The sequence below is a fragment of the Urocampus carinirostris genome, chromosome 14, assembly GCF_059441175.1.
Source record: "Urocampus carinirostris isolate Australia breed hairy pipefish chromosome 14, RoL_Ucar_1.0, whole genome shotgun sequence".
In the NCBI taxonomy this organism is placed as follows: domain Eukaryota; kingdom Metazoa; phylum Chordata; class Actinopteri; order Syngnathiformes; family Syngnathidae; genus Urocampus; species Urocampus carinirostris.
Window position 1 is genome coordinate 14,119,159 of NC_142362.1, and position 551,327 is coordinate 14,670,485.

Sequence of the window (551,327 nt, forward strand, 5' to 3'; positions counted from 1 at the left end):
CAGTGGCCGGGTCAGCGTCCCAACCAGGCACAGAGACTTTGACTATGGGTGAATTCTGGGGGGGCTTGTGTAGTGGGTTGTACATAATTCACCCACGGAACTATTGTTTAGTTAGCGAGTTCCTAGGGGGACTCTTAATTCGACCGGTTCTAGCCACTCTGGTGTGTTTGTTTTGGTTATCGCAAGTTTACATGTTATTAAAGCAGCGTCCTTTGGCACCTTTGTTTGACACTCCGCCTACGACTCCCGTCTCTGCTCGCTACAATACTATAATTTAGCTTTCATGGCAAGTCGCAGACAAAACAACCTACTTAGACAGGGCACTTTTTTTAGCTGGCAAGAAGAATTTTCTTCAGAAACTATACAAATGGCAATCTTGCCAGTGTCCTTGATGTTTTAACGTGTGATGCTCGTCACATAAAAGTCAAAGAGAGTGTATAGCATGGAGGATTTATTGCTATATTTAGGCCGTAACTGCTCTCTGGGCCCTCCTGCAGTCTGCAAAGTCAAAAATCTAAAGCAACTCATCAGTGGGAGGTGGAAAAAGGATGGTGGCAGGTAGGAACCTCAAAGATGACATTTCGGAAATTGTAGTGTAAAATACAGTTGATGTGTGACATACCCGGGACATCAAAAATAGATGTAATTGTTTCAGTAATTGTTTCAGTAAATGTTAGCAATTAATTCATTATTAAATACTGTATATGCATCGGATTCGGCGACTCTTCTGTTAGGTTTTGTCAATTTACGTTGTGAAATAAGATGTTCCCCACAATATAATATCCTTAACAAACTCATTTCTGAGTTACAACTATAACATGCCTATCAGCAATTGGTGGACACCAGGTAAAATGGAAATGCAGATATGCTGTTGGCTGAACTACTCCCCACTATAATTTATTTCAAAAATTATTATTTTTTTATTTTGGGGGGTGGCTGTGTTTATCGCCATGGTTCCCAAGGCTTGCTGTGATGCTAAAGGGAGAAGCAAAAATAAGGAAAACTTTCAAACAAAGCTTGTGGTTATTAATACATTCAAATAAGGCAAACAAGTTGATACCCTTGCTAAGTTGCATGGCCGTAACCGATTGCCGATCGGGAGTGTTATTTGAAATAATCAGGCAGTTAAGGCGAGTAAATCATCTAAGGACAATGCACAATGTGTGACAATGTAAAATTTAGTTCTAATTTTAATCCGCTGTCTTCACTGACTATGCATCCACCCACTAACTCCACTGTACAAATGCATGTCATGTCACACTTAAGGTAAATAAAGTTACATTTTTCCTTTACATGTAGATTTATTTATAATTTTATTATGAAACGTGCATATATTTTACTCTTCAGTAGTGCTTCCTATATACTTTTTTGTTATTCAATATTTTTCTCTGGGGTACCAGGGGAACACTTTTGCTAAATACCATAGGTTTATATCCCCAGCTCTAATTTCACTCTGCGACCCCCACCTCAGAACGCATTAATGTTGTATTTTGGGGGCCTACTGTAAAAATATTTTTTTCAAATTGATACCTTTGTGAATACAAATCCAAACATCCACATCTCATCATGTCCTTATCACATATTTTTGAAATTGTCTTCCAGGATAAAAGAAAAAATATTTATGGAACAATGATATTTAAATCTGAAATATTGGTCAGTCCAAGCTTGTGGGTGTCATGAACCGGCACAGGATCAGGACCCAAAGGCGTGACGTTTCTCACACAAGCTTTTATTTTACGGGAAATGGGGAGTCATGCAAGTTAGGCAGCGGTCTGGCGTGGAAAGACAGGAAGCCAGAGGACGACGAGATTGATACCAATTGCCCGACCAGATATTGGACAGATGGGGTCGATACCGGATAGGACAGGACAGACAGGATTGATATTGAAACAGGATATCACGGGTGGGGCCAATTGGGCGCCATGGCAACCCATGGCAACCGTGACAGTGGGTTTCTTTTTTTTAAATAATAAAATATTGACCGTTTTGATTTATATCTCTTTCAAAGTCTTTTTTGAAAACAGATGGGTTTACACTGACAAAAATAACGAACTGAATCAATGTGCTTATTTTTTGACACAAAAAGGACCAAATCAATAACTAAATCATCATAACATTAGTTTTCATAAATTATGAATAAACTTAACGAAAACACTGTCAAGCTCTTTGGTTAATGGACAAATGTATTGAAATATTAAACGATTATTAAAATATTGTTTGCTGCAGCCCTGGCAAATATATAACCTTATTTTTGTGGACATTATTAGCCCATTGGTACGGCAACTGTGCGCCAGATAGTTCTTTACTGAAATATTCCCCATTGTCAACCATAAATAATTGCTTTACAGTCTTCAAGGCCATAATGCTCATCAGTTATTAATTAGAAATTCATTTCACTGAATAAATAACGCTCATGATTGATGATGAAAACGGTAATTAGGTTCTCGGTGCAATTCACAGGGGAAAATGCCTTCACACTTGAATCTAGGCTGTAAAGTAATCGCTAGTTTACGGGACTGCTGCTCTACCTTTGCCGTAAACCCTCGCCATCGCAGGAGCTTCAGCATTTAGGGACTACTAACCAAAGTTGTATTTTGCTGAGGTTACATTTGGAAATAGGCTTCCAGTCTCCATTTCCTTCTATTCCGGGACTATAAACAACATGTGTTTGCTTGCGTCAACTCGCATTAGTTTAGGTAGGACAATCTCACGGGCCTCACGTATCATAGCACCTATAATGGTCCCTTTTTTAAATGACGAGAGAGAAGTGTGAAAACTCAAGCCGACTACGGCTCACTATTGATTTTACACCCAAGATTCGTGTGTTGTTGATAGCTTCTTTGATATATTTTCTAGCGAGTGCCAGTCCCCTCGGAGTTTTGCGGAAAATAAAGCAGTCAATATACACCTATTAGGATTTCTTGATCTGAGCCCATAAAGCTGCGCTGCGCAGCGTTTCCGATGCTCATTACATCATAATAGCGACGAGAGCAGCGCCTATTACTTTTAAAAGACGAAGCGGTAACATTTGAGGGGCTTGCTGAAATAGCGTTGTTTTAAAAGCGATCGATGCAATTGACCCGCGTTACAGCTGGAAATTCAGTCGAACTTTAAAGGTCGGACAAAGCTGAGAGGGGGGTGATTCAATCGGGATTCATTGTTCTCTTAAGATTTAATGTACGTTTAGGTAATCAGTTTTAGAGTTGAGGAGGGAATTTTTTTTTGTTTTTGTGAGCCATTTTCATAGGTAAAATACTTTTGTTTACCCCGCTTACTAACTCACTATAGCTGGGGTCACCGACCTGGTGCGCATGGGTAAATTCCCTAAGAGTAGCCCACAAAATTGTTCTGAAAATAGCACATCAGTAAAGGATCATTGTTATTTTCTCGGACATTTAATTTCCAACTGGCATGAGAAATTATTGAAATGAAGAGTGTCTTAGAATACATGATCAATTCTTCAAAAGATCTTTTACAATTAAGCCTGTAGTGTAAATATAAATGATATATTTTAGTGGTTGATTGAGCCCAGTTTAACCCTACCACTATAAATCACGATCTGGTAATAAAATAATAATTACGTAACTAGACAATTCCCGAGGCGATTGTGAGAGTTGGTGCTGGATCTGGAAGATGTTGGCATACAACCGGTAGCATCGAGTTGTTAGCGTGTAACTGTTACGATAACGTTTTTAACTGGGTGGGATGTTTCTGTTCTTTTTACCTTGGTTCTGTTGGCATTTAACTTGTTAGCAAGTATCTGTTAGCATAACTTGTTAGCATGTAGCAGTTAGCATAAGTGTTTAGCGGGTAGCTGTTAGCATAATTAGATAACTTGTAGCCGTTAGCATTTAGCTCTTACCACAACTTATTAACATGTATCCGTTAGCATAATTTGTAAGCATGAAGCCGTTAGCATTTAGCTGTTATTATGACTCGTTAGCTCATTGTAGACAGTGTTTACAGCTAGCATGAGCTAATATTTACTTTGCCACAGTGCTTACAGCATTGATGGCAATGAGTTAGCATAGCATCAGCCCGTCCCGCCTAATAATTGGGCTGGCATAGCGAGCCAACTCATCGCCGACAGGGTTTATGGCTAGCCTGAGCTAAGCTAAATACTTTGCCAGCTGCGCATGTATAGTAGTTGTTAGCATCTACTTGACAGCCTCCACTCGTTAGCATTCACCATTTGCCCATGGTTATATTTACTGTGGGTCAGTAACCACTATCGCTAACCCAGCACACAGCACACGATTCCTGGTCGGGCCGCAATCGTTGGGCTACTCTCAAAGCTCAGGGAGGAGAAACGAGCCAAACTTTTACGGAAGTAGATGGATAGAATAATAACCCGGAGGAAAGTAACAACTTATTGCAACTGTGCTTACAGCACTAGTGGTAATGAGTTGTGCTGTTGAAGCCAGCACCAACTAATAACAACATAGTAATAAGAGGAGTTATTTTAGATACAGTATATCATACTGGAAGCCTTTCGCCCTAATCAGTAACAAACACATAGCTCTCAGCTTTAAAAAGCTTGCTGACCTCTCCTCTGTCGTGATGTATTGAAAATGAATATTTTGATAAAACAAAACATTAACATTTACACTTGTGAAATAAGTAAATCCGGTAAAGCTTAATAAATTATATTTTACTAAAAAGGGTTTTAAAAAGGAATATTTTTCTAAATCTATCAATACTGCATGTATCGTTGCATTCATTAAAGACATCTCCAGTGTTGGTTATTATTTTAACATTCCTTTTATTTCCCCAAAATTGATTATTAAAATAATTTTTTTTCAAATGCTAGCAAACTAATTTGGGCTGGATATGTAAGCGAATTTCCTAATTTTATTTGAGTTTGTAGCACAATAATTAAAGGGAGAGTATGTAATATTCAGTGCTTCTTAGTGGTTCGAAAAATGTTTAATTCAGTAAAAAACAAACAAAAAAAAAAAACAGAATCTTCTGCCATGTTTTTCTGCAGTCTCGCTGTTCCAGGTAACCAAAACCACCAAAACTCGCTTTGTGTTTTGAAAGTAAACAAAAAAAAATGTGCAGAGATCTTTTGATGTTTCGCATTGAGTTGCATAGATTAACTTCTTGCTTTGGAATTAGATCCCTGGTAAACTGGAAACTGGACAAGTGCTTGGAATAACTTGCAGGTTCCCTGATCAGCTGGTCCTGTGTTCAATCAATGTTATTCCCTCAGTGAGTCTGTCAGAAGGTAATTATAATAAGATGCAAACAAACCCAAGCTTTTAACGCGAGGGTAAACTAAATATTTGAAAGCCATATAAACATTATAAAATGAATCAAATGTAAAATTTTTGCACTTTCAACCAAAACTTTGCTTACAAATTTTACAACGTTGTAAAATTGGTGTTTGAATTTGGAAATCACTGAAAACCAGATTTTTCAATATGACTTTAAATTGTTTTATAAATCTGCATCATAGTAAAGGCTTTCTAATGTATTAGTAGCCAAAAACACAATTATATTGAGTAGTGGCTAACAACAATGGTGTTTTTCTTAAAAATCAAAATCAAACAGGTCTAAACGTAAATCACTCACTTTCTCTAAATGAGTACTGAATGTGTAACAAATATGAATACTTAAGAAAGTACTGGAAGTCATGTGTGATGATTTAGGCTAAAATTAGTAGCCTGGTAAATAGAGGAAACGGCTACTGTTTGGTCACCGGACTCTCAGTAGTTATCTCTTCTTCCTTCTGCTCTCTCTGTCTCCTTTCCGGTCGCACTACATGATACAGTGACACCTAGTGGTCAAATATTACATAATGTACCTTTAAATTCTATTCAATATGTATCCATTATGGGCAGAACAACAGCGCAGTGGTTAGCGCGTGTGCGGCACAGTTCTGAGGTCATGAGATGTGGAGTTTGCATGTTCTCCCCATGCTTGCGTGGGTTTCCTCCATGCACTCTGGTTTCCTCCCACATTCCAAAAACATGCATGTTAAGTAAATTGGCCGGTCCAAATTGTCCCTAGGTGTGAATGAGCGGGTGAATTGTCTGTCCCTGTGTGCCCTGCGACTGGCTGGCCGTTCAGGGTGTCCCCTGCCCACTGCTTGAAGACAGCTGGGATGGGCTCCAGCACCCCCGCGACCCTACTGAGGATAAGCGGTGCAGATAATGGATGGATGGATGATAAATACAAATGTATGTATCTATTTTTTAATAAGGATATTGTTTAAGTCCAAAATAAATTATGTGCAGGTAAAATATCCAAGATTTTTTTCTAATTAAAAATTACTTGCTGTTTGTAATAATTATAATACAATGATTGAAAGAAATGTTGTATCGGAATTTGAATAAACAATAATATAAAACATTCCGGGATTCTTTAGAAAGCAATACTTGAAACTAAAATTTGAAGATTCAAGAAAATGAAGAAAAAATAAGCGTTTAAAATTACATTGCCTCGTGAAGTGTTTGGAAAAAAGTCTTACCAAAATATCATATCCATGGTTTTATGAATCAATATTTTAAGAAATATTAATTAAATTGATCCATTGCATTTAAAACCAGCCCTACTTTTTTAATATGGTCATTTTCATCGAGTTCTTGATATTTGAAACTTGAAATCTTAAATAGTATATACCTAGGAGGAAAAAACATCATCCGATGAGGGTTTTGGCTCATCAAACAAGGATACTTCCAGTCTCGTTCGCCTGTCATCAGGGGGGAGTGAGCAATGGTAACAACCCTTTACCCGTCCTCCCTTGCAAACCAGTATCTGTCCTATTAGCAATTTATAATGGAGATCAAGAAGTAGTCAGTGCAGAATGAAGACAACTGTCTGCACTCTTTCCTAATTGGCTTTATGTTCTCTTTCTGATAAATGGCTTGCCACTACCACAGAGTCCTGTGGTTTTTATTGCCCTAATAGGCCTCTGTAACTGGATTTACCAACACACAGCGGGTCAAAAAGGACATTGAGAGCGAAAAATGTTAATTAATATCAATAATGGCCAATTATTAGTTTGACAGAGGGATCCCGGCAAGTTGTGTGCTCTAATGACTGCGAGCTAACTTGAATTAGCATAAGTGTGTGTGCGCGTACTCTGCCGCGGAGGTGCCCAGCAAACATCTGTTATGTTAGAAATTCAAATAGAATTCCTATTAGTTACCCTGGCTGTGGTTGCATAATCAGTCATTCTTCTCTGGCCATTTTGCAGGCGCTAACAATGCCCTTGTGACTGGTGGAACGCCTCCCTTTGGGCTTTCCAATCAAACGCGGCCCCATGTGGACCCCGCATGTCCTAACAACAGACAGGCCCATGCCCACTTCTAAGGGGAGCTTTGTGCTCTGACAAGAGCACAATGTATCCACCCATGACACATGACCGCAGAACAGAATTTTTTGATTTCAATGCAGCCGGGAAAATATTTATTGTTTGGATGCATCTCTGTGCTAAGGGACTTGACTCCTTATAATCAATGTTTGACTTCAAACGAAATAAATGCGGGCCTAGCCAAGCCAAAGCCGCGCGGCGTTAGTAAATGTTCGCGCCGGCTGAAAACAAGAGGAAACCTTTTGTCTTGAGGACATAAATCAGACATATTGCTCATGGAGCATTTAGCGCAACCGTATTTTCAAAAGGAGTAAAGAGTACTTGTTTTCTATTAAACCAGCCTTTGTCTAGGGGTTGAGAAGGTACAGACATTTCATAGGGAATACATTACAGAATTCATACGGGTGTTTTAAATCATTGAACATTTTTGAATATTAAGGTGTTTTCGAGGACTGAAATGTGCTTGAAATGTGGGTGTAGTGCTTGTCAATCCTTGAATTTGTTGCCATGTTTCTCAACAAGTCTTCTTAAAAATGAACCCGACAGGGCACGAAGAAATGTATATTAGTGCAAGGATTTCCGTCAAGTCAAGTCACATTTATTTGTATAGCCCTTAATCACAAAAATGTCTCAAAGGACACCACAGGATTACAACTACACCATCGCCTGATCTTAAACCAACATGCGGGCAAGGAAAAACTCAAAACCTCAGCGTGAGGAAAAAAGAAACAGTGCCCCCTTCTTGAATTCTGTGTTTTTTTGCATATTTTTCACTCACAAAGGTTTCACATTATCAAACTAATTTGAATATCACACTGGCAACACTAAATGCAGTGATATTAGATAAGATATTGTGACTGATTTCATCAATCTATTTGAGTTTGATTCACAAGATTTATATGTTTGTATGTTTTTGGATTAAAAGGAATGTCTTTGTCATAAATTAGGGGAAATGTTTTGTTCAAAATTCAATTATTTAGAGGCGGGAACTCCCACATTTTCTTCAAATTAAAATTAAAGGAAAAATAATAAAACTAGTATTACAATTAAAAAAACGATTTCCAGTGTGACCATTTATTTGTTCTTATTGAAACCCGCAAAAAAAAACATTTATCCCAGCTCAACACTGAAAAATACAGAAAAATATTTATTCGCATTTTGCATGGTGCGTTTGTGACTCATTATGGGCCTAACAGTGGTTTAAATTCTATTCCTTGTTTAGGAATGCAGAAGTTTATAAAAAAACATTTTGATTCCACACAACTGATTGTTTAATCGCCGAAATGAACAGCAGTTTTTTCTGAATGTATAAATTGCTGATTGCAGCCATGAGTGTAATTTTACATGGTAGAACACAGGGGTTAAACAGACGGCCCGTGGGACGGATCAGGGCTGCCAAGTGTTTTAATCGGGCCTGCAAGATAACACAGAGAAGCGCAAAAGAAAGATGAGCTGCAGTTTTAAATATGTCCACTCGATGTAACCCAAGCTAGGCACCACTTGCAAAGCAACTTTGGTAGTATTTTTTTTCTCTCTCTCCCTTTCTCTCCCTTTCCCTTCGTCTTTTGTTTTTTCTTTATTTTTTCTCTCATCCCTCTTTTTCTTTCTGCCTTTCACTCTCGCTCTATCTCTCTTTCTCTCTCTCTTTCTATCTATCTATCTCTATTTTTCTGTATCACTTTATTTTTATCTCTAACTCTTTCACTAACTCTCTTTCTTTCCTTTTCTCTTTTCTCTATTCCTTTCTCACTCTTCTTCTTGTCTCCTTTTTATGATTTCTCTCCATATTTCTCCCCTTTTTTCTCTTTCTTTCTTTCCTTCCTTTTTCACATTTTCTTTCTCTCTCTCTTTCACGTCCCCTCTCTTCCTCTGTCTTTCTAATGCTAACTCTTTTTCTCTGCTGTCATTCTTTTGATTTAAGTCTCTCTCTCTCCCACTTTCTTCCTCTTTCTTTCTTTCATTTCTTCTCCCTAGCTCTCTCTATTGTGACTTTTCTCTCTCTCTCACTTTTCTTTCTCTATCTCTGTCTCTCTCTCTCTGTCTCTCCCTCTCCCTGTCTCTATCTTTCTTTCTTTTTTATACTCGCTTTATTTCTTTTACTATTTCTCCCTTTTTCTCTTTCTCCTACCTTTTCTCTCTCTCTCTCTTAAACTGTCTCCCTTGTTCTCTCTCTCTTGTTCTCTCTCTTGTTATCTCTCTTTTTCCCTTCTCTCTATTCCTCTCTCTTTCTCTCAAACCTACTAGTCCGGCTCCTGTGAGATTTTTTTTCTCGCATGTGGCCCCCAGCTAAAAGGAGTTTGACACCCCTGTGGTAGAATTTTTGGCTCCTGACCTTCTTATCTTATGTAATTGTTACCTTGAAAGTAATTTACACTCTTTTCCTGAGTCTAAAAGTGTTAGACTTCCATCGTGATTTTCTAGTCCACGTGTGACCTTCTCTTTTGGTAATGTAGGCGTGTAATTCTCTGGAGTGTAACGTCATGTGGGATCAGAGGAACTACTTGTATGCTTATCTCAGAAGCTCAGAATGGCAGAAGAGGTTACTTACCTTTAAGGGCAAAATTGTCATGAGCTGCATGCGTTTTGATCACAGTGGTTAGCTGGAGACGTTTTTAAGTAATTGTACAAAAACATGTCATTCAGTGATAGGAAATCTACTAAAAAGGATTTTTTACGTTCTCTCGACTAAAGTAATGCTGTCTAAATGTTTACTACCAAAGATAAAGTAGCTTTCAACGTAAATCATTAATATTTGGTAATTCAAATATTTGTTGTACATGTTGTGACAAATAACCTCCGTTCTCTGATAAAGTCTCTGTAGTATTTTTAAGTATTTGTAAGTAATTATTTCAGTTTTCTCTGAAGTAACCACATCCCCAAAATATATTAATTAAATTATAGTATTCTGTAGAAAAAAAAATTAAAATAACATTCATGCCCTTCACAAAAAATTGTCATCGTGAAAAAAAAAAAAAAAATATATATATATATATATATATATATATATATATATATTTTTTTTTTTTTTTTCAAAGAAAAACAAAGAAATGTGTGTCTTTTCAACAATCACAAAAACACAAGATATTTCTCTTTTTCATAAATCGACTTTTAAACTCAATTGAAGGGGCATGACCACCTGTTTCATAAAAATTACGCGAACTGAAATGATAAATAGAAAATATGTTTAAAAATAATTCATCGCTGTTAAGTCTTCCATGCCAGATAAGATGCTCGTCTGCCATTAGTTTTTATCACACAGCGTCGTCAGGATGCCAATATGCTATGCTTGGATGAATTCCCTCCCACAATGCCTTTGTATCTATTCTTTTAACTCAGAATATCTTCTGCTTTCTGATACAATACTGTTTTTTTACGTATTTATTAGATTTGGGTTTCATGATTTGGGTTGTAAGATTTGTCTTCATGCTAAAAGAAGAAGCAAAATCATGATAACCAATGGAACAAAGATGCGATTATCAAGAAATATCAAAAACTCGTGAAGGAATATGTTGATTACTAATCAACGTTCGGAAACATTATCAAGAATAAGAAGCATCTCAAGCAACGGGCATCCTCACAAGTAGGAGTTTTAAAATCAGTCCTAAATTTAATCCGCCCTCTTTTTTCCACTCAGCATCCACCCAGTAACTCCACCGTTCCAGCTCAAGTCAAGTCACACCGACTGTACTGTAAATAAAATTTCAATTTTCCTTAACATGTATAATTTTAAATTATATAATCGCATAACATTCATGTATATCACATACCATTAGTACTTCCTATCAGAGGTAAGATTGGGCCTGAATAAAAATCCAGCCTGACCCCACTCGGCCTGCTTGTATAAAAGCCAGAACCAGCCCAAGGCCCACCAATGAAGTTGTTTTGAGGAAACGATTCCGAAGCAAACCCAAATTTTCAGGTTGATTTTGGCCACTTTTCTGTGTCCGACGGTGCTGCTGATTCTGCGCGCCAATGAGCAGGCGTGCTGAGCGGCAAGTATCCTCCACAAAGTAAAGAAACATAGAACAAATGATATGTGGATAATAAAGGAAAATTCGGGTCGTTTTCGGGCTCGGGCCTAAGATAAATGCTCTGCATTTACCTCTACTTCCTTTATACTATTTTGTTACTAATGTTATATATGTATATAACATTGTGGGGTATAGGGGGTTTGGTACGGATTAGAATATTACCAGAGCATACCTGTCAACCTCCACGGCTCCATGCCCTTACAAACTGTCGTATTATCCCGTACAAAATACAAAATAATCTTACACCATATTTTTTTATCAAACGTGTTTATTTATGTAGTTTAACATGTTATATTGTACATGTGTTTCGTTATATCATATATATTGTTAATTAACATTTTGTTGTGAGATACTGAGTTGCTCGACATGAATGAGGTGTATTATAAAAAAAGTTCAAAAATTATGTAGCTTGGACGTTCACTGTAGAAGTAAAAACACATGCAAATATAATTAGGTAAAATAATACATTTTCTTATTCAAATTATTAATTCATTTTCTGCATTAAATTATTGTTGGTAATATACTGATTAAAGGGATCACCACAAACCTGTCTTTTTTAATTTTCTCCTTTTATACTTCCTTTTTTCTTAACTTCTTTATACAACATAATAATTCGTAATATATTGCATCAAAGCAGGTGAGCAGTTTGAGAGCCTTCTCTCTTTAATGAGTTGAGCCGAAAAAGCTGGTTCTCTAGAAAAAGACGGACTTCCTTTCACTACACAACTACCACATGGATGCAATGGGAAATCCCCAGGCGGCAGACGCATGCACACAGTAGCATCAAACCGCTGGCTTCGTTTGCAACGAAAAAAAAAACGATACCGAGATAGAGGCTACCGCGGCAAACTCGTTTTACTTGATTGATTTGCCGGTTCACGATAGTCGGTGTATACCGGATGTTACCCATAATTGACAAATTTCCGTTTTTCTGTACGGATTTTCTTGTGCGTCGTACACGTCTTAAAATGCTTAATAAATGTACTTTGTACGGCAAAAACGTACAGGTTGACAGGTATGCCATAGATTTCTATCCCCTACCATACGCCAATTTCCTCTTTCTCCGAACTGATTAATGTCATTTCAGGGGGTGTAATGTACATACATTTTTTTCCAAAAATAAAGCTTTGTTCGTTTCACTATGCTCCCACATTTGAATGAATACAGTTCAACTGAATTAATTTGCAGTCGTTAAAGAGAAAGCAACATATGTCTGGTGCACAGTGCTGCATCCAACAGATTTGGGTGCACTATACATGACTGGGCCACGACCGAAATGGCTCCGGCTTCACGCTCCTATCAGTCGGGCGGCCTCGAGTGTATAAATTTGCCTGATTGTTTTGCGTTACCTTTCTTAATTCGCGGCAGTCGGATTCCTCGTTTGTTGTCCCTCAAACAATTCAAGTGGAGACAATGGAGGCGCAATGATAGATCCGTGTACCCGCCATCTGTACGAGCATCTGCTCCCGTGCATCTGTACAACATGCTGGAGCGGGGGGAGCCTCAGTAATCTGCATAATAAGGAGAGGGCTTATCTCAGTCTAGTTAATAATCACAAGAAATCGATGCACTTCATTCCCTCAGTTCTGACTGGCGGGCTGAAAAAAAATAGGAGAGGAGTAAAGTTTTGGTATGTATTCTCCAGATACAGTCCGAAGCTGTTGATTTTGCCCGGAGCTATGGATTTAGTCAGCACTCAATTTCATCTTTTCATGAATAGCATCATTATAGAAGGACACGCCTCAGAGTCATCTTACCGCTTCTTACTCTTTTATGCCGTTATGGGGTTTCGAGCCTCCGTGGCAACCTCGACTCAGAAGGTTGAAGTGTTTGCAAAAGTGGGGAAAAAGGATTACATTTTTCTATTACTCCCGTCTGAAAAAAATAAATAAAAAATAAATGTGGCCTTCATTGAAAAGCCTTTATTCTGAAGGCGTACACAAATACATTGTCCTCGTGAAAAACAGTTTAAATCCTAGAGCAAACTAAATTTGTTGAAACACAACATAAATAGCATGGTTTATTGTTGCAAACTGAAATGTTATGTGGAGTATGATCTCAGATATCTTGCATTAAGTCAAATTTTGGGAATATTTTTGAATATGTTAGCAAGCAGGTTAATTTCAGTTTAAATATAATTCAAAACTAGGCATGGACCATTTTGCTCCAAAATAATCAGTTTAACTCATGTTTATTTGAATGGCACTTAAACAGAAGAAGTCTCAAAGGGCTGTGCAGAATAGAGATTACCATTACACCATCCCGCGGTTTGAAACCTAAGAAGAAACTCAAATACCTCAGCACGAGGTAAATAAGGAAACCTTGAGAAGAGGCCACACGTAAGGGAAATCCCTTTCTAGGATGATCAGGCTCCATCAGATGTTGCAAGCCTGTCAACAGACAATAAATGCACAGACATCATCAACATGAAATATAGGTAATAACAGGATGTCTGATTGACAGATAGGCAGTTCTGAGGTCATGTGATCCAACCTTCCTGTGTGGAGTTTGTATTTTCTCCCCGTGCTTGCGTGGGTTTCCTCCGGGTACTCCGGTTTCCTCCCACTTCCCAAAAACATGCATGTGAGGTTAATTTGTGTGCCTTGCGACTGGCCGGCAACCAGTTCAGGGTGCCCACTGCCCGTAAATATCTGGGATGGGCTCCAGCGACCCTACTGAGGATAAGCGGTGCAGATAATGGATGAGTATAAGTCTGTTTTAAGCTTAGATTTAAACAGTTCCACTGAGGTTGCAGATCGAATGTCAGAGAGCAGAGCATTCCACAGTGCCGGGGTCTGAATGGAGGACGCTCTTGAACCTGCAACTTTCTTCTTGGCTTTTGGGATCACTAGTAGACAAGCTTTTTTTGGGCAAAGGATCCAAACATAGGGGAGGGGGAAATCAGAGAGATATGAAACATTGTCTATAGTAATCCCAACAGAACCTTAAAATAACATCCTAAACTGACAGGGAGCATGTGCAGGTCGGCTTAAGTCTCATTTGTTTTTTTCTCAATTGTTTTAAGTAACTATGGTTGGTTGGTTGGATACCTTAACCACTAGGGTCGTAGGGGCACCAATTTCTGTGGTGTGTCTTGGGCAAGTAGAGCCTGGTGGCGCCCATCCCTATCCAGTCCATACGTGATTAATTTATTGATTTTAAAAGTGATATTTGTATTTATCTAATTAATTTTATATATAATAAAGATTTTTTTTCACACCCAATTCCCCCACTAATGTTTACAGATAACCTTAAATTAGAACTCACTCAGAAAAAAAATAATCTAATTTTTCACATCAATAGCTTGATTTTCCTCCGAGTTTGAAAATAAATTATTAAGGCAAATTTTATACGGCACTGTTACTTGGTTATTCTTTTTGTTTGACTCGTGTTTTTCCTCTTGGATAGGACAGAAGTCATGTTTATTTTGATATTTTACTATTCATATATCATTTCAAAGTATTTGATTTATTATTATTTATAAATAGAGACAACCAAAATAAAACAAAGACATTTTACTTGTCAATTAGCAACTGGTTTTGCTATTTAGATTTCATTCTGGTGAAACATGATCACACTTAAGTAAGGCTGGTTCACATGTATTTACAACGATAGAAGGGCTAATGCTAGCAGACGATAGTTTCTAATGCTTGTAGCCAAGTCTGCGACGTTTTGATACACACTTGATACACCGACTGAAGCATTTATTTTTTATCCGAAGAAATGTCCACCTGTTACATTGTCAGCTAGCTTTTTTTTTTCAATTACCAACCGCTACAGTCGCAAGAGTTGCAAAATCACTTCTATAGATATCACCAGCGTGCCCTGAAACGAGCTGTTTTGGAAAAATATGCTGACTTTTGACTATTGCAAATCAATTTCTTCCTATCATTTAATAAATGCCTTTGGGTTTTAGGAATCAGTATATAATTATTTTTATTAAACTAAAAGGCTTGAAAGTGGCTCATAGGAATACACTCCATTGATTGGAAAGTGTGGAATATTGACCAAAATCCTTTGGCTTACCAACCTCTTGTTAAAGATGGTCATTAAAATCACATATGCAATATGGAGAAAGTAAACTGCAACAAATAAATGCTAAAAAGCAAAAACAGAGGAAGAAAGGATTTTTTTGAACCTCATTTTTTCCAATACCATAGACCCCCTGATCTATGTAAAATTATTGTATGGCGGAGACAGAAACCTATGGTTATTAAGTAATGTGTTACAAACTCCTGGTAGCACAGGTAAAGTCAAAAATTGTAAAACTAACTCCTGGTAGCACGGGTAAAATCAAAAATTGTAAATACATATTAAGCAGGAATGTACTGGACTGTCTCAGAAAATTAGAATATTGTTATAAAGTTCTTTATTTTCTGTAATGCAATTAAAAAAACAAAAATGTCATACATTCTGGATTCATTACACATCAACTGAACTATTTCAAGCCTTTTATTATTTGAATATTGCTGAATTTGGCTTACAGCTTAAGAAAACTCAAAAATCCTATCTCAAAATATTAGAATATCATGAAAAAGTATACAAGTAGGCTATTCAACTAATCACCTGAATCATCTAATTAACTCGAAACACCTTGCGAGGGTTTCCTGAGCCTTAAAAACACTCAGCTTGGTTCAGTAAACTAAATCACAAGTATGGGGAAGACTGATGATCTGACTGCTGTCCAGAGGACCATCATTGATACCCTCCATCAGGAGGGTAAGACACAAAAAGAAATTTCTCAAAGAGCAGGCTGTTCACAGAGTGCAGTTTCAAAGCATATCCACAAAAAGTCTGTTGGAAGGGAAAAATGTGGCCGGAAACGCTGCACAACCAAGAGAGATGACCGCAGCCTTAACAAAATTGTGAAGAAGAGCCGCTTCCAGAATTTGGGGGAGCTTCAAAGACAGTGGGCTGAAGCTGGAGTCCAGGTATCAAAAGCCACAGTTCACAGACGTGTCCGGGAAATGGGCTACAATAGCCGTATTCCCATGGTCAAGCCACTTCTGAACTCAAGACAACGGAAGAAGCGTCTGACTTGGGCTATGGAGAAGAAGCACTGGACAGTTGCAGAGTGGTCCAAAGTCCTCTTTTCAGACGAAAGCAAGTTTTGCATTTCATTTGGAAGTCAAGGCGCCAGAGTCTGGAGAAAGGCTGGAGAGGAGCAAAATCCAAGTTGCTTGAAATCCAGTGTGAAGTTCCCACAGTCAGCAATGGTTTGGGGAGCCATGTCAGCTGCTGGTGTTGGTCCACTGTGTTTCATCAAGTCCAGAGTAAATGCAACTGTGTACCAAGAGATTTTAGAGCACTACATGCTTCCATCTGCGGAAAAGCTCTATGGAGATGAGGATTTCATTTTCCAGCATGATCTGGCACCTGCCCACAGTGCCAAAACCACCAGTAACTGGTGCACTGACCATGGCATCACTGTCCTTGATTGCCCTGCTAATTCCCCTGAGCTGAACCCCATCGAGAATTTGTGGGGTATAGTTAAGAAGAAGATGAAAGACACCAGACCTACAAATGCAAATGAGCTGAAGGCCGCTATCGAAGCATCCTGGGCATCAATAACACCTCAGCAATGCCACAGGCTGATTGCCTCCATGCCACGCCGGATTGATGCAGTAATCCGTGCAAAAGGATTCCAAACCAAGTACTGAGTGCATCAATGGACATTTTCAAATGTTTGATTTAGTTTTGCTGTTATAAAATTATTTTTTTTACTTGGTCTGAGGAAGTATTCTAATATTTTGAGATATGATTTTTTAGTTTTTTTCAGCTGTAAGCCAAAATCAGCAATATTCAAATAATAAAAGGCTTGAAATAGTTGAGTTGATGTGTAATGAATCCAGAATGTATGACATTTTTGTTTTTTTAATTGCATTACAGAAAATAAAGAACTTTATCACAATATTCTAATTTTCTGAGACAGTCCAGTATATTGTTAATACTACTTGTATGTAATTTACATGTGTATGAATCAAGTCAAGTCATGTTTATTTGTATAGCCCTTTAGATACACGTACATGTAAAGGAAAAATGAAATTTGATTTACCTTTGGTGTGACGTGACTTAAGCTGGTACAGTTGAGTTAATAGGTGGATGCAGGAGTGAGAGTACACGACAGATTAAAACTAAAGCTGATTATAAATCATCCATTTGCAAAGATTGTCATGCCATTAGACCTTTTTTGCTTTAATCACATTCATATTCTTAATTATTATCCTGATAATTGATTTGTTACAGCGGCATTACTTATCAAGGGTAATAATGTGCTCAACTCCTTCGTATTTCTTTATTTATCTCAAGCTTTCCATTGTTATCATCTTCTTGCTTCTCTCATTTACATTACTGGACCCATATCTTAACAAATTGAAGTTTCTTCCATGAGAAGAGAGAAATAAAAGCATTTTGGGAAGAAGTTCAGCCAATAGAATATTGGCATCTTTATGATGCCATGATGCAAACCAATAGCGGATCAGCTTATTATATGATGTCGACCGTAAGCCGACAGGCATCTTAGAAACATATGAGCCACTTAACTTATGCGTGGTAAAAATACCATAAAAAGGAGCCAAAAAACATCGGATTCCCCATCGTAACCTGAAATCCTTAACTAGGGGCGCTGTAACCTGGGGGTTTACTGTAATTTTCATAATGCCATTTTAATATTACAGAACGTTTAATGCACAACAGCTTATTAATTTCACACTCTTTCAAATACTCACACTTGCTTCCTTTGCAGAGTTCATACTAATTAAGCATGCATGATGCTACTCTTCCAGCTGCTACGATTCTGAAAGCCACCAGGCAGGTGTACCAAGCCCCCAAGCGAAGCCCTAGAAGGAAGAAGCTCTACAGGGAAGTGCAGGTGTGACATGTTAGGAGGAGTCCAGGTGCTTATTGAGTTATCAGAGGGGGCCGCTGCTTGTTTGATTTATCACCGGCGTAGTCTGCACTATATCAGAGCACAAAATAAAACTACCTGCTGCTGTCTTGAAGCTACGATAACTTAAGGTGGAAAGCACCGTCGGACGTCTCGTGACACTCGTTGCTGATAAACTAACAGTTCTTAGTAGCCGGTGTAGTGACAGCGCTAAATAAATCTCAAGCCCAAAGTTTCACCTTGAATGCCTTGTATCTACGAAAAAATGCATTCACAATGTATTAGGAACAAATACAATGGAAGCACGTCAGGGAGGTGATAAATTACATACTTAAAAACTAAAACTAAAATCGAGTTACATTGTTTTAACTAAGTGGTCAAAGCATTGGAATATAACACGAATTTTAAGTATTTATCTGAGCTTGTTCAGTTGCAGGCTGCATTGGGGAAAACAAAAACGAGGAAACACACATAAAGGGACAAAGCGGTATTTTTATGTGTATATCTCTATTCTTATATATATATCTGTCATTATTTTAATATATTTTTCGTTTGGCACTCTGCATTGAAAAGCCTGACAGGCTGCATGTGGCCCACAGTCGGATGTTTGCGGATCCCTGGTACAGATGCGGTTTAAAATGAAAATGTAAACGTCCAAAATGAATATTGGGATAGTATTTTTTATATTGTATGACCTTAATAATTGATTAATAACACCATAGATTTTGCTGATAAATATCTGATTTTCATGTTTCAGGATCCAATGTTTTGATGTAGTTTTGCTTCATTGATTTTTTTATATAATGTATTTTGAATTTTATTTTTTGGGAGAAAATATACTACTTAATCAAAAAAGAACAAAGATATATATATATATATATATATATATATATATATATATATATATATATATATATATATATAGATATATAGATATATAGATATATAGATATATAGATATATACATACTGTATATATATATATACTGTATATTAATGCTGGGTAACGGGACAAGAAAAGATTATATGACGAATGTAATGGATTTTTACAAAACAATAAACATGACCCGACAGTTATAAAAAAAAGAAATGCGATCACACAATGTATCCTGGGCAAAAGGTTTGGCAAACAACAGTGATTCAAAATCACTTTTAACATTAATTAACATTCATATATTTGTGTGCTTTTCATCACTTGTTCCTGACCACAATTACAAATTACAAACCATCTCTTCCAGCATTGTAAAAAATCAGACTATACCTATAAATTCCTTTGTTCGATTTCACTATTTAGCTAATTTCCAAATAGTCGATTTTTAAAATGGCAAAAGCATTCACATTATTGCCCCTGTTCTAATGTAGTGACATTCAATGATAAAAATTATAATGAACAAACTATTAATGTTGTATTGTTGTAAATGTTTCTTACACGTCTACAGTTCATTTACTGAAGAAGCCATTAAGATAAATACATAAATAACATGATTAACACATAAATAAATAAATTATGAAAAAATAATCAAGTGAAAAATAAGCTACTTCCACCAAACAGAGCTAATTATATTTTTCCATGTCCTATATATATAAAAAAAAAAAAATCCCCCAAAATACTTTCATTTTGACCGATGCAAAGTGAAATCATAGTGAACCTTTTCAAAAGGAGAAGAAATTGAGTCAAATCCAATTTGAATTAATTCGAAGGGATGGATGAATGGATGGATTAGTATCGGATGGATATTTCCAAGCATTTTGTTCAAGTTTAATAATCTTTGCCCTGCTTCGGATCAGGGGAAAAGGGGATTTCAAAGAGTTCAACAATGTAGCATCCATTGTATTTTCATCCTTGATTTCTTTTTTTTCAATCTGCTGTTTATGAGCTCGCAAGCAGGCCGTGACATTGTTGGGTGTTGTTTTGACACATTAATGGGATAAAGGCTTTTCCATCACAGCTGCTGGGAAATTAAGAGGAGATTGAAAGCCCCTCATGCCTCGTAATTAAGTGTTTCATATTGTATTCTTTTTGATGAATGGGCCATAAAGGCGATGATAGCGCACGACAACACAAAGGAGGCTGTTACGTGGCAAGCTGAGGTCAGGACAAAACCAATTGACGGTTACATGTTAACACGGCTAGCGTTTCGCGTAACACGGCCACAATGGGAATTAAGACGTCAATAGCATTTTGGTCGAGCTCCGTAAAGCTGAATGTTCCGCCCAGCGTGTCGCGGCAAAAAAAGGGGGCGTCAGCTTCCACAAACAAACCGCTGTCCTTGATATCAGCTGGTTAATCCTCCCCCTTTTAGTGGCTTTATTGGCTCATTCAAGAGGGTCTTTTGACATTCCCCCTGCTCTGGTAAAAGGTGACTGCATCTCAAGTGAAATCTGGAGTGTTCTTTACACAAGCGCTGAGCCCCATGTGGCTCTCTCCTCCCAGCGGGCCTGTGATTTTCCTGCTTTAAGTGTCTACTGTCAACACTAATTTGTCCCACTCCCCCCATACCCCTTTTGGGGGGTAACACTCTCCTAAAGTTTTAATAAAAGAAATAAGGATTTTTCCTTTTTCTTTTCAGGCATGTTGCGACAAACATCGCATCAAAAAATTGATAAATCACCCAACAAGGGAAGAAAAAGGGACTAGTGGTTGAAATCAATGGATTGTAGGCAGTGACATGCAGTGAGATCCGTGTCTGGTGAGTGACAGTCAGATTTACAAATAAATGAACCTAAATCTTATTCATCTTTTGGTCGGCAGATCCAAAAAGCAATTAATAGACTGTAGCCTAGTGTTTTATTATATTACCTAACGTCTGTGCATTACTTCTTTTGAATAAAAGCATCAATAAATGAAATATTTCATTATGAAGTCCATGCAAAGAGATAAAAAAAATACTGGATGGCTTGACTTACTGTTAGTTTGCTAATACTATCACTAATTCAATTGTTTGCAGCTGAAGTGTGCACCAAATCAAAAACTTTGGTCTCACTATCACCCTCTGCCACGAGGCAAGCTAATTGAGTGCCTCACTCTGCATCTGCAGACAAACAGCACAGTAATAAGCAACATAATAATTATATTAGTAATAATAATAATGCACTGTGAAAAGAACTAACACTGAATGAATATAACTATTTAATATATTTTTAATTTTCTATTTCCATGATGAGAGGTGATGCATAGGCTCCTCTGCCTCCCCTAACTGTACGCCACTGTTGTTAAGAACCATCTTTAAACGCTTCTTCTATCAATTATATGAATTCATTGTCATGTCTTACATCATTCTAACCGTCAATTTAGAAATTATATGGTTTAAATCAAGATTTGCCAATATACAGTTCACATTTTCCGAGGTCAATTTTTCTCCTTCTACAACTTACTTTCTAGCAATGATACAGTCTATAATATTTGTGACAAAAAGGCATTTACATATGATATTTGAAATGGAATTGGACGTGATACAACTGAAAGAGAAACTCCATGTGGGCCCAGCAAGTTTTAAAAAGCAGCCGACATCATCTTAAAATAAGATTAAAAAATCTAGGTTACCATTCGAGCTGCACGACTAACAGTAATCTAATTGATATCGCGACGTGACTTAGTGAAATAGTTTAAACTAATTAATTGTTCCAGTGTGTTAATTGAGTGATGGAGTGTTTGGCCAACAAGAATTGTCACATTTCATGGTTTAACAGTGCCAGCCAATCAGAAGTAGGTTTTAATGGCACCAACCAATATAGGCGAGACAAAGTTTGCAAGACGTGTGTTTACGACTTTAATAGGCTGGTGTAAGCTGCCAGTCAGTCAAACAGCCCTTGCACAAATGGCCACCAAAACAATCACCACAGCTCGTAGCTTTAGTGGCTCGGTACATGGTAAATAAATTCCATTTTGAATCAGACTCTAAGCAAAGTCAGGAAAGCATAAAGAAGAAGCTGATCACCAGCGGCTGCTGCTTGGATTTTTATCGCGTCCAGGAATTGACTGAGGCGGCGTCAGAAGATAAGCTAACAGCTAGGCTAACAACTCTTGGGTCACAACTGCCGAACATTGCTAGTCACCAACCCCAGATTCATTAGCCAGGAAACCGAAGACTTGGAGCCACTACTTGTCGAAAACCGCTACATTCTTGTATTTGAATCATCACAAAGACCTTGCAGAAGTCGCGGTCACCCGACGCTAGCGTGTAGCTAACCAGCCCCTCTCTAAATCGCTTTCTTACATTGAAAGGAGTAGCCCTCCAATTTTGTTGTACTTTTGTATAATTACAATAAAGACCATTTATTCAACTGCAATTCTGGTTTTATTTGTAAATCTATAGTTATTTTGATACAAGTATTTGCCAAGACAAATCAAGAGTCGTGAAAAGGCTCGACTATAAGTTACAATTTATTCCTCAATATTGTTACTTATCGTAAAATAGACAAAATTAAATCAAAATGTATTTTGTCTATCACTTTTCAGATGAATTGTAACACAAAGTGCTGTATAAAAACATCCACTGCACAGTAAGGAAATAGGAGAAGAATAAAATTAGATGACCGTCAATAAATACAACTAAAATGGTTGAAAATAAAATCCATACAGTTGTATATTCTATCCATGAAAATGTTATCTGTTGCTACACCCTCTTCCAAATTATTATTTGATCGTTGCTGTCATGTCTCAAAAACATATCTCCAATATATATTTTTTTACTCTTCCTTTAAACATAGCTCTAAGAAACCATTTAGATATGTTTTTTATTGTGAACAACCAAAAACACATATTGGAAGTAGGCTTTTTAACATGACAATGACGTCATATAACAAAATCGTTTTAACGATTAGTAAACTTCATAAAACCCAACCCTAATACGAATACATTTCACAACAGTTCAGAGCGGGAAGACGGCCATTCATCATCACGCGAGCCATGAATCAAGCCGTGCCATGAAAATCGAACATTGATTCACCTTATTCCCTTGTTTTACCATCTGAGCCACATAATGACTGTTTAACTGACCGCAGTGTGTCTGAAAAAATGATAATGTAGTAGATCGCCAGGATACAACATGAATCCGTTATGAGGTGGGAATCACAAAGTGGAATTCTTGTATTGCGGGGTCTAGAAACCTACTGTAGTTGGCTAATATGTTCCAAACCTCAGTAAACCAGGTAAAAACATTGAAGTTGTATCTCAGGGGTCGGAAACCTTTTTGACTTTTTGATATTATATATTACAGCACATTTTATTTCACTGTGTACCATTTGATTATTTGATCAAATCTTTGAAATGATAATAATGTAGGAGCCTGTGTCCCAAATCAATATAAATATGCCACTTAAAACATGGCTTCATTTTGACCATAACTTTTGTCCTAAATAATGGTTTCAAAACAAGAAGCGATGTCACAAGATACTGCAAACCAACATATTTACCTTCAGTGAAGACAGCATTGGGCGAGGGGAAGAAAGTGCACGCACTGTGTGCATAGCTCCGCCCGACTGCTCACCAAATCGAATAGCTGTGGGAGTTTTTGGGTGGTTACAGTTGGTTTTGTGGGTTTTCATCATTAAGTGTCTTAAATTGTTTAACAAGTTTTCATATAAAAGATTATTTAGCGATGCACAGCCAAAGCGGGGTCTATTGGTGTGACTTCTTGACTGTACAAATGCGTACAGTTTATCGGCATCTTCCATTTAAAAGACATTTTGAAACATCCACTTGCGGCAGTAGCCCAAGAGGTAGAGCGCTTGTCTTGGGACCGAGAGGTTCCATACCTGGCTTCTCCGAGTTAGATGTTGAAGTGTCCCTGGGCACGACCCTGATCCACTAATGCCCCTGATAGGCTGGCTATCATTGTCTGAGTGTGTGTGTAGATGGGTACGTGTGAAGCACATTGTAAAGCGCTTAGGGAGGTTTTCAGTGACTTGAAAAGTGCTATATAAATGCTGACCATTTACCACTTAGTTTTAAAATACTTTGTTGCTGTATTAGCCACCTTACTTTTAAAAATTGCCCCCCCGGATTGGTTTTGGCCATATTTTTCACAATGCATTCGCCTTCTTTGTATTTCTTGATAATCGCCATGTTCCTTTCCATGGTTATACATTTTTGCTTCTCCCTTTACCATTACTGCAAGTCTTTGGAGCTAAACAAGCTAAAATTTGTTACAAAAGATTTTGATCTGAATGTAGAGAGGGAGAGTTCAGACATTGGCTTATGTCACCTTCAAGGCGCTGTGACCAAACCAGCATCTGTATTATGTTGTCCAAAAGAATACAGTCATCTTAGAGACGTATGTGGTGCGTGTCTTGCACAGTTATACACATAAACACTAAAAAGTTTGAATTTTTGTCATTTTTCACCATGCAAGCGTTTTTTAAATTTGTTTTTTGTTATGTCTTATAGTAGGAAAAAAGCCATAAGAAAGGGGCCAAGAAATATTGTTTTCCACATCGGAACGTGAACAGATCGTAAGCTAGGGACACCATAACCTGAGGGTCTACTGCTCAAATTCAGACATCCCAGCCCTAATATCCTTAGGAGAGAGTTGATTTTGCGTACATTATAATTGCAAAAGCATGAAGGTAATTGTTCAGGCCTTTTTTGGCTCTGATCCATCTCATGGTCCAAGACTGGATGAAAACGCTTTAATGGGACTGCTTAGCCTCATCATGACCCAATGAGTGCCGGCTGTGGAGATGACTTGCCTTCCCAGCAGGGAAACCGTGTCTTATGAAGGTCACAACAGCGCCTCGAAGTGAACTCAGGAGAGGATAACAAGCCACGTGCTTCCGGACCCTAGCTCAAACCTCACAAAATTGAAACAAAATACATGCCCGAGCATCAGCACTATGCATTCAAATTGAGAAATTTTCCAAAGCAAATCAAAGCGTAAGGGCAAAAGGGGAAATTAGCCTCGATGGAATTTCAGTTCGAACCGGGTGTGTGACAGCGTTGCCCGGTGTTACCGTGGCCTAATGGACAATGTAGCATTAATTCAGCTTCAGACAAACAGGCAGGGCAGCCGAATCACAAATGAGGAGGGGGCCCAAGGTGTATGAATTATGCATATTACATTACCATAACCCGACTATTCACGGCGCAGCTAAACAATGCCGTATAAATTGGACTTGCACTGAGATATTGAACAATTTCCAAACATGCTCCTTGCCTACCTTGCTAGCGAAATTGTGTTTCATCGAGATTTGTATGTCCAGCTACGACGCTATGTAAACAAGTCGGCGATAATTGAAAAGAAAGTCTCTTGACTGCTTTCCTTTCAGCCTATCATTCAAAGAGATTGGATTTTGCTTCAATGGAAGGCAAGGAATTACTTTTTCTATTGATTTCCCTTCAAACATTAAAAGCACGTAAATGAAATGGAGCAATTTACTTTGCCAGACGGTGAAATTGTGAACCAGGAAAACATGTCAGAAACTATTATATGCAATCATGCTGTGCTTATTAATCCCGAGGAAGTACAAATAATTGAATTTCACTGCTGGTTTGCAGTCGTTTTTCACGTTGTATTGTGTCGGCGCCACACTCGTGTAAATTTAATAGTTGAAAACCGACCTGTAGATTTAAAATGAAGCCAGCAGACAAGCTCAACTTGAAATCTTAGTCTTCAGAGTAATTGAATCATACTTATTGCTTCCTATACAAACAACAATGTCACAGTTATCGGCCCGAGGGAGAAAAAAAAGTCGCTATAATATTCAGTCAGCCAATACTACTTGTTAGAAATATTCTAAACATTTCTGTTCCTGGTTAGAATAAATTTAACATTTCTATAAAAGTAGTAAGACCACTTAGTCGTGTCTCTTTGGAAAATCATTACTGCCATAAATTTACTTTACTTGTACACCTTTTGAGTTACATCTACAACCATAATCAGCCAAATGTTACATTCTCCCACTGTAGTTTCTGCATCACAATTTGTCTATCTATTTTAGTGCTTTATATCTTCTAATGTTGACAGCTAAGGCAATTCAAGGTGATAAGAATTAGTGATTTATTTCTTTAGCCACGGTATGTCTGACATGGATTAGAGTATTTGTAGTATAAAAGTGATGTATTTTCAAGTAATTAACACACCCATAATCAAATACACTTTCTGCAATATTTGTATGTCCAGTCTCTCCCAAACTACTTTTTATATTATTGCAGCTGTATGATGTTGTTGTAACAAAAAGAAAAACACATACAAATAAATATAAATAAATAAATTTTTCTAATTGGATTTTGCAATTTTTTTTCCAGTTATAGAATGCAGTTAGTAAAAAGTGATCAGTAACTTTCTCAGGAGGCAGGAATTTATAGTGCTTCCAAATCCTAAAAACTTTCCACAGTTTACTACGCCAGTTTTTAATCAATCGCAAAATACACGCTTTTCTATAAACTACGAAAATAAAAAAATATATCAAACACTGCCCATTTTTGTATTGACAATGTTGATTGTCCCTTAGTTACTATAGTAGTGACATTTTCAGTTACATCAGGTCTGGTGTATGGTTTCTTTTTAAGTGATATCATTGTCTACGAACCACTTTGGACTTAAAATTTTGAGTTTTTAAATGCTACTACGGAGAAAACAAAAGTTCAAAATCTGAAAATTCTCTTAGCTACATTTCGAAAATAATATTTTTTTCAATGTTCGGCAGTTCTGATTTTATCGGTTATCTGTATCGGAAGGAAAAACAGATATCGGGCATCCTTAACTTAAAAACCTGCATTTCAATTCAATTAATACAAAATGTTTCAGCTATTAATAGAAATTCAGTACAATTCAAACAGCATATCCCACCTAACTCTTATGTTGAATGTCTACCTTTTTTTGTGAGAAAAACATTTGAAAATTAGAAAATGTCTTAATTTTTGGTGCCGGGAAAAATGTTTCTCACCTTTTCAATGTGAAGAAAAATATATTACGGTAGTCTTCCATTGTCTGCCTTTGCTTTCACCATTCACCCCTTGATTAGTCCTGACATTTTGTCGGCCGCGTTAACTAACCTGACAGATGCCAGATACTTCTAAGGAACCCAAAAAATATTTCAAATTTTCATCATGTAATTATTCAGTAGTCATTCCCGTAGGTTTCATTAAATGCTTGTTTTTGAATACGGTTAGTCCAATGAGAGGCGGAATCGACCTCGTTGGGAAGATCGTCGAAAAGCGCAAAAATCAAGATGAGCTGATTTCTTGTTGAGTCTCGCTGATGGGAGGGTAGGCCTCCATTTTAGGTACCTGACATGATGCAAATCTAGTCTGACATAAAAGACTAAAATTAAACTGACATACGGAAATGATCACGATGTTGATAATCATTGATAGTGATCAGACCGCAACACCATTTAGGTGGATTAACATTCAGTTTTTTTTGCTAAAACATCTTCCAAACATTAGCATTTTCAACATTAGCTTTGTTTTGTGGTATAAAAATATATCTCATGCACGTTTTACATGTTGCTTATAATACACCGCTGTCATGTGAAGAACACTTGTCTCTAAATATATTTCAAGGGATGAAATAACACTTATATTTCCTCAAGAAGGAATTTTGGAGAATTGTTTTCACTCACAGCATTGATACATTTTATATTGACAAATTTATAAAACTATTACTCCTTAATTATTATTTAAGTTAAAATATGAGGGCAATTGAAAATTGAAATATTGTTCATAAATAAAAGTGCAAGCTATGTGCACTTCTTCAAGGGGGAGCAGGAAAAAGCATATAGATAGATAGATAGATAGATACTTTATTCATCCCCGAAGGGAAATTCACATTTCCAGCAGCATCCCTGAGCTGAGAACAGTACAATAATAAAGTCAAAAGAATACAATATACAAATACCCAGTGTGACGTGCAAATGCCCACTGTAGCGTATTATATAGAATATATATGAACTTATCTAGTCCTAGCCCTTATATTCCATATATTTAAATTTAAAAAAAAATAATTGATATTAAAAAAACCTACCAAAACAAAGAAAAAGGTGTATCTATCTATCTATCTATCTATCTATCTATCTATCTATCTATCTATCTATCTATCTATCTATCTATCTATCGCCTTCTTTGCCTCTTTCCTTTTCTGTTTCCATCTCTCTCTCTCTCTCTCTGTCTAACCTAGTGAATTTGCAAAGAAACATTTTATTTTAACCGATGAATCAACAATCTTAATAATCACCAGAACAATCTCACATACAGTCGTACCTCTACTTTCGAAGTTAATTTGTTCCGGGAGTAGATTTGTAACCTGAAAAATTTGTAAGTAGAGGCGCTTTTTCAATGTCAATTCGCTAATCCGTTTCAAGAAATGCAAAATTATTATTATTTTCTTAATAAATCATAAATAGCATCCGAACATGAAACAGATACATGTTAAAATCACAATACCACACAAAAAAACAAAACAAAAAACGAGAGGCACGCAATGTAAAAAAAACATAGAATAAAGAAAATAATGCAAATATTAATATTTTTAACTGGCCTCTTTGTTTACTGGTCCTCAGCTGTGTTTTTTGCGTCCCGTTTCTGGGACCGGAAGATGACACAAAGAGGAAGTGGGCACAAAGTATAAGCGGTAGACACAAGAGCATGCCGGCGCTCACGCATACATATTGGGTTGCAGCACGCAAGGTGCAGTAGTGGTCTGTTTATCCATATCCCTAAAACAAATTCGTACCCCGAGGTAATTTTTTTTATGCTCAGTTTGCTCGTAACCTGAAAAATTTGTATGTAGAGACGTTCGTAAGTAGTGGTATGACTGTATATATATATATATATATATATATATATATATATCGATATTCAGTACATTCTTTCCCTTGCAGCACTTGCGCAAGTTGCCAATTTTGAACTGCCCCATTTTATTGAGTAATTTGAATACCCGCATAGAATCCACTTATTGTACCAGCTCACATTATTCTTAAATAAAAAAGCAAACTGTGTTATGTAATTAAACTAATCTTCAGGGGCCTTATTTTGCTCCCACATAAAATGTGAAACTTGAAAAAATGCCATAGTAATGTATATGTATTTTATATAATAATGAGCCCAACGCAGCAAATTTATTCGATAAGAAAGGGGACAAAAAAGCAACTTGCATACCATAATTGGCATCTTGTGGTTTGCTTTCCTGAGGAGAAACTGAATTTTTATACGCCCCTCATAATAAATAGAGCATTTAAGCAGCCAGGAAATCACTGCGAGACATCCGTCCCACATTTATTCCGGAGCGTTTAATTAAAGCTCGGAAACTACGGCGCCGTCTAATGTCTAAGTCTGCTTATTAGATATTAAATTGATGCATAATTAAGAAAGTAATCACACAAAGTCATGTAATGTGAGTTAATTATTACGGCGTAAGCAAACAGTTCATCAACGCTATTTAACGGCGGCGCCTCGCTCGCAGCTCGGCATGCGTGAAGATTTTTCAGCGTTTTGATGTTCTTATTAAACATTGTAGAGCATGGGTGGGAAAACTATGCCCCGCCGGGCTACGTGTGGCCCAGCATGCTTTTAAATCTGGCCCGCCAAACGAAAATGGTAAAAATGTTATAATATTTGCACGGAAATAGTAAATAAAGTAGTACAGATGTACGCCTACTTACGACCATTCGACTCACAAAAAATGGTCGAAACTATCTTTATAAATAAAAATACAGGGACACTACAAAAATGCTACTATTAAAATACTACAAAATATTACCACAGTAATTCTAGAAAAATAATACAGAAACACTTCAAAAAACAATTACAGAAATTTAACAAAAAATAAAATACAGTAATAGTACAAAATGCTACTGCTGAAAATGATAAAATATTACCACAGTTATAGAAATACAGTAAGTAGTTTATATATTTATTCACAAATGAAATGAAAGGCTCGGGCCCCGCGACCAGATTTTCGAACCCAATGCGGCCCGCGACTCCAAAAGTTTGCCCACCCAATGTAAAAAGAGATTAGCTTTTTTATTCTTCCTATTATCCGTCTCACTTTTTCTCTATCTACAAATTCGTATCATGCTTCCAAAAAGGCCATTTCCTGAAAACCAACAATCGCCCTCACGTATGAAGACATCCGACACGAAGAGACCTCCCAGCCCCGCTTTTGTTTTCCTGGGGTAAACACGCGTGTCACACTCGACCTTTCTCGGGGGGTGGGTTCAGGCTGCTTTTTTTATCGCCGGACGTGTTTCCAACTTAATAGAACTGTTTAGCTCAAATCCCCAGGGCCCGTATATTTATTAAGCCGCAATGAGTTGCATCTGTCTGCAGGAATCAGGTGGGAGGCGGGGCGGCTTGGGGTCATGCGTGTCGTAATGGAGAAATATAGACTCACGGGGACAGGCTAACATGCAGACGTTGCACCTTTGCGTCGGATAAACGCATAAAGAAGCTCTGGTTTACAAGCGACTCCATTATCTTCTGATCTTAAACGATTAACGTGCCCGAATCGACGAAACGTGGTTCAGGCACGCCCTTGTCTCTTGTTCTTGGGTATCGACTGATCTTTGTTCGGCCCTCGGACAACATGGCCTAATGTCTGGTCATTTTCTTCAACTGATTTTAAACCCCAGTCTGGTAATCAGGGATAATTGTCAATTATCACAAGGACCCATCAGATCAATTAGTGCTGAATCGATGCAGCCGCAAGTGCGCTTTTCTTCTCTTCATAGCTTCCCGGAAAGGTAATGTTTTTTGGTTCCTTTCTCTCTGGCTCATTAACCAGGGCTGCAAAAACGATTATTTTCATATTTGTTGAATTGTTGATTATTTTTTCCATTATTGACGAATTTGATTAATTGAAAATTGTAGAATTTGACAACTTTAGGAAGTTTTGGAAAATCGGCAAATATGTTGATTATTATTTTCCAAAAATCTGCAAAATAACTTTTTATCAACACGTGAAATGTTAAAAATGTTGAATATCAATGTGTGATAAATAGCGAAATATGTTAATTATGGTTGTGCAAAATTTGGCAGAAAATGTGATAATTATTGTCTGGTAATTAGCAATACTGTTTAATATAATTGTCCAAAAATTACCCCAAAAATGTAGTATCATTGTCTGTAAAATTAACAATAATGTTGATTATCATAGTCTGAAAATCTGCTAAAAAATATAATTGTCTGAAAATTTTCTAATATATTAATTGTAATTGATAATTAACAAAAATGTTGAATCCTGGCATCAGGCCAAAGTTGTTTACGTTCAAAACATTCACTTTTAATATAAAAAACCCCAAGTTTTTTTTTAAATATCAAGGATAACCCCTTAACATTGGCGGGCTGTCGAACTGTTGATAAACAAATATGTATCTCTACGATGTCACCAGTCACTGAAAACAAAAACATCACGATCAGTCTGAAACAAGATACCCAAAAACTATAAAACCGGTTTAGCTCACCAATTACGTCCCCTCACAGTTTTTAAATGACTTGAATGTCCGCAAACATGCAGTTGTTACTTCCAGGACCGTGCAGTGAATCCAATCGTGTAAAATGTTTACTCCAAAAGACACGATAACGCTGACAGATTGAAAAATAAAATCCGCCTAAAAGCATTTCTGCTTCGTTGGACGTTCCTTGTTGTAATTCTTCCTTTCGTATCAAAACACCCCTTTAAAAAAAAAGACTCAAAAGATGAATCCCAATATGGTCATTGGGCTCTAACCTTTTGATTGACACCACTCTCAACCAATAGCAGACTTTTTTCACGGCCCATAACCTGCATTAGCGTATACAGGCCTATTTGATAAAATGGAGATCACCTTCTGTAGCTACGAATACCTTCAACCTGTAGTAACAGAATGAAATAGAAATTAACACATTGATTAGGCAATGATATTCCCAACATACATTTTTCGATGTGTATTCAAATCAGAGCTAAAAAAAATGTGCGCAAAGGCAACCCATTTCTATGATCCATTATTAGGCGCAAGTGTGAACAATCATTGATTGACTTATGGAAAGAGAAGACAAGCATTTATAACTTTTCAAATGTCTAAAGAATTGGCCATGGTAAGATACACATTTACAAAGATTTTAGTGTTGTTAACTGGTTGTCTCCAAACAGCCACCGTTAGAAACGCCCAAACCTACCCTTAGAAAAATGTGTAATATACAATGTTTGGTGTTTCAGATTGTGAGCAAATTTGACAAGGTAAGGCTCCTAGCTATTGTCTCACTTGTTTTCCAGCTAACAGGCCACGCTAAACTCACCTGCATACAAAAATGAATTCAGGCGAGAATAAAAACCTTCTATTAATTTATTTCTCTGTGTTCAAACTTAGAAACTAGAACTTGCTTTGATTATTTCAGTCAGGGAAAACTTTTTTCGAGTCTTACCTTTCAAAAGAGACCGAAAAACCGTCCATGTTCTCCAAACAGTTCAAGGAAAGCATTGAATTTACTTTGGCTATGTCTCTGATTGGGATTTAAGGTGAATTTTACAGGAACATTAAGGGGTTTAAAAAAATAGATTTACCAAAATCGTGATGTTTGATGGCAACTAGGTCTGCAGAAAATTATTATGTATTTTATATTTGAATAATCCATGTATTATTTTGTCGATTTTTGTTTTAGTCAGGTGAACAAAGACTTTTTTATGCCAAAGATAACATATATTTAAATGAACCTTGTAGAGAACAAGATTATTATTTAGTTTTTGATTTGGTTGAGGGAAAAAAGCAAAACATATTGCTACACTTAGGAATTAATTGATCAAAATAATCACTCAACATTGAATTGGCCGGTCCAAATTGTCCCTAGGTGTGACTGAGCGAGTGAGTTGTCTGTCCCCGTGTGCCCTGCGATTGGCCGGCAACCAGTTCGGGGTGTCCCCTGCCCACTGCCCGATGATTGCTGGGATGGGCTCCAGCACCCCCGCGACCCTACTGAGGATAAGCGGTGCAGCTGATGAGATGAGATGAGATGAATCACTCAACATTTTGATTGTCTGAATAGGGCCATTCATTCTTTTTAAATTAAATAACCTAACTTTATTTTTTAAACAAACTTGTCATTTGTACTCATACTATCTGTCAAGTAGTAAAACTATTACCAAAAAATAATAAAATAAAGGTACAACCACAAATTTTGACTGATCAATATTATTATATTTAATGTATACATTTACAATATCATAAACTTTTCTTAATTATAACTTCATAAATAAAATCAAAGAAATTATATAATGTCATGATTACCGATGTGAATCACCTGTGCCTGCTCATTTGGTGCCATCTGCCGCGGGTTCTGTTTGGCTCCCTGTCAGTATTTGAACCGAGTCTTGTCAATCCCCTGTTGTCAGTCCGTCTGCGAATCTCCATGTATACTAGGCATGGCATTTTTTTCAACCCTGAATCCAACCTGTCCCTTTTTTGCTCCCGTCTGTCTCCGGCAACGACCTGTTTTGATCCTGACCACGTCTGCTCTACCGTGCCGACTTACGACCCGTTTTCGATCCCGACCACGTCTGCTCTACCGTCCCGACTTACGACCCGTTTCTGACCCCGACCACGTTTTTGCTCTTCTGTCCCTGCTATCACCCTGTTTTCCGTTCCTGACGCCGCCATCGCCCGCTACGGAAGATCAACTTCCGTATTCGGATCACAATCCGATTACATTAGCGATTGGCTTCCCGCCTCCAACGAACATCGGATCGTGGGCGCAGCCCTTTCTCTTTCCTCCAATAAAACCTGTGGTAAACGTCACGCAAGTGGGTTCTGCTTCTGTTCTGGTTCTGACATATAATGTTAGACATTTAAAAAAAAGTCAAATATTTACCACCAAGAAGCAGACATTTCTAACATTTACAACCCCAAAAGCGTGACGAAATTGTATTAGATTATTTATATTTGATTCATTTGATAATCTGTTACGCGATTCATTTATATCATTCCCATCAACATTTTCAGTTCAATTAAACAAAAGAGTTATTTATTGTTTTATCATTGTAACAAAACCAGCACATTGTGATCATATTGTTAAGTATTTATATCATAATCGCTGTTTATTACGTTCATTATCATTTAGTTAATGTTAGTAAATTAGCAGTTGCACTTCTACTGATCTATGCCCTTACCATACCCAGATTGTTTGTCATTTTACTTCTTGCTAGTCAAAGATTGAGATTATTATTCAAAAGAACTTACAAAAGTACTTTACTGTAAATATAGACATTTTAACCTCGTAGCATGATGCTCTTACATTAAATCTATTGTTTATTTAGGTGTGTATTGCCTTCATATCGTTGGCAGCCCACAGAGACTCAACGGTCCAATAAATCTAAAGTTGTATAATATAAAACACATTATACATGATATTTTTAATGGTTGTGTTTTTCAGGAAAATAAATGCAGGCTTCACTTTTAGTATAACGGTGTCTGGAATCGTGAGAGTCTTATTATCGCCTTAGTTTTACGGCGCCATAATGGAGACAAGACAATTGCTACCTGCTTGGGCTTGGCTATTATATCTTCCCCAGCAAACCGAGCTTAGCCTGGCAGGCCAGACGATTTTTGTAATGAAAGTTAATGTCACGGAGTCCTTATTTTCCTCCAGATAGTTGGGCTCGCAACTCGTGAAGGAAAGGCGCCATTCGCCCTCTGCTTCCGCTGTGTATGGAAACAAATGTGCTGCTGTAATGGAAAAGCCCGGTCAGCAGCCTGATGTATTATCTCCTCCTCAGCGTATTTATTTACACTCAGCTTCTCCACAAATTGTCTTGTCATCTTAATGGCTGACAATTAATCTGCAGGCCGAGGTGAACGGAAAAGATGGACTTCGTCTTGCAAACTTTGTTTCCGGCTATTTTCAAATAGATACACAATTTAGGCCAGTATATTACCTAGCTGTGTGGTTTATAGTTTAGTAGACACTCAAAATAAGAAGAGAAGGCATCAATGGATTTAGGACCCACAAAGAGAACAGGAAAGGACCCAAACCTCCGATTAGAAATTCAAACCTGTGCTAAAACCCTTCCCATGAGTCATTTCTCTTTATTACATCTTTTAAATTACTAAAGCAGGGGTGTGGGAATCAGAGAACAGCAACATGTTTGGCCGATAGTGACAATAATTTAAACAGTGCGTAAAAGTCAAAATAAAGAACTGGCATCCTTTGCCAATTAGTTTTGCAGGTGTCCAATTTTTAAAACAGAATGGACTTATCACTATCCTAATATTATTTTCATTAATCTTCTTTTTGTCGTTAACGTCTTTTATTAGCTGTTTATCCTGGAGACTACTCTATTCTGTTCTACTGTATGCACAAATCTGGCTTTTATCTTGTGAACATGAGTAATTCATCTGATTGAGGCTGCAAATGTTTTCTCAAGATAAAATATCTGAATTAGTGAAAGATCAGGCATATTTTTTCTCATGGCACAAAACAAGTTGGAAATAATCTACACCGTGCAATCATGTGAAAATACAGTTTTTGGTTGTGGTACCTAAATTGTCCTTCTATGGTTTGTTAACTCATTCACAGTCACCTTTGCTAAAATAAATTTTTGAAGTTTATAGCCGCCTACGACAGCCTAGTTAAAATGTATCGTTCATGTTTGTTGCAGTCAATGGATCTGGAGCTAGAATGGATCTTTGACGTTTATAGCTGTCTATGGCAGCCTAACTGAAATGTATCTTTTACAATTAGTTTTTGAAGAGTACATTTCTATATCAGTCAATAATAAATATATTGTTGCTTTTTTGTAACAAAAAAATGAAATTCCCCTGAATTTAAAAAAATAAATAGGGATGAGTGTTGACACTGATGACATTCAGTACAATATTATTGTAATATTTTGATTAGTACTTTATTATTGTATGATTTAACTGTCCCCTTTCTAGTTAAAAAAGTTTCAATTAGAATTTCACTTGAAGAAATATTAAAAATCCAAACAACTAAAATAATAATTGCATTTTTCTCCTATGGCTAAAGGCAGGATTGCAAATTTTTAAGGCATTATTTTTCTAATATTATTTAAAAAAGAATTACCTTCTTCTATTGCAGATAGTTATGGTCATTTTAAGGATGATGTTCCTGTATTTTTAAAATATATATTTTCTTTGTAATATCATAAAACATTATACTTGAAATGAGACAAATTATCGGCAATTAGGGTAAAATGTATTCTTTTTTTTCTTTAATTTATACAATGTAAATACAGAAAACCAAAACCCATTTAACTTAACATTTTACAAACAAATCAACACACATCTTTGCACCTACTGAAGGCCATCATCGGTAATTCCATTGTAATGCTGACATCCTCAATGCTGCATGCTACTGCTAGTCCCTGCAATAACCGAAAAAAAGTGATTTTTTCATATGTTGCAACTATTCTAAAAATACTACTCTCCCGCATTTTTACGTTGATAAAAGTACAAAAATGCACACAATATGTTTTGAGGGTGATTACCCCATGTGGGGAAAGCATGAACTGAGACAGGGGTGCTCAGAAATTGGGATTGCATTTATTAACAAAAAGGGGCTCAAAAAACATAGAGCAAAGTAACAAAGAAACCAGACACAGACACAAACACAAATCAACATGGCGTGGAAGTGAAAGAAATGATCCGTCGACATTTGATGTTCAAAATGTCCCTATAAAGGGTTCAGGGTAATTGTGCACAGGTGTGGTGAAATATAGACACACCTATGCCCAGTTCAAACCCCATTTGGGGCCCTCCAGTGGTAGTAGGCGTACTAGACCTTCACATAATAAAAGAAAATATCCCAAAATGTAGAACTTTGAAATTGTCTGCTATACATCTATTTAATCCCCCAAAATATATATATATATATATATATATAACGAAGGCCTTTTACTATTAGCATGCATTCCTTTCACTTTGTGTTTTTGTCGTTACAGGTGAAACTCTTATTCAAGGGCAAAGCTTCCCTTCGACGCAGAGTAAGGACACGCCAAATCAAGACAAATGGTGAGGTCATCATTAAATCTATGGTAGCATCTGTAATGCTTAATACGCGGCATATCGCGGCTACATATTAGATATCGAATCCTTGTTTAACGCCGGTGCGGGAGTGCTGTTGTCCCTTTCAATCTGTGTGAAACGCGCCATAATCATTTTCAGTAACTCTAGCAGAGATTGACATTTAACCAGTGTCCAAACTGCTCATATTTCATCCCCCCACCTGAAAGAAACCCTCTGTGGAGTGTAATCACACACATACACGTACACCGACCACCAGAAAACAGAGTGTGCACTTTGTGCACAGCTATTTATATCAATAAGTCCCGTGCTGAGAGGCACAAAATGAGCGTTTAAGCTGCAGGGCCCAGAGAGCCCGGTAGCAGGTGGGCAGAAGGGGGCACGGGTTTTTTTTTTTTTTTTTTTACAGGTGTCGCTCGTCTTGGGGTTCGGGGAGGGAGATCAGGACAGCTGGCGAGGAGAGCCTAGTCTCACGGCGGGGGCCTCAGCAGGTCAGAGCCTCTACCCGAAGGGACGGCGGAGCGAAACGCTATCAATTCCCAAACAAAGGAGCCCACTTCAGCCGCCACAAAGGAAACATATGTGATAGAGCAGCAGCTCGCTTCAACATGTCAACCTCTTCTAATTAGCTTTGTTAAGTCCCTGCGCTGTCTGCCCAACTGAGGCCAAATCACATGAGGGCATTTCGGCTTGATCAACGAAACACACGTTTATTTTTTTTCTTATTGTCGCCTCAAATGGCTTGCTGATTTAGATGGCGGTGTGTGAAAGTTCAGTTCGAGAGCTTAAGCATATGGATTTGAAGAATGCAAACGATGGAAGCCCTAAGGTTAAATACCACTGAAAATTTCAGTAGCCTATTTCCTTATTTTCTTGCTTGGGTAAGGATACATTTTACTGGCAACAGGACATAAAAGGTTGGCTGAATTCCCCAGGGGGACAACAAAGTCAGAGCGAGCTGGATTCACTCAGAACTGCTGAAAACAACCAATAGCTGGAGTTGGTCAGAGCTGACCTTAGCAACTAGCAAAATAAGTTACTAAAAAGTTAGAGATTGAAAATAGCAAACAGCAATTCACAGAAGCTTTATATACACAAAGCAACTCACAATAACAATAGTGCCTAGCATCCATCCATTTATCTCTATCTATCTATCTATCTATCTATCTATCTATCTATCTATCTATCTATCTATCTATCTATCTATCTATCTATCTATCTATCTATCTATCTATCTATCTATCTATCTATCTATCTATCTATCTATCTATCTATCTATCTATCTATCTATCTATCTATCTATCTATCTATCTATCTATCTATCTATCTATCTCTATCTCTGTATATACACACACAAAACTCTTCATCTGAATCTTCATTTGTTCTAGTAAATTTCCGTTGTATTTAGAATCCACTTGAACATAATAAGATGTTATCCAGTTTTAGTTTGGTTGGTCGATCATTTTGACTTGGTCAAGTAGCTTGCACGCTGAGAAAGTTTGAACATTTTTTAATGGTAACTTAAAATATTTTTTTGCCTGCAAGACACAAAATCAGACAAATAGGGTCCAATTCTAAGTCTATTGCAAAAATCGTTTCCTATTTCCCATGGCATCTCAGACCAATATTTTTTTATTTTAAAGCGAGACCAAAAGTATTGAGATAAAGTACATGTTTCTGTCTTGCAGTAGAAGCAACTTGGCTGTAAATAAGTTAAGCAAGTTGAATTGTATGAGTTCAATATACAGATGGATAATCATTGTAGTTTAAGGTACCACATTTTAAAAACTGTTTGAAATCATGTTCTTAATTTTATAACAAAAAAGTGGCTAATTAGCTAATTTTTTGCATATTCCTTTTAGGATTTATTAGAACAAATTAATGTGGAACGAAAAATATATTATTTGAACAGTTTTTAATAAATTCACCCTCCGCGAGAGGTTAGCAGTTCTTGGCGATCAGCGTTGTCTGGCAGTGCCTTTTGATCTTATGTTCTTTGAAAACAGCCACAGTCTCTTGGCAAATTAGGCAGACGCAGTTGTTTCGGATTTCGTTGATAAAATACTCCAAATTCCATTCTTCCTGGAAGCAACGCCCCTTACAATGAACTTTCTGTTTTTCAATTTACAGTCACCATGTCAAAACGGCGTGTTCTAAAATTCTCTCAGAAGCCAAGAGCAGTGTGGCCTCCTGCCATCACCTGGTGAAATGGTGATCTTTTTTTGTTGTTGTACGAATGTATTTCATACTGCAGTCAACATTACCGGCGGGCCACACATTATTGATGTTATGATAGATGCCGCGGGTGTCTGAGACACAGTTCAGAGGTCATGGGATCAAATCCAACCATCAGCCTTCCTGCGCGGGGTTTGTATGTTCTCCCCATGCTTGCCTGGGTTTCCTTCGGGTACTCTGTTTCCTTCGGCATTCCAGTACATGCATGTCTGGTGAATTGACCAGTCCAAATTGTCCCTAGGTGTGAATGAGCAAGTGAGTTGTCTCTGTGTGCCCTGCAACTAGCTAGCGACCAGTTCAGGGTGTCCCCTGCCCTATTCACTGCTTGAGGACAGCTGTGGTTGGCTCCAACACCCTGGCTACCCTACTGAGGATTAGCGTTGCAGATAATGGATGCCGCGGGTCAGTAAAAAAAATGTTCACGGGCCATAACTGGCAAGCGGGCCGCACTTTGGACATGCCTGATATACAGCATTCGCAGTTTAATCATTCTGCATTGATTGCTAAAGTGATGCTAGTTTTTTAAGTAAAGTTAGCCACTAAAATATTTCTATTTTTGGTTAATTACTTGGTTAGCGAAAATATAGAATATACGATCTGACAATCTTTGCGTTCTTTTGAAATCACAATCTTAAGTCTTTCACAATCTAATATTGTTATATCTACCTCTTGCAAATACATCCAACGCTACTCTCTATGATAAGTTTGTCTAAAGCTGTTCAATTTTCTTTTCTGTTGCTTGCTATGCTACTGTATTTTACATTTATGAATTTCTGAGGTGTCCAAGCATGCTTTATGCAAGTCAGGCTCAGGAAATGTGTCATGTTGTCATATGACCGCTGCACGGGGAGGCCGGGCGCAGAATTTATCCAACAAATATGGATTATGTTAAAGTGGCCTGTGAATTGATGAGGATATGCTAATTCGCCCCAGATGGAGGAGCGGTCGGTGGGGACATCGAGAAAGCAGAAGCAGTGTTTGGCAGGTCCATCATTCCGTCATTAAAGGCCACATTATTACTTACAACAAGGCTCGCATGACAATCGGCCAAATGAATTCGGTTCCTCTGAGAGTAGCCTGGTGCGTCCTTCAGCTTCCCTTCGCCTGTTTAGTTTCCTTTCCCAACCGCAGAGCTGTTTCCTTTTTTTCCTAACCGTGTTTACACGTCAATAAGACGGAGCTATTACAAGCCGAAGCCATTCGTTAATATAATGAGATGCTTTTGCTTTAATTGATAACCGATCAGTGCTGATGAGACATTATGCACTTGCGGATACGAGCTTGTTGCCGCCTGTGAACTGGATTTTGAAGCCGAGCACCTGCAAATTTGTTTAAGGGAGACAGGAGTCCTCTGGCGCTAGTTTTGTGCGCTATTATTGAGCTATTTGGATTTAAGCTACACAAGCAGAAACATAATAGCGCATTGGTGAAGTGCTGATGTTTCAAATAAACGCCTGGATGAATAGTTGGATTTTTATTTTTTATTAGATTGATCTGTTTTTTGTAAAATAATAATATTAAATCAATTGCAGTAAACCCCCAGAATACCATGTCCCCAGCTTACAATGTTTTCACATTACGGCCTGGAACAAGATGTTTTTTCTGCCCCTCTTTAAGGGATCCACTATACCACTTCAACATCAAATTGTTTTGCATGCAACTTAAAATGTTCAAATTTAGCTGTGTTTGTGCATACGTGAAGTTATGTCTCTATGATGCGTGCTATTGGTTGATGTCATATATTGATGGTCTGCTATTGGTTTGCGACACGCCATCCTAAAGATACTGATATGCTATTGACTAAACCCTTCCCCACAATGCCTTTCCCTCCGTTAGATCAGAATCTCATGTGCGCCTCCCAAAGGCTTTGCGGCTAAGTGTGATAAAGTATTGAAATTTTTGTACCGTGTTTATAGACTTCCAGAGATGCTGTTGTCGTCTCCTCCTCCCCTCTGCACCCACCCGCTACTTCACTGTACCAGCTTATGTCACAACACGCTAAAGATAAATTATACTTGAATTTTAAGGATGTATTACTCACTTGTACTCATGTATTTTGTTATTTTAACTTTCAAAGTTTTGAACTGATTACTGTATGTTTCTGTCCCGCGCTATATGGAAATTTGAATTTGCAATCCCCATCGGAAGAACGGATTCACGTTGTGTCTCAGAGATTTATTTAATTTCAATCCCTGTATTTTAAAATAGAACATTAATCAGATGTGTCCCAAAATATGTCAGAAAAATCAAATCGATGAATTCAATTTTAGGACACCAAAGAAATCGCATATTGGTTAAACTGTTAACATTGAATTTAAAAAAAGATAGGGCAAAAATCATCTGCTTAAACCAAATTTATAACATTTTTAAAAAGAGATATTTATCAAATTTAAATTTTTATGCTACACTACAAAACATTGCTCATTCTCATTTTATCTTAATATATTTTATCTCATTTCTCAAACCAGATAAAGAATTCCCTAAAATAAGTCTTATCCAGTAAATGACAGAGAGCTTTCAAGAAATATTTTTCTAGCTTGATGATAAAAAAATGCTTAAAACAAGAAACTGATCTACCCTGTTCTACATCAGACACTCAAGCTTATTTTCGATTTAACTTTTTTATTCAACTGGAAATACAGGTAAAAATAGCTTGAAAATATAAAATACCCATCATTTATGTCCCTGCTAGCATGTAAATGTTGCTAGCTGCTCTTCCAAGCTTCAAATGATACTTTTTAGAAATGGATTCCATGATTAAGAAGTGTAAATTTATTGGGGCATTCATGTAGTTACATTTTACAAGTTCTCTACTAGGTGGCACCAAATATTACACACTGTCCCTTTAAGAAAAACAATATACAGCAATATATTGGATATGTTCAAACAGACAGTGCAGCCATCTTGATCTTTTTGTTAAATGCACAAAAAGTTGGGATCAAAATACACAAAAATAAAAGTTAGGTCAAATTTCCCTGTTTATTCAGCCGTAATCCTGCGTGTGGCAAATTGCAACTGACACCACATCCGAATTTATCAGGGTTTATCATTACAAAAATGACAGAATTAAAGCTGTCAAGATCCTCCCCTGAGACTTCGCTAACCGGGTTGAGTAAACCGGGGGGAGAGGGGGTGCAACGGGTGTTACCATTTGTCATGGACTTCTCCGGCGCTGTATTTGCTGGGGGCATTGTTAGTACACACCGCCTCCAGCCCAGGATTTGGCCGGGGCCCCCAGCAGATGTAGACCCCTGCATACACATACACACACTCCCTTATCCCCAACCCCGCCCTCGCTGAAGGAGAGGAAAATGCCTTGGGGCGTTTCAGCAATTGTGCATCAGTTCAGAATAGGCACGTTAAGCAGCTAGTGATAAATTTGGCATGACAATTGCAAACAGCATCACTTTTGTCCGTAATTAATTCCAGTGGTGCCTGAGGCCTTCCTGGTGTTGCGACTGGTGTGGGCCGGCAGTGCTTTGCTAACAAAAACGCGTTACAGACGGGATTATGATATAGATAACGGGACCCTCAACGGCTTGTTAGAGAAAATTTAGATAATAGAAGAAGGTTAATTTGTTAGTATATTCTTTGCCTTTTGGCTTTAAAACCATCAACCTTGCCCACATTGAGGTTTAATTGGCATCTCCTGTCATCCTTTTGTGAAGGCATGAATTATGCTGTAATATGCAAAAACTGGTGTATAACCAGCAACATTTCTATGTAGCTCTCAATTTAAATGTGTTACTATTATCAAAAAATAAATCACAATTGGATGTTAATTCCTAAATGTACTGTTAAAGACATTTTGTCCAATACAAAACTACTGAGAGATCCGTACACTGAGTGGAACCAGGCAGACGCCCGAGATAAGGGCTCAGGAACTTATGGCTCGCGAGCAGTACATGTCTCTTTTTATGAGTGCATATATAACTTTTCTTTGGAGTCTCAATGCAAATGTGCAAGAAGCCGACGTTTGTCAAAGCAACACTACAATCATAAAGGGTGTCACGAGGCGCGGTGGGGTCGAAGGGGTGATCGGACCAGAACGGAGGCAGGAGGCAGGAAGGGAGAACTCAATTGCGTAACGATCCAAAAGTTTTATTTAACAAAATATAAGTTGTCCAAAACTCTGGGACATGACAAAACAAACAGTTGATTCTTCCAACTCAACTAAACTGGACAAGGCATAACAGAACGGACAATGTTTTAAACTAAAACAGGACAAGGCATAACAGACCGGGAGTGTGTATATGTAATGAGCCCGCACCCGCAAACCCACAATCCAGCCTTAAATCGCAGACACTCGATTAGTTGAACTGCTTCAGCTGGGTCCAGGGGGCGGGGCAGACCGGTCGCCAAGGCGACCATGACAAAGGGTTTGGTCCAGTATATATAGGGTGCAGTTTTAACTACAGTTCAAAGTCAGGGCGTCAGGTCAACAGTACATCCCTAAGGAATCCTTTACATGAAGGCGAATTAAACAACGTGTGTTCACTGTTGTGACACTATTTGATGAAAACCCACAGAACCAACTGTAAACACCTAAACACCAGCCAAGAACCCCGAGCAATTTGGGTGAGTGGTAGGATGGACAGAGCTATGCACACAGCGCACGAGCTGCACTCTCTCTCCCCAGGGCCGCCTGCGCCAAAGGTATCCCTCTTGTTTGCAGAATTTCGTGACATTTTTTACACAAGAACTTTGTTCCATTATTTATGACAAAAACGATGGTCAAAATGAGCCTCAACACTAAGTAACTGCGGGAGGGAGACACATTTTAAGTGGTATATTTACATTCATATGGTTTACAGACCCTGGCATTATTATTATGTCATAAATTTCATAAAATGGTAGAATGTTTCTCAGTGAAATAAAATGTGATGAAGAATTAGCTTTCGTCTGGAGAGCGGGTTTGGCTGTTTTGTTGAATTTTGTCTTAGAATTAATGTTATGCTCTCTCAAAAAAAAGTTAATATTTTGCTTTCATGGCTCTTTGGGTCAAAAAGGTTCCCTACCCCTGCGCAAGATGTTACTTAAAGTGAATGGGGCTACATATCATTGATATAAAGTTATCTAAAGTAAGGACTTGGTCTTCAGGTTACCTAAAACGATAGTCTTTATTCTACGTACGGTCCATTACACAGCCATTACAAAAGACACACAAGCCAAAAAGGACCTCAACAAACCAAGTTCCGCGTAGCACGGTTTAGCTTTGCTTATCGATCATAATCTTGCTACCAAACTACATTGCGCTACAAAAGAACATTTTGGCTTTTACATGTATTTAGAGCTAATTAATAGGACACACCAATAAAATAGTATTTCATATTTAATTAAATGTGTTCATTATTTGGTCAATTAATGGATGAGTTACATGAAATAAAAAGGGTTTGTTTCCATCCCTTAAGACTTAAGGCTTAAGTCTTACAGTTTGTTCATTGATTTTAATTAAAATCCCTTTATTGTTAAAAATATGTTTACTAATAAAGATAGAGTGAGTAGATGGTTTATTTTTTATTTTTTTTTTGCACGCCATTCAGTGCATAACTAATACGATGCAACATAAAAGAAGTAGTTAAAAATTCCAATAATCTGTAAATTATTTTGTCAATTTAATGGATGAGTTGGATGAATAAATATGCTGTTATTCAATCCCTATATTCTTAAACTGTTTTTGTTTTTGTTTTTGTTGAATACCTTTTAGTTTGGAATTAATTCAATGCAACACCAAATTATAGTAATAATAATAATAATAATCAAATACTCTTTTTTTTTTTTTTCAAATGATCAGAGAGTTAGATAAATGTATACATTTTTATTACAATGCCTATATTCTTCAATAAAGAAACCGTTAGTGGATTTTTTTATTGTTATTGTATTTTCCCATGCCTTGCAGTGCGGAACTAATTTAATGCAACAAACATACTATTAAGTTGACCAGTATGTCATAAAATTTGAATGATAAGTTTATCCCTGTTTAATATAAAACGGCAAATTGATGATCCATGGTTAAAGAAAAAAATGAATTAATTTAAAAAATGTATTTATATATATTTATTTTAAAAATGAGCAAAAACACGCGAAGTATCATACAAACCTAATTTTGAAAAAAATACTTGTAGGTTGAGGAATAGAGTTTACATAACATGGGCCTTACATAGAGAGATCTGACACAATTATCGTATAAAATGTTACGCTTAGTCCCTTAGTCTCCGAGTTTTATATTACCGGTACTCCTTGTGCTTTTTAGCACTCGTTTTCAGGTGCAGTACACTGTACAGCAAATAATACACACTGTCCCTTTAAAAAAAATTGAAAAAAGGGTGAAACAACTACATAAAAACTGATCAAAACTTAGGAAAAATATGTTGTATGAAGTTGATCCAAGGAGTGCATCAGTTCATTTTTTGACCCAATTCGGGTACTCTTTAACCACGTTTTTAACAAGTATCTCGTTTATGCCTACCAATCCTACAGAACCGTCCCTTTAATTTTTTATCATACGGTAATATGAATTTTAATAGCCGGGTATGCGGTTGGTAGGCATAGAATATTATAGCCCCACAGTTACACCTTTAATATTTGGTCCAATGGGTCCAACTACTCAGTTTTTCTTATTCGGCGGTAATGCGGTTGCATTAATTAACGGCTTGTACTTCTGAGTAGTTTTATGGCTGCTAATGTCCCTCATTAAGTGAGATATAGTTACTCAAGGACATAAAAGAACCCCTCGGCAGTACCATTCATCCTGATTTCACTTGTGAGAGTACTTGGGTATCCACCTTAACCTTTTAGCTAATGTTGGATCTCTGAGCCTGGCCGTCTCTTGTGTTTTTCTGCCTCCAGCAGGGGGACGTGGAACACGCTACCAATCTGTGTCATTACTCTGTCATTGCATCAAATCACATGATTAGCTTCAGGGGCAGCGGAGGGGTGCGGACTTTGGTTTTTGCAGGGCCGCCGGGTAATGGTCCGGTAGCGTGGTGATGGAGAGTTGTGTGCTGTCCTCCGTAAGGGGCCAAGGATGTGCCATTATTCAGGTGGCCTCAGGGTGAATGATGTTATGCTCGTAGTTTTTGTGTATGTATACGTGCCATAGTGGTGTGGCCTCAAGTTCTGTTTATTTCCTTCAGTCGATAACTGAACTAATCACCCTTGACAAGCCTGAGTGACAGAAATGTGGACAGGTCAAGCTAAAAAATTTCCATCCCCCCCAAAATTGTTATGGGGGATTTTAATAGGTATATATAAACATACTGTAATCCTTCGCTACTTTGCGCTTTGTGCTCTGCGGGCTCAATGCTTCGTGGGTTGAAAAATGTTCAATTAAAAAGTGAACAGCACTCATGTGGCCGCAATCTGTTATCCCTGTTCAAATATTGGTGCAAGCGGGACCACCATAGAGCACTTTTGTCTGACCTAAAGCCTGGTTTTTATTGTTACTGTTTTTCCACCTAAAATAAACTTGACCAGTGTGGCCGCGATCCATTATTCTCTATCCTATGATGCTTCATGCAGAGGCCACCAGAAGGCTCTTTTGTGGGGAGGTCTTTCGTCCTGGAACAGCCTGAAATTAAATGCACAGTTGTGGCCAGAACCCGTTATCCCCGATTGACTATTACTGATTGTCATTGTTGAGGGCCCGCTGTCCCCTTCTCAGAACGATAGCAGCTGTACCCCATTTCCCAGCCACCCTCTCAACTCCCCTGTCCAGGTTCTCCCAATCAGCCAATTAGACAACTGACTATTATAGATACTCCTGCCTCCCATTTTGCTTTTCTAGTTTGCCTTAGAATCCTGTTCAAGAAATTCACTTGCCAAGATAACATGCTTCTCTTCCCAAAATATTTTTCTTTAGTTCCCTGATTGTCCCAAGACCTCACTGGGCATTTTCTTCAAGGTACTCTCAAATTTCCTTTTCAAAACATTTGTCACTCGAAAGCAACCTTCCCAAATTTCTCTCCTGAGTCCTCGGCAGTTTTAATTTTCCTTGTTTTAATACTTCAACTTGCTTGATTGTAGATATACGAATATAATTGTCACTTAAGGTTGGCAAAAAAATTATATTTCTTTCTCAATAAGATTGCATTGAAACATTTTAGCCAAATATGTTGTGTAAAACGTAATACAATTATTTACTGTAGCTCTGATTTGAAAACAAATAGAGGACTGCTAGTTGTGTATGTATACATTTATTTCCTTTGATACAGTATATTGCCACATTATAGGTGTTATTCTGTTGATGTACAATAAAGTATTCAATAAAATATGACTGTTGTGACTTCTGATACTCGTCTGTTACACAGAACTAAGGCTCATGTAAACATAACTAATAACATATTAACAATTTCATATCCATACGTAAAACTGAATTTTTAATTTGTTCTTATGTCTGCCTGTTCCCAGGTGACTAGCTACTTACTTGACAATAGCTGTTTTAATGGTTCATTATGAAACAAACCAATGAATGGTTGCAGTATTTCTGTACTGTACCCCTCGACTTAACTAACAATAATGCTGTAACACAATCATATTTACTTTGATTTAAGGATATGTCACAATTGTCTGCTGGTATTATTTAGAATTGCGCCAATACTGCTAGCCAAGACACTGCATAAGGGGCGCCCTGGAGACAGTATTAGCCAGTTTTTGGACGAAACCACACTGGATCCAAGCCATTCCTGCCATCGAGTGTAGTGATTTTCAACGAGTGCGCTGGGGCACATTAGTGTGCTGCAGGAAATTGCCCCATTTTATATTATCAAAAAAGCATTCCATTTGTTCCACATGCAAATTCTTTTTGCTCATCTTAAGTATTATTTTTGTATTCAGAAGCATAGACTTACACTACTACATAATGGAGGGATACATCTTTTATTTTCTACAAAAACAGGATAAAATATAGTAAATCTTGGAAACATGGTTAAATACAGTAAAATCTCTACAGCAACATTATCAACCATGATGAATAACCTGTTTACCTCTTGAGCCTCAGTGACCACAAATGTCAAGAAAAACCTAATACTGTCACGACCAGCACACAGGGTATACCCAATCGCGTAACGTTATCTCACAATTTTATTGAAAGAAAGAGGAAGGGCAGCGCCCGCGATCCGATGTTCGCTGGATGCGGGAAGCAAGTCGCTCTCGTACTTGGATTGTGATCCGAACACGGAAGTGGATCTTCCGTAGCGAGTGATGGCGGTGTCAGGGACGGAAAACTTCGGTAGCCGGGACTGGGAGAGCAAAAACGTGGTCGGGGTCAGAAACGGGTTGTAAGCCGGGACGGGAGAGCAGACGTGGTCTGGATCAAAACGGGCCATAGCCGGAGACAAACGGGAGCAAAAACGGGACAGGCGGGAGTCAGGGTCAACAAAGGCTTGCCTTTTAAAAACAGGTTCGCAGACAGACTGACAACAGGGGATTGACAGGACTGAGTTTAAATAGGGACACGGAGCCAATCAGAACCCGCAGCGGTTGGCGCCAGGTGGCACAGGTGATTCACATCGGTAATCATGACAAATACTGTCAATTAAGCAGCATGATGAATTACGCTTTCCAAAGAAAACAAAAAACACATTAAGCTGGTGCCAGGAACGAATTGTTAAACATTTTTGACCGAAGGTATGTGCAGATTTTCTAAAGTGTGTCTTGGCTCAAAGATATTTGCGAAACACTGATGCAATGGCCACTTGTCAAACAAAAAATAATGACTAAAACTATGAGACGAAGGTTTAAGCAAAGGGTTTTAGATCTTTTTGCTGGAGGTACCGGGTAGAAACATATGTTGGCCTGGAGAGGGATGGGCACCACCTGGCTGTTTCTACCTGAGACACACCACAGGAAATTGTGCCTCTATGGCCTGGATGTAAAGGGATCCGCAAAACCCCAAAACCTTTTTTCTCGTCCATCACACCAAGGGCGGATGACATACAAGCGTCTATTCACATCCGAGACACTAAATGAGTGAAAATGCTTTGGTGACACATATTAATAACCTGTGCATTTGGTTCATTTTGCCTCTGCAAAGTAACGCAAGGCTTTTAAGTTGAAAGAATTAGCCCACCATTAAATGTGATGAGTGTTGCACATGAAGGACTATCCAGCACTGCGGACAGGTTGTCGATGCAGCCTTTTATAATGCAAAGGCTTGTAATTATCTCACGACTGCTCATTTCACACTGACATATCGCGTTCCTAAATGTCAGGAGCACATTTCTTCCCCCCTCCCGGCTGACGAGAACCCTACACACAGCTATGATGATGGCAGCGCTTTAGCCCTGAACATGTAGCCCGCCCCCGCCCTCACCGGGGGGAATAGTGGTTCAGGCATCACCGATCGTTGACCTGGCTATTGTTGTTTGTGATACTTACTGGTAAACTTTTGGAATCAATATAACATCAGCCGGCGTAGCCCCAGGGAATGAAAACCTGAAACAGCGCACTTAATCTTGGAGCCGGCCCCTGCTCCCTGCTCTGCCACTAAACTAGGTAGTTGGCCTACTTGATGCGGCATTATTGCCGCAGAGGTCAGATGTGAGCTGTCTTGCTCGCCGCCTGATGAATGGCTGTTTTTGATAAAGCGCTTCTCCCATCCAGAGAGAGACATTTAATAATGATGGACCATAACTGCACACACACACACGAAAATCCTTGGACAAGAAAGGTGGAAAAAAATCTTCCTTCCCTAGCTGAGACTGTAGGCAGCTAGCCACACAGTGCAGATCAGGGTTTAAAGCCGTTGCTAATACAGAATAATGATCCTTTAATTCTTATTTGAGGTAAGATCAGGACTAGAAAAACTCACTCATTGGACAATCAATATTCCTCAGTTGAGTATCCATATTTTGTTTTTGGTATATTAAATATGTAAATAACGATGTTTTAGTGTCTGCGCTTCCTATTTAGTGTAGTAGTATTGAAAAAAAGACAAAGGATAGATAAGAAGCTTAGATAAGCATTTGTATGCTGGCAAGTTTGGTATGTTTTAATTTTCATTGTCAACAGTGTTAGCTAATATTTCCCATTTGTTTAATTGTTTTAGCCCAGTGAATTACGTTGTTAACTTGTTTGTGTGTTTGGGCATTTAGGTTGTCATGGTCAAAATCTTTTGTGTTTTTTTTGGGGTGTATTTTTTTTTACCTTTTTTCTTTTCTTTTTTTTGTGTATGTGTTTGTCTTGCTGTTGTTCACCCCTCTCGAGGGATATGACCAGGGTAGATAGATAGATAGATAGATAGACAGAATTACGGCGTTAAATTCACAGTTGTAAAAACGAGACTCTGATGTTTATGGACTATTGATCATCACAACAAAACCCATCAGTAAAAGTTCACACTCAATTTGGAAGGCATACTGCGAATTATATAAGTGTATATTTATTTTAACAAAAAAATTACTTGGCAAGAGAAAAGCTCGGCACAAACCCGATCTGAATGTAGTATTTTACATGCCAGATCTTGCTTTTTCTGATAAATAAATAAATTCTTCTTTACCTTTTACACCAACCAGATTGAATGGATGCACAAGATATTAAACAATAAAAATGTCAAAGTTCTTAGCGCGCTGGAGATACAGTATAGTATATTTACGCACGAACGAGGAAGAGGAAGCCGGATTTCTTCTTCAAGTGGATGCTGGGTGAGCTCTCACAGTGCCACACGCCGGTAGCGGTGGAAAGAACCACTACAGTACTGTCCTGTACTTGGAAAAAGGTGCACACAATACAAAATCTAACTTCCAACAATTTCCGGATATTTTTCTACATTCCGAAAAAAATGTTTGTATCAACCGTTTTTCGTAAGTCGAATGGTCGTAAGTAGGGGAGCCTCTGTATTAGTGAGGAACAAAAAAAATCAAGCCAGTCCATTGATTATTTCTTTTAATTTTTAATGTTTAGCTCTTTAACAGAACTCCGAAATGTTCAAGTAATAAATATAAACGTATACTATAGTTATTTAATAAGTAGCGCTTTTTATTTAATTATAATTAATTGTGGTCTCATTTTTCCCCCAATTATTTCTTACAAGTTTTCATGATTCCAACCTGAAAAATCTTGCTGTAAACATTAGCCAAATTTGCCTCTTGACAATATTTCTGGTACTGTAGTTTTTCTACCAAGAATAAGTATATTTAAGTATTTTAGTGTTTTCTTGCCACATTTAATCTTATTTTGAGTTAACCTTTATGTCTATTTGAAATCAGACTGATGTCAAGCTATGTAATAAGCTAGCTTCTGAAGATGCTGCTAGTTTTTTAAAATATGGAAACCTCGACTCCATATTCAGACGCAAACCTGTTCCTCAGCATTTTTCCTTCCTTCCTAAAAAATGTATAAAAATAATCCAATTCTGATTGTCAAACAATGGATTGGAACATAACTATTATGTTCTAGCTAACAATGCTAACTGATAGCATTATGTCCACAGTAATGCAATTTCTGAGCCAATCAGAGTACACAAAAATATAATTGAACGTCTCTTAAAGTGTGAATAATCACTCAGCTCGGTCGGCGGACATTCAGTGCATATTCATCATAACGGTTTTAAATGACTCATGTTATGAAAATACGCTCGAAAATTAAATGCCATTCTCGGGAAAACAGTGTCCAGAGCGCCGTGACAGTTTTGACGTAAACAACACCTTTAGTGACAGGAATAACAGATTAATTGGAACCATAACACATTCCTTAAAGGTGAGGTAAACACACCTGACTGTATATTTTTCTACCATCAGTTAAATCTCAATTGGCTATAAAACGGAATCTCAAGACGTCAAACAGTTAAATGGATTTTGACGTCTCCGCATTATGCTGTCACTCCGGTATCAATGAATCCTAACTTTGAGCCGCAGTAAAGGAATTACCATGAATTTTCCAGAAAAGGCGTCAAGCGCCACGCTTTGAATTATGATGCCGGATCAGAATAAATGCGTGATGACTTTAGAATAATTTATCGGGCGGCAGTGTAAGTTCCATATTGAAAAGAAAAGCCTAAGTGGGCTATGGAGTGCAGCGACCGCCGCGAATGTGTTTGAATTGTGAAATGTCAGCGTTAGATAGGCGAAGAATAGAGCCTGTTTACTGAAGCTTGGTAAATGAGGGCTTCATTTGGGATGCAGCGGTATTCAATTATATGGTTATTTATTGATCAGAAACAACGCGCGTCTGTCTGAGGCATGTAAAGATGAATTCGTTGGGTAAAAATAAAGTGTCAGGGAAATTGCCTGATGAAGGATTGCGTTTGATCTGAGTGGGAATTCAAGAATGGAGACGGAATACCCATGTGATGGAAACACAGGAGAAGCAGAGGTGGATTCGCAATTAAAGGTTTCCACAATGAACTGTCAAGTGGGTTTCAAAATAAAAAGGGAAAACGCATAACAATGCAAACTTGAAGCGCTGGGAATGTTTTTTTGGGGTGGGAGAAGTTATTAAAGTTGAACTGGAAACAAATGTTTTGTATTGTTGGATGGATGTTATGTCGGAGGCATGATGTTTGATTGATGGAAATTTATGTGAGTTTGCAGTTATCATTTCGTAAATCAAATAATGGAGTGCAAAAGAGTATCTCAAACAGCTTCCCAAGCATAAAAATCCCACACTTACCTGGTTAAATTGTCTTACGCCAAACAGCCAACCATTATCTGCACCGCTTATCCTCAGTAGGGTCGCAGGGGTGCTGGAGCCCATCCCATCTATCTTCGGGCAGTAGGCAGAGGACACCCTGAACAGGTAACCAGCAAGTCGCAGGGCACACAGAGACAGAAAACTCACTCGCACATTCATTCCTAGGGACAATTTGGACCGCCCAATTTACCTGTCATGCATGTTTTGGGAATGTGAGAGGAAACCAGAGCAAAGTACGGGTGAGAACATGCAAACTCCGCAAGGGAGGTTGGTAGCTGGTTTTGAACCCCTGACCTCAGAACTGTGCCGCGGACGCGCTAACCACTCACCTGTCGTGCCGCCCTTTATGCCAAACATTCCGAGATAATATTCCTAGTTTTACATTTATTGAATCATATTTTTTTTTAGGTTATATGGGTTTAATTTGGTTTTAATACCTTGCCACTTTGAGTGTCATGAACGATGCTTCAAGTAGAATTTCTTCGTCTTCATCTTCTCCTTCTTCTGTTTCCTCTTCCTCTTCCTCTTCCTTTTCTTCTCATTATAGTAAGAAAATTATATCTTGCCTATGCACAGAAAAAATATAGGAAATTTTTATTTCTCCTCTCTTATATTGGAAATATTTTGCTGCTAGTGTAATTGCAGCATTTTCGATGACCTACTGTTTTGATCAATTTACAAATTAGACATTTTCTTTTAGGTCTTACAGTATATTACATATTTATCCTGGAGTTCCACTTCTAATCTCCCAATACATTTCTCAAAAAAGACTTTTAAAATCAGCCTATAAGTAAATCACTCAGTGCCCGTACACTAAGCAAATGTTTTACTGGTTGACTGAGCCAGTTTTAACCCTTCTCTTTAATAATTACAACCTGGTAATAGCATAATAATAACTAAGTAACAATGCGTATAAAACTGGTAGCTCTCCCTGCTAATCAGTAACTAAAAGTAATTTTCAACAGAGAGACAGAAAGATAGATGGATAGACTTATAGATAGGTAGACTAATTGGTACACTGATAGGTAGACGGATAAATGGATAGTATGAACAATACTCCTCACTTCAAGCTTTGTTTGTTTTCATTAGTTTTTGGTGTTGTTATAGAAAAGAATCCTCTACACATTTGAAAATAATTAAATTGAGTTATTAGTTTTGCATATTTTTGTGTTCACTAGGTCAATTGGTAAGTAGCTTGCATCTTAAGAAAGTGTGCACGCCACCAAAAGGAAAAAAGATGAAATTATTTTCACTTTAAAACTAATGATGAGATGTTTTTGTTTTCAGGAGTTGACTTTTTGTCGAAAACTCTGTCATTCATGGTATTTTCTATTTTCGTGGTAAAGCATTGTGAAACTTCATCCGTCGGGCCTTTGTTTGCTCTTTTAGCGTTCTCAGTTGAAGTCCTCTGGCTTTACGTCCCTGGTGTAAACATATTATTTACGCCGAGAGAGCCTTTGGTGAACATGGAACGCCAGCCACCGTTGCAGCGGGACGCCATCCAGCTCACATCTCTTCAGCCGGGCCGCGGGGTAATCCCTGGGCTTTTCTCTGTTGTCTCCCGGTTGTTTTCTGTTGTAGTTCATAAATTATAGATGGTCCATGTCTCGGGCCATCATGCCGCCTGATCCCTGTCTGTGCTGACAGCTGTATGATGCGCACTGAGTGCAGCAGATTGGGAGCTCAGAGTTTCATCAATAAATATCACTCTGACCCTCACACTTGGCCTTGTGTCAGTGGTCAAGGTAATGGCTTTTTATTATCGTGAAGGGCAGCCCGGCGTGGGGTAGTCTTAAGGTTGCTCGTCCATCTCAGGTCTGGAGAGGGGAGGGAAAAGCGAGTGAGAGATGAGAGGCGCCTCGGAGTTGAAGCCCACCGCCTCGTTATTATGTGAAGCCCGAGGACGTCTGACAGGGAACAGCGGGGAGCTTTTTTTGTGCGGCGCGCCGGAGGAAGTAGCGATTTCCACGCCCGCATTATTGGATTAAATTAACCTTATTAACCAGCTGTGATGAAGTCTATTGAGCCCAGAGAAAAGAGAAACGCTGTGCGCCTTTGTTTGATGGTGGAATTTTGGCGTGAGTGCGCTTGGCGGTTAGCGGTGAGCACTAACAGGCTGACAGGGCTTGAAATGCCATGATTGTATACTGAAGGCTCAGGTGCCCGTACATGTGACGCGATGCCTTCAGAATGCGGGTTTTTAGACAAAACAATAAAGATCATAGCTGTGTTTTGTCTAAAGTGCATTTATCAAGAGCAGTGGTGGGCAAACTACAGCCCACGGGCCACCTGCAGACCGTCAGGCTTTTTCATCTGGCCGGCCGTCCGAAAATGGTCAAACGATAATGCGGTACATGGAGTCTCAAAACAAAGCTGGAAAGAAAAGTGCAGGCCACGTAGATTCGATGCTACAGGAAACTTCTAGGCATTAGATACATAGCCCAGGTGACAAATGAAAGAGTGTGAAGCACCATCATAGGGCACATTGGACCTTATGAAGAACTTTTGTCAACTGTGTGCAAAAATAACTACGGACTGGTGCCAACTTTGTTAAAATCCCAAAACAGGCCAGGACCTGTCATTAGTTATAAAAGCTGTCCAGAGTTGTATACTCAGTGGTGCCCTTACGACTCAGGTGGTTAAGAGATTCGTGAACTGTGAAATATGTATATAAATAAAATAGCAATAAAGCACTCCTGATAAAAAAATAATTTTGTTGCCAATTTTCTCCCCATTGTCTACAACTAAACTACTACTACAAAAATACGACAAAACTAAATAGTGCCTTAGTGTTTTAAAAGGGACCTAAAATATTATTCTGCTTTCATTCTCAAAACAAAAAACAATATAGAAATACTACTTGAATACTACTAAAGTAACACTGCAATACAAAAATACTACTACAGATATAGTACAAAATACTACAGGAAAACTACAATAATAATACTTCAAAAATACTACTACAGTAATAGTATAACACAAAAATACTACCAACAGCAGAAATACTCAACACATATTACTACAAAATACTACTACAGTAATACTATAATACGATGATACTACCACATAATAATACTAACACAAAAATACTACAGATATACTATGGAAAAACTTTAAAAATACCACTACAGTAAAACTAAAATACAAAAATAGTACTACAGAAATATTACGACAGTAATACTAAAAAAATAATACAGAAAAACTAAAGAAATACTACAACTACAATAATTTTACAATACTAAATTACAAAATTAGTGCTTAAATCAGGGACCCAATTTATTAGTTTTAATTGTGATGAAACTAATGTATTTAAAAATAAAAAATAAAGTCATATAACATATTTGTATTCATATTAAATGTTGTTTAACCCAATGTGGCCCGCAACTTCTAAATAGTTGTCCACCGCTTATCAAGAGCGTCATTTTTTTTTCTTTTGAAAAGGGTAAAAGCTCTGTACTGTCAGCGAGGCTATAGATTACTTTAATCCCCTGCCAGATATAAAAAGGATAATTACATATTTGTGGTGGAGGCAGTGCGGTGAAAAAAAAATCAATACAGCCTCTTTGTATGACACTTCATTAGAGTGAAAAAATCTCAGTGCTGAAAAGAAGCGCCGCTGCAATTAAACGGTTCTGCTAGCTTGGACGCCGTAATGGCTTTCTATTATTATATTATTATCCAGTTTATTTGAAATAGTGGTTGCACTCGCGGAGTAATTGGAAAGCATTGATTATGTACTTTTATGTCGACACTCTTGCACATCATTATGGAGAGAAGCAATAGTTAGTTAGCCCCTCTAATGAAGCACTAATTGCACTAAGTAGGTTAAGATGTTAGTCAAACTCCACTCAACTGAAATCCCGGCACAAGACTTCCGATTAATCTGTTGTGGGCGGAATGGTTTGCAGGTTTGTGTACAAATATAAGTCGTTTTTGTACCTTTGCTAGGTTTGATTGGGGGGAAGAAATAACGGACTGCGACGGGGGGAAGGCGAAGTCACTCTACTGCTGTTTTAAGCCGAGAAACCTTTGTAACGCGGCTTCCCCTCCTGATAATGTCAGCGGTGCACCACCGACTGGTAATTGCACCGCAGTGTCTTTTAACTCTTACATGTGTGTTAACATTTATGCCAGAGTCCAAAGACCTTCCAGCTTGTTTTAGCCTGGTGTGACATAACACCCGTGTTTTGTGTCAGTTTACAAAAGTATTTCTAAACTAAATGGTCGCGCACATTAACTTCAAGGCCACAAAACCACAAGGGGTGTCCCCTCCATGGTCACTAACACATAAAAATGATCTTTTTTTTGTTGTCTTATGTTTTACAACATGGAATAATATTTCATATTTTTACAAATTTGAAGTAAACGTTTTTTAAAAATACAAAACAATTGATTCAAGTCATTGTAAAGCAAATATCCAACTACTTTAATTTATACGCTACAGCTCCCACAAGGCATTGACAAACGGGCTCAAAGACAGCTTATTCTTCAGGGCCATCACCCCCCTAAACGGGCACACAAAATGTGATAACATCTCGTGACTTAATTTATTTTTATGTTGCTGCTAAATGTTAAATATATTGAACTGTGGCTTATTTTACGTTTTTTTGTTGTTGCTAAATGCTACTTTCTATTGCACTTATTTTCATTGCACTATATTTGTTGCTTGAAATCCTGTAAATAATGCAAGAATTTTATAATTTTACGATTGGAAACATCGCTGAAAAAGAGAAAGACAACTAGTAGATCTAATTAAGAGTAAAAACTTTTTTGCATCTGCTATGCAAAATACAATACCAACGATTTAAATCAATTTAAATCATCATGAGGCAAATATAGTACTACTTTAATTTACAAATAAACAAAAACATCAAAAGCTACACAATTTTACAAGAATATTCAATGAAATATTAAAATATTTTGAAATCAATATGATTTTCATTTTGTAATTTAAAGGTCTTATTTGTGCTTTTAAGAAAAATTATTTCGTAAATCGCGCAAGATTTTTTGAATTTTACCATCATAAACATTTTAGAAAAATGAAAGACTACTACAAGATGTACATTTCGCAAAGGGTTTGTATCTATGCATCTTAAACTGTGACAGTAAACAAATAAACTGCTTCTCGTAATATGATTGAGAGAGGGAAGGCGACCGTGCTCGGTTTAAGAATGGATTACTGTACACTCAATTGAATAACAGCTGAGGTACAAATTAAAGTAGCTCACTTTGTTTACTTTGACCTCCATCAACCACAACAACAAAACACGATACTGAAAATACTTTAACCATGTCCTAATAATAAGATGATGCACTTTCTTTTATGTGGTGGGTGAATCATTTTGACTGCTTATTTTGTCTGTAGCTCTTATGCTAAAAAATGCCTGGAAAACAACATAATGGATTATCCATTTTTGCAAATTAGGGATGCATCAAAATGAAAAACTAGGTCAGAAACCGAAAACGGCAATTTTAAGCGTTTCATTTATTTATTAATTTAAGTTCTTCAAAAATCTGGTCAGACAACTAGTAGATACAGAAAAGTAAAACTTCAAGTACACCTTTTGCAGTTATTACAGCTTTTATTGGGCAAACAATCGAAAAAGGAAACTGATTATGACATGGTGCGGAACACAGAAGCTCTATGTAGGAAAGGGCAAAGCCGACTTTGCTTCCTCAGAAGGCTGGCCTCCTTCAACATCTGCAAAAAGCTCCTGAAAATATTCTACGAGACAGTAGTGGCAAGCGCCCTCTTCTATGCGGCAGCGTGTTGGGGAGGCAGCGTCAAGAAGAAGGATGCCTCTCGTCTCAATAAACTGGCTAGGAAAGCGAGCTCTGTTGTGGGCAAAGAGCTGGACAGCCTAACAACAGTAGCTGAGAGACGAGCACTGAAAAAGCTGAGGTCAATCATGGACAATCCATCGCATCCACTACACAGCATTATCTCCAGACAGAAGAGCAGTTTCAGCGACAGACTGCTGTCACTGTCTTGTACTACGGACAGACTGAAGAGATCTTTTCTTCCTCATGCCATGAGGCTCTTTAACTCCACCCGGCAGAGTAAAGGCCCACATTAAACCACACCACCTACATTGGATATTACCGAATCTTACTGCAATATGTATTCTGTGTAGCACTATTTAGTTACTCTATATAACACGCTACAGTGGGCATTTGCACGTCACACTGGGTATTTGTATATTGCATTCTTTTGGCTTTATTATTGTACTGTTCTCAGCTCAGGGATGCTGCTGGAAATGTAAATTTCCCTTCGGGGATGAATAAAGTATCTATCTATCTATCTATCTATCTAGTTGGTGCAGTGTAATGCAACAAACAGGTGCTACTCGTACTTTTGCTTTTGTAAAAATAATAACATAAATTAGCGTGTGCCAATAGGACTTCACGGACACAGAGTATGTGTTTTCGGATTGACCTGCAATTGTAGATAGTTAGCTCTGTAGTGATAGCTTGTAAACATTAGCCAAAGCAGATAACAAATACATGGAGGCAAGGGACATGCGAACTTGTCGATAAAAACTTGTCTGAGCTCGTGTTTTGATAGCATCCTCTATCCTCTTTTAGTGCGCAAAATGAGACACGCCCTCGAGCGAAAGCCAGCTTCGCATTGCTCGTCTCAGCTTGATGAGACGTCATCACAACATTGGTCTTTTGGAAGCCTTATTTTGTTTTGTTTTTTCTTTCGGCCGAAACTGATAAAACGCTTATGGTAATTTTCGTCAAAAAAAAAACATTGGCCCTGTAAGTTTGTTGCCTCCCTCGTACAAATGAAATTACTCATTAGCCAACAAAGTCATTAGGATAGACTGTGGTATCCTATCGCCTTCGCACTCTTCTCGATCCTTCGTAAAGAAAGTAATGCCTCCAGTCCACTCCCGGCAATCAGTCAGCTCGCCACCCACCACTATGCGCCATCCCAGATGTGGAGTGTCGGTTAGGGCTTAAACCCGGCGATGGCGGTGGGACTTTGGTGCATTTGATCTTTTTTTTCTTTCAAAAGGCTCAAACGCTCCCACTATTGTACGCTTGAGAGGCACTTCACCCTTCACTAGCCAGGACCAAAAGAATGAAAAAAGCGCTCCCTCGCTTGTTACGAACCCGATCCAATTCAAAGCAAATTGATTCGGCTTGCCCGGTACTAACTATCGATTTGATCAGCTTGTTAAGCGGTGTCATTTGTCGGAGGTAGTAAAGCCAACCCCTTTGAGGAGTTTCCATTAAAAGCGACGATGGGATCTAGAGAATTTGGCTTTTTATACGGGTCAAACCTTGTAAGCTGTCATCGCACATGAAAGGATTAATGTCATCTTCTAAGAAGCGGGGGCAGACAGCCGCCTTATAGTTATTTATTCAGTTTCATTGGCATTCTGCCGACTCTGAAAGAAAAAAAGGCTAATATCAGGCCTAATTTGTAGACCTTTGAATTCCAGACAGAGATTCCTTAACATATCTCTGGAGCTCTTCTCAGCAGAGCCCCTCTCCTACTGGGATTCCTCTTAAACCCGACCAATTTACTATCTGAGGCAAAGTGAAGATTTACATGAGTTTGTACTTGAATGGCTCCAATTCTGGCTTCATGCACTAAACACTCGCTGCGTAATTACCATTGGAGGATCCTGCTCCCCGATACCTCCCATTCTCTCCCCCGGACCTCGGCCAATTGAAGAGTAGGGTAGGAGGAAATACTTATTCCCCAATGCTGATTCTTAGTGCTCCTTGTTCAAGATCTGTAATTGGATCCGTGTTTTCGACTCCTTGCTAATAAGCAGCTTACTTGAGGTCCCTCCAGACCTGACCCGCTACATTTTTGTTTTATGAATTTTACAAGGGGATTTAATAGATGCTTTAGGCTATGCAAAACACGGTCTTGAAGGGGAGCCATAACGCGAGAGCCTTGACACGGAGCGCGCCCGAGTTGCTGCTTATCATGGTGGACGGGTCTCGTAACTTCCTGGATTGATGCCGGACCAAAAGAGCTACATGAGAGAATATTAACCTGTGCTCCTTTAACTTACTGTAATTGTTTAGCATCTTCTTGGGCAGACACTCTCATTATCTTTACCCCAACATGACGGTTGGCGCTGATTTTTAGTAGCCGGCCTTGTTAAAGGAGATTGGAGGTCAGGGCAACGTGTTATCTGCCTTCAGTCCTTTCTTCGGTGTAGTTTAAAGGCCAAACCCCGATTGGGGTGTCTTACCATATTTTACAAACGCTACACGTCATTTCTCTGAAGTTCAATCTTTACATCTTTGTCATCAGATGAATAATAATTCACTACTAGGGCCATAAATTCTGAATAGTGTCTGTTTTTTTGGTTGAGTGGGGGAGCCAAAAATCTCGTACAGTAAATAAATAAATAAATAAATAATTATAAAAAGTAGACCAACGGGGTATGATTGTCGTATGGTAATTCCAAACACCAGGTGCCCCATGTAAAAACATTACAATTTTATAAACAATTCAAACATTAGTAAGAATGTGAGATATAGTAAGTATCACTTTGATGTACAACAATGTGTATGATTAAAAACAGTATAAATGAATGTTCATGTAAAGGGAAAACTGTATTTTATTTAATTTTGATGTGATGTGACTGCAGCAGCTTTAGTGGAATTAGCGGGTGGATGCAGAGGGGTAGGAGACAGCGAATTGAAATGAAAAGTGATTTTTAAACTTCCACTTGCAAAGATTGAAACTCTTAGAAGACATTGTTGCCATAATAACCTCCTATTCTTAATAATTAACATGATTGTCGATTGGTTATGGCAGGGGTCGGGAACCTTTTTGACTCAAAGAGCCATAAAAGCAAAAAATATTAATTTTATTTTGGGAAAGAGCCACGCCATATATTATGAGACAAATTTACTAAATTGCTAAACCCGCGCCCCAGACAAAAGCTTAGTCTTCAGCACATTTATTTTTGATGATTTGATAAAAATTATGAAAAGAGAATAATGCCAGAGCCCCTGTCCCAAAATCAACAAACATACCACTTTAAACTTGTCTCTTTCTTGCAATTACTCAAGATCCTTTTGACCCTTTTTTTCATATATATTGGTTTCAAAACCAGATGCAAGCAGTTATTGTGTAAAAACGTCACAACATTCTGCAAATAGGGAGCCTGATGAGCTCACTTTTGGCGCAGACAACGTAGGGCGAGAGATGGGAGGGAGTGCTTGCACTTTTTGCATAGCTCCACCCATCCCTCCCACTCACCCAATCAAATGACTAAGTTCTCTTCCGGTGTTTTGGCGTATTTACAGTTCTGTGGATTCATCATAAGGTATCTGAACACTGAACACTGAACACAGATTATATAGTGAACTTTTATATAAAGGATTCTTTAGCGTTAGGGTTTTTTCACCCTTTTTTTGTGTGACACCTTGACTGTAAATTGTAGTGAAAAACGTGCCCTATATATACTGCAAAGTAATGCCATGTCACTTAGCTTTGGTTTGGCTTTGCGTGTATCAGAATAGGATAGACATCTCAAGTTTTAAACATGATGGAGAAATTTTGCATGCAATCAAATTTGTCTCTGAGCCACAGATACTCATAGAAAGAGCCATATATGGCTCGCAAGCCATAGGTTCCCGACCCCTGGGTTATGGTCTTGTTCCTGAGCAAGAGTAACACTAGTGGATCTTTTTCGTTTTTCCCTAGTAACCATAAGCTTTGTTTCCATGGTTATCAGGTTATGCTTCTCACTTTAACATATCTGTAAATCTCGGTACCCGTAGCTATTAATGCAGTACAAGTTCAGACAAAATCTTCAAACTAATAGCAGACCAGCAGCTTATATGACATCTAACAATAGCAGACATGTGTCTTAAAGACATACAGTATAAAGCACATAATTCGCACAGTCATATACAGAAACACCACAAACTGTTGTTGATGTCATCTGGTGAGTAAAATTCTATAATAAAGGGCTGAAAAAACGCCCTGTTGCACATCGTAACATGAAAACATCTTAATGTTGGGGCCGTTGTAAGCTACTGTTATTGCAAACGTTCCAGACCATGTCAAAAAAATGCTGAATAGTGACTTAAAAACCTTTTTTGTCTAATGTTGTCCAGGAGCCTTAAAATGTAGTCCAGATATTTTTTTATTAATAGGATATCAACACAATGGCCCTTATGCTCCTCAAACTGATTGAAAATGAAAATGAAAAATATGTTAAAGGCACCAAGTTTCTACGCAAAATACAAATTCATGAAGTACAAATTTGGACCACATAAGAAAAGGTAAACCATACAATTTAACAACTGTTTTTGGACTAAATTTAGCCGAAGAAGGATTGGCTAAACACAACCCAATTTTAGACGCCTATTTTTGGACTAAATCATGTCTAAAGTAGACAAGACCACATTTAATCCAATGTCCAAAAGATGTCCGGTGCCGGATGGGAAGGTTTCTTATCAAGTAGATTTATGGTGATTCCAATTTTGAATATATTAAATCACCAGATTAATTCTGGTATAGTAATTAGGAATTAGTAGATTTACTTACAACTTCCTAACAACATAATCCGGATTTCTGCATAAATTGAGTTTTACTGTTTAAGTCCAAATTTGCGTCAAAGGCCGACCAAATATTTGTAAATCTTAATGAAATTCATTTTAAAATCCAACAAAATAGAGCATACACATTTGTTTATCAATTTTTATCAATTAGTTTTCATTAATTTTTAACTTACAACGAACAGTTTAACATGTGGACGTTAAACAACATAGGCATTAGAATATATTGATAATTATTATACATTATATATTCCACACATGCTGAAACATTCCACATTGCTTTTTTGTTTGTACAGTGGAACCTCGGTTTTGGAACGCCTCTCAGTTCGAACAAATCGGAGTCCGACCCAAAATTTAGAAAAATTCTTGCTTTGCTGTTCGGTCAAAAAATCGGAGTTCAAACGCTGGTAATGCGTGAGTGCGTATGCTAGGGTGCGATGCTGAGCGGCTTACGGGTGTTTTAGCCCCTAATTATGCCTCCGAAAAAATGCAGTGCAAGCAGCAAAGTTGCTACAGGTGAAAAAAGAAAAGTAGTGCGTACAACTATTGCTGATCTTGCCTGCGCCTTCTGCTGACCACCACAAAGGTAAGAAATCCTATTCATAATTCTTTTCTTTATCCTTTTTTTATTTTTACTCGTTCATGTTAGCGTAATCTTTCGTACGGAAGATTACGATAACGCGAACATACGATTAGCCTGGGTTAGCTTTAAGTTTACGTTAAACATTCAAGGTAAATATTCAGGGTGTTGGAAGTGATTAAAACGATTTACATTATTTTTAATGGGAAAAATGATTTCGGTGATCGAATAAATCGGTTTTCGAACAGGGTTCTGGAACGGATTATGGTCGAGAACCGAGGTTCCACTGTACTGTGAATATAAAATAAAACTTAGTATGTAAGCAGAAAATGAGGGTCATATTTCCCCCAAATTTGCATTTGGGTAGGTAGAATTTTGCTATTAAGATACATAAGATGATAAGGTTTTGTTTTGTTTTTGTTTTGTTGTGTTTCATAAAATTTTGTTGTCGAGTAACACTTTGCATTTTATTATTGCTCTTGAAAAAAAGTCGTACACATAGTTGCACAGCACTAAAACATTTATTAGATGACGACGCATTGTTGTATTATTTGCAGCGCGCTACAATTCCCTTAATTGCGCCTGCGCTCATTGGGGCCAACGCAGTCATCAAAATGTTTACACGCTTCTCAGTGTGAAGTAGTGCCCACTTGGAGTGAAATTAATTAGTTTTTTACTTTGTGTTTTGAGCAGGGATGTTCTTTTTGGAAGATCATAATCGCTTCGTCAATGGCTAGATGTACACATACCTTTTATTCAGATTTTCTAAAATATTTCAATACTATTGTGGAATGAATAGAATTATCATTCAACTCCTATTTTTTGTCTACCTTTGGAATAATTTTATTTGATTAAACGTAATTTTCTTTGGCCATTGTTTCCAAATCCTGTAAATCTCAGGAGATTTTGCAGAAAAATATAATAATTGGGGGGAAAAATTCTAGGTTCTTTTAGTTTGACCTGTGACAGTCACTTAGGGTTTCCAGGTATGCCCTTTAGATTTAAAACTTTTAAGGTTAGACCTTTGTTTTTACTCTTATTTATTCACCCCGTCTAAAAGAAAATTGAGATTTTTTTTTGGGGTAGGGAAAAAAGTTTATTAACATGACCTGTACTCTCTTAAGTAACTCAGGGTTGCCAGCCAATTTGATTTTCTTCGGCTTGAACCTCACATGTCTTATCACACAGGGTTGCCAGAAATACCTTATTGATGTGGATCTTTTAAGGTTGGACTTTTATTTTTACAATCATTTAAAAACATCTCCAAAGGAAAAAAATATATATTTACGATTTTTTTAGAGGGGTAAACATATTTTTTTTTAGCTTGACATGTACATGTTTTTGTCACTCAGGATTGCCAGGTATTCCTTATTGACTTAGTCCTTATGAAGTTAGACTTTTATTTTCACACTAACTTAATAAAATCTCCATAGAAAACATAATTCCATTTTTGGGGTAGAAAATCAGATGTTTTTGGCTTGACCTGTACACATTTAGTCAGTCAGGGTTGCCAGGTATGGCTTACTGTTTTGGACTTAAGGTAAGACATTTATTTTCATTTATTAATAAAATCAATGACAAAAAATTGTGAATCAGAGAGGGGAACATACAATTCTTTAGCTTGACCTGTACACGTATTAGTCACTCAGGGCTTACAGGTATATCTAAACCAGGGGTCTCTTAACCCTTTTCAAGCTGAGAGCTATTAGTATTAGGTTTTTGTTATTAATTAGCGCAAAAGGCATTTGATATGTATTTCTAAAATAACAAATATGTCGTTCCTGTGTTTATTACCAGGTTACTTATTAAAAGTAGGGTTAAACGGAGTCAGTCAACCACTAAAAAACAATTTTATTAGAAAATCATAATAATCCAGCACGGGTGAGCCATTTTTAGAACATTTCTGCAGGCACTTAAAATATCCTTAGGGAGCACCATGGTGCCCGCGGGTTTCATGTTGGAAACCCTTATTTATACAATAGAAAAGTGTGTCAAACCTCCACAAGTACCCATCGAGTAAAGCTTTTTAATTATATTGAAGCAGTCTATCTTGTCATCTGAAAAGCAGTAAAAACACGGCACGTCACCTCTCACTTCTGTGTTCATCTGTCCCTTCTAATGCGAGAGCTCATTTAAAAAGCCCTCAATGACAGAAATGTAAAGACGAGTGCTGACCCGTGGAGTTCCCTCAGCTTCTTCAATCATTAAATACTTCCAGATATCCATGGATGATTCCATTATTCGTAATAGGTTATAAGATCTAACTGATTATTTTTTTATATCACGCCTGTCTACATCTCCGCATTAAGCCGATTCATTTGTCTTAAAAAAGAGGAGAATTTGTGGAACATTTCTCTAGATGAACGAGACAGGTGCGGGCATAGAGGTGAATATTCAATGAAGACGAAGACTTCCGCACGGGTGCTAACTAAGACAGCCTGTTGGGGACAGGAAACACTAACGACCAACACAATCACCTATCTTGACACCAATAGCGAAGATAACAAGGAGAGGTGGGAATAGGTGTAATGTTCCTCTTCTGGTGTTCCGTCTTCCTGTTCCTCCCTCGCAACGGGAAGCTCCATCTCGTCCTTCAGGGTGAATCTCATGTGACACGAAACTTCTAAAAATCTCTTTCCATCACTCGCTGCTCGTCTCTCTGAGGCTTTCTTCTGGTAATTCTCCCATCTGGAGGCTGTTTGAGAGAAACAAAGAAACAATAAGAGGAAGTTGGGAGAGGAGGGGCGTCAGGCTGTCAGTAATCTGACAGCTATGGTAACTACCCTCTAATCCAGACGGCTCCAGCCACGCTCCGGCCTGACACCCGTGCCTCTGACTGACAGCTGAAGACCAGGCGCATTCCACAGGCAGAAGTGACATCCATTCTATTAAGGCAGACAAGCACAAAGCCCAGATTTGCCCCCACTGGCTGCTGTTGAAGCCGACTACGAGGGTGATTGGAGAGGTCTTGGAGAAGGTGTCAGACTCAAGCTCAGATGATAACCATATTGTAATGATGCTGCTGGACAATGAAGCGCCATGATTGCCCGTACTGACAGCAGAGGTTTAGGTCCGGGCATTCCCTCCCCTATTTCGGCGCCCCCTCCCTCATTCTCCCGTCTTCTCTCGACTCGCAACACGCAGCCTCTCGGTTCCAACTGCCAGTCAAAAGCCATAAACGGCCCCGCTTCGTATTCCGATGCCGGCGGGTAGCGTTCGGTGATGGAATGACCCCAGACATGCTGGGCTGACAGAGAGCACGGAATAATTGTTGTTTATCTTTGATATTGCGCTCCTCTGAGATATAAAGCGTCGAAAAAGTACGTACAGAAAAAAGGGATGTAACGGTATCGTCACATGACGATGCAATAAATATGACGATACAACCTTCTAGTGCGATCATTCTAATAATATTGTGGAAAGGTGTTTGATACTGGGGTCATGAACCTTTCTGAAGCTGAGAACTACTTTTTTTTTTATCTCTGATTAGCATGAAGGGCTAACAGTTTGATATTTATTTCTAAAATAACAACTTGCATGTTATTACTATAGGCGGCACGGCGGCTGAGTGGTAAGCACGTCTGCGGCACAGTTCTGAGGTAATGAGATTAAATCAAGCAACCAGCATATTTGTGTGGATATTGCATGTTGTCCCCGTGCTTTCATGGGTATACTCCAGGCACACCTGTTTCCTCCCACCTTCCAAAAACATGCATCTCAGGTTAATTGGCCAGTTCAAATTGTCCCTAGGTATGAATGAGCAAGTGAGTGGTCTGACTCTGTGTGCCCTGCGACTGGCTGGCAACCAGTTCAAGGTGTCCCCTGCCCACTGCCCGAGGACTAATGGGATGGGTTCCGGCAACCCCGCGACCCTACAGAAGATAAGCGGTGCAGATAATGGATGGATGGATGTTATTACTATCACGCTTTGTACAGTGCTTGAAATCCTTGAACATGCTTGAATTCAAATGCTGTGTTTTCAATTATTGAAGCCTGCTTAAACTTTGGGTGAATGTTTGTAATTACTTGAAATTGTTGCTCAATTGTCTCAACAACCCTCAAAATTAAAAATTGCATATGTAAATTGCCCGCCCCGAGACTGGGAGGTTGTGGTTCAAACCTCGGCCGAGTCATACCTAAGACTTAAACATTGGTACCCGTTGCCTCCCTGCTTGGCGTTCAGCATAAGGGGTTGGAATTGGGGGGTTTGGTCACCTAATGACTCCCAACACCTCAGTTGGGTTGAGCGAGGGGGCTGGGAATCCCCTCCTCTGAATCAATCTCCCAAAAAGAGTCAGAAATGACTCCAGCCACCTCCCACTAGGGGGATATGGCTGTGGTAAATGTATGTAAATTGCAAATATATTTGTAGCTCCTCAAAATACACGATTCACACTGGATTTTTTCTTTTAATGGTACGGAGAAATTGAAACATTGGCTTTGAAAGTCCTTAAAAAGTGATTGAATTTGGCTGTTAAAAACGGTGTATGAACCTTGTACCGTGTTGTTATTATTATGTTAGTGACCCATACTCTAATATAATAATGATACTTTTTTAAGATTCAATGGACTAATTAATATGTTTTTAATATAACAGCTATGTCCCTTAACCACCAGTGTCGTAGAGGCACCATTTAAGAGGTGTGTCTTGTGCAAGTACAGCCTGGTGGCGCCCATCCCTTTCCAAGCCAACAAAATGGTTCCACCCAGTCTCGAAGCGGGACCCCCGAATTTTAGGCAAATGTGCTAACCTCGGCACTATGGGAAACACTATTGAGGTTGATCAATGAAAGTCTTAACCACCACGTGGCCAAAGGAGTACTACATCAGATAAATGTTACTGATTAACTTGGCCAGCAGAGGCTTCTAGACATCGTGACATAATAATAACAACATTTTTTTGTGTCTTTACTAGAGGTCGACCGAATATCAGCACCGATATTTGTGAATTTGACAGATACCGACATCTGCGTTTTTATTCTCTTGACTGGTCGATTAATTATTGTTGCCAAAGCAGCCAAGCTCTTGCTCCGTCCGATAGCTGGGGTTTGGGTAGGCAGCTAACTGTAGCGGCTGGTGGGAGAAGCTACTAAAATGCATGGCAAGCTGTGGAAGGCAAGTGACACTGAAGGACAAAACAGCGGCAGCTAATCATAAAAAAAGCTGCCAGTGGCAAGCTATTGCCTGAACAGCCAGGTAGCTGTCATAAGTGGCTAGAGAAAAAAACTGTGGAAATAAAAGCCAGAGATGTCTGAATAACAGAAATCGGCAGCCTTAACATGCAGGACTCCGCTGTGAAAGCTAAGTGGCCTTAAAAAATGCTCGGACAAAATGATCATTTCTGCCTCCGTAGTTGTCAGATAGGGGTGTAAGTTTGATTCTTCAAAGGGAGTCTAACGTTGTGTCATATCACTACAAATTTCTAAAGACATTTATAAGATAGTACACATTTTTAATCAATACAATCAATAGTCTCTCATCTCATCAGCTGCACCGCTTATCCTCATTAGGGTCGCGGGGGGGCTGGAGCCCATCCCAGCCATCTCTCTGAACTGGTTGCTAGCAAATCGCAGGGCACACAGGGACAGACAACTCATTCGCTCATTCACACCTAGGGACAATTTGGTTGGCCAATTCACCTGAAATGCATGTTTTTGGAGAACATACAAACTCCGCACAGGAAGTCTGGAGCTGGATTTGAACCCACGACAGGTTCCCATGACATGAACTGTGCCGCACATGCACTAACCACTGCGCTGTCGTGCTGCCCCACAATCAATAGTGTTGTATTTAAATGATTGAAGTATTTTCACCCATACTAAGGGTCCCTATGTTATACACAATGAGGCTTTAAGGCAAAGTGTCCTTTTGGTGCTGAAGAGAAAAGCCCATGATCCTCCACTTATTTAAGTTCCTTAAACAGGACAAGCATATGGTTGTTTTTGGCAGGAAAGCATGTAATTGGTTTCATTTGGGGTTAATTATTTGCACTGGCAGGTCGCATTGTTGTAAGCCGTTCATTAGAGTACACATCCAACACAGGGAGCAAATGAGATGAGTCAGCTATGCTTTATGCTGGTTTTGCTTGAGAAGAGTTTAGGGCTTTAAACAAACCTTAATGATGCTCTTAGCAGCCTATATAATGAAACAAGTTTACATAAATTCACTCGCACGGCAGCCTTGGCATCGGACAGGCTTGACTGCTTGTGTCTGGGTACGTAGGCTAATTAGAAAAGCGAGCCTAAACTACGTGCTCTGCTTTATTTTCACTTCAGTTTCCTGGCTTTCAACTCCATTTTCTACCAGATTTAAATAAAATCGATTTTCCGTTTATGTACCACCAGAAAACATCAGCTCTTTCCTCCCGTCCGGCATGGAAACGAGTCAGAGACATTTGGGCTCACCGAGGGTGACATTTTGCGTCCCCACTCCGGCCAAAGCCGACTCGTCTTCCATCTTACTTAGCTGGTCTTGATGGAGACTCAGGGTGCATGCCTTGCTTAAGTGACAGGGAGTTAAGTATACGTTCACGCCATCCCGGGTTGCTAGTTAGGCTGACAGAGAGCTTCTGCGGCGGTCCGGTCGACGGTGCCGGTCTGTTTCTGTGATTTAGGATGAGGCTGCTACGAAATGTGGAGAGAGACGGCGGTTGTATTAAGTCTTTATTTGTTTCCAGGACATGTGAACGCATCAGGCGTGACATCAAAAGGTCATTCAGGATGCATGATTTACGAGTTTTCTTGGGGAGTAATATGCGGCTACGAAAATAAACACGTAAAAAGATTGTTCTTCTCAATAAAATGTGATTAAAGATTCTATGTATAAATAACCTTTTTATTAGTACACCTGACAGAGAAATTTGAGTGACCTCTCTCCCTGTGATCTGCAGTCATGGACATATTCAATTGGAAATATATTTATTCAGTATTAAAGAGACATTGTGTATTATTTGGTGAATTTAGTGGTTAAAAAAAATCTTCATTGAAAAAAAAAAACAAGATTAATTTAAATAATAGGGAAACATACATAAATGATCATTTAAACAGGCACTTATTTAGATACAACTATGTCGGATAACGTGTATTTATTTTAGATAACATGACGCTCACTTATTGCGACTGGCTGGCAACCAGTTCAGGGTGTCCCCTGCACACTGCCTGGAGATGGCAGGGATGGGCTCCAGCACCCCCGCGACCAATGTTCCCTCTAATTTTCCACGGGTCTGAGCATTAACACAAAGTCGGTGAGCAACGCTTGAAACAACAGTGAGCAACCGTAATCCCAAGTGTGGCAAGATAATTAATTATCAAACATGTCCAAAACAGAGTTACATTTTGCTGAGTTTCCGGCAATGCAAAATTATTTTTCTCTTTTGAATAAATTGGCTCATGTACTATTGCAAAGGTTGTACGGCCTACAAACGTCGTTTGTTCTTACAATTCTTTCACAAGATATCCATTTCTTTTTATTTCCTGACATATTTTGTCGCATAATGTTAACATTTTTGGGGGCTTATTTAGTCGGTTGTAAGATACAGAACTGTACTTAATCACATTTTTTTAGTGGAAGTACAATTTTGGCAACAAGATTCACTTGATATAATTGGAAATTATTTTAATGCAACACAAACTTTTTCTCCTTTTTTCCGTGTTTTTTTTAACTTTCTTTAAATCTCATTGTGTTTATTTTTCCCGATCTGTTACTTTTTTCTTTTTGTTCTCTATTTACTTTTTTCTTACATTTCTTTTTTTTTTTCTGGCTTTTTTCTAAATTTTTCCTTCTTTTTTTCTCTTCCTTTTGTTTCTTTTTTTCCTCAGCTTTTCACTACTTTTTCATTTTGGTGTTTTTTTCTTTTTTGTTCCATTCCCCCATTCCTTTAAGTCATTTTGTGCATAATTTTACATAATATTTGGTCATGTTGAGATTAAAGAAGCAATAATAACCTGAAGAGCCGTTTAGGACCCGAAAGAGCCGGTTCCTTTTAGTGAGCCGAGCCGAAGAAGCCGGTTCTCGACAAACTACTGACTTTACTTTTCAACTTCGTTCGACATTGACTTCAAAATACCGCATTTAGGACACAACGTCAGGGGAACCCGTGTATTTTTACCTTCATGCACTGTAACTTTGACTTAAGTCGCTTTTTAATTAGTCATTTTGACCCCTCATTTTTGTGCGCTGGCTAGATTTTCTTGTGCGCTGAGCATGTGCAAGCAGTGCGCAATTGCGCACGCGCGCAGCTTAGAGGGAACACTGCCTGCGACCCTAATGACGTTAAGCGGTGCAGATAATGGATGGATGGATGGATGGAGGGAGGCTCACCTAAAGGGAGCTGAGCCCGTGAAAGGCTAAGCAAAATATTGTTAAAAAATTAGTGGAGGGGTTTCCACTTTGAGTCTCTGTAGTTTGTGTTCTTCCTTGTGTTGTGTAGCACTAACTTTAGGTTGCACAATACAGTTACATCTAGTGGTTAAATATTACCCAGTGTCCCTTCAACGTTCTTTCCTGTAAACTTCACAATTTTGGAGATTTTTTTTTTTTGGGTGAATTATATTGTATTATTAATAATATGAATAGAATTAGTATGTATTGTATTACTGTGCTGATTGACTGCAGATGCAGAGTGAGACACACAATTATCCTCTCTCATGGTAGAGGGCGTTAGAGAGACTAAGGATTCGGATTTGCCGCATTTTTTAGCCTCACACAATAGAGTCAGTGATAGTATTAGTAAGGTAACAACAGCAAGTAACACCATCCAGTATTTTTTCCCTCATTTTATAGACTTTATCATAATGGAGGATTACATCTATTGAGGCTTTTATTCAAAAGGAGCAGCACATAGCTTTTATTCAGCTCTGTCTGTTTAATAATAAATATATTTATGTTTTACTCAAAACTTTAAATGATTGTTTTATATATATTTTTTAATCTTTTTCATTATCGTTTCACTGTAGTTCTTTTGTTGTTTTACAGAGACTTATAACACAAAACCCTTGGGATAAGATATTATTCTGTTTTAAAGTTGGGAATGAAAATTGACATATCGTAGCAATGGTAATTAACTTATGCGTCCTGAAAACAAAAGCACTAAAAAAAAAAAAATTGGACATAGAAAATACTACTGATGTGTATATGTTTATATGTTTAAATAACATTATGAATATTTATATGCGTAAAGAAAAAATAATACTTTATTTACCTTTGGTGTGATCTGGTCTATATATATATATATATATATATATATATAAAAAATTGTTGGGTATTCTACCTGAGCGAGGTTGTTGGGGCCGTGGTTTGTTGAAAAAACGCCAGGGAGCCAGTAGGCAGTGCCAAAGAGCAGTTTGACGGAATGCAGCTCCAGGGCCGCTTTTACACCAAAGCAGAAAATTATCCATTTTGTTGGTATTTATTGAATCGAATCCTAGCTTAAAGACACTCCCAAAGGCTTTAAGTACTACTATTTAAATTTTCACTCACAGACACACACTCACACACATACACACACTTATGTTATAGTGTAGATATATCCACTCTTCTAAACCATAATTAACAACACATTTCTGATTATTCTATACTACTGTTAAGAAATAGCCAACGATTGAAGTACTAATCAATGGAATTACTTTGGGAAAAACTCTCACATTATCTCATTAACTTGTGCAAATGTTTCCGATGAGTGTAATTTAGCATAAAGAGGTCAAATCAGTGTGAGCCGGCTCATACACGTTTTCCTCTTTGCACTTTGTGCACGTAGGCCAGCAAAGCCATAATGACACAGATAATTGCTTATTTTCTTCTTTTTTTTTACTGAACAGACAGTTAATTGGTTGCCATCGGTGTCTCCGGGAAAGGTTACGTTTACACTCCTGTGTCACCAATTACCACTTTGTTCATGTGGAAATATTTACATCCAAAAAAAGTCACTGTTTTGGTGACAACCGACACGCGAGAACATGCGAACTTGCGCGGTAATAAGAGAAAAATTGCTATTGACAGCCCTCATTCCTTTTGCCGAGAAGATGGGAACCTGAATGCATTAACATCCTCAAAAGCTCCTTGACGCAATGTTAACACCAGATATTAGGTCAATGTTTTTTCCTTTTTTACCCCTCAAGAGTTTCTCCCTGTAAATGACGACTTTTGATGTGAAACAAGCAAGGTGTCAAGGCGAGTTGAAAGACGTAGGCGTTCTCCACCATGTCACAATGACAGGCCCCTCTGAATATTTGGGCCATTAGGGGCTTATTAGTGAATAAATGACCAGATGGTTCAGTGATGCACGGAGATGGACAGAACTGGATGCTACTAATCAGTGGCGTCTGCAGCCGGGTGTCAAATCGTGCCACGTGGTAACCCGTGGCAACAGAGGAAAAGTTAACATTAGCAAGTCAATTTGGGGGAGAGTGCTGTAAACAGGGCTTGGAATGGCGATGCCTTGCTTCTTTCAAAAATGAGGGGGGAATGTGTGTTAGTGATTGAATTTCAATTCTGGCAAATTTATGGTTTTATATTTGCAATAATAATTCCTCACATATAATCTGTACACAAACACTGGTGATGGCGGTAATGCTTTTCAAGTATTTCTTGTTTTCTTTGTTCACCTGAAACAAAATATCGCATTTATCCCTTTCTAATTCAACTCCTTTTTGTGTAGCTATATTATTTTTTGCAGAACAGTTGGTCCCTGGGATTCAACATTAATCTGTTCTGAGGTGGGGATCGCAAAGTGAAATTGCGATATAGCATTTAAATGACAAAATAGTAAAGTACTACCCTTGTGTATTTATATGCACAATTACTTATTTAAACTGTTTTTAGTGATTGGGATGATGTGTTGTATGGCTAATTAAAGTTGAACAGGATAATTTTGGGAGGGCTGAAACGGATTAACTGGTCTCTTATGTGGAGGGGCCACTGTACCTGTAAAGGAAACAACTTGACTTAAGCTGGTAAAATGGAGTTAGTGGGTGGATACAAAAGTGGTAGAAGTCGGGAATGCAGGATTGTTCAATTATTTTTTAAATAGTTTCACTTTTGTTTTTGCTGTTTAACAGAACCATAGTACACTCCACCCTCGTGATATGACATTCCATTTTAAGGTGGGTATTGTAAGGTGAAATTGCTGTATGGTGAGGGATAGAAAGTTATGGTAATTAGATGCATTCTAAACCCGGGTACCCCAGATATAAACATAAAAAATATATATACAGATTAAAAATAAGTAACATAATGGCAGGCAGCAAGTACTACAGATGTATAATACATGTGCATAAGATTAAATAACCTTATGAGAAAATACACATATAAATGAAAAATTACATTTTATTTACCTTGGATGTAACGTGACTTGGTACGATGGAGTTAGCGGGTGGATGTAGAGAAGCAGATTAAAAGCTTCCACTTGCGAGGACTGTCACGCTTTTAGAAGAATTTGTTGCTTTAATCGCCTTTGTAATTGCCCCGATTGTAATGTGGTTATGGCTATATTCCTTAGCAAAGGTGAGAGGATGTGAGTGCCTTCTTTGTATTTCTTGATAATTGCAGTTTTTTCTTTACATGGTTATCAGGATTTTGCTTCTTCCTTTAGCAACAAAGCAAATGAAAACTCAAATCAACACTTGGGTTCAAAATAACCTTCATTTGGGTTAAAATCAGGACCGACTTAATACTTGTGTCAATTGTAACCATTTCTCTGAGCCGTTTTATACGAAACCACCTAACATTTTGGTAGTTCTAAACAAAATGTATTTAGTATAAAATGAACATTCCTTTTAAAATTCAAAATTACTCCTTTTTTCCAGAATTCTTTTGTAAAAAATTAATACAACTTTGGGGTCTTGTAAATCAAGCCTTAGTAGATTTTTGACCGAAAACTTTATTTTCAACCCAAGAATTTTAAGAATGTGAGACCCATAGCAAATGAATACAGTTGATTAAATCTAGTACTGTATTGATGACATACAAGAAGCCAGTGAAATTCTGAATTGAATAAAGAAAAAGGTATTGTGGGAGGTAGTTAAGCCAATAGCATTTCTGTATTTTCACAATGCCATGAAGCAAACTAATAGCAGATCAGCATTTTATAAGACATCAACCAATAGCAGACAAGCATCTTAGAGATGTAACATATGCACGAACAGCGCAAAGTTTGAATCATGTAAGTTGTTTGCCCTTGCGAAATAATTTCTTGTTTATTTTGTAAAGTCATCTTATACCACACCGTAAAGTGAAAACGGTCTTGACAAATAAAATGAACATCGTGAATTCCCAGGCGTTGAAAAAAAAATAGTCTAAATAATCAAAATACTCCCGCAGTGCTTTCGGAAATAGATTAATACGTGTGGGTCGAGTAAACAGGCGTTATATCCGTATGTCTGTTGCCGTCGAATAAAATTAAACTACACTTTGTGCACATTAAGCACTTTGACGTATTGATGTACGATAGCGATGAAATTTCTTGATAAACAAATTCATTTAAATAATTTATGCGTGCATCCAACACTGCGCTCTATTATACCTTTGAACAACAGGGCAGACGATAAAACATTGATATCGTCAGCTTTATGTAGGCTGGAAACAGTGGGACACCGTGTTATTATCCGTCCCCCATTACATTGAGTGGAAGTGTATTGTTATTATTTGTCATCATATGCTAATTACACATCATTAATGTTAGACCTTAATGGCCCCAGGAGTGGGTAATAGGCTGTAAGGCAGAGCTGGAGACTTGCAGGGAATCTGAGTCTGGGGGAGAATACACATGCTAATGAAGCTTAGAGCCTTTATCTTGGCAGATTAAACAGGAGGGGGAAAAAAAAGATCACAACTTTTAAAATAAGCGTTTTGACACGTGTAATTGGAAGAGACAACAAACTGAAATCCCTCCAGCAAGCGTTTTCTTTTGTGTTCAGTCGTTTTAGCCAAATGAAATCTCACTGCTGCTTTCAAGCTTTCAGCCGCAGTTGGACATGTGATGGAGCGCCGCTTTGGAAGCCGTTTTCGATTGAAGCCTGTGATCTGTGAGCATGTTTGCTTGGCTAAGTCTTGTCGCCAAATGGGTTGAAAAGAGCTCGCTGTCCAAATTGGAATGTAAGGAGAAGCTCTGAATCCAAACGCAGCTTTGCTTGTACCATTTGGAAATGGGAAGAATTTTTAGGGCTTCACTAATCTGAATCCTTATGGAATGCCTCACAAAAAAAAAAAAAAAAAACAATATAATTCAATCTGATACAAATTTAATTGCTCTTCTACGCCAAAAATCATTCTTGGCTTCCTCATTGCTGAAAATAGCGCCATACAGTTTAACTGTACGTGTCAGTTGTATCGACATTTCGTTCTGTGTGCATTGTTACAAAGAATGACAATAAAAGTAAATTCTATTCTTTTCTATTTTATATTTGTCGTCGCTTAAAGTTAGCGTGATCATTCTACAGCAAAAACATATTGTCTCCTACGACAATATGTATAAAGTTTTGGTGAAGAAGATGATGATGGAACTGTTTTCCACGAAGAAATATAACATAAGCATTCAAGGCCGAGAATATGAAGTAATTGTTGTTTTCGTTGTCGAAGAAGTCAAGGCTAACTTTCAGGACGGACAAAGACGCGCTAATTTTCGAAGCAGGAAATGTTAACCTACATTTCGGTGGTAGATTTTATGGATTTTTGGGTTTTTATTGACTTGTTTCCTAGTCCACAGACACTCCCAAAGTCCTAAAGTACTATCTATCTATCTACCCATCATATCCCTCGAGAGGGGTGACCGACAGCAAGACAAACACATACACAAAACCAAGAAAATAAGAAAAAGGCTTTCGTGTCTCTGTCTAACGGCGCTGAAGCCGGTTAGCTCCGGATGTATACGAAAAAAAAAAAAGGTTCATTGGCCGGTCCAAGTTGTCCATAGGTGTCAATAAGTGAGTGAGTTATCTGTCTCTATGTGCCCTACGACTGGCTGGACAACCAGTTCAGGGTGTCCCCTGCCCACTGCCCGAAGATAGCTGAGATGGGCTCCAGCACCCCGGCAACCCTACTGAGGATAAGCGGTGCAGCTGATGGATATATATATATATATATATATATATATATATATATATATATATATATATATATATATATTGCTTCCTTTGCACTCTTTGACTGCTCTAAAGGTTAGCGTTGTCTTCTTCTATGACAAAAACACAAGTTGTAGTATTCTGCTCCAAAAATCTGCATGTGTTTATTTGCCCTGAATTTTAGCACTGTCTTTGTTTACACCAAACAGTATTTTTGTCTTTTTCCACATCAAATATTATCCATCAAATCTTCCTAAAACAATTCTGCTTCATTGGACGTTGCTTCTTGTAATCCTTTCGTTTCGCCCCATTTTTTCCGTTTACAAATAAACAGACTTGTAAAATTGAACCCAGTATGGTAGTTAGCACTCCCCTTTCGATTGACACATTTTCCATGATGAGGTTATGTTCATGCTAGTTTTAGTCATTCACAACGCGCAAATTTACATTAAACTTGCGTCTTCCTAAACACATCCACCTGTCTCACTCCTTACTGCTCTAGCGCCCCTGGCGGCCTTCAGTAAAAATGCATAATTTACCTGCATTGTTGCATAAATCGCAGGGTGAAAAGCTTGTGACAAAAAACACAGCTTATAGTCTGGAATTATACAGTATTTAGAGAGAGAGAACTGTGTGCTTGTGCTATGTAAGCATAGCTCTGCCCATTTTTACCGCTCAAATTGCTCCGGGTGCTTTGCTGTGTTTAGATAGATAGATAGATAGATAGATAGATAGATACTTTGTTCATCCCCGAAGGGAAATTCACATTTCCAGCAGCATCCCTGAGCTGAGAACAATCGAGAACAATCGAAAATAACACGGGAGCTGCTGGAGTGGCTGCCATTCGTGACGGCGCCGGAAGAAACGATTCAATTTGAATCATGTACAAACAAACAAACAATTGAATCATGTACAAACAAACAAACAAACAAAATATTTATGTTTCAATAAGTGGAGTGTTAATAAAATGGGGGGAAATAATTTCTTTATGCGTGTTTACAGTTTTTTCTGTGGGTTTTTATCATCAAGTGTCTCAACAGTGAACATACATTGTTTAATGGGCTTCCGTAAAAAGGTTTCAAAGTGATGTACAGCTGAAACGGGGTCTGTTGGTGTGACACATTCATTGTAAACTGTCTTCTAGATTGTGCCCCATATAGACTGGACTGAACCCAATGGCATTTCAGTGTTGATTTAGCTTTACATTTGCAAACATTGTTTCCACACCACCTACATTTAGAACGACATAAAAAGGAGTGTCAGATGTCCAAGTTTATCTTTGAGCCAGATGTATTCATGAAAAGAGCCATATCTGTCTCATGAGCAATAGGTTCCTGACCCTTGTTATAGAGTATTTCAGTTACTCAGTTACTTTTTAGAAGAAGTACTGAGTAACTATAACTGATTATATTTTCATGTAATGTGCCCAACACTGCTTATGTAAGACAGATGCATAGCATTGTTAGAATAGCCTCAGGGTTTAGAAATTAAACAAATTAAAAGTCAACTAGCATTCATGGCTGTGCTCAACCCCCGAGCTTTAGTCATAAACGCCGTTTCTGTTGACATTGCGGCAATCATCTTTGCAAGATTGTGCCAAAGCACTCAGGTCAGATATTGGCACCTACCCTGAGTAGTGTGGGGAGCTATTAGGAATGACTAAGTATGCGCATCTGTCCCGCACTTGCAGGCCTGGCTCTCTCCTCTGGCCCGAACGGCAACGCGACAGCTGGTCCAGCATTACTCCGTGTTTGACCCCCAGTTCCAAGCGTCGTCATGGGCGGGCCCCGGGCGGGCCCTCGCCGCTCCGGACTTCCAAAGACATGCGTGCAGGTGAGAACACCTGCTGAGAGGTAGGTCACCTCATAGTCTAGGGCAGGGGTAGGCAACTATTTGGAGTGGCGGGCCGTATTGGGTTAAAATAATTGGCCACGGGCAGATCCTGAAGACTTATCCTGTTTTTTAAATTATAAATAAAACTCTATAAATGCGGGTATCCATATCTAAAGTTTATATTTCTTTGTATTTGTTTTCAAATAGATAAACAAAGTAATATGTTATCTCTGCACTAAAGTTGATATCTAGTTTTGGAGTATTACTGTAGCTGTATTTTTTTGGTATTTTGGAGTATTTCTGCTGTATTTCTAGTATTTCTGTAGCATTTTTTTAATATTGTTGTTTTTTTGTAGTATCTCTGCAGTAGTATTGTTGTAGTAGTTCCATAGCAGTATTCTTGTATTATTTCTAAAGTATTTCCATTGTAAAAGTTTTGTAGCATACCAGTAGTATTTCTGTAGTATTACCGGATTCATATTTTTTAAGTATCTCTATTAAAATGTTTCTGTCATAGTATTTTTTATAGTATTTCTGTCGTAATATGTCGTATATTTATTAGAGTAACGTTCAAGGTCACTTTTGGCTACAAAGCAAAGCTCATGTTGAATAAAAAAGTTGTAGTGTACAGTAGGTGCTATTGTTATGGCGTCCAGAAATAGACTGGGGCAGCGTCCAGATAGAAAACAATAGCTAGGCTGCAGGACACAGGTACCAGTGCTAAGGCTAGCCTAAAACCCCTTAAAACACCCCCCGCGGACACTGTATTTTCCCAAAGCCAGATACATTACCCATGAAACAGATGACCTGGAGCTACACCTCGTGGGAAAACCGCTAAATTTGGGGTGGTTGTATTTTAATCATCGTGGGGACGTGGCTTAATTTGAGGAGCCCCGATACTAGCGTGCATCTAGCCAGCCAGTGTCCTTGGGTAAGACACTGAACCCCTAATGCCCCCAATAAGCAGGTTGGCGCCTTGCATGGCTGCACGGCCGCTATTGGTGTGTGAGTGTGTGTGTGAATGGGTAAATGTGAAGCACATTGTAAAGCGCTTTGGGAAGTCTTCATTGACTTGAAAAGCGCCATATAAATGCAGATCATTTCATTTCATTTCATTTAATCGCGTTCTTACTCTAATTTTGTTAAAATTTTGTAAAATGACAATGAAGACCATTTATTCAACTGCAATTCTGTTTTTATTTGTAGGTCTATAGTTGTTATTTGGGCAGCACGGCGTCACAGTGGTTAGCGCGTTTGCGTCACAGTTCTGTGGTCATAAGATCGAACCTTCCTGTGTTGCTGTCACAAGCCAGAAACGGAGACAAGACCCAGTAGCGTTTGTTTACTCAGTTTTATTGATAAAGAGAGAGAGAGCAGTGCTTGCTTCCACGATCCGATGATCGATGGACACGGGTAGCAGGTGGCTGGAAGTGGTACTCCCGCGTCGAGCGAGAATAATCGTAGGCAGCAGGGATACTGGTCATTAGCCGGGACGGGAGAGCAAGGGCTGTATCGAGTCCAGAAAAGAGGTCGGCAACAGATATCAGGCAGGAAACAGGGCAAAAGAGGTCGATGCTCGGAATGGCAGATCAGGGCAGAAACGGGTCCAGAAACAGGTCGGCAACAGGTATCAGGCAGGAGAAAACAGGGCAGGAAAATGTCGGAAGGTATGAGCTTGCCTAGCTGGGAGCATAGGTTTGCAAAAGGTCTGACGGCTTCCTCTTGGAAGCCAGGGGTTCAAAAAGGGTCTTTGAACCAATCAGTGCTCAGGGCTGTTGGCGCCAATTCGGCAGTCACATGTGCCCTGAATCAGAAATTATGACAGAGGAGTTTGCATGTTCTCCCCTTGCTGGTGTGGGTTTCCTCCGGGCACTCTGGTTTCCTCCCACATTCCCTAAAACATGCATGTTAGGTTTATTGGCCGGGCTAAATTGTCCCTAGGTGTGAATGAGCGAGTGAATTGCCTGTCTCTGTGTGCCCTGCGACTGGCTGGCGACCAGTTCAGGGTGTCCCGTGCCCACTGCCCGAAGAAATCTGGGATGGGCTCCAGCACCCCCGCGACCCTACTGAGGATAAGCGGTTGGCACATAATGGATGTATGGATTATCATTGGGTGATTTTGTTCAATTCTTCATCAAATACTAGATGTCCGTGCTAAAATGTCCGTTTTGTTGAATTATCGCTAGTTATCACAATTACCTTCTTTGACTCTAGCACGTACGCAACGAGAATCTCCGGTTGTCGGGGAGAAATGCGAAAGGTCAGATGTCAGTTTTGAAACCACTCTAATGAAACGCTGTTATGGAAAGATGTTGAATACGAAGGCATTAATTTCTTAAATGTCTTTCGTATTTACGGGCGCGTTTGCCTTTTTAACCGGGATCATTTGACAGCAGCCCTCTCGCCTCCCGCTGACAGCTCCGAGAAGCACCTGAATCCACCCGAGCGTTAAAGCTCGAATCCTGAACCCTCCTCACAAACGAACTGTCAGATCATTACCGCGCGTGATGCAATATAATCGGAATTAGCATTCGGCTGAGTCCGAGACGCTTCTCTCAGAAGGCCGGAGTTTGAATATGCATCTCTTCACATTTCCGTGGCGGATCCGTGGGGAGCGCGGGCAGAGTGCAGCTTTCTGCATTAGCATGTCAGGAGGGAAGGGTCCTTCCTGCTGCAGATGCTCTGCCTGGCTTGTTCATTACAATTGCATTTCATCAGCTTGATAATGTCCACATGTCAAATGAAGCGCCAGGATTTTGCACACAGAAGAACCTCTGGGAAAAGGACCTCGCCGGCTAATCAGTTGATTATCATACTTCAGACAGGGGTTGAAGGAACCGGGAGGTCTGGGAGGTTGGATTGATGAAACCACATAGGCAAGGCAGTTGATTAAACAATATCTCTGTTGAAACTTTGAGGGATTACCTCATGTGCTGTCCCTTCTCAAGGTTTCTTCATTGACCTCAAGTTGAGGTTTTGAGTTTTTCCTTGCCCTCATGTTGGTTTTGGATCAGGGGATGGTGTAATAATAGTCTGTAGTTTGCAATAGTCTGTGGTCTGTACAGCCCTTTGAGACCCTTTGTGATTAAGGGCTATGCAAATAAACTTGACTTGACTTGAATGTAAACTGAGGTAACGCTCTCACTATTCTTTTACTGTTGCGATGTAGTTCAATACAAACATAGGAATTCTTTCATGTTCATAAAATACAGTGGCAGACCGTGCAGTTTACACCTATGCCTTCACTCCAGTCTGAATCAGTGATGTGTTGTTCGCAAATAAACCAGCTGAAATAGCCGATCCGTTCGTTAATGACACAATTTTCCCCCTGTGACCCTGTTATTGACTTTGAATTTGTTAAGTATAAAATAGCTTCATATTGTTTATTTTTTTCAGCACATCTTTAAATATTTGATTCCGTTTCCTATTCGAAGGGTTTTACATAACAGATGTAAAGTTTGTCTTACATAGTTTATTTGTTTTTGCACCAAATAGTCAACATGTTTAGTTAACATTTTGCTGTGTTTTTTTCTGATATTTGAAATTGACTATGCAGTAGCTTAGTGTAAAAAAGTTTAAATGATTTACTCAACACAGCGACATCTTGTGGTTGAGTGAAAATGCTACTATAATTTTGTAGAATGATAGATTTTTTCTAAATTGTTAATTAGTTTCGTGCATGTTACATTATAATTGTAAATATACTGATTGAGGAGGCCTTTTTTTGTTTTTTTTTCCCTTTTTTCCCCTTTTTCTTTTTATATTTTTCTTCTCTTGTTTACTTTTTGTTTTGCTTTCTGTCCCCCTTTTATTAAGTCATTACCAGTCTAAATCAGTCCAATGGCTATAGATCCTTTATTTTAGCTACAGCTGCGATGTTTAAACAAGAATCAATATTAACAGCAGGCAATTGGCGCGGTCGTTTTGGTGGATTACCGACCTCTGTGTTTGTAAAACCAATAATGTGTTCTAGGCCTTCCAGAATCCACATTTGAACCAATTCGAAATTTGATTGGCTGAACTAGAGGTAAGATCTAGGGCCCTGGCCCGACCCCTGCTTGACCTAGTTCAAGCATAGAATATCAATCATTAAGCTTCTCTCTCGCGTTTTTTTTTTTTTTTGTCGCGCACCTGCACAGCATGCACTTACTTTTACTCAAGTGATTATTTGGATGACTACTTTTTACTTCTACTTGAATAATATTATTCTGAAGTGACAGGTCTTTTACTTCAGTAACACACTTCGTGGCTTTATTTAGGCAAAGCACACCAAAAATACCACCAGTCATTAATTAACAAGTATTGATAATTACCATCATATGATTCAGATACTTTCTAGACCAGCAGAGAGGGCTTGCGGGCCCTTAATGCCCACCACTGATAGTATCCACTTCAAAAAACAAAAACAAATCTTATCCCAATTGCAAAATATTTCCCGAGTCTTACTTATTAAATTTTTAATATATAATATCTTCATATACTTACACATAAAGTATATGCATAAGTAGGATTGAGTAGATCTTCTTAAAGACCCATTGTCTATAACAGGGTTCGTACGGGTGCTCAAAATCCTTGAAAATGCTTGAATTTTAATATTGTGTTTTCAAGTGGTTGAAATTAGTGTGGAAAAGCTTGTAAATGCTTGAAATTGTTGCCATGTTTCTCAACAAATCTGCTTTGTATAGAAGCAGGGATCGCTCTCATGTGGCTTCGCTTTTTTATTGCGTTAGTGCAAAGATTACATATCAGCTATGACTATTTATTATGGATCATGCAAAAAAATAAGGTTTCCCAGTGTTGAATTGTAATGGGAAGAAATTCCTACAACTGAAAATGTAGGCTAAATATACATTTTAACCCAACACCTATATGAGGAGAGATTTGTCTCAAAAACAAATATATTCACAATTTACTCGAGATCTATTAATCATGTATTGACAAAAGCTCACTCCATATTAAATATCACATATGTCAAATGCAAATATATTTGTGATTCTGCAAGAAATATGTTTCACACAAATACATTTTTTTAATAGTACTGGAGAAATTTGAAAATTGGCTTTAAAGTTCTTTAAAAAGTCTTTGAATTTGGCTATGACATACAATAGGTGTGCAAACCCTGGTATTATACAGCAAATCCTAGTCATGTTCAAAAATTCGCTTAGCATGGGAGCTAAATACATTTAGATTAAACAATATTGATTCAAATAATAAGCAAAAACATCTATAATCTGATAAACATGATTTTTTTCAAAGACTCGATAATTTTATACATTTCACCCAACGCCCTTTGAAGAAACTGACATGTCCGGCTGCCATCTTTTTACTATGGAAGCCCTAATGACAATTTTACAAAGATAGCTTTTCCTGGTGTTGATTTTATGCACCTAACGGTAACTTACTTTACACAGCTGAGCCCCGCATGTGGTGGTCGCTGAATCGTGTTTCAGATATGTTTTACTTTTTTCTCACTGTTTCCTTCCCTAGCCACTCATACTAGCCACTTGGCTGTAGGCTATGGTTCGCTGCTAGACGCTATTGTTATTGTTAGCGGCTCCGTTTATAAAAAGCTTACTTGGTCCTTCAGTGTCACTCACGTTTCTTAGCTGCAAGTAAACGTTGCTAAGTTATACCCTTTTCACTTGTACATCAGTTTTTTTTTCATGTTGTCTATTCGTGTGCTTGTTGCCAAATAAAAATAAAACAAAATGAATTATTTTTTTGTAACAAACAATTAAATCATTTACCTATTTATTTTTATCAAAAATGAGAGGAGCCGCTTGATTTGACCACAATGGTCTTCTATGGTGCAAGAATGTACTTGTGAAAAGAGCTAAAGTTTAAATTGAGCACATACTTTGACAGTATCCAGTATATTCTATTAAAAGAGAAAAATAACATTTTTTCTTTTCAGTTATGCAAACAGTTCATGTTATATTTACTGTAAACATGTGTCAGTGTGAAAATTATTTAGGTTCATTAGTTGAAGCGAATTGTTTAGTAAAGTGATGGTGTGTGCTAATTCGCTTAGCATGGAAGCTAAAGCATTTGCATTCAAAGAAAATGCACTATAGAAGCCTGAAGGATACTACTGAAAGTAAGTGTTTATTGAACGCGAGGTACAACAAAAGACCAAGCGAAATGGACACCCCCGAAGGGGCTGAAAAGAGTGAAAAGCTAGAGTTGGTCAGAGCTGGTGGAAGTGGGTAACTTCATGGGGATAGGAGCAGAAGTTACTAGAAAAACAGTAAAAGATGGCAAGCGCAAAGCGTAGGAACCCTGAATGATGAAATTCAGCAGCGCTTACTTGCATGACCACCTGTGGAAAAGGAGTGACATTGAAGGACGAAACTAACTTTATCTACACCGACAACAGGGGAGACCTGCAGCCACCTCGCTAACATAAGTGGCTAGAGAAGGAAGCAGTGGGAAAAAAGTTGAACATGTGTTTCTGCTTTTTATGCATATTCTTAGGGTTTTGTTTAAAAGAAGGACACTAGGGTTCGCTATATAACAGCCACTGCGAGTTAAAAGGTTTAATAATCTGCATTTATTTGCCGCATTCATTTTTTAACTCAGCGTTTGTTTTTTTTTGTTTTTTTTACTTATTGTCTTGGAGTTTAAATGAAATCGCCCGCCCCACCTAACAGTAGTGAGGTCACAAGTGACCTGCAGCTCCAATTATAAAGTCTTGCATTGTTCTTGGAGTTCAACAAAAAAAAAAAGAATCAATGTGCTGAAGGCATATCCCCATCAGAAGACCTAATGATGTCTTTCTGGACCACAGCCTTGCACACTGCATAGTAATCTTCTGCTAATTAGCTTGATAATGCCTAGGCAGGCTTCCGCATCAGCACAATTCCAGGGAGGACCGTCAACTTATTTATTTATCTCACTGCGGCTCATTGTTACAGCTCTTATAATTGAAGTGAAATTATTCAGATAGGATTGCGTTTTATCGGAATTAGTGTTGAGCAGCGTGTCAACTTTATGATGTTCCATTAAGGCCTGACGAATCGAGCTTGTTAGAAACGGTGATGAAAAACAAAACGTCGGAGAGAACGTTTGGATTTATATGATTATTAATTCTGCATATAGAAAAATATCCATTTTCCTTGTATATATAGACTGTGATAGGGGTTTCTAATTAAATTTATCAAGAATTGATTGATGATATCACAAAGTTCTTGTTTTATGTTTATGTACTACAGTATACTTTTTTAAAGTGTATTTTTTTTTCTCCATTCACTTCCACCACAATAATTTCGCCAACCATTTATTTCCATTACTCATTATGTTTTGTGGAACTATGAAGTGGGTGTAATATTGCTATATTATGCTCTATTTTTAGATAGTCTATGATACCGATACCAATAAAACAGTACCACTGGTGCAGAAGATTACCCCTGTAAAGTCTTTGCGTGTGTTAACACCCAGGAGTGGTAGTTAAGCACTTTAAAAGTACAGTAGAACTTGAGTTACTTTGCACATTTTTTTCGACCCCTTTGTGCGGCATTTTCAGCGCTATATGACATCGCCGTCACGGCATGTTGAAAATACAGATGTGCTATTGGATGAACTACTTCCCACAATGCCCCTCCTTTCGAATTGAGTTACAAATCTTGCTTGCACTTTAAAGACTTTTCTAAGTCATACTAAAGTTTTGTACTGAATTTATTTGCTATAAGTCCGAGGCTTGCTGTGATGCCAAAGGGAGAAGCACCTGGTATCGGTGCTGGCACATCTCTTTAAATTATTTGTCTCTTGTATTTTGTTTTGTATACTTTGTCAACCTCTTTTTTCCAGCTCATTTTGTTAAACATGGTTAGAGTGATTCATATGATGAATTCCATAAATAGATGTAACAAATTAGTTTTGCGTGAATTGTATTGTATTTATTGACCTTTTAAATAATTTTTTCTACCTTTTCAATATCCGTCTTATGTTTGCTGTACTCTGTTGCTGACAGGGGTGTACAATTCATTTTAGCTCTCACGAGGGCCGGGCTAGTGGATTAAAAAAAAAAAAAAAAAAAAAAAAAGAGAGAAAAAGAAATAAAGCAGGAAAGTGAAAGGAAAGAGTTAGAGCAAGGGAAAGAGATCAGAGAAAAGGAGAAAGACAATGAGAGTGACAGAAGAGAGACAAAGAGAGAGAACGTGCGAAAAAAAGATAAAGAGCCAGAAAGAGAGACATAGAGAAGGTAAGAGAGTGAGAGAGAGAGAAAAAGAGACAACGATAGAGAATGAGAGAAAAAAGTGATAAGATAAACAGAAATAAATAAAGAGAGGAAGAATGAGAGAAAAAGAGGGAAACAGAGAGAGAACAATAGGGAACATTACACCATAAAGGAGAGAGAAAAAGCAAGAAAAGAGAGATAGAAAGAGAGAGGGCTTAAGAAAGCAAAATAAAGTAACACAACTGCAGTTGTTCTTTGAGTGGTTCGGCCTGGCTTTAGCAACATCCAGGAACAAATTCAAAACTGCAGCTCGTTTTTCTCTTGCACTTCTTTCCGCATCGTCCGATTCAATCTGTTGGCGGGCCTGATACTGCCTGCGGGTCGCATATTTGACACCCCACCGTATTAGTCGTCTTATCAATTTTCAGAGGGTCGATTGAGGCTTCACTTTTTCGTAACAGTACCCTCATTAGTATTTCTCCGAAAACTTTTTTTTTCCCGAGAACTTTCCTCAAGTATTTGTTCATTCTCTGAGAGCTTAGTAGGTGTCGGCCTTCTTTCCCCGTCAGGCTTCTAACTGACAAGTGAGGAGGATTTCGAGAGCTGTTCTATACAGCAACCGTATTCATCTCCAGCTCTGACAGCGAAGCAACTGCCAAACGATGTTCTTACTTCGGCTATCAGCTACGAGCCTCCAATGCTAAGGGAGCCATTTGACTCTCCCTCAAGGCAAGAATTTTCCCACATGGTTCTTGTGCTTTCATTCTTGACCCGAGCAAGCAGAGGAGGTAGTTTGATGGGAAATGACACAAGTTCTGATGTGATTCCTGAACTAAGGTCTTCATTGGTTATTGGCAGTGTTGGGGGGAAAACTAAATAATAAGTCGTTTACCGTATTTTCACGCCCGTAAGGCACACACAACAGTCTCGGATTTTCTTCAAATAATAAGGCGTGACCTATCGGGTGTAGAGTATTCAACGTTTGGTCAGAATCTCGTTTTGCCATGTCAGAAAATGATTTAACAATACTGTGTTTCAAGTTATTCACATAGATATGTTATCTGACTGTTAATGTTGGAATGTTGAGGACGTGGGCATTGCCTTCATTTGCGGATCAAAGGTTTCCGTGTCCACTGCACCACAGGAGTCCGCCCCTCCCCGGAGACCGGAACCGAGAGCTGGTACATGTCTCACCTCGCAAGGGCAGTCTGATTTTGGCCAGGCACAAGGCAGGAGGGATGTCCTAACAGGAGAAAAGCTGGACCAAGGCCCTGGCCGGTCCTGACCAGGTCTCAGCTCAACAAGCAGCCGACAAGCCTTGCCCATAATGGTGTGATGGTTTTAACGTTAACAATGCATTTTTTTCATATATATAACTTTTTATTTCTCACACACATTTTGACAGAGGTTTGATTCCTCCATCATACAGCAACACAAACAAAAAATATATACAATTGACATACCCATAAATAACAAAAGAAACAACAACAAAAATGTTAGTAAAATAAATCAAACAAAAAGTGAGGTGTTTAGACATCAAGTAAAAATTGTGTGATAAGCTTCCATCTTTTCTCAAATTGATCTAGTTTCAGTTGAAGTCTTCCAGTGATTTTTTTTTCCAGAATGTACATTTGCTTTAATTTGTGGATTGTCCATTGTTTTATGTCAGGAGGTTGTGGTTTCAGCCAGGACACTGTGATCATTTTCTTTGCTACCAGAAGCATAACCTTTAGTATATATTTATATTGACCAGTCAATAATTCTTCTGGCAAAATTCCTAATACATAGGTCACTGGGTCCAACCGCAACTCCAAACCAATAATTAATTTATTTCTGTCTGAATACTTCTCCAGAAATTTAATATTACAGGGCAATTCCACACAGTTACGCCAACATAGATTTGAGGTATTTTTATATTTTGAAGTGATAGAGGGTGTATAGAAGAATCACATTTTTACTTTCCATTCAAACTCCCTCCATGTCGGGCTGCTGTTTATTTTGTGTCTCTGTTTCAAAGTTTTTTCCCATTCGTCGTCTTTCATCACTACATTAGCTTCTTGTTCCCATTTTTCCTTAACCACCATGTCATCATTACTGAGATCCATTTGCAGAGCTTTATATACATTTGAGAGAACCCCCTTTATTGATTGTCCTTTCAAGTATGATATTAATAATTCCTCAACTTAAGTTGTCTCTTTACATATTTTCCCCCATTCATCATGTTTCTGGAGGTAATGCCTTAGTTGCAAATATTTGTAAAAATCATTTCTAGGTAGGTCAAATTCTTGTTGGAGTTGTTCCAACGATTTCGATGCCTGTCCTTCGAACACTTGGATGATCAACATCAAGGTTGGGCAAAAATTTGTCGTGTAGTCCGACCATTTTAGTAAAGATTTCTATCAGAAGACGCTGACTCAAATTGTCTTTCTACATCTTGAATAACAACCATGAGTGCAAAAAGTTTTGTCTTTCCCTTCTGATGAAAACTGGGGACAGATGAGGAAGTCTTTCATTCGCTCTACTTTCAACTCAACTGACTCAAAAGCTCGGATCCAATTCGGTCACCACCATGATTAAGTCCTCAAAGCTAACATCAATGCTCGGGAGATTAGCGCGTTTCCTTTTATCTGGAACTTCTCCGGCGGTTAACCTGACACCGGACTCGGCGACAGGACATAAAAGTCTTTGGGAAGCGGTGCGTTTTCTCGCCATAATTAGAGCCATAATGGTGTCTGAACGGAGCGCAGGTTAATGAAAGTGTACAAGGAAACCAGGGGCTTTTGGGTAAAGAAAACAGCAGGCTCCCGCCAGCGGCTCGATGATGGCAATTTGCCGAGTGAGTTATGTCCTATAACGTCGGCCCGGTGAGCGCTTGTAGCGTGTTTGGCTCTTAAATGGGATCTTGTGATACACGCCCATTTATTAATATGCATAGAGGCGCTAATGAGGCTGAACTGTCTTAGATAATAGGATTGTGAGGCTGCAGGAACATCGCCTACATTAATGGTAGATGATTTTGTTGCAAGGCATCCGTCAACTGATGCCTCCAAACGTAGCACAAAATAAAGCTTTGTAGTAACCGTGTTCGAAGGCACGTGGAAATGAGATTGTTCTTTTTTTTTAACTCAATGCAGACTTTCTAGTTGTTGTCGATATAAAGAGAAGTACCTGTCAATATTACAAATGGCTTTGAAAGGGCTCATTTGCATATAATTCAACTCTTGGTGCATGGTTCACATTGTAATCAGCAAGACCGATAAAATGACATGGTAAAAATTGCATCAATTTAGGCCTAATTTATACTGTAATCCCTCATTTATTGTGGTTAATGTGTACCAGAACCCCCGCCAATATGCGAAAAACCACAAAGTCGCCCACCAGGGATGTTTAACATGCATTTTGCTGGCCTCCTCTCGCAGAAATTGTTGACCTGCGATAATGGATCGCAGCAGCATGGTTATTTTTAATTTTAGGCAGAAAGAACAGAAAAAAGAGTTGCCATGCATCACACAAATTTGCTCTCTTGGCCCCGCTCTCAGCAATAGTCAACTGAGGATTATGGATTGCTATCAAAACATTGCAGTTCATTTTAGGCGGGCCACATTGGCATGCTCCAGCGTCCTTAACACCAATATGGGTTTTGCCGCCCACTGCTCTCTAATATTGCTGACCAGGGAGAATGGATTGCAGCCATGACCATGTACTTATTATTTTAGCCAAACTGCCCTATGCCTGTCCCTGCTTGCAGTATTCGTCGACCAAGGACAATGAACTGCAGCCACACAGATGCTGTTCATTTTAGCTTGAAATTTAGTTGTTTTTTTTTTAGATATTTTTCTTTAAAGCCCCAAGGTGTAATATTTGACCACTAGATGACACTTTGTTGTCTAGTACTAGCGTGATACATGCGTCGATCCAAAATGAAAGTCCACGGTGAAAAACAAATGCACATTTCTCGACCTATGATTTTATAAAAAAAAAAAAATAGCATTGGTATGATAGGTAATGTAGTTTTGCCCAGTCGTCAAATCAATGTTTTTTTAAATGGTAAATGGTCTTGCTCTTTCCAAGTCAATAAAGACCCCTCAAAGCGCTTTACAATGTGCTTCACACTTACCCATTCACACACGCACTCACACACAAATAGGGAGTCAGCCATGCAAGGCGCCTACCTGCTTATTGGGGGCTTTAGGGATTCAGTGTCTTCCCCAAGGACACTTCAAAATATAACACGGAGGAGCCGGGAATCGAATTGGATGAAAGTTTTTTGTACCACTAGGAGGCACTAAATATTACTGTCCATTTAATCATATTTTTGTAACACAGTAAAAAAGAACAGAGAAAATAAGCCTCCGCACATGACTCAAATTTGCTCTCTTTGCCCCCGCTCTCAGCACTAGTTGGCTTGGGATAATGGATCTTGAACATAAATGTGAGGTTCATTTTAGCCTAGCCACAGTTGCACGGTCTTCAATCAAAAATATCTGAAATGGACGCTGGAAGATAATTTTTCCCCTTGTAGGATTTCTTTTACCTGCTTGTCTGATAATACTTTTGTATCTCAGTATAAAATGAAAATTAATATATTTTTATCTTATTTTCTTACATTACATTATTATTTCGTGTTTAGGTATATAAAAGTGTATTTTCCCAGTTTCAGTCTCATTCTTTTACACTCAAATTACTAATAAAAAATATAGTAAAATAAAATCGATTGGCCAAAATGTTATGCCATCGTTTAAGGTAGAATTATGATTATTTGTTGCTAAGATAAGACAAACAGAAGTCAAAAGTAAACCACGTAATGGTATATCTTGCTCCTTTGTAATGACACTGTTTTATTTTATTTTTAAAATAACTAAAAAACAAAAAAATAATAAAAAGTAACAAAAAGTAGGGAAACACTATTGAAATAATATTGTCAGGACCAGAACGGACACAGGACCCACTTGCGTTGCGTTTCTCACAAGTTTTATTGGAAGAAAGGGAAAGGGTTACGCCCACCACAATCCACCACAGTCGCTCTGAACGCAGAAGTGGATCTTTCGTGGCGAGCGATGGCGGTGTCGGGAACGGAAAAGGGGTCAGTAGCCGGGACAGGAGAGCAAAAACATGGTTGGGGTCAGAAGCGAGTCGTAAGCCAGGAAAGGAGAGTAGACGTGGTCGGGGACAAAAAGAGGTCGAAAGCCGGGACAGGAGAGTAGACGTGGTCAGGATCAAAAACGGGTCGAAGCCGGGTGACAGACAGGAGCAAAAAACAGGTGGGATTTAGGGTCGAAATAGGCTTGCCTAGTGTTAACTGAGGTTCGCAGAGGGACTGACAACAGGAGACAGAAAGGAGTGGGTTTAAATAGGGACAGGGAGCCAATCAGAGTCCGAGGCAGTTGGCGTCAAAGTAGCGGGCACCGGTGATTCAATTTCGGTAATCATGACAAACATTGCTTAACTATCTGATTTTGTAAACTAGTGCTGATATTTTTGATTGATAAGATGCTTACCTTTGTTTTGCTTTAGCTGTTTTTGGCTATAGACCCAATTTCATTTTTACACCTGCAGAGAATAGATCAAACTTTGTGAGTAGCGAGTACTCATTCTTCACTTTTTGAACCGGAAAGCACCAACAATACGTCCTTAATACGAAAAGTAAGATGAGAAACTTGTGTATTTGCAGAGTGCGTGACGTCATTCCCAGTAACTCTAAATATAAGCGAGCGTCACGTCCTCCAGGAGGCAAAAACCTGTGATTTTTTGCCCTCTTCCTGTCAGCATTTTCCTGCAGTGGCGTATTAGCATTGTCTAGGCTGGGTAAATAATGTGTCCTCATTCAGTCACGGTGAAGAGGAAGAGCATTTGACCACAATGGGCTATTATTGGCTATAATAGGGATGAAACAGACTCTCAAGAGAGAGCGGGAAACTTGTGAACTGGAAATGTCTGCTGTTCATCACGACACTTTTCAGGCGAGCTGTTCTAGCGTGGCTGACCCAGGATAACTTGAGCTGATGCCCCTCTCCGTTTCAGCTGCAGTTTTTTTTTCTGCTTCGGTTTTGAAGATCCTGATGTGAAATGTTGTGGAAAGTGGACCAGTCATTCAACAGGAAACTGCGTAAAAGTCAGGCTCTATTCAATGAGTGTCTTTGTTTTGTTTCCTGGGAAATGCAAGGTTAAGATTAATGTCTTATAAATCAGCTCATCTTTTAGTTGTACAGGCTCTTAGTAATGATTTGGATTGTTTGAACCAGCTGTGTTAGAGGAAGGAGACATCAAAAACTCTCCAGGATAGGCCTATTTGCTAGTCACATAGTAATAATCAGCCATGGGTCAATTCTATATGTATTTATATGTTTTTTTGTAATGCAGGGAGAGAAACCCAAAGCTAATCCTGTAAAAAATGTACATAAACACCTCCAATTAAACAGTACATAGTAAGTAGTATGTAATGTACATGTATATGATTAACTATAAATATAAATAGTGATACATGCAAAGGCATTTTATTTACCTTGAGCTGGAACAATGGAGTGAGTGGTAGATACGGAGTATGGCAGATTGAAATTAAAACTAATTTCATGATATTCCTCACTGAGGGTAATAATGTTGGGCCTTCTTTGCATTTCTTTATTATTTTACGCTTCGTTTCCATCACTGTCTTGCTACTGATTTTAAAATTTCTGCAAGTCTTGAGACCAATAGCTTGCGAATTGTCTTCATCATTGTGCTGTGACACAAACCAATGGCAGATTAGCAACTTATATGTAGACCAATAGCAGATCAGCATTTTAGAATAGAATAGAACACTTTTATTGTCATTACACAAAGCTGACCCATATAGTCCACTTATACACATAGAATTCAAGTGACATAGAATTTAAGATGGAACATTGAATTTAGAGACAAATGAGGCTCGCATAGTCTTAGGCACGGACATCGTTTGAATGTATCAAAATTACTTCAAGTACCATATATACTCACATATAAGCCTACATTAAATATAAGCGACCCCCTACAACTGCTAGAAAATAGCCACATAGTGAAAGAAATGTAAAATATTCGTGAAGTATTTACCAAAACATCGATAAATGTTAATTTGTGCAATTAATAAAGATTCATATACTGACAAAAAAGCTAAAAAAACAACTTTTTTTACATTTACTTCCAGCAATGCTTTAATAGCAGACACCCGTACAGTATTTTTGTATTTTGCAATAGTTTCCCGCTTAGACTCAATTGTTGTTGTCACTGTTTTCCTCTTTTCCTCCCCCTTATCAATTACTTTCTTGGGACCCATTATTATAGACAGAAAAAGGAAATAAAACTAACAAAATCAGGAAATGAAACGTGGTCCCTCTCAAAAGTGCTGATTGACTGAACAAGAAGATGATCAAGCAGGGCATTATCACATCCTACTTTAAGGAATGTGATTGACCCTCCATTTTTTCCCTTCCTTTTAGTCTTTTTTTGCCAAGGCAAAGGCTCGTGATCCACTAAAACAGGTCAACGACGTCCTGACCCACTAGTTGAGAACACACACCCAAGCTTTCAGTTTTTTTGTTGGGTAAAAAAAACAATGCGGTTGTACACAATAAATACAGTATAAGCAAAAAATAAGGCGACTTTCTTTTCTTTTCTGTGCGACTCAGGACCAAAACACCCACAGTCCGGTAACTACCCGTGGTTTGGTGGTTGCTGAGCACTACTTTAACACTCCGGAGTGTTAATGTAACACTGACCGTTTATTTTTTTCATTTGCAGATACTTGTACATGCCTTGTTGGGAAGTTTGACTTTTAAAATTCGGATTCAATTATGATGAATACAATGTAGTCATTGTTTGCTTTGCTTTACACGATAAATCTGACTTTCACTAAACACAGCTTCTATGTCCTCTTCAGACATTAACATCCCCCCTATGTTGACCCTCCACTTTCGGCCCCTCCCTCCGACCGGACTCCCCTCTCCGGTACGGGGTCCGGCTGTCAGGCCCTCTCCTCTCTTGTGAGTGCGGCTGCTGTGATTTCCTGTGGGCCATCAGGTGGGCTGCTGCTAACTAGCCAAGCCTGAGACAGGGTGACCTCAAACCTCAACATGATGCCTCTGAATCAACAATGTCTAAACAGGGAGGGGGGGGAAAGCAAACAACGAGGTGCTCTGCAAGTAAGTCCACGTCTTCTCAAAGTTGCTGTTTTTCGGGACGCTGGGAGCGTTTAAAAGAAAGTTGATGATTTTTGACTTCCCGTTATCTTCTGCGTTTGAATTGACATTGTGTTTTGATGCGGCAAGTTATTACCAGGGTTGGGAGGGTTACTTTAAAAATGTAATCAGAGTTACTAGTTACCTGTTGAAAAATTTAACCAGTAACATACCATAATATTGCAGTAATGCAGGTTGATTACTTTTGATTATTTTTGGATTACTCCAATGCCAAGTATGCTACCAAAAGACAAAATAAATATAACATAAATAAAATAACTATATTCTGTTTAAGTGAATGAACAACTTAAAAAAAAAGAATTGGAGGAAACCAAGGCAAAGTAGTTGCTTGCAAGTACTACACATGCTTAGATTTTAACTACAAATAATAATTTTCTATCAAAAATAAAACTTTTGGACTTGACAGGCAAGATATGCTCTGTTTTATTGAAAGCTAATAGATAACTAAATATTGTTTTAACTCCTTAACATTTGTAAAATCCAAGACCCAAAGTAAATTGAATGCTGTTTTGAAGAATATGGACAGTTTTGGTCTCTTGTGAAAGGTAACATACTAAAATTTAGTCCCCAACTGAAATAATCACTGTAAGTGCTACTAACATTGAGTATTCTAATTTGGAAATAGGCTTTTATATTCACTTGGTATTTTTTGGCAATCAAATGCCTGCGGATGAGTGTAGCATGAGTAACTTAGCTGGAAATCTGTTGAGACAAAAGCTTGAAGCCTTACCTGGTACCTTGTCTAATTTGATCACTATGTGAAAAACTAAACATTGCATCTTACAAATTTTTCTAATGGTAGATGTAGGTGTTTCCAGAAGCAGCTATCTGGAGACGACCAGTTTACAGCAGTGAAACCTTTTCAACTGTGTATTTTACTTTGACCAATATTTAGACATTGTGAAAGAGTTGTAAATGTTTGACTTCTCTTTCCAGAATTCAATCAATGATTGTGCACACTTGCGCGTAATAATGGCACATACATATGAATCACAAGTGGCGTTATGCACGTTTATTCTGGGGTCTAATTTGAATACACAGTTTATATCTGCGTATCGTTATTTTAAGATTTCATTGGTTAAGCAGTGTAACAGCCAACATCTGGGGCGGGATTAACTTGGGCAAGACACTGAATCCCTATTGCTCCCAATAAGACGGTAGGCTCTTTGCATGGCTGCATGGTCGCTATTGGTGTGTCAGTGTGTGTGTGTGAGTGTGTGTGTGCGTGTTTGAATGGGTAAGTGTGAAGAACATTGTAAAGCATTGGGAAGTCTTTATTGACTTGAAAAGTGTTATATAAATGCAGACCATTTCATTTCATTTATCTGAATCGGTCACTATTGGCTAAAGATTTTCGAAGCGAAGAAAGTCATATTGTTTTGTTTTTTCAAAGCAGGTCCTCATAGGTTGTCACAGGCTAAGTAAAACAAGCAATTGTCTTAGAGTGGTGTCAATCAAAATGTCAGAGGCGAACGGCCATATTGGAAATTTTCTGACAAGTGTCTTTATGTTGAATGGGTAATTATGGAGCGAAACAAATTGATTACAAAATGGATCATCAAACGATTCAGGACTGCTTTTAGGCGGATATTTTTCATCTGTCATGTGTTTTGGAGTAAATATTTTACACGGTTGAAATCATTGAACTGTCCTGGATGTAAGGAGTCCATATTTGCGGGGAATTTAATCAGCTGACGAGAGCACGTTATTGGTGAGCTTTTTCGTTTTCGGGTTTGTTGTTTTAGACTGATAGTGATGTTTCTGTGATGAATACGTTTTGAAATATACTCGTATCTTGAATCCCAAACCCTTAATGTCTGCACACAATTTTAAATCATTAAAAAAACATGTGAAATAAAGGGAAATCGTAAAAGTTGACAGGGATGGTATTATTACATTCTCTATTTAGCTATGAAGGACCTTATGCATTATTTAATCTGTCTGAAATCATTTTTGATATTTTTTCTTAATTTCATTTTTCTACTTTATTTTCTTCATTTGTTATTATTTTTTTATTTTTTTTCCTTTTCTGTTTTTACTTTACTTTAATTTTTATATTTTCTTTTTAAATATACATTTTTGTCATTTTCCTCTCATTTTTTCCTCTCAATATTGGGACTATAGGAACATTTTTTTTATCTTATTCTAGTCATTTCTTTTGCATTTTTATTTTAATTTGCAGTGTATTATTTTTATGTATTTTTTAATTTTCATCTTATTTATTTCGCTTAATTTACGATTCATGATTCAGTTTTTGATCATTTTCTGTTTTTGTGTTTTTTATTTGTATTTGTATTTTCATTTGTACTTGGATTTTAAATGTGTTTTTTTATTGTAATTTTAATTTTATTTATTTTTCATCTTATTTTTTGTCCTCTCAATACAACCATTATGATTTAGTATTTCGTAATTTTTTCATTTTATTGTTTTTATTTTTTTCATGTGTAGTTTAATTTTCTATATACAAACATTTTAATTTGTTCATTTTTTTCAGTTGTGTTCCCCTTTTTCCTCCTAATTTGGTGATTATGTATTAGTATTTTATTGGTTTTTTATTTATATTAATTATTTTTCACATTTGTTTTGTATTTTTATTTTACTTAATTTATTATATTTTATTATTACATTTTGCTCTCAGTATAGTCATTGTAATTTAGTATTTGATTGATTAATGAGGTTGTTTTTCCTATTTATTGATACACCAAATGCAACTGTAAATGGATCTAAATGTACATAAATGATTTCATTATATAGTTTCAGGAAAAAAAGTAACCTCCTAAACGTTTTGAGTCGCAGCTTTTTGGTCAATAAGTCTGAGAATAAGCTCAGGTCCGGAATATATTAAAGAACTGCTGATGGAATATAAAGCCAGCAGGGATCTGAGGTCAGCAGACTCGGGTCAATTAATTGAATATAGAGGTCATAGCAAACACGGTGCATCAGCATTTAGATGTTCTGCTGCCAACATAAGTGACTTTAAATGCTTATAGATAAAAAGGGGGTATCGTTTCATTGACCCACATTTTAGAACGTTTCTATTCAAATTTTTCCAAATCATGTCAATTGCAAAACTCTTAATTCACACTCTGCTATTATAGTTCTTTAATTCCTATTTTTAAGTTGTGTTTTGTCTATAAATGGTATTTGTTTTTTCTGTGAACTCCAGAGTTCATCTTACAAGTTTCTCTTTGTCATAGAGGTATGGTATTATTATCCATCCATCCATCAGTTATCTGCACCGCTTATCCTCAGTAAGGTCACGGGGATGCTGGAGCCCATCCCAGCTATCTTCGGGCAGTGGGCAGGAAACATCCTGAACAGAGCCCTTTACCACTTTTATATTCTTTCACATGAATTGAACACATTAGAAGAAGTAAAAAAACATGTATTTTTTTCTTTTACAAAAATTTACAATGCTTAACTTTTTTCAATTTTTCATTGTTAAAAACTTTTTTAATATGTTCTATTTCCACAAAGAAAACAAAATTCTATTAAGATTAAAGATTTTAAAATTGAGTTGAAAATGTTTAATTTTCAGATCTAAAAGATAGGCTACAGCGACTAAGCGGGTCAGAAAATTAATGAATTAAAAGTTATTAGTGTTTTTCATATTCCTGAATTGTACCTTTTTAGCAAGTCAGTGGAAAAAATGTTTTTAAATAATTGATTTTTTTCTGGATTTTTCCGTCGGTGTTTGACATTTTTGTTTTTTGGCACACGATTTTTATTTTGTTGCATCACTACTTACAACCGTTCCAATTTAAACTAGCCTTTCATTATATTCCATTGCCTATTTAAAGGAGCAGGATGGAATCTTGAACTTGTTTTACTTGTGGCCCCCATCCCCTCGATTTTGTCATATGTGGAGCCTCTTTCAGCTCATTTAATGATGAGCGTGCAAGTATGGGCATTTCTGAGATGCACTATAACAATCTCTTTATTTTCATCTTTCTTGGCGTTTTGGTTGGGATTTGGACTCTACTTGAAGCAGGCCTTTTCTTACTTTCACCATTTCCATGCTACACCAACAAAAAACAAAAAAACGCTGCAGGGATGGGCATGATGTCATTCTCCAGAAATCCTGCCAACCCCCAAATCCTCCTTCCTCTTGTGTTCCGCCCCTAACAGCTTTGCTAAAAGTAAGATAAAAATAGATAGGCACGGTGGGAAAATAAAGCATAAGGGCATTTTTGTCTCAGTTGGGCATTGTTAAGAGAAATATTTCCCGTTCAATTTTTTAAAGACACCTCAAACTATGCAGCCCACCTTTAAATTCAATTATTTGTTGAAGATTTGTTTTAAATATTCTTTTTTTGCTGATTTGAAGATTCTATGGGTGCTTGGAATCCTTCATAATGCTTGAAATTTCAAGGATTGGAAAGAGCTTTCATTTTGGGTGAAATCTTGAATTTGTTGCCATGTTTTACAACAAGTCTGCTTAAAATGATATTGCTCTCTGTCGGCTTTGCTTTGCCATTGCATTTCTTTTTCTCTCGCGATTGATGACAACTGGCATTAGTTTGTATGGTATTGTCCTATGAAGCAACATCGCCTCTTAAGGGTTGCGGCCGAGAGAACAGCTGCGTGCTACACCTAAACTGGGCACTATGGAATGTCGATTAGTGCAAGGATTGTCTATAAAAAATGGACAGTTATTAAAAAAAGGCCTTGAAATTCCTTATAAAGTGCCTGCATTTCATCATTAAAAAGGTGCACGAACCCTGTGATTTGCTTATTGTAACAAAATAATGATCAGTGGAACTCTGCGTCTTTATTTGTTAGCATTCAGCACAAATTCCGAGACAACACTCTCGGATAATGTCTCTGGGGTCTCCTCGTCTTTTCAGAACTTTTTCCTCTCCCTCAATTCCCAAGCGCCGGCCCCCCATCATATCAGAAACGTCCTTACAAGCAGTGGCCGTCTTTTGCCTGAGAGCTTTTCGCCTCGTGCTTCCATCAGAGGCGAGCGAGTCTCACAGATGCACTGCTTAACAATGCCGTCCCCTGATCCCATCTGGGGGGGTTGCAGGAGCTGCGCCCCCCCAAGAATAAAAGGGGGAGCAGGTCCCCCGTGGCGGAACATCCATGCCAGCTTCCATCTGCCATGATAGCCCAAATCTGAACCTTCAATCTGTCAAAAGCTCGGTGGCTAGCTGAAGGCTCCAAGAGATTTGGCGCGCTAAACACGTTTGACAACAGGCATTATCACTGCGAGGGGGCCCGGCTGAGGAAAAAAAAAACAAAATGCCATCAATGTGTTAATTGTCTCGTCTCGTTTAACACTTGCGTGGCCAAATTGGTTTCACGCCGTACACGGCGACTTCAGGAAACATATGGAGATGTTCAGGCCTGAGGGCTAATCCGCCATTACCAGTTTGGATGGCCCCAAAAAATGAGCGTGGTGGATTTATTTTTGTGGCACATTTCTGCACATGCAACGGAATGCAATGTCGAATCAGACGAGCGTATAAAATAATTCACAGGAATACAAACTTCTCACCTTTAGTATAAATTCACCTTTTCGGAATAAATAATGGTGACCTCTGTGAATTGTATACATCCGGGGAGAAAATCTTTTGAGTTGCATTGTGAATCGGGTGTTTGAGGTGGTGCGTTTGAATTAAATTTAGTGGAGTTCGGGTGGGCAGGATTACTGTATTTTTTTGTGTGTAATGCACATTTGATTTTATCTCATTATCACACTTGACAATATCTGTGTATTATTTGTTATTGCAACATCCATTGCAGTCTGGTCATCCTGAAAGGGGGATTACCTCATGTGCGGTTCCTTCTCAAGGTTTCTCCATTTTCTTCATGTAGAGGTTTTTGAGTTTTTCCTTGCAAGTATGTAGGTTTTAGATCAGGGTTAGTGTAATAATAGTCTGATTGTGGTTTGCAATAATTTGTGGTCTGTGTAGCCCTTTGAGACTCCTTGTGATTAAGGGCTATACAAATAAACAAGACTTGACTTGACTATTTCCATTCACAGTACCAGAGCCAAATGTTAGCGAATTGAGAAAAAAGAACGCGGTCCTGATAGATATGAATAGACGCAAAAAAAGCAGGACAAGGGATGCAACTCTTTGGTGTATCTGATGATCAATCGGACTTTGAAGGACATGGAATTTAAAAATTGTACATTTGATGTTGTCATTGTGCTCATAGTTGTAAATAAATTAAATGAATCATGGCCGCATATAATTCAATGCTTAGTTTGAGCTGAGAAAAAGTTTTTTCTGTAATTTTTAATTAAAAAAAATAGGGTTGCGCGTTATACACAGATAATTCAATTCTCACCTTTTTAATCCCTAACGTTTTTACATGCCTGAAATACAAAAATAATGGGCGGAAGTAAAAGTAACACTGGAAATTATTTTTAATCAGGAAAACAAAAACACTCAGAAAAAAAAAATCAATTCAAATTAAATCAACTATTTAAATCGTTTGAAAATGCCTAATTTCTCGACTAGTGGGGGAAAAATCTTATGGTGATTTGGAACAAAATAAAATAAATTAAGAAATGAAATACATATAAACACAATTCATTTTATGACAATAAATGCTGATTTTTATTTATAGTGACATTTTTATTGCAGTGCAAGTTATCCTTATATTTGTAGTTTGTATTTGATTTTCCAAACAAAATTTGAATTTTGGCAGAAAGGCAGAAAAAAAACAATTCAGTTGAGATTTGTTTAAGAAGAGGACAAAAGTGTCCAATCCTAATCTTTTTAATTGCCACCGTTGCTAATCAAATAAAATTTTCTCTATCAAAATGACTTTATTCCTAAAAAATAAATACTACGATCAAATAGATAATCAAAATAAACCCCAAAAAGAGGTAAAAAGTCATGAAAAGTATTTTACATTTCTAAACATTGCCAAACCCGTTCCTAAAAATGCTCCTTACGAAGTGGATTTAACAACTCCATTCATCCTCTTTTGTGGCTTTTGTTAACCCCCCTCCTCACAACGTCAAGGTTCTTATTTGAACTAATTGATTATCCTCTATCAAAGCGCCTTATTATTTGTGAGTTGTAGCAATCAGCCCTATTATTTGCAGCCTTTCCCTTGACAGGCCTTTAATGGTGATGCTTGCTTTAACCCCCAGGCCTTGCTAATAGGATTTAGCAGCAGGTGACTGCTAACACATACACACGCCCCTCCGCCCCTTTCTAGCCCCTTCTGCACCGCTCTGGGGAATATCCGGCCCTCCCCTTGCCTCTTTAAACAAACGTGGCCCCTCCGTGTGGAAATAACTCCCAGTTTGCCTTTTTTGTGTGGACACGTATGCTAATAAAGCATGCGGGGACACGGCGCCATCTTGGGCGTGGCAGATGAAAACGCTGCCGACCCTTTCGCCATCTTTGTTCTATCAATCACTTTACGCTACATCGAGTGGCACCTTGAGACAAGAGTAAGATTGGAAAGATGAAAAGCTTGCACTTCAAATTGTTTATCCCAGAGGGTCAGGAACCGTTTTTCACTCAAAGAGCCATTAAGGAAAAAATCTTTTGATTTTTTTGAGGACAGAGAGCCACATCATACATTTTAAAATACAATTTAACAAAAGCTAATTCTCCAGCCCATTTTATTTCACTGTGTCAAATTTTATGAAATCTTTGAAATGATAATAATGCCAGAACTTGAATAGAATAGAATAGAATAGAATATACCTTTATTGTCATTGTTACAAAATGGGTTAACATATTGTGACAACGAAATTGGGCATGACACTCCAGTTTTACACATTCACAATGAGGTATGAGCCAAGAAGATAAAGGAACAGAGAAGATAAGGTTATAAAACAAGGGGGATAAGGCTATAGTTATAATTTACATGGTATTTACACAAGAAATGTCGGCATGTGGGATGTTACATACAGTGTTGTCGTGATACCGTTGGTATCGTAAGGGTTGTGCAATATTGCATTTGGTGCAAAGTCATCATAGTGCAAAAAATAGTCAGCATATGCATTGGTGCAAACATAGACAACATAGTGCAGAAAAAGGAAATGGTCAGACATTGTGCAAGGTGAGCAGTAAACGTAGTGCAGTCGACATGTGCAAGAACATAGACATTAGTACCATTATATTCGTATGAGGTAGTGTTGGCACAAGTTTTCAGGTTTTTTGTGCTGTGTCTGTTTTGAGCAGTGACCAAACATAGTGCAGACAGCATGTACGTGAGTACCATTTTACATTCGTGTGAGGTAGTTTTTTGCAACAGTTTTCAGTTTTTTTGTGCGGTGTCTGTTTAGGGTGGTAATGGCTGTGGGGAAGAAGCTGTCTCTGAGTCTGTTTGTTTTTGCTTTGTGTGACCTGTAGCGCTTGCCGGAAGGCAGCAGGTCGAAGAGGTGGTGGCCGGGGTGAGAAAAGTCCATGATGATGTTTTCTGCTCTGCTGAGGTAGCGAGAGCAGGCAATGTCCTCCAGACTGGGCAGAGAGCAGCCGACGATTCTCTGGGCTGTTTTGATGATCCTCTGGAGCTTTTTCCTGTCTGCTGCTGTGCACCCAGCATACCACACCGTGATGCAGTATGTTAGGATGCTCTCCACTGTGGCTTTGTAGAAGGACACCTGCAGCTGCTGTTTTAGGTTATTTTTCCTGAGCAATCTCAGGAAGTGCAGTCGCTGCTGGGCCTTCCCTACCACCGCTCTGGTGTTTGCAGACCAGGAGAGGTCGTCGGATATGTGCACACCCAGAAATTTGAAAGAGTGGACTCTCTCTACACAGTCTCCTTTTATGGTGAGTGGTGCTGGATTCCTGCCATTCCTTCTGAAATCCAGAATCAGTTCTTTTGTTTTTGTGGTGTTCAATATGAGGTGGTTTTCCGAACACCACGTTGAAAGTGACTCCACCTCATCCCTGTATGCCGCCTCGTCCCCTTCAGAGATGAGGCCGATCAAGGTGGTATCGTCAGCGAACTTAATTATAGTGTTTGTGGGGTGGGTCGGTGAGCAGTCGGAGCTGTAGAGGGTGAAAAGCAGGGGGCTCAGTGCACAACCTTGGGGGGAGCCAGTGTTCAGTGTTAGGGTGGGAGAGACGTGGGTACCGAGTTTCACCGACTGTGGGCGGTTGGAGAGGAAGTCCATTATCCAGTGGCAGATGGAGGGAGAGAGTCCTAGGTGTGCAAGTTTCTCCACCAGGATCTCCGGGATAATGGTGTTGAAGGCTGAGCTGAAGTCCAGAAAGAGCATTCTGACGTAGCTCCCCCGGTGGTCCAGGTGTTTCAGCACGGTGTGAAGTGCTGTGTTTATGGCGTCGTCAGTGGAGCGGTTTGCCCTGTAGGCAAACTGGTGGGGGTCCAGTGTGAGTGGCAGGGAGTTTTTGATGTGCCGGGACACTAACCTCTCGAAGCACTTCATGACCACAGGCGTAAGAGCTACAGGCCTGTAGTCGTTGAGGCTTTCCACTGCTGACTTTTTGGGGATGGGAATGATGGTGGAGGTTTTGAGGCAAGGTGGGACGGTCGCCTGTGACAGGGACCGGTTGAAGATGGTGGTGAAGACCCCAGCCAGCGGATTGGAACAGTCCCTGAGTACCCTCCCTGGTACTCCATCCGGGCCAGTTGCCTTCCTGGGGTTTATGGTATTCAGCGCACGCCTAACTTCGTGCTCCTGAAATGTGAGAGAGTTGCTGCTGGTTGTTGGTAGGTGTGATGTGGCTGTTTGTGGCCTACCAGCTTCAAAGCGAGCGAAGAACTGATTAAGGTCCTCAGCTAGTGAAGCCTCAGCCTCAACAGCTGCCAGGTTGTGGCCTCTGAAGTTGGTGATGTGTTGGAGGCCCTGCCACATCCTCCTCGGGTCATTTCCAGCGAAGAGGTGCTCGATCCTCCTTGTGTAGGCTGCTTTTGCTTCCTTGATGCCTCTCTTCAGGTCAGCCCTGGCCACCCCGTAAAGAGCCTTGTCTCCAGACCTGAAGGCGGTGTTGCGGTGTTTGAGGAGGGTGCGCACCTCGCTGGACATCCAGGGTTTTTGATTTGGGTAGTTTTTGATTTTTTTATATACTGTGACTTCATCCGTGCAGTAACGGATGTAGGATAAGACCGTGTCAGTGAATTTCTGGAGGTCATGGTGTTCAAATACCTCCCAGCAAGTTTGATCAAAACAGTCCTGCAGCTTGGAAAGGGCTCCCTCAGGCCACGTTTGTATTGTCCTCGTTACAGGTTTTGTTTTCCTTCGGATGGGGGTGTATGAGGGGGTAAGGGATAGGCATAGGTGATCCGAATTTACTAGGTGGGGGAGGGGGGAAGCTTTGTATGCCTTTCTGAGGTTGCTGTAAACGCGGTCCAAAGTTTTTTCACCCCTTGTTGCACAGTTCACATATTGATAGAATTTTGGAAGAACAGTCCTTAAACATGCCTTATTAAAGTCGCCAGCGATAATGAAAGCTCCGTCGGGGTGTGCAAGCTGTTGGATGTTTATAGCGGCGAGTAGAAGGTTTAGCGCTGTGCTAGCGTTAGCATCCGGAGGAATGTAAACAGCTATCACAATGAGCACAGTTAGCTCTCGCGGTATATAGAATGGTCTACACGATACCGCCAGAAACTCTAGATCGGGCGAGCAGTGTGCATCAATAATTCTGCTGTTATTGCACCACGCATTATGTACGTAAATGCATAGTCCCCCACCTCTTTTTTTGCCGGAGTCTTCGTTGCGGTCGTATCGGTGTAGCGTGCGTCCTGCTAGCTGAACTGCAGCGTCGGGGATCCGCGGGTCAAGCCATGACTCCGTAATCACAAAAATGTTGCTATTCCGTACGAAGTTGTTGGTAGCTATCCGCAGCTCAAGCTCACTGATTTTGTGTACGATGGATCTGGCGTTGGTCAGGAAGATACTCGGAAGCGCTTGAGTCCAATATCAATATAAATACTGTATACCACTTAAAATGTGTCTCTCTCCTACATTTAATTAAGTTGAGTCTCGTTTTGACTGTCAATATTGTCCTTAATATTGTTTTAAAACCAAGTGCGAGCAAAGTTCTTATGTAAAAATGTCACAAAATACTGCAACATATTTACCTTTGGTGCAGTCGGCATAGGGCAAGGGGAGTGCAGTGGGCAGTGCGTGCACTGTGTGTATAGCGCCACCCGTTCCTACCGCTGACACAATCAAAGAGCTCTGGGTGCTTTGCAAGAGTTTTGGACTATTTACAGTTTCTTCTTTTGGTTAAGTATTTCAACAGTAAACATAGATTGTTTAATGAGCATCTATATAAAATAATTATTTAGCAATGTACAACCTAAACAATAGTAGTAGTTGAGACTGTGCCCGAAATATACTGGACCAAATCTTGATGTATTCAGTTTACTCTGTATTTTAGGTTTTGTTTTCGCCAAGATACCTGCTAATGACGCTATTACGGTGGAAATCTCCTGATTAGTCCATCCAAGCTATTGCGACACATCTTCAACCCGCAATCGGAAGATAAGACTGCCGCGAAAAATCTTTGGAATTGGTTAAGTAAAAGTGTTGTTCATTAATTTAGTTGAGTCCAGAATATTCTGTAATAAAAAACCTCAATAGAGCTTATCTTTCACCGTGTCACAGCTTCGATGTAAACGAACATGCGGAGGAAGATAAGCCATTCCTCTTCATTGTTACCATGTGTTAATACTAGTCAGCACACTCAAAGCAATTAATTTATTGTATTTATTAGTGTCTGGCGCGTACCCCTAATTTTTTGATGAAACATTGGTATAAAATTTTGTTCAATTTTTTCTCAGCTCAAACTAAGCATTGTAAGTGAAAAACGTTGTTGCCATGATTTAAATCATTTATTGACAACGTAATCTATGAACACAATACGAAGATAAACAAATTTATTAATTCAATTTCCTTTAAGGTCAGATTCATCATCAGATACACCAAAGAGTTGTTTCCATCTTCGTGCTTTTTGCGTTCATTTATATCTTCCAATTTTCTCTTTACTCATACATCTGTCTCTGGTACAGTGACTAAATATAGTGTAATGACATAACATTGAATGCCTTTTTGTCTGTCATCTATATCATTGCTGGTTTACTGGTTCAATTCTGTTGCATCAAATGTTATGAGATATTGTCCAGCCATATTTTTTTGCACAAATACGGTTATATATTACTGTGACACGTTTGTCACACGCACCCAAACTTTACCTTTTTGGGGTTTAAAAAAATGTGAATTATATATGAATGAAAATGTAGCAATACAACATGCCAGCCTCTTTATGTGTTGTTTATTTTGACTGCTAAGCTCAGTTTTGGGTGGCTTCCATAAGTTTTTTTGAAGAAGAGATCAAATCAATTTCAACTAAATTAGTGGCACAACCCTTTTACTTAACCAATTCCAAAGATTTTTCGCGGCAGTCTTATCTTTCGATTGCCGGTTGAAGTGTCGCAATAGCTCCAATGGACTAATCAGGAGATTTCCACCGTAATAGCATCATTAGCTGGCCCGTTTGTGGCGTCGGAGATGGAAGGGGGTCGTCTCCGGTGTCCGAGGCTGTCAGGTGGGGCCCTCGGTGTCATTAAAGCGTCCCCGTCCATCAAGACGGGAGCCGTTAACCGAGACAGGGCCATTCTCCGGGCTTTTATCACTTTATTTGGTGTCCGTCGTTCCACTGTCTGCAGAGGCCATCCATCCCCCTCCGACTCCCCTCGGGTGGAGATTGATGGGGAGGAACAGCGCGGGAAAGAAAGTCAGACCCCGAGACCAAAAGAGCAAGGGGGGGATGTGTTTGTTAGCCTGGTAATTACGGATGGAGTGGCTTCCATGAGGCAAATTACCGGATTCCTTGTGAGGAAATGTTCTGCCGTTCTTTCTCTCTCTGTTCATTCTCAGGGGAGCTCATCATCTTCTCTAACAGCCAGGATGGGATTTTGTACCCTGGCTTCCCCACACCTTCTTCTTGCTCCTCTCTGTCTCGGCTCTGGTATCCTCTTACCGCCCTTTGACATGGCTCCTGAAGGCATCCCATAATTGACCACATCTTGGAAGTACAGTCTTTTTAAATGTGACCTATTCCATTTTTAATACTACAGTTTTGTACACGCGAAACCATTTTGACAGACACTCTGGATGGAGGGAGACCCTCACACACATTTTTTTGTTGCTAAAAATGCTAGTTTTCTACACCAGAACTTAAATTGTAGATTGCCATTATAGCGAACGACTGAACATTCTTGTCCATTTCTTATAGAATTATCCCCACGAGAACACGAAAGAAGATTTTGTGAAAATGTATATATCAATTCTCATTTTTGTTTGTTTTCAAGAAATGGGCATGGTACCTGTATGATGCGGCAGGGGTAAATCAGTGAAAGCTGTCGGGCCCTGCTGTTGAACAGAAGTGTGTTGTGTCACCCTTGGGTGCTGAGGTGCTTAATTTGTTTGGGTGTTTGGGCATTTTGGGTCGGCCATGGTCCAAAAATGTTTTGCTACTTTTTCCCTTTTTTTCTTTTCCTTTTTTTGGTGTGTGTTTGTCTTGCTGTCGGTCACCCCTCTCAAGGGATATGACTAGGGTAGATACATAGATCAAGAAATGGGACAACAAAAATTAGAATATATCTCTAAAATGATAAATGTACACAATGCATTAGCAGGAGAGTCACTCTAACTGAGGATTATGTATTAAATGGAATGCCAAAAAAGAAGCTGTCAAATGTTTTGATAGTAAGAAATAAACCCAGGAGGCATAAAAAGATTAGAAACCAACTGGGTTTCAATTTTTGCCATTCTATTCTATAAATCTAGGTAAGTTACAGCTCACCGGAGCGTCCTATAGATGATCTTACATTGTTATCGTGGCTGCCCCTTCATAAGATCCAAGAACATTTTTTGCTTAAGGCTCCACGAGCGTTAGAAGCAGCTGCGGCATCAGCTTCATGGCAAAGGCAGCAGCAAAACACTCTCGGGTTTAAAAGTACCCAAAGCATGCTGGGTAATTAGCCATTACGGCGCTGTCACTGAGTGTCCTGGAGTCAATACACAGATAATTTGGCCAATGGTGAATGACAGTGCTGTTTGGGCTTTTGGGAGGATCAAGGACAGATCCAGCTGCACCGGGCATCTGTCAGCCCCATGAATCACTCCCGAGGCCCAGAAGTGGAGGCAGAGAATCACCCGAGGGGCGAGAACGGACGCGCAAATAAACACCTTCCCCGCTTCTGTCCGGGAAATGGCTATTAAAGGTCTGCCGTGGAAAAGCCTTGTTACCTTCAGCGGCAAATGAATGACATTGGGAAGGAGGTGAGGAATAAAAGTGGCACCGAAGGGATGTTTCTCACCGTCGATTGCGGCCGGAATCGAGAAAGGCGCTCGGCCTTCCTCGTTCCGATCTCCGGGAATTTAACGTCCGCTTGACGAAAAAAATGTCTTCGCGATGGAGACGCCGCCACGACTTCCGGGCTCTCCGTGGCTGACTTATTAGCGTTTAAGGGTATAACTCTGTTATGATCCCGACAGGTTTTTATGTCGGTAACATGGCATTTATGTCCAAGGACGAGCCATATACTTGGACGATGTGTTGGGGGGGCAATATACCAGAATGGTGTTTTTCTACCTTTTTGGTCAAAATGGCTTTTTGTTATTTTTTATGATAGTCACAAGCGCTTTATCATTCATCGTAAAGTCCAGTCATAAATCCTTCCCAAGGTTTTTTTATTTTAAATTCGAACCAGGATTTTCTTGCTCTTATTGTGACTTCTAATATGTCCCCAGGCCTCAAGTTTGACACCCTTCGAATGAATAAATACATAATCAACTTAAAAACAAAAAAAACTCATGTTTTTAGCAAGTTCTCCCGAATCTGTTTTGCCTTGGTTTTTGTTGGTGTTGTACTATGTAGTGGTTTTTTTGGTTGTGTTTTGTCATGTCTTGTCTTATCTCTTTCTGTTGTACTGCGTTGTGTTGGGATAAGTTTTATCTGTTTAGATTGTGTCCTGTCTTAGTGTTGGTCTTGTTTTGTAGTGTTGTTTCTTGTCTTGGTCTTGTGTTGTTTGTTTGTTTCTTTCGTGTTTTACTATGTTGTGTTGACTTTTGTTTTGTCCTGTTAAATTGTGATTGTCAAAAAAAATTCGGTACTCAACCAAATCAGTACTCAACCAACAACTAGGAACACATTATGGTTGAGGACCGAGGTACAATATATATGAACACATATATGCAATTGATTTTTACATGTTTAGAAAAAAAATGTATTTTAAATTCATGTTTAATCAACCATTTAGGGACATGTAAGATAATGAACAAACAAAAAATGAGTAGTATTAACAATTTAGCACTAATTTGAATTTTGCTATTAACATTTTATTAGAAAACAAATGGATCTTTTTGGTGAAAATGTCAAATAAGCTTTTAAAAACAATTTGGGTTTCCATTCAAAACAAAGACAAGACCAAGACAAAACAAGATTCGTCAAGACACAACAAAAAATGTAGTACAACACAAACAAAACAAAGTAGTCCAAGACAAGACCAAAGCAAGTCAAAGACAAGACAAAGGGAAGATCCAGATAAGACAAAACCAGACATGAAAAGCAAAGACACAAAAAAAAACACAAAAACAAAAGACGGCATCACAAGACAGCATGAAAAAACTCAACACAGCATAGTACAATATGACAAAACAAGACCAGTACAAGACACAATACAACAAGACACAACAAAACAAAAATCAACACAAAAGACCAAAACACAAGACCAACTTGGGCCCAATCCCATTTCTCTCACTCGGCCCTGAGATCCCTCCAGTGAGGTCCCTCGATAGAGGAGTGCCCTCCGCGAGTTGAGTGCAAAGTGGAGATGGTTTGGACAAGACTTGCAAGGTTCCACCCCTGTCCAGGAGATGGCGGTAATATTAATTGGCTGTAGACCTCAGTGACGTATTGGTCTACGTCACATGTAAACAACTCGAGTCTCAACCTGTAGTGTGTCAGTTGGAGAGTTCGTGCAACGATAAAAATGCCCGCTACAGCTGTGTTATTACCGATTGCCTGAAAGCTCATCATCTTTTCCGTGTCTCCAATCAACGGAGGAGAAATGTGCTATACTGAAGACAGCTTCGGCGCTATGCAGTGCTGATTCATCTTTACAAGGTACGTCCACTCATTAAAAAAATGACCCGTTCGGTCAAATACAGTAAAAAGTTAACATACAATGCACGTTCACATAATACCTTATGTTTGTGTAGACATAAATGGCAATCTACTTATTAGTATCTTAATGCCATTTTATGACATATAGTAGGGTCTTTAGTGTGTGACATGATGAAAAGTAAACAAACACAAGAACAGTCCACCTGACCCTTAAGCTGACATAATATCGTCACCAAACTTCCCTGTACGACCCAAAAACCTTAGTTCATAAGGAATTTAATTCAAAAGAGTTGTCATTGGATATAAAAAAGGTCATTTCAACATTTTTTCATGATGCTTACATCATCTATGCCCACATTTATGTCTAAATTGTTTGTTATCTATTGTGTTCCAGAGTGGCTGTCCCATAAGCGTGGACAGGTTGGACAGGAATGTTCCCATCCTGTGCTTATGGTTCGATGTGAAGTCAAAACTCATTCAGGACTTAAGGTTGAGCAAGAAGGTCATGTGGGCCCTGCAGGAGCTGCTAAAGAGGGAACAGGGCCATGGCTGGAGGTCCTGATCTACGTGTACTGGCTGGCCCACGGTCTGTCCTACCGTGTGGTGTCACGGGTCTTCAGGGTTCCCAGGTCCACCATACACAGAATTGTCCACAGTTAATATGGAATAAATTGCCCAAAAGCCATGTTTTAGGCTTTGGAAGTCAGACCCACATTTGCATTCCGTGCTTTTCTGCATTACTATTCAATAAACATCTTTATTTTGAGTAACACCTTGGTGGTTTATTTCATAATGATGTGAGATACTGTGTGTGAACTATGTGACTGTTGGACAGAAAACAACTACAAATCACTCCAGTTTAAATAATAGTTTACTTTCAGAAAAACAAAATCACATTGGGCCGAAATACATAATAGTAAATAAATAATATGTCACAAATTGTAACAAAAATATACCAATACTTCCATAAAGCTGGAAAACACAAACTGGAAGTTCATTGAGTTCTTAATAAAATAAAATATTTTCCTTTTATAAAACAAAGGGAAACATTGCAGGGATGTCACTGTTCTGGAAATTTGTCCACGAGCTTCCCAAAAAGGACGGGAACCGCTCAGTTTTGGCCACAGTTTCCTCGAGCCTTTTCCTCACTCCGGCAGACTCCGCTTTCAAAAAGTCAAGGAGTGTATCGTGCTTCCTTTTTCTTCTGGGTGATTTGGGGTTTGGCGCCGGATTAGAAGATGCCAACGACGTGCCCGTTGGTGTGGATGGCGTGGTAGCTGTGATGGTGGCCAGCTCTTCCACGGGACGTTCTACATTGGCCTTTAGGTTGGGTGGAAAAAACAAGAATTACTTAATGCTTGTGTATTGCACAAAAACAACTGTGTATAGGATGCTCAACAAGTTGATGTGAGAAATTATAGGATGTGTTCTGGATAATTATTTGATAGTGAATAGATACACAAAATTGACATGTTATTCTTATGGCTGTAAGAGCCTTCTATTGGCCAGCATCACATATGCTTTAGAATTGTCTCCACATTTGGACAACATTTTGAGAAGGTAATTAGTTTACTTAATATGTGTTTACAGAGAAGGCAGTGGACTGTGTGATAGTAATTTGTTTCAACTGTATTTCCACGTGAAATTCGGAGACATTACTCATAATGCATGATGAAAACTAATGCATTCTGATCTCACATGAAATAATCATATTGTAAATAAAACACGACACCCGAAATTGTGTGCAGTAAACAAGCGCGTATGTCCAGAACGTTATTCTGACTATGCTCCTTTAGCGACTGGCCATGTAGATGTAATAGCACGACTCGTTTAAGATACAAACAGGGATGGGCTGAACCGTGATTTTCTGCACAGTTATCCTACTTTAGAGTTTGTAGCGTGAAGATTATTTTTTGGCAGCTCCCTTGGTAGATTTGTGCACTTCGTAAAGTAGCGATTTTGCAATGTTCATGTTTTAACGCGAAAATACGATTTTCTATTGCATTTACGTCTAACTAAGATATCTCAATATATTTTGTTGCAAATACATGCGTGGTTGTGGAAAACTACTTACATTTGTGCGGTTCCTTTCCGGGCATGTTTGTTGATATTGAGAATTCGCAAAGCCTTCTGGGTAGTCACTTCGCCGCCAAGTGAGGTAGGGAGCCCCCTCGGTCTTGAAGTGGTTACGACATGGTTTGAGGTCACTTCTGCCTCGGACTTGAGAGTATCGGGACACACCCCATTTTCACGTGAACGCGCAAACCGAGTGACTAGGGCACATAGCGAGTGAAAGTGCGAAGAATGGGACTCAGCCTCAAGACTTGACACGAAACAACAAACCAATCTCAACACAGCCATGTACAACATAACAAAACATGACCATAAATAGACTTAGACAAAACAGAATCTAATGACACACAACAAAACACAATCAGTTAGTTAGAGTGTGTAAAAGGGAAAGTGTGAAGCACATTGTAAAGCACTTTGGGAGGTCTTCATTGATGCTATTTAAATGCATAACATTCACATTTACATTCACAACGAGCAAGATGAGGCAAGACCAAGACAAGATACGACAAAACACCACAAAACATGACTAAGACTCGACTCAATATAACAAGACACTGTGTATGTATATATATATATATATATATACTGGACTGTCTCAGAAAATTAGAATATTGTGATAAAGTTCTTTATTTTCTGTAATGCAATTAAAAAAACAAAAATGTCATACATTCTGGATTCATTACACATCAACTGAACTATTTCAAGCCTTTTATTATTTGAATATTGCTGATTTTGGCTTACAGCTGAAAAAAACTCAAAAATCCTATCTCAAAATATTAGAATACTTCCTCAGACCAAGTAAAAAAATAATTTTATAACAGCAAAACTAAATCAAACATTTGAAAATGTCCATTGATGCACTCAGTACTTGGTTGGGAATCCTTTTGCACGGATTACTGCATCAATCCGGCGTGGCATGGAGGCAATCAGCCTGTGGCATTGCTGAGGTGTTATTGATGCCCAGGATGCTTCGATAGCGGCCTTCAGCTCATTTGCATTTGTAGGTCTGGTGTCTTTCATCTTCTTCTTAACTATACCCCATAAATTCTCGATGGGGTTCAGGTCAGGGGAATTAGCAGGCCAATCAAGGACAGTGATGCCATGGTCAGTGCACCAGTTACTGGTGGTTTTGGCACTGTGGGCAGGTGCCAGATCATGCTGGAAAATGAAATACTCATCTCCATAGAGCTTTTCAGCAGATGGAAGCATGTAGTGCTCTAAAATCTCTTGGTACACAGTTGCATTTACTCTGGACTTGATGAAACACAGTGGACCAACACCAGCAGCTGACATGGCTCCCCAAACCATTGCTGACTGTGGGAACTTCACACTGGATTTCAAGCAACTTGGATTTTGCTCTTCTCCAGCCTTTCTCCAGACTCTGGCGCCTTGACTTCCAAATGAAATGCAAAACTTGCTTTCGTCTGAAAAGAGGACTTTGGACCACTCTGCAACTGTCCAGTGCTTCTTCTCCATAGCCCAAGTCAGACGCTTCTTCCGTTGTCTTGAGTTCAGAAGTGGCTTGACCATGGGAATACGGCTATTGTAGCCCATTTCCCGGACACGTCTGTGAACTGTGGCTTTTGATACCTGGACTCCAGCTTCAGCTCACTGTCTTTGAAGCTCCCTCAAATTCTGGAAGCGGCTCTTCTTCACAATTTTGTTAAGGCTGCGGTCATCTCTCTTGGTTGTGCAGCGTTTCCGGCCACATTTTTCCCTTCCAACAGACTTTTTGTGGATATGCTTTGAAACTGCACTCTGTGAACAGCCTGCTCTTTGAGAAATTTCTTTTTGTGTCTTACCCTCCTGATGGAGGGTATCAATGATGGTCCTCTGGACAGCAGTCAGATCAGCAGTCTTCCCCATACTTGTGATTTAGTTTACTGAACCAAGCTGAGTGTTTTTAAGGCTCAGGAAACCCTCGCAAGGTGTTTCGAGTTAATTAGATGATTCAGGTGATTAGTTGAATAGCCTACTTGTATACTTTTTCATGATATTCTAATATTTTGAGATAGGATTTTTGAGTTTTCTTAAGCTGTAAGCCAAATTCAGCAATATTAAAATAATAAAAGGCTTGAAATAGTTCAGTTGATGTGTAATGAATCCAGAATGTATGACATTTTTGTTTTTTTAATTGCATTACAGAAAATAAAGAACTTTATCACAATATTCTAATTTTCTGAGACAGTCCAGTATATATATATATATATATATATATATCGCGGGGGTGCTGGAGCCCAACCCAGCTATCTTGGCAGTGGACACACAACTCACTCGCACATTCACATCTAGGGACAATTTGGACTGGTCAATTAACCTGACATGCATAGAATGCGGGCGGGAACCGGAGTGCCTGGAGGAAAACCACACAAGCACAGGGAGAACATGCAAACTCCACACAGGATGGTTCGATCTCATGACCTCAGAATTGTGTCGCACACGCGCTAACCACTGCCCTGCCGTGCCGATATATATATATATATATATATATATATATATATATATATATATATATATATATATATAATTATTATGTATTTTCATCCTTTTAGAAAAGAGGAAAGAGATAAATTTCGTGTTTTTTGCGTAACAGCAACGAACGATAGTTTTGCTACTTTATATATTTGCCTGCCTTTGCTGGATCCATTTTTCTGGTTCATGAATAATATGTTTAACCGATTTACAGTTTGAAAACACATTTTTAGCAACATTTCTTTAAAAATGAACCCGAGTGACCAAGCTGCAAATAGCACCTGTAATTTATTTTACATGATTACGTTTTGTATAACTAAAATATATGCAATTAAATATCCCTATTCCTGTTTTGAGGGGAAAAAACATTACCTGCTAACTGAGTTTCATTCATTGATTATTATCCGCCTTACATTTACAAAATGCATTCTTTAATTTGCAAGCATGTCAGGCATTCCAGTATAAATTTATGTTGCCATACTCACAGAGGGCTGCTTTCCTTGCTGAGAAATACTGTGCAAGAGATTTAATCATGGCAGCTCCACCCTGGGACTGGAGCTTCCTCTTATCATTTTTAAATCAATATTTTCCCCTCCATGTTAACACAATGCAAGCTTCCAGTGCCGGAATGCAGCATTACTCTTGTGTGGATAAGAAGCAAAGGATAAAAAGTTGCATTTTTTGTGTTATGATTTAAAAGAAAGGTTATGAAAACTGTCGTTTGAGGATGAGGAAAATGACTTTTACATAGACATAGTAAACACTAGGTAACTTGCTTTGTTGTGTCGTGTTTTGTCTGTTTTTGTCTTGTCTTAGTCTTGGTCTGGTTTTCCTGCGTTGTACCATCTTTTGTTGGGTTTTGTTTTTATTTGTTTTCCTGTGTCTTATCATGTCACGGCTGCCCATTGCCCTCACTTTGCACCGCCCGTTTGGCGCCAGCTCATGCTCGTTGCCTCCTATTCAAACTCAGTGCTCAGTGTTCACTCCTTGTCAGTCCGTCAAAGAACCTCTGCACTTGTAAGTCTTATGTTTTGACTCAGTTCGGTATCCTGCTCGTGTATCCAGTATCCGGTATCGATCCCGCATGTCTCGTCCTTTCCGGTATCTTGCTCCAGTCTCCAGTGTCTGATATCGGCCCGTCGGTCTCATCCTTTCTGGTATCTTGCTCCAGTCTTCAGTATCCGGTATCAATCCCGTTTGTCTCATCCTGTCCGGTATCTTGCTCCAGTATCCGGTATCGATCCCGTCTGTCCTGTCCGGTATCTACCTGTGTGTCCTGTATCGATCCCATCTGTTCTGTCCGGCCTCCTTCTCGTCTGCCTCTGACTTCTCTCTCTCACTTCTTCCGCCCAGCGATCGCCTCATCCCTGGCGTTTGTGTTCACGCGCATGACTGCCCCATTCCCATAAAATGAATCTTGTGTGGAAACGTTACCCGTCTGGGTCCTCCGTCTGTTCGGGTTACGCCTTTTTTTTTGTTTTGCTTTGTTTTAAACACAAGCTTTTTGAGATAAACTATCATGTAGAAGAACGGTCCTTGAACTTTCCGTTTTATATAAGGCAAAATGACTTTCAAACTCATGCAATACACACTAGAGCTAGGTGGTTTGTTTTGTTGTGTCTTGTCTTGCCTTAGTCTTTTCCTGGTCTTTTCTGTGTCTTGTCTTGTTGTGTTGTACCATGTTTTGTTTAGTTGCCTTTTGTTGTCTTTTGTCGTGTCATATCCTGTCTTCTCTACTCCAGGTTTTGTTTTGTTTTGAATAGACACTAACTTAAAAGTTCCTGGAAATTTCTCGTTATTGGCAAGCAATAGCTGATAGCTACTTTTTGTAACTAATTAGCGCAAAGGGCACCTAGTTTGATATACATTTCGAAAATAGCAACTTAGCTTGGCATGCTAAATAGCTAAAAAGGTAGCTTGATAGTTAGCTAGAATGGTAGATAGAACTAAACAACTAAAAGTGAGATAAATAGATAGTTCAAATAATAAAAAGCCAACTAACTAGCCAGATGGAAAGCTAAAAAAAGCTAGACTGCTATCTAGAAAGAAGGACAGAAGTCGGCTTGATAACTAGCAAAAAAGATCAAATATTGGCTAAATAGCATGCAAAAAAATAAAAACATAGCTAGATAGCTTACTAAATAGCTTAAAAGACAGAAAGTTGGCTAGCTACGAAGCTAAAAAGGTAGCCATATAGCGAATTTAAAAACTGCACATATTTGCTCATTCGCGTTTTAAAACCTATTAATTGGAATTCAACTTGTTGTATTTCCTGTAAAATAAATCATTGAAAAGATGAATAAACACATTTGTTTAATACATGAATCAATTCTCATTCTGTTCTTTTAATTCATTGCTTTAAAGTAATTATGAATACTTCAATGGATTTTTTGTCTATGAAGCCTAAAAACTCTAATTTATTTGAATTTCTAAAATATCAACTTTTAATTGTATTACTATGTTGTTACTATGTTATTACCAGGTGGGCACCAGATTGGAGACCCCTGCACTAGGACATATTTTGTTGTGACTTGTCCTATCTGGTCTTTTCCTGGTATTGTCTTGGCTTTGTCTTGTTTTGTTGTGTTGTAATACGTGGTGTTGAGTTTTGTTTGTTATGTGTTTTGTTGTGTCATCTTCTGTCTTGTATTATTTTGTTCAGAACAGAAACTGACTTTTAAACCGTAATTATTGCTATTGAGGAAAGTGACCATAGGCATTTAAAATAAACAATAGGATTAGTTATTGTGTTTTGTCGTGTCTTATTTGATTTTGTCTGGTTTTGTCTTGTATTCATCGTGTCTTGTTATGTCACAATGTTTTGTTTTGATGGATCTTATTGTTTTCTGGCTTGTCTTCTATGGTTTTGTGTTATCTTGGTCTTTTCTTGCTTTGTTTGGAACATAAATTATCATAGAGAAGCAAGGTTATGGGAATATCAGCATGATGGCAGGCAAAATAACTTTTAACCATAATACAGTAAATACTAGGTCTAGCTATCATGTTTTCATGTCTGGTCTTGTCTTGGTCTTGTCTTGTTGTTTCGTTCTATGTTGTATTGAGTGTTGTTTTGATGTGTTTTGATTTGACATATTTTGTCTTGTCTAGTTTTGTATTTTCTTGGTCTTTTCTTGTTTTTTGATTTTGAAAACAAATGATCAAAAAGGAGCAAGGTTTTGGAAATGTCTGCTTAATGGAAAATGAAATAACTTACAGTTATACAGTAGATACTAGGACTAGGTATTATGTTTTTTGTTACTGTTCTTGTCTTGTTGTTTCGTCGATGTGTTTTAATATTACGTATCTTGTCTTTTCTGCTTTTGTCTTTTCTCAGCCTTGTCTTGTTTAGTTTTGTTTTGAAAACAAATGATCATGGCAAAGAACAGTTATGGGAATTTTTGCTTAGGGGCCGGTCACACAGACATTTGCGGCTGAATCACGGCTAAAATTTTGCGTTTTTTTTTGGTCTATCTTCTTTAATCACTATCTATTATCGATCATTTCATAATACGCTACAAAGCTTAGGAGCCGGGATTCTTACTCTCGGCCAAAAGGCCAAGTTAAGGTCCTGGCTTCAATGCCTTGTTGCGACCATTGCGAATGCACCGAAAGATTTATTCGAAATGAAGAGAAACTACGCTGACGGGGATCCATGTTCACCCCCTTGACGTCACGAGCACAACTGATGCTCGGCATTCGCGCTGTTCATACGCGGAGAAAGGCGTTTGACTGTCACACGCGTAACACGCTAATTTCACGTAATAACACCGCGATACAGGCGCAAAACATGCTGTTATCATACTCCAACCACGATTACCCGCTGAAATTTCCCGTCCTACCCATGTGTAAGCACGCCCTGGCCGCGGCCAGAGCACGTCGTTTGCGCGTCATTTCCGCGTCATTTCCTCGTGTTGACCGCGTGTGCGGCACGCGGTTTAACACGTGCTCAAACTTTTGAGCAGCTCAAAAGTTTTGAACGCGGCCAACCACGTGAAAATTTCCGACCGCGAGTAAAGCACTGCTCTATCTCGTCTATATGGCGGTCTCTAAACGTCCAACAGCGCTCAACGGCATCTGCTTCACGGCCAGGAATTTCTGGCCGTGGTTCAGCCTCAGTACGCTCGTGAAAGACTGTGTGCCCGCGCTCTGAAAATTTGAGCAGTGCCAAATAATTTCGCGCTGCCACCTGCGCGCGAAATTCCGACTGCGTGTTAAGCACCGCTGTATCTCGTCTGAATGGCGATCTTAGTGCGTCCAATGGCGTCCGCCTCAAAGGCAGAAATTTCTGGCCGTGATTCAGCCGCAAATGTCTGTGTGACCGGCCCCTTAGTGGAAAATAAAACAACTTGTACAATAATACAGTAAATACTACAGCTAGGTATCATGTTTTTTAGTGTCTGCTCTTGTCTAGGTCTTGTCTTGTTTTGTTCTATGTTGTATTGAGTTTTATAGTGATGTGTCTTGTCTGGTTTTGTCCTTTCTTGGTCTTGTCTCTTTTCATTTTGTTTTGAAAATAAATTACCAAAGAGAAGAAAGGTAATGGGAACCTCTGCTTAATGGAAATTACAATAACTTTAACAATAATACAGTAAATACTTGGACTTAGTATCATGTTTTTTGCGTCTTGTCATTTTGTTTTGTCCTATGCTGTGTTAAGTTTTGTTTTGATGTTTTGTTGTGTCATATTGTGTCTCATCTGGTTTTGCAATTCCCTGGTTTTGTTTTGGTTTGAAACAACCCTAGTTGGCCTACATAAATCATCCGCCTTTCAAATGTAATAAATGTACTAAAAACCATCACCAAACATTGGAATATTTACCTGAATTTCAAACCGACTGCCACCAGCTTGCAAGAGCACATTTTAATATTCCCCAGGGGCCCATTCCCTTATACGCCCCTATAAAGGGAATTTGAAAAAGAGCAAAGTGAACCCGTTATGTTGGTCATTTACCTTGCAAGGATATTTTCCTACAACTGCGTTTTAAACGCACCATTTCTCCCCTTTACTCTTCGTCTAAACAACCTTTAATTAGCGTGTCCTTCCTAGCTATCGATAGGCCACTGGTAATCACTCAGGAGGACTAATGACTCCTAATTGAATTGCTTTACAATCCAACACAACAGATCCTTTGACCGATGGAGAAAATCCCCCAAAATTTAGCCCATCTGAACCGCGATAGATTTCAGTGGCCAGGTTGGAAATGCGTGGCGCATGCTAGTGTCAGACGGTGCTCTTCTGATTGTGCCGGGGGAGGGGGGGATGGGATGGATCGCGGATCATTAAAATCTCAGTAGATATTGATTTGATCTTTTCATATTGTCAAGGAGAAATCTAATCATAATAGAGCAACACGGAGTGATATCTCCCTCAAGTTTAGCTCATTATTCAGCAGATGAAAACTGTGAGGAGGACTCTTTAAAGCAGGGGTTTCAAACTCACAGCCCGCGGGGCGATTTCGGCGTCACTGGTTGAAATGAAACACATATGTTTGTGAATTTAACGTGTTAACTACAAGGAGGCACTCGGAGATCTCTCTAGGTTTCTTAAAGGCAGAACAGTTACTGTAGACACTATCATTTAATTGTATATTTGCATTTCTTCAGGTTGTCCTTGTTGTTAAATCCACATATTACCCTTTATTATGTATTAGTACTAATGACTTAAATGGGGGTGTCAGGACCAGAACGGAAACAGAACCCACTTGCTTTACGTTTCTCACAAGTTTTATTCAAGGAAAGAGGAAGGGCTGCGCCCACGATCCGGCGTTCGCTAGGCGCGGAAAGCAAGTTGCTCTCATACTCGGATTGTGATCCGAACACGGAAGTGGATCTTCCGTAGCGAGCGATGGCGGTGTCAAGGACGGAAAAAACAGGTCGATAACCGGGATAGAAGAGCAAAAGCGTGGTTGGGGTCAGAAACGGGTCGTAAGCCGGTACAGGAGAGCAGACGTGGTCGGGATCAAAAATGGGTTCTAACCGGAGACAGACGGGAGCAAAAACGGGACAGGTGGGAGTCAAGGTCGAAAAAGGCTTGCTTAGTATACACTGAGGTTCGCAGACAGACTGACAACAGGGGACAAATAGGAGTCGGTTTAAATAGGGACAGGGAGCCAATCAGAGTCCGAGGCAGTTGGCACCAAAGGAGCGGGCACAGGTGATTCACATCAGTAATCATGACTGGGGGTAAATATTAATTAAACGTTAACACTGAAAAACACGGGAAATAAATTAAAATATTTAAAAATCTACAAATAAAACAATAAATTACACAACAACACAACCCTTTCATACTCAATAAGTTGAAAGTCAACAGAACAGAATCCCTGAAAGAAATGCATTTTGACCAATCACAAGTGACAAGCTGGGTGTCGTAGGGAACTGGCTCTCGATTGGTGGGTAGCCCGCTTCCACGTTCCTAAAGCTGTTTCGCTCGCGAACGAGACAAGTAGTAACCCGTACCACCAATTCGCCTATTTTTTTAGCGCATTAGTAGCTACTGTATTCGTGTATGGTGTCACTATTTTGGACGGTGTCATGATCCCGAAAGACATGTCGTAACAAACTCGGAGCGAGCAGAGCGTCAGGTGTGCGGGGGACACACAGGCGTTGGCGTTCTGCAGCCAAAGTAATGCACCGCTTTTGACCGTCACTAACGATAAAGGCGTTGTAATGGCATATAAAGTAATTAGTTAGATTACCGCGATTCTGAAAAAAAAAAACTGCGTTATTTATAACGGTGTTATTCCCTACACTAAAGAATCGCTCGCTGTTGTTTCACCCGCTGTTTTGCTCCCCGTGTGATACATGGATACAGTAACCGTGGTGGGCGTGGCTTAGCGCTCTCGGATCTATTAGTTGCACGTTGGGGGTGGCAAGGCGGATGAGTGGTTTGCATGTCCGCTGCACAGTTCTAAGGTCATGAGATGGAATCCGGCTACCAGCCTTCCTGTGTGGAGTTTGCATGTTCTCCCCCTGCGTTGCTGGGTTTTCTCCGGGCACTCCGGTTTCCTCCCACATTCCAAATATATGCACGTCACGTTGAGTGGCCGGTCTAAATCGTCCCCAGGTGCGAATGAGCAGGTGAGTTGTCTGTCTCAGTGGCAACCAGTTCAGGGTGTCCCCTCCTCTCTGCCCGAAGATTGCTGCGATGGGCTCCAGCACCCCAGCGACCCTACTGAGGATAAGCAGTGCAGATAATGGATGGATAGTTGCACGTTGCAAAAGAGCCAATAGGAAATGACCAGAGAAGGCAAGGAAAGCAAGAGGAGGGGAGAGAGAGAAATTAAAATCTGATTTTACCAAGTTTTAGGTCCCTGATTCACGAAACTCAGAAGGCGAGTGACACTGGAGGACAAAGAAAGCTTTATTTACATAGAGACACTGTAAAAGTACATTTGATCGAAGTACTTAATGATCCTCCTCCTAACTCTTGCGCAGTGCCATCGGCCTCTCAGAAATGCCCCCTCCTCTAATTATCCATTTCTGCCAGTCGTTGTCATGTCCTCACCATTTCTCGTTATTCCCAGCAGCTGCTTTACTTTCGACCTACTTGGTGTTAACATAAGTCACATGGAATCCTTACATATACACGATATATATTACATTGTAATAGCAAGTGAATAAATGTAAAAAAAAAACAAATTCAATGAAATGAATCTTTCAAATATTATTGTTATTTATTTTCTTAATTGTAAACTGCAAAAGTAAATGACCAAAATATCGTAATAAATAATGAAAAAAAAATCTCCTTTTTTAAATATAAAGTGTATTTATTCTCATTTGAAGATATTCTGTTTTGTTTCTCTTTTATGTGTATACGTACATAAAACTAGTATAATCGTCCTATTATGCAGTCGGTGGATATTTGTGCTTGTTTGAGGTGTTTGTTCATGTAAGGATTTATTTTGGTCATTCTCTTAGATAATCAAGATAAAATATCTAAACTTTTTAATGATTACTATTACTATATTTCTAAAAGGTACACTGAAATAGTAAACAAATGTCAGCCGGTCAATGAACTTCTGCCCCGCAAGACGTGGGTTTCGACACGGTCCTGTTCCTGTTGATATTTCCTGTCCGGTACTGTTCCCGTTTATTTTGTCCTGTTTAATTTCGGTTTCCAGTTTTGTTTCCGTCTATTTTTGCCCTGTTTATTATTATCTCCAGTTTTCGTTCCCGCCTAGTTTCTCCTGTTCATTTACAATATCCTGATTCATTATCTATCCTGTCTGTTCCGTCCTGTCCAGTATCGACCCCATTTGTCCGATATCTGCTCGGGCAATTGGTATCAATCTCGTCGGTCTCTGGCTTCCTGTCTTTCCACGCCAGACCAGCTGCCTAACGTGCATGACTCTCCATTTCCCGTAAAATAAAAGTATTGTGTGAGAACGTCACGCGATTGGGTCCTGATCCTGGTTTGGTTCTTGACAAAAATGAGAAAAAATACATGTTTAAAAAGGGCTAATGGGGGAGATGTATGTTCATTATTTATTCCGATATTATTTTTGTTGCACTCATTTGTATATGGTAATGCCAAGTTGATAGAGATTGACAGCTGCAGACACAGTCTGTCAACAAGCCTTAATTGCGGCACAATATGTTTCTTTTCTGTACTAGACATTTCCCCGCTGATTTTTTAAAAACTGAAGAAATGGACATGAATGAGTAAATTGTTTATGGCAGTGCGGTTTGTACAAAACAAAGTTGAGTTTCTCACCTAATTTTGCGAATGCTCTTTTTAATCCGGTGCACTCTGTAGTCCAGATTTACGTTCTATCTCACTTAGTTCTTGCTCCTTTTGCCACAATGTCTTTCTTATTAAAGTGAACCTCACCGTCCATATTTTGCACAAAGTCAGCATATTTGCAATCATCAGAAAAATGTGATGGAAGGGGGGGTCGGCTTGTTTTGATCACCATACTTAAGAGACTTATTTTAGTCTTCGAAAATCTTCATATACAAGTCGCCATTGGAGCGCCATTTCCGGATTTTTCGTTTAAAGCTAGAGTTATCCTCTCCTTGGTAATGCGGATGAATGTTATTAAAGGCATAGCTGTCTGACACAACTCTAATGAAAAATAGGATGTTTCTGAAGGTTACGTTCCCAGCCAGCTTCCAAATGCCTGCTTCATTTTTCCGACCCGGCACCGGCCCGTGTAATTCCCACCTTTTGATAGATCTTCTTAAGTTTTTTTTCCCGTGTGTGTGGCTTGCCTCATCATAAAGAGACCTTTATTATCTGTGTTTCCAGATGCTCAACAAAGGGCGAGACTGGACTTTTTTGGCAGATGATACACTGTTGAAAAACTGCATCTATGTGTTGTAAAGCGCCGGCGGACGACGCCCAGGTTTAATTGGCGTCTTTGAGGCGCTGACGGCAGTTCCGTAGGATTGGGATGCGTCGCAGGGTCCTTGCTAAAAAGCTTGGATTGAAAAATAACCCAAATTGGGTCAAAAAGTGGACTGATCCACTACTTGGATCAATGTCATACATTTTTACAAAAGTTTTATACAGAATGACGTATTTTAAGGAGTTTTGTTTGTGCGATACAAGCCCTTTTTCTGTTTTGTTAAAAGGACAGTGCGTGTTATTTGAACACTAAATCTCGCTTTAAAGTAAATGTGTATATGTGCACTATACCGTATGGGGCACCTTTGAATTTTATTCAAGACGCTGCCCTACTTACGAACGATCGTTCGTAACTTGATTTTGCTCGTAAGTTGGTTCAGTGCTATAATTTGTATGTTTAAGGTTTATATAAGTATATGTAAGGCTTGTATTAGTTAGCTGTATTGTTTTGTACTAAAAAAATAAACATTTCATGAGATAATATGCTCTATAAAGATAAATAAAGTTAAGTGTAACTTACTTTTGGAAGATAAGCTTCAAGAGGTCCTCCTCAGTGTTAGAGAGTGGCCGAAAAAAGGTGATCCAACCATTTTCTCAACCGCATCAATCTTTCTTATTCTACTTTTGTTTAAAAAAAAACGTCTCGCCTCATCTTTACACTTTACACCAGTCATATTGAATGGATGGACGAGATATTAAACAATAAAAATGTCAAAGTTCTTAGCGCTTGAGACAGTATAGACATAGTACAGTATAGACAGTATAGAATGGTTACTCACGAACTAGGAAGAGGAAGCGGATTTTTTTACTTCCGGGTGGATGCTGGGTGACCTCTCACACCACCACATGCCGGTCACGGCGGAAAAAAAGCACTAGAGTGGTGTCCTGTACTTGGAAAAAGGTGCACACAATACAAAATTTAACTTACAGGTATGTCCCGATATTTTTCCACATCCTGACTTTTTTTTTCGTATCTACCGTTTTTCATAAGTCGAAAGGTCGTAAATAGGGGAGTGTCTTTACTTTGTGTTATGACAATAAAGGCATTCTATTCTATTCTATTCTATTTTTTTCTATTCTATATGTGCTGAAACGAATCATTCGTTAACAAAGTTCTGTTTCGGCTCCGCCTGTGTAAACATGGACCTCGCTCACTTTATAAGTGGATCAATTTGGCATGCGCTTCATTTTGTCTCTGAACCAGCCGTCGTCACGTAAATAGCCATATCTGGCTCGAGATCCATAGGTTCCCGACCCCTGGATTACGGTACTTATTGGGGTTGAAATGAATTTGAAATCACCAGATTAACTCATCAAATTAATAGACAAACTAATGTTAAGGGTTTCGTTGTAGCCTGAGTCCGATTGAACGGAATCATGGAGGGTAGATGACGTGATGGTGACAGTGAGGGACGACTGCTCAGACTTTGGGGTCATACTTCGCTTTTCAGATCTCTGTCAGAGGTGGTAGGTCACGCCAACCCCTCCTCACCAACTACTGACGTTTTCCAGCTCCGTCTAAACCCCTCCCTTTCTTTTCACTGCCCATTTGCCCCCCCCCACCGGTCCCTAACAGCGCGATCAGAGCCACATGGGATCCGCTGACAGGCAAGCCAGATAGCGCCTCAACTTTTACACTTGTATTCAAAGACGCGCTTCTCTGCAAAGTCACCATGTCAACATCTTTTTAGAGCTTCATGACTGGCTCCATCAGTGGGGGCGGGGGCACACGCTCCGTGCTGCCAAAATGGAAACTGCGCCAAAACACATGCATCATCTACAAGGGGGGTGAGGATTTATCACTCGTCGGAGAGCCCTTTTTGCTGAACGGCCACATAAATAATGCAGGTGGCAGGGGTGCAACTTTTTGTCTGGGGGGATGGTACTTTTGTTTTGTTTTTATTGTTGTTATATTGTTTTAACGGTTTAAGACAATACATATTTGCTCATTCAACTTCTTTATCTTAAATTGTCCTTCATTTTTTAATTATTTCGTTATATAATCTTACACAGCAACCGGTGTCAAGTCAGATTTGATTGTATAACCCCAAATCACAAAAAGTCTTAAAGGGCTGCACAGACAACCATTACAACATCCCCTTATCTGAAACCTACATGAGGTTCAGGGAAACATTGAAAGAACATGTCACAGACCAGAAACGGAGACGGGACCCAATTGCGTTCATTATACTCAGCTTATTTAGAAGGAGGAAAAGACTTGCACCCACAATCTAATGATCGTCGGTCACGGGTAGCAGATAGCTGGGAACGCAAAAGTGGCACTTCTGTGTTGAGCGAGGGCAGTGTTGATAACGAGAAAAAACAGGTCGATGCCTGGGGCGGAGGAGCAAAAATATAAACGGGTCCAGAAAAGAGGTCGGCAACGGGAATCAGACAGAAAAACGGGGCGGATAGAGTCAGGGAGTCACAAAAACTTGCCTAGCGTGTAGCGTAGGTTCGCAGACGATATGACGATATGTTTTCAGGAAAGCGGGGGTTCAAAACTGGTAAACTAAGCTGCTGCTAATCTGTACATCTGTGGGTTCTGTTTGACTTTTTGCACTACTGGCAGTTCTGTATAGCTAGCCACTCCTTGCACATCTGTTTCTCTGCACTATCGTACTTACAGTGTTATTGTTACAGTGTTATTGTTCTGTTTACCTGACTTGTTTACCTGATTGCCCATCTTGCACATCTGGTTGGCTACTCCTCTTGCACTATTTGCGCTACTGTAAAATACTATACATAGCCATAATTATTTAGTATATTATTAGCACTCAATACTACAACTCAATACAACATTTTATTTATATCTGTACATTCAAGGAAACTGTGCGGGTCAGATGTATCGACATTTCGTTCTGTATACACGTGTACTAGAATGACAATAAAGTAGATCTGAATCTGAATCTGAAAAAAAAAAGGAGTAGGAGTACAACAGCCAATCAGGGACCGTGGCTGTTGGCGCCAATGGGGCAGACTCAGGTGCCCCGCATCAGTAATCAGAATAAGAAAAATGAAAATGAAATGGCTTGAAATATACTAGAATAAAGTGCATAAATCTACCAACCAAAAACAACACTTTCTTGAAGAAGTGATTTACAGTAAAAGTAAACAACAATTTAACACTGTAGGTAAGCCCCATATGTTACCGAGGAAGTGTTGAATTCCACTTAAAATAACCAGTGTTAAATAAACAATTAAAAGGGTCCGCTGTTAACACCTCAGTGAACATCCATCCCTCCATTTTCTGAACCGCTTATCCTCACTAATGCCGAATCGCAGCCAACTTCGGACAGAGACGGACAATTCACTTGCACATTCACTCTTAGGGACAATTTGAAGCTGCCATTTAACCTGCAAGGCATGTCAATGGAATATGGGAGAAAACTGGAGTGCAGGCCCGTGGAGAACATGCAAACTCTGCACAGGGAGGCTGGGGGCTGACACGCTGACCACTATGCTGCCTCCCCAGTAAACATATCCTTATTCAACGAGTGTTAAATCAGGACTGGTCATAATAATAATAATAATAATAATTTCCTTTGTATTGTCATTCTTTGTAACAATGTACACAGAACGAAATGTCGATACACCTGACCCGTTGTAGCGAGTCGATGCAGCCGCAGCCAGAGGGCGCCGCCATTATACCAACTAGGTATGTCTCGGCCGAGGCGCGAACCAGCGACCTCCCAGTCTCAAAGCATGTTACTGTGTGTGATTTAAGAAAAACATTTTTTCTTACCAAATTAAATCGTATTCCTTCTTTGATATTGTTCTGCGATTTGTTCTTGCTGCTATTGTTTTTGTCATGATTACCGATGTGAATCACCTTTGGCCGCACATTTAGCGCCAGCCGCTGCGGCCTACCTGATTGGTTCCCTGTCCTTATTTAAGCCCAGTCCTGTCACTCTCCGGTTGTCAGTCCGTCAGCGAACCTCTGCTGTTACAAGGGAAGCCTTTTTGACCCTGAATCCCTCCTGTCCCGTTTTTGCACCTGTTTTTCCACCTTTCCGTTCCTGATCTCCCTGTTTGTCTCCGGCTTACGACGCGTTTGTGATCCAGACCACGTCTGCTCTCCCGTCCCGGCTTACTACCTGTTTTTGATCCCGACCACGTTTTTGCTCTCCTGTCCTGGCTATCGACCTGTTTTTCCGTCCCTGACACCGCCATCTCCCGCTACGGAAGCTCCACTTCCCTATTCGGATCATGATCCGATTGCGGGAGCAACTTGCTTCCCGCGTCCAGCAAGCACCGAATCGCGGGCGCTGGCCTCCCTCTTTCTATACAATTAACTTGTGGTTACCGCTACGCATTTGGGTCCCGATTACATCCCTGTCGCGACAGCTTTATAGCATATTTGAAAATAAAGATGAAGTTGAAAGTGTTTTATCCTAAAAATAAGTTCTAATTACTGTACAACAAAATAATTAGATAAACATGATGTAAAATACAGTAAGGTTAAAATACTAGTAAAAGGATTTAGATAACTACCAGTAGTTCTAAATTCTTGAGGAATAAGTTCTAAATGAAGTATAATTCATTCTTTATTTTTACTTGTTTCACTAGATAAATATGATTGAAATGCAGTTAAATCAAAAAATGTTGGAAAAATTGAAAACCAGTTATAACATCAGAAGCCATTAAAGAATTATCCATATGTATCCTCAAATAAAAGGGCAAAAAAACAACTTTTTATAACTTGTCTATGTAGTTCCACTGAAAACATTGCAAGAATGCATGGAGCAAAAAATAGAAAAAGGTAATTAAAAATAATCCTATTTTTAGTATATATTTTCTTCTTTTTGCAGATATTCCTTCGTATTTTTTTCTCATAGTCTATTTTTATGAAAAAAAAAAGTAAAGTTTTAAATTGTACGATAACGAAAATATAGGGCAGCACGGCGGGGCAGTGGTTAGCGCATGTGCGGCACAGTTCATGTCTTGGGAACCTCCTGCGTGGGTTCAAATCCAGCTCCAGACTTCCTGTGCGGAGTTTGTATGTTTTCCCCGTGCTTGCGTGGGTTTCCTCCGGGCACTCCGGTTTCCTCCCACATTCCAAAAACATGCATTTCAGGTGAATTGGCCGGTCCAAATTGTCCCTAGGTGTGAATGAGCGAGTGAGTTGTCTGTCCCCGTGTGCCCTGCGATTGGCTGGCAACCAGTTCAGGGTGTCCCCTGCCCACTGCCCGATGATTGCTGGGATGGGCTCCAGCACCCCCGCGACCCTACTGAGGATAAGCGGTGCAGCTGATGAGATGAGATGATAACGAAAATATATTTAAAAAATAACTCAAATGTATTATTTTAAATCAGCTGAATTAATTGTCAAGAAAAAAAACATTGTTGCGGGTCAATGAGGAGGCGACTCTGGACAGCTTTCTCCACTGTTGACGGTTCCTGGCATACGTTTGGGTCGTGGCAAAGTCGGCAACTGTCCATTCCTTGATGTTATCGGCCCTGTTCTGTTTGTCTCCTGCCCACTTGGACTGTGCTCTGGAGATTAATCGTGGCCAGTCCTTATGATCCTTTGATGTGACCATACCACTGCAGTGCTCATTGATGCACAGTTGACAATTTCATAGGGTCCAATCTGCCTTCTGATGATGTTGCGCACTGTTTCGTTTCTCACATGGGCTCTGTTGCTGATGCCCGACAGTTTCCTGTACCATCACATCTTCAAGACCTTCTTTTCCAGTTTTTCTGTGAGAGTCTTGCATAGAGGAGTTTGCACAAGTCTGGTCTTTGATTTCACTGCTATGTTCTTGTCCCTCCGGGTGGTTGGTAGTCAGGGAAGTCCAGCTGTAGTTTGAGCTATCCTGTCTATGATTTCTGTTTCTGACCCCTCTTCTGATATGACAGCTTTGTAAATTTGGTTCTAGCTCTCTGTGGTGGATGTTGACGATTGTGGTGATACCCTGGGGATTGTTGGTCATTACTTTTGTCTTTTCTGTGCTGTCCAGAGCTTCAGACAGAAAGATGTACATTTTTATGTAACTGTAACGGAATCCAGTTACGTATTTTTTGTTGTATCCTGAACACATAACGCCGTTACATGTATTTCGTTACTCCCCAAACCTGGTCACGACCCACAAGATAAGAAACACTGCTTTAAGATAAATATAATTCCTTCGAATAGCCCGGGTTGTCGAATGCAAATTCTCGCTTCCATTCATTTTCTGACTTTAGAGCGTTTGATAGCTCGATGACTCGCGTAGCATTAAAGATAAGAAAGGGAAAAAAATGGTGCAAGCTCCGGTGTGTGTGTGGCGCAGTGGTTTGTTAGGGATGTTTTTGAAGCGGCGAATCTCCGTGTCAGATTATGCCACACCATGCATTTGACTTTCATAAGGTGTTTACGCTTCAGAAATTGTGCCAGTGGCTTCTCTCTTGTGCAAAGGCTTTTACATATGTTTTGTGTTTCACAATTGCTGCCCCAGTTAGAGCTATCATTCTTTGGAAGGGAAAATAAAAAAAAGAACATGAGGCTTGTCACTTAAAGTTTTGTTCTATCTGTATTTTTTGGGGTGTTTCAGTGGAACATAATGAGATCCAAGGCTGTAAACGTATAGACAGCAACTGCGTTTGAAAAAACCAAGAGACATTGTGCATTATCTAGCGCATCCTTGTGGTAAAAGCTTATTTGTAAAAAAAAAAGAAAAAATACTCGTGATTTGAATAATAAGCAAAAATACATGAACTATAATATAAACATGCATTATTTTTTAATACTCGTAAGTCTAGAAATGTATATTTCTTGTACATAACATAAGGCTCACTTATAGGGATCTGACATGAATGTCTGCCATTTTGCTGTTACGTGTAGGTAGGTAGGTAGTTAGGGATGGAGGGAGGTAAGTAGGTCGGTAGGTCGGTAGGCAGGGATGTCAGGACCAGAACGGTAACAGGACCCACTCACGTAACGTTTACCACAAGTTTTATTGAAGGAACGAGGAAGGGGTGCGCCCATGCTCCGAATTTCGCTGGACGCGGGAAGCGGGTCGCTCTCGTACTTGTGATCCGAACACGAAAAAGGACCTTCTGTGGCGAGCGATGGCGGTGTCGGGGACGGAAAAAACGGGTCAGTAGCCGGGACATGAGAGCAAAAACGTGGTTGGGGTCTGAAGCGAGTCGTAAGCCAGAACGGGAGAGCAGACATGATCGGGGTCGGAAACAAGACAAACGGAAGCAAAACAGGACAGGCGGGGGTCAGGGTCGAAAAAGGCTTGCCTTGAACACACGGAGATTTGCAGACGGACTGACAAAAGGGGATTGACAGGACAGGGTTTAAATAGTGGGGAAGACAATCGGTCAACAAGCTGAAGCCAGCGCCACACGGGCGGGACCAATTGGGCGCCATGGCAACCATGACAAGGAAGGCAGTTAGGGAGGTAGGTCGGTAGATAGGTAGGTAGGTAGAGAGGGAGGGAGGTAGGTAGGAATGTAAGGAGGGAGGTAGATATTGAAAATTATATATTTCATCCAACAACAACAGTATGTGTTTGTATGTTTACTGTTCACTTATTTGAAGATGTTGTCCGCAAACTTCAAATTTTGATACACACTGCCGCCATCTCCTGGCTTAGTCATGATCAGCTCGTTCCTCAAGTACTAATGAATAAAATGCTAGCTAGGAATCAAATAGATCGACCCATTTCAAAGCAGTGGAGTATTTCTGATGCTGCATCGTTCATATATTTGTTTTGTCTCAATAAGTAAAGAGAAAAGATTTAAAATATTATAATTTTGGGGGATGCTTGGGTTGAATTTGGGGTTGCTTCAGCACCCCCAAAAACAGTCCGTTTACGCCCATGTATTAATGTATTGTGAAGCAAATAGTTTACTGTTTTCTCGTTTTGATTAACAGTTGTTTTTTTGTGCCTGGCCTTTAAAAAGCTACAGAAACAAAAAAAACAAGGTAATGATAGGATGAAAGAATAAGATCATACTTATAATTATTTTATATTTTATTTTTTAATTTTGTTGTTTGTTAATGTAACATCCTTTGCAGCTTGGTCATACGGGAAGGGAGGTTACCTGATGTGCGGTCCCTTCACAGGGTTTCTTCATTTTGCTCATGTTGAGGTGTTTGAGTTTTTCCTTGCCCTCATGTAGGTTTTAGATCAGGGCATGGTGTCATAATAGTCTGGGGTCTGTGAAGGCCTTTGAGACTCCTTGTAATTAAGGGCTATACAAAAAATCACGACTTGACTTGATTCCCTTTGAGGTTTTCCTTGCCCTAATGTATGTTTTAGATCAGGGGATGGTGTAATAATAGTCTGTAGTTTGCAATAATTTGTGGTCTGTGCAGCCCTTTGAGACTGCTTGTGATGAATGGTTTCTACTTTACGGTTTCACCTATCGTGGGTTGTTTTTTAATGCTGGACCAGCAATTACAGAGGCATTACTGTATACGTTTTTTCATTTTCTTCTTTGTTTTAAATCTAAATCATTGATTTATTTTTACAAAACCATTAATGCGTTGTTTCGACCATATTGCCCACCCCTACGAGTACGTTTATAGCTAATGATTTACGCAAAGCCCGCCACTGATGTCTTTTATGTGGACAACATCACTTACCGCCCGAGCTCTTGTTAGCGTTGCAAAGTCTGCTGTCGGGATCAACGGCAGTATTCTTAAGGGACGGTAAGGATGAAACAAGCGCATGCGAAGGAAAAGAAAGAAACACAATGTGAGTCCTGTTCAAAGGCAGACAACCTCTGACTGGATTAACATTTATTGACGATTGCTTTCCCTTTCTCTTCATCCCCCTCTTCCTTTTTGTGTTGCTCCAGGACAAAGATTCCCAAGTAATTGTTCGAACAACCCAACACAGACACGGGAACAAAACCCTCCCTAATAGAAAAGTTCATTAAGGATTAGAAAGTCTCCATTACAAAACAAATTAAGTGTGCTCTCGTCTTAACATATAGGTTGAGCGGCGGAGTCGAAACCCGTAAGGTGGCTGAAAAACTTATTACGGCTTAGCGCTGAGGTAGCACTTTGCTATTGATTTTACGATAGCTAGGTATGATGATTTATGGAGTGCTTGTGTCAGTATAACAAGCTGAAGGACACACAATATCATCTCCGACATCATTAAAATTCAGAGGTCTCCAGAGCTAGCTCATCAAGTACTGTTCACCGCCTCGGAATTTCACCCGCATACATACACAACAGCAAAAAAATATAAAATAACAAAAAAACATAAGGTGTGTACGGTGACTTGTCCACTTTATCAGTTTATCATCCGTGCGAGCGATACGCTTAGGACTTTTACGCCATTATTTTAATGGTGTGTGAGATGTAAGCCTGCTATCTTATAGGTACAGTGTGTAATATTTAATCACTATATGTGGACGGTGTTGTGCAACCTAAAACAAATGCTAAAAAGCACAAGGTAGAATACAAACTACGGAGGCTCAAAGTGACCAAAACACAATATTATTATCCCTCACTTTTTTTGCTTAGCTTTTTGTGAAGAAGGAAAAAGTAGAAGAAGAAACTGGGAAAAAAACTGAGAAAATTATGAAAAACTAAAAGGAAAAGGGGAACACAAGAAAAAAGGAAAACCAAAAAAAGAAAGAATAGGAAGCGGAAAAGATGGAAAAGAAAAAAATGAACTGAAAAAAGAATTTGGAAAAAAAAGCTAGAGAAAAATGAAAAAAATGTGATTATGGGAAGAAGAATGTAAAAAACGAATTTAAAGAAGTATAAAAGAAAAGTGAAACAAGGAAAAAACTCAAATAATACTTAAAATGAGCAGAATATTTTTGAGTGGAATACGTTTTTCACTATGGTCGAATTTGTTTTCGAGTGTTTTTTACATAAAAAATAACAATTTAAAATTATTTGCAAAAGAAAAAAACAACACAGTATTTGCGGGTATTCTTGTCAGCAAGATGCCAGACAATCATGTCAGCTCCCTTTACGTGGGTGTCCCCTTAAGTCAAATGAATGTTACTTTGTCGACTGCCACGTATTTTAAAAAATGCATGATTACATGATAGTTCATTTGTTTTCGCTTTTTGAACATTGTTTGAGTTTTTACCACCAGGAGGCACTAAATCATACACACTGTCCCTTTAGTGCTAACGCAACCCCATTAACAACCCAACAAAGATACTGTTCATTATTTTATAGTTAAACAAAAACGGTGCAGCAACACATGGACAGACAATATAATATTCTCCAGCTTTGAATAGCCGCTGAATGTTATTTCAAGTTTAACTTAACTCGAGAGTTAAATTCATTTTGTTCTCATATTACTTTAGAGGTCACTAACCTTTTTGAGGCTGGAAGCTTCTTTATTTTTTGCTGGTTAGAGGAAGAGGCTACCAGTTTGATATGCATTCCTAAAATCACAACTTATTATCTCATTACTATGTTATTACTGTGTTATCATTTTGTTTTTACCATGTTGTGTGTATTTAAAGTAAGGCCAGTAAAACGTATACCTTGTATAAACCCACTATATAAAGTATAAACTAAATTTAATATGAATTTTAGAAGGATTGATCAGGTATTTAAAGACGCTCCTCATGTCAGTTATTTTTCATCCATCCATCCCTCCATTATCTGCACTGCTTATCCACAGTAGGGTCACCTAGGTGCTGGAGCCCTTCCCAGCTATCTTCGGGCAGTGGGAAGGGGACACCCTGAACTGGTTGCCAGCCAGTCGCAGGGCACACAGGGACAGACAATTCGCTCGCTCAGTCACACCTAGGGACAATTTGAACCGGCCAATTAACCTGTGATGCATGTTTTTGGAATGTGGGAGGAAACCGGAGTGCCCGGAGGAAACACACACAACCACGTGGAGAACATGCAAACTCCACACAGGAAGGTTCAATCTCATGACCTCAGAACTGTGCCGCACATGCTTCAGTCATTTAAAGAAGTAACACATAACAAAAGAATAAATAAAGATGGACCCCTGTGTTCCCAAACACGAGCTGTCTTGTTACCAAGAAGATTAGAATTCAGTATCATAAAAAGCAACTTTTTGGAGAGGGATGGGTGCCACCAAGCTGTACTTGCCCAAGACACACCACAGCAACAGGTGCCCCTACAGTCCTAGTGGTTAATAGATCCAACCAACCATACGGTTTATAGTGAATACATCCAAATGTAAAGATATTGTGGTCAACTGATGAGGTGAAAATACATAATTATCAGAAAACCTCTTCAATTCTATTCTTGCTGAAGTGTTTTGCTAGGAATCAAATAGACTGAACCATTTTAAGCAGTGGAGTGTTTCCTATCCTGAGTTGTTCACATTTTTGTTTTGTTTTGCTTTTTTTTTATCATATTCAAGCCTATCATGTCTTTGATTGAGTAAAAGAGAGTTTTAAAAATGCTAAAATATATATGGAGATGTTTGGACGGTCTTGTTACGCCCGTGGCTAGAATCTATGCTAACCCTCTCAATCGTTTTTAGCATTTAGCTCGCATACTGTTATTGTACTAAATGAGTTTTCTTGAGCGTTTTTGTATTTATATATTATATACATTTTTTTCAATTTTCTTCTTTTGTTTAGAATAAAGTCTCGTTAACATCAAGTTTGAGTGAAATATAAATAGAATGCCATATTATGGCAGGGGTGTCAAACTCATTTCAGCTGGGGGCTACATGTTAAATAAGAAATCCCACAGAAGGTCTAAGAGAAAAATAGAAAGAAAGAGAGAGGGAGGAAAAGAGAGACTAAAAGAAAAAAGAAAGAGATAGATAAGAGAACGAATGAGACAGAGTAGAAAAAGTGGTAAGAGAAACAGTACAGGGAAAAAGAGTGAGATATATAAAAAGAACAATAGAGAGAGGGAGGGAGAGAGAGAGCAATAGAGAAAGGGGAAATAAAAGGAGAGAGAAAAGAAAAAAAGAAAGAACGATGGAATAGAAAGAGTGAGAATGAAGAGGGAAAGAACATGAGAAAGATCCAAAAAAATGAGAGCAACCAAAAACAAAGACAGAAAGAGAAAGAAAAAGAGTGAGTATTACAAAGTGGAAGAGAGAAAGAAAGGGGGTGAGAAAGAGAGATTAAGTGAGAAAAAGAAGGAAATAGCAAAATAAAGAAGGAAAAATAAAAAAGAGATTTACAAATAAACAGGAGAGAGAAAGAGAAAGTGAGAAAAAAGAAGAAACTAGCAAAACAGAGAAGGAACGATAAAAAGAGAGAGAATTAGAGAAATATAAAGGGAGAGGAAAAGAGGGGGTGAGAAAGAAAGAAAAGAAAGAAAGAGCAAAAGACAGAGTTAGAGAAAGAAAGAGGGGAGAGAAACAAGAAAAATGAAAGAGAGAGAATAGAAGGATAGTGGGAGGGAGAGAAAAATAGAGACGAAAATAGAACATAGAGAGAGAGAGAGCAACCGAGAGAGAAATAACTACTACTACAGTTGCTTTGCGAATGGTGCCTGGTTCGGATGACATCAAGTGGACGTCTTTCAGACTACAGTTCATTTTTCTTGCGCAGGCCGGAAGAAAACCCTTGGCGGGCCTGATCCTGCCCGCCGGCCGCCTGTTTTACACACGCACGTTGGAGTTTTTTTGTCACTGTTTGCTTTCGTTTTTTTTAAGGTCCTCCATTATTTGCGTCCGTCGGAAGCGTGGTGTCCTCCTGTTTTGCATCTCACGCGCTTCCCTCCAGCATGCTTATGTTGTGATTTGCGTCTAAGCCTGCTTAATGCGCGTATCAATGGCACAGCAGTGCAGTTCAAGAGGTCTCCCTTGAACACGACCGGAGCCTCCCGACGTGGAGCACCAAACGTCAGGCCGCCATGAACAAAAAAGGGCGGTACACTAGAGCCCCCTGTAGGCACTTGGCGGTACTTCACAAGCCAAATGCTCGTTTATTATCTACCGCTTCTTTCTTCTTTGAGAATGATGCACTGCTAATTTCCCGTGCAATATTTTGTAACTCACAAATGAGTTTTTTTTTCTTTTTTGTTCAAGTGTTTTATGGGGTGGGCTCACTTTTTGAGTCGCAGGCCGCATTTTGTTTATAGCGTTTGGAGAAGGGGGGCCCCTGGCCCCAGAGACCTATCCAGTTTTCCTCATTTATGAATAAATATACACGCAGACATCTACACGATATATTTCTTTTGATGTTTGTTTTGAATACCGTTCATCAATTTGGTTTTAAACACTCTCAATTAAAGCAAACCGATAAATTAGGTTACTGTTTTAAAGGCTTAATTTGATAGTTTTGTAGAATTACTGTTTTTGTATTCTTGTAGTATTTCTCTTGGGAGATTTGTTTTCTAGTTTTTCTGTGGTAAGATTTTTTTAGTCTTTCTGTAGTAATAAAGTTTTGGAATATTCTTCATAGTCGTATTTTTGTAGTATTTCTGTAAAACGTGTTGTAGAATTACTGTAGTTGTATTTTAGTATTATTACTTTATTAGTATTTGGGTAATATTTCAGGAATTGTATTTTCTTAGTATTTGTGTAAAACGTTTTGTAGTATTAGTGTAGTTGTATTATAGTATTATCACTGTAGTAGTTTTTTGGTAATATTTCCATATTTTTGTAGTATTTCTGTAAAACGATTTGTAGAATTACTGTAGTTGTATTTTAGTATTATTACTGTATTAGTACTTGGGTAATATTTCAGGAGTCGTATTTTTGTAGTATTTCTGTGAAACGTTTTTTTAGGATTATTGTAGTTATATTATAGCATTATTACTGTAATGGTTTTTTGGGTAATACTTCCATAGTCATATTTTTGTAGTATTTCTGTAAAACGTGTTGTAGAATTACTGTTGTTGAATTTTAGTATTATCATTGTAGTAATATTTTGGTAATATTTCCGTAATAGTGTTCTTGTAGAACTTTTTGTAGAACTACTTTAGTTGTATTTTTGTAGTATTTCTGTACTAAGATTGTTTTAGTACGTCTGTAGTCCAATTTTTGGAATATTCTTCATATTAGTATTTTTGTAGTATTTCTGTTAACCGTGTTGTAGAAATACTGTAGTTGTATTTTAGTATTATTACTGTGTTAGTATTTGGGTAATATTTCAGGAGTTGTATTTTCGTTGTATTTCTGTAAAACGATTTTTAGAATTACTGTAGTTGTATTATAGTATTACTACTGTAGTTGTTTTTTTTGGTGATATTTCCATCGTCGTATTGTTTTAGTATTTCTGTAAAACGAGTTATAGAATTACTGTTGTTGTATTTTAATATTGTTACTGCAGTAGTATTTTGGTAATATTTACGTATTAGTATTATTGTAGAAGTTTTTTGTAGAACTACTTTAGTTGTATTTTTGTAGTATTTCTGTGATATATTGTTTTAGTATTTCTGTAGTCCTATTTTTTATATAATTCAGCGTAGTACTGTTGTAGTAATTTGGTAAAACGTGTTGTAGAATGACTGTAGTTGTATTTTAGAATTATTACTGTAGTAGTATTTTAGTAATATTTCAGGAGAAGTATCTTAATAGTATTTCTCTAAAACGTTTTGTAGAATTACTGGATTTGTATTTTAACATTATTACTGCTGTAGTATTTTCGTAATATATCCGTAGTAGTATTTGTGTCATATTTCTTAAGAACTTATTGTGAAATTACCTTAGTTGTATTTTTGTTGTATTTCTGTAGTCCAATTTTTAAAATATGTTTTTATAATAGTTTTGTAGTATTTCTTTAAAATATGTAGAATTACTGTAGTTGTATTTTTGTATTATGAGTGGAGTAGTATTTTGGTAATATTTCCATCGTAGTATTGTTGTAGAGTTTGCCTGTAAAACGTTTTGTAGAATTACTGAAGTTGTATTTTAGTATTATAGCTGCATTAGTATGTTGGTAATATTTCCCTAGTAGCATTCTTGTAGAACCTTTCGTAGAATTACCTTAGTTGTAATTTGGTAGTATTTCTTTAATGGTATTTCTGTTGTAGTATTTCTCTATCGTAGCATTACTCTTGTTATTTTTTTTTGTAGTTTTTCTGTAGAATTTATTTTTCAGAATGAAAGTAAAATGATATATATGTTCCCCTTTTAAGTACTAAATTTAATACTTTGTTTCATAGTAATTTTGTAGTCTTTTTGCGGTATTTTTGTGGTGGGATCTTTTTGGTGAAAACACAAAAAGACTGACTACCCCAAAAACAGTTTTGTTTTGTTAGTATTACTTTATTCATTTTATATATATTATCATTATGTTTTGACCAGGTTGGATTGAAAAATGTGCTTGTCTAAATGTGGCCCCTAGTTCTCGAAAGTTTGATGGCTTACATAAAATTCCATCTTTCTTAGTTGAGCTGAATAGGTGACCCCATCAGTTTTGTCTAAATTTGGCTTTTGAGAGGTAACAGATCTCAAAAAATATATATTGTTCGCATTTTGTCTTGTATACTATTTGAGTAGTATGGAAATTGGAACTTCTTTACTCTCTGCCGCCATCTCCTGGCTAAAAGGCATGATTGCAGCCTTAACTAGCTCATTCATGATGCGCATGCAAGTTCTTGCATTTCTTAGACACACTCGAAAAAACTGAATGTTTTTTTTCATCTTTTTGTGGTTTGGGTTGGCGTTTGGACTCTACTTGAAGTAGGCCTTTTCTTACTTTTACCATTTTCATTCTACACAAAACAATTAAACATAATAACCTGCGGAAATGAGCAGGGCGTCACTTAACAACCAGGCTCCCCCACGCCCTGACCCCTATTCCGTGAACCTAATGTGTTCCTCCCCGAACATCTGTGATAAAAAAGATACAAGCAAATAGGCACATTGACAAAATAAAGCACAAGGGCTCTTTGAACTAAGTCGGGCATTGTTGGTATATACTTAATAGAGAAAATATTTAACTTTCTACTTTGAAGAACACGTCAAACGACGCACCTTTAAAAAAACTCAACAATAGCTTACCAAACATCAGCCTGTAGGACGCATCTAAACTTCATCCCTTCGGTTTACAGATTCCTCTGGACTCCACCCCTCCTTCCCTCCTCCTCCACCTCCATTTCAAGGATGCCAGATTCTCTCCATCATCTCCTCCGGCCGCGAGGTGTAACTGGCAGGGCAGTCGCATTTTTGCAGACATGCTGAGCGTTGGCACCGCGCTTCCTTCTGCTAGCGAGTAACGCGAGTACGCAGGCACCCCCACCGACCGCTTGGAAAAAAGATGGGCTGTCGATGGTGAGGCGAGGGCACTCCTGCTGTGACTTGGCGCACCCCGCCGGACAGCTGGAGAGTTCGGGAGAGGAGCCGCTGCCAATGCGGGTTGACAGAGTATTTTGCAGGGGGGGTGCAGGTGCGAGGCTGGGTTAGGCCCGAGGTGGCTCCCATACCTGCAGCTGATCACCAGCCCATCATCTGTAATTATCACTAGCAGCGAGGTAGCGTCTGGACACACACGTTTTTTTAAATATCCTTTGACTCCTCAACTCATGTGTATTTGTATAGCCTTTAATCACAAGGAGTCTTAAATGAACGTACAGACCACAGACTATTGCAAACTTCAGACTATTATTACACCATCCCCTGATCTAAAACCTACATGAGAGCAAGGAAGAACTTAAATTAACAAATAACAAAATCTACAATAATAAAAGTTTAATATAAAATCAAAATAGAATCAAAGGTATGACCAGTTGCAATAGATGTAGCATTAACAGACAATACACAGACATTGTCAACATGTAATATTGGTCATTCCTAAGCTATAGAATATAAGTGTGTTTTAAGCCTAGATGTAAACAGTTCCACTGAGGTTGCAGATCGAATCTCTGAGGGCAGTGGGTTCCTTTGCACTAGTGCCCGAATGGAGAATGCTCTCGAACTTGCGGATTTCTTCTTGGATCTTCATTGTCATTGGTGTCAATGGTAACGACCTCGTGAATATAGTTCACAACAAGATTAGACATGGTGTTCCAGTATTAAGACTTCAAGAGTGCATGAACCCAAATGAATGTCAGGACATATCACGGTTCACCGATCCATTAACCACCAAGGTTGTAGGGGCGCCACTTCCTGTCGTGTGTTTTAGGCAAGTACAGACAGCATGGCGGTGTCCATCCCTCTTCAGGCTGTTTTTTGGGGGGAATGGGTTTGCTCCCCTACATGAACTAGATAGTACTTGTTCCCATGTTTACCAGTAGAGGCCTCCTTATCTGACTCACATACAGCACCTTCATCATCTAGTCGCTGTTGTTTTTCAGTGTGAAGCGTCATCGGTCGTCTTCAGAGACGAGCTGAACCTCCGCATTGACAGGTAGCGACATGCAACATTACTACTACTAAATAGTTGATTGCATAAATGAGACGATTTTATTGTCATCAACCAGGGATTCAAAACAGTAATCTTCCGAATATCACGTGTTGAAACCTGTTGTGTGCTCTACCATAAAGCTTACTACGCCGAAATGAACTACCAAATTACCAACAGATGAAACAAGAGACGAATGTTCAGAAAAGAAAATGTCATTTTGCCAAAGTAAACATTTTCGACATGCTCTAAAAGTACAAATGCCCCGTGCTGTACTGTTCTTTTACATCCCCTCAAAATTAAGATACAAAGTCGTTTTAGTAAAGTTTGCTCGAAGGGGACATTTACGCAGGAGTGCATTTGTCGGCAAAACAAAGCGCAGAAACGCGTACCAACTATGAGGTACTGGTACGCATTCAGACTTTCATAGGTTTTTAGATCAGCACCGCTGTACGGGGATACTCCATTTACAATAAAGTGGTACAGATTGTGTGGAGAGAAATCAGGCAGACTGGATGATTTGTTTAGATGTGAGAACATGTCAGGAAGAAGACTATATTGCTCGCTAGCTAGCCTCGCTAATGCTATCCTCAGTTTCTCTAAACTTTGTGCTTTCGGACAAGGTGAGCCAGCTCATACGACAGTTGCACAATATTCATTTTACTATTCATTGCCAATGGTTTTTCCTAGTACAGCTGTTTTTTGTTGTTGTCTACCGTTTACTGGCCTAGTCCACTGTTTATGACGGGTACTACTGTCCGTCATGGTGTCGTTATGTGATTAGGTCACGTGTGTGCATAGAGTTAATAGACTGTTCATACAGTCCAGTAAAAATGTCACCTGGTGGTTGTTGGGGTCACTGGTCAAATCCAAATAAAAGAAACGAGGTCTCTGCCCCCCCCCCCCCAAAAAAAAATGCCACGTAAGTAACAGGTTAAATGTAGCGGAGTAACAGTACAGTTTCTTCTTCACAAATCTTCTCAAGTAGAAGTAAAAAGTATCGTAATTTAAAACTACTCCCAGAAGTAAAAAACGTACTCAAAAAATGTAACTGAGTAAATATATCTCGTTCCTACCCACCTCTGGGTATATCTAAGGTATTATTTGGAGACTGGCTTAAGTTGTTAGTTTTCATTGGAGGAAACAAGAAAAGTAATGTAACACGCCCCTCACCCCGTACTATATTAAATAAGAACATTAAATGTACTATGTTTAAAATATATTAATTGCTGCTAATCACTGAGAGAAAAAAAAAAGATTTCTCTTCCATGAAGACTCCTTGCTGCTTTAAACTGATCAAAAGGGAGATAAAAAAAAAACCACTGACCATCCCTGCTTTGTGGTTGGATTGCGCCAGGCTTCCGTGCCGAGGGGCCAAGGCCCTTGGCTTCGGCCTTCTTTGTCCCTATTGTCCAATGGGGCATAGACCAGGCTTGGCTCCCCTTTCGGCTGATGCCCCGGAAGCAGGAATAAAGTAAGAGAGGCAGCAGGCGTTCTCACTCGCGCTTTTAAATGCCGAAGATGTCATCTGTCACCGGGGGGCGTGTTCTTTAACCGGTGGAAGATTCCTGTTGACGCTTTTCTAAATAAAGTTCTTCAATTGACTGATTGATTATTAGGTGTAATTTATTTCGAACACACAACTGAATACATTTCCGGCATTATTCATGACAACATACATAGGCACCTAATTAATCTTTTGATTACAAATAAAAACTTCCTGATCACTTCCTGTAGATGAATAGAATGTCTGCCCGTAAACCCTGGCATGCCCTTGAGTGCAGTTCAGGGTTGTTGAAAAAGGTTAGGGGAAATGTATTTATGCTAGAGTTCCCTATACAGGTTCATTTACAAACGATTTTGCAGGAATTCAAGTTAAATGCAAATCATTACAATCTTTAAAAAAAAACAATGCAGCGAGTCGACAAATCCTGCCTCCGCCATCTTTGGGCTGAACAGCTTGCGTCCCGCATATGCAGATGAGAGCAAAGCGAAACAATTTAGCGCCAGCCTCTTCATCACAATGCTGTCGACCCAAAGCTGTTTTACAACCGCAGCTTTGAGTGCCTGAATGCGTCCGTGCCGGTAAGAAATAACACTCCTTTAATGTTGCCAACACACAGCCAGGACCTTCCTCGTTTTTTGCCTCCAACCTCCCGTCTATTTGCTTAATCTTGATTCATCAGTTACGGGGGCTTATTATGGAGCCTTGACAGCACACTCGGGCTCTTGATAAATGACACCGCTCAAGCCGAATTCAAAACGCGAGGCTCAAGTGCCAATTATCCCTGCAGACCTGGTTAATAAGGGGATCCCTTGTTAACTATCTGATCTCAGCGCCGGTGTCGTTTGTCATCGACGGCCCGTGTTTACCTCCCGGGATGGAGGCCAGTAACGCCCCCCCCTGCCTAACATACAGTGCCCCCTTCCTGAATTCTGTGTTTTTGCATATGTATCACTTATAAAGGTTTAAGATCATCAAACCAATTTAAATAACACACAGAGACAAGCCAAGGAAATCCAAAATCCAGTTTGTAAATTTTCATTCAATTTATTAAAGAAAAAAAAAATCTCGGCCTATCTGGCCCGAAGTGAAAAAGTAATTCCTCTGTCTTGTTAAATCACAAGGTAACAGTGACTAACCACAGTTTTGGTAAAGCCGAGTTCAATTCCACACCCAAAATAATTTCCACCACCTGCGTGGAATCAAGTAATCACTTAAATTGAATCTTTTGGACAAAGTGTAGTAGGCTACAAAATTCCAAGAACACAATTGACATTCCACGATCCAAAGAAGTTCTAGAACAAATTGGAAAAAAGGGGTTGAAATCTATGAGTCCGGAAAAGGTCACAAAGCCATTGCCAAGGCTGTAGGGCTCCAGCGGTCCACTGTCAGAGCCATTATCCACAAATGTAGAAAACTAGGAACAGTTGAAAACCCTCCCACAAGTGGTTGACCAACTGAGACTACTCAAAGGGTGCAACAATGGCTCATCCAAGAGGTTACAAAAGAACCTCGTAAAACATCCAAGGAACGGCAGGCCTCGCTGGTTTCAGTCAAAGTCAGTGGTCATCACTCTACTTTGAGAAAGACGCTGGCCAAAATTAGCATCACTGGGAAATTTCCTAGGCGAAAAACCTCTATGGTGACACAATAACACAGAGTCATCTCACATTGGCTAAAAAGCATCTTGATTATCCTCAAGACTTTTGGAGAACCAATGTGGGGACTGATGAATCAAAAAAAATACTTTTGGGAAGGTGTGCAGACCATAACATCTGGCCTAAAAATTGCACAGCATTTGACAAAAATTACATGATGCCAACAGTAAAGCATGGTGGTGGCAATGTGATAGTCTGGGGCTGCTTTGCTGCCTCAGGACCAAGACAAATTGCTGTGATTGACGGAATAATGAATTTTGGTGTTAATCAGAAGAGCCTGAAGGAGAATGCACCGGCCATTAAGTCGTGCACTCAAACTCAAACAAGAAAACAAGATGAAAGTTCTGGAATGGCCAAGTCAAAGTCAGAAATTAAATCCAATTGAAATGCTGTAGTGTGACCTTAAACGGGCAGTTCATGCTCGAAAACCCTCAGATTCGGCAAATTTGAAACCATTTCTCAAAGAAGATTGGGCCAAAATTCATGTGAAGGACTCATTCCCAATTTTCGTAAGCATTTGATTTCTGTTATTGCTGCTAAAGGTGTCCAATTTCACTTTTAGGTTCAGGGGGAAATTACTTTTTCACATCTGGCCAGATAGGCGTTGATTTGTTATTATATTTAACATACATAAATTGACTAAATAAGAATGGGCGGTATGGCGTCTGGGAGGTTGGCGTGCAGCCTCACGGTGCAGAAGTTCAGGGTTCAAGTCCAGCTACAACAGCCTCCCCGTGTGGAGTTTGCATGTTCTCCCTGTGCCTGCGTGGGTTTCCTCCGAGCATTCATTCCTCCCACATTCCAAAATTATGCATGTCAGGTTAATTGGTTGGTCTAAATTGTCGATAGGTGTGAATGAGCGAGTGAATGGTTGTCTGATGAAAATGAAAAGAAATCGAATTAATTTTACCTGTCAATCATTGGAGAAAAGAAATATTCCATAGGGAATTGAAGGGTGAGGAACCAGCTCCTGTAGTTCACTTCCAAGAGTCGGCTCATAGAGTAGTTTCGTTCCCAAACAACACATCACCACTCCGCAATCCAAGAGAAAGAATAATGAATATCGAGCCGCCCCTTGATCCATTCTGCACGCAGAGCCCAATTTGCACAAGCACCTGGAGCCGGGCCACCGCTTTAAGTTTTTGAAGTCCATGATGGATACTCACCAGAGCTTATCTTTACCCGCGAGTCTTCCGCCGATTTGTAAAGATGATAAGCGCTTTGACCTTAACTCATCATTACAACTCATTAGCGCTTGTGTTTGGAAGGAGAGTCCGACAAGGCTGTTTACTGCTAAATTAGAAACTGATTGAGGTCGCAGATTTATTAGCAGTCGCTTTGGCCAGAAGTGGGAAATACCAGAAAATTATCTGCTGTTACCAGATAATTTCACTCACTTTAAAGGGACAATGTATTATCTATTGCCTCCTATAGTGGTAAAAGAGAAAAGCTTTCATTAATTAAAAAAAAAAACAATAGTGATTAAAATAATAAGCAGAATTCCTTTAAACCTGCGACTTGCGGGCAACCAGTTAAGGGTGTCCCCTGCCCACAGCCCAAAGACAGCTGAGATGGGCTCCAGGACCCCCGCAACCCTTCTGAGTGGTGTTGATAATGGATGGATAATGTATATCCAATAAACATGTATTTTTTAAAATACTCTTAGGTTGAGAAATTTGCTTTTATTTTACCTACATTACCGCCACCATTTTGCTTCTACGGGTACCCAAAGACCTCAAAAAGGCTGCGTAATAAAATGAGATGTAAAATTGTGCGTTTTGGTCACTTTGAGTCTCCGTAGTTTGTATTCTGCCATGCTCTCCGTTGTTAACAGTGACATCTAGAGGTCCTCTAATACACATTGTCCCTTTCATATCTATGCAGCCTTTAAGAATCGCATAAGCCAGACTATAAGGCGCACTTGATGATAATTGGCACCTGTTAGTTTTGTAAAGAAAAAAAATACTAATATTGCATACATTTTTATTTTCGAAATAGGGCCTATTTGAACCTGTATTGAAAACAATGCTTAAAAAGACATTTGTTAAAAACGTTGATGTCATCTAAAACAAAACGTATCTCCCTATTTTTCCTTTTTTTTCCGCATTTATGGAATGTTTACATTGTAAACATTAATTCTGAAGGCTAAAGAGTCACAAATGCCATGACAATATTAATGATGCCTTGTACAGCACAACACCATGTTTCCTTTTTCTGTTTGTTTTTGTCTGATTCGATATATCTACCGTAAATTCCGGACTATAGAGCGCACCTGATTATAAGCTGCACCCACCACATTTTATGAGGATTACCGCTTTTGTACTTACACAAGCCGCACCTGTATATAAGCCGCATGCGCCCACATTAAAACATGTAATACAATTGCAAAATTAACCCAAATGCTACTTTGAGTACTGCGATTTTAACTGAATATAAAGTACACGGATCGAAATCCACAGCCGGCATAATAATGGAAAATGATACCGGTAGTTAAAATTTTATGCAGACCTGCAAAGTCCGGGTCCCGTTAAAAGTAATCCAAGGAAAAAAAAGTGTATATTTCCAAAAGTAAGGGTGGGAAAAATATATATCCACTATTGTCTGCTGTGTCCACAAACACTCACCTTTACCGGTCCCCACTTCCCGTCATCCCCGCGTCTGTTACGCCCCTTCTTTTTAATTGGTCAGTGCAAGACTTATCAGAATAAGTGTCCAAAATAAATACAAATAAATACATTACAAAAATATACACAGTTGCAAATACATATTATACATGGTTACACATATTTACAAAGAAAGACGGTACACCGAGAGAGTTTTCAAAGCTTTAATAATAATATTATAACTTTTATCCCAAACCTTGCCTGTGAAGGGTAGCAAAACGCTACTAACAACACGCTCGCAATACAGTTAACGGGTCTGCTAAAAAAAAAACATACCGTACATGTAAAAATCACGGTGAACCGTTCTTACCTTCCTCCCTATAATTGACATCATCAAAGTTTGTGTTTTCGAAACACCCTATGATGGTCAATTTTTATGAGGTGTTAGATTAGTAACAGGCATGTTTTCGGCCACTTTTACATATTTCTCAAGACCCGTGCGGATCAACATGAAGATTAAGCTGTTAGTGACAAGCTCCAATTTCCCTACCATATGACACTAATTGGCGTATGCATTAGATAGTAATTTTGGGGGAGGGATTTAGAAGTATTATTAGTATTGTAATTTTTAATATATACTACTTTTAGTTAGTATTGCTGGGCTAGTTGGAGTTTATACACTCTACTCGACCCAAAAATTGTCCGGATCATTATATAAGTCGCACGATTCAAAACATAGGCTTTAACTGTTGTTATTTTTTTCCTTATTAATAAAACGAAATGTTTAAATAAAATCATAAAATAAGGAAAACATTTATTTAAATGTATTCTGCCTGCAAGAAGATTTCAAACATTTTTTACTGTATGTAAAGGAATTTTTGTGTGCTCGCATTATACGTATGTAGATTATGTAATACTGGTATAAATTACTCTTCAAGAATATATAAAAACTACCTCTGCTGGCTTTCTATCAGGCTCCTCGTTTGTGTTTTTGTCCTTGGCAAAGAAGCAAATTAAATCATGAAACACCTCTAGCTCGTAAGTGCTCAAGTTGTAAAGCACTTCCAGACTTTGATTGGAACATTGTTTTAAAACCCTCTTTGTCCAGAATGAAAACCCAGAAAATGCTGTAAAAACCAGGTAGGTTTCTCTGTATATGATTACAACGTTATTCAAAATATAAATACAGTGTTATTCGAGCACAACAAAATGTAGAGTCGTTTTGTTCCGTTGTATTCGTCTTCGAATACTAGTATGGTCCTCTTCTCTGAAAACTAGCCGCTTCTTCTTCTGAACTCAAGAAATATTGTTCTCTTCTTTTTGGTGTTCTATTTGTAACAGGTATGTTTTCAGCCACCTATAAGTATTTCTACAGACCTGTGCTGATCAAAGACCAAAAAAGGCTGTTTTCGGGTGCCTCGCACTCAATGCTGCTAATCCAGCACATAGTACTAATTTTCTTGATTTTTTTTTTGTCATCCCCTATTTAACTGTCACCGTAACGGCCAGTTGCATTGTCGTTGCAAGATGATTGGCCGTTCAAGTGAGGTTTTTCAGATGAAAACAAAAGAGATGACCCTATCAGCCATAGCAAGACAAATTGATCGTTCCAAATCTGTGCTTTCAAGAATATTGAATCTTTACAAAACTCATTCAAGTCACCCAAAATGGCTGGTCATCCACGAAATACAAATGCAAGTGAGGACAGGTCACTGAGGAGGATGTCAATGGGTAATCGTTTCCACACTGCAGCTGGAATTGCTCACCAGCTTAGTTCTAAACATGGTAAGGATCTGTCTCACAATACAGTGTCTCTGCATTTAAGAGCATTTGGACTGAAGGACCACACTGCAGTGACCAAACCTCTCATTAGCAAAATAAAAAAGAAAATTAGACTGAGCTTTGCTAGGACGTATGTTGTGTGGATAGAGAAGAACTGGTCCAGAGTTCACTTCACTAATGAAAGCATTTTAATTTATTTGTGTCTGATGGGAAGCATTATGCTTGGTGACACATTGGAGAAAGACTAAACCGAAAGTGTGTAAAAAAAGTCAGTGAAAAGTAGTAGAAGAAGTAGCAGTTGGGCTTCTTGTTCACCTGATGGCCGAGTGGATGTAAATGTGTACCAAAACCTTCTGCAACAACACATGGTTTCTTACTTGCGTTCATCGCCCAAACAGCCTGCAGTCCTTATGCATGACAATGCTCCCTGTCACACAGCAAAACAGTGAAGAATGTCCTTGAACGTTAAAGCCTTTTATTAATGGCATGGCTTGCCTACAGTCCTGATCTCAACCCAATAGAGAACCTCTGAAAAATCCTTGGTAACGAAGTTATGGTCTAGAAAACCCACTACAATCACCGAACTGTGGAGGAGGCTGGAAGAAGAATGGACCAAAATCACACCAGAGCAGTGTGAGATACTAGTGCTATTCTCTAGTCGGAGATGTGCTGAAGTCATTCACAGCAGAGCCTGTACACTTCTTACTATCTGCTGACTGTATGCTTGCTTCAGAATTTTCCTTTTCATGCCAAAATCAGTGTTTTTCTCTGATTTTGATCGTGTCTACTCTCATTATGATGAGTTTGTTTTCTGGAAAATATATTTTTGGGTGGAAAAAAAAAAGTGTTGTAGTACCATGATATAGACACGCTAAAATGGAATGTAACTGTGGAAGAGTGAAGGTGGTAGTGTTTCTAAATTATTTTATTTCTTATAAGTTGTTTGATGGTCAGTGTATATAGCAAGGCGCTACTATACGCAAAAAGTTAGATTTGAAAAAAAAAAAGAAACAAGAACACCAGATGTTTATTTTAAATATTTTCCTGGATGAGGAAGCAGTAGGTGGTCAAGTGGCGTAAGGGGGTCCTCACAGCATTACTTCTTATGGCCCCAACACACACAAAAGGCGCTCCTTACTCCACAACCTCCAGCATCGTCCTCCCGCACAACGCTCGACTGTCGAAGCAGCATCTGCTGAGGAAAATAAAGCCCACCTTTCTCTCACATGTAGCGAAGATGATTTGCATAATTTCCCCCTCTGTAAGGTGAAAACAGAATAATAATTGGCTTGCCCTTTTCTCTCTGTGTGTTGTAAAACAGTTAGGAATTAATTTGAGGATAACTGCGCAATTAATTCCAAATGCTAAAGATGGTGTGAGGGCTTTAAGACGTGGGAGGGAGAAAGATGCACGGACGGAGGTCATGGAACGAAAGACTTAAACTACTTTATTTAAAAGCAGTATGCTTTTTTTTAAGCGACAGACACTTTAAACTGGACCATACTTGGACTATTCTTGCACTACAGTCACTTTCAACTGTGTTTTATCTTATTGCCTTAACTTATCTTGAGTTAATCTTTATATTTTTATATTTTTAATATTCATAATATTTTTTTATGTATACATGTATATAGTTTATTTTACGCTGGCAACTGTGTGGACAGCAAAGTAAGAATTTGTTCAGGGAATCGTGGTTCTTTAAGTCAAGTTCAAGTCATGTTTATTTGTATAGCAAATATACCTTATGAATTGATGCACCTTATATACAAAAGAAGTACGATGGATAAAATTGGAGATACATAGTCTGGGTCACCAGTGACTTTCAGGAAAGGCTGGATGGCAACCAAGGAAGATTGGTGACGCAGGTAATTCTGGCATGGGCACGAACCATTGCTATGGAACAGAATAATAAGCAATGCCCCCAGAGTCTCCTGAGAGGATGAGAGACTCGGGAGGACGGATTCAATGGCAACGGCTATGGCACAAATACAGACAACGAGACGGCTTACCCAAACCGCACTACCGGGGGATGGGTTAGAAGCAAAGTGCCACTGCAGGAAAATCGGCAAAAGCGCAAGGCGCCTCAAGACACATCAACCAAGGACCATCCGTGGGAAAGGGGAAAACAGATGCAGCGCATGGTGGAAACACTCAGTGAGACATAGGTGGATACCAGTCAGCACCCCACAGTACAGGACACCTCTCCGCATCTGCCGCACCCCTCGACCACATAGTCCCCTGTCACACAACCCTGGTGGGGTAAATCGGCTCTGGATTAGGAGGGAGGAGTTTAGCTGGGGACCAGGAGAAGATGGGCAGTGACTGGCCATCACTGCCGGCCCGCCAACTTGAGGGCATTGTGGTTCAGGTTCGAAATGCCCAGTGACAGTTGGACACCACCTGATGAGATCTTCTCCTGGTTGAAAGCTACAGTCACTTTTTGAGTGACTGTTAAGAGTAGCACTAATTTGTGTAGTTTATAACTTGGTTATAAAATGATACTGAATATGGTCACTGTCCGCCCAGGTTGTGCCTTATAGTTTGGATGATTCGATATATCCTACTTTGTGGAATTACACTTAATATGGGTAGTTATTGAACAGATTAATCATAAAAATAAAAATACTGTAGTTGATAATTATACTGAAACACGACAAACAATGCCATATGTAATCACTTGATATAGAACAATTGTCAGGGTCTAGTGGTCCTTTTTCCAACCGTCTTTGGAACTGGGCACAAGTCTGTCCAATCTCCTTACACCTGTGCAGAATCACCCTGGTCTTTTATATTCCACTGTTTAGACACCATTGTTTTTCCTATTTATTGTTAACATGTCTTGTTTGTTTTTTGTTCATGAGTTGGTTCAATGTTTTTTTTTTCTGGCATTGTCATCCCGGTTGTCATTGTCAGTTCATTCCACCACCGCGCTAGGTTTGTTTGTGTTTGTTTCTGACATTTCTTTGTTACTTTGCTCCTGGCATTTTCCATTTTCAATTTCAATCTTTGTTTCTGATTTAAACTTTGTCAATATCGGTTTTGTTTGGACATTTTGTTGTTTTCTCAACCCATGTTTGTTTGTCAATTTGTACTTTCTTTTGTTGATAAACTCATTCCCTATTTTTGAGCACCTCTGCCTTAGTTCCTGCCTCCCCCACGTGGGTCTATCCTCTACTAAACTTAACATGATAACCTGATGCCCTTCAAAAAGTTTTAAATAATAGCAGTAACAGACAATATCATTAGTGTATCGCAAGTGACAACACTAACTCCCATTAACTCCCCATTAAGCAGCACTTGATATGATAAAAGCTGTGCAGACTCTTCTTCCCGATTTTTTTCTTTCATTTTGCTACATGCATGCCTGAGCATTGAAGGCGAGCTTGACATGATAATAGCCTCACTGACACCAGACACTTATTTGATTGCTTTTCACGTACGCTCCATGTTGATCTCATATGTAGGCCGTAGGCATGACAGTAGGACATGTCAGCAGTAGGGTAGCCATGGCCTGTAAGTTCTCCAACCAGGAATAGCAGCACGCTTCCTTCCGCAGAGAAAAGAAGAACCCGCCTCGCCTCGAGTCCCAATTACACCTAATGATGCCGAGAGGACGCAGCTCATGCAGATGGCGCTGCACTTCCCGAGTCACGTCAGACGCACGGCCCCCGTCATTTATCACCCTGAGGCAGTTTTTTTGTGCTCAACTGCAGCCCAACAATGATGCAAGCATCTTCACCTTCTGGGAGGAAAGCTTTCCTCAGACTGAATCCGCCCCCTTTGACCTCACGCTGCGGTCGTGATCAATTTCAGCTTTGAAATCCAAATGAGGCAAGTGCAAGGGATATGCGCTACACGTGTCGAGGCGTGTGTGAGGGGAGATCTTAAGCACCAGATCCGGACGGCATCGGCTCGCTGCTCGTCAGTGGCTTTCTCCTAATCCCGGCCCTGATCTTTGCGTTTGATCCGCCACGTGGGCCGGAGACGGCCTGAGCGGCTCCTATCGCTGTAATTTGAAGTCGATACGGCACTCATGATCCCTCTCTGCGGGTTAGCAGAACCGACACGCCGCTGGTAACTCAGCTCACCAACTTAGTTTTTCAGAATGTTGGAAGGAAAAAGTTGCTAAAGGTTGATCAGAAAGTTAAAGGGACGTTGTGTATAGGGCTGTAACGTGACACTATTTTAATAGACGACTAGTAACTGACTAGTGAAACGATTTGTCAAATAGTGGGATAATTATTATTTCTTAAATTTAGTATACAGTAGATTTAATTATTTAAAAACTGATAATAAACACCAGAAAAACTGGTACAAGGAAAATTACATCAAATTCTTGCAAAACTTAAATGAAAATACTCTATCTCAGGGTAGTTTAAACCATAGCCGTACTTGCCAGACCTAAACCCATCTGGTGGGACAAGGACGTAGCAGTGAAATCAAAGATTAGACTAATGCAAGCGCTGGTTACTTCCATCTTTCTCTACGCTTGCGAGACATGGACTCTCACAACACGACTCGGAAAGAAAATCCAGGCCATGTAGATGCAATACTAGCTACTTAGCCCATGTTACGAACAAAACAGTGTGCAACACCATTACATTGGACTCTACGAAGAACTGTTGTCTACTGCGTGCAGATGGAAACTTCAGTGGAATGGTCACGTCACAAGATCATCAGGACTGACCAAGATAATTCCCCAATGCACAGTCCAAGTGGCAGGTGGAGAGGAAGACCAGAAAAGAACTTGGCCCACAACATAAAGGAATGGACTGGTGTCAACAATGGAGAAAATTGTCCAGATTTGCATCCTAATCGGTGCCCCGACGACCCATGTGGTTAAGGGATCCGTGAACTGTGAACCATTAACTCTATCACAGACCAATTAGGCATAGTGCTCAGTCAGTAGAGAGATAAATCCATTAATACAGCTCTGTACTATTTTAGGCTCAGGTAAATAAATAATAAATTAAAACCAAATAAACATTTTAACATGAAACTAGTTGAGACCATTGAACAGCTCTATGCTAATGCCAACAGTTTGTTACTGATCAATGGTACAATTGGAGCATGGTTTCAAACACCAGTCGAGCTTTTTCGACATCCTCCTAGAAAGGGTCATGACCGAAGCCCTGGACCAACATAAAGGTATAGTTAGCATTGAGGAACATAGCGTAACATACCTCTGTTTTACTGAGGATATTGCTGACAGACAGGAGAAGATCAGGAACTCAGAGATGTTGTCAATCAACTGCACATTGAACCCTATAAAATTGTCAACTGTGCATAGACGAAAACTGCAGTGGTATGGTCACGTCAAAGGGTCGTAATGACTGGCCAAGATTAATCTCCAGGGCACAGTCCAAGTGGGCAGGAGACAAAGAAGACAAAAAAAGATCAGGGCCGACAACATCAAGAAATGGACAGGTGCTGACTTTGCCACGATCCAAACGTAGGCCAGCAACCATCTACAGTTGAGAAAGCTGTGCAGAGTTGTGTCCTCAGTGGTGCCCAGATATCTCAGGCAGTTAAGGGATTCAGAAACTGTGAAACATTTTAATCCCTGTTAACCAAGAAAAGGCTCATTAGCAGCAGTAAATACAACAAATATGTCCATTTTGTGAAGTACATTCAGTGATCATATGCAAAGTCAACAAAAGTACTTAAAAATTTCCGTTGCTTTACACTATACAATACAGACAGACTTTCCCTTTGTGCTGTCCAATAATGCATACGCACGGCATAATAATAAACTCTCGTCTCTACATATGTACGTGGTGGCCCACTTATAACTTAAATGAATAGTTTAGTTAACCTTACTGATTAAGCCTAACATACTGTTATGACAGCATCAGAGCACTGCATAATTTTCACCCAAATACCACGGCTCCACAGGCCCTAAATACACCATACCTGGCGGCGGCACTCTTTTCACTGTACTTTTTTTCTTCCTTTTTTTGCCAAAAGTCCAGAGGTGAGACACTTTGATAGAACTGCCCGAGAAATATTTGCTGACTTGTTTCACCTTTGGGACTGCTGTTCTGATGGAGCCAATGATATGGGCCCCCCATTAGTCTCTGAGGGGATTTCTTAGCCCACTTCCCTTCCACGATCCATGCCAATTAAGTAGCCGGATTATGTATATTAGTCTGGAGTCACTTGCACGACGGAATGCATATAGGCTGCGATGACACAGGGATCCCGTTGAATAATTAGGGGGGATTTTCGGAGCCCAGCGAGCTCAATCATGTGCTGCCGCATGCTAACTATTTTTAACCAGTTAGTTTTCCCTTTGCTCCTTTCACTTGCTCTTTTCATAATGTCGTCTTCTGTTCCGCTGCTGCGACATTGCCCGAGGAGCTAATTGCTAAAAGTCTACACGACATCTAAAGTCAAAGTAGGGGGCTACACACAGGAATCTGCAAGAAGGAAATGTGCGGTGTTGTAAAGATCTACTGCTATTTACACTAATTGATAGTTGAAAGTCTGAAATCTACTGTAGAGTGACTGAATGCCCATTTTCCCTATTAGTTTTACACTTTCACACAGTTCTAAATGCCTTTTCCAGACCTAACCGATGCTAAAAATCTTACATTCTTTACTACACCAGTTGATAGCAGAATATGCATCTTCCATTAAAACTACAAAAATCTAAATTAAGTCAAGCAATGTTCATTTCTGTTTCGAAATGTTGATTTTTATTGCATATACATACGATGCCCTACTTAGGAACGAGATAGTTTCCAGACGATCGTTCGTAAAAAGAATTTGTTCGTAAGTTGCTTCAGTGCTATATTTTGTATGTTTAACATTTGAATAAGTAGGATTAAGGCTTGTATAAGTAACCTGTATAGTTTTGTACTAAAAAAAAAACATTTCATAAAATAATATGCTCAATAAAGATAAATAAAGTTTAGTTTAACTTAATTTTGGGAGATGCGCTTCTAGAGGTCCTCCTCCATGGTAAAAAGCGTTCTGACCCTTTTCAACCTTATCAAGATTTCCTATTCCACTTTCATTTTAAAAGAAACGGCTTAAAGCAATGTCCGGATATTTTTCGACATCCCAAAAAAATGTTCGTATCTCCTGTTTTACGTGAGTCGAATGGTCGTAAGTAGGGAAGCGTCTGTACATTGATTGTTACGAATATTAAACAGGTTCGTATTTTACGGACCATAAGTCGCTCCAGAGTATAATTCAGATTCAGATTCAGATCTACTTTATTGTCATTCTAGTACACGTGTATACAGAACGAAATGTCGATACATCTGACCCGCACAGTTTCCTTGAATGTACAGATATAAATAAAATGTTGTATTGAGTTGGAGTATTGAGTACTAATAATATACTAAATAATTATGGCTATGTATAGTATTTTACAGTAGCGCAAATAGTGCAAGAGGAGCAGCTAACCAGATGTGAAAAATGGGCAGTCAGGAAAACAAGTCAGGTAAACAGTAACAATAACACTGTAACAATAACGCTGTAAGTACAATAGTGCAGAGAAACAGATGTGCAAGGAGTGGCTAGCTATAAAGAACTGCCAGTAGTGCAAAAAGTCAAACAAAACCAACAGATGTACAGATTTGGAGCAGTTCAGATTTACTATGTGTTTGATTGACCGTTTAACAGTCTAATGGCCAGGGGGGCAAGACTATTGTGGAACCTGGTGGTCCTGCACCGCACACTGCAGTACCTCTTCCCAGAGGCTAGCAGAGTGAACAGTCCATGATGGGGGTGAGAGGGGTCCCTGATAATGTTCTTAGCTTGGGATAGGCAGCGCTTCTGGCCAATGTCCTGAATGGAGGGGAGAGAAGTTCCGATGATTTTCTCTGCTGTCCTCGTCACCCTCCTCACACTACCCCAGTAGGAAGCGCTGCAGCCTCCACACCACACAGAGATACAGCTGGTCAGGATACTCTCTATGGTGCCCCTGTAGAATGTGATGAGGGAGGGTGGCGGCAGGTGGGCTCTCCTCATCCTCCGCAGGAAGTACAGGCGCTGCTGTGCCCTCTTAACCAGTGATGCAGTGTTCACGGACCAGGTGAGTTTGTTTGTGATGTGCACCCCTAGGAACTTGATGCTGCTGACAACCTCCACAGCCTTGTTGTTGATGAAAAGTGGGGCATGGTTGGGCTGGTTTTTCCTGAAGTCGACAATGATCTCTTTAGTTTTGTCAACATTCAGGACCAGGCTGTTGTCCCTGCACCAGCCCACCAACTGCTCCACCTCCTCTCTGTAGGCCAGGTCGTTGTCGTCCCTGATGAGGCCCACCACTGTTGTGTCGTCCGCAAACTTCACGATGTGGTTTGTAGCGGACCTAGGGACGCAGTCGTGTGTCATCAGGGTGAACAGCAAGGGGCTCAGGACACAGCCTTGGGGGGAGCCCGTGCTGAGGGTGATGACATCGGAGATGTTCTGACCAATATAAGTCGTACCAGCCAAAAATTGCATAGTTAAGAAGGAAAAAAACAGATATAAGTCGCATCTGGAGGATAAGTCACATTTTGAAGGGAAATATTTTTTATAAAATCTATCAACAAAACCATTCATGTCATGTTGAAAGGCAATTTTAAATTAAAATAAAATAGAGATCAACAGACTGAATAGGTGTACAGTATCCTAACTTTACATGATTGACATGCTTAGTAATGTCAGTAACGACATAACATCTCATCTCATTAGCTGCACCGCTTATCCTCAGTAGGGTCGCGGGGTACTGGAGCCTATCCCAGCAATCATCGGGCAGTGGGCAGGGGACACCCTGAACTGGTTGCCAGCCAATAGCAGGGCACACAGGGACAGACAACTCGCTCGTTCGTTCACACCTAGGGACAATATGGACCAGCCAATCCACCTGAAATGCATGTCTTTGGAATGTGGGAGGAAACCGGAGTGCCCGGAGGAAACCCACGCAAGCACGGGGAGAACATACATACTCCGCACAGGAGGTCCGGTAGCTGGATTTGAACCCACACAGGAGGTTCCCAAGACCTTAGAACTGTGCCGCACACGCGCTAATCACTGCGCCGCCGTGCTGCCCACGACATAACATATTAAGAGTTATTCAGATAACTCAAGCATAAGGAACATGCTTACCAAACGATCAGTCTCACTCCAAATGACTAAATCCAATGACACCTTTATCCTTGGTGTAATTTTTACCAGTAAACAACTCCCCCAATTTCGGAGGTAGACAATGTGCCGCTTCCTTCTTCTGCTTCTACGTTGCTTGCATGATCGTCGCCTCCGCTTCTTGCTAACTCCAAATTTCTTTCTGTTGTTCGATTACCGTTTTAGCCTCATATCTCACTATTAGCGGCGTGGAATCTCCAGACTATGATTTTCTTTTAGGTGCCATTTTTGTTCAGCTCTTCTCAGTTGTTTTTATAAATTACCGATGTTGTGCCGGAAAATGTCCCTCCCACAACAAGGGAAGGTTGGAATTATTAACACAGGGCTTGAGCGCCCTCTTGCGATTTAGTGTGAATTTAAAATGTGAAATGAAATACTAGTAATAAAAAAATTAAACCCAATTATATAATGTTTTATCTATTTATGTATCTATCTAGCTAGCTAGCTAGCTAGCTATCTTTTAATTATTTGGCAGCTCAGATTTTAAGAATAAATGTAAGATAATGCAAGTCTTGCTCCGATGGCAAATTATTTTGCATTTTCAAGTATTATTTTTCCTTTTTTCAGTATTTATTGAGAATTCTTGTTGGTAATATATTAAAGATTTTTTTAAAGAACAAACCATAATTATTTTCCAATATTTTGTAATATAGGAAAACACTTTAGTTGTGTATGTGCATAATTTGTATGTGCGTTATTTATTATTTAATATGATATTTATATTTTGTACATATCTTAAAACGTCATTAAGTTCGGTTTTCGGGTCGGTCCGGGACTAGCTCTCGCTGACTTTTAAGGAATTATCCTTCCTGCTGTGTGATTAAATGTAAGTATGGTTAACTACAACTGGATGTAGCTATCGCTTTAAGAATAAGCGCCATTGCTGGTTTATGGCAGTGCCAAAAAGTTATTGAAATCCAGATGTATTCCATACCATGTTGGTTGATCAGTGCGTTCCAAAATAAACAAGTGTTCTAGTCAAGTCAAGTCACATTTATTTGTATAACCCTTAAATCACAAAATGTTTAAAAGGACTGCACGGGCTATAATTACACCCTTCTCTTATCTGAAACTGGCATTCTTCATCTTCATCATTGTTCTGTTTCTTTTTCTTTGTGGACGATCCACGCGATGGATTTCGTGTCACTCTTGCAGCCCAAGTGCGCAGATTTTGGAATCGGCCAAAATCACCTTTCCTCCTCCGAATTCCTCACATATAAAATCAGAAAATTCGGGTTTGCTATGGGCTTGGTCCCTCAAATGAAGTTGCGTGGGCTAGCCTTTAATACCCGCAGGGCAGGTCGGGTCGGGCTGGATTTTTCGATGTAATTTGATTTTATCACACCATTTTTACCCTTCTCGATCAAGCCATCTCTCTATGTTTACTCCATCATCCACAGGACGCATACATCCGTAATGCCTTTTCTTTACGAGGCGGTTGCCGTGCAGGAAATATTGAGTGTCGCTAACAGGCCTCCACTTCCCCCAGTCATCAGTATTCTAATGACTCGCTGCCGCCATCCCAGTCTGTTTATTTTTAGAGTTCGGAGAGATTGATGAGATGCTCATATCGTCCTTAACCACCAACTAATTAACTCATTAGGACATTCAAATGAACACTCGCGGCGTGTTGCAGAATGGGGCAAACAGCTCATGACTCCGCTCAGCGGCACACGCCATTTGTTGGAAATAGTAATCCTTTGCTGTATGAGCGAGTTGATTTACTTTATTCCATCTTTTTGGGTATGTCGAGGTACTGTTGCTATTCTGCTTTGTTTTCTTAGTTCTGTTTTTTCCTGTTGTTTTTGTGTAATGTCGTGTATTGGGTTGTTTCCCTTTCGTGTTACCTGTGGTGTTCAGCAGGGTTCAGTACTTGGCCTCCTTCTTTTCAGCATTTACATGCTTCCATTCGGTGATATTATTCGCAAGTATAATATAAATTTCCATTGCTGCGCAGATGACACTGAACTTCCGATGGAAGAGTCTTCCCCACTATACTGTGGAAATTTAGAGGGTTGCCTCACTGAGATAAAAAAAATGGAACTTCTGGCCCAACTCTGAAAAGACCTAAATAATAATTATTGGTCCATCTAAATGCCGTGACTTGTTTTTAAAAACTGCTCTGAATATTGACAAATGTAATATCACCCGGAGTGACTCAGTCAAATATTTAGGTGTCATATTTGACCCCGATCTGTCCTTTCAAACACACGTTGAGAATATTACTAGCATTTTTCCATCTTCGCAACATTGCTAAAATTCGCCCTATGTTGTCTCACTTGGTTGCGGGGAATCTAATTCATGCGTTTGTTACCTCCCGTCTCGATTACTGTAATGCACTACTCTCCGGTCTCCCGAAGTCCAAAATCAAGAGCCTTCAGCTGGTACAAAATGCTGCAGCGAGGCTTTTAACTAAGACAAGAAAGTTTGATCACATTACCCCGATTTTAGCTAACCTGCATTGGCTCCCTGTTAGCTTAAGATGTGATTTTAAGGTTCTGTTGGTAGTATACAAAATCATGCAAGGACTTGCTCCCTCATATCTTTCAGATTTATTTCCCCCTAGGTTCTGGACCAGAGCCTTTGCTCTGAAAATGCTGGTCTACTAGTGATCCCGAGAGACAAGAGGAGATCTGTTCGAGAGCGTTCTCCATTCAGGTCCCGGTGCTGTGGAATCCTCTTCCCCCTGAGATCCGATCTGCAACCTCAGTGGAAATGTTTAAATCTAAGCTTAAAAGACACTTCTATTCTATAGCATATGAAAAACCCATATTTTATGTTGACAATACCTGTGTATTATTTGTTATTGCAACATCCTTTGCAGCCTGGTCATCCTGGATGGGGGATTACCTCATGTGCAGTCCCTTCTCAAGGTTTCTTTTTTTTTCTTATGTTTTATACCCATTTTTTATTAAAGAAAAAATTAGGCATGCACGTTTTAAACGAATTAATAAAGTAAGTATTGACTGCCCTCTGCCCATCTAGGCTTAAAACACACTTATATTCTATAGCTTAGGAATGACCTGTATTTCATGTTTACAATGTCTGTGTATTGTCTGTTAATGCTACATCTATTGCAACCTGGTCATCATGGAAGGGGATTACCTCATGTTGAAGTTTTGAGTTTTTCCTTGCACTCATGTAAGTTTTAGATCAGAGGATGGTGTAATAATAGTCTGTGGTTTGCAATAATCTTTGGTCTGTGCAGCCCTTTGGGACTCCTTGTGATTAAGAGCTATACAAATAAACATGACTTGACTTGACTTGAGCGCAAGGGTTTAGTTTTCGAGAGAGTTCAGTGCGTTTACAATAAACGGGTGCTGACGGTTGTCGCTCTCCAAAGAGACCGAAAGTAATTCTGAGTATTTATTCATAAACGAGGAGCAATCCATTACCCACACTAAACGACCCACTACATTGATGGCATCGGTGGGATTACGAGCAGGTGATGGAGAGATGTTTACACTTGACCTAGGAAGAGGAAGCAGATTCCTTCTTTGGGGTGGATGCTGGGTAACCTCTCACAGCGCCACATGCCTTTAGTGGCAGAAAAAAGCACAACACTAATGTCCTGTACTCAGAAAAAGGTGCACACAATACAAAATCTAACTTTCAGCAATTACCCGGACATCCCGAATTTTTTTTTCGTATGTACCGTTTTACGTAAGTCCAAAAGTCGTAAGTATGGGAGCGTCAGTTTAACCGTGTTGTTTGTCTTCCATATGATATATTTACCAGAAATCACCGATCAAAACAACCAATTATTGATAAAGAAAAATCTTGAAAAGGATCAGGGGTGTCCAAACGTTTCCATATGACTGGAATCTCAGTACACTTGAAGCTATGAAGTGTTACCATAACATGTTTTTCTTCTGTCCTGGATTGAGCATGACATGTGTGATTGTGTTATTCGCCATTCTCTCTTTGCTGGATCTGTTAATGAATTTCTTTCCCTGGCATTCTAGCTTGCCAACCGCATTGCTTTATAGCCCTACGCAAGGCAATTGCATTTTGTAGTGCGCTTTTGGGAAAATGCAAACAACATAGAACGGTTGAGTCTCTTTTATTGGGTTAAAAAATCGTCGTTTCCATGTTTCTAAGGGAAACTGAAACGAGAATCTACATCGGATGTAGTCGTACACGGTTGTGTTTTAAAGGTTAATAATCCATTTCATGAAGGTATAAGCCCGCTATTGAATACCAAATGAAATCACCCGAGGACGGTGAGCTAAAGAGGGAGAACATAGCCGGCGCAATTAGCCCAATGATTAACGTTTTAGTGCCGGACTGAGATAAGGGAGCTTTTGGTAATGTGTCATAAAATTCATAGAGATGTCCGGGGCGCCTCCACGATGTAGCTAGCAGCTTTACAAGTGCCGGCGAAACGAAACGCGAGCTCCCAAGCGCAAAAGAGCCACGACAGCTGTTGTGGCTTCAGTTTGGCACGATATGATCTCTCCATCAGCAAGAACAGCATCTGTATTCATCCGCAGATCTTTTCAAAAAACACGCCTGTTCGACAATAAACGGACGTTCACTTTAATCACCGATGCTGTTAATCAATAAAAGGCTTCATATATTTTAATTGAAGTTTCAATCGCCGTGATTCTTGGCCGGATCTATACGCGTGTGGCGTTTTTGGTTTTTCATTAATGTAACCAGTTCGGACCCTGGAACTCAAGCGGCAGACCAGTCTTTCTAGGCCACTTGTGTTTGTGATTGCATTTTTTTACCTACATCGGGTGTTAAAAAGCCTTGTTGAAAAAAAAAGCAGGAAAAGTCTCACAACGCCAATTATCGCCTTGCAAATTACCAGGTAGGCAATATCTAAGCTGTCAGGGAAGGTTAGCAGAAACCAGGCAAACAAGATGGACTATTCACACATTCATCATGGCCATAGTTGCCGCTTGCAAATTGAAAATGGGAGGGAAAGCATCCTCGTTTTTCCCTGAATCTGAATCAGTTATACTGATTATCGCCATGAGTGACAGAGAGTCGCCGATAAATAAATAGGATGGTAATTTGGGTCGGTCGCGCATTGTGCTGTTGACAGTAAATGACGAATGAGATGCGGCAGAGTCAGATGTGAACCGGTGTTAACGGAGCTAATCCCGATCAATGCTCGACGGGTTTCCTCTCGGAATTGCCACGTGAGAGCATCACGCCACCATCTGTCTCCCTTCCGTATTACGTTTATACCTCACGTGTGGAAACGTAGTTGGATTTGGAGCCGAGCGTCAAATGAATGTTCTTGTCTTGTGGCCACCAGAAAGACGACGGAGCCAAAAGCTTTATCGGTGTTCATTTCCAACTGAGTTGTACTTAAAATTCAGTTTACGGCGGGCTGTAAATGGAGGTATTGAGAAGCAATCAGAGTTTTTTTTTCACAAAGCATAAATGAACTACAAAAAGGGGGGCAAAGAATTGTAAAAAAAAAACGAAGGATGTTTTAAAGACCGATACCAATACCCAAATTGCGAGTAGTCATCCATACTGATACAGTGCCAAGCGAAAGTATTGCCCCCGTTCCCTGAGAATTTTTTGTCATATTACCACATTTCAAGCTTCTAAAACTGTAAATATTTTCTAAGATAGATAGATAGATAGATAGATAGATAGATAGATAGATAGATAGATAGATAGATACTTTGTTCATCCCCGAAGGGAAATTCACATTTCCAGCAGCATCCCTGAGCTGAGAACAATCGAGAACAATCGAAAATAACACGGGAGCTGCTGGAGTGGCTGCCATTCGTGACGGCGCCGGAAGAAAAGATTCAATTTGAATCATGTACAAACAAACAAACAAGAACAACATGTGAGACACAATCATGAAGTAGAAACCAATATCAGGACCAGAACAGAGACAGGACCCACTTGCGTTACGTTTCTCCCAGTTTTATTGGAAGGAACGAAAGGGTTGCACCCACAATCAGGTGATCGCTGGACGCGGGAAGCAGGTCGCTCTGAAGGCGAAAGTGGGACTTCCGTGGCGAGCAATGGCGGTGTCGGGAACGGGGAAAAAATGGGTCAATAACCGGGACAGGAGAGCAAAAACGTGGTCGGGATCGGAAACGGGTCAAAAGCCAGGAGAGGAGTGTAGACGTAATCAGGATCAAAAAACGGGTCGAAGGTGGGGAACAGACGGGAGCAAAAACAGTTGGGAGTCAGGGTCGAAAAGAGCTTGCCTAGAGTAAACCGAGGTTCGCAGGCGGACTGACAACAGGTGACAGAAAAGAGTGGGTTTAAATAGTTACAGGGAGCCAATCAAAGTTGGCGCCAAAGGAGTGGGCACTGGTGCTTTACATCAGTCATCGTGACAATAAATTCTTTAAAATGTTATAATATATAACAAAAAAAACTGGGATACAAATGCAGACCATTTACCATTTGTGGAAAAGTTCAAAGCAGGAAAGGGATACAAGAGGAGTTTAGATAGATAGATAGATAGATAGATAGATAGATAGATAGATAGATAGATAGATAGATAGATAGATAGATAGATAGATAGATAGATAGATAGATAGATAGATAGATAGATAGATAGATAGATAGATACTTTTTTCATCCCCGCAGGGAAATTCACTACAACAACCTGCGAATAAGATCAGTCAGTTTCCCTGAGTTAGTGGGACAGCTTTTTTTACAACATTTACACATGTCCAAGCAATAATATCAAAATAGAGAGTGCATAAAACCACTGCAGATGTACCAAGACCAGGCCATCTCTCTAACCTTTTGGCCCAAACAGGGAGAAAACTAATCAGAGAAGCAACCAACAGGCACATTATCACATTGGATTAGGGCCGCAACAACTAATTGAAACAATTGATTAAAATAGATGATAAAAGCCGTTGGCAACTAATTACATCATCGATTTGTTGTATCAAGTGATTTATGAGCCACAAAGTACGTTATATGAATGCAAATAAGAGTGTACACCATTACGTTGTGATGCTGGGTTTGGCAGTACCGCTTTTGTCTGGCAACTTTGTGTTTTTTTTTATTATGAAAAAAAGTTAACAATTTTCAGGGAACATACAGAGTTACATAAGTATAAAGAACAAAATCAGAAAAGAGTAAATAAAGTAAAGAGAAAAATAATAATAATGCCATGTTAACTCTACCCAAGGGACAAACTCTTATAGCATATATCATTTTCATATTGGGAATGTTTATCATAATCCAAAATGTAACCCCCGCCCCAAAAAAAAAATTGTCGACAACATTTTAAAAAGTGAGTTTGTTGACCATGTTTGATTTATTTCTTTTTAGGGGGGGGATAAAAAGCACTTCCACGACCCTACTGAGGATAAGCAGTGCAGAAAATGGATGGATGGATATATCTTTAGAATTGTACAGACTATTAAAGTAGATACCTGTTGATGCCATGTGTCAATGAGAATGTTTGACTAGACTGAACTAATATTGCTCCTTATGTGACATAATTTCCTGTCTGAGGGTCTCTTCAAACAAACCAGGTAAACAAAATAGACATCTCCAAATTGCAGTTTAAGTATTATTAATCTTTATTGCATTGGTCCTGAAAAACACACATCATCAATTGTAATCAATGACGATGAAGATTATTTAATTATAATATTGCTTTTATTTATTGGTAATTTACCATTCATTTAATTTCAGGTTCATCTTCTGCCATTTTTTGACAACAGGTGGCTACTAACCTTTCTCTAATGCCACTTATATTTCCATTAAAACCTTACAAATGTATTCAAAATAATTTATCAATTAATTCTACTCTCTTTACAAAAACTATTTTCATTGGCCAGCTTAACAGCAAAACACAATTGCTACAAAATGGGAACCACTACAAAGACTTGGTATATTATTTTCAAGTCAAGTCATGTTTATTTGTATAGCCTTTGATCACAAGGAGTCTCAAAGGGCTTCACAGACCACAGATTATTGCAAACTGCACACTATTATTACCATTATAAAATAGTCCGAAAATTCCATAACAGCAACGACGCAGCTTCCCATCTCTGCCGGCTGGTCAGTGCAGGCGTTGACATGCTTCAAGTCCAGGCGCTAGTCTGCTGACTCATCTCGATTTGTGCTTCTCCCATGTATCACCACTAGTCAGGCAGTTGGAAAAAGACAGGGAAAAAAAAAGTATGAGGTGGGCATATATCATAAGCTATCAGGTAAAAGTGTGTCTTAAGTCTAGATTTAAAAACTTTTACTGAGGTTGTAGAGCTTATCTCCGGAGGCAGAGCATTCTACGGCACCGGGGCCCGGTGTCATGAGCTCTCTCTCTCTACTGATAACCAGCACCAATCATTTCCCTGCTCTGTCACTGCACCCCGATCAGTTCCACCTGTCTGTTCCTGTTTACTACCAGCTGTTCTGAATTCCCTGCCAATCAAGTTCTGTATTTAAAGCCCTGCCTTACAGCCTACCTTTGTCAGATCGTCTGTAAAGCTACGACCGGAACCTGTTTGTCTGCGCTCACCAACCTTGTTTCTCGGTTTCCTCTCGTTCCATCTTTCAAGCCATCTTCCTTAAAGGTAGTCCCAAATCTCCACTTCAAGATTTCTCTTCACTCCAAGACCCTCTCTCCTGTTTTCCCAATCCCTAAATAAACTTTCTTAACGTGACGCAATTGTGGTCCTCATCTGAAGAACACTCTCGAGCCTGCAGACTTCTTCACAAGTAGACCGGCATTTTCCGAGCAGAGCCTCCAAGCAGGAACATCGGGGGAAATCATATCGGAGACATAAGAGGGCGCAAGTCCATGCAAATATTTGTATGTTAGTAAGAGAACCTTAAAGTTACATCTTAAGTGGACTGGGAGCCAGTGCAAGTTAGCCAATGTAGGAGTAATATGCTCGAGCATTTTTGTCTTAGTTAAAAGTCTCGCTGCTACATTTTGAACCAGCTACAAACTTTTGATGCTAGACATCCAGAGACCAGAAAGCAATTCTTTACAGGACTTCAGCACTCACACCATCGTGACCCGGGTTCAATTCCTGTTGCATCCAATGTTTTGCCAATGTGGTCAGTAATATTTTTTAACAATTACGGTAATATACTACCGTAAAACTTTTTATGTAATGTGCACCCAAACTTGGATTTCTTGCATGTTATACACAAATAAGCTTCTTTCATTTTTTTGCTCTCGTCAAGGCTGAACCCACTGTTGACTCAAGGTGAGACTCTGTATTATCGACGCACAAGCTGCTGTGTTTTTATTGTTATTTTCAAGAACGGGCTCGTTTTGCCATTTAATTGAGGCTCATGGGCTCGACCGCGTAACAACCGGCGAGGGAATAAGACGTCAAGCAGCTGAATTTCCACCACCATTAACTGTTCTACACTCAATTAGAATGCATAGGATCCTGACATTTCATAACTTACGAGTCTCCGGGCTGATATAACAGCGCGCCGTAAACGTAGCTCGATTCTGGAGAACTAGAGCCTCTTGTCCTCCATTTTCGCAGTGCGATTGAAAGCACGACGGGAGAAAACCCGAGCGGTGTTTATTGCGGCTGTTTGTTGGGCATAAAGGCACCAGATTACCTTTTAGGTGTTTTCTACAGCCATCAATTAAACTCAATGGCTGTGTACGCTGAATAAATCACAAGCACGCATGAATGACACTCTTAATACTAGGAGGGAATGCGAAAACGGCGGCAAATTGGGCCACTTAATAAAAAGACGGGATTCTCATCTTGGAACGGGCGATGCCGACGATTAGAAATATGATGAGAAAAATGTCCTTTGATCGCTTCTTGCTTTTCTTCGGCGATCCCTCAGCTCCACTTACGAGAACTGACAGGTCCCATTTACCTGGGAATTAATAGCGAGCCGACCGTTGCAGGAATTAGCTATTATTTCTAATGGATTTTGTGATTCCATAAAGCATCTTTCGCAACTTTCATTGAGACCTGATTATTTTCAAGAGATGTCTTTTTCAGTGAAACTCATTTAAAAAAGCAATACGACACGGTTGCTGTTAGCAATTATCAGGGTTGGGTGCATCTAATGGCGTTACGAAATTAGGATACAACACGAAATGCAATTGTATTACGTTACAGTTACAGAAAAAAATATGTAATCGAATTACAGGTAGGCAGCAGGGGGGGTGAGAGGTTCGAGTGTCCGCGGCATATTTCTAAGATCATGGAATCAAATCCAGAACCAGCTGAGTGCCCAGAAGGAAACCCACACAAGCACGGGGAGAACATGCAAACTTCATACAGGAGGATTTGATCCCATGACATCAGAATTGTGCCGCTGATGCCTTAACCACTCAGCCGCTGTGCCGCCATTTTATCTATACTATATTTGTTTTGTATTGGAATATTTGGTATTGAAGTACAGACGCTCCCCTACTTACGAACATTCGACTTACGCAAAAGGGTAGATACGATCATTTTTTTTGGGATGTCGAAAAATATCCGGACATTGCTGTAAGTTAAATTTTGTATTGTGTGCAACGTTTTCAACTTGTAGTGCTTCACCCAGCATCCACACCGAAGAAGAAATCCGGCATCTACTTCCAGGTTTGTGTGTAAACATACAGTATTACGTGTACTGTGTCTCTGGCGCGCTAAGAACTTTGACGTTTTTATTGTTAAATATCTTGTGCATCCATTCAATATGGTTGATGAAAAGTGTAAAAAAAAGAGGCAGGCCGTTTCTTTTGCAACGAAAGTGGAATAAGAAAGCTTGATGCGGTTGAGAAAATGGTCGGAATGCTTTTTTTTCAGACACTTTTTACCATGGAGGACCTATAGAAGCGTATCTCCCAAAAGTAAGGTAAACTAAACTTTATTTATCTTTATTGAGCATATTATTTTATGAAATGTTTGTTGTATAGTACAAAACAATACAGGTTACTTATGCAAGCCTTAAAGATACTTATATAAACCTTAAACATATAAAATATAGCACTGAAGCAATTTTCAAATTCCTTTCACAAACGATCGTCTGGAAACTATCTCGTTCGTAAGTAGGACAGCGTCTGTATATGCAAAAAGACAACATTTTGAAACAAAAATGCTTGACTTAATTTTGGATTTTTGTAGTTTTTATGGAAGATGCATTTTCTGCTATAAACTGGAGTAGTTTTTATTTTTTTAGAACAAAACAAGACAGGTTAAATATACAAGCCTTAAACTTACTTATATTAACCTTAAACATACAAAATATAGCACATAGGCAACTTACTAACAAATTAACTTTCTAAAGATCGTCCGGAACCTAACTCGTTCGTTGGTCGGGCAGAAAAAGTAATAGAAAGAATCAAGTTACATGACTGCAACATTATAGTATTCGTATTATGTTAATGATGACATTTTTGGACAGGTAGCTTGTAAATGTATCGGATTACATGTTGAACGTAACTTTCCCAACCCTGGCAATTATTTCACATTGATTGCATGCACAATTTCGCTTATCACAAAGACAGATGAAGAGCCGACGCTAGCGCGGCTTATTTTCCTCGATGGCGGCCAATCCCTCACTCCGGCAAAAAAGGCGATGAGTTATACGAGAGAATCACTTGCAATCATAAAGCACCTAACGCGGATTAGAAGCACAGCAGAGGAATTGAAGCCAGGCTCTGGAGTGATTGATGGCTTTTTCTTGGGTTCCTCCATCGGTGGCAAAGCCATAAACTTCAAATAGGTGAGACCTTCTGCTTTGAACAGCAAAACGCCACCCCCGCCTTCAAGGTGGAGCCTTCAACGGGCTGACCGCTGCAGCAATGTGACGGTTTAACGACGGGACACCCGCAATCTCAATTATGTGCGTCTTAATGTATACTAAACAGCCGCACCGGGCCGGGCCACGGACGGGGTAAACACACTTGCAGGAAGCACACCGGTGACAGGATAATAAAGCGCCGTGATTGATTCGGGATTTCCAGGGTGCCAGATCGCTTTCTTGTACTAGAGCTGGGACCAAATTGTGTGTGGGCTTTGGTTGTCCAACATTAGATCAGGGGTGGGCAACTATTTGGAGTGGCGGGCCGCATTGGGTTAAAACTCATTGGTCTAGGGCAGGGGTGTCCAACTCTTTTTAACTCGGGGGCCACACGATAGAACAAACATTCTGTCGGGGTCCGGACTAGTAGATTAAAAAGAAAGAAAAAGAGAAATAAAGAAATAAGAGAAAGAGAGAGAGAAAATGAGAGAGGGCGGGACAGAGAAAGAAAAAGAGAGAGAGGGGAAAAAGAAAGGGAGAGGAAGAAAGAAATCCAAAGAGAAATAGAAAGACAGAAGGAGAGAAAAGAGAAAAGAAAGCACGAAGGGTATGACGAGAAAGAGAAAAGAGAGAAAAGGAAAAAAAGTTAGAGCAAAAGAGGTTAAAAGACACAGAGAGAGAAAGAGACAAAGAGCAACAAAGGAAGAGAAAAAGAGAAACACAGAGAGAGACAGAGTGGGAGAAAAGGGGTGGAAAGGAAAGAGAGAGAGAGAGAGAAATAAATAAATACAAGTACAGTGTCTTTGTGAGAGGCACCTGGCTTTGGCGACATCAAGTTGACATATTTCAATCTGCAGCTTGTTTTTCTCTTGCACTTCTCTGAGTGTTGTCCCGCGGGCCGGATTCAATCCCTTAGCTGGCCCGATCTGGCCCGCGGGCCGCCTGTTTGACACAGGTGGTCTAGGGGCTGATCCGGGAGACCAATCCAGTTTTTTCATTTATAAAAACTGTATACATGAAGGTATCTGCATGTTGTGTGTCTCTGTATTTGTTTAAAGCACTAATTTCAGTATTTAGTTTTGTAGTATGGCTGTACTTGTAGTAATTTTTGTGTATTTTTTTGTGTTTTTTTTTGTATTATAGTAGTTTTATTTTTGTAGTACTTACAGAGCAGTATTTTTTGTAGTACATTCTTAGTACTTTTGTTGGAATATTGTAGTTGTATTTTGGTAGTATTTCTTTTGTAATATATTCTTAGTAGTATTTTCATTGTACTTCTGACCTGAGATTTCTATGGAAGTATTTTTTAGTGGAATCTTTAAAGTATTTCTGGAGAGTTATTTTTTAAACAATTCCATTTGTAATATTTCTGTATTTTATATAGTGTTTCCAAAGTATTTTGTAGTAGTTCTGTTATTTCTGTTATACGATTGTAATTATATTTTTGTATTATTTATGTTGTAACATTTCTGTAGTAGTATGTATTACTGGAGTGGTACTTCTATAGTATATAGAAGTATATCAATAGTACTTTTTTCTTTTCAGAATGAAAGCATATATTATTTCCTTGTTTTTAAGCACAAAATTTGATATTTATTTTGTATTATTTTGTATAGTATTGATGGAAACACACAAAGGGACAATGGCGACAAAGTTGGCACCAAGAAAATATTTATTTAATTGTGAGTACTTTTTTTACAATTATATATATATATATATATATATATATATATATATATATATATATATATATATATATATATATATATATATATATATATATATATATATATATATATATACTGATATATATTTATAAGTGGGCAGCAAGTGGACAGTTCATGTCTTGGGAACTTCCTGCGTGGGTTCAAATCCAGCTCCAGACTTCCTGTGCGGAGTTTGTATGTTCTCTTCGTGCTTGCGTGGGTTTCCTCCGGGCACTCCGGTTTCCTTCCACATTCCAAAAACATGCATTTCAGGTGAATTGGCTGGTCCAAATTGTCCCTACGTGGGAATGAGCGAGTGAGTTGTCTGTCCCTGTGTGCCCTGCGACTGGCTGGCAACCAGTTCAGGGTGTGCCCTGCCCACTGCCCGATGATTGCTGGGATGGGCTCCACCACCCCCGCGACCCTACTGAGGATAAGCGGTGCAGCTGATGAGATGAGATGAGATGAGATATTTATAAGTGGATGCCACAGCTGTATCCATCTATATATATTGTAATTCTGTGCTGTAAGGAATCCACATACAAGCACATCTTCTATACATTACATTTTGACCATTTCTGTTTGGTGGGCTATATGAGAGAGCTTGACGGGCCCGCAGGCCGTAGTTTACCCAGCCCTGCTTTAGATTAAAGCTTTTTCTTTGTTATGGTGGGTTTGCTAAACAAAATGTTTGCTGCATATTTAATTATCATGTTATAAAATTGTATTTAAAGGAAACACTGTAATATTTGAACACAAGATGCACTAGATTGTCCACCATCTTGCTTTTACCAGTACCTAAAAACCTTAAAATGGCTGGGCAAAAAAATTTAGAAAAACAAAGGTGCAGTTTGTTCATTCATCTGCTCCGTAGTTTGTATTTCTTTTTGTGCTTTATAGCACTTGTTTTCGGTGGCCCTACACATTTTTGCGATATCTATTCTTTATATAATACACACAGTCCCTTTAATAACTGTCTTTAAAGGATGGGGTGCATTGTTTAAAGGTGTTCTTAAAAAGTTGAAAGTTAACAATGCCCAACGTTGCGCCCATCTGCTTAAATATTTTTAACTCAATTTTCCTTCAGTATTTCCCCTGTTTAGTTTCTGAGTGTGTTTTACTAGTACCAAGAAAGGTTTAAGCCTTACCTGTCCAATAATGCCACCACCCTCTGCGACTACCATTGGAAAGAGAGCTAATGTATATTAATGGGGCCTATAAAAGCAACTCATTGAGCGGTCCAGATCTTGCTGAGTCGGGCATCCGCCAGTGACATTGAGCAGCTCCAGGACCTCCACCAGACCACATTTATTAGCTCTCTGAACTGGGATGTAAGTCAGGCCATTAAAAGCAGGAAGGGCTCTCCCACGAAGTATCGTCAGGGCAGCCCGAATCTGAGTTTGCGGTAAACATCTTGAGGAAAACACTGAGACTGGTAAAAGTTCATCCAAACTTAAAGCCATTTCACTGAGCACGATAAACTTTTGTCATATACCCCACCCATGAAAGATCATCAGCTTTCTAATGGGTGCTTGACATCCTCTGCTGTTCATGGACTTGATTTAAAACGCAGCTCGTCTATGTCAAACAATTCTAACCGAGACTTTTTTATACACACAGCATATTATTTGTTTTTATAGAGTTGATAAAATATAGACTGTTAAATAACCAGTGTTCATTTTACCTCAGAAAAGTGATGGGTCCCCAAAAACCTATGGGTCCCAACAGAGATCTATGGGTCCCCAAAATTTAGTGTTATCGAGGTTGACATTGTAAATCGGCGACAAATATATAATATAAATCTATATATTCATTGTTTTAATCATCACAGTTAATTGGTAATACAAGGCAGTTATTACTTCAGATTTTTCAGTTCATATATTCTTCGCGGTTTGCTGTCCCGCCACAGTTGTAATGCCTTCTCAAGGTCCAATCCATTATCATCGTCCTCATAGCGTAGCTAGGAATATAATTTTGTCCATTTTGGCAGAAAAGTCCTTTTCTTGCTAGTTTTCTTTTGTTTATTTTCTTTCGTCGCTTTCCTTGCCTCGGCTATCTTCCGAAGAATTTCTCCACCATTTTTTCGTGCCAGAATTATTGCCGTTGTTATCACTTTCTGCATTAAGTTTCGACTTATTACTGACACTGAAGAAATTACCAATTTTGTGTTGATTTTCACATAATACTAACTTTTTTCGGAGGCATACTCATCCTTCACCTTCCCTCGACGACAACCACCACAACAATGACGTAACCAGGAAACAAACGAGATCTCGTTTGCCGAGATCGGCGTGCAGACGAAAACTCGAACCGCGAGACCAAAACAACAATGGCGGATCTGTCTGACGAAAAGTTTGGAGTGCGGTAAATCTTTGTTTGAAAAAATATATAATCGGGTAAAAATAACAATTTTGTGTCAAAAAAGTTGACTTGACACTATGCGTCCCCAGCAAAAATAATGCGTCTAGGACGCAGGGACGTGGGCGAACGAGAACACTGAATAACCTAGGTCACGGCTGAAGCTGGAGGCAAAACAATACTTGCGCTGGTCAGAAGACAAAGGAAAAGAAAGCTTGGGTTTCTGCTAGTTGTCTTCATGTTGTGTATTGGTGTGCCAGAATCGACCCCAAAAAACTTGAGTGAACGTAAATTGAAATTTTACCGGATCCCAGCCGACACTCCTGAGAAAAGAGTGACAGAGAGAGAGAAGAGAGAGTTATGGTTAAATGCAATAAAGCAAAAAGAATGGCCCAAGGCACTCATCAAAAAATGCTCGGGTTGCAGGGCACATTTCATATCAGGTAGAAGAAATTAACACAGGTGACCCGTTGGTCACTTTTGAGTCTTCGTCATTTGTAATCTTCTTGTCCTTTGCAGCACTCATTTCCAGGGTTAGGTAGGGTTACTTTAACTTGATTACTTTCAATTACTTTTGGATTACTCCAATACCAAATATGCTAATAAAAGACAAAAGAAACTAAATATGAATAAAATGATAACTTACAACACGTGGTAAGCTTTCTCTCCTGGCTTTGATCTATTTGATCTCCGGCAAAACTAACATAAAATGCGACAGAAACAAAATGAAAATAAATCCAAACAGCTTGCCAACATCATTTTTGTCGTTCCATGTATTCCGTTACACCCCAAGCCTGCACAAAATGTAGTCATTTTATTCATATTTAGTTTCTTTTGTCTTTTATTAGCATGTTTGGTATTGGAGTAATCCAAAAGTAATTGAAAGTAATCCAGTTAAAGTAACCCTACCCGACCCTGCTCATTCCCGGTTGCAGTACACAAAAAAGCAACATTTAGTGGTCAGATATTACAGAGCGTCCCTTTAAACACTGCAGCAAAATCAACTTGATAGAATGATTGCATATTACTGTAGAATTTGAATATCTGAATTGCATTCTTCTCTCAAATAGTTCAGCCTTTTGTCAAGACCGGAACGGAGACAGGACCCACTTGAGTACGTGTCTCTCAGTTTTATTGGGAAGAAGGGAAACGATTGCACAAACGTTCCGGTGATCGCTGGTCGCGGGAAGCAGGTCGCTCTGAAAGCAGAAGTGGCACTTCCGTGGCGAGCGATGGCGGTGTCGGGAGCGGAAAAAATGGGTCAGTAGCTGGGACAGGAGAGCAAAAAACGTGGTCGGAATCAGCAACGAAAGCCAGGAGAGGAGAGTAGACGTGGTCAAGCCGGGAAACAGACGGGAGCAAAACAGGAGTGAGTTAGGGTCGAAAAGCTTGCCTCGAGTAAACTGAGGTTCGCAGACGGACTGACAACAGGTGACAGATAGACGAGGGTTTAAATAGTGAGCGGGAGCCAATCGGAGTCCGAGGCAGTTGGTTCCAAAGGGACCGGCACAGGTGAAGCATATCGGTAATCATGACACCTTTAGTAAAACATTTTTGAGATCCTTGCATGAATCCTTGCTTAGACTGCTATCAAAATACATATCAAAACGAAACTAGAGATAACAGTCATGCACTAAGCTCAATAAAGCTTAAAATCCCCATCTGCAATGACAACAATATTTTAAAAGAGGGCAGCACCCCAGTATGGCAAAATTATCCTAAAATGTAATTGCTTTTTTGGTACTCCAAGCGAAATGCTATTGAGACTTGAGATCGAAGTACAGCATTCTCCTTATCTACTATCCAGCGTCTATCATATATCTGTCAATCAAATCCATTCCCCATATGTCGCCTTAACAACCTTCTGTGTGCTCAAAGCGGCACGTATATCTTTGCTCGTAACGCAATAAAAAACAGAGAACAGCGCATCCACGGTAATGGCGCGCACGGCGAGGTCAAGAAGATCCCTCCGAAGGGCCGTGTTGTTTTCTTATTCTGTCATCAGCTTTTACTGAAGTGTCATAAGGCGTTTGATAGTAAATCTTGGTGACCTTGAAGACACTGGAGAAGGCGCCGCTCCGTAAAGCAATCATGGCACAGCTGCCCCTGTCAGCCACGCTTGCGTTCACACAGTTGCCGTCTTGCGTTTCCTGATGTTGAACAGAGGAAGGAAGCGAGGAACCAGGAGAGATGGAGGAGGAGCTCGTGCTGTTTAGGAGAAACCAAGTGTAACGTTACGAATCCTTTCAATGAAACATTGGAAGAACCTGGCGGACCGCCAGGGTTGATATGGTCCCGCCAGAGTCCCGTAAACTTGTATTTTCAAAGAAAATATTGTATTTTTATACACACACACATACCAAATATATATATATACAGTGGAACCTCGGTTATCGACCATAATCCGTTGCAGAACCCTGTTCGAAAACCGATTTGGTCGATCACCGAAAATCGATTTTCCCATTAAAAGTAATGTAAAATCGTTTTAATCCGTTCCAACACCCTGAATTTTTACCATGAACGTAAACATGAAGCTAACACAGGCTAATCGAACGTTCGCGTTAGCGAAATCTTACGTACGAAATATTACGCTAACATGAACGTGTAAAAATAAAAAAAAGGGTTATGAATAGGATTCCTTACCTTTGTGGTGGACGGTGGGGAGAAAAAAATCATCAAAAGTTTTTCAACCTCTTCCAAAACTTGCGGCAGTTGCTTGCTTATAGCGTTTGTTTGTACATGATTCAAATTGAATCTTTTCTTCCGGCGCCGTCACGAATGGCAGCCACTCCAGCAGCTCCCGTGTTATTTTCGATTGTTCTCGATTGTTCTCAGCTCAGGGATGCTGCTGGAAATGTGAATTTCCCTTCGGGGATGAACAAAGTATCTATCTATCTATCTATCTATCTATCTATCTATCTATCTATCTAACTTCCTTAGCCGCATCACTCGATTTCACAGCCTCCTTATTCTTTACTATCGTACTGATAGTAGATTTAGCCATGCTGTATTCACTAGCAAGATTGGAAATTCGTACACCTCTTTCATATTTAGCTATTATGTCTTTCTTAAAGGCAATAGTCGGACAAACAACTTGTTTTTTTTTTTCACCTGTCCTGCGTGCACCGACCTTCTTCGGAGGCATAATTAGGGGCTAAAACACCCGTACGCCGCTCAGCATCGCACCCTATCGTACCGGCGTTCGAACTCCGATTTTTTGACCGAACAGCGAAGGAAGAATTTCTCGAAATCTTTGGTCGAACACCGATTTGTCCGAACATATATATATATATATATATATATCTCATCTCATCTCATTAGCTACACCGCTTATCCTCAGTAGGGTCGCGGGGGGGCTGGAGCCCATCCCAGCCATCTCCGGGCAGTGGGCAGGGGACACCCTGAACTGGTTGCCAGCCAATCGCAGGGCACACAGGGACAGACAACTCATTCGCTCATTCACACCTAGGGACAATTTGGACCGGCCAATTCACCTGAAATGCATGTCTTTGGAATGTGGGAGGAAACCGGAGTGCCCGGAGGAAACCCACGCAAGCACGGGGAGAACATACAAACTCTGCACGGAAAGTCTGGAGCTGGATTTGAACCCACGACAGGTTCCCATGACATGAGCTGTGCCGCACACGCGCTAACCACTGCGCCGCCGTGCTGCCCCATATATGTATACATATGTATATATATATATGTCATGGGAACCTTGTATTTTTTTAAAAAGGTAAGATTTAGCAAACTGAATATTAAGTCGCATAACTACAGTTCTTTTTTAATAACTGCTTCTGTATGTCGTAGAGTCAACCAACTTGTGGCACCTTTCAGTTGTTATTTCACTCCATGATTCCTTAACAACATTCCACAATTCATTTTCATTTCTTGGTTTTGCTTAATAAACGGCATTTCTTATGTCACCCCACAAATTCTCGAGTTAATTGAGATCTGGGGATCGGGCTGGCCACTCATAACATTAAATTCATTGGTTTGGAACCAAGACTTTGCCCGTCTACTGGTGTGCTTGGGACCATTGTCTTGTTGAAACACCCATTGCAAAGGAATGTCCTTTTCAGCATAAGGCATAACCTCTTCAAGTATTTTGACATACACAAACTGATTAACAATTCCTGGTATGCGATAAAAGGGCCCAACTCCAGAGTAGGAGAAACATGCCATGACCATGATACTTGCACCACCATGCTTCACTGTATTCAATGTGTACTAAGGTTTGAATTCAGAATTTGGGAGTCGTCTCACACACGGTCTGTGGCCCTTGGACTCAAAAAGGACAATTTTCCTTTCATCAGTTCACAAAATGTTCTCTTTAGGCCAGTTGATCTGTTCCTTTGCACATTCTAACCTCTTCTGCACATACCTATTTTTTTAACTAAGGGACTTTGTGTGCGATTCGTGAAAACAAATTTGCTTCACACAGATGTCTTCTAACTGTCACAGCACGTAAAACCCCGACTTCCATTGTTTTTTGCAGCTTAGATGACATCAGCTTGATCAAGGCGTTCTCTAATGTGGTTGTCAGTTCAGCTTATTGGTCAAGATATCTCGGCCTTGAAGCAAGATCTCAGTGGCGCCAACCCGCACTCCGATCAGTTGTTCTCATTAGCTGTTTCGAAAGAGTCTACGTACCAACACCAGAGATGACAGCATAAACTAATGAAATGGGGCACACCAACTTCATTTTCTATGTACCATTTAGTGAACAATAGCTGCTGGTGTAATATTTGGCTTAGGATTTATCAACCTTTCTGGTTCTTTATCCTACAGTCAGCACTCAGTGACCTCAAACAACAGAGCTATGGATTTCTTCACATTGGATTTCTTCTTAAGCGGCATGGCGGATGCGTGGTTAGCGCACAGCCCCACGGTGCGAAGGTTTAGGGTTTAAGTACAGCTACAGCAGCCACCCCTGTGTGGAGTTTGCATGTTTTCCCCATGCCTGCGCGGGTTTCTTCCGGGCACTCCGGTTTCCTCCCACATTCCCAAAAACATGCATGTCAGGTTAAATGGCCGGTCTAAATTGTCCCTTGGCGTGAATGAGCGAGCGAATTGTCTGTCCCTGTGTGCCCTGCGACTGGCTGGCAAACAGTTCAGGGTGTCCCCTGCCCACTGCCCAAAGATAGCTGGGATGTGCTCCAGCCACCCCGCGACCCTACTGAGGATAAGCGGTGCAGATAATGGATGGATTTCTTCTTTTAATGGTACCATATGTTGGCTTTGAAAGTCTAGAAAAAAGGTGTACAAACACTGGATTCTCTATCATCATGTGAAATGCAGCTTTCAAAAGCTTTCATCACACTCCATCCATCTGCTTTTAACTCTTCTTAGTACATGCAGTGGAACTTGGGAAGTGGTGGAACACGGATGAAAAAAGTGCAGCCTCACAATACAAAAAAAACACCTGAGTGGTATTTCTGGGAATAGAGATTAGCATTTAGCCATCAGCGAGGCCGTCGCTACTCCTGCTGTCAGGCCGCCGCCTCGCCGCTTGTCAGGAGCTCGGACGAGGCGCTGTAAAAACCTTTTCCCCTTCCCCTTAACAACTGCAAAACAACACGCGCGCGCCCCCGCCCGAAACAACCGCCTGCTTTCCTTTTTCCTTTTTTTTTTGAGGCCTCCTGACAGGACGCGCCGCAGGCACAAATTGTAATTCATAAAGGTTAAGGGGGTCAATGCTTTTTATTACCAGTCTGAGTGCATCCAGCTTGATGGGACGGGCATGCAAATGGAATGTCTCAGAGTCAGACAGCGGGTGCGTGCTCGCTTCGGATTGGGGAGGAAGTGGAAGGTGTCGAGGAAAAAATATGAGGGGAGGTGGGCGCTGAGATGGCCGCCTTTTCCACCTTCCTTCCAACAGCAGTGCAGGACCACACAGTAAGGGCCCAGTTAATTAGACAGTGTGACATTGACCCCGGCGTAGTTAACGGCCGCTTTGATATGCACCGGCCTGCAATTATTTCATTGTAAAGTTCATGTTTTATCATATGCTTAGCGCTGACCTCCAAGTGGCGGCTGCCTCTGAATGGCACAGTCCTACATTGGAGACTTGAAAACGCCATCTCGGAAAATTAGCAGCCTGCTTTTAAAAAATAAAACATGAAGACTGTATCATAACGACATTGGGTACGTTTACAAGCAGACAATAATCTGATTGGACCTTTGTCAGTATTCCCATGTAAACGCGCACAGAAATCCAATTAAGGTCTTAGTTTGATTGTGAGTAGTCCGATTGTACTTTAATTTGCCGATTAATTGTGCATGTATACACATTTGAGTAATCCAATTGCTTGTGCGCTGTTTTAATATTGAAATATTTTATGGCACAAATAGTCATAGTTCTATGAGTTTTCCAGTTATATCCTGTTTACTATTTGAATCATTAACATTATTATTTAATCATGTTAATCATTAAGCGGTAATTAATGCAACATATCCTTGAATGTAGTTATTTACTTTTTTACGTGACGCCTCAATGTATCCATTTATATAGTCCGCCTACAGTCTCTTCAATAATCTAAGTGGTGTTCCGATTTACTGTTGGGTGGGGGGGGGCATTTTTTTACAAATAACTTGTCATAGCCCGCCTTGATCGGCCCTCTGGTATATTAATTATTGCAAGCCATTTTGAAAGCACAATTATGAAACAACTACAGCCTTGTTCTGTACTCACAAGCCGAGAATATTTGGTTGTCTATTGTAATAAAAACCTCATCGAAACTGCGCCTCATGCGCTTATTTTATCTGTCTCGTAACCTGGATATTGATTCCAACATGTGGAGAAAAAAAGTCAGCCCTCATCTGGGATACTTTTTTTTTTTACTGCAAAGCACTGTGGGACTTATATTACAGATATGAGTTATAGTGGTATATATATATCTATATATATATATATATATATATATATATATATATATATATCATGAAGAAGGATGCCTCTCGTCTCAATAAACTGGCGAGGAACGCGAGCTCTGTTGTGGGCAGAGAGCTGGACAGCCTGACAACAGTAGCTGAGAGACGGGCACTGGAAAAGCTGCGGTCAATCATGGACAATCCATCGCATCCACTACACAGCATTATCTCCAGACAGAAGAGCAGTTTCAGCGACAGACTGCTGTCACTGTCTTGTACTACGGACGGACTGAAGAGATCTTTTCTTTCTCATGCCATGAGGCTCTTTAACTCTACCCGGCAGAATAAAAGCCCACATTAAAACACACCCCCTACATTGCACATTACCGAATTTATTTGCAGTAACCTGGATATTGATTCCAACATGTGGAGAAAAAAAGTCAGCCCTCATCTGGGATACTTTTTTTTTTTACTGCAAAGCACTGTGGGACTTATATTACAGATATGAGTTATAGTGGTATATATATATCTATATATATATATATATATATATATATATATATATATATATCATGAAGAAGGATGCCTCTCGTCTCAATAAACTGGCGAGGAACGCGAGCTCTGTTGTGGGCAGAGAGCTGGACAGCCTGACAACAGTAGCTGAGAGACGGGCACTGGAAAAGCTGCGGTCAATCATGGACAATCCATCGCATCCACTACACAGCATTATCTCCAGACAGAAGAGCAGTTTCAGCGACAGACTGCTGTCACTGTCTTGTACTACGGACGGACTGAAGAGATCTTTTCTTTCTCATGCCATGAGGCTCTTTAACTCTACCCGGCAGAATAAAAGCCCACATTAAAACACACCCCCTACATTGCACATTACCGAATTTATTTGCAATATGTATTCTGTGTAGCACTATTTAGATATTCTATATAACACGCTACAGTGGGCATTTGCACGTCACATTGGGTATTTGTATATTGTATTCTTTTTGCTTTATTATTGTATTGTTCTCAGCTCAGGGATGCTGCTGGAAATGTGAATTTCCCTGCGGGGATGAATAAAGTATCTATCTATCTATCTATATATATCTCATCATCTCATCTCATTAGCCGTACCGCTTATCCTCGTTAGGGTCGCGGGGGGCTGGAGCCCATCCCAGTCATCTCCGGGCAGTGGGCAGGGGACACCCTGAACTAGTTGCCAGCCAATCGCAGGGCACACAGGGACAGACAACTCACTCGCCCATTCACACCTAGGGACAATTTGGACCGGCCAAGTCACCTGAAATGCATGTTTTTGGAATGTGGGAGGAAACCGGAGTGCCCGGAGGAAACCCACGCAAGCACGGGGGAGAACATACAAACTCCGCACAGGAAGTCTGGAGCTGGATTTGAACCCACGACAGGTTCCCATGACATGAACTGTGCCGCACAAGCGCTAACCACTGCCCCACTGCGCCACTGTGCTGCTCATATATATATATATATATATATATATATATATATATATATATATATATATATATATATATATATATATATATATATATATATATATATATATATATATATATATATATATATATATATATATATATATATATATATATATATATATATATATATATATATATGTATGTATGTGGATGCCACAGCTGTATCCATCTATATATAATGTAAGTCTGTGCTGATAGGAATCTACGTACAAGCACATCTTTTGGAGCGCGGAGGAAACAACCATGGTATTTTGTTAAAATTGTTGAGTTGCATGAATTAAATCATCCTTTATGTCATGCCAAGGTTAAATGTTGAAACACTGCCTATTTTCGTAGTGTTATCGTACTCTCTTCGCGCTTGTAATCGGAGTAATCGTAAGGTAAAAGATTAATTCAGATTGCTCCAAAAATCTGACTTCTGATCCTGGTCAGACTATTGCCTGTATTCAGAGCCGGCCCAAGGCATAAGCGAAATAAGCGGCTGCTTAGGGCCCAGCGACCACTAGGAGGCCCCAAAGAGTGATTAACATTTTTGGTGCCAACCTTGTCCCCATTGTCACTTTCTTGTGTCTACAACAAAAATTCTTCTAATGAAATACTACAAAGCAATACAAAACTAAATGTCAGATATCTTAAAAACAGGGACCTCATACATTATTTTGCTTTCATTCGGAAAAGAAAAGAATGGTATAGAAATATTACAAAAATACCATGATACAAAATACTACAGAAATATTACCCTAGAATTACTACAAAAACACAACTAAAGTAATATTACAAAAATACGAAAGAAATATGACGAAAACAATACTATGGGAATACCACAAAAAAATTCCAATAATATAATAAAACTGAAATACTGCTTTGGAAATACATCAAAAATATGGCTACAGAAATACCATTTAATAAAACTATAATACAAAACACTACCAAAGAAATAGTACTCCAGAAGTATTACAACAGAAATACTGCAAAAATACAACTAGAGTGATACTAAACAAATTATACTATGGAAATACGACAGAAATACTACAAAAATAAAAATAAAGTACGGTGTGTCTTTACTACAGAAATACTACAGATGTACATCAACAATTTTACTATGTACATTCTATAAAATACAACAGAAATAGTACCAAAATAATAATAATAGAGTATTTCTACAAAAACACCACAATATTAATGTACTGTAATACTACAAAAATACTATATACATACTACCCAAAAAAATACTATCGTAATGCAACAAAAATATAACAGAAATACTAAAAATGTACTACTATGGAAAAACTAACCAAAAAACTACTGCAGAAATACTAAAAAATAAAATAAAACTAGAGTAATGCTACAAAGAAACTACTGAACTCTAACCGAAATTTCAGTCAGTCAGAAATACTAAAAAATACTTTTTAAAACTACAACGTTTGAAAACTGAATACTGAAAACTGAAATATCAAATAAAGTGCTTAAAACAGGGACCTTATTATTTTGCTTTAATTGGGATCGTTTTCAAAACCAATTTGATGAGACTAATCTCGTTAAAAAGAACTATACCATGTAAATATATGCTTGTATATTTAATCCCAGATGAAAAAAATTAAATTTCCAACCCGATGCAGCCCCTGACTCCAAATAGTTGCCCACCATTGAATTAGAACATGGAATGAGTTCTAGTAGGTATGCAAATGATTAAGTAATGGGGGGCCCAAAATCGAATTTTGCTTAGGGCTCCATGAAGGCCCTGCTTGTATTCTAAATAGTCAGTGATGGATATTGTAGTTCCGTATCCGGTAAGAAAGATGTATACATTTAACAATAAATTAAAAAACACATTGCATTCATTTTGAATCAGTAAAACAAATGGTATTTAATGATTTTTTGTGACGACAAATATTTGATCATGGTATTAAAATGTATTTCTGGATGTATATTTTACTTAACTCTACTTATCCAAATGTAAAAGCAATGTTTTTAATATAACACAAAAAGACGGTGCATTTGACTGAACAGCGGCCTCTACTGGAAGTTTTTGGAATGACTAGATTTTGCAGGCTTTCGTTTTACTGTGGAGTGATTTTGTAAAGAAAGGAAGTAACATGATTTATAAAATATTTAAATATGACTGTGTTGAAAAAAAAATGACCAAGGACAAATCAGTAAATAAATTTACTACAATACAGATGCTGATATTTGTTGACTATCGAAAAGTTAAAGTATAGCCCTATAAAACAGGTTCTAATAAGGCTTTGACGTAAAAATATATATATATATATTTTGAAAGACGCAAATAGTAACCTAATTGGGTCGGGTTTAGCCATTACATTGTATCCCTTTCCAATCAAAATAATTGTTATTTTTACAAATCATATCATATATTATCTAAATAAATGTTAGTATTATTTTTTTGTTTTGTTTGCGTCGATATGTTGTAACAACTGGGGCAAAAACATTAATTGTTTTTGTTAATAAAGTTAGATTTAAATGACCTACCGCTCTCACCATCCGGGTCTTGGGATTTATCCCTGTGCGCATGCGCGGTCTTCCACTGTGGTTCGACCTCTGCAGTCGGTAAGTGTCTAATGGCGGGCTTGTGAGAAACATCTCCGATATCCCTTCCCATCTTCTTTCCAAACGTAGAATTACTGCGCGCAAAGTGCAAGAGGCTGTAGAACATTAGTTGATGTACATACGGATTGCTTTATTTTACCTGTGAAGCATTTTAACACCCGTTTGACCTTAGTTCTGTGCGCTCTTCCCTTCTCAGATAGACTCCGGGCTTCATCCAGATTTGACCGAACCGGTTCAAAACAACCTAAAAATCAAAATGTACGCCTGCGCAAAATTCGTTTCCACGCCAGCTTTGGTGAGTATATCGCTTGCTTTGTTTTGCAATTATTTTAATTCAAACTCGGCGTCTTGAATAGCGCCAGTAAACCAGGGTGGGCCTATGAATGAACTTGGCAAGGGTATCTGCTGCTTTGCTAGTGGCTAATGCTAACTCGGAGTTTGACAATGACGCTCTTTTTGTCTACATAACAACTAGACGGGGTTTTCCCTACCATTGTTTTCTTACTTTCTATCATAACCCCAATTTATAATGGCATTTAGCATGTAGCTGTCATGTGCAGTCATAAGATTACCGGCTAAGGTCATTTAGCCAATGCTACCTCAGATATAAGCTACTTGCATAGATCTTAAGCTCATTTAATTTAACTGCAACTACAATTTACGAAGTGGAAACTGTTAACAAAAATGCCTTAGCGAGATTAACTTAAGATGTTCCTTTGCTACAGGTTGACAACTACTGTAGATCATGCAATGCTTTAATTCGTGCAATCTGCTCTGTGCAGAGACGCGAGAATTCAATGATATGTCAATTAAGTATGTCTTGTGTATTATTTTTGTAGGTCCGTGCTGGTTCCCGGGCTCTTTACAGACCCCTGTCTGCCTCTGTGCTGTCCAGGCCTGAGGTCACAGAGGTAAGAATGTACTTTTGAGTGAGTCAATAACTTATTTACTGCTGTGTTTTCCCTTAATAAACAACGTGCCAATTTACCCTTATCTGACTGAAATTATATGTGTTACATGAGGTGTCACACTCTTTCCACATTGAGTCTTTAACTACCTGGTAGACCCAGGCTCAAGGTGACTTTAAGTGCTAAGACAAGTAATTCTGTTTAAATGTGGCACGCAAATTGCTATTAAATAAACTTAAGTCATTGTTATATTATTTGCATAGCCCTCATTTTCATAGTCCCCAAGAGCTGCACAAGTCCAATTAACACGTCCCCTGATTTGAAATATGTCCAGACTCATTGTGTGCCAGTCAAATCTCAGTTGCTCGGGGTTTTTATTTTTCAAGTTTATTTTTTAACTGCCATTAGCATTGGTGGGAATTCAGTTTTTCCTTAACCCTCTAACATCCAAGCTTTTTGTTGGGTTTGCATTTATGTCCATGCATGTGGATGCATGCTCCAAGGAGGTTAAACAATTCACATTTAGCTCTAAAGGTGTGCCGTTTTCTACCTGTAAAGCAATTGCAAAAAATAGTCCTAGCTTTAGATCTTTTGTTAAACGAGACTCCCTAGGTCTTAAAATGCAATGCAGTGGTGCAAACGTGTTATTTGCCATCGTGCCCTGCTTATTTGTCTTTTGACCGCAAGATGTTCCCCAATTAGTGACCAATATTTTCAGTTTCCTGCTTCTCATTGGAGTGCCTGTTTTAGGAATAACTAATTTAGCCAGTTTTATATAAATAGGAACAATTTATCATGTGCCAACCTTGAATATGATTAGAGAATACTTGTATACTAATTTTTCAGCCTTTTCTATTATTCCAGAGCACTGTTGCAATGGTGCCACAGAGCCCCTTCTCTCAAGTAACACTGAGGGGCTTCCAGACAAGCGCGGTAAGCCGGGACATTGACACTGCGGCCAAGTTTATTGGTGCTGGAGCTGCTACTGTCGGTGTTGCCGGATCTGGTGCCGGTATCGGAACAGTGTTCGGAAGTCTGATTATTGGATATGCCAGGTCTGCTTTAGTTTTTTTTTTTTTTTTAATTTAAACATGTGGTCTAACCTGGTCAAGGGAATTTAGTGACTGTTTTTGGCCTTTTGCAGGAACCCATCCCTGAAGCAGCAGCTGTTCTCCTACGCCATCTTGGGATTTGCCCTGTCCGAAGCCATGGGACTGTTCTGTTTGATGGTTGCTTTCCTCATCCTGTTTGCCATGTGAATTTCTGCTGTCCAACTTTGATTACACATGTGACGACACTTTTTGGCTCCTCCAAATTTGTTCTGTGTTGGTGTCAAGCAAATGTACATTTTCAAGTCATTTAGGCACTGTCAAAATGAGCAAACACATGTATTGTACAACTGTAAGAAATTACATTATTAAAATTCATGTGTTTGGCTATTTAACAATGTATGGTTGGGTATTTGGAAACAAAAGCAGCTTTTCGAATGTCATCAGATACTGTGCTGTAAGAAAAAATGGTTTGGGTCCATCTTCACGAGTCATTGGTTGAGTTGCAAATTGAATAGTTGTGCTTTTTCGGAAGCAGATGAGTGGCTTTTGTAAATGGCACTTAATAAATTTAAAACCTTAAGAGCTCAGAAAATAGTGAGTGATTCTTACTCTGGTTCTTTCAATTGCTGTAATGTCATTTCTAGTGTTGAAATATTTTACACAAAAATAGTTTGATTACTAGACAATTTGAGTACATTTAAAATACTTATTACAAGTTAACAGTTGAGTGTTCCAAGAAACAAAGCCTATACATCAATTGTAATAAAATAGAACATCATATGCCAAAACATGACTTGCCTCGTATTTGCCCATTGCGAAGCCTTGGAGCTGTTCTCTGTAACTGGAAGCACAATGTGATGTCAAAATAGCCTTTGAATGTTATTTTAATACATATATTATCCCACAGGCGGATATTTACTTAAAATTTACAGTATTTCAAAATATACAGTTACGGTGTTATGGATGATGTCATTCTTATGACGAATGCGGAAGACTTACCAGAACCTCTCGCGATACTTGTCTTCAGACGTGGGATTTTGGAAACAAGCGAAGAGGGTAGTGGCTGGTAGAAAGGGGTAAGTCGCGTCCACGGAGGAATGTTTACACCGCTAGAGTATGACGTATTCCCTTTGTTATAAGACAGTATTCTCTTATTTTTCAAAATATGTCAGACTGCTATTGTTAAAAGCATTAATACCTAAAAAGGCGACGGTAGTATATTCAAACAGGGCTAAGACCACAGAATGGAAGCGACTGGGGTGAACTGTCGCTTGTGATTAACCCTTTTAAAAATCCGTGACTCGTTCATTTAAATTCAATTTGATTTTCGAAGTTGAAAAATGTAATAGGGTCGAAACGTGATGGAGCATGAAGATGTGTTAGGAGCTGTTGATGTCAACAACTGTAGTGACCGCCCATCTTTCGCTCGCTTTGTCTTCTCTCTTAATAAGCTCACCGGCTTTTACACTATTCTTCTGCTATTCAGGTTGTAAACACGCGTAAACGGTTCCTTAAACTCACAATTTAACCACTGCAACTACTTGTTTTCCTATCCAGGCTGACAACAGCAAACCCTTAATATGAGTGATGAAAAACCTTTTCAATGCACTGCTCCTGGTTGTGGACAGGTAACTCCTGCTTCGAAATTCTCACTAGCTATAACTCATGCAACACATTTGTCTAAATGGACAATATATGCATTGTGTTGTCCTCACATTTGCCCTCCCAGAGGTTTACCAATGAAGACCACTTGGCTGTCCACAAGCACAAACATGAGATGACCCTCAAATTTGGTCCTGCAAGGACTGACAGTGTCATTATCGCTGGTAAAGTGTCCAAATATGCTTTTTGCCATTTTTTGTCCGGGAAAACCAAGACAACAATGGTCTCAGCACAGTGATGGGATTCATTAAAAAGTATAGTTTGGAAAGAAAATGACAGAGTAAGAGAAAGCAAAAGTTAAAAGGCGGAAGCCTCACATCCATGCATCAACCGCCTTTATTAATAATAATAATAATAATAATAATAATAATTTCCTTTGTATTGTCATTCTTTGTAACAATGTACACAGAACGAAATGTCGATACACCTGACCCGTTGTAGCGAGTCGGTGCAGCCGCAGCCAGAGGGCGCCGCCATTATACCAATTAGGTATGTCTCGGTTGAGGCGCGAACCAGCGACCTCCCAGTCTCAAAGCCGGCACACTACCATCAATGAAGAGCATTTGCCACACATGCACATTACACACAATATACATATCACATATTGGTATTTACATTTTCTCATTAACGGTGGTTAAGATAACTTGGGGAGACAGATTACTTAAATTAGACAGGTTGCACTATGGTTTCCTCCCGCATTCCAAAAACATGCATGTCAGGTTAATTGGCTGGTTCTAATTGTCCCTAGGTGTGAATGAGCGAGTGGGTTGTCTGTCTCTATGTGCCCTGCAAATGGCTGGCAACTAGATCAGGGTGTTCCCTGCCCAATGCCAAAAGATTTTCTGGGATGAGCTCCAGCACCCCCGCGACCCTACTGTGGATAAACGGTGCACATAATAAATAGATGGATGCTAATAACAACAATAATCAATAAAGGGGGAGGGCAACTCAGAGCTCATGATCTTTTATATCAAACTGCAGGATGTCACGGCGCAGAGGTCCTGGGTTCAATTCCAGCGTCCGTAGCCTCACCTAATGGGGTTTGCATGTTCACCCCGTGCTTGCTTGGGTTTCCTTTGTGCACTTTGGTTTCCCCCCATATTCCAGAAACATGCATGTCATGTTAATTGGCCCGTTCAGGTTGTCCCTAGGTGTGAACGAGCAAGTAAGTTGTCTGTCTCTGTGTGCCCTGTGATTGGTTGGCAACCAGTTCAGGGTGTCCCCTGCCCACTGCTCGAAGATAGCTGGAACGGGCTCCAGCACCACACGACCCTTGTGAGGATAAGCGATGTAGGAAATGGATGGATGTATTGATTATCTTCTTTTTATAGTTTACAGTTCATTGTTGTTGTTTAAAATCCACTTTTTGATCAATGTATTGTAATGCCGCGGAAATAATTAAGTTAGCCTGTTAAATCTGAATACTTTCAAGAGGCTTAGCATCCCGACAAGTAAAGAAGTTTGTAATTTAGAATGTGAACAATTGTTGTGTTTACACATCATTAATGCCTTTTTAATGTATACTAAAACATAATATCTTGTCTTCCATATGAAAGAGAATATTTCATTTTGGCTCAACACACTTTATTACGTGGTTATCATTTAAGTGCTTTTTGTAGGACTAGAGGCAACTACCTAACCTTGTTTTCCTCAAATTTTTCAAGTTTACATTGTTCATTAATGTTCAACACAATTTTGTAATTTTATTTATATATTTTTTTTAATCTAAAAGTAGAATCCTGTTACATTACTTCAATATTATAGTATTTGGGTTACGTCACTGATTACATTTTTCAACAGGTAACTAGTAACTGTTACAGGTTTTATTTTTAAATTAATCCTCCCAACCCTGATGCTGATACTTAATCCAAGCACAAAAACACTTTCTATTGTATTTGTCCTCAAGATCAGTGAACTAAAGACCCTATTGAGCAACAAGAGCATTAAATAAGTTTAAACTGTTCAGAGTTAAAAGATCCATTCATCCATCCATTATCTGCACCGCTTATCCTCAGTAGGGTCGTGGGGGTGCTGGAGCCCATCCCAGCTATCTTCGGGCAGTGGGCAGGGGACACCCTGAACTGGTTGCCAGCCGGTCGCAGGGCACACAGGGACAGACAATTCACTCGCTCATCCATACCTAGAGACAATTTGGACTGGCCAATTAACTTAACATGCCTGTTTTTGGAATGTGGGAGGAAACCGGAGTGCCCGTAGGCAACCCACGCAAGCACGGGTAGAACATGCAAACTCCACACAGGAGGTTCGGAGTTAAAAGATCATCAAACTTCAATTTTCATCAAACAACTGAACATGAATTATCATACCTTTCTTGCATTGCAGACCAAACGCCCACTCCTACACGCTTTTTGAAGAACTGTGACGAAGTGGGGCTCTTCAATGAACTCACAAGCCCTTTCGATCACGACTTCAAAAAAGTGTCCGAAGATGAGATTAAAAAGGTTGTCAATCCTGCAGCTCGATTGGTGTGTTTTTCTCGGTCACTTGTTCTGAATGAAGTAAATTCTGTGAGTTTTGTTTTTCTGCTTTTTTTCTTAAGTTACCACTGGATTTGTCACCGCTGACCACCCCGGTCATCCGCAACAAAACCGAAGAACCCGCCAGCCTGGATGTCCACCGAGGTAGTCCTCTGCCTCATCCGGAATCGACGACGGATGATGACAAGGTTAGATGCTGATTTTTGTTGTTGTTTTTAATATATGTTTCCTTGTCTTAGTCGTAAGGTAATCTGATTCTGTGTTGCCTCTTTAGAACCTTAAATATTTGTATCAGGGTTGGGAAATATGACAAAAAATGTGTTAAAATCTGGATTTAGCAGCCATTCTTGGTGATTACGCTTTAAATCTATTTTAGACAAAACAAAACATTTAACCTATCCTACAAGGGTTGAATTTTTTTTTTTAAACTAATTTAAATGTATCCATATGATACATTTTACATTGCTTTTGCATAGAGTTAGCTATAAGCTTAACCTCAGGGAAGTATTTAGTATCTGTTGTAAATGTTTTATAAACAATCACATCAAGCGTTCTGTCACTCATTTAAAAGGCTTTGATTAGGACCACCAACTAAATCACTTTCCTCAATTTCACAATTTAAAATAGTGAATAATTTAATTCATTTGCCCAGCCATAGTTTGTAGTGTATTATTGTGTTTTTTTAAAGTATTTGTATCAAGTAGTATAAATGTAGAGCTATTATTTTCCCGCATTGCCTATATTGCAAAATTTAAAATTGTTTGTTAAAATGGGCCTCTTTCTCTAAATAATGCCAGTATTTACTTATGTTTCAGTTAAAATGGGGTGAAAAAAAAATCACCATTTTAAATATGATTTAATGAAGGAGGGGTTACGGAGGTTTTATAGATATTACATACAGGACTAGCGTTAAGATCTTGGGCCCGGGCCATAACCCGCCTGAATATCAGGAAAGTAAAGCTTCTGGTTTACTTCGGGCTCTGTCCCTCAAAAGTTAATCAGTCTGGTTCGGGCTTATATACCCGCGGGCCGAGTCGGGTCGGTCTGAATTTGTTAGGCCTGATCTTACCTCTATAAAGAACATACATACAGTGAATCCTCGTTTACCGGCTGAGAGGGGGCTGTTACATTCCAAAAAGAACCTGTGATAGGCAGAATCCATGGTGAGGAATCCTTTACCTTTTACAATTAATATACAATTAAATCCTCTGTTATAAGGTACATAAAAACTAGAAAACAAATCCCTTTCTGCTGTTTTTTTCGGGCAAGCTGTTTTACATACGTGTACATATTAAACGGCAATGTTAATGGTGCACAGATGGAGAAGAAGTGGAGAGACTCTTAAGCCAATCACAATGCAGAACACTAATGCAAATCAGTGAAGAAGCAAAACCGTGAAAAGTAATCTGCCTTATAGCGAGGGTTTACTGTGCAACCAATTTCAATTGCAATGCCGACAACAATATTGTCATCACTAGTGTTAATTGTTATTTTGAAATTTTCAGACTGGGTTTTTCTTTTTGCTTGCAAAACAATCAGACTAAAAACTAAACAAAAAAATGAGCAATTGTCTGCTGTTGATGCAGCTGAGATGTTGTGTGATGTTTCCAGGACTTATGTTTGCAGCCAGCCTCAATGCCAACATCCACTATAGTCCATCCTGCATCCCTCCAAGTCCCCAATGTACTCCTAGCAACCTCAGAGGCTAATGTTGTTATACAGCAAGCGCTCCCATCGCCAACATCTAGCTCTGTTATTACCCAAGTCCCATCCACTAGTAGGCCTATAGTGTAAGTAACTCAGAATGTCCGTTTTAGAAAGAACAAAATCACAATTGATTTCTTCAAATTTTCATTTCATATTTCCTTTTTTTGGGTGCAGTTTTGTCTTAGTGAGGCATGTGCTTGTTCTGTTTTCAGTGCAGTCTGCAGAATCTTCATTTTGGCTGTGATAATTGTTTGTTTGAAAATTGAAAAACGGTGACTCTTGTGAAGAACATGATTTTATTTATGTTAATCCTCACGTGCAATGTTGTAAATGACGTGCTTTGTGTCCATGTGATTTTACAGAAAATGTTTCTTGTCAGAATCAACATTGTTGTGATTTAATATCACAGCAAAACTTGCTTTTTGCTTAATGTTTGTTCATTCTCATCAATTGTCGCTTAAATATGATGGAGCGTTTTTATCTTTCATCTGTGTCACTTTTGTGTTAGCGCTCTTTTTTCTTTCATTTTTCAACCTAGGCGAGATGTGTTTTGTTTCCTGCTGCAGGCCAGTGTCTGGCACCTTCCCTGTGCTGTTACAACTGCCAAACGGCCAGACCATGCCAGTCGCCATTCCAGCAGCCATTACCAGTTCCAGTGTACATATTCCCACTACAATTCCAGTGAGTTCTGGCTTACATTTTCTTTGCAATGATTTGCTGACACAACATTAGAAATGCTATTCATATTCCTGCTTGGTTATTTTCCTGCTGGTGTATGCACATAACATTAAAAAAATGTTTTTTTTGTATTTTATACATCATACCACCAAATACTTTTTGATTTCCAGGAGGGCCAAGAAAACACATTTATTCCACACAAAATGTATTTTGTTGATTTTCTTTTTTTTCTGCAGAAAAGCAACTATACACTCAATAATGATAGATTTAGAAAACAAATATTCTTTAATTAACTATTATGGGACTATTGAAGATAATGAACAACAGAGAATTTATTTCAGAGACTTTTACATGAGTGCAACAATATATTAGGAGTAGAATATTCTCTTGCCATCATTTGCTGTTTTGAAATAATGAAATCCATTCAAGCCTGAATTAGTTGTTTGCAAAGACGCTACCTGACTTTATTATGAGTATTATTTATGCTATTCCCTTCGCAAATTGTACTGTGAATTTGCTTTTAAGGGATTCCCAAATTATAAAACAGACAAAATGTGGAAAAACAGTACACATTTTTTGCATCTACATATATATATATATATATATATATATATATATATATATATATATATATATATATATATATATATATATATATATATATCCAATAATAATCTTGAAGGAACGACAAGCTAATGTAATGGTATGTTGGACTGTCGCCATGACAACCACCAATGATAACAGCACAAAAACGCTGTCTGTGTTCCAATCTGGCACTATGCTCCACAGTACGGTTGCCCTGTCGTCGAGAAATAAAGGGTTCCCGGTGTGTAGTAAATATGTACTAGTTTTCGTAATTGCTTCGGTAGTCTCCATCTTGAATAGTCGTATGATCCGAAAACACATGACCTTAACAACTTGCAGTAGAGCTGAAAACGGCTTTGGGCGTTTGGGGGCACGGCGCCATTGGCGTTTTCCATCCAAAGGCCTTGCCAAATTCCCCACGTGGTTGAAACCTAGTGTGCGCCAGGCTTGAGCATAACGCTTGAAAATCCAGTGTGGCGTGTACAAACACAAAATTTAGTTTTGTTTTTACATCTGTGCGGCTTTTGATCAGGTGTTCTCTTCTGTCCAGAATTTATGGTATTTTTCTATACACAACCCTCCTAAAATAGGTTGATTTTTTTTTTTTAAATGAGTTTAAAGAATGGGGGATTTTTGTTATAAACAGTTTTATTTATATAGCTACATTAAACAATTTTTTTTCATTTTGTTCCGTACAACCACAAAAATGTAATATTTTAACAATTGAGTCATCTTGTAATGTAATGTAATAACTGAACCACAAAATAATAAGTCTGCATGAAACTAGCTACCCCCAAAAAACAGCAATTTTATACACAACGAAAGTTGGAAACGGAAGTTGTATCATATCAATCCAAATAGTTGACTCACTGTGATTTTGTTTTTTCAGTAAGGTGTTTTAAAGTGTAGCTAGCTGATTAAAAAAACAAATAAAAAATAAACAATTTTTGTTTTGCCTCCAGACAAGCTTGTGAAAACATGGGGCTAGCGTCTTAATTGTGATTGGTCAGCGAGGATCACATTTCGTCGTCCCTCCTCAAGTGACGTTCAGACAACACTTAGCAAATGATTAAATGCCGACTTTTGTCCTTGCCGTCTCTTGGACAGCGGGGACTATTTACGACGTTGGCGCAGACGATTTTGGCTGTCAATTTGGATCCAGGGAACGTTTGTATGGGGGGCGGAGGAAATGGTTTTTGCCCGGCTGTGACGAATACGCAGGGGTTGGCTGGAGCTCAAAAGGAACCCGTCCAACACACTTTGTCATTTGTCCTTGTTCAAGTCAAATCAACATTCTTGATTTCTGGCAGTGCGCTTGGATTAGTACTAATGAACACTTGCTTAGGTTATCTTGTTACCTTGACCTGACGATTGAGTTAGGTCTGTAGTCAAGCTCCATTTGCTCTCCAGTGGTACCTCTTTAGTCTTTACCATAACATTTTGTGAGACCCTGATGGGATGAAGAGTCTAGGATCTAAAAATATTTTGTACATTTCAAATTGAAACGCATCAATTTAGTGCATTTTTTGAGCAAAATCAAGAGCTAAAACTACGATCGATATGTGACCTTCTTTTGTAATCTTTATTCTATTCTAAGAATTTTAGATGACGAATGGCAAATTTTTGATCATTGTAACATTTGAAACGCTCAACGAAAATAAAATTTGTCTCCTGTGCCGCAACCAAAACTAGTGTGATAATGAGACAATATTGACTGCCTTTTTGTATGTCTTCTATATCACTGGTGTTCCAGTGGTTAGAATTTGGTGTTTTCACCGCTGCTAACCCAGCTTGATTCCTGAAATCCAACAGCAAAGTTTGAGCTCAGAAAAAGTTATACAAGATTTAGCAAAGATTTCTAATCAAAATTTAAATGTGGGCGTTTACCACGAGTGCAGGTCTCAAATCATTAAATACCGTAAATTGAAAAATAGCTTATTTTTTAATAATACATTAGATAGATAGATAGATAGATAGATAGATACTTTGTTCATCCCCGAAGGGAAATTCACATTTCCAGCAGCATCCCTGAGCTGAGAACAATCGAGAACAATCGAAAATAACACGGGAGCTGCTGGAGTGGCTGCCATTCGTGACGGCGCCGGAAGAAAAGATTCAATTTGAATCATGTACAAACAAACAAACAATTGAATCATGTACAAACAAACAAACAAACAAAATATTCATGTTTCAATAAGTGGAGTGTTAATAAAATGGGGGGAAAATAATACTGATATAACCAGGTAAAACTAATTTTAAGTTACCTGTCCAAATGAATGTTGTGCCATCTCACCTTTCCCACTCTCTCTCCTCTCACCTTTCCATTAGAAGGCTAGTACCTTTTTGATCCTCGAGCTGGCCGGTCCCTCGAAGTCTGTCGGCAAGTAATAATAAGTGTATGAGACTTTGGTGGGATCAGTTAAACCCTGGTGGTCCACCAGAATTTTCCCATGATAGGGAAACACTGCTCTTTATATGAGGACCTTTATACAAGGCTGCTTTAGTTGAACAAAAATCTTGCTTGCTTTACAAGGATAATCAACTTCACAAGCAGTCCCAAAGGGTACCACTAGAGGGCGAACAGCGCTCGTGATCTAGTTTGCGGCAACGGCTCCGTCCATTAGGCACCTGATCACGTGCCCAAGGTTGAACCTTCTGTATTCCGCAGCAAGTTCGTTTAATTCGTATCTCTTATACCAGATTTTATAGCATCTCTAGTAGGTGACTTTTTGTGAACTCAGCCATGAACTCCGGAAAGGGAAATGGTGAGGTGTCTGAGAAAACAAAGGAGAATGATGACATTTGAAAGGAAGCAACAAATAATAGAAAAACACAAGTGCGGTGTTTGTGTGAGTGACCAAGCCAAGAAATCATGAAGCTGCAAGTGCCGGGCACAAAGCTGCGGAACAATGTACACAGCCCTTTTCTGCAACAATTTCGGAGGAAATTTTAATTCCTGTTGCAAAAAATGAAAACAGCGAAGAGGAGAATGAACCAGAGAAACTGGCGTTGACAAAGCAGATGAGAGAGGCGCTGGCTAACTGGAAGAAAATTTATGCTGTCATTCAAAAAATAAATCCAAATAAAGTGGCAAATGATCGTGCAACAGCTTTCATTGCTAACTTTTGCTTTTTGCATTTCACTTACATTTTGAACGGGCGGCAGAGACAAATCTCCATCCTTTTTTTTCTTTCAAAAGACCAGTAGAAATTGATAGCGTTCATTTAAAGTTATAGTAACTTTAATTCTAAGTGTACAGGAAGTGCTTACTTATCATCAAAAGTCATGTGTTGTCACTCCTCCTGCACCCCTCCCTCTTCCCACACCACGCACACACCTTCATTACTGTAACTACCTCATCATAAACTTGCATTTTATTATGTTAATATAATCTTATTACTGTCTTCTTAACTATTTGAATATGCTTTTAGTGATTCTGCTATTTAGGATTCATGTTGATGGTTTCGGGAGGACAGGAACAGGCCAATTATTTTTTGGATTATTTCATTTTGGGGAATTTACACGAGCAATTTGAGCTACGAGCACGATCCCGTAACGATTTAAGCTCATGTGTAGAGGCACCACTGTATATCAAAGCATTTTTCCCCCATTCAAATTGAATTGGCTTGTAGTTTAGTAGGGTTTGTTTTGCAAACAAATTAGCAATACTAAACCCAAAAAGCATTGAGCTCCACCTCCAACCTAACAGCATCTCATCAGCGGCTCTGAGACCACAATCCTGCTAGTGGACCTCCAGCTTGGCTCTCTCGCTTCCCTGCCCATATGTTCTCACACAGCCAGGCAGAGGTTCATTAGCAAGCACACACACACTCACAGCATCTCCATGTGGCACCACCTCCACCAAATAATGGGCTACTGACATAATGAGGCTGAGAAATGAGGAGAACTCTGCTGCATATGTGTGTGTATTACACTAATTTTTTCTCTCTGTGTCCGCTGTCAGCTTGTCAGACCTGTCACAGTTGTGCCTAACGTCCCTGGAATCCCTGGACCCCCCTCGCCACAAATGCAGCCTGCCCAGTCGGAGGCAGAACTGGTATTTATCATCGTTATAATCTTACATTAAATATTAATGTGTTACTTACGTGGATATAACTTGCCTTACGAGGCAGTTCCCACTTAGTGAGATTAAGTTATCTCATTGCTTTCATAAAGGAGATAATGTTATTGATGATGTTTGTTTTTATTGTGTAACTGCCTGTTCAATTCTTTTTATTCTTCTAAGGTTATGAACTGGGGCTGGGTTTTGATAATAATTTTCTGAACTGATCAAATTTTTATTATTTTCATACTTCACGGTTCAAGGATCCTTGAACCACCAGGGTCTCTGTGCACCACTTCCTGTAGTGTGTCTTTGGCAAGTACAGCCTCGGGGTGCCCATCTCTCACAAGGCCGTGTTTTTTTTTTTTGGCCGTGGTTTGCGCCCACAAATGAAACAGATCAGAATGGTTTCCCTGGTTACCAGTAGCAGGAGTAGCCTCATGACCTGACTCAGATACAGCACCTTAATCATCTGGTCACTTGTTTTTGGGGGTAAAGCGTCATCCAGCTTGTCAGAGATAAACCGGACCTCAGCATTGTCAGAGAGCAGCATGTGACAATACTGATTCCATGGACATAATCTAAACTTTTTTTTGAGGGAGAGGGTATTTGGTCAAAAGATTTAGTAATTATATAGGTTACATTTAAATTTTAAAAATGTAAAGAGTTGTAAGATTACAATTTGAAACTTTTTTCTTTTTTATTTTATTTTATAATACTCGCTATACTTTTTTAAAAGAATCCCCACTATCAAAGCATTTTAAGTACAGGTATCCATGCATTGCATCACTTGTGGCTTTCATATTTGTATTTGTCCAACTGCTGTAAACATGTGCTCAAAAAGTAGAGAGGGCTTGGAATATAATAAGGTAACTTCAAGTGACCAAAATTTTGTATGTTGTTTTCATTGCCTTACTGAAAGATTTATAATTCAGTAACCACTCAAAATAAGGAGGTCAAAAAGCAGGGTGTTAAAACCACAACAACATTATTTGACGATAGTGACAAATATGTAAACAGTGCATAATAGTCAAAATTACAAACGGCAGTGAGGTACAACAGTCAGAATAACAAACCACAGAAATGTATAACAAACTGGCATCCTATGAAATCTCCTTTACAGGTGTATTTAAAACAGAATGAAATGAAATGATCTGCATTTATATAGCGCTTTTCAAGTCAATGACTTCCCAAAGCGCTTTACAATGTGATCCACATTTTCCAATAGCGGCCTTGCAGCCATGTAAGGCGCTAACCTGCTTATTGGGGGTATTAGGGGTTCAGTGTCTTACCCAAGGACACTTCTACATGTAACACGGACGAGCCGGGACCTCCTGAGCTACTGCCGCCAGAATAAAAAACGCACTGTTAACTCATTGCTAAGGGGGTTCCTTGTTGGTATGTACTTGTGTATATAGGAAAATTTCCCAAAAGAATATTTCGGCCAGCGAAGACCTGAATATGGTGTCAAACCATTAGAAAACACATCCTGTGAAGTTTCATATAGATTGGACATATTAATGAGTTGCCTAATGCCAATTTGTCCCAGTATATAAGCAATATTAACAATCAAAGCTCTGCTTTTGAAATACATATATGTATATTTTAAAGTGTGTTTGAAATTTCGGTTCAAAAGTCTCACATAGGGTATATAACATCGAAAAAATTCATGCATGTCACACCTGTGTGGTAAACTGTATATTGGTATCATATTATGTCTTATTTGTGTGGTAACTGTATGTTAGTGTCATGTTTTAAAGTATTGCTAATATTTTTACATTATGGCAATTCTCCTTTTAAATAAGGACCAACCCGATTAGAATACTACACCAAAAAGGTTTGGGGTCACCTTTTAAATACGTCTGATCGATTCAGGTCTTCGCTGACAAAAAAAATCGAAAGTTCAAATTATGGACCACTGTACTAATCACTCATTAAACAGTAGATATGAGTCATCCATCCATACATCCATCCATTATCTGCACCGCTTATCCTCAGTAGGGTCGCGGGGGTGCTGGAACCCATCCCAGCTATCCTCAGGCAGTGGGGCAGGGGACACCCTGAACTGGTTGCCAGCCAGTCACAGGGCTCATAGGGACAGACAATTCACTCGCTCATTCACACCTAGGGACAATTTGGACCGGCCAATTAACCTGACATGCATGTCTTTGGAATGTGGGAGGAAACCGAAGTGCCCGGAGAAACCCACGTAAGCACGGGGAGAACATGTAAACTCCACACAGGAAGGCACGTAGCTGGATTTGAACCTGGAAGATGGATATGACTCTATCCCAGCAAATTTTGTCTGGTTTAAACAAAAATATATGAGTAGACCTTGTATAAGTTCTGAGCGTGAAATGTGGGACCGTGATAAAGCATGTATGATGCAACCTGTAAGTTTTGCCAGCATGCCGTGCTTCTCGAAATTAACAGATGAACTGAGCACAGTCGTCGTTTCTGGTGGCACGAAGAGATTGATCCCGACAAGGAGGGAGGGCTCTGTTCGGAATGGCAGGGTGTGGCGATGACAAAGGCGTACACGGCTTCACCCGGGAGGGGGGACTCCTCGAAGCCAGCTGGGGGGCGCATCCTGGCACACGCTCTGCAAGACGCATTAAAATGGCTTCACCCCTGCACAGAACCTTTTTGTTCAGCAGAATACTGCCTGACCTCTCTCCCACTGCACTCAGCTCATCAGCAAACACCTAATGAGCCCACGTCAAGGAAACCGACCCCTGTTCAACCTGAGGGGAAGTAGGCGGTCCGCTCGGGGAGGACGCAGCAGCGACGGCGCTTTACAAAGACTGATGATGCTGCAAAGATCACAATAATGATAATTAACTTGCTGAATTTAGAAGATTATACTGTTAATTAGTTGCAAAATAAAGATAAGTAATATAGTAGCAGATGGTTGAATAAGACCCATGAGAGGGAGGGTTATTACACTGATGAGCTTTCCGTGGCAGAGATGAAATATGAATCTGACTGGCTTCCCCCTCTTTCTCAGGGCCATTCCAAAAGAATAATATCTTGTTTCTGCCAGAAGAGCTTCTGGAAGGGTATTACGCCGTGAACCCATTTGGTAGATAGATTGGCCTGGCAAAGGTACTTGTTAGAATAATGCGCTCCTCTGTTTTTTTCATGTAAATGTATCACTTCTCACTTTGTTAGGCTTTCGAAGGGCTCATTCTCATTCACCTTGTTGGCGACTTGCTTGATGCCATGTTTGCTAACGTTGGCGGGTTGAGTTATGGTTGCAAGTAATCGTGGGTCTGCTACAGTACCTTTTGCGAGCTCGGGAAATCCTCTGTGAGAACAGATGATGCCGTTTTCAATTTTTTCTAGAATTAAGTATTTTACCAGATTTTTCCATTCATTACTCAAAAATTATCTAAATGTTTTTTGTTTATCATTTATTTAACTACAGGTCATGTTTTACCTTATGATTCTGCTATAAATTGAAAAAAAAATTGCCCTTTTGATTTATAATTTGGCAGAATTTTACTACAGCTCAACCTTGAATTTCCATACTAATTTTACAACAAAGCAATTGGTAAACTTCCAAGAGTTGTTTGTATTTTTTAAGCATTATTATAAATTACTTGCCCCAACATGATTTCTATTTAAATAGGGAAAAAAACACCTAAAATGAGCTTTTTTTGTCATATCCAATAACAAACCTTGTTTCTCATTTCAAATAGTATTTTTTATTATATTTAAAATACATTATCGTTGTTCAAGAATATGTTCAAATGAATCTAAAACATACAGGCCGCTGAGTGGTTAACGCTTCCGCGGCACAGTTCTGAGGTCATGAAAATCCAGCTACCAGCCAAGTTTGCATGTTGTCCCCGTGCATGCGTGGGTTTCCTCCGGGCATCCGGGTTTCCTCCCACCTTCCAAAAACATGCATGTCAGGTTAATTGGCCAGTCCAAATTGTCCCTAGGTGTGAATGAGTGAGTGAGTTGCATGTCCCTGTGTGCCCTGCGACTGGCTGGAAACCGGTACAGGGTGTCCCCTGCCCACTGCACGAGGACAGCTGGGATGGGCTCCAGGACCCCCGCGACACTACTGAGGATAGGCGGTGCAGATGATGGATGGATGGATGGATTCAATAAGTTAGCTTAGCAGTGTAATTTCTGTGACCTTTGTATGGCTTTTCATTTCAAAAGACTGGGTGTGGCCTTTTTTCAGTATTATTTCATTTCATTTTTTAATGTGACATTGTTCTGGACTTTGAACAATCTTTTGTTCATTACAGACCTATTCATATCCACCCATAAGGCAGTCATCTTACCACAATCATTTAAATTTTCCATATAAAGTCTCACGCCTTCGTTCTGGTTTGGGAGTGCAAAAACTTTGGCTGCGAAAACACTAACACCTGATCACAATGTATATTTGGGTGATAGGCCAAGTGTTCTATTTAAAAAAAAGCATCATTGGTTAGGAGTAATCAACAATTTTGTGGGCCTTATGTCACTTATACGCACCTTCCATATACCTCTGTCAATCAATAAATGTTGTGTGGCGCATCTATTTATTCAGAAACCAGAAGTCTCACTAAATCAGCATCCTCCTCCTCTCACCAATGGCGACGGCAGCGAAGTCCAGAACAGCTCCGTTACGCACACTGCTGCTCCTGCGTCTCCAGCCCAGATTCCCACTCCAACTCCCACGCCGTCCACGTCTCTAAGTCAGGCCTCCGACATGCCACATGTTAGTGAAGAGCCTGCCGTGCATTCCCTACAGCAGCCTGCCACTTCCACCACTGAGACACCTGTAAGTACCCACATGTCAAGTAACATTTCACATATGCTCAGTTTAATCTCATCTTCAAGGAGATTGGTGGTTTCGCCAGGGAAACTCTTTCAATGCTTATATTTTTCCTACAACATTCCTCCCTCGCAACATAGCTAAAAATGACAGAAATGTCAAAGCAATTTTTATTTACTGTTTACGAATAACCTTATTTCCCTCAAACGTAATGAAAAGATAATTTCTTGTGGTAAAGGGTACTTTTGATCTATCTAGCCATGTAATGTCGTGTTTTTTTCCGAATCATGCTGCAATTATCAAAAGCTGCATCTAAAAAGATTCTTATTGGACAGGGCTCCAGCTATCCAATATTGTATTATCATATATTTATATTTTAAGTATAATATATTTCCACACCTGACGTCAGGCAGTGGGCAGGGGACACCATGTACTGATTGCCAGCCAATCACAAGACACACATAGACATAAAACCACTTGCACTCGCATCCATATCTAGGGAAATTTTTGAATCACCAATCAAACTGCCTTAAATGTTTTTGGAATGTGGTAGGAGGCCAGAGTGCCCAGAGAAAACACGCGCCAGCACTGGGAGAACAATCAAACTTCACACAGTGAGGCTGGTAGCTGTGAGGCGGATGTGTTTAACAGTCACCCGCTTTGCTTTTTAGATCCATCCATTTTCTGCACCACTTATGCTCACTAGGGACGCAGAGGCTATCAAAGCCCATCCCAGCCATCTTCGGGCAGTGGGCCAGGGTCACCCCAAAGTGGTTGCCAGCTAGATGCAGGGCACACAGAGACATGCAGAGACACTTGCTCATTGACACTTGGGCATAATTTGGACCTGCCAATTTACCTGACATGCATGTTTTTTTGAATATGGGCGAAAACAGGAGTGCCCGGAGAACATGCAAACTCCGGAAGCCATGAGCTGGACTTGAACCATGGGCCTCCGCACGATGGGGCGTGCCACGCTGATTCTTGGATATCCATTTAAATTATTCTTAAGTTATAAATAAAGGTGATAAAAATATGTTTTACTTATTGAGTGGCAGACAGGGTTTCATTCATGTACAACATTTTGGGGAGTATTAGCATAGGTTTAGTAGGCGCTAAAGCAATTACTTTCAAAGCAAGCTGGTGTGGGTTTAGCTAGCCGTTAATGCTATTACCTTACTTCAGCACCAAATTTAGGAAATTTTTCACACTATAAATCATGGAAAATGGTGGCTGAGTGGTTAGCACGTCGGCCCTTTCAGCTCTAAGTTGCGGGTTGTAATCCAACTACCGGCCTGCCTGTGCGAAGTTTGCATGTCCTCCCCGTGCACTCCGGTTTCCTCGCATATACCAAAAACATGCATGACGGGTTGGTTGGTGGTCCAAATCGTCCCAAGGTGAGAGTGAGTGTGGGAATGGTTGTCTGTCTCTAAGTTCCCTGTGACTGGGAGGTAACTAGTACAGGGTCTCCCCTGACCACTACCTGTATGCTGGTACGATGGACTTTAGTGCCCCAAGCGACCCAGGTGTGAATAAGCAGTGCAGAAAATGGATAGATGGAATATCCTCAGTCTCACGATTGACTTTCCTGTATATTTTGAATGCATTTGCAGGCTTCCCCAGCAGCCCCAGCACCAAACCCTCCAAGCACAGGTGGGCGACGCCGCCGAAACACAAGCGACGACCCGGACGAGAAAAGACGCAAGTTCCTGGAGCGTAACAGGGCCGCAGCCTCTCGCTGTCGACAAAAGCGCAAAGTGTGGGTGCAGTCCTTGGAGAAGAAGGCAGACGACCTCAACTCAATAAACGGACAACTGCAGGTACCCCGCCACCGATAATCATGTGCACGCACTCCTTTGTCAAGACGCACAGACGTCTCCTTCTGTCGTGATGAAGTCATTAAAGCCCATTAAGAAAAGATGGCTTGTGACAGCAGCAGCGCGGGTACGCACCGGGGCTTTTCCATCGATACGCGGCTGTCAATAAAGATGTATCCTCCAGATGTCAGCCGCACACAAGCGTGTCCTCGCTTCTGTCTCGGTAGTTTACTGAATGGCCTCAAAACTCTCAGAGGGAAAGGTGTCTGCTTGAACCTTCATTTTGTTGCAAGCAATTAAGAACGCAACACTGACAAGTTCAAAGCAGTTCATGTATCGTCTCTGTTGCTGTGTTTCAGTCGGGGGTGCAGACCATCAGTGTTCCAGACAATTAAATAACATGCAGTTCTTTTTTTGTTGTTGTGGAGGCTGGTGGAGCGAAAGGAGGTTGACTTGCTTAATATTCAGGTTAACGCTCAGTGGAAGAACTGAGATTGATAATCAAATAAAAAGACAGCAACAAAATATTTTGCAGAAATAAATTTATAAGCTCTTTGTTGCAAACACAGCCCACTGTTTGTAATAAGGCACAATTGCTCTAACACCATCCTTAGATTGATTTTTAACGCGGTGTCAGACCCAGCATTTTCTTGAACTCGTCTATAACCCGTTTGGCCAAACACTTTTAACTCTGAGCCCGGAGGAATTTTGTGGATAGTTTCTGAAATGCATTGCAGTGTTGCATTAAAGTTTAGGCTAGTAAAGATTATTGGGTTGTGCTCTTGTGAGTGACCAAGCAGGACCATGCTCAATGTTGCTGCCTACTATTTTCCGTCGTTAACAGAAATGCAGCTAAGGCAATAATAGTGCAAAAAATTGTAAATTGTAGACAATCAATTGAAATAGAATGTTTAATTTTTGTAACTGTAAATGACTCTGAGACTATCTAATGGCACAGCTAATATTATTTATTTTTTTAACAGGGTTAATGAGTACAATATTTGGCAAATGTTTCAATAACATTACTTAATTCTTAACATATTTTTAAATCTAATTCTTTACCTAATCCCCTTTCTACAGAAAATAATTTCCTTTTCCCAAATGACAACACTTACTAAGTAAATACTTATATTTTTATTGGATTTTAGTGCACAAAGCAAATGTTGTCCCTGCTAATGCTAATAATCGGGCTAGCAAAGCACTGCAAATGTGATGCACATGCTCTCTCCAGCTGTTTTCTTCTGCCTGACAATATTTTGATACTGGCAACCTGGCTTTGTTAAACAGATGGAGTCAAATACGAACTACCTTTTACACTAATAGATTGAGCCACGTGCTGCCTCTTAAGGAGCGAAAGAAGGAGCTTAAATCTGCCACTGGTTGTTCCACCCACCCCGGTTGCTCTAAATCCACTTAAAGTCACCTTCAGCATAATGCGTGTGCCTTTTATTTTATTTTCATTTTTTTAACGACATGCAGAAATCCTCGTCTCCATTGGGAGCTCTTAACGACACGGATGTAAATCTCAGGTGGATCTATGAACTTGCAGCAACAATTACAGAGCTAACTTTTAGTAGGCAGACGTGATCTACAGCACTGTTTTTCAACTAGTGTAGTGTGCTCCAAGACCTTTTCTGATCTGTTGCAGTTATTTGTTCAATTTTATGTTATTGGTGGCAGCGAATCGATTCAAAAGTATTTACAAAAAGTATGCTCTTATTTAAGCATTTATGCTGTCTTCCATTAATCAACAGAGTTGTTGTAATATTCTTCCGCAACTCTACGTGGCAATCTATTGATATTTCTATCATTATTTTGTCAAGAAGCAATGTGGGTAATATTAGTAACTTTTGTTTGAAGATAATGTTTGAAATCACACCACAAAACAAACAAAGTGTTCCACATGAAGATCATTTTGCACATTTTTATGATTTGAACTAAAGTCAATTCAAATCACATTTATTTGTACAGCCCTTAATCACAAAATTTCTTAGGTAAAGCTAGTTAAGTACAAAATTAGTAACCAAAATAATTTACTACGTTCTACATTGTGAGCCACAGCGACAAATAACGGTTCCAATCCGAGACACTTTAAAATCAATATAATATAGATAGATCTTTATATTTTCAAAATTGGTTTCTCTCTAGGCTCTCTAGAAAATTCATTTATCGAGAAATATAATTGGATCAGAGAATGATGCTGATACATTTTAATACATTTTCTACAAGCAGTGTCACTCAAGATTTTTGTTTAATTAGAAAAAAGTGTACCTTTGCTCAAAAAGGATTGGAAAAAATGGATCCATATGTAGAAAAGCACTTTGGGCTTAGAGACTTTTATTAGAAACATGTCGTCGTTGGCGTTTTTTTTGTAGAGCAGGTATCACCAATCTTTTTGAAGTTTTTTGTAATGAAAAGTGTGAAGGGCTACCAGTTTAATATGCATTTCTTAAATAACAGCTTATGAACTATTTTGTTACACGTATGTTATAACGATATTCTAATTTTTAGATTTAGGGTTTTAATAGGCTCAGTGAACTACTCAAACATCTGTTCTGTATAAGGGCACTGAGTGATTTACATATACATATATGATAAGCTAATTTTAGAATATTTCTGTAAGAATGGATCATGCATTTAATTACACTGATATTTCCAACGATTTATAGTATCAGTTGGAAATAAAATCGCCAAAGAAATGGCAAAGAATCACTGGTGAGCAGTGTTGGGCACATTACTTTAAAAAACTAATTAGTTATAGTTACTTACTACTTCTTTCAAAAAGTTAGTAACTGAGTTACTCAATGGTAGAAGTGCCTAGTTACCAGAGAAAGTAACTACTTCCGTCACTTTAAAAAGAAGTCGAATGTCAAATAATTTTAAATTTTCCGAGCGTTTTCGTATAAATTGAATAGAGAAGAAACGACAGGTATGTGTTATAGAACTTTGTAATATTTATTGCACTTCACCAGCAGAAGATTTATCCTACACTTGAAGTGCAACAAAAAGACAAAGTAAACAATATGAAAAAATAAAAATCAGCAGTAAGCAATATAAAGTGAGTTGAATAGATTAAATCTAACTCGAATGGTTGGTTGTAGACATGGGATTTCCAACTCTTTTTAGAAGGACTGCTCTTTTAGCTTGGCTCACTAAAAAGAGCCGGCTCATCGCCTCCTAAATGGCTCCTCAGGTTGTTTTTGTTGTTTGATTTTTATTATGTATGAGTATGAATGACTTAAAAAAGGGGAACAATAAAGCAACATTAACACTTAAACATTAACACCGAAAACACAGGAAAATTAAAATGTTTATAAATCAATAGAAAAAGATGAAGAACAAAATAATTTAAAACTTTTTTATATACTCAACAAATTCAAAGTCAGCAGCACACGATTCCTGAAAAAGTGCATTTTGCCCAATCACAAGAGGAAAAATAGCATCTAGTTGACGGAAACCGGCTCTCTTGGTGGGTACCTGGCTCCCATTTCCAAGAGCCGTGTCATAGAGCCGTTTTGCTGGCAAACGACACGAGTCGGTTGCTGCCGCATTCACCAATTTGCCTTTTCTTCCCACACACTAGTAAATACTACATTCGTAATCGCTATCTAACTCCATGGTCGTTGCTATTTTGTATGGTGACAGCGAACACATAGGAAAGCGGAAAACCGCTTCATTCAAAGTAACGCACCGCATTTGACCGTCAGTAAAGTTCAAGGCATCGTTACAGTGGAAACAAATGATTAGTTGGATTACCTCGTTACTGAAAAAATGGCGCCTTTACGTCAGGGTATTATACCTAACACTGCTGGTGAGCAACTTCCAGAACTGGTCCGCGGGGTACTCAGGTGTTGTTAAAGGGCTAAAAACTTTAATATCAATCAATACATTTACTGAGGTTTTTGAGTTTTACCTTGCCCTCATGTAGGTTTTAGATCAGGGGATGGTGTAGTCTGCAGTTTGCAATAATCCGTAGTCTGTGCAGCCCTTGTGATTAAGAGCTATACAAATAAACGTGACTTGACAAATCTGTTCAATCCCTTTTGTATCTCAAATGGCATTTTTTTATTAACTCATTCAACTTCAATGACAGCTGGAAGTTCCGTTTTACTCTTGTGTCGAAGTACCACTGCGCTTCATTTCACCCCGCTCCCTCTTGACATGTTCATATGTTCTGTCTCCCCCCAAAAAGAGTGAAGTCACCCTGCTGAGAAGCGAAGTGGCTCAGCTGAAGCAGCTCCTCCTGGCTCATAAAGATTGCCCTGTGACGGCCATGCAGAAGAAGTCCGGCTATCACGGTGAGTAATGCCCCATTATTCCCAGTTGCAGCCGACTCTTCCAAAAATGAGCTCTGCGGAGAACAGTTATGATCCATGCGTGCGCCGCTACCTAACTTTCTCCAAACTTGGCACAAGTAATAGACAGGTTTGCTTTGAGACAAATTCTTGGTACAATATTTGAATCCATCTAAAGGACCACAGGTGGTAACCATAAGCAACCCATTTTTAAGCTTGTTATATGACACCCTAATAAATATTTAGTCAGCCAAACTGACTTTTATGCTGTTGAAGTCAGAAGTCTTATTTGTTTTGAGAAATTTTTGTCTTTATTTCAAGTTGTCAGCTTATACCGGCTCACTCTGGGCAAGCTCAGTTAAAGGAAAATAAAGTATATACAATAGCTGCCAATCCCATAGAATTTCCTACTTCTCTTCAGGGTAGTCAGGTTTACATGATGCAGAATAAACCAGAACTTCTTTGTGTATGCGCAAAGGGACAGTGTGTATTATGTAGCGCAGAGGTGTCAATCATGCGGCCCACGGGCCAGATCAGGCCCGCCTACTGATTCAAATCTTCCTGCAAGACAAGGCTAAGAGAAGTCCAAGAGAAAAAAGGAGTCTTTCTTATTCTTTCTCTCCTCTCTTTCTATACCTTAATCTCTCTCTATTTTTCTCTCTCCTTTTTTTCACTCTTTCTCTCTTTCTATCTTTGTCTTTTTATATATGGCTCTCTCTTCATTTCATCTCCCTCTCCTACTCTTTGTTGTCTCTTTCTCTCTTTTTTCCTTCTTTTTCTTTATTTCCCTCTCTCTTTCTCGCTTGATCTCTTTCTCTTTCCCTCTGTCTCTTTCACTCTTAACCTTTTTTCCTATGTTTCTCTCTCTGTTTCTCTTTCCCTTCTCTCTTTCTCTCTTTCCCTTTTTCATTCTCTCCAATTTTTCTATATTTCGCTTTCTCTTGCTTTCTGTTTTTCTTTCCTTTTTCTCTTTCTTTCTCTCTTTCTCTTTCTTACTGTGCCTCTTACTTTTCCTCTCCTGTTCATTATTTCTCTTTATCTCTTTTCCTCTCCTGTGTCTGCATCTCTCTTTTTCCTTGCTTCCCTTTCTCTCTCTTGCTCTTTTGCTCTCTCGCTCTCTTTCTCTCATGTATAATGTGCTATTCCGGCCTGTCCGCCCGTGAGAGTTTCTTGTGGCCCATAAGCTCAAATGAGATTAACACCCCTAATGTAGCACCTTCAAATGGTAAAAATAATGCATTCATTAAAAAGAAAACAACCTAATTGAAATTGTAAATATATGTTCTATCATATAAACATTCTTAGTTTTTTTGTTTTGTTTTTTTAAATACACGTAGACTAAATGAATTCCCATTTATTTTACACGACATGACCCTTATCTAAAGGGAACTGACATAATCCTGCCGCTGGACAAAAACAAAAAAGATAAGTAAAATGGTGGTCTTGGGTCACTTCGAGTCTCCAAAGCTTGTATTCTTCCCAGTGCTTTATAGCGCTTGTTTTCCGTTTTCACTCCCACTGAACCATACAGCAGGGATCTCATACTTGCAGCTTGTGAACTGATTGCAACCCTCAGGATGATAGTTTGAGGCTCCTGCCTTAATATGAAAGTTAAAAGGACAGTGTGGATCATTTGACCTCTAGATGCCGCTGTGTTCTATCATGCAACCGAAAACGAGTGCTAAAATTAACAAGTAAGAATACAATCTAGGGAGACTCAAAGTGGCCATGAAGCACTTTTTTTGCCCAGACTTATAGATTTGGCCCATCCTCACCCTAACCCAAGCTCCGGCAGCCCCCAAGTAAATTGAGTTTGAAACCCCAGCCATACAGAAACAGCTAGTGGTCAAACAATAAATACTGTCCCTTGAATTTGTTCGTAGCTAATCAAACCCATATAACTCCAAACTTCCAATGCTGTTTCATATTCATGTCGATTAACCAAAATTGCTACCACTTATCCTCGAGCTATACAAATAAAATTGAGATATTAAGTCATTAGATTGGAGTTGGAATTACAATAAGAAAAAAATATCATAGTCGTAACTTTGAGAATAACCGCTAACATTACAATTTCATTACCATGTTCTTTTCCTCTCTTCTATCACGCGGGAATAGATTTATGTGACTTATTTTGCCTTGTTTAATTAATGAGATCCTTCATAAATATTATATCAATATCATTTTGTTATAATTTGATTTCTTTTTCATGCCCATTATAAGAGATTAGAAGATGAAGCATGTGTCTATAAGAACCTGGAACTCATTCCATGCCAGTTGTTTCTCTCAAAAGGGAAGTGCCGGTGCCTGCCAACTATTCCCATTTTGACTCATTTTTGAGGGCCTGCAGAATATTTTGCTCTGTATCTATATCGGCATAGGACACATCAAAAGAAAGGCCGAACCCTCGTCTTTTATTAGAAAAAAAGTGTGATTCTAGCTTATACCATTGTGTAATAAACAACAGTGGAACATGGCTAGGTTTCTTGAAAATACGTGTTTCTTATAGCATTTCTGAAAAAGACAGCTTTTTGTGAAAGGAGCAATTTCAAAGAGAATTTTCACTTTGGATCTTTTCGTTAATATATTTTTTGATACCTTCAGTATCCAAACATTGCTTTGCATAAACACAAGGACACTTTGCTTGCAAAATAACATGTTATTGCAGGGGTGGTGAACACGTGGCTCTAGAGCCGCATGCGGCTCTTGGCCAATAAGAATGCGTCTCTTTGCCTCATCATACTTTCTATATACTGTGGCTCTTTGCCTTGTTTCATGTTTAATTTTTTTGTGTGTATTGAGGGTGGACACTTTCCTTTAAATCAACACAAGAACAATACTTGTTGTATTGTAAGGAGAGGAGTCAAGTCAAGTCAAGTCAAGTCAAGTCATTTTTATTTGTATAGCCCTAAATCACGAAGAGTCTCAAAGGGCTTCACAGATTGTTACACTATATTACACAAACTATTTTCAACCGACAAGAGGAGTAGGTTATTCGTATGCAATGGAGTAGAAGTGAGTTTTAAGTTTAGATTTAAACATTTCCACTGAGGTTGCAGATCGAATCTCAGGGGGAAGAGCATTCCACAGCACCGGTGCCCGGATGGAGAACGCTCTCGAACCAGCAGAAGACTTCTTTGCTCTCGGGATCATCAGAAGACCAGCACTCTCAGATCGTAGGCTTCGGCCCGGGACATAGTGGCAGATCAGATCTGAAAGATAAGAGGGAGCAAGTCCATGTATGATTTTGTACAATACTAAGAGAACTTTGAAGTCACATCTTTGGCTAACTGGGAGCCAATGCAGGTTAGCCAAAATCGGTGTTATGTGATCGTACTTTTTTGTCCTGGTTAAGAGCCTCGCTGCGGCATTTTGTACTAGCTGAAGAGACTTGATTCTGGACTTCGGGAGACCGGAGAGTAGTGCATTGCAGTAATCGAGACGGGAGGTAACAAATGCATGAATTAATGTTTCCGCATCAGACTGAGACAGTATTGAACGGATTTTAGCAATGTTGCGAAGATGGAAGAAGGCAGTTCTAGTAATTTGTTTTACATGCATCTCAAAGGATAGTTCAGGGTCAAATATGACACCTAAATTTTTAACTGAGTCACTCTGTGTGATGTGACATTTGTCAATGTTCACAGCAGTTTTTGAGAATAAGTCCCGGCATTTAGAAGGACCAATGACTAACATTTCAGTCTTTTCAGAGTTAAGACGCAAGAAGTTGAGTGACATCCACTCTTTTATCTCAGTGAGACAGGCCTCCAAATTTCCACAGTTTAGTGTGGAAGATTCCTCCAACGGAAGATATAGTTGAGTGTCGTCTGCATAGCAATGGAAGCTGATATTGTACTTGCGAATAATATCACCTAACGGAAGCATGTAAATGTTGAAAAGTAGGGGGCCGAGCACTGAACCCTGCGGAACACCGCAGGTAACATTAAAGGGCTCAGATGTCGTTTCACCATATTTAACACAGTGTGTCCTATCTGAGAGGTAGGATTTGAACCACGAGAGGACAGCTCCTGAGAGACCAATCCATTTTTCCAACCGTTCTAGTAGGATATTGTGGCGCACTGTGTCAAAAGCAGCACTAAGATCCAGCAGCAGCAAAAGTGATGAAGCGCCAGAATCCATTGACATTAGGAGATCATTTGTTACCTTGATCAGAGCTGTCTCAGTAGAGTGGTTAGCCCTGAATCCTGATTGCATGGATTCAAAAAGGTTATTCTCCGATATGAAAGCATTCAGCTGCTGTGCCACTACTCTTTCGAGTACTTTAGAGAGGAAAGGTAGGTTTGACACAGGTCTGTAATTACTTAATATTTCTGGATCAAGGTTGGGTCGTTTCAGTGTGGGTTTAATAACGGCGGACTTAAAAGCTGCTGGAACTACACCTGAGGAGAGTGATGTATTTATAATATTTAGAACTGAAGGCCCAAGGACGCTAAAAAGACTTTTAATAAGTGAACCTGGGAGCGGGTCGAACTGGAGTGTGTTATGGGAAATAATATGTTTTTAATTGTGTGTGTTTGTGTGTGTCTGTCTGTCATGGCAGGTCAGTGCGTGGTGTGGCTCTTTGATTCCCACAGTTAAAAATTTCGGCTCTTTGTGTCAAACATGTTCGCCACCCCTGTTTTATTGCATGAAAACTGAACTTATGCGTGAACGATGCATGAACTTTGCAAGAAAATTTCAGCCCCAGATGTTTCCAGTGAAGGTATCACATGATTCGGGTGGTCATTGTGAACCTGGCCGCTCACAAAAGATCATTCCTCTCTGTCCCGACGATGACAAAAGGACTTTGTCATCTTTTTTTTAGTATTAACTGTCTTCATCTATACACATTGCGCGTACTCAGCATATAAGCACACACTGCCGTACGGTGAAGACAGGAAGCAAAATTAGGCAATATAAAGCGTGTTGACAAAGATCTGATCAACGCTATTTCTACCATCTAGTGGTGATTTCTCATACTTAAATCATTCCCAGAGGCTTGATACATTTATTTAAAATTAAATAAAACATTTTTACATTTTGGCACTTTTGGACAATGCGTCTGAAATCATATTAAACGTTATAGCACTGAATGAGTTAGTAAGGGGCAAAACCCAAACGACGCTCCTCCTTCAACGTGCTGCCCAGTCGAGGGAGGAAACTGCTCAAGAAGCTCTAACTGGAGTTTGGCACCCCGAGTTCGCCATCTGCTCGCTGCGAAAAGTGTTGAGAGGTAGCCCTAACGTCACGCATCTTTTACAGCAGATTGAACTTTGGGTCAAACGCGACATATTAAGAAGCTGACCCTAAGAATGATGAAAGAGGTAAAGGGATGGGTCAAAGTCAGGACACTGGCAATCTGTGTGCTCTCATGACAGGTGCAAAACAAGCTGCTTCATTTCATGAGAAACATTAACTTTCATTAACTCTCTAATTGGGGTACACTGTAAAGCAGTTGGATCCAAAATAATCTCTTCATGGTAGGCTGAAAATGTATTAAGTTTATCAAAGTGAATCTGAATCAATGGGTTGTTTCGTGTTGATCAACCCTACAAATGTGCGTTGTTCAGCACAAACAGACCCATCATCAAGCCCCCACAAAAATATTTTTGTTTTAATTACGTAATCGCAAAAAGCGGTCATATTTTTAAAAAGGGATGTTTTCTAAAAATAATAAGTCCAAACACTTAATTGGGTCTTAAACAATCCCACAAAATGTTGTTTTCTTTTTTACACAAACAAACCCTCAATCAAGCCCCCCAAAAAGTTTTTCTTGTTTTAAAAAAACTCAAAATTGGGGTCCTTCTTTAAAAAGAAGTCGCAACAAATGTCTCATGCGTTACCCTATATTTAGCTCATTTAGTTAAATAATAATAATAAAAGGATCCCCACAACATTTCTTCTCTTATTTAGATTAATTTAGATTATTCCATTTTAATGCTAAAAGCATTATTTAATTTTTAAAACAACCCACAGCAATTTTGTACGGTCCATATAAATAAGATTAAAATATTCAGGGTTTAAAATTTAAACAATAGAATTTGCAGCACTACTTTCCAGAGAAACATCCCTATCAGTCTGTAAAAAAATACCCAAAAACTATAAAGCTAGCATAGCATACCAATTACATCCTCAGGCTGTCAACAAATTTGTTGAATATATACAAAAAATGGCTTTGTTACATCCAGAGAACAATCCAGAGTATACAACCGTGTAAAATATTGACTCCAAAACACTTATTAGCCTATACAAGCCGGTTTGATAAAAGGGAGATTGCCTCCAGTCGATCCAAATATCTTCAGCCAGAAATATCCAATGTGAATAATGATTGACACATTGCCAATTAAATTTCCCACAGAAATGTATACAATTTTTCGATGTGGATTCAACACTGTGCAAAGCAGTTCGTGATTAATTTTAACGCAACAATATTATGCACAATATGCACAATCATTGATTTAACTAGTGGAAAGAGAAGTCAAACATTTACAACTCTTTCACAATGTCTAAAAAATGGCCAAAGTGCAATACACATTCCCAAAGGTTTTAGTGTCTAAATCTGGTCGTCTCCAAATGGCCACTTTCAGAATAGGCTAGACGTACCCTTTAAAATAATGTGTAAAATACAATGTTTAGGTTTTCAGAATGTGATCAAATTTGACATGGTAAGGCTCCAAGCAATTATCTCACCGGTTTTCCTGCTAACATGCCCATGCTACACTCATCTGCAGGCATTTAAATGCAAAAAAAAGATTCAGGCGAGAATAAAAGCCTTCTAATTATGTGTGTTCCAACTCTAGACTACTGAATGTTATTAGCACTAGCCGTGATTATTCCAGTTCGGGACACAACTTCAGTCTTACATTTCAAGGAGACCAATACTGTCCATATTCTCCAAATGGTTTAAGGACAATATTTAATTTACTTTATGTACATCTTGGTTAGGTGGTTAATTGTCTTTTTCTCCATACTTTTCTGGCTGGTTAAATCCCCATCCACACTCCCATAGGTCAGTTTTGGTACTACAGCACACCCACTTAAGTCTAAGAATAAAAAGGTTTAACACACACGTCCTGATTTTCTTCACACTACGTTTGCGCTGGCACGCGTGAAACCGGCTGTATTCCGAGCTCTCCTCGGTTCTCCCGCCTTCCCATCAGGATCCAATTAATTCGAAGCAAGTGCCGAACAGCTGGTGGCATTTTGACTCCAAGTCTTGCTTACTCTCTAGCGTGAGCATCATTAAAATCAGGTACTGTAATCATCTGTCGTCGCAGTCGTTGGCAATGTAACCAAAAACAAATAGGCCCTCGCCATGCACATTTAAATCCACATCGGTAAATTTAATTAACATACCTCCCGCACCCCCAAAAATAGCCCTTTGTGATATTTTTTTTGCAAATATAAGGCGCACTGGTCTATAAGGCGCATAGGATTATAACTTCAGTAGGGGGTAAGGTTGCATAAAAAATAGCGTACCATATCTGATGAGTTGGAATATATCACTGTTCACAATTGCTTAACAGTGGATGTGACGTAGTGATGTGAAGAGAGGCGTTTTTTTTCTCATGTGATTGGTCAATATCCATTTTTTTCCCATTGATTGCGTTTTTATTACTTTAAATTTCTTAAGTACATAATAGGTTCACATTGTTTTGCATTTTATCTTTTTTGTAGATGTGTTTATTTTTAATATTTAATTTTAGCTTTTTTAAAAGAAATGTAAAGTTAATCCTCCATAATTTTTGTCGTTGCACTGAAAAGTCCCTATGCTTAATTTACATGTTGTTTTGTTGTGTGTTTTTCAAGGATTCTGATATGCAAAACTTTCGGGCTTAAAATGTCAATCATTAAGTCCGGCTTCTCTCTCGCTGTTTTAGTTTAGGTTTCTTTTTTTTATCTGCATAGCATGCACCTACTTTAATTATTAATTACAAAGAACATGCTTACCAAACTATCAGTTTAACTCCAAATTACTAAATCCCAAATCATTTTCATTCTCTGTGTTGGGGTAATAGATGCGCCGCTTCCTCCCTCCACCTTCCTAATGTCAGAAGTCATTTCCGCTTCTTGCCAATAGCTTACAACCTTTACAGTCTTTCTTTCTGCTTTTTGGAAAAATATTTCACGATTTGTAGCTTGTAATCTTCATAATCTGATTTTAATTTTGGTGCCATTTCGTTTGGTTTAGTTAGTTTAATTTTCATTCGCTGCACGTCGCCAAAATGCGTAGTTCAGACGAAACGGAGTTAGACGCTATAGTATGCACAGCCGAACTAAAGCTTTGTGTTTACTTCAAGGGTAAATTAAAGCTTCAGGTTTATTTTGGGCTCAGTTATCAAATCAAGTTAATCCATCGGGTTTGGTTTGGTTCAGGTGTAAAATCCTACGACTCGGGTCGGATCGGGTTGAATTTTTGAAGCCCGATCTTACCTCTACTGTGGAATGAAAAAAAAAATACTACAATGTAGTAAAATAATCGATTTTTTTTTTAGAGTTATTCATTTGGTACATAATTTTACATGATTAATGGTAATATCCATGAGAGCAGGGGGCAAGGCATTTATGGTTCTTATCATGAGTACATCTCTATTAATATGATACACGCAAAGCAGAATTGAGCACTAGTTAACCCAGTACCACACTGAAAGTGCCGCGGTTTGGTCCAGTGTATATTGGGCACAGTCTCAACTACAATTTAGAGACGAGGTGTCACACCAATAGACCCCGTTTTGGCTCTACATCAAACTCACAGAACAAACTGTTAACACCCCAAAACTCCAGCAAAGCAGTCAGAGCAAATTGATTGAGTAAGCGGTAGGAATGGGCAAAGATATATACACAGCATGTACATCCTGTTGCCCCCTCGACTAGCACCGTCAAAAAAGTTCCCGACCCTTGGTTTGAGTATAAAAAGGTTCAATTGAGTTAAAAGTTCACTGTAGAGTGAAAAAATTAATGCTCGAATTTTGTGGAATAATAGAAGTTTGGGTCAGGTCAGGCCTGAAATGTCAATCATGACTTCACGTTCAGGCTGCCGGGCTTCTTTCTCGCTGCCTTTTTTTGTGTAATTATTCTCGCTTGGCGCGCAGCAATCATTGTTCTTGATTTAATTTTTCGTTGTGGAGGGTCAGCGCGTGCAATGGATTCTGTCCCCCTTTTGCATAACGCAGCCCGCCTAAACTAAGGACAGTTACGGGTGGATACTTATTTCAAAAGTCAGCGAGAGAGAAGCCCCTGACCGCACAAAAAAAGGTCCCCACAAATAATATTTGAAAATTCAGGTTTGCTTTGAGTTCCATCCCTAAAATCAAGTCAATTTGTCTGTCTTAAAAACACGAAGTTCTGGGTCGATCTACCGCATATAAGGCGCATGTTCACATTTCTGCCCAATTTGGGTTTTCTTGGGTGCGACTTATATTCCGGAAATTACGGTAAACGAAGTTTGTGCCGGGTCACTCTCTTGCTACTCTCCTCCAAGACGATTTTGCTCCTTGCTGCAGTCACCGACAAAGACGAGAGCTGCGAGGAGATGTCGGTCCCGGGCAGTCCCCAAAGCGAGGCCATCCAGCACAGTTCGGTCAGCACCTCCAACGGGGTCAGTTCCTCCTCTTCGGCAACGTCCAATCAGAGCACAGATGACCGAGCGGGCGACGCCCAAACTCTACCTTCAGGGAGCTGATCCCACAAAAGGGTTTTTTCAAAATTTGTATTTCTATGTTTACAATGGCTCCATTTTAATCTCTGTTGGCAATAGTAATGTGATGGAGATGAAAAGAACTGGCACTTTAGATTGTATCGTGATGCTGTTGTTGCTTGATTCATAAGATTTATTCATGTCATGTAATGGACATAGTTCATTCATTATTCTACAGCAGTTGAGCACGGTGAAACATCGCTGTGAATACTGTACATAGATGGCAACTACGCAGGTTTAGAATGAACTACATTTAACTTTAGGCCAAAATTATTGATGAAAATAGAGCCGATCCACTACTTGGAATTTGAAACAACTTCTGGGTTATGCATAAACAAACCCCCATATGCTTAAGCATAGTTTTTGCCACCAAGAGTACACGAAATTAGAAAATCCATTTAAAATGTTCACACAATGACATCCGTAACCACCTAATGATACCATTCAGAGAACGCCCTACCACTCCAAAGTCATTCTGTTTTTTGTGCGTTGTTTTGTTTTGAAATGATTAGAACTCCAAAATGAGTCATATGGTACAGAAAAATCCCTCAAAAACTGGTCCGATTTGTTTATTAAAAACCCCAAAATTAATATACAAAGATTGTTTTGCATAAACAACCTAAATTTGTCAAACCTTCCTGATAGCGTGGATGGACTCCAGCCCCCCCGCAACCCTACTGAGGATAATCGGTGCAGATAATGGATAGAGGGAAACCCAAATTAGTTTAACTGTTTAGGTTCTTTTGTTGTTGTTGTTTTGGGTTTTAGTTAAGCTTCCACAAAGCGCTTCTTTTATGACAAAACTCCTCATGCTTCTTCCACACTGTTCCTGCTTCCAAGATTAGACTAAACTAGCAAATCAGTGGATAATGTTGATGCATTGACACAACAACCTAAAGTTTTGCATAATTCTGAAAAAGACCACCCTCGCAGCCCGCCCCCTAAAAAGGATTTTAACTTCTGTGTTGTTTTTTGAAGGTAAATGATTACAACCACAAAATAAGTCATATACTACAGAAACATCACTTTAAAATTGTTCCATATTGTTATAACAACCCCAAAAATTAATTAATTAAGTTGTTTTGCAAAACAACCCAGAAACTTTCATCAAATTCATTTGAATAATCGATCTGTCATTGGGTTTCTTCTTTGTGTGTCGTTTTTAATAATAATAATAATAATTTCCTTGTATTGTCATTCTGTGTAACAATGTACACAGAACGAAATGTCGATTGCACCTGACCCGTTGTAGCGAGCCGATGCAGCTGCAGCCAACAGAGGGCGCCGCCGACCACTTTTTAAGTCTTAGGAATGACTCGGCCGGGGCGCGAACCCGAACCTCCCAGTCTCAAAGCGGGCGAAGATGGCGCAAGGCGTTGTTTTTTCTTGTTTTTTAAACAAAGTTCTTCATGCTATCCCCACATAGTCCCTACACTAAATTGGAACCATCACTAAAAAATGTTGACAATACCTTTCGACACAATACCTTAAAGCAGGGGTATCAAACAGGCGGCCCGCGGGCCGGATCAGTCCCACTAAGGGATTGAATCCGGCCCGCGAGACCACGCTCAGAGAAGCGCAAGAGAAAAATTAACTGCAGGTTGAAATATGTCCACTTGATGTTGCCAAAGTCTGGTGCCTCTAACAAATGCTGTACTTGTATTTCTCTCTCTCTTCCTCTTTTGTTCTCTCACTCTCTCTCTTTCTCTCACTCTCTCTTTTTATCTTTCTTTGTTCCTCTTTGTCTCTCTCTGTCTTTATACATTCTTTTCTTCTTTTTTCCTTTGCTCTCTCTTTCTGTCCTCTTTTCTCTCCATCTCTTTCCATTTTTCTTTGGATTTTGTTATTTCTCTTTCTTTCCCCCTCTCTCATTATTTCTCTTTATTTCTCTTTTTTTTCTCTGTCTCTGTCTCTCTGTTTCTTTCTTTGCCCCACCCTCTTTACTTTTCTCCCCCTCTCTTTATCTTATTTCTTTCTCTTTTTTTTCTTTCTCTCTAATCTACTAGTCCGGCACCCGAGAGAATGGTTGTTCTATCGTGATGAGTTTGACACTCTTGCCTTAAAGTGATAAATTCTGGGAAAAGCCTCACCCCAAAAGAAATATTTACTTGGTTTTTAAAAGGTAATTGGTTAGAACAATCCCCAAAATGATACAGGACAATCCTTCAGAAACTTCCAGTTTTATAAGAACTCCATACATTAATAACTTAAGCTATTTTGTATAAACAACCCAGAAGTTTTAATCAAAGTAATCCAATTAGTGGATTGGTCTGTTTTTGACTCAATTTCTGTGTTTGTGTGTTATTTTCAGAGTTAAAGATTCCCCAAAATGCCACTGTTGTCAAAATGAAGCTCCTCATGCGACTTCCACATAGTTCCTGAAACCAAGATGAGACCCAATTATAAAATATGCGAACAATGTCGATCCATTCACACAATACTCAAAACGTGATACAATTTAGATGGTTAAAAAAAATTGTGTTTTTTAAGGTAAATGGGTCACATGGTACAGAAAAATCCCACCTAAACTATTCCAGTTTGTTTATAAAAAATACCAGAAATCAATCAACTAGACTGTTTTGCATATAAAACCCAGAAAGTTTAATTCAATCGATCCAAGTTGTGGATTAATCTGTTTTTTTACCCAGTTTGGGTTCTTGGGTTTGTCGTTTCTAGAGTTAAGATTCCACAAAACGCCACTTTTGTCTATTTGAAGCTCCTCATGCTACTTCCACATAGTTCCTGCCTCCAGTATGGGACACAATCGGAAAATTGGCGAGCTTGTCCATGCAAAAACACTGCGACGTGATTATTTATGTCTTTGTCTTTTTATTCGTGAGACGCTAGCACGGAAAGAGAAGTTCAGAATATTTATTTATTTATTTATTTATTTATCTTCAATCCTTAGTAGGTTGGAATACCAAAGTGTATGCATATGTATTTAAGTTATTTATTATTTGGTTTATGTGATTAACGTCACATTATTTAAATGTTTTACTCTCTATATTTTGCACATTTGGAGGACAACAGGAGTACCCTTGTTTTCGAGCGATTGCAGCTTTTGCCACACACAAAAAAAAAATTAATTGTAAATGTCTGAACACGATGTTCCCATCGGGCGACTTTACCGAGCGTTTTTCTGTTATTTCTGCATCAGCTTGCGTTGCCGCGGCGACCGATTGTAAATACGATAGCTTCGCGCAGCACACGTGACACCGTGACGTCATTCCAACCTCACCGACAGGCGACATTCGTAGCTTCTAGGTCAGGGGTCTCCAACATGGTACCCGCGGGCACCAGGGTGCCCTTTAAGGACAGATGATGGACTTGTTCGGAAAATAACTCACGAGTGCTTAGTCATCGGGATTTTCTTGTAAAAGGATTTGTTGAGTTTATTTGACCTTACTTCGATAAGTAACCTGCTAATAACATAGTAACAACCAGGGTTGGGTAGGGTTACTTTAACTTCATTACTTTAAATTACTTTTGGATTACTCCAATACCAAATATGCTAATAAAACACAAAAGAAACTAAAAAGGAATAAAATTACTAAATTTTGTGCAGGCTTGGGGAGTAACGGAATACACGGAACGGCAAAAATGATGTTGGCAAGCTGTTTGGATTTATTTTCACTTTGTTTCTGTCGCATTTTATGTAAGTTTTTCCGGAGATCAAAGAGATCAAAGCCAGGAGAGAAAGCTTACCACGTGTTGTGAGTCATCATTTTCTTCATATTTAGTTTATTTTGTCTTTTATTAGCATATTTGGTATTGGAGTAATCCAAAAGTAATTGAAAGTAATCAAGTTAAAGTAACCCTACCCAACCCTGGTAACAACTTAGTAATAACACTATATGCAGTTATATTAGAAATTGGGGAAAGTGGCCCTCGGAGTTAAATTCTTTAAAGGGATAACAAAAGACCCTTTTTTTCAATTAGGCACCTAACATGTAGTGTTCCTCCCCAAAATTATGTGATATATTACAAAATATTGTGATTGTGATTTTTCCTTTCGTGTTTTTCTCCACATGTCTTGCACTTAATATATTAATAGCAAACTGGGTGCAAATTTCACTCATTAGTAACAAAACGTAGCTCAAAGCTAGTTAAAGGTTGGAGACCCCTGCTCTAGGTTTTGTGCTCAATAGTTCCAAACAGTTTCAACTGTTTTTAGGATTTTAGTACATATAAATGAGCAAAGGATCAGTCCCATCTTGATATTAAAAAAAAAAAATCCTTTAATGGATTACTACTGTGTAGTCATCCGACATGATTATTGATGGAAAATAATACAAAATCGTTATGTACGCTCTGCATGACTCGACTATTCTCTGGGAAAATTAAGAAATGTTTTAAGTCAATTCAAAGTCAATGTAAGTCAACAAGCACCTTTGTTTTTAGTTGATCTGCTTAACCAGGGTTGTGTTTTTAAATTGTACTTGTGACTTGTGAATGTCTTTGAGATTGATAAATCGTTGTAATAAAAATTTTCATAGCTATTTACATTCTCTAGATGTTTTAATGAACTATAAGTAACCAACACGGATTTTTTTATTCATCACTGTGTTGAAATATTATCCTACGGTCTGTAGTGCCATCTAGTGGTACTATAAATTCGATCAATTAAACAAACGTTTCGAAAAACGACTCCCAAAAAATGGTTATTATAATGATACATAAATATAAGTGCCATTTTTGGTCAAGAGGTTACCTTGCTAGTAGTTATTCTCACTTATGGGCCGGATTGTGTATTAGATTATTGTTTTGTATAATTATTTGTTGGATTTTTGTGCAGGCCCGAATAAAAAAGTTACTTTTAGAAAATATATTTGTAGGAATCGGTATTAGCGTTATTGACATAAAACTGTATCATAATGAATTAATATGTAAAAGAAAATCATTTTTTTGCTCGTTTTTTTTTTAATTTCTTTACTGATAAATTCGTCATTTTAAAGTACCCCACGAATCGCAATAACATGAAAGAAATCATGTTTTTCTTATAATTTGTAGTCAAAAATACCTTACAGAAGGTTGATTCCTACCTAATTTTTTTTTTTTGTTTTCTTATGATTGAGCCATAAATCGGAAATAACACGAGATTAAATCGTGATTTTTCTTGGTTTACAGACGGTTGATTCCTACCTATTTTTTGTGTTTTGTTATGGTTATATAATTTTAGAGTGTGCCATAAATCTCAATAACTCAATAAAATCGTGTTTTGCTTATGGTTTTCGTTGAGAATTACTTTACAGAAGGTTCTTATCAACCTTATTCCTTTTTTTGCATTATTTTTGTATCCTCATAAAGTGTGTCATAAATCTTAATATATGATATAAAATCATGTTTTGCTTATTGTTTTTATTTAAATAAAATTGCAGAAGATGGTTGATATCTACCTAATTTATTTTGGGGTTTTATTATCGTTGTAAAATTTTTAGAGTGCTCAATAAACTGAAAGGAAACCATGTTTTGCTTATCATTTTTTGTTTTAAATATTTTACAAAAGATTCATTTCTACCCAATTCATTTGTTTTTTATGATCATTTAGGAGGAGTGCATCATGAATCTCCATAAACTGAAATAAAACTATGTTTTGCGTATTGTGTTTACTTTAAAATATTTTACAGAAGGTTCCTTCCTAGCAAATATATTTGTATGTTATATTTTTTAGAGTGTTTCATAAATATCAAGAAACTGAAACAAAACCATGATTTTTTAAATTGTTTTTGATTTAGAATATTTTACAGACAGTTCATTTTTGGGGCGGCAGTAGCTCAGGAGGTAGAGCACTCGTCCTGGGATCAAGGGATCCCAGTTTGAATCCCGGCTTGTCTGTGTTACATGTCAAAGTGTCCTTGGGTAAGACACTGAACCCCTAATACTCCCAATAAGCAGGTTAGCGCCTTACATGGCTGCAAGGCCGCTATTGGGAAATGTGGATCACATTGTAAAGCGCTTTGGGAAGTCATTGACTTGAAAAGCGCTATAAAAATGCAGATCATTTCATTTTTACCAAATTAATTTTTTATTTTTTTTTTATCATTTAAGAGTGCGTCATAAATCTCAGTAAACTGAAAGAAAAACCTGTTTTACTTATTGTGTTTAATTTAGAATATTTTAAAGAAGGTTCTATTTCTACCTAATTTATTTGTACGTTTCATTTGTTATTTTAGAGTGTGTCATAAATCTCAATCAAATGAAAGAAGAGCATATTTTACTTATTGTGTTTAACTTAGAATATTTTACAAAAGTTTGATTTCCACCCAATTTATTGGTACGTTTCATTTATTATTTTAGAGTCTGTCTCAAATCTCAATCAACTAAAAAAACAATGGTTTGCTTATTGTGTTTGAGTTAGAATATTTCACAGAAGGTTGATTTCTACCTATTGTATTTGTATGTTTTATTTATTATTTTAGAGTGTGTCATAAAACTCAAGCAACTGAAAGAAAATCATGTTTTGCTCATCATTTTTGTTTAGAATTACTTAACATAAGGTTCTTTTCCATTTTATTCCTTTTTTGTTTATTGTATTATTTTTGTATCATTTTAAAGTGTGTCATATATCTTAATATGTGATATAAAGTCATATTTTGCTTATTGTTTTTATCTAAGACATTTACAGAAGGTTGATGTCTACCTATTTTTTTGTATGTTTCATTTATTATTTTAGAGTGCGTCATAAATCTCGATAAACTGAAAGAAAACCATGGTTTGCTTATTTTTTTTTATTCAGAGTATTTTACAGACGGTTCATTTCTACTAAATTTATTTGTATGTTTTATTTATAATTTAAGAGTGGGTCATAAATCTCAATAACTTTTTGTTTCTATGTAGAAAAACTTTGCAGATGGATAATTGATACTTTTTTTCAGTCTTTGTTTGTTTTATGATCGTTTCATTTTAGAATGCGTCATCAATTTCAATAGCATGAAAGAAAATCATGTTTCTCTTATAGTTTTGATTTAGATTTACTTTACAGAAAGTTCCTTTCCCCCTGATATTATTATTTCTTTTTGATTGTTTCATTTGAGAGTGTACCATAACACATACTATGTTTTTCAGATTTTGGTATTATAGATTTATTGAAAAACAATTCAAATATTCTGGGTAAAACAACTACTAGAGGGCGTCCTACAGTTTAGAATCCATGATATATTAGTCACCTTGGTACTAGCACAAACTGTCCAAAAGGTGGCGTTAAAATTCAAGCATACGATTGAACTATCGTCCTTAGCGGCATGGTTTGAAGAAAGAGGGGGAGATCAATGTTTTAACAACCCAAACTGTTCTAGTGGAATTCTAAGTAATTACACTTTGTAGAGAATTGCATTAAGTGCAAAATACGACCCCCAACCCCTCCTCCTAATAACACTTTCAGTTTAATTATAACTTCTCAATGGAAAAAGATCCAAAACCACAAGAATAAATACAGTTTTGAATGCACATAATAAATACATGACTTTGTATCAAGTGTCAAAATTCTGCCTAGCAACAGGGAGCTCCTTGACATGGAATAAGTAGGCCATGCTCGATTAGCTGCTGATCACACAAGGGAGAGTTGTAAACATCACTATGTAGGTCAAAGCATTCACAAATAACATGTTTGCTTATGGAGCTGGCAAACCTTTATGTATACTAAGCCACATGCAAATTACACTGGGTTGCATGAAAACACACACAATGTCAGGGTACCAGACATGAAAGGCATTGAAATCATTATTCCCCAAATTAGGCCTTAATTGGCATTCAAATGTCTTAAATCCAATTTTCTAAAGTCTTAAAAATGTGAACACATTAATAAGATTAGTGGGTCCTTGAAAAGTCTTGAAAGGCATTGAATTCATTATTCCCAAAATAAGGCCTTAATTGGCATTTAAATGTCTTAAATCCGATTTTCGAAAGTCTTAAAAATGTAAACACATTAATAAGATTAGCGGGTCCTTGAAAAGTCTTGAAAGGCATTGAATTCATTATTCCCAAAATAAGGCCTTAATTGGCATTTAAATGTCTTAAATCCGATTTTCGAAAGTCTTAAAAATGTAAACACATTAATAAGATTAGCGGGTCCTTGAAAAGTCTTGAAAGGCATTGAATTCATTATTCCCAAAATAAGGCCTTAATTGGCATTTAAATGTCTTAAATCCAATTTTTGAAAGTGTTAAAAATGTGAACAGATAAATAAGATTAGCTGGTCCTTGAAGAGTCCTGAAAGGCATTGAGATCATTATTCCTAAAATAAGGCTTTAATTGGCATTCAAAATGTTTTAAATCCAATTTTCGAATGTCTTGAAAATAGGAACCCATTAATAAGATTAGCGTGTCCTTGAAAAGTCTTGAAAGTCATTCAATGCATTCTCAAAATAAGGCCTTAATTGGCATTCAAATGTTTTAAATCCAAATTTTGAATGTCTTTAAAATGTGAACGCATAAATAAGATTTGCAGGTTCTTAAAAATGGCTTAAAAAGCATTGAATTCAGGATTCCCGAAAAATTGGCATTAAAATGTCTTAGTTGGTATTCAAATATCTTAAATCCAATTTTCGAAAGTCTTAAAAATAGAAACCCATTAATAAGATTAGACTCTAAGCTACCAACGCTACCGACTCTTCAATGACCCTCTAATCATTAGAGGGTCATTGAAGAGTCTTAAAAGGCATTGAATTCATTATTTCCAAAATAAGGCTTTGATTGGCATTTAAATTTCTTAAATCCAAATTTTGAATGTCTTAAAAATGTGAACGCATAAATAAAATTAGTGAGTCCTTGAAAAGTCTTAAAAGGTATTGAATTCATTATTCCCAAAACAAGGCTTTAATTGGCATTCAAATGTCTTAAATCCCATTTTCGAAAGTCTCAAAAATGTGAACACATTATTAAGATTAGTGGGTCCTTGAAAAGTCTTGAAAGGCATTGAATTTATTATTCCCAAAATAAGGCTTTAATTGAAATGATCTGCATTTTATATAGTGCTTTTCAAGTCAATGACTGCTAAAAGCGCTTTACAATGTGCTCCACATTTCCCAGTAGCGGCCTTGCAGCCATGTAAGGCGCTAACCTGCTTATTGGGGGTATTAGGGGTTCAGTGTCTTACCCAAGGACACTTCGGCATGTAACACGGACGAGCCGGGATTCGAACTCGGATCCCTTGATCCCAAGACTAGCGCTCTACCTCCTGAGCTACTGCCGCCCCATTTAAATGTCTTAAATCCAATTTTTGAAAGTATTAAAAATGTGAACACATAAATAAGATTAGCGGGTCCTTGAAGAGTCTTGAAAGGCATTGAATTCATTATTCCCCAAATAAGGCCTTAATTGGCATTAAAATGTCTTATATCCAAATTTCGAAAGTCTTAAAAATATGAACACATTAATAAGATTAGCAGGTCCTTGAAGAGTCTTGAAAGGCATTGAATTCATTATTCCCAAAATAAGGCTTTAATTGGCATTAAAATGACTTTAATCCAATATTCAAAAGTCTTAAAAATGAGAACACATTAATACGATTTGTCGTTATTTGAACGAAGGATTTAGTAAAAAAGTCATTTTTCATGCATCATGACAAAAATGCTTGGACGCACAGACACACATTGTATTTGTGGCAGCGTGGTATTTCTGTAGTATTTCTGTCTTTGGTATTTTTGTAGTATTACTGTTGTTTTATTTTTGTAGTATTTCCATCATAGAATTGGAGATAAAGAAAGAACAAAGAAAATAATTAAAATAATGTAATAAAAGAGAAAAAATACATTGTATTTGTGGCAGCGGACATGAAGTCTTTATGAAAATGTGGCGCTAGGTAAATGACAAGCAGATTGACGTAAGGCGCTTGGCTTAGGACCAAGAAGTTGTAGGTTCAATTCCCGGCTTCCTGGAGTTAAATGTTGAGGTGTCCTTGGGAAAGACGCGGAATCCATAATGCCTCCCGTATGCAGGTAGTGCCCTTGCAAGGCTGATGCCGCTATCAACGTTTGAGTGTAAAGCACATTGTAAAGCACTTTGGGAGGTCTCCAGTGACTTGAAAAGTGCTGTATATCGTAAAATTCAGACGATAAGCCACGATTTTTGTCACAGGCTTTCAATCCTGCGCCCTATGCGTGCATTTTTTCAAACGGCCACCAGGGGCGCCCGAACATCAAAGGTAAGAGTGAAGAGTGAGACAGGTGGAATATATGTGTAACTTTGTGTTTAGTGCATGAATAAAACTAGCATGAACAGACCCTCATCATTGAAAAGGTGTCAATGGAAAGGGGGGGGGCTAACTGCCATATTGGGAATAGTAATACGAGTCTGTATATTTGTAAACAGAAATAATCAGGCAAAACGAAAACGAACAAGAAGGAATGTCGAACAAAGCAGACATGCTTTTAGGCAGATTTTTTTTTTTAAATCTGACGACATTATCCTGTGTGTTGGAGTAAATATTGTACACCGTTGGATTCTATGGATTGTCCTTGTAACAAAGCCATTTTTGCAGACATTCATAGAAGTTGAAGATGGCCGGGGGACGTTATGGTTAGTTGTGCAGCCTTTAGAGTTTTCGGGTATCTTGTTTCAGACTGATTGTGATGGTTCTATTATGAGTATGTTTTGAAATCATATCCTCAATCCCAAGAGTTTTAGCTTTCCAATGGTATGTGACATGACGCATTTTAATGAGTTGTGACGAGGGTTGGGTAGGTTTACTTTAACTTGATTACTTTCAATTACTTTTGGATTACTCCAATACCAAATAGGCTAATAAAAGACAAAAAAAGCTAAATATGAATAAAATTATCTTCCATACATAAGGCGCACCGGATTATAAGGCGCTACAATGGGAACGTTGAGAAAACAGTCAGATAGTTCAGTCAAACTTATTACCCCCCTTAACATTCCGAAAGCTTGCAAAGAAGCAAATACGTGTCGTAGACACGTGCGGATGCGGTGTCCGTACAATGTCACTCAAATGCATCGTTCCAAATATCATTCGGAAGGTTAAAGTCTTGAGATTCAAGAAATGCCAACCATTCCTTAGTTTCTATTTTCTTTTTCGCTCGCAACTTTACTGTGCTTATGACAATAAACACTTGGAATTGAGTTTAATTGAAAAAAAGACCCATCACAGAAACATCGATATCACTCTGAAACAAGATACTGGGAAAATATATAGCCGGAGTAGCTCACTGAAGTCGATGTGTTCAATAATAATGTGCAACCATGGTCTTCTTATATCCGTGAGTGTAGTAAATCCAGGAGAGTAAAATATTTACAAATACAGTACAGAAAAGTAAAATACTGTTTTCTCTATGCCGTCAACCCAACGTGCTATTCACATTCATCTTTTTCGGCCAATTGCAGGCTTTGTTTTGCCCCTTTAGCCTTTACCTCCGAATAACTTTAGCCAATAGTGATGGATTCAAATGATGATTGACACATTGGTTAGCCAATGAAACGCCGGTATATAAATCCTAGCATACACCGCGGACTACTTTCGCGTTCGGGGGAAAATCTAGTCGGCGGCTGCTTTCATTAGTTGCAAGACTTTGCGACTTAATATTGATCCATATATAAGGCGCACAGTAATATAAAAAAAAATCAAGACTTTTAGGTGCACCTTATAGTGCGGAAAATACGGTAATTGAAAGTAATCCAGTTAAAGTAACCCTACCCAACCCTGCTTGTGACATTGTAAAGATACATATTTGTTATCAAAACTACGGCAGCCCACTGGAAGGCTGTCGGAACGTTAAGGGGTTAAGGAACCATATATTATAGATTTTTATTTTTTAAAACGTACCATAATATATTAAAACTCTTTCTGCATACTGTTTCTCTTTGTAAATATCTGACGTTTCAATGTGGGCTCGTGCTGCTTATAGTCAGGTGCGGCTTATATCTGAACAAAATGTTTTTTTCCTTTAAAGATATGCAGCTTAAAATCAGGCGTACGGTAAATGCGGACAATTTACCATTTGACCCTCAGCGGTGCGCTTGTGCCGAGCTGCACTTTTAATTAGGCGAGGATTAAGGCCAAACTGCCTCATTCACATGACAATGTGTCATAAATAAAAACCGAGCGACACCCTTCTTCTCTGGGCCAAATTAAAAAAAGAAAAAAAAATGGGGCCGCCCGGAATAAAATACATGCCTCAGGCTAACAATGAAGAGATGCTGAGTGCAGCTTTTTTATTCTTCCTCTACAGAACGGGCCTTAACCCCTCCAATCCTGGGAAGGGGGAAGATGAAACAGCTCGATTTACATTTAATTCTGATTATGTAAATACGCTGTTAGTGTCCCAAAGCTAACAGGAACAAGCTGCTCGCACCAGCCATTCAAGATGGCTTCTATTGTGATGCAAATAATGTGCGAAGAGGATTTTCCAATGTGGCCGTTACATGCATTCAGTTGGGGGAAAACACAATTCACTAAGAGGGACTGCCCTTTTCCTTGTGCATTTCAATTAATAAATGTGTTTTTTTTACATCAGTGAAATCATTACACTTGAGTGAGTTCAGGTATATCTATATACCGGAGCCATATCCCCCTTAGTGAAAGAATACACTAACATTCTTAACTTTTTCTGGCATGGGATTCCCAGCCCCCTCGCGCACCAACTTATGTGTCGCAACACCTGGGTGCTTCGTGGATTATTATTGGGCTCGAGAAACGGCTGAGGCGACGTCGGGGCTGAAGCAAGAAAGGTGCTGCTGGTCTGGCCTACTGCTACGGCTAAGCTACATAGAAAGCCTCACAAGCTACCAACGCGGAGTCTATATTTCACCAGCGGCATATCCATTACCTAGGAAATGGATGACCTGGAGCCACAACTCATGGGGATCCCCTTTTGTCTGAACTTTTGCATTTTAATCATCGGTTCGATCCGAGGACACCCGAGGCTAGCGTGCAACTAGCCAACTGCTCTCTAAATTGCCTTCTTAAGCTGAAAGGAGAGGCCCTCCAATTTTGCTTTACTTTCGTATAGTAACAATAAAATCATTCATTGAACTGCATTTGTGTGTTGTGTGTTATTATATGTAGATCTATGATTGTTATTTGGTACAATCCTATACTCTCAGTCGGTAGTGACATCATCTAGAGGTAGGTTTGCCCCTTGGGGGCTTTCATAAGGATGTGACTCTACTTTTAATGGGTGGTTCTGGTCCACATTGATCGCAAAAACCGAGGAATCTCTGTATTTTGATTCAACTTTGAGGGCGAAATGATATTCCGATGTCTCGCCGCGTGATCTTTTACGGAACCAGACCGAGTTTTCGGACTTTGAAGAAGCAATGCAGTTGAGGACATTTATTCCAAAGTTTCAAAAAAAAAATAAAGCAGAATAAAAGAAAAACGGAATGCACTCCGGACCGATCGATCAGGGAAGAAACATTCTGATCCAAATGAAAACCAAACTGTTAATTAATCATTCGGCATATTTGATTATTTGTCAAATAACCGATTGGTTTGCTGCTCCTCTATTTCAAATTCCTCATAAAAGCCAGTCTGCTATCCGTGAAGTCATCATATATGCACAAAGAATAATCTAGTAAATGTGTTTTCCCCCTCGAAATTTGCTGGATTTTCCAAGCCCATGTGGTGCCCCTGCCCGGGTATCTCCGGCGGGCACAACCTCCTCCCCGTGAAATCCTCCCCCGAGATTTGTCCTTTCAAAGAGGCTCCAGGAGGTCTCCTCCATTAGTGCTCGCATTAGTATTCATGCCAGCCCCCGTTTGCTCTCGTCTCGTCTAGTGCTGCGTTTGCACATTGTCTTCCTCTCGCGTGCAATGCACTGCCGCGCTTGACAAATTGACACTTGGCACACACGGGACCTGACCACGACACCATGACGGACGGTAGTAAACTGTCGTAAACAGTGGACGAGGCCAGTAGACAGAAGAAACAACAAAAAAAGCTTTACTATTGAACACCATTGGCAATGAATAGTCAAACGAATATTGTGCAACTGTCTGAAAGCACAAAGGGCGCTATTTATTGAAACTGAGGATAGCATTAGCAACGCTAACTACCGAGCGATACAGTCCTCTTGACGTATTTACACATCTAACCAAACTGTTCAGTCTGCCTGACCTCAGTCCACACGTTTTGTACCACAATATTGTAAATGGAGTATCCCCATACAGCGGTGCTGATCTAAAAGCTTATAAAAGTCTGGATGCGTACGAGTTTTTTGTACGTGTTTCTGCACTTCATTTTTCCGACAAATGCACCCCTGGTGTGAGATGTCCCCCGCACCCAAACGTTACTGAAACGACTTTGTATCTTAATTTTGGGGGAATGTAATAGAACAGAAAGGCATTTCCACCTTGCATGGAAATCACTCCAGAGCGTGTTGAAAATATTTACTTCGACGAAATGACGTGTAAACTTCTGAACGTTCGCATCCTGTTTTATCCCTTAATAATTTGGCAGTTTTCATCTAAGTTGTAAGCTTAAAGGTATAGCACATAACAGTTTTCAATATATGTGATATTCGGAAGATTGCTGTTTTGAATCGCTGGTTATTCGCAATAAAAGCAGCTTATTTACATTAACATTAGCCTCTAACATTAGCTAGCTAGCACTAGCACAAGGTGTGAAGAAATGCAATAGTAAAGTAAATAGATAGATAGACGGACGGACGGACGGACGGACGGACGGCCAGACAGACAGACAGACAGACAGACAGACAGACAGACAGACAGACAGACAGACAGACAGATAGATAGATAGATAGATAGATAGATAGATAGATAGATAGATAGATAGATAGATAGATAGATAGATAGATAGATAGATAGATAGATACTTTATTCATCCCCATAGGGAAATTCAGCCTCTAGAGAGCAGTGTTGGTGTCAAGAATTTCAAGCATCTACAAGCACTTCACCAAAGATTCAAGCACTTTTCAATCCTTGAGAGTTCAAAGAGCCTTTTTAACTGCAACTACCTGCTTTAACCTTTCTTTAATAATCAATGTACCGGCGCTGGAGCGCATTAGACTGGTGGAAAAGAGGCTGAGGGGATGGGGGGAGGAGAGGGATTTCATATGCGTGCTCACAGTTTACTTTTATTCTAGGAAGGAAATGGTGAAAGTAAGAAAACTCTTTTAAATACAGTCCAAATGCCAACCCAAACCCCCCAAAAGATGAAATAAGATTAGTTAATTGGAGCGCATCTAAGAGAGACACGTCCATGCACGCACCTTACGAGCAACTTGACAGAGACTGCAATGATGATTTCAGCCAGAAGATGGCGTCAGTTAGTAGAATATTTTGAAGTTACAAACACCACCTTTAACCAAGAAAACATGAGAGAAAAACAATAATAACAAGTTACAACAAGTTCTTCATGTGGATGCATCTATTTTTGCTCTTTTTAGTCTTATTTTTCTGAATCGACTGTAACTTTTCCCTAAAGTTCCTTTATTTTTTACGGAACACACTGATCAAAATTCACTTTCACCTCCCAATTAAAATTAAAAAGAAAATAGATGTTAAATAAGAAGGATATGATCTTTGCAAATAAAATATTCTTATTTGGTTGAAAGATATTCATTTTTCATATTGGACTTCATCCACATGATTTTACCTAAAAGAAAAACCTAAAAATGAGAAAAATAGTACTGGATGGTTACGACCTGCCATAATGAGCATATTCCTATTAAGCTTTTTAATGGAAAACACCTCTTGCCCTGTCGCGCCTCGTCCGCCTTCATATTGGGCGTATAAAACGTAACGATACCCTTTGCAGATGCAGTAAAACGTTCCATGACATTGAGCACGTTACAATGTCAAGCGTGGCCCCGCCCCCCTCTCTGGTCCCGATGCCCCGCCCTCTTTCCTCCCTCCCACGCATCTACCAGTGATTGTGTCACTGTCTCTTATAATCGTTCTCGAGAGTACTCTACCTGTGTTGTGACCGGTAGCGATACTAAGTACCAGTAACTGGTACCAAATTAGCAGTCATTTTTTGGGATATAAAAACCACTATATCGCAATGCAGTATTTTTACTTACATTTAAAATAATTTAATGGTGACAAGATTGCAGACTCTATTTATATAGATACTTGTATTGTCCACCATCATGAGTACGGATCAAAAAGGCTAGTTAGTAGTCCGATCCCAATTTCTCACCCATCCGAAATAATATGCCGTACTGAAAAAAAAAAGAAATACCCAATTTTTTAGATAATTTTACCACCTTTAATATATAAATATACTAAGGCCTAAATATAGTGAATGATGAATACTCAGGAATTGAGTCTAGATATTGTTTAAAAAACAGTGATATTGTCTATTCCTAATTTTAGGAATAATTTTCGTTATCTAATATGCTAAATTAATTACTTTACATATACTATTAAAAGAAAAAAATAAGGCAAGAAAAATTGATTAAAATACCGTAACTGAAGAAATAAATCGTTAAGAGAAAAAACTTTATAAATATACTTTTCAATTATTCTAAAAATTACTTCTGATATTAAAGTAAGTATTATAAAGATTTCACTTTAAAAAAATTGTGAGTTCTGTATTTTGATTAATACCTTCTGTTCTCTCTCCCTCACTCTCTGTCTGTATTATTATTATTATTATTATTTTATAATCTTTTTCATCCCTCTCCAAGCTGTTTTTGGGGTAGGGGTAAGCTCCCTTGTATGAAACAGATAGTCCTGGTTTCCATGGTTACCAGTAGCAGGAGAAGACTCAGACTTAGATACAGCTTCATCACCAGGTGGCTGTTAATTTTCTGTGTAAAGCGCCATCCTGAACTCCAGAAATTAACCAACCAACCAACCAACCAACCAACCAACCAACCACAACCAACCAACTAAGCAACCGACCACCCAACAAACCGAACAACCACAACCAACCAAATAAACAACCAACCAAATAAACAACCAACCAACCAACTACATCCAACCAACCAACCAACCACAACCATCAACCAATCATCCAAGCAATTTAACCAATTTAACCAACCACAACCACCAAACAACCAACCACAACCAACCAACAACAACCACCACCCAACCAATTTAACCGACCAAACAACCAACCAACCACAACCAACCAACCAAACAACCAATCAACCACAACCAGCCAGACAACTAACCACAACCAACCAGACAACTAACCAACCAAAGAAACAACCAATCAACTAACCACAACCAACCAACCAACCAACCAACCACATCCAACCAACCAACCACAACCACCAACCAATCAACCAACCAATTTAACCAACCACCAACAAACCAACCAACCAAACAACCAAAAAACCAAACAACCAACCAAACAAACAACCACAAACAACCACAAACAACCACAAACACAACCAGCCACAAGCACCAACCAACCAACCAACCAACTAACCAAACAACCAACCAACCAACCAACCAACCAACCAACCAGCCAATACCACCAAACAACCAACCGTGCAACCGAGCAATCAATACAGAATACAATTTTGTAATAAAATTCTAGTTTGTTTCCCATTCACTGTAGTTTTGGAATTGTCCGGCTGTACCAAAATATCTCACCAGCAAGTTTATACATGCCAATAAATCCCAATACATCTAATTTCTTTATCAGACACCCTCCACTGAAATATACTCTGCATTTATTGACTGAGTCCCTTGAAATAAACATGAAAAATGTGTCAGAGGATGAGCGCAGTTTCCCGCAATTAGTTCAGTCTGCTTAAACTCGTTTTTCTTCCCCCCGTGCGAGCCCAGTTCATTTCAGGGGATTACAAGGCCCGCTAAACTGGGATTCCCCCATTAAATGTCCCAGTGGAGCGTGCCAGGGACATCCATTATGAAGCTGACCCGGAGACAAAACAGTCGGACGGCTGGATGCTTTTAAGGGGCAGCGCTATGCTAGCTGCTCCCATAAAGTTGGTATTTACGGCCAAAGCGACGTGGTGGGGATGGGCATTGGGGCTTTTTGGGTCGCCGGAAGGGTTGGGAGGGTCACTTTAAAAATGTAATCCCATACAGTTACTAGTTACCTGTTGAAAAAATGTAATCCTAATACTATAGTATCAAATGAATGTAACTTGATTACTTTAGATTACTTTTGGACTACTCCATTATCAAATATACTAATAAAAGAAATAACAAACAATATGAACAAAATTACAAAATTGAGGTTAAGATAAATGAACAGTGTAACCTTGACAAAGAATTGGAGGAAACCAAGATCAGGTACGTACAGTAGCTTGGGAACCTATTTGGGCCCCTTGAACTTTGTGACCTTTTGCCACATTTCAGACTTCAAACATAAAGATAGAAAACTTAAATTTCTTGTGAAGCATCAACAATAAGTGGGACACAATCATGAAATGGAACACACTTTATTGTATATTTCAACAACAACAAAAAAAAAAAAAAGTGGGTGTGCAAATGGTTCAGCCCCATTGAGTTTATACTTTGTAGTGCCACCTTTTGCTGCGATTACAGCTGCAAGTCGCTTGAAGTATGTCTCGAACAGTTTTGCACATCGAAAAACTGATATTTTTGCCCATTACTCCTTTCAAAACAGCTCGAGCTCAGTGAATCTGGATGGAAAGCGTTTGTGAACAGGAGTTTTCAGTTCTTTCCACCGATTCTCAATTGGATTGAGGTCTGGACTTTGACTTGGCCATTCTAACACCTTGATGTGTTTTTTGGGGGAACCATTCTATTGTAGCTTTTGCTTTATGTTTTGGATCATTGTCTTGTTGGAAGACAAATCTCCACCACAGTCTCTGGTCTTTTGCGGACTCCATCAGGTTTTCTTCCAGAATGGTCCTGTTTTTGGCTCTATCCATCAATTTTAACCATCTTCCCTGTCCCTGCTGAAGAAAAGCAGGCCCAAACCATGATGCTACCACCACCATGTTTGACTGTGAGGATGATGTGTTGAGGGTGATGAGCTGTGCTGCTTTTACGCCAAACATAACGTCTTGCATTGTTGCCAAAAAGTTCGATTTTGGTCTCATTTGACCAGAGCACCTTCTTCCACATGTTTGGTGTGTCTCCCAGGTGGCTTGTGGCAAAGTTTAAATGACACTTTTTATGGATATCTTTAAGAAATGGCTTCCTTCTTGCCACTCTTCCATAAAGGCCAGATTTGTGGAGTATACGACTGATTGTTGTCCTATGGACAGATTCTCCCACCTCAGCTGTGGACCTCTGCAGTTCATACAGAGTGATCATGGGCCTCTTGGCTGCATCTCTGATCAGTTTTCCCCTTGTATGAGCTGAAACTTTAGGGGGATGGCCCGATCTTGGGAGATTTGCAGTGGTCTGAGACGCCTTACATTTCAATTTATTGCCTGCACAGTGCTCCTTGGGATGTTTAAAGCTCTGGAAATTTGTCTCACAAACAGACATTGGATAAGGTGGCCGTTTGAACAGATGGCACACGCTGTGTGTAAACCTAATCTCTCTCTCTCGCGTGTCAGCGATTGAAATTATGGCATAATTCATCTACAGGTATACAAAATAAAGTTTTGAATAAAACTCTAATCCCGCCAAGTATTCCTCATTTCCTCTTTATTTTGATTCAGTCTTTTTATTCTGTAACTGTAACAAAATACAACTACAGTTTTTTATACACCCTGATTACGCCGCTGCAAGAGATCTGTTACTCCCCAAACCTTGAACGCCAGGTAGGGGGTAAAAAGACCTGGCATGCCGCCAGGCTTATGAAGCACTAAGGGAAACCCTCAGAATATGGAAACTGTCAAGAAAACTTCCCTGCTGCCGTTAAAAAAATATCTAATTAACATAGAATAATTACACTGAGCAGTCAGTGGATTCCTATGACGATTTCTTAATCATTTTTCAGCCTTGGGTATCGAGATTTACGTTCTAGGGATTTCTGCATTTACATAGATAATTTCATGGAGATTTGATTCCTTCCTTGGAGGAACAGATGATTTTGTGATTTATTTTTTATGGGGGCATTCATTAATCATACGTTATATACATTACATTTGATAAATCGAGATTTGCGGGCAAAATAAGAGAAATATGTTGAAGTATGTTGTCCTTTTTTATTCCACTTGCAGTTCATTTCTTTGTTCTAAAAAATCTGATAAGTCTATTCAGTTTTTAATGTTGAACACCTGCAAAGTTTCAGTTTCGTCTTTTTTTTAAGTTTCAGTTTGGTTTATTTCAAAAGGGACAAGTATGCGTTATCAACTCATGTCACATACTATACGATTTTATCCAAGGCTAATCCTCAATGTCTGTCCCCAGAAGGGCTCTTACAGAAAAAAAAAATCATAAAATACATAATATTATAAAACAGCACAATTGCAAAGGCTACAAGTGGTCACATATCTAAAAAGTTCTAAAGTTTATGTTTAAAGGACCCCGTTTGACTCTTCCTTCAGTTCACCAGGTAAAGTCAGTTCAAGTCATGTTAATTTGTATAGCCCTTAATCACAAGAAGTTTCAAAGGGCTGTACAGACTACCGTACATAATATTATGACACTATCCCCTGATCTAAGACCTACATGAGGGCATTGGAAAACTCAAAACCTCAACATGAGGTAAATGAAGAAAGGAGATTGCATAGGTTGCCACATTGTTATTATGACTATTATACCTAACTGTTGTTCGTTGTTTTGACTATTATGCACTATAATTGTCACAGCCAATCATGACGCTGTCTTTTAATACCTATGGGCAGAATAGGGCAGATCTGCTTTGGTAACCTGGGAGGTTTAATAAAAAGAAATGGCTCAAGATAAGGTTTTTAAAACAGGTTGGAATTTCTTATCTGAGGGTTGGGTCCTGCCTCTCCTGTTCTCCTTGCAAATTCAAAATACATTAATAAGGATACATTTTGTAAGGGAATTGCAGAGGGTGTGAAATTAAAAAGTTTAGTGGATTTATATTATCTTATAAAATTAAATTAATGCAATACATTACAGGCCATATTTCTCATCAGTAAAAGTGTTTTTTTCAATGAACTGTGAAAAACAAATGAGCTAAAAAAGAGTTTAAATGATCTGCTGTGTGAGATTGTTTTTGCTCATAATTTCCCTTATTCTATTTTTTTTTAATATAAAAAATAATATTTACAAATATTTCTAGATAAACTATATAATAGTATAATAACCAACAAAAATAATACCTAAAAATATATATTCTTTTGTTTTAATTCTGCTAGAATGATACATTGAAAACATGACAAAATGTGAAAAATAATATCTAACACTATTTTAATTCTTATTTTTCGCATTTTCAAAAATCTTTGATAATATAATAACATACAAAATAACACCCAAAATATTTGAATTATTTTTTTCTTTTAATATTGTTAAAAAAAACACCTGAAACTATTTTAATTCCTATTTTTCTTATTTTAAAAAAATGTATTTGCTCCTATTTTCTTTTGATTTTCTTTAAGCAATATTCCTAAAACATGGTTAAAATGTGAAAAATAATACTTGAAAGTATTTAAATTTTTATTTAATTTGGGGGGCTAATGACTACAGGAAGTGGTGCCCCTGAGACCCTATTGGTTAAAAGATATATAAAATTTACCCACAAAAATGATTGAAAATATAGTAGAACAATAAAAACAATAAAACAAATGTAATATCATTAGTTATTTATTTTGTAATAAAAAAACTGTTTAAAATGTGATCATTTTTGGTACAATCAAAAAAAACTTTATTAGAAAAATATGGTAATTCTAAAAATTCAAAAAATTTTCATTCCTATTTTTATTTTACGTCAAAAATTTGTTAAAAATATTGTAAACTGTGTAAAATAAAACCTAAAACGTTTTTTATTCTTATTTTCCCGTTTTTACGAGTAAAAATTATTGAAAATACTGCACTTTGTATAGGATTTTTTTATACGATTTGACTGTAATTTTCAATAAAGCAAGATATATTTGTTATGCCATACAATGAAGAAAAAGTTATTTTGGATTTAGATCCTTTGCAATGACGTCTGGTCAGTTCTCTCGATGCCGGCTCATGATAACTATTGATTCCTGCAGACACTCGGTTTCATGTTGTCTCTTTTTATGACATGTCCCTGAAAACAAAAAATCGTATTAGCTTCCAGTTACAGGTCACATCTACAATGGCAATTCCATCTTTCCCAGGACTAAAAAGCAATATGAAGGGATTAGGGGGCCTTTATCTGTATTCTTTCCCAAGCAAGTCATAAAGCTACCCTGACAGACGCCGCCTGGTTCTGTTTACTGTGCATCGTTGCACTCTAGTCAGCGCTATTAAGTCCTGCAGCAAATAACATTCTCGTTGCAGTTTGAGTGATGCCATTCCACTTTTCTTTGCGAAAGATGCTCCCGGATAGCCACGCTCACAGTTACTCTATTTTTCTTTATCTGTGGATGTTAGATAACTGACCATTGCTGAGCCATTACGAGTTTGTGAATTTGTTTGAGGCGACGCCATTAAAGCAAGTTTGGTGTGTTAAAGTGGACAATGAGCCGGAGGCAAGAAGCTAGCTTGTATTTGCTTTTTCCGGGCTTGGAAAAAAGTGGCACAGGCGAGGGTGCTTGAGAGGGCGGGAAGCGATGTTGCAGTGTCTTTTACTAAAGATTTACTGACGCTATGTGATTGGGACAAGATATCCTAGAAAAAAATGTAAGGTTTAAGGAAAAGGTCCAATAGTGCTTAACTGGGAGCCATGCAGAACCCAGGTGGATTGGACTATGTCGACATTGAATCTACTCTTGATTATCTGTGGTGGAATGGATATTCCCTCTAACAGGTAAGTGAGGTTGATCAGATGATGTGGGGTCAAGGCATATCATAGAAGAAGAAGAATGACAAATAGACCTCCTGCAATTTAACAGATATTTCTTCAAACCCCCAAAAAAATTATTCTGGTGAGTCCCACTGGGTCAAATACTAAACACCAATAGAGAAAGGGGTGAACTCACCTGCTTGGACTACAGATGATCTAACCAATCAGACCAGCGTCATCTGCTTGGGGGCACCAATGTCGACCACTACAACACCAGTGCTGGAAACTGCAGTAAACACAAGTTCAGACCTGATTCCAAAGACGAAAGGCCAAACTCCACAGAACTGCCCTGACATATTAGTGTATAAATGAACCAGGATCAAATTGCGATAGCTATGAATTTGACGCAACCATGACAGATGCCACGTAGAATGGACCCAGGGCACACCCGTAAATTTGTCAGTGGTTCTGTGGTGCAATGGATAGCGCATTGGACTTCTAGGAAATACAAAACTGTAGTAATTCAAAGGTTGTGGGTTCGAGTCCCACCAGAGTCGTATAGTTTGTATTGTCAGAGGTAGAATGTAGAGACCTCTTGCACTACAACATTTTTACTTCTACACCCCCAAAGAAAGTCTTCTGGTGATCCACAAGCGGGGCAAATACTAAACTCTGATACAGAAAGTCTGTGCTAGTATATGCTGATTACGGAGAACCTATGTACGTTCACAAAAAAGAGAAAACTACAAACTACAGCATGAATTTAACAGAATTGACCAGTGTCACCCTGGAACCAGACCCAGATCAACTGTTTATATGGCAGTTATGCTACCACTACACGAGAAACACCTAAACCAGTGGTAAACTCAACTGCTTGGACTACTGATAATCTAACCAACCAGACCAGGTTCATCTGCTTGGGGGCACCTATGTCGACCACTACACCACCAGTGCTGGAAGAACCATTAAACACAATTTTCAAACCTGTTTCCAAAGACAAAAGGCCAAATTCCACAGAACTGCCCTGATGTATAAGCTTATAAATGAACCAGAATCAAACTTCGATAGCCATGAATTTGACGCAAGTCAACTGCTTGGTCGACAGATATGCTAACCACAACATCACAAAAGCTGTAGCAACACACGGTCCACAGAATTTTGACCGGGAACCATGACAGACGCCACGTTGATTGTTGGACTGTTATGACCAGAATTAGGACCCAGGGCAGGCCCTTGTAACTATCACCGGCTCTGTGGTGCAATGGACAGTGCATTGGACTTCTAAGAAATACAAAACTGTAGTAATTCAAAGGTTGTGGGTTCGAGTCCCACCAGAGTCGTATAGTTTGTATTGTCAGATGTAGAATGTAGAGACCTCTTGCATTACAAGATTTTTACTTATTCACCCCTAAAGAAAGTCTTCTGGTGATCCACAAGCGGGGCAAATACTAAACTCTGATACACAAAGTCTGTGCTAGTATATGAAATGAAATGAAATGATCTGCATTTCTATAGCGCTTTTCAAGTCAATGACTTCCCAAAGCGCTTTACAATGTGCTTCACATTTCCCAATAGCGGCCGTGCAGCCATGTAAGGCGCTAACCTGCTTATTGGGGGTCTTAGGGGTTCAGTGTCTTACCCAAGGACACTTCGGCATGTAACACGGACAAGCCGGGATTCGAACTGGGATCCCTTGATCCCAAGACGAGCGCTCTACCTCCTGAGCTGATTACGGAGAACCTACGTACGTTCACAAAAAAGAGAAAACTACAAACTACAGCATTAATTTAACAGATTTGACCAGTGTCACCCTGGAAACAGACCCAGATCAACTGTTTTTATGGCAGTTATGCTACAACTACACGAGAAACACCTAAACCAGTGGTAAACTCAACAGTTTGGACTACTGATAATCTAACCAACCAGACCAGCTTCATCTGCTTGGGGGCACCTATGTCGATCACTACACCACCACTGCTGGAAAAAGCATTAAACACAAGTTTCAAACCTGTTTCCAAAGACAAAAGGCCAAATTCCACAGAACTGCCCTGATGTATAAGCTTATAAATGAACCAGAATCAAACTGCGATAGCCATGAATTTGACGCAAGTCAACTGCTTGGTCAACAGATATGCTAACCACAACCTCACAAAAGCTGTAGCAACACACGGTCCACAGAATTTTGACCGGGAACCATGACAGACGCCACGTTGATTGTTGGACTGTTATGACCAAAATTAGGACCCAGGGCAGGCTCTTGTAACTATCACCGGCTCTGTGGCGCAATGGACAGCGCATTGGACTTCTAAGAAATACAAAACTGTAGTAATTCAAAGGTTGTGGGTTCGAGTCCCACCAGAGTCGTATAGTTTGTATTGTCAGAGGTAGAATGTAGAGACCTCTTGCACTACAACATTTTTACTTCTACACCCCCAAAGAAAGTCTTCTGGTGATCCACAAGCGGGGCAAATACTAAACTCTGATACAGAAAGTCTGTGCTAGTATATGCTGATTACGGAGAACCTATGTACGTTCACAAAAAAGAGAAAACTACAAACTACAGCATGAATTTAACAGAATTGACCAGTGTCACCCTGGAACCAGACCCAGATCAACTGTTTATATGGCAGTTATGCTACCACTACACGAGAAACACCTAAACCAGTGGTAAACTCAACTGCTTGGACTACTGATAATCTAACCAACCAGACCAGGTTCATCTGCTTGGGGGCACCTATGTCGACCACTACACCACCAGTGCTGGAAGAACCATTAAACACAATTTTCAAACCTGTTTCCAAAGACAAAAGGCCAAATTCCACAGAACTGCCCTGATGTATAAGCTTATAAATGAACCAGAATCAAACTTCGATAGCCATGAATTTGACGCAAGTCAACTGCTTGGTCGACAGATATGCTAACCACAATATCACAAAAGCTGTAGCAACACACGGTCCACAAATTTTGACCGGGAACCATGAAAGACGCCACGTAGATTGTTGGACTGTTATGACCAAAAATCGGACCCAGGGCAGGCCCATGGAACTATCACTGGCTCTGTGGCGCAATGGACAGCGCATTGGACTTCTAAGAAATGCAAAACTGTAGTAATTCAAAGGTTGTGGGTTCGAGTCCCACCAGAGTCGTATAGTTTGTATTGTCAGAGGTAGAATGTAGAGACCTCTTGCAATACAACATTTTTACTTCTACACCCCCAAAGAAAGTCTTCTGGTGATCCACAAGCGGGGCAAATACTAAACTCTGATACAGAAAGTCTGTGCTAGTATATGCTGATTACGGAGAACCTATGTACGTTCACAAAAAAGAGAAAACTACAAACTACAGCATGAATTTAACAGAATTGACCAGTGTCACCCTGGAACCAGACCCAGATCAACTGTTTATATGGCAGTTATGCTACCACTACACGAGAAACACCTAAACCAGTGGTAAACTCAACTGCTTGGACTACTGATAATCTAACCAACCAGACCAGGTTCATCTGCTTGGGGGCACCTATGTCGACCACTACACCACCAGTGCTGGAAGAAGCATTAAACACAAGTTTCAAACCTGTTTCCAAAGACAAAATGCCAAATTCCACAGAACTGCCCTGATGTATAAGCTTATAAATGAACCAGAATCAAACTTCGATAGCCATGAATTTGACGCAAGTCAACTGCTTGGTCGACAGATATGCTAACCACAACATCACAAAAGCTGTAGCAACACACGGTCCACAGAATTATGACCGGGAACCATGACAGACGCCACGTTGATTGTTGGACTGTTATGACCAAAATTAGGACCCAGGGCAGGCCCTTGTAACTATCACCGGCTCTGTGGCGCAATGGACAGCGCATTGGACTTCTAAGAAATACAAAACTGTAGTAATTCAAAGGTTGTGGGTTCGAGTCCCACCAGAGTCGTATAGTTTGTATTGTCAGATGTAGAATGTAGAGACCTCTTGCATTACAAGATTTTTACTTATTCACCCCCAAAGAAAGTCTTCTGGTGATCCACAAGCGGGGCAAATACTAAACTCTGATACAAAAAGTCTGTGCTAGTATATGCTGATTACGGAGAACCTATGTACGTTCACAAAAAAGAGAAAACTACAAACTACAGCATGAATTTAACAGAATTGACCAGTGTCACCCTGGAACCAGACCCAGATCAACTGTTTATATGGCAGTTATGCTACCACTACACGAGAAACACCTAAACCAGTGGTAAACTCAACTGCTTGGACTACTGATAATCTAACCAACCAGAGCAGGTTCATCTGCTTGGGGGCACCTATGTCGACCACTACACCACCAGTGCTGGAAGAAGCATTAAACACAAGTTTCAAACCTGTTTCCAAAGACAAAAGGCCAAATTCCACAGAACTGCCCTGATGTATAAGCTTATAAATGAACCAGAATCAAACTGCGATAGCCATGAATTTGACGCAAGTCAACTGCTTGGTCGACAGATATGCTAACCACAACATCACAAAAGCTGTAGCAACACACGGTCCACAGAATTTTGACCGGGAACCATGACAGACGCCACGTTGATTGTTGGACTGTTATGACCAAAATTAGGACCCAGGGCAGGCCCTTGCAACTATCACTGGCTCTGTGGCGCAATGGACAGCGCATTGGACTTCTAAGAAATACAAAACTGTAGTAATTCAAAGGTTGTGGGTTCGAGTCCCACCAGAGTCGTATAGTTTGTATTGTCAGATGTAGAATGTAGAGATCTCTTGCATTACAAGATTTTTACTTATTCACCCCCAAAGAAAGTCTTCTGGTGATCCACAAGCGGGGCAAATACTAAACTCTGATACAGAAAGTCTGTGCTAGTATATGCTGATTACGGAGAACCTATGTATGTTCACAAAAAAGAGAAAACTACAAACTACAGCATGAATTTAACAGAATTGACCAGTGTCACCCTGGAACCAGACCCAGATCAACTGTTTATATGGCAGTTATGCTACCACTACACGAGAAACACCTAAACCAGTGGTAAACTCAACTGCTTGGACTACTGATAATCTAACCAACCAGACCAGGTTCATCTGCTTGGGGGCACCTATGTCGACCACTACACCACCAGTGCTGGAAGAACCATTAAACACAATTTTCAAACCTGTTTCCAAAGACAAAAGGCCAAATTCCACAGAACTGCCCTGATGTATAAGCTTATAAATGAACCAGAATCAAACTTCGATAGCCATGAATTTGACGCAAGTCAACTGCTTGGTCGACAGATATGCTAACCACAATATCACAAAAGCTGTAGCAACACACGGTCCACAAATTTGGACCGGGAACCATGAAAGACACCACGTAGATTGTTGGACTGTTATGACCAAAAATCGGACCCAGGGCAGGCCCATGGAACTATCACTGGCTCTGTGGCGCAATGGACAGCGCATTGGACTTCTAAGAAATGCAAAACTGTAGTAATTCAAAGGTTGTGGGTTCGAGTCCCACCAGAGTCGTATAGTTTGTATTGTCAGAGGTAGAATGTAGAGACCTCTTGCACTACAACATTTTTACTTCTACACCCCCAAAGAAAGTCTTCTGGTGATCCACAAGCGGGGCAAATACTAAACTCTGATACAAAAAGTCTGTGCTAGTATATGCTGATTACGGAGAACCTATGTACGTTCACAAAAAAGATGGCGGCGCCCTGCTCGGCGGCGGCCGGATTTGCTCCCGACAGTTTCTCACATTTTGGTCAAAAACCCCAATCTTCGACTCAGTCTATGAGGGCGAACAAAGACAACTCTAACTGCAGATTAATATACGATCGCAGTTTTTTGCTGGATATGCGAACATCCAGAAATCCAGCGCAAATTTCGACGACCACTCTGGAGTGTTTACTTAGCCTCGGAGTGCTACGTCAACAGAAGCCAGAGGCCTACAAAGCAGCGAGTAAAAGTGGCAAGCGGAAGCGCTGTGACCGGGGAAGGAAACGAGGTTGTCGGGCCGGGCTAACGGCTCGGATGAAGGCTAAACCCTTCAAAACGCCTCTACCATCCATTTTCCTATCCAACGTCCGCTCCCTGGACAACAAACTGGACCATCTACAAGTGGAATTCTCATCGAACCGCGAGTTGACGAACTGTTGTGCTTTGATTCTGACGGAGACATGGCTAAACTCATCTATCCCGAATGACGCGGTTAGCATTGTGGGGCTAACTGCTTTCCGCGCTGATAGAAGCGGCGAGCTCACCGGCAAAAGCAAGGGCGGCGGTCTATGCATTTACACAAACAATAAATGGTGCAGAAATGCGAAGATAATCTCGAATCACTGCTCACGAGACATTGAACTTTTGACGGTGATCTGCAGACCGTTTTACTTACCGAGGGAGTTCAGCGCGACCATCATTACGGCCGTGTACGTGCCCCCCAGCGCTAATACGAAGGAGGCAATGGACATTCTCTACCGAACTGTGAGTGAACTGCAGCATGCTTATACTGAGTGCATTTTTATTGCGGCGGGGGACTTTAACCAGGCCAATATGAAAACAGTTCTCCCGCATTTCCATCAGCATGTAAACTTTGCTACAAGAGGTAGGAACACATTAGACCTGGCCTACACAAACATCAAAGGTGCATATAAAGCAGCCCCCCGCCCCCACCTAGGCTCATCAGATCACCTTTCTGTTATGCTAATTCCTGCATACAAGCCCCTGCTAACAAGAGAAAGACCAACAGTGAAGCAGGTGAGGGTGTGGTCTGAGGGGGCTATGGAGGCACTACAGGACTGCTTTGAGTGCACTGATTGGGACATGTTTAAATCGGCTGCCACTTACAACAACAAAATAAATATAGATGAGTACGCCATTTCTGTGTCAGCCTACATCAGTAAATGCGCAGAAGACGTCAGCAATAACAAAACTATATGCACCCGTGCCAATCAGAAGCCCTGGATGACTGCTGAAATACGCAATCAACTAAAAGTACGTAACCTTGCCTTTAGATCTGGTGACAAGGAGGCGCTGTTATCAGCGAGGGCTAACCTGAACCGTGCCATCAGACTAGCAAAGCGAACGTACAGTCAAAAGATTCAGGAACGTTTCCTCAGCACAACCAACACCAGGGATATGTGGAAAGGCATCCAGGCCATCACCAGTTACAAGCCAAACACCACCCCAGTGCAGAACACTAGCATGGACTTTCTGAATGACCTCAACAATTTCTTTGGTAGGTTCGAGGCACAAAACAGCACCCCTGCAGTGAAAGCGGCTCCAAATCAGGACGAAAGAGCACTCCACCTGGACTCATCTGACGTGAGGAAGACCCTGAGAAGGGTCAACACAAGGAAGGCTCCAGGCCCGGACAACATTCCGGGGCGGGTACTTAGGGAGTGCGCCGATCAGCTGGCTTGTGTACTAACAGACATTTTCAACACCTCGCTAGACCAAGCCAAAGTACCATCATGCTTCAAATTTGCCAACATCATCCCAGTGCCAAAGAAAACCCAGATCTTATCACTCAACGATTACCGGCCCGTTGCACTGACTCCTATCATAATGAAGTGCTTCGAGAGACTGGTTAAAGAGCACATCACCTCCAGTCTCCCCTCTTCATTCGACCCCTTTCAGTTTGCCTACAGGACAAACCGCTCCACCAGGGATGCCATCTCCTCTGCGCTTCACCTGAGCCTGACACACCTAGAGGAGAAGAACACCCATGTGCGGATGCTGTTCCTGGACTTCAGTTCAGCATTCAACACCATCATCCCACAACATCTGGTAGACAAAATGGGGCTTCTGGGTTTCAACACCCCCCTGCGGAACTGGCTGCTGGACTTCCTCTGTGACAGACCCCAATCTGTGCGGATAGGTCAGAACAGTTCAGATGTCATCTACCTCAGCACGGGCTCCCCCCAAGGCTGCGTCCTAAGCCCCTTGCTGTTCACCTTGATGACACACGACTGCGCCCCTAGGTCCGCCACAAACCACATCGTGAAGTACGCTGACGACACAACGGTGGTGGGCCTCATCAGGGATGACAACGACCTGGCCTACAGAGAGGAAGTGGAGCAGATGGTGGGCTGGTGCAAGGACAACAGCCTGGTCCTGAATGTTGACAAGACTAAAGAGATCATTGTCGACTTTAGGAAAAACCAGCCCAACCATGCCCCACTTTGCATCAACAACAAGGCTGTGGAGGTTGTCAGCAGTATCAAGTTCCTAGGGGTGCACATCACAAACAAACTCACCTGGTCCGTGAACACCGCATCTCTGGTTAAGAGGGCACAGCAGCGCCTGTACTTCCTGCGGAGGATGAGGAGAGCCCACCTGCCCCCACCATCCCTCATCACATTCTACAGGGGCACCATAGAGAGTATCCTGACCAGCTGTATCTCTGTGTGGTGTGGAGGCTGCAGCGCTACCGACTGGGGTAGTGTGAGGAGGGTAACGAGGACAGCGGAGAAAATAATCGGGACTACACTTCCCTCCATTCAGGACATTGGCCAGAAGCGCTGCTTATCCCATGCTAAGAACATTACCGGGGACCCCTCTCACCCCCATCATGGACTATTCACTCTGCTAGCCTCTGGGAAGAGGTACTGCAGTGTGCGGTGCAGGACCACCAGGCTCCGCAATAGTCTAGTCCCCCTGGCCATTAGACTGTTAAATGGTCAATCTAACATATAGTTAACTTAAATCTAAACGGCTGCTAATTTGACTTTTGCACTAGTGGCAGTTTTTTTATAGCTTGCCACTCCTTGCACATTTGATCTCTGCACTATTGTTACTTACAGTGTTATTACTTACAGTGTTATTGTTTACAATATAATGGTACTGTGTACCTGACTTGTTAACCTGACTGCCCATCTTGCACATCTGGTTAGCGTCTCTTCTTGCACTATCGGCACTATGGTAAATAACACAATACAGCTTTATTTATATCTGTACACTGAAGGACACTGAGGGAAACTGTGGGAGTCAGATCCATCGACATTTCGTTCTGTATACACGTGTACTAGAATGACAATAAAGTAGATCTGAATCTGAATCTGAATCTGAATCTGAAAACTACAAGCTACAGCATTAATTTAACAGAATTGACCAGTGTCACCCTGGAACCAGACCCAGATCAACTGTTTATATGGCAGTTATGCTACCACTACACGAGAAACACCTAAACCAGTGGTAAACTCAACTGCTTGGACTACTGATAATCTAACCAACCAGACCAGGTTCATCTGCTTGGGGGCACCTATGTCGACCACTACACCACCAGTGCTGGAAGAAGCATTAAACACAAGTTTCAAACCTGTTTCCAAAGACAAAAGGCCAAATTCCACAGAACTGCCCTGATGTATAAGCTTATAAATGAACCAAAATCAAACTGCGATAGCCATGAATTTGACGCAAGACAACTGCTTGGTCGACAGATATGCTAACCACAACATCACAAAAGCTGTAACAACACACGGTCCACAAAATTTTGACCGGGAACCATGACAGATGCTACGTAGATTGTTGGACTGTTATGACCAAAAATCGGACCCAGGGCACGCGCTTGTAACTATCACCGGCTCTGTGGCGCAATGGACAGCGCATTGGACTTCTAAGAAATACAAAACTGTAGTAATTCAAAGGTTGTGGGTTCGAGTCCCACCAGAGTCGTATATTTTGTATTGTCAGAGGTAGAATGTAGAGACCTCTTGCACTACAACATTTTTACTTCTTCACCCCCAAAGAAAGTCTTCTGGTGATCCACAAGCGGGGCAAATACTAAACTCTGATACACAAAGTCTGTGCTAGTATATGCTGATTACGGAGAACCTACGTACGTTCAGAAAAAAGAGAAAACTACAGCATGAATTTAACAGAAATGACCAGTGTCACCCTGGAAACAGACCCAGATCAACTGTTTATATGGCAGTTATGCTACAACGACACGAGAAACACCTAAACCAGTGGTAAACTCAACTGCTTTGACTACTGATAATCTAACCAACCAGACCAGGTTCATCTGCTTGGGGGCACCTATGTCGACCACTACACCACCAGTGCTGGAAGAAGCATTAAACACAAGTTTCAAACCTGTTTCCAAAGACAAAAGGCCAAATTCCACAGAACTGCCCTGATAGATAAGCTTATAAATGAACCAAAATCAAACTGCGATAGCCATGAATTTGACGCAAGACAACTGCTTGGTCGACAGATATGCTAACCACAACATCACAAAAGCTGTAGCAACACACGGTCCACAGAATTTTGACCGGGAACCATGACAGACGCCACGTTGATTGTTGGACTGTTATGACCAAAAATCGGACCCTGGGCACGCGCTTGTAACTATCACTGGCTCTGTGGCGCAATGGACAGCTTATTGGACTTCTAAGAAATACAAAACTGTAATAATTCGAAGGTTGTGGGTTTGAGTCCCACCAGAGTCGTATAGTTTGTATTGTCAGATGTGGAATGTAGAGACCTCTTGCATTACAAGATTTTTACTTTTTCACCCCCAAAGAAAGTCTTCTGGTGATCCACAAGCGGGGCAAATACTAAACTCTGATACAGAAAGTCTGTGCTAGTATATGCTGATTACGGAGAACCTATGTACGTTCACAAAAAAAGAGAAAACTACAAACTACAGCATGAATTTAACAGAATTGACCAGTGTCACCCTGGAACCAGACCCAGATCAACTGTTTATATGGCAGTTATGCTACCACTACACGAGAAACACCTAAACCAGTGTTAAACTCAACTGCTTGGACTACTGATAATCTAACCAACCAGACCAGGTTCATCTGCTTGGGGGCACCTATGTCGACCACTACACCACCAGTGCTGGAAGAAGCATTAAACACAAGTTTCAAACCTGTTTCCAAAGACAAAAGGCCAAATTCCACAGAACTGCCCTGATGTATAAGCTTATAAATGAACCAGAATCAAACTGCGATAGCCATGAATTTGACGCAAGTCAACTGCTTGGTCGACAGATATGCTAACCACAACATCACAAAAGCTGTAGCAACACACGGTCCACAGAATTTTGACCGGGAACCATGACAGACGCCACGTTGATTGTTGGACTGTTATGACCAAAATTAGGACCCAGGGCAGGCCCTTGTAACTATCACCGGCTCTGTGGCGCAATGGACAGCGCATTGGACTTCTAAGAAATACAAAACTGTAGTAATTCAAAGGTTGTGGGTTCGAGTCCCACCAGAGTCGTATAGTTTGTATTGTCAGATGTAGAATGTAGAGACCTCTTGCATTACAAGATTTTTACTTATTCACCCCCAAAGAAAGTCTTCTGGTGATCCACAAGCGGGGCAAATACTAAACTCTGATACAGAAAGTCTGTGCTAGTATATGCTGATTACGGAGAACCTATGTACGTTCACAAAAAAGAGAAAACTACAGACTACAGCATGAATTTAACAGAATTGACCAGTGTCACCATGGAACCAGACCCAGATCAACTGTTTATATGGCAGTTATGCTACCACTACACGAGAAACACCTAAACCAGTGGTAAACTCAACTGCTTGGACTACTGATAATCTAACCAACCAGACCAGGTTCATCTGCTTGGGGGCACCTATGTCGACCACTACACCACCAGTGCTGGAAGAAGCATTAAACACAAGTTTCAAACCTGTTTCCAAAGACAAAAGGCCAAATTCCACAGACTGCCCTGATGTATAAGCTTATAAATGAACCAGAATCAAACTGCGATAGCCATGAATTTGACGCAAGTCAACTGCTTGGTCGACAGATATGCTAACCACAACATCACAAAAGCTGTAGCAACACACGGTCCACAGAATTTTGACCGGGAACCATGACAGACGCCACGTTGATTGTTGGACTGTTATGACCAAAATTAGGACCCAGGGCAGGCCCTTGTAACTATCACCGGCTCTGTGGCGCAATGGACAGCGCATTGGACTTCTAAGAAATACAAAACTGTAGTAATTCAAAGGTTGTGGGTTCGAGTCCCACCAGAGTCGTGTAGTTTGTATTGTCAGATGTAGAATGTAGAGACCTCTTGCATTACAAGATTTTTACTTATTCACCCCCAAAGAAAGTCTTCTGGTGATCCACAAGCGGGGCAAATACTAAACTCTGATACAGAAAGTCTCTGCTAGTATATGCTGATTACGGAGAACCTATGTACGTTCACAAAAAAGAGAAAACTACAAACTACAGCATGAATTTAACAGAATTGACCAGTGTCACCCTGGAACCAGACCCAGATCAACTGTTTATATGGCAGTTATGCTACCACTACACGAGAAACACCTAAACCAGTGGTAAACTCAACTGCTTGGACTACTGATAATCTAACCAACCAGACCAGGTTCATCTGCTCGGGGGCACCTATGTCGACCACTACACCACCAGTGCTGGAAGAACCATTAAACACAATTTTCAAACCTGTTTCCAAAGACAAAAGGCCAAATTCCACAGAACTGCCCTGATGTATAAGCTTATAAATGAACCAGAATCAAACTTCGATAGCCATGAATTTGACGCAAGTCAACTGCTTGGTCGACAGATATGCTAACCACAACATCACAAAAGCTGTAACAACACACGGTCCACAAAATTTTGACCGGGAACCATGACAGATGCTACGTAGATTGTTGGACTGTTATGACCAAAAATCGGACCCAGGGCACGCGCTTGTAACTATCACTGGCTCTGTGGCGCAATGGACAGCGCATTGGACTTCTAAGAAATACAAAACTGTAGTAATTCAAAGGTTGTGGGTTCGAGTCCCACCAGAGTCGTATAGTTTGTATTGTCAGAGGTAGAATGTAGAGACCTCTTGCATTACAAGATTTTTACTTCTTCACCCCCAAAGAAAGTCTTCTGGTGATCCACAAGCGGGGCAAATACTAAACTCTGATACACAAAGCCTGTGCTAGTATATGCTGATTACGGAGAACCTACGTACGTTCAGAAAAAAGAGAAAACTACAGCATGAATTTAACAGAATTGACCAGTGTCACCCTGGAACCAGACCCAGATCAACTGTTTATATGGCAGTTATGCTACTACGACACGAGAAACACCTAAACCAGTGGTAAACTCAACTACTTGGACTACTGATAATCTAACCAACCAGACCAGGTTCATCTGCTTGGGGGCACCTATGTCGACCACTACACCACCAGTGCTGGAAGAAGCATTAAACACAAGTTTCAAACCTGTTTCCAAAGACAAAAGGCCAAATTCCACAGAACTGCCCTGATGTATAAGCTTATAAATGAACCAAAATCAAACTGCGATAGCCATGAATTTGACGCAAGACAACTGCTTGGTCGACAGATATGCTAACCACAACATCACAAAAGCTGTAACAACACACGGACCACAAAATTTTGACCGGGAACCATGACAGATGCTACGTAGATTGTTGGACTGTTATGACCAAAATTAGGACCCAGGGCAGGCCCTTGCAACTATCACCGGCTCTGTGGCGCAATGGACAGCGCATTGGACTTCTAAGAAATACAAAACTGTAGTAATTCAAAGGTTGTGGGTTCGAGTCCCACCAGGGTCGTATAGTTTGTATTGTCAGATGTAGAATGTAGGTACCTCTTGCACTACAACATTTTTACTTCTTCACCCCCAAAGAAAGTCTTCTGGTGATCCACAAGCGGGGCAAATACTAAACCCCGACACACAAAGTCTGTGCTAGTATATGCTGATTACGGAGAACCTACGTACGTTCAAAGAAAAGAGAAAACTACTAACAACAGCATAAATTTAAAAGAATTGACCAGTGTCAGCCTGGAACCAGACCCAGATCAACTGTTTGTATGGCAGTTATGCTACCACTACACGAGAAACACCTAAACCAGTCGTAAACTCAACTGCATGGACTACTGATAATCAAACCAACCAGACCAGGTTCATCTGCTTGGGGGCACCTATGTCGACCACTACACCACCAGTGCTGGAAGAAGCATTAAACACAAGTTTCAAACCTGTTTCCAAAGACAAAAGGCCAAATTCCACAGAACTGCCCTGATGTATAAGCTTATAAATGAACCAAAATCAAACTGCGATAGCCATGAATTTGACGCAAGACAACTGCTTGGTCGACAGATATGCTAACCACAACATCACAAAAGCTGTAGCAACACACGGTCCACAAAATTTTGACCGGGAACCATGACAGATGCCACGTAGATTGTTGGACTGTTATGACCAAAAATCAGACCCAGGGCACACCCCTGTAACTATAACTGGCTCTGTGGCGCAATGGATAGCGCATTGGACTTCTAAGAAATACAAAGCTGTAGTAATTCAAAGGTTGTGGGTTCGAGTCCCACCAGAGTCGAATAGTTTGTATTGTCAGATGTAGAATGTAGGGACCTCTTGCACTACAACATTTTTACTTCTTCACCCCCAAAGAAAGTCTTCTGGTGATCCACAAGCGGGGCAAATACTAAACTCTGATACACAAAGTCTGTGCTAGTATATGCTGATTACGGAGAACCTACGTACGTTCAGAAAAAAGAGAAAACTACAGCATGAATTTAACAGAATTGACCAGTGTCACCCTGGAAACAGACCCAGATCAACTGTTTTTATGGCAGTTATGCTACAACGACACGAAAAACACCTAAACCAGTGGTAAACTCAACTGCTTGGACTACTGATAATCTAACCAACCAGACCCGCTTCATCTGTTTGGGGGCACCTATGTCGACCACTACACCACCAGTGCTGGAAGAAGCAGTAAACACAAGTTTCAAACCTGTTTCCAAAGACAAAAGGCCAAATTCCACAGAACTGCCCTGATGTATAAGCTTATAAATGAACCAAAATCAAACTGCGATAGCCATGAATTTGACGCAAGTCCACTGCTTGGTCGACAGATATGCTAACCACAATATCACAAAAGCTGTAGCAACACACGGTCCACAAATTTTGACCGGCAACCATGAAAGACGCCACGTAGATTGTTGGACTGTTATGACCAAAAAACGGACCCAGGGCAGGCCCATGGAACTATCACTGGCTCTGTGGCGCAATGGACAGCGCATTGGACTTCTAAGAAATGCAAAACTGTAGTAATTCAAAGGTTGTGGGTTCGAGTCCCACCAGAGTCGTATAGTTTGTATTGTCAGAGGTAGAATGTAGAGACCTCTTGCACTACAACATTTTTACTTCTACACCCCCAAAGAAAGTCTTCTGGTGATCCACAAGCGGGGCAAATACTAAACTCTGATACAAAAAGTCTGTGCTAGTATATGCTGATTACGGAGAACCTATGTACGTTCACAAAAAAGAGAAAACTACAAGCTACAGCATTAATTTAACAGAATTGACCAGTGTCACCCTGGAACCAGACCCAGATCAACTGTTTATATGGCAGTTATGCTACCACTACACGAGAAACACCTAAACCAGTGGTAAACTCAACTGCTTGGACTACTGATAATCTAACCAACCAGACCAGGTTCATCTGCTTGGGGGCACCTATGTCGACCACTACACCACCAGTGCTGGAAGAAGCATTAAACACAAGTTTCAAACCTGTTTCCAAAGACAAAAGGCCAAATTCCACAGAACTGCCCTGATGTATAAGCTTATAAATGAACCAAAATCAAACTGCGATAGCCATGAATTTGACGCAAAACAACTGCTTGGTCGACAGATATGCTAACCACAACATCACAAAAGCTGTAACAACAGACGGTCCACAAAATTTTGACCGGGAACCATGACAGATGCTACGTAGATTGTTGGACTGTTATGACCAAAAATCGGACCCAGGGCACGCGCTTGCAACTATCACTGGCTCTGTGGCGCAATGGACATCGCATTGGACTTCTAAGAAATACAAAACTGTAGTAATTAAAGGTTGTGGGTTTGAGTCCCACCAGAGTCGTATAGTTTGTATTGTCAGAGGTAGAATGTAGAGACCTCTTGCACTACAACATTTTTACTTCTTCACCCCCAAAGAAAGTCTTCTGGTGATCCACAAGCGGGGCAAATACTAAACTCTGATACACAAAGTCTGTGCTAGTATATGCTGATTACGGAGAACCTACGTACGTTCAGAAAAAAGAGAAAACTACAGCATGAATTTAACAGAATTGACCACTGTCACCCTGGAAACAGACCCAGATCAACTGTTTATATGGCAGTTATGCTACAACGACACGAGAAACACCTAAACCAGTGGTAAACTCAACTGCTTGGACTACTGATAATCTAACCAACCAGACCAGGTTCATCTGCTTGGGGGCACCTATGTCGACCACTACACCACCAGTGCTGGAAGAAGCATTAAACACAAGTTTCAAACCTGTTTCCAAAGACAAAAGGCCAAATTCCACAGAACTGCCCTGACGTATAAGCTTATAAATGAACCAAAATCAAACTGCGATAGCCATGAATTTGACGCAAGACAACTGCTTGGTCGACAGATATGCTAACCACAACATCACAAAAGCTGTAACAACACACGGTCCACAAAATTTTGACCGGGAACCATGACAGATGCTACGTAGATTGTTGGACTGTTATGACCAAAAATCGGACCCAGGGCACGCGCTTATAACTATTACTGGCTCTGTGGCGCAATGGACAGCGCATTGGACTTCTAAGAAATACGAAACTGTAGTAATTCAAAGGTTGTGGGTTCGAGTCCCACCAAAGTCGTATAGTTTGTATTTTCAGAGGTAGAATGTAGAGACCTCTTGCACTACAACATTTTTACTTCTTCACCCCCAAAGAAAGTCTTCTGGTGATCCACAAGCGGGGCAAATACTAAACTCTGATACACAAAGCCTGTGCTAGTATATGCTGATTACGGAGAACCTACGTACGTTCAGAAAAAAGAGAAAACTACAGCATGAATTTAACAGAATTGACCAGTGTCACCCTGGAAACAGACCCAGATCAACTGTTTATATGGCAGTTATGCTACTACGACACGAGAAACACCTAAACCAGTGGTAAACTCAACTACTTGGACTACTGATAATCTAACCAACCAGACCAGGTTCATCTGCTTGGGGGCACCTATGTCGACCACTACACCACCAGTGCTGGAAGAAGCATTAAACACAAGTTTCAAACCTGTTTCCAAAGACAAAAGGCCAAATTCCACAGAACTGCCCTGATGTATAAGCTTATAAATGAACCAAAATCAAACTGCGATAGCCATGAATTTGACGCAAGACAACTGCTTGGTCGACAGATATGCTAACCACAACATCACAAAAGCTGTAACAACACACGGTCCACAAAATTTTGACCGGGAACCATGACAGATGCTACGTAGATTGTTGGACTGTTATGACCAAAAATCGGACCCAGGGAACGCGCTTGTAACTATCACTGGCTCTGTGGCGCAATGGACAGCGCATTGGACTTCTAAGAAATACGAAACTGTAGTAATTCAAAGGTTGTGGGTTCGAGTCCCACCAGAGTCGTATAGTTTGTATTTTCAGAGGTAGAATGTAGAGACCTCTTGCACTACAACATTTTTACTTCTTCACCCCCAAAGAAAGTCTTCTGGTGATCCACAAGCGGGGCAAATACTAAACTCTGATACACAAAGCCTGTGCTAGTATATGCTGATTACGGAGAACCTACGTACGTTCAGAAAAAAGAGAAAACTACAGCATGAATTTAACAGAATTGACCAGTGTCACCCTGGAAACAGACCCAGATCAACTGTTTATATGGCAGTTATGCTACTACGACACGAGAAACACCTAAACCAGTGGTAAACTCAACTACTTGGACTACTGATAATCTAACCAACCAGACCAGGTTCATCTGCTTGGGGGCACCTATGTCGACCACTACACCACCAGTGCTGGAAGAAGCATTAAACACAAGTTTCAAACCTGTTTCCAAAGACAAAAGGCCAAATTCCACAGAACTGCCCTGATGTATAAGCTTATAAATGAACCAAAATCAAACTGCGATAGCCATGAATTTGACGCAAGACAACTGCTTGGTCGACAGATATGCTAACCACAACATCACAAAAGCTGTAACAACACACGGACCACAAAATTTTGACCGGGAACCATGACAGATGCTACGTAGATTGTTGGACTGTTATGACCAAAATTAGGACCCAGGGCAGGCCCTTGTAACTATCACCGGCTCTGTGGCGCAATGGACAGCGCATTGGACTTCTAAGAAATACAAAACTGTAGTAATTCAAAGGTTGTGGGTTCGAGTCACACCAGGGTCGTATAGTTTGTATTGTCAGATGTAGAATGTAGGTACCTCTTGCACTACAACATTTTTACTTCTTCACCCCCAAAGAAAGTCTTCTGGTGATCCACAAGCGGGGCAAATACTAAACCCCGACACACAAAGTCTGTGCTAGTATATGCTGATTACGGAGAACCTACGTACGTTCAAAGAAAAGAGAAAACTACTAACAACAGCATAAATTTAAAAGAATTGACCAGTGTCAGCCTGGAACCAGACCCAGATCAACTGTTTGTATGGCAGTTATGCTACCACTACACGAGAAACACCTAAACCAGTCGTAAACTCAACTGCTTGGACTACTGATAATCAAACCAACCAGACCAGGTTCATCTGCTTGGGGGCACCTATGTCGACCACTACACCACCAGTGCTGGAAGAAGCATTAAACACAAGTTTCAAACCTGTTTCCAAAGACAAAAGGCCAAATTCCACAGAACTGCCCTGATGTATAAGCTTATAAATGAACCAAAATCAAACTGCGATAGCCATGAATTTGACGCAAGACAACTGCTTGGTCGACAGATATGCTAACCACAACATCACAAAAGCTGTAGCAACACACGGTCCACAAAATTTTGACCGGGAACCATGACAGATGCCACGTAGATTGTTGGACTGTTATGACCAAAAATCAGACCCAGGGCACACCCGTGTAACTATAACTGGCTCTGTGGCGCAATGGATAGCGCATTGGACTTCTAAGAAATACAAAGCTGTAGTAATTCAAAGGTTGTGGGTTCGAGTCCCACCAGAGTCGAATAGTTTGTATTGTCAGATGTAGAATGTAGGGACCTCTTGCACTACAACATTTTTACTTCTTCACCCCCAAAGAAAGTCTTCTGGTGATCCACAAGCGGGGCAAATACTAAACTCTGATACACAAAGTCTGTGCTAGTATATGCTGATTACGGAGAACCTACGTACGTTCAGAAAAAAGAGAAAACTACAAACTACAGCATGAATTTAACAGAATTGACCAGTGTCACCCTGGAAACAGACCCAGATCAACTGTTTTTATGGCAGTTATGCTACAACGACACGAAAAACACCTAAACCAGTGGTAAACTCAACTGCTTGGACTACTGATAATCTAACCAACCAGACCCGCTTCATCTGTTTGGGGGCACCTATGTCGACCACTACACCACCAGTGCTGGAAGAAGCAGTAAACACAAGTTTCAAACCTGTTTCCAAAGACAAAAGGCCAAATTCCACAGAACTGCCCTGATGTATAAGCTTATAAATGAACCAAAATCAAACTGCGATAGCCATGAATTTGACGCAAAACAACTGCTTGGTCGACAGATATGCTAACCACAACATCACAAAAGCTGTAACAACAGACGGTCCACAAAATTTTGACCGGGAACCATGACAGATGCTACGTAGATTGTTGGACTGTTATGACCAAAAATCGGACCCAGGGCACGCGCTTGCAACTATCACTGGCTCTGTGGCGCAATGGACATCGCATTGGACTTCTAAGAAATACAAAACTGTAGTAATTAAAGGTTGTGGGTTTGAGTCCCACCAGAGTCGTATAGTTTGTATTGTCAGAGGTAGAATGTAGAGACCTCTTGCACTACAACATTTTTACTTCTTCACCCCCAAAGAAAGTCTTCTGGTGATCCACAAGCGGGGCAAATACTAAACTCTGATACAAAAAGTCTGTGCTAGTATATGCTGATTACGGAGAACCTATGTACGTTCACAAAAAAGAGAAAACTACAAGCTACAGCATTAATTTAACAGAATTGACCAGTGTCACCCTGGAACCAGACCCAGATCAACTGTTTATATGGCAGTTATGCTACCACTACACGAGAAACACCTAAACCAGTGGTAAACTCAACTGCTTGGACTACTGATAATCTAACCAACCAGACCAGGTTCATCTGCTTGGGGGCACCTATGTCGACCACTACACCACCAGTGCTGGAAGAAGCATTAAACACAAGTTTCAAACCTGTTTCCAAAGACAAAAGGCCAAATTCCACAGAACTGCCCTGATGTATAAGCTTATAAATGAACCAAAATCAAACTGCGATAGCCATGAATTTGACGCAAAACAACTGCTTGGTCGACAGATATGCTAACCACAACATCACAAAAGCTGTAACAACAGACGGTCCACAAAATTTTGACCGGGAACCATGACAGATGCTACGTAGATTGTTGGACTGTTATGACCAAAAATCGGACCCAGGGCACGCGCTTGCAACTATCACTGGCTCTGTGGCGCAATGGACATCGCATTGGACTTCTAAGAAATACAAAACTGTAGTAATTCAAAGGTTGTGGGTTCGAGTCCCACCAGAGTCGTATAGTTTGTATTGTCAGAGGTAGAATGTAGAGACCTCTTGCACTACAACATTTTTACTTCTTCACCCCCAAAGAAAGTCTTCTGGTGATCCACAAGCGGGGCAAATACTAAACTCTGATACACAAAGTCTGTGCTAGTATATGCTGATTACGGAGAACCTACGTACGTTCAGAAAAAAGAGAAAACTACAGCATGAATTTAACAGAATTGACCAGTGTCACCCTGGAAACAGACCCAGATCAACTGTTTATATGGCAGTTATGCTACAACGACACGAGAAACACCTAAACCAGTGGTAAACTCAACTGCTTGGACTACTGATAATCTAACCAACCAGACCAGGTTCATCTGCTTGGGGGCACCTATGTCGACCACTACACCACCAGTGCTGGAAGAAGCATTAAACACAAGTTTCAAACCTGTTTCCAAAGACAAAAGGCCAAATTCCACAGAACTGCCCTGACGTATAAGCTTATAAATGAACCAAAATCAAACTGCGATAGCCATGAATTTGACGCAAGACAACTGCTTGGTCGACAGATATGCTAACCACAACATCACAAAAGCTGTAACAACACACGGTCCACAAAATTTTGACCGGGAACCATGACAGATGCTACGTAGATTGTTGGACTGTTATGACCAAAAATCGGACCCAGGGCACGCGCTTATAACTATTACTGGCTCTGTGGCGCAATGGACAGCGCATTGGACTTCTAAGAAATACGAAACTGTAGTAATTCAAAGGTTGTGGGTTCGAGTCCCACCAAAGTCGTATAGTTTGTATTTTCAGAGGTAGAATGTAGAGACCTCTTGCACTACAACATTTTTACTTCTTCACCCCCAAAGAAAGTCTTCTGGTGATCCACAAGCGGGGCAAATACTAAACTCTGATACACAAAGCCTGTGCTAGTATATGCTGATTACGGAGAACCTACGTACGTTCAGAAAAAAGAGAAAACTACAGCATGAATTTAACAGAATTGACCAGTGTCACCCTGGAAACAGACCCAGATCAACTGTTTATATGGCAGTTATGCTACTACGACACGAGAAACACCTAAACCAGTGGTAAACTCAACTACTTGGACCACTGATAATCTAACCAACCAGACCAGGTTCATCTGCTTGGGGGCACCTATGTCGACCACTACACCACCAGTGCTGGAAGAACCATTAAACACAAGTTTCAAACCTGTTTCCAAAGACAAAAGGCCAAATTCCACAGAACTGCCCTGATGTATAAGCTTATAAATGAACCAAAATCAAACTGCGATAGCCATGAATTTGACGCAAGACAACTGCTTGGTCGACAGATATGCTAACCACAACATCACAAAAGCTGTAACAACACACGGTCCACAAAATTTTGACCGGGAACCATGACAGATGCTACGTAGATTGTTGGACTGTTATGACCAAAATTAGGACCCAGGGCAGGCCCTTGTAACTATCAGTGGCTCTGTGGCGCAATGGACAGCGCATTGGACTTCTAAGAAATGCAAAACTGTAGTAATTCAAAGGTTGTGGGTTCGAGTCCCACCAGAGTCGTATAGTTTGTATTGTCAGAGGTAGAATGTAGAGACCTCTTGCACTACAACATTTTTACTTCTTCACCCCCAAAGAAAGTCTTCTGGTGATCCACAAGCGGGGCAAATACTAAACTCTGATACACAAAGTCTGTGCTAGTATATGCTGATTACGGAGAACCTACGTACGTTCAGAAAAAAGAGAAAACTACAGCATGAATTTAACAGAATTGACCAGTGTCACCCTGGAAACAGACCCAGATCAACTGTTTATATGGCAGTTATGCTACAACGACACGAGAAACACCTAAACCAGTGGTAAACTCAACTGCTTGGACTACTGATAATCAAACCAACCAGACCAGCTTCATCTGCTTGGGGGCACCTATGTCGACCACTACACCACCAGTGCTGGAAGAAGCACTAAACACAAGTTTCAAACCTGTTTCCAAAGACAAAAGGCCAAATTCCACAGAACTGCCCTGATGTATAAGCTTATAAATGAACCAGAATCAAACTTTGATAGCCATGAATTTGACGCAAGTCAACTGCTTGGTCGACAGATATGCTAACCACAACATTACAAAAGCTGTAGGAACACACGGTCCACAAATTTTGACCGGGAACCATGAAAGACGCCACGTAGATTGTTGGACTGTTATGACCAAAAATCGGACCCAGGGCAGGCCCATGTAACTAGCACTGGCTCTGTGGCGCAATGGACAGCGCATTGGACTTCTAAGAAATACAAAACTGTAGTAATTCAAAGGTTGTGGGTTCGAGTCCCACCAGAGTCGTACAGTTTGAATTGTCAAATGTAGAATGTAGAGACCTCTTGCTCTACAACATTTTTATTTCCTCACCCCCAAAGGATGTTTTCTGGTGAACCACAACCGGCGTAAATACTAAACTCTGATACACAAAGTCTGTGCTTGTAAAAGCTGATTAAGGAGAACCCAATATGTTTTTTATTTTAAACCTACTGTTTGTGTTGTGCTACCACGTAGCTGTTGTGTTATTGCTGCGTTTTAGTGGTTTTAACTGATATGTTTTTGTTAAAACCGGCCCTGTTAGTGCTCTGCTATCATATTGCTGTTTTGTTATTGTATATATGTCAACCAGTACGTTTTTGCCGCACAAAGTAAGTTTATTATGCATTTTAAGACGTGTACGACGTACAAGATAATCTGTAGGGAAAAACGCAAATTTGTCAACTATGGGTACCATCCTGTATACACTGACAATCACGAAACGGCAAATCAATCAAGCCAAACGAGTTCGCCGCGGTAGCCTCTATATTGGTATCGTTTATTTTTTTGCAAACGAAGCGAGCGGTTTGATGTAGTGAAAGGAAGTCGGTCTCTTTTTAGAGAATTGGCTTGTTTGGCTCAACTCATTAAAGAGAGCCGGCTCTCAAACGGCTCACTTGCTTTGATGCATTATTACGAATTATTATGTTGTATAAAGAAGTCAAGAAAAAAAGGAAGTATAAAATGAGAAAATAAAAAAAGACAGGTTGGTGGTTATCCTTTTAATCAGTATATTACCATTAATAATTTAATGCAGAAAATGAATTCATAGTTTGAACAAGAAAATGTATTTTTTTTAGTTAATTCTATTTGCATGTATTTTTCCCTCTTACAGTGAACGTCCAAACTACTTTATTTTTTATCTTTTTTTATAATAAACTTCATTCATGTCGAGCAACTCAGGATCTCACAACAAAATGTTAATTAACAATATATACTGTATAACGAAACACATCTACAATATAACATGTTAAACTACATAAATAAACACGTTTGAAAAAAAATATATAGTGTAAGATTATTTTGTATTTTTTTTTTAAGGGAAAATTCGATAGTTTGGAAGGGCATGGAGCCGTGGATGTTGACAGGTATGTTATTGTCGCATCTCTGTGGTTTTAACCGGTATGTATTTTTAAAAACTTGCCCTGTTAATGCTGTGCTACCGTGTTTCTGTTGTGTTATTGCCGCATCCCACATGCTATTAATGGACAGTTACGGCTTGTTTTCCTTTAAAAATGTACCAGGTCGAGGCTTATAATCAGGTGCGCCCTATAATCCGGAAATTACGGTCAAGTGGTGATTTTTATAACCAATAAATGATGCTGTTAAGAAACTATTGAAATGGAAACGTGACTATCGCCCATTTGTTCTCCCAGTAACCACCACCAAGAAGCCATTTTGCCCTTTCTTAAATGTCAATTACAATCGATCGGCTCATGAGCAGTCAGCCAACCCAACCAATAAGACGAGAAAAGAATTCCATTAGCCAAAAACGTCCTCATGGGAACCGTGAATTTAAAGCAGACGTGTTTTTTGTGTTTTTTTTTTCTACAGCTAGACAAATATTAGCCTCATTTTTATACATCGTGACCAGATTACAAATAATGTCATCCAACCCTGCTGTTTTTGTTCATACTTGTTTCCACAGTCACAGTAATTAAAGGGACAGTGTGTGTTATTTAGCGCTTCTTGGTGGTCGAAAATACGTCATTCATTGAAAATAACTATTCATTTTAAAAACAAGTAAAAAATACATGGTATGCATTTATGTTAAGAGCATGAAATATAAGGAAACAAAAATAATTTATCTGAGTAATTATTTGGTGTTGTTGGTGTCAAGAATACTTACTATGCATTTCAGAGTTTTGGAAAAAAAAATCATTTTTATGGAAGAAAGAACTGTTTTTTTTCCCGCTATGTTTGAAATTAGTTGATTGCTATTTTGACAAGTATGCACTGTTTACATCATAGTCACAATCAATGTTCCCTCTAGTTTTCCACGGTTCTGAGCGTTCACACAAAGTCGGTGAGCAACACTTGAAACAACAGTGAGCAACCATAATTCCAAGTGTGGCAAGATAATTAACTATCAAACATGTCTTAAACTTAACATCAAGTTACATTTTGCTGAGTTTCCGGCAATGCAAAATTATTTTTCTCTTTTGAATGAATTGACTCATGTACTATTGCAAAGGTTGTACGGCCTACAAACGTCGTTTGTTCTTACAATTCTTTCACAAGATATCCATTTCTTTTTATATCCTGATATATTTTGTCGCATAATATTAACATTTTTGGGGGCTTATTTAGTCGGTTGTAAGATACAGAACTGTACTTAATCACATTCTTTAGTGGAAGTACAATGTTGGCAACAAGATTCACTTGATATAATTGGAAATGCAACACAAACTTTTTATTCTTTTTTCCGTGTTTTTTTTCTACTTTTTTTAAAACTTCCTTTAAAAAAATCTCATTGTGTTTATTTTTTCCGAGCTGTTACTTTTTTCTTTTTGTTCTCTATTAATTTTTCCTATATTTCTTTCTTTTCTTTTTTCTGGCTTTTTTTTATAATTTTTTCCTTCTTTTTTTTTTTTTTTCTTTTTTTCTCAGCTTTTCACTACTTTTTCATTTTGGTATTTTTATCTTTTTTGTTCTATTCCCCCTTGCTTGAAGTCATTTTGTGCATAATTTTACTTAATATTTGGTCATGTAGGGATTAAAGAAGCATAAACAACCTGAAGAGTCGTTTAGGACCCAAAAGAGCCGGTTCCTTTTTAGTGAGCCGAGCCGAAGAAGCCGGTTCTCGACATACTCTACTAACTTTACTCAACTTCGTTCGACTTCAAAATACCGCGTTTAGGACACAACGTCAGGGGAACCCGTGTATTTTTACCTTCATGCACTGTAACTTTGACTTAAGTCGCTTCTTAATAAGTAATTTTGAGCCCTCATTTTTGTGCGCTGGCTAGTTTTTCTTGTGCAATGAAAATGTGCGAGCAGTGCGCAATTGCACACGCGCGCAGCTTAGAGGGAACACTGGTCACAATCGATCAGTCATGTTGCTGTTCTTTGATAGCCACACCCTTTAGGGTGGCTCTGCTTTTGTATCCTGAGAAATTTAATACAACTAAGGGCTCAAGATTGGGCTTTTGGAACAGATTGAAATTTCTTACCAGAGGTTTGCATCGTGTTCTTTTCTCCTAGCAAGTTCAAAATCCATTAAGGTCTTCTCTCCTTATTTTGCGTGTCTACTAAACTATAAGCTTATCATATGCATGCACGTTTTACATTTAATTTTACATTTGTTTGGAAATCGATTAATGCCATAAAATTGGTTTTGAAACCGAGAGAAGTTATATATTATGCGCCTCATTTAAGCATTCAATTAAAAGCTCAAAACGAAAATCCATTTATTTTTGTTTTACATTCAATAAATATCTTGATAAATACATTAAATATGCAATAAGAAAAATAAAAAGGCAAGAGACTCAAACCATAACTTTAATGAGCATAATGTTCTCTACTACTGCCACTGTAAATACACAAATGTTTATCATATATCGTTAATACATTGTTTTTTTTAAATTTACATCCTTTTACATATGTTTATCTTTTAATATATCTTACTTTGCACTAAAAAGGAGAAGGCCTCCAATTTGGTTGTACTATTGTATAATGACAATAAAAGCCTTTACCCCATTCATTCATGTCATATTAGTAGTACTTTTTTACTATAAAAACATTGTCATTTTATTTGTATCATTTTAGTTGGCGGGCCAGATTAAGATGCTCGAGCCCTAGATTGCCCACCGCCGCTTTAAAATTGGTAACAAGAGGGCGGCGCACACGTCTGCAGCGGCTAATGGCACACCAGCAGGTTTTCTTATCTTTTTAATTTTGCCCTTTGGACTCTTCCACAGGGCCATCACCCCGCTAAAAAAGCGCACAAAACAGTGAAAACATATCTTGCGACCTAATTTGTTTTTTTTGCTGCTATGTTGTTGCGTGATACTGAAAAATATATTGTGACTTATTTTGGGGGAGGTTGTTTCTGCTAAATGTTATTGCTCTTCTTTTTATTGCATTGTTGTTACTGTCATGATTTGCCAATTTCCTTCACCTGCGCTCACTAGTTCAGCCCCAGCTGCCACTTGTTCCCTAATTAGTCCTCCTTTTTAAGCACGTCATTCTCGTTCACTCCTGGTCAGTCCGTCAGCGAACCTCAGTGCATGCAAGGCAAGCACTTTTGACTCTGGCCCCAGTTTTGATCCCGACCATTTTCCTGTATTGATTCCCGATCTAAGCTCCGTTCTCCTGTCCCAGCTACCTGTATCCTGCCCGACCTGTTTACTGTATCGATCCCCGATCCAAGCTCCGTTCTGCTGTCCTGGTTACCCGTATCCTGCCCGACCTGTTTCCTGTATCGATCCCGATCCAAGCTCTGTTCTCCTGTCCAGCAACCCATATCCTACCCGACCTGTTTCCTGTATCGATCCCCGATCCAAGCTCTGTTCTCCTGTCCCGGCTACCCGTATCCTGCCTGGTTCTGTTTCCAGTATTGATCCCCGATCCAAGATCCATTCTCCTGTCCGGGCACCCGTACCCTGCATTATTCTGTTTCCTGTATCGATCCCCAACCACACTCCGTTCTCTTGTCCCGGCTGCCCGACTTGTTTCCGATATTCAACCACGCATCGTCGCTCGTCCCGGCCACCAGACTCGTTCCAATCTCCGACCACGCTTTGTTCGCAAGGGCTTCCCGCTCCTCCTGCCCAGCGAGCACCAGATCACTGTCTTTTCCCCTGTTCCTGTCCTACGCATTTGTGTCCACTGTTTATTCCGGTCGTTAAAGTTACGATGCTCTTTTCTTATTCATTGACAATCATTGCACGATCCTTATAACTTAGGCTTGTTTCTAAACACTATGTTGTGAATATTTTTTGGGTCTTGCATCCTGAAATCCTTTTTTCCCCCTTACAATCTTTCGTACATGTTTACCCTGGAGTGCCATGTCTAACCTCGTTGCATACAATGCTTTACAACGTTGATATCAACGACAATAAAGCAGTTCAATTCGAAACCTCAATAAGGTACAAAAACAGCTACACATTTTTCTAAATATGCTTAGCTGTTTGTGTATATAATTTGTTATGGTTAGAGGTCTAGTTTAGGCTGGCTGCTTTTTAAGTATATGCTCTTATTCAGGGGTCTCCAAGGTGGTGCCCGCGGGTACCAGGGCGCTCCATGATGAAAGTTGAGGTGCCCGCAGACCTGTTCGGAAAATAGCTCACTAGCAAAATGGTTTATTTTACTTTATTTTATTGACTGAGCCATATTTTGTAATATTTACCCTGGAATAACATAGTAATAACATAGTAATAACTTGGATCAGTTGTTATTTTTTAAATTCAAATAAAAGATTTCCAGTTCATGGACTTAATGGACGAAAAAAAATATCTATTCTAGTATATATATATATATATATATATATATATATATATATATATATATATATATATAAATGTTCATCTTTTTATTGCTTTATTTTACACGAAATACAAAAAACTAAATTCCACTTCATGGGTTTTATAAAACGAATCTGCCAAAAAATGTGCAGTTTAGCTATCTTCCTACCATTTATCTATTTAGCAAGTTATGTAGCTAGCTCTATACATTTGTTGCATGCTATCTATCTCATTTCATACATTTTTGGTAGTTGTCAAGCTAAATTTTGGCTTCTTTTGTAGCTAACTATCTAGATTTATTTTTTCACTTTCTATTCGGCTCTTTAGATGGCTTTTTACTGACATAGCGAGCTATCTAGCTCCCTTTTCGTTTTATCCCAGTTTACCTTTCTAGCTAACTACTCAAGCTACCTTTTGAGCTAATAATACATTTTTAAAATTGGTCACTGAGTATGTTGTCACCATAACGTGAAAGATTGGAGCCTCCTGTTTTAAATGATTTAATTCATAAAATAAAACGTTTGGCTAAACACCAAAAGTAATTTGCCGGTGCGGAATAGCCGGCCCAAAAAGAACCATTCATCAGCGTCAGAGTGCTTTTGTTCGAGGAAACAGCTCTTTGTGCAGCCGGCACAGATAAAAACAATGTCATTATCGTCCACGAGCGTATGTAGCGCTCGTTTTTTGCTGGCCGATTACCAAGATAGAACCGGTCTAGACTATAAGGAATGCTGATCTTTGTTTTCTTTGTTGAACATAAATGTAAAGACCTCTGTAAGTGGAGCATAGCGGATCAAGTCATTCGATGACAGACCAATTCATGCATCTACATTTCATATTTCCTCCAATCTGAGCTCGTCATTGTCTTAAACAAACTGACGCTAATTCAAGCGCCGAGCGGTGTTTGTTCTGGTAATAGCTTCATGTCATCGCGTTTGAAATCATTCTTAGTCAAAGTGCAGCTCGGGTTTTATCAAAAGACGATATTTCACTCAGGATATGTCGTGAGCTTCTCGTTCCGTCCTTGCTTATGAATAAAAAATCTTGATAGCGTCAGGCCATAAATCAATGTCGCCGTGCCGGCTGCTCCAACCCTGTGCTGGTAATTTATCTCTTCACGGGGAAATTGAGTTTAATTTGTCAAGGTTTTATTGCAAGAGCAGCAAAAAAAAAAAGGTTGAAGTCTTTGTCACAGATTCAGTGCCATTTCCGGATATAGACGTCAAACCTGCATTTCCTATAAAAAGAGAGAAAAAAAACGTTCTTTTAGTTAAAATGCCGCTCATTTTGTAATTAAAATATATGTAAATTTCACAACATTTTTTAATTGTTTTTCTTTGGAAATAAGGAAAATAATGCGTCAAATAAACTTATAATTGTCATGGTTCAGCACCTGCAGTCCCACTCTTCCTCAGATGATGGCAGCATCACCCCATTTCCAATCACCTTCTCAACTTATCCATCCCGGTGCTCCCCATCAACGACATTAAAATAAAAACGTTAAAAAGACATAGTAAAATAAAAACAAAAACGCTAAAATAAGCATTTTCTGGCTGCGGAGTAAGCGCACAGAAATAGTTTCAAATCCAGAATTTCGTATTTATGATGGAGATTTGACTTCTATATCAGTCATTGGCAATTGAAGTGCTACCAAGACTCCCACTTTTTTTCCTGGTCTTACAATAAGGGTGCTACATATTAATAGTAAGAAGATTTTTTTTTAAATATTGTAAGCTTATTTTAAATATTATTTTTCTTATTTTAATAAAATGAAATGATCTGCATTTACATAGCGCTTTTCAAGTCAATGACTTCCCAAAGCGCTTTACATTGTGCTTCACATTTCCCAATAGCGGCCGTGATCTGTGCAGCCATGTAAGGCGCTAACGAGACATATATGTTAGAATTATTTTTTAAACAACTAAGATCATTTTCTTTTTTTCATTTTGCTAATTGAAGCGATACTCATTTTACCAAAGAAACCATTCTGAAATATACGATAATAAGAAAAACACTTCTTTTAAATACATTTTCTACCTAGGGGGTTAGGATTGTTTTTTTACAGTGTGATCATCTTGTGAAAAGTTTTTTTTAATATACCCTTACCTTGTATTGACGTAAGCTACTATTTATATTTAAAAGAAACCTCCTTGTTCAACTTTATCATGTTTGCTCATCTCTGTCATGTTTTCTGCTTACGTAAAAGGTTGCATAACTTTGTGATCCCTGCAGCTTTTCTGTGACATGAGTTGACTGAAAGTACAAATTGATGTTATTGCCATGAGGTGGGATTACCAGATTAAGATTTAAAACAAGATGATCATCGGTGAAGACGGGAAAAGAACACGGAGAGTACAGTTGCTGTTTTCACGGGTCACGGTGTTGGGTCAGCAGTGCATTAGAGGAACATTTTCTTATATAACAGCTTTTATACTAAAGGTGAAAGGGCATTTCCTGGATCAGAACAAGTATTCGCACTTGCATTACCCAGAAATAGAGCTGGAGAGAAGCAATCCTGTTGAGGGCATTTATTACAAAGTTTCAAAATAGAGATCAGAACAGAGTACTCTGGGTTGGTCTGATAAGGAGACAGTTCTCATAGTCAGAAGGGCATCGAAAATTGTTGACCACAGTTTTTACAGGAAAGGGGTGTGGATTTGCGAAATGGAACTTGACTCTCTAACAGGTACCTCTGGGATCTCGCATTACAAGGAAAGGATCTGAATGAACAAGCGAGTTTTGTTAAAACTGTACACAGCTGGATTTTGAATGTTTCTATGATAAGAGTGGAACACCATTACTAGGAAAGTACTGATAAGAAAGGATACAGCAAGTAAATACTTCACTCAAATATGTGGATGAACATACGTGCATTCATGACAACTAAAATGAATAATGTGATTATCAAAGTAATGCTGGGATGTTCAAAAAATAAACTCAATATAGCTGAAAAACCCATGTTATGGTAACTACATACTCAGTGAGCTTTTCTAATAATCCAACAATACCAAGCAGAAAAACATATATATACCGCGCCGTGAAAAAGTATTTGCTCCCATTCTGATTTCTGTGTTTTTTGCATATTCATCACTCACAAAGGTTTCAGATAATCAAACCAATTTTAATATCACCCAAAAATAACCCAGGGAAATACAAAATGTTGTTTTGAAATATTGATTCCATTTATTAAGGCATAAAAAAATCAAAACCTATCTGGCCCTATGTGAAAAGGTACACCTGATAAAGGGTTGGGCCACCTTTGGCGACAATAACAGAAATCAAACATTTACAATAATTAGTAATGAGTCTTTCACAACACTGTGGAGGAATTTTGGCCCACTCTTCTTTGCAAAATTGTTTCAAATCTGCCATATTGGAGGGTTTTCTAGCATGAACTTCCCGTTTATGCCACACCACTGCATCTCAATTGGATTCAAATCCGGACTTTGACCACTCCAGAACCTTCATTTAAATTTTTTAAGCCATTCAGAAGTGGACTTGCTGGTGTGTTTCAGATCGCTGTCTTGCTGCATGATCTAAGAGCGCTTGAGTTTGAATACCAAAATTAATTATTCCGTCAACCACAGCAAGTTGTCCTGGTCCTGAGTACTGACCTTTTCAGTAGTCACTTATTAAATATCAAATTCTTTAGATCAGGGGTCATCAACTTAGTTCCTTTGGTCACCAAGAAGCCCCTAAGAACACCCTTATTACTTTGCCGACTGGTTCAGAAAAAAAAGTCCCAATGGTGGGTCATTGTGATTTTCTCGGAAATTGGATTCCTAACTGGCATATGAGAATTCAGTAATGTGATCAGTGTCTTTAAATACATGATCAATTTTTCCAGAAACGTTTTCAAAATTAGCCTACAATTTACAGTATGTAAATCACTCAGTGCCCTTATAGTTGACTGAGCCTATTTGAAACCCTAATTCTGATGATTATAACCTGGTAATGACATGGTAATAACATGGTAACGACATGAAAGTTGTTATCCTATAAATGCATATCAAACAGGTATCCGTCTGAGCTAATCAGTAACAGAAAAAGTATCTTTTAGCTTCTAAAAGGTTGTTGACCCCTAGTTTAAAGAATGTTTGCTGATTTGGAGAGCCGAAAGTAGGCGTCCATCACTTTGTCCCCCGTGAGTCTCGTTTCTAGGCAATTAGAAAGGCCGAGCAAATCAATCGCCGTCGATTAGAGCCCAGCACATCCTGGGCGTGGAACTTAACAGCCTGCAACATCATTTGGAGTGGCTCAAGAGGACCAACTGACGCGTACAAAAGCGTTTTATGGCCTTTCATCAGATATCTTGCTGAGCAGGGAGCCTGCTAAGGAAGCACTTGGTTTGGCTTCTTTCATGTTCCACATCGCATATCGGGATGTCACTTCATATAAGTACACTTCTCTTCAATGCTCCCCTCATGCTCCTCTGATTTTTCAGTGTTTTTATCTTCTCGTGACTGGAAAGGAGAAGATCTGGTTAAGTGAGGTTACACACTAGCTTATAACGTGTAAGTGTGAATATTGCACCTTGGCTGTCAGAAATAGACTGTGACACGGGGGCTTAATCACATTTGACTTACAGGAGTGGGCGGCAGATGCGTTTTCCCACATTGCAACACCGATGCTAAATTTGATACTTCATTTGCATCCGCAGTGTTGCGTCAGGATTGCAGCAACAAAGCAGGAGGACATATTTGGAGGAAAACGCATCAGAAGATGGCAGGTATACATTTTTTAACATGGAACTGTGTAGTAGGATCGGATTTTGAAGTGAAATCATCATTAATGGATGCCTGTCCTATATAGCGATGAACACGATTCTTGGAAAAGTTGCCATTACACCTATAAAAAATGAATACGGACAAAAAACCTTGTGTGTAGCGCTTAACAGCTTTTGCTTTTTCGAAAGATGGGTGCAACCTGCAGACATGAATAATAAAGCCAATAAATCACAGACATTTATAATAATAATAATAATAATTTCCTTTGTATTGTCATTCTTTGTAACAATGTACACAGAACGAAATGTCGATACACCTGACCCGTTGTAGCGAGCCGATGCAGCCGCAGCCAACAGAGGGCGCCGCCATTTTTACCAATGTTATAAGTCTTAGGTATGACTCGGCCGAGGCGCGAACCAGCGACCTCCCAGTCTCAAAGCGGGCGCCTTACCATCTAGGCTACAGTAAAACCAGAAAAATATTCCTTAAAATGAGCAAAATATGTCAATCTTTTTGCTCATTGCAAGATTTACTTTTTTTTAAAAAAGGTCAAAATATATTTTATATATTAAAAAAAAGAACAAGAGTTTGTCAAATGAGAGAAATTATTTACCATGAGAAATGCAAAATTCAAGGAAAATTAATAGTAATTGCTGGCACTGTCAGGACCAGAACCGAAACAAGACCCACTTGCGTGACGTTTACCACAAATTTTATAGAAAGAGAGAAGAAGGGCTGCGCCCAAGATCCGGTGTTCGCTGGGGGCGGAAGGCAAGTCGCTCTTGTATTCGGATTGTGATCCGAACACGGAAGTGGATCTTCCATAGCGAGCGATGGCGGGGTCAGGGGCGGAAAACTGGTCGGTAGCAGGGACTGGGAGAACAAGATGTGGTCGGGGTCGGAAACGAGTCGTAAGCCGGGACCGGAGAGCAGACGTGGTCGGGATCAAAAACGGGTCATAGCGGGAGACAAGCAGGAGCAAAAATCGGGACAGGCTGGAGTCAGGGTCGAAAAGGCTTGCCTAATATACGCGGAGATTCACAGACGGACTGACAACAGGGGATTGGCAGGACTGAGTTCAAATAGTGACAGGGAGCCAATCAGAACCCGCGGCGGTTGGCGCCAAACGAGCGGGCACAGGTGAATCACATCGGTAATCATGACAGACAAATGTTGATTATTTCTTACAATGTTGGGATGTCGGATTTTAAATTTACTTGCCATTGTTTTCTATTTACTGGTATATAAAACACCATTTGGTATCTGACGATGAATCTGAGTTTAATATCTGACTATATTCTTGCGGCCTGGCCCAATAATAATAATAATGATAATATTAGTGATGATAACAACAATAATAATAATCCCACATCTACTGTGCTATTACTAGACCACTGGGGATATAGGTGATTAGGAAAAAGGCATTTGCTTTTATCTTATCATCTCACTATTTCTAATCACAGTACCATGTTGTACAATGTTGTTTTGACTGAACTTTTCCCCATCATGCTCTTCTACAACATTGTACAACGCGGCAAGAGAGTAAAAAATAGGGTGAGAATGAGATAAAACAAAATGCCTTTCCCTTTTGTTACCTACATTCCTAGTTGCCTAATGGTTAGAATTTTGCGCTCTCACCACCGCGATCTGGGTTCGATTCCCGTTACATCCAGTGCTGAGATGATGGGGTGAGCGATTTTTGTCGAATGATTAATCCTTGCTCAATGTCGGTGATAGACTACTGTAAAACCTTCATACTACGTGCATCCTAACTCAGTTTTTCTTTGGGTGGAAACAAATACGCGTATCCTAGGATAAATACAGTATAAACAAACAAAAAAAAAAGGGCAAATTATTTCTCTTTTTGTGAGTTGCACGAAACGACCCACGACCCGGTACTGTTCCGTGACATAATTGTTGCTGAGCTCTGTTATACACTATGCGGTAATACAAGATGAAAAATTACATTTATGTTTTATTTTATGTATTATTTTACTTATTTACTAATTTATTTTGATACATTTTTCTTACAATGCAAGGATTTTGTTGTCAATTTGACACTTTTCCCAATGTTTTTTTTTCTTCTCCGTTTGTGTCGATTCATGAGCCCTCATCCCATAAAAAAAGTAATATATTTTATCCTACAACCCTTTTAGTGCTGGTGCATGACCCAATCACTGTTGATTCCCGGTCCAGCTTCTCCGCTCCCGTATCTGATGAAGAAGGCAATCTGTGATTGGCTGGCAGGATGGGTTTAATCAGCCTCTGCTACTACAGGATCCGCCCACTTCTCCTCCCCCTTGCTCCCTCAGCATCCAAACAGTGCAGCGACTGTTTGGCTTCCATGCAGGATATCAGCTCAATGCAGGGAGGAGAGGATTAACGCGTCTCATCTGCATACGAGGAGCAGCGTTTCGGTTCCGCTCTCAAACCTTTTGTCTCCTCTTCTCCTTTTCGGACTCTACATGGCGAGACTTCGGAGCTGTCCCTCCCCTTGAGCTGGGGATGCCTTCCAAAGAGGTGGCCCGAGAGGAGGACCGCTCAGCGGTGCAGAGGACCAAACGGGAGGCCAACCAGGAGGAGATTTTGGCGGCCGCCCTGGGGATGAGAATGGGGCCCGAGAAACCCGCCGCCACTTTCTGGCAGCCGTTGAAGATCTTCGCTTACTCACAGCTCACTTCTCTGGTCAGGAGAGCATCGTTGAAGGAGACGGAGAGGGTCATCCTGTCTGATAAAGTCCACAACTTCAAGGTGAGGATGGAGGAGAGGGGATACAGAGTTGGAGACCAGGGTGATAACATCAATGTTTTGGTTCGGAACGTGAAAATGAAATCTGTGGGGTACTCGGTGTACTGCTGCTTTTAATTTCAGTGCCAGATGGAGAGATTAAGCCAATAGCAGCAGTTAGTCTGTCCACTGGATTTTAAACCCTAATCATAACGGATTTCGTGTTATTTAGTCCCGACTGGAAATAGAAAAATACAGAAAATATATTAAAAAAAACTTCAATATATTTTTCTTAATATTTGAATAGATTTTGCAGTTTGGAAAAATGTTGTCGAATAAGAAAATTACTGTAAAATGATATTTCGAAAATACAGAAGAAATATACTAAAAACAACAACAAAAAAATATCAGATTTTTTTTTTAAACTCCTGAAAAAAAAACAAAAGTATTTGATTTTTTTCTGGGCTTAATATTTATTTTGTTTTTTAATAGATTTTAAAGTGTGGATTTGATGTAAGGAAAGCATGCAAGAAAATAATGTAAAAGAATACCTAATAAATACAGAAAAAAATGCATTAAAAATAAAGAATAAAAATTGCGTACACAGCAAAAAAATTTTACTTTGAAAAATAATGATTTTCCTTATTTTCCTGTACATTTAATAAAACTTATTTTTCTAAAATATATTCTCTTTCAATTGGAATTTTCTGATATGGAAAGAAACAATAAATTACGGAAACTAGCCAAATTATAAATAATAATACATTTGAACATTTTTGTTACATTTTAAAGAACAAACTCCTCCCGGTGCAACATTAGTTATTTCAAGAATGAGTCATTTTACTTATTTTTTTACGTTTATTTTTCCCTCAATTTTTAAGTGGAATTCTGTAATGGAAAATTCCTTTCAAAATGAAAAAGTAGCGATTTTCTTTCATTAGTTTACTTAAAACACAAAATAAATCAATGACGCAATAAACTGGAAGATTTAGTTATTACCTTTGTTTTGCCCAATTTCCACATACATCTTGCTCTTTCTTGTGATTTTAGCACCATGGCCATTTAGAGGTAGTGTAGCTAGGAATATAATCACAACTTCTCAAAAAATACTTAAATTCAATAAAGACCCACAGAAGGAAAAATATTGCTCCTTGTCGGCAACTCGGTTATTTGCAAGCCTCAAACTGCCACTAGTGGCCCCCAGCATCCTTCCAGATTGTCTGCTTTTTGATTGGCTGGTTTGTTTCCATGACACATTTTCCTTCCCAGGTTGAACTTTAAAGGATTTCATTGGGTTTTGTGTTGATTCCTACAGGGCCACAGCTTCCGAGGGCCCCATTGGTGCGATCACTGCGCCAACTTCATGTGGGGGCTTATGTCTCAGGGGGTCAAGTGCACAGGTAAAATTTTAAAGCATTTGCGTGTCTCCTCGCTAATAACAAAATGAGCATTTCTGTATGTGGGTTACTTGTTGTTTAGTACATCTGGGGGGCTGGATTATTTCGCTTTTAATCTACAATCCCAGCAGGGAAAACATTGGATTAGGGGGTTGTGTAATGGAGTGCAACGTAGGTTTTGTCAATATGATGTAACATCACTGGAGCCAAAAACATGCATTTTTCTTTTTAAATTAAAAAAAAACAGCATTTATGAACCAAATTATATTTCTCTTCTTGTTTTATATTTGCAAGAAGATGCAAGAAGCAGTTATGTTTCCTGCACCCTCAGACCAATCTCATTAAAATAAATCCTTTTCTTTTTTCCTTTTTTTTAATTACTTCAATGATTAAAAAATGACCCAAATAGCAGCTGGTCTCTTTTGAGCCTGTACATTGTTATTTTTTTTTACCAACTTCAAAATAAAAAATAGCCCATATTTAATAGGAATATTTGTTAATAATCAATTAATTTATTTGCTTATCTATACCTTGACTGTGTGGGTTTCTAAAACAAAGTTGATTCAGAAATACTAAATAACCAAGGAACCAAATTCAGGAATTAGAAAAAAAAATCCACTATTAGTTTGTCCTAACCAACTATTTTTACACTCAAAAAGCAATCAAGTCAAAATAACCCAATTTTGTTGGAAAATGGGATATATTCCCAAATTGCTTTCCCCCTAAATTGGGACCACCCTCTAAAGTAGTCAATAGGCATAAAATAGCCTTACCCAAGTAGCAAGGCAGTCCATTTTGGACTCAAATGATGTACTGTATTGTATTTGTAGGGAAAAAACATGTTTGTATACGTTTACAAAAGGGCAAGTAGAATATATCAAAAGTCTGTTTTTGAAAATATGATTCCAATTCTGATTTAACAAAATGATTTGTCCACTGCTTGGTCCAATTTGACACAATCTAATAAAACAATCAAATTGACCCTAATTGCAGTGGAGTCCTTATTTGACCAAAATTTCCCAAAACAACAAAATAATCTAATTCTGGTAGGCAAAACAAGCTGATGCAGTTTGACCCAAAATTAACCCAATTGTGATTAAAAAATAGAAATTTAGACCTAACCTTACATTAAGAATTGGAAAGTCAATTTGCATTAAGTCACTCAGAAAATTATGGTAGTCAACCTTTGCAAGGGCCTGTTTCTACCCTATAAAAATAGCCCAATAACTCACACTCTTTGAGATTGAAAATCAATGCGGTCAAAAATGAATCACAAACATTTAATGGGTTATGGATCCCTTTACCACTAGGGTTGTGGGGGGACCATTTCCTGTGGTGTGTCCTGGGCAAGTACAGCCTGGCGGCGCCCATCCCTCTACAAGCCGAAAAAGTAAAATAAATAAATAAATAAATTACCTTTTTTTGATATAAAGAACAACCCAAAGTTCAGTCAAATTTGATTATTTTGGATCCTCTTTTTAGGATTGTAGAGTGGCATTGGTTCTCCTATGCTCTACTATTTAGGTGGAATTTCAGGAAGTGATAAATAATACGATTCTAGTACTCGGATTGTTCCAAATATGATTTTTTTAAAATGATCGATCTTCTCGATTGACCGAGCCTAATAACGATTATTTCAATACAAATAAATTATTTTCATTTGGTTATATCTGTACATTCAAGGAAACTGTGGGGGTCAGATGCATCGACATTTCGTTCTGTATACACGTGTACTAGAATGACAATAAAGTAGATCTGAATCTGAATCTGAATCTGAATCTTGATTTGAATAAACCAACAAAAAACGTTTGGTTGAATTCACGCAATTATGGTAGTCAATTTTCTGCTTCAATTGGGTTACATTTGACATTGTTATAAACATTAGATTAAAAAAACTTAATTACAGACATATTTTGAGATCCAAAATAAAAATTAAGATATGTTTTAAATGGGTTAACTCGTTCACATTCACAGATCTCTTAACCATCAGGATTGTTGGGGCATCACTTTCTGTGGTGTGTCTTAGGCAAGTTCAACCTGGCAGCGCCCATTCCTCACCAGGCCAATTATTTGGGTAGATAGTAAAGCTTTATTGTCATGATGTGTGACAAGACTGATACTGTATCCTAAATCACTGGGGAAAAACAATTTTGTTCCAAATTTTTGAGTATCCCTTAACCCCCAGAGTCGTCAGGGCACCACTTCCTTTGGTGTGTCTTGGGCTTGTACATCCTGTCGGCATCCATCCCTCTCTATTGGTGGGTGGATCTCTTAGCCACTAGGGTCATAGGGGAAGTTATTTTATACAGAACAACAAACAGTCGAGTTACATTGGGTTATTTTCGACGCACTGCTTTAGATTGTAGAATTGCTTCTGCCATGCTCAACAATTCAGGTAGAATTTCATCAATTTTTCCTTAACAACTTCCCCATCGCGCCGACTTTCCCCTAGCTGTTAAAATGCTTGCGCTTCCCGACACCCTTTTGATGTTTTACGAATGAAACGAAGCGCTAATTGTTAGCGCCTTCAGTTCCGTAAGCTGACACCGACGAAAGACGTTGCCATTCCTTCACTCTTCGGCACCAGAGCCAGAATCTAGGGCACCGAAGTCTCTCACGGCGCCCGGATTTGCATAACCAAAAAGAAAAAACCTTCTCCTCCGCCCCTCTTCCCCCTTTTGTATGAGCTCCTCTTCTGGCCGAGCTCCAGGGAGCCTAGGCTTGTTGTGCCACATTTTGCTCACCACCCAACACTCCCCCAATCTCCCCTTTCTAAAGCCCCCAGCCTCATCTCATCATGCCCAAGAAGGAAAACAAAGCTGGCATGTCTCTTTAATGAGGTGCCGAGCTTCAAGCGAGGGGGGGAAAGCGGGCTCATTTTTCCGCACAAATTCAAACGCCCAATCGGATGGGCCTCACAAGACATGCTTTGATTTGACAAAATGTGAGCTACTGTAATTTCCAGACTATAAGGCGCACCTAGAAAACCCAAATTGGCCAAAAATTTCAAAGTGCCCCTTATATCTATATGCACCGTATAGTCCGTAAAACATGGTGTATAAGAGTGGAAATGCACAAAGACGGTATAATACAGGAATCGGCGGTGAGAGGACCTGGACCCGGTTTTCTCTATTCTCTAGCATTTGTTTCTGGCACCATGAGTGAAATCGTGTGATGATGAGATACAATTGAATGCCTTTTTGTACGTTATCAGTATCAATGGTGGTCTTGTGGTTAGGTTTCACCATTCTTAATACCACACAAGACTCAGAACTTTCCTTTGATTCCTGGTGCATATATATATATATATATATATATATATATATATATATATATATATATATATATATATATATATATATATATATATACATATGTACACTACGATCAACATGATTTGATTCAAAGGTGCAAAAGCAAAATTGACTGACCAACATATTTATACTAGGATGTTGGTTGTTAATAGTGGAAAAATCCCTACTTCACACAAGCCCTTTGTCTGGCACAAACCTATAAACTCGAGGCCTTCTCCTAACTGATAACTGAAAGAGCATTATATTATACCATCCATGCGTCCATTTTCTGCGCCACTCAAAAGGGTCATCAGGGGTGCTAGAGCCCATCCAAGCTATATTCCAGGCAGTGGGCAGGGGATACCCTGACCTGGTTGCCAGCCAGTCGCAAATTATATTATACCCTAAGTGGATAAAAGGCGCAACGGTTATAACCGAAAGAATACTATAATTCCCTTTGTAGTTTTAATTTCATGCGCCTTATAGTCCAGTGCACCTTATGTTTAAATAAAATATCTATATGGCAAATGACTTTTTGGTGTCGTGTGCCTTATTTTCCAGTGGGCCTTCCAAATAGTGCGGAAATTACAGTATTTTTCACAAAAACCCCTCGTGCGGGCGTGGTAAGCGGGTGGGAGGAGAGTAGCCGTTAAACATCTCCTTCGCCATAGCAACCAGACAAAACTGCTGAGCGGGCCATAAAAATTTCCATCCCCTGTCTACTGGTGTTCTTCTGATGCCCTCCCCCCTTCCTAACTCCCCCTCATCCCACCTGGGACTCTTTCGAGGTCCTTGGATGCGCACACATGGACCAGACCTCCTCTATTATACTGCTTGTCAGATACCCTTAAGAGAATCATCTCTTAAGGTAATTACATTTCTGCCCCAATGCATATAAACGCCATGCTCCTATCTCCAGGGACCTTCTTCATCTAAATCATGTCTCCAAGTCCTGCTTGGAGATGTCCAAGGTGAAGACTTTGAAAAAAAAAGCAAAATAAGTTGAAAAGGAATGACTTTTCGCGTGTTCATTTAAAGCAAGGGTATGCAATTTAATTTTCTCGGGGGCTGCCAGAACTTGGGTCTGGGTAAAGTTGGACCCCATTTCTATACAAAATAAACTTTAAAATAAAATCGTTCAATCAGTAATACACAGAACAATACAGCAAATAAGAAAAACTTAAACTACATTTTTGAGTAGAAACATCTAATAAATATTATTCTGATTCAAATGTGTCTGTTAGCAGACTTTAACCATGATATTTTCTGGACATGAAGTCTTCTAAACATGCCTTCTTGTATAAATGTTCATTATTTTATATTGTTTATCATATTAAACTCCTGTGACGTATAACAACACGTCAGGAGGAAATACAGCTATGTTATGAAACTCAGTGTAAGGTATGTGCAAGGTGCATCCACTGTCCTTTAAGCTTCAGTTCAACAGCGGTGATGATCTCCTACCCAGGAAGCATCCGTATCAAACTATTACATTAAATTTACATATTAAGGCAGGGGGCTCACAATATTCTCCCATGGGCCCCAACTAGGCCTCAGGCTGTGTGTTTGAAACCCCTGGTTTAAAGGGTCAGGGTGTATCATTTGACCTCTAGCTTTCACTGTACAGCAGAGTCGGGAACCTATGGCTTGCGAGCCAGATATGTAAGGGTTTAGAGACTGGCCTAAATTAAATGCAGTATGCGATTTCTTCCATACTAATAGAGTGATGAAAAATAGGTGCAGAACAAAGCAGAAATGCACAATCAAAATTGGCTGAGGATCACTTTTATACTAGGAGGGCATGGGTAATTGTAAAAAGATCCCTACTTCTCACAGGCCTTTGTCTTGCAAATAGTAATAATACTCGAGGTCTTTTTCTAAATGCAAACTAAAAAGACCTTTTTAAGAGTGTACTAGCTCAACGGCTGAATGAATGGAAGGGTGGATGTTTTGGACACAGGTGAGGCGGGCAGCTGCCTGGGGCAGCAATTTCACCATGATATAATGATACTGCTTAGCTGTTTTGTATTATCTAACAATATAACTTTGCCTCTTGTCAAGTGGGCGCCCCTTCATTGCAGCTTTGATACCCTTGCTTGCTGCAAAGATGTGTAGAGAGACTGACAGGCAATGAGGAAAAGCATAGGGGAGTGATGCAAGGGGGAAACTTCACCTCTCAAACTGAACGGCAAAGGGGGGGATTCACTATTACAATGTATTTTATAATTAGTTGGCGGCCCCTGTCTCCCAAATAACGCACATTGTTCCTAACTTTGAAAATAAAGGGCAACTTCTGCAGATTTTTCTGAATAGTGTGAAATGGATGAAATAGACATGAATGTAAAGGCTGTTCTGAAAATAAGGATGAGTTGCACAAAGCACCACTTTGCATATTAAGTCCTTGATGCACTTAAAACGTTGGAGATGCAATTCTTTGATATTGTTGTTGATGCAGCCACATCAGTCATCAACGAGAAGTTCTCCACATTGAGAAATGTGGGGAAACAGTTTTGAGTGGTGTCCCAAGTCTTGAAGACAAAGAGCTGGAAGAACAATCTGAGGCACTAGGCACCACTGTCCTTTACAGGGCGCTCTGATTTAGACTGTAAACAGCTTGTGCAGGAAATCAAGAGCTTCCCTGACATGCCGTCGAAAACCATGAGCCTCCTTGAGCTGATCACCTTCATAGATGATAAGGATCTATCTGAGACCCACCATAACTTTTGGAATACCTTCAGGATTGCACTCACTCTGCCAGTCACGGTGGCTCAAGCAGAGAGGAGCTTTTCAAAACTCACGTTGATAAAGTCGTACCTGAGGTCAACCATATCTCTGGAACGCCTCACTGGCCTTGCTGTCATTAGCGTTAATCACGAAATAGGGGAGCAGATTGCTTATGACGATATTAGCAATGATTTGCATCAAGGAAAGCGGGAAAGGTCAGGTTTTAGTTTGTGCTTTCTTTTCATTATACAGCTACATTTTCTTAACGTGTTTTCAAGATTCAAGGTGTTTATTGTCATAAGCAGAGTAAAGAACCACGTTTCCCTGCATAATCAAATTCTTACTTTGCTGTCCACACAGTTACCAGCGTAAAAATAGAAAGTATTAAACTATATACGTGTATATACAGTGTCTGAAACTCATGACAAAATGTTACCAGACACAAGTGAAGACCACTCTGAAAAGTTTTTCACAACTCGAAACAAAATAGGACGACCCTTTTTGCAAAGTATTAAGGATTTATAATCAGAATGTATAACAGAACACTTTAAAATTAAGTTTATTATAAATCTACTTATAACATTCATTGCATGTATACGACATCGCTGTTTTCCATCTGCCAACAGTATGTACCTGTATTTACTCGTCTTCATTCATGCAATTGCGTCTTCTGCAACAAGGCACGTGAACTTTCCATGATGCTTTTAATATACCTTTACGTTTTGTAGCGTCATAAATTTTCTTAGCTTCTGTTGAATCTTTCTTCTGGGGCTGAGGTTTTGGCTTGGTTCCTAACCACTTATCCATTATTCTTGTGTTCACTGTGCCTCGACTTTGGAAAACGATATGCAAATGCTCAACCTTATAACGCTCGGGAAAGTCCGGAAGCAAGAATTTATTGTCTTCTGTTCGGGTGCTCAGTATGCAAATTACCAAACGAACTGAAATTGCGAAATTTCCAAACCGAAATCGGAAGAAGGGAAATGTTTGATTTGAAAAAGATTATTTTTTTATTTATTTATTTTTTTCGTTGAGAAAGTTGTCGGCCACTCGGGCGGAGACGCTTTGAAAAGTTGTACGCCCAACGTAAAACATGCACGCCCCGGGCATCCGAGCAGATGTTATTTCAGACACTGGTATATATAAAAGAAAACTAAAAAATAGAGTATTAAAATATAAAAAATACAAGATTAACTCAAGATGAGTAAGGGCAACAAAGTCAAGTCATGTTTATTTGTGACGCCCTTAATCGCCCTTAAAGTGTCATGGGGCTTGCACAGACTACAGATTATTGCAAACTACAGACTATAATTACACCATCCCCTGATCTATTACCTACACGAGGGCAAGGAAAAACTCAAAAACCTCAATACGAGGGAAACGAAGAAATCTTGAGAAGGGAAATAAAAATAAAGATAAAACACAATATTAAGCCAAAGGTGCATGAGTAGTCAATTGTATTCCAGTTTAAAGTGTCTGTAGTGTGCTGAACGTATCTGTCATTCAAATGTCTGTGATTTTGTGATTTGCTCTCGAAGAATATAAATCTATTTTATTATTTCAGAGTATTGTTCTCGTCACGTTTTTTGATGAATAATTGCCATATTTATGTATAAAGTGTATTTATTTTAATTATTTAATCATTTTTTAAAAATATTCACCGTTTTTATGTCCGTGGTGTATTTATGTTTTTCATCTAAGCATCTGCATCATTGAAAAATATATCTACCTCTTTTATTAGTGTTAAATATGTGTCTTGGTATTTGATTTTGGTGGGGAAGGGGACTGGGGGGCTCTTGGAAGGGGTCTCGCCCAAGGAGTAATTCAGTATAGAACTGCCACTGGATTGGATGAGTGCAGACGTATATAATGAAGTGCATTAATTACGACTAAATAAGTGAAGGAGTTATAAATGACTGAAATAATTTAAAGGTACTAAATTAAGAAATCATGCAATCATGACTATTCATGCAGTGACACATTTCCATATTACAAGATATAATTGAAAAAAATCAAGAGGTTAAAATCCTCTTGAAAAGCTGCAGGAGCTGCTCTATTTTCATGTGATAGAAGTAGGTCTTCGTGTAGCCCAGGGCAGCGAAATTGCCGCTTCCGTTGCCATTGTTGCCACCCGGAATCGAGAAAAGGAAATCAACAGCTCGAGAGCGGCGACCCGCCTTTCGCCTTTCATTTTTTTGTGTGTGTTCTGATTCAACGTGGTACTCCGTTAACAAAAGCATGCGGTGTTTGTCTGCTGATGCCTGTCCTCCGGTGGTCCCTCGTTCACCAACGCGGACTTATGCCTCTTATGTGTTTTTTGTGAGGATGGGTGACTTTAAGACTGTACAAACCCAAGAAAAACGATACGATTTCAATATATATCACTTTCAATCGTAGGTAGAGTAGCCAAAAAAATGACTCAAGTAAAAGTACCGTTACTTCGGAATAATATTACTCTAGTAGAAGTAAAAGTAGTCATCCAAATACTTACTTGTATTAAAGTAAAAAAGTATTTAGTGAAAAAAATACTCAAATACTCAGTAACTGAAGCAACATTGTATTTATTGATTTTTTTTAAAACAACTAATCAGATCATCAAATGATCAAAGTCCATCTAATAAGCAAAAAAATACATTTCATTTAAAAATAGATTGAAATAGTCAATGAAAAGTCAAGTGCTTTAACAAACAATAAAATAAAAATTGTATAAGTCAAATAAATGAATTAAGCACATGTTGCACCAAGTAGCACATTTATAGCCTAAATACTTAACAGAAAGCAGAACAACAAGCAAGCCAATGAACTGGAACAAAGGAGATATTGCATATTGTAGCGGGTGTGTTGCACCCTTTTTAAGGGGACCATGCTTTTTGTGTGAGACCAGGGGTGCTTCACCTCTTCTGTGTTTTCATAATCAGTATTGCTAAGCGACATTTTTGATCTGTTTCATCCGTAAACAACGTTTCCCCAGCCCAAGTCGGATATGGTCATTGACGAGGCTGCTAGGTTTGATTGGTTAAACATGGTAGAGCCAGCCGGAGTTCTGCATCAAAATAGATGTGCCTTAGCGGAGACAGACAGACGTGTACTGACGTGGAGGGGATTTATTAAGTAACGAAGTAACGACTTCAATGTAGCGGAGTAAAGGTACAGTTTTTTCTCCACAAATTTACTCAAACTATTGGGATTTAAAAATACTCCTAGAAGTACAAAAATTCCCAAAACTTACTCAAGTAAAAGTAATGGAGTAAATGTACTCCGTTACTACCCACCTGTGATTGTACTCCAGCGTTAAAATATTTCATATAGGACCAGACCTTGTTTATTTCATGAAAATGTTCAAGCCTTGATAAGTTTCCATAAGAAAAAAGTTTGCAAACATTTTAAGTAGCTTACTTAAAGGACGAGATTTTCTAAATCTGGTTCTCAGCATGCACCAGATGTTTTATGTTTTCAAGAAAATATCATAAAAATATCGAAAATATGAAAAATAAAAATACAATTATCAGTCAGTGTCGTGGCATATATTGTTAATCGTGTAAAGATGGTGCCTAATATTTCTGGCGAACAGGACAAATTAGAAAGTTATATTTCTATTTTTACCAGAATTACATGTCAAAAACTTATCACTTAGAAGCGTTTGTTTTATTTATTTATTTTGTATCTAAAAATGAGTTTAGCATGTTTTATAAAAGAGTAATACTTGAAATGAGCAACATTACCTGCCAATGGGTTAAGATAGTTTACGGTATATATTATTCCAAATCTAGACAAATTTCGTCTTTTCAATTTTTGGAAAAAGGTGTTCTTTCCAACTTTTGTTTTTCAACCAGATAAAAATATCATTGCCTAGGTTAAAATTACGTTGAGTCGTCGTTTTTTTAGTCGAAAGTGGTCTAAATTTTGCCCTGGAAAAGAAAAAGATTATTAAAGAATATATTTTGAACACGCTTGTTTTTCAATCACTTTAAAATGAACTTGGCAGTTTTTCATATGCTATCGATGTCTCTTAACCAGTTTTTGCTGTAGTTAGGTTAACATGACCAACTTTAGTCATCGTATGTATTTGGGCAAAACTGGTCAAATTTAGCCCCCTAAAATCCGTCTTTTTTACATCTTGGAAAACACCTTTTCCCAACTTTGTTTTCTCATCCCCCTACAAAATGGTCTTAGCATCTTTCCAATGTTTATTTTCATAGTCTTGTCAACCAGATTTTGCTGTAGCTAGGTCAGAATCACAAGCAAGAACCTAATCTTGTCAAGAGTGATCCAAATTTAGCCCTTGAAAAGTATTCTTTTCAACTTCTTGTAAAAGACCTGTTTTTTAACTTTTGTTTTACAACCAAACAAATTTGCCCTTGGCATTTTTTTACAGATTTTTCAGCGTTTTTGCTGTTGTAAGGTTAGCACAGTGATTTCATGCTCGTCATCACAGTTTTTTCTTAGCGTAGCATGAGAATGATGAAAGTAAGAAAATTACTGTAAACATGAGTAAACATTTTTGATTTCTGGACAGCATTTGATGTTTTTTCAACTAGTTTTTAATGTAGCCAGGTTAGCATTTCAAACAAGGACCTGATCTCGATCATTAATGAGTACAGATTCATTCAGCCATTAAGTATCACTTACTACTGAGTGCATTTATAGGGAAGTAAATAACAGAGGGGGAGGGCCATTATGACATGCTGGTGTCTGAGGATACAGAGTCCTTTGTGAATGTTTGTTTTTCTGCTTGCCCCCACACAATAAAACCGGCGATGATTTCAGTCTGGAATTTGCACCGGGACAAAAGCTGAATGAGGTCGGTGAGCTGAGAGAACACATTATATAGAAGGACAAAGCTTTGTGGTGTTTGGGTGCTTCTTAAAGGTTTTCCCAAATTCTTAAACATGCAAAATGTGAGGAAATACTACATGTTTTTGCATAAAATCTATATATATTTCATCTGTATATTACAATTTTTCCAAGATAACGCGTTTTGAAGACAGCATGTCTTGTCTTTGTCATCCTCAGCTGTGATGTCATCAGAGGAAGACCAGCACCCTAGCAAGCCAGTCACTGTATTGCGTTGTGTTAATTAGTCCAACATGTGTTTTAAGTGTTATAGTGAAGTTTTGACAGTTGTGGATAAAGCCTAGGCATCGTGTCACATGTGGAAGGGTTAGGGTTAGGAGTAATGGTACAAGAAATGGCTTGCAGCCAAAAACTGGAAAACAAAAACCATGCGGACAGGGTTTTTTAACCGGGACCAGTCAAGGCATCCTCAGTTGGTGAAAAAACACCCAGTGGAAGCCAGGTTAACCAGGAACAAACAACAAAAAGCAACAGCTATGGCCATAAATGTGAAGCCAGTTGTCAATAAACCAACCAAGGGAGACAGCAAAACTGGCACGAATGCCAGGCTAACCTATCAAAAAACACATGGAGAGCGGCTATGCTAACATTAAACCAACAACGAAAAGCAGCAACGGTGATAATAGTGAAGCCGGCCGGAAACAAATCAAGGGACATGACAGAACCAGACCGAAAATTCGCTTCCGGCTGAAAATGTCAATCATTACGTTCTGGTTTGGGCTTGTTTTTTTCCTGCTGAGTCTCTTTTCAAAGTATCTACCTGTCATTGTTCTTTTTTTCTTTTACTTTGTGGTGGATCCGCACAATGGACTCCATCTCGCATCCGGGGGCTTGTCGGTCCACCAATGGGCATGCTAGGGGGCACCAGAAGAACAGGCATGCTGCGTGAGGCGGGGGGGAGGAGTCTTCCCAAATCACCCCTCTTTCTTCCGAGTCCTCAGGAATAAAATACTAAAATTCAGGTTTTCTTCGAACTTGGTCCCGCAAATCAAGTTAAATGGTTGGGGTCAGGGGTCAGGCTTTAATACCAGCGTGCCGGGCCAGGTTGGGTTGGATTTTTTTAGGCCCGATCTTACCTCTACTTTATTGACGTCACAGCTCTGGAGGAATCAAGCCAGATAGGTCAACTTTGGGACAAAAGTTTCTTAAATCCCCCGGGTCGTGAAATATTTTGCAACATATTTGCATAATTTTGGGGAAGAACACTACATGTTGTGTGGTTAATCAACCTGGTTTGTGTCTCTGATTGCGTAGATTGTGGTGTGAATGTCCACAAGCAGTGCTCGCTCCTGGTTCCTGACAACTGCAAGCCGAGCCTGAGACACGTCCGTAAAGTGTACAGTTGCGACCTCACCACGCTGGTCAATGCTCACAATACTGCCAGGCCAATGGTGGTAGACATGTGTATACGGGAGATCGAGTCCAGAGGTTAGTGCTTCTGTCTGTCAGAATTGGAACCATCTTTTGATTGTCACGCCATTAAAACTGTTCAATGCCATTGATGGAGGTGAACATCAATCAATTAAATGTATTTCACTTGGAAGTGTCAGAGTGTGTGTGTATACATATATATTTATATATTCATTTATATATATATATTTATATATATATATATATATGTATATATATATACACATATATATATATATATATTCACCTATACATATTCATTTTTATATCTATATATATATCTCATCTCATCTCATTAGCTGCACCGCTTATCCTCAGTAGGGTCGCGGGGGTGCTGGAGCCCATCTCAGCAATCATCGGGCAGTGGGCAGGGGACACCCTGAACTGGTTGCCAGCCAATCGCAGGGCACACGGGGACAGACAACTCACTCGCTCATTCACACCTAGGGACGATTTGGACGGGCCAATTCACCTGAAATGCATGTTTTTTGGAATGTGGGAGGAAACCGGAGTGCCCGGAGGAAACCCACGCAAGCACGGGGAGAACATACAAACTCCGCACAGGAAGTCTGGAGCTGGATTTGAACCCACGCAGGAGGTTCCCATGACATGAACTGTGCCGCACATGCGCTAACCACTGCACCATCTATATATATATATATATATATATCGTATATATATATATATATATATATATCGTATATATATATATATATATATATATATATATATATATATATATACCGTATATATATATTTATATATATATTTATATATTCATTTATATATTTCATTTATATATATATATATATATATATATATATATATATATATATGTATATATATATATATACAGTATATATATATATATATATATATATATATACATATATATGTATATATATATATATTTTTTTTTTTTTTTTTTGATGTACTATATGTACAAAATGTATTTTTTTTTAAATGTAATTTCATTTATATTTATGAATCTACGTCATCAATGTAATTTTAGTGTTTTTAATTGATTGAATTGAAGATGAAAACATAGTAAAATAAGACAATTTTATGTTATTTTATTTACTTGTTTTACTTTTTTGGACGAAAATCTTCTTTTAAAAATATATTGAAATAATTCAAATAATACCATACATCCAATTAGCAATTTTTGTTTTATTACAATGTACGCCATTATTATTAGTAGTATTTTTTTAATTACCAATCAAAACAAAAAAATCTGATGTAGTTCTGTCAAAATTAAATATAATTTTCACTTATTTTTTTTCCAGGGTTGAAGTCGGAAGGTCTTTACAGAATATCGGGATTCACCGAGTCTGTTGAAGAGGTGAAAACAGCGTTTGACAAAGGTTAGTTTTCTTTTTGTTGTTTTTTTTTTCATTTACTTTGGCATTTTGGAACAATGCTGACACCCACTCAAAAACTAAATATTTGGAAATGAATGAATAAATTGATTTTATTGTTATTATACAGTACTGTACAACAGTGTAGCGGATTTGGAGGGCTTCTCCTTTCAATTCAAGTGAAACACATTAAAAAGGAAACAAGCTATTAATGACATGTAATAAATATGCGTATATACCATGGCTGGGAAGCAATTAAATTAATTTATCTAATTAATCTTATTTTTAAAATAAATTTATCGCGATTAATCATGATTAATTCATTAAAACCAGATTTTACAAATGGCAGTAAATATGAAAAAAAAATATGCATGGAAAAATAAGATTACATTTAGTATGCCAAATTGTATAGGCCTATACCAAGTACAGTCAACGTGCATACAGACTGTAATGCCAAAGATAGCTTTCATAACAAAGATATTCAACACTGTTGAACTGTAAATTTGCTGTAAAGATACATAGAGAGATAGAAAGATAGAGAGAGAGAGAGAGACAGAGAGACATTGAGAGAGAGAGACAGAGAGAGAGAGAAAGATATTGCCCGGAATTGACCCTTCCCAAAAAATCCAATTGTGAATTTTGTCAATGTGGCATGTGGGAAATGATCCGTACCCTGGTGTCATATCTGCTCACAGCGCTGCCATGCACAAGTAGGCCAGGGCTCAAGCCAGGCCATCTGAACTCAGAGACACACCAAAAATAATTTCATTTTTCTTTCTCCATCTCCTCAGCCGGCGAGAAAACGGACATCTCGGTGAAAGCCTACGAGGACATCAACATCATCACCGGCGCTCTCAAGCTCTACCTGCGAGATCTTCCCGTCCCCGTTATCACCTACGACTCTTACCCCAAGTTCATACAGGCCTCCAGTGAGTCCAGCAAGAAAATCCGTCCTCTAAATCAATGTTTCTCAAGGTTTTTGAGAGCCAAGACACATTTTTATCATTGAAAAAAATCTCGAGGCACTCTGTCCATAGAACATGTCTAGAAGTTCGTTCCCTGCTGCTAAGTTTAGAGGTTTTAGATCAGATGGTGTGATAATAGTCTGTAGTTTGCAATAGTCTGTAATCTGTGCAGCCCTTTGAGGCTTCTTGATTTCGGGCTATACAAATAAACATGACTTGACTTGACTAGACACTCAAAATAAGGAGAGAAAACATCATTGAATTCTGAACTTTTTATTACATCTCCCGGGTTACGACAGCAGATCTTCCCTCAAAATTGTGGTAATCAAAGAACAGCCACATGATTGGCTAATAGTGTTAATGATGTAAACATTGTATAATAGTCAAAACAACAACCAAAGGTGTGATATGATAGGCAAAATATCAAAATAGCATTCTATCTACTCTCCTTTGCATTTGTTCCGTATTTAAAACAGAATACATTTTATACTATATTAGCAGCAAAGGTCTTTTTTTAAACCTCAAATTGTGGTGTTGACAGTATAATTTTTTTTTTTTTGATTTTGGGAAAATAATGAATATACAGGTTATTCATTTTTGTTCATAATTTTGCTGTATTTTGGGATTTTTCTATATTTTTAACCTGTTTTTCAAGTATTACTAAAGATTGATCTTGTATTTTAGAAAATATAATGTGTAATTTTGGATTGCCCTGGGATATTAGAAATTGAGTTGCATTAGCTTTAGCCATAGTAAAACATAAATGTAATTTTTACTATTTTTTATTTTGTTTTTCTAAAAACATAACAAAAAAATACCTGAAATGGGAAGAATTTATGTGAATGAGAAAAAAATATTTGATCATGTTGTGTCTTACTTTCCCTCCAAAAAATTCTATTATGTTTAAAAAAAATTGCATTTTGTTTTTTTAATTACAATTTATTTTTAAAAAATAGTCAAATGTTGATTCATAATTTAGATGTGATTTTGATTTTTTTCTGTATTTTAACCTGTTTTGTTATTTTGTTTTTTTGTTTTTTTCCATAAAAATAAACAAATATTTAATTAAAATAAGCACTGGCTGGTCGGTCAATCGGTTGATTCGTTGGATCCCTAAACCACGACAGTAATCTTATTATCATATGGGTTATTGCTGTCAGTCAGAGATTTAGGCTTTTGATAGCCCTTCCATCGGAGGCGCGTGCTTTCGGGATCGGATCAGGAGATTCACGCTCCGCTCATGGCTAGAGGCTCATTTGTTCGAAAACACAAGAAAGAAACAACACATCTGATTTGTTTAAATGAGATTATGTGAACACAGGAAACGAATCTGATTGGTTTAGACAGGAATCATATGTTTAAATGCAGTGTGTAACGTTGGTCGCTAGATGGCATGCGAGTATAATGAATGAGCAATTAAAATAGTGAAACTTTGAAACACAATGTGTTTCTGTAAATGTAGGGAGGCAAGCTCTCGAGCGGGCTTAGAATGTGGGGTAGCAAGCTCTCGAGCGGGCTTCCTGGCACTAAAAATGAAGGCCATCTTGATTAATTGTTAGCAGACCTCAAGAGGATACAATTGCCGCAAGAATACAAACAGAACCGGGAGATAATCTTTGGCTTCACTAAGCCACTTCATACAACATCATACAAAGGCACATTCAAACTATAATCAAACTATAATTTCCCTTACAATTGCCACACAGGCCTTCAATCTACATCGTAAAACCATCAATGGCATGTAATTCAAAACTGATTTTCTCTGTCTTTGGTCTCTTTGGTGGTGGATGAGTTTTCATGCAAAGATAAAATCGAGCAATTTCATGTGGCACACCATAGCTGCTCAGGTCTCATGGCACACAAGCCGCAACGGCACACTGGTTGAAAAACTCTGCTCTTAATAATTGTGTTTACCGTCCTATGCATTATCGCTCTCACTCTGTGAGGTCAATGGCGGGAAAGATCTTGATGGATTTCTCGTGAGTGGCGGAAAATTGTAACCCTTATGCCTTTGCTTCATCAGAGCTCACCGACCAGGATAAGAAGCTGGAGGCCTTCCGAGAGGCACTGGCAATGCTGCCCTCCTCGCACAATGAAACACTCAAGTATCTCATGGCGCACTTAAAAAGGTGAGCGGTCAGAGAAACGGAAAAATAAAGAGGAATAGGAAAATACTATTAATGCAGGGATGGTTGAGAGCTACTTGTTTGTTACTGATTAGCATGAAGGGCTACTAGTCTATATGGATTTCTCAAATAACAAGTCATGGTGTTATTACTTTGTCGTTATCAGCGTTGGGAGGGTTACTTTCAAATGTAATCCAATACAGTTACTAGTTACTTGTTGAAATATGTAATCAGTATGGTAATGTGAATATTGCAGTGATGTGGTAAGTTATTTTCAGAACTGGTCCACGGGCTACTTATGTGTTCTTAGGGGGCTACCTGGTGCTCATAGGCACCATGTTGGTGAACCCTATCATAATTTGTCTCAATCAAGGTTCAACATCCGATAATAGTGTTTTCACAGAAAAAAAAAAACTCTAGGCATATACTTTAAAAAAAAAAAAATCTTATTATTCAAAATGAAAAAGTGTCGTAAAAATATGAAAAATAATTAATCTATCGTAAAATAAAAAATGAAAGTAGTAAAATGAGATGCCAACCCAGCAAGAATTTTTATTCAAAAAGGGGACAATGCTGGTTTTATTTATTTTATGTTAAAAAAAAAAATACATGACTTTTTGACTGATTAATGCAGTTTAAAGTTCTGCTCATAATTTCAATACTTATTGCAGTCATAAGGGACTAAAATCTGTTGTTTTTTTTCGTGTTTTGAATTAAAATTTCTTTAAATTTTTTCAAAAACACTCTTACACGATCCCAAAGATATTTTGTATTGTTTATTTTGTTTTTATATGGTAATAAATTGTATTTACATACATTTAAAACATATTTAAGTAAGGTAAAAATCTGACGTGGGGGTGTGCAATCAGGAAAAAAATATTATGAAAATAAAACACTCATTTTCATATTATTAACTACAGTAACATATCTAGCGTTAGGTTCAGTTTCAAGTCATATTTACTTCAGAACAAGACTAAAAATCATTTTTTTCAGAAATAGAACTTTAATACCAATATAAAATGAAAACCACAACATGTCAAATCATAAAATATTATTTTGCAAGACAAATAAACAGCAACCAAGAAGGACCAGGATCGATCACTCGTTCAAAAACAAATAATTAACATAATTAGAATAAAAGTATACGTGTAGGAGGACTTGCATGTGTATGCAAGTATGTGTTAGGATGCATGTGTGGCTTACTTGCATTATGTCCAGTCCACATTTAAATTGTGTCTGTAGCTAGTAGTGTTTTATTATATTTTCCCATTGCTGTGATGAAAAAAGTAATTTTAATTCGAATTAGAGCATTTTATAAATTAGGGTGTTATTACACTTGATTTTGTTAAAATGGATATCCTGAGAAAGTCAAGAAGCCTTGATGCAATGAACACAATTGATGTGGTTTATGTATGCATTTAAAATCCAAAACAGGTCGATGTGGATCCTAACACAAGAGAAGGGTTAATAAAAAATAGATCAACACAAATATTTAATAATAAGATTACTGATCTAGTTGTTGTTTGCCACTAGTCAAATGCACGTAACGCTATGGCTAATGCTAATGCAACTCAATTTCTGACGTTCCAGGGTCACCCAAAACGAGAAGAGCAATCTGATGAATGCGGAGAACTTAGCCATCGTTTTTGGGCCCACCTTGATGCGTAGCCCCGACCTGGACGCCATGAGCGCCCTCAATGACATCCGGCACCAGAGGCAAGTGGTGGAGGTGCTCATCAAAAACGTCGACGCCCTCTTCTGACCGGGAGGCCCTACAACCATCTTTTCTTTTGTTTTGTTTTTTGCTCAATTCTCCTTCTATGGACTCTTCCTCTAATGCACTTGGTATAGATGGTGAACCTCTGTACTTTCTGCCTCCCCATTTTTGTCGGGGGATTTACGCACCAAGCTGACGTCCCAGCATGCATCGGTGCTTTTTAGTCGTATCTCAGCATGTAGGAAAAAAGGAAATCTGTGATTTTTTTTCTTTTCTCTGTGCTGTAATAGCTCTAGTTTCTCACATTCAGACTCTTCAAATTGTGTAAATTCCACAAAATTTTTGGGAAGGACTTTTAACAACATCTTATATTTTTGGCGATCTGTTTGTCGAATGAGCCTTTTTGGGCCTTTTCCTGTGACTTTGTCCGCACTGTTGCTTTTGACTGACTCTTGTATCGTAAACAGCAGTGTTTGTGAATTGATTTTGTACCGATTTTGTTTTTACACAACTTGCATGATCAGTTTGATTTATTAAACTGATAAAATATATCTGAATTCTTTGACTGAAATTATCGATTGTGGAAATCATTTTTTAGACAATGACACGTTGCAGGATAACAGGATCCCACAAAAGTAGACACAAATCTTTTTTTAGAAAATTATTTACAGTATTTAAGGAAAAGGAATTGGTATCCGATCGTGCATAGAAACTGAACAACAATGTTTACAAGGAACTGTAGAATTCGGAAACATCAAAGCTACTCATTCACAGCCTCAACAAATCTCCATGCTACAAAATGTTGAAATACGAACTCGATCTAAATGAACAAAACATGAAGGGAGACATCACAGGATATGTTGGAGCATTAACTAGCTCACACTGAATGGAACATAAAATAAGATTACACGGGATATAGTTGAAATGTCAGCTGGTTTTAACTGAACAAAACATGAAAAGATTGACAGAGGTTCAAATGCTTACAGTATATTTGAGCACCAACTAGCTTGTACTAAACAAAACATAACCGAAGGCAACAATAATTCTAACTAAAGAAAACACAATAGCAAGATAATGCAGGGAACATATGGAATATATCAGGAAAACAAATCTGCTCAAACTGAACAAAACATGAAAGTAAGACAACACTAATATGTTAGAATACCAAATGGATCTACCTAAACAAAACACAAAAGACAAAGGGTGCACAGAACATACTCAAGAGAACAACTACATAATATTCCAACACAAACCAGGTCAAATTGAACAAAACATGAAATGACAGCAAACATTTCCCCACGCCGACTGAACAACAAGGGTGCCGTGATGACAAGATCATTAAATAAAATTCCGGTACACTAACTGTAACTGAACAAAATCATGAAAGAAAGAGGATGCAGGATAGGTTAGGTAACTAACTCTAACGGAACAAAACCTATGAACAGCAAACATCTGATAAAAAGAGAATATGAACTCACATGAGGACTACAAGACCATGAAACACAATGTTGGAACACTTACTTAGCTTTAACTAAACAAAACATGAAAGTAAGATGACACATGACATCTGCCAACACATGGAAAAAACAAACCCTTGAGTGCAAAACCATTAAATAGCTGATTTACCAGACAAAAAGGTATATCTATAAGACAGGAAAGAGCCAAATTTGATGGAAACCGCCAAAACACGGAACATGACAATACAGAAAGTACAAAACATGAAAATTCAAGGGAATATCTTCCTCTAAAAATAGCTTACTTGGTCACATTATAATCAAAAATGTCCTCATTATTTCTTTTATGAGGTTGTGGTGTGTTCCAGCTGGCTGCGGGCTAACCTTGAGCGAGGCTCCGTTCGTCCTTCGTTAGGCATAATTAATGACAATGACAGGTTGTCCCTGAAAGCATCACATCATGTGACTGTGCCTAAACTCCTCCATCACTCAAAATAATTCAGTGTGAAATGTACCCATGGAGATTTGCACGGGAGTATTTCTGCAGAATGTCACCACATAACAACACTTTTATATGTATAATGACATAATAACAGGATAGGAAAGACAAAATCTCCCCTCAACATGAATTCCAGAGATATTTTATTTCACTTGAAATCAAAAATAGATTTAAAATGGACAAAATGAGAAAACGGTTACACTGTATTAACTGTTTAATAAACCGTTAGATAATTAACAAAGAATTATGGATATCAGTGTCAGGTACCAGCAAACCACAGTCGACTAGGAAGTGCCCATAGGCAAACTGGAGGACCCCACACTTGTTGATCATTAACCTCGTCTACCCTATTAAGGACTGTGCCAACAGCAGAAGCTGTCAGATCGTTGCTTGCCATTTTGACGGAGAAACAGGTAAGACTGAGTAATACTTGTTTTCGATCTACCCTGGACTTCCTGAACTCTGCCAGCTGTTGGTTTGTTTCCATGTTTTGTGTTTAGATGTTCAAATTTTAGGTATCTGTCAGGCAACAAACCGGGAAGCAGGAAGTCGGAACTCATATGCGTAGACGATCTGTCACTTTAATTAGGAAAGAAAAGTTGTCCAACACACAAACGGAACAAAACAGTTTCAAAGGCAATCAAAATTACAAACTAGGCATTACTCAGATAAAACAGGCATGAACAGGTCTTCAACAAGGTAAAGCAATGGTCTGGCAACGGGCAGTCCCAAAAGAAGCATTTAAGTACTCCAAAAGCAATCAGTCCAATGCGTCTCAGCCGGTGTCAAGGGGCGGGGCCAGCTGTGCGCCATGACAACCGTGCAGGACATAACAGTATCGACCAATCAGCGCTCACTTAAAGCAAAGATGGACCCTCACTGAGCCAGTGTGTTATCTTTACACAACAACAAGTGACAAAATGTGGAACGAATTGTAAACAAACAAAATGGCTACCCCGAAATGTATAAACAAGAGGATTTTCTTGCTTCTGGATTCTATGTTTCAAACTACTAGGTAGGGGAAGAACATTGTTGGTGGGATTTCAACAAGGGACACAATCAACTCAGTGTCATCCCTCACCCCCACCCCTACCCCCGCGTCACCTTCGGTTAGTCAATATTAGCCCAACCCTCTCGCCTGCCAGTGGGAAAAATTACATTTTCATCCAAGCGTTTAGCATCCCCCAAATTTATCATGGCGTCAAGCTCACCCGATGTCGTGATAAGAGGGCTTTGTTTGGCTGGTCGGCCCCCCGCCATCTTTAATGAGAGTTTGGAAGCCTTGATCCATGATGAGATAGGTGACCTTTGTTGGCCATGTTGGATGCGCTGAATACATGTGCGATTGAATCTGGTTTTATGGCATGTTCACGTTTCCCTTTTATGCCTCAGACACATTTAGGTACCATTTTCTTTTATTGTGCTTGCTCCGGGGAGATGTTTTTGTTCTTTTTAGCTAAGACCTATTGCAGGAACAGAAAATGTTTATTGTGTTAAACAAAAAGTCCCTCTCCTTTTTTTTCTAAACAGACAATTTTCAAAGGACTTTTAATTGTTTACGTTCAATTGTGCTTTGGTTGTGATTTCCCCCAATGTTCCTGCATGTAACCACTGCTCGGGTAATGCCGGTCTACTTGTGACTCCAAGAGCCAAGAAGAATTCTCCAGGCCGGATAGCATTTTCCATCTGGGCCCCGGTGCTGTGGAATATTCTACCTCCGGAGATGAGATCTGGAACCTCAGAGGAAGTTTTTAAATCTAGACTTAAGACCCACTTCTATTCAATAGCTCATGATTGATACCCACCTCATACTTTTCTTTTCCTGTCTTTTTCCGACTGCCTGGCTGGTGGTCCTGTACCCCTAATTCATTATCGTCATTTATATGTGAGCCTACAAAAATCCCCAGCCTTACAGCTAAGGCTATTTTTATTCCATTAATTTACTTGTCCATTCCTCCTAGCAGTGTTTTTTCTACGATGTAGCCTTTTAGCTAGAATGAGTTTGACACCCCTAATTTAGCTCGTGAACATGTCAAAAATTAAGAGGATAAATAAAATATACCTATGTACAATAGGACCCCTGTGTTACGGCGTCCCCACTTAAGTATGTTTTCACAATATGATATGAAATACAATATTATGGCGGCCATTTTTAGAGCTTTTCCCCACTATACAACATCAAAAACAAATTATTCATGTCTGTTTTTGTTAGTTCTTGGTATGTAACGTTCATAGTTTTATTTTGGTTCCATTTAGTCTATACTTTTGTGGTCTTTTGTATAAAAGCAATTGGAATGGTTTAAAAAACAAGTGTAGCTTCGGTAAATACAAGAAATATTTTTTTAGAAATAATACCAAACAAAGCAGAATAATCTTTGTGAATGAAAACAGTCAGAAAACATAGTTAAAGTATGAAAAAAACACCTGAGGCCTTCCATTTACAAGAACAGGGAAAAAACTATTGCTACAACAACGAATCGATGATTAAAAACGTTGGCAACCGATTCGTTGTATCACATGATTTTTGAGCCACCAAGAATGTTAAATCAATGCAAATTGGAGTGCACGTCATTTCGTTGTGACGCTGGGAGTTGTAGTACCGTATTAGTCCAGCAGAGAGCTCCAAGACAATTTTTATTAAAAAAAAAAAAAAAACATGTTATTTTTTTTATGTACTACATTTTGAACTACATTTTTGCATCATTTACAAACAAAATTGTCATGAAAGTTTTAACTTTGTAGTGTTTGAGTGTTTCATCATGAAACAAAGTTTTAAGGGACCAGACAGAAATACAGAGAAAATAAAATAATTATAAATAAATAAGGTAAAAAGAAAAATGATAATGATGAAACTCTTCCCAAGGGGCAAATTCTTGAGCATATATTATTTTCATATCGGCAATGTTCATCATATTCCAAAATGTAACCGCCAAAAACTTTTTGACAACAACTTGAAAAGTGGGTTTGTTAACATTTTTGATTATTCATTTTTTTGAGGATTAAAAAAAAAAATCTACACAAATTGAAATGTACTTTTATGTTTTGTATGATAAGTCCAAATTTAATATGATCAGTGGATTGCCATGTCCAGCATGGTCGCCGTGGCGACCGGCTGGCCCCGCCCCCTTGGCACCAGCTCTAGCAGATTTTCTAATTTGCGTGTGTGCTTCTTAAGGGCAGGTTGGGGATTGCCGGTTGCGGGTTCATTGCATTACTTTGCATTATTCTGTTCTGTTTGACTTGAGGAAACCTGTACTTGCCCGTTCTGAGTAAAAGCCTGTTTTGTGAGAATTCCTAGTCTGAGTTCCTGTTTGCCTGTAAGCCTGTTTTTGTTTTTGTCCCTGAGTGTTGGACGACTTTTATTTCCTTAATAAAAGTAACTGATCGTTAACGCGAATGAGTTCACCCTTTCTGCCTCCGATCTGGTCCGGTCTCGTGACATGGATAAGGTGGTGCATTTATTTTTTTCAAGTTAATTGACACTTCTATATTTTAAAATTTTTTTTATATCATAGACTATTTTGTCTGTCCAAAACGTCAATATTTGAATAAATACAAGGGAAATAAGAAATCCGATTCATCGATTAATCAAAAAAACAATCGACCCATTCATCGATTATGAAATGAATCGTTAGTTTCAGCCCTAAAAGTAACCATACAAATTCAGAGGTGACTTGTCACATGATTCGTACATTATTGTGAAAATTTGGCTCTGGCACAAAGAGGTTTGAGGCAAATCGCTCTTAATCCAGATGTCGCCAAAAAGCTGATTTAAACCTAAGTGAGATGGATGAGCCTTGTGGTTGAGCGAGCAGTTGATGGAAAACACCACGGCTGCTGGGATATTGAGTTGACTGACCCGTCACGAGGTTGCCACCATGGTAAGTAGGCAAGCACAATAGAAAATAGGGGGATGTGTTTATGGGATTTAGCTAAATAGCTAGCTAGACTGATAGCTATGCGGCAAAACGACAAGAACAAAAATAATAAACAGTATCATGTCAGACACCTGAATAATAAGCAGGATGATGACAAAAGAAATATTCTGTATTATGAAAAAAGCTCCTGAGAAACTATTACAGATAACACACTAAACACAAATGTAACGAGGGAAACGATCACATGGACCAATGTTTCCTTATCTTTTTGGGGCCATGGCACACTTTTTTGTTATAATAATCTTGAGGCACACTGTCTATCTAAATGATTCAATTACCAAGTGGTAATATGGGTAATTCACTTTGTTTTATTATTTTTCTAATTTCGGATTTTATTACGGTATGTTTTAAGATTAAATAGATATTTTTCCTTGTTTTTTTAGAAAACTAGTATGCACTTAAAATAAGCAAAACATATCAGTCAGTGAAGTATTTTTTTTACCATATTCTAAGTATTTTGTTATCTTTTTGTAATAATTTTTTAAATCAGCAAATATATGTGCAAGATTTTTACCTTCTTACATATAATGTCATGATTACTGATGTGAATCTGTGCCCGCTCATCTGGCGCCAACCGCCGCGGGTTCTGGTTGGCTCCCTGTCACTATTTAAACAGATTCCTGTCAATCCCTCCCCTGTTTTAAGTCTGTCTGCAAACCTCAGTGTATACTAGGCAAGCCTTTTTCAACCCTGACTCCCACCTGTCCCGTTTTTGCTCCCGTCTGTCTCCGTCTACGACCTGTTTTGATCCTGACCACGTCTGCCCTCCCGTCCCGGCTTATGACCCGTTTCCGACCCCGACGACGTTTTTGCTCGCCTTGCTTCGGCTATCGATCGTTTTTTCCATCCTTGACACCGCCATCGCTCGCTACGGAAGATCCACTTCCGTGTTCGGATCACAAGCCGAGTACGAGAGCGACTTGCTTCTCGCGCCTAGCGAACACCGGATCGTGGCCGCAGCCTTTCCTTGTTCCTTCAATAAAACTTACGAGAAACGTAACGCAATTGGGTCCTGTTTCTGTTCTGGCCCTGACAATAGCGCTTTTCAAGTCGCTTTGCAATGTGCTTCACACTTACCCATTCACACATACCGATAGCAGGCTCAACTACCTAATTATCGGGGCATTAGGGATTCAGTGTCTTACCCAAGGACACTTCGACATAGAACACGGAGGAGCCGGAAATCAAACCTGCTACCCCTTGATCACAGGACGAGCGCTTTATCTCCTGACCTACTGCTGCCCCACGAGGGGCATTTCAAGCTTTGGGACACTTTTTGGCACAACACAGCAAAAGTTGAAATTATCGACACAGGCCTAGAGCGCCCTCTTGCAGTTTAGCGTGAAAATAACATGTGAAATGAAACACCTGTGATAAAAATGTAAAACTCAATGATATAATCAGTGTCTGAAACTCATGACAAAAAGTTATCGGACACCAGGGCAGACAACTCTGAAAAGTTGCCTGCCCAGCCATAAAGTTGCCTGTCCCATTTTTCACAACTTGAAACACAATAAGACGACTAATTGCAAAAAAAAAAAAACATCATTGCAAGTATTAAGGATTGATAATCATAATATATAACGGATGAAAACTTTAAAATTACATTTATTATAAATCTACTTATCAGATTCATTGCATGTATATGACATCGCTGTTTTCCATCTGCTATCAGCATGTACCTGTATTTACTCATCTTCATTCATGCAATGTTTGCGTTGCGTCGTCTGCTACAAGCCACGTGAACTCTTCATTCCACGATGCTTTTACTGTACGTTTATGTTTTGTAGCGTCATCAATTTTGTTAGCTTCTTTTGAATATTTCTTCTGGGGCTGAGGTTTTGGCTTGATTCCTAACCACTTATCCATTTCTCTTGCATTCTCTGTGTGTCTGCTTTGGAAAATGATATGCAAATGCACCACCTTGTAACGCTCGGGAAAGTCCGGAAGCACGAAGTTGTTCGACGCAGGCTTCTGATTGGCTGCCGGGTATGCAAATTGCCAAACGAACTGAAAATCCGAAATTTCCAAACGAACGAAGATTTCGAAATCTGAATAAAGCAAACGTTTGATGTGAAAATAATCTTTCAGTTTTATTTATTTTATTTTTCCTTGAAAAAGTTGTCGGCCACCCGGACGGAGACGTTTTGTAAGTTGTACGCCCGACGTAAAAGATGCACGCTCTGGGCGTTATTTTAGACACTGATATGATAATGTGCTCATAATTTCGTAAGTCACACCAGACACCAGAGTATAAATCACTACTGAAAGGGCCAGTAAAAGATTCCTAAAGCCAACAAGAATTTGTCAGTTGGTGAGACCTTAAATCACAAACTCGGCTGTGGGAGGTGAGTGACCCTGAGAGACGAAGCAAGCTTTATTTACACGGAACAGCTAACAATAACAATAGTGGCTAGCGGCAAGCCACGGCCTGCAGCTAACGTGAGTGGCTTGAAAAGGAAACATTGGGAAAAGAGTCAAAATGCTAAATATTGAACATTTTGTATACATATTGATCAATTCATTGGGACATTATAAAGTATTTGTGTCTTTTAGATTCACAGCGTCTCCTGGAAGTCGTGGGTCGACTGTCACGTACCCTGCTGTGTATTTCGGTGCCAGATTATCTTGGCATGTTGATCTCTTGAAGGAGCGACCCAGAACGCGTCCGTCTCATGTAACAAGCCCCTCGTCGGCCATTGGGCCGGCCATCAGCTGCCGGACAATAACAAGGCGGCCGTTTGCCAAGGTCGTGCTCACCCGAAGTGCCGTCGTCCAAAAATGTTCTAACAGGTCTGCAGTTCTCCGAGGTGCTGGACGCATGTTTTGAGTTTTTGTCCACAATGAGTGGGCTGGTGGCTCTGTTTTTTCTTCTCACCACCCTGACAGGTAAGAATAGCTTGAAAATGGAATCAAGTAGATCTTTTGTTGTTGTTTTTAGCTTTTCATTGCAAAAAACAACTCATATTTGTTATACATGCAACCTGAGCCCCATGAAAACTAATGAGGGGTGTCGGGAGTTGAGTGACAAGGGCACGTGCTGCGGTCCTCATTTGGCTTTTCCATCGTTTAGCTCATCCGTCAGCATGTCTGGGCTAGCCGTGGTGGGCGATTCTGTAATCTTTTTTTTCCCGATTGAACTGTTCAGACGCGTCTCGGTGAAATGACATTGGAGACGGCAAGGTGAACTGATTAATGGAAATTGGCTTGTTTTAGTATTTGCGTGGTAGAAGGAGCATTTCTGTTTTTAGGGTCAAACAATTGAACAATAGCTCACTTTTTAAATCTAAGGGCTGCAATTTTATAAAATAAATTATATTATTCATTTTGTTTCAAGTTTAGGGTTAGTTTTTTGGGTTTATTTTTCTTTTCACCTTTTCAGTTATTCATCTATTCAGTTTTTCACTTATTCAGTTTTTAATTTATTCACATATAGAATGGGGATAATTTCCTACCAATCAATTTATATATATAATATATATATTGCCACCGGGTGGCGCAATGGTTAGCCCGTGTGCACCACAGTTCTGAGGTTATGAGATCGAACATCCTGTGTGGAGTTTGCATGTTCGTCCCGTGGTTGCGTGGGTTTCTTCCAGGCATGAATGAATGAATGTTTTTGGAATGTGTGAGGAAACCGGAATGCCAGGAGGATACCGGCACAGGGAGAACATACAAACTCCACACGGAGAGGTTAAGGTAACTGGACTTGAACCCTGGATCTCTACCCCGTGGGGCTGCGTGCTGACCACCCAGCTGCCTCTTAGTCAGACAGTTTTATCATTTTATACCTTTAAGTATGTTTTTCCTAAATTCATTGAGCTGATTGAACATAAACCTAAACATGAATAAATTAAAAGTACGCTTTGTTTCCTTCAGCTTATTTTAGGGGTCGAATTGAATTTCTATACCCTTCCAGTTCAACATTATTCAGAATTATTCCATTAAATTCATTCATAAAGTGTAATTTCATTTTTTATTTGTATGGCCCTTAATCACAAAGTCTCAAAGGGCTGCACAGGTTATTGCTAACCACAGACTATTATTACAGACTATTATTACACCATCCCCTGGTCTAAAACCTACATGAGGGATAGGAAGAACTCAAAAAAACCTCAACATGAGGAAAATGAAGAAACCTTGAGAAGGGACCGCACATGTGGTAACCCCCCTTCTAGGATGACCAGGCTGCAATGGATGTTGCAAAACAAATTATACACAGATATTGTCAACCTGAAATGCAAGTCATTCATTAGCTATAGAATAGAAGTGTGTTTTAAGCTAAGATTTAAACATTTCCACTGAGGTTGCGGATCGGATCTCAGGGGGTAGAGCATTCCACAGCACCAGTGCCTGGATGGAGAACGCTCTCGAACCTGCGGAAATCTTCTTGGCTCTTGGAACCACTAGTAGACCAGCGCTTTCAGAACGAAGGCTCCGGAACAGAACGTAGGGGGAAATTAAATTTAGCTGAAGTCTTTGTAGAGATCGTCACAAGATGTCGCTGTTCGGGCGTGTTATGAAATGATCTGCATTTATATAGCGCTTTTCAAGTCAGTGACTTCCCAAAGCGCTTTACATTGTGCTTCACATTTCCCAATAGCGGCCGTGATGTGTGCAGCCATGTAAGGCGCTAACCTGCTTATTGGGGGTAATTGGGGGTTCAATGTCTTACCCAAGGACACTTCGACATGTAACACGGACAAGCCGGGATTCGAACTGGGATCCCTTAATCCTAAAACGATCGCTCTACCTCCTGAGCTGTTGAGTCTCAGGCGTCGGTTGACAGGCAAGATCGATGAAGAAATATTGGTGGAATTAGGCACATCTTCGTGTCCTTCTCTGCCGTTTCGACGATGTAGCTCCCTTAGCTACACACACTTGCCCGAGCGACAGCCCCGCTTTTGTTTACGACCCCTACGCCGTCTCCGTCGCTTCGTAAGTGGGTTGGCTATTCATAGAATGTCAAATTGTCTTTTTTAATGCTGTGCCCCTTTAACACTACACACATGTACATGTCTCATTCCGACACTTACTCTTTACTGTTCATAAGTGGACATAATGGGGTTTCCAGCACAATGACAAGCAACCCCCGCTGAGGAGTGTCAGATGATCCGTTTGTAAACAAGCATGTGTTTCTTTCTTCGTCCCCAAGCTCCCACCTTGGCTTCCGACGATGAAACCCGGCTGGTGAAAACCCTCTTTACCGGTTACAACAAGGTGGTCCGACCCGTCAGTCACTTCAAGGACCCGGTTGTGGTCACGGTGGGCCTGCAGCTCATCCAGTTGATCAGCGTGGTAAGATTTCAGGACATTAAAAAGAAAATCATGTGCTTGCTGCGATTTTATGGGCTGCCTGAATGCATCCGTTGCGTTCACAGGATGAGGTCAACCAGATTGTCAGCAGCAACGTGCGACTTAAACAGGTTGGATGATTTTGTTTTATTTGTTACTGAAATCATCTATGACACTCGTCAGTCGTCTCCATCAAGTCATTTTGTAATACATGCTTAAAATCACGTTTTATACTCATCGTTAAAACCGAGGACTATTATTTTTTTAATAAGCACAACGCCCCCCAAAAAATAATGGCAAAAGGGTCTATGAATTTCCTGTATTATATATGTATTTATTTATTTTTTGGCATTTTCTTTCTATGCATTGTTATTTCTTAATTATTTGTTTTAATTCTTTTGATTTTCAAATTTGTAATGTTATTTGTGTGTTCATTCTTTTCATTCATTTATTTTCTATTTCGGAATATTTGATTTTTATTCTTTATATTTTACCGTTCTAATTTCATTTTCTAATCCCTTTTTTATTAATTTGATTTTTTCACTTTGCTATATATTGTCAGGTGTATTTTCAGCATTAGATAAATATTTACCAGCTCAGTAGCCTAGATGGTAGGGCGCCCGTTTTGAGACTGTGAGGTCGCTGGTTCGCGCCTCGGCCGAGTCATACCTAAGACTTATAACATTGGTAAAATGGCGGCGCCCTCTGTTGGCTGCGGCTGCATCGGCTCGCTACAACGGGTCAGATGTATCGACATTTCGTTCTGTGTACATTGTTACAAAGAATGACAATACAAAGGAAATTATTATTATTATTATTCCAGTTAATAAAAAATAGAGCAAAATATGACTCAATGACAGAGCATATAATAAGAACATTAATTGTGACTATACTAAATACATTACTAATAAGAGTAATACAGAATGATTATACAAATAATAATAACTGTAACAATGATAATCACAATCAGCATTTTAAATATATTTTTGAATGCTTTTTCATCGATCCATACATCCATCCATTATCCGAACCGCTTATCCTCAGTAGGGTCGCGGGGGTGCTGGAGCCCATCCCAGCTCTGTTCAGCAGTGGGCAGGGGACACAGAGACAGACAACTCACTCTCTCATTCACACCTAGGGGCAATTTGGACTGGCCAATTAACCTTACATGCATGTTTTTGGAATGTGGGAGGAAACCCACGCAAGCACAGAGAGAGCATGCAAACTCCACACAGGAGGTTCGATCTCATGACCTCAGAACTGTGCCGCACACGCGCTAACCACTGCGCCCCCGTGCTGCCCAAAGCTTTTTCAAATAAAATTCATTCAATTATATATATCTTCGGTCAGTTATAAAATTTAAGAGGTGTATTACTAATAAGTATAATATATATATGGATTACACAAATATTAATAATAGTAAAGAAAATCCTCCTATCCTAAAAAAAATCCCATCTGTAAGCTGAATAAATGAACTTCTGAATGGGCTTTCTCACTGTTATTGTGTAGGTGAAATAAAGATAAATAAGAAATAAAATGAGAAAATATTTCTGCCTATGTGGCAAGACGTTTTCAGTACATAATGGTCTGTTTTGTTCATTGCATGTTGTGGCCATTTTGGGCTTCCTTAATAGACTGCTCCCTATTGGCCAAACGGAGTACAACCATTAGATCAGCACAATGAATTAAGTTGTAGCATTAAATATATTGATACATTCATCCATTCATATGAAGTTTATTCTATTTTCAATATTGGACAAGCACACAAGATTGCATAGGATGCCAGTTGACCATTATACCTCACTGTTGTTTGTAATTTTGACCTGTATGTATTGTCTGCATCATCAGCCAATCATGCTGTTGTTCTCTGACATCCACACCCTTTTTGTGGGAGATTTTTTGAAAAAAAAAAAAAAAAAAAAGCTCAGGGTGTCAGGACCAGGACAGGAAACAGGAAGCAGAACCCAATCGCGTAACGTTACTCACAGTTTATTGGGGAGAAGAGAAAGGAGCGCACAGGTCGTTGGTCGCGGGAAGTAGATTGCTCGGAACGCGGAAGTGGTCAAAATCAAAGAGACCGTTGCGAGAGCAAAACAAGAGCAAAAACACAGGAAAAAAACGGAGATTCTCGGGGCTTGACATGTCAAAACAGAGTTTCGCAGGAGTTTCGCAGACGCTCTGACCAAAAAACTACCTTTGGGACAGCGTTTAAGTAGTGACAGGGAGCAATCTGTCAATGAGTTTCAGCTGGTGTCCATGGGCGGGGCCAATTGGGCGCCCTGGCAACCGTGACAGAATCTGGCGCCACACGGCAGGGGCCAATTGGGCGCCATGGCAACTGTGACACAGGGGAGGACATTTAGAACATGTTGGAATGTTGCATCTTGAGGGTTTTGCACAGTCCTCCCCTGCTCTCTTTGCAAGTTCAAAATGAATTGTCGTTTTCTCTACTGATTTTGAGTCCCTACTAAACTATAAAAGTATCATTCATTTTTTCCGCTACAGTACATCAACTCCTTATTGTCTTTTTTGAATTCTCAGCAATGGAAAGACGTGAACTTGCTGTGGAACCCAGAGGATTACGGCGGCATCCGAAAGATCAGAATTCCCTCCACTGACATATGGCGGCCCGATTTGGTTCTCTACAACAAGTATGTGGCCTTTGTCTTCTTGTGCTCTTCCGGATCTATAGAGTGAGCAGAAAACGATCACAACACCTGTCGCGCGTGTTTTCACGCTTTCCAGTACGCTTGTGGAACACGGGCTTAGGTTTCATCAGGCTAAAAATAGCCCTATTGCACATATGTTACGTCTGGCACTATCTTCTCCTGAACTCTAACGGGACTCTGCCCCGCAGCGCCGATGGCGACTTTGCCATCGTGCACGAGACCAAAGTGCTGCTGGAGCACACGGGACTGATCACGTGGAACCCACCCGCCATCTTCAAGAGCTACTGCGAGATCATCGTACTGCACTTCCCCTTCGATCTGCAGAACTGCAGCATGAAACTCGGCACATGGACCTACGACGGCAATTTGGTTGTCGTCAATCCCGTAATGAAAAATCATGGTTTTGATTCTGCACACAACTAAAATTGAGGTTTCAAAAATACAGTAAAGAAAATAAGTATTTGAAAACCCTGCTATTTTGCTATTTCTCCTACTTAGAAATCGTGGAGGGGTCTGAAATCATCACCGTAGGTGTATGTCCACTGTGAGAGAGATAAACTAAAAAGAAAAATCCAGAAATCACAATGCATAATTTAAAAAAAAATATTTGTGTGATATAGCTGCAAATTAGTATTTGAACACCTGAGAAAATGAATGTTAATATTCGGTGCAGTAGCCTTTGTTTGCTATTACAGAGGTCAAACATTTTCTGTAGTCTTTCACCAGATTTGCAAACACTGCAGGGGGGATCTTGGCCCACTCCTTCACACAGATCTTTGCTAGATCAGTCACGTTTCTGAGAAACACAGAGGTTGAGATTTTTCTTTTTTAGTTTATCTATCTCACAGTGGACATGCACCTTCAATGAAAATTTCAGACCCCTCAGTGATTTCTAAGTGGGAGAAATAGCAAAATAGCAGGGTGTTGAAATACTTATTTTCTTCACTGTATATACTTATGAGGTGAAATTAGTTGTTAGACTATCAGTATACCTGTTTTTGCAAATATAATCTCAAACAATAAAAAAAAAATCTAACTCAACTGGCAAAAAAATGTTCGACTTCTTACGACATTTTGCTAAAAACAAGTTAAAAATATCATACAAAAAAAAAATTGAGGTATGTTGTGTTTGAAAAGCTAAACTGCAACAAATATATTTTTGCCCTATATGAAAGGAATGTTGCTATATATACATACCAATTGTATATCACACAGCGACAACCCCAGGAAATACAAAATGCAGTTTTGAAATGTTAATTCCATTTATTAAGGCATGAAAAAATCTGGCCCTATGTGAAAAAGTAATTCCCCCTGAACCTCGTAGCCTGTTGGGCCTCCTTGGGCAGAAATAACAGAAATTAAACATTTACAATAATTGATAATGAGTCTTTCACAAAACTGTGGAGGAATTTTGGCACACTCTTTTTTTAACAAAATTGTTTCACATCTTCAATATTGGCTGGTTTTCTAGCATGAATTTCCCCTTTAAGGTCACACCACAACATCTCATGTGGATTTAAATCCAGACTTTGACTAAACCACTCCAAAACCTTCATTTACATTTTTTTTGAGCCATTCAGGGGTGGACTTGCTGGTGTGTTTCGGATTATTGTCCTGCTGCATGATCCAAGAGCGCTTGAGTTTGAGGGAACGAACTGATTGTCGGACGTTCTCCTTCAGAACCTTCTGGTAAACACCAGAATTTATTATTCTCAACCACAGCATGGTTGTCCTGGTCCTGAGGTAGCAAAGCAACCCTACCCATCACGTTTTTTTGGTCAAATACTGTGCTATTTTTATGCCAGATGTATTATCTGCACACATTCCCAAAAGTTACATTTTTGGCACAGAATGTTTTCCAAAAGTCTTGAGGATAATCAAGATGTTTTTTAACAGAGGTGAGACAACTTGTTGTGTTCTTTTGTGACAGTGGTAGTTTTCACATGGGAACTTTGCAATGGATGCCATTCTTGGCAGGTGTTTTTCTCATAGTGGATCATGAACACTGACCTGGCCAGTGAGGCCTGCAGTTCCTTGCATGTTTTTTAGGTTTTTGTAGCTTCCTGGATGAGCTGTGGTTGCACTCTGGCGTTATCTTACTTAGTCAACCACTCTGGTTAGTTAGCAACTGTTCCCAGTTTTCTCAATTTCTGGATAATGGCTCTGTCAGTGGTTCGATGGAGCCTTACAGCCTTGGAAATGGCTTTGTGGCATTTTCCGGATTTGCTAATTTCTTCTGGAATTTCTTTGGATCATGGAATGTCAATTGTGTTCTTGAGATTTTGTAGCCTACTTCACTTTGTCGAACAGGTTCAATTTAAGTGATTTATTGATTTAACACAGGAAGTGGCAATCAATTTTGGGCAGGGCCTGTGGAATTAAACTCAGCTTTCCAAAACTGTTTTTTTTTGGGGGGGGGGGGTTTAACAAGGTTGGCCAATTACTTTTTCACTATTTTTTCTACATTTTTTGTGCCTTGATAATTGGAATCAACATTTGAAAAATGCATTTTGCATTTACTTGGGTTGTGTCATTGTGATATTAAAATTGGTTGATGATCTGAAACCTCTGTGAGTGATAAATATACAAAAAACAAAGAATTCAGGAAGGGGGCAAATACTTTTTCACGGCACTGTAAATGCACCCTCAGACGCGTTCTATGTCAAGGCGTATGCCAGATTAGTATCATAATTAAATAATATGCTATAAATCTAATGTTTTCCTTATCTTATTCAGGATAGCGATCGACCGGACTTGAGTAATTTCATGGAGAGTGGAGAGTGGGTGATGAAAGACTTCCGCAGCTGGAAGCATTGGGTGTACTATGCCTGCTGCCCTGAAACGCCCTACCTGGACATCACCTACCACTTCCTCATGCTGCGACTGCCTCTCTACTTCATCGTCAACGTCATCATCCCCTGCATGCTCTTCTCTTTCCTCACCGGACTCGTCTTCTATCTGCCCACAGACTCTGGTAAGATGTTTCAGCCTTACCAGGAATAATAATAGGATCTCTTGTTCTCACTTCTACATAGTTTCATTGTACTAAAGTGCCCCATGTGGCCCCCAAAACGGGCTGTGGAGTCTCCATGTGCTACATTGAGATACAGCACAATAACAGTGAAGTTTAAAGTTTTTTAAAAGGACAGTGTGTATTATTAGTTCAAACAATTTTATTCATTATTAAAGATACAGTGGAACCTCGGTTTTCAAACGCCTCTCAGTTCGAACAAATCGGTTCTCGACCCAAAATTTTGAGAAATTCTTGCTTCACTTTTCTTTCAAAAAACGCCAGTACGCTAGGGTGCGATGCTGAGCGGCGTACGGGTGTAGATTGCCCCCACCCCTCGTGAAGAACTGTTATGACGTGCGCACGCACTTCTTTTTGCTTTCGCTTTAGATATCGGTGAACGGAGTGTTTTAGCCCCTAATTATGCCTCCGAAGAAGGTCGGTGCACGCAGGACAGGTGAAAAAAAAAACCAAGTTGTTCGTCCAACTATTGCCTTTAAGAAAGACATAATAGCTAAATATGAAAGAGGTGTACGAATTTCCGATCTTGCTAGTGAATACAGCATGGCTAAATCTACTATCAGTACGATAGTAAAGAATAAGGAGGCTGTGAAATCGAGTGATGCGGCTAAGGAAGTTAACGCTATAAGCAACTGCCGCAAGTTTTGGAAGAGGTTGAAAAACTTTGGATGATTTTTCTCTCCCCACCGTCCACCACAAAGGTAAGAAATCCTATTCATAATCCTTTTTTTAATTTTTACACGTTCATGTTAGCTAGCTTCATGTTTACGTTCTTGCTAAACATTCAGGGTGTTGGAACGGATTAAATAGTTTTACATTACTTTTAATGGGAAAAACGATTTTCCGTGATCGACCAAATCGGTTTTCGAACAGGGTTCTGGAACGGATTATGGTCGAGAACCGAGGTTCCACTGCATTGGTTTAAATAATAAGCCAAAATTCATAAACTATCGTATAAAGATGCATTTTGAAAATACGTTAGTCGAGAAATTTGTTTGAATAACATGAGCCTCAACTAGAGGAAGCTGACATGAATGTTTGCCAACTTGCTGCCACAGGAAACCCAACAACCTAAAAAAGGCTGAGAAAAAAGATGAGAAGAAATATGGTGTGGTTTGGTCTCTCTGAGTCTCTGTAGTTTGTATTCTTTGTTGTGCTTTTCAGCATTCATTTTGTGTTGCAGCGAACAATACAGTGACATCGATTGGTTAATTAATATACACTGTCCCTTTCAAGATACAATGAAAAAACATCTACTGGGAAATCTGTGTGTTAGCTGAATAATCGAGAATACAACAATCTAATAAACTGATAATTTAATTTTGACGTTTAAAAACAGGTCTTTTTTGTTTTTTGTGAAAGAACACATTTGAAAATGTCTTCGTGGTGATAAATTAGAAATTACACAAACATTATTATAGTTTGTCGTATTCAAATGTTATTTTCTCATTTTATTTTCTAATATTGATTGTTCATCTTTCTTCTCTGCTTTTATTTTAAAGGTTGTTTTAGTAAAATGCCATTCAAGGTGATTTCTTTCACTTTATTGTTTAATTTCATGCATTTTTATATTTTTTTTGTTTAGCTTATTTTACAGAACATTTCTTATTTGTAACTATTTTTTCTATTGAATAAAAAAGAGAAAAAACATCTTTAACCCACTTTTCTAAAAAAGCAAGGAATATAATATTAAATTAACCAAATATTATTTTATGTTGTTTTGATCAAATTGAGTTTTATTCATTTTATAATATAGTAAAAACCTAATAAATTAAAAAATAACCTTAATCAAAATTAGCAATGATATGTAAATAAATGTTATGAATAAAATATGTTGTGCATAAAATAGATAGGTGAACATTTAAAATGAAAACCTTTAAAATCCAACTTGATAGCGAGAGCTGGCAATGTCCCCCGGACTGGGCAGAGAGCAGCCTATGGTTGTGGGCTGTGTTAATGACTTTCTCCTAGGAGAGTCATTTTTTATTTGTTGTTATTTATCCTCTAAATTATGTACTAATCACATGCAAGGCCTGAATTGCAAATAATATGAATACTCTGTTGGCAAAATCTGCATCCAAGCTCCCAAGCCTTCAAGTGGCAGCCCGAAGTATCTTTGACTACTATACAAATAGCTCGGCTGTTGTGCCTTAAAATTAGCATCTGTGCCCCCCTCCCTCTGTGTACTTCTGCCTCATTACCCAGCGGCCCCCGGTGCCATCACGTTTGAAACCGAGCCTTTGCTTTCATCTATAATTCAACGCTTGAGCTTCCAGTTTGAACTGAGTTGCTGCCAAAATACACTCTTTCATACCTGCCAAGAAATACAAAAAAACCTACCAGTGATACATTTAAAGTCCAACATGTAGTTCCTTTCGTGTCCTGCAGGCGGGGCTGCGAAGTAACGGAATACATGTAACAAAATAAATGTAATTGTATTCTGTTACAGTTACAGAAAAAACACATAGTCATATCATAGCTACATTTATTTAAAAGATGGATTAATTTGCAGGATTACATTAAATTGATTGCATAACCGCGGTGTACCTGTCCCACCAAAGATCCACATTCACGCTGGACTGGATGATGAGGTTTTTATTACAGTTACTGCAAATTAATGAGTCACAACACAACACGTAGTAAGCTTCTCTGCTGGCTTTAATCTCGTTGGCAGCTCTTTGTAGACTGCCCAAAACATATCAAAGAGCTTTCTTTTAAGATTACATTACATTTTAACAAGATACTTTTAACAAGAGATCGTATAGTGTTTTTTTTACGTTTACAATGAATTATACATATTTTTCTTTAGTCTGAATTTTAACCAACATCATCCTTTTTATATATGAGAAAATAGAAATAACAACAATAATGAGTATAAGAACGGGTACAATTTACCTTCAATTAATGAGTCACAGCACAACACATGGTAAGCTTCTCTGCTGGCTTTGATCTCTATAAGGGGAATTAACATTTTAGCACAATATGCAACGTCCGGCAAAACTACCATAAAAGGTGACAGAAACAAAACAAAAATAAATCCAAACAGCTTGACAACATCAAACACATTACTGTGCATGTTGTGAGATTTGTCAGCTGTGGTTTTAATGTTTAAAATTAACTTTTTGCGGAGCACCAAAAGATTGTGTCTTACCGTTGGCAGCTCTTTGTAGACTGCCAAAAACCCGCCCCTTCCTGTCGCAAAGTCTAAAGCCAAACCAAACTTTACCACATACCAGCAGGTGGCACTGTTGGACTCATCATTGCAGGACACTTATACAGAAACTATACAACATATTTCAGCAGGAATTTCAATAAAACAAAAGTTATTATTACACCCGTTACAATTGTATACTTACATATACATAATGCAACAATAAACTAATTGTGTTTATCGTAATTTCAATCACTGAAACTCAGAAGACAAAGGGACATGCACTGCAAATTGTACAGATGGCCAACGCATACACTGTGTTGCAGGTAAAAAGCACTTTGCTTTTGTCTGTATTTTATTTAGCCTCCAATGTAGCACTTATATTGTTAAATTGGCGTTAGCCTGCAGTTTCGTGAGGGCAATGCAGTTGCGCACCAGGGATGCATTAAGGGACATTGAGTAAATATGATTTGCTTTCTTTTTTAGTAATTTGCCATTGATTGATCGCATAATAATTATTAACACCAAGGCACTGTTAAGTGTAAGAATGTTTTACTTAGCCGAGTAAATCTGAATAATCTCAAGTGGTTTGGCATCCCTACTTGAAACAAATAAAACTTGAATTTGGACATGAGAAATTTAAAAAGTGAACACTGTCAGAACCCGAACAGACGGAGGACCCAGATGCATGACGTTTTCACACAAGCTTTATTTTACGGGAATGGGGCAGTCATGCGCGTGAAAACAAACCCCAGTGATTCGGCGATCGCAGAGACAGAAATCAAGCGCGGGAAAACGGGAAACCAGAGGCAGACGAAATCGAAACCGGACAGGACAGACGGGATCGTTACCAGATATAGGTTATATGAGCAAGATACCGGACAGGACGGAACAGACGAGATAGATACCTGATACTGGATACACGAGCAAGATACCGGACAGGACGAGATAAACGGGATCAATACCGGATACACGAGCAAGATACCGGACAGGGCAGGAGAGACTGAATCAATACCGGATACACGAGCAAGATACCGGACAGGAAAGGACAGACGGGATTGATACCGGAGACTGGAGCAAGATACCGGACAGGACGAGACAGACGGGGTCGATACCGGATACTGGAGCAAGATACCGGACAGGACGAGACAGGCGGGATCGATACCGGATACTGGATACACGAGCAGGATACTGGACAGAGTCAAAATACAAGTCTTGCAACTGCAGAGGTTTGTTGACGGACTGACAAGGAGTGAATGAGAGCACTGAGTTTAAATAGGAGGGAAGCCAATCAGGAAATGAGCAGCAGCTGGCGCCAAACGGGCGGGCCCAAGTGAGGGCAATGGGCCACCGTGACAAACACTTTGTGTGTTTAAAACAATCTTGGTTCTTAACACGCTCTTAATCAAAACTAAAATTGCACATATCCTGTCTGCCATGCAAAAGAAAATGTTATATTTTTCTTAATAATCTATACAATGTGGTTGAAATTTAAGGAGTTTTTGTATGACTTCAAGCAACTACCTGACCTTGATTTTCTTCAATTCTTTTTCAATGTTACATTGTCCATTAATCTTAAACATTTAGTCATTTTATCTATATCATAGCATATTCAGTGTTGAAGTAATCCGAAGTAATCAAGTTACATTACCGCAATAATCTTGATTACGTAACTGATGACATTTTTCAATAGGTAACTAACTGTATCGGATTACATTTTTAAAGTAACCCTCCCAACCCTTCCTGCAGGTGAGAAGATGACTTTGAGCATCTCTGTCCTGCTGTCGCTGACCGTGTTCCTGCTGGTGATTGTGGAGCTTATTCCGTCCACTTCCAGTGCGGTTCCTCTCATCGGGAAGTACATGCTCTTCACTATGGTCTTTGTCATCGCCTCCATCATCATCACCGTCATCGTCATCAACACTCACCACCGCTCACCAAGCACGCACACCATGCCTGAGTGGGTGAGAAAGGTCAGCAGATAACACTTTTTGAATGTGGTCCTTTTGTTACGCTGCCATCTAGTGGATAATATAAAGAACAGCTTCCAGGAGAGATGTCCTCAAACTGTTTATTCCCAGACAGCAAAAATACAGTATTGTACTGTTTCCTTGATGTGTTTACTTCTTCAAGTGTTTAATGGAGATAAATGGCAAGCCAAACTCTCTTAATGAGCCAGGGAAGGAGCGCACTTGCTCCTTTATCCATCCATCCATAATCTGCACCACTTATCCTCAGTCGCGTCACAGGGGTGCTGGAGCCATCTTCAGGTAGTGGGCAGGAAACAACCTGAACTGGTTGCCAGCCAGCTGCAGGGCATCAATGATGTCTCAAAAATAGTATTTCTTAACAAATGACAGAGAGTGAAACTGTAGATAAAAGAACGATACATTTTTAGAATCAGTGTTTGACATTAAACCTAAATGTGAACAAATTTGAATTCACCAAATAACTCAGTAAGAAAGTGTAAGATCTCTGAAAACAACAGATATTGAATTTTTCAGACTGACAAACGCAACATAGTATTTGGGTGAAGTCGTCAATACACTTTAATACACATCACCAAATATGTACTCTACAATAAACAAACTTACAGCCATTTCTTTTTGAAGGCTTCAAACAAAGATGATGAAGCAGCAAATATGTAAACACTCTACTGAGACCAAATCACTTCCTGATTTGTCTTCTTTCCGTTGACAAATGTGAAAGTCTAAACAAAGGTCGTGTTGTCATCTGGCATTCAGAACTTAAATTACATTTTCCGGTACTATTAACACAAATTGCAGGGGAAGTACAAGTATAAATGTTCTGCTTGCAGATAATTTTACAGATTTAATGTACAGTGGCTTGTGAAACTCTTTGGCCCCCTTGAACTTTGTGACCTTTTTCCACATTTCAGACTTCAAACATAAAGATATGAAACTTTAATTTCTTGTGAAGAATCACACTTTATTGGATATTTAAACTTTTTTTTTAAACAAATAAAAAACGAAAAAGTGGGTCTGCAATCGGGTTGTAATAGAGATTTCAAACTGTGCCTACATGTGGTTCCTGTTTAAATATATTTAAATGGTAAATGGTCTGCATTTATATAGTGCTTTTCAAGTCAATGAAGACCTCCCAAAGCGCTTTTCTTGTGTTTTGTTTTCTATAGGGTGACCTCTGGTTTGAGGAGATGTTTTCTTAAAGTTTTTCTACAGAATACGGTTGTTTTTGCTCAACTTGCCTGTTTTCTGCAGCTTTTCATCGAAACCATCCCCAACATCATGTTCTTCTCCACAATGAAGCGTCCCGGAAAGGAGAAGCAGGTGAAGAACATCTACGGGGGCGATTTCGACATCTCGGACATATCCGGCAACCAAGCCTCTTCCGTGCCTTACCAATCGCCTTTGACCAAAAACCCGGATGTCCGCAGCGCCATCGAAGGAGTCAAGTACATCGCCGAGACCATGAAATCGGACGAGGAGTCCAACAACGTAATGCAGCCAATTAATTTTGTGTACCGTATTTTACGGACTAAAATGTGCATTTTTTTTTATAATTTAATGAAAATGATAATAAAAATAATGCATTGTATTTCAAAGCCCCTTTCAGGACAAGGTCCCTGTACATACAGTAAGACACAACAATAAAGCGAGAGTAAAACAAGCAAGTAATAAATAGAAAATAAAACACATAAGAGTGAAAAGGGGGAGGTATGTAAGGCAGATGGTCAAGAAAAGGCAAGTCTGAAGAGGTGGCTTTTGAGTCCGGTGAAAGTAGGCTGACCGGGTCATGTTATTTACATGAAGGTTAAAGGAGAGTGTGCTGTCGAGGATGACACCCAGACTCTGAGGAAAAACTGAGGACTAGTCAACAGAAAGAGAGAATGAGTGAACTTCATAGGGTGAATTCGGTGCCAATGAGAAGTAGTTCCGATTTATTGCTCTTCGGTTTTAGGAAGTTGATGGTGAACCATGATTTTATTTCAGAAAGGCAGGAGTTGAGGTCATGTGGTGGGAGTATCGAGTTGGGTTTGCAGGATAGGTAAAGCTGGGTGTTATCCGGGAAGCCGTGGTAGGAAATATTGAATTTCCTGAGGATATGGCCAAGGGGGAGAATGTAGCTTATAAAGAAGAGGGCCCCCAGGACAGAGCATGCCTGAGGAGACTGGAGAGGGGTCAGAGGAGGACTTGAGTTGAATGAATTGAGTGCGGCCAGAGAGGTACGAGTTAAACCATTGGAGGGGGGTGCGACTTATTCTCCAGTACGACTTATGAGTGAAATTATTAACACTTTAAAATATAATTTCACATGCTAGTTTGACATTAAACCATATGTGTGAACTTCTTAACACGTTATATCATTTCACGTGTAATTTTCACACTGAACTGCAGGAGGTCACTCTTGACCTGTGTTATTTAGAAAAACAAATGAGAAGGGGCTGAACAAAAACGTCACGGAAATAGAAAATCATATTCTGCAGATTACCTGCTGTGAATAGTGAAATATGCAGCCAAAAACGGTAAATAAGCAGCAGAAAGAAAGTTTGGCGTTAGCGAGAAGTGAAGGTGATGATGTAAGCGAGGTGGGATAAATCCCCCCAAAAATGCGACTTCAACTCCAGATGCAACTTGTATATGTTTTTTCCTTCTTATTTATGCATTTTTTTTTAGCTGCTGCAATTTTTGATCCGGAGCGATTTATACTCGGGAAGAAAATACGATAATCTTGTTCATTATATGTGTGATGCATGACTGAATATCGTCTTTGTCCAGGCTGCTGAGGAGTGGAAGTTTGTGGCCATGGTGCTGGATCACATCCTCCTGTGCGTCTTCATGGCTGTGTGTCTCATCGGGACCTTGGGCGTCTTTGCCGGGCGTCTCATTGAACTCAGCATGCTCTAGAAAACTCAAAATTCTGTTTAGTATTGTAACCCAGATTTCAGGTATGCCTAAATGTTGATTTATAAGCTTTATTTGTGTTATTAAAGTACCCTAGTGGTGTCAAAATGCTTCAGTCATTTGATTAAATCCTCCTTGATTAAATAATGAGCAAAAACACATGTACATTTAATTTGATTAGCATGTTTTTTTTAAAAGACTTATAGGTTTACAAAGTTGAAGTTATATTACCCAATTTGAGACGCTCTTTGAATAAGGTGAAAATTTTGGCCACAACCATAGTACTCCGGAAGCCCGAATTACTATTTTGCAAAAGTAACTTGTTTCAGTGGTGCTTTTAGCACTTAACGGCCACTAATGTTCCACAGCTGAGGCCTTCATGTGATGAACCCCACATCCCGTGATTCAGGCATTGTTAACTTTTGTTTCACTTTTTCCTTCTCCAGCCACTCATGTTATATTCACTTAGCTGTAGGCTATGGCTCGCCACTAGCTAGTGTTGTCATTGTTAGCTGCTCTATCTTTGTCCTTCAGTGTCACTTTTTGTTAAATTTTGTGACAAAATTTGCTTTGCTGTTGCAATCTTTTGCCGGCCATTTTACTTTCCTTTCCCTCTAGCCACTGAAGTTAGCCCCTTACACAAGCTTTGGGTCTGCAAGTCCCCCCCTATTCAGGCACCTTTGACTTCATTTCCTTTGTTTCATTTTCTAGCTATTCCTGTTATCCACGTGGCTTCAGGCTATCGCTTGCTGCTATTGTTATTGTTAGATGCTCCATGTTAACAAAGCTTGCTTTGTCCTTCAGTGTCACTCGCCTACCACAGCTGGCCCAACATGCAAATGTCGGAGAGTTCTGTGATTAAGAGTTCCGACACCTAAAAAAAATATATATTTTACTGGCCTTTTAGTAGCTTCACGCTAGAGCTAAACTTAGCTATGCCTGATCAACTTCAGCTTTTAGCTCTCTTCAGATGCTCAGTGTGTATTTTGCTCATTTAGTCTGTTACTTTTGGCTGAATTTCATCCTCACGGATTATGGAAAATCGTACACTTCGAGCTTCTGTTCTGTGCCCTCTCAAAAGAAATATAATTTTCTATTTTAAAGATAACTGCATCTGGACTGCACCCAGCCAGTGATTCTTGAACTTGAATTCCAGTGCTTTAGAATGCCTATTTCTGTGAGATGTTTTAATTTCCCTTCAGTATTATTGTGGATTCGTAAAACAGCTTTTTGGTGCTTGTTTGAAAACAGATGTGATAAACACATGTATACTGTGTGGACTGTAATGTTCTATTTTTTACAGTAAATTATGGATATGTTTAGGCTAACAAAACCTTAGACAAAAGGTTTTTGATCTATTTACATTTTTCACAAAGCAAATAATATCACAATGCACCCCATTAAATAATAGATTATGTTTCATAAGGATTACAATATATGTCGGGATTTTATTTCTAATAATAACTATACAGTACACAAAAATAGATTCAGCCCAGAAGAACAAGACTTTGGCAGAATTTTCATTTTTATTTTATTTTGATATCATAGTTCCAACTTTAAAACACTTTATAGTAATTGCGACTAAGGATATAGTCCAAATTTTTACTTTAAAATAAAAAGGAAGAACCTTCTAGAGCCTTCGTTCTGAAAATGCTGTTCTACTGGTGATCCGAAGAGCCAAGAAGAGATCTGCAGGATCGAGAGCGTTCTCCATTCGGGCTCCGTGCTGTTGAATCCTCTGCCCCCTGAGATTCAATTTGCAACCTCAGTGGAACTGTTTAAATCTAGGCTTAAAACACACTTATATTCTAGCCTAGATGGTAAGGCGCCCGCTTTGAGACTGGGAGGTCGGTGGTTCGCGCCCCGGCCGAGTCATTCCTAAGACTTAAAAAGTGGTCGGCGGCGCCCTCTGTTGGCTGCGGCTGCATCGGCTCGCTACAACGGGTCAGGTGCAATCGACATTTCGTTCTGTGTACATTGTTACACAGAATGACAATACAAGGAAATTATTATTATTATTATTATTATTATTATTATTATTATAACTTATGAATGACCTATATTTTATGTTGACAATTCCTGTGTACTATTTGTTGTTGCAATATCAATTGCAGCCTGGTCATCCTGGAAGGGGATTACCTCATGTGCAGTCCCTTCTCGAGATTTCTTCATTTTCCTCATGTTGAGGTTTTTGAGTTTTTCCTTGCCCTCATGTAGGTTTTAGATCAGGGGATGGTGTAATAACAGTGTGTAGTTTGCAATAATCTATGATCTGTGCAGCCCTATGAGAGTCCTTGTGATTAAGGGCTTTGCAAAATAACATGACTTGACTTGTCCATGTTGTATTCTCATACCTGTCAACCTGTACGGTTTTGCCGTACAAAGTACGTTTTTTTAAGCATTTTAAGACGAGTACGACGTACAAGGAAATCTGTACGGGAAAACGCAAATTTGTCAATCGCATGCATCTGTCGCCTGGGGATTTCCCATCATGCATCATTCCGGAAAAAAAAATATACGGTGTACGATTATTTTGTATTTTGTACGGGAAAATACAACAGTTTGTATGGGCATGGAGCCGTGGAGATTGATAGGTATGTATTCTACATTAGGTTGAATGGTTGGTTTCCTTAACCAGAAGTGACATCTCATCTCATCTCATTAGCTGTACCGCTTATCCTTATTAGAGTCGCGGGGGGGCTGGAGCCCATCCCAGCCATCTTCGGGCAGTGGGCAGGGGACACCCTGAAATGGTCGCCAGCCAATCGCAGGGCACACGGGGACACACAATTCGCTCGCTCAGTCACACCTAGGGACAATTTGGACCGGCCAATTCACCTGAAATGCATGTCTTTGGAATGTGGGAGGAGGAAACCCACGCAAGCACGGGGAGAATATACAAACTCCGCACAGTAAGGCCGGTAGCTGGATTTGAACCCTCGCAGGAGGTTCCCACGACCTCAGAACTGTGCCGCACAACGCGCTCACCACTGCCCCGCCGTGCTGCCCCAGAAGTGACATAGTGGCACCATTTCCTGTAGTGTGATTTGGAAAAGTATGACCTCCCTGTGATGACACCAACCCGTTCTTGAACCGTGGACCATTCTTGTGCAAGGCAAATGTGACAACCACTGCACCACGGCAAACAATGCTCAGTTTGTCTTCTGTATATTTATAACTATGATTTCATTTTTAATACACAATAACTGACTTGTAAGATGTAAGTAAGTACATCATAAATTAAAAAAAAAACTTCCCTAAATTTGTTTAAAGCGTGTTCATTGTATTATGGCCGACAAGTGTCGACTTACTGCTGTTGATGGAGGCTCAGACTAAGCCCCGCCTTTTTCCTTCCTCCCTCGCTCGTGATTGGCCAACTCAGTGTGGGTGCACTCCTGTTACAAAAGTCAACTGAGGAGGGAAGTCACATAAGCTCCAATCCTTAAATCTGTTTATTTGCGTATTTGCGCTAAATCGGTGCAACCTTTCGGAGTTTTTCCTACATTTTGATCACGGCTACATGGATTCAATTGTGTGTTTTCGTGCTCACGTTAGCTAACGTGCTAATAGATGTGGCGACTCCACGCTGACTTCTTGATTGACACATGAGGGTGAGTTTCTTTTTTTTCTGTTGACGTTTTCAAACATTGTTTTGATCACCTATATGATCTGTCATTTTAACCTTATTGAGACTTGTCATAAGGTTTTAAACGAGAGGTAAGTATGTCCAAACTTCTGTTGCAATTAATAGTTGAATATATTTCCCTTTTAATTTGGGTGTTGGTTGAGGTGATCAGTTAGTCATTTAATAACCTTTAGTCTAATATCAAACCAAGAACACAATTTACAAAATGTCACGTCATATATTTAAACACAGAGTAACTGGACAGCTACAGATGGAACGGATCTTTGCTTTAATTGATTAACGCGAATTTCTTGCATGATATCAGCTCACGCGGTCAATGACAATTTATTCTTGTATAATATCAGCTCAGGATGTAAAGGTTTGTTTATAAAGCTCATTGGTTCCTTTTACAGAAGAAAAAAGTAAAAGTTTAAAAAGGTCTTTTTCACGGGGTTTAAAAAGTCTTTAAACGATCATTTTGGACTAGATTTTGTGCACTAAATATAACGCAATTTTAGACTTCATTTTTCAGACTTGGTACGTTTCTATTGACTCAAACGTTTTGTAAGATTGTGTTAAAAGGGAATGCTCATGGACAATGTTCCCTCTAATTTCACACGGGCCTGAGCGTTCACACAGTCGGTGAGCAACGCTTGAAACAACAGTGAGCCACCATAATCCCAAGTGTGGCAAGATAATTAATGATCAAACATGTCCAAAACTTGACATCAAGTTACATTTTGCTGAGTTTCCGGCAATGCAAAATTATTTTTCTCTTTTGAATGAATTGACTCGTACTATTGCAAAGGTTGTACGGCCTACAAACGTCGTTTGTTCTTAGAATTCTTTCACAAGATGTCCATTTATTTTTATTTCCTGATATATTTTGTCGCATAATATTAACATTAATGGGGGCTTATTTAGTCGGTTGTAAGATACAGAACTGTACTTAATCACATTTTTTAGTGGAAGTACAATGTTGGCAACAAGATTCACTTGATATAATTGGAAAGTATTTGAATGCAACACAGACTTTTTCAGCAGCACGGTGGAACAGTGGTTAGCGCGTGTGCAGGCACAGTTCTAAGGTCTTTGGAACCGCTTGTGTGGGTTCAAATCCAGCTACCAGACTTCCTATGGGGAGTTTGTATGTTCTCCCCGTGCTTGCGTGGGTTTCCTCCGGGCACTCCGGTTTCCTCCCACATTCCAAAGACATGCATTTCAGGTGGATTGGCCGGTCCAAATTGTCCCTAGGTGTGAATGAGCGAGCGAGTTGTCTGTCCCTGTGTGCCCTGCGTTTGGCTGGCAACCAGTTCAGGGTGTACCCTGCCCACTGCCCGACGATTGCTGGGATGGGCTCCAGCACCCCCGCGACCCTACTGAGGATAAGCAGTCCTGAACTTTTTCTTCTTTTTTTCCGTGTTTTTTTTCTACTTTTTTTAAATTCATTCAAAAAAATCTCTCATCTCATCTCATTAGCCGTACCGCTTATCCTCATTAGGGTCGCGGGGGGGCTGGAGCCCATCCCAGCCATCTCCGGGCAGTGGGCAAGGGACACCCTGAACTGGATGCCAGCCAATCGCAGGGCACACAGGGACAGACAACTCATTCGCTCATTCACACCTAGGGACAATTTTGGACCGGCCAATTCACCTGAAATGCATGTTTTTGGAACGTGGGAGGAAACCGGAGTGCCCGGAGGAAACCCACGCAAGCACGGGGAGAACAGACAAACTCCGCACAGGAAGTCTGGAGCTGGATTTGAACCCACGACAGGTTCCCATGACATGAACTGTGCCGCACAAGCGCTAACCACTGGCCGCATTGTGTTTATTTTTTCCGAGCTGTTACTTTTTCTTTTTGTTCTCTATTTACTTTTTTCCTACATTTCTTTCTTTTCTTTTATTCTGGCTTTTTTCTAAATTTGTCCTTCTTTTTTTCTCAGCTTTTCACTTCTTTTTCATTTTGGTATTTTTTTTTCTTTTTTGTTCTATTCCCCCCTTCCTTTAAGTCATTGTGTGCATAATTTTACATAATATTTGGTCATGTTGGGATTAAAGAAGCAAAAACAACCTGAAGAGCCGTTTAGGACCCGAAAGAGCCGGTTCCTTTTAGTGAGCCGAAGGAGCCGGTTCTCGACAAACTCTACTAACTTTACTCAACTTCGTTCTACTTCGACTCGACTTCAAAATACCGCATTTAGGACACAACATCAGGGGAACCCGTGTATTTATACCTTCATGCACTGTAACTTTGACTTAAGTCGCTTCTTAATTAGTAATTTTGAGCGCTCATTTTTGTGCGCTGGCCAGATTTTCTTGTGTGCTGAGAATGTGCGAGCAGTGCGCAATTGCGCACGCGCGCAGCTTAGAGGGAACACTGCTCATGGAGTATATAACTGGTGGTGAGTATTTAAATTAATTATTTCCATTTGTTGAAGCCAATGTTCAGGTTTTTCGTTGGCCGGAGAAGTGGATCCTAAACAGAAAATATATTTTAAATTGATTTAGATTACTTTGAGAATCAAAGTTAAGTACAATCTTCAGAATTCAAATACATCAAAGCTCCTCTAACACAGGCTTGACTACAAATCCCTGCTACATGTAATGTTGAAACACTAACTGGATCTAAACAAACAAAACATGAAAGAGGGCGGAGGATATGTTGGAACACAAACTAGCTAACTCTAAACAAAACATGAAAAGTGGCTTATGTCGTAAGACCAACTGATTCTAACTGAACAAAAAGTGAAAGTAAAAAGTATGCAGGGAACATACTTGGGGATACTTGCTGTATAATCTTCCAACACAACAAAACATTAAAGTAAGACACCTTCCCATACATGAACATAACAACCAGCAAGTCATAATGACGAGACTCAGAAAAATTATTTAGGTGCAGCACATTCGCCTAACACGCGAAAGGTCCCCAGTTCGAGACCAGGTGGAAACATTTGTTGAGCTAGAGAGGGATGGGCGCCACCAGTCTGTACTTGCCCAAGACACATTACAGAAAATGGTGCCTCTACGACCATAGTGGTTAGGGGATCAACCAACCAACACTAACTAGCAGTAACTAAACAAAACATGGAAATAGTCACCACAAAATATGTTGAAACGTTAGCTCAACTGAACAATAACAATACAGAGCAAAGATGACCTATAGATTATCTTTCACCTTCCATATCTGGCTATATGCTCCATTGTTTTATTCAACTTTTGTTATACATCTTGTTTTAGTAAAATGTTACTCGAGGTTTTTTTTTTCCATTTATTTTTATTGTTTAACTTTGATAAATGATTACTTGTTTTTCGTATTTTGATTATTTTACTCTTTATATTTATGATCTTAGTGTATTTTTAACTTTTTTTCTATTACATTAAATTTGGCAAAATTCTATTACTTACCAATTTTTCCCAAAAAAATAAAAGAAATGTAATACTGAAACTAAGCAAAAGTCCCTTACAGGTCATTTAGCTCAAATAGATTATTTGTTTTATTTTACTGAAAGAAAAAAAAATACTGATAGTAAAATGAGGTCCTCAAACACAGGCTCGCTACACACCCCTGCTACATAATGGTGAAACTGTAACGGAAATAGAACATGGAAAAAAAGACGACGCAAGATATGTTGGAAATGCAAAGCGACTCACACTGAATAAAACATGAAAGCAGGAAGATGCACGACATGTTGAACACAGACTAGCTTACACTGAACAAAACATGAAAGGAAGAAATATGGACGCAGGGAAGACATTTACACGAAGACTTAACAACTCCAAAATATTCACCAACCAGTACAAAACATGAAACTAAGGCGACATAATAAGCATTCCCACATCAAAAAGCAAAATTCCCCTAGTACACACCAAAATACAGAACATGACGAAAATATTTATGAAATGAAAACCCATTTGTTTTGGGAAAGTTTGTCTAATCTTCTATGCTTTTATGTTCTCCAGATATGACAGCCGTCAATGCAACATGGACCAATAATTGACAGTTGACAAGACAAAGCTTCAGCATAATGGAGACCAATGCCACTATCTTCCCACATGGAGACGGAGACCCGACTTCTGCTCCATCGTCCACAATCTCCATTGACAAGCTCCTGCCGGCTCTTCTAAAGTGCTTCGGCATCATCTTGTGCGGCTACATAGCCGGTAGAGCCCGCGTCATCACGTCCACCCAGGCTAAAGGTTTAGGCAATTTTGTCTCCAAATTTGCTCTGCCAGCACTTCTCTTCAAGAACATGGTTCTGTTGGACTTTGGGAACGTGATCTGGTCCTTCATTTGGAGCGTCCTCATCGCCAAAGCGTCCGTGTTTGCTCTCGTTTGCGTCCTGACGCTACTTGTTTCAAGTCCAGAGAGTCGCTACAGCAAAGCTGGACTTTATTCGATATTTGCTACTCAAAGTAATGACTTTGCTTTGGGCTATCCTATTGGTAAGTATGATGTATTTTGATACTTGTGAAAACTGCATCGTTTATTTTAAATAATTCAATTGAAAGCTCTTAAAACATAGGCCGAATCACAGTGCCAATAAATGTTAAGTTTAAAGTTTAGTAGACACTCACAATAGGTAGAGAAGACCTAAATGTATTTAAAATATTGAAAGGGTGTCAGAGAGAGAAGCTTTCAGATGAAAAAAGTCCAACCTGTTCTAAAGGCCTTCTGCTGAGCTCTTTCTTTTTATTACATCTCCTAGGTTGCAAAAGCTGGTACACCCTAAAGCAGGGGTGTCAAACTCAGTTTAACTCGGGGGGGGCACACGATAGAACAAACATTCTGTCGTGGGCTGGACTAGTAGATGAAAGAGAAAGAGAGAGGGAAAAGAAGAGAGAGGGCGGGACAAAGAAAGAGAGAGAGAGCGTGAGAAACAAAAGATAAAAAGAGAAGTCGTGAGAGAGGGGGAAAAAAAGAAAATCAAAGAAAAATAGAAAGACAGAAGGAGAGAATAGAGAAAAGAAAGCGCGGAGGGTAGGAAGAGAAAGAGAAAAGGAAAAAAGGAAGTCAGAGCAAAAGAAGTTAAAAAGAGACAGAGAGAGAAAGAGACAAAGAGAAACAAAGGAAGAGAGAGAGAGGCAGAGAGAGAAATAAATAAATACAAGTACAGTTGACATATTTCAACTTGCAGCTTAGTTTTCTCTTTCACTTCACTGAGTGTTGTCTCGCGGGCTGAATTCAATCCCTTAACTGGCTTGATCTGGCCCGCGGGCCACCTGTTTGACACCTGTGCCCTAAAGGGTGTAGATATTAAGGAACAGGATCATGATTACCCAATAGCGACAATTATGTAATAGTCAAAACAGTGCACAAAAATAGTCAAAACAACAAACTGGCTTCCTATGAAATCTCCTTCGCAGGTGTCCCAACATTAAAACCACATTCTAATTATCAATATCATATAACCATTTATTGCCAATAATTTTAATGTGAAAGGGCTTCAAATCACCGGATATGAGTTGATTAACTCACTCACTGCCATAAACTGCTCTAGACCTAAAATGTGTATTTTAGTTGCAATTGGCGGTTCTAGACACAAGACACAAAAATCCTATTTAGTTAGGCTGCCGTTGACTGTTATAGATGTCAATGATCCATTTAGTTAGGCAGCCCTAGACTGTTCTATAGTCAGAGATCCATTTCTGTAGACAGTACTAGAAGTCAAAGAACCATTTTAGTTAGGCTGCCATAGTAGGTTATAGACCCCAAAGATCCATTTCACTTAGGCACTCATAGATGGCCCTAGAGTCAAACTTCCATTTTAGTTAGGCTGCCATAAACTGATCTGGACGTCAAAGATCCATTCCAGTTAAGCTGCCATAGACCATTCCAGTTGCAAAGATCCATTTTAGATAGGCATCCATTGACTGTTCTAGACATAAAAATTTGATATTAGTAAGGCTGCCATAGTCTGTTCTAGATTTCAAAGATCCAGTGAATGTTGTTTTAGTAAAAGTAAAAAAGACCTAATTTTCTAACATTTGTCTGCAGTCAAAGCGCTTTACGAGAGCACACATCCCGAATACGTGCAATACATCTACTTGGTGGCTCCTGTGTCCCTTATGCTCCTGAATCCCATCGGCTTCGCCTTCTGCGAGGTCCAGAGGTGGAAAGATCAGAATGAGCACCAGCGGGGAAAATTGGTGATCATTGGCCAAGTTCTATCCCGCGTGGTCCGAAACCCCATCGTCTTCATGGTCGTCGTGGGCATTGCGGCCCATTTTCTCCTGCACCAGAAGATCCCGTCCTTCATGGAAGACTTTGTGGATGGTTTGGCGGACTCCTTCGGAGGGGCGGCTTTGTTCTACTTGGGTCTGTCCATGGTGGGGAGACTGCAGAAATTGACAAGGTCTACAGTTGTGACTCTGATTCTACTCTTGACTGCAAAATTGTACGTATCTTCTTTGGATGTTTTTTTAAATGAGTCTGGCTTTTGGTTAACCTCTGTGTTTGCTTCCAGGTTGCTGATGCCGCTGATTTGCAAAGATTTTGTAGATATCCTGGACAGTAACAACACCTCCAACCGATCTAGCCTTTCCAACTACGCTTTTCTTTACGGAGCATTCCCCACAGCGCCCAGTGTGGCAATCTATGCTGGGTATTACAATACACACTTAGAAGTGGTGAGTCTTGTGATATTTAAATTGACATTGTGTAATAATTCATCGCTAGAGGTCGTTGTAGTTTAGAATAGAGGGACAGTTTGCACATTTGAAAAAGACACTATAGGGAAGCCTGAAAGATACCACTTTTCTTGCGTGACAAAGGACAGATTTAAGCCAGGAGTAAGACATAAAAGCAGCTCTTAATCCCCACAAGCAAAAGAAAAAAAGACAGTGCGAGCTAGATACACCTGTGGCAGCTGAAAGTAAAAAATAGCTGAATGTGGTCAGCGCTGGTGGCTAACATGAGAAGCTGCTAAGAAGACCAGTAAAAGATTGCCTTTGTCAATCGGCTGTGCCCTAGAACATGAAACTAGGCGACGTTCAATTACATGACCAGCTATGGAAGCCGAGTGACACTGAAGGGCTAAGCAAACTTTGTTTGAGAAGCTCAGTAGCTCACCATTACAAAAGCAGCTAGCAGTGAGCCATAGCCTGCAGCCAGGTAGGCAACATGAGTGGCTAGAGAAGGAAACGTTGGAAAAAATAGTTGAAGTCACTGGAATCATAGTACTCATGACAATCTTATACTGGGTTCAAGTCGTTAAGTGCTTAAAGCACCACTGGAACATGTTACCTTCGAAAAATGGTCATTCAGGTTTAGGAGCGGTCAAGATGGCGGCTAAACATGACAGCTTCATTAAGGGGTTCCCAAGTTGCGTAACGTAATTACAAATTTTAAAACCTATAAGTATTTGAAAAAACACATTTATCAGGTCCAGGTACATGTATAGTGTTAGATTTCAATTTGGTATTTTTAAACCACTAGGGGGTTACTATATAATACACACTGGGGCTTTATAACAAAATTTACCGCACTTTTAACTTTAACAACAAAGGCAGTAAAGGACTTCCATATTTGGGTGTAAAGGGGGCCCAATCAGAAGACTTCCCATTTAAAAACTATTAAAAAAAGATTGCATTGATGAATTCATCTTGAAATTTAATAAATGGGTAGACTCTTAAGCAAGAGTTGAAGCGACAAATTTATTAAATCGACAACTAATTTATTATGAATTTACCACCTTTTTTAAAATAAACGATTAATTGATTGCATAACATTTGGATTAGACACACTCCACTCTCCATCTCAGCTCAACAATATTTTTATTTTCCTTAATGATATTAAACTGTTTACCATATATTTGTGTTGAATTTTAAGATATGTCTGTTCATAAAAACATACGATGCAATTGGTGACAAATCAGTAAATTTTATTTAAAAATGTTAAACATTGGTCCGCATACATATACAGGTATGGATTTGAGGTAAGACCGCAAGTATTAAAGTTCTACCCAACCCAAGCCCGACCAATTGAATTGATTTGCAGGACTGAATCCATATCGACCCCAAAATGTCATGTTTTATTCATGAAGATTTGGGAGGAGGAGAGGTGATTTGAAAAAAAAAAACGAACTAAAGGCTGTCTTTTGTAACAAAGTTAAGCAAGACTGTATAAACATTGACATCTTTATATTTCTGTGTCTGCAGAAAGTTACTTTAACCGACAATTTCCCATTATTGGTGGATTCTTTTTAAGAGTCGGCGGGAAATTTTGAACTGCGTCTGTCATTTTGACAGGTTGAAAATTGGGCCATAAACCACAGCAGCAGTGCGTCCATAAGAATCTAGCGTGGCAATTTAAGAGAGAGGGTGGCAGATAGATGAAGAACAATGAAGAGTGGATAATTTAAAAAGTCAGCGAGAGAAAAGCCTGGCCCAACCCGAATGTAACAATTGAAATTTTTGGCACGACCTAGCCCGAAATTCGGGTCGGGTCAGGCTCGGGCTTAAGATCTTACCTGTGATATGTTATTGAGGTTATTTTCCAAAATGATTGAACAAACAAAGTGTTACTGATTTTAAAATAATAACATCCTGACTGTTTCCGACTCATTATGGGCCAAACCAGTATCTATTATTATATTATGTGTTTTTTTAATGTTCAGTGGTATTCATTGTAATAAAAACATCTTTATTATATTCTAGGTTATTTCCGGCATGGTGATCAGCACGTTGCTTTCAGCCCCCATCATGTTTACCTCAGCCTGGCTGCTCACCTTCCGCCAAATGGACCCTCAGTTTCTGACCAACATGCTACAAAACGTTCGCTTCAATATAAGCCTGGTCTGTTTGGTTGCACTGGTGAGTCGCCCGAATTTTTTAATATGAACACCTTCACATTTGGGTACACAATTAAAGGTTAAAACTATAATAGTGGGTCATAAAAGTCTTGTTTCCTCTTTCAGTGTTTGATTTAGGCCAGTTGGGAATGAAGCTTACTTAGAGTGGGCATGGCGAGGGCACAAATGTATTTGCATTGCACAACAATGTTTGGTTTTACAGAATCAAAAAACAGGGGAAGTTCAATTATGGAAGCATTCTCTTCAAAAAAATTAAAACACTCCCATTTTAAGGGGCTTTTTAAAAATCATTTTATTTTCAAGTTTCATTTCATTAAATTTATTTGTGTTTTGGGGGATTTTTAAAAATGTTTTCCTCTCGTTTTCTTAATATGTTTTTCCTCTTTTTGGAGTATTTTTTTCCCCTGGTATCTTTCAATTATTTTTTTCTCTTTTTTGATGTAATCAGTAGAAAAAAAATAATAATTTTCTTTTTCCTGTTTTGGGAATATTTTTTTATATTTGGGGAAAAAATACTATTTTCCCTTTTTCATAATCTTATTTCCTCATCAGAATATTTTTTCTTCCTGTTTTATGGATTTATTTTCCCGGAAATAGTACTACTTACTGTTTTTCATAACAACAATTTTAGTTATGTTTTTGACATGTGGGAAAAAATGAGCTTAGAGTAAAAAAATGAGTCTAAGTTTTCAATATAATCTGAAGGTCTAAAATCACAGTTTTGGTAAAAGTTTCTCTTTCCAACTCTCAGAACTAATGTACCTCTGTTTTGTCCTGGTTGAGCTGTAGTAAATTTTCTGCCATCCATGACTTGATATCTGAAATGCAATTTAAAAGGGTATCTATAGAACTTGTATCATCAGGGTACACGGCAATGTAGAGTTGGGTGTCGTCAGCGTAACTATGGAAGTGGAAGCGTAAACAGATTAAAAAGTACTGGGCCTAAAATTGAACCTTGGGGAACCCCACATGTAATTTCATGGGTTCTGGAGGAACACGCATCCATACCTACAAAGAAATGTCAGTCTGGTAAGTATACAATAAAAACAAAATAATAACTTACATAAATTCGCTTCTGTATTCAAAAACTACAAGGCAAATATTAATGGGAGTTCTGGTGATAAGTCCTCTAATGTGATGAACTTCCCCTGACAGCTGTGGACAATGGCAGTCATGTTTTTCAGCAAAAAATTCCAAAGGCTGCCTCACAGCTTCACAAGTAATCTTTTCTTGGTTCAGGTGAGCACTCCTTCCCCCAAAACAGTTCAAGGTTCATTTAATTATTTGGAGGTTTGCTTGTTTGTGTGTATAGATCATTAACTGCCGTTATTTGTCATTTTAGTTCCTCACTTGTTTTGGAATGATCCTGTGGAAATTGGTGGTGAGCGGAGATAACTTTATCGTCCAGATTTTGTTTTTTACGCTACTGTCCACCTCGCTTTACTCCACTTACGTTTGGCCAGGTATGTTTCGAGGACACGTGGATGTGGCGTTGTAAATAAATGCTTATTTGGCTAATGTTTTTTTCACTCTAGGATTGATTGTGCTTTCACTTGTGCTGCTGAAGAGGTTCCGGCAGCTGAAGGTTCCGCCTGGCGTGTTTGTTATTGTGGGCTGGGGGTGAGTCCACAGGAAACTTGAATAATTCATGCAAAACAATGATTTATTTTCTGGACTATGAGTTGCTCAGAAACAGTTTTCAGTAGAGAAGCCAGCTTTAAACACAGGAAAAATACGTTGGTTTTAGAGAAGAATCTGGCTTTCCATGCAGAAAAATTTGCTAGTTTTCAGATGAGAAGAAGAATATAGTTTTATGCGGAGAAGAAGGAGATGCTTGTTTTGGAAGAGAAGAGGAACCTAGCTTTCCACGCAGAATCTTATGACAGTAGCTTTCTTCAAAATAATACGACACTCTTTCAGAAAAAAAGCTAGTTTCCATAAAAAAAAGGAAATTAAACGGGTTTTTAGTGAAAAGGACGCTAGCTTACCTGTTCTACCCATGTCGCTAGTTTTTGGTGCTCTTGAATCAAAACATTGTATCACAACTAATTGATTATATATGAATTTTCACTCCAAATTGTAAGATGCAGGAACAGCCAATGTATGGACAAAATATGTTCTTTATCACCAGGAAAATACAACAATATTTTAATTTAATTAGTTTACATTGCCTATTGGTTTTACACTGCAATGTTTTTTTTTTCTTCAATAAACAGAATCCCAGCATTCGCAACTGCTGTTTTGCTAATCTTCGGAGTAAAACTGCCTGACACCCTCGACTCCTCGTTTTTTTACAGCAAATCGCAGGTGAGTGTTAAAAAAGGATGTTTTGTGCCTATTTTTAACCTATTTTTTGACTTACATGTGTGTACTTTGACAGATCATCTGCAGCACGTTCGTGCTGAGCCTCAGCTTGTTACTTTCGGGGATTTCCTTGGTGTTGCTCAGTAGGGGAAGCTGGGCACAGGAAGAACAAAATCAGGGGGGAAATGCACGCATTGAGACCGAAAGTGAACAAGATGGACAATCGCTCTTCGAATCGGAAGATAATTCAACAGATCCAACCTCAGGTAGAATCGAGGAGAGGTTGCAGATAAATGATATGCAGTACCACCCCCTTTTTAACGCCAATGTGTTTTATTTGCTATTTATTACTTGCTTGTTTTACTCTTACTATAGTGTTGTTTCCTGCTATGTGTACAGCGATCTTGTGTGTCCTTAAGGGAGCCAGATTAACGAACGAATGTTATGGCAACAGCTATCACTCAGCCTTCAACTTTAGCATGCTTTTTATGTTTTCTCTCAATCATAAACAATCATGTTATGATAAGAGCTAATTAATTAGTCTCCACCTAAATGTGCTTCTTAAAACAAGTTAACAACACTTTTTATGCTTTTCTATCACTGATTTCTTTTAAATATTAATATTATCAGCTGTCCTGGTTTGCAGGCATGTCGGGACTCAGGAGTTAGCAGAGCAGCTGCTGATTACTCCGCTTTGTTATTCTTCCTGCTCCCATGGCTCTGCCCCCGGTCACTTATCCAGTCAGTAGGCATGGGGTCGGACTACCGAGACAGAAGGCAGGACAGGGGGAGAGAAGCTCAGCTGTATCTGAGCCTTAATAACCCAGTTTAAATATAATTAATCGCATTGTGGAATAAATATAAATGTCGATAGCGATATCCGTCAAATTCCCAAACATCGATGCCGATAATCGGTCGGCCTGTAGTCATATTTGAGTGGTATTTTTCCTCCAAAGGATTAGAAGAATTAGTCACATATCAGTAGTGTGTGCTTTGTCTACTAGAAATACCCTTTACCCTGTTTTTCACTGATAATAAGTTGCTGTCACTTTCTTTCTTGTTATCAGCATGCCTCATGCGTGAATGTGCACCGGCCCAGCCCATGCCTGACATGATCATTAGCACTAATATGAATCACACAGCAAACGCCCTTGCAGGTATTGAGCAATAACGTGCATTTCTAAAGTTGCATCATCAGAGATGGGAACCTTTTCTTCCTGCCCGTTTCAGGTCAAAGCGAAAACTGCAACGATTCCACCGAATGCCTGGTGTTCCGAGTGGACGAGCAAAATCGGGACGAAGATCCACAAGTAGCTCGCCATGTGATTTTGTGTTTGCTTCTGACCGTTAGCGCAATAGCTGTGAGTTAAATAAATAATTATGTATGTTCTAACCAGTATCAGTTCTGCAAGAGAACTTTATTTTGTTTCTTTTTCTCACCTTGTGGTAGAATTTATCCAGCTGCGTTTGGTTGCTACTCTACCAAGACCCAGGGAAGCTTTACGTGGAGCTGCAGTTCTTTTGTGCTTTAGCCAACTACGGGCAGGTTGGTTAGCGAATTAGCCGGAAAGTGCATCACGTAACACAGTGCATTGTTACAATCTGATTCCAGGGCTTCATTTCCTTTCTGCTTTTCGGCCTGGACAAACATTCAATTATACAGCCGTGTTGGAAGAGGTGAGAAAAATGTGCGATATTGCGAAATGTCAAACTTCAGTGTAAAGTTTGTAGCTTGAAGAGGTTAAAAGAAAGGTTAGAGGGAGACTGTGTAACATTTAGTGCCTCCTAGTGGTACAAAAAAATTGTATTCGTTTAAAAAAAACTAATTGATTCCAATACTAGGTAAAAAAAACTGAACTAGGATACCATTATATTTTTTTATTTAAAAAAAAAAAAAAAACAAGCATAATGGCCCCACATCGCCAGATTTGCTGTTGCTAGGCATTCTACTTGGGCAAGGTCTTTGGGGCCATGGTTTGTTGAAAAAGTGCCAGGCAACCACTTGGGAGAGCCAGTGAGCCACATGCCGATATGCACCTCCAGAGCCGCTTGTACATGAAGCAACATGTTTATCAATTTGGTTGATATTTATTAGGAGTGCTTTGTCAGGAAACCTAGCTAAAGACACTCCCAGAGCCCTAAAGTACAACTGTTTAAACATAATTCAAAATTGGTTCAACTGTTTCGGGGCCTATAAGTCACAAATGCATACACACATAAATCGGGATTTATAAATAATTTGAGATTAGATAGGTCGAGAAATTTATTTTTTACATAGTGGAATCCCTACCTAAGGTCGCCGCCATGTCTATCTGCCAACTTGCTTCTTCGCTTTGCTCTATAGCACTGGTTTGCATTCGCTTTAGACAATACAGTGCCATCTAGTGGTCAAATATTACAACCCCTGGGCGTTAGTATCTTTTTATATATACAGTTGAACACTGGGTTACGGTGTCCTATTTTACGATATTTCTAAGATATGATGTAGAATGTAATCTATTTCGCCCACTAATAACAGCATTTTCTCCACTGTTATGACGGTAACAACAAAGTATTTTGTCTGGCGTGAACGACATGTCTCTGAAGTCCATGTCTGTCATTATCCGACGTCCCATAAGCTGCTAGTGTATTTTTGGCTTGTGTCAAGGCTTCATGAAGATAGCAATATGCTATTGGCTGAACTCTTTCCCACAGTGCTTAATTTCTCTCACTTTGTTCAGTTCAGAATGTCAGGTAACAAACTTTTTTTTATTTTTGGGTCCAAGGTCTAAAGTGATGCTAAAGGGAAAAGCAAAAACATGACAGTAAAAATGAAATTGCAAAGAGAATAAAATGCGAAGAAGGCACATGCATTGTTATCCTCGGTAAGGAATGGTAACCAATCAACAATCGGGACTATTATAAAGAATAAAGAGCCGATTAAGGCAACAAAGGGCATGACAACCTACACAAGTGGGAATTTATTTTCCCCTCTTTGCTCCACCCATTACCTACACTGTACCAGCTTAGGTCATGTCACACCAAAGTTAAATCAAATGTAATTTATTTATAATGTTTTGCAATCATATACATGTATATTACATATAAGTTTTGAAACACATTAGCTCAAGGGTCTCCAACCTTTTTCAAGCTGAGGGCAACTTTTTGTTACTATGAACGCAAAGGGCACCAAGTTTGATATGAATTTCTAAAATCGCTACCTAGCTAGATGGCTTTCTAAGTAGCTAAAAAGTAGCTCAACAGTTAGTTTTTTTTCACGGTTTACTTTTCTAATAGGAGAATTAAATTGCTAGCTAAAAGAGTAAAAAGCCAACTAAATAGCCAGATGAAAAGCTAAAAAAAACTAGATGGCTAGCTAGAAAAGAGGCCAAAATTTAGCTTGATAACTAGTAAAAGAAGATAAAATGTTAGCTAGATAGCTTGCTAAATAGCTAAAATTGTAGGATGATAGCTAGCTGAAAAGGTAACCAGATAACCAGCTAAAAAAAAAAACCTGCAATTTTTTTGCTCTTTTGCCTTTTTTAAACCCATAAATTGGAATGTATAAATCAAAAAAAGATGAAATAATAAATGTGTCAAATACATATAAATTGAATACATATTCTTATTCTATTCTCCCAAATCATTTCTTAAAAGTAATTATCATTGCTTGAATAGATATTTTGGGGGGAATTTATTAATTTTGTTTTCTAAAATAACAATCTTTCATGTTATTAATGTTTTAACCAGGTTAATTATTGAGAAATGGGGTTGAATAGACTCAGTCAACCAATAATGATTTTACTAGAAAATCACAACTACTCAGCACTGATAAGCTATTTTCAGAACGGGTCCGCGGGCACCTCGACCGTCCTTAGGGGTCACCCTGGTGCCAGCAGGCAACATGTTTGGATTATCTTATTACCATATGTTTGGATCCCTCGCTATGAGAATTTCACCTTGCGATCACCACCTCAAAAACGGAATAATGTTGTATCCCGGGTGTCCACTATAATGTGCTTTTATTATCCAAATCTCAATTGAATGTTTTGTCTGTGGGGTAGGTTAACTAGACTGTGGAATGGAAAAGGACAAGAAGAGCAAGCACAATGTAACGTGAATGAGGAGATCAGGAAGATCTGCAGTGACTTTTTGGAACACCACAAAGAGAAATGTTTTCATGACATTGCCAGAAAGAGAAGGTGAGAGGGTGTCTTGCTCTTTGCTTCTCTTGGAGAAATGATTTTTTTTTTCAATAGATTAAAGGTAAATCTGCTAAGCTTCTCCCTAACCACAGCAAATAAACTAATTATCTTGTTCTATTATTTTTAAATTAGAAGACAAGAATTCGGGCAGCACGGCGGCGCAGTGGTTAGCGCTTGTGCGGCACAGTTCATGTCATGGGAACCTGTCGTGGGTTCAAATCCAGCTCCAGACTTCCTGTGCGGAGTTTGTATGTTCTCCCCGTGCTTGCGTGGGTTTTCTCCGGGCACTCCGGTTTCCTCCCACGTTCCAAAAACATGCATGTCAGGTGAATTGGCCGGTCCAAATTGTCCCTAGGTGTGAATGAGCGAATGAGTTGTCTGTCCCTGTGTGCCCTGCGATTGGCTGGCAACCAGTTCAGGGTGTCCCCTGCCCACTGCCCGGAGATGGCTGGGATGGGCTCCAGCCCCCCCGCGACCCTAATGAGGATAAGCGGTACGGCTGATGAGATGAGATGAGAAGACAAGAATTCACCTTAGGGATTTTCTAAGTGACGGAATTCTAAGAGATAAAAAATATTTTTGCGGCGTTTTATACGACAAGAGTTTTGCTCTGGTTGTTATTTCCATCAGCTATGAAAGTTCAGGTTCCCGGGTCACAGCAAATATATATTTTTAACTTTTAATTTTTCAAAGCAGAATAACAGAATTCATGTCATGTGATGTCAAATCTTGATATGACAAATTCTAATGCATGGGTTTGTTTTTTAGGTTTTTCAATCATCTAAAAATGTAGCTAAATCTCTGGCCACAGCAAAATCAAACTTATGCAATGAATTATATTATTTTTGCTTTAAAAGGATTAAAATACCGATCATGGTGAGTTTTTTTTAACTGAGACATGAATTCTTGACCTATTTTCAAGGAGGTATTCACCCCAGAAGTATGAGTATAGCATAGTTTCAAATATGGGTTAAAAATAAAATGAATGTTTTTCTGACTCTCATTTGCCTGTAGCATAGCAACTAAATCCTACTTCCTGATTGTTTTAAACCCTGACCATTTTCAGTTGAAGATAATTGTTTTCTGTTCTGTTAATTTATCCGAAACATTGCTCAAAAACTTAAAGACCTGCCGTATTTTCCAGACTATGAATTGCTCCGGATTTTACATCGTACTAGCCAAAAAATGCATAATTAAGAAGGAAAAAACATGTATAAGTCGCATTTGGGGAGGAATGTATTTGAAAAAATCCAACACATAAAACAAACATCTCATCTTAAAAGTAAATTTAAAATTAAATTAAAATAAAATAGTGTATGTTATTTGACTGACGTGCCTGGTAATTTCAGTAATGACACAACATCTCATCTCATTAGCTGCACCGCCTATCCTCAGTAGGGTCGCGGGGGTGCTGGAGCCCATCCCAGCAATCATCGGGCAGTGGGCAGGGGACACCCTGAACTGGTTGCCAGCCAATCGCAGGGCACACAGGGACAGACAACTCGCTCAATGACACAACATATTAAGAGTTATTCAGATACCTCCAGCATAAAGAACATGCTTACCAAACTATCAGCTTCACTCCAAATCACTAAATCCAATGAAATCTTCATCCTCACTTTTACTGGTAAGCAACTCCCCCAACTTGGGAGGTAGCCGATGCAACGCTTCCTCTTCCGCGTCGCTTACATTGGACTTCCTCGTCACCTTTTTTCACTTCTTAAATTACCCTTTTCGGTGCCACTTTAGTTCACATCTTCTCAGTTGTTTTTATATGTTTAAAGTTGTTTTGAAATTATTCATTTAACAGTTTAGTTTGAAAATAACATGTGAAACGATGTAATAATGTGTTAGGAATTTCACACACAAGGTTTACTGTGAATATAACATGTGAAATGATATAGTAACAAGTATAAGTCACACCTCCAGACAAACTATGATTAAAAACTGCGGCTTATAGTCTGGAATATAAAGTACGTTTGCTCTCCCTTCCATGAGATTCTTTTTTTTTCTTAAATGAGCATTTCCTGTCTCAGGTGTGGGACGAGGAAAATGGTGGACTGTTTCCTGGGCTGCGAACTTGCGGAGTGGCTCCAGCAATCAGACTTGGCGATAGACCAACAGGCGGCCGTGCTCTACGGCGCCACCTTGCTGCAGGGAGGCGTTCTTCAGCAGGAAGCTGACTTCCAAGATGCTCCCATACTTTACTCTTTCGTGACTTAGGTTGAAGTGACTGGTCTTCATGTCTTGCATGGAAGAGTTTTTGTTCAGGGCTGCAACTTTGATGCTAGTTGTCACTTGCACTCAGGGAGGAGGTCAAATTTGACTCTGTTGAGTAGGTCATGGGATTCTGTGCAAAAAAAGGGTGCAAATGTAACGAATAGGCTGGCTGACCAAATATGCATGATGTCTAATGCACAGTTTCACCCTTCAGAAATGGTGTATTAGTTTTCCTCAAGGGATAATTTGTATAAAAACAAGTCAACCGGATGATTTGCACATTGTTATATCCGGCTAAGAATAATAAGTTGGTTGCAAATGATGCTTGACAAAACATTTTCAGTACTGTATTTTCGGGACTATAAGGTGCACCTTCGAAATTTTGCCAAATTTAGAGTTTTTGGGCGGGCCTTACAGTCCAGGAAATACAATAAATTATTACACATTATATCAACAACGATGAAAATAATAATGATGTTGCTTGAGCTGGGCTTAACCTCCGTATTCAATGTTAGTTCCTAGGTCGAGGGCGCTGCCATATTCCGTGTTGATGCCAACCAACCAGCACAGAACATTAGCTTAGCAAAGTTAGCATTAGCCTGGTTAGCATATTAGCTAAGGATACGCAAAAGTACACATGACGATCCTTGTTCGTGTGAATAATATACCCATTGGGAGTTGAAACACACAGGTCACGTGCTATACAAACAAAAAATAATTCAAGTAACAGTTGTTTTGTTAGCGCAGATGCTAATATCACCTAGCTTCAATCTGACAACAGTTTAATTCAGTTTTGCTCAGTAGTTTCTTTTCATGGCTGAAGTAAGGATGAGTCGTTTTTGCCTTATAAAACAAAAATTAGACTAGGCAAAAAATAAAGTAAATTAAAAAAAAAATAACCAGGAAAGGCAATGGCTAAACATTCAAATGTTGCTGGATTCAGAGGAAAAAAACTGGTAGTCGAGTTCATGATCTATCACTTTAAATAAGAAATTTCAAAGCTGTTATTTACAACAACAAAAATACTATTTTGAGTTGCCCTTTGTGGGTATTATGGATGTGTAAAAACGGTGGATCTAACGAAAGTATTTGCTAAGATGTGATTTCGAGATTAACACGTCCAAAACAGCTTAGCATTTTTTTTGTTGTTGTCAACCACTATCCATAGCGCTACCACTATAGCTACATGACTTTGCTGATTCAGGATATATTCAGATAGACCAAATGTGAAACAAAGTTATATTTTCTAATTACTATAATACTACTGTTTTTTTAATGAAAGCCAGAAGTCAGTATAAATATGTTTAATGCCATTTTTTTTTGTTTATGTGCATAAGAAAGTGACTGTATTATTATTATTTTTTTTATCTCAAACCAAAAAAGAAAGCTTTACTTCTTTTTTCAGTGTGTTTGTCTTGTGACTGTTTTTGGGCAGGAAAAAATTGAAAAGGATATTCACTACTGAGATTATTTATTACTGATAGTGAACTAAGTACCTCAAAAGTGTACACATCTCAGGTTTGAACGTGACTGAAGGATAAATATTGTTATATGTTTATGTATTGTCTAAACGTCTCCGTTGTTGCAAAAAATAAAACCATGCCACTTTGTCATTTCTTGTTAAGTATATTTTTTCTTTAATGTATTTAATCTGACATTATAAATATATTTTTTTAAAAAGTTCAAGAATTGGATAGATCATTTTGCTCCATTTGAAATGTTTTCTTCCAAAATTAAAAAAATAATCTTAAAATGAACAAAACAATCTACCAACTGCCAAATTCAAGGTTCGTACACATCTTTCATGGCCAAATCAAAGCATTTTTTGGCCTATCCCGTATTTCATCGTGCTTGGCATTTATCAAGACATAACATTTTTAGATCTTGGGTAAATCAGGAATATATTTGTGGATCCGAACAATACGCGTATGGATATTTTTGAAATCTCTCCTCATATAGGTATTTGGTAATTTGACTAATATGTAGCTTACATTTTCAGTTGCAGGAAATCCTTCATTTTTTTCCATGGCCCATATTAAATGTCCATAAATAATACGAAATCCTTGCATTAATACACATTTCATGGTGCCCTGTTTACGAGCAGTATGCACCTCTCCTCTTAGGCACAGCCTGTAGAAGCAAAGACTCTTCATACGACAATGCCATACAAAATAATGCCAGCTGCAGTTAATCACGGGGAGGGAGGAAATGCAATGACAAAGTGTCAGCGTCTGTGTCATTTCAAACAAGACTTTTTGTGAAACATGGCAACAATTTGAAGCATTTACAAACACCAAAAGACATGTAAACACAACATTAAAATTCAAGCATTTAAGGAGTTCCAGAAGCTGTACAAACCCAGTATATGAAATGATTTTAATTATTTTTAGCAGAAAAGTTTGTATAACTTTTAAAATATTTGAACAAATGTTTAAGGTCCATTGTAGAATCCTGTAATTAACGAGTTATTACAAAGATGCACGATTCCTCAAATTCCGGAGAAATTTGGCTCGCACGCTCCAGTTTCTCAGAGAAATGGAGCTGCAGCTACGCTGTAAGCCAGTGGTGGCAGTTTTAAGTAAAACAGGAAAAACCTTTACAAAGCATCTCTATGATTTAAAATAAAATACTCTTAAAACAAAACATATTTTGCCTATTGGGTAAAATTTTATTGTTTGTATAAAAACTTGTGGGCACATTTTACAAAGTGTTGGTTATTTACAGCAAAAAATCCATTCTACTACAGGCATGAAATGTGTTAAGTGCTTATTATCTTTGACAACTGCTTCTGTGTCTTGAAAGTTTACCAAACTTAGGAGCCCTTCCCATACAGTTCCATCTCATCCCTCACAGCTCTGGGGAACAAATCCATCAAAGTATCAGGTCTCTCGACGCCACGATAAAGGATCTCCTCCATTTGTTTCATACTCTGACTCTCTAACTTCCTCATGGCACTTGTGACCCGCTCTCCTCGCTCCTGTAGAGAATGAACGTCAAAAGAGGAATCGCTAACGCAACTTTGGACTCTCGTTACCTTAGACATCTCGATGACAGCGGCCACCACCTCGTGTTTGGAAAACAAGCCGTGTTTTCTCTCGGGCTTGCTTCGGAAACGAGGCTTTTTCTTTACTGGGTCGTCCGGGCCGTAATTGGGAGATGTAGTTTCCTTGAGTTCAGTTATCTTCTCCACAAAGATGAACGGTTTGAACACAGATCTGTTTTTTAAAAAAAGGGAGGCCACAATATATGTATATATTTTACCAGGAAATGGACAAATGGTAAATGGTCTTCATTTCTATAGCGCTTTTCAAGTCAATGAGGACCTCCCAAAGCGCTTTACAATGTGCTTCACACTTACCCATTCACACACACATTCACACACCAATGGGAAGTCATCCATGCAAGGCGCCTACCTGCTTATAGAAGGCATTAGGGAATCAGTGTCTTGCCCAAGGACAATTCGACATAGAACACGGAGGAGCCGGGAATCGAACCTGCAACCTCTTGATCCCAACTCACCTTTCAGGGTCTGGAGTCCCAGTAAAATAGTGAACCCCCGGCAAAGCTGGATCCACAGGGACCACCGACACCATACTGCCTGTTGTCATAAACATTCCCTCCATGTTTATGCCACTGTCTTTGTCCCTCAAGATGTCCATCATCGTTTTAGCAGTGATCCTCCCTTTGACAGATAAAGAAACTGCATGAATTCCAGGATGAACACTAAATGGTATGCACAAACTAACCATTGCTCTTTTTTAGCAGCTTTTTCCCTTCATAATATCGACTGTTGGATGCTTCAATTCTGGCTGGGTTGCCATAGGAGTAGACGGCGGCAAAATTAAACGGAGCTGTTCCATCCCACCATCCTTTGCCCTGCGCATACTTCCGCAGGTCAGGGTGCTCCTTGTCCAGCTTGGTTGTGATGCTGTACTCGTTTGAGATGTTGCGAGATCCACCTAAAATGGGACTTGTGAATTATTCTTTTTTTTTTAAATCAGCATGTTTGTGGCGACCTTTCTAAAATACAGATTGGATAAGAAGCCTCTAATCCTGGACAATAATCGGAATCCTAAAAATCTGAGGATTTCCAGGATAGCAGTGTAAATGTCTACGCCTTTCAGTGTGATGGCATCTGCATTAACCTCATAGATTGCAGCAATGCATCCCAAGTAATGTAATTCCTTGGCAAAGCTGGAGACAAATGTCTTGGCAGGAGTGTTCATAGACTTGTGGTACTCCTTTATGCACAATCTCAGAGTCTCATTAGAAGACAACAGTACAACAGCCAAGTATCTTGACAATAATGGGCATAGAATTAAAGAGAACGTTGTACCTTGTTAGAAGTGGAAGCAGCAGTCAGTCCTTTTATATTCAGTACACAAGTGCCAGAGATCTGTTAATGCTATTTTTCCTATCAAAAATGTAACCCCACTTTTAAAATGTTGTCAATGATTTTTTTTTTTGCTTAAGGGACAGTGTGTATTATTTGATCACTAGATGTCACTGTATTTTGTGTCCTGCAACCAAAAATGCACGAGTAATAATACAAACTACGGAGACTAGGTTGCAAAAAACACATTTTTTTTTTCTAATTTGTTATGCCCAGCCTTTTGCATTGTTTTTTTCTTGTGCAACAGTAATATGGCGAACATTCATGTCAGTTCCCGCTAAGTGAAGCTCATGTTATGTAAAATAAATGCGTATTTCTCAACCTACGAGTATAAAAAAAAGGCCATTTATTTGATAGTTCATGTACTTTTTATTTTTCAAATGAATATTATTTAGTATTTGATACCACTAAGAGGCGCTAAATAATACACACTTGCGAATCCTCAAAGGAGCTGGAGAATTTCCTTTACCCGCGGCTGCTATCTCCTGGCTTAAGTCATAATTGCAGCCTCAGTTGAGCTCCTTAAAATGCGCTGCATGAATGTTTGTTAGACACGCTTGAATAAACATATTAATGTCTTAGGCTATTAGTTGGTATTTGGTCTATGCTTTAAACTGTTATTTCTTACTTTCACCATTTTCACTTACAATTACAAAAAATAAATAGACCAAAGGAAAGAGTGTAAGGTCACTATAGAGTGCTTCGAGGTCCTAAGATTACCCACAATGCATTGCTGGTGGCCATTTTGGAAGTCCACAAAGCTTTTCACTTCATTGTTATTGTTCAGCGAACCAGTTAGATTCTACATTGTATTGCCGAATACGTGCGTTATTGTCGGCTGTTGTAGCCGAGGGGAAAAGGGTGGGAAGGGCTTCTTTAGACTTCCGAAGTGTGTTTACAATCAGGGGATTGAAGCTCAGGAGAAAAGTGAACGGCGAAGACGAATGTGGCTGGCAGCTATCAACCGGTCGAATTTGCCAAAGCTTGACTGTGTTCCTGTTTGTTCTGACCACTTTCTGACAGGTAAATTGAATTATTTATGATGTAGAAATAAATTTTAAAAAGGTTATGGGACATGTGTACTTCATGTGTGGCTAGGTTAAATACTGTAGGTGTTGCTTCTTGAGTAACATTTCTGAAAAAATATTCTTAAAAGATCTAGATGTTGAACAAGTATATACCAAGAATACATAGTAAATGTGCATTTCATCCACTTTGATGAGATATTTCTTCTCTCTCAGTGGATAACGTTATTAAATATCTACTTAACCATACACATGTATCAAACAAACATGAAGTATGCGCTGTTTGCAATTGTATTTATTTTCAATCTTTGTTTAGATGAAAGGCTCATAATTAACACCTTTAATTTACAATGGCTGAGGGGGGCGGGATAGCGTTTTGAGTTTCAGTGTAGTATCATCCAATGTTCGCATGTTTTCGCCACATCACAAACCTTGACAAACACAGTAAGAGGATTCCTCAACAAATCTGTCGTAGGCTTCCATACTTTTGTAATTTTGAAAATCCTTCAGTTCACAAAAGGGACTTGGGTGGAAAATAAGATAGTTAACAAGTTCGATGTAAGTCACACACGGCAACAAATCGGGATCAGACTTCCAGTCCTTGTTTTTAATTTTGTAGGGATCCAATTTTCCAATAAAATGCAACTTCGCAGCGTACCGCTCGCGTGCTTGCTTGTCTAAGCTCTCCACGTAGTTTTCCATAGTGTTGATGGACAAAATCCGTACACAAACAAAGCTAGTTGAGTAAATAAATAGACAAACTGAGTAAATATTTGCTCCTCTCGCTATCACCGCTTGTAATCGACAGACTTCCAAGATGGCGGCACGAAGCCGTGTTACTATTTTTAGCACAAATCGCGGAGCCCTCTATAACCCATTCCTTCTAACAAATGTGTTCCGCCTTCGAACAGATTTTCAATAAATCAAGATAAGAGCAGACAGGCGAAGTGTAAAATAAAGCATACGGGCTCTTTGAACGGAGTTAACAATTAACACATACTTAACAGAGCCTATATTCCACTTTCAACTTTTTAAGAACGCAGCAAACGACGCAACTTAATTTAAATAGAATTATTCAAAAATCTCCATGCAAAAATGAAAAACAATCAATTTGGGAATATCCCCTTGTATTAAGCCAAACATAGCCGAATCCCAGTATTATTATTTTTTTTATTTTTTTTTTATTTCTACGTACTTCTGCGGCATTGATTGGTCCATTAAAAATGTTGATTTTGTATTGTCCTTTGACTGTTCTCAAACTAGTTCTGTTTTTAATGCTATTTTACCTTAGCTGAAGGCTCCTCCTAGTGGACAAAAGGTATAACTACCTCCCTTGCTTATTTGTGAAACAGTATTGTTGGGGGAAAAAAATACTCATTTTGTCTCCTTTTTATCTTTCCCAACTACATGATATCGGAAAATCATTCCCATTACCTTCCACTCTCTCTGCAGCCCACAATTTCCCTGAGGTCTCCATCACCCATGCTTCCTTTCGATCCGATATTAAGAAGCTGTTGTGATAAGTGAAGTCACATTGTTCCTCTAAGCACGTTCCTCCTTGGCCGTGTCTCTCCAGAAGTTCACTGATGACTTCCACACATTTCTCAGCAGTGTCGGCTCTCTCAAGGGCAAGCCTGGAAAATAGCGTGTGCTTTTTCTCATCACAATGCACAGTTACTTTGAAAATGTGATTTGATACAGTTACGTATTACTGTTGAAAAATGTAATCAGTAATATAACCTGACACCATAATATTGCAGGAATGTAGCTTGATTACTTAAGATTACGTTTGAATCACTCCAATACAAAATGTGCTAATAAAAGAAAAAATAAACTAAATATTAATAAAATTACTACATTTCCTTTTAGATAAAAGAACAATATAACTTTTAAAAAGAAAGAGGAAACCAAGATCATGTAAATGCTTGTAGTCCAAAAAAAGTGCTCATATTTTTTTAACCACGTAGTATATTGGAAAAAAAGTCTTTTATATTTCCCTCCCCTATTTTTTTCTATTTTAAAAGATTTCTAAAGAAACTCCAGGGAGCCACCAGGCTTTAGGGCCGTAGGTTGCTGACACCCAACCTATCCAGTGCTACCAAATACTAGAAATCTTCCGTAGTTTACTAAGCAAGAAAAAAATCAAGAAATGCTCATTCATGTGCGGTCCCTTCTCAAGGTTTCTTCATTTTCTTCATGCTGAGGTTTTTGAGTTTTTCCTTGCCCTCATGTAGGTTTTAGATCAGGGGATGGTGTAATAATAGTCTGTGGTCTGCAAAAATCAGTGGTCTGTGTGGCCCTTTGAGACTCCTTGTGATTAGGGGCAATACAAATAAACATGACTTGACTTACATGGCGGATTCTGGCCTTATATGTTCATTACCTGACAAGATCCATGCCCAGAAGTGCTTCCTCGCCATCGGAGCTCTCTCTTCCCCACACAGCCTCATTTCCAATACAAATTTGGTGCTCATTTGCACCCATTTCTGCACCCCACAGCCACGCAGGTTTGCTCACGACAATTGCATATGTGTGGGATACTTGCTCTATCTCGATGTAAGTACACTTTTCAGCAGGAAAGAAGACAGGAAAATTAATGTTACAGAAAAGGGGCCATATTGTGAGAATCAGTACAGGTGAACTCACCTCAACCTTAGACCCCGGCTCATAATCTTTGGAAGTGAAATAGAGGACCTCCTGGACTTCATCGCAAGGCCTGTCGGCATTCTTTGCAAAAATGATGCGATTTCCCTCGGTGGAGGGGGGCAGAGCCACAAAAGTGTCACACGAACAAGGAATGCAAGGATACATGCTCGGTCAACAGCTGAATTAACGCAGCCGATTGTGATAAAAACGTCACATATGAACTGACAACTTGACAAAAATAATTGTAGCTTCATCTGAGCACAAATAAGATTAATACAAGAGAAAATGCCTTACTAGCACTATTATGGACTTCGATTTGTTTACATATTTTCTTGGCAGCATGTCAATTATTTACGACAGTCAATTATCATTTACGGCACTTCATAATCTGTAGTGGTACATTCCGGGTACCTCGTATTTTCGAAACATCGAACTTTAGTTTTCATTCATTTTTTATCATCAAAAGGACAAGTAGTACAAAAAGGTGAATAAAACGTACGAACAGGCCACCAAATTTATTCTTGCAGTGCAAAAGTTCACTACTTAAAATCATTGGTTTGGACAAGATATGGCCAGAATCAGACGCACAGCGTTTCCTCACCATGGAATAAACTATTTGCATCGCCAACGTCACCCAACGTCAGGCTTTTTTGTACCTTGTCAGTTGTTTGTATGACTTCAACTAACGAAAAACGAAATATAAAATAACTACTGTAATCGTGTATGTTGTTTATACTTGAGAGCTCTTTTTTCCTGATTATCTTTGCACTCAACTGGGTCCTTTTAGTTACGTCACTTCCGGAGCAAACAAAGCTACCAAACATTAGCTAAAATTCTCCATTACCGTCAATTTTTTCCCCTTATATTTATACAAACCAAACATGGGGAAGTCTTTCGCCAACTTTATGTGTAAAAAAGACTTTCATCCTGCATCGAAGTCTAACATCAAAAAGGTAAGTCAAAACTACAATTTTAGAGCAAGGCTTCACAGAAACATTCGAAGCTATGCTAAGAGGTTAGCTTCCATTGCTTGGATTTGTTGCAGCTTCCTGATTGTTAGGCCCTAAATATAAATATACGAAAAAGAAAATTAAAATAGTTGACATAAGGTACTTATTTCCTTTTTATCTGCAGGTATGGATTGCGGAGCAGAAACTCACTTTCGAGAAGAGAAGGCAGGAAGACCTGATGCAGGCTTACCTGAAGGAACAAGACACCTACAACAACAGGTACAGATGCACGAGGAAACATGTCCAAATTAATATGTGTACAGTACTGAAATAATTATTGTCTCAGTATCCTCACTTTACTTGCAGTAATCAGGAAAATGCATGCGCTGAGATCTTGATTTGAATTATTTTACTTTAATCAATTTGGAAAATAATACAGTATAATTGTATTTGTTGTTATCGGTCACAATGTAGAGTACATTGTTTACAGTGAGATGAAAAATGACACTCCAGGGTGAATATAAATTCGATTAAGGAAATAAATGGGATAAGTAATATTTACAAGTGGTAGTGGTTGTAGAGGATCTACAGAGCAGAAGTAAATGGAAATAGACCAGGTGGGTGGACGGATGGATGGATACCAGTGGTCTCCAACCTTTTTCAACCATCAAGCTACTTTTTGTTACTAATTAGTGCAAATGGCACCCACTTTCATATGCATTTCTAAAATAACTTATCTTGTAGTACATACTATGTCTTGGATAGGTTGATCATTGGATATAGGAGAAAGAAAAAGAGAGAATGAGAAAGAGAAAAATAGATCAAGTAAAGAGAGAGTATAAGAAAGACAAGGAATATAGAGAGAAAAAAGAGAGTAAGACAGAAGAGAAAAAGGGGAGAAAGAATAAGATGGAAATAAAGAGATAAGGGGAGAGGGAGAGAGAGAAAGAATACAGAGAGAAATTAAGAGAGACGAAGAGTGAAAGAAGGAGAACGAGAGAGAGAGAGAAAGTAAGAAAGAGAAGGAAAAGTGGGGTTAGATTGACTCAGTCGACCACTTAAAAACATTTTGCTAGAAAATCACAATGATTCAGCAGTGGTGAAGTATTTACAGAACAGGTCTGCGCACACCTCTTCTTGCCCACGGCCGTCACTTTGGAGACCCCTGTTGTAGACCATCTTAGGTTGACATGACTGTCTCAGAATATTAGAATATTGCGATGAAAGTCCTTTACTTTCATATTGCGAATTATGGAAACATTTTATGTATCTCATGTCAAAATATGAGACTATCACACTGTAATTAAGCCATATTCATAACAAAGGAATACAAGGCTGGCTTTTTTGTTGTTTACTCGCATTACAGAAAATAAATAATCGAATATTCTAAGTTAATCAGAAAGTCATGCAATGGCATTAGCAGCACCATTGTGCAAAAATAAAAGTAAAAATATAAAGGATGAGTACTATTTTTTTCATAATTGGCAAGATAAATTCAGTTTTCTGTGTAATTTTAGGGTGGTGAACATTATCTGAGCATTTTAGTCTTATTTTATGGGACCTCAAGGTCTGCCATACAAGGTAGCAAGTGCGAGAGTAGCCCCTAAAGGCACATTGTGTAATATTTGACCACTAAATGGCACTGTATTATTTAATGCAAAATAAAGAGTGCCAAATGCGCACAGCATAGCAGCAAGATGCCAGAGAAACATGGCGACTACTAGATATGGATTCTGTTATGTAAAGGAAATACAAATTTCTTGACCTGTGAATATAAATAATTACATTGGTATGATAGTTCATGTATTTTTGTTCATTATTCTAATCAATGGTTTTTTTTTTGTTTTGTTTTGTTTTTTTACTGAATGAAGGTTTTTGGTATGACTCGGAAGCACTACAAATTTCACACCGTCCCTTCGATAATTGTTTAGTCTCTGCTGCAGTAGCAAATTCCAACAATGTTCTCTAGACTGGGTATCAAATACCCTATCTTTTTCTGGGCTGTGTTGATGAAAACTATTTTAAAAAGTTCTCTCCCCTCATCTTTAGGGTGTTGATGGGGGATGATCGTGTTAAAAATGGCCTCAACTTTATGTACGAGGCCCCGCCGGGAGCATTAAAAGGTATGTCACATTGTTTACAGAACAGAAGTAAAAACACTTTTGCGTTTTTACTTTGAATTCTCATGAACTGAACTTGAGAATTATTTGTTGATATTAATCACTTGTTTTTCTCTCCAACTTATGCTGTCCTGGCTGCAGAGGAGAAGGCTGAGGTAAAACACTCAGATTTATTGTTTTTACATGTTCTTAATATGTTGACATTCCTATTTCCAAATATTTTTTTACACTTTTTGTGATGTAGGAGGGACAAGAGGAGTGCAAATTTGAATGGCAGAAGGGAGCCCCCAGAGAAAAGTAGAAACCTTTTTTTTTTAAATTGCAAAACATATTCTTTTAATGAGTTGTCTTTTAACCTGAACTTTAATTCTTCCCGCAGGTATGCTAAAGATGACGAGAATATCAGAGACCAGCCTTTCGGAATACAGGTAAGAAAAAAATTACTTGCCTGAACTTGAAAAATAGTGACCAACTACAGGAGATGGATTTCAGATAGGGTTTTCAGCAAGGTTGCACAGGTGTTTTGGGGTCAAAAACGGCCGAATGACAACGTCACAGTTATCGGCCAAAAGGAAAAAAAAAACTAATAATTAATAGCTTGGGGCCATACTGTAATTTTCAATCAGCCAACACCTCTTGTTAGAAAGATTGCAATAGTTTATATTCTTTATTGAATATATTTAGTTTAACATTTAAAGGTAGGAAAACCACTTGGTTGCAACTCCTCTCTAGTATATTTTTATATTTATTAGAGGTACTCATGTGCACAGCTGACATACGAACGAGTTAGGTTCCGGACGATATTTCGTAAGTTGAATTTGTCCGTAAGTTGCTTCAGTGCTATATTTTGCATGGAATGTATGTTTAAGGTTTATATAAGTATTTTTAAGGCTTGTGTAAGTAACCTGTATTGTTTTGTACTAAAAAAGAAAAAAAACATTTTATAAAATAATATGCTCTACAAAGATAAATAAAGTGGGGTTTTACTTACTTTTGTGCTTCAAGAGGTCCTCCTCCGTGGTAAAAAGTGGCTGAAAAAATGATTCCACTTTTATTTCAAAAGAAACGGCTCGCCTCTTCTTTCAACTCTACACCAACCATATTGAATGGATGCACAAGATATTAAACAATAAAAACGTTATTGGCACGCTTGGGATACAGTACACGTAACTTACAGTTTTTTCCGGATATTTTTCGACATCCCGAAAAAAAATGATTGTATCTGCTGGAATCCGTAAGGCGAATGCAGGTAAGTTAGGAAGCGTCTGTATATTTAATGGTGGTGTCCTTAACCTCAAAATATTCTTACTTGCTAACTGGCTGAAATCATCATTGCAGCTCGTTTTTTATCTTTTTGGGCGTTTGGATTGGTATTTGAGAGGTATTTGAAGCGGTCCTTTACTTACTTTCATCATTTTCATCCTTGAATAAAAGAAAACCGCAAGCACGCACAAGATACACCAACACCAACCCCCTTCCCTTCAGCGTAGTGCGCTTCTCGGCGGTACACCAATGATTTAGATAAAACATATGGGTGCGGTGGAAAATGTATGTATACAGGCTCTTTGAACTCAGTTGGGCATTGTCTACACATACTTTAGAGAGAAAATATTTAATTTCAAACGTTTTTAAGGACACCTCAAACTAAGGGATGTGTGACTTTAGGTCTTGGAGCGGTTGTATAATGATATAAGTGGCATATTTTCATATACATGCACACACTCATAATCTATGAACACTTATTATCTCAGTATTATGGTGGCCATAACAATATCTTGTCATTTTAGTTATTACGGCAAACGTATTAAGTATTGGTAAAGGCACACTCCAGTCTCTCCAACACTGCTTGTGAGGATATGTTTAGCAAAGCGATTTGTTATTGTAGATAAACATACAAAAAACCACAATAAAATAATGGATTTTGTGTGTATTTTTTTCCAAGTAGAGCATTTGGTACATATATTTTAAAAAAGACCTGGAATGTATATAAACCCAAGAAGCAAAATCTTATCAGTTATCTGTATCTGCAAACAAAAACAGTTATCGTGCATTCCTACTCTCCGAGGGTTTTGTTGCTAAGGTTATTTATCATATTGCCGTTTTGGAAGTCAAATGATTTAAATAATCTAGGACGTTTTTTATTCACTAGGTGCGCAATGTGCGCTGCATCAAATGCCACAAGTGGGGCCATGTGAACACGGACCGAGAATGCCCACTTTTCGGACTGTCGGGCATCAACGCCAGCTCTGTGGCTACAGAGGAGGGTGCAGGTACACTTGGATATATTTTGTAACACTTTCTTAAATAATACTTGCATTATAAACACACCGGTTCAGAAGAGAAATCTGAATATTAATCAGTCTGAAAATGAAACTATCAGCAAATGAGGCAAGCAAAGTCTGTAGAACACTCAAGTTTCGTTTGGGATTTGATCTGCATAAACTGTTAAAGTTGCCATCAGACTCAATTTGACCCGATTCTGAACAAATCCGTTTATCGTAGGAACATTACTCTATAGCACATTTTTTAACTAACGGGTACCTCATTCAAAATATGCTTTGAAAATCGATTGAGTGTTCTGAGTAAACCCCAAAATTAAAAGAAAAAGCTTGCAATTAAAATGCGTCACCGTCAGTAGCTGTCAATGTTACCGAATGAGTCAAGTACACTACAGTTGAACGATTAATTTAGCTTTTTTTTGGGGTGGAAAGCATGATTTTGATGTTTTTAATCCAAAATCGTGTTTCTGAATTCATAATTCTTTGAAATAATAATACTTTGGATCCTTTTCAACAAGAAGTCTAAACTTTAGCTCTAATATTTTGTTACTGATTAGAGCAGAGGGCTACCAGTTTGATGCAATTTTTTAAAATAACTTATAATATTAATACTATATTATTATGTTATTATCATTTTGTAAGTGTTAAAAATAAGGTTGGTATAGGCTCAGCCAACCACTATTACATCTGCCCTGTATAAGAGCGTCGAGTAATTTACATATAGATCTTGTACGGTATTTTTGCAAATCTATCCACCCTGGTCCTGTGGTGAGGGGCCTTCTCCCTCTGGGAGGTGTGAGAATTATCCCACCGTGGCGATTATTGTAAATAATTTTGGAAAACTTGATCGTGTATTTAATGACAAGGATTATGTCAATGTTTATTGAATCAAATTTCCCGAAAAAAATCACTATGATCCATCACTGGTGAGCTACTTTCAAAACCAGCTTTTCTTAAGGGCCGATAAATGTTTCCATCCATCCATCATCTGCACCTCTTATCCTCAGTAGGGTCACGGGGGTGCTAGAGCCCAACCCAGCTGTCTTTGGGCAGTGGGCAGGGGACACCCCTTACTGGTTGCCACACAGGGACAGACAACTCACTCGCTCATTCACACCTAGGGACAATTTGGACCGGCCAATTAACCTAACATGTATGTTTTTGGAGGAAACCAGAGTGCCCGGAGAAAACCCACACAAGCACGGGGAGAACATGCAAACTCCGTGCAGGAAGGTTTGATCCCATGAACTAAGAACTGTGCCACTCATGCGCTAACCAGTGCGCTGCCTTGCTGCCTCATTTTATTTATTTTGTGTTTATTTTTTGATTTGCATATTCACTATTGGAATAATTAAAAGTAATCAAGTATTATGGTATTTGATTATGGTACTGAATACATTTTTCAACATAACTAACTGTTTTTGATGAAATTTTTAAAGTCACCCTCCCAACCCTGAAGGCAACGCCGCCACATTTTTGCAGTTGTGCAATCCGCGCATAACAAAGTGTCCCCCTGAAGAATCTGGTCGAAGCTCCTTTTAAAATTGCTGCTGTCCTGCGTCAGGAAAAAATGATTGTGTATTGTGATTTCACCTAACCACTGCTTTGATGCACTTGATATGGCGCCATTTGCTCCGCTGGAGGCGGAGTGACTCGATCTGATGTCGGGTACTGTTAACAAAGCAGCCCCCCCCCCCTTCCAAAAACTGAAATTGCGCAGTGGACTGTGCTCTGATTGTGTGATTTTCGCTAACAGGTCCCTCCATGCACCCTTCCGAGCTAATGGCCGAAATGCGCAACAGCGGCTTTGCCCTTAAGAAATGTGTCCTTGATCGCAGCGCCACCGTTTGTGATGCGGCACAGGTAATTACCTTCATTTTCTTTCACACAGGGTTTGTACCGGGTCTCAAAATCCTTGGAAATGCTTGAATGTATTGTTGTGTTTTAAAGGATTGAAAAGTCCTTGAATTTTAGGTGAAGTGATTGTAAGTGCTTGAAATTTCTAAAAAGGTCTTGATAAAAAATGACGCATATTCTGCTCTCTGGTTGGTTTGCTTTGCAATCACATGTCTTTTTCACTCTTCATTTACTTACAGCTGGCATTAGTTTGTACGGCATTGTCCTATGAAGTGTCATCGCCCCCTACAGGTTGTACCTCAGAGGAAATGTATATTATTGCAAATAATACGCATCAATTACAAACATTTATGTTGGGCCATGCAAAAAAAATGAAAGTAGGGTTTCCCAATGGTAAATTTTCATGGAAAGAACTTCCCGCAACTGAAAATGAGTCATTTTTACCCAACACCTATTAGTAGAAAGATTTGTCTCAAAAACAAATAAATTTGAGATTTACTCAATATCTAAAAGACCTCTATCTCGATAAATACACCTGCAAGATTAAAAATGTCATGTGTAAATCACATATATATATATATATATATATATATATATATATATATATACATTTGTGGCTCTCCAATCAATATACATGATTTACAGAAGATTCCATTTTTTTAATGTTACTGGAAGAATTGGAAAATTGGCTTTGAAAGTCCTCAAGGCATCAATGTGTAGGGCGGCATTGGCTCAGGAGGTAAAGCGCTCGGCTTGGGATCAGGAGGACGCAGGTTTGATTCCCGACTCCTCCGTGTTATATGTCGACGTGTCATTGGGCAATGCCCCCGATAGCAGGTAGTTACCTCGCATGGCTGACGCTGTTATCGGTTATTTAGTGTGTAAAAGGGAAAAGTGTGAAGCACATTGTAAAGCGCTTTGGGAGGTCTTCATTGACTTGAAAAGCGCTATATAAATGCAGACCATTTACATTACATTTAATATTTGAACGCCAGATGGCACTATTGTCTAATGATGCTTCACTGTGCTCTATGGCACTGATTTTCGTTCACAAGACACCAGACAAATATGGCAGCGTCCTCTAAGTATGGATTCCACTATGTAAAAGAAATACACATTTTTCGACTTAAATTTTTTGGGGAGAGAAATTAACATTGGTATGATAGCGCATTAATTTTTACCCAGTATTCTAATCAATGTTGTTGTTGTTGGGTTTTTTTTCCTGATTGATTTTTCTTTGTACCAATAGTAGGTATTATACACTGTCCCTTTAAGAAGTGCTCAAATTTGGCCTGCACACTCACACAGTTATTGTATAAGCCTACACACTCTTGATAAAGGGCATGCTATTAGTTAGTTCGTCAGCATATGCTGTCAGAATTTGGATTATTTTTACCTTCATGTCATTCTAATCACTCAAATGAATGTTATTGCGTGGAATACAGTTGAGAATTATTAAGAAAAAAATACATTCTAAAAATCAAATGAATATAAGGATAAGCTGCTGGAAGATAAATGAATGCGTATTTAATTATAGAAATAGATGAAAATACATACATACATAATCCTTCATCCTACTCACTTGGGTGCATGTTTATATCGGATATCATTGTATTGTACAGTTATTTCCTTGATTCCATTTGTTAATTAGTACTTGATGTTATTTTTTGTGCTGTGCCTAAATATAACGCCACTAACAAAAAATAATAATTGTGAGGTTAAGCTACAGGAAAATGAATTCATGACTTTTGTTTAATAACTAACATATATAAAATCAAGCATTATAAAAAGATAAAAATAATTAATGTAGAATAAATAATATAATTATGATTACTATTATAAAAATATGCAAATGTGATTAACTTAAAATTAAGTAATTTGGAATTAGATTTTAGTTTTAATTTGAAGTCTTACACTGTTTTCAAATACAAATCAATAACTATTTCACTTAAAAATTATCAGACTTGAATTGTATTGAAAGAAAATTACAGCCTTGCATTTATGTAAAATGATGAAATGGTAAAAAAAAAAACGACTTGATGCAAATTATACGTTGGTGTTAAATCATGCGATCCATTCACCACGAGAGGGAGCCCATTGACAACCTGAAGTAATTGTATCTAACTTTGGCGAGGTGTGTTCACGTCAATCCCAATTTTCACATTTTAATTTCAACATTTCTATCAAATCGACGTTTATTGCCTCACATTGAAAAAAACAATATATGAATCTGATACATCACTCAACACATTTAGGTTTATCTCTACAATATTTTTTTCAAATGATTGGATTCGGGGAGGTTTCTTTAAAAGTGTACTGGTATTTTAAAGCCGTTTTCAGCCTCACACTAATATTACCTATGCTCATTTTCTGACATTCTAACAGCCAAATGTGTGACTCAATGTTTTTTTTTTTATGTCAAAAAGAAAAAGAAAATAGTCTTAATTTATGGCTTTTTAAATGGCCATTGCAATGTTAAGGACTCAGCCTTAATTTGTCTTTTAAAATAAAAGCAAGAATCTTGTTTGTGGTTGTCTCTCTTTTTTCCGCTACTGTATATGGATTTATCTTTCAGTTGTGAATATCCACATATTTCTTGCATATCATTAACGTATAGTTTTTTTACATCTTTATCTTTTTACACATTCATCTTTTTAACTTTGCACTCAAGTTAGAAGCCCTCCAATTTTGTTGTACTATCGTTTTATGAAAATTAAGGCCTAGTTGTAAATAAACACAATTTCAACCTGTTTTTCCTTTTTTCCTGTTTTGAAGGAGTTTGTTGCGAGCGACCAAGAAGAAGATCCAGAGGTGGAATTTTTGAAATCTTTAACAACAAAGCAGAAACAGAAGCTCCTCAGGTAAGGGAGGCAATTATTGTATTTCATTTCATTTTTTTATCTAAACTTGGATGAGCAAGTTAAAGCAAAAAAAAAGAGTCGCAAAATTGTTAATTAATCAATTTTTATCAGGATACACTCAAGCTTTTTCCTGTGATACCTTTTTTCCCCCTGTGTTTTCTCAATTGTGTATCAAAGTATTGATTTTGAACTCATTTTAACCTTGTTTTTGATGAACAGGAGAAAAAAATCAATCAAAACTCTGCTTGATCTAAAATGATCTATAATGTGACTGTCTATTGACCACGGCAAGCCACTCCCCCTATTATAAACCTGTTATTACCAGTGTCCATAGTAAAAGTGTATTAGTGCAAAGATTATGTATCAATTATGGACATTTATTAAGGGCAATGTGCAAAAATAAGGTAATGTTTCCCAGTGGTAAATTGTAACGGGAAAAACATGAAACTGAAAATGTAAGCTACATACTATCGTCATGTTTACCCTTTTTTGAAAATATTCATTTTGCCAGTTTCCTACACGTGCCGTGAGACCTTGTCTAGTATGCCAGGGTATAGCCCAAATTCACACTTACATGGGTGGAGATTTGTTCTGAAAATTTACTCGAGATATAAAAATCATATGTCTTGAAATTTGAACACACAAGAATAAATATTGCAAAAAATAAATTGTAGCTAAATTTATGGCTCTGCAAAATACATAATTCACATGATCGAATTGTTCTTGTAATGGTACTGGAAAAATGATAAATGGGCTTTGGAAAGTTCTCGAATTTGGTGGTCAATAAAGTGTACGAACCCTGTGTTACACTCAATGATTTCCCTCCTCAGGAAACTGGACCGTCTCGAGAAGAAGAACTCCAAGAAAAATAAGTCAAAAAAAGAGAAGAAGAAAAAGAGCAAAGGGAAGCACAAGAAAAAGAAGGAGAGCAACTCGAGTAGCAGCAGCAGCAGCGAGGACTCATCCGGCAGCTCCGAAGACAACTCGAAGAAGAGAAAGAAGACTTCCTGCCGCCAACCCATCCCCGACAGGCAACATCAGAGCCGCCGAGAAGCGAGAGGACGGAGCCCGGAGGACGAGAGAAGAAGGAAAAAGGAGGCGGCGGAGGGAGGAAAACGCGAGAGGAGCCGAGAGCGCCATCACAGAGCGGACGCTGAGAGGAGAAGAAGCAGAAGTCGCGACAGGAGCAGGCGCAAATACTGAAGGCGCTTTGATTTACAACACCCAGAAGATTGTTTTCCTGTTGAGTCTCAAGATGCGTATGGTTCCCTTTTCCACCAATAGAGGGAGGCAGCGGAGAAGTAGAATCTGCTCTGCATGTGGAACCCGTTTAAAATATTTTTCTGACGTGTTATACTGTATTATTACATACATATGTTTCTTCCGTATTTTATGTTTTTGATAATTTCAAATTGTGTCTTTGTGCCCTTATAATAATTTGTGTAAGGGGGGGGGGAATACTGCTACGTATAATAAGCAAGACTAGATTTACACCAACTAAAGAGATGAAGAAATAATTGTTTTGTGTTACTTTGCAAATAAAACAAATTGCCTTTGGTTTTACCCTACATACCCTGCTGTGAGTAAATAAGGTCCGCGGTTTTTTTCTTTTTTTTGTAATCTTTATTATCGCTTATTAAGGGGAGCAACTAAACTGGATGATGTTGACAGATATGTGTAAAGACAGTTTTGGGGGACATGTAATAAAAGAAATGCAAAAACAAAACAATTAAAATTTATTTTTGATTAGTTTCCTCGATTTAAAAAAAAGCACTCTTGTGTAATATCACAAACCGCAATTTTTTGCCCGGGTGCATATTCCCCCCCAAAAGATTTTTGTCACCATTAAAAACAAGGATACAAGTGAGGGAAATTAACAGTGCTAGGCCGCATATTTTTTTAAGAAAATGATGCATTAAAATATCAATATCGCATGTTTTATTTCGTTATGCTTTTCTTGTCATTTAAAGACAACAATAATGCATTTCCACGCATTATTTAAATATCACGATTCGAATTTGATCTAAAGCGCATTAAAGAAAAAAATGTTTTTTCAAATTGTACCTCATGACTGATATTCTAAAATCACGCATGTGTTGATTGTGTAATTCGATCCGAAATCAATTTTGAATTGACAGGAAATAATTTAGAGACTAGAACTGAGTCCGGCGTCTGCCTCAAAACCATAAAGAATGTTGATTTTTTTTTTTTTTAAATCTTGTTTTATCCTAATTTGACACTTCAGAACCCAGCAAAAGGCATTGTTAAATGTCGTTGTCAGACAAAATAAGTAAATATTTTTTAACATTTGTGTGATTCCAGGAAGAAACGTTTTGAAATTCCATTGAATAACCTAATGGCAGGCCAAAAGAACGAAAAATACGATATTTTCTTTAATATTTGTGAGATCCCAGCAAGAAACATTTTTTTAATTTTATATTACAATCTAATCACAGGCCAAAAGAAAAAATTGCTATCTTTTTTTCTCTAGTTTTTACATTTCTGTGATTCCGGTAAGTACCGGCTTTTAATTGTATTTGACGACTTAATGCCAAGCCTAAATATTTTCAAATTGTCTGAAAATATATGTTTACAGTTTTTGTTCTCAGTTTTTTATCATTAAACCCAGTTGACCGTTTTCGACAAATTAATGTTGTAATCTCTAATTACAAATAAAAGCCACATGGGACTGCATGCGTTCCAAGTCCTAATTAACAAAATTTGCATTTCCCCATGAAATCTCATTTTTGTACGCCACATTATACAATCATTAAGAAAAGAAATATATTTTAGGATTTGGGCAATAATATAACAATGTAAAATGTTCCATCACACAAAAAAAAGCCTTTTCCATGAATTTTTAATGACTTTAAAAATCAAAGTCGTATACGTGTGAATTTATACAGGTAAACATTTATATATAGATTTTTGGGGGAGCAAGAAAACAAAAAATAAAACGGAAAGTTTGAAGAAAGCTGTGCACGCACATAGAACATCCACAAAGTGCATCGAAAAGTAAACTCCCTGACGTTCAGGATCGAAGAAAAACACGAATTAAGAACAATAATAAAAACATTAAATGAGCGCGTGGTCTTTAGTCATACACGAAATGGACTTAAGTTCAAGAGATACCTCCTCACCATGTGGAAAGCGTCTGAAGGTGAGATTTTATTTGTCTTTTGAAATATTCCCTTGATAAATAAAACCCGTGTAATGCAGTGTGCGCAGGGTGGTCTCTCTTTTCCATCCCATTTAGGGCTCGTGGTGTGGAGACTGGTCCTTAACCGTGATCCTAGGGTTGACCCCATCCAAAATAAGGTCCGGGGACTCGGACCTGGGGGTCTCCAGGTTGCTGGTGTCGGTGTCACTATCGCTGCCCTTCTTGCCCCCACCCCCGGCCGTGTGCGTCTTGATGTGCTTGCTCAAGTGGTCGCTGCGCATGAAGCGCTTGTTGCACACCGGGCAGGCGAAGCGCTTTTCCCCGGTGTGGGTTCTCAAATGTCTCTGGAGCTCATCGGATCGCGTGAAACGCTTCCCGCAGAAGAGCCAGTTGCACACGAAAGGCCTCTCGCCCGTGTGCCAGCGAAGGTGCGCCTTCAGGTGCGAGGTTTTACCGTATACTTTCCCGCAACCCGGGATATGGCAGCTGTGCAGTCCCTTCCGACGTAGGCTGGCCCCGGCGGGGCCAAGCCGCTCGGCCTCCTGACAGTTCGGACAATCGCAAGTCGCCCGGCCAGAATACCTCCGGGAAGAGCGCGAGGAACCGGACCCACCTCCACCCCCGGAGATCATTGCATTAGCCGCCGCTGCTGCCGCTGCTGAGGTGTCCGTGTAAGCGGGGAGAACCGTTTTGAACCCGTCCTGCGCTAGGAGGTGTTGTCCGGCGGTGAGCAGGTGCGATGTTCCGGGTCCGATCCCCGTGGAACTGAAGGCCGAGTGCGCCAAGGAGGAGAAATCCGCGTTGTAGCCGCCCAGTTGTGAGTGGATGGTTTGCGGTGCAGCGGAATGCAAAGTCGCTGCAGGGTTCTGGACGTCGAGCCAGGAACCCGGATTAGCGTGCACGTCCCACCACGGCGACGCACCGTTTGCCACCTCCCCGGAGATGCTGGAGTGGAACCCGGACTTGTACCACGACTCGTAGGGGTGCGCCACGCCCACCCGCGGGTACAAGCTCTCCGCGGAGGGGTGCACCTTCGAGATGAAGGCCGACTGGCCCGGTTCTTGGTTCCCGGTGCCGTTGGTGAACAAGCCGCCGTAGTCGCTGGAGAAGGCGGCGGAGGTGGGTGAGGTGGAGGCCAGGCAGAAGGCGCTGCTGCCGCCGCCACCTCCCGCGCCGTTCGCGCCGCTCGTGGGGGCGCGACTGGTCGCCACTGCGAAGCCGGGAAGGGTGGATCCCAAGTTGCAACTCGACGCGGCTCTTTTCCACGGGTGGAAGCCGCCCTTGGAGAAGGCGCTGGAGTCGGGGAGGGAGGTTAGGGGGCTTGTGTTTCCGATTTTGTTGCAGGTGGCGGCCAGCATTGCTAAAGGGGTCGTTCCAAATCGAGGCTCTTCCTGCAAAAGAACAAAACTTCTAGACTCTCTGCTCCTCTCAGCAACTTTGATCAACACCCCCTTCTTCAAAACTCGCAACTCACCCCAAGAATGGAAGTAGCCATATCCAAAGTTGCAGCGTCGAACCAGCTCGGAACCGGATCCGAGCCCTCCGTGTCCCGGTTGGCCTCAACACGGGTTCTGTTCTGGCTCCGGTCTACCGCCACTAACTTTAACTTGCATTTCAGCGTCTTGTTTTGAAGCGTGGCTCGCCCAGCGCGTATGGCCAATCCGGAATCGACTTTGGGGAACGCGGAAGTGGACGGCCAATCAGAGAGGTGAGCACGCGTCGAGAGGTTGCTGGGGCCACGCCCACAAGCCAGCTGCCTCTCTGTCCTGACTCCGGATCGCAGAATTCTGGAGCGTGCTTGTTTTGCTCGTTTTTTAAATGCACCGCTTTTAGTTTTTATCAAGATTTGTTTGTTTTTTGAGCAGCATTCGGGGTTATTTTTTCTGAGGTAAGCATATTTTCACTTATATTTTCAATTGACTCATTGTTTTCAATTTAGCGTCTCCATCACACGTCATGTTGACGCAAATGACTTCATTACATTACATAATTAAATCATAGCTCTTATTTGGATTCTAATTCCAATTTCACCCATTATAAAACAAAAACAAAAAAAGAGACGCCAAACAGTTGAAAATGCTATAGTGTATTTGCTGACAGGAGAATATTAAACATAACTGCCGTTCGCGTCCTTTATTAGCTGCCACTTCATCTCCATGTTTTCCCGTGGGTGCTAAAAAATGTGTTCTGAAACGTGCATTAAATATCAAATTTAATTGTTTTGGAAACATAATGAATAAAAGGCACTGTAATATGCGAAGACATAATGAAATGAAACAAGCCACGAGAACAATAACGGCCAAATTATATTAATTAATCTTTAAATATTGATCAATAAATAATATGAGGTATACAGTAATTGAATAGTCTTTATTGACACTGAATGCAATTTTCTGTACAACTGTCATTGTAAATATGCACTGATTTGTTTTTTTATCATAACATATTCATTTTTTAACGATTGTATCCTTTTTGCACATTTTTATCTTTTTATTGTGTTTTGCTTGCACTCAAAGGAGAAGCCTTCCAATTTCGTTATACTGTACCTGTATAATGACCATAAGGCCCTTCATTTATTAATCCTATTCATTGGTTCACTACGAGATAAGACGCGGCACTCCCGGATACACGTGTAATAAAATACTTTAAATAAAGAATATAGAAACAAATATAAAAGGTTATTATAGGTCAGATTTACAAAGCAGTGCTCGTCGTCTGGCCTGAGTTGTAAGCCTCAATATAGAACATTATTTAATCTTGTCAAACAGTATATAATAATGAAACAGTGACGTAAAACCCACAAATAAGAATAATTTATTTCTTTTATAATTCTGTTGGAATATTGTTTCGAATCAAGATAAAATACAATTTAATATAGTGCTGGCAACATCATTTATCTCTCCGTTTATTGTTGAAATATCTTTGGCGACCTTAAGTCAAAAGAAACAGTTATTCTTAATTTTAAAATGGGGCGATACAGTTTATGAATCAATGTGATGAAAAGGGGATGATCGACTGGGCCTCAAAAATACACAAACAAATCTTAAAACGTAACACATGTTTTGTTTTTACAATGTAACAATTTAAAACGACATTTTTTCTATTTTTAAATACAAAAACATAACGTTTCAAGACAAAAATCGGCCGTTTCAGTCTTTTCTTCATCCATTTGAGAGCGCGTGCCAATTAGGAAGCCATTACACGCTATTAGATTGATCAATGTACCTTAAACAAAGGAATGATTTATTCGGGCCAATGAAACGCTTTGTGTCTATTGTGGCGAGTCTAAAGTGCGTTTAGGGGTGCGTGCCTTCGCCCCCCACTCCTTCTAAAATATAAATTGCAACCTCACCCCCCTGCAGGCTGCACTTGCCTCAATTGCATCCGAATGACAACCGCCTCGTTTTCTGCCACGGGCTGCAGTATTGTTGCATTATTATTATTTCTTTTGCATGTCAGAGTAAAGTTGGTCAACTCCCAGATTTAATTTTGCGGGTTTTTTGAGGGAAATTATGGCTGAGCAATTTGTCGTTTAAAATAATTAAACCAAGTCGCGTTGCATTCATGTGTGATGGCAATACATAAAACATAATAAAGCGCATGAGTGCGATTTAATAGTGAGACACCCGCATGGATATGACGCAAAATGGGCATTCTAAACTGTTTTTTTTTTAATTCGAGAAGTGTGAAACTAGACCTGCTGCAAACTATAGTGATGACAATAATTTCCTAACTTTTTTTCGCTAAAAAGAGCTTAAAAAATATATAGACTATGAATTACATAAATTGTGCACAAAAGAAATTCACAGAATTCATATATAGTTGCTGCCATACTTCTTACTGTAGATGAGCCCCATTCAGGTCCATTTCCTCTCACGGCTAGTCTGTGCATTTGTATATTTTCTAATTCATTCATTTTATTTGTTTTATATTCGTTTTTGTTCCTCAATCACTGTGTGTGTGTGCTTGTGGATTTGGCCGTCTTGGTAGTTGGGGAGGAAAAGAGAATTCTTATTTTTCTTGTTTAGGTTTTTACACTGCACTGAGTTTCATTGAATTTTCTGGACAGAGCTATAAAAATACCTTTGTTTGAATTTGCTTCAATTTGCTGCCCTCAGTGTCAACTTTTTGTGTCTTTTCAAAGATTTAGCCACAGGGGCATGAAACAGCCAGCTCTAAAAGCAAGAAGATTCACCTCATCAATGAAAATTGGACACGTGGGCCAGCCTGATGCGGGTACATTTCAGATTATGTTGATGATGATGCAAGCATACTGTAATTTTTTGGAATGAAATTCATGTGCATCGTGCTGTTGTGTGATTAGTAACAAAACTGGACACTGAGGGATTAAAATGTAAATTGATTAAATTGATTATTACAAATATTAAGACATTTCATCCCGAGAAAAAAAGTATGATGATTCGACCTGGAGAGGGATGGGAGTCACCAGGCTGTATTTGCCTAAGTCACACCACAGGAAGTGGTACCCCTAAGACCCAAATGGTTAAGCTATCCGTGAGCTGTGAATTCTAATGATATTTGTAGCAGCCATACACAACAAAATATACTTTGAGGTCGAAAACACAACGCAAAATTCTAAAAGGAGACCAACAATTAGAATCTATGGAATTAAATCAATGGTGCAACACATGTAGACCCACAATATAACAATATTCTATTCAATATTTTGCATAGTCTGCAACAAAACCTAACATTAATGAAATGTACAGGGTTAATGAAAAGTTTTATGTGTTATTCAAAAGGATATCCGTTTGGTTCAAATCAGTACCCGTATCCGTTTCTCACTGTCTTGATATTCGGAAATAGAGGAACCATTGTCTAAAATTTAGCGCCATCTAGAGGTGAACTAATAATTCAGTAATGACAAAAAATATCTCTCAAAATTATATTTATCAAATCCATTTAGTGTAGTAGTCTCAAGGTTTCTTCATTTTCCTCATGTTGAGGTTTTTGAGTTCTTCCTTGCCCTCATGTTGTTTCCAGATCAGGAGATGGTGTAATAATAGTCTGAAATAATAGTTTGTGCAATAATCCTGTAATCATACTGTGCAGCCCTTTGAGACTGTGATTAAGGGCTATACAAATAAAAATGACTTGACTTGACTAGTAATAATCACTTATCATTAGGAAAGTGCCAATATCAATTTTAGATATTAATATCAGGCTGATACCAAACCATATTTTGAAGTACGCTCAATTACAAATCCCAGTATCAATTATGACAATTGTAGATATCAGATCATTTAAGTCATCATGAATCACGTCTGCCCATGAAGATTTTACTAAATTAATTCTAACGAATGATTGATACCCTAATTTTAATTACATAAATTGAAAATGAAAAGAATTCTAGAAAATAATAGCTCATTGTAGATCCTTTGATGGAAATTTGCAAGAATCAGAAATTCAGGTTTTTGTTTTAGAGGAAATTTTATGAATCAAAAGTATTAACGGCATCAGTTTTGATGACAACAGAACTCGTATTGGTATCAGTTGGAAAAAACTGCTATGAAAAACATACCCGAAAATATGTTGTATCATTAGAAATAAGCGAGTATCGACTTAAGGGATGGGTATTGACATCCCATTTTCTCACTTTCAATTCCTCTTTGGATTTCTTTCTTTCTCTCTCTTTATTCCCCTCTGTCACTATTGCTCTTCCATATCTGGAAGTACAATATTGTATTTGTGATGGCTTTAGATCCCGGTATCGGACACAATGAGCGTGAAGGCTCGATCAGACATTAAAGGCAGGTTGACATCTACCCATCAAGATTTGTTGAGATTCATTTTGAGGTATATTTGATACAACAAAATAATACATGGGGGGAAAACTACAAAATTAACACTTACTTCATAATACTAAATTTAAATGTGCTAGAATTGGAAATTCAGGCCCAATTATTTGCCAATAAACGACTTAAGCAACTATTTTATGTGCTTGGCATTGTTGCTCTTTTATTAAAGAGACAGTACATAATACTATAAACCCTCTAGTGGGGAACTAACAGAACACTTTGCTGCAATTTAAATGATTGGATATAATGGACTTGTTTACTAGAAATTATTATAACAAAAGCGAAGGAATTGTAGACATGTACTTGTGCCTTTAATATGTCAGAATAGCAAAGGACGTAAGGTCATCACCTCAAAGCTCATTATTGAACAGAAATAAGGCAAAAATGATGTAGTGGAAAATGTGATACTCGAAACTTCGGAACAAAATAGTTTTTTTCCGGTGATTTATGATCCGGTTTTAGTATTGTCACACAAACAACCGCTGCCCGTCATCATCAAGGTCTTGCTCATCTCTGAGGAACAGAATGATGAAGGTGCTGTATCTGAGTGAAATCAGGAGGGTCATCCTGCTACTGGTAACCATGGAAAACAGTACTGTTTCTTGTGGGGGAGCGATCCCTTTCCCAAAAAAACGGCCTGGAGAGGGATGGGCACCGCCAGGCTTTATTTGCCCAAGACACACCACAGGAAATGGTGCCCCTATAATCCTGGCGGTTGAATGGTGTACAATTCTATACTCAAGATTTCAGAGCAACACAGTTTTTTCCCAGTGATTTATGATCCGGTATCGGTATTGTCACACAAACAACCGCTGCCCGTCATCTCTAAGGTCTGGCTCATCTTTGAAGAGCGGGATTACACTGCTCACGGAAAAAGAACAGCGACCAGATGATGAAGGTGCTGTATATGAGTCAGATCAGGAGGCTTATACTGCCGGTAAGCATGGAAAACAGTACTGTTTCATGAAGGAGGGGAAACCCAGTCCTAAAAAACGATTTTGGTTTAGGGAGAAATGTATGAATCAAATTAATTGTATTAATTTAAAACGTATCAGCACTTGGCATCAGTACTGATGACAAGAGTACTCTTATCTGTATCAGTTGAAAAATACTGGTAGAGACTAATACTTCTGCTAAGGATCCCAGATGGAGAAGAACTCTATCCATCCATTATCTGCACTGCTTATCCTCAGTAGGGTCGCGGGGGTGCCGGAGCCCATCCCAGCTGTCTTTGGGCAGCGGGCAGGGGACACCCTGAACCGGTTGCCAGTCAGTCGCAGAGCACACATTGACAGAAAACCATTCACTCACCATCCATCCATCCATTATCTGTGCTGCTTATCCTCAGTAGGGTCGCAGGGGTTGCTGGAGCCCAACCCAGCAATCTTTGGGCAGTAGGCAGGGGACACCCTGAACTGGTTGCCAGCCAATCGCAGGGCACATAGAGACAGACAAATCACTCGCTCATTCACACCTAGGGACAATTTGAACCGGCCAATTAACCTGACATGCATGTTTTTGGAATGTGGGAGGAAACCCACGCAAGCACGGGGAGAACATGCAAACTCCACACAGGGCGGTTCCATCTCACGACTTCAGGACTGTGTCGCACACTCGCTAACCACTGCGCTGCCGTGCTGTCCCTTGGAGAACAACTTCTCTAATGTAATCCTCGCAAAGCTAGGTTTTTCCGGAACACAATAGTCTACAGGTCACAAAAATCCCCACTAGAGGGCATATAGTATTACGTACTATCTCTTTCATAAAAAGAAACTATTGTTAAGCACATAGAAAAAAAATGCCAAAGTCAAGTTAAGCAGAAACACTGTTTGGTTTGTCGTCTACGATATCGAACAGGATAAATTATGCAGCTTTGTATGGGAATCTGATTTAGCGAAAAACTCTTATTTTGTCCCAAAAATGAGTTAGGCACTCTTGTTATATTAGAATGCGGAGTCCATGTACACACATGCAACATTTTCTCATGAGACAGGTTCAGACAAGACCATTTTAATCACGGGTCAGGTTCCACTTCCTGGTAGAGTCCTGCGGGCCTCACAATTCATTCGGGCCGCTGACAGGTCGAAGCGCTGCAAAATTATTTTTTTTCAACTCATTTCCTTTTGCTACAATGAATCCTTTTGACAATATCAAAACACAAGTCATTGTACAGCTAATGTAACCGAAATAGATAGAAGTAGAACCGCTTTTAGCTAACACATGAGTTCACCCTGAAGTGAAAATGGAAGTCCAAATATTTTGTAAGAACTGTATTGTCCAGCATTAAAGGCACAGTGTGTATTATTTGACTACTAGATGCCGCTGTATTGTGCAGTGCAAACGAAAACAAGTGCCATTAAGCACAAGGAAGAAAAACTATGGAGACTCAAAGTGACCGAACCGCAACCTTATCTTTTTTAATTGAACAGAAAACCAAATCAGGGACCGGACTAGTAGATTGAGGAGAAAGAAAAAAAGAGAGAAAGAAATAAGAGGAAGAGATGGAGAGAAAAAGAGAGATTGTGGGACAAAGAAGGAGAGAAAGGGAGTAAGAGAGAGAGAGAGAGAGAGAGAAACAAAAGAGATAAAAAAGAGCAATAGTGACAGAGGGAAATAAAGAGAGAGAATGAAAGAAATCCAAAAAGAAATTGAAAGTGAGAAAGAAAGAAGGATGGAAAAGAGGAGAGAAAGAGTGAAGGGTAGAAAAAGAGAAGGGGAATGCAAGAAACCAGGAAAAAGAGAGAAAATAATGTGAAAAGGAAAAAAGTAAGAGAGAGCAAAAGAAGGTAAAAAGACACACTGAGAGAAAAACAAAGAGGAACAAAGAAAAAGAAAAAGAGAGACACTGAGAGTGAAAGAAAGAGGGATAGAGAGTGAGGAAAAGGGAGAAAGAGAGGGAGAGAGAGGGAGAGAGAGAAAGAAATACAAGTAAAGCATCTTTGTGAGAGGCACCTGGCTTTGGCAACATCAAGTGGACATACCTCAACCTGCAGCTCGTTTTTCTCTTGCGCTTCCCTCAGCATTGTCTTCCGGGCAGGATTCAATCCCTAAGCGGGCCTGATCCGGCCCACGGGCCACTTGTTTGACACCCCTGGTTTAGATGAATTTTAATACTATCATCAATTATTCGAAAAAAGAAAACAATTGCCATATGTATTCTTTGGAAAGAAATACTGTAGGTACAAACAAAAGCTATAAAACACAGAGGAGAGTATCACACCGCAATAAATAGATATTTTGTTCCTTTGATAGCATTTTTTTGTACATTATTTCTTCTATCCATCCATTATCTGCACTGCTTATCTTCAATAGGGTCACGGGGGTGCTGGAGCCCTTGCCAGCTATCTTCAGGCTGTGGGCAGGGGACACCCTGAACTGGTTGCCAGCCAGTCGCAGGGCACACAGGGACACACAACTCACTCGCTTCTTCACACCTAGGGACAATTTAGACCTGACATGCATGATTTTTGGAATGTGGGAGGAAACCGGAGTACCCCGAGGAAGCCCACGCAAGCACGGGGAGAACATGCAAATTCCACACATGTGGTTCGATCTCATGAACTCAGAACTGTGCCGCACACGCGCTAACCACTGCGCCGCCGTCCTGCCCTATATTATTTCTTATTTAACGTGTTAAAATAGTTACAAAAATACTTAAAACAAGCAAAATGATCTAGAGCAGGGGTGTCAAAAAGGCGTACCACGGGCTGCATCAGGCCCACTAAGGGATTGAATCTGGCCCGCGAGACAACGCCGAGAGAAAAATGAGCTGCAGGTCGAAATATGTCCAGTTGATGTTGCCAAAGACAGGTGCCTCTTACAAAGACGCTGTACTTGTATTTCTTTCTATCTCTTTCTCTCTCTCTCTTTCTCTCTCGCTTCCTCCCCTTTTCTCTCTCTCTCTCTCTCTCTCTCTCTTTTACTCCCTGTCTCTCTTTTTATCTTTCTTTGTTCCTCTTTGTCTCTTTCTCTCACTGTGTAATTTTACCTTATTTTGCTCTCTCTTCCTTCTTCATTTTCTCTCTTGTTTTCTTTCTCTCTCTCTTTTTCTTTCCCTTCTCTCTTTCTCACCCTCTCTTTCTCTTCTTTTTTCTCTATTTCTCTTTGGATTTCTTTCTTTCTCTCTCTTTCTTTCCCCCTCTCCCACTATTTGTTTTTTTCTCTTTTGTTTCTCACATTCTCTCTCTCTCTTGTTGTGTAGTTCCGGGCTGATTTGAACCTTTCTTAGAATCATTGAGACCCCACAAGGTGATATCTTGCATGGGGCTCCACTCCGATCGAGATTGACCGTCATGTTTAGCTTCTTCCATTTCCTAATGAATGATCCAACAGTGGACCTTTTTTCACCAAGCTGCTTGGCAATTGCCCCATAGCCCTTTCCATCCTTGTGGAGGTGTACAATGTTGTCACTGGTGTCTTTGGACAGCTCTTTGGTCTTTGCCATATTATAAGGTAAAGTCTTGTATGGGGTGGACAAGTCTTGCAGCTAATGACCTCAAACAAGTGCATCTGATTCAGGATGATACATAGGGTGCAGGTGGACTTCGAATGAGCGGACTAACTTTTAGGGTCAGAATTCTCGATGATACACAGGTCAAATACTTATTTGCAGCTGTATCACACAAATAAATTGTTTAAAAAAACATGCATTGTTATTTCTGGATTTTTCTTTTTAGTTTATCTCTCTCATAGTGGACATGCTTCTACTATGAACATTTCAGACCCCTCCATGATTTCTAAATGGTAGAAATAGCAAAATAGCAAGGTGTTTAAGTACTTATTTTCTCCACTAAAAGTCTGTAATGCCAATCTGTCATCCTTTTTTTGTTTTCAGGTGGGTTTATTTTATGATGTGATATTTTTCGGGACATGATTGAAAAGAAAAAATAAACGGGAAAATCATTTACACAGAATTATGGTTCCTGTTGATTCAAGTTGGTTATCAGTGATTAAGTTTAATGGTATTAAGGGCCAAAAACAAGAACCGTATTTTCCGCACTATAAGGCGCACCTAAAAGCCTTTATTTTTTTCAAAAGCTGACCATGCGCCTTATAATACAGTGCGCCTTATATATGGATCAATATTAAGTCGCAAAGTCTTGCAACTAAGGCAAGCAGCCGCCGACTAGATTTTCCCCCGAAGGCGAAGTAGTCCGCGGTGTATGCTGGGATTTATATGCCGGCGTTTCATTTCCTAACCAATGTGTCAATCATCATTTGAATCAGTCACTATTGGCTAAAGTTATTCGGAGGTAAAGGGGGCGGATCCTTTCTATCATTTACAGGCTCGCATAGGCTAAAGGGGCAAAACACAGCCTGCAATTGGCCGAAAAAGATGAATGTGAATAGCATTTTTGCTTGAACTACGGCATAGAGAAAACATTTTTTACTATTCTGTATTTGTAAATATTTTACTCTCCTGGATTTACTACACTCACGGTTGTAAGAAGACCATGGTTACGTATCATTATTCAACGTGATGGCTGCAAGAGAACTTAGGTGAGCTATGCGGCTTTAGATTTTCCCGTTATCTTGTTTTAGAACGATCTTGATGTTTCTGCGATGAGTCTATTTTTAAACTAAATTTAATTCAAAGTGTTTATTGTCAAATGCACAGTAAGGAACCCCGTTTCCCTGCACAATAAAATTCTTACTTTGCTGTCCACACAGTTGCCAGCAAAAAAAAAAATGGAAACTAAGAAATGTTTGGCATTTCTGGAATCCCAAGACTTTAACCTTCTGAATGATATTTGCTTCTTTGCAAGCTTTGGGAATGTTAAGGGGGTAATAAGTTTGACTGAACTATCTGACTGTTTTGTCGACGTTCCCATTGTAGCGCCTTATAATCCGGTGCGCCTTATGTATGGAAAATATAGGACCAAAAACTATTTTTTGGGGGTGCGCCCTATAACCCGGGGCGCCTTATAGTGCGGAAAATAGGGTATTATTTGCAAACAAATTGGATAGAAAAAGCTTTACTCCACAGGTCTTTTCATCAAAACTGAACATTTCTCTTTCGTCCACTCTCCTACTTGTTTACCAGACGGCTTTAATGAGTTGATGTGGATTGTTCCTATTTTTTCACACGTCAAGGTGACCGAAGCATAGCACCAATCTCGCTTGATCTGAAGAGTGACCGCGTACAATCATGAGCAATTTCCATTTTCTAGGACTTGGTAAACTGTCATTGGACCTCCAAGCCTGAGTGAAGGGATTATCCTGGATTACAGTGAAAACGCTGTCATCATAAAGACAATTGTTATTGTTTAAAGATGGGCTCCAGTGTTCCATGGTCACGACGTGGTTCCACGTTCGCATTCTCAGTGCGTCATGGATTTTTCCACTAAGTAGTTCTGCAGAGTTTTGAGTACATTGTAGAATTTCGGCGTCATTGTATGAGTGCCGGTATACTTAAACCAGGGGTGTCAAACTCATTTTAACTCGGGGCCCCACGATAGAACAAACATTCTGTTGGGGGCCGGACTAGTAGACTAAAGAGAAAGAAAAAGAGAAATAAAGAAATAAGAGAAAGAGGGAGGGAAAAGGAGAGAGGGAGGGACAAAGAAAGAAAAAGAGAGAGGGGGACAGAGAGTGAGAAACAAAAGAGATAAAAAGTCGTGAGAGAGGGGGAAAAGAAAGGGAGAGGAAGAAAGAAATCCAAAGAGAAATAGAAAGACAGAAGGAGAGAAAAGAGAAAAGAAAGCGCGAAGGGTAGGAAGAGAAAAGAGAGAAAAGGAAAAAAGGAAGTTACAGCAAAAGAGGTTAAACTACACAGAGAGAGAAAGAGACAAAGAGCAACAAAGGAAGAGAAAAAGAGAGACACAGAGAGTGAAAGAGACAGAGACAGAGAGTGGGAAGAAAGGGTTGAAAGAGAGAGAGAGAAAGAGAGAGAGAGAGAGGCCTGGGAGAGAGAAATACAAGTACAGTGTCTTTGTTCGAAGCACCTGACTTTGGCAACATCAAGTTGACATATTTCAACCTTCAGCTCATTTTTCTCTTGCGCTTCTTTGAGTGTTGTCTCGCGGGCCGGATTCAATTCCTTAGCGGGCCTGATCCGGCCCGCGGGACGCCTGTTTGACACCTGTGACTTAAACTAATGGGAGAAGTGCCTTCTGTTTCCGAGGTGCTACTGACAAACGAATGACCACAGAAATGTCGTTTCTAAATTTGATATCAAATAAAGGATGATTTTATTTGTTTCTGTTAAAGGAGGACAGACTGTTTTATTTTTCAGCGTGTTCAAATTAACATTTGTGTTGCAAGAAGAGAAGGATAGAAACAAGTACTAGAGTGAGCAGTTTGAGTTTAAAAAAAATGTTTTATACAAAACAAATACTATTAATAAAACAGAATATTCTGAGCTTGTGGCGGCACGGCGGATGAGTGGTTAGCGTTCTGAGTATTTGGGATCGAATCCAGCTATTAGCCTTCCTGTGTGGAGTTTGCATGTTCTCCCCGTGCTTGAGTGTGTTTTCTCCGGGCACTCCGGTTCCCTCCCACATTCCAAAAACATCTAGGTCACGTTGATTGGCCAGACCAATTTGTCCCTAGGTGTGAATGAGCGTGAGTTTTCTGTCTCTATGCGCCCAATGACTGCAACCAGTTCAGGGTGTCCCCTGCCCACTGCCTGAAGATAGCCTGGATGGGCTCCACGACCCAACTGAGGATATGCGGTGCAGATGATGGATGGATGAATGGATGGATGGTTGGTTGGATGGATGGATGGATGGATGGATGGATGGATGGATGGATTCTGAGCTTGTGAGTACAACCTCTCACTAGTCCCCTGTCCCGACTGAACCCTGCAGGTGGTTTGATAAGAGTCAAGGCCTCCCTCCCAAAAGTTAATAAGAAAGCTATTTTCTATTCTATTCTAGATTCTAGAGATTGTATGATGACTATACCAAGTATATTGTGATGACGAGTGAATAGAACAAGAAGTATGTGCATTAGAATATGTAGATAATCATAAGGTGCATTAAATATCACTAAATAATTAACTTGATTAAAATACGATTGTCGAGTCATGTTTATTTGTACAGTCCTTTATCACAAGAAGTCTCAAAGGGCTTCACAGACCAAATACAATTGCAAACTACAGACTATTATTACACCATCCCCTGATCTAGAACCGACATGAGAGCAAGGAAAAACTCAATGTGATGAATGAAAAGAACGAAATGGATACACCTGTCAGGGAAGACCAGAACAGAGCAGGAGACCCCAGAGCGTTCGTACAGTTCTTTATTTGGGAAAGTGTAAGGGTTAGCGGGAGACGTGATCAATCGTAGCGTGGGACGAAGGCAGGTCGAGTTTACCAGGACTGAAGAGAAGATCGTAGCGTGGGACGAAAGCAGGTCGAATCGGAGGCAGGTCGGATCGGAGGCAGGCAGGCAGAATCAGGTAAACAAGAAGGCACATGTAATCGGGAGAGTCTTCTGGGGTACAGAAGTAATCCTCAGACCAAGAGTTCTCCGCGTAACGCGTTTAAAAAGGGAGCATTAACCAATCAGGAAGCACATTCCAGCGCGCCACATGGGTAATCATGACAACACCTGGAAAACTCACACAATATATGACTTAACACAGTGACACATTTCAATATTCTCACATTGTCACTCACCAGAGTCAACAAAATACCGTGATGTTTTGCTCTTACTCCAAAGGTTTGGTCAATTGCTGTCCCATCTGTTCACAAGGGGAGACCTGAATCATAGACTTAAACTATATATGGATGGATACAACTATGGCATCCACTTTATATGAAGGGCTGACATTTTCGCCGTGGGTCCGAAATTAGAATGGAAATATCCCAGGGAAATCAACCAATACATATGAGGTTTTTTGTTTTTAGCAAGTAAGTAGTTAGCGTGTAGCATCTATCTCTGGACTACAAATCTGTCACAACCAGAATGGAAGTAGGACCCAGATGCGTAACGTTAATCACAAGTTTATTGAGATATAGAGGAAAGGCAGCACCCGCGATCCGGTGCTCGCTGGACGCGGGAAGCAAGCCGCTCACAGAATCGGAACATGTTCCGAATGTGGAAGTGGATCTTCTGGAGCGGGAGATCGTAGTGTAGCAGACGGAAAAACAGGTCGTTAGGACAGTAGAGCAGACCGTGGTCGGGGTCAAAAACAAGTCGTTAGCCGGGACGGGAGATCAAAACATGGTCGGGGTCAAAAAACGGGTCGTATCCGGAGACAATCGGGGCAACCAGGAATGGACGTGTGGCAAACGGGTGAAAAAGCAGGACCGACGGGAGGCAGAGTCAAAAATGCTTGCCTTGTGAAAACAGAGGTTCGCTAACGGACTGACAACAGGCAAGTGAAAGGACGGAGCTTAAGTAGGACGGGGAAACAATCAGGAAGCCAGCAGCAGCTGGCGCCAAACGAAAGGGCACAGGTGAAATTAATCAGTCATCATGACACAAATCCACAATGCTTTGCAACATTAGAAATACCCTGGATGATGTAAAAATGGTGGTTATGGAACGGATTAACTGCAAAAGATGAGGGAATACGTCCGTTTATTACTGTATGTTATGAGTGCTCAAAAATCGTTACATGCTGGATTTTTTTCAATTCATTAGTTAAATTGTATCGCACCTGTTTACAATAGTGATGACCTTTGTCAAAGTCCTGATATTTTCCTGGGTGGATTTTTTTTTGCACACCCTCACTTCTGTTTTCAGGACATCGACCCTTTTTGGCGTGCTGACAAAGAGAAAATTTCCCCTTCTGCGCCATTGACCCACATGAAAGCGGAGTGCCCATTCCAGCAGCGCCGTGATTTCCTCTTGTCAGCTTCGCAAACCAGCCAGGTAAGATGTCTCGCCATTTCAGCCCTCTCCCGCGTTTTGACATCTTGCTCTCTCACAATCGTCGTTTGTCTATCCTTCCTCTTGTCTGTGATGCGTGATTGCTGCTCCACTCAAGTGAGTTTTTTTATTTCAGAAAACAAAAAGCGTTGGCACTGTTAGTCAATCACGTTTGGTGAGGGTACTCCAATGGTGCTTTAGATATAAGTATAGAGAGAGATTGTCGTGTTTGTGGTATGTATGTTTTGGAGAATGTGACCTTGAATCTCACTGGTTGCGCTAAAATGGGTAGCTGTCAATCAAAACTGCTATATTGGATTGAACTTTGTCGTCATTGATGACAACTTGATAAACGGTATATGCAACCGTCAGCACCAGAACGGAAACAGGACCCAATTGCGTAACATTTACCACAAGTTTTATTGAAAGAAAAAGGAAGGGCTGCGCTCACGATCCGGTGTTCGTTAGAGGCGTGAGGCAAGTCGCTCTCGCACTCGGATTGGGATTCGAACATGGAAGTGGATCTTCCGTAGCAAGCGATGGCAGTGTCAGGGACGGAAAAACTGGTTGGTAACCGGGACTAGGAGAGCCAAGCATGGTCGGGGTCGGAAACGAGTCGTAAGCCAGGACGGGAGAGTAGACGTAGTCGGGATTAAAAATGGGTTATAAGTCGGGACGGGGGAGCAGACATGGTCGGAATCAAAACAGGTCGTAGCCGGAGATAAATGGGAGCAAAAACGGGACAGGTGGGAGTCAGGGTCGAAAAAAGGCTTGCCTTGTATAAACAGAGGTTCGCAGACGGACTGATCACAGGTGATTGACAGGACTGGGTTTACAAATGCAGTGGGTCCCTTAATGTTTCCCTACGCCTTCTAGAAGGCCCTGCTCCTAAAACTCGGGATCTGATTTGCTAACCCAACAGCTTTATCGACACTGATGTTGTGCTTTAGAGCCTGCAGACATGCTTGTGAACGCCACTGGGCGGATGTCTGACACTGGCAACAAGTAATGGCTGAAACTTGATTGGTTAAATGCTTTAATATGAAAGCGCACATCTGGAAGCAGTGCAACCAGAGGGAAGATAACGAAAAGAAGCTGACATACAACTTGACAAGTATTCATGGACAATATATAATTTATATCACATTGCTTAGATATTTTTAGGCCAGCAGAGAAGGCCTTGTAGGTCCTAACAGCCCACCACTGGCATTTATATCTACCCATCTATATTAAATGATTTTACTTGGTTTTCAATTTGTTTCATTCAAGAAACACACTGCAATAGTAAAAGTATTTTCTACAAACAAATCTCAAACGTAAATAAGTCAAAAGATCTGACAAGCTGATGGATACAAACACAAAAACAAATGCATCTTACAAAATGAACAATAGACATCCTAAAAACAATAAACAGTATCACAATGCACTCAAAACGATTAATAGTTAATGAAATATTGGTTTATGTTTATATTTTGAGGGTGTTAAACTTAAATCCATTGTGTTTATACGATGTTCCTGCACCATCCAGTGTTTAACGGGGTAGAAATCAGAAACAGGAAGTGGATCAATCTAGAAAATAAACAAAAAACGCCATTCAAATCTTTTCTGTGGTTCATTGTTGTCCTAGCATCCCCTGTAAGTATTCTTAAATGTAATACATGATTAAAATAATAAGCCTGGTTTGGTTTGGTAACTTTAAATACTACTTGCTAATGCTAATTGACATTTGTAATCATTAGCTTGAGCTACGTTTAGTGCCTTATCCACTAAGTCGAGTTAGCTAGCTTAAGGAGGGGTTTTCTTAATTTTTAGTAGTTTCACTATGTTAGTAGTTGATAGTCCAATGCGGAGATAAACTTTGCTAGTGGCTAATGCTAACTGCTAATGCTAATCGCGAAATGCTATAACTAGCATCGGTTATGTACTGTATCTACTAGCTCGAGTTAACCAACATACGGATTGTTTTTTATATTTCTTGCAGATTTATATTGTGATGAATGGACAACACCACTGTTGAGGAAGGAAATTTGGTTTTGAAGAGTTTATTACCATGCATTATCCATTATCTTCACCGCTTATCATCAGTAGGGCCACGGGGTTGCTAGAGCCCATTCCAGTCTTTAAAATCAGCTTTATCTACTAGTAGCAACACACACTCCCCTATGTGGAATTTCAAACTTCATTCTGTTCATTGGCTTTACAATGACAATTATAATGCATGGAATTTGTTGAACATAAGCTTCTTATTCTTTTAGTATTATAGTTACTGTACTTGTAGCCTACTTGTGAAAATTTAGCACATTTCTATGTTGAGAATCCTTCTAAAAGTCCTCACACTAACCAAGTGTAACGACCCTCAATCATGCGCGACACAAGGGTTCACAGTCACTCGGTTTATTGCCTGCATTCAATAAACAATACAAATATGTCAGGGCGTGTGTGCACGACCGCATACATCTTCAGCACGAGGTGATAGAGCTGAAGGTATGCCATGCAAACAACATGCGAGCACATTGATAGTGAAACCTTAATAATAACAATGAACATAGCTTTCCCACGTACCTGCATTCAATAAACAATACTAATAACGACTGCATACATCTAAAACATTAAGAAAAATGCAAAAACGGGTCATCACTCAACATGCCGCACATCGTGGCGTGGTTGCATTGAAACATGTTGCATCTCAGAAATCATCGTTTCAAGCTGCATTACTTTACTTTTAATTCGTGCTTTTTTATGCATCATTTAGCACAGGGGTGTCAAACTCATTTTAACTTGGGGGCCAAACATTCTGTCGGGGGCCGGACTACTAGATTAAAGAGAAAGAGAAAGAGGGAGGGAAAAGGAAAGAGGGCGGGACAAAGAAAAAGAGAGCAAGGGAGAGAGTGTGAGAAACAAAAGATAAAAAGTCGTGAGAGAGGGGGAAAAGGAAGGGAGAGGAAGAAAAAAATCCAAAGAGAAATAGAAAGACAGAAGGAAAGAAGAGAAAAGAAAGCGCGAAGGGTATGAAGAGAGAAAGAGAAAAGGAAAAAAGGAAGTTGGAGCAAAAGAGGTTAAAAGACACAGAGAGAGAAAGAGACAAAGAGCAACAAAGAAAGAGAAAAAGAGACACAGGGAGTAAAACAGACGGAGACAGAGTGGGAGAAAAGGGGTGGAAAAGAGAGAGAGAGAAAGATACAAGTACAGTGTTTTTGTGAGAGGCACCTGGCTTTGGCAACATCAAGTTGACATATTTCAACCTGCAGCTTATTTTTCTCTTACGCTTCTCTGAGTGTTGTCCCGCGGGCCGGATTCAATCCCTTAGCGGGCCTGATCTGGCCCGCAGGCCGCCTGTTTGACACTTGTGATTTAGCACAACTTGTATACATTTAGATACAAAAAAAGTTCGTGAAAGAAGCTCCTATATTTAGCAAAATATGAACTTTTACCGGAACTGATATTGTGCATAGCTTACCTTTAACACTAGGTGATAGAGCTGAAGGTACGGCAAGCGCAGAAGCCCATAAAGTGCCAAACGAAAAAGACAGTCGCACACGCCCAGTGTTCATTTTACCTGTGAAAAGTGATGGGTCCCGGGGACTCGCTTGCTCAAAAATCTTTGGGTCCCAACAAAGATCTATGAGTCCCAAAAATTTAGTGTTATCGAGGTTGAAATTGTAAATCGGTGACAAATATATAATACAAATCCATATATTCATTCAGTTTTAATGATCAAATTATGAATTCATTTTCTGCATCAAATTATTGTTGGTAATATACCGATTAAAGGGATAACCACAAACCTGTCTTTTTTTTTCATTTTCTCCTTTTATACTTCCTTTTTTTCTTAACTTCTTTATACAACATAATTCGTAATATCAATCATCAAAGCAAGTGAGTCGTTTGAGAGCCGGCTCTCTTTAATGAGTTGACCCAAAAAAGCCGATTCTCTAAAAAAAGACGGACTTCCTTTCACTACACAACTCGAACGCGTCTTAAAATGCATAATAAACGTACTTTGTACGGCAAAAACGTACAGGTTGACAGGTATGAATTTCTCTGCCGTTTTTTCGTGCCGGAATTATTGCCGTTGTTATCACTTTCTGCATTATGTTTCGACTTATTACTGACACTGAAGAAATTACCAATTTTGTGTTGATTTTCACCTAATACTTAGTTACACAACTCGAACGCGTCTTAAAATGCATAATAAACGTACTTTGTACGGCAAAAACGTACAGGTTGACAGGTATGAATTTCTCTGCCGTTTTTTCGTGCCGGAATTATTGCCGTTGTTATCACTTTCTGCATTATGTTTCGACTTATTACTGACACTGAAGAAATTACCAATTTTGTGTTGATTTTCACCTAATACTTAGTTTTTTCAGAGGCATACTTAAAGGCCCGGTCTCACAGCCTTTCGCGTCTGTATCGCGGGTAAAATTTTGCGATTGTTTTTTTTTTTTGCCCGTGGTTGCCGGCGGTGGAAAATGTGCAAAATTGGCCGGCGACTGTTCCGCGTCCTTGTGAATTTCTTACCGCGTGTAAAGCACGGCTGTATCGCGTCTGTATCGCGTTCTCAAAGCGTCAAACACCGTCTGCTTCACGGGCAGAAATTTCTGGCCGTGATTCAGCCGCGATACGCCCGTGAAAGGCTGTGTGACCGGACCTTAACCTTCACCTTCACTCGACGACAACCACCACAACAATGATGTAATCTCGAAGCAACGAGATCTCGTTTGCCGAGATCGGCGTGCAAACAAAAACTCGAACCCCAAGACCAAAACAACAATGGCGGATCTGCCTGACGAAAAGTTTGGAGTGCGGTAAATCTTTGTTAAAAAAAGTAATCGGGTAATAATGACAATGTCCCGGAGACGAACGTTGATTTGAGACTATTCATCCCCAGCAAAAATGATGTGTCTAGGACGCAGGGACCCGGGCAAACGAGAACACTGCACAGCCATGGCTTAATAAATGAATGCGGTACCAAAATTATAACACTAATGCAACAAAAACACAGATTTTATAAGAATTCAAAAAAACTAAACCCAATCAAATTTCAACTCTGTTACACAAGGCTTGAAAGTAATAATTCGCCAGGCGACAGCATCTTCCACTAGTCACGCCTGAAGCTTGAATTCGCTTTGCCGCATTCCATGTGAGCTCGGCATGGTGTAACAGTGCACGGCTAACATTAGGACACGGCTCAAAGGCCCGTGTAAGACATGCAGCTTTTTCAAAACGCGCTGCTCGGTTGTGCACAACTTCATCTTTGCAGGCCATTTGGTGCTTTAGGTGCAGAGATCAACATTAAAGTCACAATTCATTAAGTGGCGGCAAAACCCACATTCCCTCTGAAAAGGCGAGTGACAGAAGTACAGAGAGTTCTTGTCTGTGTTAAGTTTCAGAAGCTATGCGGTATGTTTTGAATTATGCTAGCCCGTTTGATCCGGCGCCGTATACGCGGAATCAACATTCATGTGTGCTTTCGGAAGACTTAAAATCTATCAAGAGACGGACGAAGGAAACGCTCGCATGGTTTTTGCTGTGTTTCATTTTTAATTGAGGAGGTTCAATGTAGGACGATGTTACCTCTGCCAAGGCCACACACACTGACATTTTAAGTCTCACCAAGAAATTGTGGATCTGATTAAACTCAGCAGTGAGGTTCTTTCTCGAAAAAATATTGCAGCAATAACGTCAATGAGCTATGACGTACTGTAGTTAATATGCCTATGCTAGTTTAATCAAAATAATGTGATAGCAATTGACATTTATCTGTTCCTAAGTGTGGATCGCAAAGTGAAATTGCTGTATAGCGGGGGAAAAGAAATCAACGCTAATCACCTATTGTATTTCAAACCCCCAGTAGACCAGATAAAAACTTGAAAACAATAAAATAGTACGTATTACGTACTACTTATGTGTCATATATGATTAAATAAAATTCTAAATAAATGCACATATAAAGGAAAAATAAAGGTTACCTTTGGTGTGATGTGACTGAAACTGGTACCATTGAGTTAGTGGTTGGATGCAGATTGAAGCGAAAACTGATTATGAAAGTTCCACTCTCAAAGATCATCATCCCCTTGAACACTTTGTTAGTTTAACGTTCTTATTCTTAACTATTCTCTCAATCATCGATTGGTTACGGTCATTCATCTTCACGTGGGTAACGACTTGTGCGCCTTCTTTGTGTTCCTTGATAATTGCAGGCTTTGTTTCTGTGGTTATCATGTTTTTGCTTCTCCCTTTAAAATCATCGCGAGCCTTGGACACGGCGAATAAATACAGTACAATAAATACTTGATATTTCAAACTAACTCGCCAAGTTAACCAAGTACACAGGATTCTGAACTGAATAAAGAAAGAGAAATTGTGTGACGTAGTTCAGCCAATAGCATATTTGAATTTTCATGGTGGCGTGATGTAAACCAATCGCAGACGAGTATTTTATGTGACATCGAGCAATAGGGGGCAGGCATCTTATTGATGTAACAAGTCATAAACAGCGGCTGAGTGGTTAGTACGTCCGCGGCCCAGTTCTTAGGTCATGGGATCAAACCTTCCTGTGTGGAGTTTGCATGTTCTCTCCATGCTTGCATGTGTTTCCTCAGGGCACTCCAGTTTCCTCCCACATTCCAAAAAGATGCATTTCAGGTTTATTTGCCGGTCCAAACTGTCCCTAGGTGTGAATGAGTGAGTTGTCTGTCTCTGTGTGCCCTGCGACGGGCTGGCAACCAGTTCAGGGTGTCCCCTGCCCATTGCCTGAAGATAGCTGGGATGGGCTCCAGCACCCCCGCAACCCTACTGAGGTTAAGTGGTGTAGATAATGGATGGATGGATAGTCATAAACACAAACTCCGCTAAGTTTGAATTTGAGTTTGCAAAGTTTTTGGGAACCTAAAATAATTGTTGTTGACGTTGTGTAGTGGGAATGATGCTGTCATGAGAGGTTGACCGTAAGGTGAAGACGTTATAAGGCGGGAGCGTCCTATCCCGGGGGCTAATATATCATTCACATCCTGCTTTTCAGATCCTTCTCGGAGGTCAGCCGTTTTGCCACACACCAAAAACTGAAAACGACATCTTGACAGTTGCCCAGGTAAAGACGAATTAGAAATAAACACACTTTTCTTCACCGTGAACCCCTCGTTGTAGTACTGTTCAATTTTTACCGTCTCGCTTCTTCACAGATTTGTGTTGTGCGTTGTGTTTTGCATTCTGATTAGCTATATAGTATACTAATATTCTACCAGCATGTCAATGACGTGGAGGTTTAATATGTATACATAGAAAAAAAGGTGCAGCCGACTGTCCCCAATAAAGTGAGGTAAATCTTTCAAGGCCAAACAAACACAGGTAATTGGACAAGAGAGAAAAATGTAACTCGATAAGCCAGCTGAAATATTTTTTAATCCCTCCTCAGAATCAAAGCAACAAAAACATATCGCGTTCCAGAAATGAGTCAGGCGTCGATTGGATTGCACGTCTACTGTGCAGACCCCATGGTCAAGTTGAAGTTGGGCTACGCACTGGCTCATAAAAGTGAGGCTGTGCAAATTTAGCACCCATCTTTCCTTTCCCCTGCAAAGATGAATTGGCCAATTAGTAAATTTCTGTTTCATGTCACTGAAAAGCGGTCACGTTTTATGCCAGCAGCAGCTTAAGCACAAAAAAAAATGGCTATATTGTTATGTATAAATATTCTGAAATGTATTCAATTGCTAAAGTAATTCATATTGATACCTTATTAACTCATTAAATGCCAGACATTTCTGTCATTTGGGAAGAACCAGTGCCAGCCAATTTTTGCCATTTTCACTCATTTTAAAGGCATACAGAAAATGTAGTTCTATAGCTATATAGGCATTGGCCATGTCAAAAGAAAGCTGGAACTTTTATCTTTTATTAGAAAAAAAGTATGTTTTTAGCTTTTACCATTGTCTAGTAAAAAAAAAGCAATTTCACGCAGCTTAATACTTGTTTCCAAGAAAGCTTTTTGTGAAAGGATGCATTTAAACTGAACTTTTACTTAGGGGATATTTTGGGGGATTTGTGATACCTCCAATATCTAAACAATGCTCTCCATAAACACAATTGCACTTTGCATGCAAAATAACATTCTGTTGCAAGAACACTAAAGGTATGCATGAACTTTGTAAGAGCTTATCGGCACCCAATGTTTCTTGTGACGTGATTGCATGATTTCAGTCACCATGGCGATCACTTTACTGCAGTCATGTTCAAAACGTCATCCCTCACTTCCCCAATGGATGGGACGTTGTCATTTTTTAGAAACATAAATAACGTCAACTGTCTGTATTTATCCATAGTTTAGTTACTCTGACCACACTGTTCCACTCCGCCTTCTTGCCATATGGGCAGCCTACACACTTCCAATTGCTAGATACCGGAAGCGACACTGGAAAGTGGGGCTTCCTTGATGTACGGGCAAATATTTGACCAAACCCATTCTGGCTATCTAATGGTGATTAATCCTAATAAAATATGTTTATGTTTTCGCACTCAGGGACAATGCTCCTGAAAACGTATTTATACATTATGACAATGAATGCATTAGCAGGGTTTACAAAATCCAAACGTTATTGGTGCCCTGGCAATTAAGGCATCCGTGAACCTTGAAAATAAAATGGCTCTCCAAATTTTTGTTGCATACATTTCCTTTGAGATTTCTAGTCTTTTATTGTTTTTATTTTTTACTTGTGACTTTTGCAACCTCAGCTGTGATAAGTTGACAAAAACCAATGCGGACATGGTATCCTTATTATTTTACAACAAGGGTCAAATCGGCCGCCCTCTGAAAGTAAATAGGAGAATTTTGGTACCCCATTTATATTCCACGAATAAGACTATCTTGGCGTGATTATTCTCAGAATTAAAGAATACAGTATTCGAATAAATACTCAATATTTAAATGTTCAACAGAGAATCAAAATCTCATCTCATCTCATTAGCTACACCGCTTATCCTCAGTAGGGTCGCGGGGGTGCTGGAGCCCATCCCAGCAATCATCGGGCAGTGGGCAGGGGACACCCTGAACTGGTTGCCAGCCAATCGCAGGGCACACGGGGACAGACAACTCACTCGCTCGCTCATTCAATCAAAATATTAACATTAAATGCAGGATTGGGTAGGGTTACTTTAACTTGATTACTTTCAATTAATTTGGATTACTCCAATACCAAATATGCTAATAAAAGACAAAATAAACTAAATATGAAATAAATGATGACTCACAACACATGGTAAGCTTTCTCCCCTGGCTTTGATCTCTTTGATCTCCAGCAAAACTAACATAAAATGCGACAGAAACTAAATGAAAATAAATCCAAACAGCTTGCCAACATCATTTTTGCCGTTCCATGTAATCCGTTACTCCCCAAGCCTGCACAAAATTTAGTAATTTTATTCATATTTAGTTTCTTTTGTCTTTTACTAGCATATTTGGTATTGGAGTAATCTAAAAGTAATTGAAAGTAATCAAGTTAAAGTAACCCTACCCAACCCTGATTATATGTGCATGTAGACATTTGCAGATGCTTTCAAAATAAGATTTCATCCAAAGATTTTTTTGTCCAGGTTGACGCCAAGCTCTCGTGACAACTTGTCGAAAGGAATGCTTCACACCAGTTAGTCGGTTACTGTAATGATGTGAAATGTTAATGGAACACTCCCGCTCACCCACCCCTTTTAAATGGAACACAACTAGCATAACGACACAGCATTTTCACCATTTTTGAAGCAACCCATCCGAGTCTTTACCCAGCCTGTCTTTCAAAGTCAGCTGGCTCGCAGCACACCGCAATCCCCGATAAAAATTCGAGCAATTTGGAAAATTTATATAGACTGTTTCCCGTTCAAACAATGTTCTTTTATGTTTGGCAGTGCGCATCGTGCCTGAGATAAAAGCGTCACTGACTGACTGGTTGAACAGTATTTCCAGTAAATCATCCATTGCTCTCCCTTTGAATGACGTTTATTGGGTGTTATTCAAGTGATCTTTTTATGGCTGTCACTTTGCATCATTTACCCAAGTGTTGCACATCAGTATCACTGCACTATGAAGATTTATTTTTTTACGACCACTACCTGTATTTTTACAGTGGGTGTTTGATAGTGACTGAGACCAGAAGGAGGAATCACTCTTCAAGTATGATATATCTATTTCTCGCTTTTTTATTTTTTATAAAATGTCCTTCAAAGTCCCAGGATGTATTATATAGCAACACAAAACTACTCTATCAATTTAAATAAAACAATATGGGTTCTAATAAAGGGCAGCATGGCGGCGCAGTGGTTAGTGCGTGTACGGCACAGTTCTGAGGTCATGGGAACCTCCTGCGTGAGTTCAAATCCAGCTACCGGCCTTCCTGTGCGGAGTTTGTATGTTCTCCCCGTGCTTGTGTGGGTTTCCTCCGGGCACTCCGGTTTCCTCCCACATTCCAAAGACATGCATTTTAGGTGAATTGGCCGGTCCATATTGTCCCTAGGTGTGAATGAGCGAGTGAGTTGTCTGTCCATGTGTGCCCTGCAATTGACTGGCAACCAGTTCAGGATGTCCCCTGCCCACTGCCTGATGATAGCTGGGATGGGCTCCAGCACCCCCGCGACCCTACTGGATAAGCGGTGCAGTTAATGAGATGAGATTAGATGGGTTTTAATAAAAAAAAACGCATGCACTATCTTCTTAACATGGTTTTACAACGACTCGTAGGTTTTTAAATTTGACATTGTATTAGATAACTTGAAGAAGCTGAAATGTTTGACCGCCATTTTACTACTACGGAAGACCGCCTGACCTTTTTTGCAAAGGTAGCTTGTCCCGGTGGTGCTTTTAGCACTTAACGGCCAAAACTTTCCACAGTTAAGCTCTACATCTGATATTCACAGAGACTTATCATTCAGGCATCTTCCAGGTTTTTTCCCACGGTTTTCTTCTCTAGCCACTCATGTTATCCACTTGCCAGCAGACTACGGCTCACTACTAGCTGCAATTGTTATATTTAGGTGCTCTGTGTAAATAAAGCTTGCTTCTTCCTTTAGGGTCAAACACTTTTCACAGTTGGTTCTGTGATTTAGGGTCCCGACGCTTGACAAATTGTGGTTTACTCTTGCAATTTCTTCTACTGAATCTTTTAGCCGCTTACACTAACTATTCAATTTTTTTCAGTCGCTCCGGATGTATCAAGCTCGCTTGTTCTCTTATTGTCGCTCGCAGGGAAATTCATCCTCGCTCACGCATATGGCAGTAGGCTATTGCGAAGTGGTATTCTTGGGGCTTCCATGGTACGTCCTCTTCCAATGCACATGTTTTAGCTCCATTCTACGCAACAACGACCTCTAGTTGTAAACTGTGACACAATGTCACTTTAACAAGGACTAAAAAAATATATAAGTTTGTGATAAAGATCTTAATTCTAGATTGCCATTTCTTTTCCTGAGTGGCTACTGGCAGCTTTCACAAGTATTTGTACTCAACTGTATTCAGCAACAGACCTATAAAAGTATTTTAATTTTTTTAGATGTTACAATAGTTAGTAGGAGTATTATTTTATAGTTTTAATAATGATGAAGCTCTAACTGCTGAAGGAAATTTCTATGAACGTTTCAGAGCGCTACAAATGATTCGTATTCTAAATGAGCATCGGTAGTCTTTTTATAATGCTGGTCTTAGTCTCAGACATGCCTTGATTCACAAGTGATGTCTTTAGCTGTACTTAAGCAGGCACAGCGAATAAGAATAGTCTGTGTGTGTAACTAGCCATGAACTGATTATACGGCAAGCAATATTTGGCCACTATGGGTGAGTGATGTGATGGTCACTTACATGCTAATATATTTGGAGCAAGCTGGCGCTTAGCCATCTACACAGCTGTTTTTTTTCATGTGAGAATGAGCTGGCAAACGTTCTGCAGTCTTTAAAATTTAACAGCCCGAACCCACATTTGTGCTCATCTGAGTATGCGGATAAGCTGCTCGTTTAATCAGCGTCGACTTCTTTTGTTATATCTGCTGCTGAATTTTTAAGATGATTCAGGCGTGTCCTACATTTTTTGACAGTTTCCTTCTCTAAACACTCATGTTAGCCACCTGTCTGCAAGCTATGGCTCGCCGCTAATTTTGTCGTTAGCTGCTCTTGCTTGGTCCTTCAGTGCCCTCCCCCTCTCAAAGCTGCTAATGAAGGAGAATGTGGATGTGTTCCGGGATTCAGGGTCTTGACGCTGGACAAATTCAATCTTATACTTGGTTTCTAGAAATTTCTCCCGCTAAATGTAGCCGCTTAAGCCCACCCTGGCCAACTCCAGGTATTTGCTCTTTTCAGCCGCTCCAGTGTTCAAGTCCCCAAGTCCTTGCTAAGCCTCAGGACTAATTGTAGAACCAGTGATACCAGGAACATCGTCCTCATATCTTGCCCAGCTACTTTTGGCAACACTGCAAAGTCCCCTAGTCTGTTTTCTTTTTTTTTTTTCATCGATTAGTTGTGAAGAATGCAAACGCGGTTTGTCACCTAGACAAAAGAGAAATTCAATACTAATTGTCGGTTTTGTCTCACGCGTCGTGATGCCTTGGGGCATTTCAACTTCATTCCAGGCACATGACTTACTGGTACTTTTCTATTACTGGTGCAGGTTTTTAGGTTGGATGATAGCCCAGAATAAGTTAAAACTCTGGGGGAATTCCTAAGATCTGTACGGTGTTTGATACCCTTCAACCTCTAAGGTACCAGATTCAAGCCCAAGTTTAATACATGTCAGGTATCTTACAAGTTGCGCAATTTCTTTCAACCTCAGTCATTTCCATCGAGACTCATATTCATTGAATTTAGGCGAACTCTGTGTTCCTACGTCAGAAGTAACACAAATAAGAAAATTGAGAATGTGAACCCTTTTTGTCATATTTGTGGTTGAAGCTTTAGTCGGGACATCTGGCTTATAAGCACTTCATGTTTTGGAGGATTCCTTAGTCTCCTCCGAAACAGCCGATTTAAGTGACCAGATTCATTGTCCAGCTCTCTGATGTTTTAATCATTACATTGAGCTGTGTAAGAGTAGATGCACCTCTAAAACAAGTAGAAGGGTGGCCCCCTAAAACTGGATTTTCCTCATCCCTGAGCCAGAGGGACACAATCCAGTCCGCTGGCTTTAACTTTCCGTAAATGCTGTCAGCTCATTGAACTAGTTAACGTTAAGCTTGCAATTCCCCGCCTAGTGTTTTCTGTAACTGACGACAGAAATGGCATCTCTCCAGGAATTATACCTGATGACTCACCGGCACACAATTACCGTGTCTGCATGCCTCCATAGTACTTGTAGGTATTGCCGCCAAGATATTTGTGGAGCGTGAAAGCGTTCTGAAAAGCTCTAGCCAGACGCAAAAACCGAGGACGCTGTACCGAAATCCTCGTGCCTGTATTTCATTCAAAGCGAGTCATAACTCAAGGCAACCATGTTTTTTTGTCAAGTCTTTTGTTTGCTTTAAAAATCGGCCAGTAAAACAAACTCCCCGGGTGTGTGCACCTTTTGTTTGAGGTTTGTACCGCTCTGTGTTTTAAGCTACGCTGGCAAATCCCCGTGCAGATCGTCCTCCTTTTGTGCTCTCTGTGTTTGAGGCGCTGTCACAGCATTTAAATGAGCGTTTTGCTCGAGCAAGAATGAAGAGTTTTTGTCAGCTTCCACTCGTGGCGGATGATTAGAGCGAAATGCCTTCCCATCTCAAGTGGAGATCGCTACGGCTCCAAATAAAATCTTGGGTGATTGAAGGTCGCAATATTTTGAATTCTAATGGGCCGAGAGATGAATGGCCTGAAATAGACTAGCGACTCTTCCTGCTTCCTCCTCCTACTCAGTCCACCCCCTCTTCCTTGTCCTCCCCCTTTCACTCCTGTCCACTGTGAAAAGAACCACTGGGAATGGCAAGGCCCGATGATCATAGAATTATTGGACGGTGATTCTAAACCCTTCAAAGAGGAGTTGCTATGGAGATCTCGTTCCAAACTGTGAAATGATTTTGCTTTGAAAGGCCGGAGGGTCTGAAAGGAGAACACATCATTGTTCGGGTTAGGAAATTGCTGGTGCCTGTGCAATCAGTGGCACTATGGAAGTGAAGGACCTGAAAAGGTTTGTTCCCTGATGCGGGACAACACTCTGGGTGCATGCAAGCATTGCTTCCAGCCAAGGCACTCTCGTGCTCTGCGCTTAAGCAAAACAAATGGAATGTCACCGGTCAAGCTGAGGGGATGGAGCGAGTTCAAATGTTTTTGTTGTTGCTGTCAGCAATAAATCAAACCTGATCTCTTTATCATTCTACTTTTAAGTCAACGCATCATCACAGTAGTTCTAAAAAGTATTTCATATTTTTTTAGAAACACATGACTCAATATTTAAAATTAAAGCATTTTGAAGAATAAATCATTTGGCAAAAAAACAAGAATCAAAGCGAGAAAGTGGGAGTTGTAGGAGTTTGCTTTAAAAAAAACAATATATTATTGTATTATTTGTTTATCACGAAGACATAAATTATAGAGACAAGTGCATTTTACTTTAATCCTCGCCTGCACGGTTCGACAACGTAGCTACGTGACCTTTCCTACGTGCCTACGGCAAGGTTTTTGTGTAAGTTTCCGTCTTTTATAGAGAAGCGTCTCTTTCGGCTCGGCTCACTAAAAAGAGCTGGCTTTTTCGGCACCTGAACGGCTATTCTGATTATTTTTTGTTTTTATCCATATATCAACAATAGAGTTACAAACTTTTGCCCGGGCTTAAAATGTCAATCATGAAGACAGGCTGGCCCAGGCCTCTCTCTCTCTTTCTCTCTCTCTTTTTCTCTCTCTTTCTCTCCCCCCCTTCTCACTCTCTCTCTCTCTCGCCATTTTTTTCTTTTTTTTCCCGACGTGGATGATCTGCACAGCATGTTCTTACTTTTACTCAAGTAATTTAGATCACTGTTTTTACTTCTACTTGAGTAATATTTTTCTGAAGTAACAGTACTTTTACTTGAGTAACACACTTTGACGCTGCATTTCGGCGCCGAAATGCGCACCTTTGCGCCCAAGTTATATTATTCAGATACCTCTATAATAAGGAACATGCTTACAAAACTATCAGTTTCACTGAAAATCACTAAATCGGAAGAAATCTTTATCCTCAGGCTCACAGAAGAAGAAGCGCCGCTTCCTCTTTCCATCTCTATGTCCCTCATATCAGACGTCATATTCACTTCTTGTCAATAGCTTACAAGCTTTACAAACTTTTTTCATTCTTTTCGGCCAAATATTTCATTATTTGCATCGTGTAATCTGCAGAATAGGATTTATTTTCGTTGCCATTATGTTCAGTTTAATTTCGCTGCACTTCGAAGCGCACACTTGAATTCAGGGACTCAGCCCGAAGTAAACCCAAAGATGCGTACTTCAGCTGAATCGCACACTCCGATTGAGAAGTACCCACGGTGCCGAAGTAAAACTGAAGCTTTACTCAGGGCTCGGTCCCTCAAATCAAGGTCGGGTTTGGGTGGGTTCGGGTGGGTTAGGTTGGGTTCTTGCGGTTTCGGGCTTATATTCGGGCTGGGTCCGGTCAGCCTGAATTTTTTAGGCTTGATCATACCTCTAAGTATCAATTATTGTTAAAAAAAAAAAGAGAGAGAGAGAACGAGACCAAAATGAAAAAATAAAAACAGAAAAGAAAAAAAAAACTGGGAAAAAGAAGGGGAAAAAAGTAACAAATAATAGGAAAAAAACTAAAGAACAAAGGGCAAAAAAAAGACGTGAAAAGCTAGGGAAATAGAAACATCAAGCTGGGGGAAAGGAAACATACGAAAAAGAAAATTAAAGAAGACAAAAAGGGAAAAATGCAGTTAAAAGGACGTGGTTTTTGGGGTGTCCTTGATCACTCTCGTGTTAGATTCAAATAACTCGCAAATGATTGTAATGCAATGTAATGTTTTTTGCCAACATTGGATTTCGATTAAAAGGTGTAATTAATTTTGTTCTATATTGTGAAACCAACTGAATAAATCCACAAAATGTTAGTATTGTGTGACAAAATATACTTTTTGTTTAAATGGAAATCTCATATAATGGTTGTTGTAAAAACTACTGATGTGTGGGCCGTGCGACCTTTCCAATATAACATAATCCAATTCATTAAAATTTGAAAAACTAACCAATGTTGCCAGAAAGCTAGCAGATGTAACATGATTTGATCTCAGGTTTTGGACATGTTTGATAATGATTTCCTTGCCACACACAGGATTAATGTTGCTCACAGACTTTTTGTGATTGCTCAGACCCGCGGGAGCCTCGAGGGAACATTGGTTATGAGTAAAAGTTCCGTTTGCAATAATTCAGTGAGTTTCAGTGCTACTGGTTTTACTTGATTAAACATTTTTTTAAAAAGCACTGTCAGATTAGCCAACGGTAGGATGTCAGCAGAACACGGTTCCTTAAAATAATAACAACGTATACACTGCAAACAATGTTCTCCTTGTTATGCATTATTACATTAAGCTGTTTCTTGCATTATTTATCTTTTGTTTTTACATGTTTTTATCATCAATTAAAGGGACCTTGTGGATTATTTAGCGCTTCCTAGTTATGGGAAAAATTCACTCATTAACAAAAAACAATTCTTGATTTGAATAATAAGCAAAAATACATGAACCATCATACAAGTTTCCTTTTTTTAAAATAACCATTGGTCAAGAAATTTGGCATTTAGTTTACATAACATGAGGCTCAACTTGAGGGAGCTGACATGAATGTCAATCATCTGTTTCAAGGTATCCATCAAAACAATTACCTTGTAAAAGGCCATGCAAAAAATTGAAGAAAAATGGTGCAGTTTAGTCATTCTGAGTTTCTGTAGTTTGTATTTCTGTGTGCTTTGTAGCACTCATATTTGGTTGCACTGCACAATACAGTGACATCTAGTAGCCAAATATTAGACAGTGTCCCTTTAAAATAATCATTAAATTAGCTAAATTATCTGATATGACATAATGCAGACATGTTTTCTCATTTTTAGTGTATATTTGCAGTTTTGCCACATTTTTGTTTGAATTGTGTTTGATCATGATGTCTTTATTGTTTATTGTTTTTATATCAAGATAATAATAATAATAATAATATACGGTATTAATATTTAAAATATGATCAAATCATTTTGCCAATTTTAACGCTTATTTTTATTCTCATTTGGCCTGAGTAATAAGTAACTGCTATAGCTACATAAGAAAAATTATTCTGAAAAATGTAGAAACAAAATTATCTGCAAATGCAGTAAGAGTGCAAACCATCCCAAAAATGAATATAAAAAACTGTCTCAAATATATCATGGGACAATCCAAAGGATGGAAAAAATAATAAAAATCCTAGAGAATTTTATTAAATGAGAAGGAAGTCGACAAGTATTGGGCTCAAAAAGGTTAACATTTGTAAATTATGTAATCAGGAAAAACTTCTAATCAAGCACATCGGTTTCAAGTATTTAAAAGCAGCATGATTGCATACTACCGGTTTAATGTAAAGTGTAAAGATCAAATCCGAGTTTCTTGAACACATATGATCGAGCTGACTTGAAGTTGCCAATGTATTCATCATGGTAATTGCTATCCCTGCGTGCAAAGGAAGGACTTCTAAAGATGTCATCATATAGCTGTCAGTTTCACCAATCCTATAAAAACATATTTGTGAATAGCCCTCAAGTTCGTCTGTAGTGTTTCAATACCGGTAAGAAAAACCCATCACGCGCTTTCCCCTTCAACGCAGCCATAAAAATGGCTTTTACCACGTTGAATGCGGGCAGAATTGCGGCACTGGCTTTACGCGAACATTTTTAAAAGCATCGAGTGGAATGCGAGTTTTTCAAATGTGCCCTCGGCCGCCTAGCATGTGAAAACACGCGCAGGAAGTTGCTGGCGTGTAAATACTGTAATTTGACAGAATTATGTTGACCATGTTCTCCTCCCAGGTAGCGACATCACAGGGCACTCGCTCAATCAGTATCGGTATTGATCTTTGACGCAGATTGCAGTCTTGTCTGTCTCCGTCGTTCAAAGGTGTCTTGAGTAGACTGAAATACTTCAAACTAGTAGGGAAGGTCTTTCCTAAAAGAGTCACATCATGCTGGATTTCTTGTCGGGCACCCCCAGCTTGGAGTGTCTTAGAGCCTGTAAATCTGAAAATTGGATCGTCAGTTCCCTAATTAGGTCGTCCTAAGCCACTCCCAACAATTAGTTCTTCTACCTTGAATATTCTGGATAACGTTATGTCGTTATGCTGTTAGCATTTGCTCATTCATATGTTACAATAATCCAAATATTGAGATTGCGTTCTAGTTTCAAACAAAGGATATTATATACTGTACACGAGAAGAAAGACTTGACAGACCGACGGTGGATAGAGAGATACATAGATACAGTAGATAGATGGGTGAAGAGATAGATAAAAGAAAAGTCTTAAGTGATTTTTTTTGCTAATTATTTTATTTAATCAAAAAGAAAAGAAAATATATATTTTTTTCAAAATGCATTAATTGTTTGCATTGCTTGTCTACTGTGAATATTTTGGATAAAATTAATTAACATGGTGTATACAAGTGGATAACTAACCAACCAGATCACTGGATTTTTTTTGCCAATTTTATTACCTCACTCATAAGAAAAGTATATTGCTTTAAAGGGATTTATTAATAAAAATTCAGCTTCCCTGTTATGGGAAAAAAATACATCTCCATTTTCATCATTTTTCTTTTTGCGTTTCTGGAACATGACAGCTTCTCCAGAAGCGCGAAGATTAAAGAACCTTTTTTTTTTTTTTTTTTTTTTTTTTTCAAATACAGCAACTATCATGTATAGTATATATATTAATAGGTACTTGGATGTCTAATATACCGTTTCTGAAACTTATTTGAAATTGGTGCTAATAATTTCCAGTTCATGGGTCTTTGTGCCCTGCAGTTTCTGTTTTTATCCACCCCATCAGACTGCAAGATCTTAATAAGTCAAAAACAGTGGTTGACTTTATAAGTCTCTTTTTTTAGTTTTTGGTCACAAGCGTTATGCGGTATTGTATTGGTATCAGGGCTTTTTTCTTTGTTACGGTAATAAGGCAACCTGTTTTTTGTTTTTTTAGGGAATCCCCACAAAACTAAAAGAGTCAACTCTGTATAGTGTTAAAATGCAACATCTCTTAAAGCTGGATGTTTCATTTTTCTGTTTTTAATTTTTTTTCCCCAAATTTTGTTGTTGCTTGTATTGTTGCAGAGGGCGCAAGTCAAGCCCTAATTGTAGTGCAGCCTCCCATTTTTCTTTTCTTTTCACTCGTTCTTTTCACATTTGTTCCCTAGCGCTCAGCCATGAATTGAGGTTTGCAAAGTTGAAGAGAATGTTAAATTAGGCAGAATTAATTGAAGGGAATTACTCGTGGAATATGTGCTGGCCCAAGGAGAATGTCAGTTGATGACTAAATGGGGAGTGATCAACTGCTCCTGCACTTTGTCTCTTTATTGAATGATATGATTTTTTTCTCACAGATGTAATACAATACAAAATGCAGTTTTGAAATGTTGCTCGCATTAATTATGGCACAAAAATAAAATCAAAAGCTAGATATCTGGCCCTATGTGAAAATGTAATTGCACATCATTTGACAAAAACAAGACTCCAACAGTAAAGCATGGTGGTGGCAGCATGATGGTCCGGGGCTGCTTTGCTGCATCAGAACCAGGACAACTTGCTTTTTATGTTTTGCGCAATGTCAACATTTTCATCTGCTTTGATTGAAATCAATCATTACGGATTTGTTTTTCGTTATTGAAATAATTTTGAAAAACCCTTATGCGTAGAGAAGAATTTGTACTCTTGCAGCCAACTAAAAGATTATGTCGTAGTATGTTTCCCAAGTTCATACAAACACAATGGCAAATTTTCATTGCAATCACCGCTAAACAGGGAGCTGGTAAATTGGAGCAGCAAAACAATAATTCCGCTGATTAGCCCCTTTCTGCGCAGCCTAAGTGAACTGTTTATACTGTGGAGTACCTCTGCTAGAGGAGACAAACCAAAACAGGCTGATTAGACAAAGTAATTGAGTAAGTTCGTTTCAGCACGAAGACAAACGCGCAAGTCCGCGTCTTCTGTTGACGGTGCAAAGTCACACGTGGATTAGCGAAGCCGGTTTGAAACAACAAGAATGTAAATGAGTGAGACCCAAACACACACGTGCATTGGAGGGAAGGATTATTTTTGCTCCTCTAATGACAAGTGTCTTTATTCCGTGTTGACGCTAATTGCACTTGTTGTCATGCTAACGTGCTTGTGGCTAGTTTAACAAGCATGCAGAGGTGACAGGCTGACAATAGATTTATACACCGTACTTAACAAGTGCAGATGCATGTGTGATAAAAGATTTCATAAAAAAAATAATAATAAGACCCTTGGATAGATGACATGTTCCATTTCGGAATCGTTGTACAGTGGAACCTCGGTTCTCGACCATAATCCGTTCCAGAACCCTGTTCGAAAACCGATTTGTTCGCTCACCGAAATCATTTTTCCCATTAAAAATAATGTAAATCGTTTTAATCCGTTCCAACACCCTGAATGTTTACCTTGAATGTTTAACGTAAACATAAAGCTAACCCAGGCTAATCGTACGTCCATGTTCTCGTAATCTTCCGTACGAAAGATTACGCTAACATGAACATGTAAAAATAAAAAAATCAGGTCGTTTACAAGTCATTTAGCACCCGGGTCTCCACAACAAGTGGTGAGCGGTTCATTGGAAAGGGGGCTCCGTTCCAACGCCCTCAATGTTGGGCTCCGCTGCAACACCCTGAATGTTTACTGAATGTTTAACGTAAACTTAAAGCTAACCCAGGCTAATCGTACGTTTGTGTTATCGTAATCTTCCGTACGAAAGATTACGCTAACATGAACGTGTAAAAATTAAAAAAAAGGATAAAGAAAAGAATTATGAATAGGATTTCTTACCTTTGTGGTGGTCAGCAGAAGGCGCAGGCAAGATCAGCAATAGTTGTACGCACTACTTTTTTTTTTCACCTGTTGCAACTTTGCTGCTTGCACTGACTTTCTTCTGAGGCATAATTAGGGGCTAAAACACTTCGTACACCTATATACAACTGCGATAACAGTTGGTCACGAAAAGAGAGATCTACACCCGTACGCCGCTCAGCATCGCATTCTAGCATACGCACTCACGCATTACCGGTGTTCGAACTCCGATTTTTTGACCGAACAGCGAAGCAAGAATTTCTCAATTTTTGGTCTGACTCCGATTTGTTCGAACTGAGAGGCGTTCGAAAACCGAGGTTCCACTGTATACTCATCGTAAATAGTTTACGGTTCGCGGGCTTCTGTGTTCCTTACATTCCTGTTCTTTCCGCCTCATCAGAGTGCAAGGCAATGATAAATGACAGTTGATTTTGTGAGACTTTTTGAAAAAAGTAAGAAAAATCAAGACATTTTTCTAAAATTTGCAATAAAAGTTTTTTGTCTTTAAATAGTCAATGTGTAATAGTTGATCACAAGATGACGCTGTACTGTGTGAGCAAACTGAAAATGAGCAAACGAGTGCTGCAATGCACAAGTAAGGATACAAAAGTGACCTAACTACACAATTTTTCTTCTCATTTTTCTGCCCAAGCTTCTTGAGTTTTTTGTTGTTGTTGGGTAGCAGCAAGATAATGGACAATAATGTCAGCTCCCTCTAGGTGAGCCTCATGCGATATGAAAAAAAAATCAAATTTCTCGACCTATAAGTATTTAAAAAATGCACATTTATATGATAGATCGTGTATTTTTGCTTATAATTTGCATCAATTGTCATGATTACCTATGTGAATCACCTATGCGCCAATTGCTGTGGGCTCTAATTGGCTCCCTGTCCCTATTTAAACCCAGTCTTGTCAATCCCCTGTTGTCAGTCTGTCTGCGAACCTCTGCTGATGCAAGGCAAGCATTTTTTGACCCTGACCCGTTTTTGCTCCCTTTTGTCTCCGGCTACGACCCGTTTTGATCCCGATCACGTCTGCTCTCTCGTTCCGGCGTACGACCCATTTCTGTCCCCGACCACGTTTTTGCTCCCCTGTCCCGGCTATCGACCCGTTTTTCCGTTCCTGACACCGCCATCGCCCCCTACGGAAGATCCACTTCCGTACTCGGATCATAATTCGATTGCGAAAGCGACTTGTTTCCCGCGTCCAGCGAGCATCGGATCGCAGGCGCTGCCCTTCCTTTCAAAACAATTGTGAAAAAACGTTACGCGATTGGGTCTACCCTGTGTGCTGGTCGTGACATCAATATTGTTCTTTTTAATGAATAACTTTTTTTTTTCACAACTAAAAAGGAATTAAATAAAGAACATTTTAATTCATTAAAAAAATGACTTGGATACAGTTTCTGCAGTTACGCTGTAGGCCAGAGGTGGCATTTGTGAGCAACATTTTGCCAACCCACAATGCACCTTTAAAAATATGTCTTAGAATAAGACATTTTCTGCCAATATAAAAACATTTATTTTCTTATCGTGTGAAAATAACCCTGGGCACAGTGCATACGGTCCTGCTTTTTATTGCCCAAATTCATCAAATGTGTTTACTCTGGTTTTCACATTTTTAGCAAAAGCAAGAACAGATATTTTTTACGAGTTTGAATTAAAAACAAAATTCAATTTGAAAATAAATGAATTGCCTTACGATATAAGCAACTGACTGGTAAAATTTGCTGTGGGTGTCGACAACACTAGCTGCGTTTAGATTCAAGAGGAATAAATATTTTAGAGAGAAGAGAGAAGACACTATCTTAACAAGAGCTTTTGACAAAAAAAGACATTTTCTCAATCGTTAGTGTCACCCTCTGATTTTTTCCTGCTAGCCGGAACCTGGCTAATGTTTACGTGCTAACACAATTACAGTAGAGCCATTTTATTTTTTTTGAACATGTACTCTGTGTGTGACATTCACTTCTTTTGTCCCTTCAAGTCCATTGGCTGCCGGTACACTATGTGCGACAAAAGTTTAAGTATTATCATATAACATTGTCAAACTTAAGAGTGTAACTAGCTAGTTGCGCCGACTATCACACCACACCAACAATTCCCTCCTACTCCAGTTGCTTGTCACTATTCACTATGTACTTATGAAAAGGGCAGAGCGATGTCATGCAGTGTAGCAGCTTTAAGCTATTCATTTTTCATTATAACCAGCTAGAGTACATTTTATTGTTTGGATTTCTCAACAGTTTTACATCTTCTGAATCACTGTGTTGTCTGAATGGCTTTGTTCCCGGTACATAAATGCTTTTTTTTTTGTTGTTGTTTTACGAGAATACAAAAGATCAAAACACTTCAAATTAGCATCTTGTAATAGGCCTGTCAGTTATTCATCCTTTTGTATTGTACCCTATGTTATATCCTTACATTTTGTATTAAAAGTTTTTTTTCTAACTACCTGTTTCTATGCACAAATCTGCAGTCCAAGCATCTTGTACAAGGGCTACAACAAAAAAAGGGACGATATAGACTCTTTTTCACGATAAGGACAGCCTCATTATTCAAATTATTGTCATATGATGAACTTGCTTGTATCATTTGCATTTTAGATCTTTCAATAGTTTTTCTTTATGTGTTGCACCTTTTAGTCAGACAGTATTTTTTTAAGGGAATCAAATGACTTTTTTTTGCTTATGAGAATCTGATAAAAGTAAAATCAGCAGCTAGTCATATGCCAGTCAGATATTTGCCTTATATGCCTTTTGAAGGAGCAAGACGTCATTCTCCACACACTCATTCCTCCTACCTAATTTGTCTCATCTCATCTCATTAGCCGTACCGCTTATCCTCATTAGGGTCGCGGGGGGGTGGAGCACATCCCAGCCATCTCCAGGCAGTGGGCAGGGGACACCCTGAACTGGTTGCCAGCCAATCGCAGGGCACACGGGGACAGACAACTCACTCGCTCGCTCATTCACACCTAGGGACAATTTAGACCAGCCAATTCACCTGAAATGCATGTTTTTGGAATGTGGGAGGAAACCGGAGTGCCCGGAGGAAACCCACGCAAGCACGGGGAGAACATACAAACTCCGCACAGGAAGTCTGGAGCTGGATTTGAACCCACGACAGGTTCCCATGACATGAACTGTGCCGCACAAGCGCTAACCACTGCGCTGCCGTGCTGCCCTACCTAATTTGTTCCGCCCCAAAATGTTTTACGAAAGGGAAGATAAAAGCAGACAGGTGTGGCAAGGAAAAAAAGCACAAGGGCTCTTTGAACTCAGTTGGGCATTGTTAACAATACTTAATAGAGAAATTATTTAAAGGGACAGTGTGCAATATTAAGTGCCTCCTAATGGTACAAAAAAATTATTTGAATACTATGCAAAATTACCTGAACTATCATACCAATGTTCATCTTCATAAAAAAAATCATAGGTTGAGAAAATTTGTACTTATTTTACATAGTGGAATCCTTACCCAAGGCCGCCGCTATTTTTGGTAACTTGCTGCAACGTTGTGCTCTGTGGCGCTGGTTTTCCTTCGCATTAGACAATACAGTGCTATCTACTGGTCAAATATTACACCGTAACGATGCAGCCCACGTTAAGCAAGTCAATGCAATATAAATGTGTGTTTTTTTCGTTGCTGTTTAGGTCTTTCAGCCAAGAATGGTACATTTTCGTAGATTATCTTCAACGCATCCGTGTTAGTAACTGTTTCCATAAAAAAATGATTTGCTTTTCTCCTAAAAATAGCATGAGATTAAAAGACACGTTTCTATATTTGTGTATCCGTTACCAGTTCCATTATAACTTGCATTTGACGCAAAACCAGAGCTAATGGAAACGCACCCACTCTTCTTTGTGGTGTGTCCAATTTACACATTCCATGAACTTGAAATATTTGTCGATTCCCAGCACTAGCTAGTACAAACCTCACCATTCAGGAAGTAAGCAATTTCTGATGTAACTATCATATAACAACTTGTCAAGTCAACAAATCAAACAGAGAGTTGACAGCATTGTTTGTGAGTCATTCAATATTCCCAGTGCAGCATCAACGTTTTAGAGTGTTCATCGATGGTGTGACAGGCCTTTTAATAGGCCAATCATAGAGGTGACATAGCGTTCTGTCAATACCTCACCGGTCTGTCAACACAATTTTTATGCGTAGAACTTCCAGACGCCACCGAGTGCACTCCGAGCATTCCAGACACGCTTCTTAGAGTCCTTCACATGGCTTGTACTTCCTTGTTGAATGAGATGGAGCTCTCTTTATGACAGTGGTTGTAATTGTTGTTGATTAATTCATAAAGACATATAGGTTTGTGCAGCATGCTAAATGTGCTCATTGAACTAGTTCCGAGATTGAAGGTAGTTGTTTTTTTAATTTGATTTTGTAAACCTTGTTTTCCCACTAAATGCAGTAACGTGCAGAAAGGTTCATATCTGCTGAGGCGCAGTCAGATTTACAAATAAATTAAAGTACATCTTATTTGACATTTGATTGGCTGAAAGCAAGAAAGACTGTAGCATGGAGAAAGTTGTTTTATTCTCTTACTTTAACTTATAAACGGAGTACCTTTTGAATAAAAGCATCAATTGATGAGTTTTTCCTTGCCCTCATGTAGGTTTAAGATTAGGGGATGGTGTAATGATAGTCTGTAGTTTGCAAAAGTATTTGGTCCGTGAAGCCCTTTGAGACTCCTTGTGATTAAGGACTATACAAATAAACGCGACTTGACTTGAAATAGATGGACTTCTAAATTCCAATATTTTGGAAAAGAGTGCATGCAATGAGAACAAAATTATAGGATGGCTTGACTTGATGTTTGAATACTAATACCATCACTAACTCTATTATTTGGGGTTAAGGTGTGCACCTAGTCAAAACCTTTGGTCAAACTATCGCCCCCTGCCATGAGGCAAGAGAATTGCGTGTTTCACTCTGCATCTGCAGACGCCTACCACAGTAATACAATCCAAACTGATTGTATTCCTAATTTCCTAAGTAAATTTTGGAAATCTACAATTTGAAAACACTGAATACATATAACCATTTATTATATTCTAAATTTTATATTTCCATGATTACAGCTGAGAAACACCGGCACCTCAAATAAATTCAAATCAATTGCCACTCAACGTGCTGTATAAAAACACAGCATACAAAAAGACAGTAGAATCCCCACTAATATCAAAATCACCCGTCACCCCCATTTGAACCACAACCTGTCATGGTTGCCATGGCGCCCAATTGGCCCCGCCCGTGTGGCACCAGCTGCAGCTCGTTGACAGATTGGCTTTCCGTCTATTTAAGCTCAGTTCTCTCACTCTTCCTTGGTTAGTCCATCAACGAACCCCTGCCCCGAAAGACGTGGGTTTTGACCCGGTCCTGTTTCCTGTTAGTATCTCCTGTCCGGCATTGTTTCCATTTATTTTGTCCTGTTTCATATCGGTTTCCAGTTTCGTTCCTGTCTAGTTTGTCCCATTCAATTTCGATATCCGTTTTTTGTTCCCGTTTATTTTGTTCTGTTTAATATTGGTTTCGTTCCCGTCTAGTTTGTCTTGTTTAATTTCGATATCCTGTTTTGATATCAATCCTGTCTGTCCCTTCCTGTTCGGTATCGACCCCATCCGTCCGATATCTCCTCGGGCAATTAATATTGATCTCGTCTGCCTCTGGCTTCCTGTCATTTCATGCCAGACTGCTCTTAATGTGCATGACTCCCCATTTCCCGTAAAGTATAAGGCTTGTGTGAGAAACGTCACGCGTTTTGGTCCTGATCCTGTTCCAGTTTATGACACAACCTACTAGTGTGGTACCCCCAAATGAGGAAAGACTGAAATATAAAAATAGAAATGAAAAAAAAAAAAAAAACTAAAACTGCAGAACAAAACAGAAAAGTATGGAATATAAGTAAACTATTCTAGAGTAAAACATTAGAAATTAAACAGATAAAAAAAAAAGATCAACTAAAAGCCATATTAAAAAAGTGGGTCTTTAGCCACCTCACGAATTACAACAATCCCCTAAGACACAATTCGTTTTCATGTAACTTAACTCGAAACAACCTTTAAATAAAACTTTTTTGTAAAATTCTCTCAAAAATGCAAATTTTTTTTTACTCGATAAAATAATGGAAAATGAATTTAAATAAATAAACCAGTAAAGAGATCCATGTATCCTTCAATTCTTTTGTATGTTGCCCTTAAAGGTAAACACCTTCAAATTCTGTGGAATATACGCACTCCACTCCCATTCAGTTGTAAATTTCTACGTTCAATCGATTTTTTTTTTGTTTTCCCAATTTCTGTAATTTCCACACGGTCTTTGTCACACAAACATCTCTGTTGTGGAATCCCGGTGGAAAAAAATGGCAAGACTCTGTGATTGCGTTTTTTAGCGATTTGACTCCCCCCTGCCGTTACCAGGAAGGGAAAAAAATCGATACTGATGCAACGCTTTGTGTCCTTGCGCTGCAGGTGCATTCGAGGATGAGGATATCGTATTTGTTGAGGAGAGTGTGGACCCCCGTGAGGGACATGGAGATCATCTCCCAGAAGCTGAGACAGAAGGACAGGGACGTGATCTTCCCTGTTATTGACAACCCGGAGAAGACGGCCATTAGAGAATAAAACTCAAACCGGAATACGTGAGTCATTCTCAGCAGGATCTTGGCACCCCCCACCGGCAGCCAGCTCCCCCCCTCCTAGCAGCACAAATAATCACCCTCCCACACACATGGCAAAAAAAGAAGGGAAAAAAAACGTGTGTTTTTCTTAATCTCCAAGCAATAGGTCTCCCCCTTCGTCCCCCCCTTCTCACCATTTTCTCCCTTCCTGAGATTGAAAGCGATCAGGGGTCAGGAGTGTGGCGCTGTAGAAATCACTAATAGAGAGTTACTTATTCAGCAACCGACCTGGGGTCAGCGCTCTGGCCTAATGAAAGTGTTTCCACACAGCTCCTTTTCATCTAAAGTAACACATCAGTGAACACGCAACCGCTTAAGCCAGGACGGCAGGTGTCGAGTTTGGCCACGGCGCACCCAAATTTTGCAGAACACTGACACCCTTAAAGTCCACGTGAAGCCAAAATAATCATCTTCTAAATTTAAGAGTGTTCTGTTCCGCCATTTTTTAGATATAAGATAACAAAAACATCAAAGTATAATAGTCATCAACACAGCCTGGAAAATCATTGCCGTATGCACTACACCAGTGATTTTCAACCAGTGTGCCGGGGCACACTAGTGTGCCGTGGGACCTTTTTTAGTGTGCTGGTGGAATTTTATCTTTCCAAAAAAATCAGGCTATTTTTCGTTATCTTTGCTATCTTTAGACGAGGAACTGTAATAGTCATCCATATCAGTATGTGGCAGTAGATTTTTATATACTTTTTATATACTAATTATCTGCTCATGAGGTAGCACAGTACATTTAATAATTTGTTTAACAAAGCGGTTTAAAATAAAAACATAAGTAAAGCACATCATTCTTTTTTGTTTTAAGTATAATTTTCTTCTTTTTATATGCTAATAATCTGCTTATGAGGTAGTAAAGTGAAATATTTGACATAACTTCATTTTCAAACATTTTCGACGGTGTGCCTCGAAACTTTTTCATTAATAAAAGCATACCTTGGTTAAAAAAGGGTTGAAAAACCCTGCACTACACTACACAATACAGCAACATCTAGTAGTCAAATAATACTTACTTTCCCTTTTAAAAAATACATCAACCTAGAATTAAGTACCCCTTGCTACTTCGCGCTACATACTTTGCAACCTCAGTGAACTGCGGGGAAAAATAATCCGTGATCCATTATCCTTGATCTCATATTTCTCCGAGCGGGAGCATTTTTGTCGGGCCTGGCACTACTTTTTTGCCACCAAAAAGTGCACTCATGCGGCTGCGATCCTTTATTACCAATTCCATATTGCCTCAAGCAAGGAATGGCAGAGGGCACTTTTGTCAGGAAGAATGACGAAATGTGAGGGTGTGGGCATGATCCAGTATCTTGGTCACTATTGCTGAGAGCAGGGGCTCGGTTCAGCCTGCTAAGTGTGTCATTGTGGCCCACCTAAAATTAACTGCACTGTTCTGGCCGCAATTCATTATCCCCAGACGACATTGCTGACAGCTGGGGCCTGAGAGCGCAAATTTGTGTCATGTGTAGTGGGTCTTTTTTCCGTTTTTTTTTCACCTAAAATGAGCAGCAGTCCGGTATCCCTGGTTGACTGTTGCTGCGAGCGGGGCCGGCAGAGCGCATGATAAGGAGCAGGGGGTTTGAATTTTGGGATTTTCCGGGGGTTTCTGGTCCCCATTATCAATGATGAAAGAAGGATTACAGTGTACAGTCTTAATTTTTTTTTATTATTTAAAAAAAGTAAAAGCATATGTTTTCAAGTCAAACCCCAAAGACATGATGCAGAAACCTGAAAATAATAGCGGTTAAGATGTCTTACATTACAATTTTAAGTTAGACAAAGAGTACTTGATTACTACCAGTAATATGGTTGTTGATTAATCTTACAGTTTGATTTCTTGTCAATTTCTCTATCATTTTGATATCTTATCTTCACATTTTAGCATAAACATATTTGACCAATTCCTCCAGTGGCTGGAATATATTATTATGTTTTATATGTTATATATATATATATATATATATATATATATATATATATATATATTGTTGCAAGATTTATAAAAACATTTTAAAAAAGCACAAGGCACTCTAAATTAGGAAAGCACAAAGCCTCTTTCAAGCTACAAGCCAAGTTGTCAATCATGTTGAAATTCACAGAAATCGAGCACCTAGCTGATCATTCCATGTATCGAAACGAATGCGAATTATTTTTATCATGGTCGCACGTATTCAATAATGTTTGTCACTTACAATGCTTAGTTTGAACCAAGAACAAATTTAATCATAGACAAAAAAATACATTTAATGATAGAAGTTGATTTTATTCAAGTTGTGATCTTTCCTGCAAAAATAAAATCAAATGTGAAAATGCATTGGCCAAACTTTAACTCACTCAATGCCAGTTGTTTCACTCAAATGAGAAGAGCCTGTGCCAGACTCATTACTGCAGGCCCACAGAAAAAAATTGGTTCTGTAGCTATACAGGCATAGGACACATCAAAAGAAAGCTTCAACCCTCATTTTTCATTAGACATTGTTTCTAGCCTACCACTGTTTAATAAACAACAGTTGAAGATGGCTATGTTTCTTGAAAATACTCGCTTCCAAGAAAACTTCTGAAGAAAACAGGTCATTGTTAAACAATTTATTTCAAACACAACTTTCACTTCTGTGCGTTTTTTTGCATTTGTGATACATTGCATTTCTAAGCAATGCTTTCTATAAAAACAAATGCACTGTTAATGCAAGAACACTGAACTTATGCATAAACAATGCATTAACTTTGTAAGAACCTTTCATGACCTGTTGTTTCCAAAAAGGTGGTCACAGGACATTAATCACAATGGTGGTCGCGTTCCTGTGGGCGTTCACAAAACGTCATCCCTCCTTGCCCTGATAATGACAAAGGGGCTTTGTCAGCTTTTTTTTAAAGAAGCTCTGTTGAATTGTAAACTGTCTGTACTAAGCAATATCTCGCAACTCTCACCAAACTGCTTCACTATGCTTACTCGCCACGGGCTGCCTTCACACTTTCAATTGCCTGATACCGGAAGCAACACTAGAAAGTGGGGGCGTCCTTGATGCATGGACAAAGTTCTGATCAAAGCCACTCCTGCCGTATAATGGTGAATTATTTTACGGAAATAATTCCCAGAGGCTTGATACTTACCGATGAATCGCGCCATACCTTTTTGTTTTTTAGGGCGGCAGTGGCTCAGGAGGTAGAGCGCTCGTTTTGGGATCAAGAGATCGCAGTTCGAATCCCGGCTCCTCCGTGTTACATGTCGAAGTGTCCTTGGGCAAGACACTGAATCCCTAATGCCCCCAATAAGCAGGTTAGCGCCTTACATGGCTGCATGGCCGCTATTGGGAAATGTGAAGCACACTGTAAAGCGCTTTGGGAAGTCTTGACTTGAAAAGTGCTATATAAATGCAGTTCATTTCATTTCATTTAAAATAAAACAAATAAAACATGTTTTTACGCTTTCAAACTCAGGGACATAATTCTGCAAACGTATTTATACGTTCTGGTATTGAATGAGTTAAGAAAAATGGGGCAAGGTTTGCAAAAATGGTAAAGACTGAATTGGAGCTGCTATTTGACTGTAAATGCCCCACGATGCACTTAAGAAGGGGGATGTGGCATTTCAGTGGGAGCGACGTGCCCCCGCCACTCCGAGGCTCGGACCACTCATTACACTAACGAGAGGGGCCATTTCACCTGCCGCAGAGCCCACCCCCACCAAGACTCCCCTTTGCCGCTCCTCCCCCCAACAGCCCCTCTAACAGGAGCCATTCAGCCCAGGCAGGTGGCCGCTTTGCGCGCGTAATTGCTGACAATTTTTGGCAATGAATAAAAATGATCTACATTACTCGTCAAAGGTTGCTCGAGGCAAGTCAAATCTATGGAAGACCTCTTAAGACGGCAGGGAAGAATGGCGCCTATCAAAGGCTGTGCCAGGCTTTTAAGACGGAACGTGATTGTTTCTCCCGGCTGGCTCTGTTAGCCTCTCTCAGCTGCCACAGTCGCGTATTTGCATGTTTATGTCGCCATTAAATGCATGTTTATGCCTCGTCTTGGAAATGCAACAAGAAAGCAAAAAAGAGAAGAAATAAAAATCTAAATGTATATCGATATTAAAAAGCTTTTCCACATACTCAACCAGGGGTCAGAAACCTTTTTGAGCCAAAGAGACTTAAAAGTAAAAATATTTAGATGTTTTTTTCTAGTGGGAGAGCCACATCATTTACAGGGTGTCTCAAAAAATGTACTCACTCTTAGAATGACGAGAAAACCTTTATTTATGAACATAGAGTGAAGTGATAGCATCGAATACATGAGACAAATGTAATTGAAAAATCATGTTCGCAAATGTTCAAAGTGATGGGCATTATTGTCCAGACAACGCTGATAACGCCTGTGTAAATGTTTTTGAGACACCCTGTATTTTAAGACAAAATTCAACTAACCCACTAAACCCGCTCTCCAGACAAAAGCAATTTATTCAGCACATTTTATTTCACTGTTGTTCGTTTGATGGTTTCGTAAAATCTATGATATAGTAATAAGGCCAAAGCCTGTGTCTTCACTCCCAAAAAATATACCACTTAAAACTTGACTCCCTCTCTGTCATTTAAGAGTGTTGAGGCTCATTTTTGTCCTAAATAATGGTTTCAAAACAAGGTGAAAGTAAAGTTAATTTGTAAAACGAGGATACCAACGTATTTACCTTCATTGCTGGGCAAAGGAGAAAGTGCGTGCTGTTTTGTGGATAGCTGCGCCCATTTTTACCACTCACACAAATCGCTCTACGTGCTTTGCTAGAACTACTGGGTAAAACGTTTGTTTAGGGTTAAAGTTCGTTATTGGAGTTCTCACCATAAAGTGTCTCAACAGTGAATCATAATTGTTTAATGAACTTCCATATAAAGGATCTTTTAATGATTTACAGCCAAAACCGGGTCAGCTAATGTGACCCCCTGACTCTAAACTAGTCAAATTTGTGCCCTACATATACTGAAATGAGACTCACAAGCATCAGTACTGTCTATGATTCCCTTTTATGACAATTGTCTTGGCAGGAAGCAATTCAATAAATCTTGCACAAGTCCCATTTTATCTCTGAGCCACATGTACTCATGAAACGGGCCAAATATGGGTCGCGAGCCATAGGTTCCTGATCCCTCTAACAATAGGAACCCTTTTGTAATATAGTAATGTATGTATGAAATTCGAGTAATACGTTATTCTAGCTTCAAGTTATTTTGCCAATTAATACATTTTTAAATTAAAAGAATTAGGTCAAATTATTATTCAAAACTGTTTATAATAATACAGTGGTACAGAGATCCCTCTGTGTTCACGTTTAATGGGGATCAGAACCACCTGCAAAAAGTAAAATTCTGAGTAGTGTCTCACCCTTTTTTTAATTTTTTAATTTTTATTAGAGCAGACTTTTTCTTAAGGGAACCTAACAATAATAACAGCAAGTCAAGGAATCCAGTACTTTTTTTCTCATTGTATTGACATTTTTCATAACGGAGGATTACCTATCTATTGATGCTTTCATTCAAAAGGAGTACCTCATAGACATAGAATTAAAAAGTTAAGGTAAGACAAAAGTTATTTTCTATGCTGCAGTTTATACATTGCTTTTTTTCTTTGAATAAAATGTAGGTTCATTTATTTGTAAATCTGGAATATGCCTAACCCGAAAGGAACCTTACCGCATGTCACTGACAGTCTTTGAATTTATTTAGTGTTGTGCGGGTGCTTGAAATTATTAAAAATGCATGAATTTTGATGTTGTGTTTGTAAGGTTTAAAAAGTGCTTGAGTTTTGGGTGAAGTGCTTGGAAATGCTTGAAATTCTTGGCAGTTTAACTCAATAAACTACACATTAAAATTAACTTTAGAAGAATTGACTTTCTTTGGCGTGCACCCTCCTCAATTACATTTTTAGTGTAAATGGGATCAATAATAATGATAAGAATAATGGCAATAAATAATTATCGTTATTAACAATATTATAATGTATTAGGCGACACGGCAGCTGAGTGTTTAGCGCGTCCACGTCACTGGTCTGAGGTCATTGGATAAAATCCAGCTACCAGCCTTCCTGTGTGGAGTTTACATGTTCTCCCCGTGTTTGTGTGGGTTTCCTCCAGGCACTCTGGTTTCCTCCCACATTCCAAAAAACGTGCATGTCAGGTTAATCGTACGATTCAAATTGTCCATAGGTGTTTATAAGCGAGGGAGTTGTCCGTTTCTCTGTGCCTTACGATTGGCTGGCAACTAGTTCAGGATGTCCCCTGCCCTCTGCCTGGAGATGGCTGGGATGGGCTCCAATGCCCCTGCAATCCTAGTAATGATAAGTGGTGCAGATACTAGATGGATATATTATATATTATTTCTTCTTTTAGTGGTTATGGAGACTTTGAAAGTCCTTAAAAGTGCTTGAATTTGGCTCGGAAAAATGTGTGCAAACCATGAATGGCAAAATCCTCAAAACGGAATGCAAATTTCTCTCATAAGAAACTCGTAATACTCCAGCAGCATTGAGTCAAACTCTGGTATATTTCCATCTACATATTATCCGTTCTCACTAACGATACTGCAGTGGTGTTTGCAGGAAGACGTTTCCATGGCTTTTGTTCGTACGAATGGTCACACAAACAACAATAATGGTAAGGCAACCCGTTGGGGGTGCTCAGCGGTGGCGAACGTTTGCGTTTGACCCTGCGGACCGGCTTGCCTTTTATTAACACCTGCCTGTTAGAGGAGCGCCGCACTGATGAGGGAAACCCGGAGCCAGTTCAGAGCGTGTCAGTCGCCGTTTGCTGTTTCCATTTCACACATGATTAATCTTTCTGTGAAGACTTGGGCCGGGCGGTCAGGCGGAGTGTCTTCCCGTGCACCGCTCCCGCTGGCTGCACTCTGGCCGCCTGACTAAAAGGCCTTTAGAATTCCTGCAGAGAGAGATGCGGCCCGAGTGAATGCAGCTGGCTGGGGGTCAGCGTGTGGAGCTTTTTGCTGCCATTGTGTAATTGAGGCTCTGGCAAGGTTTTTTTCTATCTGTTTTTTTTTTTTCAAAAGGCAGTGTGATTGTGAAGTACGCTAAGGGTTCGGGGAGGGAAAAGGAGGCAAGGGGAGTGTTTCCAGGGTGGAGGAGTTTTCATATGAAGAGGCAGGTCAAGTTGACAGGAACAATAAAAACGCGTCGGGCTAATTTCTGTGATCCGGATCGACAATAATGGGCTCTATTTCTTTACAGCAACTTTTCTATTCGGGGTCCTCCCATTCTCCTCCCTTTTCCGCCTCCACATTCTGTCAAGAAGCAGACTTGAGTCCGCTCCTAAGTGCCGCGCTTTTTATTCGACGAATGGTCGATTGCAGTCGTGGCAAACGGGCAGCGTGCTGCCAGAACCGGCCAGTTACTGCATCCTAGGTACAGGATATGCTACCAGTAATTTTTAAATTAAAGTCCTAGAACTGGCAGTCAAAATGAGTATGCTGCCAGTTGGAATTGTTCAAGGTGTCCTTAAAAAGTTTCAAATTAATCATGACTTGAGGAGAGTTGTTTCACATGCCTTGTGGCGGTTTTCTTTTATTTTATGATGAAAATGGCGAAATACAATACAAATTCTGACCCAAACTCTCAAAAATATTTTTTAAAAAAAGGGCTTATTTGAGCACGTCTAAGAATTTAACATACCTGCACGCACAACAAAAGGAGCTGCAATGATGATTTCAGTCAGAAGATGGCGTCAGCCAGTGCAATATTTTGAAGTTGCGGACACCCCTCTTAAAGGTCCAATTGTAATATTTGACCACTAGTTATTTCTATATGGTTTGGTTTGGTTTCGAATATCAGTGCTAGAAGGCACAAAGAAGAATACAAACTACAGCGACTCAACAAAATGATTTCCCCTCACTTTTTTTGCCTAGCCTTTTGCAAAGAATTTCATTTAAAAAAAAGGAAAAGAAAAACCCTAATGAAGTGGATGAGCTAAATGCAGACATCCAGATTCATCTTTATAAGACGTATTGATATCACACTCAACCATACTTTTGGGAGTGTCTCTTCTCTGCATTAACGTCTAACAGCAACAAAAACCTCAGAATAAGTCATAAGGTATACATTTTTACAGTTTCTTACAATATAATTTAGAAGCTATGAAAGAGGGGAAAACAATCGATAGGTATGTTTTTTAGTTTTGTGCACTCATTTAGGGTGGTAATGACCCTGAGAATGTCCCTGAGCCTTTTTGTCGTTGTACGTGCGCTTAAAGTGGATGTATGTGTGTGCATGTATTTGTCATATTTAGTCTATATTTGCATAGACAATTGCCCATTTCTGCTTGTTTTACACTCCTAGCTGACTCAAGTAGTCAGGAAACCAGCAGAGGTGAAAGGTAGAATTAGCAATCACTGATAATCCTAAATCCTCTCCTGGAACTAAGATTCCCTCACACATTAGTGAAATCCACTCATTCTCACTATACTGACAATTTCCCTTCGGGGATGAATAAAGTATCTCTCTCTCTCTCTCTCTCTCTTTCTCTCTTTCTCTTTCTCTTTCTCTTTCTCTTTCTCTTTCTCTTTCTCTTTCTCTTTCTTTTTTAATTCATTCTAAGTAATGCAGCACTCTCACACAATGCTGAATTGCTCTAACCCACTCACCTTTTTTGGTCATACAATTCAATTCGTCTACCACTTACTGCTGAAAATTAAATGCTCACACTTCCTAATGCAATGGTCTGAGACACTGTAAGTTGTAATCACACACACGCCTCTGACACAATACTGAATTCAACTTATATCGATGAAAGAAGTGTTTTCAAACACAGTACTGAATTTCCCCTTGCACAAACTACATTTATTGCTAATATTTTTGCTCTTGGACAACACATACTAATGAAACTCAAAGGCTCTCATTGTGCACTGATAACACCGAATTTTCAATTATTCAAATTAATGCAACACGCACAATGCTGAAGTACTCTTATAATGATTAAAGAAGCGCCTTCACACCACACCACAGACGTTTAATTTGTCGACAACGTACTGCTGAAAATTAAATGATCCCACTGCCTTCTGCATTGCTATTAGACACTTTCATTTTTAATCACATTTACTGTCCTCACAAAATACTGAATCATGCTCATATCAATGGGAGAAGAGCTTTCAAACACACTACAGCCTTTCCTCTTTTTGCACAAACAACATTTTTTGCTAATAAACACACACTAATGAAACTTAGATATTTTCCGTGACCACTGAAATGCTCCCACACAAGTGAAATACTGGTTGCATTCATGTGCCTTGCCCGAGACAATGTACACACACATGCAAATGCTGTCACATAATATTGAATTACTCTTATATTGACTAAAGAAAGACTCTCACACTAACTACAGAGACAAATTACTTTTTACAGTGTGGTCAGCACACACTAGTAAACTGAAAAAAACTCACTTCCCATTGAAATGAACAATTCTACCTTTCACTCTTCTGTAGCAGACAATATCAATTAACTTTCATACTAGTGAAGAAGCCTTCTCACTAGTGTTGGGCAAGTTACTTTAAAAAAGTTATTGGTTACAGTTACTCACTACTTTTTCCAAAAAGTAACTGAGTTACTCTATAGTAAAAGTAACTTGTTACCCGGTAAAGTAACTATTTCCGTTATTTTAAAACTAAGTTGTATGTCAAAGAATTTGATATTTTCTAAGCAGCATTTGGTTGAATAGAGAAGAACAGTCTGGTAGTTGTGTTTAAAAATGTTGAAATATTGCACATCACCCGCCACAGCTTTATCCTACACTTGAAATGCAACAAAAATAAACAATTCAATACAATAACTATCAGCAGTAACAATATGAATAGAGTTTATTAACTTCAACTTGAATGGTCCGTTGTACGGATGGGAATTCCGATTCTTTTTAGAGAACCAGCTTTTTTGGCTCCAAATGGCTCTTCGGGTTCTTTTTTTTGTTTTAATTAATTTGTTACCGGGCAGCACGGCGGCGCAGTGGTTAGCGCATGTGCGGCACAGTTCATGTCTTGGGATTCTCCTGTGTGGGTTCAAATCCAGCTCCAGACTTCCTGTGCGGAGTTTGTATGTTCTCCCCGTGCTTGCGTGGGTTTCCTCCGGGCACTCCGGTTTCCTCCCACATTCCAAAAACATGCATTTCAGGTGAATTGGCCAGTCCAAATTGTCCCTAGGTGTGAATGAGCGAGTGAGTTGTCTGTCCCCATGTGCCCTGCCATTGGCTGGCAACCAGTTCAGGGTGTCCCCAGCCCACTGCCCGATGATTGCTGGGATGGGCTCCAGCACCCCCGCGACCCTACTGAGGATAAGCGGTGTAGCTAATGAGATGAGATGAGATAATTTGTTACCATTTGCCATTTAATATCATAAATGACTTAAAAAGGGAAAAAAAGAACACTTAAACGTTAACACAGAAAAACACAGGAAACATGAATTAAAATATTTATAAATGTACGAAGAAAAAGATTAAAAAACAAAACAATTTTAACCTTTTTAATACCCAACAAACTCAAAGTCAACAGCACAGAATCCCTGAAAAAATGCATTTTGACCAATCACAAGAAAAAAATAGCGTCTCAAACCGGCTCTCGACTGATGGGTACTCGGCGCCCACTTCCAAGAGCCAGCTCATAGAGACGTTTCATTGGTGAACGACATGAATCGGTTGCGATGCAGCCCTCAATCGCCTTTTCTTTCGGGGTATTAGTAAATACTGTATTTGTAATTGCTATCTAACTATATGGTAGTCGCTATACGTATTGAATGGTGACATAATCTCAAAAGATGTGACGTAAGGAATTCGGAGGAGGAAAAAAAACGAGCATCAGGTGTGCGGGGGACACGTCACCGTTGGCGTTCTGCAGCCAAAGTAACGTCCAGCTTTTGACGGTCAAAAACGACAACGGCGTTGTAACGGCGGAAAAAGTAATAAGTTAGATTACAACGTTACTGAAAAAATAACACCGTTATTTTGTCATGATTACTGATGTGAGGCACCTGTGCCCGCTCCTTTCGCGCCAACTGCCTCGGACTCTGATTGGCTCCCTGTCCCTATTTAAATCCACTCCTTTCTGTTACCTGTTGTCAGTCTGTCTGTGAACCTCAGTTTACTCTAGGCAAGCTTTTCAACCCTGACTCACTCCTGTTATGGCTCCCGTCTGTTTCCCGGCTTCGACCCATTTCTTGATCTCGACCACGTTTTTTGCTCTCCTGTCCCAGCTACTGACCTGTTTTTTCCGCTCCCGGCACCACCATCGCTCACCACGGAAGTACCTATTCCGCGTTCAGAGCGACCTGCTCCCCGCGTCCAGCGATCACCGGATCGTGTGTGCAATCCTTTCCATTCTTCCCAATAAAACTGAGAGAAACGTACGCAAGTGGGTCCTGTCTCTGTTCTGGTCCTGACATATTCCCAACAATGCTTCTCACAACACACTACTGAAATGCTGCCATGCATACTGCTAAAACCCTGTACATGTTCCCCAAATGCTTTTTTCGAAACAATTTATTTTTTTAATTCTCACACATGCATTCCTAAAACACTTTCCCACACTATTAAAACACTTTCATACACTTGTATATTTTAAATTACGAGCAAGCATTCATTTGTTAGTTCATTAGTGAATGTTTGCTAATATGCTCTAAGGTCAGTGTCACTTATATACCCCAAAACAACATCCTTCCTCAGAAATTTTTAACAGCCTGCAAAACTTCATTAGGCACATCTAGCATATGGTCCCCATTTTCCAACAACATTTTCTCAATTCCATACAATATCAAAGAGAGTGAAGGCCCTAAATATCAAAACGGCAAATATAAGTATGTTCAAAGCAAATAGTCATTAATACCATCTGGTGATGCTCCGTAAATCACAAAAGTAGGGGAGGGACTATTCTCGAGACTAGTACATTGCACATACTGTATTGGGTTTTGGTGCCACATGTTTCTCACAACTGTAGCATTGGTGGCATGGTTTGCAAGTGACACTTGGTAGCTCGGAAATCCCCTCAGACTACAAAGACTTTGTCCAAAGATGATCAATAAAAGAAATATTTGTTTTTTCGAATGTGCTTGTACCATAATCATTACGTAATTGCATGTATTCAATGCTATAATTTGCCTTTGTTCTAAAACCATAAAACGCTTGACTTGGCTAATGCTAACATAGCTTAGTCTCCTGCTCTCCGCCTTTTGGTTTTGGTTTTTATTTGTAGTAATTTGACAATAAATTAAATTAGTCTATAATGTGGATTGCAAAATGACACAAAACCGTGTATGTTTGCGTCACTGACATCCAAAGGCGCGTTCGCCCCACAAGCTAGTGTATTCAAAGTACGCTTGAATATACTTTGACACTTAAGTTGGGTGGCAGACTTAATAGCAGACAAGTTCACAAACATTATTTTCACTTTTCAAAGATTTTAATGAACGCCTCTAGATTTTGTTTATTGGATTTATTTTGTTTGATTTCAAACCAGTTTAATATTATACTTTCACGTATTGCACTTTTAAATCACGTCTTCTGTCTGTACCAGGGTTGAGCAAACGACAGCCCGCGGGCCACACATGGCCCATCAGGCTTTTTGGTCCGGCCTATCAAACGATAATAGCAAACATATCATTCTAGTTTATCTAATCATTAGCTGCACCGCTTATCCTCAGTAGGGTCGCGGGGGGTGCTTGAGCCCATCTCAGCAATCATCGGGCAGTAGGCAGGGGACACCCTGAACTGGTTGCCAGCCAATCGCAGGGCACACAGGGACAGACAACTCGATCGCTCATTCACACCTAGGGACAATTTGGACCGGCCAATCCACTTGAAATGCATGTCTTTGGAATGTGGGAGGAAACCGGAGTGCCCGGAGGAAACCCACGCAAGCACGGGGAGAACATACAAACTCCGCACAGGAAGTCCGGTAGCTGGATTTGAACCCACACAGGAGGTTCCCAAGACCTTAGAACTGTGCCGCACACGCGCTAACCACTGCGCCGCTGTGCTGCTCATTCTAGTTTATGAAATGGTTAAAAAGTACTACTAAATTGTTGATGTTGTGGTTGTTTTGATGGCACCATTGTCCCCAATGTTGCTTCCTGTATTTAGCTGGCTACATTTCTTTGTATACTAGCTATTTTTTCTATCATGTATCTATTTTTTTACCAATAAATATAGCAGCTTTCACGAAAAAATATATCTAATTAGGCTCTATCGCATTTTGATTTTTTAAATGAATATTATCACACGAAGTGTATAAACAAGGGACATATTGTATGTCTTTGCTTAAATTATGGGTGTTTTAAAACCAATTTATGTCAAGAATCGGAACAGGATCAGGACCCAAATGTGTGTCGTTTCTCACGCAAACCTTTTATTTTACGGGAAATGGGGAGTCATGCACGTTAGGCAGCAGTCTGGCGTGGAATGATAGGAAGCCAGAGGCCGACGAGATCGATATCAATTGCCCGAGCAGATATTGGACAGATGGGGTCGATACCAGACAGGACAGGATATCGAAAATAAACAGAACAGACTAGTCGGGAACGAAACTGGAAACCGATATTAAACAACGGGACAGACATGATTGATATCAAAACAGGATATCAAAATTAAACAGGACAAACTAGACTGGAACCAAACTGGAAAATGATATTAAACAGGACAAAATAAACGGGAACAATACCGGACAGGAAAAACCAACAGGAAACAGGACGAGTCAAAACCCTCGTCTTGCGGGGAAGAGATTCATTGATGGACTGACCAAGGAAGAGTGGGAGCACTGAGCTTAAATAGACCGAAAGCCAATCTGTCAACAAGCCGTAGCTGGTGCCACACGGACGGGGCCAATTGGGCGCCATGGCAACCGTGACTATCTAAATCAATTGTCTATTTATAACCAAATATAAGACTAATTATACTGTGTGTTCCTGACTATAAGACAGACCTAAAAACTAATTCAGTCAAATACTTAAAAATACAGTATGTTTGGAAATGCATAGTTACAATGAAATTATACTACATACGGTATCAGTTCCGCTTTTGAAAAAACATATAGAGTGGTCTTCGAGTGCACTCTTTTGGTTATCATGTTTATTGTTTGGTGCTAAAAGGACACAAAGGAGAAGCGCAGAACTTTCAAGGCAGCTCATTTGCCAACTTTGGAACACTCATTGCAAATCTTTTTTTGTCATTGCTTTGGATGATAATTGTCCATAAGTTTGAAATCTATCGTGATTACATTAATGAACTTTTTTTTATGGTGACATTAGAAAATTACCTACTCATGTTTTAATTGTTGCTAAATGTGACTGCATATGTAACTGTTGGGCCTTTGAAAAAAATATCAAGTGGTCTTTTAGTGCCCTGTCGTAGTTAACAGGTTTAATGTTTGTTGATACAATAATTTTTGTGGCGAAATCAGATGTCATAATATTTAATTATGTTCTGTAAAATAAACCTTTTATTCAAATGTATTTTCTATGCAACCTTAGCTCTTATTGTGTTTTTTTTTTCCATTACCTATTATCTGTTTTCCTCATGAATTGCAGAGGGATCGGATTTGAAACTTTTATCTGGTACATACAAAAAAATCCAATCTGTCATGATTACTGATGTGACTCACTGGTGCCTGCTCATTTGGCGCCACCCACTGCGGGTTCCGATTGGCTCCCTGTCACTATTTGAACCCTGTCCTGCCAGTCCCCTGTTGTCAGTCCGTCTGCGAACCTCAGTATATATACTAAGCAAGCCTTTTTCGACTCTGACTCCCACTGTCTCCCGGCTACGACCCATTTTGCTCCTGACCACGTCTGTTCTCCCGTCCCGGCTTACAACCTCTTTTTGTCCCCGATTACGTCTACTCTCCCATTCTGGCTTACGACTCGCTTCCGACCCCGATCACGCCTTGCTCTTCCAGTCCCGGCTCCCGACCCGTTTTTTCGTCCCTGACACTGCCATAGCTCGCTACGGAAGATCCACTTCCGTGTTCGTATCACAATCCGAGTACGAGAGGGACTTGCATCCTGCGTCCAGCGAACACCGGATTGTGGGCGCAGCCCTTCCTCTTCCCTTCAATAAAACTTGTGAGAAACGTAACGCAACTGGGTCCTGTTTCCGTTCTGGTCCTGACACAATCAATAACATTTTTTTTCGTCCTGGTTCAGCCTCTCTGACAAATATTCTAATCCAAGGCAGCCTGCCACTCCAAAATTTGCCCAACCAATGTACAACGTGACTTGAATGGGCTTATTACTTAAGCCCAAATAATACTGTGTATTCCATACGTAGGGCGAAAATGTACTGTACCAGGTATCATCAATTTGCCCTGAGCATCAATCTTGTAACGTTTACCTAACTACAAAAGTTTCCCTTTCCAATTGCTTTGTTCATTTTTATTATAACAACACAGACATTCACCTGTGGTTGTTAAAACGCTGCTTACACGAAACCCTTTGTGCCCGTCAGCCAGAGGGAGGCGGTAAAGAAGTCATAAATCAAATGATTCACATATTTTGCAACGGCGAGCTTCCGTCAGAAGAGTTTGTGGATGTTTTCTTCTTTTTTTCTTCCCGTGTGAGATATGCAATAAATCAGTGTTTTAAACACCGTATACAGCTGCAGGGGTCTCCAGGACGCCATGATGAACAATGTTGACATCAAAGCGTTGTTGTTTGACAAGTGATGAGTCACTTCCCTTGTCCAGAGAGGGGCTCACACCTGTATGGAGATGATTACAGGTAGATCTGGCTGGCCCTAATTGTACAATAAACGTTTGCTCTCAGCCCTAATGGCAGCCGGTCTAGAGCAGAGACGCCAGACTGCCATTTGCCTGTCGCCAAGCTCCCGTGTGTGATTTTTTTTTCTCCCCACAAGCACAGTTGAGATGATGATATGGTTACAGACTATTCAAAGCAAACAGCTAGACAAATTGCAATCTCAGCTCTAATGTGTGATGGGGGAAAAAAAAAAAAAAGGTATTCACAGAATGAAGCAAATAAGCCAATTTTACCTGTTGCGTGAAAGACTGGCATTCATTTTATTCATTGGGCTTTTTAAGGAAACGTTTGCATTTGAATGTGTTTTAATTCATTTATTTGATCATTTATTTAATTGAACTTAAAGCATTAGTTTTTTGAGATCGCGTTATAAAGTTGAGGTATCATTTGAGGAATAGTTGACTGAAACCAACAACTAACACACAGAAATGGTCAAGTCAAGTCATGTTTATATGTACAGCCCTTAATCACAAAGTGTCTCAAAGGGCTGCAAAGACCATTGCAAACTACAGACTATTATTATACTATCCCCTGATCTAAAACCTTCATGAGGGCAAGGAAAAACTCAACCTCAACATGAGGAAAATGAAGAAACCAATGACAACAACTTGTTCTACTTCATGCACACTTCACCATATCATCATTATTATTTCTAAAACGGGTTTCTTATTTTTCAGGTATCATTTTGGAGAAACGAAAGGCCGTCAGCGTTTTCACATCTTCTCCATTGCATTCTGTAAGTGTATTTTTCTGTTGCCCATGAACAGACCTTACTTAAGATGACTGGATGATATGTATTAACAAAAATGATTATATAATGCAACACAAATTTCATCAATTTCGTCACAAGGTAAGGTTTTATTTTCCAAATCAACTTAGCATACAAACCTGACCTGATGGAGAGAAAGAGGCGCTATGTCCTGATTCGCAGTGCAAGAATACCATATATCAGTTGTAGAAGTCTAGAAGTTTCCAAAAGGAATTTTACTTTTAAAATTTAACTGGCAGAATTTATTTTATTTACCTTAAATGTGCTTTTATCTAGAATAGATGGTAGAATAAGAAAATCATTTTTAAAAAGATAATTTCTATATGTCATCAGAGACATCAATATTGCTCATTTGAATTATTTTTCTTATTTTACTTGAAAAACTAGGAGAAATGTATATTTCACTAGAAAAAGAAGGTGTACAAATAAGAAAAAATGCTTAATAGGAGCATAATCACCCGTTATCTGTCACAGCAAATAGTTTTTATAAAAGAAAATTCTTCTGTAAAACAGGTGAAAACTATTTTTCACTTGAAAACAGCATAGAAAAAAAGAGATACTGTAATTCTTAGAAATACAAAGGGCTGAAAGAGTCTATTCCCAAATGTTAATAAACAATCAATTTAAGCTTACAGAACAATCAAATAGATACAGACTTTTCATATTACTAATTGTCAAAATACTTATCATTTGTTTTTCAGTACCTTAACTTTCTATACTTTTGTAGTTCCCTTTGAGACGGATTTATTTCGTTTTTGTGAGCTTTGCTTTTCCAAATCAAACCATTTGAAAACATCTGTTGGTTTTTTTATTCTTAAGGAAACCATAGGAAGTTGGCTGATTGGTTTAAATAATAGTTCAAGGTAGTCCCAATTTAAAAATATATATAAACCCTAAATTTATTTCTGACTCAAGCTTGTTTTTTTAGCAAAGGTTAAAGTTAAATGGGTTTGCAAAATAAGGCTATATTCTGATTAATTCTGCAATGAGTAGTTCAACGTTGTCGCCAAAACTCGATCATAGAAATAGTTGACAATGAATTCCATTGTCGACTACTGTCGCCAGACACGGATTTCTGAGAATGCAAGGCATCTTACATGATTACAATACAGTATCTTCTCATGGTTTCTTCATATTCCTCATGTTGAGGTTTTTGAGTTTTTCCTTGCCCTCATGAAGGTCTTAGATCAGGGGATGGTGTAATAATAGTTTGTAACAATAGTCTGTAGTTTGCAATAATCTGTGGTCTGTGCAGCCCTTTGAGACTCTTTGTGATTAAGGGCTGTACACATAAACATGACTTGACTTGACTATTTGCTGAAGTCACTCATGCCTAATAGTGTCTCTGTCTTGTCACATACAGAAATGACGACGTCAGCATCAAGTATGGTTACTAAAACTTTTAAAGTTTGGTAGCTTTTTAGCCTGGCTACAGCGGATAAAAAAGCTACTCGCAAACCCAGTGTATGATGGCATAACTTGAGAATGCACGAACGCTGCATGCCGGAAAGTTGAACGAAACTGAGTCTGACTCGCCTCGCTATATATGTTATGTTTCGCTATAAAAGGGAGCTTGAGCATTATGACAGACTGTTCCCGTCAAATGTGTTTGAAATTAAATTCTGTTTTTAAAACCGTTTTATTTCAAACTGTTGAGAATTGTAAAATACTTTTTTTTACAGTCTTTGCAGTTGACCTCTAAATGTACTTTACAAAATGCACATATTTGTTTTAGTTGATTAATTGTTGTTTGATCATTCGACTAATCATTTCAATAGTTTGTGACTAGTCATCTAACAAAACTGTCCTTCGTTGCCCCCCTTAGTTTGATGGATTTTTAAAGTCAATATCCCACAAATACCAGAAATTGTATTTTCCATTCAACTTTGGTTTTAAATCATCCACCACCGAAGTGCTCTCAGGTTCCAGCGCTTTTTTTTCCAAATGCTGATTGGCCAAGTGCATGTGCAACCGTCCAAATGTATCTTGGAAATTTTTAGGGAGTTCGCAATTTGTCAGATATTAAAGAAGCTCCAAAATGTCCCCATATCTGAACAAGCATCATCCAGAAGCCGCATTGCAAGCTGCCCTTGTTTGGAGAAGAATGCGTGGTATTAGCTTTAGGAAAGCATCATTAACGGAAGGATCAGACGAGGAGCAAGGCCTGCTTTTATCCCCAGGTTCTCTGCTGGAGACGGTACATCATTTAGCGTAGAGAGGAGCACATGGCTCCAATCCTATATGGCGCATGTGTATGAGAACGCATCCATGTGCATGTTTGAAGTCTGTCTCCGAGGCGACTCCACGCTCATTTGGGTGCAGGCGTAATTGCGACGTTGAGATCAAAGACCCGCTCGCTCAGTGATGTTCCAGAGGAGACTTTAGCGCCGAGGCCTCTCTTCTGTGCAACAGGGGCCCGCCCGCTGCTCGCCGAACCCCCTCTCCCCCCCCGGCCCTGCGCTGCCCCTGCACATCCCTGCTCGTAAAAAATGATTAAGGCGCCATTTGTCATGTGTTTATGACTGAGAGGCATTGCGTGATAGGGAATGGCATCTACAAGAGTCTATCGAGAGGCTTTCTTCTCGCTCCGTCTGCAGACATTTCCCTATAACGGAATTTGTTTGGGAAAGAGGGCTCGTTAAATCAGTGATGATGTGGTGACTGCTGCCCCGCCAGCCTTGGCATGTTTTCACTCGTCAGTTATGATATTGTATATTTTACAATGCGTCTTAATCTTCGGGGAGAAGCCCCTGTTCACCACAAGATTCTGTTTCGGAATTTGTGATATTGGAAAACCCTTTGCACACTTATTACAACACACAATTTGACTTAAAGCCCCAGTGTGTATTATAAAGCAAACCCTCGTGGTGTAAAGCACTTTGTTTATATGAAAGACAATTGATTCAAACAATAAGGAAAAATACATGTACAATGTCATTCAAATTAATTCTTTTAGAGGTGCAGTGTGTGTTGTTTAACCACTAGATGCCCCTGCATTGTGTAGTGCACCTGAAAAAACGCACAAGGAAAAATACAAATTACCGAGACTCAAACTTTTTTCTTCTTTTTCTCTTGGTCTTACTTTGGTGTCCACACAGTTGTCAGCAAAAAGGAAAATAGAAATTAAGAAATGGTTGGCATTTCTCGAACCCCAAGAGTTTAACCTTCCCTAAAGATATTTGGAATGGCGCATTTGAGTGATTGGTGACATCGTACAGACACCGTGTCCGTACGTGTCTGAGACACGTATTTGCTTCTTTGCTAGCCGTCGGAATGTTGAGGGGTTAATTAGTTTGACTGTTTTGTTGACGTTCCCACTGTAGCGCCTTATAGTCTCCTGTGCGCCTTATGTATAGAAAATATAGGACACAAAAACTATTTTTGGGGGGTGCGCCTTATAACCCGGTGTGCCTTATAGTCATGAAAATATTGTATATATATATATATATATATATATATATATATATATATATATATATTAACAACCCCTGGCAAGTCCTCACTCAGACATTTTATTCTGTAGAAACAACTCAGATCACAGACATGAAACATGAAAATCGTAAGGTCATTCCAAAGTGCAACATATTGGCATTCAGAAACACTAAAATAAATTAAGAAAAATCATTGCAATGGTCAGTAAATGTTACTTTTATAGAGCAAGTGTAGGGAACAAAATATGGAATCACTCAATTCTGAGGAAAACAATATGGAATGTGTGCATTTTGAGTTAAAAATAAGGACACATATAGTCAATTTCCTTTCCTTAATTGGGTATCTGGCTTAGATTGAATCTGCTCATTAGTCAGCAGTTAAAAACAGTGCAGTTATCACACCTTGGAGGGCTCCTGGACTAACTGGATCGTCAAACTTCTTGAAAAAGGTAACTCTACTTGTATGGTTGCCAAAGATGTGGGCTGTTCACAGTCAGCTGTATCAAAGATTTGGACCGAGTCCAAACAGTATGGGAAGGTTGTTAAAGTCAAGCGTACTGGTAAGGAAGACATGTAGGCGTCAAGACAAACAAACCAAAGGCCATATGTCTTGAAAACAGAAAATGCACAACAAGATAAGTGAAGAAGAAATGGGAGGAAATTGGAGTCAATGTACGTGACAAAATTGTTAAAGGAAAAGGGATTTTCACATAGGAAAGCTAAAAGAAAACCATTGTTGACACTTAAACACAAAAGAACAAAACTGCAATGGGCTAAGGAGAGGCAATAATTGACTGTGGATGACTGGATGAAGGTTATCTTCAGTGAGGTGTCAAGAATCTGCATTGGACAAGGTGATGATGCTGGAACTTTGTTTGGTGGCTGCCTAAAGAAAACATTAAAATTCCCACAGTACTTAATGATATGAGGTTAGCTTTAGGGTTAAAGTAGCATTTACTGACCACCACAAAGTGTTTTTATTCATTTCTTTTAGTGTTTCTGATTGCCAAAGAGTTGCACTTTTGAAAAACATTATTATTTCAATCTTTTTACGTGTGTTTGTTCTACAGAATAAAATGTTGGAGTGAGTACTTGTTCGGGACTGATGATTCCATACCTTTTGCTAGGCGTTGCGCGCATGCGTCTTTTCTTTAATCCAAGTAATTTAATTTCTTTGTCCTTTCATATACAGTATAGAGAGGCAAAAAGGAAGGAAGTGATGGTCATATTTCTTGTATTTTCCTCTTCCCTTTTTCAAGTCAAACCATGTGCATTAAAGCAAATTGCAGCCTCATAAATAGACGTGTTGACCTTCAACAAATCCTGAGAGTCTGACCTGTCTTTAAATGTATCGGCAGTCTTTTCTCTCCAACAGAATAGGTCGAATATATGTTTGTGTGCTGTATGTAAGTAAAGCATGGCCTCGCATTGCCTGCGATCCGCCTTTATTTGACTCACTACGGGGTCCCATCATTGCGCATAAAACAAGACTATGAACATTAATCACCTCAATGTGTGTTGCATTAGCAACTTTCATCTTGTTACCCTTCATCCCAGTTGTTGTTTGCCTCCATCTGTTCCCATCGTGGTTTTGAACAACAAACTACTCAGCACACCTCAGCTTGCAATAAACATTCAGGGTCAACATAAGATACACCTGCGCTGAATAAAATGAAAGAAAAAACGCAGCCCTCTCAGAAGTAAGCTAATGGGGCGCTTATATTGGCGACTCAAAAGAGTCTTTATAATGGTGACTGCAAATATTTGAAGAACTTCAAACAGTGGTTACGCTTTAGCAGGTTGACAGACGCAGTATTTGGAATATTGTAATCTGTCGCTACTTAGCGCTTCGCAGCCTCAGTGTTGAAAACTATTCGACAATTCATTGCAGCGATCGCATATTGCTGTGAACGGGGGCAGGCAAAGCATATTTTTGTCAGGCGATGCCGCTTTTTTTGTTATGTCCACCCGAAAGTGAACTGCACTTTTTGCGGCCGTGATCCATTATCCCCGATCCAAAATTGCTGCGTTTTTGTGGAGAGCCATGGCATTACGGCCCGGTTGCCTATTGCTATGAGCAGGGGCCAGCAGAGCGGATTAGGCCTCTGAAGCGTGCTATAAAATGTACTGCACTGTTTTGGCCGTGATCCATCATTCTGTTTCGATTATTGCTAAAAGAGAGTAAATTTATGTCATGTGTAGCAGCTGTTTTTCCCCGGCGTTTCCACCTAAAATGAACAGCACCCATGCGGCCGTGATCCATTATCCCTGTCGATTATCGTTGCAAGCGGAGCTGTCAGAGTGCATGTTAAAAATGAATGGGGCTACTTGATGGAATTTCGCATATTGCAGGGGGTTACCTGCGATAAACGAGGGATCAAGTAACCTAATTTGCTGTAGTTCAGCTCCACACCACAAATTAGACCAGAAGTTCTCATCTTGTTTTTGTATTTTGAATCCTTTGAAACATTAAAATATACACACTGCACTTTATACAGATGTGTAAATATGTCCATGTTACAGAAAAGTAACACAATACAGAGATGTAGAGAGGAGACATGACGAAGTTGTGCTACTACTACTAAAGGAATTATAAATATATTCTATTGAGGAATATTAATTCGTTGACTCTTTCTAATAAGTTGTGTCCGCTGATTGAATATTATAACAGGGCTTCAAGTGACTAAATATCAGGTCTTTTTTTTTCTCGATTGGACTGATAATCGTCCCCTAAAATTATAGGCCCCATAATCATAGTCCTCCCGAGATTTAAGCACTAAACTTGTACTCTACACTAATTTAAATCTCAGTCCAACCAGCTGCCGACACAGACAAAACATAACAAGAAAAAAAAACGAAAATAAAAACAACCAAATTCTTCATAATTGTTTGTTTGTTTGTACATGATTCAAATTGAATCTTTTCTTCCGGCGCCGTCACGAATGGCAGCCACTCCAGCAGCTCCCGTGTTATTTTCGATTGTTCTCGATTGTTCTCAGCTCAGGGATGCTGCTGGAAATGTGAATTTCCCTTCGGGGATGAACAAAGTATCTATCTATCTATCTATCTATCTATCTTTATCCGTTTGTGTTTAAAAACACACACAATCGAAAGCAGCAAGGCAAAAGGGTGCAAATGGGAGTAAATGGACCACAAGATCACAGTGGTTTACACAATGAACACAACATTCTGTGGCCACTTACAAAACCAAATGCCTAAACACATCTGAGGATAAGGGGAAAAATCTGTTAGTCACATTTTCTAACTATTCACCCCAGAGTACAGAGAATTCGCATGCGAGTCCACATAAGTAACACAATAACCAAAAGTCAAGTACTAAATAAAAAGCACATGACAGAAAGTCAAAGTGATTTTACTCAGATCAGTCATTGGGTTTGCTGCTAATAAGATATTGTATAATGAAATCTATTGAATGTGTGAATGGAAAATAATGAGCATGAGCATGTACTCCACATGGCCTGCAGGAGGAGCTTTGACAAAAAGAAGGAGGCCTCAAACTGGGAATAACTCCCCACATTTCAGCTCATGTTATCTCTGCAAAACGTTAATCTAGTACTCAAGATATTAGCTAAGATAAGTAACCAATGATAAACTCATATAAGACATTTCATCTGGCTTGTCACATGTGATATATGATATCCTCACAAAAGAGCTTCCCAAGCGAAAACGTACACGCTACAGGCCCAAGTAAGTCTTAATGGATCCCTTCAGCAAGTCGCTTCAATAACAGCACAAGATGCTGCGCCCAAAGCAGAAACAGATGGCCATCAAAAAGGGCCTCGCAGTCCAGCCGGGCCACTTGTTGACTGTCCCTCAATCATTTTAATTAAAGGACACACTTTAGAGACCACGGTCTCGTGCCGTCTCCTTTTTGGTGTCGCGCCGGTCAAGCCTCGGCGGCTATAACGAGAGTCGGCAGCCGAAGCGTTTGCTCTATGATGATTTTGCATGGATTCGGTTCGCCCTCCACTAAAAGTGGTCACATCTCACTGCTTTTTGTGGCTGAAGTCGGCGGTTTGTAAAGAAGTTTTTCGACATAAAAAATGCTGGCCTGCTAAAGATGTGTGTGTTGGCCTAGTATCGCGTTTTGTTTTCTACCCACAAACCATTACAGTGGATAGAGGATTCAAATCTTGATTAACTCCAAGTATGGATCCCATTTCTCCTATTTAGAGGTAAAATATACCCCCAGAAACTATAACTGTTTACGTGCAGATCAATGTTCCCTTTATGCTTCCACGGGTCTGAGCAATCACTAAATTTATAACGTTGGAATAACGGTGAGCAAATCATTATCAAATACAGTGGCTTGCGAAACTATTTGGCCTCCTTGAACTTTGTGACCTTTTGCTTCATTTCAGACTTCAAACATCAAGCTATAAAACTGTAATTTCTTGTGAAGCATCAACAATAAGTGGGACACAATCAGGAAGTGGAACACACGTTATTGGATATTTTAAACTTTTTTAACAAATGAAAAACAAACAAGTGGGTGTGCAAAAGTATTCAGCCCCTTTACTTTCAGTGCAGCAAACTCCAGTCCAGAAGTTGAGTGAGGATCTCTGAATGATTCAATGTTGATCTAAATGACTAACGATGAATAATGGAATCCACCTGTGTGTTATCAAGTCTCTGTATAAATGCACCTGCACTGTGATAGTCTCAGAGGTATGTTAAAAGCTCAGAGAGCATCATGAAGGACGAGGAACACACCAGGCAGGTCCAATTGATGGGAAGATGGATGGAGCCACATTCAGGTCCATTCTGGAAGAAAACCTAATGGAGTTCGCAAAAGACCTGAGACTGGGACGGAGATTTGTCTTCCAACAAGACAATGATCCAAAAAATAAAGCAAAAGCTACAATGGAATGGTTCACCAAAAAGCACATCAAGGTGTTAGAATGGCCAAGTCAGAGTCCAGACCTCAATCCAATTGAGAATATGTGAAAAGAACTGAAAACTGCTGTTCACAAATGCTTTCCATCCAACCTCACTGAGCTCAAGCTGTTTTGCAAGGAGGAATGGGCAAAAATATCAGTTTCTCGATGTGCAAAATTGATAGAGACATACCCCAAGCAACTTGCAGCTATAATTGCAGCAAAAGGTGGCGCTACAAAGTATTAACTCAATGGGGCTGAATAACTTTGCACACCCACCCACTTTTTCATTTTCTTTTTTGTTAAAAAAGTTTAAAATATCCAATAAGGTGTGTTCCACTTCATGATTGTGTCCCACTCATTGTTTTTTCTTCACAAGAAATTACAGTTTTATATATTGATGTTTAAAGTCTGAAATGTGGCAAAAGGTCACACAAGGGGCCAAATAGTTTCGCAAGTCACTTTATGTCCAAAGCCTGAGATCAAATCGAGTTACATCTGCTGGCTTTCCGGCAACACTGGTTAGTTTCGCACTTTTTTAATGAATTGGTTGATGTGATCATGGAAAGGTCGCACGGCCCACGCGTCAGTTGTTTTACCAACAATCATTACATGAGATTTTCATTTTTTTAAAAGTATCCTTTTTCACATAATTGTAACGTTTTGTGGATTTAGTCATTTGGTCGCACAATGCAGAACTGTGTTTGATCGCTCTATTTCAGTGGAAGTACAATTTTGGCAAAAAAATTGACTGTTAAATTTAAATAATTTGCAAACGAATTGAATGTAACACAAGAACGATCAAAGAGACCCCCAAAACTGTGTCCGTTTTCCTGCTTTTTTCTTCCTCATAATTTTTCACCATCTTGAATTTCTTTTCATATGTATTTTTTTCCTAGAATTTTGTTTCCTTTTTCTTAGATTTTTAAATTCTTTTTTCTTGCTTTTTTTTCCCTTTTACTGTCCTTTTTTTCTTCTTTTCTTCTCTCTTTTTTACTTTTGTTTCTTTTTTCATTTTCGTGTAGTTTTCTGTCACGGTTGCCATGGCGGCCCGTTGACAGATTGGTTTCCCTTCTATTTAAGCTCAGTACTCTCACTAACCCTTTGTCAGTCTGTCAATGAACCTGTGCAAACGCAAGACACGGGTTTTGACTCTGTCCGGTATCCCGTTTGTGTATCCTGTCCGGTATCTATCCCATTTGTTTCGTCCTGTTTTGATTTCGGTCTCCGGTCTCCAGTGTATCGTGCCCGTTATTCTCGTCCTGTCTGATATCTGTCTCCAGTCTCCTATATCTAATAATAATAATAATAATAATAATAATTTCCTTTGTATTGTCATTCTTTGTAACAATGTACACAGAACGAAATGTCGATACACCTGACCCGTTGTAGCGAGTCGATGCAGCCGCAGCCAGAGGGCGCCGCCATTATACCAATTAGGTACGTCTCGGTCGAGGCGCGAACCAGCGACCTCCCAGTCTCAAAGCGGGCACACTACCATCTAGGCTACTGAGCTGGTATCTGTCATCATTCCTTTAAATCCCGTTCTCTCCGGTATCAACATCATCTGTTTGGTATCGTTTCTTGTAACTGGTATTGATCTCGTTGGTCTCTTGCTTTCTGTTGTTCCACGCCAGACTTCTGTCTTTCTTCTTTCGCCCAGCGATCACTGAATCACTGGCGTTTTGTGTTAACGAACATGACTGCCCCATTTCCCGTAAAATAAAAGCTTGTGTGAGAGACATCACGCATTTGGGTTCTCCCCATGTTCCGGTTCTTGACAGTTTTCTGGTTTTGCCTTACTTTTCCCCCTTGTAAGACAATTTGTGCATGATGTTTTATAATAATTGGCAATATTTGGATGAAGGTAACAAAAACAATCGTAAGGGGGTGCCAAAAGAGCCAGCTCTTTTTAGTGTGCTGAGCTGAAAGAGCCACTTCCCTTAAAAAGACGAAAACTTGCACAGCAACATTGAAGTAGTCACGTAGGTGAGAAAGGTCACGAAGCTACGTTGTCTAACCGTGCAGGCGATAATAGGAGTGAACCACAATTGTCTCTCTATACTTAAATGTCTTAATGATAAAAAATAATAATACAATAATAATATTTCTGGAACAAAAGCAAACTTCTACAATTCACCAACCATCGCTTACTGCATTATGTGGTTACCGTCAATAAACAAGGAATTACAGTAACCTCCGAATTTATGTAGTTTAATTCCACACCACAAATTAGACCAGAAGTTTCCATCATCACCGCTCTCTATCGCAAAAACTAGAGCTCAGATGCGCACTTGCTTTATTTTTCTCAATCTCGTCCTGATATTGACTTCAAAAGACAGCACTTAAAACACCGCAGAATTAATCTGCAATGTTTTTGCTTGCATGCACTGTAATTCTGGCCGAACGTCCTAGTGAATTAATGTAATAATTTCGAGACCTGATTTTTATGCGTAGGATGGCTTTTCTTGTGCGCTTAGAGGGAACATTGGTGCAGAACATAGTCTGACTGGGATGAGAAGCAATCTGAATGAATTGTTTACCTTGAAACAAACAAACGATTCCGTAACATTGCGTTTGCAGCATCCTTATGCAAATAGACGTTGTTTCCACTCGTAACTTTTGACTTTAAATATAATTTCATTTATGTCCTTACCAAATTCAAAAAAGTATCGTCTTTGCTTGTTTCCTCCACGCTTTTAAGGCGAGGTCCATTCCTGCTTTTAATGTGTTTACAAGATATGCCCTTGCATGGCTTGCCAAAAGCATAGACTAACACTATATATGGATGCATACAACTGTGACAGTTGCTATCTCATTTTCTCTCATATTTTTATAGCGCTTTAACCAGTCACTGAAGACCTTCAAAAGCACTTACAATATACTTAAACTTACCCATTCACACACACACACTCACACACGGTATTGAGTTCAGAAACGAGGTTGGCAACAGGTGTCAGCCAGGAAGAGGGGCAAAACAGTTCGGATGTCGGGATGGCAGAACAGGGCGGAATCGGGTCCAGAAACAAGGGCGGAATCGGGTCCAGAAACAGGTCGGCAACAGGTATCAAGCAGAGGAAAACAGGGCAGGAAAAATGTCTGAAAGTATGAGCTTGCCTAACCGGGAGGATCGGTTCGCAACGATCTGATGGCGTACTCTTGAAAGCCGGGGGTTTAAAAAGAGTCTCTTATCCAATCAGCTTTCAGGGTTGTTGGTGCCAACTCGGCAGTCACAGGTGCCTTGAATCGGCAATCATGACAATGTTATGGAGAAATCAAACACTGCGTGTAGTCTGGTATCACTCCCTAAAACATGTACTTTTTGGTAAATCTGATGTTTATAGCTTAACAGGCACTCAAAATAAGCAGCAAAGACGTCAATGAATATTGTGTTTGCAAGGAGCACAGGGGAAGACTGTACAAAACCTTCAAGTGGTAAAAATCCAACCTTTTCTAAAGGTACTCCCTCAAACCCTCTCCTTAATAAGATCTCGTAGGTTACAAAAATAATTGAAATGAAAGAAAATGGAAGTGGAAATCAAAGAACAGCAACATGATTGGCAAATAGTGACAATGCTGCGACCGTGCGCAAGCTCTCAACAATAGTCAAAACGACGTTGGCCTCCTAAGCAATCTTCTTTGCAAGTGTTCAATAGTCAAAGGCTCACTACATTTTTTATTGTAAGCAAGCAAAATAAAAAATGTTTTAAAAAACATACAATTCTCTTTTTATCAGAACCCTTTGTAAAATTAAGATTTCTATAACTCAAGGAGTCGTGACAAACAGCTCAACTCAGGCACGCCACGCATCTGTGGAGAAATGTGGGAACGAGAATGTGAGAACAGGCATCAAGGAGTATTTGGAAAACTGCGGTTTAATAAATTAAAATCTGTTTAAAGTTTGCGGCCCGGGGAAAACCAGAAGCAGAAAATGTGTTTTATTTCCCTATCGCCGATTTTACATCTGCGATGCACCGCTTTCGCCGCGATAAACGTTTCCTTTTATCGCCTTCGCAAACGCGCTTAACATCGAATAAATAAGAAATTTGTCACATGAAGATCCCCAGCATTCATTATCAAAATTGTTGTTTGGCTGTTGAGAACGAAAGGAGCGAAAAAAAACAAAAAAAGAAGCATGCTCGAAAAGGGAGCGTGATTGGCTGATGTTACGTATGTCCTTGATTACTTTCCCTCAGCTTTTATTCTAATAAGTGGCATCCTTTGTACTCCCTGGGACAGCTAGACAGTCTGACACACGATGGGAATAAATATTGCATGTGGTAGACATTAAGCTGTCATCTTGGGATGGGGGAAGACGAGACGGAGAAATCTGTGCGGTGTTCCTCGGCGCTGCACACTTTGCCTGCTCTTGTCACAATTGTCACATTCTGACGACCCCCCCCCCCCCACTCTACCCCAGGCCCTTTATTTTCTTTCGCCCAGTCAACTGCTGTGAATGACAGCGTGGATAAGAAGGATTTTGGCTAAGGTTGGAACAGTACTCTCTAGGGTAGGTTGAATTTCTCATTTAATTTGTCTTTTTTTAACCCGCCGCAGCTGAGGACACTCAAAACATCCATGCTGTGTATGCAATCTTTTTTTGACAAATGCATCATGTTTTTATGATTCAATAATGACATACATAAAGCCTGGAATACGGATGCAGGTTCACTGTATTTCCATTTGCAATTGGTCGGTAGATGACGGACAGCAGAAGTGGATTAGGAATGATTATTTAGTATAGAAAACCAAAAATATAGAGTGACCCCTCGCTACATCCCATTTCAGTTATCGGTGGTTCACTCCTGACAGAAGAAAAATGAATTAAATTAAAATAAATAAATAAAGATCGAGAAGGGAAAAAATGCTTCCCGCCCCACAGAGGAATGTTTACAGCAGCCTATATTCAAGCCAATTGGCTAGCACCCCTTGACTTGAGTTTTTCGGTGCCGATTGGCCATTTCATCCATCCATCCATTATCTGCACCGCTTAGCCTCAGTAGGGTCACGGAGATGCTGGAGCCAATCCCAGCTATCTTCGGGCAGTGGGCAGGGGACACCTTAAACTGTCCCAGACCAGAACGAACACAGGTTTCAATTGCATGCGTTTCTCAGATTTTATTGATAGAGAGTGAGAGTAAGGCTTGCTTGATTACTTGATCCGAAGACTGGCGGAGAGCGGGAACGAGCAAGGCGGGAGTGACACTTCCGTGTTGGAAGAAGACAGGCGGGAATGGCAAGTCGTTTGACCAGGGCTGGAGATCAGAGGCGAAGTAAAGTTCGTAATAGTGGTCGTAGACAGGCGGCAGGCAAAACAGGCGTAGTCAGGTTCGGAAACGGGTCAAAAAACGGGAATCAGGCAGGAAACAGGTTTTAACAGGGACAGAGTCGGACGGGAACTCTCACTGAGTGAAACACAAACACAAAGATCTGACAAAGTTTGAACTGCAGTCGGGGGCTTAAGAAGGGTGTGGCCACCAATCAGCTTGTCCGGGCTGTTGGTGCCAATCAAGCTGCCACAGGTGTTCCAAATAGGGCATATGGAAGGAAACCGGAGTTGACGGAGAAAACCCACGCAAGCACGATGAGAACATGCAAACTCCACACAGGAAGGTTTGATCTCACGACCTCAGAACTGTGCCGCATACGCGCTAACCATTGCGCCGCCGTGCTGCCCCCTGGCCAATTCATATTGTAGCATTTTTCATACTGTACTGTGACTGGACACCTGCTCTGCGTTCCGCTGCATCTCCTTGAGAAGAGTCTGTGTCCTGCTCCTTTACTAGTTTAAAATCAAATCGGTTTTTATTTGTTCTTTCTCACTCTGTGTTCCTCCCTCTCAGTCGGTAAGTTAGAAAGTCTACTTTAATCAGGGCGCGCCCAAAAAATTCCCCTAAAAATTACTAAATTAAAATACTGCTTATCTTTAAAATCAAACTGTTTTCCATTTCCTCTCTCACTCTCTCTCTCTCTCTCTCTCTCTCTCTCTCTCTCTCTCTCTCTCTCTCTCACTCTTTCTCTCTCTCTCTCTTTCTCTCCCCCTCTTTCTTTCTTGCTGGTTTGCTCACTTTCAGTCAGCAAGGCTTTTATTCAGGGTGCGCCCAGAAAAACAATGACTTGTTTAAGATCTAACCGGTTTCTATTTGTTCTTTCTCGCTCTCGCTTTAACTTCTCTCTCTTTCTCTCTCTTTCTCTCTCTCTCTCTCTCTCTCTCTCTCTCTCTCTCTCTCTCTTCTTTCTTTCTTTCTTTCTTTCTTTCTTTCTTTCTTTCTTTCTTTCTTTCTTTCTTTCTTTCTTTCTTTCTTTCTTTCTTTCTTTCTTTCTTTCTTTCTTTCTTTCTTTCTTTCTTTCTTTCTTTCTTTCTTTCTTTCTTTCTTTCTTTCTTTCTTTCTTTCTTTCTTTCTTTCTTTCTTTCTTTTTTTCTTTTTTTCTTTTTTTCTTTTTTTCTTTTTCTTTCTTTCTTTCTTTTTTTTTCTTTCTTTCTTTCCTTCTTTCCTTCTTTCCTTCTTTCTTCAAGCCCACTGTGATGAAGGACACGCCCCCAAAAGAAAGGGTGCAATACCACTTCACAGATTTTCACTTTTCCCAAGTAGTTCTGGTCCCCATTAACTGCGAAAAAAAGAAGGATCTGTGTATCATAATATTTTGGGATATCTCTCTGAATAATCTTTGAAGAGCAACATTTACTACTTCTATCGTACATAACAGGTAGCATCACCCCAATTCAAGCCGAGAGCTGCTTTTTTGTTAGAGCTATCAATTTGATATGGATTTCTAAAATAACCACTCATCATGTTATTGCCATGTTACTACTATTTTGTTGCCAGGTTTTTAATGTTAGGTTGTGGGATTAAAAGTGGCTCAGTCAACCACTATATATGCTCATTTTAAAAGACTTTTGGAATAATTGATCATGTATTTATGCTTTATTTTAGGACACTTATTATCTCAAAGATTCCTCATGCCAGTAGGAAATTAAATCAAACTTTCTAGAACGTCACAATAACCCATTCACCGGTTAGCTATTTTCAGAACCGGTCCGCGAACTGCTCAGGTGTACTCTGTGGAATACTTTGTACCCGCGGCCACCATGTTTGTGACCCCCAGTATATTCACTAAGGCTGTTTTATATACATTTTTGACCAATCCCTATACGAGCATCAACACTTAAGATTTAGGGTAGACACAATTATTGATGGATGACAATCAATCTTTTATAAGCATAAAGATGATTTTCATGTTTGGCATTGAATGTGTCAACTGGTTTATTTCAAGAATTGAGTGAGTGCAGTTTTTCACCTGAACCAACTCACCACGCTATACAAACCCAAGTGGGAGTTATAAAAAATGAATTGGTGCCTCTGGTTTTAAGTTAGTAAAAGAATAATACAAAATAAAAGTTTTAGCAGTGCAGGGGGATACGATTAGACTAGATCAGATCAAACTACTAGCTAAGAATATATCTGTTATTGCCTTCTAGCGGCTAGAGGGAGCATTTGGTTTGCATTTGTTTAAAAAAATCATAACCTTTGACAGAAATGACCCAAAGACTCGCTTCTTTTTTTGACATGCTTATAAATTTATAGGGGAGCAGATTAAATCCTTTTTTTTGACATACCCGATGTGCAAAGTTAGACAAAAATACAATTTTCTGTAGAAGGGCATTTATTGTCCTCATACGCCCTGGTTTCAGAGTGCATTTTTCAAAATATTAAAAACATTCCCAAAAAGTTTCCCCGACTAATGATCTAAGATTTGTTTTTCATCAGAACTAATCTTGTTTCCAAGCCTACATTGAAGGTTTCTCTTTTGAGTATGATGCGAGAAGGCACTTTTAATTAAAACTGCCCCCATTGTGCTTGCATCGAGTCTCCTTTCCTCCGCGGCTTTGTAGGCTGAAAGCGGTTGACATATTGCCGCTAATGTTTCAGAAGGCGTAAGATCTCCTCGGGAGCGAGCCGCAACCGATGCATTTTCATCAAAACTGTCGTTCGGGAGCTCACCGCAGCGAGGATGAAACACTTTCCACTGGGCCCCCCTTCCGTGGCGACTTCCTGGCCTCAAAAGCACGCCATGAGATCACACTTCTTCTTTCGCTCTATCGTTGCAGAGAGAGCCGAAAAGGAAAGGAGAGGGAGCGTGCCGCCAGGAGGGAAGTTGTTGGAGCAACGTTGCCATCCTCGTAAAAGATGCATGGCCTGCAGGTTTGTGCATACAATCTCATCTCATCTCATCTCATTAGCCGCACCGCTTATCCTCAGTAGGGTCGCAGGGGTGCTGGAGCCCATCCCAGCAATCATCGGGCAGTGGGCAGGGGACACCCTGAACTAGTTGCCAGCCAATCGCAGGGCACACAGGGACAGACAACTCGATCGCTCATTCACACCTAGGGACAATTTTGACTGGCCAATCCACCTGAAATGCATGTCTTTGGAATGTGGGAGGAAACCGGAGTGCCCGGAGGAAACCCACGCAAGCACGGGGAGAACATACAAACTCCGCACAGTAAGTCCGGAAGCTGGATTTGAACCCACACAGGAGGTTCCCAAGACCTTAGAACTGTGCCGCACAAGCGCTAACCACTGCGCCGCTGTGCTGCGTGCATATAATCGAATTGTCTTTATTGACATTAATAACAACGTAGTAAACATTGTATGCAACCTGATTAGACGTGGCACTCCAAGGATAATCATGGGAGAAAGACTTTAAAGAGAGAAAAAAGGGGAAAAAATATCAGCATAAAAGGCAGAAAAAATATTTACAGCGTAGTTATAATTGTGCAATGTTTGTGAATGAAAAGTCGAGTCATGTTTATTTGTGACGTGCTCAAAGGGCTGCTCAGACCACAGACTATTGCAAACTACAGACTATTATTACACCATCCCCTGATCTAAAACCTACATGAGGGCAAGGAAAAACTCAAAAACCTTAGCATGAGGAAAATGAAGAAACCTAGAAAAGGGTCCACACATGAGGTAATCTTTCAGGAGGTCTATCTTTCTATCTATCTACCTTGGTCATATCCCTCAAGAGGGGTGACCAACAGCAAGACAAACACATACAATAACAAATAAAATAAAAGGAAAGTAAAGAGGGGAAAAAAATAGCAAAAAAAAAAAAAAAAAACACTCACAACATTTTTGGGACCATGGCCAACCCAAATGCCCAAGCACCCAAAGAAAGCTGGGCACCTCGGCACCTAAGTTGGTCATGCTTTCGTCCCTTCAGATGAAACGGGAAACGAGAAAGCGGCCATGTCACTCGGGTCAGGGTGACACAATACACTTCTGTTCAACAGCAGGGCCCGACAGCTGTCACTGGTTTACCCCTGCCGCATCATACAGGTGCCCTGCCCATCCCATTATCCTTTACAACCTTTCAGGATGACCAGGCCAAAATAGTTGTTCCGCTAACCAACAATTAAATTTAAAAAAATATATAAATAATTTAAGTATAATAAAATCAAAGAGATAACCAGGTTGCAATGGATGTAGATGTAAAAAAAAAAAAATACTGCATCGTCATAATAGTGTGACTTCTTTTGTCCTTTAAGGAGCAGCTCTGAGAACTAATAATTAAATTGAATAGCTCCTCCGTCTGGTTGTGGTGCTCATTGCAGGATCTTCGAGGAAAAGGGCAGCGTCAATTTCAGGTAGAGCTGCAAATAGTGACGATTCTAATAGTCGACTAGGCACCGACTACTAGTCAAATAATTCAGATAATTATTTCTTTTTTCTTCAATTTAATTATGTGGCCAAAGACAATAAACACAAGTGCTTTACAATGTGCTTCACATTTCCCAATAGTGGCTGTGCAGCCATGCAAGGCGCTAACCTGCTTATTGCGGGTATTAGGGGTTCAGTGTCTTACCCAAGAACACTTCGACATGTAACATGGAGGAGCCGGGATTCGAACTGCGATCTCTTGATCTCTTGATCCCAAGACGGGCGCTCTACCTCCTGAGCTACTGCCGCCCCTTCTGTCTATTTTTTTTAAAGTAAGAGATATTGATAATATATCGAAATCAACTAAACATGTTTATCCCTTTATAAATGTGAAAGCCAAAAAAAATGCAATTAATATTGTAGGAAATATAATTTTCCCCAATATCAGTACTGTTCACACTTAGCTGCCCATCAATGCTGAGGTCTTGCTCATCCATGAAGAGCATAATGCAGGGTTCCCATGGATCCTTAAAAAGTCTCTAAAGGTATTTAATTCATTATTCAAAAAATAAGGCCTTAATTGGCCCCAAAATGTCTTGAATCCAATTTTAGAAAGTCTTAAAAATGTGAACGCATTATAACAATTTATAATTTATTTATAAAGATTTGGTAAAAAAGTCATTTCTTATGCGTCATGATAAAAATGCGGCAATGAAAAGTTCTAGAAGGCATTAAATTTCCATCCATCCATTCTTGGAACCGCTTATCCTCAATAGGGTTGGGGGGGTGCTGGAGCCCATCCCAGCTGTCTTCGGGTAATGGGCAGGGAACACCCTGAACTGGTTGCCAGTCTGTCGCAGGGCACACAGAGACAAAACAACTCACTCGCTCATTCACACTTAGGGACAATTTGGACCGGCAAATTAACCTGACATGCATGTTTTTGAATGTGAGGAAACCCACGCAAGCACGGGGATAACATGCAAACTCCACACGGGAAGGTTCAATCCCATGACCTTAGAACTGTGCTGCGGACGCGCTAACCACTCAGCCGCCGTGCTGCCTGGCATTAAATTTATTATTCTAAAAAATATATTTGTTTGAACTAAAAATATTATGCAAAAAAGGTCATTTCTCATGCATCATAATAAAAATCATCAGGGTTTTTGCGGGTCCTTGAAAATTCTTAAAAGGTATTGAATTCATTATTTTTAATATAAGGCCTTAATTGGCATTAAAATGTCTTCATTCCATGTTTCGAAAGTCTTAAAAATGTGAAAACATTAATAATTAGATTGATAGCTTTTTGAACTAAAAGGATTTAGTAAAATGGTCAGTTTAATGCATCATAATAAAAATGCTTTATCAGGGTTCCTGCGGGTCCTTGAAAAGTCTTAAAAGGCATTGAATTCATTATTCTCAAAACAAGGCCTTAATTGGTATTACAATTTCTTAAATCCAATTTTCGAAAGTCTTAAAAATGTGAACACATTAACAATTTGACTGATAGTTTTTTAAACTAAAAGCATTTAGTAAAAAGATCCGTTTTCATGCATCATGATAAACGTGCTTCCTGAATGTAGCAAAAGAGTTCTATTGAATTAGTAGCTATCTGCCAGGTTTTACTGAGGATTCATGATGTACAGTAAAACTCCTTTTTATGTAATATTTTGCATGTCTAAAACTTTGGAGAAGGCCATGTTTTTCCAGATGAAAAGTTTTCAATTCCACCAAAATGGGATTTAAGATATATTAAAAAAAAAAAAATTGTTTAAAATTTCCTGTAACTCATGTAGTTTTTTTTTGTTTGTTTGTTTGTTTACTTGTTTCAATTGTGTTTTTTTTCTCAACTTGGTCCCAAATTGGACTTCAAAAGGCATTAAAAAGTCTTTAAAAGTCTTGAATTAACTTGCCTAAAGCTGTAGTAACCCTGGGGTGCTTTACACTAAAAATTAACAGCGACCAAATGATGAGTCAGATCAGGAGTCTTCTCCTGCTAGTTGTGGCCAATGAAACCAGTACTTTCTCTGTTTCATGTTGGGGAGCAAACCCATACTCTCGAAATGAAACTGTGAAAATATATACTATTGCACGAAACCCCTAAACAGTATTGCACTTCTTTTCATTGCACTATTGTCACATTGCACTACTCACAAATACTGCACTATTATTACAACTTATGCCAGTCTCAATTAAATATTTTTAGAGTCTTTTAATCTTTTTTTCACTTTTTAATCTTTATTACGTATTTATCTTTGAGTGCCATGTCCAATCTCATTGCATACAAGGTTTCACAACGTTGATATCAGATATAAAGAAAATTCAGGTGCAATAATCCCCAAAATAAGTTACAAGGTATATATTTTGACAGTTTTGTTCAATAAAATGGCAAAATATGTTTTCACGGTTCTGTGCTCTCGTTTTGGGTGGTGATGGTCCTGGGGGAAAAGAAACAAGTACATTTTTTTAATATATATGAGAAATTGAGATTTTCTCTTGATTTGGGTTGCAGCAAGTCCACAAAACAAACCAGTTGAGAACCACCGCTTTAAAATAAAGACTAACAGGCATGTATGAATATAAAGAGTAATAATTGACAATAACAATTCTCTTGAGAGTCCGCAAGCCCTGTATGAGGGATCTCATCACTAAGGCCCCGGGTCATCGGCTCAGCTAGCTGCCCCTGTATTCTACAACTTCCTATTGTTTTCTCCTCCCAAACCATTTAAGCAGATCAAAGTTTGGACAAAGCCACGGGGAAGCCCGAGGCATGTGGAAGTGTGGGAATTATGCCACCCCCTCCGGGTTTTAAGGCGAATAGAGCAGCCCCAGGGGGGTGTCTCCCTGTGGGACATCTTTATTCACGCCCTGTCCTCATGCCACTTTTATTGTCATTTTGCAATTTGGATGTTCCAGGTTAGCAATTTAGCATACATGCGGGTATTGTATCATCACATGTAGTAAATGCACATTATTGCAGTGTTTTTTAACCAGTGCGCTGGGGAACACTAGTCTGCCATAAGACGCTGTCCAAAGTGCCACAGAAAATTTACCAATTTTACCTTTACAAAAAAAGCTATTGTTTTTTTTGTTTGTGCTTCAAGTGATCTGCTGAAGAGGTGGCAGCAGATTACTATTTTTTGCTCATGAAGTACTACAGGGGAATATATTTTTATAATTTATTTTGTTTAATGGAGCTTTTTAAGCTAGCACTGCAAAAAAATAGTAAAATGAATTAGATGAAGTAAACATTTTGCAAATCAGAGTAATCCCTGATTTTTGCGGTGCTTTTCCAAAAAGTCCCGTGAAAGTCATAATCCACGAAGTAGAAATATTTTTTCATTGATATCAGTAATTTATAATGTATATGACTGTAACAAAATAACAAATGTAAATTTAATTAACACTCTTCATTATTTTATTAGAATTATGTATTATGTTATATTCATGTTGTACACAAGCAGACATGGGACCAAGTCACACATGTGCAAGTCTCAAGTAAGTCTCAAGTCTTCACCTTCAAGTCCCAAGTAAGTCCCAAGTATTTTTTTCTTGGGCAAGTCAAGTCACAAGTCAAGTCCCGAGTCTTAGATTGCCAAGTCCAAGTCAAGTCACAAGTCATAAAAACAGCGACTCGAGTCGACTCGAGTCCAAGTCACTAAGTCTCAAGTCCCCATGTCTGTACACAAGTACAAAAAACTTGGAAGGTTTCTCCTTTCAGTGTAAGAAAGCGATAAAGAGAGTTGCCGGCTATCTGCACGCTAGCATCGGGAATACTTGGGTTGAGCCATGTCTCCGTGATAATGAAAATACAAATGGCTCATAAGAGTTTTACATTGCCGCAGCAATAGGCTAGACTTGTGGCCCCGCTTTTGCTTTATCTCCTGACGCCGCCTCAGTCTATTCCCAGACCCGATAGCAATCCACGGAGCACCCGCTGGAGATCACCATTTCTTTGCGCTCTTCTGTCTTTCCAATTAATTGATGAATTTCTTTACATTGTAACGGGCCACTAAAAATACAAGCCCTCGCCGTGCTTTTGGATGGACTTGAGCGCCCGCCCAGCTGTTTGACTGACAGCATACGCCAGCCTATCATAGTCACACACGCAGACAGTCACGCCTACCCAACACACACAAACACTGCTGTGTGTTGCCTGCTGCAGAACACAATACACGGTGAAAATTCGTCAAGTATCAAAAGTAAACCGCGAAAAGTAAACTGCGGTTCAGCAAGGGATTGTGTTTTTGGAATATTAGAATATAGTTAAAAAAAATTCACTTGCAAAGGTATTGTTTGGATTTTTTTTTTTTTTTTTAATGTCAAATAATGTAGTTCCTAAAAATGTAAGATTGCACTGCAAAAATAATGAAATCAAAGTAAAAATCGTGCACATACAGTAATTTTGCTGATTGTTTTGCTGATTTGTTTTGTTATTCTTAATTTTGAAAAAAAGCGAGCAAAAAATTGTTGTTCTTCTTCCAGATAATTTCTGCACATTTAAAGTATAATTTTTGTTATTAGAAATTACAAATTTTGTAAAACAGGTAAAAATAAAGTAAATCAAAAAATTATATTAAATTTTGAACCCAAATTCATTATTACCTCGAGTTACTGTGACCACAAATGATAAGAACTTTTATACTAATAATAGTTTAAGCTTAACAACTCGAACGAAACTGGGGCCGGTAATCAGCTTGCCTGAAACACACAGGGTTGAGGGGTAAATTCCTAGTAAAGTCAGTACAATTTTTAGGATTAGGAGGTTTTGGTTGGAGCTAAGGTTAGAGTTTTGACTAGAGGTCGACAGATTATCAGGCAGGCCGTTTATCTGTACAGATATTTGGGTATTTGACGGATATCGGTATCAGCGTTTATATTCATTTGAATATTAAAGCAGCACAGCTCTCTAACCGTTGCTCGGACTTCTGCCCTCCCCTACTCCTCTCCCTACAACCCACGCCTTCTGATTGGATAAGCAGAAAGAAGCAAAAGCTATTTTCGACTCCAAGCACTGCTCACAAACACAACTCCATGACATGTCCCGAAATGTTTTGAGTGTAAATCAAGTGGCAGATAATATTGTAATGCCTGCACACAGTCGCTGATGAGGTCTGATCCTCGATTTAATAAACAAATGTCAAGTGGTAAAAACATGTTCCACAGGAGCTTCTGTTAGCCGCAACTAACGCTCATTCATACTACAAACAGACTAAGAGCCGAACTTCCCCACCAGTCACCTCCATCCTCCCTGACGTCACGTTTCTCTTAAACGAATGGTAAATGGTAAATGGTCTGCATTTATATAGCGCTTTTCAAGTCAATGAAAACTTCCCAAAGCGTTTTACAATGTGCTTCACACTTACCCATTCACACACACTCACACACACACACTCACACACCAATAGTGGCCGAGCAGCCATGCAAGGCGCCAACCTGCTTATTGGGGGCATTAGGGATTCAGTGTCTTGCCCAAGGACAACATAAACAAAAGTAACACACATTACAATATCCGTGGTAGAAAAGCGTGTTTGTGAGTAAGAGATAGCGTGAAAAGTGTAGTCAACTTGTTTAAAGAAAACACGTTCAGTTGGAGAGAGATTAATTTGCTCTTATGACATTAGTTCTTCAATCTGGTTCTAAAACAGGAGTGCCCACTCTTTCCAATTTGCGACCTTCGTTTAACTTTCCATAGCTTTTGCACTATATATTGGCCTGGAGAGGGATGGGCGCTGCATTTGCCTTAAGACACACCAAAGTAAATTGTGCCCCTACGACCCTGGTGGTTAAGGGAACCAACCAAGCAACCAGGTTGTGTTGACATTTTTTATTTATTTATTGTAAAAAAAATCAGGGAGCTATTAATGTTCCCTTATACGAGTTGCTGCTAAGCTTCATTTTATTTCCTTTTGTTGTAATTCTAAAATATTTAATGTAAAGGGTTTCAGAGAGCTATGTAATTTTATTTGAATTGGTCACAAAAATTCTTTGTTTCTTTCTGCATTATTAAAAACATTTATGCCAATTTTTAAGCTTTAACTGCAAATGAATATTGTCTCCAAATATCGGTTATCGGCCGCATCTCAATATTAATAATCGGTTCGGTATCGGCCCTGAAAAACCCATATCGGTCGATCCGTAGTTTGACAGACAGCGTGTCTCGAGATAAATAAGTGTGCCTCGGGTCAAAAAAGCATTTAAGGAATTCAAAATTCTGCAAACTTTTCCCCCCCAAACTACGTGTCTGCCAAGCATTGTCTGAGTCTGCATGCTGGTGAATGATTAGCAGAAATAATGTCCCTGTCACCCTTAATCACATTAAAACGTGGTTAACATTTAATTCTCCCCCCTACTTGATATGCAAGAATTTCCACTTGATTTGCGGCAAAGGCCATTGGAATTCCATTATAAAAAGAATAAAAATTTCAGGCTTCATTTGTTCAGAAGGGGGAAAGCAAGGCCGGAAAGTGCTGAATCCTTCTATTAACCCAAAGATGAGACTCGTTGCTGAGATATAAGGGCAACAACACTGATACACATTACTTTTCTTCTTTTTTATTGTTTTACTCAAAACCTGTGTGAAATATTTTTGGGTACTATAAGAATTTCAAGAAAGCAATTTAAGTGTAGTTTTTCCCATATTTTGCAGCTTGTGTACCTTAAAAGTTAAATCAATTTAAACTTCATTAAATACTTATAAATAATTATAAATACAGATGGGCAAGTATAGCTACCAGGTCATAAAGTACTTAATGGTATCGGTGCATTTTGTTGTGTTTTCTACATAATTTAGAGAAAAATATATGGAAATTACTTGAAATTGCTTCAAAATAAATTTTGGAGATTTTTGACATGACTGCAAACAAATTCTCTATTTAATTCTTAAAACATTTGGAGGATTGTGTTTGAAAATAAAAACATTTTTGTGGGTGTCCTTGGTAAATTTAAATTGGCCGGTGTAATCTTTGATTTTTTCAAATGTGGCCTTCTAGGGAAAAAAATGTTCACACCTTGCTTTGGAAGTACCTGTGCAAATCTAATATAATTTATAAAGATACAGGATAACAGTTTTTCCTACCGATAACCAGTGTTGGACTTGTTACTGAAAAACTAAGTTATAAGTTAAAGTTAATAGCTACTTCATTTAACTCCAAATTACTCACACCAAAAAGAAGTGCATTCTGTGATTATCTAGTTACAAATTATCGTATTCTGTGTTCCTTTATTAGCCATGCCCCCTACACAAACACTGTCATTCACTACTAATGACACACAACCAAATATGCACATATAAACTCTCCCCTGATTCAACAGATTTTATAGCTGTAAGTTTGACTGAAATGCAAGTATATACGGTAGGGAGAATATCTCCATGAGGAGAAATTCAGCATTCAGTGCTCTCAGTTTAAGTGTCACCATAATAGTATTCAGTTGTAACTTGTTTGTAAATATAAACATCCTACATCCTCATAGTTTGTTTCTGGCTGCTCAAAGGTGGTAAAGTATGCAACAACATGAGAGATGCTGGAGCATTTATCAATCAGAAAACATTGTAATTCATGATCTGTATTAATTTTTTACTGGAATAATACAGTGACGCACTATGTAGTGATTAAAGTAGGGTTATAAAATTGTATTAATAATGCGCTACAGTAATTAATTGTATTCCAGGAATGCCTCCATTGTAACACTTTAGACTCCCTATTCTACCGATAACAGATGTAATCCTGCTTCTGGAGTCTGATACTGATTACTTTCTTTGATAAGCCATCTATATTTGCAAAAAAAAAGTTTCATGTTTGCCTTTGTTTTTGTTCACAAATACAATAACATAATACAGATTTGGTAAATATGTCCCCATTGAAGATCAAAATAAATTACATTTAAGAAAAAGCTTAGAATCATTCTAATAAATAGTGTCAGCTACAGTAATTGAATAATACAGAGTGATTTCAAAGGACTAATTATCGGCTCTTTTTCTAATGGGCTGATAACTGTGACGTCACATTTGGCTGTTATCGTTCTGACAACTATCGGGCCGATGCCTATCGTGTAACCCTAATGATTTATGTAAAGAAAGAAAATCGGACAACTATTTTTCATAGAAGGTATTTCAAACATACGAGTTAGACGATTCAATCCACCCCACCAAAAATCTCTACTGTCATTTTTTTGAGGACTGGCATGTCCAACCTTTTCCAAGTTGAAGGCTGCTATTTGTTACGAATTAGCACTTAGGGCAAACAGTTTGATATGCATTTATGAAACTTGTTACTATGTTGTTGCTATTTTATCACCGGGTTAATTATTGTAAGTAGGAGTAAATGTACTCAGTCAACCACTAAACAAATCATTTTACTAAAAATCTCAAGGGGCCAGCAATGTTGAGCTATTTTCCGAACAGGTCCAGGGGCACCTCAGCTGTTCTCAGGGGGCACCCTGGTGCCCGCTGGCATCACATTGGAGACCTCTGCTCTAGGTAATTTTTATCAAAAGTGCTGTTGTTTTGAATAAGTGAAATCCAAATGCTCTCTCCGACCGCTAGACAGCAGTGTTGAATTTGTATAGCCTGTTGAGTTGGTTCAGGTGTAAAACTGTATTACCATATTCCCAATAACACATTCGATGCCAAACATTGAAAAATATTTCACCATTGTTCGTGAATGAGTGTGTTGTGTCTAAAAAATAGCCTTTCAATTATTATAATATGTTGGGTAGGTTACTAATGATAGAGCATAACAATGAAAAATAAAGCTGACAATTTAGAGTTGACTGATCCAACCCGTCTCAGAACATAAAGTCTGGATCCTCCCCCAGAGCCAAACTGAATTTGACATCTCTGTCGTATAGATTCGAGTCATACCAATAAAACATACAACAATGTACAACTTTTGATTCTTAACTCATTACGTTTTGACTGACTTTACTGTCTTTTCCCACCAGTGATGTGAATCCACCAATTACAGCAAAAGGAATGCATGTTTTACATATGTCCGTCCCCAATTTATGCACTCGCTGGTGCGCCTACGTAAATAATTGGAAAGGACATAAATACAAACGTCCAAGCGACATAAGCGCGGACGGCGACGGACTCGACAGAATCTCGGCGGCGTCTAATTGACAGTGCTTTGTCTGCTCACTTGAGGCAAGGGGGTGTTTCATGTTCCTGCAAGATGTTTTCCAGCACCTGTGTCACTCAGTGCAAGGACCCAGAAGAACCCCCCGCGCTCATTTATGCCTGGCGTTATCCGTCTAGGCTCCGCGTTATTAAAATCATCCCTCAGCCCGCCAGATAGGGCCCCTTCGTTACACGGCTAACTTGGCTCGGCTCTGTCAGGTCTTCACCAATTACAGTTTAGGGAACAACGGTCTATTCAAAATATCGCAGCACCTTGACTAGTGCAGAGTGATTTGTGAATCATTATTCAAGACGCCCGTTGTGAACTGCGTACCTGAGGAATGCAAATCACGTGGCAGAGGTGTACAACAGAAAGTGACGAAATACATGTTCTACCGTTTTCTGGGTCCGAATGGCGAGGCCTCAGGGGCAAATGTAAAGCCGTCTACAGTCGGCCTTGCATAAACCAAAAGAAGATATCAATCAAATTAGAGGTGCACTAACCAACTGATTAATTGATTAAATAAATATGTAAAAAATATCTTTAGATGAGGGCTTTCCTATCCCGATATTTAAATCAAAAGAAAGCATTCACAATAAGCACAAAATGTCATTGCACTATTTTCATCACAGTATGTTCTGATGCACTTAAAACTTTCTACAAACCCTACTTTTTTCCTTCAGGTTTTTTAATTACATATTTATCCATTTGTCATGTCTAATCTTGTTCTAAACAATGTTCACTACGTTGTTATCAATAACAATAAATTATATTCTATTGTATTCTACATTGGCAGCACGGTGGATGAGTGGTTAGCGCGTCAGCGGCACAGTTCTGTGGTCATGAGATCAAACCTTCCTGTGTGGAGTTTGTATGTTTTCCCCGTGCTTGTGTGTGTTTCCTCTTGGTGCTCCGGTTTCCTCCCACATTCCAAAAACATATATTTCAGGTTGATTGGCCAGTCCAAATTGTCCCTAGTATCAGGACCAGAAAGGAGACAAAACCCACTTGCGTTACGTTTCTCACAAGTTTTGTTAGAAGAAAGGGAAAGGGTTGCGCCCACGATCCGGGGATTGCTGAACGGGGAAGTGGGACTTCCGTGGTGAGCGATGACGGTGTCGGGAACAAAAAAAACGGGTCAGTAGCTGGGACAGGAGAGCAAAAACGTGGTCGGGGCCGGAAACGAGTCGTAAGCCAGGAGAGGAGAGTATACGTGGTCAGGATAAAAAACGGGTCGAAGCCGGGGAACAGACGGGAGCAAAAAACAGGTGGGAGTCAGGGTCGAAAAAAAGGCTTGCCTAGTGTAAACTGAGGTTCGCAGACAGACTGACAACAGGGGACAGATAGGACTGGGTTTAAAAAGGGACAGGGAGTCAATCAGAGCCTAAGGCAGCTGGTGCCAAATGAGAGAGCACAGGTGATCACATCGGTAATCATAACAAAGGGTTTATTACCACTTGCGTTATCCTTAACTATTTTTACGTTAAAACATCAAACAAAGCCTTCATAGCAATCCAGCAGTAGTTTTACCATTAAGAAATTAAATTAATAGAAAATTAATTTTTAAAAGACCGCACGGCAGCGCAGTGGTTAGCGCTTGTGCGGCACAGTTCATGTCATGGGAACCTGTCGTGGGTTCAAATCCAGCTCCAGACTTTCTGTGCGGAGTCTGTATGTTCTCCCCGTGCTTGCGTGGGTTTCCTCCGGGCACTCCGGTTTCCTCCCACATTCCAAAGACATGCATTTCAGGTGAATTGGCCGGTCCAAATTGTCCCTAGGTGTGAATGAGCGAATGAGTTGTCTGTCCCTGTGTGCCCTGCGATTGGCAGGTAACCAGTTCAGGGTGTCCCCTGCCCACTGCCCGATGATTGCTGGGATGGGCTCCAGCCCCCCGCGACCCTACTGAGGATAAGCGGTACGGCTAATGAGATGAGATGAGAAGACCGTTTTATTTGATAAATTATTGGTTTACCACCAATCCTCGAAAGTATGAAAATCTAGTACAATAAATAGGCCAAGCTCTTAATTGGTCCACCTCCAAAACTGATGTTAAATTTCATTTTGAGGTTTTGTTTATGTGACAATCCAATTGTGTTCCATGCTCTCAGCATGTTTTAAGGTTATTTCCGTGGAAGCAAAATTCTGTTTTCATATCATTTTGACAGTTGGTGCTGCCGTCCAACTGTAATCGGATGGGTCGTGCCCGTAAAAGTGCTGGTTTTCCCGCCCCGTCTTTGATTCTTCAGCTCTTTAAACAGGAAACTCGGATTACACATAATGACGGGGACACTTTTCTAATCAATCCGGCCTAGGACATGTGTTGGGCTGCCGTGTGAAAATGGATTTGTGAGGCTGGACTTCTTTCAGACCCGTCCCAATCTCGGCCTCCAGCGCCAGTAGGGCTAATCTCATAATTGCCATTATCCCCTCCCTCTTTACCCGTGTATTGTTTAGACTGAGAATTACCATTAACGCCATCTTTGCTGCACTACATCAGGTGTGCTGCTGCATTAAAAGACAAAAGGACAAAGGAAACACAAAGGCGTTTAGGACAGGTGAAGAATGAATAGAGGTGAATGCGTGCAGGGACAATATAGGTGAGCTTTTGAGGTGAGACAGATGCTGACGTCGCCCCAAATTGCAGCACCGGTGGGACACGTTTCGACAAACATATCAAGAAAGTGGAAATTTTCATTGAATTTTGAGTGACCAATAAGAGCTGTACTGTACTCAACTTGTGGGTGGAGAAACTGTTATATGGCATAAATAATGTCTGCAGCCCTCCTTTTACCAAGAAACTGCAAAAAAGTCCTGAAGATTGAGGGCATGATGTAGTAAAATAATTCAAATAATTATCTTTCTAAGTCAAATGTTCTTGTTTCCTGATAATCAAATTTCTTACTCAAACGTAAAAAATAATACTTCAAAAAGACACAGACAATTGTGATCATTTTAACTATTTTTCTTATTTTACTCAGGAAAAAAAGTTAATGTTCAAAAGTTAACAAAAACAAGAAAAGATGAAAACATTCAAATAACAACAACAATTAGTAATACATAATATTCTTACAATGCAAGATGTATTTATTTATGTAATCTAGTATTCATTTATTTAACTATTTATTTAATTATGTGTTTTCTTATTAATTCATTTAGCTATTAATTTGTGTATTTATCATTTTCAAACATATTTACTCTCTTATTTATTTAATTATGTATTCACTTATTTATTTAACTATTTATCTAATAATGATCTTTCTCATTTTGGCAGGGTATTTATTTTTGTGCATATAATAATTTATTTATTTTATTTACACATTTGTTTAACTACTTACATATTTACATATTTATTTAGATATTGATTTAATCATTTTTATGCATTTATTTATTTGTTTATGTATTTGTATATTTATTGTTTTTACTTTATGTACCTATTTATCGAACTACTTACTTATTTAACCATTTATTTAATCATTTTTGTCATTGTTTTATTTTTAAAGTATTTTTTTAATTTTATGTACTTATATATGTATTTCAAAGCTGACATATTGACTCACATTCTTAGATATTTCTTTAATCATTTTTTCTGATGCATTTATTTATGTATTTTTTTCTTTATTTGTCTATCTATTCAATTTTTCAATTGTCTTTTTGTACTTATTGATTTAAATATTTACTTGTTTAATTATTTATTATCCGGTTTTATTGACATGTATTTGTTGGTTTATTTGTGTTTATTGATTTTAATTACTCTATTCTCTTTTTTCAACCACTTATTTACAAATTTCTTTAACTTATTTATTTAATAAATCGTTTTCTTCATGTATTGGTGTGTTTATTTGCAGAGGAGTGTTGGACCTGAAATGATTTTACCTGAAAGGATGATGCGAAAGGTCAGGCCTCTTAGTAATCATCAGGGCATTAGTGTGGAGAGTATAATTTAGATAAGTATTTAGCATTGTCATTTTAAAACCTCTATCTTAGAAGGAAATAACACATTTTCAAGAAAAAGCAAATTGCAGGAACACTTAAATTATTTACAATCGGCATGATAATAAATCCGATATTATTATATATTTGATTAAAGCTCCACAATTCTTAGTATGTTTTATATTTCTTTGCATTCCTGAGTAAAGTCAAAACGCTTGTATTTTGAATTTCTCACAGGCTGGCAGAAGATAAGAATTCCTTCACAACCCCGTCCGCTTGGTTCATCCCTCTCATCCGCGGCCTACAGAGCGAGAAGACTCGAGGAGCCACGCGAGTTCTGCACGGAGCGAAAGACGAGAGGTTCATTAGTATTCCGTGTCAGCGCGTTTTACTATCAACTGCGTCCTCCATGCACTCCTTTAATTGCATGTGCTGATAGAATAATAAATGGCAGAGTAATTACCATTATAAAGCAAAGGATCCCTCTTCTTACTGAACAACTCAGTCAAAGGTTTTTCCTCTAAATTAAGTTTTTAACTGTCATCCGTCATCTCTAGGTATAATTATAACTTGGGCATTTTTGGTTTATTGTCCTTGCGTGAAAACCTCTATAGAGAGAAAAATTATGACAGCGGAGTCTTTCCCCCTTACACTCAACTCCCCCTCTCGCTCTCTCTCGGCGTGGACTTGAATTCTTAAAATCGCTAAACGATTCTACAAGCTGCTAATTAATCACGGAAACCACTGGAGAGTTGAATGTCTTATGTGAAACAAAGTGACCCATCGTATTCATTTAATGGGTTTATATTAGAGAAAATGGGGCCACGCCGCCGCAGTGTGTCGCAATCGGTAGCTGTCGAGAATAGACAAACAGCTGATTGGAACAAGAAGTCTTTCCTTTGAGTACGCCTTCCCCACCGGACCTGATCGGGCCCGAGCATGAACTCGGGTGAAGAAAGAAAAATTGGTAATGTGAGGAAAGCCCTGCAAAGCTGGCTTTTACTTGGGGGCGAGCCAGTACATGGCATAGCTTCATTTTCTTTTTAATTTTCTACAGAAAGAGGAAGGAGAAGGGAGATACTGTTAAAATGCCGGCTCTGCTCAGGTAACATCAGCAAGAACATTTCTCAGAAGTTCGTGTGTCCATCCGCACCCATGTTTTTTGTAGGCCGCTAGCAGGACTTTAGCCAATGTTTAAGTCCTCACACCCGTTGGCTGGCGGATCCCTTAATCACGAGGGTCGTAGGAGCATCATTTCCTGTGGTGTGATTTGGGCAAGTACAGGCTGGTGGCGACCACCCTTTCACATGCCAACAAATGTTTCCACCCGGTCTCAAACTGGAAACTTTTGCGTGTTAGGCGAATATGCTAACAGGGCTTATTGTCTACTATTCAGTAGTTATGATTTTTAAACAAGGTCCTTGTCCGTTTATCCCAAAGTCGATTATCTGGTGCTAAACCATATGGAAGGCGATTTTGATTTACTGTTGTTATTTTTTTACTACGCACACCACCTTAAAGGTAAGACAAAAAAGTTTTTTTTGCTCTGCCAATAAAATGTTAAATAAGATGTCTGTTCATGTATTTGTAAATCTGTCTGTGCCTCACCAGACTCGATTTCATCGCACGTCACTGTTTTATACTGAACAGTTTTAGCAAGGCAGTGAAAAATTAGTTTTTTCTGTTTTTCAGGGCAGGTTGTTTCATTTTCGGTTTTCAGCCAAACGTTTCACTTTTTATTTAGTCCGTTCTGGGAGAAACTTCGTAACCCAAAAACTTTGTAAGTAGAGACGTATTTTCAATGTAAACGCGCTAATCCGTTCCGAATACAGTATATATTTTTTAATAAATCATGAACAAAGATCAGAACATGAGACAAATACACTTTAAAATTAGATTTTACATTAAACATAAAACGAGAGGCACATAATGTAAAAAAAATACAGCATAAAGAAAAAATTAATCTACCTTTTTTCCTCGCGTTTCTTAAAAATTTGATCTAATGACAATGCATTTGTCAGCTTTTGATAATCATAATGAGCGATACCCCGACTTGTCAACATTTTTCCGGGCGATTCCTTTCCACAAGTATCGAGACTTCATAGGATTTTGCTGAAATGTCTTTAATTTACGCTGATTGAATAATAGCTGTGTCCTCCTCACCGCTATGTCGCCGGAAACCCTCGTCCTTGAACTCTGAACTGTGACGGTGACACGGAGAGCATGCTGGCAGCATGCAAGCACACTGGGTTGCCAGGCAGATTTGAAGCGGTAGCCAGTTTGTTCACAAAAGAAACTTTGGGAGCGGCTATTGGAAGCAAGTACTGTACTGTACTGTTTTTGACGTCTTAACCCGAGGCAATATTTTCCCGTTCAGGTACTTCGTAACCTGAAACTTTCGTATGCGGAGACATTCGTAACTAAAGGTACCACTTGTAAAAACCTCCTTTAAGCCCCTCCCCCTAGCCTTGGCCACCGCCCCGGAACAGATAGTGAGGGAGCTCGCGAACCAAGGCGGCACACGTTCCACCCTGCTGGCAGCTCGGCTGATATCAGCCGCTCTCAACTTTGTCATGGTTGTGCTTTAAGGCGGTCATTACAGGCCCAGGATAACTTCAATTACTGGTGAGCTGCTGAACAGTGAAAGCGGGGGGCCTCATTGATTGAGGAGGGCAACAATTGATTTTGCCCATTACGTCCATGAGAATGTTTCCATCCCCGCGCAGATCTGCCTGCCCTCCTCCTGCCGCTGGAGATAAGGAGCCGGCGCATTGTGCTTGCCTAATCTGTGTGACGGAGGATGTCTGTGCCAAAATTGATGTCGCTTTTCATCCTTCTGTTTGGGGGCCCGGCCGGGGCCCCTCCTCCCTCTGTGTCTCGGTGTACACAGACCGGGCCAGCTGAGAGCTTTGCGTTTCGGGACGGCGGCGCTCGCATAATACAGATGTTGCTTTGGGGCCCTTTTAAAAATTAACAGCGCGTTCGGGATGCTTTTGAAATGCTCTATTGGGGATGTTCAATAATTACATTTTGAGTCGCTATTGATGTGATGATACATTTCCTAACCCATAGGTCAGGGGTTCTCATGACATAGATCGCGATCCACCGGTGGATCAGTGAGGTAGTAGTGGTAGAAAGTATTGAGTGCATTGTATTTGTTGGGAAACGCTGCAATCTAGAAGTCAAATGCAGCATTTTAGCATAGACATTAATTTCACTTAGCAGCAGTAGCGAGGTGGAGAGCTCCGAACATCCTCGATTTGGGGTGTACATTACTTATTTACATTAATGTTTTTAATTTTTGGGTTATGATTAGTGTCTGAAACTCATGACAAAAAGTTATCGGACAACTCTGAAAAGTTGCCTGCCCAGCGATAAAGTTGCCTGCCCCATTTTTCACAACTTAAAACACAAAAAGACGACTCATCGCAAAAAAATACCAACATTGTTGCAAAGTATTAAGGATTGATAATAAGAATATATAACAGAACAACACTTTAGATTAAGTTTGTTATAAATCTACTTATAACATTCATTGCATGTATATGACATCGCTGTTTTCCATCTGCCTTCAGTATGTACCTGTATTTACTCATCTTCATTCATGCAATGTTTGCGTTACGTCGTCTGCTACAAACCACGTGAACTCGTCTTTCCAATATGTTTTTAATGTACGTTTATTTTTTGTAGCGTCATACATTTTGTTAGCTTCTTTTGAATATTTCTTCTGGGGCTGAGGTTTTGGCTTGATTCCTAACCACTTATCCATTTTTCTTGTGTTCTCTGTGCGTCTACTTTGGAAAATGATATGCAAATGCAAGACCTTATAACGCTCGGGAAAGTCCGGAAGCACGAAGATATTCGATTCAGGCTTCTGATTGGCTGCTGAGTATGCACATTACCAAACAAACCGAAATTGAAATTCCGAAATTTCCAAACCGAACAAAGATTTTGAAATCAAAATAAAGCAAACGTTTGATTTAAAAAATAAACAAATAAAAAAAGTAAAAAGGAAAGATGTTTTTTTTTTCTTGAAAAAGTTGTCAGCCACTCTGGTTGAGACGTTTTGTAAGTTGTACGCCCGACGTAAAAGATGCACACCCCGGGCGTCCGAGCGGACATTTTTTCTGACACTGTTATGATGTATTGATTAATTAATGATTGGGAGTCCAAATGAAAATGTAATACTGTATATTTCAGAAATGTTTAAGGCGGATTCCTATTCATCTGTCGAAATTCTCATGTGCACTGGAGTAAATATTTAAAATGGTTGGATTCTATGGATTGTCCTTGATGTAACGAAGCCATTTTCTCAGGCATTCAAAGAAGTTGAAGTCGGCCGGGGGACGTAATGGTAAGTTACGCCAGCTGTTTAGTTTTCGGGTATCTTGTTTCAGACTCACCGTGATGTTTCGTTGATGACTATATTTTGAAATGGTCATCGTATCTTGAATCTCAAGAGTTTAAGCTTCCCAATGATAAGTAGCATGGCATATTTGAGTGACTCGTAAGGACACGTATTTGTTTATCAAAAGTCTGGCAGCCCATTAAGGGGTTATGGTACTGTATATTATTCAAACCTTCTGTACCACCTCTCTTTGTAAATATCTCATGTTTCGATGTGGGCACAAGCGGTTTATAGTCAGGTGCGGCTTATGTATGTACAAATGTTTTTTCTTTAAAAAAATGTCCTGGGCGTAACTTATTTTACAGTACTTATTTTACATTTGTATATGGTAAAATGTACTATGTTGAAATTTTATTGATATGCCTATAATATACAAATAAATGAAGAAACAAACATAGCCTACTGTCAATTAATTTGCTATTTCGATTTCATACACTACTAACACTGACTTATTTGCCCTTAATCACAGAGTCTCGAAGGGCTGCACAGAACACAGATTACTGCAAACCACAGACTCTATTATAACACCATCTCCTGATTTAAATCTACATGAGGGCAAGGAAAAACTCTAAAACCTTAGCATGAGGAAAATGAAGAAACCTTGAGAAGGGACCGCACATGAGGCAATCCCCCTTCCAGGATGACCAGGCTGCATCGGATGTTGCAATAACAAATAATACATAGATATTGTGAACTGGAAATATAGGTCATTCATAAGCTATAGAATAGAAGTGTGTTCTAATCCTAGATTTAAACAGTTCCACTGAGGTTGCAAGTCGAATCTCAGGGGGAAGAGCGTTCCACAGCACCGGGGCCCGAATCGAGAACGCACTCGAACCTGCGGAGCTCTTCTTGGCTCTTGGGATCACGAGTAGACCAGCATTTTCAGAGCGAGGGCTCCGGACCAGAATTAGGGGGAAATTAAATCTGAAAGGTATGAAGGAGCAAGTCCATGCAGGATTTTGTATAATACCAACAGAACCTTAAAATCACATCTTAAGCTAACAGGGAGCCAATGCAGGTTAGCTAAAATCGGGGTAATGTAATCAAACTTTTTTGTCGTAGTTAAAAGCCTCGCTGCACCATTTTGTACCAGCCGAAGGCTCTTGATTTTGGACTTCGAAAGACCGGAGAGTAGTGCATTACAGTAATCGAGACTGGAGGTAACAAACGCATGAAAAGTGCTTCAATTTCTGGTGAAATGCACGTCAATGCTTGAAAGTGTTGCCATGTTTCTCAATAGTCTGCATAAAAATGACGCCAACACTGCTGTCTGGTGCTACGCTCTGCCATTTCATTTCCTCTTTCCTCATGATTATCAGCAGCTACCATTAGATTATATGGCATTGGCCTATGATGCATCATTGCCGCCTACAGGTTGCGCCCAAGAGGACACGTGAATGCTACCCCTAAACATCGTACTCTGAAATGTGTATTAGGATTACGAATCGATTATGGACATTTAGTATTGCTCATGCAAAATATAAAGGTAGTGTTTCACGTTGGTGAATTATAATGGGAAGATCTTCCTGCTACTGTGCGTTTGTGTGAATCTCGGCATGCTCTTTGTGTCCTGTTCCCGCTCTGCAAACAGTCTACTGTTTGATACTACTGCAAAACGTAGCATTCACAGTGGACCCCACAAAAGACATGCATATAAGTGGACAAGGAGAAAAAGAGAGGAAGAGACCTTTTCTGACCATCAAAACAAAGCAAGAGATAAGAAGGTATAATAACACTCATTGCCGTGCAGGTGGAGTTCAGAGACACCAAGGAGAAGCAATCATTCCATCACCCGAAATAAAAGATATTTTGGCAAAATTCCATGAAGCCTCGGAATTTGTGGAAAGGAATCACCCATAGTCTCTGCAAGTCAGGCTTTTACTCATTATGATGCCGTCTGCCTCGCGCGTTTCCGACGGATCGTCAAAAGGCGGCAAAGGTAGACATTATTGGATCAGTCTTTCAAGAAACGCAAGGCAAAAACACACTGCTGAGGACCAGTAAACAAAAAAGCAAGTTAAAAGGTGAATAAATATTTTTATTATTTCCTTTATTCTTTGTTTTTTTTTTTACATTATGTGCTTCTCTTTTTACGTTTATTGTGCGGTGATGTAATTTTAACATGTATTTGTTTCATGTTCTGATGCTCTTTCCCGATTTATTAAAAAATATATCATACATTTGCAAGGCTTTGAACGGATTAGGGTGTTTACATTCAAATAGTGTCTCTACTCACAAATGTTTCAGGTTACAAAGCTTTCCCAGAAAGAATTGAATTTGTATGTACAGGTACCACTGTATGTAAATGTGGCTCTGCAAAATATATAATTCACAACGTGTTTTTTTTTTAATGGCACTGAAGACATTAAAAAGCTCCTATGAAAGTCCTTAGAAAGTGCTTAAATTGGGTCATAAAAGGATGTACAACCGCTGTGAATGTTTCTAGACGTCACCACGGTGTTTTCTATATAGAGTGCATGCTTTGTGGAAAAGAGCACCTCACCGTTTTTCTTGGTGCCACCACAAAAAAATATAGAAAAAGTTGCACAGTATTTAAAGCAACAGCATTTAAAATGGAGCAAAAAAGTAATGGCTCTTGGTCTGGAATTAACTGTATTCCTTCTTGCATCTGCTTGTATATTTTAATGGATACTCGCACTTGATAATAATTACCTACAAGTCGAATGGTAGCGAGCTAAAATACGCAGGTTCGAGAGGTTTCTCCATTCGGACCCCGGTGCTGTGGAATGCTCTCAGTGGAAATGGTTAAATCAAGACTTAAAACACACTTCTATTTTATAGCTTTTGAATCACTTGTATTTCATGTTGACAATATCTATGTATTATTTGTTATGCTAATGTCAAGAACTGGAACAGGATCAGGACTCAAATGCGTGACGTTTCTCACACAAGTCTTTAATATTACGGTAAATGGGGAGTCATACACGCTAGGCAGTAGTCTGGCGTTGAATGATAGGAAGCCAGAGGCCGATGAGATCGATACCAATTGCCCGAGCATATATCGGACAGCTGGGGTTGATACCGGACAGGACGGGACAGACAGGGTTGATATCAAAACAGGATATCAAAATTAAACAAGATAAACTAGACGGGAACGAAACTGGAAACCGATATTAAACAGGACAAAATAAACGGGAACAATACCGGACAGGAAATACCAAGAGGAAACAGGACCGAGTTGAAACCCACGTCTTGCGGGGCAGAGGTTTGTTGACGGACTGACAACGAAAGAGAGAGACCACTGAGCTTAAAGCTATTCAGTCAACGAGCCGCAGCTGGCGCCACACGGGCACCCTGGCAACCGTGACAGCTAAATTCATTGCAACCTAGTCATTCTGGAAGCGGGATCACCTCATGTTCGGTCCTTTCTCGAGGTTTTCCTTATTTTCCTCATGCTGAGGTTTTGGAGTTTTTCCTTGCCCTCATGTAGGTTTTAGATCGGGCGATGATGTAATAATAGTCTGTAGTTTGCAATAATCCGTGGTCTCTGCAGCCCTTTGAGACTCCCTGTGATTAAAGGGTGTCACAAATAAACATGACTTGACTAAAATTCCAATTCAGTTGCCCTGTTTGCTGTCTCTCTTATTTAGCATTTTGTTAGAAATCCGCAATGGGAGAATCGAAAAAGCCTACTTAATTGGACAGCAAGCCGCCACGAATCCACCCCTGGTATTTTTTTCAAATTGTTTCTGGCCCCGAGTCCTCCTTGAGACCTCGCGTATGACTGATGCTCAATTTATATGCATGGAAATCAAACCGGCCGGCGATGACAAACGAGCCAAACAAGTGACGTGAGCTGCCGCTTAGGTCTCGTCAAGCCTTCCTGCTCGCTTGCCGGCGTTTGTGCTCAGAAACTGTTGAACGCTTTTAATTAAGCGTCTAATCAGGACGGGGTCAACATATTTCATGCCAGGAGAATGATGAGTATTTAATGGCGCTAATATATTACCATCTCTTTGCCATCTCTCTGACGAAGCGCCTGTGAGATTAACTACGATTAATCAGCATCAAGGTTCTTCTATGTGTAAAGGGGAAAGGATTAAAGGAGGGATTTTTTCCTTCCCTTCTAACGATGGCACACTACAAGAGATGCAAATTGTCCTCGTTAAAAGCAATGCTGATATATTATGGTCACTCTCAGCTTGCTTAATAAAGCATGTTAAAGGATTCAGGAACATAATGTTACTGAGTGTAGTTTTTACAGCGCAAGATATATTGGCCTAATATTGTTACTCACTGATGCCTACCTGACTAAATGCCCCTCGGAAGCGACCTTGGCTGGTGGTAATCTGTTATGTCACCAACAACAATCTCTGAAGTGTTTTGTGGCCTTTTTTGTGTAAATCACAGTGTCATCACACATTCCTGCTGTGGTAAACGCTAAAAAAACTGATGTCATTGCCGAAATATGTAAGGTGACTTGTAAAAAAAGTGAGCTCATTTCGGTTTAAGGCATAAATGTCGAAGTCAAGGCCCAAGACGGTTTGGTCTTCATTAGTGTGTCATACACCAGGAACCCATGAGTATTTGTTTCCACTCTACGTTACAGTGGTACCTCCACTTACAAATTTAATTCATTCTGGGAGTAACCCGAAAACTTTGTAAGTTGAGACGCATTTTGTATGTAAATGCACTAATCTTTTCCAATCATAAAAAAACATAAGAACATGAAACAAATACATGTTATAGTTAGATTACCGCACAATAAACACAAACGAGTGGCACATGATGTAAAAAACCAAAAACAAAGATAAAAATAGGAATTTACTTTTTGCCTCAGGTTTATTGAAAATCTGATCCAATAACGTCTACTTTTGACGGCTTTTGACAATCTATCGGAAAGGCGTGAGGCGGATGGCATCATAATGAGGAAAAGCCCGACTTGCAGAGACTTTTTCTGGGTAATTCCTATCCACAAAATCTTTAAATACAGGACTGTCTCAGAAAATTAGAATATTGTGATAAAGTTCTTTATTTTCTGTAATGCAATTAAAAAAACAAAAATGTCATACATTCTGGATTCATTACACATCAACTGAACTATTTCAAGCCTTTTATTATTTTAATATTGCTGAATTTGGCTTACAGCTTAAGAAAACTCAAAAATCCTATCTCAAAATATTAGAATACTTCCTCAGACCAAGTAAAAAAATAATTTTATAACAGCAAAACTAAATCAAACATTTGAAAATGTCCATTGATGCACTCAGTACTTGGTTGGGAATCCTTTTGCACGGAATACTGCATCAAACCGGCGTGGCATGGAGGCAATCAGCCTGTGGCATTGCTGAGGTGTTATTGCATTTGTAGGTCTGGTGTCTTTCATCTTCTTCTTAACTATACCCCACAAATTCTCGATGGGGTTCAGGTCAGGTTTTTTACATCATGTGCCACTCGTTTGTGTTTATTGTGCGGTAATCTAACTATAACATGTATTTGTTTCATGTTCTTATGTTTTTTTATGATTGGAAAAGATTAGTGCATTTACATACAAAATGCGTCTCAACTTACAAAGTTTTCGGGTTACTCCCAGAATGAATTAAATTTGTAAGTGGAGGTACCACTGTAACGTAGAGTGGAAACAAATACTCATGGGTTCCTGGTGTATGACACACTAATGAAGACCAAAGAGAGAGAGAGAGAGAGAGAGAGAGAGAGAGAGAGAGAGAGAGATAATGTATATAAATATATACAGTGGTACCTTGGTCCTCAACCAGAATACGTTCCTGGTATTTGGTTGAGGACCGAATTTTTTTTCCCCATAGGAAACAACGGTAAGTATTTTAATCTGTTCAACCCATGAAAGGAATACCTAAAATATTAAGAAAATGTGTATCTAAACAACATTAGAGACCATAAATGTGTACATAATATATAATAAACATAAAGAAGATGAAATATAAACTATGTACTATTACATATACTTCTAATCAGTGCTAAATTTGCAGTCGCTCAAACAGTGACTCGGCTCCACTAGGCTCTGCTTGTTACACGGCAAATGTCATTCGATTCGACTATTCAGCTATTTTGACTCGCCTATTTTCGGTTGGGCAAGGAATTCCGTGTCGAGCATCGAAACCTTTTTTGCGCACATTTTTTGGTCGAACACCGATTTGTTTGAGCATCGAGGCGGTTGAGGACTGGGGTACCACTGTACATACACACACACATATATATATATATATATATATATATATATATAAATATATATATATATATATATATATATATATACACACACATCCTTTATCTTTTTGGTTTTTTTATCCTCACTGTAAAATTTGAACCTGGAGTGCCACGTCCAATTTCGTTGTCACAATATGTTCAACCCATTTTGTACCAATGATGATATGTCATGATTACTGATTCGGGGCACCTGCTGCTGCCCCATTGGCGCCAACAGCCACGGGACCTGATTGACTGTTGGACTATTTAAACTCCCGTCTTCCGAAAGGGACCCGTCAGACTGTCTGCGAACCTACGCTCTCAGCTCGGCAAGCTTTTGTACTCTCCGACATTATCCTGCCCTGTTTCCTGCCTGATACCTGTTGCCGACCTCTTTTCTGGACTTGTTTCTGTTTTGCTCCTCTGCCCCATCGACCTGTTTTTCTTGCTGCCGACGACTACCCTCGCTCGACACGGAAGTGCATATTCCGCGTTCCTGCTATCTGCTACCCGTGACCGACAATCATCGGATCGTGAATGCAAGCACTGTTCTAATAAAACTGAGTCAAACGAACGCTAGTCTCCGTTCCTGGTCTGTGACATAATAAAGGTATATTCTATTTGATTCTATTCTATATATACATATATACATATAGGCGCTGATAAAAATATGGTCTACAAAGCTGCATTTCTGTTACAGCATAACTTCATACCATCTCCTTACAGTGAGCTGTTATTAAACTGGGCTTTAATTACCAAACACTATCAAGCTCTGCAACGTTGACTCTTCTTGCCCTTACAACCAGAGAGTCGAGCATAGAAACACAGTGCGACAAGATTACTGGGCAGGAATCAATAGGAACAAGGAATGGAAACCAGAAAGCGCTGATAACAAGGCCGACTTTTTATCTTTTGTCCCGGCAAGTGGAATCAAGACCAAAGGCTTGGAAAGCAAACTCAAAACACTATCGCCTCATCAAACACTATCGTCTCCTCGCGTTGTCGTCCATCTTCCCTGAAACAACACATTGGTCCCTCTCTTTTCTTCGCTCCCTCAAGGGTAGAAAGAAACAAAAGATCCCTAGACTGGCGGGGAAGATCCTCGCCAACTTGGGGAAGGGCTTCATTATGGAGCGATGAAATTCCAGGATTTTAAGGAGCGACGAAGCGAGAGCGCTGTCAAGGTGAGGAGCCGAAGATGACGAGAAGTCTCGTGTGATCCGTCCGGCTGACGGTCGGCCACTGAAAACTGCTCTTCACCTTTACTCCAGGGAAGAAATTAGTGCGAGTTCTGCCTGTCAAGCCGAGCGCTCTGGGCTCTAAACACTGCCATCGTGCTCTGGCTGTGCCTATCTTTATCACTACACGTACTTTCGGCAGTGGTGGGAAGCTCAGGGCAGGGTTTGTTTGTCGACTGCCAATCCCAAAGTCACTGCGGCGGTAATAGAAAGCGGCAAGTTAAATCAGGGGGGAAATTCTACAAACAAGCGCTGTTGGCAACAAAGTAATCCAGCACGTCTTGTCCTTTTTTTAAAATGGTATTTTTACATGGTTTTAGTAGATTTTTTTACAAGAGCTAAATCTGTCACAACAATCTTCTACTGTTTTAGTTGTACCAACATAATTTTTTTTCAGATTTTTTAACCAGGGACTGAAACAAATTTACAATAGTCCATTTCCATCATGTTTTCAGTCATTTTAGGAGGAAACTTGTGTATAAGTGGTACCAGCCAAAAACTGCATAATTAAGAAGGAAATAAACGTATAAATTTCATTTTTGGTAGAAATGTATTTGATAAAATCCAACACCAAAATCATCCGTGTCATCTTGAAAGGTGAATGAAAATTAAAAGAAAATAGAGAACACAGTACAGATGGTGCCCTACTTACGAACGAGGTTCCGGACGATCTTTCGTAAGTTGAATTTGTTCGTAAGTTGCTTCAGTTCTATTTTTTGTATGTTTAAGGTTTATATGAGTATGTTTAAGGCTTGTATAAGTAACCTGTGTTGTTTTGTACTAAAAAATAAACATTTTATAAAATATTTTTGCTCTATAAAGATAAATAAACTTAAGTTTAACTCACTTTTCAAGAGTTGGGCTACTTCCTACTCCGTGGTAAAAGGTGGCCGAAAAAAAGCATTCCGACCATTTTCTCAACCGCATCAAGCTTTCTTATTCCACTTTCATTTCGGAAGAAACGGCTTGCCTCTTCTTTACACTTTACACCAACCATATTGAATGGATGCACAAGATATTGAACAATAAAGATGTCAAAGTTCTTGGCGTGCTGGAAATACAGTATAGAATGTTTACGCACGAGCTAGGAAGAGGAAGTGGATTTCTTCTTTGGGGTGGATGCTGGGTGACCTCTCACAGCGTCACCACACGCCGGAAGTGGCGGGAAGATGTACGACAGTGATGTCCTGTACTCGGAAAAAGGTGCACACCATACAAAATCTAACTTACAGCAATGTCAGAGTGTTTTTCGATATCCCCCAAAAAATGTTCGTATTTACCATTTTTTTGTAAGTCAAATGGTCGTAAGTAGGGGAGCGTCTGCGCATAGTACTATTCATGAATGAATCAAGTTATTTTAGTTCAAATATATATTCTCTGAAATAAGTTTGGAGATTTTTTTTCTGATGTTTTTCAAGGGGAAGCTTCACTTTACTGTATTTTTACACGCTTACGGTCTGCCTTATGTGAGAAACAAATATTTCACTGCGGAATGATTAGAGGGTGTGCCTTATAACAGGGTGTCACGGTTGCCATGGCACCCAATTGGCGCCAGCTGCGGCTTGTTGACAGATTGGCTTCCCTTCTAATTAAGGTCAGTGCTCTCACTCACCCTTTGTCAGTCCGTCAACGAACCTCTGCACCCGCTAGACGTGGGTTTGACTCTGTCCGGTTTCCCGTTTGTGTATCCTGTCCGGTATGATCCCGTCTGTTTCGTCCTGTTTTGATTTCAGACTTCGGTCTCCAGTGTCTGGTATCGTGCCCGTCATTTTCATCCTTTCTGATATCCGTCTCTAGTCTCCCATATCTGTTAGCCATCCTTTCATTCCCTTTCTGTCCTGTATCGACATAATCTGTCTGGTATCGGCTCTTGTAACTGGTATTGATCTTGTTGGTCTCTTGCTTTCTGTTGTTCCAAGCCAGACTTCTGTCCTTCTTCTTTTGTCCAGCGATTGCTGAATCACTGGCGTTTTGTGTTACGTGCATGATTGCCCCATTTCCCGTAAAATAAAAGCTTGTGTGAGGAATGTCACGCATTTGGGTTCTCCTCCTGTTCCGGTTCATGACACGGTGCGCCTTATAGCTTAAAAAATATGGTAGTTTAAATGAATTTCTGAAATTTTAATGCTTGTTCTCTCGAAACAGTAACATAAATTTATTGTTTTCAACTCCGATTCTTCTTTGTCAGAAGTGACTCATGCGGGTAAAACTATATGTGTAAGTTCTGTAACTCCCAAAACAACAACAACACACGACCTCACGATCGCATTTCACAGTCCTTAATCAATTACGCCAACACAGACGGGCAGAAAACCATGAAATCATTTAAATCTCCTCTTCATTCAAGTCTTAAAAAAGCCTATTTGATATTTAATGCAGCGGCAGAGCATTCTCCGCACCCTTCGTAAGCCCCAAACAAAGAGTGAAACGTGTCCGTCTCGGGGGGGTTCGGCCATTGTTGTCCGGGGTGGCGATCAGAGTGTCGGGTCCTCGTTTTCTGGGCCTCGTAAGAACGTTTCTTACCATTAAGGCCTTTTAATGCCAGTGGTGGGAATGGGACGTCTGAATGGGGCCCAGTGTACAGGGGGTATCACATTATTAGTAATCATATCTGCTTAAGCCAAGCTTGCCGCTCCAGATGGCTGCTTTCAAGTGCAAATGAACCAGTTAGACGTGTCTGCTTTAATACATACTCAGGAATCACAAATAGCCATTGATTTTCTTTTTTTTTCTCCCTTTTCCCCCCCTACCCCCTGACTCCCTCTCCAACCAGTGTTTCTGGCAGTATTGAGCTAGGATTAAATGGTCCCCTGAGCCTTTAAAGGGACATTGATTCTTCTAATTAATTGCACGCTGTTCAGGAGACGAATGCATAAACCTGTCCGTATTAGCACTTCAAGTCAATTATTTTGAGTTTGCCGGGAAGGGGAACAAATACTTAACTGTACACAAAAGAAATGTTAGAACTTGCTCGGTCGCCTTCAGAAGTTTGATGGCGCCGCAATCAAAGGCTTATTAACATTTTGCGCTTGTTGGCGCCAGAGTGGAATGAGCAAAAAGGGGATTATTCTCTCAGTGGGGATTTCGGAGGCCCCCCTCCGACAAAACATGGAGGGACAAGTGTGCAAGTGAGCGTGTGCGTTTGAGGAGAGTACAGAAAAAGACATAAAAAAGTGACAAGAGTTATTAGTGGGAATAAAAGAGAGCGGAAGCTAGTCTTGCACTGTTACTTTCAATTATTGCTACAATAGGAGTATTTAATGTGACGATTAATTAAAAGCTCTGAAGATCGGTCTGTATTATATTTTTTTCTTCTACATCTGTTTTTCTCAACCTTTTTTTTATTGGGGTACCCTTTGATGATTTGTTTTCCCCGCCAAGTTCATCACTGGGGACTTTTCAAACTCAACGATGCAAAATTTCATGCAAATCTTATTTCTCTTAATTTTTTTTTTTTCATTGTTTTTAAGAGTTGATCATTTCCTAATTTTACTGTATTTTCCAGTGTAGTAAATCCATCCATCTCTGCACTGCTTATTCTCACTAGGGTTTGAAATGAAATTAAATGATCTGCATTCATATAGCGCTCTTCAAGTCAAGACTTCCCAAAGTGCTTTACAGTGTGCTTCACATTTCCCAATAGCGGCGATAACCTGCTTATTGGGGGTATTAGGGGTTCAGTGTCTTACCCAAGAACACTTCGACATGTAACACGGAGGAGCCGAGATTCGAACTGCGATCTCTTGATCCCAAGACGAGCACTCTACCTCCTGAGCCACTGCCGCCCAGGGGGTTTTGAGGGGTTGCTGGAGACCACTGCAGCCCTCTTCTGGCAGTGGGCAGACGACACCCTGAACTGGTTGCCAGCCAGTCGCAGGCCAGACAGAGACAGACAACCATACACTCCCTCATTCACACCTAGGGACAATATGGACCGGCCAATCGACCTGACATGCATGTTTATGGAATGTAGGAGGAAACCTATGCAGGCACGGGTAGAACATGCAAACCCCGCACAGGGAAGCCGCAGCAGCTGGAATCGAACCCTGGACCTCTGCTCCATAGGGCTGCGCGTTAATCACCCAACCGCCTTGCCGCCCATGTAGTAAATCAGGTTAAACAAGTTAATTTCATAGCATGGGAGTCTGAGAAATACACAACTAAAAGTAGCTTACTTTACATTGTTGGAATTTCTTGTTAAATCAACACAAACTTCAATTAATCTGACTCCAATTTGTGACCTTTCCCAATCACCACTCATCCAAACAATTTGCGCGCTCTTTTCTGCATAGAAAGTTCTCAGAAGCCGGCATTTCACTCACGAGTGGGTTTATTTCTAACACACAAATCACTCCATCTCTGCACGCTTCTCCTTCCAAAAATCTCCTTCTTCCGAGTTGCTCAGCAAAGCATTTCCTCCGCCCCTTGGCTGAGTCCCATTGGTCTCCCTTCCCGGAAGAATGGCGCGTCAACTCCGCCTGGTCGCGACGCAGCCCGCTCTCATTGGTCTCCCGTTCCTGGAAGAATGGTGCGTCGACTCCGCCTGGGACCCCAGACAGCTGGTCACCTCCCACTGCCTGAGAGCTGCCCCACGTGATCTACTCCACAAAACTTTTGCACATAACACAGAGAGTCCAACAAACAAAACCCAAATTCAAACTTCCAAATTCCTTTAACACCTACAACCCTTGTTGTTAAGGGATCCAACCAAACAACCAACCATACAACCGACCATACAACCGACCATACAACCGACCATACAACCAACCATACAACCAACCATACAACCAAACAAACAACCAAACAAACAACCAAACAAACAACCAAACAACCAAACAAACAAGCAAGCACCAAACAAACCAACAAACCAGATAAACAACCAACCAACCAACCAACCAACCATACAACCAACCAAACACCCAAACAAACAACCAAACAAACAAACAACCAACCAGATGCATGGGAAACAAGTGCTGTAATTCTGCATAGATAGCACTTTCTATTCGAAAGCCGCGAATTTCCCATTTGAGAAAAACTTTGGTAATTGTTTTCTATCATCTCACAGGCAGGCGGCTCGCAAATGGAGACATCATCATCACATTCATTTTAATGAAGGCAGCCAAGAAAAAAAGTGAGTCCAACTGTTTGCGTGACTGACTGCGACAGCGCAAGTCTGTCAAACACCGCCGCCGTTCTCGCTTTCTGTTTTACGTCCTGTAGGATCAAACCCCTCTCCGTGCAAGGTGCGGGTTCACTAAACTCTGACAGCTTTGCTATTTAAGATCAGGATCGGCCCCCTACTCCAAATTGTAAGGAGCATATTACTCTCCAGATACTTCATTAATCTCCATCACGGTTGCCGCCACTGTCACAGCTGACAGCGGGGACAAAGCCGCCTGCTCTTCTCCCCACTTGTGCGGATAATACGTGTTTTACAGTCGGCCAGATGTCGACACTCAATAAAACATTCGACGAAAAACAACCTGTGTGTGTTTTGGGATGTCTGTATCGAGCGGGAAGCTGCATGGCCGCCGTGATAGCGCCTCTGCCCACCGCTGATTAGAGAATTAAAAAGACACGCTTGACACTGACTGCAGCACAGAGGGGGCTATTGTCATTAAATTTGTTAAGGGATGCCGATTTTTGGGCAACTGGGATGCGGCGTGTTGCGGCCCAAAAAAGTGGTTATTTTTAACAGTCAGTGGCAAAGTAATGGAGGTGACCTTTTGGAAACCGTTGCTTATTCGCCTTGTGATGATTGATGAATTACAGTAAGAGTGCATCGTTTACAATAACATCCTTGAAGCCACACATAAAAAACTGAGACACACTGTCAAGAACCGGAACAGGATCAGGACCCAAATGCGTGATGTTCTCACACAAGCCTTTTATTTTACAGGAAACGGGGAGTCATGCACGTTAGGCAGCTGTCTGGCGTGGAAAGACAGGAAGCCAGAAACAGACGAGATCGATTCCAATTGCCCAAGCAAATATCGGACAGGTGGGGTCGATACTGGACAGGACGGGACAGACAGTATTGATAATGAAACAGGATATCGAAATTAAACAGGACAAACTAGACGGGAATGAAAACTAGAGAGAATAATAAACAGGACAAAAATAGACGGGAACGAAACTGGAAACCGATATGAAACAGGACACAATAAACAGGAACAATACCGGACAGGAAATACCAACAGGAAAACAGGACCGAGTCAGAACTGACGGACTGACAAAGAAAAAATGAGTCTGGTATGGTTCCCGTTTATTTTGTGCCGTTTAATATCGGTTTCCAGTTTAGTTTCCGTCTAGTTTCCGTCTAGTTTGTCGTTTTTAATTTTGATATCCTGTTTTGATATCAATCCTGTCCGTCCCGTCCTGTCCGGTATCGAACCCATCTGTCCGATATCTGCTCGTGCAATTTGTGTCAATCTCGTCGGCCTCTGGCTTCCTGTCATTCCACACCAGACTGCTACCTAACGTGCATGACTCCCCATTTCCCGTAGAATAAAAAGGCTTGTGTGAGAAACATCACGCATTTGGGTCCTGATCCTGTTCTGGTTCCTGACACGTTTCATACATTTCTATAGAAATTCAATGTTACGGCTAACAAAGTTACGTCAATGTTTTTTTTGGTTTTTGTTTTTTTACATTTTACTGCATTCTATACAACAGTGCCATTTAACTAACAGATGTTAGAACCTTTAAAGGGACAGTGTGTAATATTGAGTGCCTCCTAGTGGTACAAAAAAACTTTTCCTCAGTGAAAAAATTAAATTAAAACTAGGCAAAAATACCTTACTTATATTACCAATGTCAATTTTTATATAAAAAAAACATCATAGGTCGAGAAATTTGTATTTCTTCTACATAGGTAAATCCCTACCGAAGGCCACCGCCATGTTTGCCTCGCAACTTGCTGCTACGCTGTGCTTTGTGACACAGGTATTCATTCGCATTACACAATACAGTGCCAACTAGTAGTGAAATATTAAACAGTGGAGTTTTAAAGTTGTGTCTTATTAGATGGACCCAATCAGTAGCATATTTTCTTTCTGTATACCATTTAATTAACAAATAGATGATCAAATGCCCTAAGAACAAACGAGTAGCTGGGGTTCTGGTTCGGAAAATAGCTCACAGTGATGGGTAACGGTGATTTTCTAGGAAATTTCTAACTCGTATGACAAATTATTGACATGATCAGTGTCCTTAAATACATGATCAGTTCATTCAAAATTATTCTTTAAAATTTACTTATAATAAATCACTCAGTGACCTTATACAAATCTGATTTTAGTTATTGCCTGTGTCAGGACCAGAACGGAGACAGGACCCAATTGCGTTACGTTTCTAACAAGTTTAATTAAAGGAAAGAGGAAGGGCTGCGCCCACGATCCGGTGATCGCTAGGTACGGGAAGCAAGTCGCTCTCGTACTCGGATTGTGATCAGAACACGGAAGTGGATCTTCTGTAGCGTGCGATGGCGGTGTCAAGGAACGCAAAAACGGGTCAGTAGCCGGGACAGGAGAGCAAAAAAGTGGTCGGGTCGTAAGCGAGTCGTAAGCGAGGAAAGGAGAGTAGACGTGGTCGGGGACAAAAAGAGGTCGAAAGCCGGGACAGGAAAGTAGATGTGGTGAGAATCAAAAACGGGTCGAAGCCGGGTGACAGAGCATAAACAGGTGGGAGTCAGGGTCGAAAAAAAGGCTTGCCTAGTGTTAACTGAGGTTCGCAGACGGACTGACAAAAGGAGACAGATAGGAGTGGGTTTAAATAGGGACAGGGAGCCAATCAGAGTCTGAGGGTGTTGACGCCAAAGGAGCGGGCATAGGTGAACCACATCGGTAATCATGACAGACTGAGCCTATTTCAGCCCTAATTCTTATAATGCAACCTGGTAATAACATAATAATAACCTGATAGCAACATAGTAACAACACGAAATATTTAAGTAATGCATATCAAACTGGTAGCCCTTTGCGCTAACCAGTAACAAGAAATAGCTCTTGGCATCAAAAGGTTTGATGACATCGGATCTAATTTTTATGGGTGGCACATGTAATTTCAGATGAAGAATGATATTGCCTTAAAATACATATGTAATAAAACTGTAATTAACGTTATAATTCTTCAATGGATAAATAGTACTTTTTATTATTGTGTATAGGGATAAAATCTTCCGACTAGCCTCAAGTACAAGAAAAAAAAGGATTCATGTTGAAGAAAATATTTTTTCTCCCTCTCCCCAATACTTTGTGTGTAAGTGTTTGTGAAGCGTTTATGTTGATGGAATCGGACAGCCACCGCCAAAGTAAGATTGCATTCTCAGTGGGAGTCCGCACAAAGAGCACTAGACCAGCAGTGCTTTGCAGAATCTCTCGTCACCATTAAAGCCACCGAGAACAAAATGCCCTTTTGATAGCGGGAAAAAAAAAGATTGAATCAAATGGTAATTTTTTTCAGAAATAGCATTGCATACCCAGATTTCAGGGCTAGGACGTTATGGCCGTCGCAGTGCATCTCGAGCGCCGCCGAGCATTGCGTTTGTCATGGAAATAAGCGGGATTATAGTCATCGAGGTTCCAGATCAGTGCAAAAATATAGGATGCTGTTTATTGTGGCGAGACGCTGTCAAACACGGCTTTGGTGCAGTAAATAGCATTAGGCCGCCTTGTTTGGTTGCCTCGTGTTATTCTTTCGAGCGTTTCATGCAGCCGACCTCGGGAAGTCTTCGAAGGAAAAGCGTCGCCAAAGAGTCGGGTTCCATACATCAAAATGTTGTATTTACATGACTCCTTTATGACTGAAACTATGCAAACCCCCACAGAGACCACAATGGAGGCTTCAGACAAAACTGATGGGGATGATTGATGACGGCTCTGACCACATCGAATCGGGTTCATTCTTCTTCGTCTCGGATGCGTTAAGTTCAAATGTGGTTTTGGCTTGTTATTCGTCGAGTGACATAATTCGTCCGGGAGGCGTAATGATGGTATTTAGTATGATGATGCAAACATTGAGCTCCAAACGGATGTATTATAATGGATGAACATCGACTGCAACAGTCGCATATTAAATTTGGAGTACGAGGCCCAAAATGCTTTTCCACATCGATTATATTTCCTTCAATGGATTCACGATCAAGCCAGTGGAACCTCTAAAGCAGAGGTCGGCAACCATTTTGAAGATGAAGAACAGCACACCTCCGGATAGAGGTGCCTTCTGTCAAGACCAGACTGGAGACAGGATCCACTTGCGTTGCATTTCTCACAAGTTTTATTTGGAATAAGGAGAGAGGGCTGAGCCCACGATCCGGCGTTCGCTGGACGCGGGAAGCAAGTCGCTCTGATACTCGGATTGTGCTCCGAATGCGGAAGTGGCGGTGCCAGGGACAGAAAAAGTGGGTCTGTAGCCGGGACAGGAGAGCAAAAACGTGGTCGGGTTGGAAGCAAGTCGTAGGCCAGAATAGGAGAGAAGACGTAGTCGGGGACAAATAGAGGCTGAAAGCCGTGACTAGAGAGCAGACGTGGTCAGGATCAAAAAAAAGGGGCGAAGCCGGGGACAGACGGGAGCAAAAAACAGGACAGGTGGGAGTCAAGGTCAAAAGAGGCTTTCCTAGTGATTACTGAAGTTCGCAGACGGACTGACAAAAGGGGACACACAGGACTGGATATAAATACTGATTGAGAGCCAATCGGAACCCGCGGCAGTTGGCGTCAAAGGAGCGGGCACAGCTCACACAGTCACACCAGTAATCATGACACCTTCTGACGGTCTCTGCTCAGAAATGTGGGATTGTGGATAATTGATCACGGCCGCATGAGTACACTTTGTTTAATAACGGCAAAAAAGAGACACAAAAAGTGCGTTCTGACGATCCTCAATTATAGCAATATGTGATTTGGGACAATGGATCGTAGCTGCACGAGTGCTGTTCACTTTTCAATGGGTAAAACAGAAAAAAAACCACCAGGCCCGAAACGAAAATGTGCTCTGCCGGTCTCTGCTACTGCAAAACACAATTAGGGATAATAGATCGGAGAATATTTTTCAACCTGCGATATACTGAGGCCGCAAAAGAAAAGCGAGAAGCCGCAACACCTTTCAACACGTTCATGAACGTTGCCCCAAAATGAATGCCGTTAAGTTCATCTGTCCCCAAAATGGAAAGCTGAACATCTGTTGATTATTCTAACAGATTTACAGTATTGGATTTGCCCTCAATCATCAATAAACATGTGTTGACAGCATTTAAATTCGTTAATGGATTTCTTCAATAAGACAAATACCAGCGTTTCGTGTATTGGTTCTGAAACTATTTCAATAGATCCTTGACAATTTGATATGTTCAAAGTTTAATTGACACTCAAAATAAGGAGAGAAGAGACCAATGAATTTTGACACTTGCAAGGAGAACAGAAGACCATACAAAACTCCCATAATGTGAAACCCCAACCTGTTCTAAAGGTCCTCCCCTAAGCTCTCTCTTTTTATTCTATTCTATGTTATAACAAGCAGATCAACCCTAAATGGTGTAGAAAATCAAAGACTGCAAGTGAAAATGATGCAAACAGTGCACAAGCGCTCAATATTAAGCAGTCTTCTTTCTTTCTTTTCTTACTTTAACTGGATTACTTTTAATTAATTTTGGATTACTCCAATACCAAATATGCTAATAAAAGACAAAAGAAACTAAATATGAATAAAATTATGACTCACAACACGTGGTAAGTTTTCTCTAAAATAAATCCAAACAGCTTGCCAACATCCCCTGCCCATTGCCCGATGATTGCTAGGATGGGCTCCAGCTAGAGCTAAGATTCATGGCCCGAGCCCGAACCCGAACCCGAACCCGAGGCAATTTCGGGCCGGGTCGGGCCTGAAATGTCAGTCATACGGTCGGGTCGGGTCGGGTTCGGTCCTGCTTTTTTTTTTTTTTTTTTTTTTTTTTTTTTTTTTTTTTTTAATTAATTAATAATTATAAATATATGTTCATTAAAAATATATACTTAAACTATGTATGGATACTAGACCAAGGAATACTTGTTATAAAATAAATAATTTGGATAAAACGGAGAAGGAGCTGTAATTGCTTTTAACGGAGCCAGAGCATGCTCTGTGCACGTGACGTGACGTGAATGCTGTCCTCTTAATAATCTTCCCCTCCGCAAATTCGCGTGATTTTGGCCTGGTATCCCCGATATGGAGTCGGACCAACAAGAAGTTAAGGATAAACTCAAGAGAGGAGAACTGACGAGGAAAACGCACTCTGGTAAGAGTTTTAATAAGCGTTTTATATAGAATACGATCGCTTTTGTCGGAAGTGTACATTGACGTTGGTGACATTTTCATCCGCGTTAAAAAACGCAATTTGCAGAATAAAATCACGCTTTATTGTTTAAATAAACGCGTTATATAGACTAGGATCTCCCAATTATTATAATTAGCTCGCTTTATTGTTTTAATAAGCGTTTTATATAGAATACGATCAGGGGGGGGGGGGGGATTTGCATAGGAGTCGGAAAAGGGCACAACACGTCAACACCCCCTCAATGATAGTGCCGCGCTAAAATCTTAAGGACGTACTACTACTGCTGCTGTGGATTATGGCCCAATGATCAAGTCGTCAAAATGACGGACGCCCTTAAATGTTTTCGCTACCTCAAAAAATGATGTAAATGTTTATACAGTTTTATTTAACTTAGGCCTAGATGTTGTAACAAAAGGCAGAGTTTAATTTGTTATCATAAATCACCCCTCCTTATAAATAAAATATGTAATTTCGGGCCCCCTCGGGCCGGGCCAGCAAATCCAGTTAATTAGTCGGGCTCGGTCCGGGTCGGGTTTAATACCCCTCGGGCCTGCGTCGGGCTCGGGTGCTTTTTTTGGGCCCGATCTTACCTCTAGCTCCAGCACCCCCGCGACCCTACTGAGGATAAGCGGTGCAGCTAATGAGATGAGATAATGAGAGATGAGCTTGCCAATATCATTTTTGCTGTTCCATGTATTCCGTTACTCCACAAGCCTGCACAAAATTTAGTAATTTTATTCATATTTAGTTTCTTTTGTCTTTTATTAGTATATTTGGTATTGGAGTAATCCAAAAGTAATTGAAAGTAATCCAGTTAAAGCAACCCTACCCAACCCTGCAAATAAATATGACTTGACTTGACCAGCACATTGACTTCTAGTATTGTTTTATTTCTGAAACCTCCAGTAAGGAACACATAAGTGTTAGCATTAGCATTTTACAGTATGGCTAACGTTTCAAAGCACTATTTAAACTGTGGATGCTCAGATCAATCATGTATTGTATAAACCATGATTTGTTAGCTTTTATCTTGAAAACGATCAACATTTCTTAACACTGGCATGTCATAAAATGTTTTTCATTACATGAATACGAAGAAATCAAAATTCCGATTTAACAACATAAGGGGCATCATTCAAGAACTAAGAACATGTCAAAATGTGCCAAGATTCCAACAACATAAAAGCAGAAATGTGACAAGTTTTTCCTCAGTAGATATCAACTGTCAACACCATCCATCAAACGGTGCCACTCTGGCCCGATGAGCCACAGCGCCATCAAACCAAAAAGGCCACAAAGTGGAACGCTCCCTTTTAAAGCACACATAAAAGGAAACCAAAACGACCGCAGAGTGCTTTGGTAAATAACACACCAGAAGGTTTTAAACAAAGCGCTATTATGTCAACTAAATAATCATGTTTGTGTAATTCAATACTTGTGTGCTTTTTTTTTAAATTTGCATTATTTATTGCGGGTTGCAGTAGAATGAATCCCATTTTGTTGATTGTTGTACCACCAACCACCGATTTTCATACAATTGTGCGGAGATGTGACACATTCGTACATAATTCCATGAAAAGTGTAAAATTACAGTTCAGCGATGTATTTTTCTGTCATTTCTTTTAACCCCCCCAAAAACACGTTTCAGGGTCTGCGTGTTTCCATGGGCTCCTCTTGCTCATCGGATATTCCGTCCACACGTCTCCAGGCTACACCAATTTCATCTGTCTGGCTCCAGTTCCATTTACAGTGTCCCTCATGGTGCCTCCAGCAGGACACTTTTTGTCCCTGCGGGGTCGCTCCAGACTGGCGACAATTGTTAATATGTTGATGTGACACGCTGTGGCGTCTTGTATGGGAGAAAAAGTCAAATATTTCATGGAGGATTCGTCGGGCCATATGTACAAATAGATGTAAAACTACATCGAAACAGACAAAAAAGGTCGTAAAAATGAATTAACACATAAACAAATCATGTTATAACTAAATGTGTGACATAAATGCAATTTATTTGTTTACTTAGGCATTTTGTCACTGATAAGTGTCATTATTACAGATTTGAATCACCTGTGCCCGCTCATTTGGCGCCAACCGCCGCGGGTTGTGATTGGCTCCCTGTCACTATTTGAACCCAGTCCTGTCTGTCCCCTGTTGTCAGTCCGTCTGCGAGCCTCAGTGAACACTAGGCAAGTCTTTTTCGACCCTGACTCCCACGTGTCCCGTTTTTTGCTCCCGTCTGTCTCCAGCTACGACACGTTTTGATCCTGACCACGTCTGCTCTCCTGTCCCGGCTTACGAACTCTTTTTGTCCCCGAATACGTCTACTCTTCCATTCTGGCTTACGACTCGCTTCTGACCACACCTTGCTCTCCCTGTCCCGGCTACCGACCCGTTTTTTCCGTCCCTGACACCGCAATCGCTCGTTACGGAAGATCCACTTCCGCGTTCAGAGCACTATCCGAGTACAAGAGTGACTTGCTTCCCGCGTCCAGCGAACACCGGATCGTGGGCGCAGCCCTTTCTCTTTCCTCCAATGAAACTTCTGATAAATGTAACGCAATCCGGTCCTGTTTCCATTCTGGTCCGGACAGATAAGTATTCATGTATTTATGCATTTTGTAATTTACTTGATCAATTATTTATTTCATTATTTATTTTTTATTGTGTCACATATGTTGTGGCGTATTTTGTCGTGTAATTTTTCATTTATTTTTTTCGTGTATTTCGTCTCAACAAAATGTTCAAATAAAGGTGCGAGTCAAACTGGCTGAGCTTTTCTAAAGCTTGATCTGTATAGTGACAAAATAAATAACAAAATACACGACCAAATACACCACTAAATACATGTCAAAGTACACAACAAAGAAAATGACAAAGTACACAAACAAAATAAATGACAAAGTACATTACAAAATAAGCGTATGAGTGGGTAGCACGTAAGCGGCACAGTTTTGAGGTCATGGGATCGAATCCTAGTGTGGAGTTTGCATGTTCTTCCCGTGCTTGCAAGGGTTTCCTCCGTCACAAATAAAACATGCATGTCAGGTGAATTGTCCAAATTGTCCCTAGGTGTGAATGAGCGAGTGAGTTTTCTGTCTCTGTGTGCCCTCTGACTGGCAGGCAACCAGTTCAGGGTGTCCCATGCCCACTTCCCCAGAAGACAGCTGGGTTGGGTTCCAGCACCCCCGCGACCTTACTCAGGATAAGCGGTGCAGATAATGGATGAATGGAAAACAAAATACACCACAAAATACTTGACAAAGTACGCAAAAAAATAAGTGACAAAATACACACACGTACATAATGACTGAATACGCGGCAAAATAAATGATAAATTACACTAGAAATACATGACAAAATACACGACAAAATAAATAATTAAAATCAATGAGAAAATACACTACAAAATACATCACAATTAAATGAGAAAAATACATTAAAAATATATGACAAAATACTCAGTGTGAATGTAAATGGTCTGCTTTTATATAGCAAACATAATAAACGATTAAAATATATGACAAAATACATCACAAAGTACACAATAAAGTACACTATAAAATATATAACAAAATACATGACAAAGTACACAGTAAAATACACTCCAAAATGAATATATAAATGACTAAATCCGTGATAAAATATACAACCATATACATGGCAAAACAGATTACGAAATAAATGAGAAAAATACATGACAAGCAAATAATTAACAACAAAATAAATGACAAAATACTCGACAAAATGAATTACAAAATAAATTACAAAATATACGACAAAGTACATGATAAAATACACTTCGAAATAAATGATATAATAAATAACAAAGTCATGACAAAATACAAAACAATACACATGGAAAAATACATTACAAAACAAATGAGAAAATACACCAGAAAATACACTACAAAATACAGGACAAAATAATTTTTAAAATAAATCACAAAATACACCAGAAAATACACTTCAAAACACACGACAAAATACAGGACAAAAAAATTTAAAAAATAAATCACAAAATACACCAGAAAATATGTGACAAACAACACTAAAAAATACACAACAAAATACATACCAAAAATAATGACAAAACACACAAAAAATAAACAAAAGACAACAAAAAACACAAAATAAATACCAATATTAATAAATGACAAAATGCACAAATAAATGAATACATTTCATTTGTGTCATATATTTAGATATTAGATAATTTGATAATGTATACATGTATTTATATACCATATATCTGTAGGAATTTATTTATACAATTATTTATACCTATGGCAGTCCTTTCATTACAGTCTTGTGCTTGGAATCATGATTTTGCATCCGGGCAGCTTTTATGAGATTGGACCGATCTCTTTAAGTCTGAAGTAATTGCAAATTGTTTATACCTTTTTCAAAGTCTCCTGAGTTAGACCGATATAGCCGAAGCCTTTTCTTTTTTTCGCCTTTTTTCAAAGCTGTTGCCAATGGTCTGTGTTTACCTGACACTTGGATTGACAGTGAAGTGATTGGAAATATCCACCATTCACCGCTGTGAGCTCCTGAGTGCACAGAAAGTGCTTTTGTACGCCGGCTGTAATGGGCCAAGTTGGAATTGAAGGTTGAGAGAAATAGCCTGACTGCGGCAGTGCACTCGGAGGAACTGACATACCGGAAAAAAGGAAGGGAAGAAAGGAAAACTCGGAAGCGGGGTCCTGATAGCATCACAGGGAGGCACAATAACACAAATACGCTTGTTCCATGTTACGTGCACGAGGCCATAAGGTCCAGATCTAGACCAGGGTTCTACAACCTTTTGGAAGGCCAAAGCTTTTGTTACCTATAAGCACATAGAGCTAGTAGTTTAATATTCATTTCTAAAATAACTTACTATGTTTTTATATACATTACTGTTCGAAAGTCTGGGGTCACGCAGACTATTTAGTGTTTTCCATGAACAAAAATCAAACTTTTATTCATCAAACGAGTTGTCCAATGTCTGTCTTCTTTTAGCCATATTAATATTTTCCTTTTGTAGGCCATTCTCAGAAATGGACTTTTCTTTGTCACTCTGCCATGATCATTGCAGATGTTAACTCTGTGTTAACTCTCGGTGTTTTGCAGGCACTAGTTGATAGTTGAGGTCCTGTAAGAATAGAATAGAATAGAATAGAATATACTAGAATTGAATAGAATAGAATAAAATAGAATAGAATAGAATATACCTTTTTTGTCATTGTTACAAAATGGGATGAACATATTGTGACATCGAAATTGGACGTGGCACTCCAGTATCACAACAGTGAGGATAAAAGAAAACAAAGAAGATAAAGGAACAAAGAAGATAAGGTTATAATTTACACAATACAGAGGAACAAAGAAGATAAAGGTTATAATTTACACAATATACACACAAGAAATGTGGGCATGTAAGATGTTACAAACAGTTTTGGGATCATATAAGGCGCCCATTTCTCTAACTAGAGACTAATGTCACTTTTCTAATCTGGTTAGAGCTTGTTTGTAGTGTTGTCTGAAGGGAGTAGTACCCCCAGTTGTAGGAGATCTTCTGTTTGGGGCAATTTATTATATGGAATAGCCTTAATTAGAACTTAATTTAGAACTACAATAAATAATTGAAGTTCTCTCTTTCTGGCCATAATGAAAGTTTAATCACTCCCACAATTGTGATGCGCCAGATACTTGATTAGCTCAAAGGAAGGCCAGTTTTATAGTCCCGGTTCGAGACAGGGTGGAATCATATGGGATGGGTGCCACCAAATTATACTTGTCCAAGACACACCACAGTAAATGGAACCCCTACGACCCTAGTTGTTAAGGGATCCAACCAAACAACCATCCATCCATCCATTATCTGTACCACTTATCACCACCTACCGGAGTACCCGGAGGAAACCCTCGCAAGCACGGGGGGAACATGCAAACTCAGCACAGGATGGCTGGGAGCTGGATTTGATCCTATGACATCGGAACTGTGCCCCGGACGCACTAACCACTCAGCCGCTATCAGCTAAACTGTTTTCAGCTTTACTAAGCCCATTGCACTACGGTTTTCTAATCATCCATTAGCCTTCTAATGCAATTAGTAAACACAATATACTACTAAAACACTGGAAAGCTGTTTTCTGGAAATGGGACTCTATACACCTATGAAGATATTGCATTAAAAACACACATTTGCTGCTATAATAGTCATTCACCTAGTTAGCAATGTCTGGGGTGTTTTTTTATATAGTTTAATGTCATCTTCATTGAAAAATGCAGTGATTTTTCTTTAAAGAATTTACATTTCTAAGCGACCCCAAACTTGAAAGTTAATGTATGTTACTGCCAGGTTGTTATTATTAGAAGTATAGCTAAGATAGGCTTGTAAACCACTAAATCACCAAGTCTGTTAAAACCAAATTTCCTTGAAAATGCCAATGACCCATCATTGTTGAGCTATTTTCATAATCAGGTATTCATAGGAGCTGCCTGGTGCCCATGGACACCGCGTAGGTGACCCCTGATAAAGACCAAGTCAAGTCAAGTCATTTTTATTTGTATAGCCCTTAATCACAATAAGTCTCTAAGGGCTTCCAAACGTTTAAGACTGAATTTTAATTATTAAAAAAAACAATATTACTAAAACAAGATGGTTGTATGACTGGTTCTTTGAAAGAAGTGTCAAGACCTGCATAAATAACCCAGGATCTTTTTAGTCTGGAATTTGCTGAAATTAATTGAGATAACAAATGAAAAATGTTTCTATTAATGCCTCCCTGGTGTTTTCATCTACAACAAAAAGTTCGCCCAGAAATGATAACAGATGAAGAAAATTCAGATGTAATCAGTGTTTTATGATCACAAGCTATTGAGAGACCATTGTGTGTGCTGGATAGAAACATAATTTTAATTTGTTTGTTTGTTTATTTATTTTTCCTCAACTCAATTCTATGTTGGCTACATATCCTAACACGCCGAACTACTAATTGCTTTCCCAATCAATTGCAGAACTGACAGCAATTTCCACTTTTTGGCGTTTTTTTTTTTAAATTCATGTTTTGTGCCCTTTTTTGTGCAATTACTTCCATTAACCCCAGAGGTGGGCAATAACAGTACATTTACTCTGTTACATTTGCTTGAGTAAGTTTTGGGAAATTTTGTACTTTGGGAGTATTTTTTAAATCCCTACACTTTTACTCTACTTGAGTAAATTTGTGAAGGAAAATTTGTACATTAGGCAACATTGAAGTCGTTACTTAATAACTCCCCTCCCGTAAGTACAAAAGTATGTAAGTATGAAAGGATTGTGGGATGTTTGGACGCGTTCTAAGGGATGGGCAGGGCACCTGTATGATGCGGCAGGGGTAAACCAGTGAAAGGTGTCGGGCCCTGCTGTTGTAGAGTGTGTTGTGTCACCCTGACCCGAGTGACATGGCCGCTTTCTTGTGTCCCGTCTCTCCTGGAGTGACGAAAGCATGACCAACTTAGGTGCCAAGGTGCTTAACTTATTTGGGTGTTTGGGCATTTGGGTTGGCCGTGGTCAAATGTTTTGTTTTTTTGCTACATTTTCCTTTTTTTCTTTTCTTTGTTTTTGGGTAAGTGTTTGTCTTACTGACGGTCACCCCTCTCTAGGGATATGACCAGCGTAGATAGATAAATAGATAGAAGTCATTACTTCGTTACTTAATAAATCCCCTCCACGTAAGTACGCTTCTGTCTGTCTCCACTAAGGCGCATTTATTTGGATGGAGAACTCCGGCAGGCCTTACCATGTTTAACCAATCAAACGTAGCAGTCTAGTCACGTGACCATATTCGACTTCACCTGGGGTAAAAATTGTCTACGGATGGAACGGATCAAAAATGTCGCTTAGCAATACCGACTGTGAAAACATAGAAGAGGAGGAGCACTCCTGGCCTCACATCAAAAGCATGTTCCCCTTAAAAATGGTTCCAAACATTAGCTACAATATGCAATGTCTCCTTTGTTCGAGTTTATGAGCTAGCTTGTTGTTTTGCTTGCAGAGATGGTTAAGATAAGTATTGGGGCTTTAAATGTGCAACTCTGTGCTACATGTGCTTAATTAATTTATTTTCTTTATACTATTTTTATTTTATTGTGTCGTAAAGGGCCAGAATTTACGTTGATTATTTTAATTTACTGTTAAATTAAATGTATTTTTTGTTGATTGGATGGACTTTGATAATTTGATGATCATTTTAAAAATAAATAAATACTGTGTTGCTAAAGTTACCTAGTACTTGAGTAATTTTTTTACCAAGTACATTTTTACTTTTACTCAAGTAATCATTTGGATGACTACTTTTACGTCTACTTGAGCAGTATTATTCTGAAGTAACAGTACTTCTACTTGAGTAATTTTTTGGCTACTCCACCCACCTTTCATTAACACCCGATATCGTAATGTTTTCACAGTGTTTTAGAAATTTTAAAAAGTATTAAATGTTTGTTTTTCCTCAGTAATAGTATTCCCTCTAAATGTCTTTTGTCCCTTATGCATAAAGTATGTCTGCAATTATAGTTATACGTTTTACATCCTTTTCTACAGGACTATTTTTTTCCCTTTTGTGTGCAATTACTATTATGCTATCCCCCGATACTGTGAACTTTGATAAATAAAAGTTGGAAAACGGTGTCGGTGTGATTTGAGTTTGAAGTATGTTTTTCTAAATTCATTTGTATACCCTCTGAATTTCTGTTATTTTTCATGCCTATATCTGCAATACTAATTGTACTGTATTAACCTTTTACGTACTTTCTTTGTGCTATGACTTTTTCTAAAAATGTAATCTAGGTACCTTTGCTTGATAAAAGTTGGAAAACAGTGTATTTAATAGTGTCAGTATGATTGTGTGCTTGTTTTAACTTGTTTCCTTAATCTAGTTTTTTTAGAACTTTCGACAAGTATTAAAGGTTTGTTGCGTTATCTTTGATGTAAGTTTAACCTTTGAGTATCAGTTGTGTCTCATGCTTATATCTGCAATAAGAATTGCACTGTTTCAACTTTTTGTGCCCTTTTCTTGTGCAGTTATTATTAGTTTTCGAATCACTCCAAGCTACTTGGCCAAATTGCAGCAATGCTGTAGGTTTATTGTGGTTCTGGATTTGAGTATGTAGCGCTGATCGCTGCATGGCTCTGTGGCTAGGACCTTGACTCGGCCTCTTGGCTGAGAGCAAGTGTCTTGGCCCCTTGGCTTTGTAGCGTATTATGATTTGACCGATAACGGATAATGGATAATTGATAAAGAATATAGAACAATAAACCTTACAAATTCCCCCCCCCCTTTCTAATTGCTGTTTAAAAAATTGTTAAAACGTCATATAACAAAATTGTGAACATGCCTAATTGCTGTTAAGATTGTCGAGAAAAATTGTTCAAACCTCACATTGTTTATTTGATGTTACTAGTGTCAATAAAATTGTTCAAACCAAACCCCCGTCATGTAAATTTTGCTCAGTAAAAGTTGGAAAACAGTGCATTAATAGTGCCAATATGATTGTGTGCTTGTTTTAACGGATTTCCTGGGTTATTTCAAACCTTTGACAAGTTTCAAAGGTTTGTATTTCTGAATTTATTAGTTTATCCTTTAAATTTCAGTCCTTTCCTATGCATATTACTGCAACTCTCATTGTACTGTATCAACTTTTCATATCCCTTTTTGGTAACTTTTTATGTCCTTTTTAGTGCAATTACGCAGCTTTGGGTTTTTTTACCGCTAAAAATGTAAACTATGTCCCTTTGGTGTAAGTAAAATCTTATGAATATCAGTTCTTTATTCGTGCATAAATATGCGATTTAAATAAATTCGTGCTGTAAAAGTGTCAAAATGCAGAACAGGAAAAATATTATGCCACAGAATGATTGATGTAAGCGTTAACAAATCAGAATGGGACGCTCAAATAGCATAACCAATCAAATGCGGTATGATAGTAAAGATGGGCGGTACTTCCTATGTATGACGCCAAGCTCCAGTCAACAGTGCAGGCCCCACCCTTTGTGTTGCTTACCGCCAGTCAATCAAAATAGAAACAAATCTTGACACTTTTTCTTTTTTTCTACGCGGTTGACGTCAATACAAACTGCCGGTCATGTCGGGTCGCTTCTAGCTGTCAAAACTCCGTCAAACGGAAAGTCACGCCATGACTGGTATGTAATTTCTCATCCTATCCGTAATGCTAACAAGCATCCTCGGGCTAAATTAGCTTGCTAGCAAGCTAGCTTGGATACGGCTAATCAGCGACTAAGTTAGCCGCTAACGGGGTAAGACAAACTAATTCCCGCCGCTCAATTCCTAAATATTTTTTTCAAAGAGCACGCTCGTTCAAATATAACTTGCTTCTTTTTCCCTTTGTGACATAAGCTTTTTGTTTAGCTTCGTTTCCAAACTATTATGTTGTCCTTCACAGCGCCAGAACAACCACTGAAAGCGGACGAAATGGCTGCGCTGGATGTCAACAGCAGCCAGAGCAACTTTTTACAACACGGAGACGGAACGGGCAATCAGGTGAGAGTTTCTTGCGGCTTTTTACACAACATGATGCTGGGTAGCTTGTGGTTGTAGGTTGCAAAAGTTGGAGGGGTTTTGAACCCCTCAGACAACGCTTCCTCCCAGGCGGTGCAAAAATCCCGCCTTCTTTCCCAGCGAAGAGACCGCCTGAAACTCTTCATCAGATGTAAACATGACGTGAATGTTGTCTGAGGGGCTCAACAAAACCATGTTATGTCCTCGCTTTTGCACATTTGGCTCGTACTAATAGCCACTCAATTTCTCCCTCTGAAACTTGCACTCGATGGGTAGGACATTGAGTCTTCGTCCCTCGACCTGCTTGCAAGCACCTGCACAAAGGTTGGCTCACCGGCGTCAGAGGTGGACAGAGGTGCTGCCGCTGCGGTAAGTCGGCACCTCTGGTAGATATTTTAGAATGGGAAGGAGATGATTTGAGGCTCTCACAAAAATCAGCTTGCACCAATGGTGACTGCATCAAATAAAACAGGTTTGCGTTGTTCAATGTTCACGTTAAAATACTGTAGACCGCCGTGATGCGACAACTGAGGTGGGATTGCAAAGTGAAATTGTTGTAACGGGCTAGAAACCTATGGTAATGTGTAGCTTAAGCATTACAAACCCCCGATACCCCAGGAAAAAACAAAATAGTTTATGATAAGTACTACATTTGTGTAATACCCGTGCATATTATTAAATAGCTTCATAAATAAATACGCACATAAAGGAAACATGAAATTTGATTTACATTGGAGTTCAGCTCTGTGGGTGGATTCAAGGCGGATTAAAGAAAGATCTTTAGATTTCCACTTAGTGGGTTTGTCATGTCCTTAAGACGATTTTCTTGCTATAGTCATCTCATTTTCAATCATAGTGCTGATCTTCAACTGGTTACGGGCCTGCAGCTTAGCGAGGCTGGTGATTTGAGTGCCTTCTTCATATTTTTTGATATTTGTGGTTATTATGTTTTTCTCACTTTAGCATGGGACCCTTAGCTAATAAATGCAGTACAATAAATACTGTATTGTACCACCTCGCAACATTTTTAAGAAAGCACACAAAAGAAAATAATGAAGAGAAAGGCATTTTGGGAGTTAGTTCAGCCAATAGCATATCAGCATTTTCATGATGCCGTGATGCAAACCAATAACAGACTAGTATTTGATATGACATCAATAGCAGACAGGCAGCTTAGAGTCTTAAAGACGACATGGTACCAACACCACAAAATTTGGAACTCTTAATGGTATTGGGCACACAAAACAATTTGTCATTCATGTTCTATAATTGGGGCAATTTTGAAAAGAGGGGCTAAAAAAACAACTTATTCCATACTGTAAAGTGAAAATGTTGTACAAGAGGTCGCAGTTGGAGTCCACTGTTTATGAAAACACTTACTGAATCGTGTTATATTCAAGTAAAGGCTGCGTTAACAGTAGTGGTGAAATGACTGTTTTTTTTTATTTATTTATTTATTTTTCCCAATTGTAAAAATACAAAATTGCGTAATAAAGAATGCATGAATTTTTCCTCAGAAACCATGGAAAATAGGTTGTAACAAGGGACCTAACCAACTGGCACACCTGCTTACAATAGAGACAATATATGCTATCAAAATATCCTTTTGAAAGCTTGGGGTACTTGATGATCAAGGTTTGCCTATAATCATGTGATGGCTTGGATTCACATTACTTAATAAAACTGGCAGTTTTCTAAAGACATGATTTATCCAGTCTTCTACTTTCTTTTGATCTAAGGCAGAGGTCTCCAGATGATTTGCCCGCGGACCTGTTATGAATATAGCTCACCAATGCTGGGTCATGGTTATTCTCAAGTAAAATATTCTTTTATAGTGATTGACTAAGTTTATTCAACCCTATTTCCAATATTTAACCTGGGAATAACTGAGTAATAACACAATAAGATATTTTCTTAGAAATGCAAATCCATCTGGGTTTGCTTTGTGCTAATTAGTAATACCCTGAAGCTCTCGGCCATAAAAATGTTGGAAATCCCTTATCTAAGGAACATTCTATATTTCATTTAACCAGACCAGTTCATTTTATTGGAGAAATACATAACTCTTAACCAATGAGACTTAAACACATTTTGGCATTTAAAAATTAGTAATAACTATTTTTTCCCCTCTCTCAGTCGACAGATCAGACATCCGGACAACTTGCAGTGTCTGATAAATGGGAGGTGTTATCCCCCACAACGAGCGGAAAGGATGACTCTGGAATGATACAGCTCCAAGGCCAAGGAATATTAACATCAAACGGACAGTACGTTCTTCCTCTCCAGACTCTGCAGAGTCAGCCGATTTATGTGTCGTCGGGAAGCGACACCGCCTCTTCCAATTCAGTGCCTAACATTCAATACCAAGTGATTCCTCAAATTCAGACTGCAGACGGACAGCTGAGCTTCACCTCAGGCTTGGAAGGAGCAACTCTGAGTCAGGATTTGACAGGTCAGATTCAGATCTTGCCTGATGCTAGTCAGGGTCTGTGTGTGACATCCGCTGCCAGCATCCTCACAAACAACCAGAGCTTCGTTTCACAGAGTGGGAATATCCAGCAGATCCAGGGGATTCCTATCGGAAGCCCTGCATTTAACAACCAGGGTCAGGTTATTACTAATGTGCCTGTGGGTTTGCCAGGGAACATCACTTTTGTCCCAATAAATAGCATTGACTTGGACGCGTTGGGCCTATCCAGTGCCCAGACAATAGCGACAGGCATGACTGCTGATGGCCAGCTAATCATGGCAAATCAACCGGGCAGCGGCTCAGAAAATCTGGAGAAGACTGACGACAACCTCTCCCAAACACTACCAGTAAATGACGCTAATCTTTTTGTGCCCACGTCTTCCTCCCAGCTGCACAATTCAACCACCCAAGCCAACCTCCTCCAAGATGCTACGTTGTCGTCCGTGGCAACGCAACAGTCTGACTCCAACGCTGGCCTCCACCAGGGCTTCATCCAACAGACTCAAGAGCAGAACATCCAGGCCACATCTGCTCAATCCATTGTCCAGCTACAACAGGTGCCGCTGCAGACTGCCAATGGGCAGGTGATCCAACCGGTGGCTACGGGCGGCCAAGGTGTACAAAACCTTCAGCTGATCAACCCTGGCACTTTCATCATCCAAGCCCAGACGGTGACCCCGTCAGGACAGATACAGTGGCAGACCTTTCAGGTGCAAGGAGTGCAGAACCTGCAGAACCTTCAGCTTCCAACCACTGTCCCTCAGCAGATTACTCTGGCTCCAGTCCAGACCCTCTCATTAGGTTCCAATCCTGCCGGCGTCAACAGTGGGCAGATCCCCACCCTACAAACGGTGACTGTCAACTCGGCGCTACAACAGGAGAGAAATGCAAACATGCCTAGAGGTACAATGTTTATTGGTTACCATATGAATAAAGCATTCAGTAAAGTAAATCTTAACCAGTCTCTGTAAGGATAAGGATCAGTCCTTAACAACACTGTAAGCCAGTGTGTATGACTAGATTCCATTTGCAAAGAAGCATTACAGCAATACATTTTAACGAAACACACTTACAAAAAAGAGTTACACGTCCTGAAGATTTAAAAAAATATTTTGTTGTTGTTTTTGTAAATATTGTGAGTCTTTAATATAGTCATATTTATTCATTTTTCCGATCCCTGTGTTCCTCCCAAAACATTGATTCTACATGTAGTTGGGTTAAACATTGATTCTATATGTAGTAGGGTAAAAACTGTTTTTTTTCTGATCGTAACAGTTTTAGGCAGAAATTAAAAAATATACTGATTTTATTTTTTTTGCCAAGCAGAATTCATAAGAAATAGGCTATATCCAACTCCTTTAAATTTTGTAAAACCAAAAATAAAGAAAAAATAAACTCACACGGACTCCATTTGCACCCCCCCCAATAATTTAAGATGACCATATTTAGATATAAAAAGACTTTGCCTGTAATTGGCAATAATTTTGTTTGTGTCTTTATATTGCATTTTACATCATCATACCGAGACTATACTCATATTTGTTTAAAATGTACTAAGTAGTCATAATATTTGTGATGCCATTAATATTGTCTTCAAATGCAAAATGGCCATGTAATGCTGCAATATGACGCCAACTGTGGCCCTTCTCCACTCTGCAGACATCCGGATAAAGGAGGAGCCAGATTCAGGGGAGTGGCAGCTAAGTTCCGATTCTACGTTAAACACCAGCGATCTCTCCCACCTTCAGGTCAGGCTTGTAGAGGAAGATGATTTCATGGGCCTGGGAGGCAAAAGGCTACGTAGAGTAGCGTGCACTTGCCCTAACTGTAAAGAGTCTGGGGGGAGGTGAGTTCCTTCGCAGGGATGCACTTGAGTTCCAGAAAGTGCACGGCTGTTATGTAAATAAGCATTCTGGGATGCGCGTTGTGTCTTTCCCAGGGGTTCCGGAGTTGGCAAAAAGAAGCAGCATGTCTGCCACATCACAGGCTGTGGCAAGGTGTACGGAAAGACCTCACACCTGCGAGCACATCTGCGGTGGCATTCTGGGGAAAGACCTTTTGTCTGCACCTGGATGTACTGCGGGAAGCGGTTCACGCGCAGTGACGAGCTGCAGAGACATAGGAGAACACACACAGGTGACCCATGAAATCTATGTTATGGTTTTATATGTAGCAGTGGTTTTCAACTGGTCTGAGTTCAGGAAGCACCATTAGACCCTAATTACATGTTGCGTCCCAAATCAAGAACTGAAATCCTCAAAATTATTTAAAGGAAAGAACCAGCAATGGAAGTATTCACGTTTTTTTTCCAAACAACATTGCCAGAAAAAACACAACGACTTAAACTATTAATATTCCCTTTAAAGGGACCGTGTGTATACTTTAGAACCTGCATTTTCTCAAGTACTTGTAGGTTGAGACATTTTATTTGTTTGACACAACAGCCTCACCAATATTGTCGACCATCTTGATGCTACGGGTACCCGGAAAAAAACAAAAAGCTTGTTAAAGGCCTGGCAAGAAAAACAGAAGGAACAGTGGTGCGGTTAGGTCACTGGGTCTCCGTAGTTTGTATTCTTCCTTGTGCTCTGAAGCACTTGTTTTTGGTTGCACTACACAATGCAGCGACAAAAAGTGGTCAAATATTACACACTATCCCTTTTTAATGCCCAATTATCTGCAGTTTGACTGAAATCCAAAACATTTAATTTCAGTAGCTTTGTTTTCAATATGATAAAATCCGTATCGCAAAAAATTTCTACTGTATTTCCGTTTGGCCATGCTCAACATGTGTAGAAAAACTTCCAACTACCAGTCTTTTTCTGTGGTAGGAAATGGTGGGTTTCATCTCACATTTGCAGGGAATTATCACCATCTACTGTTTTAAATAAATTGAACTGCAGTTATTTTTTCTTTTCTTACCAAGGCATTTTCCTAAGGCAAAGGCCCGCAACTCACTGAAATCGGGTCGGTGACCCACTTTTGGGAAGTGACCCACCAATCATAAACACTGGTTTATAGAATGGATTTTCTTCTATTCCCTGTACCACAACTTCCAGGGTACCGCTGCATTTTATTCCGGTTTTCCATACCACAGTCAACCTTCCTGTTTTATAACATACATGTTGGTTATGTGCAGTATGCTTTTTTCCATATTATAAAAGGGTAATAAACGGCCCTTTATTGTCCTTGGCTGTGACCGTAAGCGCTAATGTTTGTTTGACCGTGTGCTCTAAAGACAAGTGCCATAGAATATAAATAATGGGCTTTTGAAAGCAAAAGTGTGACGTCAACTGTGAAAATGTCTTTTTTACATCGTTCCTTGTCTGCAGTTATAATAGTGTGGAATACAAAATGTCCTCAACAGTAAATTAAATACAAACAAGAAATTGTTAAACACAAAACAAACGATAAAACGGTTTTAGAAAAAAAAGGCCAAAATATTCCGTTAATCTGACAGTTTTCTACCAACTTGCAAATATAACCAGTAAAATGCAACTGCAGTCACATTTAATTGCCTGTTAATGTGCAGATTCTGTTTTCCTGCCATTATTTTATTTGTTCAGAAGGTTAACGGTTTTGTTTGAAAATTAGTCATCTTACGTTCTGGTTCTCATTTATATGTTTCTTTCTGCAAGCATGTGCTTTTTAATAGTCACCCTATATTTCACGGTTCACAGATATCTTAACCGCCATCGTTGTCGGGGCACTGTTTCTTGTTGTGTGCCTCGGGCAAGTACAGCCTGGTGGCGCCCATCCCTCCCTAGGCCATTTTTTGGGATAGGGGTTTGCTCCCCTACATGAAACGGATGCAGTGCCGTGAAAAAGTATTTGCCCCCTTTCTGATTTCTCAGTGGTCTTGGGGGTAGGGCGCCTGCCCCGAGACTGGGAGGTTGCTGGTTCAAGCATCGGCCAGGTCATACCTAAGACTTACAACATTGGTACCCATTGCCTCCCTGCTTGGCACTTGACACCGGCGGTTGGAATTGGGGGTTTGGTCACCTAATGACTCCCAACGAGATGTTGCAACACATCAGTTGGGTTGGGTGAGGAAGAGGGAAATTACCTCCTCTGTATCAATCTCCCAGAAAGAGTCAAAAATGTGTGAATGTGTTCTTCATTCTAGCCACCTCCCACTAGGGACATTTGGCTCCAGTATGTAATGTATAAATTTATTTATTTATTTTTCACACATGTAGTGGCAATCAATTTTGGGTGTGACCTGTGGAATTTAATTCAGCTTTCCCAAAACGGTGGTTAGTCACAGTTAACTTGTGATTTCACAAATAGTGTCAGATAAGCTTTGATATTTTTGGTGCCTTAATAAAACATTTAAAAACTGCATTTTGTATTTCCTTGGGTTGTCTCTGTGTGAAATTAAAATGGGTTTGATGTTCTGAAACCTTTGTGAGTGATAAGTATGCAAAAAAAACTTATTAGGAAGGGGGGCAAACACTTTTTATGGCACTGTAGTCCTGGTTTCCATGGATAGTAGTAGCAGGAGAAACCTTCTTATCAGACTCTGATACAGCACTTTCCTCTTACGACATCTGGTCACTGTTGTTTTTCGGTGTAAAGCATCAGTGTTACATGTATGTATTTAGATCACAGAACTCTACATTGACAGGCAGTGGTGTGACAATACTGATTGGATCCTAAATTATTGTGGGAAATTATTTCGTTCTAAAACTTGGAGTATTTAATCCTATAACACCTGTCGCAACCCGTGCACCCTATACTTATCAATATATCAAAATCTGTGTTTTTTTTCTGCAGGCGAGAAGAAGTTTGTGTGCCCAGAATGCTCTAAGCGCTTCATGAGGAGCGACCACCTGGCCAAGCACATCAAAACCCACCAGAACAAAAAGGCTGCAAACTCTGTCAGCACCGTCGCCCCAACTGTGGATTCGTCAGCGGACAGCCTGATCACCACGCCTGGCGGCGCCACACTCATCCTCACCAACATCCAGCAGGGCTCCAATAACGCTCAGGACATCCTGGCTAATGCGGAGATCCCACTGCAGCTCGTCACCACATTAGCGGCCAGCGAGGTCATGGAGTGATCGGCACGTCTCCTGTACTCACTCCTACCTGTGTTTTTATTCCAGCTTTGAAGATAAAACGATGACTTATAGATATATATTTTACCATTAAAAGACAAAGTCTTGTCCGCTCTGTTATGACGTGGAGGTAAAAATAGAAAAAGACATTGCAGTAATTACACAAGGAAATGCCTTATTTTGTACAATATTTTGTAGTCGTAGGTATACGATGTCCTCAATCAACGGTAATGATTTTTTTTCACCTTCCCTTACCTATGTACTTTCTTTTCTTTAAGCCAAGACAAAGCTCCACCTCCAATTTTAACATGTTTTTAACGCAATTGTTTGTTTATTTTGCTTTTTTTCTCTCCTATGAATATGTATTTTCCAACAGTCATGGTTCTTCCAGTCATAAAGCGATCACTGCAGTTTGTAAAGAATTTTTTTCTAGTTTCACTCCAAAAGGACCAACAAGATATTTTAATATCCTGTTTACAAGATAACTCTTTTGGAATGGCTCTGTTTTCAGCAAATGTGTTTTTTGTAAAAACTGGAGAAGTTATTTTCTAAGCCATTTTGAATGATGGTTGCCAAATTTGCCTTGAAACTCAGGGTTAGGTTTTAAAAGCATGATACAAGTCAAGAAAGTAATCCGAGTATTGTCTCACTTTTGGGGACGTCTTTTCTGGTGGACCAAAAGCTCAGAAGAAGGACACCACCGCTCACATGAATAATGAGCCTTGTCGGCCCTCCCTCACTCGTGCGGTCATTTTACACAGTTTCCTCCGCCGTGCAATTAATCAGTTCAATTTTAAGTGTAAATGTCATTTTAAAAAGTGGTACTTTGAATTATGAAACAGCACTGTCCTTGAATCATTGTATCTATGTCGGAAAATATCTATTTGTATATCTTTTTATATACATATATATTACAAAACAAAGTTGTTGCATTCCCATTTTAAATGTGCCCCCAACGTCCAAAGGAGAAAATGAAACTATTCCCTTTTTTTAATATGTATGCATTGTTCTCTTCAACTGAAGCAGTTCTTGTGTACTAAAGAATTGCAGTTTATACTTGGGAAGAACTGTACAAAAATCTGTCTATAATGTCATTATAAACATTTCTGTTACATTTCAATGGCATTGCATATTATTTTGTGTGAGTTCACTTTTTAAAAGTAAACTTGAGTATTTTATGGCAAAGGCTTTCATTCTCTGCAGCTGGCTCTCGGGCCTCCTGCTCCAGTAGATGTCACTACAGCCAAGAGAGCACAACCGGTTGATGCATGCTTGACCCCTTTAACCTCTGTTTGCAAAGTCCAAGTCACCGAGGACCATAAAAAAGGTAAGATCTCAGCTGAAAACGAGCTTAATAAACTTAAGTCACATTTATTTCTATAGCAGTTAACCACAAGGTCTCAAAAGGACTGCACAGGCCACACTTTCAACATGCGCTGATCTCATAACCTGCAGGCTTGAGTGAGTTTGAAGCAGATTTTTGTACAGTGTTTTTTGTCACTATAGGAAATGACAGGTAAGAAGTATTCTTTTTAAAGTTACTTCTACATGTACAGCATTACTGTCATGAATATTTTGCGTCAGTTATTTATTGCAAAATTTGTAATTCCTCCGTGTGTCTCGTTTATATGGAGGAGCAATCCTGCCAGACTTTGAAAGGTATCAATACCTACAAATATATGCCCGCCTAGGTATTCGGGGCACCACTTACTGTGGTGTGTTTTGAGAACGTACTGGATAGCAGGCCCATCCCTCTCCAGGCGGAATTTACTTTATATTTAGCTCGCCCGCAAGAAACAGATACTTCTGGTTTTCATGGTAACCAATAGAGGGCCTCCTGATCTGACTCAGATACAGCACTTTGATCATCTGGTCACCATTGTTCTTCAGCGTACCGCTTTTCATAGAATAGCTGGTCCTCTGCATTTACCAGCAGCGGCCCCTAGCGTCTTCGCAGCACACTATGCCCCCAAATTTTCCTAAACCACTGGGTAAAGTCTTTCATTCCGTATCAAATTATTTATGTTTAGATGGAACTTTTAAAAAATATATATATATTTTTTTATTTTAGAACAATTGTTCCATGAAAAAAAACAACTGGTCGACTCACATTTTATTTCCATAGCTCCCAATCACAAAATGTCTCAAAGTATTGCAAAGGCCACAATTACAACATCAACCGATCTGAAACCGACATGCGGGCAAGGAAAAACTTAAGGAGGGGCTGCACAAGTGGTAATCCCCCTTTCAGGAAAACCAGGCTGCAATGGATGTTGCATTGGGTAGCAATACACAAAACATAATTAATGTCAATTTAAAAAAAAACATGGGTAATATGTAAAATTGTCTTAAAAGTCCATGACAGCAACAACACAGCTTTCAGTCTCAGCCAGTCAGTCGATGCAGACGTTGACATGCCCTGAAGCATGGTGCTTGTCCATTGACCCATCATAATACGCCCTTCTCCCTTATTTGACCACCAACCAGGCAGCTGTAAAGGACAGGAAAAGAAAAATATGAAGTCGGCATCAATCATAAGCAGGGCTGTTGCTAGCCATTTAGGTGCTCTAAGATGTGGGTTTTTTTTGCTATTTATTTCCCTTTTATTTTCTTTGTATTTGTATGTGTGTGTCTTGCTGTCGGTCACCCCTCTTGAGGGATATGACCAAGGTAGATAGATGGATAGATAAGAACAGACATGGGACCAAGTCACACATGTGCAAGTCTCAAGTAAGTCTCAAGTCTTCACCTTCAAGTCCCAAGTAAGTCCCAAGTATTTTTTTCTTGGGCAAGTCAAGTCACAAGTCAAGTCCCGAGTCTTAGATTGCCAAGTCCAAGTCAAGTCACAAGTCATAAAAACAGCGACTCGAGTCGACTCGAGTCCAAGTCACTAAGTCTCAAGTCCCCATGTCTGGATAAGAATAAATGGCAGTGCGCCGTATGAGCCGACAAAAAAAATAATTAGAACCAAGAGGAATGCGGCCTTTAAAACAGTGCGTCAAATGGGTGTGTGTTGTGTATGTAGTCGGGTTGCAGTCGGATTCAGAGACAGGCACGGACGGTACAGTCATAGAGTGTTTACTCAACTTCTCCTTCGGTAGTTCTCTAGCACAAGTACAAGGCTGCGCATAAGTATACAGTGACACCGCAGGAAGGGGAGTGTATTACACGACACCACATATTCCCTTTTTGTTAGCATAGGACACAACAGTAGCATTAATCTAAAATACGCAATAACTCTTCGGTAAGTATGAGCTTGTAGAAAACATACATTTCAATATTCATTACCAGATTAGAGGTAAATATTTATCAGAGGTAAGCAATAACGTAAGGAACTATACTGTCAATATCGGTAAGCAAAAGTGTGTAAACCTTGTAAACTTAAGCAGACTGTATGAAGATCACATCATAAACAAACATGACAATTTTTAACAATGAACATTCATCATGTCTTTTTTTTTTTTTTTTTTTTTTTTTTTACATCATCACATCTTTTCTGTATTTTTTTTTTTTTTTTTTAAGTCACATAATCTTGAAGCCATGCAGGAGCATGTCGTATTCTCGGTGCACTAGGAGAGGGATGTGTTGAGGGCACAGTTTCAGTTTCGGGTGGCTCAGCAACTTGGTCGCTTGGCAGGAGGCAAGCATCATTATCAGGAGGCTGTGGCGCTGAAACAGCAGCACAGGTGGAAGAATGGGCAAGGTGGAAAGCATTCCACACCTTTCCATCAGACAGCAGATAAGTGGCTGGACCCTTTTGAGCTACCACTGTCAGTGGCTTGGTGAACCTTGAGTGTCCTTTCGCAATGATTCCAGGTTTGCGGATGCGAACCGCAGAGCCAATCTGGAAGCTGGGTGATTTTGCACCGCGACGTTTGTCGGTGTATCGTTTGGACTTCCGTTGTTTGTTTTGTATGTTTTGTAGCATGTTGCCTTTGTCAGCAGTGGGACGCATGGAGTGAAGACCTGTGATGTGAAGCTTTGTATTCAGTGGTCTACCATGCAACAGTTCAGCGGGGGATACTGAAGTCACAGCATGTGGTGTGGCTCTGTAAGTCTGTAAAAACTCAGTGAAGAAGGCTTTCAGTGGTTTACCTTCGATGTTGGCTGTTTGTAGACAGTCCTTGAAGACTCTGTTGAAACGCTCAATTTCACCGTTGGCTTGGGGGTAGTACACAGAGCTGCGACGGTGTGTGATGTTCCTGTCACTAAGGAATGCTTCAAACTCGGTCGACACGAACTGAGGGCCATTGTCAGTAACAATTTCCTGTGGATTACCTTCTCTGCTAAACACAATGGAAAGAAAAGTCATAACAGAGGCAGAAGTAACATTTGAGCAGAAGGCAATCTCAGGCCATCGGCTGTAATAGTCAATGAGGGTGATGGCGAAGCGGCAATCAGCAGGCGCAGAGTGAATAGGACCAACAATGTCCACAGCAACTTTTTCCCAGGCAGCAGTTGGGGTAGGCACAGGCTGTAATGGTGCAGTAAGTGTGGTTGCAGTTTTATCATGCTGCAAGCAGGTGGTGCATGATTTGATGGCGAGCTCAACGTGAGAATCCATTCCAGGCCACCAGTACAAGTCTCTCAGTCTTTGTTTTGTGCGAACTATCCCTTGGTGTGAAGCATGAGCAAGTTGGATCATTTTTTCCTGTAGCTGTTGTGGTATCACAACACGATGAGTGCCACGCACAATGACACTGTTCTGCAAGGCAAGCTCATTTCGCACACGGAAGTATGGCACGATGAGGGGGTCAAGGCCTTTTGCAGTACGAGGCCATCCCTTCTGCATGTAGTGTCGCACCTTCTGTAGCACTGGACATTCCTCACATGCACTGGAGAGCTCATCAGCAGTGAATGCAGCAAAATCAGGAGACACAGCAGCCACCATCTCCATGATGCCATCATTTTCCAGTTTCGTCAGCTCCTCCGACACCTTGTCATGCACGGCATATGGGAGTCTGCGTAGCTTTTGCTGGACTGGAGGGGCGTCTGCACTCACTTTAAATTTGTGTAGAAAACCTGTAGCAACGCCTAGAGCATTTGTAGTGTTGACAGAGTGACTCATCTCCGATGCAGCAGGTGTTGTAATCTGCCCATCTTGTATCTGGAGGCGAAGTGCAGTGAACAGGTCCATTCCCAGTAGTGGAGTACCGTCAGGAACTATGTAGAAGTCAGTATGTGCACTCTGGTTGCAGTATGTAGCAGTAAGTTGAAGACAGCCCAACACTGGAATTGGCTTCTTCATGTAGGTCACCAGACGTACAGTAGGCTTTGAGAGAGGCAAGTGCATGAATGATTGTCTGTAAATTCTCTCTGGCAGAATTGAGACTGCTGAACCAGTGTCCACAAGCAGGTCAGTAGTAATAGACTGTTCATCATTCGCATGGAGAGCAACTGTACACGTAAGGCGCTTTGGGACTGCAGCTGTAGGGGCTACATGACACACAGTAAGTTCTGGGACAGTAACTTCTCTTACTGATCGAGTAGGAATTGCGCTGCGGCACACTTTACTAAAATGTCCAATTTTTCCACATTGGTTGCATTTTGCATTTTTAGCAGGGCATTTGGGGTCATTTGCTAGATGAGAGTTGGATCCACAACGGTAGCAGGTTTTGTGTTGATTCCTTTTATCTCTCGAGCGCTGTGTATGTGTACTGCTCTGATTCCTTTTATCTCTTTGTTGCACAAACTTCACAGGAGTGTCGGACACGTGCACATGAGTAATAGCATTAGCTTCTGAAATAGCAGATTCGACTTGTGTAGCAATAGCGATCGCTTTGTCAAGCTTTAAGTCCGTTTCCAGCAGCAAGCGCTCTCTGATTCTCGAAGAGGACATCTTCTCGATGAATTGATCCCTGATCATATCATCAGCAAACGTGCCAAAGTCACAGTTAGCAATTAATTCCCTCAATGCGGCAATGAACTGAGCAGTGGTCTCGCCCGGTCTCTGAGCACGCTGACGGAACTTGGTACGCTGAGCAACGACATTAGTCTTCGGTACAAAGAAAATTTCTAGCGCATCACAGGCGGATTTGTAAGAAGTGCCAGTGTCAGGAAGGAAAAGAAAAATTCTCTGCCCTTCTGTGCCTAAACAGTGCAGCAGTAGTGCGCGCTTTCGTTTGTCCGGCATTTCGTTAGCAGTCAATGCTAGCAGGTAATTTTCGAACATCTGAATCCACGTGGAGTACAACATCGTAGGCTCACCCGGGGTTTCAAGCAAAGCAGGGGGTTGTGAAATTCCGATCCAAGTCATCCTCGTCGCCAATATGTTGTGTATGTAGTCGGGTTGCAGTCGGATTCAGAGACAGGCACGGACGGTACAGTCATAGAGTGTTTACTCAACTTCTCCTTCGGTAGTTCTCTAGCACAAGTACAAGGCTGCGCATAAGTATACAGTGACACCGCAGGAAGGGGAGTGTATTACACGACACCACAGTGTGGAAATACGGTACAACAATGAGCTTTTTTATTTTAACATTGACTACCGGCAAGCGACGCATGAGCTTCATCTTGTTTCTTCGTGTGGTTTTTTTCCCTGTCTTTTTTTTTTCTCAGCTTCAGAATCTTGTTGCTGTTTCAAGGCTATGTTAGCACAGGTGTTCACCATAATCGAACATACCACTAGGAGGGAAGGGGGGCACCATAAGACTGGAGATGGGCTGGGGCGCAAAGCAGATTCACCCCTTTTCTCGGGAAATTTGGTTTATTCTGCTTTTTTATTGTTTAACTATATTAGCAAATACTATTAACACTTTTACACGTCAAACTTTTTTTTTCCACGGCCCTGGGTTTTTTTGTTGCCCTCTTGGGCACTTGATGCCCTATGCAGTGCACGTGATGGAGAATGCTCTCGAGCCTGTAGATTTCTTCTTTGCTCTTGGAGTCACAAGTAGACCGGCATTTCCCAAGTGGAGGCTCCATGAAAACATTTGTATGTTAGTAAGAGAACCTTGAAATAACTAATAGAAGTGATATGGTCTAATTTTCTTGTCTTAGTCCAAAGTATCGCTGCCGCAAGACAAAATAAATACCAAAATAAGTGGGCTAAGTGAAAAAATGCTTTTATATCCTAAAATCTGTTATGTGGTTTATTTCTATGTTCATTTATTTATATGGCATATATTTGTAGGTATTTATTTTTTAATACATTTATTTCTACATATGGCAGGAACGGACTTCCATAGGTTTAGGCCATAATAAGGAAGGGGTCACCAAACCTTTTAAAGCTAAGAGCTAATTTTACCGATTAGTGTCAAAGTCTACCAGCTTTATATATTTTTCAAAAATAAGTAATTGTGTCATTACCATGTTATTACCGGGTTATGATTATGAAGCATAGGGTTAAAATGGGCTCGGTCAACCACTAAAACATAATGCCAGTTTTAAATCAAATTTCTTGGAATGTCAGAGTAATCCTTCACTGGTCAGCTATTTTCAGAACTGCGAGCTACTCACGTCAGCCCGTGGGCACCACGTTTGTAACCGAAGGTTGAAAGAATGGTGGTGCTGGGGGAAAAAAAGTCGTTGGACAGTTACACTTACAGATGGTCATTCTTCAGGAACGGGTTAATTTAAAAAAAAAAAAAAAAACAATAAAATAATAAAATTGCAAATCCGATGAATAAAGAAATGTAACACTTTACTACTCAAGCCTTATTGCTGTTTCTTGTGAATACAGTCTACTAAAAAGTGTACATGAGATTTAAAATTTTATGAACGATCACTCGATTTTAATGCGTGTAGACATAATCAAAATACTCCGTGAAAATCTTTATGGATAAATCAGTATGCTTTTAACATCAAGTGGAATAATGTCGCCTGTTAAAAAGACTGCCCCCCTTACCCCTACTTCTCTCATTTACATAATTTAATGAATCCAAGTCATTGTAATGCAATAGCTAGTGCACCAAGAACATCGAATGACAGTTTGAGTTAATGAAATGTGTTAACGGTATCATCATTTACTTGTATGTTAATTAGTCCAATTAATTTCCCTTGCTCTGTAATCTGAATATTGTAATAATCTTTGCTCCCCTGAAGGAATGAAATCCACAAGACGCACACGTCCGGGGTGATCTGCCTGAAATATCGATGCGCCTTATCCACTTCGACTGAGCGCACATTTGACACCTGAGCTCCTTTGATCGATCGGTATAACATCACTCATACGATTCATCACTATTAATATTTTTAGTCCAATAAGGTTTATTTTGCATTGGATAAATTGCAAAACAGAATTAATTTGAATGTTTCCTGACTTAGTTTATTTCTGGTATTTGAATGCTCTGGTTTTAGTGTTGCTGAAGACTATTCTACAGTGGAAACTGGTAGACTTGATACGGCAAGTAGACTCAGCATTGTTTTTTTCTTCGCTTCTAAGGGTATTTCTGAGATTTATATCCAAAAATGTATATAGTACATGCTTGGAAATGATATATAATACGTAAAAATGCAGAGATGGGGGTGGGGGAGGGATTGGGGGGGGGAGACTGGTAACAGTGTGGTTCTGTACTTGGTGGTTTGCTTTATTTTTTTTGCTAAACTCGAAATATACATTGATCACTTCACTTTCAAAAGGCCAGCGAGAAAATTGAGAGAATAATCGCGGCCTAAGTTATACCCGGGCTATATATAATATATAGTTATAGTCATCTTTATATAGATAGATAGGTAGATCCCCCCTCACACTCCTGTGTGCTTGTATGGAGTCGTATCACCCTTTGGGGAAAATAAATGTATTATTTTAGTAGGGAAAAAAAAATCTAAAAATTAAAAAAAATTGGTAAAATTAACTGCACCAGGTTTGCATCTTTTATTTTAAAACCTTTTTACATCAGCGAGATACCATTGAAAGAAACTTGTTTAACTCCGATTAAATATTTTGATTATCGGATAGCACTATATTTTGGTAAAAAAATAAATAAAAATAAGTAACCTAACACTTTACATTTATATATATTAAATGTTTTGAAATCATATTGTTTCCAAAATTTGAACAAATTACTCAAATAATTTAAAGTTTTACAGTATTCTAAAATAATTTTTTACAGTATTCTCTGCTTAAAGAAATATTTTTGAGTACTTTAATGCAAGAAATCCTTCTGCTATTTTTCATCCGTTAATATTGATGTATAATATAGTAGGAACTATATTATATATGTATGATATGTGTTATTTTTGTATTTTAAGAAACATACAATTCCCACGGAAGTTACGTAGCAAAAATGACCCGCGATACATGAAATCTATGAAGTTGTATCCTATTTTTGCACGTTTACCATTCAATTCATTGAAATCAAATAAAAACATTTTTAGAGGCCCAAACATTCAACAGATCAAAGTACTGTATAATGTACCTGGAAATATCTATTTATTTATTACCAATACCTACTCTCTTACAGACTGTTAAGCCAATCAGAATGCAGAACACAATTCATGGTAAAAATCTGTGAAAGAGCAAGACCGATAAATGTGAACCGCATTATAGCTAGGGATTACTGTGTTTCAAAAAAAAAATATTACTTGGACTAGACAAAAGGATCCTGCTTTATTTAAGTTTTGCAGAATAGCTAGAATGGAGAGAATTCCACTCTCTTGCAATGACAATTCCAACAATATAAATTAAGGGATTATGCAATATCACCTTGTTATAACCTTGTCGTCACAGTGCTGGCACTAATGACTTATTTCCCTCTACTGTCCATTTTTTGCACTCGAGGGATAAACTCGTCTTTCCCTCCATTTGGGTACGTTTCTTTTTTTTTTATCTCAGTCGTGGCAAGATGGGCCTGCAATTTTGCCAAATGACTATTATTTTCCTTTTCAAGGAACAAGTACAGCACAATAGACTTGCGGTGTGGCACAGCTGCACATCTGTTTAGAGCCTCTTTAGATTTAGACAATGCAGAATCTTTGCATGTAGTACAGGAGTCTCAAATATTACACAGGGGCCGCTGGAACTAGGTTCTGCGGGAGGTTAGGCTCCCAAAAAGATACATGCAGTCAATGTTGTTTGAGCTTCAGTTCAACAGCATTGACTCTCTCTCCCCTTCCACATTCCGTCAGTGTCTGGTTTTGCAGTAAAATTTGAAAAAAAATATTGTGTTCAGTTTTCCCAAAAATCATTAATTGAGTCTGATAATTTCTGCATTCTGCATTTATATAGCGCTTTTCAAGTCAATGAAGACTTCCCAAAGCGCTTTACGATGTGCCTCACATTTCCCAATAGCTGCCGTGCAGCCATGTAAGGCGCTAACCTGCTTATTGAGGGCATTAGGGGTCCAGTGTCTTACCCAAAGACACTTCGACATGTAACACGGAGGAGCCGGGATTCGAACTGCGATCTTTTGATCCCAAGTTGAGCACTCTACCTCCTGAGCCACTGCCGCCCCACTGTAATTCGTACACATTGTGTGGTTCTGACCAGGAAGGAGCTAGCCAATCATATTTCAGGGCGGACGTTCATCGATCTGAAACATAAGTGTTTTCAGTAAAAAGTTGTCTTACTGTGCGGTGGGAAATGATCCAATTTGAGTGCCTGTGTGGTCTAGCATAAGCTATCTTTCAATTGGATTTACTTTTACAGAGGATGTAACGCTACCGACTGGTGGTGTTTCGTGGAATTTTTTTCAATGAAATAAATGTGCCTTGGCTTAAAAAAGGTTGAAAAACACTGCATTTGTATGTACATTTTGAATGCTGCCTAAATATTGAGCTCAAATGAAGCTCCATCTGAAACACAGGCCGCTCTAACATTAAGCATATCATGTCATGGGCCTCAAACCATCACAGTGAGGGCTGATAATGAGACTGATGGATTGCGTACCATTTATTTAAATGCTATTTGTTTATCACTAGGATGGAGAGGTGCACTTTTAGGTGCCACATTTCTGTGCCATTAGTGCGCTTGATCAACTATAGCAGGCAAAATGGAGCTCTGATCATTTACTCCCCAGGGAGACAAGCCCCAGTGGCTCAACTCCATAACCTGATATTCTCCTTCGACTCGATTCGGACAATTTGCGCCAGGTCAGCGCCTTTCTCTGTCTTTTTGAATCTCACAGACAATTTGTTGACCCCTACACCCCCTCCGATACAATTGTAGCGTTGGGAAAATGCTTGTGATGCTCTCAAGGTGATACCTGGCGTGGGACAAGGAGAAGCACGGTGCTATTATGCAAACTGGATATCCAGCATGCTCGCAGTTGACATTCTCCGTGTCTTTCCGGTTGCTGCCGTACCTTCACGTTTGAATTGCTGTGGTTACAAATCATTTTGCTTCATCCCGTTATGCGGCAAGGTGCCATTCAGCTTCAAATTAAACCCTCGTTGAAACCTTTAGGGGGGAATGGGTTTATGGCCCAGGCTCCTCCTTCATCAGGGATGGAATTCAAATCGGATCAATCTTCATTGTGGAATTCCTGCCCCGCTGTTTTGCATTTACCGTAAGCCGCACCCAGCTGTGAAAATGGAATCGACAACAATAACCCTTCATAATGATGCCCATTGTATCTATTTGCACCGAAAAGACCAGTATTGAGGGCCGATCCTGCCACATGTGGAAATAAATACATAAACACCAACACACATATTTGGCATATAAATCATGCAATGCCCAATATATGACACACATGCAATTTATTAATTTATTTATGCATTTTGTCATTTATTCTGTATCTACTTTATCGTGTATTTTGTAATGTATTTTGTCTTGTAATTTGTCACAAAATGCTATTTAAATAAGCAAGCGGCCCAGTAGCCTGTGCTTTTCACCTCTTGGCTGATCAGTGTTAAATGATGGGTAAACTTTTCGATCAACCAATAGCTAAGAAGCTCAACCCGTTTTACTCGCCGCTTCATTTGAATAATATTTTGTTGTGACAGAATACACAACAAAATGAAAAAACGTATGACACAATGCATGACAAAATACAGACGCTGCCCTACTTACGAACGAGATAGGTTCCGGACGATGGTTAGTAAGTTGAATTTGTTCGTAAGTTGCTCCAGTGCTACATTTTGTATGTTTAAGGTTTATATAAGTATGTTTAAGGCTTATATAGGTAACCTGTATTGTTTTGTACTGAAAAAAAAACATTTCATACAATAATATGCTCTATAAAGTTAAGTGGAACTTACTTTTGGAAGATGAGCTTCAAGAGGTCCTCCTCCGTGTTAGAGATTTGCCGGAAAAAAAACCATACAACCATTTTCTCAACCGCATCAAGCTTTCTTATTCCACTTTCATTTCACAAGAAACGGTTCACATTTTCTTTACACTTTACACCAACCATATTGAATGGATGCACGAGATATTAAACAATAAAATGTCAAAAGTTCTTAGCGCGCTGGAGATCCAGTAGTATAGATAGTATAGACAGTATAGGATGTTTACACACAAACTAGGAAGAGGAAGCCGAATTTCTTCTTCGGGGTGGATGCTGGGTGACCCTCACAGCGCCACACGCCGGTAGCGGTGGAAAGAAGCAATGTAATGTCCTGTACTCGAAAAAAAATTAACTTGCATCAATGTCCAGATATTTTTTGACATCCCGAAAAAAATGTTCATATCTACTATTTATTGTAAGTCTAATGCTCGTAACTAAGGGAGCCTCTGTACGCAACTAAATAAATGACGAAATACAGAAATAAATGACAGAATAACTGACAACATACTTGACAAAATACACCAAAAAAATCAATCCTGAAATAGATAAATGACAAAACACACTGATAGCAAATTACATTACAAATACACAACAAATAACACCTAATACATATATGACAGAAAGCAACAAAATACAGCATCAAATGAGAAAATACGTGACAAAATAAATCCACAAATAAATGGCAAAATACACGACAAAATAAATGAATGATAAAATACATGAAAAATACATAAAAACAAAAACACAGAAATAATATATAAAACAATGCATGATATTAGACATAATTTGACAAAATAAATACGCACATAAATAAATAGATGAGAAACAACTAGATAAATAAATGACAGAGTACATGACAGAATACACAACAACAAACAAAATAAATAAATGACAAAATACACAACAACAAACAAACAAAATAAATAAATGACAAAATACACAACAACAACAAACAAAATAAATAAGTGACAATATGCATGAGAAAATATGTGACAAAGTATGCGACAAAATAAACGACAAAATAAATCCCCCCCCAAAAAAGGACAAAATGCAACACTAAATACACAACAAAAAACACGATAAAATACATGAAACAAATAAATAACAAAATACATGACAAAACAAATGACAAAATATATATTATATGATATAACATATGTGTTAATTTATTTACATGACATACATTTTTAGATATTTTTTTATTCATGCATTTATTTCTACATATGGCAGGATTGCTCCTCAATACATGAGATGATGGAGTTTTTCGACGCTCTCCTCCTGCGCTCACCTCAAGGTCAAACCCAAAAAGCACGCTTCAGCTCCTTTCAATCAATGCACAACCTCGCAGTCCTCTCTCACTGTTGTCTTTGCGTTATCCAGCCGATTGGAAGACAATTTCCACAACATGACAGGAGACGTTTTTGTGTCTGGAAAATGTACATTAAACGGTGTCAACAAGATCTTCCCAGGTCACAGCAGAGTCGACGCGGCGAGGAGCTCCGGCAACTGTTTCGATGCAGGTAAAATACAAGCGGGGATGACAGCGGCGCAGACGTGCCGCAGAGACAATAATGTACATATCATATTCCTCCCTGACTGATTGAAGACTGTAATCTGCGCCAGACTTTGCCTGTGATTACACACGTCCCCGAGAGCAAAACTAGGACTGCCGGCATCGGGGCTTTTCAACCGTCAAGGGGACTCGAGTCCGCCTCGGAGGTGAGCTCAATTTTGGTCCCATTTATGATTTTCGACAGATGGAACGCATCTGGCAGGTGGTCGTCGAACACTGGCTATCTCCGGGATGACATGCAAGGTCAGCCCAATGTCATTTCTGGCATTTGAGGTTTAGGGTGAATGATGCTTTTAACTGTAGAGGGAGCTCTGGAGCAGGAAGGCCCATAAGAGCCTGGACTCAAAAGAAAATATATTTCCACCAATAATAGAAAATAATTGTCTTTATTGACAGTGATATCAATGGGGATCCAAATAGATTATTTATGGCTCTCCAGCATAAACATGTAATAAAGAAAAACAAGATAAAAGTTAGAATAAATAGGGGAAATGTAGTGCTTACAGACATGCCCAAGTTATAATCTTAGAGAATAGTGCATCGTAAAAAAAAGTGCAATGAAAAGTACTGCTATAACATTAGCAGCATTGGTAGTTCCCACAGAAATCTTTTGGAGAAATATTCTGTGGACTGAGGAGTCAAAAAAAATGACATTTTTGGAAGGTTTGCAGCCCATTACTGGTGTTATAAAGGCACAGCATTTGACAGAAGGAACATGATGCCACCAGTAAAGCGTGGTGGTGGCAGTGTGATTGTCTGGGGTTGGTTTGCTGCCTCAGGACCAGAACAACTTTCAGTGGTTGTCAGAATCATGAATTCTGGTGTTAACCTGCAGATCCTACAGGAGAACCTTTGACCATCAGCTTGTGCCTTCAAACTCAAGCGCTCTTGGATCATTTAGCAGGACAAAACACACCAGTCAGTCTATCTCTGATTGGTTAAAAAAGACCAAAATGAAGGTTCTGGAGTGGCCAAGTCAAAGTCAGGATTTAAATCCAATTGGGATGCTCTGGTGGGACCTTAAACAGACAGTTCATGCTAGAATACCTCCAGTATTGCAGATTTACAACAATTTTGCACAGAAAAGTAAGCCTAAATCCCTCCACAGCGTCGTGAAAGACTCATTAACAATTATTGTAAACATTTGCTATTAGGTTCAGGCGCAATTACTTTTTCACATGGGGCCAGATAGTTTTGATTCATCTGTGCCTTAATAAATCAACATTTCAAAACTGCATTGTGTATCTCCTGGGGTTGTTTCTGTGTGATATTAACATTGGTTTGATGATCTAAAACTGTTGTAAGTGATAATTATGCAAAAAACTGAATTCGGGAATGGGGAAAATACAGTGGAACCTCGGTTTTCGAACGACTCACAGTTCGAACAAATCGGAGTCCGAACAAAAAATTCGAGAAATTCTTGCTTCGTAGTTCGAACAAAAATCTGAGTTTTTATGGAAGGGGACTCTCCTTCCAAACAATAATTTTCCTTCTTTCTCCATCCCTCTCCACTGTTCACCTGCGCCTTCTGCTGACCACCACAAAGTTAAAAAATCCTATTCATAATTCTTTTCTTCATCCTTTTTTTTTTAATTTTTACACGTTCATGTTAGCGTAATCTTTCGTATGGATGATTACGATAACGCGAACGTACGATTAGCCTGGGTTACATTTATGTTTATGTTATTTGTGTCTTAAAGGTAAACAAAGATAAACATTCAAGGTGTTGGAACGGATTAAAACGATTTACATTATTTGTAATGGGAAAAATGATTTCGGTGTTCGAACAAATCGCTTTTCGAACAGGGTTCTGGAACCGATTTTGGTCGAGAACCGAGGTTCCACTGTACTTTTTCTAGGCACTGTATATGGTGGACCTAACCAGGCACATAATGCATTGTTTCAGCTTTTCCCCTTATTTTATCTCCCAACCAGACGCACTAATGAAAAGAGCCGTACGTGGCCCCCAAGCCATACGTTCCCAACCCCTGCCCTAGGTTTTACCGATCCGCCTATTGAGTGACTGCAGACGCACAACAAGAGGTGAAAATTGTTGTCAGGCCGTGAGAGATTGCGGGCGTCCGCCATGCTTACGAATGTTAGAGGAAGCAGTAATGATGACAAGCTCTAACTCAGTCCAAGTGCACTAAAGCATAGAAGGCTGTTCAATTGCCCAGAACCTATTAGCGCTCCCGCGAGAGCAAGCTTGTAATGTGTGGGGTACCTTCCGTTGAGCGCCGACCTATTGTCAACAGAGAAATCTCTCTCGTTTTTACATGAAGACGCATTGCAAAGGTTCAGACAGTCGGCTGGGATTTTCTTTCTGAGTGGAATGAAAATGGATCAATATCCAACAACAAAGTGGTTGCTTGGTGTTGTCACTTGATGTATATTTTAACCTCTACATGAAACGTTTATTGTGTTTCCACAATTCAAAGGGAGAGAACTGTGTTGTCCCCTGTGCTGCTTTTCAGAAATGTGTCAGCAAAAAATAGGCGTTATTCACCTACGTTTTAAGAAGCAGTAGAGACATCCCCATGCGTACTCTGACACTTTATCTTTTTTTAGCAACATCAGCAAATGATTTCAACAAAAAAAGAGAATTATGTTTTGCATCTCAAGTCATAACTAAACCGTAGTGCCTTCATCATTTGTAGATAACTCATATTTAATGTAAAATATATATTTTTAAAAATCAAGTTTTGCTTTTTTTACTTATGTTAACATAGAGCTAACAGAAGGCATATGTTTAGAGGAGAGGCGTACCACCTCGGTGGCCTTAGGGTTGGGCGCCCGCCCCGAGACTGGGAGGTCGCAGGTTTAAGCCTCGGCGAGTCATGCATTAGACTAACAACCTTGGTACTCATTGCCTTCCTGCTTGGCGCTCAGGATTAGGGGTTGGAATTGAGGGGCTTTGTCACTTAATAATTAAAAATCAGGAAAAATCCAACTCCAAAAAATATTTCGAGCAGAGGTGACCAACGTGGTGCCCACGGGCACAAGGGAGGCCTTCCAAGAACACCTGAATAGCTCTAGGATAGGATCTGAGAATATAAATCAGCCCATTTTTTATGCAAAGAAATCATACACAAGGCAGAAGTTTTAGTAATGGATTACGACTATTATAATTCAAGTTCTAATCAAATCTGTGAAGCTGCGAGAACGTGAAATGTTATCTGCATTATAGCAAGGGATTAGTGTAAAATAAAAAATGGGCAAATAAAATGCAATTGCCCTACTAGGCAAGGTCTGTTTTAAGTTAAATAATTAATCATGTTGATATTTTTTTCCGTCATGCTATGTTAGTAAAGGTCGTCTGAATGGTTAGCGCGTCCACGGCACAGTTCCAAGTTCATGGGTTCAAACCCAGCTCCCAGCCTTCCTGTGCGGAGTTTGCATGTTCTTCCTGTGCTTGCGTGGGATTCCTCCCACATTCCAAAGACATTCATTTCAGGTTAATTGGCCGGTGAATGAGCAAGTGAGTTGTCTGTCTCTGTGTTCCCTGCGACTGTCCGGCAACCAGTCCAGCGTGTCCCACTGCCCGAAGATAGCTGGGTTGGGCTCCAGCACTCCCGCAACCCTACTGAGGATAAGCGGTGCAGATAACGAATGGATGGATGAAAATGTTGGTAAATGGCCATGTAAATTTTTATCATCAATCATCTTCAGACTATTCCGACTGTTACATATATTGAAGGCCAAAAGCTTAAATTCCAGGCAGACTTTACACAATATTGTCCAAACAGGGAAGATACAATTCGTCACACCATCTTTCTCACTGTAAAATGAAACCTCTATTTCTTTAACCAGTGCAATTTACAGTTGACTGCCGTAACAACCCCCACGAGGCTCATCCATGTTGCTGCATTTCAAACGCCCCTTCTAAGTCTTTTGACATTAGCTGCAGCATAAAGACAACATAATAATAACAATAATTTAATCCTCCTTCAGATAATTGTTGCTCCTCTCATTCCCGGACTTGGAAGCTTTTCTGCCGTGTTGACGAAGCACTAAAACCGAAGCAGGCGAGCGTCAAGGCGGCCCCCCTCCCTCCTTTCGGATGCAGATGTTCCCGGCTTCCTCCTCCCACACATCCCTCCTTACATCAGCATCCCAAACGAGCTCCTTTAGAAATAACGGCACGCAGGAAAAAGTTTACATTGTGCCAGAAAAAGGAAATGGAAATTACGGGCAGTGTCGGATAATTGAGCTTGTCGCCAGAGACAAGCTAATAACAGACAGATGCGCGTGACTTGTCATTCCGTCCTTGCCGTGACAGACTCTCTTGTGTTGATGAGCTGTTTTAGAGGGCAAATTGTTCCGCGCAAAAAAGAAAAAAAATCACCACGGTTATTACGAGCTGGCGAAACGCTCGCTCCTCCGTGCAGCCGATTCCGCTCCAAGTGACAGAATCCAATTGACCGGCAACATATTCATGCACTTTATTTTCTTTATTCTCAAGCAACAATGCAGATAATTACTGCGCCGAGTAAAAGCGAAAATAGAATTTCATTGTGTCCCGGCGAAACAATGGCGGAGCTGTCTCAGCGACACGTCTGCTGACATTGTAACGACCGGGAGGCCTCGTGTAAGACAAGCTGCAATCTGACTTCAAAGAACATTGATTTTTTTTTTTTCTTCTTCTTATGTTGCATAAATGTACAAGCCGTCCGCTTTTCATTTTTGTTCTCTGTACTGTAAGTCCTGACAGTGCATGTGGGAGTCTATTATTTTGTGCTTGATCTTTATTGTGTATCTTTTTTTTTTTTTTTTGCTAAAGCGCTTATTGGTACCTAAATTGCCAAAGATTGAAGTGATTAAGTCAAGTCATGTTTATTTGTATAGCCCTTAATCACAAAGAGTGGCTGCACAGACCACAGATTATTACAAACCACAGACTATTATTACAACATCCCCTGATCTAAAAGCTACATGAGGGCAAGGAAAAACTCAAAAACCTGAGGATAATGAAGGAAAATGAAGAAACCTTGACAAGGGACCGCACACGAGGTAATCCCCCTTCCAGGATGACAGGGCTGCAAAGGATGTTGCAGTAAAAAAATAATACACAGATATTGTCAACATAAAATGTAGATTATTCATATGCTATAGAATAGAAGTGTGTGACCAATCACATACAGCGTATTTTATGCACTATGAGGCACACCAGATTTTACGCCACACTCCCTAAAACGTCTATTGATATATTTATCATATATACAGTGTTCACATGGGTGCTTGAAATTCTTGAATTTGAATTACCAGATGTAAGGTATATTACATCTAGTTATTTGTAATTTTCTCAGTTACTCACGTTACAAATGGCTCTGATGGAATATACTTGCTTCCATACTGTTTTTTTTTCTCTGTTCTCTATTTTTCTATTTTTTTATATGATTCTGTTTAAAAACACGCATATTTTCAGTCTTTATTTTGAAGGGTACAGGAAACTCATCATGGTACGTTTTTACAATTGCTTGACTTCTAATAAAAAGAATCGCGTCACAGGCACACGGTGAGAAAGAGGAGTCATTCAGAGGAGTGGGTCCGTTTTTCTCCCCACGGTAACTGGAGGCCTCCTGGAAATATCAAATCTGCATCTTCCTTGACTCTCATATCAGCCGGAGATTGATATCCCAAATTAATCTGACACCATCAAATTTGGACTATAAGACGCACCTGTTTATAAGCCTCTCACAGTACATTATTAAACGAAAAGTATTTTGTACATACATAGGCCACAACTGACTATAAATCGCATGTGCCTACATTGAAACATAAGATACAAAGAAAGACGGTACACAAAAGGAGTTTTAATAATATACGGTACCTTAACCCGGGCAGCACAGCGGCGCATTGGTTAGCGCGTGTGCGGCACAGTTCTGAGGTCATGAGATCGAACCCCCTGTGTGAAGTTTGAATGTTCTCCCCGTGCTTGCATGGGTTTCCTCCGGGCACTCTGGTTTCCTCCCACATTCCAAAAACATGCATGATAGGTTAATTGGCCGGTCCAAATTGTCCCTAGGTGTGAATGAGCGAGCGAATTTTCTGGCCCTGTGTGCCCTGCGACTGGCGGGCATCCAGTTCAGGGTGTGCCCTGCCCACTGCCCGAAGATAGCTGGGATGGGCTCCAACACCCCTGCGACCCTACTGAGGATAAGTGGTGTAGATAATGGATGGGTGGGTACCTTAACCCCTAAACATTCCAACGGTCCGTTGCCTGGCCGTCTTCAACTTCATTGAATGTCCGCAAAAACGGCTTTGTTACATCAAGGACAATCCATAGAATATAACCGTGTGAAATATTTACTAAACAAATACAAATCCACCTTAAACAGTTCTGCTCTGTTGGACGTTGCTTCTTGTCATTGTTTCGTTTCACCACATATTTCTGTTTACAAATAAACAGACTTGTGAAGTTATTCCCAATATGGTCGTTAGCGCCCCACTTTCGATTGTCACCTTTTCCATGATAAGGGTCTTTTCATGCTAGTTTTATTCATGCAGAAAGCGCAAAGTTACATCGAACTTCCCAGACACATATATTCCACGTGTCTCACTCTCACCTTTACCTGCTTGAGCGCCCCTGGCGACTGTTAGAAAATTAACCGCATCGTTACAGGGTTGTAAGATTAGGAAAAAAGTCATGAATTATTGTCCAAATTTTACGGTATGTGTTTTCAAGGTTTGAAAAGTGCCAGAATTTTGGGTCAAGTGCTTATAAATGTTCAAAGCTTTTGCCGTGCTTCTCAGCAGTTTGAAGAAAAATTAAACAAGTCTGCTTAAAAATGACACAGACATTGCTCTCTGGTGGCCTAGCTATGCCATTTTATTTCTTCTTCCCTTGTTATTAATAGCAGCTGTCATTAGCTGCATTAGCATTACAGCAGGCCTACATTAACAGTCAGGGTTGCATAAAAATTAGACTAATTTAAACTAAAGTAATTTATTTTATAGAACATTATTACTACTATGACATGTGGTATCATCACTAAAATTCATTCATTCTTAAATGGTTACTGTGCTGTTCTTGGCAGACGTAAGATCGGGCCTAAAAAATCCAGCCCGACCCAGGCCCGTAGGTATTAAAGCCCGACCGAGCCCGACCAATTAACTTTATTTGCAGGACCAAGCCTTAAACAAATCTTATATTTTATTTTTGAGGACTCTGGAGGAAGAGACGTGATTTATGATGACAAATTAAAGCCTGTCTAAGAGTTGACGGTAAATTTTAAGGCCCTCTGTCATTTTGGCGGGTTGAAAATTTGGGCCATAATCCACAGCAGTATGTCCCTTAGAATCTAGCCAGGCACTTTAAAAGAGGCAAAGAGACGAAGAAGAACAATGACAGGTCGATAATAATATTTTTTAAAAAGTCAGAGAGAGAGAAGCGCGAGCCTTTCTCCGAACTACCCCCTTTTTCACCAGCTAGACAGCTAGTCAACGACATGCATAATAACCAGACTTATTTTCTTTAGTTGCTAGTTATTTAGACAATGGCCTATACCCTCATACAGTCGCCGTAAGACTAAAAACGAAATACAAAAAAAGTCCTGTTATCTTGCTAACTATACAAACACATTCTAAGCTAAGATATGCTAACAACAATTCAAACAAAACATTTTGTACAAAACGTTACCATTAACAGAAATCTTCATTCAAGTCATCACAATACTTACCAACAATCATTGTCCCAAAAACAAAAGAGGATTTGCGCTGAAAATTTGGTGTCTGACCTGCCGTCGAAGTTCTGCTCTTCTCTTTTGTAGCAACAAAGAATGAACATGTTAACCAAGAGAGGGCACTCGAAGACCATGTTTCTCAAAGGTATAACAGTTACCACGTGGAGTATAATTTTATTGTAGCTATGAATTTCCAATTTTAACAAAGTCAAGTCACATTTATTTGTATAGCCCCTAATCACAAAAACTCTGTAAGGGCTGCACAGGCCACAATTAGAACATCTCCTGGTCTGGCAAAACGTGAAAACCCCAGCATGAGAAAAATACGAAACCTTAACAAGGGGCCCACAAGAAGTAGTTTGACTTCTTCCAGGATGAAAGGTTGCAATGGATGTTGCTTAGACAATAGTACACAAAAAATAGTCAATATCAACAATTTACATAGGTAATAACTAGAATTGTTCCACAAGCCCAAGACGGCAACTACATGAGTTCCCATCTCAGCAAGCTGGTCATTGCAGATGACAGAACATGTTTGAGATGCAGGTGCTGGTCCCCTGCCTTATTGAGGTTCATCCTTCTCCCTCACTCTGCCAGCAGCCAGAAAAGACAGAAAAAACAACAGCATGAGGTCGGCATTAATCACAAGCTAAAGAATACACAGGGAGTGTGTCTTTAGTCTATATTTAAACACTTCTACTTAGGTTCCAAGACCTTATCTCAGAGGCAGAAGGCAGAGCATTCCACAGCTCTAATGGAAAACGCTCTCAAGCCACGAATTTATTCTTGGCTCTTGGAGTCACCAGTAGACCAGCATGTTCCAAGAGGAAACTGAACTGGAATGTAGGGTACTACAAAATTAGGAGGATAAGATAATAATAATAATAATAATTTCCTTTGTATTGTCATTCTTTGTAACAATGTACACAGAACGAAATGTCGATACACCTGACCCGTTGTAGCGAGCCGATGCAGCCGCAGCCAACAGAGGGCGCCGCCATTTTACCAATTAGGTAAGACTCGGCCGAGGCGCGAACCAGCGACCTCCCAGTCTCAAAGCGGGCACACTACCATCTAGGCTACTGAGATGGGTCAAGTCAAGTGAAGAAATCTGAACAGGGACCTCAAGTCCAAGCAAATTTTTGTATGCCACATCATAAATGGACATGGAGCCAAACCCACATGCACTGTATATTACTGTATATAAGGTGCACCGGTATTATAAGTTTTCACATTTCTGGCCAATCTATGTTTTTAGTTCCACCTTATAGTACAGAAAATCCAGGAATCTGCTGCCATCCCCTGATATGGATGTATTTTACTATTACTTGGCTGATCACTGAACAAATGCATGGGCAATTCCCTGCGGCATACCACACAAGGTCTCACGGCACACTAGTGTGCCCTGGCACAGTGGTGGAAAAACACTGGCATATATGATACTGCTACACAGTATTTTCTTATCCAAACTTTTAGTACGTCTCGCATGTTTCCCCCCCCCCCACTAACGTGAAGGGTCACAGTTACCCGACATGTCCGGCCTTATCTGTAGTGGAAATGCGCTGGTCCAGAGGTGAGGGCTGAGCTTTGTGCCACCCCACAGCCTTTGTCCCCGTAACAAGCTGAGCTCAGGCTCCAGCGAAGCGAGAAATTGTAAACTCTCCGGAGAGGCCCGGCCAGGAGATAAGGGCTCACTGTCTGCCTACAAACGCGCATGTGGACTGATCTGATAGAGGCCGATCCCACGCCAGAATGGGAGTGATCATCCCTCCCCCTTGTGTGCTGACTTATGTTTAATCCCTTTTGCCCGTGTATTCACTTGCAAATACTCCTGTCACCATTAATATGTATTAACAGCTTTCATTTTCTCCTCAGCTTTACTTGAGTATTCTTTTCCCTCGGAGCTGAAGCCCCCCAGAAGGTGCCTGGAAATCGGGATTAAAGATTTATCTGTAATTTGTCAACATACTCATTACGACCGACTTTGCTCATTTATTAATATCCTTGATGACAGTCGATGATGTCGTCTAACAAGATGAAGGACCCCGGATGGGATTTGTGTAAAGCTGCTCTTGTCGGAGGCTTAATCCAGACAAAGCCCTGAGAGGCTCATTAGAGCCCGGTGAGGCCCGAAACCGACTCGGCTCAGCTTGTCAGCTCGCCGGCGTGGCCCGAATCCACCTGTCAATTACCAGACGTGTTTATGGAAATTATATGTTTGTTAACATGGCAGGAAAATGTGATTCCCTTCTTTGGGTGGGATGTGTTAGGGCAGGGGTCTCAAACTCATTTGCACAGAGGGCCAAAACTCAAAACAAAATCCTTATTGAGTACACTTGACTTTTTGTAAACATAAATATAAATTAAAAGCAGACAGGAATATTATTCCAGAATAAACAAACTTCAATAACTAAAAAAAACTCCCGTCAAAATTATACAAATTCAAAACACGAAAAAAAAATTAAAATATAAATAAAATATGTGCTTTTCACTTGGGGAATTTTGTTTCGGTGAAAAACATATGCTGGATCTTTATATTCCTTTTTAACTTTCTGTATCTTGTGCTTTGGATTCAGTTTTTTCACCTTACACAGTCGTTTACCAGCAAGGTCAGTAAACATATATTCATCCTCCGATCGGTTTGGAAAGGCTCTGTTTCCCGAATCGAGTTATTTCTCAGCCATTAAGGGGGTTTAGCGTCCACGTAATCCACAGAAACAGAAATGTCACCCTGCTTTTCTCCATTTAGCCTTCTGTTACATCGTGATAGATAGAATTTCGTCCCTAGGCGTTGGGAGGTCGCTGGTTCGCGCCTCGACCGAGACATACCTAATTGGTATAATGGCGGCGCCCTCTGGCTGCGGCTGCATCGACTCGCTAACACGGGTCAGGTGTATCGACATTTCGTTCTTTGTACATTGTTACAAAAGAATGACAATACAAAGGAAATTATTATTATTATTATTTATTATTATGTCTCCGCCTCCTGCCGCGAAAAGCTCACTATTAATGAACTCGTCGGTTCTGTTTTTTACAGGCCGACATGTTGTTTGTCAGTGGATAGTTTTAAAAGTGGGTGCGTTCGTCAGGGTAAAGTTAACTCGTTTAATACGGAATCATTTTTCGGGAAGTCTTGTGGTGGCAACAGAAGCGCTGCATTGTGGGATCTGTAGTTTGAGAGTTATCCACGTTTCATGGAGCCGGGCCATGATAGTAGATGTATATAAAATGATTTCACAGGCCGAATATAATTGTACGCCGGGCCGGAAGTGGCCTTCGGCCTGTGAGTTTGACACCTATGTGTTGGGGGAAACAATTTTGATCCAAAATCACCTGATGAGGGTGATCATCATCGGATTTGAGGTACAAAGGGGGGAGTTTTGGTCCCTTATGTTAATATGAACGCCCGCCGAAAAGTGGAAAATGACTGGTGATCAAAGCTGTCACATTTACTGTATTTATTTGTGTATAATGTTTTTTTTCAACTTAAAAAATAACTTAAAGTTGGTCACTTTATACATGAGGTTTAAGGTAGTATATCACTGTATTCGTGCAATGATTATGCAAGGGAATAATATCACTGACCAAAATGGCAAAACATGGATGCAACGGTAATCGAATCCGGGTCACGGCAGTGAGAGCGCTGAATCCTAATCACTAGACTACCAGTGATGAAGAAAACATGAAATGCATTAGATTTTACCACTCTTTTTTCTCTGTACCATAGAATAATGTCAAAGTCGTCCTGAAAGATATAAATAAACAAAAACATGCATGACAAGGGAACAATTCTTTGGTACATATTATGATGACATAAAATAGATACATTTTATATTTGATGTTGGTATTGTGTCCTTAGTATAAGGTAGACCAATTATCAAGTGAGCCGATTATCAGCACTGATATTTGGGAATTTGACGGATATCCGTATCTGCATTTTTATTTATTCGACGACGATTATTTAGGCTCAGATACAGCCAAACCTTTCTCTCCTGCCTTCTGTCTCATACTGTACCCTTCCCACACCTTCCGATCGGATAAGTGACTGGGGTAAGAAGAAGAATTTTAGAGCGGAGTAAACAGCGACAGGTCTGCTAACTCTGAAACCCGACATGCCTGTGAGTCAAGGCAGCTAATATTATTTAAATTTTATACATATATACATGGGCAGCACGGCGGCGCAGTGGTTAGCGCATGTGCGGCACAGTTCATGTCTTGGGAACCTTCTGCGTGGGTTCCAATCCAGCTCCAGACTTCCTGTGCGGAGTTTGTATGTTCTCCCCGTGCTTGCGTGGGTTTTCTCCGGGCACTCCGGTTTCCTCCCACATTCCAAAAACATGCATTTCAGGTGAATTGGCCGGTCCAAATTGTCCCTAGGTGTGAATGAGCGAGTGAGTTGTCTGTCCCTGTGTGCCCTGCGACTGGCTGGCAACCAGTTCAGGGTGTCCCCTGCCCACTGCCCGATGATTGCTGGGATGGGCTCCAGCAACCCCGCGACCCTACTGAGGATAAGCGGTGTAGCTGATGAGATGAGATGAGACGTACTGTATATACATTGTTTACATTTTATAACATACTTTGAATTTTTCTTTCATACCATGTACATTGTACAGGCTTTAAATGTGGTCGCGTTTGAGCGTAAACTTGTTACGTTTTGATTTTTTAAAATTTCCCCCTAAATTGTTTTAATTGACATACAGGAGTTGGTTTTCATACTACAATGGAACCACGGTTCTCGACCATAATCCAATCCAGAACCCTGTACGAAAACCGATTTGTTCGATCACGAAATCATTTTTCCCATTAAAAATAATGCAAATCATTTTAATCCGTTCCAACACCCTGAATGTTTACCTTGAATCTTTAACGTAAACATAAAGCTAACCCAGGCTAATCGTACGTTCGCGTTATCGTAATCTTCCGTACGAAAGATTACGCTAACATGAACGTGTAAAAATAAAAAAATCAGGTCGTTTACAAGTCATTTAGCACCCGGGTCTCCACAACAAGTGGTGAGCGGTTCATTGGAAAGGGGGCTGCGTCCCAGCACCCTGAATGTTGGGCTCTGTTCCAACACCCTGAATGTTTTGAATGTTTAACGTACATGAAGCTAACCCAGGCTAATTGTACGTTCGCGTTATTGTAATCTTCCGTACGAAAGATTACGCTAAAATGAACGTGTAAAAATGAAAAAAAAAGGATAAAGAAAAGAATTATGAATAGGATTTCTTACCTTTGTGGTGGTCAGCAGAAGGCGCAGGTGGACGGTGGTGTCAAGTCAAGTCAAGTCACATTTATTTATATAGCCCTTAATCACAAAAATGTCTCAAAGGACTGCACAGGATTACAATTACACAATTGCACAATTACCTGATCTTAAACCAGCATGAACGGTGCTATTATTTTTTTCTTAAATGCAATAGTTGTACGCACTACTTTTCTTTTTTCACCTGTAGCAACTTTGCTGCTTGCACTGACTTTTTTCGTAAGCATAATTAGGGGCTAAAACACTTGGTACACCTATATTAAAAGCGAAAGTAAAACGAAGCACGTCCGCACGCGATAACAGTTGGTCACGAAAAGAGCGATCTACACCCGTACGCCGCTTAGCATCGCACCCTAAAGTACGCACTCACGCATTACCGGCGTTCGAACTCCGATTTTTTGACCAAACAGCGACGCAACAATTTCTGGAAATTTTTGGTCGGACTCCGATTTGTTCGAACTGAGAGGCGTTCGAAAACCGAGGTTCCACTGTATGTTATAATAATGTATACGCTTTCAAAAGATGTTTCCTAAAATAAAGATACACACACAGACGTGCGGAGTTTGCATGCTCTCCCCATGCTTGCGTGGGTTTCCTCCGGGCACTCCAGTTTCCGCTCACTATCCAAAAACATGCAAGTTAGGTTAATTGGCCGGTCCGAATTGTCCCTAGGTGTGAATGAGCGAGCGAATCGTCTGTGTGTGCCCTGGGACTTTATGGCAACCAGTTCAGGGTGTCCCCTGCCCACTGTCTGAAGATAGCTGGGATGGGCTCGTGCACCCCCGCAACCCTATTGTGGATAAGCGGTGCAAATAATGGATGGATGGACACAATAAATTGTTAATGTCACCATATTTTTTCTCCTTTTTAGTTGATTTTAGCCCGAGCAACAATCAGGAAACGGAGCCGATAGACGCACCTATTCGACACGTCTGGCTGAACTCATCTTCGACAAGGTAATTTTGTCTACGCAATTACGTCTGTAATGTATTCCAAAGTCAGGTCATTTTCTTCTGCTCAGGCGATCTTCTGACAGCATGTTGTGATTCTCCGGCAATTGTTCTTCTCACTCGACGATCGCATCATCGTCTTCCTGAGTAAGAATCCGTGTTAACGCCGTTATTTCACGCCAACATATAATTACCTCAAACCTGCAGCCGTATTTTGACTCGGTGGGGTTCGGCGAGAAGTCAAAATGGCGACGGGGGGATTGCTCGGTCCAACTTTAAGAAAGGACCGGTTGGAACGCTAGTACCTGGCAGGGACGGGGGAAGAAATGCTTATGAGAATGTCATTGCGCAGTGAAACTGTCATCACACAATTACAGCCACCACTACATTTTGAGTAATGGCTTCGACACTCAGATTGTAATCGCAGTCAGTGGCACTTAAATGCTGCACTCTGTTTTATGAAATGATAAAGATCCGTGTAATCTGCCGCTGCTCCACTGTCCCCTTCGATGCTGGTCACATGTTTTTTCCCTTATTCGAAAGTTGGCGAGTCTCTCGACCCTTCAAACATGAGCCGCATTTTACATTTTGGCTGAACATAACTGATATACTGTGCCGTAAAATTCCTGTTTTTTTTTCCATATTTATCACTTACAAATTTTCAGATCATCAAACCAATTTTACTATTATATTACACAATGACAGGAAATACAAAATGTGGTTTTGAAATGTTGATTCCATTTGTTAAGTGAAGGCAAAATGGACATTCCAATGTCTCGCCTCGTGTTCTTTTCCGGGACCAGACCGAGTACAGATGCTGCCCTACTTAGGGCCCAGTCACACAGCCTTTTGCGTCTGTATCGCGGGTAAAATTTTGCGATTTTTTTTTTTGCCCGTGGTTGCCCGCGGTAGAAAATGCGCAAAATTGGCCAACCCGCTGTTCATCCGTGGTATGCCCGCAAAACAGACGCCGGCGACTGTTCCGCTTCCTCATTGCGTCAGTTCCACGTCCTTTCCGCGTGTGGACCACGGGTATAAAAGCTGCCGAGCCGGGCTGTAGAAATCATAACCGCTCAAGACACAGTCCCGTGAAGATCAAGATTTCAAGCTATGGCACCGAAGAAGAAGCCAATATGTTATTATTGTAATAGTTTTTCATTTTTATTTTATTATCTTGTTATGAAATAAGAAATGTCAAGAAATAAAAATGGATTAAGACGAGGTCACTACAATGACGGGGATCCATGTTCACCCCTTGACGTCTCGAGCACAACTGACGTGTGCTCGGCAAATCGCGCTGTATATACGCGGAGAAAGGCGTTTGACCGTCACACGCGTTACACACGCTAATTCACGTGATAACGCCGCGATACAGGCGCAGAACAAACGTGCGATGACCGTGCTCCACCCGCGATTACCCGCTAAAATTCCGCGTCCTACCCGCGTGTAACCACGCCCTGGCCGCGGCCATAGCACGTCGTTCCACGTCTGTACCGCGTCATTACCTTGTGTGTACCACGTGTGCCGCCCGCGGTTACCCGTGGTCTAAAGTTTTTGAGCAAAACTTTTTCGCACGGCCAACCGCGTGTGAATTTCTTGCCGCGTGTAAAGCACTGCTGTATCTCGTCTGTATGGCGATCTCAAAGCGTCCAACAGCGTCTGCTTCACTGGCAGAAATTTCTGGTCGTGATTCAGCCGCGATACAGACGCAAACGGCTGTGTGACCGGGCCCTTACGAACGATCGTTCATAAGTTGAATTTGTTCGTAAGTTGCTTCAGTGCCCTATTTTGTATCTTTAAGGTTATATACTGTAAGTATGTTTAACACTTGTTTCAGTAACCTGTATTGTTTTATACTAAAAAAATAAACATTTCTTAAAATAATATGCTCTATAAAGATAAATTAAGTTTAACTTACTTTTAGTTATTATTTTTCTCATTTTAGTTGAGAAATCAATGAAGAAATTTTTCTTTTTATCTTGTAGTTTGATCATACAAAAAAAATATTTTACAATTCTGGGAGAAAATTTGACTCAATTATGTCAATTATTAGTTTTCTTATTTTACTGGAGAAATAAATTAAACCCGGTTGTATAATAATAATTTCAAAAAATACTGTCAGTGATTTAAATTTTCTTCTGAATTGTGCAAGACCTTTTCTTTTTTATTTGATCATGCATAAAATCGAAACATGTATCTCATTCTAATTATTCATCCATCCATTATCTGCACGGCTTATCCTCAGTAGGGTCGCGGGGGTGCTGGAGCCCATCCCAGCCATCTCCGGGCAGTGGGCAGGGGACACCCTGAACTGGTTGCCAGCCAGTCCCAGGGCACACAGAGACATACAATTCACTTGTTTATTCACACCTAGGGACAATTTGGACCGGCTAATTAACCTGACATGCAAGTTTTTGGAATGTGGGAGGAAACCCACGCAACCACGGGGAGAACATGCAAACTCCACACAGGAAAGTTTGATCCCAAGACCTCAGGTCTGTGCCACGCATGCGCTAACCACTGCGCTGCCGTGCTGCCATACTAATTATTATTTTCTCGTTTTAGTGTAAAAATCGAGTTCAAAGAATTCCAAAGAAGAAATTTGGAATTCGAGAATTCTTCTTCTTATGCTGGAGAACTGAGTTAAACATGAGATCATGTTCTTCCGAACGGTGCCATTTTTTTTTCAGCATCATTAAATGAAGAAACACAAAGGAAGGCGTCGAAACGAGAGAGGAGCGCACCCCAGTAAAAACGGCATCTGGAAAATGTCCAGCTGCGGGAAGCAGAGCTGTCGGGCTGCCGAGCAGATTGGGTTTAACACGCCAGATTGATTGTAATTGTCGGATCAATCCAATGTTTGTGAGCGCTAATTCTCTTTATGGGGCTTTGTTTATCGTTCCTCCTGATTTCGCTTCTTGGGGAGGATTTGTGTCACTGCTTCTGTTGCATGAAGACTTCTTTCCGATATTAACTGGGCCCAATCGGGACATTGAGTATTATTTAGCGCCTTGGGATTTGTATAATAGGCAAAAATACATGAATTATCTTAAATATGTAAACTTTTTTTTAAATATTTGTTGGTTGTTGAGGCTCACCAAGAGGGAGCTGACGTGATTGTTGACCAACTTGCTCCTACAGCTACCCAAAATGAGCAAAAACCTGTCTTTTTTCTTTTTCTTTTGTTTCTTGCTTTTTTCCTGTTCATTTTGTATTTTTGTTCATTTATTTATTTGATCTTTTCGATTTTTTTTCTCCTTTTCTTCCCCCTACTTTTTCACTTTTTTGTTTTTTATTTCTTTTTTCCTTCACTTTTTCTTGCCTATTTTGTTTTCCGTTGTTCGTTTTTCTCCATTTCTTTATTTTTCTTTCATTTTTCTCTTTCCTTTTTTTATTTCCTTTTTTGGATTTTCTCCCGATTCTCTTTTCTTTTTTCCTTGTCTTTTTCCATTTTCTTTTTTCATCCGTTTTATCTCTCTTTTCTTTTCCCTATCTTTTTCCTTTCCTTTTCTTAAATTTTTTATTTCTTTTTTTGTCTGTTATCCTTTCCCCTGTTTTCTTTTCTTCTTTATTTTCTTCTTTATTTTCTTTATTGTTTACCTTATTTCTTTTTGTTTTACTTTTTTTATTTTTTTCATTTTTATTGTTTTTGCCTCATCTGTTTTTATTTTTTTATTTTTCCGTTTTATTTTTTTCCTTTTTTTCCCTATTCTTTTTTCTTTCTTTTCTCATCTTTTTGCTTCTTTCCTTTCTTTTTACTTTCCATAATTCTTTCTTTTCCCAAACTTACATAATCGTCAGCCATCTGAAAGGCTGGGCAAAAAAAGAAGAAGAAATAGAATGCAATTTTGTCACTTTGAGCCTTCCTTGTGTTTTGTAGCACTCACTTTCAGTTGCACCACACAATGCAGTGACATCTAGTGGTCAAATATTACACATAAGTCAGAGACTCAACACTGCCATATTTTCTTGATCCCTGCAATGGTGAAGTGAGCCTTTTTTCCTTTTGTTTTTTTAAGTGGAAACTCTAAATGTCTACCGACGGAAATGAGGCACTCTTGTGTCACGGCTCTTTTTTCCCCGCTGCAGGTATATCAAGCCAAATGTGGACGCTTTACAAGGCCAATCATAAAGAACTCATTTGCTTACATTGTTGGACAAGCGCTCCTTGCACTTCGCTGAGAGGACCAAGCAATCCAAGGACAATTATGCCATTTAGCCCAAACAGTATGCGGCTGTTGAAAGGTGGACATTTTCTCAGGTATATTATTCTCCAGCTTGATTGAAATTGTTCTTGGACAAAACGTGTCAATGTCGGAGGGTTTTTTTTTTCTTCTGAGCCCTTTGATTTGCTTACTGCCTTGACTCTGCACATTCCCCCCTCCCCCGTCTTGCCAAGTTTTGGAATGTTGGAAAATGATTGTGATCGCGCACAGAACTTTTCCCCTTATTTTCCTCTTGAATCCAAAAACAACACCATGTGATATGTCATTAGAATAATAGCAACAGTAACCAGGCTTGGAGAGTCACAGAATACATGCTTTACTTAATCAGGATACCAAAAAATGTAAAAAGAGGTAATCAAATTACAGGTACATTTTGTAATTTTGCCGGATTACTTTGCCAGAGTCGGGGTCTTGTTCACGAGTGAGGGTAGGATGGGACGGGAGATCGACAGACGGGTCGGTGCAGCGTCTGCCGTCATTCGGACCCTGTACCGGTCCGTCGTGGTGAAGAGGGAGCTGAGCTGAAAAGCAAAGCTCTCGATGTACCGGTCGATCTACGTTCCTACCCTCACCTATGGTCATGAACTTCGGGTTATGACCGAAAGAACACAATCCCGGATACAAGTGGCCGAAATGAGTTTCCTCCGTAGGGTGGGTTTTCCCTTAGAGATAAGGTGAGAAGCTCAGTCATCCGGGAGGGACTCTGTGTAGAGCCACTGCTCTTCCGCATTGAGAGGAGCCAGTTAGGGTAGCTCGGGCATCTGATAAGGATGCCTTCTGGACACCTCCCTCGGGAGGTGTTCCGGGCATGTCCCACCGGCAGGAGGCCCCGGGGGCGACCCAGGACACGCTGGAGAGACTATGTCTCTCGGCTGGCTTGGGAACGCCTCGGGATCCCGTCGGATGAGCTGGAGTAGGTGGCTGGGGAAAGGGACGTCTGGGCTTCCCTGCGACCCGACTCTGGATAAGCGGAAGATAATGGATGGATGGATGGATACTTTGCCAGTGTTGGTTAGTTTTTAGTCTTTTTATTCTTTCCTCAATTGCATTAGCTCTGTTTACATTCGCCCTCTCTGTTTGCATCTCTCTCTCTCTGCAGTCTCAATCATTCCACATACACACACAGTGTTGCGCTCACTCTCAGGACCCCTCCCCGCTCCCCCTGTGGAGCTGCCAAAAGTGCCTGACTACAAAACATGACTGTATGATCAAAAATGTCACAAAAACAGAAAGGTGCCATGTGATTAAAGTGCGGCTAACGAGACAAGATCAACAAACAAGTACAGACGCTGCCCTACTTCTGACCATTCGACTTATGCAAAACGGTAGATACGATATCCGGACATTGCTATATTAGATTTTGTATTGTGTGCACCTTTATCCGAGTAAAGAACAGTGCTGAGGTGTTTCTTTCCGCCGTGTGGTGCTGTGAGGGGTTACCCAGCATCCACACTGAAGAAGAAATCCGGCTTCTGCTTCCTGGTTCGTGTGTAATCATAAAAACGTTCACTTTCTCGCGAGCGCGCTATGAACTTTGATGTTTTTATTGTTTGATATCTCTTGAGTCTTGAGAAACGATTTGGGTAAAAGAATGTTCTTAAATACTTAAAATGAGTAGATTATCTCTATTTTCTACGTCCGAATATTTCGCGGTTTAGTTTTGGTCTTTTTAAATTAGTTAATGTATTTTATTCAGTTGCTAAAAGTAATTCTTAAAAAAGGAATACATATATATATATATATGAATATATATATATATATATATATATATATATATATATATATATATATGAAAAACAATCCTTTTTTATGATGAGTCATTGAATTTTTTTTATTTCATTTCCCACATTCAAATAAAATAAAAGTAAATAAATACTACTATATTTTGACTTAAAATTAAAAAATATATATGGAAAATTAACTATTATAAATTAGGAAAAATATTTTATTTTAACTTGATTTTAAATGATCTTTTGCAGTGTAAACCAATTCCTTTGTCATTATAAGAAAGAAAGAAAATTACAAATATATACAAATAGTTATTGGAGTACACTTCAAATCCCTTTAAGTGCCTTAATTAACCTAAATCACAAACAGGGTTGGGTAGGGTTACTTTACTCGATTATTTTCAATTACTTTTGGATTACTCCAATACCAAATAGGCTAATAAAAGACAAAAGAAACTAGATATGAATAAAATTATGACTCACAACACGTGGTAAGCTTTCTCTCCTGGCTTTGATCTCTTTGATCTCCGGCAAAACTAACATGAAATGCGACAGAAACAAAATCAAAATAAATCCAAACAGCTTGCCAACATCATTTTTGCCGTTCCATGTATTCTGTTACTCCCCAAGCCTGCACAAAATTTTGTAATTTTATTCATATTTAGTTTCTTTTGTCTTTTATTAGCATATTTGGTATTGGAGTAATCCAAAAGTATTTGAAAGTAATCAAGTTAAAGTAACCCTGCCCAACCCTGAACAAATATCGGAATAAAAGAGTGCAATGTGGTAAATCACCTACCTAAAACCTAAAGAATATATATATTTTCGTAACTTACTTCCAAACGTAGGATATTTTTCCATAAAATTACACTGCTTTGTCGGACCAGCCAGCCAGCGCTAGGCTAACATCCAAGTTTGCTAACTCCCTTTGGGCTAACGCTGTCTGTGGATCGTATCAAAAGAATGACAAAGCACATTTTTTGAAAGTAACTGCCAGAAGTTGAAATGAACCCAGCTCCTCCTGTGAGACTTGACTTTTAAAAGTTGATCCCGCCGATATTTGTTCCCGTCAGTAAATTAACAGCCATCCTTAAGATCGGTCTAACTGCCGGAATTTACAACTCCTCCATTTTTTTACACGAGGCAATCGATACCGGAGGAGAGGGATAAAACATTTACGGCATCTCTCAATTTAATGGTTGAAAAGATGCAATTTGAAACATCATAAATTGTGAAGGGGGCTCACGCTTGGTCGCCCTTGATTCGGCGCTCGCCGTTAGGACTTGATTTGCGGTTGTCTGCAAAGTGTGATTAACGAGGCGCGTCGGGTGCGCTCGGCGGCCCCGCACACTGTAGCCCTCCTAATGCTCTTCATTAGAATAAATAAAATAAATTGACTGCGGCTCTATGAAAACTACGTAACGGTTCAAAATCAAAGAGCGCCCGGCGTCGTTGGCCAGCTTCGGTGGCGACTTGGGTGCTTCCTGGACTAGAAATCATAAATCGCCACGTCTGTATCGTTGTCTGCGTTCAGTTTGCGGAGTATTAGGGCATGAAATCGCGTTTGAAGCTGACGGGTGCCGTATGCTCAATCGGCGCTCTTAGAGGCATATTGTTTGGAATAACACTTAGCGGATAGCGTAAGAGGGGGTTGGGGATAGGGGGTGGCTGCCCGTACCGGCGGTGTTGCCCCAGAGCAGGTTCCTCCGGCATGCGTGGCTGCCGGGGGTGGGAATGGCGTGTTCTGTTGCTACTCGATCCTAAAGTAATGGGTTGGGTTTTTCAGCAGCTGCTGCTGTCAAGGGGTGGGAATAGTGTGCCCCAGTGCTGCTAAGGTCTCTGGGAGTTAGTTGGATTCTCTAAAAGGCACTGCTGCTGTGGGTGGAAATGGGATTTCCTGATGCAGTTAGGGCCTCGAGGAGTTGGTTGGGTTTTCCAGCTGGCATTGTGGTTGGAATGGCATGCCCTTGTGCTGCTGAGGCTTAGGGGAGTTGCTTTGGTTCCCCGACATTTGCTACTGCCAGGTTGGAATGGCATGCCATGGTGCTGCTGAAGCCTCATGGAGTTCTTCACCGGGCGCTGCTACCAGGCTGTGTTGCGGAAATGCTAAGCCATTGTTTTGCTGAAGCCTTAAGAAGTTGGTTGGGTTCTCTGGCTGGGATTGTTGTCTGGGGTTGGAATGGCACACTCCTGGTGCTGCTGAAGCCCAAAGGAGTGGGTTGGGTGTCCCAGCAGGCTTTGCTGCCACGGACGGAAATGGCATATCTTGGTGCTGCTGAGGCCTAAGGAAGTTGGCTGGGTTCTCCAGCTGTTATTGTTGTCGGGGGTTGGAATGGCATGCCCCTGGTGCTGCTGAAGCCTAAATGAGTGAAGTTGGGTTCTCCAGCAGGTTCTGCTGCCAGAGATGGAAATGACATGTCTTAGTGCTTCTGCTGGCCTAAGGAAGTTGGTCGCTGCTACCAGGCTGTGTTGTGCAAATGCTGAGCCATTGTTTTCCTGAGGCTTTAAGGAGTTGGTTGGGTTTTCCAGCTGGTGCTGCTGCCAGGGGTGGGAATAATGGGCCCTTGTGCTGCTGAGGCCTATGGGAGTTTGTCAGGTTCTCTGGTGGTCGCTTCTATCTGGGCTTGGGAATGGCATGCATTGGTAATGTTCGGGCTTCAGGGAGTTGCTTGGTTGGGAATATGGGAGGGGGTGTTAGCAGCTTTTCACCCTTTTTATATTTTCTTGGATGGTAGACTCTTCAAACAAACCAGTACCTACCATAATTTAGCACTGTAATGCTTAGCAATTATTTGGATCAAGGGCGTCAAAGTGAAATTGAAAAAAACACCCAATGTGATCAAAAGGTGATCGACCTGCAAATCGTGTTAATTGGTCTTTCTTTTGTTTTTCTTTTTTTTAATCTAAAAACATTTAGGTTTAAAATGTTTGGTTAGTTTTGACTCAAGGGATTTTTGAACAAAATCGAAATTAATTAATTTGGGTTCTTAAAGAGTTGGCTGGAAAATGTTTTGAGTTTTAATAGTAAAACTGCTAATAATGATAATAAGAATTTAAAAAAACTTAACTCATTAACTATATTTATTTAATTGTTATTTAGAATAGCTGTATGTATAATATTACTGAACTGAGCGTCTGGAGATGCAGAGTGAGGCACGCAATTCTCTTGCCTCACGGCGATTTTTTTTTTTGGGTGAATACTTCAGCCCCAAAATAATAGTACTAGTGATTGTATAGTTACAGAAGAAAGTTAAGCAATCTAGTATTTTTTTTCCTCATTGCAAGGACTTTTTTCATAACGGAGGTTCACTCAAAAGAAGCTGTGAAAATACTTATTTTATAAGTTAAGGTATAAGAATAAATCCTATTTTTTTCCATGCTGCAGTTGATACATTGCTTTCTTATTCTGCTATTCACTTGATGAAAAAGATGAACATTCATTTATTTGTAAATATGCCTGTGCTGTGCCTCACTAGACATAAACCTCACTGCACCTGACTGACTTTACCTTTAGCTGTGACTTAAAATAACGGGCCAAATTTACTACAAATATAATTTGTATAAAAATACTTTTGGACACAGCCACTGTATTCGTTATCTCACCCCAGTAAAAAAAAAAAAAACCTTCAAGATTGACATTTTTTTGAAGTGTCAAATGCTAATTTAGCTACGCTCCGTTTCACCTTTGTGGAATATTTACCCAAACAAAAGAATAACATTGAATTTACAAATATTTGTGCGCATTGTTTTCCATTTGTAAAGACATACATGGGGGAAATCATCACCATACAAAAAATTAAACAAACACAAATCCCAAAAGCTGCAATAATTACATGAGGGCGTTTGGCGCTCTCTCGTTGCGGATATCAGCGTCCACCATGTTTGAATTTTCACCATAAACAACTGAAAATTCCCGTTGTGGTCATCGGTAAAAAGTGACCGGGAGCTTCAATAATATGGAGATCATTTCATACGCAGAAATAAATGTTTGAAAAAATACATTCAAATGTAACGAATGCTACATGAACAAGTAAATAAATCACACAATTCATATATATATATATATATATATATATATCACAAAATTGCAATGTATTGATTCATTAATACATTATGTGTCTGTTTTGTTGTGTATTTTGTCATTACAAAATGGTATTCAAATGAAGAGGCGGCCCAGTCGCCTGAGTTTTTCACCAATTTTTTGATCAGTGATAAACAAAATTGGCTATAGGTGAAAAGCTCACCAAGTTAAACCCATACCCTTGCTGTAATAACATTGTCTGTGACAAAATACACGAGAAAATACATGACAGATTAAATGATAAAATACATGAAAACATACACGAAGAAACACATGATGTAATACACGACAAAACAAATGGCAAAATACACAACAAAACACACACAAAATAATTGGCAAAAACACAACAAAATATATGAGAAAGTAAAGACACGAGACAAAACAAATGACAAAAAAGAGGAAAAAATACATGACAAACTAAAGGACAAAACAAATGACCAAATAGGAGACAAACAAATGACCCATTACACAAAATAAATACATGACAAAACCACAAACAAAATACATGACATTATACACAAAAGAATACATGACAGAAAAAATGATAAAATACACCAAAAATAAAATGAGAAAAACACCACAAAATACATGAGAAAATGACAAAATAAATGACAGAACAAATGAGAAGATAAACAACAAAACAAATGACCAAAAACACGACAAAATACATGACAACATACACATAAACTAATGACAAGATACGAGAGAAACAAATGACCTAAAACGCGTGAAAATACATGACAAAAACACGAAGAAATACACAACAAAATAAATGACAAAATTAATGACAACACACATAAAAACAAATGACGAACTACGCGACAAAATGACAAAATAAGATGCAATACATGACAAAAAACACGACAAAATACATGACAAAAACACAAAGAAATACATGAAAATACACGCCACAACAAATGAAACTACACGACAAAAAAAGACAAAAATAATGACAACACACGACAAAAAAATGTCAAACTACACGACAAGATACATGAGAAAAACTACCAACAAAATACATGACAAAATAGATGACAATACAAGACAAAACACGTGACAAAACACGTGACAAAACACGTGACAAAATATATGGCAAAATAAATGACAAAATCAATGACAATAAATGACAAAAACACGAAGAAATACACGACAAAATAAATGACAATACACGACAAAATAGATGACAAAAATAATGACAACACACGAAAAAACGAATGACGAACTACACGACAAGATACATGACAAAAACCCAACGAAATACACGACAAAATACATGACAATACAAGACAATACACGCGACAAAATGTATGACGAAATAAATGACAAAAAACACGCCAAAATACATGACAAAAACACAAAGAAATACAGGACAATACACGCCAAAACAAATGAAACTACACGACAAAAGACACGACAAAATAAATGACAAAAATAATGACAACACACGACAAAACAAATGTCAAACTACATGCATACAAAAACCTGACGAAATACACGACAATATACATGACAAAATACATGAAAATATATGCCAAAACAAATAAAACTACACAACAAAACACACGACAAAATACATGACAATACCATACAAAGCAAATGACAGATGAATACAGAAATAAATATATGACAAAGTGCCTAAATATATAAACAAATTGCATTTATGTTTATCTTTAGGTGTTATGTGATTTATTTTTGTGTTCATTGCGTTTTTGGGCATTGATACTTATCTATTTATAAACAGGGTTGGGTAGGGTTACTTTAACTAGATTACTCTCAATTACTTTTGGATTACTTCAATACCAAATATGCTAATAAAAGACAAAAGAAACTAAATATAAAAAAAATTACTAAATTTTGTGCAGGCTTGGGGAGTAACGGAATACATGGAACGGCAAAAATGATGTTGGCAAGCTGTTTGGATTTATTTTCATTTTGTTTCTGTCGCATTTTATGTTAGTTTTGCCGGAGATCAAAGAGATCAAAGCCACGAGAGAAAGCTTACCACGTGTTGTGAGTCATAATTTTTTTCATCTTTAGTTTCTTTTGTCTTTTATTAGAATATTTGGTATTGGAGTAATCCAAAAGTAATTGAAAGTAATCCAGTTAAAGTAAACCAAACCCAACCCTGTACATACAGCAGTATCGGTACAGCAGTACGATGATATTTTCTCGTTGCTTGAACTCACGAGTAATAAATGAATAAATTAATTCATTAACCTCAGCCCTCACTACATCGCTTTGCAACCGGATAAAGTTAAACTCTTTGAAAAATACCTGGACGTTAGTCGACCCAATCAGTCTAATGGTTCCGCTTTGCAATTTCTCACACAGTAATTCCCAACACCGCAATCATCGGCGGTATCAAGTCGCAGGGGGTGGGGGGTGTAGGGGGTCTAACCTGCAAAAGGAAGGGTTTCATGGATAAATTGACACAAATGCGTGGCAAAGTGAGCGTTGTGATGACGAGAAGCGTAACGAGCAACCGAGTGGAAAAGTTCGGCGGCCGGCTCGCCTTCGCTTGACGGGAGTCGCCGTAGGAAACGCCACTTAGCCTAATAAGACGAGTAGCCCGGAAACTCGTAATTAAACGTCTCCGTGTAAAATGAGCTCTCGGGTCATGTTTAATGGGCAGGGAGCTCATCAAGATTGGGCCACCAGCAGGAGAGAGAACTTGCGTACCTTGAGGGAAAAAAAAGCTCACCTGCGATGAGTGAGATCACACCGAGCATGAAAGGTTAACTTCAACTTTAGAAAAAATATGTTCTATTGAACAAAATGCAGAAAGATGTCTGTACAAAAATTAGACAAGAGATGTTGCAGTGGTTCTCGAATAGCAGATTGTATCCCTCAGTTTTCCCATTTAATAAGGACCAGAACCCACTGCGAAAAGTAAAGTTCAGCAAAGTAGTATCACACCTTCCTAAAAGCCCCTACGGGTCCCAATTACCTTGAGATGATGTCCTTACCGACTGAGAGTATACAACTGTGGCAAAATAACAACTTTTTATCTACAAATAATAACACAGAACATAGAATTGCCATTAACCGGAACTGGATCAGGACCCAAATGTGTGACGTTTCTCACACGAGCCTTTTATTTTATGGGAAATGGGGAGTCATGCACGTTAGGCAGCAGTCTGGCATGGAATGATAGGAAGCCAGAGGCCGACGAGATCGATACCAATTGCCTGAGCAAATATCGGACAGATGGGGTCGATACCGGACAGGACGGGACAGACAGGATTGATATCAAAACAGGATATCAAAAAAACAGGATGAATTAGACAGGAATGAAACTGGAAACTGATATTAACAGGACAAAATAAACGGGAACAATACCGGACAGGAAATACCAACAGGAAACAGGACTGAGTCAAAACCCACGTTTTGCGGGGCAGAGGTTCGTTGAAAGACTGACGAAGGAAGAGTGAGAGCTCTGAGCTTAAATAGACAAGAAAGCCAATCTGTCAACGAGCCGCAGCTGGCGCCACACGGGCGGGGCTAATTGGGCGCCATGGAAATTGTGACAAGAATTGCATTGAAGAAAAGGTTTTTATTTTCATTATACAAAAGTACAACAAAATTGGAAGGTTTTTCTCCTTTAGAAAGTGATTTAAAAAGCGGCTGGCTAGCTGCACGCTAGCATCAAGTATTTTGGGGTTGAGCCAGGTCTCTGCGATGATTCAAAAACAACCGTCCCGAATGTAGCCGTTTCCCACAAGTTGTAGCTCCAGGTCATCCGTTTCATGGATAACAGATCTGATATTGGTGAGTTAAAGGTTTGTCAGAGGTGGCTTATGAGTCTTATTAGCCTGGCCATAGCAGGAGACCAGACCTACAGCTTTGTCTTCTCACGCCGCCTCAGTGGCTTCCCGGACTCGATAACAATCCAAATAGCACCTGCTGGCAATCGCCATTTCTTTGCGCTCTTCTTACTTTCCTCAGTGTCCAATTTAATTTAGGAATTTATTTTCAATGTAACGAGCCACGAAAATACTAGCTCAGTTGTATCCGTACTCCGCGGTTTGTTTGGGGTACATTGACTTGTGTGCCTGCACTGCTGTTTGACTGACAGGATAGACTATCCTATCAAAGACACACACGCACAAAGTCACGACATACAACACACAAAGCCCTCCCCGACCTGCCCCAGTGATCGCATTTGCTGTGTGCTGTCTGCTCACATTGTATATTACATTGATATTGAAGTTATATACTATTCTATACGCTGTTTTATTCCACTAATACTCAAAAATACTTGTCCTACGCTTGACCTCAGCCTTGAGTGCATTTCTTTAGAAGGGTGTCGAAACCGAATTTCCTTTGGAATGTGTCGTATGTGTAGATAACCATTTGCTTATCACCTGTCCTGGGAGCAAGGGCGATGACATATCACCCCTCCTCCCATTCTTCAATCATGGTTGGGAAATTTGCATGGACGACGGCGCGGACCAATCAGCCAGAGGCTTGGTCATGGGGCGTGAACATTTCATCGGCATGAATTATAACAGGAACACCCGGAAACCCCCTCGTCTTTCTACACACGATTGTTATTGGCAACGAAGAAAAATGTGATATTTTAACTCTTTGATTCGACTAATAGATTAATATGTGGACTATACTCGGCTCAATAACTTCTCCGACTTTTGGGCATGCTCCAACTGTAAGCGTTTGGACAAGACACGTGAAGTGTCTTCAGAGTCAGATTTCAGTTTAATAAATGCTAGAACCTTACAACATCAATGATAATAAAGAAAATTCAATTCAAAATCTGCATAGCAGTGAACCAGCCATAACCAGAGCGTAAAGTAACGAGGGGTCTCTGTAGTTAATTTGATTGGCTATCAATAACAAAGCTATATAAAGATTTGTGGAATATTTACCCAAAACTGATTTGTTTAAAAGCTGGTGGACCTTGTAGAAGCGGGCTGTAAATAGTCCACGGGCCATAGTTTGGACACCTTTGCTTTGTAGCTCTCCAACCACAATCGACATGGGATTGGATAAGTTTATATATTTAGAATTTCTTAGTAGAGCTAGAATACCCTGTAAAAAAATAGGTGATTCTATTTGTCTCGAGTGGCGAAATAACGCTGCCCGGCTAAATCATCCGCCGGCGGCGCGAGGAGCGAAAAGGGGCACGTGTCTTTGAATAGGCCTCATCAGCGAGGCCAAAGGTTCACATCCTCGCATTAGTACTAAAGCAGTCGCCGTGCTCCGCCCGGGGCAAATAAACCCCTAGAGGCAATTATTTGCAATCACTAAATGTATTATTCATTATAAAAGATTTTCCTGTTCTCACACCGACGTGATTTGCTATTGTTCGGGCAAAAAAACAAAATGTCACACCGGAGCGAGTCCCGGCACAAAGACAGATGTTTTTTTTTTCGATGTAATGACTGCTTTAAAGTCTGCATCAACTTTCAAAGCGCAAATGAAAGGGAGCCCCATTGTCCGCCGAGTCTGAGCGGCAATTGCGTCTGGTCCGGTTGTTTTCATTAAGCTGTTTGCATTGACCTCATCAGTCCGTATTGTGCTCCGAGGGTTAGAGCGCCTCGTCGTCAATGCGATGCCGCCTCAGGTGAATGCGGCAAAAAGCCGAGTGCTATTACTTGAATGCAAACTTTCCTTCTGATCTTAATCTGCTCCTGGTGGCACAAACGTGGTGCCTGAGTGTCCCAAGTAGCCACCTAAGAACCCCCGAATGCCCATGGAGCAGTTCTGAAAATAGCTCACTGGTCATTGAAATTTTCTTTTGATTTCTAACTGCAGTGTCTGAAACTCACCCAAAAAAAAGCTGCCTGCCCAGCCATAGAGTGGCCTGCCCCATTTTTCACAACTTGAAATGCAATAAGACGACTAATCGCAAAAAAAAACGTTGTTGCAAAGTATCAAAATTAAACTTTAAAATTAAGTTTATCATATATATACTTATAACATTCATTGCATGTATATGACATCGCTATTTTCCATCTGCCATCAGTATGTACCTGTATTTACTCATATTTATTCATGCAATGTTTGTGTTGCGTCTTCTGCTACAAACCATGTGAACTCCTCTTTCCACAATGCTTTTAATGTATATTTACGTTTTATTGCGTCATAAATTGTGTTAGCTTCTTTTGAATCTTTCTTCTGGGGCTGAGGTTTTGACTTGATTCCTAACCACTCATTTATTTTTCTTGTGTTCTCTGTGCGTCTACTTTGGAAAATGATATGCAAATGCACGACCTTATTATGCTCGGGAAAGTCCAGAAGCACGAAGTTATTCGATGCAGGCCTCTGATTGGCTGCCGAGTATGCAAATTGCCAAACGAACCGAGATTCAAAAATTTCCAAACCGAATGAAGATTTAGAAATCAGAATAATACAAATGTTTGTTTGAAAAAAAAATCTTTTGCTTTTTTTTTTCTTGAAAAAAGTTGTCGGCCACCCGGATGGTGACGTTTTGTAAGTTGTACGCCTGACGTATAAGATGCACGCCCCAGGCGTCCGGGGAGAAGTTATTTTAGACATTGCAATATCTTATACATTGATTTTTTTTTCTAAGCAACTGCAAACTGGCATGATGTTTCAGTGGTTGGCTATTTGAACCACTCTTCTAATAATACAAACCTGGTAATACTAACAACATGATAAAAACATGATAAGTTATTTTAGAAATGCATATCAAACTGCTGGCCCTTTGTGCTAATCAGTAACCAAAAAGTAGCTCTCCTTCGAAGAAGCTGGTGACTCCCGATTTACTTTTTCTTTCGTCTTTGATAAGTTTGTCCTGCTTGTTTCCGTTTCAAATACTGGACACCTGCAAAGGAGATTGCACAGGATTTCAGGTCTTTATTTTAACTGTTATGCCCGATTATGCAGGGTAAGTTATGCCAAAGGCCCAACTGTGTCAGAAACAGGACCCGATTGCGTTACTTTTCTCGCAAGTTTTATTGAAGGAAAGAAGAAGGGCTGCGCCAACAATCCGGTGTTCGCTGGACGCGGGAAGCAAGTCGCTCTCGTACTTGGATTGTAATCCGAACACGATGGCGGTGTCAGGGAGGGAAAAACTGGTCGGTAGCCGGGATTGGGAGAGCAAAGCGTGGTTTGGGTCAGAAACGAGTCTTAAGCCAGGACGGGAGAGTAGACGTAGTCCATGAAAAAATAAATAAATAATTGTAATGCGTTTATTCGAGGAATCAACTCCCTGCCCTGAAGAATTCTCAAGCCGGCGTGATGAGGGGGCCTATGGTGGAAGAAGAGCCGGAGCTAGCTAAGCGGCTAGCGGTGTTATAAGTCTTCGGTACCATCCGTAATCATGGTAAATGTGAACTCACTACCAAAAAGGACCAACGAGTGCTGGTGGAAAACATCGAAGCGCACAGGGAGCGCAGTTGCTGTGTTTTGCGGAAACGTGGCTCACGTTTAGAGCCCCGGACGCTAACGTGTAGCCACCCGGAGCTATTTTAGCTATCCGGCTTCAGCGCCACTCTACGGAGACCGAACCGGAATCGGAGAGGAGACAAACTCGCTATCACGAGGTGGTGTATCCCTGGACACAAAGAAAAAGATTTCCATCTGCCGCAGGGATGTCGAACTTTTGGACTGGCGTGTGACGTCATCCACTCCGCTACAAGCACCCCGAGGGCATCATGTTAATCTGTTAATAAACAACGGGGTAGACTGCTGGAAGTGTGAATTTCCCTACGGGGATGAATAAAGTATCTATCTATCTATCCATCTCTCTCTTTCTCTCTTTCTCTCTCTCTCTCTCTCTCTCTCTCTCTATCTCTCTATCTCTCTATCTCTATCTCTATATCTATCTATCTATCTATCTATCTATCTATCTATCTATCTATCTATCTATCTATCTATCTATCTATCTTAACCTACGCATCCTTAGAGAGAAGTTTCAACAACACCAAAGAAACCTCTGTCACTTGTTGGTGGATTTCAAGAAGGTGTATGGCAAGCGGCTTCATGATCCACCATACAGAGGGGTTTTTTTGGTGAGCGAGAGCCATACGATCTAGTTTTAGACAAAACAGAAACACCCGCTCTCCAGACAAAATCATTTTTTTCAGATCACTGTGTGACCTTAGATGAATTGACAACATTTTTAGGAATCATGCCAGAGCCTGTGTCCCATCAACAAATATACCACTGTAAACTTGTCTCCCTACTGCAATTACCGTATTTTCCGCACTATAAGGCGCACCGGGTTATAGGGCGCACCCCGAAAAAATAGTTTTTTGTCCTATTTTTGACATACATAAGACACACCGGATTATAAGGCGCTACAATGGGAACGTCGACAAAACAGTCAGATAGTTCAGTCCAACTTATTACCCCCTTAACATTCCCAAAGCTTTCAAAGACGCAAATACGTGTCGAGAACACGTGCGGATGCAGTGTCCGTACGATGTCACTCAAATGCAGCGTTCCATCATTCGGAAGGTTAAAGTCTTGGGATTCAAGAAATGCCAACCATTCCTTAGTATCTATTTTCTTTTTCGCTCGCAACTTTACTGTGCATATGACAATAAACACTTGGAATTGAGTTTAATTTAAACATAGACACTCCATTCCATCCATGATCTGCACCGCTTATCACAGAAACATCGAGTTCGATCTGAAACAAGATACAGGGACAATATAAAACCCGGAGTAGCTCACCGAAGTCGTTGTGTTCATAATAATGTGCAGCCAATGACCTCTTATATCCGTGAGGGTAGTAAATCCAGGAGAATAAAATATTTTCAAATACAGAATAGAAAAAAATGCTTTCTCTATGCCGTCAGCCACGTGCTATACACATTCATCTTTTTCGGCCAATTGCAGGCTTTGTTTTGCCGTTCAAGCCAATGCCAGCCTGTAAATGATAAAAAGGATCCGCCCCTTGACCTCCGAATAACTTTAGCCAATAGTGATCGATTCAAATGATGATTGACACATTGGTTAGCCAATGAAACGCCGGTAAATAAATCCCAGCATACATCGCGTACTACTTGGCGTTCGGGGGAAAATCTAGTCGGCGGCTGCAAGTTAGTTGGAAATCTTTGCAATTTTAAAATTGATCCATAAATAAGGCGCACTGTATTATAAGGCGCATGGTCAGCTTTTAAAAAAAATAAAGGCCTTTAGGTGCGCCTTATAGTGCGGAAAATACGGTACTCAGGATCATTAAGGCTCATTTTGATTTTTATTTCTTTTTATAAAACAAGGTGCAAGCATGGTCATTTGTAAAAATGTCATAAAATACTGCAAAAGAGGATACTTTGGGGCAGCAGTAGCTCAGGAGGTTAGCTGATCTTGGGATCGACCGGTCGCGGGTTCGATTCCCGGTTCCTCCGTGTTATATGTCGAAGTGTCCTTGGGCAAGACACTGAACCCTAATGCCCCCGGTGAGCAGATAGTTGCCTTGCATGGCTGACGCTGCTATCGGTTAGTTTGTGTAAAAAGGAAAGTGTGAAGCACATTGTAAAGCGCTTTGGGAGGTCTTTGACTTGAAAAGCACTATATAAATGCAGGCCATTTACATTTACTAACATATTTACCTTCGGTGCAGACCACGCTGGGCAGAGAGAAGTGTGCTGTGTGCTTAGCTTCGCCTACCTACCACTCACACAATCACAGGCTCTGGCCTTTTTATGATTTTATTTATCTTATCCAATCATCCAACGTCACACAGTGTAATAAAATGCAATGAAGATCTAGGTTTTATCTGAAGAAGCAGGTTTGGTGGTTTTGTTGAATTTTGTTGGAAATATATCGAAAAAAGCTAAAGATTTTTGCTTTTATTGCTCTCTGGGTCAAAAAGTTTCCAGACCTCTTGGATACAGTATTAAATTGCAACACAGTACCTAATATTTCGTCCCAATATGCACAAACCCCCCACCTATCATTTTCACATATAAATAATGCATACAAGAGGAAATTAATCTAATTAGCAAGCAGTTTGTGTCTGTTGATAAAACCGAGACTGAGTTCAGGAAGGTGTATCATCAGTTACTCTCAAACAGATTAGCATCTCCGACGAAGGCGGAGCCGAGCGCCCCGGTGCAACCGAGTTTGTCCACAGAGCAAATAACTCCCGACTCGAAAGTTGGCAAGTCGTTCTGCACGCCGCATTATAAGCGGGCTTTTCAGGATACGCTCGTTCACAAAAAGAAGATTTGGGGTACCTCTTCATTTGACACAGTCAGGTTGTTCCGTGCCATGTGGCGTACAAGCTGGGGGATGAATTAGCATTGTCATGTGTTTTGCTAAAGCCAAACCCAAGCGTGACAAATAAATACAGAGACCCCTCGTTACTTCGCGCTTCAGTTATCGCTGGTTAATTAATTATTAAAATGAAAAAAAGAATTCAAAAACAATTCCCACACACAGAGGAAAGTTTCGGGCAAGATTCAAGCCAATTGGCTAGCATCCCCTCCGATGCCGATTGGCCAATTTATATCATAGCATCTGCAAGGCTTTCTCTGCTGGCCCCAAAAAGTAGATGAATCAGGCGATGTCAATTGTAATTTGTCCATTAATACCTATTAAATCATTCTGAAATTTATTTTCAGCTTCCTTTGATTGCTTCACCCTGGTTGTGCTGCTTCCAGATGTCCATCCATCCATTATCTGCACCGCTTAACCTCAGTAGGGTCGCGGGGGTGCTGGAGCCCATCCTAGCTATCTTCAGGCAGTGGGCAGGGGACATCCTGAACTGGTTGAATATTTTTCAACACATCTTTATGATTGTGGGGAGGAACACTACACGTTTTGTGCCAAATTGAAAAAAAAAGGGTCCTTTGTAAATTGAAGCTAAATTTCACCTTCATTTTATTTTGTAAAAAATTGTTTCAAAACAATGAGCAAGCAGTGGTCTTTTGTAAATATGTCACAAACAAATACAAACAAAATGTTTATGGATGTATTTCCCGCTAACACAGTGGCCACCCACTAACTACTAAAGATGGGTAGTACATTATCCTAAGTACGTATTGTGACAGTTTGTACTTATAGAAGTATTTTTAAATCACGATACTTTTTACTTACATGCTGTGTTGCATAGCTCCGCCCACCCCTACCGCTCTTCTAATCAACTTGTTCTGTGTGCTTGGTAAGCATTTGTGGGTGATTACAGTTTGTTGTGTGGGTTTTTATCAAAGAGTATCTCAACAGTGAATATACATTATTAAATAAGCTTCCATAAAGGATTCTTTAGCAATGTACAGCCAATAGGGTCTGTGGGTGTGACACCTCGACTGAAATTGTGCCCTTCCCATACTGGACCGAACTCTACACATTATTAGAGTAGCTTTGGCGATGCACGCACTAAACCTGTCCGTGTGTTTACCAAATTTGGAACGCTACGGAAATCATCTTATCACTGAGCCATATGTACTCATGTACTTACGAGCCATATATGTTATATTATGAAAATAGGTCACTGAGTATGTTGTCACCATAACATGAATTCTCCAGCTATATTATTTTATTATCTATTCATGACATTACTTCAAGAATAACAGTACTCATTTAGTCGTTAAAAATGCACTAAAATTCATCCACATATTTGAATGAAATATTTATTTTCTGTATCCTTTTGTATCAGTACTTTCCAAGCAATGGTCCTCTAATGAGTCGGCTATTATCTTATCATACAACCCTCAAAATACAGCTGTGACCAGTTTTAACAAAGGAGTCCTGGAATAAGATGTGAGTTCCTTTCTTTACCTGTTGAAGTTTCATGTCCCATTTCGCAAATCCACACCCCTTTCCTATAAAAACTGTGGTCAACAATTTTCGATACCTTTTCGACTGTGAGAACTGTCTCCTGATCAGCCCAGGGTACTCTGTTTTATCATTCCATCCATCCATTATCTTCCGCTTATCCGAAGTCGGGTCACGGGGGCAGCAGCCTTAAAAGGGAAGCCCAGACGTCCCTATCCCCAGCCACCTCCTCCAGCTCATCCGACGGGATCCCGAGGCGTTCCCAAGCCAGCCGAGAGACATAGTCTCTCCAGCGTGTCCTGGGTCGCCCCCGGGGCCTCCTGCCGGTGGGACATGCCCGGAACACTTCCCGAGGGAGGCGTCCAGGAGGCATCGTTATCAGATGCCCGAGCCACCTTAACTGGCTCCTCTCAATGCAGAGAAGTAGTGTCTCCACACAGAGTCCCTCCCGGATGTCTGAGCTTCTCACCTTATCTCTTAAGGGAGAACCTAGACACCCTGCGGAGGAAACTCATTTCAGCCACTTGTATCCGGGATCGTGTTCTTTCGGTCATGACCCAAAGTTCATGACCATAGGTGAGGGTATGAACGTAGAACGACCGGTAGATCGAGAGCTTTGCCTTTCGGCTCAGCTCCCTCTTCACCACGACGGACCGGTACAGGGTCCGAAAGACGGCAGACGCCGCACCGACCCGTCTGTCGATCTCCCGTTCCATCCTACCCTCACTCGTGATCAAGACCCAAAGATACCTGAACTCCTCCACTTGGGGCATGCCACCCTTTTCCGACTGAGTACCATGGTCTCGGACTTGGAGGTGCTGATCCTCATCCCGGCCGCTTCACACTCGGCTGTGAATCGCTCCAGCGAGAGCTGAAGATCACGGCCTGAGGAAGCCAACAGCACCACGTCATCTGCAAAAATCTTATCTTATCTTTATTTTTAAACTGCGTTTCCTCTCTCCAGCTTTATTTTTCAAAGTCCGAATACTCTGTCTGGTCCCGGAAAAGAACATGCTGCGAGACATCGAATGTCTTTTGCGTTCAGTTCCCAACCCCTCGATTTACAGTATATGTAACGTTTTAGATGAGAAAATTAGAATACGATCAATTCCAGCGGGTCTCGTCTTCTTCCGCCACGTAGATAATTAGATGAAATCGACACAGAGGCGCTTCTCTCAAAAATGGTCGATCTCTCGACGTATATTTTTCCAACAAGCGCATACGAGTACATTAATGTCTTCGAGCTCTATTACGGGAGCAGTAATGACTGGCGCGTAATTATCCCACCCACTCCGACTCGACTGCTGGATTTCCCTCATTTCGAAACATAATTGTCTGTGATTGAATCCGAGATAATTCTATGTTCTTTCAGAGCGAGGTGACTTGCCCCAAAAAGTTTTACGAGACCGGCCGACTTCACGGCAAACAACACGCCCACGGCCGGCAAAACTTAACGCACTACTTCTCACGACATTTCCCCGAAAAGTCAAACCGACAAACGTTTAATTCACAACCTGTTGAGGAATATTTGCAATCAGAATGAGCGCGTGGAGTGCATTCATCTCCGGGCGATGCGCTGTCTCTTTATCTGAAGGTTTTCCAGAGGGACCGCCAGTTAATTGAATACATTAAAGCCGAGCGCCGTGGGCTTTATTTATTTTTCTCCTCGGCTCAGATTTGTTTAAAGGAGGCCGACCGCTGTTGTTTGGCCTCCTTCTAGAGTTGAAATGGTCTCCACGCTGGGAACGCTGCGCGGAATTTGGCGCTTTGAGATGAGATTTAATGAAACCCAGAAGACTGGCTTATTCAGAAGGGCCCGTGAGATTTGAGCGCTTTGTAGCGACAATGTCAATTATAATTAGAATTGTCTTCATTGTGATTGATCAAAACTAAAGGTGGGTAGTACATTTACTTGAGTAGGTTTTGGCTTGTTTTGTACTTCTAAAAGTACTTTTAAATCACGAGACTTTTTACTTTTGCTTGAGTAGATTTTGAAGAAGAAACTGTACTCTTAGTCCACTACATTAGGGTACATTGAACCCCTTATTTAACACGTAAGTATGCGTCTGTCTGTCTCTTCTAAGGCACATTTATTTTGTCAGAGACCTTTCTTCTTTTATTTAGATTTGACCAGTGACCCAAACAACCATTAGGTGGCACTTGTGAGCAGAATTTGGAACTTTTGTTTTACTGTACTGTAACTTCACATATATATATATATATATATATATATATATATATACAGGATCCACAGAGGGTTCACCCAAACAAACTGTTACACAGACAATTACACAGACATGTAATCTATTGTTGATTGGATGGACTTCGAGGACTTGAAGATCTCATTGAATAGTTGATTGGGAAAAAAAAATCAATGAATAAGATATTGCAGTGTCCGGACGCCCGGGGCATGCATCTTTTACGTCGGGCGTACTACTTACAAAACGTCTCCGCCCGGGTGGCCGACAACTTTTTAAAAAGAAGAAGAAAAAGAAAAAAAAAATCGTTTTTTTTTTCCCCCCCAAATCAAATGTTTGCTTTATTCCGATCTCAAAATCTTCGTTCGGTTTGGAAATTTCCGTTCGTTTGGCAATTTGCATACTCGGCAGCCAATCAGAAGCCGGCATCGAATACCTTCATGCTTCTGGACACTCTGGAGCGTTATAAGGTCGTGCATTTCCATATCATTTTCCAAAGTAGACGCACAGAGAACACAAGAAAAATTGAGAAGAGGTTAGGAATCAAGCCAAAACCTCAGCCCCAGAAGAAAGATTCAAAAGAAGCTAACAAAATGTATGACGCTACAAAACGTAAACGTACATTAAAAACATAGTGACAAAAGTTAGGCAAGTTAAAAAAAAATACTGTAACCGAGACCAGGAACTCACTTTTAACAAATGTGTAACTACTTCGTGCACATTGTTTGAGACCTGCGCCCGCTCTTTTGGCGCCAACTGCCTCGGACTCTGATTGGCTCACTGTCCCTATTCAAACCCACTCCTATCTGTCCCCGTTTGTCAGTCCGTCTTGAACCTCAGTTAACACTAAGCAAGCCTTCTTTCGACCCTGACTCCCACCTGTTTTTTGCTCCTGTCTGTCCCCCGGCTTCGATTCGTTTTTGATCCTGACCACGTCCACTCTCCCGTCCCGGCTTCCGACCTTTTTTGTCCCCGACCACGTCTACTCTCCTTTCCTGGCTTTCCTCGCTTACGACCTCGACCACGTTTTTGCTCTCCTGTCCCGGCTACTGACCCGTTTTTCCGTTCCTGACGGAAAAAAAACTTCCGTGTTCAGAGCAACCAGCAACCACCGGATCGTGGGCGCAC

General features: G+C 39.5%; 10 protein-coding genes, 2 long non-coding RNA genes and 22 other non-coding genes across 46 annotated transcripts; 31 read left to right on the top strand and 3 right to left on the bottom strand.

Moving 5' to 3' along the window:
- Positions 1–20,801: 20,801 nt before the first annotated feature.
- LOC148352702 (uncharacterized) lies at positions 20,802–54,732 on the top strand. The gene is made up of 3 exons (XR_015852691.1): positions 20,802–20,924; positions 37,104–37,173; positions 54,439–54,732. It is a non-coding gene; the product is annotated as an uncharacterized LOC148352702 (long non-coding RNA).
- A 58,644-nt stretch (positions 54,733–113,376) lies between these two features.
- On the bottom strand, positions 113,377–114,836 carry LOC148352703 (uncharacterized). The gene is made up of 2 exons (XR_015852690.1): positions 114,598–114,836; positions 113,377–113,843 (listed from the first exon to the last, which is right to left on the bottom strand). It is a non-coding gene; the product is annotated as an uncharacterized LOC148352703 (long non-coding RNA).
- Positions 114,837–186,930: 72,094 nt separating this feature from the next.
- atp5mc3a (ATP synthase membrane subunit c locus 3a) lies at positions 186,931–189,195 on the top strand. Of its 2 annotated transcripts, none has more exons than XM_088352837.1 (5): positions 186,931–186,990; positions 187,187–187,285; positions 187,830–187,901; positions 188,763–188,953; positions 189,043–189,195. In XM_088352837.1, exons 2-5 carry the CDS (start codon positions 187,247–187,249, stop codon positions 189,155–189,157), a joined length of 417 nt encoding a protein of 138 aa, XP_088208963.1. In that variant the 5' UTR covers positions 186,931–186,990; positions 187,187–187,246; the 3' UTR covers positions 189,158–189,195. The 2 variants fall into 2 exon arrangements, with proteins under 2 accessions (XP_088208963.1, XP_088208964.1); XM_088352838.1 differs by having other exon boundaries at positions 186,973–187,104.
- A 784-nt stretch (positions 189,196–189,979) lies between these two features.
- atf2 (activating transcription factor 2) lies at positions 189,980–233,136 on the top strand. Of its 6 annotated transcripts, XM_088352904.1 has the most exons (13): positions 189,980–190,026; positions 190,508–190,578; positions 190,680–190,776; positions 192,956–193,098; positions 193,173–193,298; positions 194,722–194,900; positions 195,384–195,498; positions 200,045–200,137; positions 204,693–204,926; positions 206,534–206,740; positions 210,930–211,035; positions 220,536–220,630; positions 223,041–225,228. In XM_088352904.1, exons 2-13 carry the CDS (start codon positions 190,531–190,533, stop codon positions 223,044–223,046), a joined length of 1,449 nt encoding a protein of 482 aa, XP_088209030.1. In that variant the 5' UTR covers positions 189,980–190,026; positions 190,508–190,530; the 3' UTR covers positions 223,047–225,228. The 6 variants fall into 6 exon arrangements, with proteins under 6 accessions (XP_088209030.1, XP_088209031.1, XP_088209026.1 ...); XM_088352905.1 differs by lacking the exons at positions 220,536–220,630; positions 223,041–225,228 and adding an exon at positions 232,915–233,136; XM_088352900.1 differs by lacking the exon at positions 223,041–225,228 and having other exon boundaries at positions 220,536–221,507.
- A 10,118-nt stretch (positions 233,137–243,254) lies between these two features.
- chn1 (chimerin 1) lies at positions 243,255–299,647 on the top strand. 2 transcript variants are annotated; one of them, XM_088352780.1, is made up of 9 exons: positions 243,255–243,458; positions 276,459–276,527; positions 278,722–279,276; positions 280,568–280,652; positions 292,775–292,948; positions 294,217–294,294; positions 295,080–295,217; positions 297,277–297,382; positions 298,970–299,647. In XM_088352780.1, exons 3-9 carry the CDS (start codon positions 279,031–279,033, stop codon positions 299,139–299,141), a joined length of 999 nt encoding a protein of 332 aa, XP_088208906.1. In that variant the 5' UTR covers positions 243,255–243,458; positions 276,459–276,527; positions 278,722–279,030; the 3' UTR covers positions 299,142–299,647. The 2 variants fall into 2 exon arrangements, with proteins under 2 accessions (XP_088208906.1, XP_088208905.1); XM_088352779.1 differs by lacking the exons at positions 243,255–243,458; positions 276,459–276,527 and having other exon boundaries at positions 278,556–279,276.
- On the top strand, positions 243,899–243,991 carry trnar-ucu (transfer RNA arginine (anticodon UCU)). Its single transcript has 2 exons — positions 243,899–243,935; positions 243,956–243,991. It is a non-coding gene; the product is annotated as a tRNA-Arg (tRNA).
- On the top strand, positions 244,682–244,774 carry trnar-ucu (transfer RNA arginine (anticodon UCU)). The gene is made up of 2 exons: positions 244,682–244,718; positions 244,739–244,774. It is a non-coding gene; the product is annotated as a tRNA-Arg (tRNA).
- trnar-ucu (transfer RNA arginine (anticodon UCU)) lies at positions 245,706–245,798 on the top strand. The gene is made up of 2 exons: positions 245,706–245,742; positions 245,763–245,798. It is a non-coding gene; the product is annotated as a tRNA-Arg (tRNA).
- trnar-ucu (transfer RNA arginine (anticodon UCU)) lies at positions 246,488–246,580 on the top strand. Its single transcript has 2 exons — positions 246,488–246,524; positions 246,545–246,580. It is a non-coding gene; the product is annotated as a tRNA-Arg (tRNA).
- Positions 247,271–247,363, top strand: trnar-ucu (transfer RNA arginine (anticodon UCU)). The gene is made up of 2 exons: positions 247,271–247,307; positions 247,328–247,363. It is a non-coding gene; the product is annotated as a tRNA-Arg (tRNA).
- On the top strand, positions 248,054–248,146 carry trnar-ucu (transfer RNA arginine (anticodon UCU)). Its single transcript has 2 exons — positions 248,054–248,090; positions 248,111–248,146. It is a non-coding gene; the product is annotated as a tRNA-Arg (tRNA).
- Positions 248,836–248,928, top strand: trnar-ucu (transfer RNA arginine (anticodon UCU)). The gene is made up of 2 exons: positions 248,836–248,872; positions 248,893–248,928. It is a non-coding gene; the product is annotated as a tRNA-Arg (tRNA).
- Positions 252,985–253,077, top strand: trnar-ucu (transfer RNA arginine (anticodon UCU)). Its single transcript has 2 exons — positions 252,985–253,021; positions 253,042–253,077. It is a non-coding gene; the product is annotated as a tRNA-Arg (tRNA).
- On the top strand, positions 254,545–254,637 carry trnar-ucu (transfer RNA arginine (anticodon UCU)). Its single transcript has 2 exons — positions 254,545–254,581; positions 254,602–254,637. It is a non-coding gene; the product is annotated as a tRNA-Arg (tRNA).
- trnar-ucu (transfer RNA arginine (anticodon UCU)) lies at positions 255,327–255,419 on the top strand. Its single transcript has 2 exons — positions 255,327–255,363; positions 255,384–255,419. It is a non-coding gene; the product is annotated as a tRNA-Arg (tRNA).
- trnar-ucu (transfer RNA arginine (anticodon UCU)) lies at positions 256,110–256,202 on the top strand. Its single transcript has 2 exons — positions 256,110–256,146; positions 256,167–256,202. It is a non-coding gene; the product is annotated as a tRNA-Arg (tRNA).
- trnar-ucu (transfer RNA arginine (anticodon UCU)) lies at positions 256,886–256,978 on the top strand. The gene is made up of 2 exons: positions 256,886–256,922; positions 256,943–256,978. It is a non-coding gene; the product is annotated as a tRNA-Arg (tRNA).
- On the top strand, positions 257,669–257,761 carry trnar-ucu (transfer RNA arginine (anticodon UCU)). The gene is made up of 2 exons: positions 257,669–257,705; positions 257,726–257,761. It is a non-coding gene; the product is annotated as a tRNA-Arg (tRNA).
- On the top strand, positions 258,444–258,536 carry trnar-ucu (transfer RNA arginine (anticodon UCU)). Its single transcript has 2 exons — positions 258,444–258,480; positions 258,501–258,536. It is a non-coding gene; the product is annotated as a tRNA-Arg (tRNA).
- On the top strand, positions 260,002–260,094 carry trnar-ucu (transfer RNA arginine (anticodon UCU)). Its single transcript has 2 exons — positions 260,002–260,038; positions 260,059–260,094. It is a non-coding gene; the product is annotated as a tRNA-Arg (tRNA).
- Positions 260,778–260,870, top strand: trnar-ucu (transfer RNA arginine (anticodon UCU)). Its single transcript has 2 exons — positions 260,778–260,814; positions 260,835–260,870. It is a non-coding gene; the product is annotated as a tRNA-Arg (tRNA).
- Positions 261,554–261,646, top strand: trnar-ucu (transfer RNA arginine (anticodon UCU)). Its single transcript has 2 exons — positions 261,554–261,590; positions 261,611–261,646. It is a non-coding gene; the product is annotated as a tRNA-Arg (tRNA).
- trnar-ucu (transfer RNA arginine (anticodon UCU)) lies at positions 262,337–262,429 on the top strand. The gene is made up of 2 exons: positions 262,337–262,373; positions 262,394–262,429. It is a non-coding gene; the product is annotated as a tRNA-Arg (tRNA).
- trnar-ucu (transfer RNA arginine (anticodon UCU)) lies at positions 263,902–263,994 on the top strand. Its single transcript has 2 exons — positions 263,902–263,938; positions 263,959–263,994. It is a non-coding gene; the product is annotated as a tRNA-Arg (tRNA).
- trnar-ucu (transfer RNA arginine (anticodon UCU)) lies at positions 264,678–264,770 on the top strand. The gene is made up of 2 exons: positions 264,678–264,714; positions 264,735–264,770. It is a non-coding gene; the product is annotated as a tRNA-Arg (tRNA).
- On the top strand, positions 265,454–265,546 carry trnar-ucu (transfer RNA arginine (anticodon UCU)). The gene is made up of 2 exons: positions 265,454–265,490; positions 265,511–265,546. It is a non-coding gene; the product is annotated as a tRNA-Arg (tRNA).
- Positions 266,229–266,321, top strand: trnar-ucu (transfer RNA arginine (anticodon UCU)). The gene is made up of 2 exons: positions 266,229–266,265; positions 266,286–266,321. It is a non-coding gene; the product is annotated as a tRNA-Arg (tRNA).
- Positions 299,648–307,543: 7,896 nt separating the features above from the next.
- LOC148352729 (acetylcholine receptor subunit alpha) lies at positions 307,544–324,346 on the top strand. The gene is made up of 9 exons (XM_088352243.1): positions 307,544–307,876; positions 310,143–310,285; positions 310,369–310,413; positions 312,824–312,933; positions 313,140–313,335; positions 315,688–315,925; positions 320,883–321,106; positions 322,373–322,609; positions 323,891–324,346. Exons 1-9 carry the CDS (start codon positions 307,831–307,833, stop codon positions 324,017–324,019), a joined length of 1,368 nt encoding a protein of 455 aa, XP_088208369.1. The 5' UTR covers positions 307,544–307,830; the 3' UTR covers positions 324,020–324,346.
- A 3,046-nt stretch (positions 324,347–327,392) lies between these two features.
- On the top strand, positions 327,393–345,412 carry gpr155a (G protein-coupled receptor 155a). 2 transcript variants are annotated; one of them, XM_088352255.1, is made up of 16 exons: positions 327,393–327,627; positions 331,604–332,086; positions 333,639–334,038; positions 334,108–334,270; positions 336,299–336,454; positions 337,609–337,692; positions 337,796–337,916; positions 337,989–338,073; positions 338,670–338,760; positions 338,834–339,023; positions 339,825–339,914; positions 339,988–340,118; positions 340,208–340,303; positions 340,370–340,434; positions 342,801–342,938; positions 344,978–345,412. In XM_088352255.1, exons 2-16 carry the CDS (start codon positions 331,669–331,671, stop codon positions 345,162–345,164), a joined length of 2,415 nt encoding a protein of 804 aa, XP_088208381.1. In that variant the 5' UTR covers positions 327,393–327,627; positions 331,604–331,668; the 3' UTR covers positions 345,165–345,412. The 2 variants fall into 2 exon arrangements, 1 of the variants encoding a protein (XP_088208381.1); XR_015852634.1 differs by lacking the exons at positions 327,393–327,627; positions 344,978–345,412 and adding an exon at positions 327,637–327,733 and having other exon boundaries at positions 340,208–340,434.
- A 2,394-nt stretch (positions 345,413–347,806) lies between these two features.
- On the bottom strand, positions 347,807–353,785 carry scrn3 (secernin 3). The gene is made up of 7 exons (XM_088352256.1): positions 353,226–353,785; positions 352,963–353,144; positions 352,014–352,213; positions 348,908–349,120; positions 348,681–348,843; positions 348,196–348,376; positions 347,807–348,138 (listed from the first exon to the last, which is right to left on the bottom strand). The coding sequence occupies exons 1-7, from the start codon at positions 353,388–353,390 to the stop codon at positions 347,974–347,976; spliced, it is 1,269 nt and encodes a 422-aa protein (XP_088208382.1). The 5' UTR covers positions 353,391–353,785; the 3' UTR covers positions 347,807–347,973.
- A 118-nt stretch (positions 353,786–353,903) lies between these two features.
- On the top strand, positions 353,904–364,860 carry cirsr (corepressor of RBPJ and splicing regulator). The gene is made up of 10 exons (XM_088352258.1): positions 353,904–354,178; positions 354,360–354,454; positions 356,225–356,298; positions 356,437–356,450; positions 356,540–356,592; positions 356,675–356,723; positions 358,445–358,565; positions 360,331–360,437; positions 363,207–363,292; positions 364,123–364,860. The coding sequence occupies exons 1-10, from the start codon at positions 354,107–354,109 to the stop codon at positions 364,493–364,495; spliced, it is 1,044 nt and encodes a 347-aa protein (XP_088208384.1). The 5' UTR covers positions 353,904–354,106; the 3' UTR covers positions 364,496–364,860.
- Positions 364,861–366,135: 1,275 nt separating this feature from the next.
- sp9 (sp9 transcription factor) lies at positions 366,136–368,041 on the bottom strand. Its single transcript, XM_088352632.1, has 2 exons — positions 367,927–368,041; positions 366,136–367,843 (listed from the first exon to the last, which is right to left on the bottom strand). Exons 1-2 carry the CDS (start codon positions 367,945–367,947, stop codon positions 366,545–366,547), a joined length of 1,320 nt encoding a protein of 439 aa, XP_088208758.1. The 5' UTR covers positions 367,948–368,041; the 3' UTR covers positions 366,136–366,544.
- Positions 368,042–370,594: 2,553 nt separating this feature from the next.
- LOC148352734 (uncharacterized) lies at positions 370,595–458,547 on the top strand. Of its 2 annotated transcripts, XM_088352839.1 has the most exons (7): positions 370,595–370,688; positions 381,967–382,095; positions 389,117–389,185; positions 409,603–409,772; positions 426,269–426,327; positions 442,800–442,893; positions 457,641–458,547. In XM_088352839.1, the coding sequence occupies exons 1-4, from the start codon at positions 370,683–370,685 to the stop codon at positions 409,753–409,755; spliced, it is 357 nt and encodes a 118-aa protein (XP_088208965.1). In that variant the 5' UTR covers positions 370,595–370,682; the 3' UTR covers positions 409,756–409,772; positions 426,269–426,327; positions 442,800–442,893; positions 457,641–458,547. The 2 variants fall into 2 exon arrangements, with proteins under 2 accessions (XP_088208965.1, XP_088208966.1); XM_088352840.1 differs by lacking the exon at positions 426,269–426,327.
- Positions 458,548–490,550: 32,003 nt separating this feature from the next.
- sp3a (sp3a transcription factor) lies at positions 490,551–499,737 on the top strand. Of its 4 annotated transcripts, none has more exons than XM_088353186.1 (7): positions 490,551–490,825; positions 490,972–491,069; positions 491,364–491,456; positions 493,224–494,460; positions 495,217–495,403; positions 495,497–495,693; positions 498,334–499,737. In XM_088353186.1, the coding sequence occupies exons 2-7, from the start codon at positions 491,001–491,003 to the stop codon at positions 498,618–498,620; spliced, it is 2,070 nt and encodes a 689-aa protein (XP_088209312.1). In that variant the 5' UTR covers positions 490,551–490,825; positions 490,972–491,000; the 3' UTR covers positions 498,621–499,737. The 4 variants fall into 4 exon arrangements, with proteins under 4 accessions (XP_088209312.1, XP_088209309.1, XP_088209314.1 ...); XM_088353183.1 differs by having other exon boundaries at positions 490,551–490,711; XM_088353188.1 differs by lacking the exon at positions 491,364–491,456.
- Positions 499,738–551,327: the final 51,590 nt, after the last annotated feature.

Coding starts and splice junctions, on each gene's coding strand:
- atp5mc3a (XM_088352837.1), top strand. CDS start 187,247: ATGTACGCCTGCGCAAAATTCGTTTCCACGCCAGCTTTG. Junction 187,286..187,829: donor TCGTTTCCACGCCAGCTTTG/GTGAGTATATCG, acceptor TTATTTTTGTAG/GTCCGTGCTGGTTCCCGGGC. Junction 188,954..189,042: donor CTGATTATTGGATATGCCAG/GTCTGCTTTAGT, acceptor GGCCTTTTGCAG/GAACCCATCCCTGAAGCAGC.
- atf2 (XM_088352900.1), top strand. CDS start 190,531: ATGAGTGATGAAAAACCTTTTCAATGCACTGCTCCTGGTTGTGGACAG. Junction 195,499..200,044: donor ATATTCCCACTACAATTCCA/GTGAGTTCTGGC, acceptor GTCCGCTGTCAG/CTTGTCAGACCTGTCACAGT. Junction 206,741..210,929: donor CAATAAACGGACAACTGCAG/GTACCCCGCCAC, acceptor CCCCCCAAAAAG/AGTGAAGTCACCCTGCTGAG.
- chn1 (XM_088352780.1), top strand. CDS start 279,031: ATGCCTTCCAAAGAGGTGGCCCGAGAGGAGGACCGCTCAGCGGTGCAG. Junction 280,653..292,774: donor TCAGGGGGTCAAGTGCACAG/GTAAAATTTTAA, acceptor CTGATTGCGTAG/ATTGTGGTGTGAATGTCCAC. Junction 297,383..298,969: donor CTCATGGCGCACTTAAAAAG/GTGAGCGGTCAG, acceptor CTGACGTTCCAG/GGTCACCCAAAACGAGAAGA.
- LOC148352729 (XM_088352243.1), top strand. CDS start 307,831: ATGAGTGGGCTGGTGGCTCTGTTTTTTCTTCTCACCACCCTGACAG. Junction 310,414..312,823: donor GCAACGTGCGACTTAAACAG/GTTGGATGATTT, acceptor TTGAATTCTCAG/CAATGGAAAGACGTGAACTT. Junction 315,926..320,882: donor CTATCTGCCCACAGACTCTG/GTAAGATGTTTC, acceptor CCCTTCCTGCAG/GTGAGAAGATGACTTTGAGC.
- gpr155a (XM_088352255.1), top strand. CDS start 331,669: ATGGAGACCAATGCCACTATCTTCCCACATGGAGACGGAGACCCGACT. Junction 334,271..336,298: donor ACAATACACACTTAGAAGTG/GTGAGTCTTGTG, acceptor ATTATATTCTAG/GTTATTTCCGGCATGGTGAT. Junction 340,119..340,207: donor TGACCGTTAGCGCAATAGCT/GTGAGTTAAATA, acceptor ACCTTGTGGTAG/AATTTATCCAGCTGCGTTTG.
- scrn3 (XM_088352256.1), bottom strand. CDS start 353,390: ATGTATCCTTGCATTCCTTGTTCGTGTGACACTTTTGTGGCTCTGCCC. Junction 353,145..353,225: donor AGCCGGGGTCTAAGGTTGAG/GTGAGTTCACCT, acceptor CCTGCTGAAAAG/TGTACTTACATCGAGATAGA. Junction 348,844..348,907: donor GCTGCTAAAAAAGAGCAATG/GTTAGTTTGTGC, acceptor TATCTGTCAAAG/GGAGGATCACTGCTAAAACG.
- cirsr (XM_088352258.1), top strand. CDS start 354,107: ATGGGGAAGTCTTTCGCCAACTTTATGTGTAAAAAAGACTTTCATCCT. Junction 356,593..356,674: donor AAGGGAGCCCCCAGAGAAAA/GTAGAAACCTTT, acceptor TTCTTCCCGCAG/GTATGCTAAAGATGACGAGA. Junction 356,724..358,444: donor ACCAGCCTTTCGGAATACAG/GTAAGAAAAAAA, acceptor TTTATTCACTAG/GTGCGCAATGTGCGCTGCAT.
- sp9 (XM_088352632.1), bottom strand. CDS start 367,947: ATGGCTACTTCCATTCTTGGG. Junction 367,844..367,926: donor TGGCTACTTCCATTCTTGGG/GTGAGTTGCGAG, acceptor GTTCTTTTGCAG/GAAGAGCCTCGATTTGGAAC.
- LOC148352734 (XM_088352839.1), top strand. Junction 382,096..389,116: donor CAGCTTCGCAAACCAGCCAG/GTAAGATGTCTC, acceptor CCTGCTTTTCAG/ATCCTTCTCGGAGGTCAGCC. Junction 389,186..409,602: donor ACATCTTGACAGTTGCCCAG/GTAAAGACGAAT, acceptor CTTGCGCTGCAG/GTGCATTCGAGGATGAGGAT.
- sp3a (XM_088353183.1), top strand. Junction 491,457..493,223: donor ACAGAGGTGCTGCCGCTGCG/GTAAGTCGGCAC, acceptor CCCCTCTCTCAG/TCGACAGATCAGACATCCGG. Junction 495,404..495,496: donor TGTAAAGAGTCTGGGGGGAG/GTGAGTTCCTTC, acceptor TGTCTTTCCCAG/GGGTTCCGGAGTTGGCAAAA.